At 40.1% G+C, this 573,291-nt stretch overlaps 1 protein-coding gene and 1 pseudogene across 3 annotated transcripts; both read right to left on the bottom strand.

Moving 5' to 3' along the window:
• Positions 1 to 122,687: 122,687 nt before the first annotated feature.
• Positions 122,688 to 517,308, bottom strand: ARL15 (ARF like GTPase 15). Of its 3 annotated transcripts, XM_028106524.2 has the most exons (6): positions 391,498 to 391,575; positions 376,619 to 376,763; positions 360,472 to 360,531; positions 319,228 to 319,436; positions 124,766 to 124,963; positions 122,688 to 123,308 (listed from the first exon to the last, which is right to left on the bottom strand). In XM_028106524.2, the coding sequence occupies exons 1-5, from the start codon at positions 391,558 to 391,560 to the stop codon at positions 124,811 to 124,813; spliced, it is 630 nt and encodes a 209-aa protein (XP_027962325.1). In that variant the 5' UTR covers positions 391,561 to 391,575; the 3' UTR covers positions 122,688 to 123,308; positions 124,766 to 124,810. The 3 variants fall into 3 exon arrangements, with proteins under 3 accessions (XP_027962325.1, XP_027962326.1, XP_027962324.1); XM_028106525.2 differs by lacking the exon at positions 391,498 to 391,575 and adding an exon at positions 517,161 to 517,308 and having other exon boundaries at positions 122,688 to 124,963; XM_028106523.2 differs by having other exon boundaries at positions 122,688 to 124,963.
• On the bottom strand, positions 344,998 to 345,104 carry LOC148164406 (small nucleolar RNA U3; annotated as a pseudogene).
• Positions 517,309 to 573,291: the final 55,983 nt, after the last annotated feature.

The raw sequence follows: 573,291 nt of genomic DNA, 5'->3' as shown, positions 1-573,291 counted from the left end.
AGCCTCATTTGATTGTTTTACATCTCCAAGATGTTTCCCCCCATTTAATGATTGTAAACTGGTATCAAGACCAATTTTGTTTGGTTTTCATATTTGTAGGTTTTACTTTAAATGGTATTAACACTTTCAGATTGGCTGGCTCATGTTTTTGCCCATTATTCCCATAATTACATGAAAATACTCTAGTTAGGACATCACTCTCACCACAGGCCCAGAGTGCCTGAGCCCAGGAGGCAGGACTGCCTCCACCTTGATTTCAAAGGGCAGTACCAATGCTGAGTGAAACTATGGGAGTAGGCATGGGGGGAATAACCTTCACACCGTGGAGAAGTGTAGCATGGGCACGACCACTGCAAAGAGCTGTGGGTGGGCCATGCTCTCTGAACTGGGGGTGGGGGTGGGGGAGGTTGGGAGGAAATGTCATACCACTAGATCTGGAATGTAGGACCTCTACCCCAGTGGGTCTGGAGTCTGGGTAAAACATCCAGCCAAAGAGAATTATTCTTAAATCTTATGGTTTAATATTTCCCTTGGGACCTGCAAGGCCTTTTATCTTTCCTATCTCTCCCTGTTGGAGTAAAATGTCTTTCCTGTGCCTGTGTCTGTTTTGGAAGCATATTATTTGTTTGGTTTCACATGTTTACAGATAGAGAGTAATTTTTTTTTTTTTAAGATTTTATTCACCAGAGAGAATGAGAGAGAGCGAGAGCATGAGAGTGGGGAGGGTCAGAGGGAGAAGCAGACTCCCCGCCAAGCAGGGAGCCCGACATGGGACTCGATCCCAAGACTCCAGGATCATGACCCGAGCCGAAGGCAGTCACTCAACCAACTGACCCACCCAGGCGCCCCCAGATAGAGAGTAATTTGCCTCAGGATGAATTATGTCTTGAATTTCACCATTTGATTTAGATGTAGATGAGACTTTAGAGGTGAAAATGGAATGGTTTAAGACTTTCAGGGCTGTGGGATGGAATGAATGTATTTTGTATACAAGAACATAAATTTTGGGGGTGTGGTGGTGGAATGTTAGGGAATGGATGTTTGTGTCCTTCCCACACAAATTTATATGTTGAAACTCTAACTCCCAACATGATGGTATTAGGAGGTCAGGTTGTTGTAAGGCATTTAGGTCATGAGCTGTCGTGAATGGGATCTCTAACCTTATTAGGGGCCCAGAGAGCTGTCTCATCCTTTCTGACATATGAGGACAGAGTAAAAAGACAGCTGTCTACGAACTAGGAAGTAGGCCCTCACCATGACCATGCTGGCAGCTTGATCTCAGCCTTCCAAGCCTCCAGAACTCTAAGAAATAAATGTTATTGGGGGCACCTGGGTGGCTCAGATGGTTAAGCGTCTGCCTTCGGCTCAGGTCATGATCCCAGGGTCCGGGGATTGAGCCCCACATTGGGCTCCTGGCTCAGCAGGGAGCCTGCTTCTCCCTCTGCCTCTCTCCCTGCTCATGCTCTCTCTCTCTCTCTCTCTCTCTCTCTCTGTATCTCTGTGTCTCAAATGAATAAAAAAAAATAAATGTTATGGTTTATAAGCCATCTATTCTGTGGTAGTTCATCACACCCATCTGAACTGACAAAGACAGGAGTGTATAATACAAACTCCTGACATCAATAAGAGAGACTACAATGCAACCATTCATGAAATCTATCACTGTTAAAAAAAAAAAAAAAAATGTTCACCCCGCAGAGCTGTTTAGAATTAACAGATAGACTAAGTTTCACCTTGTAACTATCTTCTTTGGCTTTAGACAAAACATAATTTCCTCCATTTATACATACTTTATTATTCTAAGGATTATAAAATCTTCAAACACTTAAAGTTTTAGGAGCTGATAATTATGTATTGATAATGAAAAATGTCAGCAGATATTACATTGTAACCTATTTTGTTAGCATTTTTCTCTGGAGATTTCATTTAATCATTTAAGAGGAAATCTGAGTTATTTCATTGATTTCCCATAAAACCATTAGTTAATTCACGTATTTACAAGAGGTCAGCTAAGTCCTGCTTATTCTTAATTATAAAAACAACTTTAAAAGTTAAACTGTATATTATTTCACTTAAGTCCTACTCCTATCTGTAGGCATCCTGCTTTATCTTCCTCACATTATGATTAAGGTTTAAAAAAATTACTTAAATAGAAGGCACACATAAATTTAGCCTAATGCCTGGCCACAAATAATATTCAATGAATGATGTGAATTTTCATGAAGGAGAGTGCCCCACATTTATAAAGTATCTACTAAGTACGTATTTATTCAGTGTCATCTGATAATACCTAAGATGTAGAGGTCAAGTACGAGTGGCACACCTGACATTTGATCTAAGGGTTGTCTTAAGAAGACTGTGCTTTTGGTTCTCCCCCAAAGGGAGTATTGAAGTATACTTGACCGACAGCTTATATTAGTTTCAGGTGTACTAATGATTTGACATTTATGTACATTATGGAATGCTTATGATGGTAAGTGTAGTTACCATACGAAGTTATTACAATATTATTGACTATATCCCAGTGACTTATTTATTCTGTAACTGTAAGTTTGTACCTCTTAATCCTTTTCACCTATTTTGCCCATCCCTCTACCTCCCTTCCCTGTGGCAACCAGCAGTTTGTTCTATGTATTTATGAGTCTATTTCTGTTTTCTTTTGTACATTTGTTTTGTTTCTAGATTCCATCTATAAGTGAAATCATAGGACATTTGTTTTTCCCCGTCTGACTTACTTCATTTAGCATAATACCCTCCAGGTTCATTCATGGTGCAAATGGCAAGATTTCATTCTTTTTTATGGCTAATATTCCATTACACTGATACATACATATATATGTATATATACATACATATATAGACACACACACATTTCTTCATCATCCATCAATGGACACTTAGGTTGCTACAATATCTTGGTATTATAAATAATGCTCCAATAAACATAGGGCTACATGTATCTTTTTGAATTAGTGTTTTCCCTTTCTTTGGGTAAATACCCAGAGTGAAATTACTGGATTGTATGGTATTACTAATTTTAATTTTTTGAGGAACCTCCATACTATTTTTATAGTGACTCCACCAATTTACATTCTCACCAACAGTGCATGAGTGTTCCCTTTTCTCCACATCCTAACACTTGTTAGCTCTTTTTTTTTTTTTTGGTTTGATACTAGCTATTCTGACAAGTGTGAGGTGATGTCTCATTGTGGTTTTGATTTGCATTTCCCTGATTAGTGATATTGAACACTTTTTCATGTGTCTGTGGCTATCTTTAGGTCTTCCTTGGAAAAATGTCTACTTAGGTCCTCTGCCCATTTTTATCAGTTTGTTTTTTTGGTATTGAATTGTATGAGTTATTTGTATATTTTGGATATTAACCTCTTATTCGATATATCATTTACAGATATCTTCTCCCATTCGAGTAGTTTGCCTTTTTGTTTTGTTGATCATTTCCTTTTCTGTATAGAAGATTTATAATTTGGTGTAGTCCCATTACTTTTGCTTTTCTCGCAGATGTGAAAAGTCACTGTCAAGACTGATATCAAGGAGCTTACTGTTTTCTTCTAGGAGCTTTATGATTTCAGGTCTCACATTTAAGATTTTAATCCATTTAATTTTTGTGTATGGAATTAAAAAAGTAGTCCAGTTTACATGTGGCTGTTCAGTTTTCCCAACAGCATTTATTGAAGAGACCATCTGTTCCAAATTATATTTTCTTGCCTCCCTTGTTATAGATTAATTGACCATATAAGCATGGGTTTATTTCTGGGCTCCTATTCTGTTCTATTATCTATGTGTCTATTTTTGTGCCAGTACCATACTATTTTCATTATTATAGTTTTGTAGATTGTTTGAAATTTGAGACTGTGATACCTCCAGCTTTGTTCTTCTTTCTCAAGATTGCTTTGGCTATTTGAGCTCTTTTGTGGTTCCATACAATTTTAGGATTGTTTTGGTTCTATGAAAAATGCTGTTGGTATTTTGAAAGAGATTTCATTGGATTTGTAGATTGCTTAGGGTAGTACGGACATTTTAACAACATTAACTCCTCCAAACCATAAGCATGGTATATCTTTCCATTTGTTTGTGTCCTCTTCAATTTCTTTCATCAAAGTCTTACAGTTTTTAGAGTATAGATTTTTCACCTCATTGGTTAAATGTATTCCTAGATATTTTATTCTTTTTGATGCAATTGTAAATGGGATTGTTTTCTCAATTTCTCTCTCTGCTACTTCATTTCATTATTAGTGTATAAAAGCACAACGGGGCATCTGGCTGGCTCAGTTGGTAGAGCATGCGACTCTTGATCTCAGGGTTGTGAGTTTGAGCCCCATGTTGGGTATAGAGATTACTTAAAAAAATAAAATCTTTGGGATGCCTGGGTGGCTCAGTTGGTTAAGTGTCTGCCTTCAGCTCAGGTCATGATCCCAAGGTCCTGAGACTGAGTCCCACATCAGGCTCCCTGCTCAGTGGGGAGCGTGCTTCTCCCTCTGCCTGCCGCTCCCCCTGCTTGTGCGTGCTCTCTGACAAATAAATAAAATCTTTCAAAAGAGCAACTTATATTTAAAAAATAAAATAAAATCTTAAAACTGCAATGGATTTCTGTATATTAGTTTTAATATGTATATTTTTTAGTTGAGTCTTTAGGCTTTTCTATAAATAGTATCATGTCATCTGCAAAGGTATAGTAACAGTTTTACCTCTTCCTTACAAATTTGGATGTCTTTTCTTGGCTTCAAGCAGGCGAAACTTAACAGTCTGATCAAAATGGTCATGTGACTATTCTAGGGAGCTTTTCAAAAGACAGTATTAAGCCTCATTGTAATAAGATTGGTTTTATAAAATTGTGTAAGTTACTCCTTATTTCCACAAGTTTCAAGTAGATCCATTATTGCCTTTGAAGAACCTTCTAAAATGTAAACATTCACATACACACTGATAACTATGTACTGCCAAACAGATTTGTCAGACAGATTGGCAGTTTAAGGAGTGAGGTAGTTCTGGGACATTTTACATGGCTTTATTTTCCCATGTTTTGGGTTATATAGGTGGGTCCTAAATGTAATCACAACATCCTTATAAAAGACAGGCAGAAGGTAATTGGACCTGAGTGTAAGAAGGTAATGGTACAACTAAAGCAAAATGTTGCTGGCTTTGAAAATGGGAGGAAGGGGCTACAAGTAAAGGAAGGCAGCTCTAGAACTGAAAAGGGCCAGGAGATGGATTCTACGCTTGCCAACACCTTATGTTTGCCCCAGTGAAACTGATTTTGGAGTTCTGACCTCTAAAACTATAGAATAAATGTGTATCCTTTTAAGCTACCAAGTTTGTGGCAATTTTTACAGTAATGATAAGACTAAATAGCCTTGTACTTATTAGCAGAGCCACATTTTTATGAAATTCCATCCAATTTTCTTCAATTTCTTGTTCTGATATTCTAGTAATCTTGATCCTAAGCACCTAGCAACCTATAAAGATGTATGTGGTCTGTTAGCTTTATTAGACAACACTTTTAATTTAAAAAAAAAGAAAAATCCTACATTGGCCTCCTCTATTCCTTGTTTGCCACCTCTTCCTCTTTACCAAAAATATTTTTCCTAAGGGATTATCCTTGACTTCTCCTCTTTCCCTCATAATCCTTCTCAGTCTACTCATTGCTGTCGCTTGATTACTATACAGCCAATTCTCTTGGCCCATCTGCTGATATCCAGACCTATATTTCCAACGCTCTGCTGTAAATATTCAGCTGGGTAGCTCATTGGCAACTTACATTCAGTATAACTAGAAATGAATTCATCTTCCCAAGAGAGACTTAATAACAGAAAACCAAATCACACCAGGAAATGAATGCTTCATCAAATAAAGCATGTTAAGAATTTTGTTTTGTTTTGTTTTACACAATAATGGAAACTAGAGAAGTATCTGATTTGGGGAGTGTTGCAGATGTCAATTTTGAATAATATTTTTCAGCATTTCTTCACTTTGTTCCACATGGGCCATCCTCCTTATGGTACAAGTGACTAAAGGAATGGAAAATATGACTTTTTAGACTATTGGTATTTGGATTCTAACAAGACAATTTTCTCAAGTATCAAAAACCTTGTATATATGGTTGATTATATCAAATGCTCATAGATCATGAACCTCACAAAGTGCTGTTTGACATCATACTGAGGTTTGTTTTCATGTCTAAATCAGCTTTATTGAGGTATAATTTACATACACTAAGATGTACTTTAAGTACAGAACTTAATGGAGCACTTTCTAATGTATAATAAGGAAAAAACAGCAAAATACTAAAGGGTATACATGTAGCATGCTTCCTTTTGTGTAAGAAAGTAAAAATATGAATACATATATATTTGCTTATCTTTGTAAAATGAAACACGGGAAGGATAACTCAGAAAATAATAGTGGTTAAACTGCAAGGAGTAGGTGAGAATGGGACTCCTTAGAGTACAACTTTTTAATAAAATTTTGCCTCTTTTTTTAAGATTTATTTGAGGTGGTGGGGGTCAGAGAGAGAGGGAGAGGGAGTCAAGCACACTCTGCACTAAGTGTGGAGCTAATGCAGGGCTCAATCTCACCACCCTGAGATCAGGACCTAAGCAGAAACCAAGAGTCAGATGCTTAACCAACTGCACCATCCAGGTGCCCCTACAGTTTTGACTTTTGAACCAGCAATTTTACATATTTAAAAAATAAACGGGCACCTGGATGGCTGGCTCAGTCATTTAAGGGTCTGCCTTCGGCTCAGGTCATAATCTCAGGGTCCTGGGATCAGCCCTGCCTTGGGCTTCCTGCTCAGCAGGGAGTCTGCTTTTCCCTCTGCTTCCTTCCCCCGCTCATGCTCTCGTTCTCAAATAAATAAAATCTTAAAAAAAAATAAATCAGTAAGAAAAAAGCATAGAGGAACACAAAGGAACAAAAGAACCTAATTGTACATGAAAATTGACAATATAAAGAATGAGTTCAAGTAACCTGGAACACAACACTATCTTCTCTGTAATTTTTTTCTGAAGAGAAGAAAACTTGAACTTTACCTTGTACTTTGTTACTGATGGTATTAGTGATATTAAACCAATTTTGTGTGTATTGTAGGACAGACTAAATGGATAATGCATTGATGTTAGGTATGAGGATTCTTATTGTGAGATAAGGGCCATAAAACATGAAGTAGGGTGCAGAGGAAGAACTCTGAGCTACTAGAATGAAATAGGAAGTTATGATGATGATGATGGTGTGTGTGTGGGGGGGAAGTGATCTTATGTGCCTCCAGAAGTGATTGAGAATATAAAATCATTAATTACTGGTTAGCGATTGGTTATTGATCACTTAGTTCAACTGGTACACAACAGACATCTCCATCATAAAAGTACTTTTCTCTCTTTTCATTAGTATGTAATATATGGGTTGATATTTGAAATTGCAACAATTCTGTATTCCGACAAAAATTTCACCAAATTGTCTTAGCGTTCTCTGGATTGTTACCAAAATGTTTAACCTGAATCTCATCATGAGGAACAAATGAGAGAAATCCAAATTGTGAAACACTGTATAAAATGACTAGCCTGAATTCTTCAAAATTGCCCAATATCATGAAAGAAACAAAACAGCAGGTCAACTGTTCAAGATTAAAGTAGACTAAATTCAATGCAGGATTATTGACTGGGTCCTGGATTTTAAGAAAATCAGTGCAAAAAACAATATTGGAGCAACCTCACAAAATCTGAATATTGTTACCAGTGATCAATTTTTTTTTATTGTGACAAGGTTATTGTGGTATATAAAAGAATGTTATCTTTTTTCAAGAGACACACACCCCAAAGTATTTTGAGATGACATCATGATGTATGCACCTTACTTCTGAATGAAAGTTATGTGCAGAAAGGAAGGAAAACACATGGGACAAAATGTTAACTAGTAAATTTAAGTGAAGGGTATGATTTTCAACCTTTATTATTTTAATAATAAAAATTTAGGGAAAATTCCAGTGAAAGGAAAGGACTTTAAAAATATTACCAGTGACCTTTAGATAAGGAGAAAACCTATTAAGTTATAATACATTTGTATCACATATCTGTGTTGGCAAACAATTCTCAAAATCAGCATGATGTGCTTCCTACCATAATGAAATCTCCTGGACTTCTTTTTGTTAAATTGTTAACTGGAGACAGTGAAGCTTTTCGTCAGGTTCCCAAAGTTGCCATAAATTCCAGCATTCAGTTTCCTCAGCCTAAATCTAGCCCAACCAGGATCCAAAGCACAGATGTAATTATTTCTATATTTATGTGTGATCAATTACATCACAATTTAGAATCTTTTATTTTCTATTTTGGGATTTAATTTTCATTATCCATGTAGATTTCATATTTATTTTTCAAGGAAACCCACTGTAATGTACAATTAATTTTTTCCCAGTTTTTGAGAATTTATGGGACATTATTTAGGATGAAACACAAGGCTGTTTTACCAAAAAAAACAAAAAACAAAAACCTGACTCCTAAAATTTAAAGAAAAATATTTAGAAATAACTCTATAGAGGCATTGGCCTGGCTTAGTTGGTGGAGCATGCAACTCTTGATCTCCAGGTTGTGGGTTTGAGCCACACACTGGGTGTAGAGATACCTTAAAATCATTAAAAGTAATAATTCTTTAGTGCCTGGTGCAATTTTTAGATGAGTGTAAACATCATCGACTCAAGCAGCTATTGACTAGAGTTCCAGTAAATATCCACTAACAATTTCAAAGACCTATCAACTGAACACGAAAAGAGAACAGGACATACCACCTTTGGTTTGTGTTCAGAATCCTCTAAATAATCAAACTAAGCATTGTTTATTGAATTTTCCCAAGAATGAGCCTTTATGGGAGACACTGAGAAAGAAACTACAATTCTTACTCTTCTCATTTACAATATGGCTGGAGAGATAAGTTATATTTGTAAAAATACAAAAGCAAAAAATCAGAAAAATCTGAATGTTGAAAAAACTTGACTATTAAATATCATGTTATAGAAAAATGTCATGGGAAAACATATACTCAGTTAAAAAGTGTTTGATACCAAATCAATTTTGTTTTTAAAAATGTATGTACACGGGCGCCTGGGTGGCTCAGTCGTTAAGTGTCTGCCTTCGGATCAGGTCATGATCCCAGAGTCCTAGGAGAGAGCCATGCATTGGGCTCCCTGCTCAGTGAGAAGCCTGCTTCTCCCTCACCCACTCCCCCTGCTTGTGTTCCCTCTCTTGCTGTCTCTCTCGCTGTCAAATAAATAAATGTTTAAAAAATTAAAAAAATTTAAAAAAATATGTACAATACAATATTGCAATTTCTTTTATAAAAGCAACATATATACATGTAGGGAATAGAAAAAAATACTGGAAACATACATACCAAGTGTGTAATAATGGTTGTCCTGGAATGGGAGGAATTTGTGATTATATTTATCTTTATGACTTCTATGTAGATCAAGTATTTTTTTTAATTTTATTTGTCAGTCATCATACATTAGTTTTTAATGTAGTGTTCCATGATTCATTGTTTGTGTATAACACTCAGTTCTCCATTCAGTATGTGCCCTCCTTAATACCCATCACTGGGCTAATGCATCCCCTCACCCCACTCCCTTCTAAAACCCTGTTTGTTTCTCAGAGTCCATAGTCTCTCATACTTTGTCTCCCCCTCCGATTTACCCCCTTCATTTTTCCCTTCCTTTTTTTTTAAAACATAAAATGTATTATTTGTTCAGAGGTACAGGTCTGTGATTTATCAGTCTTATACAATTCACAGTGCTCACCATAGCACATACCCTCCCCAATGTCCATTACCCAGCCACCCCATCCCTCCCACCCCCTACCACTCCAGCAACTCTCAGTTTGTTTCCTGAGATTAAGAATTCCTCAGATCAGTGAGATCATGTGATACTTGTCTTTCTCTGACTGACTTATTTCACTCAGCAAAATACCTTCTAGTTCCATCCACGTCGTTGCAAATGGCAAGATTTCAGGGTTTTTTTTTGATGGTTGCATAATATTCCATTGGACATCTATACCATATCTTCTTTATCCATTCATCTACTGATGGACATCTTGGCTTTTTCCACAGTTTAGCTATTGTGGACATTGCTGCTATAAACATTGGGGTGCACGTACCCCTTCGGATCACTACATTTGTATCTTTGGGGTAAATACACAGTAGTGCAATTGCTGGGTCATAGGGTAGCTCTATTTTCAACTTTTTGAGGAACCTCCATACTGTTTTCCAGAGTGGCTGCACCAGCTTGCATTCCCACCAACAGTGTAAGAGGGCTCCCCTTTCTCTGCATCCTCGCCAACATCTATCATTTCCTGACTTGTTAATTGTAGCCATTCTGACTGGTGTGAGGGGTTATCTCATTATGGTCTTGGTTTGTATTTTTTCCCTGATGCTGAGTGATGTTGAGCATTTTTTCAAGTGTCTATTGGCATTTGTATGTCTTCTTTGGAGAAATGTCTGTTTATGTCTTCTGCCCATTTCTTGATTGGATTATTTCTTCCTTGGGTGTTGAGTTTGACAAATTCTTTACAGATTTTGGATACTAGTCCTTGATCTGATAAGACATTTGTAAATAACTTCTCCCATTCTATTGATTGTCTTTTGGTTTTGTTGACTGTTTCCTTTGCTGTGCAAAAGCTTTTTATCTTGAAGTTTCAATAGTTCATTTTTGCCTTTGTTTCCCTTGCGTTTGGAGACGTGTCTAGCAAGAAGTTGCTGCGGCCAAGGTCACAGAGGTTACTTCCTGTGTGAACGGAGATGCAAGAATTCTCAACAAAATATTAGCAAACAGAATTCAACAATGCAGTAATAGGATCATATACCATTATCAAGTGGGATTTATTTCAAGGATGCAGGGATATTTCAACATCCCCCAATCAATGTGGTAACCACATAAACAAAATGAAGGTAAAAATCATGCAGTCATCTCAATAGATGTAGGAAAATCCTTTGACAAAATTCAACATCCATTTATTATTTTATTGTATTTTATTAGTCACCATACATTACATCATTAGTTTTTGATGTGGTGTTCCATGATTCATTTTCTGCATATAACAGCCAGTGCTCCATTCAATACGTGCCTTCCTTAATACCCACCCCCGGGCTAACCCATCTCCCCACTCCACTTCCCTCTAAAACCCTCAGTTTGTTTCTCAGAGTCCATAGTCTCTCATGGTTCATCTCCCCCTCTGATTTCCTCCCCTTCATTTTTCCCTTCCTATTATCTTCTTTTTTTTTTTTTAAGATTTTATTTATTTATTTGACAGAGAGAGACACAGCGAGAGAGGGAATGCAAGCAGGGGGAGTGGTAAAGGGAGAAGCAGGCTTCCCGCCGAGAAGGGAGCCTGATGGCAGGGCTCCGTCCCAGGACCCTGGGATCATGACCTGAGCCAAAGGCAGATGTTTAACGAGTGAGCCACCCAGGCACCTCTCTCTCTCTCTCTCTCTCTCTTTTTCAACATATAATGTATTATTTGTTTCAGAGGTACAGGTCTGTGATTCATCAGTCTTACACAATTCACAGCGCTCACCATAGCTCATACCCTCCCCAGTGTCCATCACCCAGCCACCCCATCCCTCTCACCCTGCACCACTCCAGCAACCTTCAGTTTGTTTCCTGAGATCAAGAGTCTCTTATGGTTTGTCTCCCTCTCTGGTTTTGTCTTGTTTCATTTTTTCCCCCCTTCTCCTATGATCCTGTCTTGTTTCTCAAATTCCTCATATCAGTGAGATCATATGGTACTTGTCTTTCTCTGACTGACTTATTTTGCTTAGCATAATACCCTCTAGTTCCAGCCACATCATTGCAAATGGCAAGATTTCATTTTTTTGATGGCTGCATATATATATATATATACACACACACACCACATCTTTATCCATTCATCTGTTAATGGACATCTTGGCTCTTTCCACAGTTTGGCTATTGTGGACATTGCTGCTATAAAACATTGGGGTGCATGTACCCCTTCGGATACCTACATTTGTATCTTTGGGGTAAATACCCAGTAGTGCAATTGCTGGGTTATAGGGTAACTCTATTTTCAACTTTTTGAGGAACATCCATACTGTTTTCCAGAGTGGCTGCACCAGCTTGCATTCCCACCAACAGTGTAGGAGGGTTCCACTTTCTCTGCATCCTTGCCAACATCTGTCATTTCCTGACTTGTTAATTTTAGCTATTCTGACTGGTGTGAGGTGGTATTGCATTGAGGTTTTGATTTGGATTTCCCTGATGCCGAGTGATGTTGAACACTTTTTCATGTGTCTGTTGGCCATTTGGATGTCTTCTTTGGAGAAATGTCTGTTCATGTCTTCTGCCCATTTCTTGATTGGATCATTTGTTCTTTTGGTGTTGAGTTTGATAAGTCCTTTATAGAATTTGGATACCAACCTTTATCTGGTATGTCATTTGCAAATATCTTCTCCCATTCTGTCACTTGTCTTTTGGTTTTGTTGACTGTTTCCTTTCCTGGGCAAAAGCTTTTTATCTTGATGAATTCCCAATAGTTCATTTTTGCCCTTGCTTCCCTTGCCTTTGGTGATCAACATCCAATTATGATAAAACCCACAGCTAACATCATACTTAATGGGGAAAGACTGAGAGCTTGTCCTCTAAGATAGGAACAAGACAAAGATGTCCACTCTTACAACTTTTGTTCAGTATACTACTGCAAGTCCTAACCACAGCAATCAGACAAGAAATAAAAGGCATCCACATTGGTAACGACAAAATAAAACTGTCATTATTTGCAAGTGCTATAATACTATACAGAGAAAATCCTAAAGACTCCACCAAAAACTATTAGAAATAACGAATAAGCGTATTCATTAGTTTCAGTACAAAATTAATATACAGAAATCTGTTGCATCTTTCTACACTAATAACAAAATAGCAGAAAGAGAAATTAAGAAAATAATTCCATTTATAGTTGCACTCAAAAAGAATAAAGTACCTAGGGCGCCTGGGTGGCTCAGTCGGTTAAGCCACTGCCTTCAGCTCAGGTCATGATCCTGGAGTCCTGGGATCGAGTCTCGCATCGGGCTCCCTGCTCGGCAGGGAGTCTGCTTCTCCCTCTGACCCTCCCCTCTCTCATGTTCTCTCTCTCTATCTCATTCTTTCTCTCAAATAAATAAATAAATAAATCTTTAAAAAAAAAAAAGAATAAAGTACCTAGGAATAAAGTTAGCCAAGGAGGGGAAATATCTATATTCAGAAAACTGTAAGACATTGATGAAAGAAACTGAAGACAACACAAAGAAAATGGACAGATATACCATGCTCATGGATTGGAAGAATATTTTTAAAATGTCCATACTACCATAAACAATCTATAAATTCAATGAAATCCCTATCAAAATATCAATGCATTTTTTTCACATTTTTCACATAAATTGGTATGGAACCACCAAAGAATCTGAATAGCCTGAACAATCTTGAGAAAGAACAAAACTAGAGGTATCACAGTCCAGATTTCAAGATGTACTGCAAAGCAATAATGATCAAAACAGTATGGTATTGGCACAAAAATGACACACAGATCAACAGAACAGAATAAGGAGCCCAGATATAAACCCATGCTTATATGGTCAATTAATCTATGACAGAAGAGGCAAGAATATACAATGGAGAAAAAACAGTCTCTTCAAAAAGTACTGCTGGGAAACCTGGACAACTACATGCATAAGTATGAAACTGGTTGTGTCTGGGTAGCTAGGCTGGTTGGGTGTCTGCCTTCAGCTCAGGTCATGATCCCAGGGTCCTAGGATCGACCCCTACATAGGGCTCCCTGCTTAATGAGGAATTGAGGAGCCTCTCTTTCTCTCTCAAATAAGTAAAATCTTAAAAAAAAAAAAAAAAGAGCAAGTATAAAACTGGATCATTTGCTTTAACCATATATAAAAATAAACCTAAAATGTATTATGGACTTAAATGTAACACCTAAAATCAAAAACTCCTAGAAGAAAACAGAGGCAATCATCTCTTTGGCATTGGTTTCAGCAACATTTTTCTAGATATCTCCCCTCAAGCAAGGGCAACAAAAGTAAAAATAAACTATTGGGGCTATACCAAAATAAAAAGGTTCTTCACAGCAAAGTTAACCATCTATGAAGCAAAAAGGCAACCTACTGTATGGGAGAGGAAATTTGCAAATGATATATTTAATAAGGGTTTAATATCCAAAATATATAAAGAACTGATCAACTCAACACCAATAATAACAATAATAATAATCCAGTTAAGGGGCATCTGGGTGGCTCAGTCATTAGGTGACTTCCTTCACCTTGGGTCATGATCCCAGGGTCTTGGGATCAAGCCCTGCATTAGGCTCCATGCTCAGAGGGGAGCCTGCCTCTCCCTCTCCCACTCCCCCTGCTTGTTTTCTCTATCAAATAAATAAATAAAATCTTTAAAAAGAAATAACAATCCAATTAAATATGGGCAGAGGAACTGGATAGACATTTTTCCAAAGAAAAACATGGCCAAGAGACACATAAAAAGTTGCCCAACATCAGTAATTATCAGGAAAATGAAAATCAAAACCACAAGATATCATTTACACCTGTCAGAATGGCTAACATAAAAAAAAAACAAGAAATAACAAGTGTTAATGGGGATGTGGAGAAAAAGGAACCCTCATGTACTGGTGGTGGGAATGTAAATGTAGCCACTATGTAAACAGTATGGACATTACTGAAAAAATTAAAAATAGAAATACTATATGATTTAGTAACCACTACTAGGTATTTACCCAAATAAAATGGAAAAATTTGAAATGATATGTGCACCTCCATGTTTATTGAATGATTATTTACAATAGCCAAGATACAGAAGCAACCTATGTGTCCATTGACAGATGAATGGATAAAGGAAATAAAGACGTGGAATAGATATACAATGGAATATTATTTAGTTGTAAAAAAGAATGAAACTTTGCCATTTTCAACAACAAGGATGGACCTAGAGGGTATTATGCTAAGTGAAATAAGTCAGAGAAACACATGTACCATATGATTTCACTTATATGTGGAATCTAAAAAAACAAACAAAAAAACCACCCAAAAAACAATACCAAAAAATACCCCCAAAACCCAAATGGACAGAAAAAGCAGAAACATATCCCAAATACAGGGAGCAAACTGGTGATTGTCAGAGGGGAGGAGGATAAGGAGATGGGCAAAATGGGTAAAGGGGAGTGAGAGATACAGATTTCCAGTTATGGAATTAATAAATCATGGGAATGAAAAGTACAGCATAGGGAATATAGTCAGTGGTGTAACAATGTTGTATGTTGATATATGGTAGCTATATTTTTAGTGAGTATAGCATGATGTATAGAGTTGTTGAATTACTATGTTGTACACCTGAAGCTAATGGAATATTGTATGTCAGCTATACTTTAATAAAAGGGGGAAAAAACAAAACTCAACAAAGTGGGTATAGAGGAACTTATCTCAACATAATAAGGGCCATGTAAGACAAGCCCACAGCTAACATTATACTCCATGGTGAAAAGCTAAAAGCTTTTCCTGTAAGTTCAAGAACCAGACAAGAATACTCACTCTCACCACTGTTACTAATATTGTTTTGGAAGTCTTAGTGTCACTATTTGCAGATGACATGATACTATATATAGAAAACTCTATACACTCCACCCAAAAAATGTTAGAACTAATAAATGAATTGGTGAAGTTGCAGGATACAAATCCTTTTGTAAAAAGTCATTGAGTTTCTATATTATTTATTTAATTATTTATTTGAGAGAGAGAATGAGAGAGAGAGAGAGTACATGAGAGGGGAGAAGGTCAGAGGGAGAAGCAGACTCCCTGCTGAGCAGGGAGCCCGATGCAGGACTTGATCCTGGGACTCCAGGATGCTGACCTGAGCTGAAGATGGTCGCCTAACCAACTGAGCCATCAGAAAGAGAAATTAAAACAATTCCTTTTACAATTGTATCAAAAAGAGTAAAATACCCAAAATTAAGTTAAATCAAGAAGGTGAAAGACCTGTACATTGAAAACTATAAGACACTGATGAAAGAAATTGAAGAAGACAAAAATAAATGGGAAGATATTCCATGTTCCTGAATTGGAGGAATATTGTTAAAATGTCATTACTACCTAAAGTAATCTACAGATTCAATGCAATCCCTATAAACATTTCAAACACAGTTTTCTCAAACAGAACAAAGAGTCTTAAAATTTGCATGAAAAAACAAAAGACCCCAAATAGCCAACCATTCTTGAAAAAGAAGAACAAAGCTGTAGGCATCTTGCTCCCTGATTTCAAGCTATATTTCAAGGCTATAGTAAGCAAAACAAATTGTATTGGCAAAAAAACAGATAGTAGATCAATGGAACAAAATAGAAGGAACGGAAGGAAACCCATGTATATATATTGTTAATTAATTTACAACAGCAGAGTCAAGAACACACAATGGAGAAAGGATAGTCTCTTCAATAAATGGTATTGGGAAAACTGGACAGCCACATGCAACAGAATAAACCTGTACCTCTATATTTTGGCACACACAAAATTAACTGAAGATGGGTTAAAGACTTGAACATGAGACCTAAAACCATAAAACTCCTGGAAGAAAACACACACACTGAGCTCCTTGACATTAGTCTTGGCAAAAGTAATTACTTTTCAGATCTGACGCCAAAAGAAAAGGGAAGAAAAGCAAAAATAAATGATGCAACTACATCAAACTAAAAAGGTTCTGTGAAGGAAACCATCAACAAAATGAAAAGGCAGTCTACTAAATGGGAGAAAATATTTCCAAATCATATCTCTGATAAGGAGCTAATATCCAAAATATATAAAGAATGCATACAACTCAATAGGAAGATAAATCCAATTAAAAAATAGGCATAGAATCTGAGTAGATATTTTTCCAAAGAAGACATACAGATGGCTAACAGTTACATGAACCTCAGCATCACTAATCACCAGGGGAATGAAAACCAAAACCACAATGAGATATCATCTCACACCTGTTAGAATGTCTACTATCAAAAAGACAAGAAATAACAAGTGTTGGTGAGGATGTGGAGAAAAGGGCATCCTTGTGCACTGTTGGTAGGAATGTGTTTCAGTATAGTCACTATGGAAAACAGAATGAATGTTCCTCAAAAAATTAAAAGTACCACTAAATATGATCTTGCAATTGGGTATTTATCCAAAGAAATAAAAAATAGTGCTTGAAAAGATATGTGTATCCGCATGTTCACTGCAGCATTATTTACAATAGCCAAGATATGGAAACAACTTAAGTATCCATCAGTGTAGAATGGATAAGAAATTGTGCATATACACACAATGGAATATCACTCAGACATAAAGAATGGCATCTTGCCATTTCCAACAATGTGGATGGACCTTGAGGCCATTATGCTAAGTGAAAGAAGTACTGTATGATCTTATTTATATGTGGATTCTGGAAAAAAACAAACAAGCTCATAGATACAGAAAACAAATTGGTGGTTTCCCGTGGCAAGGGGGGAGAGGTGGGTGAAATGGGTGAATGGGTTCAAAAGGCACAAACTTCCAGTTATGAAATAAGTAAGTCATAAGGATGTAATGTACATTATAGTGACTATTAAACTGTATTACATATTTGAAAGTTGCTAAGAGAGATCTTATCACAAGAAAGAAAGTGTATTCTCATCACAAGAAACAAATTATAACTACCTAATGAAATTTAACTAGATTTATTGTAGTGACCATTTGGCCATATATACAAATATCAGAGAAACATCAGAGAAACAGAAAAGTATCACAGAAGGATTAAAGTAAAAGAAGGTCTTTATTTCTCTTTTCTTAATTGATCTAAAAGATAACTGTTTAAAGCAATAATAAATAGTAACAATGTGCTGGGCAATTATGACACATAGATGAATGAAATGAATGACAGCAATGTCAAAAGGCACAGGAGGGAGAAATTATGAATACTCTCTTACAAAGTATCTGCCCTACATGTGAAACAGTACAGCTTTAGTTGAAGGTGGACTTAGGTGATCAAAAATGCATATTGAAAACTCCAGGGAAACACCTAGAAAGTTAAAAGAAAAACTAACAACTCAGTGACACAAAATCAAATAACCTGATTAAAAGTGAGCAAATGACTTGGATAGACATTTATTCAAAGATGATATATAAAATTCCAAGAAACGTATAAAAAGATGCTCAACATCACTAATTATTAGAAAAATATGAAAGCAAAACCATAGTTAGATATCACCTTAAACCTATTATGATTTCACGCTGTTAAAAACATACAAACAAAAAATGCAGAAAATAACAAGTGTTGGTTAGGATATAGAGAAATTGAGACCCTTGTGCATCACTGATGGGAATGTAAAATTTTCCTCAAAAATTAAAAAATAGAGGGTGCCTGGGTGGCTCAGATGGTTAAGCGTCTGCCTTCGGCTCAGGTCATGATCCCAGTGTCCTGGGATCGAGTCCCGCATCGGGCTCCCTGCTCCTTGGGAGCCTGCTTCTCCCTCTGCTTCTCTCTCCCTCTCTCTCTCCCTCTGTCTCTCTCATGAATAAATGAATAAAATCTTTAAAAAAAAAAATTAAAAAATATAGCTACCATACCATTCAGCAATTTCACTTAAAAAAAAGATTTTATTTATTTACATGAGAGATTGAGCACGTGCGTGCATGAGCGCACTGGCGCACATGTGGTGGAAGGGGAGGGCAGAGGGTGAGGGAGAAGCAGGCTCCTCCCTGAGCAGGGAGTCCAAAACCCAACTCCATCCCCGACCCCGAATCATGACCTGAGCGGAAGGTAGACACTTAACCGACTGAACCACCCAGGCACCCCTCATTTCTTCTTCTTCTTTTTTTTTTTAAGATTTTTTTTTTCAGGGGCGCCTGGGTGGCTCAATTGGTTAAGCATCTGCCTTTGGCTCCGGTCATGATCTCAGCGTCCTGGGATGGAGTGCAACCTCCAGCTCCCTGCTCAGTGGGGAGCCTGCTTCTCCCTCTCCCTCTGCATGACGCTCCCCTGCTTGTGATCTCTTTCTCTCTAGGAAATAAATAAGTAAAATCTTAAAAAAAAAAAAAAGGTTTTGTTTTGTTTTGTTTTGTGTTTTTAGGTAATCTCTACACCCAATGTGGGGCTTGAACTCACAACCCTGAGATCAAGAGTTGCAAGCTACACCAACGAAGCCAGCCAGGTGCCCCCAGTAATCTCGCTTCTAGGTATCTATTTAGAAGATTTGAAAGCTGGGTCTTGAAGACACATTTATACATCCATGTTTATAGCCACAGTGTTTCCAATATCCATGAGGTAGAAGCAACCCAAATGTACATCCACATATGAATTCATAAATCATGATATATGGGTAGAGTGAATTATTCACCTTTAAAAAGGAAAGAAATTCTAACACATGCTACAGCACAGATGAACCTTGAGGACATTATGCTAAGTATTTGCCATAAAAAGACAAATACTACATGATTACACTTACATGAAGTATCTAAAATAGGCAAACTCAGAGACAAATTACAATAGCAGTTACCATGGGGTAGGTTGTTATTATTTAATGAGTATAGAGTTTTAGTTCTGCAAGATGAAAAAGTTCTGGAGATCTGTTTCACAACAAAGTGAATATACTTAACACTACTGAACTGTACACTTAAAAATGGTTGAGATGGCAAATTTCATGGTATGTGTTTCTTACCACAATAAAAAAATCAATAACATTTATATACACAAAAAACCAGGTATAAGTTATAACAGATAAGAGAACTCTATTTATAATGGCAATAAAGAAGTTAAAAGATAAAATACTTAGGAATAACCTTGATAAGAATTGTCTAAGACCTCCATGAAGAAAATTATAAAACATTCATGAATGACAAAAATGGACTTGAACAAATGAGAAGATATCCTTTGTTCTTTGATAGGACATCTTACCATCATGAAGACATCAATTTTCCTTAAGTTAATTTATAAATTTAATGTCTTACCAGTTAAAGTCCAGTAGGTTTATATATGGATCTAGATAATTTCACAAAGCTTGTATGTAAAAAAATAAAACAAAAGAATAGCTAGGAAAAAACTGAAAAAAAAAAAAGCAAAACAAAATTCTGAGTGAAGTCTACCCCTGTTAGATATTCACACATACTACAAGGTCTATAATTAAAACAATTTGGTACTGAGCATGAATGGACAGGCCAATGGGATAGAAAATACAGACACAGACCAACTATGTATAGATATCTGGTATATGATAAAGGTGAGATCTTAAATCCTTTGAGTAAAAGGTGATCTTTTTAGTAAATGTTATTGGGACAACTGGAGAACAATGAAATTTGACTCATTCCTCACACCATATACAAGAATAAACTCCAAATGGATCAGAGTTTTAATGGAAGGAAGGAAGGAAAGGGAGGGGAAGGGAGGGGAGGAAGGGAAGGAAAGAAAGGAAGGAAAGAAGGGAAGAAGGGAAGGAGGCAGAAGGAATTATGTATATTCTAAAAGAAAACATGGGTGAATTTGTCTATAGCTTCAGTAGGGAAAGATTTTTTTTTTTTTTGCTATATTCATGGCTTTTTTTTTTTTTAAAGATTTTATTGATTTATTTGAGAGAGAGAGAATGAGAGATAGCACAAGAGGGAAGAGGGTCAGAGGGAGAAGCAGACTCCCTCCTGAGCAGGGAGCCCGATGTGGGACTTGATCCCGGGACTGCAGGATCATGACCTGAGCTGAAGGCAGTTGCTCAACCAACTGAGCCACCCAGGCGCCCTGATTCATGGCTTTTTAACTATAACTCAAATCCCAGGATGTAACACAAGAAATTGACAAATTTGACTATATAAAAATATAAATCTTTGAAATGATAAAAAGCCATAAGCAAAGTTGAAAGGCAAATAAACTGAAAAAATATTTGCAACATTTATCAGTTAAAGAACTAATCCCTAATATACTAAGGTTTTTAAGAGCTGGGGCGGGGGGGTGGTGAGGTGGTGGAGACAAAGATCCTATAGAAAAATGGGCAAATGTCATGAACAGTGAATTCAGACATATAAAAATGGCCCTGAAACATATGTAAAAATGTGACTTTAATCCAAACAAGGGAAACTGCTCATTAAAAGTATCTTGTGAGGGGTGCCTGGGTGGCTCAGTTGGTTAAGTGTCTGCTTTAAGCCTGGGTCATGATCTCAGGGTTCTGGGATCAAGCCCACTTTGGGCTCCCTGCCTGGTGGGGAGACTGCTTCTCCCTCTCCCTCTGCCTGCCACTCCCCCTGCTTGTTCTCTCTCTCTGTCAACTAAATCTTAAAGAAAAAAAAAAAGTATCTTGGGATACCATTTTTCACCCATTGGATGGGCAAGAAGTCAAAAGCCAATATACTTATTGATGAGGCTATGTAATAATAAACACTCTTGCATTGCTGTGAATGCTAAATGGTACAACCTCTATGAGGAAGAATTCAGCAACAACGAACAAACCACATAAGTATGTGTTCTTTGACTCAGTAATCATACTTATGAGAATTTACCTTGATGATACACTCCAATAAATATGAAATTACATATGCCCAACTTCATTAATCACAGCTTTTAATTGTAATAAAAATATTAGAAACTACATAAATATCTAGGTATTAAAAATTGAATGAATAAAGTATGGAACATTCACAAAATTGGGTATTAAACAGCTGTTAAAAGGAGTGAGGAAAATTTGTATGAACTGATACGGAGTGATTTTTAACAGACATTGTTTACTGAAGCAACAAGTATAAAGGATAAATATATCCTTTAGTATAAAAAGAAGAGAAAACCAGAAAACAATGAAGCTCTTTACCTACAGTGGATAAATGAAAACCACACTAAAGGGAGAAAAAAGAACAAACTTAATCAAGTTACTCTGAACATAGTTTTGGATGGGATGGAATGGGTGGGTTGAATTCAAAGCATATCCTTAACTCTTTTTTTGGTAGGGTTGTCTTATGTAGTAGTATGGGCAATGAAATTCTGAAACAAATTTGGATATATTATATAATTAATAAATATATTGTTTTCATTGAGGAAGAAGGGACATACAAATATAGAATGAGGAAAGGCGAGAATCAACTTTGTGGGGATGAATTAGAATTGGTGAAATTAATGTAAACTCTTGATTTCTAAATATGTATCTGTGTGCATGTATATGTATATGTACAGAAATTTCCCAGTTTTGCCCACTGAAGGGCAAGAATCAAGATATTCCAGTATCAGAGAGCACACTTAGCATCAAGAACTTGGTCTGTAAAAACATTTCTTAATGAAATCTACTAGGGCAAAAAAAAAAAAAAAAAGCCTAGCACTGGGCCAGGATAAATACAAGATAAGTCTAAAACATCTTGGTATACCAGAAAGTAAGAAAACATTGCAACAAAATGATATACAACAATGAAGAATTCAGCTTAAAAGAACCCCACTGGTCAAATCTTAACAAACTGAGCAAAAAATTATTAAGTACATTATAATGAAGTATAAAGCATTAGGGAAAAGAACAGCAACTCATGAATCCATAGTCATAATATAGATAGATAGGGAGAACAAAGGGCTCTTGTTTATAGTAGAATGCCATGTGCTAACCCATAAATTTGGAGACAATGCTGAAGTCGGAAAATCAGTAGTTTGCAACCCTCATAGTCAAGATTTGATTAGGCAGTGGGATTTCTGAAATATCTTCATGAGAAGCTTAACAGATCCTCTCCTCTGAGAAAAAGTGGTGAAACAAGATAAACACATAAATGAATATTTTTTAAAAAGTCTCTGGAAATTGACTAAAGGACGTACAACAAATTGAGAAGCAATTGCTCAGGAAAATCTATGCATCTCAGTAAGAAAAGTGGGAGTCTGTGTCACTGAAGCCAGGGGCTGCTCCCATCGTCCCTACCTTCATGTAGTAGAAATTTTATCTATGGGAGGGCAGCTTCTGAGAAATGACAGCTCCCATCCTTCCTCAGTTTCCACTCCAGGAAAGGCTGGGGCAGGTTGGGAGGACCAGTGGCACCCATCTCCACACCAATGGCTCTAGTCTTGTGTTGTGGAGGTTCTGTTCAAGGTGGGCATGGAGCATTATAAGGGACTGAAACCTTCCTGGCCTTGCCTAAAGGGGCTAACTTTATTTGAAGTAGAACATGGGAAAAGCCATGCCCAGGAACATTGTTAAGAACAGTAGAGATCAGTGACAAGTAATCAAGAAAGGCAAACATTTCTGTGCTACTTGTAAAGGCAAACAAAACAGCATTATCAGAAAAGAAAGCAGGAGATTTAGGGAAAGAGATAGCCAAAGGGAGCCTTGCTAAGACCACATTCATCCCTGGTCATTTGAAAAGTTGTGCACATGAGCAAGACTGCAGCAGATACTGGTCCTTGGCTGAACATGGGACAGGCTTGTAATTTTGACTCCTGAACTTTGATAGAAGTCCACACACTACAAAGAGATCCAATAGCAGAGTAGAAGCATTAGTGTCTCAGCGGGCTTAAGTGTAACCTCTGATGAATCACTGACCACTAAGCTAAGCTGACCCAGGGGTGATGTCTAGGAAGCTTAAAAAGGAAAAAGGAAAACAAATGAGCAGTGACATACATCAGAGACTACACATTGCAGAGGAAACAGACTTCACAAATTTTGTCCAATCAAGTCACTAAGAAAGAAAACAAAAAACAGCAACAATAAACTTGGAGTGGGAACACAGAATAAGAACTGAGAACTGCTATAATATATTATCTATTTGTCCAGATGTCAGCAAAAAATTATGAGGTGAGTGGCGAAACAGAAAAGTGTACCCCATACACAGGGGAAAAAAAAACAATCAATAGAAACGGCCTTTGGGGACACCAAGATATTAGAGTTAACAGACTTCAAAGTAACTACTATAAATATGTTCCAGAACAAAAGGAATCCATATTTAATGCACTAAACAAAAGTATAATGACTCACCAAATAGAGAATACTAATAAAGAGATGGACTTAAAAAAAGAAAAAGAACCAAGCAGAAATATTTGACTTGAAAAGTATAATGACTAGAATAAAAACCAGAGGGGCTCAAATAATAGATTTTAGCTGACAGAAGAAAAGGTCAGTGAAGCTGAAGATAGGTTAATACAGATCATCCAATCTGAAAAACAGAAAAAAGAAAAAAAAAGAAACAAAACCATGAACAGAGCCTGAGATATGTGTGAGATATCATTAAGCATACCAATATATGTATAATGGAAGTATCAGAAGGAGAGGAAAAAGGAATTGTATTGGTGTCATAACAAATTACCAAAACTTAGTGGCTCAAAACAACATTCATTCATTCACTCACTCACTATTTGACAGTACTGTAGGTTAGAGGTCTAACATATGTCTCACTGGGCTAACATCAAAGTGTTGGCAGGGCTACATTCCTTTCTCAAGGCACTAGGAGAAAATAATTTCATTTTTTTGTTTTGTTTTGTTTCATTTTCCAGGTTCTATAGGATTCCCACCTTTCTTTACTCATAGCCCCCTTTCCATCTTTATTTTTTTAAAGATTTTATTTATTTATTCCAGAGAGAGAGAATGAGAGATAGAGAGCACGAGAGGGAAGAGGGTCAGAGGGAGAAGCAGACTCCCTGCTGAGTGGGGAGCCTGATGTGGGACTCAATCCCGGGACTCCAGCATCATGACCTGAGCCGAAGGCAGTCGCTTAACCAACTGAGCCACCCAGGCGCCCCCCCTTCCATCTTTAAAACCAGCATCTCTCTGATCATTCTTTTGTAGTCACATCTCATTCCAACATTGACCTCAGTCAGGAAAGGTTCTTTTAAGGACTTTGCGCCCACCCAGATAATCTAAAATAATCTCCCCAACTCAAGGTCTTTGTTCTTAATTTTATCTGCAAAGTCCTCTTTTCCATATGAACTAACATATTTATAGGTTCCATAGATGAGAACATGGACATCTGTAGGGTGGGAATGGGGTAGGGCTGCATTATTCTGCTTACCACAAGAGCAGATAAAAACATTCAAAATAATAATGGCTGATCACTTCTCTCAAATTTGATTAAAAAACAAGCTACACAATAAGAAGTTCAAAACAATCCAAGTAGGATAAGAAAAAAAAAAAAATCCAAACATGGATACATCATAGACCAGCAGTCGAAAGACAAAAACAAGGAGAAATCATGAAAACAGCAAGACAACAATACATTAGATATAAAAGAGCTACAGTAAGAGTTGATTTCTGTTAAACATCATGGGGGCCAGAATACAGTGGAATGACATATTTAAAGTGATGAAAGAATAAAAAAATCCTGTATACAGCAAAACTTTTCAAATATGAAAAAAATGGTATTTCCAGATAAACAAAGATTGACAGAATTCATTGTTATCAGATGTGCCTTAAAAGAAATATTAGAGGGGGCTCCTGGGTGGTTCATTTGGTTAAGTGTCCAACTCTTGATTTCTGCTCAGGTCATGATCTCAGGGTTGTGGGATAGAGTCCTACATTGGGCTCTGTGCTTAGTGCAGAGTGTGCTTGAGATTCTCTCTCCCTCTGCCCCTCCCTCCCTCCCTCTCTCAATAAGTAAATAAAACCTTTAAAAGAAATATTAGAGGGAGTAACATGAGAAAGATGAGCACATAGGTCATTCCTAACTTAGCTCCCTCTCATAAGAAAAATAATAACTATTTATGGACAAGAAATTGCTGAGAAATCCTAGAATACAGAGGTAGGCTGAAGCATTCCCTGCACTACAGAGACCAAGACAGACAACATTACAAGGATAAAAGGAATGGTTACCTATGCTGACTGCATTACCGCTGGCACAGAACTGTGCTGAGAGGTACCCCCTAAACTTGTTGCCTCCAGTGGGAAAAGAGCTCAACAACTCAGATCTTGGCTGACTGAATTCCTACCTGTAGCACCCAGGTAGTTGTTCCAAACAGCAGTTTTGCTTATCACTGGCAAACTGTGACAAGGGAACTTGGTAAGGTGCTGGTCTGCGTGATTCAGGTTCTTAAATGAAGAGATTTGCTTGCTCTGTACCCTGGTCTCCTTGCACCCGGACATAAGAGCTGAGTCATAGTCAGATCTGCTGCTCAGTGTAGCTTCAGGCTCCATCTGACCAAAAATGCTGGCAAGAACACCTGGAAGTTGCACAGCCCAGCAACATTTGAGTAGAGAGTCTGATAAACAGAGCTGCTAGTCTGTAGAGCAAAGTCAGTACTGGATTTAGGGGTTCTCCTCATCCAAATAGGCAGGGGAGCTATTGCACGGCACTACCCATAGCTGAATGACGTTCCCAGCCATGCCCATCCAAAAAGCTTGGTCAGAATGACTAGAAAGCTATAGTTCAGAACAGTCAAGCAGAGAGTTTGGCAGGTAGAGCTGAAGTCTGCAGAGCAAAGCCAGTGGCCCTGTTTGACTAGGGGAATTGGGAGCACAATTCAGCTTGAGTCACGAGCAGAAACAGAGTCTTTTCCATTTGGAGCTGATTCTTCTACTGCACCCAGGCAGGGGAAACTAATTCATAGCTCCACCCATTGCTGAATATAGCTTTCAGCCTACACAATTATGGAATCTTGCCAGAGCACTTGGGAGGCTGTGAATCTCATCCAAACAGCCCTCCTTACAGGGACTCTTGAACAGAGAGCACAGCCCATTTATTTCCCTGTCTGTGAAGTTGGTGGCTCTGTCTGGCTAGGGAATTCACTACACAGTCTTGCCTGATTTGGGTCCCCAAACAATGAGCTAGTTAGGCCCTGGGCCCCATCTTCCTGTCCTGCCAGGACAGAGAAGCTAATTCATAGGTCCACCTACTGCTGATTTCAGTATCCAGTCTTGACCATCTAGTAAGACTGACCAGAGAACACAGGCAACCATAGAGCCCATCCTATAGCCTCACTTTGGCAGGAAACCAAGCCATCTGTTCTACCCAACTAGCTAAACTATATAAGTGCAAAATGGTAAAAAGGAACAAAGAAGGTCATTACATAATATTAAAAAGATTAATCCATCAAAAATATACAACACCTGGGGGTGCCTGGGTGGCTCAGTCAGTTGAGCAGTCAAGTATTGATTTCATCTCAGGTCATGATCTTGGGGTCCTGGGATCAAGCCCTGTGTTGGGCTCTGTGCTCAGTGCAGAGTCTGCTTGAGGATTCTCTCTTTCCCTCTCCCTCTGCCCCTCCCCCCCATGCTTTCTAAAAATAAATAAATCTTTAAAATATATATATATAACAATTGTAAATATTTATGTGACTAACATCAGAGCAGGCACAGAGGCACATGAATATATGAAGCAAAAACTAACAAGAACTTAAAAAAGATATAAACAGCAATACAATAATAGTTGGAGACCTAATGCCCCACTCTCTCTCAACAATGGATAGATTATCCAGGTAGAGAATCAATAAATAATGGATTTGAACAACATTATAAACCAGATGGACTTAATGGACATACACAGATATTCTATCCAACAACAGCAGAATACACATTCTTCTCAAGGGCACATGGAACATTTTCTAGGATAGACCATATGTTAGACCATAAAATAAGTCTTAGCAAATTCAAGAAATTGAAATCATATCAAGTATCTTCTTAGACCACAATGATATGAAACTAGAAATCAGTAACAGGAGGAAAATGGGAAAATTCAAGAATACATGGAAATTAAACAATACTCTCTTGAACAACCAAAGGATCAGAGAAGGAGTCAAAGAGAAATGAAAAAAATAACTTGCGACAAATGCAAGTAGAAACACAACATACCCAAACTTCTGGGATGCAGCAAAAGCTGTTCCATGAGGAAAGTTCATAGCAGTAAATACCTACATTAAGAAACAAGAAAGATCTCAAATAAACAACTTAACTCTATGCCTTAAGCAAATAGAAGGGGCACCTGGCTGGCTCAGTCAGTAGACCATGTGACTCCCAATCTCATGGTCATGAGTTTGAGCCCCATGTTTGGGGTAGAGTTTACTTAAAAAAAAAAAAAAAGCTAATTTTTTTTTAAATAAAAAAAACTAGAAAAAGAACAAACTGAGTCCAAAGTTAGCAGAAGGAAAAAATAATAAATTTAAGAGCAAAAATGAATGAAATAGAGAACATGAACAAAATAGATTAAGAGTTGGTTCTTTGAAACAATAAAGAAAATGGACAAACCTTTAGCTTCACTAAGGAGAAAAGAGAGGACCCAAATCAACAAAATTATAAATGTAAAAAGAGACGTTACAACTAATACCACAGATCTATGAGGAATCAGGAGAGGCTACTATGAATTATATGCCAACAAACTGGATAACCTAGAAGAAATGGAAAAATTCTTAGAAATATACAACTACCAGGGTACCTGGCTGGCTCTGTTGGTAGATCATGTGACTCTTGATCTCAGGGTTATAAGTTTGAGCCTCATGTTGGGTGTAGAGATTAATCTTAATTAATCTTCTTTTTAAGAGATTACTTTAAAAAATCTTAAAAAATATATACAACTACCAAGACTGAATCACAAAGAAATAGCAAACCTGAACAGACCAATTACTAGTAAGAAGTTTGAATCAGTAATCAAAACTCTCTCAAAGAAGAAAAGCCCAGGACTAGATGGCTTCACTGGAGAATTCTACCGAACATTTAAAGAATTAATTCCAATCCTTCTCAGACTCTTCCAAAAAAATCAAAGAAGAGGGAACACTCCCAAAATCATTTTATGAGGCTAGCATTACCCTGATACCAAAGCCAGAAAAGGATACTACCAGAAAACAGAACAAAACAAAACAAAAAACAATGAACTACAGGCCAATATCCCTGATGAATATAAATGCAAAAATTCTCAATAAAATTCTAGCAAACAAATTCAGAAGCACATTAAAAGGATCACTCACCATAATTGAGAGGGCTTTATTCTTGGGATGCAAGTATGATTCAACATACTTAAATCAAGTATGATTCAACATACTTAAATCAATGTGATATATCACATTAGTAGAATGAAAGAAAAAATCCATATGATCATCTCAATAGACACAGGAAAAGCATTTGACAAAATTCACCATCTGTTCATGATAAAAACTTTTTTAAAAAATGATTTTATTTATTTATTTGAGAGAGAAAGAGAGAGAGAGAGAAAATGAGTGGGGGGAGGGGCAGAGGGAGAGGGAAAAGCAGACTCCCCACTGAGCAGGGAGCAGGTCACGGGGCTCTACTGACCTGAGCAGGTCAGCTCAGGTCATGACCTGAGCTGAAGTCAGACATTTAACCAACTGAGCCACCCAGGTGCCCCCATGATAAAAACTCTTAACAGATTAGGTATAGAAGAAACATACCTTCACATAATAAAGGCAATTTCAGGTAATACCATATTCAGTGGTGACAGTTTGAAAATTTTTCCTCTAAGATCAGGAACAAGACAAGGATGCCCATCCTCACCATGACTATTCAACATGGTACTGAATAATCATAGCCAGAGCAATCAGGCAAGATAATGATACAAAATGCATTGGAATTGGAAAGGAAATAGTAAAATGGTCTCTTTTTGCAGATGACATGATTATATATATATAAAACCTTAAAGACACCAGCAAAAAAACTTTTATTAGATTTAATCAACAAATTCAGTAAAGTTTCAGGATAAAAAATTAACATACAAAAATCAGCAGGATTTCTATACACTAAGTTATCTGAAAAAATATATAACAAAATGATTCCTTTTACAATAGCATCAAAAACAATAAAATATTTAGGAATAAATTTGACCAAGGAGGTGAAAGATCTCCACTCTAAAAACTACAAGATGTTGATGAAATAAATTGAAGAAGACACAAATAAATGGGAAGATATCCCATGATCATGGATCTGAAGAATACTATTGAAATGTCAATACTACCAAAGGCCATCTGTAGATTCAATGCAATTGCTATGAAGATTCCAATGGCATTTTTTACTGAAGTAAAAAAAAAAAAAAACTCCTAAAATTTATATGGAACCACAAAGCTAAATAAATAAAGTAATCCTAAGAAAGAAGAACAAAGTGGGAGGCATCACATTTCCTGATTTCAAGTTATGTTCTAAAGCTATAGTCATATAGTCATCAAAACAGCATGGTACTGGCATAAAAACAAACACATAGGGGTACTTGGGTAGCACAGTTGGTTAAGCATCTGACTCTTGGTTTTGGCTCAGGTAGTGATCTTAGGGTCATGAGATTGAGCCCCAAGTCAGGCTCTGCCCTCAGTGCAGAGTCTGCTTGAGATTCTCTATCCCTCTCTCTCACCCCTCCCACTCAAACATGCACTCTCTCTCTAAAATAAATAAATAAATCTTTAAAACAAGTAAGAGACAAACATAGACTAGTAGAATAGAATTGAGAGCCCAGAAATAAACCCATGCATGTATAGTCAACTAATATTTGACAAGGGAGCCAAGAATACTTAATGGAGAAAAGACAGTCTCTTCAATAAATGGTGTTGGTAAAATGGGATATTCACATGTAAAAGACTGAAACTATATCCTTATCTTATACCCCCCACACACATACAAATTACCTTGAATTGGATTAAAGACTTAAATATGAGACCTGAAGCCATAGAACTCCTAGAAGAAAACCCAGGAAAAAAGCTCCTTGATAAGGGTCTTGGCGATGATTTTTTGGATAGGACACCTAAAGCACAAGCAACAAAATCTAAAATAATTTGGGCTATATCAAACTAAAAAGCTTCTGCTCAAAAGAAACAATCAACAAAATGAAAAAATTTAAAGAATGGGAAAAAAATATTTGCAAACCATATATCTGATATAGGGCAAATATCCAAAATCTGTAAAGAGCTCATACAACTCAATAGCTAAAAAAATCCAATTCAATAATCAATTTAAAAATGAACAAAATAACAATAAAAGCACAACACAATATTCAAAGGTGGATTTATAGCTATAAAATGCCTATATTACAAAAGAAGAAAGATTTCAAATAGATAACATAACTTCCTACCATGAGAAACTAGAAAAATGTGAAATTGAAATACAGATAGATTAGGTAAAAACATAAGGTAAAATTTACTAATGTCAATAAATATGCAATGGTTGTGAAAGGGAATCTATTTGTGGAGAACACACACTGAAGTATTTAGGGGAAAAGTTTCAGAAAAAAAATCAGACAATTTCTTTCTCTTTCTCCCTCCCTCCCTCCATACACATATATGAGCAGGTATATACATGTATGTGTGTAAATGAGGAAGAAGGAAGTGGGAGGGAGAGAGAGCCACATGATAAATGAAATGGAATAAAATGTTAATAAATTGAATTTACATAATGAGTATATGGATATTCTTCACATTGTTACTCTTGCAGCTTTTCTGTAAGTTTAAAATTATTTAAAATTTTTTTTAAGATTTTATTTATTTATTTGACAGAGAGAGAGAGAGCACAAGTAGGCAGGCAGGCAGGCAGAGGCAGAGGGAGAAGCAGGCTCCCCGCCGAGCAGGGAGCCCGATGTGGGGCTCGATCCCAGGACCCTGGGATCATGACCCGAGCCAAAGGCAGACGCTTAACCGACTGAGCCACCCAGGCGCCCCTAAAATTATTTAAAATTACTCATAAGTTTAAATTACATTGTATTTATTCATATTTGATAAATCATTATCAATATACCAATAAATTAATAAATTATTCTAGAAGTTTAAAGTAATGAATTATCACATGTTATCATAAAGAACACTTTTATGAAACAACTATATTTCCAAAAACAAAATATTTAGTGAGGAAATTTTTGCCAATTTCTTTCTCTAATTTAATAGAAGACACTGGAATATTCATGTCTGTTTCTACATTCAATTTGTCATAATATGTTGTTTTGATTGAAGTACATGAAGAAAATATAGCTTTATAAGGATATGTAGTTGGAAAAGGAAAAGATATTTTTAATAGCATTTTCAGATAATTGTGGGTATTTGTCAAGTGACATTTTCTTAAAGGTTAATTGCAATGTGGAGTTAGAAACCATATCAAGGAACTTTTCTGTTGCATTAAAATCCATTGGCTTATCTTGCACTTTGAATCTTTTACCCATGCGTGATTTTGTAACATCTTATATTGATCATTTGTAAAATATTAGTTCATTGAATTATGCAAATTTTCCAAATTTTGACATACTACACTATATAATATTTTTAAATAATATTTTTTAAGTTACTGGTAATTTAATGGTACTATCGGTACTGGTAATATCAGTACCAATTTCATCAGAAAGCCTTTTAAGTATTGGAAAATTGCTAAACTTATAGAATTGGGGCAAGTTTTCCAAAATTCATATTTTCACTTGAAAGCTGAAAGTTTGTCACTGGCTAAAATATCAGTTGTTTCCTGGAATTGACAAACTCACTTCATTTTTGAGAAAATGTTTGCCAAATATCCAAGTCCAAATAACCAGTGTACTTGTCAGTTATTCTTTTAAGAATATATTGTTTCCTGGGCGCCTGGGTGGCTCAGTTGGTTGAGCAACTGCCTTCGGCTCAGGTCATGATCCTGGAGTCCCAGGATCGAGTCCCGCATCAGGCTCCCTGCTCAGCGGGGAGTCTGCTTCTCCTTCTGACCCGCCCCCCTCTCATGCTCTCTATCTCATTCTTTCTCTCAAATAAATAAATAAAATCTTAAAAAAAAAAAAAAGAATATATTGTTTCCCTGGAGAAAGTGGCCAGTTCAGCAAATAATTCAGAACAAGCATACAAGTGCTTTTCCTTGAGACAACCATCATATTTCAGCGCAAAAAATTTGCTTCCCATTTCATCACAAACAATAAAAGGCATGATATATAAAGTTAAAGAGCAGATATATAAAGTTAAGTTTTATTGCTTTGTCAAAGACATCTTTGAGTAAAATTATTAGATATTTTTTGACTGCATATAAAGACTACAATAACTAATGGTATATTTGATGCTACTGTCTTGATGCACGTTAAGACACTAGCAACTTTCCTCTCCATTAAAAAATATAATTTATTACAGATGGCCAAGAGGTACATGAAAAGAATCTCATCATTAATCATCAGTGAAATGCAAGTAAAAATCATGATAGGTATCCTCACACCTGTTAGAATGACATTATCTAAAAGTCAAAAAATAACAAGTGCTAGCAAGGAGGTGGAGAAAAAGGAGCCCTTGTACATTGTTAGTGGGGTTGTAAATTGGTGAAGCCAGCATGAAAAAAGAGCATGGGTTTCCTCAAAATATTAAAAATAGAATTACCATATGATCCAGCAAATTCTACTCTGGGTATTTATCCAAAACAAAAAAACAAAAAAACAAACACAGAAACAGTACTCAAAGAGATACTTACACCCATATTTTTGTTGCAGCATTATTTATAACAGCCAAGATCTGGAAACAACCTAAGTGTCTATCAATGAGTGAATGGAAAAAGAAAACAGTATATAACAATAGATTATTTAGCCATTAAAAAGAATGAAATTCTGCCATTTGTGACATAATGGACTAACCTTGAGGGCATTTTGCTAAGTGAAATAAGTCAGATAGAAAAAGACAAACACTGTATGATCTCTTTTATATGTGGATTCTAAAAAAAAAAAAAGAAGATGAAAACCAAGCTCATAGATACAGAGAATAGATTGGTTGGGGTTGAGAAAAATAGATAAACTGATTTTTTTTTTAGTTTAAATAAATTGAATAAAAATTTTTAAAAAATGAAAAATGATAGTTCAATTGATGTTCTTTGAAGTTAATTAAACTAATTCCTTTGCAAATCATTCAAACTTTTCTTAGGAAAAAAAAAGTTGCAAGACCGATTGATTACACAATCTTCCTTTATTTACCATTGTCTGTGAGCTAGTTTTTTGAGAATTTATTCTGATTATGATTTTTTTTATAATTTTTAGAATAATACATGTTTATTTTAAAAGACAGAAAAGAAAAAATATGATTTACTTTATTCTATTTACAAATGGTACAAAAAATGTTTTCTCATGTTTAAAAAGACTTGATTGTGACAACAATGAATATGCTTTATTATTTGGGAAATCTGTTTTAACACTGTCAAACAATTTTTTTTTTATATCATCAGTGTAAGTGAAAAGGCAAATGTAAGTGAAAATGTAAGTGAAAAAGGCAAATAACATTTTTATTATGAAAAGAGTTTTGGCCTTTTATATTTCCTGAAAGGGTCTCAAGTATTAACACAGAAGCCCATGGACCACTTTTTTCAAGAACCACAAGTTATAATGCCATTTGTTCTGTAACTACATGAAGAGCAGAAAAGATATGAGCATGAAATGTAGGTTATGTTTACGAGCACATCGTGACTATAAGTAGTGTAAAGGAATTAAAGCAGGTCTCTGGAGGTTGTACAATTTTCTTTCATGTGATTTATTTTTATAAATTGTTTTTAATTATAAAAGTAGTAGTGTGAATCCCTTATATTCTATTTAGATTAAACTGGTATTATTTCACCCTATTTGCTTGCATATTGAAGTGATTTAAAGCAAACTTCAGACATCATGGCATTTTACCCACATTATACCAGTTCATATTCAAATTTCTCCAATTGCATCAAACATCATTCTATAGTCAATTTGTTTGAATTTTAATTCCCCCCCAATTTTGCAAACTGAGCTATTATGAATTATTAAAGAGACCAGACCAGTTTTCAAATAAACTGTCCACATTCTGGATTTGTCTACTTGCTTCCAAATGGTGGTGTTTATTTATTTTTTTTTGGAGAGTGAGTGCATACATGCACACACACACACAAACACACGCACCGAAGGGGAGGCAGGGAGGGGCAGAAGGAGAGGCGGAGAGAGAATATTAAACAGCCTCCATGCCCAGCACAAGCCGGACATGCGGGCTCAATGTCACGACCCTGAGATCATGACCTGAGCCGAAATCAAGAGTCTAACATTTAACCGACTGAGCCACCCAGGCACCCCCCCAAATGGTGGTGTTTATCCCCATTCCATATTTCCTATAAACTGAGATTCAATTTTAAGGTTTGGTAAGATTCAGTTTCAACATTTTTGGCAAGAATACATTATGGTGGTACTGCTGTAAAGACTCACAAAACAAGGCAAAGCCTTATCTTTCTTGAAGGGTTTAGTGGCAGGAGTAGGATTACATAAATTTGCTTTTTCTTCTTCAGGATTTATACAACACAGTTTTAGAGTTGGAAAGATATAAAAGAATACCACAGCTTGGTGGTCGCCTGTTAGAACTGGAAGTTACCTTCAAGATAGAGATCTAAGCTAATCGGCTTACCCAGGGGTATGCAATTGTTTAGAGCAATTTCATTAGCAGATTTGTTTAGCTGTGGCCATTAAAATTAAAAAAAAAATCAAATATTCATTTTCAAAATCAGTTTTTTTTTTTTTTCCCCATTCCTACCTCACCCAAGTATCCTAAAACATGGTAACTTGGTGATTTTCTACTTCATTAAGAAGCGTCTTTCAGTGATGGATAAATGGAGTTACTTAAATGTTTATAGTTTATTTACAGAGTGTTTTAGAATCACTGAAAGATAGATTCTTTACCTGTATTGCGAATGTGCCTTTGTGTGGGTGGGATGTTCCCAAGGTTCTGAATTATTGGTTAAAATAAATGTAAATAAAAACCAAGAAAGTGACAAACGGAAAAGGGGATCAAAGACTGTTATGGCATTTCCTGGTAGCGTCGGTAGAATTAAGACACTATTAGTTTTCTTAGAGGTTAATCATTTCACAGGGAAAAACTGCTCAAGGTTGAAACTTGGCATACAAATTTTGAGCCCAGAGCAATTCTTTTTAAGTAAAATCTGATTAAGTTAGTGAAGGGGGTTTAAAAACAGCTGATCTGAAACCACAGAAAGATTTTTTTTCCCTTTAGAGGAGTCTTGTCATGTCTGGTAGTGGTGAGAAGGTAGGTAAATTCTTGGTAATTTACTGCTAAAAAGAAACCTCCATTTCAGTCTCCTCTTCCTATAGCAATCCTTAGTCCTCTGACAGAAAAATATGCATTCCCTAAATAATACTTTCCGGGCGCTTGACTGGCTCAGTTGATTAAGCAACTGCTTTCAGCTCAGGTCACGATCCTGGAGTCCCAGGACCAAGTCCTGTATCGGGCTCCCTGCTCAGCAGGGAGTCTTCTTCTCCCTCTGACCCTCCCCGCCTCATGCTGTCTCTCTCATTCTCTCACTCTCAAATAAATAAAATCTTTTTAAAAATAAATAATACTTTCCATGAGAGATATGAAATGTTGACTGGTATGGAAACAGAGATGGCCAAAACAAAGCTGTAGATTGTGGTGTCCGTGTAAACATGGACATCTGACACTAGGGTGGTTACAAATAATCTAACTCGACAACTGCATATGTGTAAGGGAAAGAGAAAACACTTTCATCACATAGGATCAGATTGGAGAGAAACGCCCTCTCAGACTGAGCAGGTGTCCAGTGGTTGATGTGCCATTTGGCTTTAGCTTGTAGGTTCCACCTAGGGCTCAGCCTTGAGTGGAGTTACTTTGCTTCAGCAGTCAGGATTTTAGAACCAGTGATTTACTTTAGTGGCCACAGCAAGTCACAGTCCAGATAGAACTCTAGCATCAGGAGGAGGGCCAAACCTCTGGCCTGTAATCTTTCAAAACCATCAGCAGAATTTCCTGGGCTGTGGGAAGATGAGTGAGTTCATGGAAACTAAGTGTTTCTGTTTCATTTTGGAATTGTTTAATCTGGATTCACTGGCTGCAACAGACACATAGTTTAGGTACAAAGGGGAGTCCCCTAGGGCTCCTGCTTTCTTAACTTTTCTTAGCAACCCATATAGGCTAAAATTAGTGGCAAAAATAAGCTTACATTTCAGTTAAATAATAAGAACTCCTTTCCTGAAAAATTCAATCTGCCTTTATTTACATCATCTTTGTCAGTGGGTAGAATGAATGACACTCCTGGGTTTATAGGTAGAAAAGTGCATGCACAGAGACGGGGGGAGATGGGAACTACGGAACACTGGTCCTGGAGCACAGCTGGGAGCATGCACTAGAGTAAAAACTGTCTGACAGTGCACTCTGCCAAGTCATACTCTTTTCATGGTCTCTACCTCATCTCACCAGCCCTATCTCCACATAGAAGCAAGCAAGGGAAACAGGTAAGTTAACACAATTCCTAGAATAATGCAAACTGATATCTATCCAGTACCATGGACCAAGCAGTGTTCTAAATGACAATGTAATAAAGTATTTCAAACTCACAACCACTTTATGACTTACAGGTGGGGGAAGTAAGGCACGGAGAGGTTAATTGATTGGCCCCAGATCAGAGCTGATCAGCAAAGGGGCCAGGCTTGTGTATTTACATCATAGCACTTTCTCTTCACCACCGTGGTGTGGCCGTTTTGGCCCTTGCATCCCTCGTCTATGCTCTCTCCTCTAACATCAAAGATGTATCGTGGCCCAAAGTACAAGCTTTAGCTAAGACATAAAAACTGGCATTAGTACCAGTCCACAGCCTCTTGGTCTAAAATTCCAAAAATCAGAACACTCTGAAATCTAAGGTTTTTGGAATTTTAGAGATACCTTCTGAATTGTGGCTCCATAGAATGTGCTTTTTTCACCCTTGTAACTTAGGGGAAAAAACATGGTTTAGGTCAAGGTCTAGAAGACAAATTCTGACTTAATGCTTTCATCAAACACACAAGAAGATTTGTGCAGAAAAATTTTATGAATTTTACTAGATGCACATGGCTAGTTAGTGGCAGAAATGAAACTGAGGCCCAGGTCTTGAAATGACTTCACTAAGTTGACCAGATGCTGGGGCAGGCCATGCCAGAACTGCTCCCTAGAGCACAAGGTCAGACCTCTTTCACTTGGAATTTTCTTTAGGTGCAGAGGAGAAACAGCAGATAGTAACTTCACCAAAAGGTAGTCAGCATGTTTTAGCAATATGCTTAAGAATTAACTGTAATGCTTATTTTATTTTTAAAGAGTTGAGAGAGAGAGTGCGTGAGAGAGAGAGCACACATGTGTGTGCACGAGTGGGGGGGAGGGGCAGGAGGAGAGGGAGAAGCAGGCTCCCTACTCAGCGGGGAGCCTGAGGCAGAGCTCGATCCCAGGACCCTGAGATCATGACCTGAGCAAACCAGGCACCCCTATAATGCTTATTTTAAAATAGACATTGCAGCTCTCCTATCCCTCCACCCTAAGCTTGTAGGAATCTGCATTTCAACAAGCACTCTAGTGATTCCAGGGCAGAGTCCTCTGGTCCTCTGACCATGCCTTGTTTAGCGGTCGATGCATCCCAGGTCTTCCAAGTTGCATAGCTCCAGAGGCAGCCATTCACAGTATAAGCTCTTTGTGAAGGAGCCCCCTGTTGTGCAGTGTACAGTCTGTGTAGCCTCTCACTGTGGACCTGCACATCAGCAGACACACGTCCCTTCAGTAATGTCAACTAGACAAATGCAATCCTGCATAGGACATCAGCAAGGGAAGGCCAACAAAAATGAGAAGAGTTCAATTGTGATCATCCAGAATGTTGCAATCGGGATACGTAAAAATATTAATTTTATAGGAAAATATAGATTTATAGAAATATATAGAAATTTTAATTTCCACATACATCTCTTTTAAAGTTAAATCTTGTCTTTACTAGAAGAAAGGAAATAATAAAGACCAAAGTAGAAATCAATGATGTAGAGACTAAAAAAAACCAAAAAACAAAAATGTCAATGAAACCAAGAGCTGATTCTTTGAAAAGATAAAATTGGCAAAACTTTAGCCAGGCTAACCAAGAAAAAAAAAGAGAAAGGACACAAATAAAATCAGAAATGAGAGAAGGGAAGCAACAACTGACACCAGAGAAATACAAAGGGTTATAAGAGAATACTATGAAAATTTACATGTCAACAAACTGGACAACCTAGAAGAAATGGGTAAATTCCTAGAAAGACAGTCTTCCACAACTGAACCAGGAAGAAATAGAAAGTCTGAACAGGCCAATAACAAGTAATAAGATTGAATCAATAATCAAAAAACTACCAAAAAAAAAAAAAATTCAGAACCAGATGGATTCACAAGTGAATTCTATCAGACATTTATATTTTTTAAATTTTTTAAAGATTTTATTTATTTGAGAGAGAGTGAGAACACACCTGAAGCAGAGCAGAAGGAATATAGTCAGTGGTACTGTAACAGTAATCTACTGGGAGAGATGGTAGGTATACTTGCGGTGAATGTAGCATAATGTAAAAACTTGTCAAATCACTAAGTCGTACACCTGAAACTAATGTAACATTGTGTGTCAAATGTAGCTGTCTCATGAAATTAAATCTAAACATGTTGTTCTTTATATCGTTTTATATGTTATGTATTACAATATTAAATATTATATAAATGTATAATATAAATATATATTGCTATATAATGTAATAATTATATAGTTTTTACTTTTCTTTCCATTGCTTAAGCCTCTGAAAGATCATAATCCAGCCCTGTTCACATCTTTTCATCTTGTTTTTTGTCAACCTCATTCTTTACCACTTACCTACTTCCCTTCCAAACTAACCTTACCCCAAACCCTGCCACCAACTCCTCCCTGCCCCCAAAAGAAACCCATCTGCTTAGCTGCTTTCAGATCAGTCCTGACAGTCCTAAACACTTTAGCTTGACCTGGTTTCTGATCACCCAGTTGTTTCTTAAACTAATAACTTATGGTGGAATTTTGGGCACTGGGCTAAGTGGAAGGGCGTGTTTAGATTATTTGTTTAGGTAGATTTTTCAACACTTTTCAAATTATACCACATATCTGCCTCACTGTTCATGAATACTGATGAAAATCTAGTTTCTTTCTCTCTCTTTCATATTTATTTACTTGATAGAGAGAGAGGGAACACAGCAGGGGGAGTGGGAGAGGGAGAAGCAGGCTCCCTGCTGAGTAAGGAACCCAACCCGGGACTCGATCCCAGGATCCTGGGATCATGACCTGAGCCGAAGGCAGACACTTAGCCGACTGAATCACTGAGGTGCTCCAGAATCTAGTTTCTACTTATACAAGACTGGTTGTCTGTTTATTTAGGACTTGTGCTGGAACCCCACCCCCTGCCCCACACACAGGAGGAGTATGTCACAAAGCCAAATAAAAGGCCTTTCTCAGAGGAAAATATGGCCACCTCCAAGCTAGATTTAGCACTATTGCACTGTGAACTAATTGGAGGGGAAAGAGGTAGGACGTGTCACTAGATAGGTCAGTATTCTAGAGAGTGTAAACACTCCAGAGTCAGAAATGTCATTCTTTCTCCAGCTGGCTCAGGCCTTGAAGGCCATTAGGCCTAAACCATTAGCCCTTGAAGTCAAGAATTATGTTTCTTGGTCTTGTAATTTCTTGGCCCAGGAGTATCTTGCAGGTATGGACGCTCAACTGACTGAGCCACCCAGGCGCCCCAGAAGGTGAGCTCTTACTCAAATAGTTACTATTCAAGATATATGCGCTAAAAGCAGCTATCTCCATTGGTATAACCAGTACCTAAGTAAGAATAGAACACACACTTAAGATTTTAAATTTGTTAAAGGATTCTTAGTCACTTATGAAACAATTGTTTTAATTTCTATGCATGTTAAAAATTGTTCAAATTTCTAATTCTCACCCCTGTAGCATACTTGCTCTGTGAAGAAGGCTTTCCATGTAATTTTAAAAATAGAGAAATAATTGGGGCACCTGGGTGTCTCAGTCATTAAGCGTCTGCCTTCGGCTTAGGTCGTGGTCCCAGGGTCCTGGGATCGAGTCCCACATCAGGCTCCCCGCTGAGCAGGGAGACTGCTTCTCCCTCTGACCCTCCCCCCTCTCATGCTCTTTTATTCTTTCTCTCTCAAAAAAAAATTGAGAAATAATTGAAGTGCTTGAACACACTTGCCTATGTTGACATATTCTGTGTCACAGAGTAACTGTTTTCACAGTATGTAGAAACCAGACTGAATGGTAGTTTGTTTTCAGTGTTTACTTGGCTGAATTGTATTTTGCTTATTCAGATAAAATTTTATATATTAACTGGTAAAATACTTTATAATAAAAAGGAAAGGAGCTTGTATTAGTCAGCTAGGGCTACCATAATGAATAGCACAGATTGTGTGACATAACAGAAATTTATAACACTTTGGAGACTGCAAGTCCAAGCTCAGGGTGCCTGCAGGGTTGATGTCTGGTGAGCTATCTCTTCTTGGCTTGTGGTACTGCCTTCTCACTGTGTTTTCATATAGCTTTTTCTCTGTGCATGCACTCTTGGGGTCTCCTTCTCTTTTTTATAAGGACATAAATCCTGTTGTTAAGGGCCACACACTTATGACTTTATGCAACTTTCATTACCTGCTTGAAGGTCCTATCTTCAGATAGGGTCACATTGGGAGGGAGGAGTTCAACATATGAAATTGCGAGGGTCACAATTCAGTTCATAACAGAGCTGTCATAACCAGAGTATTTGGGTTTGAGAACATACACAGAATTCAGTCTAAATGCTTAATGCACAGCCTGCTATGATTTCATAAAACTAAATCTTGATTTTAAATCTAATGTTTTAGAAATAAGCTTAAAGCAAAGAAGAAAGAATAATGTCCATTACCCAGGAGAAAGAAGAGTTTCCTTAGAAGAGGACAATACTCATGGCATTGAAAACAATAAGTAGTGTCTTTTTTCCCAATGCCATAGTAATATTTTTGTAGTATTTTATTTGTTATGTGTTCTTATCACTATAGGCTGCTACAACACAGAAATTTTTCTTGTGTTCTATTGTCTATGCACACTGCTAATTTCAAACTGCATTTATATATGCTCCATTTATTTCCCCCAAACATCCACATGAATGGCCAAAATTAGAATGCAATCAAATAAAAACAGTTTAGTGTCTAGTTAATAGGTGGCATGATTATTAATACATAAAATATAACTTCCAAATTATGTTTCCCATAAATTTATAGTTTCCCAAAACTTTCTAAACTACCTTTTCTGTTGAGCTTAAACATTTGCTGGGGATAAGCGCTTAGAAAAGGTCATATGATCTTTGAAGTTTCTTCTACTCTCATCTTCATCTTCAACTCAGCCTATAAAGAGCATCTAACTTTGCTTAGAGCTTTGGCGGCTGATGCGGAAGAACTGAAGAGGACTGAAGGTAAAATCCATATTCAACTCAGCAATGGGCTTGCAGTGTTGCTGAGCCCATTATCATGTCCTCATGAATGTGGAGTTCCACCAGCAAATTTCCCATTATTGTCCCAGTGCTTTATAAGTTTACAATCCAAGAAGAAGAAGAAGGAAAAAAAGACCAGTTACACTAAAGGGAAGTGGGGAAAAAATTTTAAGTGATTAACTAGATGGGTAATAAACTACAACACAGAGTGTCAGGGTTGGAAAGAATGCTAAAGATCATCTCTAATTTCATCAATGAGGAAAAGACAAAAAGCACAGAAGAATCTCCTCTGTAATAAGGACAAGTTGGTAGAAGAAGGGAGAGAAGCTATGGCCCATGTAACAAGGCAGGAATAGGTCACTAGGCAACAGAGCCCCATGGCTAAGTTCTGGCATCAGACACACCTAGGTTTGAATCCCAGCCACCATCACTCAATAGCTGTGTGACCTCATAAAAGTTGCTTGCCCTCCCAATGTCTCACTGTCTTTATCTGAAAAACAGGATAATAATAGTCTTAATTAACTGGCAGAATTGTTTTACATCGACTGTAGAGTGTTTGGACTGGGGCCTAGTACATAGCACTCACTCAATACTAGTGATTTATCAATCTCCCCTTTGAACAACCTAGAAAGGCTTCACAGAAATTTAGGGATTTCAGGAACAGTTTAAATAATAGGTATGGGCAAGAAGTAAGACTCATAAAAATGCAATTATAGAATTTCCAGTTTCTACAATATATGGATTGAGATAATAAAGACCTTTCTCTAGCTATAAACATACAAATAGGTCAGAAAACATAACAAAAGATATTAACTACATAGTTGAATGGAGAGGGGAAAAGTAAAGTCCCAGCCAGAAATGAAGAGGGAACTTACAGCCAGAGTTGTTGGCCATTGCTGGGATGCTAAACACAGGTGCTGGAAGGAAGGAGGTATTAATGCCCATGTGAAAATACATGGGGTCAGAGGCTTGCAGATGACAGAGTTCTAGAACTGAAACTCTTCAACCCTGGAAAGGTTGCCTTCTCCATGAAAGAATGACTGGAGGGGTCTACACACTAACCTAGAGAAGTAGCAAACAACTTGCCTAAGGCTCTAGGGGAGAGCTTCCATGAGAAATTATTGCTAAAAGGAATTGTAGGCACCCGATACTCCTGTTGGAACAGTATTTATACCACCAAGGCATGTTGAATTTCTACACACACCCCACAGATCAAAGCTAAAGACAGACTCATAATGAAAAAAATAAACTATATGAAGATAGACTTCACCATGAGGGAGGCAGCAGAAGCTAACACAACAAACAGGGTGCCTGGGTGGCTCAGATGGTTAAGCATCTGCCTTCGGCTCAGGTCATGATCCCGAGGTCCTGGGATCGAGTCCCGCATCGGGCTCCCTGCTCCTTGGGAGCCTGCTTCTCCCTCTGCTTCTCTCTCTCTCTCTCCCCCCCTCTGTCTCTCATGAATAAATAAATAAAATCTTTAAAAAAAAAAAAGAAGCTAACGCAACAAACAAAAGTACTGGTGTAAAATTTCTTGAGATGATGGAAGAATTTGGAAGAAAATCTAAAATACCTGAGTTTAAAATTATTAAGGTGACTTAAAAGGGAAGAGAAATGCCAAAGGATACCATGTACAAAGAACAGGAAGGTGTAAAAAAGAAACAAATATAGCCTCTATAAATGAAAAAATAAGGCCTTTGAAACAAAAAAAATTCAGAGAAAGATTAAACAGCAGATTAGCCAAATTGGAGAATTGGTGAGCTAGCTGAGAGAGATTATAAAAATATGAAAGGATGTTAAAAGAAACAGAAGACTAGAAAGACCCAACTTACACATATTAATAATTGCCAAAGGATGGAGGACATAGAATATTGGAAAAGAATATATTTGAGAATTTTCCAGAATGATTCAAGAGCTAGAATTCTCAGTTTGAAGAAGCATCAATTTTGAGTGGGTTAAATAAGAAGTTCACACCTACACATGTGAAACAGCAAAGACTCTCTTTAAAATACCAGAAAGAGAAAAGGTGGATGACCACAAAAAACATTCATTAAAATAAAGGCAGATTTCCTATCAGCAACATTGGAGGCCAGGAGATAATGTAATAATATCTTTAAAGTGGTGATGAAATACAACTATCCAAAAATTCTATACTTATTCAGGATTGAAGAGAAATGAATACATTTTCAAGCAAAGTTTGAGAACAGTCTTCTGAAAGAACCACTAATGGAGGTCCTTCTCTAAGAAGGAAATTGAACCAAGAAGAAGCAGATAGAAATAATGAACAAATAAATTTATGAACATAGCATATATGAATAAGTGCTGGCTATTAAACACAAACAATAATAAGAAATAATTTTAGTGAGTTGAAAATAATGTGCTATGACTGTTGGATATCAACATGAAGATTGGCAGAGAGTTTAATTCTCAGGGGGAAGGTATTGATATTAACTTTAGACTTTGGTAAGACAAGCATTTATTTTAAAAACAATATGGTGCAGCCACTCTGGAAAACGGTATGGAGGTTCCTCAAAAAGTTAAAAATAGAACTACCCTATGATCCAGCAATTGCACTACTAGGTATTTACCCAAAAGATACAAAAATATTAATTTGAAGGGACACATGCACCTTGATGTTTATAGCAGCATTATCTACAATAGCCAAATTATGGAAATAGCCCAAATGTCCATCAACTGATGAATGGGTAAAGAAGATGTGGGGTGTGCGGGTGCGTGCGCGCGTGCACAAGCACACACACACAAATATCACTCAGCCATAAAAAATGAAATCTTGCCATTTGCAACAAGATGGATGGACCTAGAGATTATTATGCTAAGCAAAATAAGTCAGAGAAAGGATTTCACTCATATGTGGAATTTTTTTTAATAAGGATTTTTGTTGTTGTTTTTAAAGATTTTATTTATTTATTTGACAGATATTTATTTATTTATTTGACATTTATTTATTTATTATTTATTTATTGTTGTTTTTAAAGATTTTATTTATTTATTTGACAGATTAAAAGATTTTATTTATTTATTATTATTATTTGACAGAGACACAGCGAGAGAGGAAACACAAGCAGGGGGAGTGGGAAAGGGAGAAGCAGGCTTCCCACTGAGCAGGTCCCTGACGCAGGGATCGATCCCAGGACCCGGGGATCATGACCTGAGCCAAAGGCAGACGATCAACCGACTGAGCCACCCAGACGACGTCCCAAGAATATGTCCTTTTATAGAGTTTTGCCTTTCTCCACTGGGATGGCCAATGTGAGCGATTTCAACACATTGCTTTCCTCATCTAGAAAAGTGGTCTGCTTTTCTCCATTAACCCAGGATTGGCCCACTCAACTAGTCCAGGCACCACTAAATGGTGCCTCTCCTGCTCCTGCTTCTTTGTACGTCTGGCTTTCTGTTCAAAGGCTGGGTTGAGGCATCAGGGGAACCACCCTAGGTCACATGCCCAAACCCTAGCTGCAAGGAGGGCCCAGTAAAGGGGCTTTTCCAACTTTTAAGATGGAAATTTCTCAAACACAGAAAGGGAGTTTTTATACTGGGTAGCAAAAAAAAAAAGACAAATGTCAATGATATGTGTCTCAGCATTGCCTGTTCCGTTCCTCTTTCCTGTCTTCTACAAACAAGCACTACTGAAAGGAGCTCCATCTCCCACCTGCTACATGGGATCCACAGGCTTTGAGCTCCTGCTTCGGCTGTGGCACATGGGTCCCAACCCAGGTCTGGGATACGGCTTCTAATATCCTCTCCAAAACTTTCCTTGTGCCAGTTTTGAAAGGAAAGACATATCATGGTTCTCAGTTTTTCCTGACAGACAGGCCGGGAAGGTTGAGGTTGTCGTCACCTTTCTTCTCTGCTTTCCACACGCCATACTCTGAAGCAATGCGTGCCTCAAACTCTGCGCAGTATCCTAGCATCTTGCCTTAGTTGCACAATCACTGTTTTTGGAATACCCAGGCTTACAGGGCTGGTGGAAATATTTCTAAGTCTGCAAACAACAGGGTTTGAAGAAAACCCATGCCGTTTGAGAACATGGCCACTCAAAGCGTCCCTGAGGTCAAAGCACTTAAAGAGGCTGAGAAGTAAAAGGTCATCAACTGAAGGAGAAGATGCTCTCATCATCCCTCCTTGATGATCGCTAGCAAAGGGCTTTGTGTTGATGCTATCCCCCTGCCAACATTTGGTTCCCAAGCTTGTTCTCTTGTATCTGTCCCATGTCCTGGAATGCAGCCAGCCTCCGTGCTGAAAGGATGGCTGCTCTCTGCAAGGAGACTGCTTGTCTGGCTGTGTGCAGTGAGGATGCCAGCAGGACACCAGGACAGCTGCTGGAGGGGAGAGGAAGTGGGCAGCTGCAAGCCGGGTGGTCACAAGGAGGGCCTCAGAGATGCCCTGAGATGCAACAAATCACAAAGCACCACATCCTTTAACAGTCAAGCAGGCAGAGCCGCCTGTTGGGAAGCAACCAGAAATAAGGGATTCCTTTCTGAACAGAAGTCTGGGTCAGGACGTGAGTTAAAGAAGCAGAATGGCCAAAGGAGGTGAGGCCTGTTATATGCTGGTGGCACTTCCGGTGTCCAAACCCAAGGCTCTCCTGTATGTGTGCCCCCCCCAAAAGTCCTGCAGGCCAGCTAGTGCACACAACAGAAGGTCACATTGTGTTAGATGTTTCTGCTTTAAAGCAAGAGAAGGGGTTTCCATTTCCATCCAAGTACCTTCTACACATTATATGTGACAGACGGCATGAAGTCTCGAAGGTAAGTTCACTTCGAGGCACTGGGACAGACAGATCGGTATCTTGGCGTGACTCTGGAGCCTGAGGTCAAAATGATAGTAGGCTATTTCACCTGCTTCTTGAAAGGATTTGAGACTGCTTAGGGTAAGAGCTTAGGTGAAATAAAACCCAAAACTGTAACTATAAACTCTAAACACGAGGGGGTTTGGGAGGAGAGTGGGGAGAAAAAAAGCAAATAGCAAGTTTAAAGGGGAAAAAAATCATACCAGGAATCTCTGGCAAAAGAAAGAGAACAGCAGTTATCTAAGCCCAAATCTTAGTCTTAGAGGCTAGCAGGCTCAAGTCTAAGGGAAATCATAGAATTCTTGCTGTCTACAAGGAGGAAGCATAGCCATCAGTTCATGAAACTAGACAAACTTTTTTTTGCCCCTAAACGGAACCTGGAAGGTGTGGTCAGTCTGTGTGACGGAGGTGGTAGGCAGTGGCATCAAAGCAGTTTAGAGCACACACAAACATGTGTGAGGAGAAAGCGTGGTGCCTTACTTTGATTATCTCCCGTCCACACCAGCAGCTTATCTGAAGCTCTTTCAAAGCCTCATTCTGTAAAGGCGATTCTCTGGAGAGATGTGATCCAAGAACGTAGGTTCCTGGTGCTCTAGGTGCTTAATACAGGGATGGGGCTTGCAGACTCATAAAGTCAGCCTGTATTTCAGATTGGGACTCTCAACGTGGTTGCCACTCAAAACAGCTTTTATTAACTTCTCCAGATCTCAATCGAGTCGATTACTTTGAAAGCTTTTTGCAAACTAAACAAATACACTTTTATTGAGTCATGGCCCAGGCAACCTTATCATGAGCAAGTGTTTTGTTTCCAACACATTTTTGAAATGTTGAAAATAGCCTCCTATTGCATTAAACTATCCCTCAAAAATATCCCTTGCCTCATCCTGACTTTTGGCAGAAATGTAAATTTGAGGTACTTCACCAATACCTGAACACACCTGAGTTGATTTGAAGATCCACTGTTGCAGACATAGGTGTGTGGGCCATGAAGACAGCAGTAAAAAATCTAACTAGTTGAGCGCCGCCCCCCCCCCCCAGTGGACACACAGGAGCCCTTGCCTCCAGGCTGGTCAAGGCTTTTTTTTCTGCCTAATCTGTTCCTGTCACAATAAGTCATCAGTTGAAACTCCCAACTTGTCTATGCTAAATCATGGAGGTCAAGGCCTGGTCTGGAAGATACTAAGGGCAGGGATGGTTTTCAAATGCCCCCAACACATTTTATTTTAAATGATACTACTTCTCCAATAAGCCCCCCAGGAAAGTTGAGTGCCAAACAAATAAACTCATAGTAGAGATTTATTGAGTATTATCCAATTGGATGTTATTCCATATTTCAATGTAATTAAAACTTAGATGCTCTTCCTGACAATGATTGCTATGTGACTAGGATTCAGAAGAGGTGGAAAGGAATCTGGGTAGCAACACACACTTGGAACAAGATATAAACTGAAAAGGGCCAATAAAGGAACCAAGTGATTCTGGTTCTGGCCAAATGGGTCTCTGCCCATGCAAGATAAAATACAAGGAGTATATAGGCATAATCAAGGAAAAAAAAAATCCCATTTACATTGCTTCAAAGAGAATAAAATACCTAGGAATTAATTTAACCCAAGAGGTAAAAGACTTGTACACTGAAAACTATAAGACACTGATGAAAGAAACTGAAGACAGAAATAAATATGAAGATATTCCATGCTCATGGAAGAATCAGTATTGTTAAATTTCCGTACAACCCAAAGCAATCTACAGATTTAATGCAATCTCTATCAAAGTTCCAATGGCCTTATTTTTTTCTTGCAGAAATAGAACAATTCTAAAATATATATGGAACCACAAAAGACCCTGAATAGCCAAGGCAATCTTGAGAAAGAAAAAGATAGTGGCATCACGGTCCCTGATTTAAAACTATATTACAAAGCTACAGTAACCAAAACAGTATAGTATTGGCATAAAAACAGACACATATGATCAATAGAAAAGAATAGAGATCCCAGAAACAAACCCATGTATATATGTTTGTTTATAACAAAGGAGCCAAGAATATACAATAGGGACAAGACAGTCTTTTCAATAAATGATGCTGGGAAAACTGGAAAGATGCATGCAAAAGAATGAAATTGGACCACTATCTTATATGTTATGCAAAAATTAACTCAAAATGGATTAAAGACTTGAATGTAACATGTGACGCCATAAAACTTCCAGAAGGAAACATAGGCAGTAAGCTCCTTGACATCAGTCTTGGAGAAAACTTTTTTGATCTGACACCAAAAGCAAAAGCAACAAAAGCAAAAATAAACAACTGGAATGACATCAAACTAAAACGTTTCTGCACAGCTGAGAAAGCCAGTAACACAATGAGAAGGCTATCTACCAAATGGGAGGAAATATTTGCAAATCACATGTCTGATAAAGGGCTAATATCAATAAAGAGCTCATACAACTCAATAACAAATGAACAAAAAAAACCCCAAAACCCCAATCTGATTAAAAAATGAGCGGAGGATCTGAATAGATGTTTTTCCAAAGACATACAGATGACCAACAGGTACATGAAAAGGTGCTCAATATCACTAGTCATGAGGGAAATGCAAATCAAAACCACAAGGAGCTATCACCTCGTACCTATTAGAATGGCTATTAAAAAAAAAAAAAAAGACAAGAAATAACAAGTGTTGGCAAGAATGTGGAGAAAAGGTAGCCCTTATGCACTGTTGGCAGGAATGTAAATTGGTGCAACCACTATGGAAAACAGCGTGGAGGTTCCTAAAAAAATTAAAAATAGAACTCCCATATGATCCAGCAATTCCACTTCTGGATATTTATCCAAAGGAAATGAAAACACTAACTTGAAAAGATATAAGCACCCTCCGTGTTTATTGCAGCATTAGTTACAATAGCGAAGTTACAGAAACAACCTAATATGTACATATATAATGGACTATACAGTCGTTATGTTGTATACTTGCAACTAATGTTACATGTCAGTTATATCTCAAGTAAAGGAAAAAGAAAAATAGAATAAGGTGGGGGCAGAGAATAGAGAGAGAAGTTCCAGAAAGGCCCAGGCTCCTCTTAATCACAGAAAGTGTTAAGCAAGTGTTGCTGTGCTGCTGGGGTTTCCCCACCACTTCATTTCCAAACCTAAATCACAACTTTTTTGGTCTTCCATTATATAGTTAAATTATAAATTTATTTGGAATTCACTGAGAAATCTAGAACAGTGATTCACTGATCTTAAATCCACAGGAGTCCAGACAATGTACAAATTCTATATTGAGCTACCAAAGAACAAGAATATCTTTGATAAAAAGTCTGACCACACTTCTCTCACTCAGTTATGGTTTTGCTCTAGAAGACGAAACGGAAAAGAAAAGTCCAGCATTGAGGATTGCTTCCATTTGTCAGAAGAAAATTGGCCTGGGGTGCCTGGCTGACTTAATTGGTGGAGCATGCAGCTCTTGATCTTGGGGTTGTGTGTTCGAGCCCCACGTTGGGTATAGAGTTTACATAAAAAAAAACCTAAAATTACAATTGAAAAAATTAAAAGAAGAAAGTCTTCCTTTGATGAAATGAAGATACAGTTTATTTTTACCTAGACCTCATTAGCTTTAATAGAAAAAAAAAAGCTAGTTTATGACAGCAAAATTCCAAGGCCAAGTGTCTCGCGGTTCCCGTTTCCTAAGGGCCTGATAATGTCCACAGAGCCAGTGGTGGGTGGCGTGTGACTGGCTTCATGCTTCGGAGGCTCAGATACCAAAAACTTCTCAAAGGAGTGCTGTAGCTCCCTCTTTAAGCCCTCAGCCTCTCCAAGTGGGCCTAGACAAGGAAGGAGACTGGAAGCGAACAGCCAAGTTTAGCTCTTTCCTCTCCACAGTGAAGAGGCAATTCTCACAGCACAAGGTACGAGGTGCCCTGTGCCAGGAGCTCAACACATAGGAGACTTCAGGCCCTTGCTCTCCCCATGGTGCTCACCCGATTCTGAATTTCTGCAGGAGTGCAAAATGTGCTGACGCTTTTAAAGGAGACAGAAAACTCTGGGGGTTGCTCAAAAGGAGCTATCATGCAGGCCATCTGTGGTTGAAAGCCGGCTACCTTCCCGGACTCTCCATTCATTCACCGGCGCCCTATTCAGGACCTCCTGTTTCCTCAGAGTCTGGCAGGTGCTAAGGAGGAATGGTGAGAGGCAGGAGCTGCTGACCCAGCCACCTAGGCCAGGCCCGGGCCACGCAGGGTGATTACAATCTTGAGTGCTGGCCCTTCCTTGAGAGACTCTGATCACACAAAGCCTCTGTTTGTTACATTCCTAGACAAAACACCTGCCCTCAGCGGCTTAAGTTCCCTTCGTGGGAGTCCTTATCTTTTCCTTAACCCTAATAGTAGAGGTTGGATCATGCTGATGCTAGAAATGTACATTCCATACAAATACCTAAGTGCTTCGTATATCAAATGCATTAGTTAGAACATGCACATAGTAAATTTAAAAATTATTTAGAATCAGCTCCATGCACGGTCCTGTGCTGGGCACCCTTTTTATCGATGGGTGTTTCTTTATCCAAGTATTTATTAGTGGTCAATTAGGGTAAATGTATTTGCAGGATACTGACAGAGGTACTGTTCAATATATATGCTGTTATCCCTAGATGTAATTACACCTATCATTTGTTTCCTTGGAGATTGATACTGGTTTGAGAGGAGATATTAATATTATTAAGAGATATTAATATACACAACAATGGCCGTTCTCCCCGGTTTAGGTGAGACCGATAAGACAAGTCTACATTAGCACAGTTTTATGCTCATTAGCATTTTCACTAATTAAAAGATGCTATTAACTTTGGGTGATGGCCTGGTTCACCAGGACTGATACAGAGAGGGACTTCTTTGATGTAATAAAAGTTATTTAAATGTGTCCAGGGACTGTGCGGGAAGTTGCCCTGAAGCAAGTCGGCCAGAGGTCTATTTTATAACCCCTGCACATGGGAAAGAGGCTGAGCCCTTGCTGCCAGCATCATCTGGGCTGAGGTAGGAGCGCTGTGGGGGGCACACACCTACTCATGGGAACAAGATAAGCCCTCCAGAGAGTGACCTATGCTGCTCAAGAATGGGGTTTTTGAATGACCAAGACGGTGTGTGTGTTAAAACTGTATGAGCTGTGAAAGACTCGAGCGGAGGCCAGAGTTTGGTTTTCTGAGCAAGAGCAGGCTATACCTGTTGGCATGAATCACCCCCCAGCTGAAGGGACTGGGCCCACAGTTTCCTCAGACACCGACTGTTGGGGCAGATTAGGGCTGACCGTGAGATGAATGCCACAGAAAGGGCTCTCAGGGGTAAACAGAAAGGAGGGAAAGACCTTGGCGGTTCTCTGCATCCTATCTTCCAAGGCCATGCTGGGTCTCTGGAGGCAGAGGCATCACCCACCCCACTGTGCTCGCGGAGACCCTCCTGGGGCCTCTGCAGAAGCTCCCAGCCCTCGCCAGCCAGAGGCTCTTGGAAACCCTGACTTAGCAGGAGCTTCTGGCCCAGCAGGCAGACAGGTCCCTTTGCTTGCTACTGGTGACTCTTCTTGTCCAGGTTGTCACCTGCTTCCCAAGGGATTGGCAGGCAGTGAGGCGGGGGCGGGGGTGGGGGGGCAGGGATGTTACAAATCCAGACCTCATTTCCCTTTATTTGCATCATCTTCCTTCTTTCCTCTCACCCTTCCCTGCACTCTTTTCCCTGTGGCTGCCCCCTCCACTTTCCGTGCAGCCGTGTGGTGCAGCAAAGCATGGACTACTGAGGGGACACCCATTTCCTTGGCCTGCCCACAGTTACCCGTAAAGCTGTCTCCTCCAGGACAGCTTCTCTCTGACACCTGTGTGCCCCAGCCTCTAGGGAGTGGACCAGCTGTGCACTTGGGAGGCAAGAGGAGTCCAGCATCGCTTCCAGCTTCCCCCAGGGATGTAAGGCCAGGGGGCCAGTGGGGATCACTTTCTGACCGGAAGAGAAGCCTTAAGTCCTGAGACTGGTTCAGCAGTGAAGGGGTTACTCTTCTCGGTGCAGGGGTGGGGGGTGTGGAAATTTGCTGGACACTCTTCCCAGCTTGTCTGATGGAGATGCGACCTGGCACCACTGAAAAGCTTTAAGATTAATGGAGAAAAGGAGAAATCTGACAGCTTTTCCGCTGGCTTCAGTCCTCCTGGGTGGGCCGATTGGTCTTGAATGTCACTAGCTACTTAATCTTGTGTATCTGAAACAGGCTGGCGTGTTTGAGGAGCCCTGCTTGCTCTGTATAGACATCAATTGGAGAGGCAGATAAAAGGAAACTGCATTGAATTTCTCCTTTAAGCCTTTCACCAGGCACTTTCTGACTGCAAAATAATTAGTGGCCCCAGCAGCCGCAACTATCCCGGGGTTGATACTCCGGCCACACCTCACACCTATAGGGCGGCTGTGACTTCCCTGGCCAGGCTGCCCCGCTTTCTCCTGTTCAGCGCATCCTCCCACCACCCTCATGTTTTGCTCATCATTATTTTGTTTTTCTCCTCCTCGGTCTTGCTTACTATTCATAAACCAGGGATGCCTGCTTGATCTAATTGCTAGGTTAATGGATCTCCAGAGACATTGTTCTACAAGCATAGATGTGGACAGGCAGAAGAAAGGGCAGGGGGTGGGGATCTCTAAACGCACCACGTAACCTGCTTACATGTCCCAAACAAGTAGCGTTTAACTGTTATTTTCTATCTAAAATATCTACTCGGAAAAAGATTTAAAATCAAATGCTGCTTTCTACTTCCTGTTTTGTCAAACCAAACACATTGGGAAAAAAAAAAAGCCATTCAGGTTAAATGCCAAGCATCAAAGGAATGAATAAATAAAACGAGAGTTTGCAGAGGAGGTTACAATAGATTGGCTTCTTATATTTAAAAGACAGGCATGTTTTTGTGGTTCCTGCATGAAATAACTGTGTGTCTGGTCTCGTTCAGTCTGCTTCAAGAAGCCTCAGATGAGTCTTACACACACTAAACTCCAAACATAATGGCTTATGAGGAACCTGTCATAAACCTAAACAATTGCCCCAATCAGAGCTGGGCTTCTGTGGGTGTATTTCAGATCATTTGCCCTGATGCTTTCATCACTTTGATTTTTCTAAACCTACGAGCAAGGCTGAGCGTATCATCAAGAGTAAGTGATGAATAACCCAGGGCTGACCGAAGCCAACAGACTATATATTGTCTGCAGCCTGGCATCTGGGAACAAATGAAATGGCCATGTCTGAAATCTGCCACATCACAAGCATACACAGGTCTATGCAGAGTATCTTCCCCGAAGTGTGCATTTGGCTAGGGTGAAAGGTCTCTCTAAAGCAGAACATTTTCCAATAAACATACACAAAACTCATCATAAACCAGACTAATTCTTCTGTCTGCCTGAGGAAGATGGAAGACATAAACTGAGCCCAACACCACAGCAACGTGTCACAGTTCTCCATTATGCCTTTGAAATATCACCAGATATCTGGCTATTTTTAAATTACCAGCTTCTCCTCTCTGGCCAAAGATGTCTGTTTAAAAGAAGATACAGGAAGTTACTGATGAGACCTAAAATGGAAAATGAAGTGGAAAATGTCTTCAGTATACCGAAGCAACCTCATTTCAGTGAGCCTACAGAACAGGAAACCCAAGGTCCAGACCTAAAGTTGTTGCCAGAGTCTCTGCAGCTCAGGTTCCAAGGCCCTCTTTGAACAAAAAGGTAGAGAGGTTCCTACATTCACAAGAAGTCAAGAGATGCAAATAAAAAAACAAACAAAACACTGAAGTCACTCTGTGGCTATAATCACTGGCAGACTGAGAGCTTTCTCCACAGCAGTGTTTTTGCCATGTTATTTTATTTTCAATTTGCCCCATAGGTGGCAAAAACAAAAGTAGATTAAATTATGGGATCCCCAGAACCTTCTCAAGAGAATGAACTCAGAACCGTTGAGACAAGTCTAATAAATATAATGGAATATGGATGGGAAGAGATTAATTCAAAATGCATTCTTGGTAGCCTACAGGCTCTTAGTTCTCCAACATGATGTAATCTAGCGAGCACATGAAAAGGCTCTTCTGCCCATAAGTACCTTATCAACTGGCCTACTGGGTTGCTTTGAAGTTAAGGTTTTGTGTTACTCAGTGTTTTCATTTAGAGATAAACACCCTGAGAAGTGTGCCATATGTATTCATTGATCCAACAAATATTTGTTAACATCTGTTGCGTGCCAGATACTGTGTTGGGGATAGAGTGATGATCACAACAAACACACTTCCTCCCCCCATTGATCTTAAAGTCTACTGGATGTGTCAGATGTTGGACTAGGAACTGTAAGTCTGAAGAGCATTCAAAAAAGGGTGCTACCGGGTGCTCTGGGATTTTAGGCCACAGGGTCAGAGAAGGGCTCCCTGGGTACAGCTGAATGATGGAGCTGGTGATATCCCAGGAAGAAGGAACAGAAGATCTGGAGGCAGGGAAGAGCGTAGAGTGCATGAGGAGCTGAAAGAGGACAAAATTCTTGGAACATAGAGAGCAAGAGGAGAGTGGTGAGGCACAAAGGCGTGGAAGGGTAGGTAAGGCCAGGTCCTAAGGGACCTCAAGGGTACTGCTGACAAGTTTGGTCTCTATTCTAAGAGAATGGGAAGCCAATAAAAAACTTCAAAGGGAGAGTGACATGATCGGATTTGTACCTCAGAAAGACCCACTCTGACTGCTTTGTGAAGAAAACATTGGCTTGAGTCAAAGAGGATTCCAGGAAATAGGTAGAAAGCTGTTGCAGAAGTCCAAATGGGACTCAATGGTAGATTGGACCGAGGTGGTGGCAGTGAGATTTGGGAGAAGCAGGCATATCCTAACACCTGTAGACAAATTTACAGTGAAGATACCTCAGAGCCCTGGGACAGAGCAGAGGAAGGCAAGAGACCCATGTGAGGATCATGTCTTATCCTTAGAAGGTGGGTCTTAGCAATTCATCTGAGATGGGTCTGACCACTGGGGGCAGTAAGAGGTGAGGAGGGTAACTGGGAGGAAATGTACTGAAAATAACTTTGACCAACTTCATGATTTTGCCTGAAACTGGTCCCAGGTATTTGCTTCAGAAAATACCTGGGAGCTGGGAAGGAATTAACAAAAGTCAGTCTGTAGAGAAAAGTCTGTTAGCAAATTATGGGCAACAGCTATATGGGCAAGACAACTATAAGGGGGGTGGGGGATGGGTTAGCCCGGTGACGGGTATTAAGGAGGGCACGTTCTGCGTGGAGCACTGGGTGTTACGCACGAACAATGACTCATGGAACACTACATCAAAAACTAATGATGTCATGTATGGTGATTAACATAACAATAAAAAAATAAAAAAAAAAGACAACCATAAGAGATTGGAGAGAAAAAAAACTAGAAATATATTCCATATTCAGATTCCAGAACACAATGCTTTTAAGTTTAGGTCTACTTAGTAGAACACAAACAAAAATTGTAGAGGATATATTATGGGTGTAGCTGACACAAGAAGAGTAGTTTAGAATGCTGATCAGAAGGCCTAGATTCAAATGAATACCTGTTTTAGGTTGTACCCTATGAAAGCTCTGTTTTGAATGTCAGAAATAGTTGAGTATCAGTAATTTCACATGTTTATCTGAACCCAGTATATGCTTTAAGTAAAAATAAAATGTTAAGTGTACATATATATCTTTTCCTTCTGTCAGCAAAAGATAATGTATTGTCAAAAGGATATCTTATCTTAAACCTATTAAAAAAATAAAAAAAATTGAAAAAACAATGATCTGATTAGTCCCCATCCAAACTACTGGATAAGAAGGCTTCTTCCATGGAATCAGGGGCCCTGCTAAGAGGAAGCCACACTCCCAAGTGCAGATTACTAGGTTACAGGGACAGTGTGGGAAACTAAGAGGATCATCACAACCCTGACTTGTCCAGAGAAGAGACTATATTCTCAGCCACACTTGATAAGATTTCACCAGTAACTGGCAAGGAGGAATTGGAAACTCTTACCAGAGCCCTCTGTATATCATTTATAGCCTATTATATAAACATACCGTACATGTTTACTATAAAGTTTACTCTATAGTAAACTACACATAGTTCTTGTTTCATGCTGTTTAGTCGTTCTCATTTAATCCTTTTGTATCTTCATAAAGTCCTGAAAGAATCCCTGCAGCTGTTGTTCGTGAGGGTGGCATGCGCCCAGTGAGCCTACCGGAGCACTGCAGTTATATTTTGCTTGGAGTAAGTTCCCAGGAAAGTGGTCTCCTTACACAATGCTGCTCAGTGGGGCCTATGTTGGTCAGAGTTACATGTACACAGGAGAGACAGCCCATTGCAAAGAAGTGTCATTTAAAGTCATGTCTGGCTTTTAGTAATGAATCCTTATATAATTTATACTGGGTTCCATGAATGGGACTCAAGGGATCCAGCAACCCTTAGAAACTGTTAACATATGTATGTTTGCAGGGAAAGGGATTCTCAGCTTTCAGAGGATTCTCAAATCACCCCTTAATCTCAAAAGACATCAAGAATCATTCGTGTAATAAAAAGGAATGAAGTATTGATACATATTACAACATGGATAAACCTTAGAAGCATTATACTAAAACAAAGAAGGCAGTCACAGATTCTGATTCAAGATGGCTATGTAGGAAGATTCTGAATTCACCTCCTTCCACAGATAACACTGAATCTACAGGTAAATATGGAAAAATTTCCTCTGAAAAAATAAATTAAAACACCCAAAACTAGCTGAGTGATTCATACATCAGGCAAACAAACAAAAACCTATCAAAGCAGATAGGAGAGGCTGAGACACAATTTCATCATAAACCCAATCCCTGGCATGGTGACCTACAGTAAGGAGGGAACTCAAAACCTGGCCTGGAGCTTCTCCCCAAGGAGTGAAGCGTTTGAAGTCCACATTGGACATCCCAACTTCTAAGACCTGCACCTGAGAGATGAGCCCCCCCAAACATCTAGCTTTGAAAGCCAATGGGGCCCACATCTAGGAGACCCACAAGGCTACAGTGAATGAGAAAAAGCTCTTAAAGGGCGTGCACACTCAGATACAACCACCCCAGGGCCCAGTGTAGAGGCAGCTAGTTGAAAAGCACCAACTTTCTGCAGAAGAGGCTTATTTGCTTATCTTAAAGTGTTAGGCTGAGGAGTAAGCATCTAAGTTAACTTACATGTAGGGGCCCACTGAAATAGTCTCAGGACAGAGGCCAGCGGACATTACTTTTGCACTCTCCCTCAGCCTTATATTAGCTCACTGGTGTCTCCCAGAAAGGAGCCTATAGCCCCGTGGGGCATGCTGAATTTTCCAGCTGCTGCCTAATGGGCAACTCTAGATCACAGACTCTGGGAGCCTGTGGGGCTTATACTTGTGGATCCCACGGGACTATAACCAATAACCAGTTACCATTCCCAGGACACAGCAAGAGACAACAGTCCAAGGAGCCCAGTCTTCCTGTGAAAGAGGAATATTAGCTTATCTTCATAGCTGTGGCTTGAGGGACAGGCTTCTAATTAAACACATATCTAAGGGCTGACTATAATCCTTTCCAGAGACATTGGAGGGTGGGTGCTATCTTTGTGCTCTTCCTCTGCCATGCTCCAGAGCACCAGTATCTTGCAGAGAGGAGCACTTACAGTGTTTGGTGCCCTGGATTTTGGGCTGATGCCTAGGGGCCACTCCTTGATTGCCTAACTATGGTGGCCAGCAGAGCTTGCCTTCCAATCCACAGAGATTGAAACAGTTGGAGAGATCAGTTTTGGTCAGCTACTATCCCCCAGGGCACTGTACAAATAGACTGAAACATCTCAGTCTTCCTCCTGAAAGAGGCCTATTTGCTTATCCTGGAGCTTTGGCCTGAGCAGCTGGCATCCAGTTTGGCACACATCTAGCAGCCTACTGAGGTGCTCTCGGGGTGGAGGCCAGTGATCATCATCTTTGTGCTCTCCCTCTGCCTCACCTCAGCTCAGCTCACAGTATCTCCCAGAAAGTTACCTGTGCTGATCGATGTCTGGCTCCCTGATCTTTGTGGCTGCCACCACAGTTCTGTGAAAAAGCTCTATTAGCTTATCTAAAGTGCTCGTACATTCCTTTGGTGCCCTGATTTTTTGCAGTGGCCACCCAGGGGACACCTCTAGATTGCCTAACTATGGTGGCCAGTGGGACTTACACTTGAGCTCCCACAGAACTGTGCATATTTGCATACTTTAAAAGCTGCTGCCTGAGGATCTGGCATCCAATCAGCCTGAATCTAGGTGCTGACTGAGATCCCCCTCTTTGGGACACTGATAGGTCATGGCACACTCTCAACTAATGGCAGTCACTAAAAATAAAATAGGCTAGTTCGACAATCACAGAGGTTTGAGGGACAATCAAGAGCTAGAGCAAGTTTGGATGATAAGATTCATCTTTACATGAGGCCACTCAAGACTGGAAGAGGTGGCTGTTTTATCTAATGCATAGAAACCAACAGAGTCAAGAAAAATGAAGAAACAGAGGAACATGTTATGAACAAAAGAACAAAATAAGACCTCAGAAGAAGTCCTTGATGAAATGGAGATCTGTGACTTACCTAAGAAAGAGTTTGAAATAATGGTCATAATGATGCTCACCATACTTGGGAGAAGGATGGATGAACACAGTGAGAATTTCAACAAACAGAAAATATAGGAAATTATAAAATAGAAGTTATAGAGCTGAAAATGCTGAAGTTACTGAACTAAAAAAATACAACTGGAGAGGTTCAAAAGCAGACTAGTTGAAGTGGAATAAGTAAACTCAAAGAGAGGCACTGGCATTCACACAATCAGGGTTGCACAAAGTAAAAAGAATGAAAAAAAAATGAAAAAGCTCAATGGGCTTGTAGGACAACATCAAGCAAACCAACATCCACATGATAGGGCTCTCACAAGGAGGAGAGAGAGAGAAAAGGGTAGGAAATTTATGTGACGAAATAATTACTGAAAACTTCCCTATCCTAGGGAGGAAAACAGCCATCTAGATCCAGGAAGCCCAAAGAGTTACATATAGACTCACACTGAAGAGACCCACATCAAGTCACATAATAATAATGTCAAGTTAAAGACAAGCAGAGAATCTTAAAAGCAGGAAGAGAAAAACAACTTGTTATGTATAAGGAAATCCCCCATAAGACAATTCACAGATCTTCAGCAGAAATTTTGCAGACCAGAGGGAAAGGCATGATATATTCAAAGTGCTGAAAGAAAAATTCTGCCAGCCAAAAATACTCTGCCTGGCAAAGTTATCATTCAGAACTGAAAGAGAGATAAAGAGTTTTCCAGACAGGCAAAAGCTAAAGGAATTTATCACACTAATTCAGCATTACAAGAAATCTTAAAGGTACTTCTTTAAGCTGAAATGAAAGGTGCTAATTACTAACAGAAAATCATATGACAGTATAAATATCACTGATAAAGTTAAATACATAGTAAAACTTAGAATAATCTAATGTTTTAAAGGTAGTTAATCACTTACAAAGCTAGTATGGGGGTTAAGAAACAAAAGTAATAAAAACTAACTAAAGCTACAATAATTAGATAAGGGATATGCAGGATTTAAAAATGTAAAATGTGACATAAAAAATATAAAACAGAGGAAGGGGAGAGTAAAAATGTAGAGATTTCTAATGCATTCAAACTTAAGTTATCAACTTAAAGTAGCCTGTAATAAAGAGAAGTTGTTATATATGAGCCTCTTGGTAACCTAAAAGCAAAAACTTTTAGGCTTTTTAATTACACAGAAGATAAAGAGAAAGGAATCTAAGCATAGCACTACAGAAAATCACATCTTGAAGAGAGCAAGAGAAGAAGAAAGGAACAAGGAACTACAAAACAGAAACTTTTTAAGATTTTATTTATTTATTTGACAGAGAGAGACACAGCGAGAGAGGGAACACAAGCAGAGGGAGTGGAAGAGGGAGAGGCAAGCTTCCCGCAGAGCAGGGAGCCCGATGCGGGGCTCGATCCCAGGACCCTGGGAGCATGACTTGAGCCGAAGGCAGATACTTAATGACTGAGCCACCCAGGCGCCCCTAGAAAATATTTTTTTTAAATTGCAGTAAGTGCATACCTATCAATAATTACTTTAAATGTGAATGGTCTAAATTCTTCAATCAAAAGACATAGATTAATGGTGAATGGATTAAAAAAAAAAACAAACCCAAGACCCATCTATATGCTATCTATAGAGACTCACTTGATATGTAAGGACACACATAGACTGAAAGTGAAGGCATGAAAAAAGATATTCCATGCAAATGGAAACCAAAAGAAAGCAGTGGTAGCTATACTTACATCAGACAAAATAGACATTAAGACAAAGACTGTAATAAGAGGCAAAGAAGGGCATTACATAAGGACAAAGGGGTCAATCCAATAAGAAGATATAACATTGGCAAATATTTATGCACCCAACATAGTAGCAACTAAATATATAAAGCAAATATTAACAGACATAAAGGAAGAAATAGCAATACAATAATAGGAGAGGAGTTTAACCCCACTTTCATCAATGGATGGATTCTCCAGAAAGAAAATCAGTAAGAGAACCTTGGCCTCAAAAGACACATTAGGTCAGATGGACTTAATATATACAAGAACATTCCATCCAAAAGCAGTAAAATACACATTCTTCTCAAGTGTATATGAAACATTCTCCAGGATATGTTAGGCTACAAAACAAGTCTTAATAACTTTAAGAAGACTGAAATATCGCAAGTCTTTTCTGACCACAGTGGTATGAAACTAGAAATCAATTACAAGAAGAAAACTAGAAAATTCACAAGTATGTGGAGAACAAACATGCTACTAAAAAACCAACAGGTCAAAGAAAAAAATAAAAAAGGAAATGATACCTTTGGTATACAAATGGGAATGGAAACACAATATGCCAAAAGTTATGGGATTGAGCAAAAGTAGTTTCCATTTATAGTTGCATCGAAAGAATAAAGTAGCTAGGAATAAACTTAACCAAGGAGGTGAAAGACCTGTACACTGAACACCTTAAGATGCTGACAAAAGAAATCAAAGAAGACACAAGTAGACATTCTGTTCTCATGAATTAGAAGAATGTTGTTAAAATGTCCATAATACCCAAAGCAATCTACAGATTCAATATAATCCCTATCAGTATTCCAATGGCATTTTCCACAGAAATAGAACAATCTTAAAATTTGTACAGAACCACAAAAGACCCCCAAATAGCCAAAGCAATCTTGAGAAAGAACAAAGCTAGAGGCATCACACACCCTGATTTAAAACCTTATTACAGGGCTATAATAATTAAAAGAGTATGGTACTGACATAACAGGCACATAGATCAACGGAACAGAACAGAGCCCAGAAACATACCCACACATATATGGTTAATTTATAATAAAGGAGCCAAGAATAAACAATGGGGACAAGACAGTCTCTCCAACAAACAGTGTTGGGAAAAATGGACAGCCACATGCAAAAGAATGAAACTGAACCACTATCTTACACCATAAACAAAAATTAATCAAAATGGATTAGAGACTTGAATGTAAAACCTGAAACCACAAAACTTCCATAAGAAAATATAAGCAGTAAGCTCCCTGACATCAGTCTTGGGGAATATTTTTTGAATCTGACACCAAAGAAAATGCAACAAAAGCAAAAATAAATAGGTGGGGCAACATCAAACTAAAATGCTTCTGCACAAGAAAGGAAACGATCAACAAAATGAAAGGCTACCTGTCAAATGGGAGAAAATATTTGCAAATCACATATCTGATAAGGGGACAATATCAAAAATATAAAGAACTCCTACAACTCAATAGCAAAAAAAAACAATCTTATTTAAAAATTGGCAGAAGATCTGCATAGACATCTTTCCAAAGAAGGCACACAGATGGCCAACAGGTACATGAAAAGATACATCACTAATCGTGAGGGAAATGCAAATCAAAACCACAATGAGACATCACCTCATACCTGTTAGAATGGCAGTTATAAAAGAGACAAGAAATAACAAGTGTTGGCAAAAATGTGGAGAAAAGGGAAGCCTTGTGCACTGTTGGTAGGAATTGGTGCAGCCATTATGCAAAATACTATGGAAATTCCTCAAAAAATTAAAACTAGAACTATCATATGATCCAGCAATTCCATTTCTGGGTATTTACCCAGAGAAAATGCAAATACCTACAAGAAAAGATATAAACACCCCTGTGTTCATTTTAGCATTATTTATAATATCCAAGATATGAAAACAACCTAAGTATCCATTCACGGATGAATGGATAAAGATGTGTAGGTATATAATGGAATATTATTCAGCCATAAAAATGAAGGAAATGTTGCCATTTGCAACAACAAGGATGAACCCTGAGGGTATTATGCTAACTATAATAAGTCAGACAGAGACAAATACTGTATGATCTCACTTACATGTGGAATCTAAAAAAAGCCCCAAAACAATAACAAAACCAAAAACTGAGATCACTGGAAATTGTCAGAGGCACGGATGGAGAGTGGGAGAAACTGGGGAATGGAGTCAACAGGTAGAAACTTCCAGTTATAAAATAAATAAGTGCTGGAGATATAATGTATAGCATGGTAACTATAGTTAATAATACTGTATTGCTTATTTGAAAGTAGTAAAGAGAATACGTCTTAAAAGTTCTTATAAGAAAACAAATTCAGTAACTATATATGGTGATGGATGTTAACTAGACTTACTGTAGTGATCACTTTACAAAATATACAAATATCAAATCATTATGCTTTATACCTGAAACTAATCAGTTATACCTCAATTAAAAAATAAGGCAGTCACAAAAGACCACATATTATGCTTTTATTCATATGCAAGTCCAGAATAAAGAAATCTACAGAGATGGAAAGTAGATTAGTGGTTGCTTAGGGCAAGGAGGGTGGTGGGGGGCCATCACTGGAGAGGTATCAAGGAGAGAGGGGGAATGATAGCTAAAGGGTATGGTTTTCCTTTCAAGGTGATGAACGTGTTCTAAAACTGACTGTAGTGATGGCTCTATAAATCTATGAATGTACCAAAAAAACACTGAATTATACACTTTCAGTGGGTAAATTGTATGGTACGAGAATTATGTCTCCATAAGCTGTTGAAAAAAAGAACCAATGGTAAAGACTTATCATTTGCCAATTTTGCTGATATTATCTCATAAGGTATTAATCCCCATTCACAAAAAAGTAAATGAATATCTAAGTATAACTAATAAGTGACTTTCGGGGTCTTGTGATGCCAGCTTTTTTTCTGACCATGCTATTGCTGGTGCCTAGGATGGGAGGATCCTGGACTCAAGAGCCTCCGTGTTCTGTGTTCAAATTTCCACCAGACGACCTGCTAACCATAGGTCTTTGGATGGGCAACTTAATCTTAACAGTTAGATCCTTCCTTTTCGGTCCTGAAACTGAATAATATCAACCAACTTAGAGCACTACTCGGAGGAGCTCATGAGACACTGAGTGTAAGGCACCCAGGACGGTGCCTGGTACATGGCAGGTGCTCAACCAGTGATCACTGTTTTAGGATCCTGTGTGTATGAGCATTGATGGGGTTGCAAGTGAGAAAAACCCAGTTTAACTTTGTTGAAGCAAAGAAGGAAATGTATTAATTCATATCACGTGAAGTCCTCAGCGGCAGTTATATCCAAGGACTCAGGTAACCTCTCAGGACACTGTGTCCCTCTTCTCTTGGCTTCATTCTCAGGCTGACTCCCATATGTGGAGGCAAAAATGCCAAAGCAGCTCCAGGCTCACATTTCACCAGGTTAGCAGCCCTAGTAGAAGAACAGATCTCTTTCCAGATAGTGCCAACCCAAGTCCTGGGAAAGGCTCTCATTGGCCGCAGGTTGGTCCCTTTCTGAGCCAATCACTCTGGCCAGGGAAATGAAATTTCGATGGCTGATCAGGCCTGAACCATGTGCTCTGTCTGTGGGTGGAGGATGGATCAATCTTCCCCCAAATAAGACCTCTGCTACAAGTATGTAGACATTTACTCTATCCCACAGCAAGATACCATTTTAGGCTGAGTGGTGAGGCCAAGAAAGTTTATATTTCAATTCCACATTTATACCTTAAATGATCACCTACTCTGTAAAGGGCACGCGTGGGTTTATCTACCGGGCTGCTTTCTACATTCTGTGTGTGTCTGTGTGTGTCCACGTACACATGCGCGTGAACCCTCGGACACTTGGGGAGAATGCCAGATGCCAAGGTTAAAATGAGAATCTTGTATAATAAATTGTTTACACATTTCATAACAACAGTAAAGTCTTCCTGATGGCTTTAACTAGTTGTTGAAGTCTGGAAAAGACAACCTTTGTGAGAAATGTGGAGAAAATGATATGTCATGGGTAATTTTACTTATTGAATATTTTCTTGGTTGTGAGTTTAGAAAAGCAAACAAGAACACACAAACGAATGTTTCGGGAAGGCGCGGCAGTGCTAGGCAGTGACTGATGGGAAGAGGCCAGTAGTGGGTTTGCATTCATAAATGACCAGACCCGGTAAAGTGAAGCTCTGGTCTGAGGGTCAGTTCCCCCGGGGGCCAGAGGCATGCTATTGTTCATCCTTCAGGCCATTTGGGGAGATGTTTGGATTTAATTTGTGGGTGTCTTTCCCTTTTCCAAAGGCAGAGTTTAGAACGTAGAAGAAATTTAAGGCTCCAGATGCACTCTGGAGTTGTGGCCTCCCCTGGGGCCTGTTTCTCAACTTTAAATATTTTCATGGGTGATTCACATTATGTTCAAGACCTGTTACACATGTGCCTCCCTTGCCTAAGGAAGGGGCCAGACCCAGTTGCTTATAATCATTAATGAAAACAGGTTCTTTGTAGATTTCCCATGGTCAAAAAACTGTAATAGAAAACTACAGTGGGGGCGCCTGAGTGGCTCAGATGGTTAAGCATCTGCCGTCGGCTCAGGTCATGATCCCAGGGTTCTGGGATCGAGCCCCGCATGGGGCTCCCTGCTCGGCGGGAAGCCTTCTTCTCCCTCTCCCACTCCCCCTGCTTGTGTTCCCTCTATCACTGTATCTGTCTCTGTCAAATAAATAAATAAAAAAAAAGAAAAAAGAAAACTACAGTGAAGTGCTTATAAGAGTTCAGGCTTTGAATTTTTTTTATGATTTTATTTTTAAGTAAAAAACAAACAAAAAATAAACTAACGTGGGGCTCGAACTCACCACCCCGAGACCAAGAGTTGCATGTTCTGCCAACTGAGTTAGCCGGGTGCCCCCAGGCTTTGAATTTCAATCAGGCTTTACATCCTTATCTTCCTCTATTTTTTATCACCAGAGTACACTGAATAATAATTTATTATGTTTACTGGTTACATCTTCCTTCCCCAGTTAGGCTCTTAAGCTCCTGGAGGACAGGCATCTCCGTCTGTTTTGTTGAGGAATGCATCTCAAGCACCTGAAACAGTGTCAGGCACTCAGTAAATGCCGAAGGAGCAAGTCTAGAATCTACCGGCACGTGCTGGAGCAGGTGGTTGTCGGGGAGTAGAGGTTAGCCCGAGCGACTGACCATGCTCTCTTCTTTCCATCCTCTCCCTATTCCTCCATCTCCTGAGAGGGGTTTTATCCTCTTTTTTGTATAAACCAGACACCAATACTTGGGTCAGCATGCGTTCTTCCCTACTTTAAGGTTAATGTGTAAGCTCTAGGTGATCAGTTCTCCATCTTTGTTCTTGATAGAAAAAGTTTCGAAATGCCGGCAGAAATTCTTTCCCAACAAAGCCTGCTATGGCAAAGTAAAAAATCAAAGTGCTTTGGCTTTTAGACTCGTCTCTCTTGTAGACTTAAGGACTCGATTTCGAAACTCAGAACTAGAGCAATGACTGTTTTGTCTTGGACTACCTCTGCCCTCCTCATGAAAGAGGACAGACAAAAAGGGGCAAATGCTGCCCAGAGACAGTGACTTCCTACTGTATCCACTGCCACACCCTCCAAGGGACCGGTCTTTATTTTGCCTTGTAATGCCTACATGGGATTATTGACGTGGGGACCCTTTTTGCTTTAGAAGACGTCACAGGTCTTTGCTTGGCGCAGGACATGCTGATTTCCTTCTCCACGTCTAGGGGAGCCATCTCCAACTGGAGGCTTATAACTGACCCCCAGCATGGGAACTGGGGCTGCCCTTGTGCTCAGATCCTACTGTCTAAAGCCCAGTTCCTACCTGGTCTTACATTAGCGATTATTCATCAACAAAGCTTTTCGGGGGAAGGACTGTTTACTTTTAACCTATTTGCAGCTACTGAATGACACTGAAAAGTTTATACGGAGGCAGGCATATAGAGTTAGTTAGAACTGCAAATAGAGTATCTGAAACCACCACATTCCTTTTACTGTATTGATAACATTTTAAACACGGGGAGATTGATTTAAAGGATATTTATCAGAAAGAGAGAAAAAAAAAATTCTTCCCAAAGAAAGCATCCTCATGCAAGTCAAGTCACTGGCTGAAAGTCAGGGCAGAGAGTACCAGTGGACCCGGGGTGGGAGCGGGGGCTTCTCCCTCAGCCCTCCAGGTGCTTCCCGGCCCCACAGTGTGGAGACCTGGGAGGACAGGTATATTGGAACCCAGACCATGGCAGCCACTGGGAAGAGAACAGAGTCCCCAACAGATTGTGACTTCAGATGCCTAGGAGAAATCCCTTGGCTCTCAGGGCTCAAATCCACTTCAAAAGATTCCTGAGTTCTCCAAAGTGGAGTTTAAATTTGGCAACGTTCACCTCACAGTGTTCAGGGAAAGGGACAGTTCGCTAGAGGACTCAACTATCTGGTTTCCATGGGAAAATAGACAATCAGACACGGGACCATTCACCATTTAAAGAATCTAATTGACTCACCTCACTTGGAGTCCTTGCATGCTTGGCAATCTTCTGATCAAAGTTGACTCCCTCATGTTTAGTTTTTTGGCCTTAAGAAAGAAACACTTAACCGAAACTGGCTTAAATAATAAAGGGTAATATTTTCTCAAAGGAGGAACAGTCTGAGAGATGGCAGGTCCAGGGTTGGTTAACTTAGTGGCTCAACAACATCATCAAAAACTCGATTCTTTTCATAATTCTGCTCTGCTGCCCTCAGGGTGTTGGCTTTGGTCCTTTAGCTCATCTCCTCATGGTAAAAGATGGTGACAACAGCCCTAACCATAGCAACCTCACACAAACATGTGGAGGCCACAGAGAGACACATTTCTTTATAAAAGGGAATGTGCTCCCAAGCCCTACCCTCCACGCTACTCAAAAACCTTTCCCTATATCTAATTGGCTATAATTGTTACCATGACCTTTTCCAAGCCAACTGTTAGCAAGGGGAAGAGACTCACCATGATTACCTTAAATTAATCAAGACTGAGGGTGGGCCCCACTTTCTTAAAGCACGGGGTCACATGTGAACATATTATAACTCTATTTACGAGAAAAATCTGGGGGAATGCCCCTTATGTATCCAGTGCAATCGGAAGTACCTGCCACGGCATGAGTGTCTCGTGCAAGGAAAGATGCACTGATAAAGTGCTCTGAACTCGACGGCCCGGTCCCTGTGGCAGCGATCTGTCTTGTTATTTTAAAAGTTATAATCTTGCTTACTTAAAAATTTTTTATTCCTCTTCAGAAACAAACAAAAATACCCCTAGAAGGAAGAGCTGACCTGTTAAACTTCAAAGTGTTGACGCTTATCAGATCTGCTTCCGTAGCATGGAGGACAGATGCCTGACAATTCCAAGGGCTCTGTGGGTGGACAGGAAAAAAAATGTAAGAGCACCAAAAACCTTAGTAAAAGGTTTGGCAACTGCCATTGAGGGCTCTGGATATGGCAGGCATGGCACCAAGCAAGATACCAAGGAAACAGTCTCTGCTCCTGGGAAGCACAGTCAGCCTCACGGCTTTGCCTGGAGACACCCTGTTGTGAGAGCTAGACCCAACCAGTCAGGGAGTCCAAATCTGTCCAGAAGTCTTGGGCTTCCGGCTGCCCAGTCAGTGAGCATGACCAGCTTGCCACCAGTGGAGCAGTTGAGACAGAAAGTAGTCTCTTATCTGCCCCCTTAATTGACCAAAGCCCATTGGGAGGTGACGCATGTACCTTGTTTCAGTCCCTGGGTCTGTGGTTCTTGTCAGAAAAAGAGAGAGCGAGAGCACGAGAGCACGAGAGCACATAAGCAGAGGGAGCAGGAGAGAGAGAAGCAGACTCCCCACTGAGCAGGGAGCCCACCGTGGGGCTCGATCCCAGGACCCTGGGACCACGGCCTGAGCCGAAGGCAGACGCTTAACCGACTGAGCCACCCAGGCGCCCCTGCCTGCCCTGTTTTATAACTACAAGTTGGGTCAACATTTCTGCTCTCCAGCAAAGCATTGGTAGCATTTCTTTGGAATAATCTCTATATAGGAAAGCCTTAAAAGAGGGCAAGGAACAAGTTGGTGAAGGGTTGAAGGGGACCAGGAGGGAGTCAGAGGTGTATTTGGGAAGCCCAGGATCAGGAGTGGGGCCTGCAATGAAAGGACTTGCAACAATTTTCCTTGTAAGGCAATGGAAACACATAAGAATGGACTCTAAGACTTCAAACCCCATAAGAAGCCATGTGCTGACACCATGAGCCCCTACTTAATAAACATTTTGGGACTTGTGGGTATATTAAATTCAGCAGACAGGGTAGAATTTTGTTATTACTATGGTTAAAAGTAATTTGCTTAATTTAGAAATACTAAAGGGAGAAAGCAAGCAAATCCCCCCCCCCAAAAAAAACCCTATCTATGACTAAAGCATGGTGGGTGAATTATTTTAGTAGTTCACTGGTGCCTGTATGGATGCAGATACTCATCTATGCAATAGTAATTAATAGCATTGTCCGGAGAAATTTACCTCTACAGATGGAAACAATTGGAATTTAACGAGGCTTCCAGAGGGTAACAAACCACCATTTCTCTTCATATTTTTTTTTTTTTAAGATTTTGTTTTTAAGTAATCTCTACACCCAGCGTGGGGAACTTACAAACCTACAATCAAGAGTCACGTGCTCTACTGACTGAGCCGGCCAGGCGCCCCTCTCTTCATATTCTTTCTTGATAAGGAAAATGAACTGAACAAAGATTCTATCACACGAACCAATAATTACACCCGTTCTTGTGGGAACTGCTGAGCTTTCTAACGGGCTACTGGGCTTACACAATTGGCTTGAATTTATTATCTACCCCATGAATGTGTCTTAACTGGGATTCTATGAAATGAGACTTCCAACCAAGAGAAGGTTCAAAGACTAAATAAAAATGACCACTTCTACTCCAAGAAAATTTCACAGTTAAATTTAAAAACCATAGAGGGTGAGAAATTGGAATGAAACACGTAACAGCAGCCCATTTAAGGTAAAAGAGGCAAGACGGGGGGCGCCTGGGTGGCTCAGTCGTTAAGCGTCTGCCTTCGGCTCAGGTCATGACGCCGGGGTCCTGGGATCGAGCCCCATATCGGGCTCCCTGCTCAGCCGGAAGCCTGCTTCTTCCTCTCCCACTCCCCTTGCTTGTGCTCCCTCTCTCCTGTCTCTTTCTCTCTGTCAAATAAATAAATAATCTTTAAAAGAGGCAAGACGGTAAATTCCTTGATATATTCCAACTTTCCTGGGTATGCAATCTGAAACAAATGCCCATCTTAGTACAGTAGGCTTCTCGCCACCCGTGTGTGGTCTGATGGCAACAAAGATGGTAGCAAACGCAGAGGCCTCTGCATTTCCAGAGCTTCTGCAAAGGGCAAAGCCTGTCAGGATTCCTAAGGCCTGGAGGGTTACTGTGAGGACGGTGTGAGTACACTGTACCCCTCTGGTTTAACAGGCTGTTGGTGGTGATGGAGAGACGCAAGCAGTGACATTAGGATGCAAGGATGAAAGATGTGTGACGTGAAAAGTGGTGTCAGCTCCATGAGTGCAGGAACTTGGTTGGCCTGATTCACTATGGTGTTTGTAGCATTGAAAGCTGTGCCTGGAATACAGTAGGTGCTAAATAAATATCTGTGGGAGATTGAAAGCATGAGCGGTGCAAGCTAACTGGGTCAGGTCATCCATCCCTGCGTCTTGTCCTCTTTTGCAGGAAACTTTCCTCCCGCGCTCCTTTCACCCAGGGCTGTGTGGTCACCTCACCTTTCCCATGTCTCTCCTTCCTATTTACTTTTGTCTAGCCAATTTATGGGGTTGCTCAGCAAATGTTTTGACTCCAATTGGGAAAACAAGCTCTTGGTGCCATCATTGTCACCTGGCCCAGACTCTCAAAACAAGTCTGGTGTTGAAGAAAATGTCAACAGGAAGGTTTTGGTCGGCCTCTTTGGCATATTACACAGGGCTTACAAAACACTTAACACATCTGGATATCAAATTTGAGCTTCTTCAATTGCCTTTGCAGAGAAACCTCTCCCGCCGCCACTCATAGCCATCTCCACCTGCAGCGACTCTAGAACTCTGTAAGACGGCAGCTCCCTAGTACCTCCAACAAGACAAAAGTGGAAAATGAAGATGATGCTTAAACTGGAGTCACTGTGTCCTGGAACATGAGAATGAGAAAACCAGACTCAAGTCCTTTATCTCTCATGTGGAAGGGTTTGATTCATTAGGGGTGTTCCCTGGGTACAATCTGCCCTACACTGTGTTGTGCTTTGCCTATAGAAAAAAAACTTTTTTTTTTTCCTAACAGGCATTAGTTGCCAACACTTAAAAATCAGGAGATTTAATGTTAAAATCTACATTCCCGCCTTCTCTTGAGAAACTGGAAGTTCTAGCAGTGTGGTGCCTGCATTTTCACAGAGCAGCGGCAGCTGGGGCCGAATCACTATGGGGGCAGCTCGAGCCGAGTCCCATTTCCCTCCCTAGTGGGGCTGTGTGCTCTTCCCCCAAGTCCTCGCTGCTCCCTGCTGTCTCCTACCTTGTTTAGAGTCTTTAAGGCCCATGTGGTCTGTTGAGGGGGGTGGGGGCAGGCCTCCCTGTCTCTTCCACCTTCCTGCTTGGCACCTGAAGGGAAACTGGGATCTCTGAGTTAAGTGGTTGAGATGCCTTCTAGCGCTCTGATCCTTTGGCTGGTTCAACAAGTCACCGCTGAGAACTTGCAAGATCGTTCCCTCTATCAGTGATGCTCAAACTTTCAAGCGCCCGCAAATGCTCTGAGGATCATATTAAGATGAAGGTTCTGATCTGGTAGGTCTGGGGTGGGGCCTGACATGCTGTATTTTCAAGCTTTTGGCGTGCAGATGCTGGTCTGCAGACCACACTTCTGTAGAAAGGCCCCCGTTTGCCTCCAAATTCCCTCTTGTTAGATTAGTGGAGATTAGAATCAGCTGGGGAGTAGTTTTACCCCTATACCAATGCCCAGTCTGCATACCCAGAAATCCTGATTTAATTGGTCTGGGGTGGGCCCAGGCATTGTGTTTTGTTTTGTTTCTTTAACGTTCCAGATTATTCTAGTATCCTTCCAGGGTTGAAAACTACAGTATTAAATAGCATTAACCCTCAATATCCAAAGTTCAGTTTCTAGGCTGAAGCTTAGCTGTAATGACATCAGATTTGTGTTACTGTCCAAGGATAGATAGCAGTGGTCACTGAGAGGGGTCGAGTGTATGGAGGGGGCCCCTTGGTATGTCAGCTGAACTCCACTTTCCCATTCTCCCAATCGTCTTCAAGATGCCAATGCTCAGATTCTGGAATCAGTTCTCTATGTGACCTTATCTGTTGTGCTGGCTTTGAATCTTCAGAAACCAAACCTGGTTACATCTCATGCCTGCCCAGGTTTCTCACCTCTATAGTGAACACCTTCCAACTGCTTCGTGCATTCCCTCCATGCCTGTCTCCGAGGCCTCCTGAGGTCCATCTCAAGTTTATTCCCTTCCACCCATACCCCTGCTTCTGCGAGGCTGCTTGTTCTGACCACGTGCAATCAGGTGTGGTAGGTAACCAGCTGCACTTAAGTGAGGGAACCGGAACCTGCTTCCATCCTGTATTGGCCGTCCCCATTCCTCTGCTCTCCTTAGCCCACTGCCTTTAGCAAAGTGGCCTTCTGGGTCTGGCCTAGAACTGCTGCTTCTTTCCTGGAGGGGGAAAAGAAGAAACAAGATGATTTGGCTCAGTCGGGGAGCTTGCTCCCATCCACTACAATCTTTATGATATTTCTCTTCCCTCAGTTTTTGGTCCCAAAGCTTTCCTCTTCCGTCCAGAATGCTCGAATTCATAAGCCTATATATTGAGAAAGGTTTAAATGAATGAATAAATAAATACATATGGTCAAAAGGATAACCACAATGTCAATGCATAACCTTGCAGAAAGTCCAATACACATTTATTGAGCATCACTACAAGTAGGACTGGGCACTGGCCATACAGTGGTGAATAAGTCTGAGTGGTCCTTACTCTTTCCCAGCTGGTACTTTTTAGTATCTCAGAGTCTATGCGCCCGAAGGCAGAATTGTGTGGAATGGAGCTGACCAATAGGCTTCAACTTACAAGTCAGTGCCAATCAAGGGAGAGCACCAGGCTGACAATTCCATGACCACCTCTGGGCTCCTGGGTCCAGAGCGATGCTGTATGGGTAGATGGTAGAGACAGAGGCTGGTGGTGGTACCAGTTTCTGTCATCCCAGTATGGTTGAAACAACATCAAACTGGGAATTGTAAGATCTATGCTCGAAATCTGGCTTCACCAATTCCTAGTCACCTGTCCTTGGGCAATAAGATTTTTTGTTTTTTGGACTATTTAATATAGATTTCCTTCCTCATTTTAGTAGAGTACATCCTCTTACAGAAGCTTCCTGAGAAAGGGTTCATGGAGGTAAATTTTTTGTGTCCCGGCATCTTTGAAAATAGCATTAGTCTATCTAAGAAATAAATCAATGTATAAAGGACTAGCAGGGAGAATTAAAAATGGTGAAGCAGAGTTAAATATAAATGTTATAAATGTATAGGTGGATATAAGTGTCAGCAAGAATTATTAACAATTCTTAAGCCCTTAAAATGCAACACAGATAGTACAACAAGGAGGGAGGGAATTCAGAGGAAAAAAAAACCCAGAGAATTATAGGGTGAAATTGTGTCCCCTTTGCATAATAAGGAATGCTTCATTTTTGCTCAGTGTCCGATGTTACTTCTGACACATTCTGATACTATTCTTACTACCATTCCGATATTGCATGTGGCCTGTGTTTGATGTCTTCTTTATCCTTGCTGTTCTAAAATTTCACCATGATGCCTTTGTGCAGACCCTTTTCCATGTACTATATGGGTCCCTTAAACTGGAGACTTGTGTCTTTCAGTTCTGGGTACATTTCTTGCTTTATGTCTTTGGATATTTCATTCTTGTATTTTCTACTTTCTTTACACCTGGAATTCCTTTTGTTATACATCAAATTTCCTAAATTTATTATGTCTATTTTTTCCTCCTATTTTCCATTCTCTTCTTTTGAATCTACTTTCTGGGAGCTTTTACTAACTTTATTCAACCCTTCTACTGACTTTTAAATTTCAGCTAACTTTTTTCTTGTTTTTATTTCCAGAAGCTTCTCCTCTATTTTTTTATATAACACCCTGTTACACACACAATATTTTCTTTTATCTCTCTGTGAATATGAATCACAGCACTAAAAAACTTGTAGTTTTCTTTCGCTTCCTGGTTTTGTTTTCTCTGAATTCCTTCCTTGTCATTTTCCATTCCTCTCTGCTATAGTATTGGTGTTTCATTTTAAGGGTTTCAGAGTTGTTAAGAATTATTGTTGACATGTATATCTAGATATGCATTTACAACAATTATTTAGGTTTAACTCTGCCACTTAAATTCTTCTCACCAGTGTTTTATACTATGATTTACTTCCTTGTTCTTGGGACCTTAATTTTGATTCACTGTTTAGTTGGCCAGAATGCATCTTCAAATAACTCTTTCAAAATGCGATACATGGGAAGTATATATCTGGACTCTACATCTAGAAATGCATTTCTTTTGGCTTCACAGATGAAAAACAACATGGGTATAGTATTCTTGGTTTATAAATTTTCGCTTCAACATCTTGTAAATACAGCATCATTGTTTCTCTGGCATTTCCATTTGCAGAGGCAAGTTGAGACCTTGTCTGATCTTGTTCATTTGTGGCTACTATTTCTGGTTAGATGCATGCGCATTTACCCACTTATCTTTGTAATTCCAGGTTTTGCTAGAATATGTTTTAGAATACTTTTTCCTTTAAAAAAAATTTTTTTTTTTTTTTAAGTAGACTCCATGCCTAGCATGGAGCCCAACATGCAGCTTGAACTCACAACCCCAACATCAAGACCTGAGCTGAGATTAAGAGTTGAACTCTTGGGACACCTGGGTGGCTCAGTCGGCTAAGCATCTGCCTTTGGCTCAAGTCATGATCCCAGGGTCCTGAGATCAAACCTGCAGAGGGCTCCCTGCTCAGCGGAGAGCCTGCTTCTCCCTCTCCTGCCGCCCCTCCCCCTGCTTGTGCTCTGTCTCTCTCTCTTGCTCTCAAATAAAAAAAAATAAAAATCTAAAAAAAAAAAAAAAAAGCAGACTCAACCTACTGAGCCACCCAGATGCCCCAGAATATTTTTTGGCTGAACCAGCAATCCTTTTACGTCTGCAGATTCAGGACTTTTTCTTCACTGGTAAGTTTTCTTTTTCATCATGATTTGAGGTGTTTTTGTTCTGGCTACTCTAGTTTCTAGAACCAGAAATCTTGGTTCTTGGGTTAGCCCTCTAATTCTCTGAATGATAATCACTTCTTACCTGCCATCTTTTGTCTCATTTAAAAAATATGTATATATATTTTTCCTTTTCTCTATCTTCTGGAGGAGTTTCTAGGTTTATCTCCACATTACTTATTTAAATGCTACCCTATCAGCTCAGCTACTTATGCCTCAGATGCAGATTTGGGTTGTGTTATTGCAAATATGGTTGCCTTGCAGTACTGTGTTACCATGCCAAACCACCTTTCCTCCTCAGCATTTTCATTTTATGTTCTAGCATGTGAGGTGGCTGTTGTATCTTGTTAGCCCTTCACTTTAGAATGGGCTCATCCCATTTTGTTGGGATGTTGACTTTTTGTTCCTATTTCATTGAGGTCGTGCGTTATTGGGGATGTTAATTTTCTAAAACTTTATTTTTAAGTCATTTCTATTCTAATGCAGTTCCTTGAAGTCATTAGTTCTTAAGGTATCAGAATCATCTGGGGGAACTTGTGGGGTTGATTTCTGGCTCCAACCTGAGGGATTCAGCCAGCCACCTGGTATAGGTGGTGTCCAGACTCAAGTGGGTCCACGGGAGCACAGATTCTATTAGCTTAGGCCTGTGACCAGAAATGAGACAGACATGCACAGCACACAGCCCACTTCCTGGTCACTCACAGGCCTGCGTCATGCTGGCTTTCCTGGAAAGAGGTGCACATTTTTTCTGCTACTTCCAAGGCCTTGCTCTCTGTTGTGCTGAGCCAATTAAACACATTAAAATCTCTGGTCCTCAGCAAGCATGCTACCTGAGTTTTCTTTCTCTGCTTTTTTCACCATCTACAGTGTTCTTTGGGAAGGACTTAAATCGGGAATGCTCCCCAGTCAGTCCCAGCGGGCCCTGCATCAATGAGCACAGATCACAGTGGAAAGGAGAGTCCACATCTATTATAGGCACAGGGGTTCCATTCTCAGCAGGGGGCACACACCTTGTGTCTCTGAACAAAGAGGACAGTTCATGGGATCTTCCTCCTCTGTCTCTGGTGTGTAGCCCCCTTATGTTATAAGGGGGAGTACAGCTAACTCGTGGATATGCCAGATTATTTTGCCCTCCCAATTTGGATCCATCAACCACCTTAAAAATCTCTCTCAGCTTCCACCAGTAGAGTTTCTTTTCTTTGTTGGTTGAATTAGAAGAATCTTAATCTGTACATTTTCATCCTTACTTGAGCCTTCACAAATTTGTCAAGTTGGAAGCTAAGAGAAGCAGTTGCTACTAGCTAGATAGCATGTTCAGCAGGAATAGAAAATTTTAGCATGAACAATCTAGGATGGAATGTAGGATAATTTGGAAAGGGGGAGAAACTGGAGGTAAGGAGTTTAACTCATTTTACCAAGTTGTTCTCATAAGTGTGCTCCGATATGCACATGGCTTCTGATCTGCTTGTCTTTCTTTTCCTGTCTGTTACAGCGGAGCTTTCCTTATTCCTCCTCTTCTCTTTCCAACCAGACTTGGCTGGGAGAATTTCATTCTCTACTTTCTGTAGTCCTAAGAGCTCGGAGTCCTTTGGAGGGCTGTAGTTCCAGCGTCATGGGCTTACCTAAACCTGCCTTGGCAGGAGTGCCTTCCTGGGGTTGATGCTAACACTGTGGCTTTCTACTAATTTTCTTTCTTCCCACACGCTTTTCCAATTACCTCCAAGACTTCTCTCCTCCCTGCCGCCTGGCTCCTCATACAGCTGTCATCACTTAGGTGGATATTCTGGGCTTGTGTTATTTGTGTTATTGTGTAAATGCATTATATTTGTTCTATTTCCACAGTGATACTGTACAGATACTTTATATTCTTCTGACCAGAGGGACCCAGTCTTCCATTGCCTTGGTAGTTGCTTGGTCTGTTGTGTGTGCCTCCCACATGGGGGCCCCTCAAATGAAGAAGATTACATGTTTCCTTTTGCACATACACACCCAACTCTAAGAGCAGACTCTTCCCTCTGTAGTTTCTCTCTGTTTCTTAATCACTTCTCATTTCCCTCCCCATTAACTTCAGTTCTACAAGGCTGTGGATAGTTTTGGTACTTGAAGTCAGAAAACCTCTGTTCTTCTCCACAGATATTTATTATCCTGTAACTTTATACAAGTCATTTCACATCAGTGAGCTGCAGACTCTAATGTTTTTTCCAAGGGGGGGGTGGAATTATAATGGCTTCCCCATAGGGCTCCTGATTCCTGCTGCTAATACTGAGTTCATATTGTGCTCCTTGTTCGGCTGAGGTGTCAGAGCTCCTCTCAGAGATTTTGTTCCACATTTCCCCCCCACCCCCACCCCTGCCCTTGGCCATCAGAGTACCTAGTGACTACGATGTCGTCCTACATTGACAACAGGTAGTCATGGCTCTATAAAGAGGAAGCCCTTGGGCCTCACAAGGATCACAATGAACCTTGTTTACATGGTGTTTGAGAGCTCCAGAGGCCAGTCATACCTCTGAGCACCCTGGTTTAAAGCGTGGGCCTGGAAAAGACCTTCCAGATGACATAGGCAAGGCTTTCTGTATGGGGAAGAGGGCTACAGCCCAAGGTTCAAGCTCCTACTTTTATCTCCTGCCTAGAACCAAACCTTTACCAAACTCACAAATTGGTTCCAGTATTACGGCCCCAGTGTAGTCATACAATATCTTCCATGGCTGCCATTTCATTCCCAAAAATCGTGTACTTAGCCTTTATCCTAGAGCAGCTCAGCAGCATCAGATTCCTTCCAGTAATAGCACTGGCTTTTCCACTACCTGATTCCGAATGAATCATATATGGTCTTATTTCTGAAATTGACATCAATTGATGTTAGGCCTGGGATTTACATAACAACTAAGATGTTTAGAGGCACCATCCCAGCATAACCTTCTCTCAGGCCACAGTGTGCTCTGTGATGAGGGATGGGTTGCAATTCTAGTTCCCTATAGCTGGCTGGAGGCCTCCCCCCACCTCAGTTTCTAGCCTTCCAAATCTAAGGCTTAGCACACCGCCTGGTACAAAGTAGGAGTTCAACAAACGTTTGTGGAGTAAAGGCAGACCCAACCCCAAGACGCATTCTGACGGGAAATAACTACTTTCTAATTTCAGTGTGAAGTATATGGAAAGACTGGTTCTCCCCTCCAGTAGCAAGGGATGGGAACAGCCAATTTCTTCATTCTCAAGTGTGACTTGGCTGGTATGCAAAGAGAGTTCCAACTTGCTAAGCAGTCCTGTTAATTTGATTCTTCCTCTTGTAGTTTCCCTTGATGCCAGCCCCAGTTGGCAGTTTCTGGATGTTTCCAGCAATGGCATCTCTTGATGGTGGTAATTACTAATTGCCTGCCTCGGGAATGACAGTCGTTCCTATAAAATGGCCTGTATCTTTAATGTCCCTGAAGATGCTCCATGCAATTTTTTTCAGCACCATTCCTACAGAGCAGTCCAAAGCTGGAGCACTGTTCTTTGAGCAACTTGTATTTGTTGCTGCTCCAAGTCCTCTACTGCCTTGCTACTCAAAGTGTGGTCCATGGATCAGCAGCATTGAAATCACTTGGGAGCTTGTTAGAAAGGCAGGATCTTGGATTGCACCCCAGACCTACTAAAACAGAATCTGTGTTTTCACAAGATTCCAGGTGTTTCCTATGCACATTAAAATTTCAGAAACATTTCCCCCTACAGTTCAGATTCAACAGGTCTAGGTTGAGGGTGGGGCCCAAGCTTTTGCAGTTTTGCACAAGGTCCGAGGTAATGCTAATGCAGCTGGTCCAGGGGCCACTCTTTGAGTAGCAAAGCTTTAGTTCATTAGGGAAAAATGACGTTCCCCCCGGCTCCCCAACATCAAAGCAGGCAGGGGCACAGATGGCTGATGTTCCCTTAGCCTAGAATACAGTTTCTCCATCCCAGCTGCACACCAGAATCATCTGGGAAGCTTTTGACAATACTGACACTCTGGCCTATTCCCAGAGTGCCTGATTTGAGTGGTGTGGGAAGGGACTCAAGCTGTTGGGTTAGTTTGGAATTTCTTTGGTGATTCTAATGGATTGAGAACAACTGGCCTAAGGTGAGCTCCCATTGTTAGTAAGAGTGCTCCCTGCCTCCCTCTTCTACCAAATTCTCTTACTCCTTCTGCAGGTTTAATCTCTTACATTGAGAAGACTTTACTTAAATTCCCAATTCCACTTCAAGTACCTACTATCCTCCCAAAGATCACAAGAACACTCGTGGAAGTCAAATTCCAGCAGCTACTGGGTAGATATTCTAAGGAAACCTCTAATAATGACAGATGATTCTTCTTCACAATCTTTGCCATGAAACTACTCCTGAAAGGCACCATTCTTTAAAAGACTCCAAGGTTGCAATTCTAGTTCCCTACAGCTGGCTGGTCCTGCTTGTCAAGGTCTTTCTGCTTCATTCCTTTTTTTTCTCTCTCAGCATAATTTCCCCACCCCCTAGCTTCAACTTTTTGAGTGGAATTCCCTAGGAGAAAAACGTAAGTCAGCTCTCCTGTATTCTTCTGCATCTCTTCCTCAATCTTCATGCTGGTCAGCAATTCCTTTCCTACATCACTTTGTCATGTTTAGGTGCTTATGGTCTTCTCAGGGAATTTTCCAGCAGTCCCCTGGCTCCTCTCCTCTTCACTCCTGAGGGCAGTGTGGGAGTTTGAGGGTGATGATGAATTACTTCTCTTCTTTTCCACTTCAAGCCTCAAAGCTATGGAGACATAGACATAGGAGGCCCAGAGCTGGAGACAAGAATGTCTGCTCTACTGCTGATAAAGTTAGACTGGAGAGCATGGCAAGGAGGGGGTCCCAGTTGGCTCTTAAGACTTTTTACATTGCCCTGCCTGACATTCCCACCTGGAAGTGCAGCCCTCACCTCTGCAAAGCAGTTCAGTCCCGGGAAGCTTCTGGAGAATATAGAAAGCTTGAGCCTAGAAGAGGCTTCTCAGGAAATGAGACAGGAAGGGATGGTACAGCACGTACCAATCAGAGAAGGGGGATGAGAGGAGAGGAGGTCATCCTCCCAACATGCAAAATGGCCTTCTTTGGGGCCAAGATGGGAACTCAAGGAGAGACTCCCCCAGGCAGCGGCATCTTGCTGAGCACCTCAGAGGGAAATATCAGGGCTGTAACTCCTCACTGGCCCTTGGGAAAACCAGTAATCAGACAACTGGCCAGTCAAGCTCCCCTACTGAACCAGGTCTCTTTTCTACTTGTGTCTACAGCCCACCAGAGACTTCGGTGCCATCAGTCCATTTGACAGGGTTCCACCAGATCTGATGGACTTGAAGAGAGCTGCTAGTTCCCACCGGCAATAGAAATGGGGAGCATTTTAAAAGAATTATCTTCCCCTCACACTCATTCACGTGCAATCAGCTGGCAGCATGATGTGTGGGCCAATGGGAACTTGAAGCTGCTCTAAATGAAAGAAGTGGTGCTTGGTGCCAAGCAGTTTTCCAGTAAAATGGTTTTAAAAATAATAAAAGACAATGATGACCAGAAGAAGGGAGAGGTTTTGAAGAAGTCACTGGAGAAGGCTGCCGAGCCTAATTCCAGAGAAACAATACGAATCAGAGGCCCTCTTTGCTTTACTGACTGGAAATGTGGCTGAGGGGGAGAATAAGGAGGGAGGGGCTTAAGGGTTCACGGTGGAATCACATTTAGCCAAGACCCAGCTAATTGCTCATGATTGTTTGCTCTTTTCAGGTTTACTCATCTATGCTAGGGATGTCTCCCGGGCACCACAGATATAATTTGAGTTGGGTTTCTGTCTCTCTCAGACTTGGACTTCTCTTTGGGAAATTAGCAAGACTATAGTGATCTTTGGTTTTAAAAATATTTAACGATTTCCTAGAAGCATCCTCAAAGTCAATAAATGTAGGTTTAACAAGAATTTGTTTTCTAAAACTGAAAACTAAAAAGTGGAAAGTCAGTACCATGAGTGGTACAGAAAAATGGAGGCTGGATAACTAGTCTGTATAATTAATTACAGGGTAACACTGTTTTCATTATCAAGTCAACCTGGAGTCCCTTTAAACTAATGGACCAGTTACAAGCAGTCAGGGATGTAGTAAAGTGAGAGAGACCTGCCTGATCCATTGCCATAAACAGACCCTGTGTTAGAGCTCATTGTGTTTGTTTTCTTTTCTTTTATCCCTCTGAACAGAAATACTTAAATTGTAAGTGGGGACTTTTCACAGCACAAATCTTGCGTCATATGTTTAAAAGCTGTGGCAAAATCATCTTTTGGCAGAAGTTGTGTAGCCTTAGACAAGCCATGCCTTGGTGTGTGTCCTTTAGGAGGGATGGTTTTCAGAGAGATTTCCCATATGGTGCATCCAATCAGTCCACTGACTCATTTTGGACTTGGCACTGGGATGTGCCAGGGTTCAGAAGGGTACCCAGCATGCAAGTGGTCTTGTTGGTGGGAGCTCACTGCTCCCCATCGAGATGGTGCCCCAACTGCCCACACACTTGTCTTGACTGCTGTTTTCCAAACATAGTTCACCTACAATATGGCCCCCTCTAAAACTTGTGCACACTCAGCAGTTCACCTCATGGTGAGCTGTCCAGAGCTTAATCTCCTTTCTCTTAAGGTATGCCACTGAACTTCACAATGGTCTCTTAATTTGTGATGATTTTCCCAAATGTGTTTGAGAGGAGATAAAAGGAATTTTAAATGAGGTGGGTCTCACACGCAGACTGAATGGGCTTCATCTGTCTACTCACAATTCTTTGCACCAGAGGGTTGAAAGGACCCTAAAGGACAACCAGTACAAAGCCCTGGTTGCAAACCATTGCAGATATGGAAACCCACATAGGCATGCAATCCATTCTTTAAAAAAAAATTTTTTTTCATGCAACCCATTCTTGAACAAGATTAAAATTACCCAATTTTACTGAGGATTATTCAAAGCACTGTTGCAAATTGGGGGGGGGGTGATATCTTGGTTAATTAGCAATACTAAAAAAAAGTGGAAATTCCCTTCAACAGAGAAAATAACATTCAGGTTCTTATCGGAGCAGAAATCTGCTTTTCTCTTTGTGAATAACATTTAGGCTTGAAGCCCATTTACTAAAGCCAGTGAGTGTGACATACAAGTCCTGGTTTACAAACACCTTGTTATATCTGAAATGCACACACATACAGAGAGGGAAAGAGAGAGAAACAGAGGCTGACAGACAGAGAGACTTCCTTCCCATGAGTCCCACAGGGTTGCCCTTCAGGACCCTAGCTTCTAAGCTATAGATCTATAAGTTGTATGGTTTAATTTCAAGAACTTACCAGGGTTGGGCTGGTATGCAATGTACATGTTTCCCTAATCCCATTTGTTTTTGCTAATATATATAATGATGTCCTTAGGGTCATGCCTTAGCTATGTCCACTGCCAGGGTTCTGATGAACAGCTAGGGCAGCCTAACCAAAGCCATATGCCCAAGGACTGTGGACCCTCCTGGGTGAACAAAGGGAAGAAGGATCAGGAGGAGCTTGCCTCAGTTAGAAAATCTTAGTTGTTGGAGGGGAGGGATTTGGGGCCACTTACATTTATTTCACGGATTGCCCCCACCGGACTCGGGTCTCAGTTCTGGTGATATTAAACACTGAAAGAGATCTATGGGTGGATAGACAAGACACTGCTTGTCTTGTCTGCCTGGAACAGCACCCCCCCTTCCTTTTAGTAGGATTCTGGTGGTGGTTGTCAATCACAGTGCCTCATCCTTGGTCCGTAGTGATGGGTCCAGTGATGGGCACATGCCCCAACCCATAGTCAAAAGGCTCTTTCCTGGGATTCCTAATGAGAGCTCTCTGAGTTCTGTGGTTGTGAAGCTTTGAGGACATAGGCCCAGAGCTGATGATAGTGTCCAAGTTTTCCCCACATGGGGACAAGTCTGAGGAATAAAGTTAATACAATAAAAGAAGCTGAGACAAAAAGCAGACAGCAAAGGAATGAGTTCCCTGGTGTTTGGAGTCCTGAATCTAGTGACTGCTGCGGCAAACTCTACCCCCTGTCCTTTCCCTAGTTTGGTTATGTCACTCAATAAACACCTCCCTCTTTGGTTAATGTAGGTCAAATGGGGTTTCTCTGCCACCCTATAAAATGCTGGGGGCACAAATTGCGCTGCTTGGTAGCTTCTCTAACAGGATTCACAAAGGCCTCCTTGCCTTGGACCATTTTTCGGGAGAGGTAGAACATATAATTTATTGTACAAACCAGGACACTTTTGAGAATAAAAGGGAGTGCTATTAACAATGATACGAGGACAACAGCCATGCACTGAAATTGAGGGGCACCCTAGTGAAGGATCTAGTCTGGTGCATGTGTTGTGGTCACGTGCCCAGCAGAACAGTGGCCGAGACTATAATACCTGGTGGAGAGCCGGCCTACCTGGGGAGTGGGGGGGACCCAGCTGGAGTTGGTCTTTTATGAGCTCAGATAAACACTCAAGAAAACCCCTGGTGGCACTTGTGCAAGTTTGAGGTCCTATATTATTTTGGTGCTGTGACCAGGACTCCATTTGTGCTCATAGCTGATGGGACCTGGGGACATTCAGGTTACAAACAGGAAATACAGGAAACTCTGGATAGCTTTCTTCTGGAACAGGGACTGACTATTACAGATGCATACAGTGCTCTGAGAACATATCCCCAATGTCCTAGGTGAGCCCCAGCAGCTGCGTTCTTAGTGTGTGACCCTGTCCCTTTGTTAGTAATTCATTAGGCCACTGTAGAGGCTGATCCAAGTTGGACCAATCAGGTTCTCCCTCCCAAGAACTGGGGCTAATTATTAGCTAGTTATCCTTTATGTGGTTGATAACACGTCGATCCAGGAGACTTGGGGCAGCCATTTTGCAATGAGACCAGAGAACAAGAGAACGTTGGTCCGCAGCGAAAGAGAAAAGAAGAAGCAGATGTTCAGGGGGCAGCAGGAATGAGAGGCAGTTTGTTTCTGGGTTGCTGACAAGCTTCCCAGACCTTAGTTTCTCAGGTTGGGCTGCATTTCTACCTGTGGGCTCCAGAAGACACCCCTTATCCTCAGACCACCCCCCACATCTTGCTTCAGCTAGCTTAAATTGATTTCTACTTCTTTTATCCCAAAGTGTCTTAATACCAGGATATTTCTTTTTGATGATTTAAGAGCTCATATATTCCCTTGATAGTTTATGAACCAAACAATTCCCTCTCTGTACCTTACCTCTCAATCCAAATATTGATGTGTTCCTTCTCTAATTGAAGCAGCACATTAAAGGAAAATACAAAACAAAACAACAAAAAAATGGAAACATGGTCCTCATACTCTGAAGTCACATGAGATCCACATGGACTTAATTAGGACGAGAAACAAACAGATAAACATTTGGGGATGCCTCCTTCCCATACAATATTTCATAACATGGGACCAGCATGTAAAATTGAGATGTCAAAAATGATTTGGGTAACTTGTTCACTCAATTTTTCCTAAGTAGACAAGTGCTGAAACACAAAGATTCATGAAATTCTAGCTGAAATATACACAAGCCGATCCTAGGAAAAATTGGGAAATAGACGAAATTTGTTAATGTTTCCCCAACTCTGCTTTCTGTGTTTCTCTCCCCTTCCTGCCTCCCCCACACCCCCCAGAGGAAAGCCAAATCTGACAAACTAAATTACAGTAGAGTGTTAGTTACTCCTATTAGGCATATTTGCATTTTTAAAAAAAGTCTAGGGAGGCTGATACAAAACCAAAGAAATGATTCTTTTGCTATTTGGGGGATTTCTAATTGTTGTGAAAACTTCTCTATGTACATATTAAGCCAGTAGTCACCTTGATAATAAGATGAACACAAAAGACAGTGACAAAATTCAGAGCACTTTTTTAGTAGTCTTAACAATTTTTACCTCTTATGTTCTTTTGGAGCCAAAAATTCCAAGCTGAAAGCTGGAAATTGAAAAAGAATGATTAGAAGGGAAGCCATAGGCTGGAGTAGGCAAGACCTCGATGCCTCTGTGTGTGCCCGTGTGTGTGCGTGCACGTCTGTGTGTTAGGCTTGGCTAAAGAACCATTCCCACGATTTCCCTGCAGGTCTCACTCCCTCTTCTGCAGCATGAAGGAATGAGCTCCTCTCACAGAAAATCAAATCTCTTCAGCCTGGGTAGGTGGCCAAACCACTGTCCCTCTTCCACTGCTGGGCTGTCTAGCAAAAGTGACCAAGTTATGCTCAACTAGCCATCACCCCTCTGGGGAAGAGAGCTGGAGCCAGGACTTCACAGAATAGGAGCCCATGATCAGCCCTAGGAGAATGCCCGTGACTGTCTAGAGAGCAGTAGAACCTCGCCCCGATGGCAGGACTTGCTGAAGATGCCAGAGAGGTCTGCTGGGGGATGGAGGGTGATTGAACTGAGTTCCTGCACTTGATGGCAATTACCCAGCAGGGCACCAGAGATTGAAAATGAAAAGTCCATGTTGTACTTTGACTTAAGACTGGGGCAAAGGCCAGCCTGTCATCTGTTAGATGCTCCTGAGGGAATGATTTTGGAGGAAGGATGCTTTCTACAATTGATGGCTTTGGGTAGTTGATGTGGAAGGATGTAGGAATATCAAACATGCATCCAAGGGCAGGAGCCTACGCCAGCAATACCACTTTCGGGTATTTATCCCCCAAAATTGAAAGCAGGATCTCAAAGAGATATTTGCACACCCATATTCACTGCAGCATTATTCACAATAGCCAAAAGGTGGAAGCGACCCGAAAGTCCATTGAAGATGAATGCATAAACAAATGGAATATTATTCAGCCTTAAAAAAGAAAGAAATCCCGCCACACGCTACACCATGGATGAACCTTGAGGACGTGATAGTAAGTAAAATAAACCAGTGACTAAAAGATACTGTATATTTGCACTTTTCTGAGGTATCTAAAGTAGTCAAACTCATAGAAATAGAAAGTCGAATGGTGGCTGCCAAAGCCGGGGGACGGGGGAGTGGGGAGTTTTTCAGTGGGATGGGGTATAGAGGTTCAGTTTTGCAAGAGGAAAATGTTCTAGAGATCTGGCAGGTAGCAATATGAATATGGCTGACACTACTAAACTGTATGTTTAGAAACGGTTAAGATAGTAAATGGTATGCTATGTGTTTTTTTCTTTTATTTTACTACAATTGAAAAAAAAATGATTCGACAGGTGTCCATGCAGAGCAAGGGGTGTTTCCGTTGTCTGTGAGGATAGCTACCACCAGAAGTGGTTTTCCCCAGGGGTCGGGAGGGCGGAGGAAAGTGGTCGGCAGGTGTCCACCTGATGTGGGAACATTGATACATTTATAGCAAAACCAATGCTGACTCTGGGGCTGTTTCTCTTTCAGGAGCTGCCCCAGAAGGCGCCCCATTCTTGGGCCTCCTCCTTCACTCACTGGGAAGTAAACAGAGATGGGAGGGTCCCTGTTCTGGGAAAAAGCTAATCAAATGATCCAACAGCTCCTCCTTTGCAACCCCGAGAGAGGTACCAGGAAATACAGTGTTGGCGGAGACCAGGAGGGCCATGAATAAGGGAGGCTGTCACGGAAAACTGCTCCCCTCCTCCCAGCTCCATCCAGACCTTTGCCTTCACACGCTAACCCCAGAGTAGGTATCAGCCAGGGGGCTGGAGAGGGACACAGGCTCAGGAGCACAGTCGCCCAGCCTTCTGCTTCTGCACTTGGAAAAGAAACCGTCTTCTCTCCCTGTCCTGTTATTTAGTGTTTGGGAAAGGACCCAAAGTCAGCTAGGAGGCAGGGGACTGGGAACCACTGCGAAGGTAGGTTGTGGCATTCACAGAACAGTCACGAAGCTTGTAAATCCAGACCCCCGCGAATAGTTTCCTGACACATTCCCCAGTGACTTTCTTGGCCCAGATGAGAGGGCGGGGTAGGGGCTGCAGAGAGAGACGCTTCTCCCTCACTGGGAAGCTGTGTTCCTGTGACCCGATTTCAATCTTTGGTAATGAACCATTTCAGAACAAATGAAGTCACTGGAGTCACTGATAATTACATAAATTTTCTTTTTTCACTTAAAACTCTTAAGTCTCCATCCACAAAGGCCCATTTTTAGTAACACATTGAATCCTGCCAACATCCTGGGGCTGATTTTGTCTTTACACTTCTAGGAATTTCCGAGGACGTGGGGGCTCTGGCTTCCAGGACGGATGTGGATGTGTGACCAGCAAGGAGGTTCTGAGGTCTGAAGATTGGGAAGGTCAAGGGTCAATCCCTCCTAAGCCCCAAAGAGAGAGTTGTCTGCTCTCGGGGCCTTTCCTGTGAGTTCTCCTCCAACCTCTTGAAAACAAGATCCCCATTTCACCTCAGCCGCAAGGTGATCCGGTGCCAGGAGTGTTTTTAGTGACTCTAACCCATCCCCAGGGCCACATCAATGCAACGTCCAAAAAGGCAAGCATTTGGAACTCTGAAACCCCTGGAGACAAAAACAGGACTCTGTGATGATGTGGTTTATGAGTCTCATTTTTAAAAATCGGACACACTTACCACGAAAGATGCTGTGGAAAAATAATTGGATTTACCCCAACTCCTCGGCTATTTATTGCCTTGGATGGCACTAAGGTTATATCAGAACACAGTCATAAGGGGACGAGGCTTTGGAACAACTAAAACACGTCTTCCCCCAAAAGTAAATCTGTCGTTAACCCTTTGTACAGCATAAGCCACGTGACTCTTGCACAGTGTTTGCAAAATACTGAGACAAGGTTAACAAATTTAGGGTATTTTATGCCCTGAATTGAGGCTACGGTCCTGTTGTGTAGACAACAGGGTCTCTAACAGCAGAGCCCTACCTTTTGGTGGACTTCAAGTCTTAAGACTCAGATCTTTCCCTCTGAGAGCTAAGGGCCCAGTGTGCAGAAGGATGGATCGTCTTCCTTCTGTCCTCTGCTCTGTGCAAGAAGCCGGCCCCGAGGGGGTATGTTGCACAAGCCTTGTTTGACTGTGACCGACTTGACTGTGTTCTTGCATTTCGGGACCTCACTATTTGCAGCTTCTATGCTGCCATATCAAATCCATGACAGCCTGTGGGTGAAGCTAATAAAATGTCTCAAAAATCAAAACAGTTGATTGCAGCAGGACAAAATCTAGCGGCGGTTTGATAGGCAAGATTTTGCAATTAGAACTTTTATTCCAGCTGACCACAGGTGGACTTGGCTGCCATCTTCCAAGGGGCTTCTGAGAAGTCTGTAGAGCTCCCATGACCAGTGGATCACGGCTCAGTCAATGATATCAGATGAAAAGTCACTCTTCCTGCCATGAATCCATCTGTAGTTAAACAAGATAGGCTGACTGTGCCAATAATTTGCTCAATTTTGCACAGCCATGTTTAAGGAGGCAACAAGAAATCTGCTTTCAGATCTCTGGGGAACTTTCAAATCAAAGACAGCAGAGATCAAAAGTCCTTGAAAAAGCCATCTGGGAACTTTTGTGTGCTGACAAGTTTGCTCTTGAAGCTCACACACCACACTTGCAAGATGACAAACAGATACCACAGACTTCTGGGAAAATTCTGCACCACACTATGCCCCGATGAAAAGCTACACACTCTCTAAGGTCATATATCATCCACTGATGAAATACCTGCCCCAGTCCTCCAACCACAAGGTCATTGGCTTTCCTGGGAAACAGAGCTGACATCTCTCTGATTTCGGTCTAGTGATGTGCTGGTTAGCAAAGAAGTAAACGGTGCAACAATTGTAGAAATAGCCACCAGTTGTTAAGTAGCTTGCATGGATGATTTTGCTGAACTTTTAGCACACACTATGCAATTGGTCATAATCATTCTATGAGGAAGGTGTTGGTTTCTCCACCTTATAGACAAGAAGTAACTTGTCTGGGGATATAGAGCTTTGAAGAAACATAGCCCAGGTTTGCAATCAGGTAGGTTTGGCAGGTCCACAGTACTGCCCTCACGAAAAATCTAATGATGCTAGAGCAATGCCATTTCTCATCTCTGAAAGCTAAATCTGTTGCATGGTTTAAATGTCCTTTTCAGCAGTAGCGGCGAACTTCTATTCCACCATTACATCCCAGTCAGAGCTCATGTTCTGTGTAAAGACATCTCCGCCTTTTCTAGGGTCATGTACATTTCCTTTTCTCAACACCCTCAAGACATTTGATGCAGAACTTCAGGGCTGCAGTGACCTTATCTGAATTATAATTATTTGTATATTTGTCTGCCTCCCGTTGAAAACCAAGAATTTCTTGGGGCAAGATCCATGTCTCCCTAGTTTTTTTTTTTTTTTTTAAGATTTTATTTATTTATTTGACAGAGAGAGAGACAGCGAGAGAGGGAACACAAGCAGGGGGAGTGGGAGAGGGAGAAGCAGGCTTCCTGCCAAGCAGTGAGCCCGATGTGGGGCTCGATCCCAGGACCCTGGGAACATGACCTGAGCTGAAGGCAGACACTTAACGACTGAGCCACCCAGGCACCCTGATGTCTCCCTAGCTTTTGATCCTAGGACTGGCATAGTGTTTGGCCCCATAACTACTGCTGATGGGTAGACCAAGGGGCCTTCTTTACTCAGATCCCTAAGAAGTATCATCTATTCAATAGTGCCAAAAGGATTAGATTGAACCATTTGAAACTTTTCTAGGTCAAAAAAGAGTCAACTGTGGGTACTTCTGTACATTTCAATCTAATAAATCATTTACAGTGGATGTGGCTATTCAGAAACGTGGTTGGTTTTCAAATTTGATGTATTAAAATTCACACGTCGAAGTGAATGCTTTGTAAACCTGCTGTCACACTTTATTGAGAATTTCCTTTATTTTTATAGTTCTGAAATATTCAGTCCTGCATTTTTACCCCAGATCAGCTGGTCCTTGGAAGTCCTTTCATTACAGAAGGCGTTTGTCACAAGATATTTGGTATGCTTGGAAAGGCAGTGTCATATAATGGTTGAGAACAAATTTTTAGGTGTCATCTTTGGCAAGTGAACTTCTCTACTCCTTCCCCATCTGCAAGAGAAGGATCACCATAGTGTTCCTCTCACAAGGTTGTTGTAGGAACTAAATGAGGTAATACATACTGCTTAGAACAACATTTGGGACATACTCAGAGCTCACTGAGAGCTTGCTATTGCTATTATTACCATAGAATTTGGTCTGTGTGGAAGGTACGCATGTTGGAATAGCAACAGAGTGCATGAGTAGCCAGGAAGAAAAAACTAAGTAAACAAGTGAGCACAAACAACATGGACTATATTTTTACCTAGATATTTCCCTGATGGGGTAGGTAAATAGGGAAATTTTAACTATAGAAACTGAGGTACCTTGGGCGTGCATGATTTTTGCAGTCTTCTGGGTGCCTAGAGCCTTGTCATTTATTTGTCCATGTGGTATCCCAGCACTCAGATTCCTTCTGGTGTCCTTTATAACACCATGACTCCTATTGTACAAATCCAAGTCCAGCTGTGGTATTTGAAAATAATCAAACTGGCGTCACCAATTCACTTCTTCCTTTCTCTTCCCTCAAAGTTTCTTTCTTTCAAACAGTTTTGAAATTCCATTACTAAATTTCCTCCTGCCTTTTAAATATATTACACATTGTGTTACGTATTTGTGGTTGAGATAATCACATGGTTCCATTTGTTTTAAATTAAATCCGTTTAAGCTACAAAACTCTCCAAGTGTCCTGGTAAAGGCCTGCTCTGCATGCAATATGGGCAGAGCGTGCAGCCAAATAATTAGGAACTAATTTGTCAGAATCATAACGTGCTCGCAACTTTTGAAAACTATCTGTCTAAATTCCTATATGGAGATAAAGCTCAGCTTTCTGGAAGTTCAACCCAACCCAGTAGCAAAGGGGATATTAAAGTGAATGGGCCCACTTCTAAATTATAACCAGATAAAGGACCCTTCCTTTGTGTTCTGTGTTGAGTACTGTCCGACATTGTTCCTAAATCAACTGCATGTTTGGGGACAATTAGAGAAAGAAATTAGGTCCAATGTATCCTCTTTGCAAGTCATGAAATGAAGGACAAAGGACAGGCGCTGCAGAGGTATAGAACAGGAACCAATTATCTGGAGCGAAGTAGCAACGACAGCCTAAAGCAACCTTATTCAAACCTATGTGGGGAAAAAAAGGTGTATAATTACACGGGTATGTGCCCGGTCACATTCTATATAAATTTACATTACTTTTTGTAATGCAGAGAGTTGTTTGAATCCAATATTCGAAGTTTCACTTTAAAAAAAATGCTTCGTGGGCGCCTGGGTGGCTCAGGCATTAAGCGTCTGCCTTCGGCTCAGGTCACATCCCAGGGTCCTGGGATCGAGCCCCGCATCGGGCTCCCTGCTCCGCGGAAAGCCTGCTTCTCCCTCCCCCACTCCCCCTGCTTGTGTTCCTGCTCTCCGCTATCTCTCTCTGTCAAATAAATAAATAAAATCTTTAAAAAAAAAAAAAGCTTCGTGTAGGAACTCGGGCTGAAAGATGGATGTGGCATGTGGGGTGGGTGGTGACTGTTACTTTCTGGGTTTTAAACACGTATGCTTTTTAGAATACTTCCTAATTTAAATTTTTAAAAATAGGGGCACCTGGGTGGCTCAGTCAGTTAAGTGCCTGCCTTCGGCTCAGGACATGATCTCAGGGTCCTGGGTTCGAGCCCCATGTCGGGCTCCTTGCTCAGCGGGAAGCCTGCTTCTCTCTCTCTCCTCCCCACTTGTGCTCTCTGTCACTCTCTCTCTCTCTCTCTCAAATAAATAAATAAAATCTTTAAAAAAAATAAAATAAATGTTTAAAAATAAGCAAAAAGTAAACCTATTAACCCAAACGTGAAATGAGTGCAGTCCCTTTGGCAAACAGAACTCACCTGCCAAGAAAAAGGCACGTGAAGAGAAAGAAACGCAGACCATCGTGCTATTACTTTTATACAATGAATAGTTAGCACGCCCGCTCTCTTGAAGTCTATAAACATGAAAGAAATGGGGCATTATCCACAAAACTGAGAAAGTCTCTCCCAGACACTTTCAAGATCTGAATGTTTGTTTTATTCTGCAAAAGGAGTCCTGATGAAAGCCACAATTAGTTTCTAAGAAGAGGAACAGGAATTTAAGAAAACATCTCTCTATTCTCGTGGCAATGGCTTTAGAGGGAAGCACATTTGTCGGCCACATTTCGCATCGTTTGGGGCCCTTCAGCTTTATCCAAAGCTTTCGCTCGCAGGATCCTCCTCCCTGTAGTCATCCCCACATTATCACTTTCATCCACCCAAGTTAACAAAAGCTCTGTGAGGAAAACAGATTCTAAGTTTGGGGAAGGAGTGTTACTCGGAAACCTCCAGTTTATCCGGTAATAATTGCATTAATAATGGTAAGGCAGATTGGTGGACGTCAGGGGCTCCAAGGGAAATCATTAGGGTTGAGGTCTCTGGGCATTTAGCCAGTGATTTCCTTGGACTTGGACTGCTCAAATCAGGGTTCTTTCTTTCTAAATTATTCCTGTGCCTGTGCTGGGTTCAGAAATGAAACCTAGAGGATCGATTATAAAAATGAAAAATGCAAACGTTGCATTTGAAAATACCATAAGCACAGTAACAAGACAAATGTTAAGCTGGAAAAAAATGTTTGCCATTTAAACTGTAGACAGAGATTTGTCGATATTCTTCATGTCTAAAAGTTTCTGAAAACAGAAGAAAAAGTCCAACTACTTTATAAATAAATAGGCTAGAGATATGAGCAGATAGTTCATAAAGATAGGCAAACGGCCCTTAAAGATGTTTAAACTCAGTCATAATGAAATAAATGCAAATTAAAACTTTATGAAGTTACTATTTCTTATCTACCAAAATGGCAAAAAGAAAAAGAAGTTAGGCAAAATACTTTTTCAGTGAAGCTGTGCACAAATAATTTTTAAACAAAATGCAAAATGGTTCAACTCCTAAGGAAAGGAATTTGGCAATATCTAGCAAAGTTCCACATGTGTCTCCTCTTTGACTCATAAATCTTACTTCTGAGAGTCTATACCACACACGCATGGGCATATGAAAAGGTATATTGCTAGGGTAATTCAGTGCAGTATGAATTATAATAGCAAAGGACTGGAAACAATTCAAATGTCTATCATTAAGGAGCCGGTTGAATAAGCATTGGTACATCTGCTCAGTGGAGTACTATAAAGCTATAAAAAAGTAATGAGAACACACACAAAACATATATCCACACATTTTTGTATAGTAAAAAATGGAAGTACTATTCCAGAAGGAGGAAACACTTCCCAGCTCATTCTATGAGGTCAGTATTGCTTTGATATGAAAACCAGACAAAGACATCATAGAAAAACTGTAGGCCAACATCTCTTATGAATATAGGCATAAAAATCCTCAACAAACACTAGCCAGTCAACACAACAATATATAAAAAGAATTACACACAATGGTCAAGTGGAATTTGCCCCAGAAATGCAAGGCTGTTTTAACATCTGAAAATTAATTAATGTAACACACTGTATCAATAGAGTTAAAAAATGCATTATCATCTCAATAGATACAGAAAAGCATTTGACAAAATCTAACACTGTTTTGTAATAAAAGCACTCAGCAAACTAGAAGTGGAAGGGAACTTCCTCAGTCTGTTAAAGGCATCTATGAAAAACCTGCAGCTAGCTTCATACTTAATAGTGAATGAGTGGAGAGCTCCCCCTGAGATCTGTAATAAGACAAGGATGTTCGCTCTTGCCACTTCTATTCAACATTGTACTGGAGATTCTAGCCAGGGCAATTAGGCAAGGAAGAGAAGCAAAGGGCATTCAGATTGCAAAGGAATAAGGAACACTGAAAATTCATAGATGGCATGATCATATACATAGAAAACCCTAAGGAATCTACTATAATAAATGACTAATGGTCATTTATTAGTTTACAACTAATAAATGAGTGCAACAAGGTTGCAGATACAAGATCAATCATGCAAAAATGGAGAGACAGGAAAGTTTAAATGATCACTTCTAAAAAAGGGACTCCTCCCTTTTTTAATTTTAGGAAACCCTAAAATAAATGGATATAAATGAACTTAATTGTGTACCAAGTTGGTGGCATAACTACATATAGAAAAATTAGTTCACATGACAACAATATGCAGAAATTTCACTGTCCATCCTGAGTGGAATGTACTCTGAGGACAAAGAGAATTGCAAGAATAATTTTAAAAGCCTTAAACTGTTTTCAGTCACCATATCATTGCTGGTACTATTAGTTTTGTTATTTTGAGACTACTGTGTGTGTATATCACAGGATAAAGTAAAAGAGTAATATTTTGTGTGTCATTGAGAACCAGGACTTCACCGTGGGAGAAAGGAGACATAGGTGATAGTTTGATGGGCTTAAGTCTTAGAGTCTTAAATTTGAATTAGAGGTGAAAGTTACGAATTTATAATGTGCTGTATCTTTAAAAATATAAAAGCATTTCCCATTTCTGTTCTTTGAAAAGACCTAGAGGTAATGACTAACATGGTAAAGATGAGCATTCCTAGTGCTCAGACTGTGGTCCCTAAATGTCATTTCCAACTTAAAAGAATGAGAACCGATTCTGGGTCCGTAACATTTTGTCTTACCAGAAAGCAAGAAAAAGTTATCAAAGACTATCATGGATGTTGGAGGTCAAATTTTGTCTCCAAAAAGATATGTTCACAGCCTAACCCCTGGTACTTGTGGATATGACCTTACTTGGAAATAGGATCTTTGCAGATGGAATCAAGTAAAATGAGGTGATACTGGGTTTGGGTGACCCCTATCCCAATGACGGGTGTCGGTATAAAGAGAGGGAAATTTAGACACAGACACAGAGGGAGAGAATACCATGTGGTGTTGGAGGCAGAGATTGAAGTAATAGGTCTACAGATCAAGGAACACCAAGCACTGCTGGCACCTGCCAGAAGCTAGGAGAGAGGCCGGGAACAGATTCTCTCTCTGTGCCTCCAGGAGAAACCAAGCCCACCAACATCTTGATTTCAGTCTTTGAAGCCATTCAGTTTGTGATACTTTGTTACAGCAGCCCTAGGAAACAAACCGAACCCAGGTTATGTCAGAAAGACTGAGGAGCCAATTGGAAGGAACTACCACTGGTCCAATATGGCACAATCTGAGCATCCACGAGGATAGTAGTTCCAATAAACTAAAACAAACTAACATGTTTAAATCTATAAAATCATACTAATGCCTAAAAAATAAAAAATTAAAAAACTTAATTGGATAACTTGGGAAACAACTTGAGAACTCAATAATTTGATAATTAATACATAAAGAAGAGAATCGAGCATTAACTCTGCCTTTCCTATATCAACTACATCACTGGGTAACCAACAAGTAGGTGGTGGGAACTTTCTTTTTATAGATGTATTCCAGGGGCGCCTGGGTGACTTAGTTGGTTGGGCGTCCAATTCTTAATTTTGGCTTGGTCACGGTCTCAGGGTTGTGGGATTGAGCCCCACATCAGGCTCTGCGTGAATTCTGCTTGAGATTCTCTCTCTCTCCCTCTCCATCTGCTCCTCCCCCCCAACTCTCATGTGCTCTCGCTCTAAAATAAATAAAGAAATAAATAAAATCTTAAAAAAAAAGAAGCATTCCTGCTAATGTGTGATAAATATCGCCATTTTGCAGTTTTTGATGAATGCATGGGTGCCAACAACAATCACCCATGACTAGTAATGAAAAGGGAGACAATCACGAGTCTTTGGATGCAAGTATCTGGCTCTATGACGTACTCTTGGAAAAAAACTTCAAACCTAATCTGATCAAATCTTTGGATCCAGCCACCAATTTGCAGAAGATATGAGGGACAGATGAAGTTATTGAAAAAATAATATGGACATGCAATCAGCAAAATGCAGGACAAAATCCTACAATAAAACTGATTTGGTCTGTTAAACCAATAGATTGCAAGGAAAAACGAAAGCAAGATAGGAAAGCCCTGGATCAGAAGAGACTTGAGAGGCATCAACCAATTGTAACTTGTGGAATTTAATTTAAATCTTGATTCTTATAAAGAAACTGAAGGAAAAAAATATTTATGAGATAGTTGGGGAGAGTGGCTGGATATACAAATATGACTAATAATTTTTTTAGGTGTGATAATTTATGTTTTTGAGACTACTGTGTGTGTATATCACACACATAAGAAAATCCTTATGGGGCGCCTGGGTGGCTCAGTCAGTTAAGCGTCTGCCTTCAGCTCAGGTCATGATCCCAGGGTCCTGGGATCGAGCCCCGCATCGGGCTCCCTGCTCAGTAGGGAGCCTGCTTCTCCCTCTCCCACTCCCCCCTGCTTGTGTTCCCACTCTTGCTGTCTCTCTCTCTGTCAAGTAAATAAATAAAATCTTAAAAAAAAATAGAAGAAAATCCTTATCTTCTAGAGATAGTTATCAGAGTATTTACAGATGGAAAGATAGGTGTGGGATTTTTATCTAAAATAATTCAGCAGAAAAAAAAATAAAATGAAATAATTCAGCCCATTTGGGGGAGATGGATGGGAGGGGGACATGGGTGGAGCAGAGAGAAATTTAGACTGGTCATGACTTTATAATTGTTGAAGATAAGGTCATGGGAGTTTATTAGACTTTTCTTTCTACTTGTGACTATTTTTAATACTAAAAAAAAGTTAAGGGCAAAAAACTTAACTGAAGGAACGAGGGCCTCTGACCCCGAAAAACTTATAATTTAAAATGTTATCAGAGACCAACTGAAAAGGCCCTGCAGAGAGAGAGGCCCGATTACCTCCTCTGGGGCGGCCGGCTGTTTTCTCCCCATGAGCGTGAGCCACAGGGAGAGTCCTGCCCTAACTCACAGGGCTACAGAGAAGAGTAAGTAAAGGTTGAAAGCATGTCACAAATACAAAGTGCTAAGTGTTTAACAATAGTCGTTGGAAGGCAGTTCTCTTTATCTTTTTGCTGAGTTCAGGCTCAGGGCCACAGGTCTCCTTTGGACTTGTGTATTTATTGCCATTGCCCTGGGCCCTCAGACACAAAGATAGATCCAGACCCCTGACTGCCAGGCCCTTAGTCTGATATCCAGACCACCCACCCACTTCCCATGGCAACTTCCATTTCAGGAAAATATTTATGGGAAGGCACCTGCTTCCAGGGTGAAAAAAACCCAGTGGTGGAACTGAAATCATTTTCTCGCATCCTAGTTTTAATCCACTACGCCGTGTGTTGAGGGCATTAACGGGTTGAAGATGCCTCCCATGGGAGCAAAGTCACAAAATCCCACAACATAATGACGTTTCATCACAGGAGGGCCTTGGTTTGTAACAGAGACTCCTCACTGCCAGAGTACTTTGTAAATAATGAATCACTAACGAAACAAACACCTATGGAGTTAGACATTGCAGCCGCCAAAGCAATAATTATAATTAATACGCTCACAACACATGCAAGTCAATGGACCCCTTATTATTGACGTCATCTGGAGGCTTTCTGGCAGCAGTTGTAATTGAGAATTAGTATAATTAGCAATAATCACAAGTACATGTGAAATCTCTAGGGCCCCTCTATAAGATTTCTGACTCAGTCTGCACAAGCCTGTAAAATAAGTTCATGTCAAGTAGGATTACACCCATTTCACAGATAATGAAAGGGGTTTGTAATTTTCTCAACATCTAGCAGGTTAATCAAGAATGTCCAGAGGGGTGACCTTCGCCAGCCCACATAAGGATTTTGCTCTCGACAGCATCTGTGATCTGGAATTTCAAAATTTATTAAAATACAGACCTTTAAATAGCAAAGCTGTGCTAATCCAAAACATTAATGGTAAAGGAAATCTTCCTGATCAGGGCCTCCAAGAAAATTCCAAACTTTCCTGCAGGACATTGTTTTTCATTCGATGAAATGTGTCTTTCTATTCCCAAGTTAGATTCTTTATGGCTGTGTTCTGGGCTGCATATCAAATAATAAACATTTCCTGCAAAAATTAACTAAAAATGGATCACGGATCTAAACGTTAGAACTAAAAGTATAAACTTTCTAAAAGAAAATATAGGAGAAAAATCCTTATGACCTTGGGTGGAGGCAAAGGTTTCTTGAATAAGGAAAAGAAGTCATGGGGTGGAAAAGAAAATGCTGATAAACTGGACTTCATCAAAATTGAAAATTTCTGCTCTTTAAGACATATTGTTTAATAAATGAAAAGAGCCACAGACTGGGAGAAAATATTTGCAAACCACAGTTGATAAGGGACATACCTGGAATATATAAAAATATATATAAGTATATATTATATATTATATTCATTATATTATACACTTATTAACATATTATATAATATATAAATATATCTTTATATTTATTATAGAGATATATATTTATTGTTATATGATAAATATATTTAGAGAAAGAGAGACAGAGGGGGATAGAGCTCATACACACACACAAGAAAAACCCAATGTTTAAAAATGGGTAAAAGATGGGTGCCTGGGTGGCTCACATGGTTAAGCGTCTGCCTTCGGCTCAGGTCATGGTCCCAGGGTCCTGGGATCGAGTCCCGCATCGGGCTCCCTGCTCAGTGGGAAGCCTGCTTCTCCCTCTGCCTCTCTCTCTCTCTGTCTCTTATGAATAAATAAAAAAAATCTTTTTAAAAAATTGTTAAAAATGGGTCAAAGAACTGGACACTTCACCAACGAGGACATACTCGTGGCAAAGAAGCACAGTAAGACATGCTGAATGTTTGTAGGAAGAAAAATGCAAATTTAAATCAAAATGAGATACCACCACATACCTACTGGAATTAAATTTAAATGATTGATAATATCAAGTTCTGGCAAGGATGCAGAGCAACCAGAAATCTCATACTTTGTTGGTGGGAATGCCAAAATGATACAGCTACTCTGGAAAACAGTTTGCTAGTTTCTTATAAAGTTAAACATACACTTACCATGCAGCCCAACAGTCCCTACTTGTAGGTATTTACCCAAGAGAAATGAAACATGTGTCCACGTAAAGACCTGTATGTTAACCTTTACAGCAAAGACCTGGTCATGCATGTTCACTTTAGCCTTATTTATAATAGGTCCAAATTGGAAATGCCCATCAACTAGTGACTAGATAAACAGACTGTGGTATGGCACGCATAGGAACAGATTACTGATTCATACAACATGAAGTATTCATACAACATGAAGTATTCATGTATATTCATACAAGATGAATACTAAGAGCATCATGCCAAGTGAAAGAAGCCAGACACAAAAGGCTATATAGGGTTGGATTCCATTTAGATGACATTCTGGAAAAGTCAAAACTATAGGGACAGAAATCAGATCAGTGGTTGCCAAGAGCTAGGGGTAGAGGAAGAAATTCGCTGTAGAAGGGCACAAGTGAACCTTCTGAGGTGAAGGCCATGTTCGAGATCTTGACTGTGCTGGCAATTACACAGCTAGATGCATTTGCAAAACTCACTGAATGGTCCAGTCAAAAGAGTGAATATTAAAATATGTAAATTATACCTCCATAAACCTCACCAAAGAAAAGCACTTGTTAAGCTTCAAATGCAGTGTACGTGTAAGGTGAGAGAGAAAAGCCAATCAATTAGAGAAGCCACCTTGTGCTCTGAGGGATCGGTGGTTTTGGTAGAAGGATACAAATAATGTTTAAAATACTGAGCACGGCCAAGCCGTGGAAGGTAAGGAGCAAGTGCTAGAGTAGTGTGTTTGTTTCGTGTGGCTGCTGTAACAAATGACCACAAACCTGATGGCTTAACACAACAGAAATGTATTCTCTCAGAGTTCCAGAAGCCAGAAGTTCAACATCAGATTCACTGGGCCAAACCCCAGATGTGGCAAGGCCACGCCCCCTCTGAAGGCTCTGGGGAGACCCTGCTCCTTGCTCCTCAGCTGTTGGTGGCTGTATGGGTCCAGTCTGCCCCTGTGTCTATCCTGCGATCTCCTCCACGTGGAATCTCTCTCTGCCTCTCTCCTATGAAGATACTTGATGGACTTAGGGTCCACCTGGCTAATTCCCTGTCAGGATCCTCCACCTAGTTACATCTGCAAAGATCCTTTCTCCATATAAGGCAATATTTACAGGCTCCTCAGAGCAGAACTTGGTTTCATGGGGTGGCCGTTATCCAGCCACTTACAAATAGTTACAATGACATTACTGTGGGTGGGGGTGGTCAAGGAGTGTTTCATGGGAGAGGTAAACTCTGGCTTTGAGGAATGGACTGGATTTCAACAGAAGCTGGATTCTTGACACAGGGAGTGGTTTTGACAAACCCTTGGTATTAACAATCTCCTTGGTAATGCCTTTGCTTGGCCTGATTGCACGAATCAGGATAGAGGTCAAGGGTGCAGGAGGAAAGAAAGTTAACAAGTTAGCTTAAGGCCAGAATGTGGAAGGCACTGAATTTTGTGATAAAGAATTTGAGCCTATAGGCAGCAAGGCGCCACACAGGGACTAAAGTTGTGAGTTGTGTGGAAGTACTGCTTTAGGGAAATGAAACTGGCAATAATTTATAGGATGAGTTAGAAGAGAAGAAAGCAAGAGTCAGGAAACCAGTTTTGAAATCCATCAATCTTTGAGTTGCTCAAGGAGAGTTGGAATTAGAATAGTGGCTGTGGGAATGGAAAGCAAGGGACAGAGTCAGCAACAGGGCTGGCTTCACAGGTGTGTGAACTCTGTGGTCACATGGGGCCCAACAATCTGAAGAGTCCTGCATTTGTTTTATGCTCTTCTATCACTGTCTCAAAAATCTTAATAATTTTATCTTTGAACTTGTGTTTCATAAGTAAAGTCCAGTTGGACAATGGACCATATGCATGAGTAGAGCACATAGGCACAATATCCACCATTCTTGCCACTCTTATGTCCTCATGTGCATAGAACATTCGAGATGCCCCACGAGCACAGAATTCCAGGAGACACAAAATACGTGCGAGTTCAGCGAGATGCAAATTGAGTACAAGGCAAGTTACCTCGGTAACTGGGTAACCAGAGGTCTTAATGACCCCAAGAGGCCATGCTTCTTTGTTTAAGCTTGATTAGAACACAGAAAGAAGGCAATCACATTCTAAGAAACATGAACAACCAAGGAATCTTGTCATATACTTTCTTACCCGTGTTACTCCCCTGTATCAGCCAACCACTTATGCTGAAAATGATGACCCAAAAGGAAAGAGAAAGTTAGGGCATTCATAGTTTTGTGTCCTTCTTTAAAAGTCTTTTAAAGTCCTTTACTTATCAGTGAGCTGGAGGTAGAGAGTGTTGGTAGAATGTACGCATACCAAAAAGTGAAATAAAAACAGAGGAGCTAGTTTTGGGCAGAGTGTCTGCTGTTCCAGTGGAAATGCACGTGTGAGCTATGAAGTGTGAACAGTCATCTTGGCAGTTCAGCATACAAGGTAAATGCTCCAATATTTGCATTTAAAATTGGTATGGCAGGGGTGCCTGGGTGGCTCAGCCGGTTAAGCATCTGCCTTCTGCTCAGGTCAAGATCCCAGGGTCCTGGGCTGGAGCCCCGTGTCTGGCTCCCTGCTCAGCGGGGAGCCTGCTTCTCCCTCTCCTTGGGTGCTCTCTCCCTTCCCCTCTCAAATAAATAAATAAAACCTTAAAAAAAAAAACTGGTGAGGCACAACATAAAAATGAATGGGGGACATTTTGAATTTTAACTTTTCTTTAGAACGATAGTAAATAGCACATAAAAAAAACACCATGACAAATTGATAGAGTCCACAGAAGAAAGGAAAATCTTCCTATCTTAGTACCATCAATAGCACTCCTCTTTGAACAGGGGGACCTTCATCTGCATTTTGCACTGGGTTCCATCTACTCCGTAGCCAGTCCTGGTCAGAAGACACAATGCAGGAAGAACCAATGTAAAAAGCAGTTCAAGCCATCAGGTAGTTTACCCTTCACACTTGACCACAGCATCAGTGTATCAGCCAACACCATAACCAAAGCCTTTGTTCAGAGTAAATAAGCCCACTTTCACTAAAAATTGCTTTATTAAAAAATTGTGGTAAAATACACATATCATAAAATTTATGATCTTAACTGGTTTATGTAGAGTTCGGTAGTGTTACGTATATTCACATTGTGTGCAGCCAATTTCCAGAACTTTTTCATCTTGCAAAAGTGTAACTTCCCACTTTCCCTTTCCTACCAACCCCTGGCAACCACCATTCTATTCTCTGTCTCTGTGACTTTACTCGAGATACTTCACGTAAGTATATTCAGGCAGTATTTATCTTTTTCTGACTAGCTTATTTCACTTAACATAAGGTCTTCAAGGTCCATCCATGTTGTAGCAAGTGACAGGATTTCCTTGTTTTTTTAAGGCTCAGTAACATTTCATTGTGCATATATATTAAGATTTTGTTTGTCCATTTATCTGTCAATGGACATTTAGGTTGCTTCCTCCTAAACACGCTTATTTTAATTGCAGTCAAAACTTGCCTCAGTTGCTTTTGACTTTGTTAGTTTATCCAACCATCTATCTATCTATTCTTTGACTCACTCCACAAGGTGGAGGTCATTCACAGACAACTTCAAGAAAGAGAGAGAGAGAGAGAGAGGAAGGAAGGAAGGAAGGAAGGAAAGAAGGAATGAAGGAAGGGAAAAAGACAGACAAGAAAAGAAAGGAGAGAGATTCAAGAAAAGGGGAAATGCAGGGGACAAAATAGTAAATTAGGGTCCATTCGAAATTTGGCTTACAATGTTTTCTAAAAACTATGCTCCCACAAAGTTTCTAGATTGATCTGGAACCACTGCTTTTCACCCAGGGCTTCTCTGACTTTTTCAGGCCATGGCACATATAGGAAACAATAATAGTTGCATGTCGTACAGGGGTAAACTGATGAAGTTGCTCTCCACCAGAGGGACTGGCCCCAGCCCACACTCCAGCCCCGAGGATGGAAGGAATCAGAGTCTTAGGCCCAAGTGGGATCTACTCCTGGTGGGTCAGGGGCTGTCCACACACTGCATGAGCCACTCTGCCAGCTTACTGCCTTGTAGGGGCCCTGCCCTGACACAAGCCACATGTTTCAACTGTCTGTAAATGACCCAAGTTGTAGTTTCTCCAGTAAAAGCCTGTGAAGCAGTGGAGAGCATCTGGGCTTGGGAGTTCGTACAACCGTAGCTCTTCCTGTTTCTGTTACTTACTAGTTCTATGACTGGGCAAGATACTAAGACTAAAAATAAGACTCAAAATACCTGCCTTGTAGGATTGCACGATAAGTAGATAGAATGATCCTTAAGCACCTAACACATGCCAGACCCACAGTTGATGCCATAAGACACTTGGTGTTCACAGTAATGGAAGTATTAAACTAGATACTGTGCCATAGAACAAAGCAGCTCGATGGAACTGTCAGGCCGCATTTCCTTCACTGATTGCTTTATTCATATGAACAAATACTGATTGAGTACTTAGCTTGTGCCACATACTACCAGGTTCCAGGGAGACACTGGTAAGCTGAGGCATAGGGGAAATCTTCTAATGGGGATATCTGTAATGTAGCCCAGGCTATGTAATAAGGTGTCCATGTGACTTTGGGTGAATCACTTCCACTTCCTGAGTCATTGTATTAGTCCACTCTCACCAGGTTATGCTATAAAACAAGCAACCCTAGTATCTAAGGAACTTAGAAAACCATTTCTTGCTCTTGTTAGAGAGGCATAGGGATTGGCTACTGTTCTGCTTCGCTCCAAACGTCAGAGTGAAGATGCAGCCAGCATATGCTCTTCTAGGGAAGGGCTCAAACAAGAAGACCCCAGCCAAGCCATGCACTGCATTTAATGTTTCTGCTCCGAAGCAAATGCCGTATCCACCTGCATCCCATTGGCCAGGGCAGGTCGCACCGCCGAGCCCCTGGGGCATGGTGAGGGTGGGGAGGAAACAAATAATAATAAGGAAAGAACACAATCTACCACTATCAGTTCTCTTACTTACACATTGAAGATGCCGGGCTAGAGTTCTCTATTCCTTTCCAATTCTCTATTCAGTAATTCTATGATTCAACAGAGGAGAGAAGTAGAATTGCTAATTACTGTTATGTAATTGAAGAAGCTGAGAGAGTCCCACTGCCTGCCATACTGTCACATGGAACACAGAATGCTTTGGACAGGGACCCATATTGTCTGAAAAGCCCAGTTAATCTTCTGCAGGGAAACAGAAGAATAAAAATCATTTAACCAAATATGCTGTTGAAACTGCTTTTCATTTTGATCCCTGAGGTCTTTATGAACTTCACTATACTCCTTGGTGTTACCTTTGAGTTTGTGACAACACAACAGTCTTGTGTCCTAAGAACTGGGCCCTGACTTTGACTCAATAAAATAATATTAAAATTGTAAGGCACTTGGGGGGAGGGGCTTGCCACTTAAAAAACCCACTCTGTAATGAATCTTTTAATGAGGTACACAATTGTTTTTAACAATTGAGTTTCCATAATCAGTTGTTTGTAAATGTAGATTTTAATTACTGTCAGTCTCAGAAAAGGACTGGAACAAGATAACCCTCCTCAAATAGTTGACCACTAGATCTATCAAATTCTGTGTTAAGGACCTTGTGTCAGCCTGCAAACATAGCTTCTAAAGGTTCAGATCCTTACAGGCTTTGTGTATTGTGTACTGAACTAGAAGAAGAAAATGATTTCCATTATACTCTTACAAATGGCTATAAACACCGAGGACCTATTTGCGTGGCAAGTATTATGCTGTGGCTTTTCTTTTGTGATCTTTGCACTCTGCTCCTGTCTCTGCAAGGTTGAGGATGACTCCAGTTTGGCAGATGATGAAACCAAGTTTTCTAGAGGTTCAATAACTTGCCTAAACACTTAATGGCAGAGCCTACTGTAAACCAATGCTACCATGATGCCAAAGCTCAGTCCATCCTGCTAGGGAAGACAACCAGAAACCTCTTTTACTACCTAAAGAGGGAAGAGGGAAGGCTGAAGAGCTCTTTCTTGTATTTGTATTTCCAGTGGTCATTTTCCTCCCTGGAGGGCGAGAGCTGTTAGGCTCTAAGATTGCCGTAGGCAACACGTGACAGGATGAACTACCGCTCACTGTACGGGGACAGGTGCCTTGTTCTGTGTGCTCAGGAAGAAAGCTGGCTTAAGCAGGTTAACTGCAGTGTTTTCTTCTACACATGAACAGCCCGCCCCATACAAGAACAGCCTCTAGCTCTCTTGGGCATTAGTTTTATTTTGATTCCACTGGGGCTGCTGGCTACACGCTCAGTGGTTAGGAATGAGAGCCCAGACCCCAGTTCCCAGTGCTGATAGATGTTAATTACATGGTCTTCTTGAGGTGGGAATGAACTAAGGCCTCAACAGAAGAAGATAGCTTTTCCTTCTGGCTAATAGATGAGAAGAGTCACCCTATCACTTCAAAGGTACCCATGTTCATCTGCCTACTGTGGGCTGTGGCCATCCATCTGCAATGTCACCGACTCGGCAGCCCCTCCAGCCACATCTGGAAAAGTTAAGTGAGTTGCAGAGTTGACATGTGTTGGGGAATGCTTTCAGCACAGCATATTGACAACAGGTTAATGTACTTTTCCTCACATTTACATCAAACCTAATATGTTATGTGAAAGTTAAAGCTTCAAGATTTAGGTAAGTTAATGAAAACATGTACAGTCTGATATGTACTACAACCAACAGCAAGTCTTTGGAAAGTAAGATGTGATGGACCCAGAAGGGCTAATGAGATCCGTAAAAAGGGTGACCCGTCCAGGGGAAGCTAGGGGGACCCATGATGGACCCAGCAGGTGCACCCTCAGAGGACAGATGTTTTGGTACCCCTCATACACACGACACAACTGTCTATCTCTTTTCCACAGAGTCTGAGAACCTGCTGAAGAATGGAGCACGTGCCCTGTCTGAAGGACAGCACAGCTCCCCTAGAGATGGATCGGTAGCTTTATGGACTGCCCTGGATGCTTTCGGTTTTCTATGCATAAATTCCCAACAAGCCCCTCAAATCAAGAGCCACGTCTTAGGATTTTACTTGTTTATTTTTGCGGCTTTGACAGCCTTGAGCCCGCCACATGGAAGACACTTCACAGCAAATCCTTCTTGTCCTAATTTGGCATGAGATATGACAGCCCAGTGCAGGGACAATGGAAGTAGAAAGATAATCTTGCGGTTGTTCTAATCATTCTCTTCTACAAGCGCCTCAGCTAAGGAGAAGATTCTCCTTAATTCTAAGCCTTTTTAAATGGTGTTCTCACTCATCATACATCCATACATGCTTTCTATTGAAATACTGATTCTTTTTAAAAAGTATCTTTTCTCCAAAGTCCATGGCATCTCCTTCCTGATACAGCTTCTTGGAGAATGTGAGGAAACAAGAGGAGGTGTGTGGCCGGGGAAAGAGGGCAAAGAAATCCTTTAGCCTTGCAGCAGAAGCTTTGGACCATAGGGGTGGTTCCATGGTGCATTTGGATCTTGTACTTGTCCCCCTTAAAACCCTTAGAACCTTGTTCAACCTCTGATTTCCCTAGTTTCTCGCTGCCACTCTGGGTCTCCATGGGAAAGAGTCACTTGGAGACTCTTTGCCATGGCCTCCCTCATTGCCACTGGGATTCAGAAAGGCCATTTTCAGCGGTGAAAGCTCATCTTGGGGACTGGCTGTTTACACCAGCTCAAGGCAAGGAGGTGTGGTCAGAAGTCCAGTAAGGCAAGGCCTTCTGCTTTGCACAAATGGACTGTAAGAAGAATGGACTGTAGGAAAGCTCAATAGAATCCACTTTAATTTTCTAGAGAACTGTGGGGAAGCACAGCTACCTGATGGGAGCAATGACTGCATGAAGGTTCACTGAGGCTCACATGAGTGCAAGTGGCAGAAGGAGAGTTCAAATCTGGATCTCCTAACACCGTTCACCAGGGACTCCACTACTTTTGAGTGCCCAACAGGCTGTATGTGGTGTCTTAGGGCCACAGACACCAGAAATGGATGAGCTCGTGGAGGTCTGAGCAGCTCACCTTTGTATAATTAATATATATATTTTAAAGATTTTATTTATTTATGTATTTGAGAGAGAAAGAGAGAGGGAGAGAGAGCACAGGCACGCACAAGCAGGGGAGGGAGAGGGACAAGCAGACTCTGTGCTGCGTATGGAGTCCGATGTGGGGCTCCATCTGATGACCCTGAGATCATGACCTGAGCCAAAATCAGGAGTCACTCAACCCAGGCGCCCCTGTATAATTATTTTTATATTTAGTCTAAAGATAGGATTTTATTTGAAAAAAAGGTTTCACAGTGAAAAATGTCTTGTCTACATCACGTTACCTCCGATTTTAGAAAGATTCTATGAAGATGAAATCTGGAGGCTCTTCTCAGGTAGCTCAGTGTGAACTAAGTCCTTCATAGAGACCTTCTTACCCAAAATGCATTACCATAATAGAAAACGTTAACATTTTGGTCACTTACACACACACACACACACACACACGCACGGTCCCGGCACCCTGAATGACTGAAGAAGTTCTGATTCACCATTTTGCTATTTCTGATGAATACCGCTGAGATTTTAATATTGCTTCTCCAGGAGAACAGCAGAGGGGTTCTAAGTGTGCGCTCTTGTCAGACAGCCTTATGTAACCTTGGACAACTTAGAAAACAAAAACCGAACAAAACAAAAAACCCTTTATATCACACAGGGTCGAAGAGTGAGATAATGGATTTAGAACCCATAGTGAGTACTCAATAAGTATTTGCTATTATTATCAATTTTGTTGCTGTGACTTGAGGGACCCCCGGTGAGGTCTGGCATCAGCTTCCGGACAGCCCAAACTGACTCAACCTCATAATCCAAATGCTTTAAATTCTTGGCTGAGATCAGTAAGTCGATTACCTTAAATAAGGCTGTTGGGCAGAGCGGGCCCCGCAGGAGAGTAAAGCCGGTGGTCCTCACCTCTGGAGAGGCGGAAGCCGGCGAAGAGCTTCCACTCACGCAGGCTGTTGGTGGAGCTCACCATGGGAGCCGGCAGCACTGCTCTCGAACCACCACGCAACTGCCGTCTTTGGATCTGTTGTAGTTGGCTCAGTCCAAACCCGCATTTCCAGTTTTCACACTATCTGTAAACGTTGGATTCTCAAGGCTTTTCTATTTAATATCAAACAAGTGAGAAAAAAAAAATCTCATCAGCTCATTAGCGCTGTGCCAGACTCGCGCTGGGATATGGCGGCGACTGGAACTCAGCTGCGCCGAGACCTCAGTAGGATTTCTCAAATGGCTGAACCGAGAGCAATACATCAGCCTACCGAAATCTCCCGTGCCATTTGGTTTAAATATTAAAGTTCCTTTGAGGTTAAGTAAGTATTAGAACCAGAAGGAAGGCAGTTTACAATCTGTGAGCCTGGGCTCCACATGCTGCAACTGTCACAAATGTACCTCCTTTCGGCAAGAGGGGTCACTGCCAGCCCCAAATCTCCCCAGCTCCGTCTACTTCTGGGAACTGGACTTCCGCCTTCCCATCAACCTTTGCCCAAGGCTGCTAAACCCTTACTCTAGACTGACAGATTGACAGAAATGTAATGCAAGCCCTAAATGCGAAGCGCATGTGTCATTTTAAATTTTCTAGTAGCCGTGCTAAAAAATAAAATAAAAAAAATCAACATAAACGGGTGAGATGAATTTTAATAATATATTTTGTCTAACCCGATATATCCAAAATATTAACATCTCAACATGTAATCACTATAAAAGTTGTTAAGGAGATATTTGACATTTTTTCCAGTACCAAGTCTTTGAAATCTGGTGTGTAATTTATACTTACAACACACCTCAATCTGGACCGGTCACCTTTCAAGGGCTAAATTGCTTCAGCATTGGACAGCACAGGTCTAGACTAATTCCACACACTGCACTATATCCTAAAGCGGCAGGCTGGTGGTGAAAACACCCAGCAGAGTCTGAGGAAGGTTCTCGGGAGACTAAGAATTGGGAGGACCTCGTGAAACAGAATCTGTCACCACAGATCCTTTTGAAGTGCATTTGTTTGCAATAACTTCTATAAACATCACCAGTTCCCTGTTCTTTGTTTCACAGTTTGGGGACCCAATTTATCTCCGATGGAGGAGAGTATTATTTTCTCAGCTGCAAATCATGTTAATTGGGCAGCAAATAGATAGGAATGTGGAGTAAACACCCCTAATACCCTTAATGCTTTGATGACTTTTCCAGCCCCATACTGTAGGTACTGTATTGAAGCGGGGTAGCAGCCTGTGTTCCTTCTAAGGACAAGCCGCTGCATACTGCAGGGAAGGGGGCTCCTGGACACATTTGAAAGGGGATGCATTTCAAAGTTCTGGTCTCTGGTTATTTGCTTTTGTTTGACACGGACAACTCGCATCATTTGCCCAGAGTTAAGTGCAAAAGGCAAGTCATCGGGGGTCTTCTGACGAGTTTGGGAGGATGCTGCAGTGCCTAGTGGCATTTGGTTAAAGCACTGATTTCTTTCCGGGGTGGGGGGTCAATGTGCCAGATGCTTTTCCTTCTCTAACACTGCCCCTCTCTAAGCTCATGGGTCGGAGGATGCCCAACCAACTCTACTGGACCACGAGAGGTCTGCCTTCCTATCCTAAAATGGGAGGAGCGGTTGTGGAATAAAGAGAAACTTGGAGCAGCAGAATGCTGACCTACTCTTGGGCGGACCAGTTGTAGTGACGAATATATATGTCAGCTGAAGATCTAGAAATTGGTTTCCGTAAAACCATCCAACTTTGTACCCACGGGAACATCCTGCAGTTTGATACCTGCTGACTTGGAGCACACCAAAACCTCAGGCAAGTCTTCAAACGCTTTTCTCCAGAGTCCTCAGTATGACCCTGTTCCTCTTTCTCAGATCCAGATCTTCGTTCTGCTTCCCATAGGCCCCATTGTATCTCAACAGGGATGACACAGCCACTTGGCATTCAGAACCCCAACACCCCAGAGGACCTATAAGCTCTCATTTCTTTGCCCAACCACAACTTCAGGAAGAACACGGCTGATATAGGTTAAGTAACAGCTCCTGGAAAAACAAACTTCCTTATTCCTAATTCACCTTCATCATTGCTCACCCTCTTCTGCCCTCTTGCCCGCGAACACTTCAAGGCAGTTGGTTAGAATCACCTGGGGAGCCTATTAAAATACAGACTCCTGGGCCTTGCACTTACAGATATTCTGATTCAGTAGCTCTAGGAGCGAGGCCCGGGAATCTACATTCACAGCTGTACTCTGGGTTACTTTTATGCCAGTCATCCACAGACCATGCCCTCGGGAGCCCTGTCAGATATCTGTTGGAGTAATGCTTTCAATGTCAAGAATTCATGTCAATATCAGTGTATAACTTTTTCCTGTGCTTTCAAAAGATAGGATGATGATTTCAGTGTTGTGTTCTGCCAAAGGAAATGGACTTATGCATCTTTCCAACCCCCACTGGACAACCAAATCATCAAAAAGACCTATTTTTTCTTTTTCCCCAAAAGTTTCAGAGAACACCTTAGAGGGCAGCCAGACATTATTCCCCAGGGGAAACACAAGGTGCCTACTCATTACATTGCCCCAACCTGGGATGCACTGAAGGGATTGCCATACCCCATGGCCTCCTACCGGGAGTTTCTTATGCTTTTTATCATATGACCCTGTTATCCTGGCCACAGGTAATGAGACTAAGGATGCAGCCCCTATTTGGAGTCAGCCATCCATATGATGGCAGTGATTTATGAGTGATGGCCTCACAGGAGTGCCCCCACACTAGAGGAGGACAGGCATAGCTCCCCGAAGGAGCTTGCATGTGCCCCTGAGAGAGGGAGTCAGGTAAGTGCAGGCGGGCGTAGGAAAGCACACACAGCAATGCTTTGGTAGCATCACCACGCGGTGGGACACCAGCACGAGTGATTGCAGTAACTAACGATTTACACCATAAGAACTAACAGTTACACTGACTGTAAGAGCTAACATTTATGAAGCGTGTGCTCTGTGGCAGGCAAGGTACTAAGCTTTTTATTTGTAGTATTTCATTTAATCCTTATAAATACTTTATGGTTAAATGATATGAACTGTTAATATCCCAATTTTACAGATGAGTAAACTGAGCTTTGGGAAGGACGACTTGCCCAAGGTCAAAAAGTGCCAATGCTGGAATTCAAACCCAGTTAATTTGTTTCACAGCCCATATGTGTCTTGTGGGCAGGGCTAGCTCTGTAACTTGCAGGGCCCAGTGCAAGACAAAAATATGGGGCCCCTTGTCCACAGAAGAGAAAAAAAGATGCCATAAATATAAAGCTTTTTCCTTTATTGCAAGGTTTTGTTGTTACCTGGTCATGGTGATTTGGATTTGTTTTTTAATGACATTTTAAGTCAAGAAAATTTAAAAATTACAATTATAACATCGCCACTTTGTATTGTGCAATGCCAGTTTACCTCATATGCAGAATCATTGAAATTATACAATTCATATTTCGTACTTCGTACAAAGGCACACAAAATGAACTCATCTTTTTATTTCACTTCTTGATACGTACACATTCACCAACTCACTACCTTTGGCTACTGATGTGTAAGGATGGACAGAAAAGAACTAACTATGGGTTACTCTACCTTCCCCCTCTTTTGAGGTCCTTATTTTAGGTGTGAGTGGTTGGCTAATACAGGGAAGGAACACACATAAGAAAGAGTATCATAGAGTTCCTTGCTTGTTGGGGTTTCTTAGAATACCATTTGCATTTGATGCAAATTCAGGTTTGGATGCAATGCATGGCCTCAGGCGGATGCCAGGGCTCCCTCTTACCCAGTCATCAACCAAATATGATTATCTTCTGGTTGGTTTGAGACCACACACACCGTGGGTCCACCAGGAATGTGTGCTGATGGGGCATCTGAAAGGCTACATATGAACAGGCGGGCAAGGACATGCATACTGCAGGATCTCCTCTATTCCCATGCAGACTCCATCATCCCATCGGACTTCACTTACCAAATACAAGTGAAAGGATAAAATTATTAAGAATTTCAAGATGGTGCCAGCAGAGCATTAAATCAAGCACAGGGCCCTTTTGAGTGGGGCCTGCTGTGTGAACGCACTGGTTGCCCCTCTGTGAAGGTGGGCCTGAACGGGGGAATGATTCCTGGTTTTTGTCATTTAGCCGTTGTTGGACGATGTAAAGTATTACTGTATCTTGAAAAATGTTCCAGTTACCCACCCCGCAGCTCAGCCACGCAGCCTCAGAAGTGGATTCCTGCCTCCCTTATTTGTCGGTGAGGTTATTTGTTAAACTACTTGAGTGTGTTCAATGAAGCCCTTTCTGGGTGGCCTGTGGGGCTTCTTGGACCTGTGGGATTCTTCCATGGGCAGCAGGTCGGGAGAGGAGCAGACCCTACAGAACCTCCACTCACCCCCGTGGCTCATGGGAATTCACCCAGTCCATCTTTGGAGGCAGTCCAATCTTGTCTTCATTGTTCTGGACAATGGGGCTCTGGAGTGCCAAGCAGGTAATAAAGGTAAGGGGGCTGGTTTCAACCTTCTCATTACCTCAGCCCCTCAGTTGGTCTTAATTGCTTAATTGCTGTTTCCACTAAAATGTTTTCCTGCTAAGTCATCACATTTATTCTCCTTTGTTACCTCCAACCACCTTAGAGCTCCCCTCTTCCAACCCATCCCCCTCCCAGGTTCCTTGTTCTAAATAACTGTTTTGATTATACTACTTAAAAATATTCATTGTCTCCTCAATAACCACTGTATTTCATCCAAGTTCTTTGTCTTGGCATTCAAGGCCCTCCCCCATCTGACCTCAGCTTACCTTTCCATTTGTGTTTTCATTCTTTCCTACTTCCCCTCCTTTCACACTTATCATCTACACAGTGGACTCATCACAAGTGCATGGTGTTTATTTATAAATCTTTCCTCCCCACAGAAACACATACGGTTGACCCTTGAATGGCATGGGTTTGAACTGTGAGGGTCAACTTATACATGGATTTTTTTTTTTAAGTACAGTACTGTAAATATATTTTATGATTTTTATAACATTCTCTAGCTTATTTTATTATAAGGATATAGTTTATACTACATAGAACATACAAAATGTAATACATATAATATATAAAAGCTTATGCTATGGGTAAGGCTTCCAGCCAACATGAGATTATTAGTTAAGTTTTTGGGGAGCAAAACCTGGGGAATCATGAATTTTTGCCTATGAAGGGGTTGGTGCCACTAACCTCTGTGTTGTTCAAGGGTCAACTGTGTAATATATATTGTGCATCTACGCTGTGGTCAACACCTTGTAAGAAGCGAATGGGAAGTGTTTGAACTATGCAATTTATCACATAGAAATAAATATGGTCACTTCTTCCACTTCTGCAGAAGATGATTGACCAAAGCTGTTCTCTTTATTTTTTTTTAAAGATATTATTTATTTGTCAGAGGAGAAAGAGAGAGAGAGAGAGAGAGAGGGAGAGCAAGAGAGAGAAAAAGCACAGAGTGGGGGGAAGGGCAGAGGGAGAAGCAGGCTCCGCACTGAGCAGGGAGCCCGATGCGGGACTCGATCCCAGGACCCTGGGATCACGACCTGAGCCGAAGGCTGACACTTAACCGACTGAGTCACCCAGACATCCCTGTTCTCCTTTTTTAAAGTCTAGCTGCAATGCAAGTTATCATACAAGCAAATCGAAACAAGATTTCATCTTCTAACTATTACATCAGGATAGATTGAAATCATTCGATAGCCTGGGTTCACGAGGTAGTGGGCAAATAGGAACTGGTCTCTAGTCACTGGTGGGAGCTGTGAATTGGTACAGCTTGGGAGGGCAAGTGGAGAATATGTTTTAAAAACCTTAAAAGTGTTTATGCCTTTTGACCCTGTAATTCCACTTCAAACCCTTAATTCTATGTTAGTATTTATTCTATGGAAATCATCAAGAAATGTGCACAAATATTCTTCTACAAAGACATTTAAAACAGAAATCCAAATAAACAATGGGGGACGAGTTAGAGCAGCCCTGGGCAGCCATTAAAAATCATGTTTTAGGAAGAAATCCAACAACATAGAAAAATGCTAATATATTAGTAATAATAAAAGCATGTTCTAAAAAATAATATGTTGTGGGGCACCCGGGTGGCTCAGTCAGTTAAGCATCTGCCTTTGGCTCAGGTCATGATCTCGGGGTCCTGGGATCGAACCGTGTGTGTGGAATCCCCGCTCAGCGGGGAGCCTGCTTCTTCCTTTCCCTCCGCCCCTTCCCCGCTCGTGCTCTCTTTCTCTCTCAAATAAATATTAAAAAAAAAAGTGTGCATAGCACGATCCCAGTTCTGTAAAATCATATATGAAAGAAGATTAAAAGGACAGACATCATAGTTAACGTGATTCTTTTTTAGGATATAGTTGTTTCCTATTTTCTCCTTTATATAATCTTTGCATTTTCCACAATGAACATGAATCACTTTTATAATCCTTGGTGACAAAACTCAACTTTATGCAGTCCCAACCCTATAAAAAAGATGTTGTTAGGCTTGAAACCCGTGTCTCCAACCTGAAATTGTTAGCCAGTCAGCAATATTCATGAAATATCCTGTATTAAGTGCTATAAAGATGTAAAAAGGCAACAGAAGTCATAAGCACTGCCTTTCTGTGATTTATAAGCTGATGATGACATGGAAAGTACTAGAAAGAATGAGCGACCTCTTTAGAAACAAACAAAATTATTTAAATAGCAAATATTTAGTCTTGAGCACTTTATCAGGTTATATATATATATATATATATATATATATATAAAGATTTTATTTACTTATTTGACAGAGAGAGACACAGTGAGAGAGGGAACACAAGCAGGGGGAGTGGGAGAGGGAGAAACAGGCTTCCTGTTGAGCAGGGAGCCCGATGTGGGGCTCGATACCAGGACCCTGGGATCATGACCTGAGCCGAAGGCAGACGCTTAACGACTGAGCCACCCAGGTGCCCTATCAGGTTATATTTTTAATTGGCTTTTCACTTTCTCTGATATATATAGCCTGATGCCTTGCACATAATATATATTCAATGTTTGTTGAAAGAATACATAAATGGATGCGTGGTTGAATGACAAGAGACAGACACTATGGAGGTCACAGGAGCTGTGTTAATCAGGTCTAGAAAGGTTGCATGACCAGGTGAGGACAGGCTTCCCAGACTGATGTTGTCCTAGTCATTATGTAACTTTGTTGGTCATAAAACCTCACCATTTGTGCCTTTCGACCTGCCTCAGCTCTGGCAGAGCTTTCTACCTAAGAAATGCGAAAGGAGAGTTGCTTCGAACATTACTGGAATCATCATTGTCCCCTTTAATTGCGTGTTTCCCGTGTGCTGAGTGTGAGAAGCAGTTTACACGCATTTTTTTTTTTCAAACCCCCTTGGTAACCCTTTGAAGTAGATGTATTATCTGCACTGTGGACGAGAATCTAAAACACAATTAAGTGATTTGTCCAGCATCACATGACTAGCAAAGAGTGGAGTCAAACTCTAAACCAGTTCTGGTGGCCTCCGAAACTAGGGGATCAGTCATTGTGTGACACACTTCCTCCTTGGAATTAGGACACAAATTTTCAGAGGTGATGAATATGCCAGACTGATACTTCTTTTCTCTTATTTCTTCTTCTTGGTATTGTCTTTAATTTTAGCTCTTCTGGTGAGTGTGTAGTGCTATCTCATGGTAACTCTCCATTAGTTACGTGCACCATTATTAAAGTTACTGGCCACTTGGATATGATCTTCCTTGGTGCTATGCCTGTTCAAGGCTCTTGCTAATTTTTCCATTCAGTTGATTGCTTTTCTCTTTTTACCAACTTGAGCAGCTCTGAATCTATTCTGGCAACAGACTTGGTTTTGTCTTGCAGATTATCTATTCTGTGGCTTTTTATCCCCCCCTCTTCACTTTTTCTTTTCCTTCATTCTCTCGTTCAAAACCTTTTTCTTGGGGAAAATGTCAGTTATACAAACAGAGGCAGACCACAAGTTATTGTGAACCTTCATGTCACCATCATTGGCCTTGACAGTTGTCACGGGTGGCCAATCTTATTTCATCTACATCCCCAAATACTTCTGTTCCTTTCTCTACCTAATAAAATTATTTTGAACTAAATCTCAAGCGTAATGTTTCATCCATAAATACCCGTGTGTCACCAACACATACGGGCTCCTTTAAAAAATACACAACTCCATGATCACACCTAGGATAAAGTAGCCTGGCAATCAATGACTACTTAATTCATAAAATGTTAAGTGCTTAGATTTCTCCAGTTCTCTCAGATTTTATTTTCTTTGGTAGTTTGAATCAGAATCCAAATAAGGTCCACACTCTGCAGTTACTTGTAGACCTTTTAAGACTTGTTTTTAAAGTAGGCTCTATGCCCATCGTGGGGCCTGTACTCACAACCCTGAGATCAAGAGTTGAAAGCTCCACCGACTGAGCCAGCGGGGAGCTCTGTAGAGCTCCTAAGACTCAGTTGGTTAAGCGACTGCCTTCGGCTCAGGTCATGATCCTGGAGTCCTGGGATCGAGTCCCGCATCGGGCTCCCTGCTCAGCAGGGAGTCTGCTTCTCCTTCTGACCCTCCCCCCTCTCCTGCTCTATCTCATTCTCTCTCTCAAATAAATAAATAAAATTAAAAAAAAAAAAAGACTTTTAATCTATAGGGCTTCCTCCCTCTATTTTTCTTTGCTTCCTGCCATTTAAGAAACCAGCTCTGGGGCTCCTGGGTGGCACAGTCAGTTAAGTGTCCAAACCTTGGTTTTGGCTCAGGTGGTGATCTCAGGGTTGTGAGATCAAGCCCCACATGGGGCTCCGTGCTCAGTGTGCAGTCTGCTTGAGATTCTCCCTCCCTTTCCCTCTGTCCCTCCCACTCGTGCTCTAAAATAATCTTAAAAAAAAAAACACAATTCATTTGTCCAGTCGAGTTTCCAATAATCTGGATTTTAATTACTGCACCACCACATGTCATTTACATACACCTCTATTCCTGTATTTTCTGCAAATCGGTGCTTAGATCTAGAGGCTTCATAAGACTCAGGTTCAATTTTCTTTCGGCAAGGACACTTCATAGGTGGTATTGTACACTTCCGTTAGGAAGCATATAATGCCTGGTTGTTCCTCTCTTTGTGAGGTTAGTAGATGCTGCTGGTCATTGCCTGGACCCATTATTTTATTAGGGGCAGAACTTCAAAGTATAAACCACACAACTAATCTCTGGCATCATGTGACTTTTCATTGGATCCTGCTATTTTAACCTAAAAATTTGGGATGACTTGAAGTTAACAAACTGAGTGGAAGTAGTGAGTTTCGTTTCAGTTTATTTTGTGATCCTACTGGAGCCCAGGCTGGTAAACTACAGAGGGCTGTGCTGTGGTTCTCTGAGAGGCACATCTATGGTGGAGCTAGGGGCTGGTGAGGAGGGAAGAGTGCAGACTTGAGGTGTTCAGGAAATGAGAATGGTATTGGTGTGAATTTTGCAGAAGTGTTCTAAAACCTAAAATGCATTAACTTCTGCTAAAAGAACAACTATGCCCAAGTACTCTCCTGGAATAGGTAATGGGCTTAAGGGGGTCTCTCCAACTTTCCAACCTTCAGCGAAGGAAAATGAAGCAGCCTCCTGAAACCCGGTTGAAACTCACAGCTCTGACTAGGTAAAAAAAAAAAAAAAAAAAAAAAAAATCCAGGGGGTTATATAGCTTACAGGTTACTGCCTCTGTCTGGGCATGTGAATTGTGGCATGGCTTTTTACACAGCAGCCTTCACTGTTTGGTGGAATAAATCACAAGAGACAGCCACGGAATTAGAATGGTTGCTCTTAGAGATTCAAAATTCAACATTTCAGATACAGATCATTTGTCGGATCCACAGACAGAAAGAAGAGACCAAGCTACTTCCAGAGGAGGTAAAGCCCTTTGAATACAGAGAAGATGAAAAGAACGAGAGGTGATTGACAGAGTTTGGTTTTGCACTTTGGAAGCACTTTTGTGTGGTAGACACATGCTTCGTTGTTGCCGCAGTAAAAAACAAAACAAAAACAAAAAATCCCCCCCAAAACCAAAAACACAAAAACAGGACAGAATAAAAGGTGCTAGCTCTAGACAGTTCTATTTAGAAAGATGCTAAAAAGAGGCATAAGCCTTTTCTGTTGTGTTTGTTTAGATTTCTAGTTTATTATTAATGGTCTCAAAAGAAACTAAATTGCATTCAAAGACAATTTCAAATCAGGAGGGCTGAAAACCAAGAATTAGGACCAAGAAAAAATATTTTAAAATCTAGAGATTCACATTGGAATTTTAATGTAACCAAATCCCCCGTCTCTCCCCCATGCCCCAGTACAAAAATTCTCTAGGGTCATAGAAATAATCCAATGTAACCAATGTTCCAGGAATTAAAGTCCTACAGACTCGGCAGGGGCCAAGTCCGTCGTATTTACTCCTGTGTCCCAAGCATCTAACACAATGCCTGGTACAAAGGAGGTGTTCCACAAAAACATGCCAAATTAATGAATAGATGAAACCCCTTAAAATTACCGAAACTGAAAGTTTCAAATGCGACATAAAACCTGCAAAAAGGACAATGGTAAGTTGACTCTTGACAAGCTGTCATCTGAAAATCCTGTCGAAGCCGCTTAATAAAAGCACTGGGTTGATACACCCCATGTCTAGAAAGTTGTAAAACAACTGGAGAAGGTCCAGAGCCGAGCCTGACTTGCTCCAGATTATAGAGAATGACAGCCAGACTTACTGTTTGCATTCCTGTCTCTGCCTTTTGCTGAGCAGTTTCCGTTCCAACCAAATCTCATTTTTAATTTACTCTGATATTTATATGTCTACTGATTTAACATCACATCGTACCAGTCTGGGTTTCAGGGTGCCCTTGACATGCATTTTTCTAACTGATCTTTACATGTATTATGCGCAGACCAGCCAGAAATCCTTCTTCTCTACATGAACCTCTCAGGTGAGAATCGTGGTTTCACTTGTCTCCAGAAAGAGCTTTCTTCACAGACTCCATTTAGAAACGGCTCCCCTGCCCCCTCCCCACCACCTATGTCTTCTGTAAGCTTGTCCAGACATGGAGTACATCATCAGGCCAGGCCTTCCAGTCATTCCACTGCTTGCAAAGCAATCATTTATAGGCATTTGGTGTTTTGTCTGACATCTGTTTGATGCTGGAGCTCCAGCCTTTGCCTCAATGAATCACTTGTCAGAGAAGGTTGTGGCATTTTAGGCTGAGTTTCACACCTGCAAGGAAGGTTGCCTGGGATGTAAGTGATCTGAGGCTTTTGTGAGACGACCATCTTGCCCACCTCCCATGAGGAAATAGGGACATAAGGGAGTCGGGGAGCATGATGTTTATTAAAGGCTTATTTTCATTGTCACTGTGTGCCCTGTCCCCATGCACTTGAGCCAGGCTTTCCTCTCTGGGGACAACCCTGCCCAACTGACCTCCATGGTTGGAATATCACTACTAGAAAGAACTGGGCTGAAATAGCTGGGTAGAATATTTTGAGAGCATCAGCATCAGAGGGAGAGACTTTTGAACAAGAAAAGGGAAAAAAGGAATTAATCATTCTTTGTTGTTTGCGTTAGATCCTCTATGTGCGATGTGACGGCTGTTCTCATGTTGGTCCACGGATGTGGAAATGTCTGTCTCGGCAGTGGGGTGTCAGGGGTCACACTGGGTCCTAGCCAGGCTGAACCTCGCAAGGCACAAAACTGAGCAGTCCCTTTTCTTATTCTCCAAACAGGGTACCAGTGACCATGTAACACTATACATGGTAAACAAGGTTGCTTTAAACCACCAAGCCTGAACTTTTTCCTTCTCAAAAGTAGTTATTTATATAGAGTATCCCATGGCAACTCGCATTTGATCACACAACCAGAGGGGAACGTGAAAGGGTGAGGGCAAGCTAAGCCCAAGAACACTGCAGGTGGCCTTTCTAAACCAGCATCCAGTGACTAGAGCCTGCGGACAGAGCAGAGATGGATGAAGATGGGAATACAGAGAAAACCTGATCAAATAATCATGCACTTTTTACTCCACTTCGTTCTGTAAAAGAAGGATGCGAGCCAAGGCTTATGTTGGAGGGATTCTTCTTGGTGCCTTTTAAACTCTTTGGTTTCACAGAAAATCACCTTACGAAGAGTTTGTCACAAACAGATGAGCCCCCAGGATGAGAGGTCAGAATTTCCAGCTTCAACAAAACAGTAGGTGGAAGGCCAGTTTCTCGTTTAGGTTTTAATTTAAAGAGAATGGGGAAGGGGAGGAGAAATGGATACCCCATCTGAGGCTTCTGGGTCTTACGCGGGATCCTTTTCATGTTCCTAAATCGGTGCGAGGGGGGTGGGGTAGGGTGCCAAAACGCAGGCTCATCAGTCACTTCATGCATCTGAGTTGGGAAACATTTAACTCTGAGATGCAAATCATTTAATCATGCTGAGTCAGTGGTGACCAAAAGCTGTGAACTCTTGGGAGCCAGGAATTCCCAACATGACGTGATAATGCATTTCACAGCATGGACTTCAGATCTCCAGAACCCAGGCTAGTGGAAAAGCAAGGCGGGGAATCTATATTCTCCTAAAGTTTCTGCATAACAAAGACAGATCCTCCCTCCCACATTCAATGAAAATGAGGGCTCCCAAAGGGCAACTCCCACTTCCCCCGTCCCCCTCCACATACTTTCCCCTTTCTGTTTGCACCATTAGGTCAGAAGGTTAATGAAAATGCACTCTAAAATTATAAAGAAGATGAAGCCAGGCATGAATATGAGGTTTCCACTCGAGTCTGAATATTCCATCTGGACGTTAGGCAAACCCATTTGCTTCAAAGTTGTACAGTTCTGTCCACATTTGCCTGGATAGGTCTGAGATGTTGAGGAACTTGGTAACTACTAATTGCCTCTCTTGGAAATAAAACTAGGAATGCAGGTTGGATCCCAGCTTAGGAGGGAAGCGTTGCGAGCTCTCTGCGTAGTCAAATGATGTGTCGGGATAATGCTGCATTTGGGACCAAACGAGAGCTGGGATTTGGATTTTTCATCTTCTATCATGTACTTTTTTTCTATTTCTTTCTCTTCTTCCATTCATCTATCTCTTTAGTTCTCTTTCTCACTCTTTCTCTTTTACAGAATACTCTCCTTCTTAAGGATGGACCTATAAATACACAGCATTTCCTCGAGTCACTTAAAAATCTTTATTTCCTTAGGGCATCGATCACCGCTGAAGGAAACAGTTCATTGCACCAGTCACTCTTAGAATATTGCTTTTACAGCAAATACAATAAGATGATGCTTTGACTGAAAGGTGACACTTTACATTAACATCGGGACTCTGCTCACTCATTCTGAAGGAAGAGCTCCTGAGAAAGTAAATCGCTGCTGAAGACAAACCAACTGGAAAAGACACTTTTTTTTTTTTTTTTGGTCTTTTAAGGTTTTCACAATGGCTTCAAAGGAAATGTGAATTAATCATTTGTTTTGACCCAAGAGCAGCAGAACTTATTTTGAAGACTTAAACAGGCAACACAACTGTAAACAGAAATCTGGGACTCCCAAATGCTAAAGCTTGAAAGGAGTCAGTCCGAAAACATCAATTCTACTCAGCGTTTATTTTCATTTGAAGATAGTGGAAATCATATATAAATCAAGGACAATACAAGTTCTTCTTGTCTGGCAACTGTCCACATGAATCTGTTACCCTCCAAGTATAGATACAGATTTTTTTTTTTTTTTAATAGAAAGACAGGGCACTATGGCAGTTAATTAGCAACCGATACTATAAACTACAGTAGGTACAAAGTTTTGTCATATAAATTAATTGCCATTACAAAAAGGCAACTGCTTTAGCTAAGAAGGTACAAAAACGAGTAACTTCCATAAATATAACAAGAAGCTAAGTGAAGAAATACATAACAGACTGTTTTTCCTATATAATAGTTGAATATGCAAACTAAGACACCTGTGGCACTCTACACGGAAGTAGGGAGAGACATACACACACATACCACCCACCCACCACCCACCCACGCTCGCCCGTCCAAGGCCCCTCCCCACCCCCCAAGTGGATTTCCAAAACAGCCAATTCTAGAGTTACAAGGATAGGATGCCGCTCGGAAGCAGCAAGACGGCCAGCTCCGAACTGCCAGACAAAGAAGGAGCCTTATTGACAGTTGTAAAGCATTAGGCGTCAGACAGAAACTTGTCAAAAACAGCTGTTGTTGGGTACTGATTGATAATGTTTTCATTCTGACGGCTGAGACACTGCAGACAGTCGTGGGTCTGAGAAGAAGCCCATCACTGGCGCACACATGAACACACACACACACACACACACACAACGGGAAGTCATTAAACAGATGGCTAAGGAGCACTCAGCCACCAGGTCTTAAAAAGACAACATTCTACATTTAATGAACTTGCCGAGAAAGCAATGCCTAATAATCATTTATTTGTCACAGAAGATGAGCGCAACAGAACAAAAATGAAAGCAGGGATTGTGTAACTGGTCGTCGGAATAAAAGTTTTGCGCCGCTCGCGGATTACACAGTGAAAAATATTCAAGGACGCTGGAGACAAGATCGAATATGCACCTTTTTGGATCCATTCCATGGGGGGGGGGTGAGCTTAAAGAAGTGGTCGATGTTTCAAAGGTAATGATTTCATTAAAATCCACCTACAAGATTAAACCACAAAAGCTGTATTTGAATGATATATATCTTCTGGAGAATTACAAGGTATTACATCACCGTGTAATACAGTGAGAGTCTGTGGTATTTGAGAACCAGTCTGTGCTACCTAAAAATTACAAACATGTTTTTATTGCTCAGGTGAAAGGAGCGGTTTTCTATCATTTGGCCATTTTGTGTTTGAAGTGGTCAAAAGTCTACAAAATATGCCAAAGAGTATTACATCCATAAACTTCAATATCCATAGATTATTCTTGATTTAGAAAAGGTCAGTGGTGCCAAACCTTAGTAAAACTGCACATTTATCTCTACATAATTTTATCATTTAAATTAAATGAAAAAAAAAAGTTCCAAAGACTGGATCTAGGCCCTAAAATGATTTGCTGCAGCCCCAGCACATTTTTTTAAGGGCACAGTGAAACCCCTGAAAATAGAGGTTTATAATAGGAATACTGATAGACCTTTAATTACTTGTTGGAGACAATCAGCGACTCCGTTAAACTCCATTAGCACTTAATGAATGAATATACAGATGATTCTGTCTTTGTTTTCTTTGTCAAATCCATGCCAGCTTAAACCTCGTCAGTATAAACCATATTTCATTTTGGCTGTTTTTAAAATTTTTATCTATTATTTTAAAAATTATCTTCTCTCTTTCAATCAGACAATTTAGATTTTTAGAAAAAGATACCTCTGTTATGTTGCAGCTTGACTTTATGCAGGGGAATCTTTCCACTAAAAAAATATTTGAGGACTCGATGAAATAGTCATCAGTGATGCACGCATGCATTGTGCCTAAATTCTCTCGTCTCAAAAACAGAAAGTTTTTGCTCTTAAGAGAGGGGAGTGAGACCTCAGATGGAATCAAGGAAACTATGCATCTTGTCTTTAAGTTCTTCCATGTTAATTTTATCTTGGAAGGATGTTCCTCTCTGATAAGGAGATTCATTGAAGTTTTTGGTGCTCATTTTTCTCTCATTATCTATAAGGCCCGTATACAAAAAAAACTCAAGAATAAAATATGATAAAATAAAATAAAACCCCCAAGAGATCTTGGAAACAATAGACATAAAATGAGGAGCCCCAGTCACATAACGCTCCACCCCCAAACCCAGGGAAAATGAGTCAAGGTTCTGAGTCTCCCTGAGTCCCTTCATAAGGGATTTGATTTCTGTGAGCCACGAATTCCATCCATTTTAGCACAGAGTATAGAAGAGCTGCTTAGACCAGAAGGAAGAGACATGCGGTGAAGATAATTAGTGGTAAACAGAGAATAAATTCTCTTTCAGTAGTGTGTACTTGACATTAATGCCGATGATAATTCACCTGATTTACAGAATATTCACTTTAATAGAGAGATGAGAGTCCGAGATAACTAGAGGAAAAGAGACACTGAAGCCATTAAAGTCTTGATACCAAAATAAAAATAAAATGAAAAACTAACATGATAGGTTCAAGGCCTTTGGGAACCCGTGTTCTTTGCCAGATTTCACATTCTTACAGCTTCATGGTCTTTTTCTTCTAACAAATTGATCAGCTGAGAGAAGCTGTCTTTCAGTGCCTCCATGTCATCCAGCGAGCAGGGCTGTAGAATCCAGCGTTTCCCACGTGCAAGGGGTTCAAGTTCAAAATATTTTTTGACCTTAAGGGGGAGAATATAAATATGTTATTAGTTATATCAGAACCTTTCTAATTCCAAAAGTTGGCAAGTGACGAAGCAGGGGGGATTTTAAGGAGAACGTTATGAACTGTTATAATGTGGGTTCTATGTTGTGACCCAGGACTGTTTTCTTTAGGGGTGAGTGACCAGCTTGCAAGCCATGTCACCCATACACTTCTCAGCATGGGAGGTCTGATAGAGCCTAAGAAAATTACATGTATCACCACACAGGGTAGAGTATGTTACGGGCACCAGAGAGATTCAATCCAATCAAAACAACCAGCAGAGCATCCCCTATACCCCCTTGCTAACTTATGTTACTGATCTGTACCATATCACTTACTCAAAATTACTTTGACTACCAAACGCATATATGACAAATACTTACAATTTAAAATGATCTTTTCTCTCTTTCCCCCTTAAATTTATGGTATCTATTTTTGAGACCTGGGAAAGCACTTTTTAGGAAAGAGGACAGAAACTGAGTACGTGTGTGTGTGTGTCTGTGTGTGTGTGCGTGCGCATATTTTAACGGTATACATATACACACATACATAAAGCCTCCCGCTTTTTTTCCCGCCTAGTCCTGAATTTTCAGGGAGTTAAAAATTAAGACCTTTTAACTGGTATGTGAGTAGAGAATTTGCTATCTTTTTTTTTTAAATTTTATTTTATTGTGTTATGTTAATCACCATACATTACCTCATTAGTTTTTGATGTAGTGTTCCATGATTCATTGTTTGTGTGTAACACCCGAGAATTTGCTATCTTAAAAACCTGTTTGATTAATATCCAGTCACAAGTCATTCTTAGCATAGTGGCTGGGATACTGACTAATCGCATCCAGGATTACCAACTCAAGACTGTGAGGAAATACCAAATTGTTATGTCTTCCAGAAGTATTGATGATCTCTCAAAGGGTATGATAAAACACAAAGCTGGTAAAGCTACGGTCCTGCCCACACTACATCACACAAGAACTGAACACTCCTTGTATAGTCCAGTGAGGTTTTACTAACATGAAATACAGTGAGTAGCAACACCAGAAGAATCATTGTTCAAAGACATTCTTGGCCAACAGATTTCATCAAATCCCATGTGCCAAGGCAAATTCCAGGGTCTTACCTTAGTCAATACTCGAGACCTAGAAAAAAATGTGTCTCAACCATATGCCACTCCCAAATGTGGTTTCATCTTGCCTCTATCATTGCAAGGACCAGAACATAGCAGAGGTACATCATCCAAAAGTGGCATTAAAATATGACATTTTTTTCATGTGAGCAAGAAAATATACGTAAGAAATACTAAGGTTTTATGCTAATTTAGGAACCACAATTATGCTAACATTCTACAGTTCAAGTGTGTCTCCAAAGTCCTTCTGTAAATGTCTGCAAATTAGTAATAAATACTACTACTTAAAAAAAAAAGCCTGTGAAAATGGAAGGACTCTCATTAATTTTGATTCTGAAAAGTAATGAAAATCTCATTTCAGATCAGAAAACGGGTATACAACTTCAGAACAGTGTTTGCCCGAGGTATTTTATAAATCATGTTGTTAGGATCTTCCCTTATGGAAAACGTAAACTCCCTTCTTTTAGTTTCTTTTCTTCAGAGCACTGAAAACTCACTTCTAAGAGAATCTGAAATTTGCTTGCACAACAACCAGCACTACACCGGCTCTGCCCCACCAAGGGAGGCCAGCGGCCCGCAGCCAGTAGGGGGAGGGAAGAATTGGCAGCGGGGACAGTTGGGGACCCTGTTTAAGGCTACGGCTTGGAGGACGAGCTGGCTGCTCTGAAGAGTATAAAATCAGAGATGTCAGGCTCCTTGCTTCTCCCACAAAGTGGGGCTTCAGAATGCACTACAGTAGAATCCGGTATTTGATCAATAACGCCTCCCATCAAGAGGGGACGGCACCGAACATCCAACATCTGGTACGTGAAGGAAGTTGTACCCTTGCCCCATTTCATAGCCTCACATCATTTTAAGTCTTGCTGATAACTGAGAAGATGACTGGTGGCAAAAAATTCAATATTAGAATAAAGAAAAAGACCAACACAGTTAAGTGCACATTACTAACAAAATTCCTTCAAACGGTTCGCTTGAAAATTCATAGAATTGATCCTGGTGGCATATTAACAGCTAATTTGCAAACAGTGTTAGATTTAAGCAACCACAGAACAGAATCTGTGATATTTTGCAATACGGACCAGACACAGAAAACCAGTAAGGTTTTAAGTACCTATTAGGTTGGTTTCTAGGCAACTAAAAATATAGATTATCACGTAGGCACACTTGGAAGATAATAAAGATGTCTGAAGGTAGTTTCTGAAGTTGTTCCTGCTGAGTATGAAACATGAGGAGGAAATGGAAGGTTCCATTACAGGGTGGTCACCAGATAAAGGAGCCTAATGGTGTTAAGCTGACAAACATGGCTGTGTAACCTGAGATTTTCCGATCTGTAACCTAAGTGGGTATCTCACTTACCCTACCATACTCCCCCAACCGGTATCCGAATGATTCCACACCACCCTTCTTTTATAATATCAATTGTAAAACTAGTCTGGCATTTCAGTGAGTTTCAAGCACAGTGAGTGACTTTTTCCTGCCGGAACATAGAGTTTTCATTACCCAGAGTTTCAGGTTTCTAAAAACAAAGCAGATAATACAAGACAGGGGAAGATGGAGACCTCACGCTCTGACTTGAACTTTCCCAGTTAGGTTAACATTTTCATTTAGTTTTCTTTAATATATATTTATTTACTTATTTGAGAGAGAGAGAGAGAGAGAAAACGTGTGCGCACACGAGAAATTGTGGGGTGAAGAGGAGAGAGAGAATCTCAAGTAGACAGTGCCTAGTGTGGAGCCCCACATGCGGCTCAATCCCACGACCCTGAGACCAGACCTGAGCCGAAACCAGGAGTTGGAGACCTAACTGACTGTGCCGCTCAGGCGCACCGTCATTTAGTTTTTTCGTATTAACGTGAACTTCAAATTTCACCTCCTCTGGATTACTAAGATACAAATTATAGTCACTTTTGACTTGTCCACCATGTCTTTTTTGTTGTTGTTGTTCTTTCATAATGTTGATGTATACTTTTAAAGAATAAGGTGTTTAAGGTTGACCAACATAAATCGTATGCTTTGAATACTTAATCAGCTGCTTAAATATTATGCTTCATTGGAAGCTGCAGGAAAGAGGAGGAGGGGACTGCTTCATACTGGCTTCTAGAGAAGGCACTTGGGGCAACGGCATCAGAATCCAGCTGCCTGGCAACCTGTAGTCAGCTGGCTATTTTCGGGTTAGCCTAAGAGAGTGGGCATTGCTTAGTGGCCATGTGTCCACCCTAGAGATAGGAAAACAAAGCCGCCATAAGCAGCCAACCTATTTTGGCTGTCATCAGAACCCTCCTTCATTCACTGTGGGGTGACTGTGGGATGACGTGCATGACTGCATTCCATTGATTCCCACATCACAGTTACTGTAGAGTCCTAACAGAACAGAGACAACTCGGCACCATCGCTTTGCTGCTCCCGTTTGTAGCAGCTGTGAAATCGGGTAGGAGATGTCCTTGATGTTTGAGTAGAGAAATAATAATCCCTTCCAACTTGCAGGACCTCTAATGGGGTTATGTAATGATACTGATTTCCCTACCTTGCCCTCACTTCACAAGCAAAAATTCCATTTTAATTCTTGCAAACCTATTGTGACTAAATTTCTGGAAGTCACATAAATAGTTTCTGAACTGTAATAATAGGTCTTCCCTTTTAAAAGCCTGCAAATCTCATTGTATTTATAACAATAACTGTTTGCTTTTCCTATTTTTGTTATTAAAGCATGTAAGTAGTGTGTGCCCAGAGTTGGCCTCATTTTCCTTTAAACACTCTGGGGAACAGGGGAGAGAACAGTCCAAAAGGGATGACTTAGTGTTTTTATGTGACACAGGGTTAAGTTCTAAGCTCAGATACTTACAAACAGTGCTTTGACCCACATGAATGTGTTGTAAGACATTAAAAAGGGGGCCGGGGGTGGGACAATTCTTTACTGCATGGGACTGTGCTATGTATCTTAGAATATGTCACCCCTAGTCCTAGTGACCTCGATGCCATTAGCCCCAACCAGTCATTGCTGTAACTAAAAATGCCTCACCTGGGGTGGTACTGACGCAGGTATCTCTCGCCCTGTTTTGGGCAATTTAGCTTGTTTTCTCACTGGAGATAGAAGCTGGCTATCTTTTCTTCATGTACTTCTCTAGATCCCCACCTACCCACAACACACGTATTCCCTCTGGGGAAAAAGCTAGCAGGTTATGACGGACCCCTCTTAACTTGAGGGTGGTTGTGGTGGGTTGTCGTAGGGTGAGGATCAGTACAAGGAGCTCTGAAGATGTGGGTCCTGACAGGTGGCTTCCCAGAACTTCATTCACTCAAACACCACTTCCCGGACGAAAGCGGTGAGTGTGTGAAGGTGGTGTGAGTGTGGCCCACGCCACCTGCCCATGTGTGGGGTTCCTCTGATTGGAGAAAACCGTAAAACAGAAAACAGAGACAACAGCCCGAAGAGGGGACTGTCCCCATCATCTGTATTAGAGGACTGCAAGCCCCCTCACCCCTGGCTTTTTAGTGACCATAAAAAACGGTTTAATACTGCCCACTTTATTAAAGGCTTTTTCACTCATTTATAGCACCCTGATTATACTTCAACTGGAAGAAAAGCAACGGATTCAAATGAAGAGAGAGAGGAGTATTAAGATGATGTAGGTCAAACTGAAAAAGAAGTATCTTGGTAGAAGACTGTTCAAAGAAACTTTTGAACTAAAGGCATGCTCTTTCTTCATCTCTGGAAAAGGAATCAGTCTCATCAGGCTGACAACTTCAGCTCCTTCAAACTGACAGTGATCAATCAGCAGGTAAGACTAGACAACAGGGACACTGCATGAGGAACACAAGCCAAGCACAGAGAGCCAGCAAAAAGAGCTGCAGTTGTGGACCTGGTAGGCAGAGGGGTCTGAGAGGCAGGCAAGAGCATGATGCAAGACAAGTGGCTCAATAACTATCTTGACCCAGTGGAGCTTTCTTGTCATTTTAAGTCCACAACGTGTCCATTGCATGCCTGTATTTTTCAAATAATTATATGAATAATGTTTTTTGAGACAGGTTCATATGGGTTTTGAACTCTTCGGTAGAAGTATGGTCTAGATGATAAATGTACTCGAGGGCTCCAACTAATAGGATGATGTTAAGAGAGCCTGAGTGGTGAGTGAAATTTTGTAGGATATTGTCCATGACTGTCAAAAAGGGAGAACTTGCCTCTTCTTCACCTGAGCTCCTTACTTGAATCACTAGAGCAGATGCACCTGTTGTAGTCCCATGTCACGCTGGGGGAAACATTTGTATTGACGTGCTGATCGTGCGCCTTCTCTTTCCACCTCCAGGCACAAGGATATCAAATTCTACGAGTCACGAAACTGGCCAGGGTCTGAATTATTTACACCATGGAAATCTGCAAGTGCAACAAACCAAGACTTTCTTCTTTCTAGAGAGTTGGTTGTCAAGCACGTGAGTGTGGCAAGGGGCCTTCCGGTTTTGTGGTCTTAATTGCAGAAGCTCATGGAGCAGGCTTAACTTGGTAACCTTCACCAAAGTCAGAGAGAACTTTGCCCACACCATGGCTCCAGGATGGGGTCTGGAGATAAAGTGGCAGGGCGTCATTAAGATTCTTCAGAGTGCATTCTTGGCAGCCTGTTCAAAGAAAGGTTAGTCTAGAGAGAGCAGCAGCAGCTGTTCCCCTTTTCATTGTGCGGCTTGTAGGATTCTGAAATCCTTAGAAAGGTACTAAATATGTCATTAAAGGCAGAAATAAATAATACGAGTAAAATCAATTTGCCATAGTCCCAAAAGATACTGCAACACAGAACAGATATTGATTACTTTTTACTGAGTACTGAAAGGGACCAGAAAACAACACCTTGATCTTAACCAATACCACAATATTACTTTGGGATCTATAATGGATGACTGATTTCAAGAATGTTAGGTGTAATATAAAAGTGTAGTTATGGTAAGATCGTTTCTTTCTTAAGCAAAGTGCAGCCTGCCTGACCTTGGAATAAATAAAAACCAAACAAATGTCTCCAGGTTATGACTGGTGATTGAGCCTTGCCCTTATTAGAAGTCTTCTTGCCCAATCAGTAATCTCTGATGTGTGGAGAATGTTGTATGTTGTGACAATAATTATATCGAAACCCTGTCGTCCACTGCGTGGAAGTTAGTGTGTTCCAGAAGAGCTGAATAAAATGATCCCATTGCTTTGGTGGTAGGAGCTAGAATCTGAAAAGCATTCCTGTTTTTGGCTTAATCTGCTAACCCAGAATTACAGAACAAATTACGTCTATTTTCTCTTTTTGATATGCCTAGAAGGTTTGTTTTATTCTCCTAGCCAAAAAGCTTGCTTATCAGACAAGCACTGTGGGAGGCAGAAATTAGGTATGGATGCTTCCTGTGTTCATGGGCCAATGGAAGAAACCCAGTTTTCCTGCAGAGTATCTCTTCTACTCCAGGGAGTCTACCTGGCCCTCCTGAACCTGGAGTGCTTCCCATATGCAGACCTTTGCTCCAACTTCTGCATCCAACGGAAGGTGCCTCCATCCACAAGTGGAAAGAACTGGCTTACAAATACTCGTATTTTTAGACCCAGCTGATGTCCCCCTATCATCTCAAGGGGAAGCCTTATGTAGAAGAAACTTTAAAGGTAGAAAGGACCTTAATCACAGTAGTCGCCGTTGGTTACCTCCCAGCACCCAAGCAAATAAAGTTTTATTGGAACATAGCCATGCTTACTGACTTGTCGAAGGCTGCTTTCATGCTACAACGGCAAAGTTGAGTAACTGCCACAGGGACAGTATGTTCCACAAAGCCTAGAATATTTACTGTCTGGACCTTTACAAACATTTGCCAATCCCTGGCTAATGCGTTTGCAGCTTCCTGCTTTGTCCAGCAGGGGTACAATCAGTACCCGGGAAGGGCCTGGGGGGCTGGCCTCACTTGCTAGACCAGCTCGTCCCCACTCATACTTTAGGGGGCCAGAGAAGTTGGCCTTTCCAACCTGGCCAGGCTCCACTGATAATTTCAGACGCTTTGGATTGTAGTCTAGCAGGCAGAGGGGTCATAAAGCCGTATTTTTACCCCTCTGTGTTCAGCCTGGGTTTCTTTTATGTGGATACTTCCTAACGGCAGCAAGAACTAGCCAAGGCATAGGGTCCATGACCTGTCTGTTTCAAGCTTTTGGTGTCCTCAAGGATGGCTTAGTGCAGAGCAATACTAGTTATTGTTACTTTGCAGTTTTAAAGAGGAACGTACAATTTACTAAATATACAATGTCTAAAACCCAGTTTTTCCTGAAGCTCTTATATTCAATTTAAAAATCTTACCATTCTGTCTATATATCTGGTAAGTTTTAACAACACATTCAGGAAGTTGGATTTGGTTTAGGTCCTTTTATAAACTTTAATTAACTACTTGTAAACATTTCAAAACTCCATTTATAAATTTAATATATTCAATCTTCTTTTTCAGCATTTACACTGTAATAATCAAAATATCCTCAAGTAGTTAAGAAATCTTTTTTCCCCAGCAAGAACTCTTTAAGCATTTCTTCAATTAAATTTATAAATTCAACGACTCTCAAGCTCAGGTATTTTTTTTTTTTTTTTAAGATTTATTTATTTGAGAGAGAGAGAGAACGTGTGTGCACAGGAGCGGGAGGGGCAGAAGGAGAAGGAGAGAGAGAATCTCAAGCAGATTCTGTGCCGAGCATGGAGCCTGGTACGGGCTTGATCTCACAGCCCTGAGATCATGACCTGAACTGAAACCAAGGGTCCAACACTCAACTGACTGTGCCACCCAGGCACCTCTCAAGCTCTGGTACTTTCTAATACTATTTACAAGCTTAACTAAATTCTCATACTTTTTTTTTTTTTAAAGATTTATTTATTTTAGAGAGAGACAGAGTGTCAGAGTGGGGGTAGGGGAAGAGGGAGAGAATCTTCAAGCAGCCTCCCTGCCGGGTGTGGAGCTCCACGTGGGGCTTGATCTCATGACCCATGGGATCAGGACCGGAGCTGAAACCAAGAGTCAGGCGCTTCACTGACTGAGCCACCCACATGCCCCTCCTACCTTTCTATATAGGAAGCCAATTCTGAAATAATTTATACATCTTAAACAAAGTGAATGTACCAGGTTGACCTAAATGTAACATATATACTTGAAACAAAAGTATTAATATTGTAGATTTGTTACTTTATCATTCTTATACTCTTAATGTTAAATTTTCCAGGGTTAAAAAGACTTTCCCATTAAGGAAACAACTTTCCATCCCAAGCGAAATGTGTTATCATTCCACGCATGGTTCTCACCTCATTGAACGTGAGCTGCTTTACACACAAGAGTTTTTAGACTGAAATGTGACTGGAGCTACAGATGTCCAGGGCAAAATTTTTGGGGTCACTCACTGTCAAGTTAGGCTCTTTATAAAAATAGTTGCCACAACAAGAAGAACCTCTGGCCTTCAAAGGGGATTGTTTGCTCCTGGATGTAAGTTATCGTTACCTATTTCATGGGTCTACTCTCAGCAGCAGACACCCCCTCCTAAGATTCTAAAGAAATTCCTTTACCACTTGCTTGGATTTTGCATTTCCTTAGCACACACTTTAACATCTTTTTATTCGGCTCTACAGATATTATTTTTCATTTATTGAGCTATAATTTGCAGACTATAAAATTCACCCTTTTAAAAGCATACAAGTTAGTGATTTTTAGTATATTCATGGACACCTGCAATCATCACGGCTATCAAACTTCAGGACATTTTCACCACTCGAAAAAGAAACTCCCCACCCATTAGCAGTCACTCCCCATTTGCCCTTTCCTCAAGCCCTTGGCACTCACTAATTTACTTTCTGACTCTTTAAGGATTTGCCTATTCTGGACATTTCATATAAATGGAATTATATAATGCATGGCCTTTAGTGTCTGGTTTCTCTCACTTAGCATAAAGTTTTGTGTGACTTCTTTTTATGGCCGAATGATATTCCATTGTATGGACATACCACATTTTGTTCATTCATGTTCATCAGCTGCTGGATATTTGGGCTGTTTCCACTTTTTGGCTATTATGAATTCAGTTATATGAACCACTACTTTCTCCTTCAAACAGGCTTTATAAATAATCATCGTATAAATTACTGAGTTAGGATATCAAGACTCAATGGGAATGAAGCATTGTCACAAGTCTGGGGTGAACTCTTTTCACTCAGATTTATGAGGATATCCTCATTTCACTTGAGGAAATTTAGAGATTTGGATAATCTTAATTTTTTCATGTGTAAGAGACCTCAGTTCCTAGAAGGCATAGACAATGAAAAAAATTCTTTTGTATTCTCTGATGTACCCAGTACAATACCAGACATTAGGAGGATACTAATTATTTTGAAACAAATGTAAAGAGCTGAAACTATAATGAAAAGGGCAACAAGGTATGTACTTAGTATTTCTTCTCAGATTAAAATGTTAGTAAAGGAAGGAAACTGAACATTGGAGAGAAGTTGCCACTCCTTTTAATTAAGCAGGCCAAGGTTTCATGCAGGAGGTGGGATTTCATGAACAGTTTCAAAACCTTAGGTCTAATTGGTTTAAACTCTATTATACATATGCCTACAGGCAGCTGCAATGAATTGTTTTGCAAACAGAAAAGTAAGTAACCCCTCATGGAAAATAGACCCACTCCAGAAATCTCAAGACCCAAAGGACACATATGTTTTGAGCTATTCCTTTAATCTGTGTCCAAACAAAGCATCTAATTCTTATCTCAGAGAATGGAAAGCATTGACATATGCAAAAAGAGAAGCATCAGTACACTTGTCTTTGCATGCAGGTGCAGGCCTCAGACTTTTCAATAACACCTATAACATAGTCATTAATTACACAGGCAGCCAGGTTTCGACAGCATATCATTTTCTTTTGCCCTCCTCTCTTTCCTTCTGTAATCAATTCTATTCCACTCCTTCAAAAGGGCATTCGCTTTTGATACCAACACTTTTCCGGTGTTATACTCGATTCTGCACCTTCCATGTTTACAATAATACTCGGTTATGATTTACCTTTATTTCAGAAAAGCAAACACTGTAAGTAGGAAGAAACTTATCTATGAAAAACTTCTTCCTGGCAATAGAATATGGCTGTTTAAACAGTTCTACCTATATGTATGAGAGCTAGTCAAGTATGTACTAGACAGGAAGGCGAGTTAATGAGTGAAAGCCCCAAACACATCAGAGACAACCAATTAGCTTGTCTGAAACACAGGCTTGTAAAGCTATCAGTAACTTATAAAATGGTCTGCTACACACGAGTAAAATGTTGTTTAAATGGCTTGCTTAACTAGATGCATTCACCATGAAATTGATTCTTTTAAGGTTATCTTTTTAAAGTTAACACTCATTAACTGTGCATACTGAAATGGCTGGCTGGGTGGGAGAGTGGGTAGATTATCTTGGTATTGTAAAGTGCGAGCTGAGGATAGGAATTCCATACTTTTTGAGGTTAAGAGGTATTGGGGAAAAAACCCCATCAATTACCAACAGTTGTGTCTACCTCAGTCACTGAAAAGGATCAACACACTTAGACTATTCCTCTTCCGCCTTGCTAAATGCTTAGCTTGGGATTGGTCGATGGGCTCTGAGGACCTTCCCGGGCTGAGAATACATGCTTTTGTGTTATGGAACTGCACCGGTTTTCACCACAGCCTGTGATTCTGCAAAATGGCATGAGAGCAAGAAGACCCCGAGCCTGGTAGTTTTCAAATCCAACATTTGCCTCACAGTGATCAGCTTTCATCCTCCAAAGACTTACTTCACTAAAACATTTGAGGAAACTTGATGTCAGCTGACACATGAATGACAATCACAATACTATTTCATATTTTGAGTTTTCTTAAAACACTATTGTATATCTTGCAATTGTTTTCTGGCTGTATCTCATATTTAGCTTTTTTCTGTTATATAAGGTACTGTGCCATGAATACACTTAATATTAAATTGTGACCTGATCAGACAACCAGAAGAGCATGCTTTGATTTTGACAGGACTAACTCTTCTTCTGGCTCATTCAGTATTGGTACCCTTCACGAAACCACTATGAGTTGGTCAACTCAAGGGATTCTTTGACTTAACAAAATATTAGGAAAAAAATGAGTTGCAACAATGGTTTAAAGCTTGTTAAAAACACAAGTGTCTGTTAAAAATAGTTTATATATTCTAGCTTATTCGGCTTTTGTAATAGACTATATATCCCCTATCTCAGTCTTGCAGCTGGGAAGTGTGGAGAAGGCAACAGTGGTAGTAACAAATCAAAATATTAATATATGGAACCCAAATAAACATGTTTAATGCTGGCCTTGTGGTACTATGGCAGCACTCTGTCCTAACAACGACAACATTTAGATGTTGGGGCAGATTCAAATTCTTGGGCCTTAAACAGGAGACAAATATGGCAAGCCACGCATTGCTGAGCCGCCAATGGAGGGTGCCAATGGCCCTGTCCAGATGCAGAGATATTCAAGGGATGTTCCTGTCAGCAGTTTGTCCTCTGGCTCCAGTGAGGAGCCACCATGGAAACACCCGGAGGAAAAGGAAAAACAGGAAGGCGTGGAGAGACAGGGGAAAAGGCAGAAAAAAGTGACAGCCGCCTCAATAACACATCTGAGCAAGGGGAACAGGTAACAAATGGCCTTCGAACAAACTGCCATGTTGTTAGTCACAGGGAGAGAATTTCTTTTCCTACTGGCAATACGGCCAGGAGCCTAATATCCTGGCAACTGAGAAATATGAGCTTGGAAAGAGGCTTGCAGGCAGTCTGAGGAAAGCAAAGCTGAGTGGTAATCCGTCCTGAGGAATTTTAGCCAAAAAAACCCACACAGGACTAGCAGAACTTAGAATAAAGCCCGTGAAAGACAAGTCTGGAGAACATTACAATCAGACATAAAGAAAACACCAAGAGTGAAGGTTCCAAAAGCCACTGACTGGATTTAGCACAGCACTGTTAGCGTGGCCTCCCGCCCTAGTCGTCAAGCCAGGACTAGGTCCACAGCGTTAGTTCTCAGTGGAGGGGAAAGGTGACCATACCCCTCAGGGGACATTTGGCAATGTCTGGAGGTATTGCTGGTTGTCACAATGGGGGACAGGGGGCACGGTGTTTGCTGCAGGTGTCTTGTGGGTAATGGTCAGGGATGCTGCCCAACACCCTACAAGGCACAGGACAGCTCCCCTGCCCCTGCCCTCCCCACCCCCAACAAAGAACTGTCTAGCCTGAGATGTCAATAATGCTGAGGTTGAGAAACTGCTCTGAACTGATCTTTTAAGGCAACGTCAAAGAACAAAGGCCCCGCCAATGCTTCAATCTATGGTTTATCAGCACGAACCATCAGGCTCCCTCCCTGGAATCAGGAGGAGATTTAGGAACCGGATTAAGAAAGTAGACCAGGAGCTATGTCAGGGTACAACTCTCTGTCCTCCCTTCTTGCTCAAAGTAGAAATCAATCGATCTTCGTGGGGACAAATCAAAACATTCAATTGGGCTAAAAGAAAGGCACCAAATCAACAGCCACCTTTCCCTCTTCCTACCACTGACTACGCATTCACTGTTTCAGGCCCCGGGGACACAAAGTTGAACAGACGTCCCAGGCCCCACGGAGCTTACTTGGAAGAGACCGACAGGTATCATGTAGGTGCATCAGTGACTAAGTGAAGTCAGATGGAATAAGGGCCGTGAAAAATTAGAAGGCCCCACGGCAATCATAACATTTGCCATAGAGCTGATCCAAAAGACGGACTGAGGGCATGATGTGAATTAAATATCAAGCAGTTGCAGGTAAGGACAAATCTTTAGCTGGTTTCAAAACAAAATTTCATACAGTTACAATAAAGGCTCCTTCAATTAACCTCGACTTAATCACCTAGGCTTAACCGACTCTTCATTGCCCGGGTTCAAGATAATGATGGACGTTGTCTCCACAACGAATGCCCACGCCCTGTGGGCACAGCCCCAGATGAAGCTGGCCGCTCACCTGATGCTCACACTGGGGCACCACTCCCTGGCACGTCTGCTTGCCTCTGCTGCTGGGCTCTTTCACAATTCTCGCTGAGGCAACCGTATTTGTTACTGTATCAAGTCATTTAACTCAATATGGCATTAGCGGATGAAATAGGAAGTTGAGAAGAGAATTTCTGTTTCTATGAAAAACTAAGTGGAATGTGTTCAAAGAACTCACCAAAAACAAACTGCTGTCGAATCAGATTTAGGGGAGACAACCATCAAGAACTATTGCTGTGAATTGCTTCCCACGTGTCTTTAACTTACCATCTTACTTTATTTTATCTTATGGTTCTTTTTTAAAGAAATGGGAACTGAAAATCATTGATAATGGCTGTATTTTGTGCAAAAAAATAGGATACAGAACTCTCATTAGTGGCCATGTACTCAGAGAAAAGGCACTGGCCCAATATCGGAAGATTAGTACCATCTGTATGTTTTAATTATTTAGGGTATACGTTTACTTTATGTTTTTAAAGACAAGACACTGGCCAACTCTTTCTTTATTAACTGTTCAACTACCGGTTCAGATCAGGTCAGATAAGGGGGCTTCTAACAGTCTCAAATCCCACTTTTTAGTCTGTCTGAATCGAAAGCCTTCTCAGGGGGATGTCATTAACACCTACTTCAGTCGGAAGTTGAGAGTGTTACATAAAATCATGTCCGCTGTCAGAATCAATACTAGTGTCTATCACCTCAAATCCTTTTGTGAAAGAAAGTAGAGTATAAATAAAGAAAACACTCAAATCCATATTGATACCCACAACCCTGCAGTCTCAAGTACCACTCCTTCCCATCTCTGAGCTCACATTATGGTTAAAACTGGATACTTTGTTGTCAAATACAGTATCTTTTAACAAAATAAACATTACGTTATTTTGAATGGATCTGTAAAATATTTTCTAAGTAGAACTTACTCCTATTTTCTAGACTCAGAAATGCAAACAGAATTATAAAGTACTTTTCTTAGCCGATACCCTGGATTTCTATTTCCCTGCGCTTACAGCTCTCTAGGGAACAAGCAATGTGAGTGCTCTGAAGAACACTCTTATTCTACCCTGAAGTTATTATCTGTTTCTTTATACCTTTATTGCATACCCATGAGTAAGATGGCAATGCTACCAATAAGAATCATATAATGCCAAGACCTGACAAATGATGGCTCAGGCTATTTTTAACCAGAAGTGTCAATAATAAAATAAAAGGATGTATGTAAATGGTATTTACCTCTGTGTGCCACAAATTTATTTTTAGTGAACGAATTACCTGATACCCTGTCTTTATCGTTTAGCATAAGAGGATCTAGGCTTCAAAGCCCTCGAACAGGGTTTGTAAATTTAGGTGTGAGTTCATGACAGAAAGATGTGGCTCTAGAGAAAAAAAGGAGAGGAGAAATAAATTCTTGCCTACTTGACTCCAGCTTCTCATCCAGACATCCAACACGCATAACCTGTGCACTTCTTAGCAAGTTAAATGCAGCACACGGTTTTCATAAAACATTCGGGCGAGCTGAAATCTCTCACAGTTGCTGAAATATTTGAATCCTGACCTTCTTCATATGAAGTCACAGACACCCAGTTTGTAGTAACCTGGTCACAGGTTGAAGTGCTTTTCGGTGCTATCAGAAGGGGCAAGCTGATGTGATAAACTGTGGGGACGTCTGGAATGCCCTACGGGCACTGGATCCAAGGCTTGGATCAGTAACCAAGAGCACTGTGTTCTGGAGTGGAGTTTGCCTGGTTCTGTTGTGACCACTGACCCTGTGAGGCACAAAGACATAGGATACTTCCCATTTCGACCTGAGGAAAGAGAAGGAAATGGAACAGCATGAACAGTATAACGGGCAGAAGTTCTGAACAGGAGACTGAGATAAAAGTGAACTAGACTAGCTGTTCTCGCTCTTTCTCTCTTTAAAAATTGGTTATTAAGCCAAAGACTTATTTAAAGCACTGAAAGATGCAATTTCCGAACTAGCACTCATGGAAAAACTGAAGAGAGTTCCCTAAATGAGCAAATCATTGTATTCTTGCAGGCAAGAATTTGGAATTGCTTGCATAACTATCTTAATGGTTTTAGATTCTTATGAAATATTATAAATTAGGCTCTTACGGTTCAGGTTTAAGAAATTCATTTGCGCTGTATCATAATGTTTAAAAATATTCCTATATCTGCACAAAGCATTAAAAAAAAGCTCTCTGGAAAATCATGCACCCCTTGCACACCCAATATTCCCCTCCCCATTTCCCCCAACCCCCAGAATCCTTCCCATCTGCCAGCTGGGTTTCATTTTAAGAATTTCACACTGAATATAAAGTGCTATTTTGACCATGTGGCTCCAGAAATGTGAATTTATAGTCTATTCAGATCGTACGCCAATGATTGACAGAGAGGGGATTAACCAACTGGATGCGATGAAGCCGCTGCCTCTTCTTTCAGGTTGCTTTAAGTTTCCAGGAAAGGATGTTCACCCTCACACTGCTTCATTGAGGCTGGCAAAAAGTCGTCTCCGAGCACGGCACTTGCCTTTCACTTTTCTAGTAGTTGGCCGCTCTACCTTGGAATTCCACCCACCCCCCAGGTTCCCACTTTCCATCGATTTCCCCATATGGAAAATGAGAACACTCAAGCTTGCTTTCTTAGACACCCCTTGCAACAATGTTCCATTTACGGACACATAACACATATGTATAATTCCTGGTCTTCCGGTGTTAAGGGTCACATTTTGGGAAAGTATGTGCATGTAATCTGGTTTTCTTGGGTAAGGACTAGCAATGCCTAACAACTTACACAAGGGAAAGACTCTTTGCATGTAGTATTTCAGAGATTGTTGGCAAGTCTTGGCCATCTAGAAATGTTTCAAATACCAGTGCTATTTAAGCTTTTCCAAAAGTAGTTCTATTTTTTCAACGGTGACCCATCTTGTTTCACACTTATCATCCCCAAGTATTGTCTTAGGCATAGAAGTGTAACTATGTAATCAGATTTTCTAAATCTTTCTTTTTGCAACTTTAGGATCATGCTGTTCCTAGGACTCTATACACTCAATGCACAGTAAGTAACACTATAAAAGAGATTACTTCTCTGTTCAACAGAAGATCAATGAGAGGGTACATAAGCATTAAATTTCAAGAAGGGTGTGCAGAATGTATTCAGATGTGATACTGTAGCCAGCTTCAAAATTAATGAACATATCTACATTTGTAATACACATACACATAAAAGTTGACATCAGAGGGGAGGTCGACATCATCAGAAAAGTACAAGCTTATCACATCCCATCAGGTTTGGTCCTGTTCAGAACAGGAAAGGCTCTGCTCAAGATGGGGGCTATAGTTTCTAAGTTATTCGAGAGAGGTAACAATGCCTTGCTCCCTTCCCTCAAGACAAAACAAACAAGAACACTATAGAAAATCGATTATAGTTAAGGGACAATTTCTTCTACCTGCCAGCATAATAAATACATGTCCATTAAAAAAAACCCCACCAATCTTACACATTTAAGTTTTAGACACACTATCTAAACAGTTAAGAAAGTCATTTGAGAGCAAAGTGTGGAAGGAGCCACATCACACTGGTAACAATGAAGGGAAGATTTTAACTTTTTCTTACTGTGCCCCTGAATTACTGGACTTGAAACGATAAGCTCCTGTAGTTTTTATGCTTTAAAACATGAATAAAAACATACATATGAACAAATCAAAGAGCAGAAGGGGCATCTGTAGAAAGAAACTAAAAATATGCCTGTATGTAGAGACATATAAAAGAAGGTAACTAGCTCACAGTAAAGGCTCAATAAACAGGCGCTGTATGAATGTGAAAAAACAATAAAAATTAGCCTCATGCGGTACTATCGACTTAAATTGTAAGAGTGTGCTGAAGTCTTCAGGAAGGCGGAGACAAGACCACCGCTCAGGATTCTTAACTTTCACAACTGAAAATCTAACACCCTCTCACCAGCCTGAGAAGTTCCTGTGTGGGTCTTCCTGTCAGTAGGACCAGTACTTCAGGTCCCGGGGAAGAAATGGAACTTGTGACAGTCTGCTCTTTATTGGACCCCCTTCAGAGAGAAGATCGCAGCCTTCCGCCGCAGGATGTCTGACGCTATTCTTGAATGACGCCCGAGTATAGCCTGCAGAAGGCTATAAAATCTCTTCCCCACAGTTTAGTACTAGGGTCTTCATTTAATGTTAGCCCCAGAAAAAGCCACAAAAAATTGAGAACTACATTTACCATAAAAGTATTGTCATGGGTTACTCATTAATTCATGAGGTATCTATCTTATAAAGTCTTCAAATTGTGGAAGACAGCTCTTCCCTGTGGAAGCCATAGCCTCCTCTTCTCCCGTACAGAGAAATACATCACAGATCACGATTCCTCCACCTTTTTTCGGAAACACAGAGTGCTAAATATGAATCCAAATTCCAGCACTGCTTTAACCTATAGGGTTGACGTTATTCTAGTCTCCTCTTCTTTGTCCTGATCTCCTGCTTTATTTTTTATTATTATTTTCATGTGAGTCACTTTAAATTCTTTGTGGACAGATGCAGTGTAACTACACAGACAAATGAAAATAAAAGAACATCTCCATCTGGAGTGAATAATAACATTCCATCTCTTATGCTTGGCACTATTACTTAACAGAACACACCAAGCTTCATTGAAAGTCACTAGGTCTTGAGTCATTCTTACTATTTTAGGGGTTCTTAAAAGTGCTTGTCAACACTATTACCAAGGAGCATGGACTCTTGATTTTTCAGAATTGCCTCAGTTATAGGAAACCTCAGCTGAAGTTAATTCATTTTAAGAATGGATTTTAGATACCACAGGAGGAAATTCTTCAGCAGATCAAATCCCTTACAGAGAAATCCAAGCGATTGTTCATTTTACTGTATAAAACACATGATGCTTAAAATATAATTTTTCAGATTTTTCCCCTCCTTTTTTAGGCAGTGCTAGTAGTGCTTACATAGAATTTTTTCCCCCCTGTGGTGTTTCTGGGTGATGGGATTTTAACAGCACTGTCCAGCTCTTATTATCTTCTAGGCAAGATATCAGATGTCTTGTGGCATTTTAAATGCCACGTGATCAAACCTAACAACACCCTCCAAAATAATCTTCTGGGGGCAGGGGTGGGTGGGGCGGCTACGGAATCTAAAATCAGCAAAGTTAAGTTATCTTTAGCTACAGGACTTGGGCCAAACTCTGTGAGATAAATAAAATCTGCCTTTATTCCTCTTTTTCCACCTCCTTCTCTAGTAAATCCTTTCTGCAATCCTAGGGACCCCAGGCCTCTGTATATCTTACTGTGTCAGGTATTCTTTTTTTTTTTTTTTTAAGATTTTATTTATTTATTTATTTGAGAGAGTGAGAATGGAGATAGAGAGCACATGAGAGGGGGGAGGGTCAGAGGGAGAAGCAGACTCCCCGCTGAGCAGGGAGCCCGATGTAGGACTCGATCCCGGGACTCCAGGATCATGACCTGAGCCGAAGGCAGTTGCTTAACCAACTGAGCCACCCAGGCGCCTGGGTCAGGTACTCTTTAAAAATATTTTAAAAATAGGGACACCTGAGTGGCTCACTCATTTAAGCATCTGCCTTTGACTCAGGTCATGATCCCAGGATCCTGAGGTCGAGCCCCGCATTGGGCTCTCTGCCCGGTGGGGAGCCTGCTTTGCCTTCTCCTGCCTGCCACTCTGCCTACTTGTGTGCTCTCTCTCTCTCTGTCAAATAATAAATAAATTAAAAAAAATTTTTTTAATCTATTACCTCATTAACCCTTATGTCAACCCACTGAGGGAGGCACTGGCAGGACACTGAGGCTTGGAGAGGGTAAGCAGTGTGACTGGGCAGTGGGGGCAGGACGTGGGGGCAGGATGTGAGGGCGGTGTCTGGCACAGCAGAACTCTGCTGTGTGTTAGTGGGGCGCACAGGGAACACAGCACCACCACCGACGGGGTCGGGCTGCGTGAAAGACCTGTGACAATGAAAGGAAATGCAATCCAAGAGAACGCAGTAGCTTCAGGCACCTATAGTAAGGTTGGGATAAGACCTGGTTACGGTGCCTCCTGACGTTCCTTAAAAATCAGTCCACGTAGATGGCTACTTTTCCACATGGGCAGACTCCTGTGTCCCCAAGTTACTAGCCAAACTGGGCTTATAGTCACTCCTTAAATCCATCTTGCCCTTCCCATAGATAAGCTCTTTGCTCAAGGCATGACCTTGTCCTAGAACACCCTCCGCTCTGTCTCCATGTGGGTGGTAGCTTCACGTCATCCTTCACTGGGCTAAAGCCAGAACTACCCAGGTTTCAATCCCTGCTTTACCACTTACTAGGTGCTTGACTTTGGGTAAATTTCCTAACTCTTCTAGGCCCAAGTTCCCACATTTGGGAAATGAGTGTGATAATAATTATAAGAATAATAACTCCGTCTACAGGAAGGCCCAACTGAATTAGGTGATAGAAAGCATTAGAATAGTGCCCGGCGCTATTTCATGACCGTTTCCACCACCCCTCAGATTCTGCTTTCACCTGTGCTCAGTACCCAGCTCAAAAGCCTTTCTTTAGAGATTTGCCTTCTCTGAGATCCTGTAGTCCCTTGGCTTTATCATTCCAATGGTATTTACCCTGTATCACTGCAAGTATTCACATGGTCTTGAAGTGCGATTATTTATATATATGTTTATAAACAAGCCCTCCCCTGATGAAATCATAACCCCAGAGGTTTAGACTAAACATAAACTTTTCTTCTTTCACCTTATCTCCTTCTCTTCCCTTCTGCTGAGTGTTTTAATCAGTTCATTATTCATATACCCCAGAGAGTGGGTAGAACAAGGAAACAGGAGAGAAATGAGAACACACACACACTCTTCATAGTTCCCTATTAGATCATTCAATTTAAATCTACCAACCTTCCCGATCTCCTTCTCTGAGCAAAGCTTGCCTGGGCTGCAAAGAAGGGGGAATATGGTCCCTGTCCTCCCAAGACTCACAGTCTAGATCAGGTGAAAAAAACATGCCTCTAAGTATACAACCTGAATCCCAACACTACTTGAACCTATGTCTCAAAGTGCGTGCTCCCTCTCCAAAGACACCAGGTACCAATTTTCACATCCCGGGCCTGTTACTTACTCAACTCATCCATTCTGGAACCTTCCTCCCCTTCTCTGGTCACCTCTTTTTCTTTCTTTCTTTTTTTTTTTTAAATTCAAATGTCCCCTCCCCCAAGAATTCACTGCTCCCTCAGCTGTATATTCATTCATTTATGGACTATTTGTTAGGTCTTCATCTCCCCTGCTAGAGTACAAATTTGTCCAGGAAGAAGACATGGCTCAGGGCACTTGGCCCAAAGCAGGCCCTATCACTCATCTTGGTGAATCCCACATCTGGAGCAGGGTCTGATGGGGGGCAGATGCTCAGGGAGTGTTCCTTCCTCGCCCTGGCCTTCTGGGCAGAGATGCTGGGGTAGAGTACTGCCAAACAGAACTGCTGGAGAGAGGAGAACCACCAATACTTCTGCAGACGTGGCAGCCAGGATTACCTGTAGTTTCTATGTATTCTTTTGGTAGGGGGCTCTATTACAGGCCAGGCACAGTGCTGTGGGGCAGAGAGACAAACCGGGGGGGGGGCTACAGGGTGAGAAAGACAATAATTAGGAGGTGTGCTCCCATGTGTAAAAATGGCAGTGTGCAGAGAGGAGGGCGTGAGGTTTACTTACCTTGACAGTTGCTAACCCATTTGAGAGCTCATTGTATTTATAAATTATGAGAAAATAATATGAAGGACCTTTAAAACTGGAGTCCTCATGTCTAGCATTAAACAACATTGACATATTTTATTTTGCAGAGAATATGCCTGACGGTGTTTTCGATAGCTCCTACTTTTATAACCCAATCAATAAGAGATCCCTATTTCAGCTGCCACACTACTCATTTATTTTAGTTGTTAAATTTGAGAAAGTGAAAGGAAGACATTTTAAATATGCATCCCTGTTACATTCACTTTTTTTTTTTAGAACGATGATGCAAAACCAATAGATTCAACCATGGCATCATATATTTTGTATTTACTGCACTGAGTAAGGAAGATAGACTACTTTATCCTCAAGTTGGCTTTTGACTTGTCAGGTGACTTTATGTGGTTCACCTACTGCTTCCCCATTTGGCTTCTCCTATTTCAAAGGAGAAACTCTAAAACTTACTGATTAAAAAAAAAAAAAATCAGAACAGATTTAATTAAGAGAATACCCTAAACTCAACTGGGCTATATGCAGGTGAAGAGTCAAAATGCAATACAGAAAGAAAAACAGAAAATTACGTTCCAGAACACAAAGTATTATTTTCTCAGAAATTTTTACTATGACAGAAGTGGATGGGTGATACATCTCTAAAGGTATTTGTACTAAGCCTGCCCAGCAAATACACAGCTAACCTAGAATGTTCTCATAAAAACAGAAAGGTAAGGGGATCTCATGTGAAGCCAGGAAAAGGCTATATGATTGGTAAAGATCCAACATAATTTCCTCCAAAGGCTGTTAACATCACAAGGAGTCACAAAACATTACACTGAGCAAATTAAGTCCTGACTGGTCATTAAGGAAACTCACACAGCCCAACATCTGATGTCTTACCATTTCGTTTTGCTCTGCACATCAAAGGGATGGTGGACCTCTAACCCAAGTTTCTGATATTCAGTAATTGCCCATTCATATTTATATGAAGGAGACCACTACAAAAGATAACCATAAAGCTTCAGTTTGCTCTGGATTCAACATCTAAGGGAAGAGACAACAGTTTCATTTTCTTTTCTATCTGGGAAACAAAAGCATCAGATAGGGAAAACCTGTCCCTTTGGAAAGATCAGCCATTTGTTGTCTAGAAGGAAAGCAGGCAGATAAGGGAAAGCGGATATCTGGACTTGTCTGAGAAAAGCCTTTCAGGTCCAACCATAGCAACTTATTTGAGAGCTGTAAAAGTCATTAAATGTGTCTCTGATATCACTTCACATATGAAGATTAGTGGAACACACCAAGAGACTGAATCATCAAACAATTCTCTTAGGAATTTCAACATAGCTGATTTGATACAGAATTACTCCAAAGGCCCAAGCCTGCATGGGATCCTGGTAGAGATAAGATGCAGACACCTCTTAGACAAGGCCTTCATTCTTCAGAAATGGAAGCGCAAACCAAGGACTGTCCATCAACAGCATCCTCAGTGTTTATTAGGAGTCTACACATACCCTGTGGGCACTAACCAAACACAAAAAAATCTAAATAAAGTCTTTGCCTTCACAGAGAGTACAAACGTAGGAGGCACTCCCATCCTCCTTCCCATTCCAGAGACTACTCATCAGGAAACAGATCTCCCTTAAACAATGCTACTAGTTTATAACCTTAAATCCTTATTGATCCAGAAAATAGAGCTCTTCCAATTTCTGGCTTGAGAAGAGCAGCTAAATGAACCTCTTCTGATACTGAGAGGAGTTGCTGGATAGCTTTTCTGCATTGCCTCTAGAAGGACTTAGCATTGCCCTAATCCCTCATTTATCAAACTGCTTCACCAGAGGAGTGAAGGGGGCCCTTTTGCTTCTTATTTTATGAGTCTGCCAGGAGTGAATTGGCAATCAAAACTGGAGCTAAATTCCTCAAAACACTTTTGGTAAATAGACATAAGACAGCATTGTGCTTACACATATTGCCTATTCTAAGCTATCAATCTTAAACTGAGACTGGGAAGAGGCTCTGCATTTCTCATTCTTAGAAATCACATGGCATATGCAAAAAGAACATATGGCCACGAGATAGCTGAGGCTTCGATTTGTACCACAGCCAAGAAAACGAGACGCCCAAATGTATCACTACTAATGAATCAGGGAATAATGCAGAGAATTTGCCGAGAGAAGGGAAATACAGACAGAGTTGGAAAAAGCAGACATTTTAAAGGTATCTGGCACTGGGGCCATATCAAAAATATTTACATAAATGTGATAATGAGAGTGATTTAGATTTGGGGGGTCATGTAGAAGAGAGGTTTCTCAAACTCAGCGGAATTTCAACAAGTATCAAAGATGATAGTAAGGCTTTTAAAAATGCAAACAGGGGATTGCGTATTAATAAATATGAAGCTCTTAAAATCTGGTTCTAAAGTAATAGCAAGCAACACCAGCCCCTGGCAAACGTTTAGTAAATGAAATCAAAGAGTGAGTATCTGAAAGAATGTTAAGTATACAAGGCAGATGAGATTTTGAAATAACAGCTTTCATTTGAGGAATGGACTGAACTCATACATTCAAGGGCAAGAGGTGTAACTTGGTGAATCTGACAGTAAAAAAAGACTTTTTTTCATTTCTTTTGAAGGTCTGATACACTTTAAAAGTGTCAACACAAATCTATAATTGCACAGTTAATTAGTCCAAGTACCTATGCAATCGATTTTATAACTTCTGGATTTCCATTGGGCTTTTTATTTCTTTCCTTGGTTTTGTCCTCAGTTGGAAGGAACACTTCAATGGTTTATCTTAAAAGCACCAGGTGTGGGTGAGCATTCACTGGGCAACTGTAGAGGGCATAAAATGCCCTTCAAAACACCTCCCTTCTGGGCTTTTGCAATCGATCACCACCAATCTCTGTGAAAACAGGAACCACATTGCAAAGATCAGCAGTCATGCAGTTTTCTTTAACAACTTCAAGCACTGAATTGTAAGTCTGTGATGTGTGTGCAAAGGTGTCATACAATGTACTAAGTAGTAAACAGCAAAAGCTCTTCCCGTCACACTCCCTCAACTTGGAAGGAATTACGGAAGCCATTGAAATGAACGTAGAATGGTTTGCAGAACCTTTGAGTGTTCACAGCACATTCTACAAATGCAAGGCTAGCCACCCCTTGTAAAAAGCAGTGCACTCCTCCTGCCCATGGGTCTCACTCCAGCGGAGTGCAGAACAGCAATGAGCATATTTATTTTTCTTAGAAGGAAGAGAAGAAAAAAAGACGGAGCTAGTGCTGTACAAACGACAACATGAGGGAGAGGACAGTAGTGGTCGAGGGACACGAGAGAGGATGGGAAAGAATAAAAGGTCTGAGCAGCATAACCGTGTGTGCCATTTTATAAACGAGCTAAGATTTCCAGATGAAAGATCTGTGGCAGGTGGAATACTTGTACAGAAAGGCCTCAGGGAGGGGAGCAGGGGAGGAAAGGGGCTGACATTGGGTCCCAGGACGCCACCTGTCTGAATCATCCCACCTGCTTCTCGTGCCAGTGTGCATTTGAGTTACCACCTCTGATCCCCATACCAGTGGCTCTGCTCCTTGAACCAGAAAGATCGCTGTCCTGCTGCTTTCTAACCATGTACTCTTGGACAAGTCATTTCACATCTTTCGATTTTAGTTTCCCTATTTTTAAAACAGATAAATGACACCTGTCCTTGAAGGGCTCTGGTACAGACAGGGCACAAATACAGATAAGGTTCTTAGCATAGTGACTGCCAAGAGGAGCTGCTCAAAAGGGGATACTTTTATGAGCAAAATTTATAATCACTTAACTAGAAAGCTGGGACTCAAATCAAGGTCTTGTAACTCTGAAGCCCTTTTTTCCCTCTCCGCTTAGATTTTCAGCTTTATTTTTTTCTTAAGCAGAATTAAAAAAAAAATAAAATAAATCTCATACCAAAGCCCCACACCATCTTGCCTTTTCTAAGTGCTTTCATAAAACTTTTTGGGCTACTTTACCAACAACAGCCTACCCTGACAAACCTTTCCCCGCCTATATATTCAAAGTTGGAATGCAGCTGTGAACACGATGACATGTCTCACATCTTGTTTTGTGTTCTTAGCTTCCACTCAGTGTGTACCTCTGCCTGGTTGGTTTTCCAATCTCTCCCACACAAGGTCAGTGTTTCTAGGGCTTTGTGCTCATTGCATTAAGTCTCTGAGCAACTGCCAAAATGGTGGGCAGCACTGTGGTCTTTCCCTGGGTGCTCCTGGAATGAAAAAAACTACCAGACGACTTCTTGTGCCCAAGGCACTGTGGTAAGTGCCTTAGACGCGGCGGCCACGGCTAGTGCGCGTGTTTCTATGTCCTCCTCCCAGTGCGAAGGGCCAGACAACACGGCTCTGCTTCTGCCACGGTTGGGTGCTGAGTGGTACACACCCCCGCCACTCCCTGGAAGAAACAAGACCTTTGTGATCCTCCCTTCTATCGTGCACCATCCTTGCTGTCTCTCTGCGGGAGATGTTGAACAAAGTGGCCATGAGATTGAGAGGACAGAGACGGAAGGGATCCAGATCCTTGAATAATTACAAGGAGCAGAGTGCCTCCACTGACCCACACAGGACTGTGAGCGGACAGAGAGATAAACTATAGTGACAAGCCACTGAGACTGTGGACCTGCTCAGAAAGCAGCTCATAGCACTGTCCCCAACCAATACAGAAACAATCTCATTTTACTCATATTACAACTCTGTCAGGTAGTATTATCACCTACATTTAACTCCTATGGGAACAGAGGCTCAGAGAGGTTAAGTAACTTGTCTAAGGGCAAACAGGTGATAAGGCTGACGTTCAGCCCTAGGTCAGATTAATTCCAGAACCCATGTTCTTACTCATGGAAATCTACTACCTCCCCAGTAGCTATTATTATTATTATTATTTTTCCCAATAGCTGTTATAAATGTGAAAGTAGAAACCCACATTATGGCATTCCCAGTTTTAACCTCGATCTTATGTTCCATAACAGAAGCATTTTATTTTCTCATTAAGTATAACAGAGACTGGTAAAAGTTAACATGGACTAAATTTTGTAGGTGACCTCACTCAGGGAGTGTCCGATTAATATATGTAAAACATTAAAAGCAGGACTTCTTTAATGAAGCAAGGGTAGGGTTCCCAGGAACAAGCCATTTGAAAATCACTGTGTCACATTACACTGCTTCTCAATACTGTGCTATTCAGGTTTCTTTCTTTTTCTTAATTTTTTAAAAAAAAGATTTTATTTATTTATTTGACAGAGAGAGAGAGAGACAGCGAGAGAGGGAACACAAGCAGGGGGAGTGGAAGAGGGAGAAGCAGGCTCCCGGCTGAGCAGGGAGCCCGATGTGGGGCTCAATCCTAGGACCCTGGAATCATGACCTGAGCCCAAGGCAGACGCTTAACCAACTGAGCCACCCAGGCGCCCTACTTTTTTTTTTTTTTTTTTAAAGATTTTGATTTATTTTAGAGAGCCAGTACACACATGCGCATGCACATGTGGGATGGGACAAAGGGGGAAGGAGAGGAAGAGGGAGAGAATTTCAAGCAGACCCCCTCTGGGCTGAATGCTGAGCACGATAGGGGGCTAGATCTCATGACCCTGAGATCACAGCCTGAGCTGAAACCAAGGACCTGAGCTGAAACCAAGAGTCAGACGCTTAACCGGCTGAGCCACCCAGGTGCTCCAGACCACTTCCTGTTTCACTTAACCAGTAGAGTAGCACCATTTGGTTTGTGGGTTAGTTATTGATTGTCACCAACTAGCCACTTTTGTAACAAAGAAGACTAATTCTTCTAGCATGTTGTCATAGTTTGAGTTTCTGCATGGCTTTCTCCAAATTTCAGTCCTTTCCTTCTTTAAGTCTGAAGCCTGTATTAGCTCTGTTTAGCACAGTTAATGTTTTCTGTTATCTTGCCTGCGTTTAGTAACAAGGATGCAACATAGTTCAGATGTGGTCCCTGTCCTAGAATCAGGAGAAGAATCTGATATGGTACTATAAAAGGATCATTGTTATGTACTAGCTCTTTTTTTTTTTTTAAAGATTTATTTTACAGAATGAGAGAAAGGGAGGAAGGGAAGAGAGAGAGAGAGAGAGAGAGAGAGAGAGGAGAGGAGAGGAGAGACAGAGAAGGTGAGGAGCAGAGGGAGAGAGAGACATGAGTGGGTGAGGAGCAGAGGGAGAGAGAGACTCTCTCAAGCAGACTCCACACTGAGCATGGAGCCCAATGTGGGTCTCGATCCCACAACCCTGACTGAGATCCTGACCTGAGCCAAAACCAAGAGTCAGACACTTAACCAACTGAGCTACCCAGGTGCTGTTTTTTTTTTTTTTTCCTTAAATGACAACAACTATAATAACTTCGAGCAATCATTCTTGAATGTTCCCTTTCTATGTAGGTTATGCCTAGTGCAAGGGGAATATCTGAAATAGGAAGGGGTAGGGCATGGACACTAACCAATCAGAATGGACCAATCAGCTGGTGGCAGTGCTGGAGCATGTTTCTAGAGGCTCCCAGCCAAATCAGCCTTTATCCCCTTGGTTATGGAATTGGGGGACAGCTTAGGAGGTTGTGAGGGGAGGACCAATGCAGTTTCTTATAGGAATGGGCCAGTACTTGACTATTTTAACAACTGGCCCATATATAGTGATGCATACTGACAGAATACCGCCCTGACCCAGAAAAGGTGATGGAAACTCACCATCTCCATAGGACAGTCACTTTTCTACCTCTTTTGACAACTGAGCTGTATAGATCCCAAACCAGACATACCAGAGAAAGACAACCTGAAAACTGTTCCCTTGAGAATGTTCATTTTCTTTTACAAGCACTGGAAATAGGGCAGCACCCAATAAATGTTGTTGACGGACTGACATTTATTGAATGCCCAGTGTATACAGAGCATGTCCTGGGAAATTCATAAAAAGAAAATACAAATGACCTAAATTAAGCTTGTTATTTTAATGATTTATGAAAAGAGCGGCCTTTTGGAGATGAGTATATAATCATAACTATACCCTAATGAAGTCTTGTGAAAAGATAGGTAACCCAAACTTAGGATCAAATATGTTTTACAGAGTGCTTCCCTCCTTCATTATTCAAGTTCTGGTCTTTGTCAGCTGCCACTGGTAAGGGTCAGGCAGAATGAAACTCCTATAACTCAAAAAACAAACAAATAACCATCCCCATATCTGAAAACAAAACAAAACAAAACAAAACAAAAAACCTCACATCCCCAGCTTGAAACTCAGTTTGCATTTGTGATCTGATTTTGACAATCAAAGAACTTTACATCTGCATAAAATATGATGCTGCTGCTTTTCAGGGGTGAGATGCCTCCCCCAAAAGGTACTTGGTAAAATGATCTCTGAGTGCTAGAGATGAATTATACACCCTGAAAGCTGTCAAATGCATGAAGCTGCCTCCAGTAAGGATGACTGACCTAAAAGCAACTCATTTACTAGTAACTTAGGCTGTGACATTCTTTCATTTCTGGTATTTTCTTGGGCGTGTCAAAAAAAAGTCTTGTAATATCCAAAAATTGATCGAGTTTTATTGTTTAAACAGTATTTTAAAAATTGGATTATTTTATCAGAGACCAGGTAAATACAGAATTAAAAAGACACAAACACTTGCAACTAAAGCTTAAGATCTTACTTGGGAAAAAAATTCATGAATGAAAATTTTCAATTAGAAAGCAGGGTATTGGAGATAAATGAGACACAACTATGAGTTCTCTTCCTGGTGTTAGATTATGACTTTCAGGAAAAGGAGGTAATAAAAGCGTCGGGAGAAAGGTATTTGTCTGACATTGTGTCAGATTTTGTAAGGCCCAGGAGCACCTTGAGAAGTAACAGCTGGGAGGAGCAGACTGAGAGCTTTAGCAGTATTTGGAAAGTTGCCATTATGTCTCCTTAGCTTTAGCATTCATTTGGTATTTGTCTTTTACTTTTATTAGCTTAAAAAATTTTAGCAGATTGTCACACAAATGACATTATGGGAGATATTCACAATTTTGTTGATTACTTTTCAAGCCGTTCTTAGTGTTACTTTAATTATTCTAAACAGCATTTTGAAACTGTTTAGATGAACTGAAAATAAGATTCATTCCAAAGAAGTGATATGGAAAAGATATTCTTAGAGTCAGAATTTTAGAGCCAGAAGGGGACCTACAAATCTTCTAATTCAGTCCTCTCATTTTACAGATTAGGAGACCAAGACCCAGTTGGGTGAAATGGCTAAACCCAAAGTCAGCTAAGGTGATCCTGGGCACGAACCAGGATTCCTCACATTGAGTCTAACTTTCTTCCTACTAACGTCCAAGTCCACACTGCTTGCCCTCTTCTCATTCCCACTAAAGACTGCTCATGGTGACCAACCCGCTCGTCCTACCCGACAGAGGACGGCAACCAAGCTGTCTGGCTGATTGGCCACGGCTGGGAGGGAGCAAGGCGCTGGCCGTTCTTGCCTGCCAAGGACGCACATGCATTTACCTCCCTACCCACCTTCCCCCTTCCTCCCTTCCTTCCTGTCTCTTACTTGCCTTTCCTTCCCCTTTGTATGCTGCTTCTTTCTTCCAATTCTTATCAAATCCGATGTAGCTTGTGAGCACCTAAATGAGTGTTCATGAATTTGTGGTGAAGACAGTTGATATATTCAAGTCAGGAAACTGTTAAGTTAGACATGATGAAGAATTTGAATCACTCAAAAAATGTTTTTAGGGGCACCTGGGTGGCTCAGTCATTCAGTATCTGCCTTCGGCTCAGGCCTGGCTCCCTGCTCCGCGGGAAGTTGCTTCTCCCTCTCCCGCTCCCCCTGCTTGTGTTCCCTCTCTCGCTGTGTCTCTCTCTGTCAAATAAATAAATAAAATCTTTAAAAAAAAAAAGTATTTCTAATGCCTTTTAGCATTTGCACGCGAGTCTTCTGCAGCCTTTAATCTGTTTCTCCTCTCAAGTTTCGGTTTTCAGGATTTTTCAGTTCTTAATCTCTCATTTACTTATTATCTGCCATACATGACAGACACTTCAACTTTTTTCTGGAACCTTTTGTTTGGTTCTTGTGCTTACTGACTTTGGAACTTTATGCAAGTCACTTAACCAGTTGCTTTGGGGGAAAAGTGATGGTACTGGATCTTCTAAACCTCAGTAAGCACTGACCACACACGCATTATGTGCCTAGAACCACAGGCTGCTCCTGGAAACTAAGCAGGGACAAGGAACTTTGGGTCTTGCTGGTTTGGAAGCTCAAAATTAAAAGCATGTAACAAAGAGTGTGTGCAGGACCAAGCAGAGAAGGTGAAAACTGAGCACTGGCAAAAGCCCCCAATCTGTGATTTGAATGAGGCTATGGCAACTCAAGGTGGCCCCCGGAGCCTGAGAGCCTGGGTTCAAATGCTGACTTTGCCCTTACTAACCACCTGACTTTGGGTGCATCTCTTCACCTCCCTGAGCTGCAGTGCCCTCATTTGTAAGAGTAAGAAGAGCACGTAGCCTTTAGGCTATCCTGTGGACTAGGTGAAAGCATTTAGCTCAGTGCCTGGCACAAACATCAGCTGGTAATAGTGCGTTCCACACTCACAAGAGAGCACAGAGACGAGCTGATGGTGGCTCAAGCTCCTGGTGTCCTGATGGAGGAGGCAGGATTCGAGATGGAGCTCCGATTACAGTTGAAGTTTGAATAGAGGACCCTGATTGCCAGAAACATTTTCAGGAGACAGAGAGCAATCTATGAGTCCTTGAGTAGTTTAGATATAAATGAGAGTGGTATTTTAAGATCAGCACTGAATTTTTTGTGAAGATTTTTAATTTTTTTTTTTTAAGATTTTATTTATCTGACAGAGAGCGAGCACAAGCAGGGGGAGCGGGAGAGGGAGAAGCAGGCTCCCTGCTGAGCAAGGAGCCCGACACACGGCGCTCCATCCCAGCGCCCTGGGATCATGACCTGAGCTGAAGGCAGACGCCTAACCGACTGAGCCACCCAGGCACCCTGAAGATTTTTTATTTTTAAGTAATCTCTATATACCCAACATGGGCCTTAAACTTATAAACCCGAGATCAAGAGTTACACACTCCACTGCCTTAACCCCCTGGACGCCCCCAATTTTTTTTTTTTAACTGCAAAGTAAATGTAAACATTTAGGTAGAAAAGCAGTGTCTCTTCTGGCCATGATCTTTCTTTCTGCAAAAGATCCCTTGGCTCCTCAGATCTTTTTTTTCCTCACTTCGAATTCCCCAAGCTCATTACGAAGTGTAGATAAAGGATTAATATCCAGCAAATCATTTCAGGTTAAGGGAAGGAGGAGGCTTTGCTAGATTCCCTTTATAAATGTGAGCCATAAATTGACACTCAGTTTGGAGGACTTTATAAACAAATATAGCCAGGTACCCAAATTCTATAAATTATCACTGATATTCATTCATATATTCTACCTCTCTGCAAACATATGGATGTAATTACGTGCCAAATGTGAAAAAAATATCCCAAGGACCTTGTTATTCCAGGAAATGACTGCCAGCATGACTGGTTCAAGAAGAACATCATAGAATGCTCAGCGGAGTTCACGCAAAGCTTCTGTACTGCCTCTTCCCTCACTCCAAGTGTCTACATCACATACATCTCATTGCTGAACCAATGCCCACCACACGTGCACAATGAAATGATATCGCACTTAAAACACCCATGATAGCTTGGATGTCTGCTTTAAGACTCATGAATCTGCCAGTTTGGATTGGGCCCATGTATTTGTACTTTAGCAAAAGCACTACTGTTTTGTTTCTGGAAATTTGTTCCTCTCTAAACAGAAATACTGAGTACCCATGGAAGGTCATCTTTGAAGTTTTTATTCAGTTAAAGGGAAACAATTCTCTTCGTCTCACTTAGCTGGGCTATCTAATTCTTTATTTAGCCAAGCATTACAGACAGGGGAAGAAGTTAAAAAAAAAAAAAAAAAAAAGAATACCTGAAAGCATGCAGATTAGTTAGATAGAAGGGAAGAGGGATGGAAGGAGGAAGTAGTGGTAAATATTATTTTTCCTTCGATGGGAGTATTTCTCCCCCCACACCCATGGGAGTATTTTAAAAACTAAATGCTTTGCTTTAAAAAGTCAGGGGTCATGTAGAGTATTGGTGGTTGTAGTCATTTGGGAAAAGCACGACCAGAATGTGTACTTCTTTTTTGGGTCAAACAGAAGTCAAGATAATTGGGAGTGCCCTTTACATCACTCAAAAGTTTGTTGAAGGAACACACTGAAAAGTATAAAACTGTAATACTGAGGCACCTGGCTGGCTCAGCTGGTGAGCCTGTGACTCTTGATCTCAGGGTTGTGAGTTCGAGCCCCACACCAGGTGTAGAGATTACTTAAAAAAAATCTTAAGAATAACTGTCTTCTTTGAGAGCACTATAAAAATAAAACATTTTACGTAGAGCTGTGTTGAGGAACTTGGTTATGGGAGATGGGGTAGAAGGCACAGTGGGCTACCATAAGCGAGTGGATCCCACTGTCAGAAGCTGATGCACATGCTGGTCTGACTTCTGGATCAAAGTGTGCCTGCAATGCACACGTGTGGCAGTGGTAAATGGAAGAGAAAGGCACAGCAGAGCTCATACTCTCCCACCGCAGCCAAGGAGAAAAGCACAGGAGAGGTTAGCATGGGCACACTTGCCGCTAACCTAAAATGTCCTCTTTCTTTACACTTCATTCTTAGGATAGGCTAATGAATGTACTATGAATTCTTCTTATCTTAACATTAATGGGGGGCCTAATAATTTCATATGGAATTTCAGATGAAAGCCTAAGCGTTTTAAATACCTTGAGAACCTGGCCTAAGGAAAGATGGAGTACCAGCACTGCTCAAATTAAATTTTTAATAATAAAATAAAAAATAAAATGTTTTTATAATAAATCTAAAAATATATAGCCATACAGGCTGCCTCTTGCCCCCCAATGTATACTGCACTGGCTGCTAGAAAAAAAGAAAAAGCAAGACAAGGGGGTCGGGGGAGGAAGAGAGAGACAGAGACAGAGACAGAGAGAGACAGAGCGACATCTTTTATTGGTATAGCTCTTAAAACTTGAACATTATCTAGAGACCTCCATCTTAATCAAGCAGCCATGGTTTCTCTTCCTGTTACCAAAAGCCTGCTGATGGTGCTTGGTCAACTGAGAGATATCTTCAGGGCTGCTTAGATCTGGCCTCTCCAAAAAGCCTGAGAAGGAAAGGGTCACCTGAGATGAAATCTACCACATTTGGCAAACCTTTTCAATGAGCCTAATTAATAACCCATAAAAATAGACATTACTTCTTCTAAATGCGAGAGATACATGTAGTAGAAAGAGGCAGAAGATGGTGCTTTTGGAATGAGAGTTCGTTTCAAAACTAAGGAAAGCACACATTCGAAGTTGCTCAACCTTTCAGAGGAAATATTTTTGTAGGTCAATGAATGCACATGCTGACCACAAAAGACGTTTCTGTGAATAAAGCCACTATGGCAGAAACCACGGTCTCCTTTAAATTATCCAGAATCATACAGTATCATGCAAACTTTTAACATTCAAGTGGTTTCCCCATAGCAAAGACACAAATTGGTCTGGGAAATTAAGCCGTATTTATGCCAGTTTAATTCAATGAAATCTCTTTGAAATACAAGCAATTTAAGTATGTGGAGAGCCTGTGTCACAGAGTCCGTCCGAAATTCTGGGTACTAGATTTGCCCTCCATGTACTTATTTATTTCCACCTAAAAAGGATTCCATGAGAAAAAGTGATGACTGCCTAACAATTAAAAAATGTGGAATACTTTACACCGTTTATAAATTAATGATTCCATAAATTATAAGTTGTGTTTATGAATGTCTCAAAATGAAGTCTTTATGAACATAAGTATAAGAGTCCCAGGTTTATTTGGTTTACAAAGAGGAAGAAAAATTGATGCTAGCTATATGCTATTAATCTATGTGATGGACAAACAGGCATACATTATAATGAAAAATTTAGGGGAAAAATTCTCCCAAATTCAATCTTTCCTTCAACTAGGGTTGCTGCTTCCAGCCCAGCAGGCCCTGCACCATGGGATGCCAGCATGCCATTCACACCAGTTAGCCGTGCGTGAATGCTGCTCCCACCATGTCAATGAACCACACATCGTCTATGTTTTGTTCTGCTGAAATAAGTGATTTAAGATTTAATGAATTTAATATACATATTTATTTGTTTGTTTGTTTATTTGTTAGAGAGAGTGTGCGTACATGAGCAGGAGGAGCAGCAGACTCCCCGCTGAGTAAGGAGCCTGATGCGGGGCTTGATCCCAGGACCCCGGGGTCATGACCTGAGCTGAAGGCAGACACTTAACCGACTGAGCCACCCAGGCGTCCCACTTTTGGTTTTGTATTATATTTTAGCTCTGAGGGCAGTTTTAGCATTAGGCAGCCATGCTCAAACTGGTTCTTCATTTCTTCTAACTGTAGCCCACAACCTGTTCTTTTTCTCAACTCCACTAGGTACGCTTAGCTTCTAACTATCTTCCAAATAAGCCTGCAGCTGGAAGATTGGGCTTGTGCTCCACACACCGTCTGTACTCTGCACACTTGGTACAGTAGCTACTGAGCTGAAAAAACACTATTTGATGGGTGAAGCTTACCTAAACCACCTATTGGCGTTAGGTTGCCACTGAGTTTTATGATTATTTTATATAACGCATGGTTTTTGGAGATTAGTCCACACTTTGCTGGATCTCAAAATTTAGTTTTGTAAATCGGTGTTTATATTCACTTGATAAACTATCCTCAGTGCCCGGATATTGCTATGTTACAAAAAAAATTACAGCCATGAACGTTTTCAAACAAATCTAAACCTTGTAAGGAAGGGAACTTCCACTTATTAAGAGAGAATCAGGATAAAGAATGCAGAAAACATATGCTTTTGGGAAGGGAGAAAGGAGGCACCAGTAAAGTAAACTTAAAATGCTTTGGGTACAAATTCCTCCAAGGGAGTATAAACCACACGGAACTGAGGAACGCCCACCAGCCCTCGGCCCTGCCAACAGCTCCCCCTTCTTTCAAGAGCTTCGCCAATGGCTTTTACCTCTGGCACAAAGACCAGTTACAGAATGGACCCACTATTCCTAATCCCAGGCTTCCTAAATAACAAATAAGCAAGGAAGAAAAAACCTTCATAAGCAGATCACCATCTGGGTTGAGGAACAAATTTACGCCAATGAAGTGGTGCTGCAAAATTATAAACATTCTGGAAGACTCTGTGCCTTGATCAAAAGTACTGGGTGAAAGCCAAATTTGGAAGCTGAAAGCGGGATGCAGCCAATGTTTGTGGTCTTTATCATTCACTGCTATGTTGGTTATAGATAATGCTGGACACAGTGTCAACGTGAAGTTAATGAAGACTCTGAGAGATTTACAGTCTAAATGTGAGATTTTCAAAGATGAAGGAGCTTGAGAAATGGAATGTAAGATGTCGACTAGCTGGGGCAAAGGACAGGTAAAGCCCCATCAGAAGATCCATTTCTAGCAAAGAGAGCCCATTCTCAGAATCTCCCTCACCTCCCAAATGTCTCCAAACTTGGATACAGTTGGATTTACTTGAAAGGATTTCTGTAAGCATAAAAACCTAAGGTCATAGTCATCACAGAGTCAATGCTGTAGGTTGTAACAAAAAAGCAAATGAAAAACTTTTATGACATTAACTCGTGGGACAAACTCTAGAGCCTTTTCCAAAAACAATAACCCACCTTTGCTTCATGCTCTCCAAGAATCTTCCAGAGTCAGGGAAAGGTGGCCTGGGTAGAGTTACTCTCTAAAGAAAAGGGATTAATTGACTCTAGAAGGAAAAGACATAGGGCACAGGGAGGCTATAGTTTGAATTCCTCCTCACAGGTCTTGAACATAAAGATTAAGAAAAAGCATTCAAACATATTAGGATAAACCCTTATAAAGCTTGTCTCAACAGACATCAGGTTTAAGGATCTCTCCCGATGAGAATCCATTCTTTTTTCTAAGTTGCTTAGTTCAGTCTTAGAAGGTGACGGTTCACATAGCATATTTTCACAATAACAGTTGCAGGATATTTCCAAAATCTGGCTTAAATAGCAATGCCCAAAGGCAGACTCTAGATTTTGAAGATACCCCAAGTTATGAAAATGAGCACTGTGTGGGCAGAATCTCTCAAGCTCTAACTCAAACTCCGTCAGGTTTGGTAAAATAATTTTATTTTCTTTTACTCTGGTAATTTTCATGAAAGGATATCATTTAAGATTTCACCTGGGGTTCTGAATAAACACTGAAATTATGATAGCTATTTAATTAAAGCCTTTTTGATAGACATTCACAGATATGGTTCCTACGATCTATATGTGCACTTAGTTGATCTATGAAAATATTCCCTCTGGAGTGTTGCTGAACCCTCCGTTAGATCTTTAGTTATTTGTTACAACAGAAGAGAGTGAGACAAGCCGCTTTTAGACGCCACCGCACCTGGCAGTGGACACGTCGGCAGACTCTATAAAGACAAATGCGGAAGTCCTGGATGCCGGGGAAACTGCCATTTAGCTCAAGGCTTTCTTACTGTCATTCCATGAGACATCTCAAGTATGCAACTGCACATTGACTTAAAAGTGTAATTATTTATTGTTGGACTGAAATTCCAGGGAGGACAGCATATAAATGGAGAAAAAATGGAAACCTGGTTACACAGAGCTCTTAAATAAATTTAACAGCTGCCCAAAGACAGGAGATTTAAATACGTGTATAGTAAACTCTTACTACTCGACACATACATCTTTTCCCTCTCGTTTGTAGGAAGACCAGTTCCAACAGAAGAAGGCCTTGAAGGATGTCATTTCCCATTCCCCATCTATTAATAGAATAATGTGGTAGTCAAAAGACTTTCAAAAGATAAAAGCATCATTCTCTCTAAAGTTGCTGGACTCCTGCCGAAATCACAGTCATATTTTCATATCTGTCAGCTCAAAGAGACTCTTTTATAATAGCAAATAAAAATTAAGTGTTCGCGCTGGGCTTCAAAGCAAAATTCTTTCAGTGATGATGCATAAAGCACAGTATACATCTTTCTTTAGGAAGGTTTACTGCCTCAAATTCAATATTCAGACTGGTAACACAGCAGAGTTAAAACATACTGGGACAATGACTGCTATGATCTGATAGAAAAAAAATTAGGCTAATTATGCAGAAAAGAGTTCTCACATGGGGGAATCCAGAGCCCTTTCCCAGAGGTGGCATTTTCCAGAAATGTCCTGAATAAAGACAAGAAATTAAAGAGCAAACGGGGATAAATGGGGAGAGTGGCTAACAGTTAGGACTCCTATTACCACTTGGTGGGTACAGACCAGTGTCCGGGTAGAGAAAGAAACTATTTAATACATGAATGTAAAGAAAAGAAAAAGCTATTGAATACTAGAGTCCCTTGGGTGTTGTTTGTTTCTTGGTAAACATACTCACGTTCTAACACTTTTTCTTGGATTACTTTCCCACTTAGTCGAAGGAGTTGTTTTCTTTACACCTACTCTCACCCAGGAATGGTGTCGGGTAATAAGCAGATCCATGCTTGTGGGGGATGGAAGTGGTGATAAGTTGTCGATCTAAATGGTTTCAAGGTATTGACAAAAATGAAGATAAATATTGGCAGAATCCTTTCAGGCTACTAGCCGACCTGAGGGTACAAAGCAAGCCTGCCCTGTTTAGAGGTGTCTAGCACACATCATTCTTTGGGTTAGCACAGTTGGTGGACTTTTACATTGGAAGTAGCCAAAACGTCAGTGCCTGGGATAGTGCCCAGCACATATAAATGCTCAGCGACCGTGAAGGGAATTTATTCCCGTGAAGGAAATTATTCCTTGCACTTTGATAGCCACATTCCTCCAAAGCAAATCCCAACACAACCACAGATCCTGGATAATCACAGACATTAATTTCTCATCTCAAAGAGAAAGAAAAGGAATATATAAGAAATCTTTATGAAAGACTTAGCGCGTAGAAAGAGACGCATAGAGAGACCTAGTAAAACAATCTTTCTTGATATTTATATAAAATACAAATCACCACACAAAAAATTCCTTGGTGTAACCATCTTCATGTTAGGCCTCTTAGCAATAATCATCATAAATAAGCAGCTGAGGGCAAACGCTATTATTTGCTTCCCATCCCTGCTTAGTGCTTTACTTGGTTGTGTGTTTGCCCTCAACAACTTTTATGATTTTGTTGTGATTTTGCTCATGTTACGGTTTAACAATGCTCAGAGAAAGGGTAAACACTTGGCCCAAGGTCACACAGTGAGAAAGTCGTAAAACGCTTGAGCTTTAAGCCCAGAACTGTCTGACTGTAAAACCTCTATGTGTAACTACTACACTAGTGTCTAGGCTGGAAAGTCAGAGCATCAGGGCCACTGTGGGGGCGGGGTGGGGGTTGGACCAACCTGAGTTTCAATCCTGGCTGTACCACTTGCTGCCTGTAGGGTACCGCACAAACTGGGCATCCTTATCTGAATACATACCTATCTTTCAGGGTTGTTGTGGGCATTACAGTGTCTATAAAATACTTGATAGCTGCTATTGGTGCTGTTACTATTATTACTACAAGGGATATAGATAGCATTCTGAAATTCACGGGACGTTGAACACCCGATGTTCTCATTGGCGGGTGCATTTTATCTGCCTAGAACCTGACGCTGGGACTCAGGCAGTGAGGCCAGTGGAAAAGCTGCGCCCAGAGCTCTGCTTCCTTGCCCAGGGCTGTTTCCACCACCCTCTGCTACCTCTCACTTGTTTGACTTGAAAAAGACTAAACAAATCCCAAACGTTGCTAATCAAATCCAAACCAAATAAGGAAAGAAACTGTTCCTCCTTAGCAGGGAACCATAAAATAGGAATGCAGAAAACACAGCTTTTGGAAAAAAATCAACAGAATAAACTCAATACTCTTTGGGTACAAATTCCCCCAAGGGAACACAGACCTGACAGAACTGAAGAAAACACCCACTGAAAACACCCTGCCAAGAGTTCTCCCTCCCTGGAGGCCCAGTGTCAACGGCTTTCACCTCTGGCATGGTGACCAATTACAAAATGGGCCTTCTATGCCTAACCACAAATGTCCTAAATGACAAATTAAGTGTCCAGGAGATAAAAGGTTATCATGGAGTAAGTACAGCATGAGTGCGTGTACACACACACAGAACTTGACAAGGGGTTGAAAAAAGACTCATTTGGCTTTTAGCACATTTACACTGGTTCTTCTTCTCTAGGATAACTCTCGGGTCAGGAATTTAAACACTTTTTTTTTTTTAAAAGATTTTATTTATTTATTTGAGAGAGAGAGAATGAGAGATAGAGAGCACAAGAGGGAAGAGGGTCAGAGGGAGAAGCAGACTCCCTGCTGAGCAGGGAGCCCGATGTGGGACTCGATCCCTGGACTCTAGGATCATGACCTGAGCCGAAGGCAGTCGCCTAACCAACTGAGCCACCCAGGCGCCCAGGAATTTAAACACTTTTAATACTTAAGACTTGACAAGCGCCTCATGGAAGTGCAAAATAAGTTTCAAAATAGCCAGCACCCCAACAACGATAGGCCAAGCCTGCTCAGTCAGGGCTGGCTACAGTCTGCAATGGCAGAGAAAGCAGAGGGCCTGGGAGGGACATCTCAGCACCCCCTGTGCATAACCGGGACAAGAAGTGTAGCACCCCCATGCGAGGGGAACCAACTCCCAGCGCCATGCATATCAAGGGCAGGTCTGTGCTCATATTCGTGCTCAAGAGCAGAGAGAAAATGGTCAGTGTTCATTGTCAGAGATACATGTAATATTAAAGTGCTGAAATAATTTTTTCTTGATCCAGAGGACGGTTAAAATAAACACCCTCCAATAACATGGCATTCGGAATTTAGAGCTTGGAAACATGCAAAATGTTTTATTTTGCTGTCATTTGTACATCTCTTCTAATCTAACTTTTTTCTTTTCTTTTATTATAAAAGGCAGTTTGTTCATATTTCTTCTTAGTTAACATGCTGGTAAAAAATAAAGAAAAATTTTAGACGGGCGTATGATACCTACGACACCAAGAACATGTGGAGAGCAACAGAACTGCAATCCTGCGTACTTACTTTAGGAGACCTCCCCACCACAGGTGTGGTAAATACTCTTTACTTTTTTTGTACAAAGGATTAAGAAATCAAATCCTATTCCAAAATAGCCTATATATATTTTCTTCCGGATAACCATTACATTATTTGGTATACATCAATCTTTTGTCTAGAGTGTTCAACCATTCTGACCGTTTTCTTAACTAGGTTGTTTAAACCTTTAAAAAAAAAATGTTCTTATTGGCATCTGTAGTATTCATCACTACCTGGTCTGACCACATAAGCCCCAGGGTACCCTTTCTATATTTAATCAGGATGAATTAGAGTGAGTTTTTATGGTTATGTGAATTTATCCTATTTTTCCACACAGATTTCTCAGCATCATAAAATTACACTAAAATTCTTTAAGGTATTAGAGATTTCCTCTAGTCTAGTCACTGTGAAGACTCTTAGACTCACACCCAAATGCCATCTTGGTTGCACTGCTTCTAGAATATACTTCCCTCAACTACCTAAATCAAGTGTATTTCAAGCATCATTAATTGGATCAGGTTTGGGAAGAGCTCCAAATGCATTCATTGTCATGATGAATAAAAAGGCAACTGTTATTCTTCTTCTAGTACCTTGACCTTTCCTTTCACTTAGAGAGCTACTGTTTTCCAATAATTTCCTTATGAAGTTATTTCCTATCTTCTGTATCTTCCCATAGTCTTATATTTCATGTTAATGCTTGCATTTCAGTTTCCACCTTACTGACATTACAGTTTGTTACTAATGCCATTAACATTCTTCTCTTGTGTAAGGTTGCCTTCCTTCCTGTGTTTACTTGTGTTAAAAGTTATATTGTTTGAATTAGTGCACATATGTACCTTAGAAAATTTACAGTGCATTACGTAATCTTTGCAATTTTTTTGGTATTATGGAAAATATTCTCCTTGAAAGTCATGAGAATGGACTACTCAAATATATTTACTTCCTACCAATATCCTGTCTCTCACAGTCATGTACATAAAGACAAAATGGGTTTGGGAAACTAATATTGGCTGGATAGAGATCATCCCAACCAAAGATGTCTTAGCCCTTTAAGATTCTAGTGCTCTTAAAGATTAAGAAAAATAGCCAACTGCATTTTGATTATTAAAAAACTCAGATACTTTAAATGTGAACTGAGTGTTTCTTAGGAAATCTATCTTCTGTATCACTTAGTTCTCTTTCTAGAGTATGTACTGGCTATCCTGCAGGTAATAAGGGATTTCTACAACATAAATGATTGACAGGGAGCCAGCATGGCTTTTGGACTAAGAAAAATGTTCATTCATAATATTTCAGTTTTGCAAATAAAAAGTTAGATACTGTATCACTCATGATTCCCAATGTTCCTTCCATTTGAAGTCTATGGGTTAATAATCATAAAAGACTAAAATTAAGCACTACAGGATTCTAATGAATATGCACAGAAATCTGTAATTTAAATGTGTTACCCAGAGATTTATCCAGAAAAAACAAGAAACATTTTGGGCTTTGCTTGAAAATAAAACAAAGGCCTTAATTTTTTAAAACCAGACCAACCAGTGCTACAGCGCTGCTTAATTCCACAGGGACACAGCAGATTTGCATTTTCTTAACTTGTCGAAAGAAAACAAATCCATGAACTTTTTTCTCTACCTTTGAGCAATTTAACAAAATCAAACTTTGAAAGAGATCAAGAGTAGAAATCAAAGTGCCAAAGATGGTTAAGAAAAAGCCAGCTACTCTGGTGGGAGTTACTTATACATATCTGAAGAATTTTTCCTCAACACCAAATGAAGTTAACAGGGATTCACTCATTATGCATGGTCTAGTATAATATTGAAGGCCTATAGGTTATTTCTAAACGTTTACAAACACAGAAGTTAGATGTCATGCTTCTACATTTAACAGAGAACAACTTAAGGATTTAAAAAAAAACAAAAAGGAAATAAAGAAACATGCACACTTCACTTATGCCCATAACTTCTGGACCTTTTATGTTTAATATGAAAAATAGAAAAAGCATTTCTAATGTGATGTCAATTCTTTTGAACTTCCAATAATTTGAATGTACATTTAACAGCGAATAGTTTAATAATCACATCATGCAGCTGACTTAATTCTCAAAATGTCTTTGTAGTTTTATTGTTCTGTAAAAGCCAACTGTTTCATCGAAAATTGTACTAGGTCGGGTTTTTACAAGAAAAGTTTATTATATTGCTCATTAAAGCTTACTGATTAATTACCAAGTTTAGTCAATGAGGTTCCTTTGAACTGCCTGTGAGATGAATATTTTATTACTTATTTTCATAATAATGAGTAGATTTGACAGATTTTTACCTTACTAAACCTCAATGGCTTATTTCACAATGTTAGTTTTTGTTAAACCAAAGTATTAGTCATTCTTTTCCTCTTTTCCTCTCCTCCTCATTCTCCTTTCCCTTTACTTCTGTATGATTTTTTAAAAGACTTAAAATATGAAGAAATCTAACATTACACATCGTTACACAATAAAATGTGTCCGCAATCCTTAAAAAAAGGATTATGTATACAGAAATACAGGAAAACTTGCTGTTCTTAGAAAAGAACAGAATGGAACAGATAAATAAATTTCCACATCTGAGGAAGATTTTTCTTTTTTAAGGAGGTTGGGTAAGTTCATGCAGAAAAACTCTACTAAAGTGGCTTGTCATTATAAATAAATGATGCAACGATTATTGGGTTTAAGTTGCTTTCTTATGAGTTGAAGTTTTTCAAGGTTTTGGCCAAGTACATGAAGGTAAGTGATGCCCACTTCTGGTTTTGCCCAAGAACACCAGAACCTACAAACCTGAATGGCTCTGGAAGGATGAATCTCGAACTGGGTCAATTCTGCATAACAGGCAACCAGAGAATATTTGTCAGTCCAAGTCCACTTCTTGAGTGAACTATTAGGTAATAGCAGGCTGGATGCACATTCCTGACGGGGCACAGGTTATATATTTGGTGGTTCCTTTCTGAGTTGTCAGTGGTTTCTGCCCTCCCTCCCTTTCTTAGTTCCCCTGTACCCACCAATTGCCTCTTAGTGCCTAACTGTGGCTGGTGTTGGAGAGAGAGATTTGTACAGATATTGTTCATAGGGAGCTTGAGCTCTAGGAGTGATAAAGATTTCCAGACAGTACATTAGAAACCTGTCAATGTAAAGAGAAATACTACTTGTGTCATACATCGGACCAGGATCATCTTAGAAGTGGAAAGGCAACTGATGGGAAGAGACATGGTTTTGTGAAGGTACATAAGAATATGTGCAGGGGGGCTGGGATACAGTAAGTGGTTAAAAGGTAGAACATCTTGGTTGCTGAGGTATCAGCTTAGGAAGAAGGGTGATATACCCAGAAGTGGAAGTTGTAGTTATTTCACACAAAGAATCACTTATGTAGCATTTTAGAAGTGTGAACTAGGGGTGCCTGGCTGGCTCAGTCAGTTAAGTGTCAGACTCTTGGTTTTGTCTCGGGTCATGGGTCTTAGGGTTGTGGGATGGAGCCCTGAGTGGGGCTCATCACTCTGTCCCTCTCTCTCTCCCCCTCTCCATCTGCCCCGCCCTCCCGTGAGGTCTCTTTCTCTCCCTCAAATAAATAAAATCTTAAGAAAAAAAGAAGGAAAAGAAATACATAAAATAACACTGAGATTATATCAAGATGAGAGGGTAATGCATATTTCCCCCCTCCTTTAGCTTTTCAATTTTTCATAATACGATTGTGGTTGTCACTTCTAGTCCCTGAAATTTCTGTGGAAGCGTGCTGCCTTGTGCCCCGCAGTTGGCTGGGGCCACGTGCCGAGTACTGAAGAAGTTGTGAATGGAAGTGGAAAGTGGAGGGTTTAATCGCCAGGGCAAAATCCCATCCCCACCCTAGCTTTCTTTTCCCTCTGCCACTGTACATGGCAATGTCCAAGATGGCGGTCATCCTCTGGTCCTGAGTCTCTGTGTGATTGATTACAAACCAACAAAGGGTCTCTCCTGCTGGCCTGTAATGGAAAGGTAGCATGAATGAAAAAAGAAGCCTTTGTTGCTTTAAGACTAGAATTTCGGGGGTTTGTGACTGTAGTATATCACGGCCTATTTTTTCAGAAAAAACTTTCAAGCAGGAGAAGACAGAATTACTAATTCTCTAAACAAAGATTTCTTGCGAGCCAACTGTGTGCAGCCAGAACAGAAGAGGCACTGCTGGCCTGGAGGTACCCTTCTAATGGGCTGACCGAATGTAGGCAAGTAAATCAATTTTTAAAAGGAACATATATAAAATATTGTTTCAGGATGATGGGAAGCGTCCCAAAGAAAATTAAAGTACAGTAAGAAAGCAGAGCATTTTTGGAGGCAGGAGTGGTGGGGACAGCTATTTTTTTTTTTTTTTAAAGATTTTATTTATTTATTTGCCAGAGAGAGAGAGAGAAAGAGAGAGAGCACACAAGCAGGGAGAGTGGAAGGCAGAGGGAGAAGCAAGCTCCCCTCTGAGCGAGGAGCCTGATGCGGGACTCGATCCCAGGATCCTGGGATCATGACTTGAGCCAAAGGCGGGTGCTTAACCGACTGAGCCACCCAGGTGTCCCAGGGCAGCTATTTTTGATAGGGTATCAAGGAAGCCTTCTCTGAGCAGGAGTGAGCAAAGATTCAGAGAAAGATTCGGTTAAGAGTGCTCCTTTCAGGTCAGTTTTTCTTCTTTATTACAATGAAATTTTATCTATCAAAACATTCAAACAAAAATATGTTAGAGTCAATGTAACTGGAAGTTAGCAAATGATGCAGAAAGCAGAAGAAAAGGAAGCCAGGGAGCTAAGTAAGGGCTACATCACTGAAGGCTGAATCAAGGGAGTTATTTATCCTGTGTGTGATGAGGAACCACTGGAAGGTTCTCAGAAGGGGAGTGATAAGATCTAACATCTAACTCCTACTGCAATATCATGGGCTTCTGTGTTTAGAATAGAGGCCAGCAGGAGTGCGGACAGAGACTAGGTAGGACGTAGTCACAAGGGTCCAGGCACGAACGGTGGCGATACTGTAGACTGGTTTAAGAATATCTTGAGATAAAGCCAAGTGGTCTTGCTCCTGCGGAGGGATGAGGAAAACTGGTGTCCAGGAATTGGGTAAACAGGGGCGGGGTATGGAAAGCACACTACTTTTACTGAAATAAAAAACACTGGAAGAGGAGTTGGGCTGGAGCAGGGGTGGGGGTGGGGAGGGAAGGCCAGAAATCTTTTGGCCTTAAGTTTAAGATGCCATCAGACGTACGTTGGGAAGCTGAGGAAAGATGGGAATAGTCTGGAGGGTGTGGCTACAGATATAAATGTACGAGTCATCAGTGCATTTAAAACCACGGGAGAGGGATCGCCCTAGGATATGCATGTGGATGGAGAAGAGGTTCAAGAAATGAGGACCCCATTCCATCATTGAGAGGCAGAGAAAGTGCTTCAGAAAAGGATGGATCTGCTATAGACTGCTCAGGAGTCCAGTCACAGGATGCTTTGCCTGCCATGGCTTGAAGAGAAAATGAAGGCAACAAATAACCAGTAAGAATTCTCTCCAGGAGTCTTACTGTAGAGGTGTGCTTGCAGAGTCAAAAAAGGTGCTGGCTGGAGTAGAGGCAGAGGGGTGGAAAAGAAAGAATTAAAAAAAAATTTTTTTAATAGGCCACATAACAGCATTTTGTATCCTGACTGAAACGATCCACTAGAGAGAAGCAAAGACTGATGGGGCAGGGTGTGAGGTAAGCTATCAGGTTTGGTCGTGGGAAGATGAAGGCTCTTTTCTGACGGTGTCCATTTTCTCAGGGACATAGGCAGCAAGGTCATCCACGGAGAAGGGGAAGGGTGTGTGGGAGGTTTGTGGCAGGAGAGAAACTATGACCTGGTTCTCCTCTGAGCACCAACCAGAGAAATGCAGTAGGGCCTTATGGATGTCAGTCAGGAATGTTATCCATTTTCCTTCCTGTCATGCTCAGCTATTCAGATGCAGGTGTGGAGGGAGTTGAAAAATAGGAGGTGGTTGTCAAAGTTACAGAGATTGAAAACGAGGTGTTACAGGTGGAGCAGCTACTCTTACGTGGCAGGAACTCGCAGACAGTGGCCTCAGAGGGAATGGCTGAGGTGGAATGCAGGAAAGAGCTCATGGAACTGAGAGGCCAGGGAGCTGATTGAATTTTCTACCTGGAGGCTGCAGTCCCCCAGAATGACAGACAGAACCAAGGGAAAAAGAGGGAAACCCAGTGCTCACAAGGATCAGTGGAGATGCGCAGACTGAAGAGGAGGTTGCAAGAACGTGGCCAGGAGGGCGGCAGGTAGGATGGTATGAGGGCTTATGACATAAAGGAACTGGGATTTTTAATCAGCAAAGAAATGGTCTGCACGTGGCAGTAGGGCAAAAGGGACACAGCTACCCTGACTCCTGGTCCTGGGCACGTGGGCTACAGGAGAGAAAAGCCATGGAGGGAGAAGCACAGCAAGTGAAGGACGATGAACTTGGGTCTCTGCAGCAACCTTACAGAGCCTCAGATCTCCGTGGAACATACCACCATGCCTGGCACAGAGCCAAACATACAACAGGGCTTCAACAAATACTTGGGTTTTAACTAAGAGGAGTTTGAAAATATTATCAACTCCACAGACAGACAGCCTAGATATGAGGCTTTAGGAAAAGTCCAGAAGGGAGCGGTCAAATAGTTTGAGCAAGAGACTTGGAATATATGAGGAAAGGGCTGAAGCAGAGGCATGACCGAACCTCCTGGAGGCTGGCTCCCCACTGTACCCTCGGCCATTAGCTATGCCAGCACCAGAGCTTTCCCTTGATTTTTGTGTGCCATACTTGTATCCCCTTCTAGACTTTTAAATTGTCCCATTCACCCACTGGAAATTCATCAGCTCAGGTACCATTTCTTTTGTTCATCATTGCATACCTAAGGCCTAGCGAAGAGTCTGGCAGACAGAAGGTGTTCAAACAATAGGGAATGAAAATGGAGATGAGAAAAGCTTGGTTAGAAGGAGCCCAACGATGCTACATTCCCCAGAGGAAGGCTTGGGTGTGTTCCATACTTGTGGATCCCTTCTTCGGGACAGACCTGACACTCAGGAAAGAAGGGGTGAGGAAGGATTGTTGAGTGTTGACCCCCGGGCCCCAGTGAGGGAGACTGCAGGCCTGTGGCCCCGGGGCTAAGCAGCACTTAATTGTGGGCAAGGCCAGTGAGATGTGGGGCAGCTCTCTCCTCTCTACTCAGCCAACATCTAACTCCTTCCTCAAGCACAGACTACCTGGGACATCCTCTCTAAGCAACTCCATTTTGTTACTGGTGTCGCCCCATGTTTTCCACTTCCTTTGTCCAGCCGACCACTACTGTTTCCGCTCTAATCCTTGCTTCAGTGTTGCTATTGCTTTGCAGCTGTGGACACGGACATGTCCACTGTTTACTGAGTATGCACACGTAAGTCAGACGCACACTGACATCAGTCAGTTTATCTTTTAGACAATAAATTCTTAGAACTGGGGATCTGCAGTCTCCTTAGTGTAATCTTTGGCTAGTTAACTCAGTTTGTTTAGGTCAAGGTTAAGGATTTAACCTCCAAACGGATCATTTAATTTTGCTTTGCTTCTCTGCTTCAGACTACCCCCGATTCAGGATTCCCAGCATACTGAGAAGTGTTAAACAGAGACAAAATAATATAGGGGAAAAAAATATTTGAATAAAAATTTCCCACTTTACTATGGCAAACACCGTAAGTTAAAAAGAAACAGCAGTGAAATTCCAAAGCACCTGAAAAATGAGTTGAGAAAACAAAAAGGTTTATATAATCTAAAATTCCCAACTGCAGAAATATGTAAATATATATTTAAACTTGAAATATATGGTCATTCCTATTAAATGTAAAGTCAAATAAATTTATGTTAAAGTAAAATGTAGTCTCCTCATTCCACTAACCATAAACACAGAAAAACTTTAGATCTGGGAAGGCCCTTGCAGGCCAGCCCCCTCATTTTGTAGGTGAAGTAACGAAAGCCCTGAGGTTACTGACGTACTTGGCATCAGGCAGCCACGTGAGGAGGCACCGTGGAAGCAGGCACACCATAGGCTTTGGGCATACACAGTCTGCGTTTGACCCTGACCTTGTGCTCCTTAGCCGTGTGACACTGGGAAACTTCATTCTTTCAAACCTTGGTTTCCTCATGTGTGAATTAGAAGTAATATCCACTGTGGTAGACTGAAGAACATTGTGAAAATTAAATAGGAAAATAAATGAGATGGGCCCCGCACTGAACTTTTAGGCTACGATGGCAGAACATAGTTAGCTCATAGAATCTTTCCCCTACAACATGATGAAATAAATTTAAAAGCACTATTCAAAAATGTAAAGTAAAAAATGTTAACAGAAGCCAACCAAGAACACCATACCATAATCTTTTTTTTTTTAATTAATTCATTTATTTGAGAGAGAGAGAGAGAGAGAGAGCACCTGTGCATGAGCGGGGGCTGGAGGGGGCAGAGGGAGAAGCAGACTCCCTACTGAGCAGGGAGCCCAAAGCGTGGCTCAACCCCAGGACCCTGAGATCATGACCTGAATCAAAGGCAGATGCTTAACCAACTGAGCCACCCACGCACCCCAATACCATCATCTTTTTAAAGTGGTGTCCAGGAGTAGCGAGACTCTAAAAAGAGAAAGGACTGGGAAAGTTAGGTGGACAAAATTCTTAAAACTATCATTAGCAATGCCCAATTTTGGAAAAATGGATCTGAGGTACTATTTAGGCAACCCGGTGAAAAGATACAAAGACCCATCCAGAGTATAAACCCCTGAGCCCCTCCCTGCTATCAAAGGATCTCCTCAGACACAGAAAAGCAAATCAGGGCTCACCATTTTGGTTTTCCATGTCTGGGAGAAAAGGAGGAGAAGAGGGATATGAGTCATAATCAAGCAAAGCTAGTTTAACTACAGCCCAACTTCATTACAACACTACATGCAGAAGTCTAACAAATTCAATCATGTATGTGGGATCTCATTGTGAGGTTAATGAAATAAGGACAAAGGTTGGGATGAAGGAAAGAGGAGAGCCCATGTTAAACCTGACTTGGGTTAACATGGGTGCACTAGTCTGTGTCAGAGTTTACTGTATCTTAAACAGTAAACAAGGGTTTAGCCAAAGAAAAAAAGAAAAAATATGAATATGTGTGTGTGAGTGAATTGAGAATGGGAGAGAATGGGAACGAGGTCTGAAGAAGCACAGGTGAAACTCCCCTTTTCTGTGGATTAAGGAGACCACTGCCAAAGCACACAGGTTTCCCGTTTTCTCCATTAGCTGAGAAAGGACAGAATCACCTTCTAGAAAGCAGCAGAGTTTGGCAAAGGCAGGAAACACCAGGGGCTCATCTTCTTGGTAATAAAAAAATAAAACAGACAAACAAACAAAACAAAAAAACTTGCTATCACCTCCTTAAGTTGGAGGGATAATCAAAAGTCAGAGGGCAGAAACCCCCCCATATCCTCGCTCCCACAAAGAGATAGAATACCTGGATCAAAACTTGATGCAGAGCATTTCAACAATGGCTGAGGGAGAGCAAAGTCCAGATCCTGCGCCCAACCATACAAGCCCCAGCTCAACTCAGTGTACCCCTGCCCTAGCATGTGGCCTCAGGTCCTCATATCCCAAGGAATGAAGCTCCAGGGACAAGGCACGAAGGTCTCATCAGAGAAGGAAAAAGGAAAACAAGGCCAATCCACCAACGCTATGGAGCAAAGAGGTTCTTAAATGAGTTGTTCAAATTAAACCAGTCAAATAAAGAGTAGAGCATGCAACGGAGCAGGATGACCAGAGTAAAGGCATACCGGAAGATGGTGGGAGGGGCGGGAAGGAAACAGGAAGCCATTTTGGAAGAAACTATAAGCCCCACACTCCACCCCCATCTCTGTGAGTACATTACACTACAGACTAAAGAAAATATGAATTAAATGAGACATCAGTAATATGTTAAAAAATGAGACAAAAAGTGAGACTGCAGAAGGAAATGATGAATGAACAGAATACCATCACAAAATTAACAAAGCAGAAAAGCAGCAGAAAAATTACAAGTGAGAGAATTAGTGATGTACCACAAAACCCTGGAAAACTGAGACAATGACAGAGAATGCACAAGATAATGATGGAGAGATTAAGGCAGTTCAGGAATGGATGACAGATCACGACAAACCAGTGACAGTGTCCTACATACAAGCAGAACTTAATAGGAGAACCTTTAGCAAATACTAGTGAGCTTTTCCCCACCTAACTCCTATCACCATTTATGTAAAAACAATGTTTTATGGTTCTTTTAGCCTTATAGAAGACCTGCTACAGAAATAAACAGTAAAAAAATAAACTGTACGTTTTGTAAAATTTGCCCTGATGTCTATTTTGTAGGCTTATAGATCTGGTATTTGTCTAGTAGTGGCTCTCCTGGAAGAAGACTGGAAATGCAGTCCTATACATTATTCCCATTCAGTGAATATGAAAGAGAAATCTGGAAGCAATCCGGTAACATAAAACTATTAGTTTATGCTGTAGGAGGCTTCATCTAATAGATTTCCAAAGCAGCTGTAGGGATTAAGACAGAGTAGTTCTTATTTCCAAGTGGACATATTTTTACTAAGAGAATAATTAAGATAGTTCATTTGCTTGTATATATCTTAACTGTTTTTCATCACCTAAGGGTCACACACTTGCTAAAATACTTTTCTACAAGCACGGAGTAGGTAATATTCAGATCAAGTGAGCCACAATTATGCCCATTCATTATTCTCTCACATTGATCAGAACTCAATTCATTGAGAAGCATGGGCTAAAGGCTTGAATGAGCCATGTTACCAGAATATAAATGCAGAGTCTGGAACTCAAGGACTTTTAACAACAACAACAACAACAACACATACACACACAGTTATCTTTTACTGCCATTCTGAAGATGACTGGCTCTTTTAAAGTTTTCCTTTAAATTTAGAACTGTCTGTGGATGCAAATAATACTCAAATGAAAAAAACATTTGTTTCATCTGCAAAAGATCTTGCTAAATGAAATAAAAGCTATAGAATGCCTGCCACACAGAAGATGCTTGATAAACATCAGTTGGATGGATAACCTTCAATGCAGGCAAAGCAACAATAATCTAATTCCCACTGGATAAAGCACTGTAGGAGACTCTTTCTGACTAAAGTCTGTGCCCTCCATCTCATGTTGGTTACAGACTGAACTCTATTCAATATGTAGATTTCTAGAGAACAAGGCATTTTATCCATGAATACATTAAAATAAGGAATAAGACATGTGATTAAATGTGACTAATTATGAAAGTACTTATAACAAGTCTGATTTTCAAGAGAGAAATAGGAAGTCGCCTATTTAAAAAGCTGCTGTGTTTGGAAACGGAACTTTTTATGGATTTATAATACAATCAGGAGACCAACTTTTGCAGTTTGTTCTCAAATAGCAGGAGGTGTAGTCTCTTCCTCACTTAAAATGCTGACATGGAAGACAGCATGCATTTGATCAAACATACTTTACTTAAAATCCAGCATTAATGGGCTCACTTGTATTCCAAGGATATGTCTCCTTGAGTGCTGGTTTGTTTCACAGTTCTCACTTTTGGAGGACTCGACCCAGTCCAAAAATGCTGTAGCATGCATACAAAAGTTAACCTCTTATATTGTGAAATACAACAACAACAAAAAAGTACATAGTCTCTGACAGGAGCTTCTACCATATTAGGTCAGAACACTGAACTTTATCAACTTGATGAAACATTTTCCCCAACTCTGAAAAACTACAAGTAACTGTTTCCAAAAGACGGCTGTGTATGTGAAGAGGGAAAAAAGACCCAAAACCCTGTTAGGACTAAATACTAAAAAAGGAATAATGATGAAGATAAGTGCCTTTGCTCAACGGTGACATGCTCACAGAGTGCAGAGTTCATGTGCAGAATGCGATGACGAACTCTGTTTAAAATGGAGAAAAGGTGCTACGTTGTGAAAAATTAAGTAAAACTGTAACCACCATAAACATCGATATTATAGTTGGATAATTAGGTGAAAGCTCAACCAAGTAACAAAATGATGTAGTACTCAAATATATAAAAGAATGTAACACTCAAGATAGTGAGAAATGAACCACTTCTAGTAAGCTGAATGAGAGATTTCTAAGAGGAGAAATCTGATGGCCTCAGGATGGTTGGTGAGCTGTGGGAGCAGCTAGGGGTTGGGGTTCTCTTAACAGTATGAGAGGCAAAGGGCCTCAGAGAGGCTGGGGGACTCTGAGCAGTTCTGGATGCCAAGCTCACAATCTACCCACAGCTTTTTGTAATTTGATTACTATCCAAACAGATTACTTCTCCATTTCAGAATATAGGACGGTGTAGGATTTCAACTCATGCTCTATCATCACCTGTTCCAAGCAACAAATTAAAATAACCTACTACTATGCTAAATGCACCCGATAAAGAGATCTTCCATCCCACTCTTGTCAGATTTATTATTATTTTTTTAAGCAAAGTTCATGTAAGCCAGTAGGTCATACGGAATCCTAAAATTTATTCCCACAGTGATACTTGGAACATTTTCCTTCTGGACTTTATTAAACATAATGTTCTAAGCATTATGAGTGCTCTAAGGTATTCTTGAATAATAACCCAAACTGCAGAGTGAAAGTAAGTGGCAATTAAAATTGCAGAGACCAAGGGGAGTGTGGAGACAAGGAAGTAACAGCATCTGTTACCGAAGATTGCTGCACTGGTGATCTAGCTCAGGGGTCAGAAAACTGCAGCCAAGGTCCAAATCCAGCCCACTGCCTGTTTTAGTGAGGCCTGCATGAGTTAAGAATGATTTTTATACTTTTAAATGGTTGAGGAAAAAAATAAAAATTAAAAATCGTATTTTGTGGTGTGTAAAAATTCGATGTACTTCAAGTTTCAGTGTCTCTAAGTAAAATTTAATTGGCACATAGCCACACTCATTTGTTTAACTTGGTCTATGGCACTGCTGTGCAGCACAGTTGCAGAGCTGGGACTGAGTATGGCCCCGAAAGTCTGAAATATTTACTATCTGATGCTTTACATAAAAAGTCTGTGGCTCCGAGCTATCTCAGAACTTCTAAAACCCTAAGTCACAAAGGACACGGTTTGTTTTGTATTTGTTTTTTAATCCATCCCGGATTGAGCTATGCTTTTGTAGAATAAGAAACCGTGCACTCGGATATTGCAGCAATGCCAAACTGCTACCGGTTTCTTAAGTGCTGTTTCTCACTTTCTGTGTTCATCTTGCTGAAGACTGGTACAAACATTCTGGGGACTAGTACCAGTCTATGGACCGTATTCTGAGAAGCACTGGTCTAGAAAATGAAAGAATACCTTAATACAACTTTTTGGAAAACCTCACGCCTTACCTACATACTTTTGAACACTAGAAAGATCAGTAAGTAAATATATATACACCTGGATAAAATCAAGTGTTTCCTTGGATCTTTTTTCTTTGAGTGTTAGAAGCCTAACAATTGTTTCTCCCCTACCCATTGCCCCACTATATAAAATTTTACTATTCTCTCAGGTTTTGGATAAAAGAAAAAAAATTCATTTGTATTTCATGCTTTTGGGAATGATAACTCAAATTTAATAAAAAAAAAACAATTGGTACAAATGCTTTTTGAACAATCTGTGCTGTGATTTTGGAAACTGTGTGAAAGAATCAGAGTTCTTGCACAGACAGAAATAATTTCTTATGTTTAAATTTTGAGAAGGTTGAAGAGTTGTTCTTATGCTTGCTTTATATTAGCAGTCCCTTGATATGTCAAAGGCCACAAACGTAATTTTTACTTTAGGTACAAAAAGTGCTTTGGGCTTGTTTTATATGACACTCCCCAGTTTTAGTATCGCACTTAAAAAAATGAACGTGAAAAATCATCTCCATGAAACTTTTTTTTATTGGCCCAAAGTTAGCAGTGATTTACTTTTAAATTTCAATCGTTATCTCCTGAGGGAAATGCTTATTTAACTCTACTGTGATTTTTGTTTAAGAAAGGAAATAATTTCTAAATGTTTTTAAACATTAAGAAAGATGAAGCTCCATTATAGGGCCAATGAATTTTTTATTATTAGGTGTCAGATGATCAAGCATTCAAGTAAGCAGCAGTATCTTCATGGTGATTTCATGGTGTAAGGAGAAAAGAAAGTCTACAAAAATTAACTCCAGGTGTGTTAACGACGTGAGAAGAGCATTTAGATGACAACAGGAAAATGTTTTCTTTATTGTCACAGAAGTATGTTGTTGCTAGCAAAAGATGAAAATTTCAAAGCAGAGGGAATATAAAACTGCTGTAGATTGAATTTCTACAAATGTCCACTTTGCTACAATAGCTCCAGTCAAAAAATAGTCCAAATAGTAAGATGTACTAGTTCAGAACAGTGACATAATGTTTATAAATATTTATGTGTACACTGAACTAGACCCTTCCTAGGAGATCCAGCTGTGATAGGGAAAGAAAATTGGGGCTCGGGCACCTGGGTGGCTCAGTTGGTTAAGCGACTGCCTTCGGCTCAGGTCATGATCCTGGAGTCCCGGGGTCGAGTCCCGCATCGGGCTCCCTGCTCAGCAGGGAGTCGGCTTCTCCCTCTGACCCTCTTCCCTCTCGTGCTCTCTCTCTCATTCTTTCTCTCTCAAATAAATAAATAAAATCTTAAAAAAAAAAAAGAAAATTGGGGCTCGACTAGAGTCCTCGTTCTGTCAATTACTGGGCTCCAGAATCCTGTGCAAGTCGCTCAACTTCCCTGAGCCTCGGTTTCTGATCTGTACAATAAGAGATATTACCCATCTCAGAGGAATGAAGGAAGATAACAGTGTCTTGCAAAAGATGAAGCACTATAAAATGTAAGGGGTTATTATTATTGAGTAGAGAGCTAAAAGAATTTTAAATAAGTATTTATAAATTTGCTTAAATAAAATGAGCTTTTTATATAAGAATATGGATTCTGGGTTGTTTGTACACTTTAAGGCCCTTTTCTCATGATTTCAGTACTTTTTTTTTTTTAAAGATTTATTTGACATATACAGACACAGGAAGAGAGGGAACACAAGCAGGGGGAGTAGGAGAGGGAGAAGCAGGCTTCCCGCTGAGCAGGGAGCCCAATGCGGGGCTTGATCCCAGGACTCTGGGATCATGACCTGAGCTGAAGGCAGACACTTAACCGACTGAGCCTCCCAGGCGCCCCATGATTTCAGTACTTCTTAAACCAAAGAGTATAGTGAGGGATACCCTTATTAAACAATTGACTACACAAAATTTTAACAAGTATTAGTCATGGTCAGTGCTATTGATATCAAGGAGCTTTGAGAGTGTGAAATCTTTTTAGTACGAGAGAGGGTGAGGGTGTGAGAGGTGGACACGGACAAGAGGAATTTTTTTTTTCACACTGACAACCTCAAGGAAGGGAAGGCATTGGCCAAGGGAAGGTGAGAGCAAAGTTAATATCCCACATATTATTACATTTTCCTCATTTAATGAGATAACCAGCTTATATAATCACAATTTGTATGGACATATCCAAAGTCTTGGTCCATCATAATATGCCTATTTATAGATTCAAAAGCCATGAGCAACACTTATTACTATATGAGTGTCTTATGCTTTAATGTGTTATATATGAACCCTTGAAAATACTGCATTTTCTTTTCCAGGGTTGCAATTAAGTCATGAGATGGTATTGGACTTTTTGTACCTTATTGTATATTCACATTAAATATATGATATGAGAATAGCGTTCTACTTTCAAAACCTAAGATAATTTAATTTCAGATCTTTAGTACTGGTTCAGAGACTTCTATGCTCTACACAAGGTATTTCTCATCCTCCGTTTTTTCTAAAATGCCAAAAGACAGGAGAGCTGTCTCTCTCATTTCCAAGTGGTGGAATTATCCTGATGTTAGGGAAACCAGTACTGGGATCCTTTAGAATCTGGATTTAAGGGATTTAAAGGATGATGATATGAAAACAGTTGAGGAAGACTCAGTTATTTTAGAAGGATCCCTATATATATTCTTTCCACCTGTCATCTTGAAATACATTAATAAATTCTTCTCTCTTGGGACCAAGCTCTCTGCTAAAAGCATAGAATTTGTACACTAATTTCTCATAATTACAAAGTGAATAAGTTGATTGCTACAATGATAGGAAAAGAATAAGGGAATTATTTTCTAATAATATTTCCTTGGTCCATAAGCCTAATTCCTCCCCAGATCACTGACCACTCCTTACATATCATGTCCCTGCCTCCCCTACTTCCCTACCATTCCACTTCTGTCCCAGAACAGCTTTCCTATCATACCAAACACTGGTATCCTGGAAAGTGAGGATAAACTCATCATCCCCTTTAAGGTCCCATTAAAGAGGTTGCGTTATTGAAAATCTACATTGTGCTAGGCTTTCGGATCAAGTGTTTCACATATATGGCCTTGCTTAATATTCAAAACAGTCAGGAAATGTAGGCATTGTTACCCAAAGTTTGCCTCCCACATATTGTTGACCAGGGCCTCACTCACTGTTCCTTGCATAGGACAGAATGTATTTCCTTTTAAAAGTATTGTTTGTAAAGTGGCAACTATTTTATAGAAAGACCATCAATCTAATTACTGACCTACACTCCAGCGTTTCCACACTGCACCTATTCTTGGGTAACACTCCAACTGGAACCTGCCTAAGAAATAGTTCTTTGGGTGAAAGTCTCTATATTCCCTTCCAGCATGGAAATGCACATCTCCCGCCTGTGTTCAATACAGTAGCAATGTCTGAGTTAACCTGAAGTTCATCTAACAAACATTTATTGGACATATCTCATTTGACACAATGGGCCAGGTCCCGCAGATCTTCCTGAACAGAGACCCTGAGAACCTGCCTTCAAGGATTATAATACAAGGCGAGATATCAGTGAAGCTGGAGAAGAGTCTACAGCCCTCTATTCAGTCCTGATATCCCAATGATTTCCTTTATTCAACAATTAGGTTACTTTCAAAAAGGATAAAATTTTCCGTCTAATCATTTCAGTGCCACGCTAATAGTGATTTACCATTTCCCCTTTAAAGAGCTTTATAAAATATGTAAATACTCTGCAAGGCCTCCTTTATGAGCCTGCAGCAATATTCTATGATATTAGAATTAAAGCTGCAATTAAAATTTCTAATACTAGAAAGTATTTTACAGCTTAAGAAAGACTGTTCTAATAAAACACATATCTAAAACTTACATTTTAAAGTGGGGCAGAAAACTGACATCAGCAAAAATGGCAGAGTAGACAGCTCCAAGGTCCTATCCCCCAACGAAACATCGACAAGTCAAGTAAAAATGTCAGAATCAACTTTAACAACACTTGGGAAACAAAGGTTTACATCAACCAAGTGAACAATGAATGAGCAGAAAGGCAATTGGTAAGTGGTAGGTAGGCACTGTGGTGTTTGTCTATGTCCTGGGCCTATGCTCCTCCCTGGCTCCAGCAGTGGTCTTGAGAATGACAGTCCATGTTCTCAGCAGGAGACCCTGGTCCCCAGTTTTGGAGGGAGCTGCACAGACCTTATTTGTAAAGAATTATGTTTGTCTGTTCTAATCTATCTGGGGTCTACTTGAAGGATTGATGCAAGATGCCTGTCTTTGTTTCACCTAATTCAGAACCTACTTTGGCTGGAACTCCTGAAAAAACACACAAAAAGCCTGCAATCACCTGGGGCAGAAGATGAAGTTGAAGCATATGATAGACTGCAAAAAGTGTACAGGAAAAGCTAGAGAGAGTTTGAGAAATCAGGGAATTCAAAAGCACTTGTATATACTGGGAAATACAGAGAATCATACACATGCTCAGGGCAGCATGTATGCTAAGACAGGAGAGGGATCCCCCCTGCCTTTACCTCCTCCAATTTCCTATTTTTTCTCTTTCTCATTTGGTTCCTGGCTTTCACAAAACTCTGTCAAAACAGTAGCTGAAAACGAACTAAAGGAACAGAAAATTCAGAGACCACATATGACCAAGAATGCAATGCAGACCTTACAAGAATAGTTTAGAAAACCTAATAAACAGCTACAGCCTACAAAAAACACAAAAAAATCCTGAGGAGGGAGACTCTGGTTTCCAGAGTTACTATATATAAAATTCAAAATGTCCAGTTTTCAACAAAAGATTAAAAAGCATGTGGAGAAACAAGACAGTATGACACATTCACAGATGAAGTTAAAAAACACTGAGAAATAGACATTGAATTTACTAGACAAAGACTTTAAATCAACTGCCCTAAACATACTCAGAGAGCTGAAGGAAACCATGGACAAAGAGCTAGGGGAAACCAAGAGAATGATATATGAACAAACAATATCAATGAAAAGACAGTAATTATAAAAAGAAATCAAACAGAATTTGGCAGCTGAGAAGTACAATAACAGAAATGAAAAACTTACTAGAGGGTTTCAATATCAGATTTGAACAGGCTGAAAAAGGAACCACTGAACTTGAAGACATGTCAATTGAAATCTAGTCTCAGGAACAGAAATAAAACAGAATGATGAGAAATGAGCAGAACATAAGAGACCTGTGGGACACCATACTAGTCTATCAGTATATACAATGGGAATCTGAGAAGAAGAGGAGAGAGAGAAAGGAAAAGAAAATTTGAAGAAAAAATGTTTGAAAACTCCCAGAATGTGAGAAAAGACATGAATCTATACAGTCAAGAAGCTCAACAAACTTCAGGAACAATCAATATGCATACAATAAAAAAATTATGGGAAGCCAAGAACAAAGACAGAGTCTTAAAAGAAGAGAAAAAGCAACTTGTCACATACAAGAGATCTTCAATAAGATTAACAGAAAATTTCTCATCAGAAACCAGAGACCACAAAGGAGATGCCATTTTTAAAGTGCTGAAGGAAAACTATCAACCAAAAATTTTATACCTGACAAAACTATCCTTCAAAAATGAAGGTGAAAGTATGATGTTCCCAGATAAACCCTGAGGAGGTTTGTTGTCAGTAGACTTGCCCTACAAGAAACGCTAAAGGAAGTCCTTCAGGCTGAAATAAAAGGATACTAGATGGTAACTCAACAGACTTAATAGAGAAATAAAGAATTCTGGTAAAGGTAACGACATAGGTGAATGTAATAGAGAAATAAAGAATTCTGGTAAAGGTAACGACATAGGTGAATGTAAAAGTGAATACTGTTGTACTTTTGATTTGTAACTCCTTCCTTTTATCTCCTCTGTGATTTAAAAGATAATGCATAAAAGAATAATTTAAAATCTATGTTAATGGGCACACAATGTATAAATGTATTGTGAGAACAACATCATAAATGGGGAGAGGACAGAGCTGCATAGGAGCAGAGTTTTTATATATTATTAAGACTAAGTTGGTATCAATTCAAAGATTATTATAAATTTAGAATGTCAATTATAATCCCCATGGTAACCAATAAGAAAATATCTAAAAAAATACACATAAAAGGAAACATAACATATTTTACTTCATCTTGTTTACTATCTTTCTCTGTTAGGGCACTGAAAGTTCCAAGAGGTCAGGAATTCTGCTTGTCTCGATCCCCACTGCATCCCCCATGCCTGGAGTAGTGCCTGACACAACATTATATGCTTGGTAAATATCTGTGGGAGGGAAATAGGGAGGGAAGAAGGAAGGAATGAAGATGTTAAGTAGACCAATGGAGAGATGAATTGAGAGTTTAAGGGAAAGAGCCTAAAGTGGAGACATAAGTTTGAAAGTCAAAGTAGATTAGAATGTGTATTAATTTCTCAAATTTAAAGATGTGGAAATTGGTTCAGGCAGGGTAAAATGAGTATGTATAAGGTATATACCATCTTCTCCTTATCTCATAAGCTGAAGTAAACCTAGCTGGCAGGAAAGATAAACATTTTCCTGGTGCAAATTCTAAAGGGAATTTACTATCTGGACATTTCTTAGAAAGCACACTCAAAAATGTAATGAAATGATGTACCCTTAACAGTGATTTTCTTATTGTGGTCCTTGATGACAGCTCAAGGTCAATACAAAAGTCAATGTACTTCAACAAAAGCATTTTTCAGTCCAAGCCAAAGAGGCTGGGATACAAAAATTTCTCAAGATCTAACTTAATCTAAGGATAGAATTTGGAATACCTAATGAAAAAGAGATGCTTGTTCTCTCTTCTGTTTTGACCAGAGCATTCAGTTCAAGGTTGACCTGTCTTGTTGCAATTTTGTATTGCTGAACGAAGGGAAAGCAAGATGCTTTGTACACGAGGTGACCAAATTGCAAGGCTTAACCTGTTTCATAAGTATCAGTATGTCTGATTTATTTTATTGCCAAGATAAGTGGCCACCCCATCTCTTCATAGGGGTGAGACTGAAGTGACTTGTCCAAGGTCAAAGGGCTAGTGGTAGAGCTGGGCCTTAACCACAAGCCTCCAAACACCCAGGTCAGAGAGTATTCCATTATTTTCAATCCTTAGTGCTTTTTATACACACATAATAAAAGACGTCAGGTTACATTTCTAGAATGCTGTGGGTAGGATCCTGGGGCTGTCTTTTTAACCTTCCTGAAAACACACATGATTGCAGGAATTAGAGGAGGCTTGTTCTTATTAGGGTCCCTTGTATCTTGTCATGTACCATATGGCCCAAATGTTAGGGCTTTAGGCATCTGCCCTATGCTCATTCTCTATCTCCATCAAGTCAAGGACTGTGGATTATCAAAGACAGGCAATAAGATAATTGCTTCTATATAAAATAACATTTTGGACAGGCTTGAAATTTTTTCAGTTAATGTTTGGACTAGGGAAAAACAGTAATGAGTAGAATCAGACTTCAGAAAACATTATATCCTCGAGGATCAAGTATGATCTTCAAAACAACAAAAAATCCTTTCATTGGTTTTATCATATGTTAAATAACATTTACTAATACTATGTAATGCACAAAAGATTAGAAGAGAAAAATATTACGCCCAGCTCCACTATCTAAATGACTGAAAGGGAATACATGTACAAGTTGAGAAAACTCCAACAGCACAGAAAGGCATGAAACAGAAAGTAAAAGCCTCATGATCATCTACCATCCTCATCCCACTCTGCCAAATCAATTACTCTTAACTGAATTTATTTCCGTGTATCCTTCCAGGAAAAAAAAAAAACAATTTTTTTTTAGGAGTCTATGTGTGTGTGTTAATTTAATGTGTGCATATTTTCAGAAAACCATACAAAGACCAGCATATAACTGTTTCAGGCTTCTCAAACTTGCTTTTCTCATTTAATTTATCCTGAAGGTCCTTCAACAGCAGCATACAGATATCCACCATATTTTTTTTAGGGATCATATGGTGTTCAATTGCAGAGAAGAAATGGGATTCATTTAAGCAATTCCCTCCTAATGGATATTTAGGTTGTTCACAGTTTGTTACTATTATCAGCAATACTTCAGTGAAGTAAGGGTATCAGGCCAAAGGGAATATGCATGTATAATTTTGATAGGTATCACCAAATTGCCTCCTAAAATGCTTGCGTAATTTGTATTCTAGCAAATAACCTGGGGGCTATGACATCCATAATATTTTTCATGAAAAGATATATGAAAAGTCATGATATACACAAACTATACCTACTGTGTATTCTAGTCCATGTACCTAGTCTTTGGACGGACTACTATGATCTACATAATCACCATTAACTACAACAGAATAAATTTGGAATTCCGTGTTACAAAACATTAATTCACTGAGAAAGCAAGTCATACTCTTTACTATAGAACCCTCCATAAGAATGATCCTGGGGGTTGGAGACCAGCCCAGTATCCATAATTGGAACCATACAAGAGTGTGTTGTGTGTGTCAGTTTTTAAACAGTAAGTTTCATTTTGAAATCTGTCTGGATCAGCTTGTACAGATCTCAAAACCAAAACATCCATTAATTGTCTCCATGCAAGGGTTGATCAGAAATGGATCTTAAATATACATTGTTTTCCTCAAAAGTAATGAGAAAGAATTCACAGACGTGTTCAAGTAATGTGAAAAGATTTCATCATTTACCTTTGGTTCATTTTAATTGGATCAAAGGTCAAAATGATAGATTAAAGTTTTAAGGGTAAATAAGTTATGAATTAAATAATTGTCCTAGGTTTATCACAGAAGAGAACACAATAGAAGGTGATGAGTGGTTGAGAGAGAATTCTCGAAGTTAAAAGACAAAGAGAGGCCTGGAGAGGCCTGTGAGGCTGCATTTCAGTTTCTTTTTTTTGCAAGTCGTGTGACTTTAGAGAAATTACTTAACTCTGTCTGTTTTAAAGGCGTAATATAAATAAAGCTTCAGCCCAGTGTCTGGTGCTTAGAGAGTGCTCCATACATGCGGGCTGCTAGTAATCTACAGCCACTATTACCCGAGTATTAAAAGTAGGTCTGAAAAATAGGAAGGAGCAACATTTCTCTTAGGGTTTAGAGGGAAAAAAGGTAATAAAATGACAGTAAGAATCTAACAATGGAAATTCGTGACCTAATTAGCACATTTATCCCCTCCCTTGAATGAAAAATGAACATGTTATCTCCAAAGAAGCAGATCACAGTGCAAGCTTGTCAGATTTCCACATTATGGTTTTGGTTTTCCAAGACTTTTGCAGACTTTGGCATGGTAAAAATACATCTTGAAACCCTTATTCTAGAACTGAAGTATTGAAGTTAACCTTTTTGCTTTGGGTGAAAAATTGTATTTTCCCATAGGAGCCAGCACAGAAACTCATAGGGTCTACGGACATGAGAGACAAGATTCGGCTTTATTTCTTCCTCCAGTTCTGTAAATTTCACAGGAAAAAAAATTTCAAAAAAATTGAAAATTCAAGGACATAAAATTGACTCTAAAATGTAACTGGAATTTTTCACATCTTTGATAACTGATTGCCAGGTAAATTCTAGACATAGATGGTTATTTCTTCTAAGGAAGAAAGTTGCCTTATTTTTAAAGTTTCTAACAACTCTAGATTTGATCGTGTAATTTCTCTTATCATCTGAAGATTGCAGATGAGGGTGGATGAGTGCAGGGGTTGCATATTACAACAGCTAGAGCAAACTCTGCAGAGGCCTTCTTCCCCAACAAGCCTACCTGTGCCCTTAGAATCCCACCATTTGGACAGGAGCTGAAACTTACTTGTGTCTTTTATAGATGTTCATTTTATAGATGTTCAAGGCCCCTACCAAATCAATTAATATAACATTCCATTGTAAAGTCATTTTCTTTGTGTTTTTCCTTTAAAAAATATATATATATATATTCCAAAAAATGTATATATATTTTGTATTTTCCTCCTTGAGATAGATGCCTAAAGGTATTTCTATACTGGTTTTAAACAGTCACTTAAAACGAAACTAACAGGTTTTCTGAACTGGTAGGGATTTCCATGGTCCTCTAATTTTACTTCCTCCCAATGCAGAAATCCTTTCTACAACATCTTTGACAACTAGACTGAATACTCCAGCAACGTACAACTTGCTGTGAGGGGCACCCTGTTCTCTTAAGAAAACAAAACACTGCATGCAAAGGTGGGAGAGTGGGGCATGTATTCCACTCCTTGCAGTGAGCCACTTATTTTGAGTTTTGGTTTTCTTTTTTATCTGTAAAACATGGGAGTTGTTATTTATGGATCACTAATATTCCTTTGAGGTCTAACAGTCTGTCAAACCTAAGAAAACCTTTGACAGAATTAAAAAACCCTAATTGTTAGAAATCTGCCTTCCTTTTAACTTCTGCCAATGCCATCTATTCTCTAGTCTAGAGAGATACAACTAAGTATATTTGCCCATGGTAGTTCCTTAAAATTGAAAGCGGAGCATCATGTCTGCCAGAAGCATTCTTTTTCCAGGCTGAGAAGAGTCCTCAGAATATATTCCTTGTTTACATATTATTAGCATATCCTTCAATGTTTTAGCAAGTGACCTAATGCTTAAAAAAATAAAACTTAGCTAGCATATTTTAGTGGAAGAGGTTAAGTGGAGGGTTGCAATTCTGCAACTGATAGTATAAGTGTTTTAAAAGCTTTATTTTTGTAGGAGGTTAAATACAGAATATTATTTTAGCAATCTGCAACTGACTGACAACAGTTGACATTTAATTAATTACTGTTGCTACGAGCCAAGGTTTTACTGTCTTTGTAGGATTTCAAAATGCTGAGATGGGGGACATTGTGTTGAAATATGGTGAAAGCCTTAGAGACCACAGAGGGGCGTTGGGCTGTTGGGTCTTGAAGTAAATGGGCCATGCACTGTGCAGTTTGGGAATCTATTTCTGTTTTTTTTTTTTTCCCCAGTTTTCTTGTATCCTTCCTCACTGTTAGTCTGTCTGCTATTATTTCACACTGCTGCCAATGCATCTGACTATAGCAACTCATCATTCTTCTTCCAATTTCCTGCTTCTGATCTATTGTGGGTTTGGCAACCAGATAACCAAACATTGTAGATATTTGTCTAAAATTAGCGTAAATGGCCTGAAGTATCATTTTTCATTTATCCAATCAGTTAAAAATATAAAAGAATGACTATTGTAGGTGTGGGGAATATAGACAAACTCATACTCTGCTAAGGACAGTATATACCCTAGTATAAATGTACTGTACAGTTATCTCACAATCTGTTTTAAAAGACCTAAAACAATGCATTCCCGGAATTTCACAAATCTCACTAGTAGGAATCTGTCCTCAGAAAATAGATGGACAAGTATAGAAGGATGTATGAATAAAGTTGGAAATACTCTATACATCCATCCAATAGAGTGTTGGTTCAATAAGCCATGCGACTGTCATACAATAATGCCATGTTACAGATCTGAAACTGCCAAGAGAGAAGTATGCGATACCATCTTGGGATAATATAAATCAATTTGTATGTTATCATCTCCTTTAAAAAAAGATTGTTATATATATTTAAATGGAAGGGTCTGCAATGTTATAGATAAAATATTAACAGCCTGTCTTCAGTATGTAATTTCAGTTTATTTGGTTTTAAAATTTTTATGTATTTATACTTCTTTTTCAAAAGATTAATCATTTACAAGTTGGTCTGGACTGCTGCTTAAATATGATTCACCATGCAAGCTTTATGCTAAATATTATGCTTAAAAGGGTTATAATGACATGCTTCTGTGTTGACAAATCAATCAACGTGATATATCACATCAGTAAGAGAGGATAAAATCGTATGATCATTTCAATACAGCAGAAAAGGCATTTGACAAAGCATAACATCTAGTCATGATAAAAACCCTCAAGAAAGTAGGTTTAGAGGGAACATACCTCAACATAATAAAGGCCTCATATAAAAAACCCACAGCTAACATACTCAAGGAGAAAAAAATTAGAGCCTTTCCCCTAATGCCAGAAATAAGACAGAGATGAACACTCTCACCACTTTTATTCAACATAGTATTGGAAGTCTTAGCCACAGTAATCAGAGAACAGAAAGAAATCAAAGGCATCCACATTGATAAGGAAGAAATAAAACTTTCACTACCTCCAGATGATATGACGCTATATACAGAAAACCCTAAAGACTCCACCAAAAAATTGCTAGAACTGATAAAGGAATTCGGTAAACTCGTAGGAATCAAAATCAACATAAAGAAATCTGCTGGATTTCTATACACTAATAATGAAGCAGGAGAGTTAGTATCCAAAAAATATAAAGAACCCCTACAACTCATCACCAAAAAAAAAAATTTCTCCAAAGAAGACATCCAGATGGCCAAGAGACACATGAAAAGATACTCAACCTCACTCATCAACAGGGAAATGTAAATCAAAACTCCAATGAGATATCACTTCACACTTATTAAAAATGCAAGAAACAACAAGTGCTGGTGACGATGTGGCGAAAAAGGAGCCCCTGTGTACTACTGGTGGGAATGCAAACCAGTGCAGCCACTGTGGAAAACCACATTGGAGGTTCCTCAAAAAATTAAAAATAGAACGACACTATGATCCAATAACCATATGAGTATTTACCCAAAAAATACAGAAATACTAATGCAAAAGGGTACATGTACCCCTATGTTCATTGCAGCATTATTTACCATAACCAAATTTTGGAAGCAGCCCAAGTAGCCACTATAGATGAAGAAGATGTAGTATACATAGACAACGGAATATTATTCAGTCATAAAAAAGAATGAAATCTTGCCATTTGCAACAACATGGATGGAGCTAGAGAGTATAATGCTAAGCAAAACAAGTCAGAGAAAAACAAATACCATATGATTTCACTCATATGTGGAATTTAAGAAACAAAACAAATGAGCAAAGGAAAAAAAGAAACCCAGAAACAGACTCTTAACTATAGAAAATAAATTGGTGGTTATCAGAGAGAAGGAAGGTAAGGGGATGGGTGAAATAGATTGTGGGGATTAAGGAGTACACTTGTGATGATGAGCAGAGTACAGAATTGTTGAACCATCATACTGTATACCTGAAACTAATATAAAACTGTATGTTAACTGTACTGGAATTAGAACACTTAATAAAAAGAAAATAAAAAATACTCCCCTTTCTGAATGATTGTCAGATAACTGTATATATACAATAAAGCCTGCACACCTCCCAAAAAAAAATGTTGGAAGATAGAATGATAAGGTCAAACCAAGTGGGAAGAACCCAAAAGCAGAGAGATTTCAGAAATGAAGATGGAGAGAAAAGTGGTTAGTTTGAGGATATTAAGGCTACAGGGGACTTGTAAGATTTAGTGGCTGAATATGGAGGGAGACAAAGGTATCAGGAATCAAACAGAGTCTGGGTTGGTGGGTTGCTGGTGCTGTTCACTGAATCTGGGAAAGAGAATTAGGTAGAAAAAAGATTCAGTCCTGTCTATCTACCTTTGAGAAACCTGTGAGATCCACAGGGCACTGGATACACACACCCACCAAGCCGTAGACAGATCTGGGGATCCCCTGCATGAGTAACAACTGATGCCAGGGTAGGCCATGGTCATGTAGTGAGACTGGCCTAGTGATAAGAAGCCAGGGGATGGAATCCTGGGGAACATCAATATGTAATTAACATTGAAGAGGAGCAAGCCTTGGAGGAGTCCCAAAGCAAGTAACCAGGGAGGCAAGCGGAACATGGTGTCCCATAGAAGCCAGGAATGGAGAATAGGGAAGTGGGCACTGAACAATGACAAAAAAGGTACAAAAGATTAAAAACATTAAAAAAGATAAGCACTGGAACATGCCACTGAATTTGGTAACGAGAGGTGATCCTGTAAGAAGCACCTATTGCACGGTGGCTGGGATGGGAGTGGAGAAGTGAGAATGGGGTAGAGGAGTTAAGAAGATGGGTTACGGGCAGCCGGTGTAGACCAAGTTTGGCTGTGAGCAGAGAAATGAGAGATGTGAGTGGCTAGCTGAGGACACTGGATCGAGGTTAGGATTCCAGTTTTGTCTCTTTGATAGGGGACAGAGTTAAGCACATGGCGGGATGACATGTAGCAGGAGATGAACAGTGACTCTACAAAAAGAAATCGAGTTGTCTGAAGAAATCAATACAGCTTTCAAGTAATTACTTAACATCGCAACAAAATAGCAGCATTTCTGATTTTCTGCTCTTAATTTTTGTCTATCTTATGATGATCTAAAATCTCACGTATTAAAACACAGAAGTTTAAAATAGCAGGCCAATTTTGAACATTTTGGGGATGATAGGGGCAAAAAACCAACCCAAAATACAGAAACATCCTTGCTGAGACTAGTTCCATTATACACCCTAAAATGCAACAATATAATTTCATAGCCAAATCAAATACACACTTATTATCTTGACAAATTAGATATAATTTAATTGTAGTAAGAAAGTAGCCAGAAGTCAGTAATTAAGGCATGCTGCTGTGTCTTACTCCACTTACAGCATCGCACTGACCTGAAGGAGCCCGCAGTTTTCAAAGGGGCTAACCTGATATGGAACATTTAAACACGCTTCAATTTTGTTATCTGAGTACATGTTATATCTTTTTTAAAATACTCACATATGTTCTAGTGTCTGTAGTAACTATATGTTTACATAACAGTCATGCTTTGTCCACCACAGCACATTTTTTGAAAACTGAAATCCTTACAAAAGCACTATTAGGTATTCAACAATTTGAATTCCCTAGCTAGGGAGATGAGGCCAAATAGTATCATACTTTTTTTTTTTCTTGCTTGCTTTTTTTTTTTTTTTTTTGGTAACTATTCATGGCAGAACTTCAACTACTTTCCTCTTAATATGGTGTTCTGTGCAGTTAGCTTTTCTTTCCACGTCCATCTTAGAAAGATGGACTTTCAAAAATTAAAACCATGTGACAACAGTGATTTCAGCACGTTTTGCCAGGAGCAAATACAGCGTGAACAAAGAGAAAGATTAATTAATTTAGGTACATGCTCTGGTGGATCAGGTAGAATTATCAAGCAGATAAGAGCAGGCCGGTTCCTATTCCCAGTCATCTCTTTTATACTTAATCTAATTTTAAAATAATGACTTCTGCTTTGACGGTAATCATCTTAAAACTCACAATGAAACAAGAAATGGGAGGATATCTTTGAATTTTAGTTGACACTTTTCCTCAAGTGCCGAAAATATTCTAGAATAAGAAGACATGAGAACTTTCCTTTGTTCCGGTAATAAAAAATATGAAAGTTTAAACATGATTGTTAAAAATGATTCATATTTTATTTCACCAAGTTGTGATGGTAATGTGGGCTGAGACATTTAAAACACCCTAAGATAAACCTTGCATGTATTACACTAGCAATGTTGAAATGAAAATGTGGTTTGCTGTCCCAAACTCATGGTGCATCTCTTGGCATAATTCCAGGTGGCTGCACGCTACAGACGAGGAGGACCCTGGAAGAGGGCGGTCCAAGTGTGGTGCATGACCAAGGGTGCATCTAGTGTGCCATCTCACAGGCCACAGAGGAAGCTTGAGGGGAAACTCCCTCCAAATGTTCTCAAGTGTGTCAAGAATTCTGAAATACATTTCCATTTTTAAGTTCAAAAGGAAAAAGACAAAAGACAATGACAACAGAAAATAAAAAAATGGTTAAACACAATTCACTGAGGTTTGACTGTAACAACCACTGAATTGTTTCATTATATGTTGAATGGTATACTGGCACCATGATCTTTGTGCCAATTTCAGGTGGGTACACAGGTGGGTGTAAAGGTCCATATAACTCAGCTGCTAGGATACATTTAAAATGGAAATCACTTTCTCTTTGAAGAGCAGCTTGAACAATATTCCAGGTTTTCTATAGCTAACTTTTGTTCCCCCACTCCTTAGGGATGAAATAGCGTGATGTTTGGGACTGGCTTCAGAATACGCCAGTGAGGGGTAGGGAAGTATGTGGGAGGACAGATGGAAGGAGACCGTGGGTTGTTGACCGTTGAGCCTTGGGTGTTTGGTACACGGGGTTCATACTGTTCTCTCTCCTTTTGCAAATGCTTGAAATTTTCTATATGTTTTAAACTTTACAATGGTGTGTGTGTGTATGCACATTTGCTGAAATTTGGTCTTCGACTCTGGAATCCATTCTTATTGACACAGTTGCTCTGTTTCACCTTCTTGCCCTGACCTACTCATCAAATGTTATTAACGGTTATAAAGACAACTCAAAGCAACAGACGATTTCGTGTAGATAGGCTGGAGGACAAGTTGACTTTTGTTAATTAGGCCCTGAAAGTTTTCCATCCCACCCTGGGCAGTTTATTGCACAGCTTGCCAAACCTTAAAGTTATTATAACTAGTTTCACACAAATGCCAGACAAAACAGACAGGGGATTAATTGGAATGATCACAAATGCATTCCTTCTGAATAAATTGAATCACGCTGGTCAGTGCCAAAAGACATTTAAAATAGAGAACCTGAAACTAATCAATCAAACCAAGTTTAGTTCTTTTTGATGTTATAGTTGGGAGATATTTTATGCTGTAAATAATAGGAAAATTACCCAGGGAGAAAAAAAAAAGAGGTTTGATAGTAGTAGTAAGAAGGAATTTTGCATTGTCAAGGAGAAATACCTAGGGAGACAAGATCTTCTGTGGCTGTCTTTTTTTTTTTTAAACATTTTATTGTTATTTTTGTAAGTGATAAGAGTTAAAAATCTTAAAGAAAAAAAGTGAAGACTCACACTATTGGCTCAGTTTTAAAATTATAACATTGAACAAATCAAAGTATAAAAACCCAGAACAAGGCTGGGAGGATGAGGGTTTTGGTCAGATGTTAGACAGACTATCCAAACAGCTGGAAAAGATGTTGATTCTCCTTGGGAAATTTGTAATGTATTTGACTCATGTTTTCATGGAGCTGTGGACTGTCCTAGGGGGTTTGAAAGAGAGAAAACTTGCCAAGAACTTTATCTGGAAAATGATAGTATTTTACCAGTTTTCCAATTAGACAACAAAAGAATTTAAAGAACAATAACAAATATTCATAACTGATGAATGCTATCACCATAGCAATACCATTTAGGTAATATACCCAAAAGCCACTGAGGAAACTAATTCATTTACGTATTTTTTTCTTTCAAACGCATTCACACGCAAACACAACATGAAGTGATAAAAAAAAAAATGAGAGCCTTTCATTACTTGAGCTGGATGATATGTCCGATTTCATGTTCGGTACACACACACTTTCTAAACAACGTGTTCAATGACAAGTCTCCTTATGCATGCCTTGGCATACCTACAGCTAGTATCTGAGGCAGAGAGGCCAGAAAGGGAAAATTTGGTAACTGAATTCTTGCTGATGTGATGCAATTTTTAGTTCTAAACAACCCTTGCATAGGCTCTGCTCAATTTCTTAAAGGTTTTTAATTGTTTGCTTATCAACAATTATGATACTCATTTCCCCAAATCAGCCTCCAAGATGGACTGTGATTTATTTATTATACAATACTGAAATATTTATAGAAGAAATAGCATGATGTTTGGGACTGGCTTCAAAAAAATCCCGTGTGGGGTAGGGAAGTATGTGGACGGAGGAAAGGAGGTGGGGAGTGCTGACTGTCAAGCCTGGGTACTGGGCACATGGGCTTCATTATACTGTTCTCTCTACTTTTGTCAATGCCCAAAGTCTTCTACATGTACTAAAGTTAAAAGAAAAAAGTGGAAACATTAAAAAAAAAAATTACCTCTTGGCTCACAAATGTAAATAATTAGATGAAGCACACTTCACCCATACCAATTTCCCAGTGATTAATTACCTGAGCATATTGACACTCTTTTTTTTTTCCCCTAAAGAAACATAGCTCACTTATTTTGGATCATACTTTCAATATCACAATGGTTGTGGTCATTTTAACCCGTTCCCCAGATGCACAGTATAGAATATTAGAAAGTATACTGAACTGGGAGTCAGAAAACTCAAATTCTGAAATCCCTGCTGTACTTCTTTCCAGACACATTACCCAGAACAAGTCATTTCTGAGACTAAGCACCAGTACCTCCTATGCTTGTTTCACAGAGTGTTATGCAAATATTAGGTTGAACCAGATCACATTTCATCTTCTATAATGTCAAAAACAGTTGAATTGTGGCAATCCCATTCGGGTCCAATCTGTTATCAGCCATCAAAATTATAATTTATTTCTTCTAGAGACATTAGAACCAAGGATCAATGCCAGGTAACTTACTATAAATGAGAATTGGTCGTGTCCTCTAATATTGGGATTAGACTGGTATTTCAATGGCAAGGGGGGTACGTAGGAAGGAAAGCTATGCGAAGGTGTATGTCTCCTTCTGAGCTGGGACCTACTGGAACTAATTTCAATGACCATTCCACGTTACCAGTTTTCCTTGTTATTTTTACTTTGCGACGGCCCGAAAATAGCTGCAGTAAAATATTTAGAAATATTAATTGCTTTTTACTTTATCACATTCAGCTTGTTTGTGCAACTGTGATGTTACTTGGAGAACAGCTGTAGAAAAAGCATGTGTGCACTTAATAAATATTATTTACTAGTGATGAAAATGACAGTGATGGCTAAGGAACTGAAATTTACAAGCATAGCCAAGTGCAAAAAAACGAAGCACAAAGGTCCAAGAGATAAACAGAATATGAAAATTTACAGTGAATATAAACTTGCTTTTAATAATGTTAGTATCAAAAAGTACTCATGGACTTAAAGTTAACTGATGTTAAATAATGTTTTAGTTTCTATGAGGGGGCATTTTTAAAAAAGGCATTATAAATTGAAAGAACACAGTCATTTATAATAGGAATAAATAACTAAGGTATTTCTAATGATTTCTCCCTTCTGTGTTTATGGGCAAATGACAAATCCTTGACATTTTATGCTGATTTTGAAATTTTAAGTTAAGCTTCAAGTTTTCTGAATAAGCCATAGTTACTTTCCCAGTGTCACAATCTGCTTACTTTGAAACAAGCGATAGAATTCTAAGGTTAAACAGAAAACACTTCCATTCCTCCAAAAAGCATCCCCTTAGGGGATTATTAATGGAAAAGAAGCATAGTTTAAAAGATACGGCTGGCAATAAAAGCTCAAAATGCATCTCACTGTCCAAATTTTAACAGCAAAAAACATATTCTGATAATTCCAAAGCTACTGAGACAATTCTCAAAAACAATCACAGCCTTGACACTGATAAAGCTGTAAAGACTCGATTTTTAAGTATAAATCCTTCTCTTTGTAAATTTCCTAAACTGTTCAATTTCTAAATTAAAATCACGCATTCCTCTTTACGCTATGAGCTGGGGCTGCATTTTAGAGCCCCATTTTCAATATGAAATGCAAATATGTAGGGAAAATGCCCTGTGTTTAAGGAATGAATTATATCCTCACTCCTTAGAAAGTTCATTATTTTCCAGAATTAACAGAATTAGTTCAGAAGCCAGACTCATCAGGTAATACAGAACTGTTTGGTTTACATATTGAAGTTAACAACTCGCAATCCAACACAAGTTATTTTAGCTGTCTTCCTGACAGACATGACACTAACAGAAAGAATTTAGGCTCTAAAATAGCTGGTCACTTATTCCGTTAATGATGAGATTGTTATAAGGCATTTTTCAGATCAATCAGCAAAGTCATCTAATATCTTAACATAAAACTGAGTCATAATTATTTACATATTGTAACTCAGCTTTGTCCAAATATGCATTCAAATATATACAACGTATTTGGAGTCACAGGATTTGCGTCATTTTGTTGTTTGTATCCCCTTCCCCGCCTCACTGGCTCAGGGCTGCCTCCACAGCAGAGTCTCAGGAACACCGTGGGCAGCCTTTGGTTTACTTGCTCTCTGCCTTCTACATGCTGCTGCTTCCAGCTTCCATACTCTCCTGGGCTTCCCTCCTCTCACCTCTTCTGCTGTGATGCCCCAGGGCTCAGTCTTGGGGCCCCTTCTGTCCACCTTCACTTGCTCCCACCTGGCCTCCCCACGGACGGCTCACAGGGGTAGCCTAGACTTGCATTTCCTAAGGCACTTCTGCTTCAGCAAATGACGACTTCAGTTTCTAGATGTTCAGGTCCTCAAAGTCTCGAAGCCATCTCCATTCTTCCTTCTCTCAAAGCACGCGTCTAATCCATGAGGAAATTCTGTTGGCTCTTCTACCTTCAAAGTACCTTGATGGCTACCACCCTGGTCTACACCAACACAATTCCTCCAGTCTGGATTACTGCAGTAGCCTCTGGACCGGTCTCCCTGCTTCTAGCCTTGTCCCTCTACAGCCTACAGCAGCCAAAAAAGCCAGATTGTTAGTGTGTGTGTGTGTGTCTGTGTGTGTAGTCAGCTCACATCACTCTCACTGCTGCTAGTCCTCCAGAGCTTTCCCGTATCAACGAGAACAGAAGCTAAAGCCCTCACATCTTCTGTGAAGCCCTGCTCTTGCTCTCTTTACCTCCCAGACATGCTCTTACTCTCCCCTGCCCACTCTTCCCGGCCACGGTGGCCTTGTCATTCTTCAAACACTCCAGGCACCCTAGCACCTCACAGTTTGGCAACTGACTCTCATCCTTCCTGTCTTTGTACAAGCGCCCTCTCAGCCCTCCATCACTGAGATTCCTGTCCTATAACCCTTCCTTGCTTGAACCACCTCCTTCTGACTTATGTGGTATGTCATTTGTTATTTTTTTTTTTTTTAGATTTTATTTATTTGAGAGAGAGAGAACTTGAGAGAATGAGGAGGAGGAGGGGCAGAGGGAGAAGCAGACTCCCTGAGAAGCGGGGAGCCCGTTATGGCACTTGATCACAGGACGCTGGAATCATGACCTGAGCCGAAGGTGGACACTTAACTGACTGAGCCACCCAGGCGCCTGTGATATCTCATTTGATATAGGTAATTCATTTGTTTATGAACTCACCCCCTGAACTAGAATACCAGCTCCATGAGGGCATGGAGTTTTGTTGGTTTTGTGTATTGTTCACAGACTCCAAAAGTGTAGGGGCCACTCAATAAATCTGTTGAATAAATGATCATATGATACTTTACTGGCATAAGAGAAGTTGGTAACAAGTGGTCAAGGCCTTGTACCCAAGTAACACTAGAGTTCCTGTTCCTTTGAACTCCTTCTTTACCTACTACTCCCAGTCTCGGAAACATGCCTCTGTCCCAGAGGAGACTTCCTCAGAAAGCACAAGAACAGAGCTTAGAGATCTTGGAGGAATCTAGAAGCCAGGAGCTAATTAGTACACCTTTGGCTCTGCTATCCATGGGACTGGCCTGTGGGGTCAGTCTGGGAAACGGACTGAATGTAAACAACACTGAGTAGTGGCTAGACTCATTTCCCAAGGAAACAAATTACACATTAACTTTTCAACTTATTTGTAAATTGGGTAAAGCCTACCCTTCAGCAAAGTGCTGTCAGGTGCCCATCTCTTGACAAGTTACCTTAGACACTGTCATGTTGTCACGCTGGTCTGGTCAAGATAAGAAGAAGCAAAATCAGTGGATTAGCAGCTACATGGTGGTACATGCCTGGGATTATCAATTAAGTCTCCTTTTCTTCTGACTTGGCAAGAAAAATGATATTTTAGGATGTTACTAGATAATATTCTCTTCAATAATCAGCCCTGAGGTGTAACACATAAAACATGCCCTGATCCTTTGAGAAATTTCTCCCATATATTAGATATAATAATTATTATTATTATTATTAAAGTAGGTGGACCCCAGCATGGGGCTTGAACTCATGACCCTGAGATCAGGACCTGAACTGAGATGGAGTCAGACGCTTAACTGGCTGAGCCACCCAGGTGCCCCTAGACATAAGTAATCTTTAAAGCAAACAAAAGTTCATGTTTTTTCCTTGGAAACAAGGTATCTGTGAGCAGATGTCAAAGAAGAGACAGTAGAGAAAACAGAAGCATGATGAAGGGCACTATATCAGGTACCAGACATATCAAGCCTATCCTCTTGCTTAGACTTGCCCTAACAGAATAAGTTACAATGTAACACTTTTTGTGGATTTGCTTATTCACTTATAAATTTAATCACCCACCAAATACTTAAGTGAATAAGCATGACAGATATTGTTCTGTTCATGAACAAAATAACGAACAAAATGCTCTGTCTTTATGAACCTTAAGTGTCCAGTTTAGTAATGGATTTAACGACTTAGTCTCTGCCTTTGTACACAGAATTTGAGGCAACTGTAATTCTACAATTGGTGAAAGTCTGATTGGGCCTGAGAGAGTTCTTCATGATCACTGGGCATGCATCCTAGATCTAGGAGAAAAAATGCTCTTCTGGCCTCTTCATTGAAATGAAGCCCTCCTCTATTTTCCTTCCATCTACGTGATGGTAATGAGCCATAAGAAGACGAGTGGCAACTGTGAAGACAGTCATCTGGTTCTGCGTATCTCAGAGAGGACAGAGGCAAAGGAGCTGTGACAGGCTCAGGGGAGCCCTGGGGTGTTGCCTGGCTTGGGAAAGGGAATTGTATGGGCTTGATGCCCAGAGAGGCAACACCGGCTACTCCAACCTGAAAATGTAACTTTTTTTTCTTTCTTACTCCTACAATGTCAGCCTTTCCTCCTTCCCACTCTAAGTATTTCCTTCTTCTCTAACTTTTCGCCCATATGAATTCATCAGAGAAGAACAACAAACAAGGAATAGAAATGCTGCCCAGGTAGCTTCCAATTTGCCTAGTCACTAAGAACACCTCCAACCTCAGCCAGCTAGGGTTTGATCGGATGACTGCCCATTGCTAGAAGCTCTTAAAGAAAGCTCACCTACAGAACACCTACGAAGGTTCCTGCAGAAGTTCTCAAGGATCTTGTCCTTTAGGGGCACTCTAAATCACTGGTTAGTGTCTGACATGGTCATGACACAGGGCTGTAAGAATAAGTATGCTAAGGACTGTGAAATGCTCACTACCTAGTTCTGTTCCCTCCCATGGCAATATTTAGTGACCTTATAATTAATACCAAACAGAAGGACATCAGGGGCAACCAGGCTCAAGAGGCATGGCAAAGGGTCTTATTAACACAGAGTATAAAAATGGAAGGAATTAAAGGAAAAGTGTCCACGTAACTTCTCTGGGGAAGGACCAAAGCCAGATGAGACAAAACCACCCACAGGGCTTGCAGGTGGGTGGGTGAGTAGAACATGCTGACCTGGCCTGTCTAAGGCTGCTGATAGGTCTAGGAACATCAGTACAGCTGTTTGGCCAGAATCCCTGGCTCTGCAAAGGTCGTCTGGCTGTGTAGCTGTAACAATAAAGATGGCAAAAGGGAAATTAAGAGGTTATACCTTTCTATCAAGGAAAGCTACCCACCATCACAGACACATGATTCCCTTTGGCATTAAAGATTCAGACGTCCTGGACCTAGCTGGGGTACCATCAATGTTCTGTTTATTAGAAAGAAAGGAATTAATTTCCTGATTCCTTTGTTCACTCATCCATTAATAAACATTATTTGAACACCTTCCACATCTCAGGTACTGGGGCCATATATAGGCAGCAGAAATACAAATAAGACATACTGCCTGCGCTGAGGGTCTACTGGGGTAGAATGGCAGAAGAGACAAAGCCAAGAGTAACAAAGAAACTGGAGAGCGCATGTTAAAGGTACCCCTGAGTTGAATCTAGTGTATAAGGGAGCATTTATTTGCAAATACTCCAAGAGCAGAGGGATGACATGACCCATTTAGGAAACTATACATTATAGGGCTGTCCCACATTATCAGACAGACTGGCCAGAAACAAGTGAGAAGAGGACTGCGGGCCCTATGTGCTGTGCCAAAGAGTTTGAACTTTGATACTTACAGACAGGAGATGCCATCTAACCGTTTTAAGCAGGGGACTGATCTGATCACATTTCCATATTGAGAAAAATGACTTGGGCAACCCCAAAGAATAAACTAGGTGACTGCTGCAAGTGACCAGCTGGTAGGCTGAAGTGTCATTAAGCTGAAATGGGACAAATAGGAAAGGAAAGGCACCTAAGAGCAGATGAAGTCAATTTTTGGCATGTTAAGCTTGAGGCAGTGATGGCACTTTAGAAGTGTCGGCATCTAGAAAGAAAGTTATATATGTAGGCATAGAGCTGAAGGGAGATGCATGTGGGAATCATCAGCATGTGGGTGTTGCTCAGTTAGAACAAAGACTGACATCCCTGTGTAGATGATGGATTTCAATAATGATAAATTTTGTGGATTTTTTCCTCTGGGAGTATTTACACACCACAGTGATTTGATTATCTCTGGACTATAGTATTTCATTTATTTTTATTTATTAAGTTTTTAATTTTTCAAGTAAGCTCTATGCCCAACGTGGGGCTTGAACTCATGACCCCAAGATCAAGTCTCACGCTCTACCAACTGAACCAGCCAGGTTCTCCTCATTTGTTCTTATGTTTATAACAAACACAAACTAATTACCAAGATATTTACAAAAGAGTTTTGGCATATTTTTATCTCCATATTACAACATGAATATTGGGAAATTTGAGATATAGGCAAGGGAAATATCCAACTAATAGTAGCTGTTGTTAATTTGGCATAGGATTCTTTTGCATAGTGATTTTTTTCCCACTTTGGAACCTAAAAGGCTATCAGTAATAACTTCACTTTTAAGGTTGATTCCTATTTAATCTGAAAGTTTCTCCATCAAATCTGTGTCATGAATACCTGGTCTGAGTTTTTATGGAATATAGATCAATATAACCTCAGATATTCTTCAGTCCACACAATTTTGCCAAAATAAACTAACCCAAATGATTGACCCCACTCATAGAAGATATCATATTTTGAGAGATACTGGCACAAAATAGAAGTATTTCATACTCAAGTTTGTTGACGAAATTAGAGCAGAAAAGTCTTATCAAGTCTCTGGAAACAGGGTCTGAGAACAATGAATCTAAGGAGAATCTGGTTCTCTCTATCCAGGGCTTCCACTGGTGCCCTGTGTAACTTTGGGCAAGGCTCTCCCACACCCTTCCCTCTCATTTTCTTTCTCCTACCCCAATGTGGAATTTTAAAACGTATTTTATGTTTTTGAGATGAAAGATACAAGGTACCACTTAAGTGGAAAGTCTGGGACTTTTTACTCAGAATAGGTGGAAAGACTCACTAGTACATGACGATCCCAGAGACAAAAACTTTATCTAGTGGTTTTATCTCCAACTAACCCTTAAATCAACAAAGCCTAGGTCAAGAGTTCCCAAACGTTTCAATGTGAAAAAGGGGGAGGGGGTAAAGAAACCTAGTGAACTACCCAAACTTATGAGTGATAAGCTGTTTAGTATCTATGACCTGAAAAATACAGAATGCTCAAAAGTTATTGCCATTCCAATTCAGGAATGCTTCCAAATGAATTTATATTTTTTTTGTGCATGCTATTCACTTAGAAAAAAAGTAAGATGTTACTTTTTCAGAGCAGTTTTAGGTTCACAACAAAGAGGGTAAGGAACAGAGCTTTCCCATATACCCACTGTCCCCACACACATATAGTCTCTTCCATTATCAACATCCCCCACCAGAGTGGTATACTGGTTACAGTTGGTGAACCTACATCAACACTTCATAACCAAAGTTCAGAATTTACATTAGACTCACTCTTGGTCTTGTATATTCTATTTAGATAAATGTATAATAATGCGTATTCATCACAATGGTATCGTTCAGAGTATTTTCAATGCCCTAAAAATCCTATTCATCCCTCCTCTCTACTCTCAACCCTTGATCTTTTTACTGTCTCCATAATTTTCCCTTTCCAGAATGTCATATAGTTAGAAACAAATAGTAGGTAGCCCTTTCAGATTGGCTTCTTTCACTGAGTAACAGGCATTTAAGATTCCTCCTGTCTTTTCATGGTTTGATAGCTCATTTCTTTTTAGCCCTGAATAATATTTCCATTATCTGGATGTACCAGTTTACCCATTCACCTACTGAAGGACATCCTGGTTGCTTCTGGATTTTGGAAATTATGAATTAAGTGGCTATAAACATCCCTGTGCAGGTTTCTGTGTGCACACAAGTTTTCAACTTTTTTGGGTAAATACCAAAGAAATTTTGTATTCTGTACTCATACTACACAACTGTTAGATCATATGTTACAAGTATGTTTAGTCTTGTAAGAAATCACCAAACTGTCCTCCAGAATGGCCATACCACTTTACGAGAATTTCTGTTGTTCCATGCCTTGCCTTCATTAGGTGTTGTTAGTGTTCTGGACTCTGGCCATTCTAATAAGTATGTAACGGCATTTTGTATGTTTTAATTTGCATTTCCCTGATGACATATGATGTGGAGCATCTTCTCATACGCTATTTGCCATTTGTATATCTTCCTTGGTGAGGTGTCTATTAAGATATTTGGCCCATTTTTTATTGGATTGTTTTCTTACTGTTAAGTTTTAAGAGCTCTTCGTATAATTTGGGTAACAGTCTTGTACCAAATATGTCTTTCGCAAATATTTTCTTCCATGAATTTGTATTTTAATAATCACGTGGTATTTACATATATTTGAAAAATAGTGGTGTAACCTGGGAAACCTAATTTTTCTCAGTGACAGGCAACCACTTGGTTCTTGTTCTTAACACCCTACCCTGGTGTTCTGTAGACTGAAGACTGGAAATACCTCCTCAGCATCACAAAAACTTGGGCTTTATGATTTCCTATTTTATCCATGCACTGCAGCAATTAAAAGAAAAATCTCAGAGGGCGCCTGGGTGGCTCAGTTGTTAAGCGTCTGCCTTCGGCTCAGGTCATGATCCCAGGGTCTGGGATCGAGCCCCACATCGGGCTTCCTGCTCCGCGGGAAGCCTGCTTCTCCATCTCCTTCTCCCCCTGCTTGTGTTCCCTCTCTCGCTGTGTCTCTCTCCGTCAAATAAATAAATAAAATCTTTCAAAAAAAAAAAAAGAAAAATCTCAGGCAAGAGGAATGTTAGAAGTCCAGTATTTGGACACAAGTCTCCATGCAAGAAAATAGATCCTATAGAGAGAAAGGAACAAAGTACCTCAAGATACAAATCATGCAGAAAGTGGACTGAGGCAGAAGCACAATGAATTGAGGTGAAGTTTCTATCTATACTTCCCCTGAAGGGAATAAAAGTGTGTTTATGTATCAAAAATTTCTTTAAAGCACTAAAGTACTTACTTTATAAAGTAAGTTGTTAACCTTTGTAAGGGGAGAATATTAATTTCCAGGATCACAGAGGCATGGTTGTGGTAAGAGGTTTCGCCTCCCTACTAAGGGAATCAGGAATCTCACTTTCCTGTGGGGTCATGTCACTCCTTGACACTATGTGTCATTCTGAGTCCAGATGTTCAGAAAATCTACATCTAGGTAGACCTGCCCTGTCGACAGAGGAAGAGAACATAGATGATTACAGATAACAACAGTCACCATTTATTGATCACTTCCAAGGAGCATGGCATTGTTCCAGACCTTAGTATGTATTACCGCCAAGCCTCACAGTGCAACACACTTCTTTTCATCTCTATTTTTAGCAGGGGAGCCTCTGAGAGCACAGAGAACTGGGGAGAATTCTGGTTGGCCTGACTCCAAAGCCCCCTCCCTCACTATACCTAGGAAGTGATATATACATAAAACTGGAGAATTTTCCCCAGCGAGATGCTAAAATAATCTGTTCAGTACCCACCTGGCAAGTCCACCTCTGCATGATAGTTTTAAGGCTTGATTCTAATTCTACTGCTGTTTAGAACCTACAAGCCACCCCTCTGGGCACTACTGATTTCACTGGCTAATAAATACACAATTCTTAAATTTTCCTACCTACTGCCTTTCCTTGTTTATCTTCTCTAACACCCATTTTGCAAAAAAACCAAACCAAAACAAAAAAACCCTAAATAAGCCACTTAAACACAAGCTATGCTGTCTTCTGTTTCTCCCCATTTTCTAGCAGTTTGAAAGCAATATGCACATTTTTAAAATTATTTTTAAAAATTTTTATTTAAATGCAATTAATTGACATATAATGTATTATTAGTTTCAGAGGTAGAGGTCAGTGGTTCATCAGTCTTTTATAATACCCAGTGTGCACTACATCACAAGCCCTCAATAATGACCATCACCCAGTTACCTCATCCCCCCATCCCATTCCCCTCCAGCAACCCTCAGTTTGTTTCCTATGATTAAGAGTCCCTTATGGTTTGTCTCCCTCTCTGGCTTCATCTTGTTTTATTTTTTTCCTCTCTTCCCCTATGAGCCTCTGTTTTGTTTCTTAAATTCCACATATGGGTGAGATCGTATGGTAACTGTCTTTCTCTGATTGACTTATTTCACTTAGCATAATACCCTCTAGTTCCAACCATGTCGTTGCAAATGGTAAGATTTCAATTTTTTGATGGCTGAGTAGTATCCCATTGTATATATATATATATACCACATCTTCTTTATCCATTCATCTGTCATTCATCTTTCCATAGTTTGCCTATTGCAGACATTACTGCTATAAACATTGGGGTGCAGGGGCCCCTTTGGATCACTACATTTGTGTCTTGGGGGTAAATACCCAGTAGTGCAATTGCTGGGTCACAGGGCAGCTCTATTTTCAACTTTGTGAGGAGCTTCCATACTGTTTTCCAGAGTGGCTGCACCAGCTTGCATTCCCACCAACAGTGTAGGAGGGTTCCCCTTTCTCCGCATCCCTGCCAACATCTGTCGTTTCCTGACTTGTTCATTTTAGCCATTCTGACGGGTGTGAGGGGTTATCTCTCTGTGGTCTTGATTTGTATTTCCCTGATCCTGAGTGATGTTGAGCATTTTTCATGCTTCTTTCGGCATTTGGATGTCTTCTTTGGAGAAATGTCTGTTTATATCTTCTGCCCATTTCTTGATTGTATTATTTCTTCTTTGAGTGTTGAGTTTGACAAGTTCTTTAGAGATTTTGGATACTACCCCTTTATCTGGTAAGACATATGTAAATACCTTCTCCCATTCTGTTGGTTGTCTTTTGGTTTTGTCGACTGTTTCCTTTGCTGTGCAGAAGTTTTTTATCTTGATGAAGTCCCAAGTTCATCAAGTTCATTTGTGCCTTTGTTTCCCTTGCCTTTGGAGAAGTATATAGCAAGAAGCTGCTGCAGCCGAGGTCAAAGAGGTTGCTGCCTGTGTTTTGTCTGGGATTTTGATGGATTCCTGTCTCACATATACGTCTTTCATCCATCTTGAGTCTATTTTTGTGTGTGGTGTAAGGAAATGGTCCAGTTTCATTCTTCTGCATGTGGCTGTCCAAGTTTCCCAACACCATTTGTGGAAGAGACTGTCTTTTCTCCATTGGATATTTTTTTCATGCTTTAATGAAGATTAGTTGACCACAGAGTTGAGGGTCCATTTCTGGATTCTCTCTTCTGTTCCACTGATCTATGGGTCTGTTTTTGTGCCAGTACCACACTGTCTTGATGATGACAGCTTTGTAATAGAGCTTGAAGTCTGGAATTGTGTTGGCACCAGCTTTGCTTTTCTTTTTCAACATTCCTTTGGCTATTTGGGGTCTTTTCTGGTTCCATACAAATTTTAGGATTATTTGATACAGATCTGTGAAAAAAGTTGCTGGTATTTTGATAGGAATTGCACTGAATGTATAGATTGCTCTAAATAGCACAGACATTTTAACAATATTTGTTAAATCCATGAGGCATGGAATGTTTTCCGTTTCTCTGTGGCTTCCTCAGTTTCTTTCATGAGTATTCTATTGTTTTCTGAGTACATATCCTTTGCCTCTTCGATTAACTATATTCCTAGGTATCTTATGGTTTTAGGGGCAATTGTAAATGAGATTGACTCCTTAATTTCTCTTTCTTCTGTTTCATTGTTAGTGTACAGAAATGCAACTGAATTATGTGCCTTGATTTTTATATATCCTGCCATTTTGCTGAATTCCTGTATGAATTCAAGCAATTTTGGGGTGGAGTCTTTTGGGTTTTCCACACAGAGTATCATGTCATCTGTGAAGAGTGAGAATTTGACTTCTTTTTTGCCGATTTGGATGCCTCTTTTCTTTTTGTTGTCTGAATGCTGAGGCTAGGACTTCTAGTACTGTGTTGAATAGCAGTGTTGAGAGTTGACATCCCTGCCGTGTTCCTGACCTTAGGCGGAAAGCTCTCAGTTTTTCCCCATTGAGAATGTTATTCACTGTGGGTTTCCCAAAGATGGCTTGTATGATATTGAGGTATGTTATCCCTCTATCCCTACACTGTCAAGAGTCTGTATCAAGAAAGGATGCTGTACTTTGCTTTTTCTGCATCTACTGAGAGGATCGGATGGTTCTTGTCCTTTCTTTTATTAATGCATCACACTGATTGATTTGCGGATGTTGAACCACCCTTGCAGCTCAGCAATAAATCCTACTTGGTCGTGGTGAATAATCCTTTTAATGTACTGTTGGATCCTATTGGCTACTATTCTGGTGAGAATTTTTGCATCCATGTTCATCAGGGTATTGGTCTATAGTTCTCCTTTCTGATGGGTCTTTGGTTTTGCGATCAAGGTAATGCCTCATAAAATGAGTCTGGAAGTTTTCCTTCCATTTCTATTCTTTGAAACAGCTTCAGAAGAATAGGAATTAATTTTTCTTTAAATGTTTGGTAGAATTACCCTGGGAAGCCATCTGGCCCTGGGCTCTTGTTGGGAGATTTTTTGATTACTGCTTCAATTTCCTTAGTGGTTATAGGTCTGTTCAGGTTTTCTATTTCTTCCTGGTTCTTTTTCGGTAGTTTATACATCTCTAGGAATGCATTTATTTCTTCCAGATTATCTAATTTGCTGGCATATAGTTGCTCATAATATGTTCTTATAATTGTTTGTATTTCACTGGTGTTGGTTGTGATCTTTTCTCTTTCATTCATGATTTTATTTATTTGGGTCCTTTCTCTTTTCTTTTTGATAAGTCTGGCTGGGGGTTTATCAACGTTATTAATTCTTTCAAAGAACCAGCTCCTAGTTTCGTTGATCTGTTCTGCTCTTCTTTTGGTTTCTATTTCATTGATTTCTGCTCTGATCTTTAAATTTCTCTTCTCCTGCTGGGTTTAGGCTTTAGTTGCTATTCTTTCTCCAGCTCCTTTAGTTGTAGGGTTAGGCTGCATATTTGAGACCTCTCTTGTTTCTTGAGAAAGGCTTGTATTGCTATATACTTTCCTCTTAGGACCGCCTTTGCTGCATCCCAAAGATTTTGATTAGTTTTGTTTTCATTTTCATTTGTTTCCATGAATTTTAATTCTTCTTTAATTTCTTGGTTGACCCATTCATTCTTTAGTAGGATGCTCTTTAGCCTCCATGTATTTGAGTTCTTTCCGACTTTCCTCTTGTGATTGAGTTCTAGTTTCAAAGCATTGTGGTCCGAAAATATGCAGGGAATGATCCCAATCTTTTGGCACTGGTTGAGACCTGATTTGTGACCCAGGATGTGATCTATTCTGGAGAATGTTCCATGGGCACTAGAGAAGAATGTGTATTCTGTTGCTTTGGGATGGAATGTTCTGAATATATCTGTGAAGTCCATCTGGTGCAGTGTGTCATTTAAAGCCTTTATTTCCTTGTTGATCTTTTGCTTAGATGATCTGTCCATTTCAGTGATGGGGGTGTTAAAGTCCCCCACTATTATTGTATTATTGTCGATGTGTTTCTTTGATTTTGTTATTAATTGGCTTACTTAATTGACTGCTCCCATGTTAGGGGCATAGATATTTACAATTGTTAGATCTTTTTGTAGGATAGGCCTTAAGTAGGATGTAGTGTCCTTCCTCATCTCTTATTATAGTCTTTGGTTTAAATCTAATTTGTCTGATATAAGGATTGCTACCCCAGCCTTCTTTTGATGTCCATTAGCATGGTAAATGGTTTTCCACCCCCTCACTTTCAATCTGGACGCGTCTTTGGGTCTAAAATGAGTCTCTTGAGGACAGCATATCGATGGGTCTTGTTTTGTATCCAATCTGATACCCCGTGTCTTTTGATTGGGGCATTTAGCCCATTTACATTCAGGGTAACTATTGAAAGATATGAATTTAGTGCCATTGTATTGCCTGTAAGATGACTGTTACTGTATACTGTCTCTGTTACTTTCTGGTCTACGTTACTTGTAGGCTCTTTCTTTGCTTAGAGGACACCTTTCAGTATTTCTTGTAAGGTTGGTTTGGTGTTCGTGAATTCTTTCAGTTTTTGTTTGTCCTGGAAGCTTTTTATCTCTCCTTCTATTTTCAATGACAGCCTAGCTGGTTATAGTATTCTTGGCTGCATATTTTTCTCATTTAGTGCTCTGAATATATCATGCCAGTCCTTTCTGGCCTGCCAGGTGTCTGTGGATAGGTCTGTTGCCAATCTAATGTTTCTACCATTGTAGGTTACAGATCTCTTGTCCCGAGCTGCTTTCAGGATTTCCTCTTTGTCTCTGAGACTTGTGAGTTTTACTATTAGATGTCGGGGTGTTGACCTATTTTTATTGATTTTGAGGAGGGTTCTCTGTGCCTCCTGGATTTTGATGCCTGTTTCCTTCCCCAATTAGGGAAGTTCTCTGCTATAATTTGTTCCAATATACCTTCTGCCCCTCTCTCTTTCCTCCTCTTCTGGGATCCCAATTATTCTAATATTGTTCCTCTTTATGGTATCACTTATCTCTCAAATTCTCCCCTCGTGGTCCAGTAGTTGTTTATCTTTTTCTCAGCTTCTTTATTCTCCAACATTTTGTCTTTTGTATCATTAATTCTCTCTTCTACCTCATTTATCCTAGCAGTTAGAGCCTCCATTTTTAATTGCACCTCATTAATAGCCTTTTTGATTTCAACTTGGTTAGATTTTAGTTCTTTTATTTCCCAGAAAGGGATTCTCTAGTGTCTTCTATGCTTTTTTCAAGCTGAGCTAGTATCTTCATAATCATTATTCTGAACTCTAGTTCTGATATCTTACTTATGTCCATACTGATTAGGCCCCTGGCAGTAAGTACTGCCTCTTTTCTCTTTTCTGAAGTCAGTTTTTCTGTCTTGTCATTCTTGCAGAAAGTGGTCGCTTTTCTATTTGTAGAGTTGCAGCTATTCTTTTCTTAGAGCTCTGGCTGAGTTCACAGGTGTTTAGAATGATCTGATAGCGATCTAGCTGCATTCTTGGGACCAGACAAAACCAAGGTCTCCTACTCCTCTGCCATCTTGGACTATACTCTCTTGCAGTCACTTTTTCAACTGGCATCGAAGCACTGCCAGCCATGTGCTAAGCATTTAATTAATATTACCTTTTTTATTTCTTATGACAAAGCTACTAAGTTATTGCTAGGTCTCCATTTCCTAGATGAGGAGAGAGTTCTAAGGTGGGGTTCAAATGGGGGTTCGTTGGATGCTTAAACCCTGGTTTTAAGCCCTAGTTTTAAGCACTATGCCATGCTTTCCTGGAACACAATTTTTTCTTGTAAGAAGAGATTAATGATTAAGATAAAGGAGCTAGATGCAGAGATAAAAGAATTTATCAGATTTTACTGCTCTACACCTGCTCAACTCCAGGTGTCTTCACTTGAATTCACTTTCAATTCCACAGAATGAGGAATTAAGGATTGGGAGTTATTCATAAAGCCTTCAGACTTAAGGGAGAAGCAGTAAGAATGAACTAAGACAACAGCAGTGGATCTCCTTTCCTAAAACAAAGGTATGCTTGCTTCCAGTGTTTAAGGAAAAGAAAACTCCAAATCAAAGCACTGCATGGGCATTAAAATCACTTCCTCTGCTAACACACTGAAAGGCTTCCCTAAAAGCACCTGCATCCTTGGCCGGAAGGAATGAATGAAAGCAATGAGCCACTTGGAGGGGTGGTCTAGACTCCAATGGACCTCAGCTCACAGCCCAGAGGTGACCCTTGCTGAGTGACAGTGGCAGAGGAGAATCTCGTAGACCAAGAACCTGTAGATGTAATGGCTGTATCCACAGGGGGAAAAAAATGTACCCCTATGGCTGGTCATTGCATGAAGCTGAGAACGAGTGGAAATTCTACCGCCTGAATCTTTCTGGGGCACACACACATCAGGACTCTGATAACACTGTTTCTAAGCAACGGATGCTCTGTGAGAAGTGGTCCATCTATTTCAGTACAATCCTGATGACAATCATCACTCTGTACTCAGGACTCCTTCCTAGTTTGAAAACTCAAATAACATTAATTCGTCCTATGTATAAGAACTCTTGGAAGAAAAATAGAGTATTTTCAAAACTAGGCTAGGAGCGTGGACTTAGCCTGTAGGAAAGAAGAAACTACTTGAGGTTCATGAGTTAGATGGAGTTCTGAAGGGGAATCTTGGAACCAGGGGAGCTGAGAGGCGGTGATGATATGCTGGAGGCAGCAAAAATGGAATGAGAGTTAGCTCTACACTGGATGCTCTTAGGTTTTACCAACTGCTTCATGTCCCCAGGTTTTTAATCACTCCTTTTTTTATTTTCATGGGACCAGATGGTCAGTGGGCGAAAAAGTTTTAATGGGTTGGGGCTATTTCACATAGAGTGCATAAGAGCTATGTTGGGGGGATATCTGAGGTATATGAGCAGGGTAGGAGCATGAGTAGGATCCTCTGAAAAGAGGACCACATTTTGTAGGATTGCTGTCAAGTATGGCCAAGCTATTACAAATGAAGGACTTAATAACTTCTAATTGGTATCTGCAGATAAAAATGCATCTCCCTCAGTTCTCAGCTTCATCTTCTATAAACTGCCAGTTTTAAAATTGGATGGCTCTTACTCTTTTCAGGATGGTACACCATGTTGTGGACAGTATTTCTTAAGATAGAGACTTCTGTAAACATTTGGTAATTCAGGGTTGATTATGCAATTTTTAATGTTCTTACAAGAGAAACTTCTAAACCAGCCTTGAGTTATCAGGGTGTCTTATTGTATTTAAGTATATTTTAAAAATAAATTATTTTTAAAAAGATCATTTATCAACTCAACCTTTTGCACCTTCCAGGAATACAGATAACTTGTTGCTTAGATCCACACTCCAAATTTATGTCTCAGATTTACAAAGAACTTCTGAATTTTCAGTCTGATGACTTTAGTCTCTATAGCAGATGAAGGAAAACTGCTTAAATCAGCCTCTCAGAAATTTCCCTTTTGCGGGTGTGTCTTTCTTTCAAAAGAATGCCAGGATGTGTGCTCTGGTTCACTCCTGTTCTCCTACAATGGCCCAATTTTGACAATTTGCATTTTATTTTGGACCAGGGCAACTGTAACTGTAAACTGGTCCTTCTTTCATCTGGGACTAGCAGCAAATCATTTTTAATAGCCTTTAATTCCCCCTTTTAATGAGATATCTGCATTTAGCAATGACTCAACCATGTACCGCTGCAGGCTAAGGGGGGTAAATCACAGAAAATAGACGGAAGAGACCCATTAGGTAACCTCACGCAGCTCCCTGCCAGACTCAGGGTGATTCCCAACAATTAAACTTCTAGGACCAGTTCAGCACACTCTTTATTTGTCTCCAAGGATGGAATTGCTAACACTTGCACTATCGGCTGTTCTAGAATTCAGACAGCCCGGCACTCCAACAGTCGTCCCCCTGCTGTTGCACTTACAGCCCCTCACCCTCACGGCTCTCTACCTCACTAGAAAACTCTGGGTCCACCCCAACTACTGAATGCCTCTTATGTGCACAAACTTTCCTTCCTGTCTGTTTGCAAGCACTCACATACTTGGAGAATGACTGCCTTGCATATCAAGGGGAAATTGAACTATACAGAAAAGAACTTCTGATACTTCTTAACCCTTGCCATAAAAATTAGAAAACAGACTCCTACCAAGGACTTCATTCTCAAAGGCTGCCTTTTATATGCTTTCCAGTTCTTTGTTCCATCTAAGTCTCTTCTCGCTGCTTTCCTCTGAACTGTCTCCAGCTGTTCCACATCTGGAATTGAACTGCTCATACTGAACAAACTATCTTTGGTGTGGTCTTACTTGAGGAAGATCAACTCTGGGTCTTATTTTCCTCCATTCTCCTTACCCTCCCCTTTCCTTTTCCTTCTCTTTCTCGCTCATTCTGTAAATTCATCTTTGGACATTATGTTCTGGAGAGTTGTCATTCAGGTTAGTGGTCTCAGGAATAATGGCAACGACAAAAAGCTCTTATGAGAGCCCAAAGCCTATTTTAGTTCATATAGTGATGCCTTTTAGGATTTCTGTTTCCCAATTCTCTACAATTAACATTATCATTATCAACAAACACCAACTCCACCTTTTTTTTTTTTTTTTTTTTTAAGGTCAAGATACTACCTTCTTTGTAATTAGTCCACATAGCTACCATGGGTTAATTGGCCTTTTTCCATCTCCAGCCAAAGGCATTATTTTACCTACCTTTCAGCTATGATTATTTGCCTATGTATTAACATATTTCTTTCCCTTTGCTAAAGTTGGATTATTCTTCCTTCGATTTACTGAGAAAGCTTATTTAGACCTTCAGCCTACCCTCCCTAAACACATATTTCTTCATTGTCAAAATCCAGAATTGGAAAGGACTGAATTCAAAGCTAGGCCACTTCCTTTGACCTTTAATTATGGCTACTCGTTCTGCCAATTTTCCCTCACACATGGAAATCCAGCTTCCTTTACAGCAGGACCTGGATAAGGAAACCTCCTTTTAAGTATAATACTTTCTACTTATTACGTGAAAAGCTCCCTATCTAAGTTACTGGCAAGACTGGACTAACTATGTAGCCAGATTTTAGCCCATCTGTTGACACAGGGTGTGGGTGACACACAAATATCGCCCTCACAATACCAAGGGTGCTCCCAGTGCTGCCTGAATCAACCCTCTCCACCCCTCCCCTCCTCCAAGAACAGCAGGTCTTCCCCACATCCTCACTCCTACATCCACCTCCAAGCCCCAATCTCTAATTAGGCTGGGCTCAGATCATTCTTTTTTATGGTTATTTCCAAACATGTACAAAAGTAGAGTTAATTGGTACAACTGACCCCCCATATACTCCACAGGATCAATCTTTTACGTGTCATCCCCTGATCCAAAGAACCCCAGATTTCAATTTCTCTTCTTCAGAGATTCAAAGGCAGTCCCTGGTGTCTGTCATAGGAATTTTCCAGTGTGCCTTGGGGATGACCCCCAGCATGACGAGTCTTTGGATCTCGTCACCACTAATCCCCTGTAACCGCAGAACTAAGAGAACACATGTCCTCATTCAATTTGCCTGTGTTTTCTTTTTCCTCTTCCCTCATTTAAAATTCTGCCAGAAGTCCCAAATAAAAAGATTAGAATACCTACCTTCTTTCAAGCTCAACTCTAAAACAGTTATTTTTACCTTGAATGATTTTTTTTTTTTTTTTTTTGGCCTATGTTCTGGAATTCTTAAAGTGGTCCATGACTTCAACTTCCAAATGGCTTGAGGCAAGATTTTGGAACAAACAAACAAACAAGATACTGCTGGGGAGAAAATGAAAACCAGCAAAAATAAACAAAAAAGGTAATTGATAATTATTTGGGTAGAGAACATTTTTCTTTCTATTTTGACAATCTTTTGCTATTTTGTGTTTTCGTCAGCACTTCTAACAGAGCTAAGAGCTCAGTTCAGAGGTCTCCAAATTTTAATGTCCACTACAATGAGTGCTAAAATTGTGGCTTGCCAGGCTCCACTCCAGAGATTTTGATTTCACAGGTCTGGAGTGAAGCCTAGGAACCTGCATTTTGTCAAGCACGCCAGAGGGCTCTGATGCAGGTGGTCTCTGCACTTCGAGAAACACTGAAGGCTTACATGAGGAACACAAAGTTCTTATGGGAGTTCTGAAGAGAGTGTGCTGTTTGTACTTGAGGGTAAGGAGGGGACAGCTTCACAGAGCTGGAATTTGACCTTTACTTTGTAATTTTCATTCAACTGTTTGATGACTATAAAACAATGATTAGGCATTTGCTATGTACCAAGTTCTGCTTCGGGTCCTGGAGCTGTAGTGGTGACCAAGTCTGACAAAGGCCTGCCTCACTGGGGCAGAGAGTCTACATGGGCAGGATTTCAAGAGCAAAAGGAGGGACCACCATACACTGGAGGGATGATATTAAGGAATCCAGTTCAATGTCCAGTTCAGTGCTGGGCACTGTGGAGAACACAAAATAAGTTCACGGCATCTTATCCAAAGAACTACTTCCATGATTACCTGCAGATTTTCTTTAGGTAGACTTGTGTCACTGCCTAAACTCCCACATTAATAGGAAGACAACACATGAGAACAAATAATGAATTATCAAGTGTATAAAATCTTAATTGGGGGCTTTAGACTAAAAGGCCCATCCAGGTGAATTTTATCTTCAGGTTAGTACAACTTAAAAGAGCTTCATGAAAAAGGTAGACCTTGGCATTCTGGGATGCTAAAAGAGAAGCTGAGAAAGGAACCAGTCCTGTGGTCATTTTCAGACACGTAAACGCTGCCTTGCTACTCCAGATACGGTCCTTGGATCAACAGCAGGGGCAGCATGTGGCAATCCCATGGGGCGAGATCTCAGGTCCTACTCAGATCTCCTGAATGAGAACCTCTATTCTAACACGATCACCAGATGATTCCCATGTACATTAACACTTGGCAAGCACCGTGCTATAAAAGATCCAAACTAAGATGGGCTACACATAGTAAAGAATAGAGTTTGGGGGTACAGTGGAAAGGCTGGTGATGTGGCTGTGAGTTAAGGACACAGCGAACAATAACCTCTACCACAAAAGTGGAAGACCTTACGGAGCATAAAGAAAAAAGAAATTGTACTCTCATAGTAAGGGCGGTGCTCACCCAACAGTAAGGAGGAGAAAGAAGAACCAGATTAGACAACAAAAAGATCAAAAGGGGTGGAGACTATAATAGAAATTAGTGAAAGGTGGAGTGGCCAAGTCTTCAGTGACTGAGACACCGAGGAAGGCAACTAAGAATCAGCATTGGAGAGGACTAGAAAGAAGTCAGCAGTTACCCCAAGGGAAGCCTTCTGAAGTTTTCAAGCAGGAATAGGCCACAATTCCGAGATGTGATCCAAAATATGGATTGGAAGGTAGGTTAAAAGTGAGCTCTACTAGAGATTATGTGTAAAACTGTAAATGTAGAAATGGACGCTGAACTGTTTCCAGAACTATGTTGCCAGGCTGACAATTTTTTAATTAAGTCCATCTGGTGTGAGCTACTTGTATCCCTGTCTTCCCTTCATTTAGATCTAGCCTCTTCCTGACATCCAATTTGAGGAAAAGGTGTGTATACACACACACACACACACACACACACACCATATTCCTTTCAGAGCTAGTGCTTCTGGGCTTTTAATTGGGCTCCTAGATCCAGACTTTTTTCACTTGTCTTTTGAGAACCCACTGCTAACCTCTGGATCTTTTTGAGCAGAATAAGAGTAAGAGATTAAAGATGTTGTGGCTAATGAATCTTTAAAGAAGAAAGGTTGCTTACAGCTGGTAAAAGTCAGGTTTCCCTCCATTTAGAAGAGAGCTTTGTATCCTTTCACAAATTATTTAACTTCTCTGAGCCTAAGTTTTTTTCAAATATAAAACTAAAGACCTAAAAGCTACCACTTAATGTTCTCAGAATATCGACAAGAGTATTAAGTTGCTTTGCTGTAGTGCCTGATGCATGATATTAATGTTAGCTCCTAAAGGACTGGGAATACACATCATCACAACTAGGAAAAAAAGAATGAGCAAATCATTTAATATTTACTTGGTGGTAACTTATACTTAGCATTGAACCAAGATTTTAAGTTTGTTAATGGATGTATTTTGCATGCCTAAAACGAACAGGATAATCTCCCAAAGACAGTTTTATGGTGCTAATACTGTGTCTCTGTGGATTTGGATTTTAATGGTAGACTGTAGCAGGGACATGAAGTCAAAGTTGAAGAAAAGAAGCCAGTAAGGATAAAGAGGTTGCGGGAGAATCTCAATGCCAACCAACCCTGAGGTACTACTTGATAGATGAATTTCCTAGAATTCCAGAAATACTACCAAGTATAATGGTTGGCATCTCAACCTTTGGGAGGACTGGTAGATTTCTGAAAGGCTCCAATCAGCTGAGATAAATATGGAATGTTTACTGAGCACGTTTCAAGGTTATTTGGAAGTATCAACAAGAACTGAACACAAGGTGACCTTGTACAAGTTACTTGTCTCTCTGAATTTTAGTTTGCTTGTCCGCAAAGTTGATGGGCTAGATAACCTTTAAATGGCCCTTACAGCTCTAACAAGATCTGGGAAGGGGAAGGGATAATTGAAAGAGCACCCAGGCTATACAATCAGTCAGACCTGGACTGTAACTCTGGTTCTACCATCCACCGGGCAAAGCACTTAACCTCCTTGGTTCTCATTCTCCCCTGTAAAATGGGGAATATAAAACATACACTGCAGAACTACTGAAGGATGAAAGATAATGTTTCTAAATGATCTGGCACATAACAGACAATTAATGGAATACTCCTTCCTATCTGACTCTGTGTGTTAAATATATCTACTGCCAAACCTAACATATAGCTATGCCACAACTGACTAAAAGGTAATTCTTCAGATTTCAAAAACGTTTTTTGTTTTACAAAAAAGATTCCTCCCAGGCTTCTCTCAAAATGTGAGTCAAAGTTCATCCTAGACTTCTAGAACATTCAGACCTATCTACCAACTATTGAAAATGAAGTGGGACATCTTCATCTTCCACAAAATCTTACCGAAGAAGTGTGTGTGTGTGTGTGTGTGTGTGTGTGTGTGTATTCCCTGTTATTTACAAAGCTTGATGGTAAGTCATGTGGAGTTTCCAAAGTTCTATGTGGCTAGATTCTCCGCTCCTGAAAAACCAATAATAACTTGCCTCTGTAGGAAGACAGGTATACGATGCCAAAGGATCAAAAGTGTTAATTGTGAGAAGGAAAAATGAGATTGACTCCTTCCACAGAAGTGTGTAAATTAATTAATGTTTATAAAGAACTTTCATATACTTGTGCAAAGGACACTGTGAATGTAAACGTTTTTAAAGGCTCTTGGTTGTGTAAGACCACATTAGGAACAGGGCAGTCATTAGTATGTCGGGAGGCAAGGAAGGATTTTAAAGAAAGCCCAGATGCAGACATACTCTACTAAAAAGCTTATACAGATGACCCGTTGCAATCACAATGTAAAAGGATGCTTTTAGGGCACATTTTCTGCAGAGAAGCCAGGTGAAATCTGGAAATAAATTTTTTAACTCAAGGAAAGCCAAGCTCCTCAGTATAAGTAAGTTTTAAATAAGCTTTTAAAAATACCAAATCAATTTAAAGTGCTAACAGCCTTACCAGGACATAAATTCTTAAACAATTAGCCTCATTCCCAACAGGATCAAACATAAGCAAGCAGCCAAGACAGTTTAGCTCCTAAGCTTGGTGTGTTCAAAGAGATTCTTGATTTGAGCCGAGTGTGATCTCCAGATGCAGTACAAGCCTTCTACACACGGCTCCATGGGAAAGCATTTTCTGGAAACAGATGCACCTTGTTTAAAACCAATGTTTTGTTTCTGAAAAAATTGGGTACAAATAGAATTTTTAAAAATTGAATCATATTTCAAATGCCCCGGGGAGGCTCATATCACAGGGAACTCTGTCATGAATGTTTTTGCAAGTGAGGAATTAGTTTATGAATTGAAAAAGCACCTCTAATTTATATGCTGCGTTGATTTCTTGGTTTTGTTTTGTAATTATGTGCTTGCTTTTTGTGGCTTATTTTGAACAACTTTTTGAAAAACAAAACCATCTTTTCTCTTTGAATATTCAACCTTGAGATATTTCCTTTTCTTAGGAAGTGTAACTTTTAACATATTCTGGGACTAATGCCCTTCACCTCCACCCCCGAACCCGACCCCCATCCCAGGAACGTAACTCCATTTTTGAAATGAAAGCCAATGGAATAATATAACTGAATTTACTGAGACTTATTTTAATATCAAGTTTTAGGAACTCAATCTGTTCAAATTGGTAGAAAATACGGATCCTATTAGATTTTATCAGAAGGAAAGGGATCTAGGGCATGGCGTCCCTACTTGCTGTTTGACAGCGGATTTAAAAGGACCTGAAGTGAAGGGATGGATGGAAACAGGCTGGCTTTGTAGCTCACCCTTGATCAACTCCAAGAAACTCAGTAACGATTCAGTTGAGCAGAAGTTCCCAAACTTTGGTGCAGGAATCCTTTTGTCTCTTAGTAATTTTTTTTTATAGTGCCACTTGGCCAAAAGAAATACCTACCACTTCATTTATTAAGTAGTTAGATTCAAATAACCTACAAAGTATGTATGGCTTAACAACTTAGTAGCAGCTTGAAAAACAGTGATACTCCTAAATTGAAAGGAAACAAGGTCTATTTTTATTTCATTCTTTAATAACTGAACTTTCTTACCTAAGGGCATATACACCTGTTGGGCACTGCACACCTTCTCAAGTCCTGGAATTAAACTGTATACTGCCACATTCATTTTATGTTCCACTTTAATTGCCACACAGCATTTACTTTCTTCACCTGTCTCCAAAAACCCAGCTTTAGAACGATATGACATCATCAAAAGGAATGTAGCGCCATCTAATGTTGAAACTGACCTACTTCAGCTAGTAGCTCATTGGGTGTCTGACAGATCAAATATTACTGTTTTCCTCAAAAATAAAGAATATCCCATAAAATAACTTCTATGAGTTGACTGTGTGGCACTCTGGGGTGCCTTGGCACACAGTTTGGGAACCACGAATTCAGCTCCAAGACAGAGGCTATTTCCATTTTCTTGAATTGACTGAACCACATCACAAGATTTCACTATCTTTTCAACACACGTACATACCCGAGACCTGAAATCTGTAGTTGCTTCTATGTACATCTTATCCCTAGTTAAAAACACTGCCGTCCAGGTAGGTCACATATCTTAAAGGCAATACGTTAATGGCAATACCTACCCCAATGCATTTCAAGATAATATACCATTAAATTTCAGCTTTACTTCCATGAATTTGTATCTGGCCAATGACTGAACTTAGCTTATACTAGGGGAGAAAAAATGCTATTTTCCTCACATCACCAAAGTTTGGTGTAGTATAACCTAATACTGAGTGTCAAAAATGTACTGAATCTACTGTTATAGGTGCCCATGTTCCTCTAAGATGGAAGAGATTACATATTCGGGTATGACGGCTGAATGGCATGGCTACATTATATGAAAAGGTTGCAAAATGTGTCACCTGCTTTGGGAAGACAATGTTAAAAACACTAATTCAGGATGATGTTAAAGGGAAATCTTCCATGTCAGCTGATAGGCATTTTTCTTCAGTAAACCCAAGTACAAGTTAATGACAGAATGAGGTCATTTCTAGTCTTTACTCCTGGAACCAAAATGTTGACCCTCTTCCTTCCTTTGCACCCAGCCTACTGACTTCCATTTGCTGCTGAAGATAAACCACTGATACAATCATGTACTGCTGCTATTGCGATCATCACACGATGGCCTTTTCTGCCTTTGCACCCCAACTCTGGCCTTACATTCAATGGTGACCCTGCCTATTTCAACTTTCAGCACTGCCACTTCGTACTGCTTTTGCCCTGAGTTTCCCCTCTCTCCTGTGAATTTTGTCTGTCTGTGCCCTTCCTTTCCTCTCTCTGCTACTTTGCAAGAGCCTCCCACACAATCCCGGGTAATAGCAGTTTCAAAGAATGCCCTTGGGTGGAATAATCAGCCACCGTGATTAGTTAGTTAGGTCCTGGCTGAATCTGAAATTTAGTGATGGCTGCCTCAGGACCCAAGCAGTTTGCAGCCTCTGAAGAGCACAATTCGAAGGAAAACCCCATTCAGTTTTGTTAAGTGTGGCCTTTCTTCGATTGGCAAGGCACAGAACCTAATTACCAACGTGGATTAAAACGAACTCAATTCTAATGGCAGTGTGTCCACCTTGGAGAGATCTATGCTTCCCTGAGGCAAGGAAGCTCATAGATCCTAACCCAGTGCAGAGGGGTAACTGAAGTGTGTGAAGAAGATGGGAATAACCACACAGTCAAGGATACCCCAGTATATCACTGAAAAGACAGCGGCCTAGAGGCCCTTACTCTTTTCTTCAGCAAGATTTGTATTTTGTTACTTTTCAACGTTCCGTCATATAGTATTCTATCTCAGAAATACTTTAGCTCATATAATGATATTTAAGAAAAAAAAATAGCAAAAAACCTAGAAGCCTTTTCCAGTGCCAGGCTCATTTAGAAAGTTTAGCTTCTGACTAAGGCAATGATGCAATGTAACAATACCAAATTCTTTCATAATATTTAGGAATAAGTGATTACTTGTGGAAACTGTAATGTTTCCTAACAAACCAAGGGTTTCAGGGACAGACCACCCAAATGTATTATTATATAAAGATGTCAGTTACATAATTACATGAGAAAACAACACATTTTACTTTTTTGTTTTTTAACAACAATTATCCTCTCTAGGGAAGATGGGCTGAATTAGCTGCTTAGCAAAGTGCCTCCTAGGGGCTCCAATTATCTTAGACACATTTAAACTGGAACCTTCATCATGTACGTTTAACACGAGGAAAAAGAAAATGTCTTTTCTTCCCTCCATCCCCCACTCCTGCCGTGTCTGAAGTGACTTGGTGGAGACCACCAACAGTGAAGATGCATTTAAAAAAACTCCGACTCAGATTTAAACATAGACCATACACCAGTTGCCTTCTTGCACAAATTTTTAGAATTACCTACTTAAAAGGCATCATTCTTTAAAAAGAACCAGAAATATTTTTAAAATGAGTGTTCAGTTGCATTTAATGCAAATGGTGTTTGTAGACACCTGTGTACATTGGGGGTGTACAATAAATGGTTTTAAAAATGATGATACTCTATGTACAAACAAAAATATTTGTTTAAATATTTAATGCTTCATTACTCCTACTTTTAAGTATTTTGGCAGACACATTGCCTGAGTATCTAATGTCAGAGAAAGGGCTCTGCTGTTAATGTCCGTGTTAGCAAAATAGCTACAGATTCCCCATCTTCGAGAGTAGTTTATCGTAGCTTACTAACAAAATAAAGATGGCAAAAGAATAGGATGTTTTCATCAAAATGCTCAGTGTTTCTCAAAGGGGGTGCTATTGGCATTGCAGATAGAATATTCTTCCCTCTGCGGAAGGACTACTGTGTTTCCTCTAGCCTTGTCCAGTACCCCAGGCCCCTCCCCATAAAAATGCCAGCAATGCTGTCTGGTCATGGTGATCATCAAAACATTCCCAGACATTTCCAAAAGTCCCCTAGGCAGCAAAAGTATGGCCTCCAGTTGGAAACCACTGACCCTGAGTCCCTACTAGAAACAGAGTAACCGAGAAGTCTACTAAACCTCCTTTATGCAGTATAACAGGGAGGGGGTGGTTCTTTATTAATTGTGTGTAACTTTACTTCCTCATCTTTCAGTTTATTTCTCAGGGGCTTACACATTATGAATGATTCTCACAAGCTTCCTCAGAGGAAAACCTTCAGGTCGATGTGCCATTCTGATAATATATCTACAGGAATGTGCAAAGAACCCACTTCTCTTACACTCTTGGTTGACCTCAGCCTTGCCTCCTAGCTGGGGGAGTGGTCAGGGGAAATGGATTAGAGAAGAGTGTCTCTTGGGACTGATCTGCCATCTACGAGAGGAGCCTCTGGGTGAAGAAACTTGAATACCCCAACAGAGCTGATCCATGTGTGAGCAGAGCAGATCCAACACTGCAACACCCCATCAGCTTGTGATTGGCAGCTAAGATCTAGGTCTATCCTGACAAGTGTTTTTTTGTGTGTGTGTGTTGTGTTTTTTTTAGTCACCTAAAAATAGATTTTTGAGGCTGGTTAGCTGAACATCCCCTAGGCAGGAATAGTACTGCCTCTAGTTGGAAACCACTGACCCAGAGAGTCGCTAGCTAAAAAGAGAATAATGGTAGGTTAACAGTGAGCATCTGTAGGCAGAAAGGAGTGGGGAGAAGACAGACACTGGAGATCTGCCAAGACCTGCAACGACAGCTTGCCTGGCCTTATGGGAAAGAGGTTGGGGGAGCATGGGCCCAACTTAACACGCTAACTTCATACTGAACTGTTCATCTTTTTGCACTAGTTCTTCACATGGAGCCCTCCTCCAGGACTCAGACGCCTTGTGTAGCCAACTGGCTACCAAAGTCCCCTGCTGTGGTACCTCACCCAGGTCACCCCTCCTGCGAGAGAGACCCCATCTCTAAAGTTACCCCTCATTTCTAATCTTGTCCCACTAGTGTTTCTGATGCAATTGGTAAATGTTAGAAAAGCAATCTGATTAAATCAAATCATATATTCTGAAAACTTCCCCCGCCTCCATCCTCCCTTTGGTATTTTTCATTAACCCAAAACAATTTCTACTGCACATATTTTCAGGGAAGGGTGGGCACAAAGAAGAGAGGGAAGGAAAACACTTAGAATTTTCTATGTTAGGTGTATGTAAATGTACGTCACGGGAAAAGAAAGATAAAGAAGCATTTGTAGTACCCAGTATTTACCTTCAACAAAAGGTTGAGGGTCAACTGATATATTGGACTGGAAGGAAAAATTTTCTGCAGCCTTTCTGAAAATTGCTATATAAGCCAAGGACACCAAAACAGCTATACTACCTATTGCTATGTCCTAGAGATAATCACAGTGAAGGAAAAATATCAAAGAATACACAAATGATGTTTGGCTCTTACAAGGAGTTTTCTGCACACTCCTATCTCATGTAGTCCTTACAGTAGTGAAGCAATGAGCTTTACTATCCCTTGAGCATAGCAGAGGAAAACAAAACTCAAAAAGCCTGAACTACTAGTAAATAGCTGGCAAACTTCAATGAAATAGAAGAGCTTCTTTTATCAAGGACTTTTGGAATCAGAATCTCATCTCTCGCCACTGCACACGAAAAGGTGGGTGGCAGGATGGGTCACTTGACTTAATGCAGAGGAGTCCCTTTAATGACTGCTGAGGGAGGGGAGGCAAAGTGGACACTTGCCCATGGAGGGTAGGGATAGCATGCGGCCACATTAGTGTCGTTGTCCTTTTTAGAGTCTTGACTCAGCTCTCCATTTAGTGAGGTCTCTGGGAATTTGTAATTAACTTCCTTGCTTGGGAATTTGTAAATAACTTCTTCAGAAACCTTACACTTCTACCTCATTCCTCTTCCTTAACCTACCTGGCCAACTCTAGAAATATGCAGTTTCATTGTATAAGACGGATACTAATGAACTGCTTGCCATTTGTGCCTAAAAACCGTGTCTTTTGTGAATGCACAGCTTTCCCACCTGCGAATCGCTTTCAGCTACAATCAAAAAAATATGTTATTCCAGGCACCATTCTGGGTGCTAGGGGCATATACAGGTGCACAACACAAGGTTCCTATCCATAACAAGACCAGCCCTTGGGATAACTATAACCCAGTGAGAGAGGCAGACAGCTTTTAATCTTCTCAGTTTTGCAGGTGGAAATGTCGAGTGACTTGCACATATTCCGTGCAGTTCAACCAACATTTATTAAGTACTTGGTATGTGTCCGACACTGTGCCAGGTGCTGGGGGAAAAGGCAAGTCAACAGATCATTTGACAACTGTGCTGCAAATGCTATAGACCAGAGTGTGTCCAGAGATCTCCAGGGTTCGGGGAGCCCAATCTCAGGGTTTGAGAAAGGCCTCCTGTGAGGAAAGGGCACTTGAAAAGAGTCTAGGCTGAATATATGGGTCAGATTAACTTTGCTATACATTTTACTTACTTAAAATACAAAATTTATACCAATAACATTTACTAAAAGACCCTACACTTATTAAAACGAATTAGGAAGAAATTTCAGCTCTTTGAAAAGCCCTCAAATAGACCAAACTTTTAAATCAACCTAGATTTTCATTTTCCTGAATGTACACCAAGCTCTCTTTCCAATATAACCACCTTGATGTGGTGAACAATAAACTTCTCCTCTACTCTTCAGCCAATTTCTGCTGTAATAAAATTATTTTTGCTGAACCTTGGAAGCCAAGTGTACAAAATTGTGCCTTTTACACTGGAAATCCCTTTCACAAACAACCTACAAATTCCTTCCTCCAAATAATTTTTTTTTTTTTTTTTTAATTTCCTAAGCTCAGAAGAGTTCCCCACCACTGGCACCTCGGTCTTCGTTTTTTGATATGTACCCATTGTCAACAGTTGTCTTACACTCTGGCCACAGCATTCAAAGATCTCCAGACGCTGCCAAGTCTGCCTTTGCCTCTTCAAAAGTCCTCCTCTCCCCTGACAATCTCTTCAGAACCAAATAGAAGGTGGAGCCATTTCCTTCCAGACAACTAGCACGCCTTCCCACACCACTTCTGTTTCTCTCTCTTGACCCTCGTTGCCGGAGAATTTTCAGTGAAGATCCAAATGGCACCAGACTATACAATCACAGCATGGCAGCCTGTGAGAAGTGGAAGGGACCATACATCATTGACTCCAACAGTTCTTCGGACTCTTCCGCCATCACCCTTGTAGGTAGAAGGAGGCTGATGGAGAAGGGAGAGGCAGGCAGGACCTACGACCCATCCTCCTCACCTCCTACTTAACCATTACAATTCCACTTCAACCTTGTTTCCTAGTTATGCATAGTACAATTAAAAAAAAAAAAAGGAAAGAAGAACACAAATGGTGGTGTGGAAATAAATCTCTGCTTAGAAAAGGAAATGTAAAACCATCAATCTATTTCCAAACATGCTGAATCACTTTTACAGAGTATGATGTGAACTTTGCAAATATTTGTGATTAACAAGGGTCTCTAAATGCCTGGTTCCTTACTAATTCTAATCCTTCACTTTAAAAACTGGCCTTGGCTACCCAGGAAAAGAGGAAATGTGATTTATTGATGGATGTGCTGGAAGAATAAAGGGACTGGTGTTTAACTGCTGTTCTTCCCATCAGCTAGCTGCTTAGCCACTTCGCTTCCCCGTGCCTCAGTTTCCTTGTCTGTAGAATGACAACTCTGCTCCATGAAGGCATTTTCTGGCTTCAAAATTCTGTTCTATAAACAAGACTTCTCAAGCTATTTGCGAGTGGAGGGCTGAGCCACTTTCTCCATAAGTTCCCCATTTCTTGAATAATGTAGCTTTCTTTTCCAAGGGGGGGGGGGTGGAAAGTGTCCTGGGATGTGGGCAACCAAACACCAGCTTTCATTCAGTCTAACACCAAGACTAATGGAATGTTTACAGACAGACTGGCTGGCCTCAGCCCTTCAGTTTCTCCCCTTTCATCTTTCTAATCCTCCTTTCAATCTAACCGCCCCCCCGCCCCCCAATCTCTTTCCTTCCTTCTTAGCTCTGCTCCAGTTAGGTTGAACATACCTTTAAGTGGCTACTGTGTACAAGGCACTGTGGGTCGGCACTCAGCTTATGTGATGACGTGGGACCCACAGCCCTGCATGGCAAGGCCTTCTTTCTTAGGAGGGGGGCTCTGGCATAGACACAGAGGACAGATGAGAGATGCAAGGATCGGGATAGCACACTGACGTTAAGAGATGAGGCATGAAATTCTTTGACTTCAAGTCAACTACGCTGGAGGCCTGGCTGGCAAGTGAGAGAGAAGCCGCTCAATATTAAGGAACTGAGGCCCTGAGCGCTGAGTCACCGGTGTTCCGGGCACTGTACTCGAGGCCACAGGTAGGAAGTGGTAAGACCTCAAGCCTGCACATGTTCTGAAAGGAGAGACAGACTTGGTGAGTGGGTTGCTGCCGCAGAGGGCACGAGGGGAGGGTTTCTGTTAGAAACAGCTGATACGGGTTAGAAGTGGCGAGAATAACTGAACTCCAACTGGAATAATGAATATTTAACAGCATGATGTTAAGGGGACGTTGGGACCAAAGGGTTAGTGGACCATTCCTATGAGCATCTGGATCCGGAGTCAGAAGAGAGTCAGTGACATGGAGATGCAGATGGGTCGTCAAGGGTGGACCCACGGAGGGGAAGCAGGTTCCCGGGGAAATGCAGAGAGTAAAGTGCCGAGAGCAGGGCCAACACCTGACGCAGGTCAACATTCAAGGGGTCGAGAGGCAAAGAAAACTTAGTGAAGAGGACAGTGAACGGAATCAGGAAAAGAAGCATGGCCAGACGAAGTAAGGACAAAGAGAACTCGGAATGAAGTACTCAAAGACTGGGAGCAGGGTAGGGAGAGAAAAGTAGCTGTGGGATTTGGCCATCAGTTAATCGAGACCTTTGGGAGAACAGCATCATTTCGTATCTACATGGAGTTGGTGAGGCTCTCCTTCCAGAAAACTGGCACTTGAGGGAATGAGGAACTGCATAGTAGACTGAGGTATGGACACAAAATATGCCATTCTTTTTTCTTTCCTTTGGAAAGGGGCAGAGGAGATACATGGAAGAGAGAAACAGCTTTGTATTTTAGTGCTTCGAGGGCACTTTTTGGCTTGCTTTTTGAACAAAGAGATTTTCGTTTCCACTGGGCCCTGCAGACCATGTGGGCAGCCCTACCTGTCACCTCCCCCCCCGCCCCCCCCGCTTGGGTTTTGTGTGTTTGGGTCCTTTACTCACTACTGCACCCTCCCCATTATTCACTTCCTTGTATTTGGACCTTAATAGATTATATACACATCTGAAGGGAGAGTCACTATCTTTTTCATCTCTCTCACAAGCTGCGCATATCCAAGGGCCTAATAAAGTGCTAAGGACACAGAGGCAGTTGGCAAGTATTTGCAAAGTCAATACACCACTCCAGTGAGATAACTCTTCAATTTTCCACGATGACCATAACTGCATCTTTTCTAAATTATAGAATCTGGTTCCCAGAACACGATAAAGTAGCAACCTCCACTTTCTATGGAGGACTGCAAAAAGAATGACTTCTTCCCTATTTGCTTGCAAGAAAAAATACTTCATATTAATAAAGCAATGATAAGTGGCAGGGTATTAGGTTTGTTTTTAAGGGCTTTATTTCCTTTCAACTTTTTGTTAAATCTGAGCATCAAAGCATTTTTGAAAGTTTACTGTTCCAGGATCTAAGATTCCAAAACATGGCAAATGACTTTTCCTAAGGGTTGAATGCTGCTTCATGCAATGCTTAATTTGAATCAACAAATGGCTGAGGGAACTTCCCCCAGTGCTTATCTCTCAGAGAGAGCAAATGTAACCACCAGCCTCTGGCAGTCCAGAGGCAAATAACTGAGGTCAAGTTTCCATCTCAGATTCCCAGCATCGTTACACCTTGTACTACTGCTAGATTCTCATGCTGGCCCAATTAAAGCTCTTTATGAGAATATGATTTATATCGAACATTTCAAGTTCATTACAGATAGTGATGCCCAAGATAAATGCCACAAGGAGCAAACAACTCTTCATATATTTCACAGTGTCAGTGGTTGGAGTAACTAGGTGATAAAAAGTAATTTGCATGAAAAAATATGTATTAAACTGGTTAAATATATCTCACAAGACTCCATGTTCAACAATTTTCTTTTTCCCATCTTGGCAAGCATAGAGATGAAGAGCTCAGAAATGTGTCCTTGGCTACTAAGAGGGGACGGAGATCCAGGACACACATGGAATAAAGCAAAAGCCAATTTAATAATGATGTCCTTTATCCAAAGATGTAGGGGTGACATCGGTTGTCCTCCAAATATTAATGGAGGGACACAAAACCGAAAGGCAATATTGAGGGACAAAGGAAGTGAGCCAGGAAGAGCAACAGCATGGGTATTAGGTATTCAGAAGAACAAGGGAGAAGTGACGGGATGAATTTGAGTTTGGGGGGTGTCATGTGTATCAAGAACCTCAGTTACGACATTTTCATTAGCTAAAAGAAGTTGTTGATGTTTAACGTTAGTTGTAATAATCAAAAAAGGACTAAATGTATACTGTGTTGAGATATTTCAGGCAGAGTAATCAAGACAAGGGGTGCATACTTTATTCACACTGTGACTAAACCCAGCACACTGCCAAAAAATAGATTTGGAACAAATTTTGGAATAAAAACTACTCATCTGTTTTGCAAAAAGAAATCAGAAGCACATCAGCGTAATCAGTAATTTTAAACTTGCCTATTAAGTCAGGACATTGATCGCTAACAGATGCATATATTTGCAAATTTCTTCAACAAAGTTGACAAGCAGTACATCACAGGTCTCTTCTTGCTGGCCTGGAATATAGGTTTCTGAATTTCTAACTATGTTCATTACTAATGATTCTGGGTGTCCTTGTCAGTTTCTACTGACCAGATACTGGTCTGTACAAAAGCCCCAAGACTGGCCTTAAATCAGGCCCTGATAGTCATTTTCCGGATTCAGGGTAAACTGAGGAAAATGGATGGTCACCAAGTGTCGTCAATGGATAGTTGCCCTGTGTTTGAAATGCACTCGATCTGTCAACACCGTGGGCTTGCACCTGAAGCATCGGACAGCCGGTATGGGGGTTCAAACATATTCTGAACATGTAAATGGGCTTCCAGAGTAACTGAGAACACAGTTCCTGAACTCACCTATTTTGGAAGTTATAAAGCTACCAAGAGGCTGCGGGGAGGATAGGCGGTATTCACAACTGAAAACTTACCTAAAGGTGACAGTGGAATGGAATAATGGAGTAACTACACATACATGTGAAAGGAGCAGGATCTCTCCGCTTCAAATTCTAGCAAGAACCATCCATGAGGTGGGAACATTACAGCTACCTCCATGCACAGCCGCCCACATCCTTAAACTGGTTATGTTTATAAGCCAGACATTTCTCAGTAGTGTGCACTTTTCTACACAGGAATTATAAAAAGAATATGCGTATGACGAGGATAAGACTGGGGAATCAGGCAGGACACATATCCTGCCTTTGGCCTGAACTGTAAAATTCAGAGGCATTTTCATTGTGCCCCCTTCCCTTAAAAAAGAAAAAGAAAAAAAGAGCTAATGAGACTATTTCAGGAAAAGCCATAACCAAAAGCAAATATAAAAACACTGTGAAACTGAGGGCTGTCAGTCAATAACTTTAAACACAAGGAACATACAGAGTTCTGGACCTAAAAATGAAAAGGGGATTATCAAAATGAATCTATAAACAATATAACACAAGTCTGAATAAAAATCTCTCCTTTTCTGCCAGTCTCTCTTTAGCCCCACTTCAAATCTTACCAAAAAAGCCTCACTTTTATACTTGTGTAGAAAACCTTCCTTCAGTAACCAACTGACCACTCTTACCTACTACTTCTTTGGCATTCTTAAGTGATCCAAAAGAACTCTGTATATTATATATTTACATATATTAATTCCATATGTATTCACTCATTTCAAACTCACACACAGAAACACCCGTAAAGGTAGTTCTTCCACTATCACTGCCTTATACAGACAAAGAAACTGAGGACCAGTGAGGTTGAGTGACTTGCCTAGTGGTCTGGGTCGGCAGACCTCCAAGGCCCATGCTGTAAACCATTCATGTATCACTGTCTCTCTGTTGCAGTCACTTGCACTTATTGATAAACTTTTTTAAATTTTTTAAAAATTATTTATTTATTTATTTATTTGAGAGAGAGCAAGTGGGGAGATGTGGAGGGGGAGAATCTCAAGCAGACTCCCTGCTGAGCTCGGAGTCCAATGAGGGGCTCGAGCTCACAACCCTGAGATCATGAGCTTCATGACTTGAGCTGAAACCAAGAGTCGCAGGCTTCACCGACTGAGTCACCCAGGCGCTCCAATAAACTTTTTTTTTTTTTTAAGTTCTATTTAAGTAATCTCTACACCCAACACGGGGCTCGATGAGCCAGCCAGGAGCCCTAATTGATAAATGATTTTGAAGAGTTTAGTGGTACTTTATTTAGAGGACATTCAATCAATGTTGCTGGGTGATTAAGATAATTCTGTATGTGGGTGGGTATGTGTGCATCTGAGTGTGTGTGTAGGACAGGTTCTACCAGAAGCTTCCTTCAATGAGTTTATATACAGGGGGAAAGAAATTCCCATTTATTGAAGGCCTACAATGTGCCTGTCAGACTGCAAGGCCTTCTACAACCTAATCTTCACAACGCCCCTGAGACACAGGTGTTCTCTTTCCAGTTTTTATGTCTAATGTAGGATTGTTTTAAAAACAGGTAGGGGAACTGAGGCTCAGTGAGGCTAGTGACCACAGGTAGGGAATGGCAGAAGACAAGACACTGCTGCCCCGGTCATGCATTTGGTTATCCAGCACTAGTTGCCCTTTTGTCATCTTTTTTAGTTTCCAAAGAGTCAGAGAACTCAATCGTCCTAGGGGGTCCACTATGACCCCAGACTGTTTTCTGTCCAGGACTTCCCATGGTACTGCATATAATGGACCTTCCTTTTGTTTTACCACTTTTAAGACTATTTCATTGATTTTTTTAGAGCACATCTCCCAAGTACACACAACCCCTTTAAATTTAGAGGCTAACGAATCCAGAAGCCTGGTGCCATCAATGGGCTTCGTGTCCATGCTCTTTCATAATTGTGGCTGCAACTCTTTCTGTGCTGTAACTGAGGTGACATGTCACACATAAGCCACTGGATATGAATCTCTAAATAGTTTTACACTCAAAAGTGACTGAAGAGCTATTTCAGAAGGACTGAAATGAAAGTAAAAGCATGGATTTCAAACTTCGACCATGATTTACCATAAGTACTTTTGATAACTGAGACTCAATACACACGTACACGTGAGTGAATATATCTGCACAAGAAAAAAATTTTACAGAACGTGTTCTTACCACAACACATTGTGATAGTTTCTATCAATTCATTAAGCAAAAAAAACCCCACAAAAACCACAAAAGTCTTTACATGTCTCCCTAATCACGATGCAACCAACAGCTTGAAAAACAGAGCCTGAGAACACACTGTTCCAATTTTAATTAATATTTTGTGCATAACTGAATCAAAAAGGTTTGTTCAGGCATGATGAATAACATTTATTGATTTCATAAAATGAAATCATTTATGTCGCCTAAACTTCTCTAAAAGGAGACTGTCATCGCTGAGTATGAGGTGGTGTGCAGACAGGTTCCTACGTCTGCCCTTTTGTGCTTTTTAAATTGTGTACCAGCTGAGTGCATTGCCCATTTGAAAGTTAAATGAAATGAAATTTTACCCTTCCTGAAAATCAGATTTCTAATCAGGGCTGTTTTTTGCTCTGCTTGATTTCTTTTGTTCTGAGTGTTGTTAAGGCTGATTTCTTAAAAATAGTTTTTTGTTTTTTTTTTTTTTTTCCCCAGGTAGAGAAGCTCAACTTTTCAGGTCTGTTTCTAGGTCACAATTCTCCCTTTTGATATATTGGTCCACTTTGGACTCCGGTCCAATCTTCCATACTTCTGTCACCCTCCTGTAGTTTTCAAACTAGACAACCAAGGTGTTTCAAAAAACTTGGCCAATGTCTTTACTACCCTGGAATATAAGTAACAGGACTTCTAGATTGGAATACATTCATCTTATTCAAATAGTTTTCAATAGACTCTCTCCCTACTTCATTGTAGATTTTCATACCCTCTAAAATGAAATTTGATCTTGGCCTCAGAGGAAGTATTTTTCATCTTTATAACTTAAAAGAAAAAAAGGTAAATTTCATTCTTTTGGTTATCAATTTTACTTTTTAAATACAGTGATAACACAACTAGTTTCTCATTTATATGTGTTACACTCAGTTTTTTTTTAAATGTTTAATCTTTACAAGTATGAAAAAAAGAAATCAGGAAAATGTTTTACCATAGAAACAAGATACCACGCTTTCTTTATGGATATCCCTTCTGAGAAATGTATATGAGCTAAAAGAATATACATGAGCCAGGGGCCTCTATTACTTCAGATTTCTTCAAAGCAAAAGCAGCTCACAGTGCTGGGGATCTCGTCTGCCTTCACCATTTGAAAGGGGAAAGGTAGGTTACATGGAACTATGTCATGCTCAGGAGAGAGAGGGTTAAGTTCTGTAGGAGACCTAGCTTTCAGCACCCCAGTGAGCCACAGGAAAGCGCACACTAGCTCCTGTTTTCCTTCTGCTGTCTCCCAAACCAGCTATATTTGGTTGTCTTGCCGCTGATGTAGCCTTATGTGTCAGAGGAACTAAAGAACTTCCATAACTCAGAAACGGATTTTTTTTTTAATGTTGAAAAACTAGTTTAAATGCCAAAAACTTCTGGACAAAGATGCAAAATTTCCAAACACTTCTTATAAGACTGAGGAGGAATGAGTAACCTAAGACAGAAATGGTGAGAAAAAGTATCTAAGGAAAGGAAGGTGTGTCCGGATAAAACATTGAGTACGCCGTGAAATGTGTAAATGGACTACATTTTTAAATTCATTCAATTAGAAGCTAGCGTGCTGCTGCTGGTACGTGCGTTCTTAAAACCCTGCTGATGGTTCAAACCTCTGTACCCCTGTACAAGCACGGGGCTATGTCATCCAAAATTTTAAAAATACAAAACAAACACCCTTCGTAACGAAAGTTCTCTCAGACTTTTGACCTCTGCTTCTGGCATTGTGCAAAGCTAGGACTTGTTTTAGGGGCTGAGGAATGTGGCCTCTGATTACTAACCAGGGTTTTCTCTTTACACTGTCCTGTTTACTCCTTTCTTCACCAACGTCAGGGATCCCTTCAGCTACTGCAGCATTTCTACCAGATGCGACAAATCACAGCGGTGTATTTTGACTTTTGCTCTGTCATGTGAACAAGAGTAACACTGAAACCTTTTACCAGTCCCTGTGCTCCATCTTTGTGTTTTGTTTCCCCCAAGTGTTTGTAACCTGCTCCAGAGAGCTCTTCCTTTAATATTTTAAGTCTTCTTTCCTCCTCTAGGTGAAAGCATTATAGCTTATATTAATAAAGTGATGTCGCCGCGAATTAGCAGTCATTTCTCCACGACTTATTTTGACACGGTCCTTTCAGTATGGTGGCTGGTCGGAGGTCTGAGGGACTCTTCTAACATAAGAGGATGAAACAGAAGACAGCGTTTCTACCGAAGTTATTTTAAGGTTCTGAAAAGGACCTGGTCATTTTTATTAGTGTAGCCTGACAAGAGCACTCGTGTCTCATTATTAATAAACCTCGTATCAGAAATTGTGAAATATCAAAGAAGGTACTCATATATATACACATCTCAAATCCCACAAATCGTGGACTGCTGAAATTCAAGTTCTCTTTATACTTCTCTGTTCACCATCATTGTTAAATTACTTGATCACAAAGCTGCTCTTAACGTCTCAGACACCTATCAGAAGAAAGCAGTACCAGCGTGAAGTTCAGACCAAGTGACTTGCAAAAGTCGGTTGCCCTCATTTTCCTCTACCAATCAAACTAAAATTACCAGTCATCGGCTTTTCATAGAAACTGTCAATTTCTTAATATTCACTTCAAACATAGATTTGCAGGTTTAAAAAAAAAGTACACTATTCTCCCACTACCGATCTGTTTAGTTTTAAAATGTCCCACATTTGAAAGCAGGTAATAGTTAAGGCTTTGTATTACATTTGCTGGGTAATGGTTTCAACTCAAAAAAGATAGGCCTGAGCTTTCTCGGCATTACTGCTTACAACTCAATGGGCTGTGGACCTTCAGCACAGACCACTCTGTCTTCAGCCCAAGAGATGGAATTCAGCATGCATGAAGTTGACTTTGGCTATAAGAACAATAATTGCATTACTACTAAATCTTGCCACTTTTATATTAAGTCAAACTCGATGAAAAATGGGTCAAAATTTGAGGCTCAATATCAGCCTTGTTTGGCAGAAGAGCCAATCCTCAGTAATCCGTGGAGATGGCAGGCAGGGAGAGTGGGGAAGCTATCCAAAACTCATTTCAGCAATGTTCCAACAGTTTTCGTCATCAGAACTCCTAACAAAGGGCAGGGCTGAAGGTTCTTCCTTATTTCTCAGCCCACCCTCCAGTGTAGGGGAGAGAAAGGGAGGGCAGACTGCTCTTCTCTTTACTCTCCCTTAATAGAGGGGAAAAAAACAAAAACAAAAAGACATGGAGGGGGAGATTAGGACAAACACACGGAGCCACAAAGGGAGGGAGGGCGATGACTGTTTTGAAGTGATCTGCATCCTTTTCGAGGACCTGGAGTAGACGGAAAGCCCTCCAGGAAAGCACAGAACACTGTCCCACCTCATTTCTTCCTGAAGGATCGACTAACTAACCCTGACAAAAAACTAGCCTGAAGAGGAGACTTGTCGCTAAACAATCCATGCAGAATCATAATCATCACCTCGCATTTAACAATTACCCTCAGTGTCAAAACATATACTTCTGAAGTACAAGACTGGTTTTTTGACAAATGAGGTACAAACTTAAGACGTCAAAAATACTGCCTTAAAAAATTCTCAAGAAAGCCAATATTCCAAATGATACTGTCATGGCTAAACATTTTTATTTTCCATTTAAAAAAATATTCTTCTATTGTAAATACCTACAGGGTCAGTCGATAAGACATATAAGAAAATCAGCCTCAATACCAGATAGATTTGGCCTCATTTTTGACTCATTCTGGAAGGGGTCCAACATAGTTAAATGTCTTCCCCAGAGTTAGAGCTGAATAGCCTCAGCCTAATAAAAACCAATACCTGTTACGTGAGGCCCAAGACTGTCCAATACTAAGGACACCAAAAGACAACACTGGCGTCTGTAAGAGTTCTCTCAGCTACTATTTTATTGATGCCCAAAACAACTCCGTAGAATCAGTAAAATAATTTCAAAAATTACCTGGAACAAAAACTGGGGGTTTTTCTGTGGTAGAGGCCAAATCACAAGACAAATACCTATGCAAAGAGTTGAAAAAGCCCTCTGTGAGCAGAGTGAACGGTACAAGATCAGGTCTCTGGCTCTTGAAGAAGTGTGGTCCTGTCAGAAGTTGTCGTGTAAGATATTCAATCTATAGAAATATAGACTGTGAATTCAATACCCCCAGAGTATTGCTGCTTTATAGATTATAAAATGATTCACCAAACTCCACCATTATTACCTCAGGGAAGTTAGATCATAGAGAACTTCCATTTCCTCTGTGCCCTATCTCTGTAATGAGTACATTTTAAAAAATAAGCACACTTGTTGCCAGAAAAAGGTTTTTTTTGTGTGTGTCTTTTTAAATAAAGAACCAAAAAAAAAAAGTGTAATTTTCAGAAACATTTTTCTTCAAGAGTAGAAGAAACTGGATCTGGTGATTAGAAAGGCAGTTGGAGTGAGAAATCCCAGGAGCTCCATTTACAACTTCATTTCTAAGAAACCATTTAACCTAAGAGAACCTAAGGCGCAGATGGTAACAGACTTGCCCAGTTAGAGCATCAGGGAAGGGAAGCTTGGGTGGTCACTCTACCAAAAGCAGTGCGGGTGATAGCAGCAAGCTGCCTTTGCTGTGGCCCAGAAGGAGCGGCTACAGACCAGACCAGATACTGTTATTATAAATACATGATATATGTGTGCCTATCAGGACATGCATACATGACAAAATCCTTTTACAGCCTTGTAATATTTCCGTGCAAATCAGCGCTCTGGAAGATATACAAGGGAAGATACTGTCCGTTCCTTTACATAAGTAAATACTGAAGGGGCACCTGGGCGGCTCAGTCGGTTCAGAGTCGGCCTTTGGCTCAGGTCATGATCCCAGGGTCCTGGGATTGAGCCCAGCATTGGGCTCCTTGCTCAGCGGGGAGCCTGCTTCTTCCTCTCTCTCTGCCCCTCCCCCTTGCTCATTCTCTGTCTCTCTCAAATAAATAAAATCTTTAAAAAAAAAAAAGTAAGTATTGAAATCTTCCAGAAATAAAGATTCTGTAACTTGTCCATATACCTTGTCATGGTATTTTATTGTTTTGTGGGCTCCACGATTCTAAACACCCAGCTGAAGTCTCTCTTGCTTTGATTTCAGTTCATTGACTCATTTGGTCACTCTCCCTCATAGCACCGGGACAGTAATTAAGTCTTACGGTAAACGGTTGCGGGCATGTATTAATAATACTCACTTGGTGGCACTGACCCCCAGGATACAAGTAAAATAATAATAATAAAAGCTAACATTTTTCTTCTGAATGGTTGAAGACTTGCATTAATACTCACTGGTGGCACTGACCCCAGGCTATAAGTTCTAAAAAAAAGAAATAATAATAATAAAAGCTAACATGTTTCTTTTTCTTACTTTCTTTTATTCAATTTTAAGACATTTCTGTTAGTTCCGCAAACTGACTCTAGAAAGCCAACCCATTTTATCTTCATTTTCTAAATTACACATATGCAAGCCACAAAATTGAAAAGTTTTATCTAATACTAAATGTTTAAGTATCTCCCTCACATCCATATGAGTTGCTTTTATTAAAACATTATTTGCTGTTTATATATTATTTTCTTAAAATGAAACAGCTAGGATTTTAAATTATGTCTTCATATACATGATTATGTATGTTAGAATCACAGAATTTTAGAGTTGGGAGAATTTTTAATAATGTTGCATTAGTCATTTTACAGCTGACATGGTCAAGTTTGCAGACAGTCACAACGTATTTAGTTTACCCTCAACTTGGACCCAAATCTTCACTTTACTAATTTAGAGAATTACGTGTATTAGGAAAAAAAAAAAAAGCTTGGTGTGTGTGTGCATGCGTGTGTATGACATAGACATGTTGCTTTCGTTGAGCTTCTTCCAAGTATATGATGAGCAGTCAGTGGATGATGGGATGAGGTGTTTAAGTCAAGGGACAAGCGCAGAGCTGTCCGGCTTCACAGGTGTGCCACCTGCACAGCTGCATAGGGCTGGCAATCGGAAGGGTCCCGGTGTTGGTTTAATGATTAAATTACGAAGCCGTTCCACAACCTACCCCTACCAGCTCCCGTTTCCACGTCAATTAATCTCTAGAAGGGCTGCAAACACAATAAAATCAGGGCCCTGTGTCCTTCGCTCAGGCCTCTTTCACTGATTGCTGCTTGCTGAGAAGCTTATCACAGCCCACTACAGACCTCACTCAACCGCACTCTCATTTCCTCATGTCATTATTTTTGGTGTGACCTATGCTTTTCATATAGATTATTTTCTCCCTACTTTTCAGATGAGTCAAATGCCTTTTATTATCTCTTAAAGTAGCTTATCAAAATATAGTCCACAATATTTTGCATTTATTGCCACCAACCTCTCCCTCTTCTGTTTAAAACAAATTCTTTACAAGGAAGAGCTCTGTTTTAGGGTTGGAAGAACCAGCCCTTTCAATGACTACAGACCAAAGAAAAACAAAAATGACAGCAAAGAAAAGTGAACTTGCCAGCACTTCAGTCCTGGTACATCCCTCTACTTTTGCCCTAAATTCTGGCATTTGATTTGAAGGGTCTTTGTCCCCACTGCCCTGTCTTGTCTCTAGCTCTCTGTTGGAACTGAAACATCACTGCAGTGAAGATAGTAACGTATACAGAATTTTTATCAATGCATTTGACCTTAGAGCCACACCCTTGAGTACAAGGGAGAGCTTAGGCTTGACATATTTTCCCAAAATGTGTGTGAGTGCTCACTCATGTGCAAGCTTGTGCACCCCAACCAGTTTGTTTTTTGTGTTTTTTTTCCCCCAATTAACTTAAAATGAACTGAAATCAAGTGAGATCTGGGTGTGCCTCAATGTTTTCAGCCTGGTCCATGTCTGCAAGGCTCTCCTTCTGGTGAGAAGCACCAGGAAGGAGAGGGCTCACCTCCAGGACACCAAGCACAGCTCCTCAGAATCGTCGGGGGCAGTGGCGCCAGGACTCCCTCGGCTATTACGATGATAGCTTCAGTACCAGCTGCACTGTCACCAGCCCACGGTGACATTCTCACACTACCACCCAGAGGGAGCACGTTCTCTCAGAGTTTAAGGGGGACTCAGGGCCTTTGTGAAAGAAACCCTCCCAGAGGGAAGGCTGGAAAAATGAGCCAGAAGCAGTAACTGGGGTCTTTTGAAAACTAGTTTTTAAAAGGCCTCCTCTTCCTTCCCATTCCGTCTGTTCTCTAACCCTTCCATTAACCCCCGGAGCCGCCTGTTCTCGCTCCCTTCCCCAGAACTTAAGCAAGAGACAAAAGACATTCTCTTACTTCCTTACAAGTCAAGAAAATTGGAACGGGCTTGAGTATGGTGAGGCAAACCTGAGGAGGAAAATTAATAAACCTCCCTCATCACCTAGGCAGACTGATACCGTAAATGAGTATGATGCTCAGAGTAATTCCAAAATGAGAAAAAGGACGCAAATATTTATAAATTGGACAGAATTTAGAAATGCTCAAATATCCACAGAATAACTAGGCTCGTTACCTACCGAAGAAGCACATTTCTCAGGTTCATCATTGTGTTTTTAAAATCTGGATTCAAACTCAACTGTAACACTAAGTTTACCTGTTGCCTGAGTGCCAAAACACTAAACCTTTATATATATAGACATATATATATCTATATATATATATGTCTATATATATCTCAAATGCACATTTTTTCCCCTGTGAGTTTTACTTTAGAGGTTTAGTGGGCTGATTTATAATTTGTCATCTTTTGTCTTTTTCAGCAGTATGTCATTAAGTCTTTAATTTGGTGTTTCCTGTAGTCTGCAGTAGGATATGTGCTATTTTAAATCCAAGGATTGCAGACATAGATGGTGGGTAAGATCTGTGAACCATAAGTAAATTCTTATAAGGAACATACAAAAAAGATTGTTCTTCAGTCAGACTTAAGCCATTACTTTTTTCTAAAGAAGAAAAGGCACAAGTTAAGAAAAAGGCACCGTCAAAGACCTTCTGCCCAAATGTGCATCTCCATGAAGTTTCCTGCTGAGTGCATATGAATGCACCGTGATCTGGGAAAAGGATCCAAATAGGATTTCAAACATCCAAAAATTTTAACTCAAACATTTAGGTATTTCACCATGCTGCTATTCATTCATTCACTGATTTTTTTTGTCTTAGTTTAAAGAGATGCTAAACAAAAGGAGGCAAGCTCTACATGTATTTACATTCCAAAACTAAGCCCCCTCCTCCGCCCCCAAGTCTGTCATCCCTTCACAGCTAAACAAACCGTAAAGTCTAGCCCTAAGTTGGCAAAGAGAAACAACAAACATGGTAAGAAAGTTACTCTCTTTTCTCTAACAAAACAGAACTAAACACCCAAAGTGATTAATCCATTCTAATGCCCCATGTGATTTTTTTTTTCTATGATTTACCCACTTCCAAGCTAATGTACGTAGGCTGAATTAGGTATTCTTTACTATTTTGGTACTACTGCATTCTTTATTCTTTAACAGGTTTTTGTCAATGAAATGCTTCTTGCATCTTCGCTATGAAAGTTAATGGTAAATGTGTAAATCAATTTAACTTATAAAATTAATTTACGAATATAAACTATAAAACACATTCTGAAACTTCCTTAACAGGATAAACATTCTTATTTTCTGAAGCTATAATCCAACAGAGAAATACGTAAGTTTGTCATCTATCAACGATTTTACATTTAGAAAGTGATTTTATTTATGACTGCATCCATATATGTTAAAGGTTAGTAAAGTTAAGTATTGTTTAAGCAGACGTGCATTTGCTTAGAGACAAGGCTAACGTAATTCCCGGGTATTCCTTGTTTTTCAGAGGCTGCTCTGTAGTATTATTTCTGGAAGCTTTATCTTAGCAATTTACTTGAGAATCTTTAAAGCAACAAGAAGTACCGCTTAGTAAATCTGCAGAAGGCTGTACCTATAATCTGCTATTTTGGGGGAAGGATTTCTTAATAGGCCCTCAATCAGTATCACACTGAACAACTGTTGAGTATATTGGGGCCAGAAAAATCACTAAATTACCTAAATCTATGAGAGTATTTGCAAATTCTTAAATTTCAAATCCAGATAGTCCATTTACACATAATTCTGTAAATACCATAATCTTTATCCAAAATGTGAAAAAGATGTGACTATTAGGATATTCCACAGCTCATGCCAACACAGTCTTATATAAACATATACACTTAATTGTCATAAATCTAGAACAAAAACTAATACTTCTAATTAGATTGTCATAAATTGAAGAATAAAGAATTTATTAAGCACTATCCACCTCCTTTAAAAAACTTATTATTTCCCTGTCTCCCACAAAATACCTAGAAAAGCATTAAAATCTCTCAACTACAGCACACTTTGCAATTATTCTCTTCTTCTCACATCTGAAAAGCAAATTAGCAGTTCTCAAATGTGATGCTACAACACCAGTTAAAAATGTAAGCTTTAAGCTTTGTTAAAACTAGTCTGACAAAAACTAAATATATACTGATCTTTAGATCTAAAAGAAACATAAAAAAAAAACTTAAGTAAATATAGGAATTATTCAAGTTACTTAGAATCATCCATCTAAAATACTAAAATAGGTCTTTAGAAAGATATGTGGTGCCTCCTCTTCCACAGGTCAGTGGAGACTACCTGGGGTATCTGGACTCCCACCAGATGTAATGAGGAGCCCCTCCCCCATCACTGGAGTCAGAACTTTCACCACCACCCAGCAGTGACAGGGCTAACCCCCTGCAGCGTCAGCGGAGACCAAATGCCGAGCAGTAAGAAGCAATCCCCACCTCTCTCAGCAAGGGTGGTATCAGCAGAGGTCTCCTAGGAAGCCTGAACTCCCACCCCTGCCAAGCAATAATGAGGCATTCTTACCCCCCAGGTGACAACAAAAACCTAGTAGTGAATACGGATTTCTAACATCCATGAATGAAGAGTCAGAACAGTATCAGAGGATGTCTACTAAATGGAAGATTTAAATAAAATCCAGTCTCACAAGATAATAGATAAAATTCCAAAGATCCAGTGGAAAACCACTTGTCCTACCAAGAACCAGGAAACTTTCAACTGGAATGAGAAAAAACAAGAGTCTCTAACACCAGGATGATATAGATGTCAGTTGGAATTACCTGTATTTTATTTATTTCTTTTTATTATTTATTTATTTGAGAGAGAGAGCACACATTCGAGTGTGTGAGTGGGGGGAAGAGGGAGAGAGAGAATCTTAAGCAGGCTTCATGCTCAGCACAGAGCCTGATACGGCGCTGAATCTCAGGACCCTGAGATCATGACCTGAGCTGAAATCAAGTGTCAGATGCTTAACAGATTGAGCTACCCAGGCATTCCACCTGACAAGTATTTTAAATCAGCTACTATGAAACGTATTAAGGAGCAATTACAAAGATGCTTGAAACAAATGAAAAAATAGAAAGTATCATTGAATATAAGATAGAAGAACCAATCACAAATTTTAGATCTGAAAACTGCAATAACTTAAGTAAAAAACTTAGCAGATTCAACAGCGGAATAAAGAGAACAGAGGAAAGAATCCGTAAACTCAGAGAGAATAATAGATTTGCCAACCAGGAAAACAGAGAACACAGGCTGAAAGCAAACCTCAGGGACCTGTGAAACAGCAACAAAAATCTCATTTGTGCCACTGACATTTCAGAGGAAAAAATGAGATGGGGCTGAATGGTTTTTTTCCTAAGAAATAATGGCTGAAAATTTCCCAAATCTAGCAAAAGACATAAACTTAGAGATTCAAGAAGCTGAGAGAATCCCAAATAGTTGATAAACACAAAGAAATTCATGCCAAGACACAACATAATCGAACTTCTGAAAAATAAAGATGAAGGTTGAAATTAGTGAGAGAAATGAGACCTTAACTAAAGGAGCAAAGTAAAAGGCAAAAGGCAACAGATTGCTCATCGGAAACCAGGGAGGCCAGAAGAAAGCAGCACAACATTTTCAAGTGCTTGAAAGAAAAGATCTGTGGGGGCGCCTGGGTGGCTCAGTCGTTAGGTGTCTGCCTTCGGCTCAGGTCATGATCCCAGGGTCCTGGGATCGAGCCCCGCATTGTGCTCCCTGCTCTGCAGAAAGCCTGCTTCTCCCTCTCCCACTCCCCCTGCTTGTATTTCCTCTCTTGCTGTCTCTGTCAAATAAATAAATAAAATCTTAAAAAAAAAAAAAGGAAAAGAAAAAAAGGAAAAGATCTATGAAGCCAGAATCCTCTATCCAGAAGAAAGATCCTTTAGAAATGAAAGGGAAATCAAGACAGTCTCAAATGAAGGAAAATTAAGAGAATCTGAAGACTGAACAACAGAAATCACTAAGTTTGAACAACAAAGAAATTAGACAAAATAGGTAATTATGTTATCAGTGGGGAGGGTAAAGGGGCATACAAGGACATAGTATCTATAGTGGACTCCAATATAAAATGCTGACACCAGAAGACTGTGATGGGTTATGGATGCAGGACGTAACACTTAAAGCAGCCACTAAAAAGAGCTATACAAATAGATACACTTAAAAACACTACAGATAAATCAAAATGGAATTGTAAACATTGTTCAAATAACTCACTAGAAGGCAGGAAAAACAAAACAGTGAGATTTAAATGGCAGACTTAAACCCCTAATGTATCAATGGTGGGAAACTGGGGGTGACCCTAAAGGGGTCTTAGTGGTGATGAAACAGTTCAAGATCTTGACTTTGAGGTGGTGGTTACATAAATCTACATATGTGGAAAAAAAATGACAGAAATATATACACATATAATGCTAATGTCAACTTCTTGATTTTGCTGCTAAACTGTAATTTTATAAAATGTAACCATCAGGGGAAAATGGGTGAAGGGTACACAGGACCTCTCTGTTCCATAATCTGTAATTATTTTGGAATAAAAATCAATGGGAAATATGCAATATCATGCTTTAAGAAGGTCATGGTACCCTTGTAGATACATGAAGAAAAAGTCATGCATGACTAACATGTAAAGTTGGATCTACCCAGAATTTATTACTTTGAATTCTGTAAGACATTAAAATGATAAGCCTTAAAAATATTTGATATAGGGGAAGCCTGGCTGGCTCGGTCGGTAGAGCATGCCACTACTGATCTCGAGGTTGTGAGTTCTAGCCCCACAGTAGGTGCAGAGATTACTTAAAAAAGAAATGAAATCTTAAAAAAAATGTTTGATATAATTACTATGTCTCCATGAATAAAATATAGTAAGAATTCCTAAGCCAGTCTATGAGTTACTTTGTAAATATTAAAAAATGTATTTATGCTCACTGAAACATTTTCCCATACCTGGACAATATATTGTTACTCATATTTAACTAGAACAGCCAACAATAACACTCCATTACTCAATAATCTGGATAGAGTTTGCAGTGCCAAGAAAAAAAAAATATAAACACATACATATTTATATCTATAGCAAATATAAATATAGTTGGATCCTTAAACAATGCAGGGGTTGGGGGCACCGACCCCCTGCATAGTTGAAAATCTGTAACTTTTGACTCCCCCAAAACTTAACAGCCTATTGTTGACCAGAAGTCTTACTGAAAACAGTTAATTAACACATATTTTGTATGTTACATTATATACTGTATTCTTACAATAAAGTAAGCTAGAGAAAAGAAAATGTTATTAAGAAAATCACAAGGAAAATACATATATTGTACTATATCAAAAAAATGCACATATTAGACTAGTGGAGTTCACACCCGTATTGTTCAAAGGTCAATTATACTCCATAAAGTATAACATTAATTCCAGAGCCTTTTGGAGAGTCCATTTAAGAGGGAAAAACTATTTTTATATGTATTTACTAAATAAGTAGACAAATCAACATTTCATGAAGGGCTCAACATGAAGTGATAGAGAAAATGAAAAAGGTAGATTATACACACAAATTTGTAGCATGTGTGTATGTTACAAGTACATATTCTTGAAAGTAAATTTTCTCCCCTCCCCCCCCTTTTTTTTTTAACCTTAGAACCCATAAGGATAAAGGGAAAAGAAAGGCTAAATCCCAGGCTGATTTAGTATCTGCAGAAAAACATGATAGCACTTTCCTGCCACAAAATGAAATGATCCTTAGATGAAAGAATCCTTTCTTTGTGAAGCAAATGGAAATTAAGGATAGCAACTGAAAACTTAAGTTCACCTTCACCTGAGTTTTCTTGTATCTGCTAGCTGAATACACACATATGATATGATTATAGAGAGACAAATGGGGCGAAAAGAACAAACAACAGTCATGTATTGAAAGCATTGCCCCTGCCAAGAACAGCAAACCTAATACCGTGGCTTATGAAGAAGGAGATTCTGTAAGGAAACAGAATTTAATTCAATTTCTTGAAATTAATTGGAACCTTGAACATAAGATGTTAAGTTGATATAGAACCTGAGGCAAATTTCTAATATATTGTGATCACATTTTCATGAACAAGGATTTAAAAATTGGAAAGTGCCATGTACCATATCACATGGGGTTCTTTTTGGATAAAAGCAATGCAAAGTGATAATCACTCTTTTTCTTTCAAAAGATCCTACACTGCAGGCAGGTTTTTTACAAACTCTGATCACATCAGTAAGAAAGCCATTTCCCAAGGATAAATTGACAAGGATGAGAGTTTGAATATTTTAAGCTAACTGGTGCCATCTTATAAGAGTAATTAATTACTAGGAATATTTTACTTGCCTAAAAACTAGAATAGTGTGAACCTTCTTGGCACGTTTTCTTAGAAATATTTATAGAAGTTTTCAAACTATAGGTCTTATTGTTTCTTAACATCTCTCTTTGGCAAGAATATTAGAAATGCCATCTTCCGATGTTATCGCAGCATCTACCAAGAAGCAGAGGGCCTGATAATAATTTCCCCAAACATAAGAAAACCCCAAGTAAAATTTCAATACCTGGGTTATAGTCATTTAGCAGACAAGCAAATGATTTCCTATCTTAAATAATTTGCTTATACTTTTTATTGGTTACAGAGTTATGCTGAATTTTTAGATTCACTAACTGGTTCCAACATTGGTTGGCATAAAGAAAGTGCTCAAAAAATAACTGCAGAGTAAATAAAAGGGTCATATTCAGCAAATACTAAAAAACACAGTCTCTCTAATAAACATTACCTTGGCCGTAATGTCATTCTCTTTGGAATAGCACCTGTTCCTCAAGAACTAGAAGACAGACACCAATATATAAGCCATCTTAGGGCAAAGAACTGGGCATTTGTGGGTTGTCACCATATATGACCTGTGTTACAAGACTACCCTAAAGAATCTTCTATAGTTCCTACTGACAGATTTATCTTACCACTGGATGCAAAAGTTCTCTTCTTAGGATAATAAACCATATAAACCATAGCTACGGAAGGCACAGAAATGAAACTGGACATTTTCCTTCTGGATATATAAGATGACCTCACTTGTGACTAAAGTGCATTTTCTTATTATTCTTCGCTTCCTATTCATCTCATACGAGTTGGTTTGTGGTATTTTAAAAAATTCACTTGAGTACCTCTGGCTTCTGCCACTCTAAACTGGGAACAGGAAGGAGTGGAAAAAGAAAACGGGTCATCCAATATTTATAGACAGCAGGATCATTGTTGAAAGTCAATATGACCAAGTATTTTGCCATTACAAAATAAGCAATAAAGCTGTGGTTCTAGAAAGTTTTGGAAAAAACTGTATCTCATCTTGTCTCAACCAGTTGAAGGCAATTGTGAATGGTGAGATTCTTTTGTATATTAATTAAACGTCCTTAATGAAGTTCAGGTGTAATCCCTGAGGCTCTGCTGCCCAGTTAACTAAACTGCAGAATACAGTATTTGCCAAAGGGAAATCAATTATGTTGAGAAAGGTCTACCATGACTACCAGGAAGTCTAAATTCACTGTCTCCTGGACAGCAAAGTTAAATGCTCAAGGAGAACTGTGGAAGCCTGTCAACTGCCAAAGCATGGCTCATCATTGAACAGCATGACAGTTTTTAGTTTGCTTCATTTTTGCTTTTACCAGTTTGATCTAAGCTTGTGTCGGCCGCCACATCTAACTTGACTATCTGTAGCAGAAGGGGCAACTCTTCTTACCCTCTGTCCATCCCTAATGTTCTACACAACCTATTTCTTAATCAAAGCACCAAATACTGCCCCTTAGGTTAAACAAGAACAAACCACCCTCTGCACTGTGGACTGAACATTTTGACAAAAGGAGTCATTTTCCATATCCATATTAAAATACACCTATTCCAGTATTAACCCGTTAGTAATACCCAATGTTTCTATTTTAGGGCCACAACACTAATTTATGTAAATGATGATGAATCATTCCAAATTTCACAACTGTCCTCAGTCAAAAAATTAAATTATTTGTAATTTATCTTTTAGATGTGTGTATTCTAATTTCACAGTCCTTTCCTAATACTAAGCCCCACGACAAGCCCAGTGTCTCAAAGGCTCTTTCACTCAATTGGGTATGTTTTCTCTTTTCCAATTAGAAATTTGCCTCTTCAGTTCACTCTCATGAGAACAAACCACGTTGAGGGGCCTCTTCTTTTTAAATACATAAATAAAAATTAAATGCATTAATGTTTAATGTTTAAATACATAAATAAAAATTAACTGCATTAATGTTTTCCAAGTTCCTAACAAATTATTAGTTTGTTTCTTTAGATTTTCACAAACATGTTGAACTGATTTTTAATATTTGGTACTATTCGACACTTAGTTGGCACTCAGTCCACTGGAAGCAAAGAGCAGGACTGGATGCCTCTCTAAAGATACACTGATATAGCCGGTGAAAATTACTAAGAATTTATAGGGCATGGAGTCGGCTGTATCAAACAGTTGTTTTAGAATGTAAGCTCCCAAGCCAAACTGCATGGATTCAAATCGCAGCTCTCTTACTTGCTGTATAACCTTCGACAATTTCCTTCAGGAATTTTCTTGGATGTAAAATGGAGGTAATAAAAGTAACTAGTTCATTGTGTTGTCAGGATTAAATGAGATCACGTTTGTTAAGCAACTGGCACAATGCCTGGAAAAAAGTTAATTTATAAAAATAGTTACTACCACCCCCACCCCCCCCACCCCCCGCCGCACGCTGAGAAACACTGCAGATGAGTCACAGTCCAGGTCTCAAGGAGGTAACAATGTCACTTGGGATGCACTGAAAGCCCCCACATATGTGATGTGATGAACACACATACACAGGATTTATATATCACACATTCAGTAATATGAGCAATGGAGTACTCATATATATATATATATATATATATATATATATATACATTTAAAGATTTTATTTGACAGAGAGAGCGAGCGCGTGTGTGCGAGCACAAGCAGGGGGGAGGGGCAGAGGCAGAGGGCGAAGCAGGCTCCCGGCTGAGGAGGGAGGCCACCAGGGGCTTGATCCCAGGACCTTGGGAATGTGACCTGAGCCAAAGGCAGACCCTTAACCGACTGAGCCACCCAGGTGCCCCAATGGAGTACTCATATTAAAAAGATTTTGGAAAATGATGAAGAATATAACTGGAAAAGCACATCTCTGCAGAAAGGAAAGCCAAAGAGGTATGTATGTATCAGACACATTAAGGGCTTCAACAGTGTTTTTTTGCGAGGGGAATACCATTTTCTGAAGTCAAAGAAAATAAAAAGTTGTGGACTGACTCAGAGAATGGATTACCACATATTACTACTATTTCAGAGAAAGGACTTCAACAAAACCTTTGGGAGTACAGAAACTTTGAATAAATATAGTTTTTCAAATTGCCTGTCTTTGGCTTTTTTTCATCTTGAAAACATGAAAACAGAGTGGTGTGATTGGGATTGACTGATACATGGGAGAAGCTACCTGAGCTCAGAGATGAAGCAGACAAATACATATCCGAAGAAAGACAAGTCCAAGAAGAACTGTCAGCAAACCCAAAGGTCCTGATGCAGCAATGAGCTTGATTTCCATGAAGAACAGAGAGGGAACCAGTGTGATGGGGGGGGGGGGGGACACATGAGTGGGAATAAGTTATGTAAAACCGTACAGGACATGGTAAGAAGTCTGGATTTGACTCCAGGGATGATATGAAGTCTTGAGATGGGCTTAAGCAGGGATGTGATAGGCCATCAGGACAAGAATTAGAATTACAAGGATAATCTGCCTCGGAAAAGGGAAAGAACACTAAAACAGAAGGAGAATCAATTCTAATATTTGAACCACATTAAGTGGTTGAAAGTGCCCTTCAAGGTAATGAGAAAAGTAGGAAGTATTGATAAATTAAAAGAATGATTTGAGACATTTTAAATTTGAGACGAGGATGTGACGCAAAAGGGGAGCCACCTGGAAATTATGCTAACTGCAAATGGGGGCTACAAATAGCTTAAATCTATAGATAGGGAAGCTACCATGTCACCTGCTGTGATGAGATGAAGTCCCTGGAACAACGGTACGGAATCAGTCCCAACAGTCTGGGACTGTGGTAAGAAGAAATGACTCATCTTATAACACGGGTTTAAACTTCATTATCAAGGCACTCATAATAATAATTAAAAAAAAAAGGTTTTGTGCCACACAAAGAATTTTTCAATAATCATGAGTCACTTACTGAAACAGACATTTAAGACTATCTAGCCTAAAATTAATGTCTGTGAACCACTCTTATGCACCACTTGGGAAAGATAACCTCATGCTGAGACCATTATAGTAATGCCATCTAGTTCCTGGAACCGCCAGCTCAAATGTCCTCCTGGCCACTCAAAGTAGATGAATAGAAGACATTCTATTTCATGATGGGAAGATTTTGGAAGGGGTCTTAAAGAAAACATTTGAGTTTTATCTTGTGCAGGAACACTGTAGATAGAATACATGGCATTTGTGAGAAGAGGATTGTCCTTCCATCCTAGATAACATTCGCCAAGCTCTAGAGGCAATGTTCTGGGGAGAATATACCACACAACTTGTTGCTTTGGTGGTGTTATTCATTCAAGAAAAAGTTATTTTATGGAAAGCTGATTCAGAGTTACAACATTTCAAAGCCCATGTAAATGCCCCATTTCTCTACAAAACAAACTCCAAAATATACCACCATTCATGGAAACAGTGACTGATGCGCTCTTGTCATAGTTATTTAAGAAATAACAGGTTTTCTCTCCAGACTTTGAAAAATGCCTAAGTAAAAGGCATTTTCTCCATTATGCATTTATCTCCCCCACCACTGTTGCAACACACACACTAGATTTACAACACCAATGACAAAGCTTTTCCTGGGCTAGTCATATTAGGAAAAAAGAAGTCTGGAGAATTTCAAAAAGCCGTGAAACAACCAATTTCTAAAGAAAATCTATAAATCAAAACTCCATCATTTATCATGTGAGTTATAGAATATACGATTGGCATTACTGAGGTAGAGAAGTCTTTCTACTTGCTAAAGAGCAAAGACATTGTCCACATCACACTGATTATATAAATAGATAAGCACTAGAATTTACTATTCTTTCCCTTGTAAGTCTCAGGATTGACCATCCGAGGGCTTTATCCTCAGAATGGGAGAAATTTTTTTTTTAAAGATTTTACTTTTTATTTATTTGAGAGAGAGAGTGAGAGAGAAAGCACAAGAGGGGGTAGGGTCAGAGAGAGGAGCAGACTCCCTGCCACGGAGCCTGATGCAGGACTCGATCCCGGGACTCCAGGACCATAACCTGAGCCGAAGGCAGTCACTTAACCGACTGAGCCACCCAGTCGCCCAGAATGGGAGAAATTTAAAAGACAATTTTCTGGCTTTTAATTTTTCTTAGGGATAATTAAACATTATTTATTCCTTATTTCTTTTGGTACATCTATGTTGAACGCTAAGTGCCAGGTATAGGGACAAAAATTTAAAAAAAAAGGGGGAAAAACAACTGATACAACAGAAAAATTTCTAACAATGCATAGAAGACCATAGGATGAAAGAAAAAAAATTGCTTAAATTTGAAAATAATTAATGTTTCACAAAAATTCAACTTAATGGATGTGGAGGTCTGTTATTATTACTTTAATCAGACATAATGAACTATTCAAATTATTCCTAATCCTCAAATTAAAATTAAAATTAAAATTAAAGTAAAAATTGTGGCTCCTTACTTTTTCTGGGTATTTTCCTTTTTTTTTTTTTCCTGCATTGCACTCTGTTTCTGGGTTGACTGGCTAAGTTGAATATTTTGGTTAACATTTTACTTGATCACCTTATTTGGATTCAGGTAGGTAAGTCTGTTACATGCATACATCAGTGTGGGTTTTTTATGCATGTGGAAGTTGGAATCTACATCATTATCAGGTAAGAGATTGTACCAACCAACAGTGCTCAGAAAATGCTTAACAACTGAAAATAATTACCTTAAATTTGTATTGGGCTTGTTGAGTATTTGATTAAAATACCTTAGAAATAATAGTTTAGAGCAGTATCTTAATTATGTTATTATTCTCTTCTTACAAATAGATTTGAAGTCTGTTTTTGCTTGTTTTGCCATTATTCTCCAGAATATTTCGAAAAAGGGAAGGAAGGTAGAGTCAGTGTTTTATTAATAGTAAAGATGCCCCGTTATTCATTAAAATTAGAGGACTGATACATTTCATTGTGCATTAATTTGACTCCCAGGATGAGTATGACACAGAATAAGTCAGTGTTATAAGAACTGCCTGTTTCATGTATAACTCCTGCTAAAATAAATTAATGGTTTACAAAAATAATACCCAAACTAAAGACCTTAACACTCTTAACCTCTATACCTCTACTACATGAATTTTCAAATTGACAACAGATCAAGAGAGAGCAAATATTAAACTATTAGAGTCACTCCCTTCTATCACTATGAATAAAATATATTATTCAAGCCAAAGCTATTTGTTCAAGTAAAAAGCGGTCTGCGAAACTGCTTCCTAAAATGATTTCGAAAATTATTCTACTTTGTAGGCAAGTATAACAAATTCTGAAGTAAAACATAATTTAGTGGGTCTGAAAAGATACAACTTTATAAAAAGCAACTTGTAAAGAAATATAATTTTTAAATGATTTAACCTGAAATATACTTTTTTTTAAAAGATTTTATTTATTTATTTGAGAGAGAGAGAGAGAATGAGAGATAGAAAGCACGAGAGGGGAGAGGGAAGAGGGTCAGAGGGAGAAGCAGGCTCCCTGCTGAGCAGGAAGCCTGATGTGGGACTCGATCCCGGGACTCCAGGATCATGACCTGAGCCGAAGGCAGTCGCTTAACCAACTGAGCCACCCAGGCGCCCCTGAAATATACTTTTTGAATGATTTAACCTGAAACTGACTTGTTACAATTTCAGGTTACTGTAACAAGTCGAAACATATGTTTTCCTTAAAAGAATACAATTTTTAGCCTAAGAACACAGGTCAGATACTTATACCAAACAAAATAGGATAAATTAAAAAGAAAAAAATACCACATCATTTTTAAAACATATATTTTATGTTCTGAGACTACTGAACCATATGCTCCTTGGTTATAAGCAAGTGCTTTTGATAGCTTTATAAAATCAGTTCACAGTTTTGTTAAATTCACAATGGCAAAACATTAAGAATTCAATCCCAGATGAGTAGTTATGTATCCAATAAAGGAACTGTCTGGAGGAAAAACTGTACAGACATAGTAATCAAATTCCCATACAGGATTAATGGATGACATGTAAGCCAAAAGATGATTCATTTTATTTTAAAATTAATTACAAAAGTCCTTGATTATTTTAGAATGAATTACATATCCTTATAGTAGGTCTCCTTAGGCAATAGCAAAATTAATTAAATATAACTATGATATACTTGGTCATCAGAAATGTAACAGAAGAGAGAACATGACTCTTTTGAAGAGTATATACCTGATTTTCTCCTCATCAAGATGAGTCAAATGAAATTTGCATTCATTTTGTAAATAAAGGAATATCCAGAATCTAGCATATTAGTAAATTAGTACATCTTTAAGAAATATGTAAACACAATGAAATAATAAAGCCCATTTTTAAACATTTGTGAGATGATGTCTAGTCCCAACAAATTTGCTTAAAGAAAGGAACTATAAGTCCATTAAATGCTGAGTTAAGAAAAATTACTTGATAAGATTAGCTGGAGTCCCCTCCCCCACTTACCTATAGAGAAATAAAAATACTGATCAAGTGTAAGAAAGATTCTAGGAATCAAAGAACATCAAATTATTCAAAATGAAATATGCCCTGTGTAAATTACACGTTTTAAAGTGATGACACATTATTTGCAACATTTTCAAAATTTCAAATAAAATTCAGCCAATAAATCACTTATATCTGGCATTAGAAAATTTCTACTGCCATATTTTCACATATTCCAATACTGACTGAAGACAGACATTTTTTCTTCATTTTGTCCCCCAGTTTACCCAGATATGAGAACTCTGAAGGTATACCCAAGAGTAGAATTCTGTTTGCCAATCTATACTTTGTGGAAGCTGAGTAAGAAGCACCTGTTAAAGTTCTCATTCGACTTATGTGGCAGATGGGTAAAAGAGCTGGGATGAGCTCTCTTTTCAGGCTAGTAAAAACCTATTTCAGAATCAAAAATTTTCACTGTTTTTTAAAGTAGTCCAAAAAATGTAATGGCATTATGCCATTACAAATTTGAGGCCCAAAATTAAAAAATTAATTTAATGTTTGATTTCACTAGCAGATTACATATAAAAAATGATTTTGAGTGGGGTTTTAGAGGTAATTATAGCACAGACACGAGGTTCAAAGTGACAATTCTATAAATTATACAAAGAATTCATCCTATATAAGAATATATTTTCTTATTTTGCATCTTATAATTACAACTGGAAGTAAAACCACGAGGAATGTAAATATCTTAAAAATAATTATTTTCATTTGGCAGAAAATGGTCTACTCTTAGGTCACTGAACTTCTAATATCTAAAATGACACTGAGCCTACAATGCAATAAAAAAAGGCATACAAACACAGTATTATCCAAGTTTTCATACTTGATCTAAAACACATTACTTTTGCAACTGCAAATAAAGTACTCTCTCCAAGTATTAAATACGTATTTCTCAATCACCTTCGAGTAATAAAATTACACATAAAAGTACACATTTATTAAGTTTCAAGGAAGTATTTTATCCTTATCCTTTCTATTTTTCTATTTAAAATACACTGAACTTGGAAATATTTTCCAAAATAAAGAAAAGGTTTACACAATATTTTATGAAGAATGATCACCAATAAGAGAAATTTAGTAAATTTAGTAAATACTTTTGTGAATGAAATGTAGAACATAACCATCGATTTTCAAAATCCACACAAGTTTCTTTCTCTCTCTCTGGGACACTAAAAACTAACCTCTGAACTAAAAAGACAATACCTGGAAATAACCCCTGTGATGTCTTATGCCTCCACTCTAATTATCATTAGGTTTCACCTGTCAAGTAAAAATAGTATACACTCTAGGAGATTCTTAAAAGATTTTAGCATACTTGAGCCCCGAATCTTGGCAGCCATTGTGAACTTAAGGATAATAATGGTATTTAATATTGAGAAGCTAAAGGACACTTTAAAGTGGATGATAGTCACCTTAAGACACTTCATTTATATTTACCTCCAAATCATCAGAGTTGTTATAGTCTTTGCAATTCAAGGGGACATCATAGTACGGTAACAAACTAAAATAAACCTATCATTTATCCCCATTGCTTTTGGCAGCAATGCAAACACTTTTATTTGAGGCTCTTCATACATTATAAATATTATATACCTTTCATCAAGGGATTAAATTATCCACCATAATCCTTAAACTACTATGTATCTTAGAAATACATTTTTTTAATACATTTTGTTTAATCAATATCTAGAAATGCTAATCAACCATACTTTAGTAGCCAACTCAATATGTAGTATCTATGTAATTAATACTGAGCAATTTATGGCTGATTATAGAAATGGGTATTTTGATGAGACCATGTGTGAGACTCTCAAGTGAAATTAATGAAATTGTTATCATTCCTGAAGTTTTTGTTTATTTATAACTTGCTTAGAGGTATCAGGAAAATTGTATTTTAACTGAACACTATGTACTGCAAATAAGGGCATAATGAAGACACAAGACTCTCCTGGCCTAATGTGATTCGCTGCAGAGCAGATGTAGTTAGTAGTCTAGACAAAATATAAGGAGATTTATTTAAAGTGTATCTTTGCCAATACTCCCGTGATGGCTTGGCAAAGGATTTACAAATTGACAACTCAAATGTCCCAAGCTGAACTCAAGTTTATTTGATTATAATAACAAACTGTTAAAACCTACATAAAAATCCTTGACGTAAGTACTACCAAGTCCATCAAGAGTCCAACAAAATTCAAGTAAAAACCAATATAAAGTCATTGAAAAAAACCAACAAAATACTTACAGGCAACTGAATTATTAAACTACTGAGTAAACCAAAATTCACATTACATAAACAAGACTTCTATTTTGTTTTTGTCTGACTCCATGAATTTACACACAAGATTAGTGCTAAACTAATATTTATAATTATCACCTTTGTTAAACAAAATGGATTGGTCTTATTTTTTAAAAAAATGTAAATCATAGCCACAGGGACATTTGTTATATCTGCAGAAATCATTACACTGCCATAGAGTCATGCCCCATTTCTAAATTATTAACTTCATTTGGGAAAAATCAAAGACTTTTATTGACGCAAAATTATCAGTGCTGGTCTAAGTCTTTTATTATTTCTTTTAAGATGTTAAGATACTCCAGATTCTCCCTCCATGCCTTGTAGTTTCAAAGCACACTCCAAGAGGCAGTAAACCCCTCTGAGACCCTCCTGAAGCACCAAGATTGTCCCAACCGTTAGGTCTCTAGGATTCCAGCAATTATGGTGGTAGGGAAGAGGTGCCACCCGTCTACTCTTCCATACATACATTTACCTACCCACCCACTCATGCACAGCATCTACTACTCACCCACCCACGCATTCGCCTACCTAGCCAAACACATCCAACTGTATCCTGTGATATGTGATGGTGATAGTAAGATAGACCTAGTCTCTAAAGTTCACACTTTTGAGTTTGGAAGAAATACCTGGAAGATTACCATTACTCATTCAAGTCTTGTATATGTAGGACCGACTAAACATAATATGAAATGATGTGTTTAAATAAAAAAAAGGATATCATTGCTTTGGGAGAACTGTAAAATTCTTTAAGAGGTAAATAAATTAGTAAACATAGTTAGGAATGGATAGAAATTTATTTTGAAAGTCTACTTTCTAACTTTTGCATTTTACTATTCACAAGGCTACTCTCCACTGGATAGGAAACCACAACAGGGTATAAACTATGCATGCAAAATTATAGGATAATATGGTTAGGAATGTAACCCGTTTATTCCAGCTTCAAACAAGAAATACCAATTATTCAAAGTAGATGCTTAACTCACTGATAAAACATCAGCTTTAGCCCTCTTTGTATTTCTTCTCCTGTGATTCACAGAACAGTTTTGACAAAATTTTTAATTTTTTTTTCAGTATTTCTTATTTGTAAATTTCATCTTGCATCAAAATCTTATTTAGGCTTATCTGGCTCCATGGCACATTTTTCTTGGCTAATGGCAGATACTAACCATATTGTAGAAGTGGCCAACCATAGAGTAGTAATACAATTTGTTCTCTTAAACAAAGTTCATGCTTGACCAGATGAAACACACCGAAAGTCCCGGTGAGAAGAGAAAATCGAGTATCAGGTCCATCAACATAGGAGAAATAACAGGATCTTGAAAACACTGCTATAATTTTCAGAAAGTACCCATAATTTTTCTCAGAGAATCATATTTTTCTTAGTCTTATGATAAAAAAATTGCAGCTAACAACTTGGATTCTATGTCCATTGTCCTCCTAATATATGAAAAGGACACAAGAGACAGGCTTTGGCTGAGACTGAGCACAGAAGGGCTGATAACTGTTAGGTGCCATGTTTTCTAAATCCCCAGAGCCACACACAGTTTACCACACAACCAACAGAGCTTGGATGTTATAATGAAGTTCAGGAACTGCTTTAGACTACCTGTGAAGGATGCAAAGTAGCTTCTAAAAGCTTTTGGATGTCACTAATATAACACAAAGTGGGGAGGGTCTTATCTAAAGCAGGCAGGGAAATTGTTCAGTTTTATAAATGCACTGGCACTCGATCGCCAGAGACTGTTCAGCTCCAAACATGTAGAAAGAGGGCTAACAGTAAGGATCTGTGTTTGTTTTTACTTTGGAACTCCTATTGTCTGAGCCAGATTCTCCCAAAGACCTTATTTTATTCCGATTACTGCAACATCACTGCCAATGAATGTAGAGCAGACTTGGTCACTCCTTTGCTCAAGTTAGCCAAGAGAATATTCTGTTGCAGAAAGTAACATTTGCCTCAAAGGCTTGGAAGCCAAGGGAAAAACTGAGACACATACAACACAATAATATATAAACCAATTAACTTAGCCTCTCAGGAAAAGCATCTTCACTCTCATCAAATTGTGTATTATCTGGCAATGTAAATTGAAAATCTATTTATAGAGTAGTCAGGCTAAACGTTTTATTGCTAAAACAGAAGTAGTAAGGGTCACAGAATGCAAAATCTTAGGAAACACATCTTTTTTTTTTTTTTCCAGAGGCCCTTTAGTATGCTCTTGACACAGATTACTTTCTTGTCAATGGTTCTTTTGTCTTTCTTAAAACTACATCTGCACAACAACTAGGTCACCTTGAATTTCAAGTACAACATTGACTGCAAATTTAATTTAACATCATATTATCCGTAATTACCATAAACAGGAGGCAGGTGTGACCCTACTGTCACGCCGGAGGGCCTGAGGACAGGATGGGCTAAGGTTCGCTGAAGGCTACGGAGTCTGAGTTGACAACAGGCTGTAAGGATGACCTGGCTATTAAAATATTATTGCAATCATATGCTTCTTTAAGAAGTAGTACTTCCAAATCAAGAGGAGGAATAGCCCCATTCCTCTGAAGAACTTACTTCATCTCTAAATTCCATATTTTCACAGCTCACAGAATATAGAGCATGTACAGAGGGCAAACAAGAAAGCAAGCAACCAGTCTGAAATTTATGTCCCATGAACTCTAGAATGATTTCCTTGGAGAAAAAAAGGCAGAGAAAGATTTGTGGATTGTATATAAATATTCAAAAGTCATCTAGTAAAATCCCCAATAGAAGATTTGCTCTAGGTGAAAATGGAAAGTTTTTTGGGTTTTATTTTTTAGGTTTTTAAATATAATCGGGGCTACCAAAAAGAATGGGATTCTTCCTACTGTAGTGTGCTTCATCTCACATAAATGTTCTAGGCCACACAATGGCCTCATCATTTTATCAGTTGCATTGTTGAGGGACATCCGGTAGGAAGGTAGTTGAAATCACTACACATGGAAGGTCCCTTTCAAATCTAAGATTGTCATTAAAGGTCACGCAATTTGGCAGAGGAGTCAATATCAGAACTCAGATCTAGGCAAATCAGTTCCTGCACTTTTTTTTTTTTTTAAGATTGTATTTATTTGTTTGACAGACACAGCGAGAGAGGGAACATAAGCAGGAGGAGTGGGAGAGGGAGAAGCAGGCTTCCTGTCGAGCAGGGAGCCTGATGTGGGGTTCGATCCCAGGACCCCGAGATCATGACCTGAGCCGAAGTCAGAGCTTAACGACTGAGCCACCCAGGCGCCCCCCTGCACTTCCTTTAACATCTGGATTCTTGGCATACCTGATTAACAGGTCTCTCCTCTGATCCACTTTACAGAGAGCCTAGGGCTCTCTTTCTGATAGAGTTGATGATATTTGCTTGCTTAAAAATGTTTGGTAAGTCCCAAGCCCTCAGAACACTTAAGTCCCATCTGTCTGAAGTGACATATTCTGGCCCTCAATCTTTCGCTACATGGTCTTCTAACCATTCTTTTCTTCCTTCCCTGAGAGAGGCCCCTGTGTTACCATGGGTGGGTCCCAGAGCCAGCAGCTGTGACACCAGGTCTTCCTCCCTGTCCGTAGAAGCCATCTTTGTCTTCATCCTTTTTTCCACGTGGAATTGTATATAAGGTTTCAATTTAAAAAAGGTGTCGCTTTAAAACACCACTACTCCTGATACACATGAGCCCGACGGTGTGGTTTAACAGCACTATGTCTAGTACTTCCATGCTTTCCTGCCTTCACACATCCACCCTCATCTTCCCCGTTCCCCTCCTGGCAAATGCCAGTTCACCCTTCAGGCTCTCAAACAATTGCATCCTATTTCCATGAAGGTGTCTTCAATTCCGAAGGCTGAATTATTTGCTCTGTCTCTCTGCTCCCATTCTATCCATGCCTCTCTTCTAGCACTTACACCTTCTAAAATAGTTAATACTGGACAAGCCCTCCCATATACAGTGAGCTCCCTGGGGCCAGGTGTATTCCTGTTTTATCTTTCTAACTCCTGCAATGAGCACAGTCGCAACTCAAAAGTTTGAGTGAATGGTAGCCATTGGTTTTCGAATTGTAATCTATACCTTCTAGTACTATATTCAAGATTCAGAAGAATTCTGTAATAGTAACCATGGTTATATTGTCCCCATGTTTGTGAGCAACATTTTTCATGACTCTTCAATTAGAAATACCAGTTCGTGAGCAAGGAGAGAGGTAAAGGAGGGAAATTTTCTTTAGGAAATGATCTCTATAGACATGATCCTAGAAGTCATGGAAACAAGGAATTGCCAGTTAGAATGGCCTCTCCAAATGTCTAAGAGCAAAGAGACTTTTTTTTTTTTTACATTTTTGGAGCACCTGGCTGGCTCAGTCACAGAGCATGTGATTCTTGATCTCTGGGTTGTGACTTTGAGCCCCGTGTTGGGTACAGAGATTATTTAAATAAACTTAAAAAAAAAAAAAAAAGACTACATTTTCATCACAGAGAAAAGATACCATGGGCAATGCATTGTTAGTCATATTGTGTGCATTGTTGGCATTTAACACAACACTGCAAATTAAGGTTGATCTATTATTTCCACTTTATAAACAATGACTGAAACATGGAAACATTAAAATCATTCAGTCTCTCAGTACCAGTAAATCTGATAGTCACCCCTGTTGCATCTTGACTGGTTCATTCATTTATTTATTCTTTACTTCATTTACTATTTGTTCATATTAGCATATAATATGTGCCTTTAACATAGAAAAGTTTCCTGCATGCTCATAACTTGGATAGACTGCAAATCTGCAACTTCTAATTCCAAGTTGTTTGGATTTTCAATTTAGAAACAAATCACCTTAGATCAAGCCACATTTTGAATTCAAAAGAAGATAAAGTTGCAATTGGAAAAAACATCCTATCCCTCCTGACTGAAATACAATGTGCCCCCAAACAGGAGGCGTACTCAAATCGTTTTCTGGGGCTATTTTAAATAACATTATTGTGATATGTTTTAAAATACTGGTTTATATCTTGGTTGCCAAATCTTCAACGTTAAGTTCTGAAAAACCTCCACAAACATTAACTGATATCATATAATAAAATGTGACAATTTCAAATTTCTATTCTTTTTAGGTTGACATAATTTTATTTCAAACTACTTCTAACACATTTAAGGCAATTTTGGATTTCAAATTTCCTTTTTGGTTTTGTTTGTTTTAAAAATGCACCTCTCTAGCCAAGATTTCGGTAAGCCAAATTTCAGACTAAGAACACATTTTAGAAGTTTCCTCAATAATTCAGAATGACTGCAGTAACCCCAGTAATATCACTACTTGTTAGCTCAAGGATTTGGCTATACCACAAGTTACATCATGTTCCTGGAAACGTAACTGCTGGGAAACAGTCAAACCTGGGTCACTACAGCTTTGCCTGCATTGATGATGGTATTCCTCCCCCCAACACTGGTTTTATAAAGTAGTTCCCTGGACACAGAACGGGAAGCAGATCATTATTAATTACAATTGCCTAACAAAACAAATTGCTTGAAAGGCTAGCTAGGAAGAATGCTGTGGCTAGAAACCATCCCCTCCCCTCTTCATAACCTTTATCTAAATTTGTCAAACCAAACTCCAACGTTCTCCTGAAGTTTCCAATTCTGTGTCCTATTCATTTATTACAGGTGTTCAGTTGAGATTTGCACATTCTATCAGATACAGATTGTTTAAGGCAATATATGATGGCAACTTTATTATACATCAAATACAGGTTATTTAACCTTAGAGTAAGTAGGTTAGGAGCCAAGGAGGAAAAAACCACCATAACTTGGGTCATTATTTCTGTTCTGGGTAGTCTTTACATCACAGAAGTAATATGGGAGCCGAGCGGAACCTGCCGAGGTTGTAGGTTCAGAAAGTGTTCTGCATCTGCCTCTTGGGCAGGGAGAGACAGAGTCACTGTTTCTCTCTATAATTCCTCATTGGGATACAGAGGGCTAACTCACCTGAAGAAAATGTTCAAATCAGAATAAAAGAAGAGTCATCTTTCTAGGTCCCAACAATTTTTACAGTTCTTTCTGTCCTACTTGATTGCTATTTCCTGCATAATGTAGGACTAACCCCTCATGCAAGGGTGCTTATTAGACCAAGATTACATGTGTCATAAAAACAACAGTTCAAAATATCTACATTTTCACATAGTTCATGGTTTCCACGGGGACTGAGAATAGACAGGCCTATAAAGGACTAACTCCAGTATTCTTATTGTGTAACTGTTAGGTAGTAAGCCCTCCGAGAGACCAGAAAAATAAAAGCAGTAGTGCTTGCCCACACAGAACATACAATTAGATTAAAAATAGGATGAAAGAATTTGATAATAAAAAACATTGTGAAATACATAGCAGTTTGAATGAAAAACAGAAAAGACCCCAACATAGGACTAATTGCCAGATAAAAGATACAGGCAGTAGAGTGTTCCAGAGATTTGGAGAAGGAAGTGATTCACTTTAGGCCAGTTAGTCAAAAACAAAACAAAAGTCAGAGAAGAGATGAGAGATGGGACTGATTTTAGTGATTTTTATAGAATAGGCTAAATTTAGATAGACGGATAAAGGGCAGGAAGCAAACAGGAAGGAAATGTATGGCTTACTGGAGAACGACAAGCCAGTCAGCCTGAATACGACAGTTGAGTCAGGAGAGGAGTACACAGAGAGGCTGGCACAGCAGGCCATCTATCTGTGGGAGGGCCTGGGCAGCCACGCACAGGAGGCTGAACATCGTCAGGGCCCCTGGTCGGCTACAGTGCTTCACATTTATATTAACATGTTTGAGATAACATGATAACCCAGAGAACAAGGTATTTAGATCAGGACACTCAGAGGTGAGGAGACCTGCTCATTAGTGGAGGCGCCACAACCCCGGACTCTTGACTAGTCAAGTCAGTGCTCCTGCCAGTTGGGGAGAATGGGGATTTTTTTGAATAAGGGAGTGATGTAAACAATTTAGTATCCTGGGAAGCACTGTGGAGCCAGCTGGTGTTGAGGTACTGTATTTAGCAGAACTGGTCAGCAGTTCCACTGAAAGGCTGAGCAGTGAGAGGGAGACTAATTAGTTTGTGTAACCATGAAAGAGATCAATGGCGCTAGACTCATGCCAGTATGGCAAAATTAATCAGTATCTCAGTCATATTTCTCTCTGTGTGCTGACCTCATTCTCTCCTACTGCGCCTTGAACATTTCCCTCCATCTCGGGGCGGGGGGAGGAGCTGTGGGTAGGGAGAAGGGAGCCAGCAGCTTAGCCACCATACAGACAGACGAGACCCCTATCTTAATATCTTTGAATAAAATCTCAGTAAAGGATTCTGATTGGCCATCTCTGTGGCCAGGAGGTAGAGTATTGAAACTGACAAGTAGAGCAGAGTCTAAAAATATTGTGGAGGGAGAAGTGCCCCAAAAGGATATGGGATGCTGTTCTCAGAAAATACTGAAGACAAGTGGCTGGGAAGACAACATTTACTACAACCACTAAACACTCAAAGCAAACTAAATCACCAGGATAATGTCTTCCATGACTGAAGACTATAGAAATGGCGTTGATTATGCATTAAATGTTACCTTGAGTTAATTCATTATCACATAATTGAATTTGATTTTTATTTGCAGATAGGTTAAAGTTATACAAGCATTGCTTATCATTCTAATGCTAAGATGATTTCCAACTTTATCCTGTATCTTTCTCTATTGGTTTACATCTTGCTTTGGAAAAGATGATTTGTTTTGTTTCCCATATTTTTATAATATACTATTTTCCATACTCAATCACCTTTCAATTACAGTTCTATATGCATCATATTTATATTCTCCCCCCCCCCACCACAGTCTTCCCAAAAAGGGAAAACTGGCCTTTTATCAGGGTGACTGTGTAATGGGGAAAAGGAAATATGAGGCTTTTCAGAGGTTCCTGGACTGTGGCTCTCAACTAACACTAATTCAGACACCAAAACCATCTCTGGCGGCGCCGGGTGCCTCAGTCGTCAAGTGTCTGCCTTCGGCTCAGGTCATGATCCCAGGGTCCTGGCGTTGAGCCCCGCATTGGGCTCCCTGCTCAGCGGGAAGCCTGCTTCTCCCTCTCCCACTCCCTCTGCTTGTGTTCTCTCTCGCGGTGTGTCTCTGTCAAATAAATAAAATCTTAAAAACAAAACAAAACAAAACAAAACAAAACAAAACCATCTCTGTGGCCCACCATTCAGAGTAGAGACTTTTGGAGGTCAGGCAATCAATGGAATTTTAGCTCAGGCTGTCTTACAGAGGGTATAGTGGGTCTCCAAACCCAATCTTAAGTTATTTTCCCATTTCTAGAACACAAAACTGGAATAAACGTACTCAGCAAATGGCAGAATTCCCATATTGTTTGGGATACGCAATCTATTTGGTGTTCTTATCTTTTTTTACCTTCCATTTTGAGTGGCAGAACTTATATATCCAGTCTGTTCAGAAGAGTCCTTTGATTTTAAAGGTAACTGCCTATGTCTACATACACATCTCAAGATACAGACATATAGAGGAAAATGCTGTGCTGCTTCTTCAATAATACAGACCTTAAATAATATCCTCGTAATACTGGAGATACCAAGAAAGTGGGTGTTCCATTGTTTTCCTAAGCTTATTTCATAAGCAACTGGAGGCTAATTCGATTAAAGCAGCAGCAAGAATCTTTAGATTCTATAATGGCAGATAAACTGTTCGATGAAATACAGTTTTTAAACTGCGGCTTGAATGCTGTCCTTGTGAATAACTTGCTTCCAATAAGAATGAAGAGACAAGCTGAAGCCAGCGATTACTGAAACGGACCCCTCACTGGTGTGTTCAGACAGCACTGTACCACCTTTTCTCTTCCCCTGCATCCCTCTAGCCATGTGCAGGCAATTGTCTCCTTTTGTCGGTTAGCACTCTTCCTCATCTGGACTGCCTTCAACTATGTGACAACAAAGAACTCTAGCACCAAAATAGCAGCAGCTACATATCCTCTGCATGACAGTGTAATTTCTTCTGCCTTAAGGCTGTGTCTAGCACTGAAATCAGAGTCTGTTTACTTCGATCTGGTGCTACATTACACTGGGAGGGATTTAACTCTTCCTTATAAACACACAGGGGAATTATCTCTCAGCTCTGTTTAGCTTAGAACTGGAGATGAAATTGTGCAGTTCTTTCTGCTGCTGAGCCAGTCATGCCATTGAACAAAAACTTACCTTCCAACTTTATTAGACAAGCAAGAATACTGTGCCGTCTCTTAAAATGCACAAAAACACAATTATTAGAACCAATGCAGAACATTTTTGGTGGCACTGAGTCCAGCAAATTAATCTCGAAGGTTTCCCCTTTGACTTGGGTACTTAGTTTTCTCTTCAGATGTTTCTGCTAGGGAATCAGCACTTCTGAATTAAAGAGTTTTACCAAAGAAAAGTTGGCTAGGGACAGTATGTATGTGTAAAGCTGTGTTGATTATCAAAACATTCTAAGTGACTCTGCTCCTTTATAAGCCAGTGTTCTATAATCTCCCATTCAGAAGCCAGTCATCTTTAACAGCGCTTTCCGTCTTGCCCGTAATCAGCTAGTGATCTGTGTCTACTGGATTCTGCTTCTGAGACTCCTCTCTCAGCTGTTCCCTCCTCTCCATGCCCAGTTCTACCTTTTAGGTTCTTATAATCTCTCGCCCAAATCTTTAGAAGAGTCTACTAATTTAATTCTCAACTTCCGTTTTTTCCCCTCCAAGTTCATTTTCTAAATTATGAGTAAATATTACAATCCGGTTTAAAAGACTTCTGTAAATCCTGCCACACAGAGGCTCACGGATGTATTCCCCATACAGAGAACAACTCCCGGCACAGAATAGGTACCTAATGTTTGTTTAATGAATGAGTACACTCTCCCTTGATGGGGGTATGGGAAGCCACTTTTTATTGAGTACCTCCAACATGGTACACGTGTCAAGTCTCCAGCACGTGCCTGATCTCTACCGAACCCTGTTGTTTTAATTCTCATAAAAACAGGTTAGATATTAACATTCTTGTTTTAAGTGTGAAGAAATTGAGGCTCTGAGCAATTATATAACTTTCCCAAAGTCACAAGACTAGTAAATAGCAAGGCTAAAGCCTGAAGTTAAGCCTGAACTTTTTTTTTTTTTAAAGATTTTATTTATTTGACAGAGACAGACACAGCGAAAGAGGGAACACAAGCAGGGGGAGTGGGGGAGGGAGAAGCCGGCGATACGGGACTCGATCCCAGGACCCTGGGACCATGACCTGAGCCGAAAGCAGACAACGACTGAGCCACCCAGCACCCTTGAGCCTGAACTCTTAATCTAATCTGCCCTTATACCTATAGAATGAAGCTTAAAGTTTTTTCCTTCTCCCTTGAATTGTTTTAATATTTTACTATATTATTTGATATAAACAAAAGAATACATGCAACAGCTATGAAATACAGAGTTGGAAGGAAGGAAGGAAAGAAGGAAAGGTAAGGTGGGAGAGGAAGGAAGGGAGGAAGGAAAAGAAGGAAGGAAGGAAACAAGGAAAGAAATGAACGAACAGACAAGCAACATGGTTTTAAAAGTGGGTGGAGGACCTGAATGGACACCTTACCAAAGAGGAAAATAAACATAGTAAAAGATGTTCAACATCATTTGGTATTAGGGAATTGCAAATTAAAACAACAAGGAGCTATCACTACACATTTATTAAAATGGCTAAAGTCCAAAACACTACCACTACCAATTCCTGGTAAGGATGCAAAGCAACAGGAACTCTCATTCATTGCTGGTGAGAATGCAAAAGTGGTACAACCACTATGGAAGGCCGTTTGGCAGCTTCTTACAGAACTAAATACAGTCTTAACATATGACCCAGCAATCATGCTGCTAGGTAATTACTCAAGTGAAGTGACAACTTATGTTCCTAGTAGAGTCTGCATGCGAATGTTTACAGCAACTTTATGCATTATTGTAAAAACTGGAAGCAACCAAGATGCCCTTCAGTAGGTGAACTGATAAGTAGGTATAGCCATACAATGGAATATTATTGAGTGATAAAAAGAAATGAGAGTTATCAAACCATGAAAAGACATGGAACAATCTTAAATGCGTATTGCTTAGTAAAAAAACGCCAGTCTGGAAAAGCTACATATTATAGGATTCCAATTACGTGATACTTTGGAGAAGGCAAAAATACAGAGGCAGTAAATATCAGTGGTTGTCTGCTTCAGAGTGAGAGAGTTAAGTAAAACATGGGGGATTTTTTAAGGAGGTGAGATTATTCTGGAGGATATTGTAAAGGTAGATATAAGACATTAAGCATCTGTCAAAATCCAGAGCTTTACAGCACAGAGTAAATTCTAATATAAGCAAATAAAAAAAATCAACCAGAAGATTAAAGGATTCTAGGATGGAATGCAAAAGTGACAAATGAATCAAAATGTATTAAAAGTATATGAAACAACCTCACTAAAGGCGTAAGATGTTGACCTAAGTAACTTTGGAAATAAGCAGTCTGGAAGACCAAAATCAAAGGGAGCTGTACATAAGAATTACATTCCAGTTAATTACACTGTTGCTCACAGGGGTATAGAGGAACAACTGTGAAACCACTATAATACATGTATACTGAAATTGAACAATTACATCAATGGATGGGGAGAGCCAAGTCTCTCACTGCTGGAGAATGAAGTTACAACACAAGCAAGTGTTGAAAGGCTAAAATGATTCATATAGAAATGAATTAGAGCTGAATTAGTATGAACTCATATTTAGGTTAAGAGAAATCAGAAGGTTACATATAAAAATATTTATAGATATATGTATATACATTGGTTAGTACATATACGCATATTTCCTCGCTCTATCAACTGAGAGGGCCTAGCAGCAACTATGCTTCAATAGCAATGAGCACACCAACCCCAGATGCTAGTGTCCCCTCATCTTCTCCAATAAAAGGAGCCAGGGCTCCTTCGAGAAATGGCTGATTCTAGGGCTGTGTTAGGAATTGTACCAGGGTAGTCTGGAGCACCTTGGAGTGCCAGATATTTAGGAAGTGCCCCCCCTTAAAAAGTCCTAAAATATAAAAAAATCCCCCAATCCCCAAAACTTGACAATGACAAGGGTATGTCGAAAGAACATCCTACCAACTAAAAACTGAAACAACTCAAGCAACAAAATAGTGTTATATTATAATCCAAAGTATGAAATAAATATCCAAGTCCATACTCATATAATTGAATAGATTAAAAAATGGGGGGGGGGTGGAGAGACAAATGTTCCATGCAGAAGAATTCCAAATAATTTATGCAGATACTTCCTCCTTAAGATGCTCTTTCTTGAGGAAGAGCATGACTCTTCACTCTTTCAGTGTAGTTCTGCACAGTGATGTCCTTCCAAAGAGGACAGTATGAAATGGGGAAAGAGAATAACTACCATGGAAAAACCTGACAAACACTACCTTGGGCAGTCGATCAAAGTGAATATCAACAGTGACAAGAGATGTTGACAGGATATGGCCTTGACAGGATGTGATGTGGTCCTTCTTCCACTGTGACGGTTGGTCCTCCTACGTCTAATCATGAGATAAAAGTTCCTATTGAAGGATAGTCTATAAAATACCTGGCCAGTATCAAAACTGTCAAGGTCATCAAAAATAAGGAAAAAAACCCAACACAAAACAAAACAAAACAAGGAAAGTCTGAGAACTGCTCACAACAGAGAGAAGCCTAAGGAGACATGATAACTAAATGCAATGTGGGACCCTGAGTGGACCCCAACAACAGAAATACTAGGTAAAGAAAGACAAAACAAGGAAGTCTGTCTGAATAAATTAGGAACATTAGTTAATAACAATGTATCAATATTGTTCATTCATTGTGACAAATGTACCACACTAAGGTGAGATAATAGGGGAACACAGAACTTTATGTAACATCTTTGCAATAATTTTGTGAGTCTAAAATCATTCTAAAATATAACAATTAAATAAATACCAATGTATTTATGAAAGTACCTATGAATGTACCATCCGCTCAATAACTAGAACATCATCTGTAACTTGCATCCATCTTCTGCTCCTTCTCTCCCTTCTCCCTGCCTACCTGCTTCCCCATGGCCTTTAAACAAGTCATGATGCTAAATTTTGTGATTATCACTTCTTTCTTTGTTTTAGTTATGGTCTTACCATATAAGTATGCTGGTATACTTTTAAAAGTTTTGCTCATTTTTGAGCTTTATAAAAATAGCACTGTACTTTACACTGTCTTCTGAGACTTACACCAGTAGATTATGAGAAAGTTTATTACAGTACTGTTTATAAGAGCAAAATCTAGAACCAAAAAAAAAAACTGTCCCAGAGCAGATGCATGAGTAAGTAAATCATGGTATATTTACATAATTACACAGTGAAATATTACACAAAAGTGAAATATATGAACTATATACACGAATGTGGGTGAACTTTATGACAATGATGGGCGAAAAGAGGTAAAGGCTTTCACCTGATGCAGAAGGCCCTCGCCAAAGGGCTATAATCCACACCTACCTCACTTCCTTGAAACCTATTTTCCAGTCACACCAAACTTCCCAGGTACCTAAACATCCCACATTGACATTCACTTGCCTTCTTTTTATAAAAGCTGTTTTGAGATAGGATTCACCCACGTAAAGTATACAGTTCAAGAGCTTGTAGTATATTCAATAGAGATGTGCAACCATTACCGAATTCAGTTTTAGAGTACTTTTTATCACATCACAAGAAATCTCACAGCCACTAGCAGTCATGTCCCATATCCTTGCACCCTGTCCCCAGCCCTAGGCAACCAATAATTTACATTCTGTCTCTCTGGATTTTCCCGTTCTGGACATTTCATTTGAATGGTATCCTAGAAAACAAACTGAGTGTTGCTGGAGTGGTGGGGGTGGGAGGGACGGGGTGGCTGGGTGATGGACATTGGGGAGGGTATGTGCTATGGTGAGAGCTGTGAATTGTGCAAGACTGATGAATCACAGACCTGTACCTCTGAAACAGATAATACATTATATGTTGAAGAAGAAGAAGAAGAAAGAAGAAAGAAGAAGAAAGAAGAAGAAAGAAGAAGAAAGAAGAAAGAAGAAAGAAGAAAGAAGAAGAAGAAAGAAGAAAAAGAAGAAGAAAGAAGAAGAAGAAAGAAGAAAAAAGAAGAAAGAAGAAGAAGAAAGAAGAAAGAAGAAAGAAGAAGAAGAAGAAGAAGAGGAAGAAGAGGAAGAAGAAGGGGAAGAAGAAGAAGATAGTAGGAAGGGAAAAGTGAAGGGGGGGAAATCGGAGGGGGAGATGAACCATGAGAGACTATGGACTCTGAGAAACAAACTGAGGGTTCCAGAGGGGAGTCGGGTGTGGAGATGGGTTAGCCTGGTGATGGGTATTAAGGAGGGCGTGTATTGAATGGTGCACTGGGTGTTATACGCAAACAATGAATCATGGAACACTGTATCAAAAACTAATGATGTAATGTATGTGACTAACATATTAAAATAAAATTAAAAAATAAATGATATCCTAGAATATGTGGCCTTTGGTAACAGGCTTCCTTCACTCGGCATCATGTTTTCAAGGTTGTCTATGTTGTAGGATGTATCAGTACTCATTCCTTTTCATTGCCAAATACTATTCTGTTGTATGGATATACACACTTGCTTTTGGGCATCCAGTTTCTTCTACCATTAGTGGCTTCGTCCTGCTCTCTGCCTGTTCCTACTTACTCACCCCTCAAAGCCCATGTCTTGGATGACTTCCCCAATTCCCATGGCCCTCTGCTTAAGCATTATTACTGTACTTTTCACACTGTATTGTAATAATCCATGTGTACCTCTCCCCCCACCAAGCACTAGTGAACTCTGGCCTCCCTAGGCACAGGGAGAGAACGTTGCTCATTTTTGGGTTCGTAGGACCTGTAGAGTTTGATCAACAATAACTACTGAACAAACATTTTTTGAATTAGTGAATGAGTAGATTCTTCGTATATTCATCCAGTTTACACTTATTACACAAAAGAAGTAGGTAATACTGTGGAAACAGTATATACTTATACAGTGTTATTATGACCCCAAACATGGGTTGAGATAGGATTTCTGCATTTCAAAACTCGAAGGCCTAGGACAAGTTGCTTAACCACTCCAAATCCCATCTGAAACTTGATGATATCACATTCATTCAGTTATTGACTCTGTATTACGTTTATAAAGAATTTAACCCAATGGCGGTAGCCATTACCAATAACAAAGCCTGTGAACAGAGGGGTGGGGGAGGGAAAAGGGACCTTGAAGAACATCTGGTTCAAATCCCTCATTTTACAAATGAAGGAACAGACAAATGGAGAGATGAGGGGAGATTCTAGAGACCGCACGTGCCCTCCTGAGGAAGGAGTGTGATGTGACGGAATGACCCCACAGTGCACAGTACCATACGCACCCGATGTTGACTCCTGGCTCCGCCTCTTACTAGTTAAATGTCCTTGGGCAAATTACTAAATGTTCTCAACTCCAGTGTCCTCTGAATATGAGAGGATAATACATACCTAAGCTTACAGAATTTTGAGAATTAAATGAGAAACTGCTTCTGGAGGCTTTTGCTGATGATGATGGTGATGAGCACACAACTGACTGATGCAATGACAAATTAATGAACTGGCAGACAAAGTTCTGGAAAAAAGGAATGTTAAGTCTCACAAAAAAGAAGCTAGAAATCATTTTAAAAGGGAGATTACATTTTAGGAAAAGTGGTTTACAGTCAGCCTGAAGTTGGAACAGTACCTTTTAAACAACCTTGAATAAAATAATGTGGGGTCTTTAGGAATAAAAGATGCTTATGAAACTAAAAATTATTGTTCATCTTGCCCTCTCTTCTAACCGGCTTGTGTTCTTTCTGATATTCCTGGAGCATATCCTAAGGAAACAAATGTTCCCTCTGAAGCCTCTAAAAGACTATCAACATAGTTTTCCTTCAAAAATGAACACTTAAGGTTGGCAACAAACTTCAAGGTGAGGAAGCAGGTGTTAACACAGAACTATGCCACTGTGTAAAAAAAAACATTCTATTCCCATCATGTTCTCCCTATGGTGTGTTTGGTTATTTACTAAAAGGGGTTCAACTCTCATCGTTAATGAACTAGTAGAATACTCAGATTGTAATGGCCCTGACAGACAGAAGTTGTAGGTCACCATCTAAAGCACAGTCTCTAAATCCCTATAACTGGATAACATATGAAGATGTCAGGAAACTCTAAAGATTACAGAGTGGTATTTTACCTCCCTCTCCTCTTATGCACTGGTTCCCTTAGTTCTATCCACGATCAATTCTCAGAAAGTTCCCTTAAACCTCATTTTTTTCATTCAGATTTTACCTTGGCTGGTTTACATGGATAATTTGTTAATTAAACAAGTATTTATTGAACTCTACACTGGGCAGCCTTCCGGCTGATGTGGCAAAAAAAATGGATGCCCTTCTCTTGAGGAACTTATATTCTCATGAGTTGGGATAATGAATAAACAAATGATTATGTAATGTGTGAGAAAGTGCTATGAAGAAAAAAATAAAATGGTAAAGAGTAAAGAGTGATTGAGGGCAGGGGCATCAGGGAAGGCCTCTTTAAAAAGGTGACAGCTGAGAAAATTCCTCAAGGAAGTGGGGGAGGGAGCCATGGGGCTATCTGAGCAGAGGGAATGGCAGGTGCAAAAGCTGTGAGCAGAGATTCTACTTACCAGGTTCAAGAAACAGGAGGACAGTGTGGCTGGAGTTGCTGGAGCAAAAGGGGGAAGAGCTAGAAGATGAAGCCATGGAAGTGGGGAGTCCAGACCATACAGTACTGCTGCTTTTAGCATGAAGAGACATGGGACAGTTTTGAGGTTATCATGTGACTTAATCTTTGAAAGCTTCCTCAGGTTACTGGAGAAAACAGAGGGTAGAAGAGCAAGGGGGTGGCAGGGTGGGAGGGTTGGCGGGGGGGGGGATCAGGTAGAAGGTCAGAGACCATAACTATTGCACATGAGAAATGCTGATGGTAGCAGTGGTGGTGGTGAGATGTGACTAATGTTTCTAAATATGTTTTGAAAAAATAATTTTTAATAAAACTCCTTTATGTTCATCACAACACATTCCTCTTTAAACCCAGCCCAAAGCCCACCTCCTCAAGAAAAGGCATTATATAACTGTGTCATCTCCTAGCCACTCATACAATCCCTCTCCACTTCCTTTATACTGGTAGTTGCTTCTTTTTACTTACACAGAATAAAGGTCACCATTGTCTCAGCCTAATGGAAACACAGGGATCATTAAGTTGCCAAATGACATAACATGGCTACTTCCTAAGAAATGACAGTGGAGCAGGCTTAAAGGCTGATAGATCTAGAAAACTTAGAGGGACTGGGGCACCTGGCTAGCTTAGTCGGTGGAGAATGTGACCCTTGATCTCAGGGTTGTAAGTTTGAGCCCCACGTTGGGTGTAGAGAGTACTTGAAAATTAAAAAAGAAAAAAAAATCTAAAACAAAAACATAAAACAAACTTAGAGGAACTAATTCCTGTTTGTTCAGGTCCTCCCTTCTGATACCACCTCCTCACTGTGAGGTGAGAGATAACCTTGGGCATGCTGTAAGATCAGTTCAAACTGATGTTGTGGGTCCTCCAGTGTTTTTCAGATTTTGCATTCAACATAGTGCTTTAACAGAGTGCTTTAATTTCCAACTGAGAACTTAACCCATTATATTTAGATACTGGTGTGAACTTCTCATTTACTTCATCACTAGGTTAGAAGACCACAATATACTGGCACTACAGCAATTATGAAAAAAACAGATACAGAAAACATTCCATTTTCTCTAGATAAATGTAAAATGTGAGAAAACACACAGAAGGTTCTAGAAAGATATATACAACAGTCTCAACAGTTACCTCTAGGGAGTGAGGTGGGAAGCAGCATGTAAAAGCAGGGTAATTAAAGGAGACTTGGCTTTATAGTAATGTCTCACATACTTTTGAGAATTATTGTCTCATTGTATAGTTAATTTTTTAAAGGATTCATGTTAGTTAGTTTACTTTAAAAAAAAATTAAGAGAAAAAAGAAAAAAAAAAATGGGGATAATAGTAAAACCAGGTTCCTAACCAGGAAGGCCGTAAGAAATAGCAAGTATATAAAACAGCCACCGAAGGATACAAATTTGAGCAGTAGCTAAAGGTAGAGAAATCCAGGCCTTGTATAGTTGTGGTTTCTAGGAGTCCACAGTTTCTAGAAGGTTGCCTGTTATCTTCTTTTCTGTTTAAATTCTCAGTTGTGCAATCTTATTTCCTTAGCTCCTCACAGTAGAATCACTTTATCACTTCCAAAAGAAATTTCATCCTACACGAGGCAGAGGATGTTAGGACAGGGAAACAACTAAACAATACTCCTGTACAAGGCAGGGCATCATGAGGATGCAACACTTGGCACGTCCAGCTGACTTATGCCGTGAGGGACTAGGGACCGGCTACAAGTCTGAGAGCCTGTGGGGTGACAGGCTGTTATTTCCTAGAAACTACGAAGAGCGTGCAGGGCTTTTTCACTGTGTGGCTCAGCTGTGCCGGGAAACTCCTAGCAGACCTGAAGGTGCCAATGAACTTCTCTAGCCCGGGCTTGCCTGTGATTACCGTGGCCACGCTCATTCTGCCCTCCTGACCGGCTCGCTGGCAGCCGACTTAAGGCTGCACACCCGAAGCTGGAATTCGAGTGTGAAAGCGAAGCTCTGTGCGAGGCGCAGCTTTCTCACACAGGACGACGGCAAGCAAGGTGGCCGCAGAACCTCATGACTCCCATGCCCACGGCAGCCGAGGCGTGCTGACACACGGGGCACGCTCCCAGCTCAACCACGGGAGCTTGTGTCACTCGAGACTGTCTAAGCGAGTTAGTAGAACTATTTTGTCACCCAAAGGGTTTGCCTGCTACTTCTTGTTTTTATCTCAATTAATTTTGTGTCTGCCGGACTAACACAAATTACCACTTCCATGTCTTGCACTTTTGATTTAAAAATAAAGCTAACTTGGGAGGTGTTTATTTTTTATTTTTTTTTAAAGGTTTATTTATTTGAGAGAGAGAGAGAGACACAGTGAGAGAGGGAACACAGCAGTGGGAGTGGGAGAGGGAGAAGCAGGCTTCCCGCGGAGCAGGGAGCCCGATGCGGGGCTCGATCCCAGGACCCTGGGGTCATGACCTGAGCCGAAGGCAGATGCTTAACGACTGAGCCACCCAGGCGCCCCTAACTTGGGAGGTGTTTAAAGCTTTATTAATATTTATACAGCCATTAGCGGTGGCGATGAGGTTAGCAAGCTTCTTTTTAAAATTAGAAATTCTCCTTCCAATACGGTCTGTTGGCCCCAACTCCGACCACAACACTTTTAACATTTTTCTTAGGGCACAAAGCAGACTTTCACTGAAGGTCACAGGAAGAGTTGGTTTTGGTTTTCCCACCACTTATCTTGCCCATTCTGCTCAGTGAGTCAGATTCTCAAAATACATTTCTCTCTCTGATTTCCTTCAGAGATCCCGAGGCAGCTCTTCTCCCCACAGAAGCGTAGGGGTGCCAGGTAACAGCCAGGCACTGCTCTGCGCCAGCTGTTTTGCCCCCCTCCAGGCTGAATGTAGACTGCGCAAGTGAAAAAAGAAGGGCCCCGCTACTCCAACCCGCTACCGAAACACTGACGAAGGGCTCATTCCTCAACAGGGAGGGATACAAAGGGTGTGATCCATCCCAAATGTGGCCTATGATCCCGTATACTCGGCTGCCAGTTCCCTGGCCTCCAAAAAACAAACAAACAAACAAACAAAACCAATGCTTTTAGCATTTTAGGGCAACAGCAGAAAACTCCGCAGGAGACGTGACCATCTACGGGGAGTAACAAGTCCTGCCCAAGAATTACAGTGGGACAAATAAAAGTAACTGGACTGTGTTGAGAGAAACAAGCTTTGAGGAAAAGCCAGCACTGCAGCGGTTTTATAAGGGAATGAAGCGATACAGCACTTTTCTTGAATTCTTACCCCAACTCTTCCACTTCCTACACATGTGATCTCAGGCATGGGATGTGGGCACTCTTGTCTTAATTTCCTCGTTTGGAGAGTGGGGGTAATATGACCACTGCCCATGCAAGTTTCGTGAGTACCGAAGAGTTAATGGAAGAGAACATTCAGCACGGTGCCAACACCCATTCAGTGCATCCTAAACACTTGCTGAATGGTAACGTTTGGGCAAGCAAAGTCAAACATTAAACTGAGTAGCAAATAAGAGACAATCCACCTTAAAATGACAGTACCTGTAAGCTATTTCTACAGACAACTATAGAACTAAACAAAATGGAGAAGTGCAGTTTGAAACACCGGAGTTTTAATAGTTTTCTCTCCTGCTTAAAAAAGAGAGGGGGGGGGTAGGTACACCTGGGTGGCTCAGTCCACTCCGGGGTCATGATCTTGGGGTTGCGGGATCAAGTCCTTTGGTGGGCTCTGAGCTCAGTGGGGAGTCTGCTGGAGATTCTTTCTCTTCCTCTGCCCCTCCCCCTGCTCATGCTCTCTCTCTCAAATAAGTAAGTCTTAAAAAAGCGGGGGGGGGGGGATTCAAGGGTAACTAAAACTACTTGACCTCTAAGGGCGACGTGGCTATTATGTTTAAAATAATAACTGATTTGCCAATAATGCACATGTGTTAACCTGACATCTTCCAAGTATTGCTAAGAGCAGTGTTGGCCAGTAAGGTAGCCACTAGCTGTATCAGGCTACTGAGCACGTGAAATGTGGCTGGTCCAAACTGGATTGTGCTGTGAGCGCAAAAACATATTTCATATCACACAGTGCATGTCATTTTGCAAAGACTTCGAAAATGAAACATCTCATTAAGAATTGTTAACACTGGGGTGCCTGGGTGGCTCAGTTGTTAAGTGTCTGCCTTCGGCTCAGGTCATGATCCCAGGCTTCTGGGATCGAGCCCCACATCAGGCTCTCTGCTCAGCGGGAAGCCTGCTTCTCCCTCTCCCGCTCCCCCTGCTTGTGTTCCCTCTCTCACTGTGTCTCTCTCTGTCCAATAAATAAATAAAATCTTGAAAAAAAAAGAATTGTTAACCCTGATTACATGCAGAAATTATAATGTTTGGAAATACTGAGCTAACTAAAATGGAATATCAAAATGTCACCTATTCTTTTTGATTTATTTTAATGTGGCTACTAGAAAATTTAAACTACTTATATGACTCACATTTGTGGTCCACATCTATTTTTGGACCATGCTGGCTTAGATCAAGAAAAAGAAGCCATGCTGTTCTTATTATTATAACTTCTAACCATCAGTTATTGAGTACTTATTCTGCTAGATGTTTTAAAACATTATTTCTAAGTAACACAATAGCTCTGTGTAATAAGCTGTTTCCTCTCTTTTTATAAATGAAGAGAAGGTTTCAGAGCATATACTGCCTCAAATCACAAAGCTAGTTGTGTTCAGAGCAGGAATGAATCCACATCTCTCTGATTCCAAAGCCCGGGAGCTCTCTCCTGTACCGGGGGCCGTGTGGAATTGGAGGCACATGAGGCGAAAGGGGGCCTTCCAGGAGCAAAGGGGAGCCCAGCCCTTTCCCAGCAGGGCACCTTGCAGGATGTGTAAACCCTCTAGTCTTACAAGTGCACAGACTTTCAGAGAGTTTAGAGACAACTTGGGTAGAGCTTTATCTCCCAGGAACAGAGCCACTCTTGGTTCCATTTTACCTAAGCAGAAGCCTCCATACGTTAACAGAAAAATCAGGAAAAGAATTCACAGGCAACACAGCACACACTTTAAAAGTAAATTTTAAAGTGGAAAATATGCACAAAGACGTATTTGCCATGTTATTCATAAAAAATTCAATAGGGGGCTAATTAAAAAGTGATAATTTTGATACCTAGTTAACAGGAGAGAATGCTTATAAAAATCAGAATACGGCATCATGTACACCCTTTATTGTAACTCTGTCAAAGGATCTCTATGTACGTGAAAAACTGACTGGAACACTTTCATTGATAACAGCTTCCTATTAGGGCAATTCTCAAATGGTGGAGAGGCAGTTTTATCTCCAGGGGACAGGTGGCAAATTGGGAGGTGTTTTCAGTTTTTCAGTTTTCAAAGCTCAGGGGGTGCTACAGGTCTGCCTCTAAACACCCTACAATATCCAAGATGACCCCCCAAAGAATGGCTTCTCCAGCCACGAATGTCAGCAATGCAGAGACTGCAAAATCCCGTATCAGGATAATGGGATTATAAATTTGTTTCTATTCTACTTTTCATATTTTTATAATGTTATGTTGTTTTACAATATAAATGCAAAAAATTACTGAAAAAGAGTAGCAGAGAAACAAAACCATAATCACCAACAGAGATGGTTATGATAAACATGGGTGATGGTTACGGATCTACTAAAGATATTCTTTTTAAATATTTTAGATTTACTGAAAACTACAGCCAAAAAGAATATATGTAAATTACTTATAGATAAAAATTTGGCCATGTTTGCTCAATCACTACTTGCAGTCGGAATGATTGATTCAACATCTAACAGGAAATTGGCACTCTTTCCTCTGTTGGGATAGCATTTGCTAAACATCAAAATATTTTTCTCACTCCTCTGAGGAAATAGTATTTCATGGGTGTTATTGTTACTAAGATTTGACAATATATGCTATTTACACTGCATTTTAGGAAGAGAGGAGAAGAGAGATTTTTCCTGACAATTTTCTCCAGTATTTGCATCATTGCAGTGAAAAACAGAAGCATAAAACGTACACTTGTGTAACAGCTGTTTAAAAAGTACGTGTTACTTGTGAACTAAACTACGTGTACTAACAGATGATCTGATTAAAGATTTCACAAAGGTAGGGACATACGTCTTGCTCGCAGGCATGAGAGAATGCACCTGCAAGCTCTTTATATACTCACCTTTTTCTTAGTTAATTTACATCAAAATGGAGATTTTAAAAATATAAAGCTACCAAGTTAATACCTATTTAAATACATTTATTGATGCTAGGAAGGTCTAATCACAGTGTATCCAAAGTTTATGCCACAGCATTTGACCACAGAAAACTCAAGTGTTTTTACTTAATATGCGGAGCAATGGAGAATTCAGTGTTTTCCTGGAGCAATAACCACTGCCTCTGTCATCTCCAGCAAATTGCACATGGTCTGCCCTACGGTAGAAGTAAGTACTACGTGAATAAATGAACATTTATAAAATCATTCCCTGTGCTAGCCAGGGTTCTGTCAGATCTCCTCACAAGAAGTCACCTATACTTTAATTCCCTTTCTTAAGTGTCACTCATACAGTCACTACCAAAACTCAGGACCCACCTCTATGCCCTCAGAGCAGGTGCCACGTACCACCACCATAGTACTTAAGTCACTTGCTGGTGATTTTTATATCTATCTCTTCCACTCAAGTGTAAGGGCCATGTCTTGACACTGTTCTCTGATGTTATCTTCAACATAGGCCTCAAGGATAAGGAAATGATGGCTCCGAGAACTTGCCTACCGTCCCTCTAGTTAAAGAGCAGTAGACTTAAGACCTGAACCAAGGACATCTCACTCCATACTATCTTATTTCCATTTTATCAAACTCAAGCGAAAACAAGAGCAGAGGTAGACTATGCGAAGAGAAATTTATGAAGTAAAACAAAACAAGAAGGTTTAGATGTTCAGGATCTAGAGATAAGATGCAACTAGTGGATTCTATTGCATTGACACTGACACTGAGAAACAGAAAAATACGATTCAATAAACTGATAGACAATTCCACGTACTTCCAAAATAGTCTCTAGAAAGTCAAGTCTTCCCCACATTTAAGGAAAATCAGCCATTCCCATTTGGGCCATTGGTCTAAGTGGACTTCTTGAGGAAACAGATTATGTCTTTTGTCTGTTTCTGTATCTCGAATTTATAACTTGTTGGAAGAATGAACTACTACTCAACATTGGTCCCAGTTCTATAGAGTGACTTCAACAGGTAGGCCAGGTGAGATAAATCCTATAATAGGCAGCAAACTGTCAGACAAGGGCATTAGCCTAAACAAAGCAAACAAGAGATCCTGAGGTGTATTTATCTTAATCGCAATTTCCCAAGGACAAAAGATGGAAATGTTTTTCAGGACCATGCCATCTCATCGTTACGACATCCTGGACAGGCTCTTTTTAAGGCTGATATGTAATACTGATATTGTTGGAGACAGTAATTATTTAAATGGGGTCCTGGAGCTACACCCCCAGGTTTCTAGCTCTGCTCTGCCACTTCCTAGCTGTGTGACTTTAGGTAACTCACCACCCTCATTTGTAAAGTCAGGCCAGTAATGGTGCTCACCTCATCTTTTTGGTAAATTAAATGCAAGCCAAGTAAAGCAGTCAGAACACCACCTAGCACAATATACAGGCTTACTACATATTTGCTATAATTACTATTGTTGTTGTCATTGTTGTTTCCAAAATGCTGTATTAATATATAATTTATTTTAAAGAATCATGGGCTTCTGTGAGATAACATGACATTCACAAAATTATTGAAAGTAAAAAAAAAATTGAGTTCTCTGAGTTTGGATGAATCTAGTAATTTGGGAAATTTTTATTAATTCAGAATTAATCAGGAAAAGCCAAAAATAGATGGTGGTAGTAATAACAATAGTAATGATAATTCTCCCTCTAAAAACTTAATTGTATGATTACATACGTATATGTGTGTTTAAAAAAAACTATCTGTAGATATACCGATAAACGTTTTAATCATAAAAAATGATTGGCAGCTTGTAGAAGATAGAGCTTGAACATTTCAAATTTGCAAACAAGAATTGCAAATCATTCACAGAAGATTCCAAGTTGACAAGTGAGCTCAGGCAGGGTAAATAACAGTTACAGTTTAGTCTCAATCAGATTTGTTTCTTTTCAAATGCATACTCTGTTTTCAAAACCAGACCCAAGCTGCAGCACTCAAGTGAGAAACCTGGAATTCTCATGGGCCTCTGCGCTTGTTTGGTGCACTAGCATTCAGAACCTCCTGCTGAACTGTGCAGGGGAAAGTGGCAGCTGGTGAGAAGAACTACACATTGCCTACGATAATAATAAAGAAGAGATCCCCCTCCAAGAATGCCACTGACCCCTCTCATCTTTGCCAGGGCATTTGAACTGACTCTGAGCCAGTTTTTGTCCTAATACTGCAGGTTGCAGGATACATCTTTTTATTTATTTTTATTTTATTATCTTTTATTTTTTTAGGACACATCTTTTTAAATCATACTGCAGACGCAATAGGCTGGCTAGGAGCAGTCTGGTCACTAGCACAACGGTTCCCCATCATCAGTCCCACCATCTGTGCTCTGAGTTCTTGCCACACATGGGCTTAAATAGACTTTGAACTGGCCAAGGTCACTGCGCAGCCAGCCTCCACAGATGGGGACAGTGTGAAAAACCTAATTGCAGCTGTGGACAAACACAAACAAGGACACACATGGTTGACAACATCCCTGTCTAGACATGATAGTGGCTCAGTGTCACCGAGTACAAAAAAACAAGGACATGGTTTCAAGGTAACTATCTCTCAGGGATAATTACAATCATTAAGGAAATGCTATTGTCATGAGGTCTAAATTTCTCCACAGTGATTTTTAAGTATCAATAAAAAGCGATAATAGAGAAGCAGTATTTCCTACCATACATATTCTCCAGAAAATTTCTCTATAGAATTTCTCCAGAAAAGAATGCCTTTCTTCAGCAAAAAAGATAGGGCTTGGCAATCAGTACAGCTCCATAACTCACGCGAAGAAAAGGCACAAATGTCACCAGCACTTAGCACAGAAGATACCAAGGTAGTGAATGAAATAAAAGCATCCCCTTTCCTCTTATTTATTTCATCCTGTATCAGGATTTGTTTCGCACTTGTTTTCTAAAATGAATTACTTCATCAGAAATGTTATTCACGGTGGCTTTGACGACATTTATTGGGTACAAATACCTTCCATTCCATGCTCCCAAGAAACTCAGCAAAATGGAGTCACACACTGAAGTTGGTATCCTAGATTTTCCCCCTTGAAATGCAAAGCGCCCCAGAGAATTTGGATTGTCAGTGTCTTTTCTCGATACTCAACACGTCTGGTCACTTAGGTTTAAAGCCAAACTGGATGTGCGTTACTTTTTGAAAAGTTGTTAAATTTAAAATAAGTTATCAAGCCAGTGCTATTTCAAAAGATTGTTGATAAAAAAAGAACCTTTAACTGTAACCATCCTGAACAGACAGTTGATTATAGAAAGACATGTCAGTGCACATATGGCAGCCGGGTAAATTATGCACATCTGGATTACTTTTGGCAAGAAACACAGCTAAGTGTCTAAAGCCAAGTTTAGCAATCTGTCACTAACAATATGTACATTTATTTTAAAATGTCAAGGGCTCAAAGTCATATTTTCTATTTCTTCATAAACTTTCCAGCTCTTCGTAAGACAGCAAACAGGTGACAAAATGCATTGCCCAAACTGCCAAAGGCTGTATAAATAAGGGGTAATTTTGAACTTCTCACCACATATACGAGAAGACTTAAACACTGAAGCAAACTCCCGTGTTGTGCGATGTACTAAATCCAAAGCTCAAGTAAAAGTGTTAACATTTTACTTCAGAAGATGGCTGAAAAATGCTTTCATATAAAAATATGGGCAAACCCCACATGGAGTCAACAATGTCACATCCTGGGTAAAGCAAACAGGAGTAGTCTGATGGTGTCAGTGTAAGTATATATAAGTAGATGAAAGGAAAAGACCAATGACTCCGTGATCCTCCCAGATTAAATTTCCTTTTTCCTACTGCCAATTACTGACATCATTTAAACCCTGAAGAAACATTTTTCCACCTTCTTGTCCCCCTTGATTAAAAGAAAAGCCAAGAGACATGAAGGTGGCTCAAACTAGCAGGAACAAGAAACCTTACAACTGGCTGGCTGAGTATCAGCCAGGTGGGAATGTAGCACTCACTGCCTGTAAGCACAGAACTCATCTCAACTCCTGGGCCTCTCACGAGTTAATCTAACATTCCAGCTTCTTAAGAGCTTCAGTAGGAATGCCAAGATACATCCTGGAGACTGGGTGGGGCCTCATCATTCCAGGTGTTGCCTTCCAGTCTCCTTTGCTCTGGCAGCAGAGAAAAACCAGTGGAACTATTTTATTCATAAGGTGCTAATCTGAATATTCACACTGTGTCAGCCTCTCTTCCAGCTCACTAGTTCGGCAATTTTACTGTTGATTAGGATCTTTACTACGTGCCCAATCTCCATGTGAAAAAAAAAATCCTATGTCTGTAAATTGTACAAATACTGGTATTCAAACACCACGTCGACTGCTCACAACCTGAGCCTCATCTATGGAATGAGGATGATGATGGCACCTACGTCACTGTGTGGTTGTGAAATGTTTGCTAAGATCATTATTATTCCTTTTCTCCTCCTTAACATGACAGACTAGGAATAACACAGTTCATAAACCACAAATTGCCCAAAAAATGCTGTGAATTCAACAGAAAGTTTAAAAACAACCGAGAAGAAGGGGAGAATAAAAAAGAAGGTAAGGATCAGAATAGGAAATGACATTCTGTCAACTTCTCACTTGTATTTACTTTTGTAAGGTTTCATGCATGAGAGCACTGAAATCTGTATAAGCTTAAATGTCCTTCCCCAATCGGATAGATAAGACAAAATGCTATGGTGTTAAGGCACAAGTTTTCAGAGCTGTTAGTTTCTACCATTCACCAATTCAAGGGGATTTTAATTTAATAGTCTTAGAGGTACAGAGTAAAATATGTTTTCTTCCTCATTGTGATCTTCTCTATTTGACTATATAGCTTTATTTTAAAATTATGCCTGGTACAATAACTCTCAAATAAAAGTTATGTATAAGCAGATAAAAGGTAAAAAGAATTTTAAATTAACCTGAGTCCATTTGCCCATATTCACCATCCAATGTCCCAATGGTAACAATCCTCACAAAGTCTCCATGTTTTTAGTCTTATTCCTTACATCCCTGGGGTTTTATGTCCTCATGGGACACAAAAGGTCTAGAAACAGAAATTCAGCTCATCAGAGAAGTGGAACTTTAAGTACCAGAAGATTCCAAGAGCTACCAAGCTGAAGAGAAACACTGACAGAAACCCAATGCAGACCTGCCACAATGATTCTTAGCACTGAAAACAGAAGGACAAGAAAAGCCATGGCTTGCCATACTACCTTTTTGCTTTAAATGAATTCAGGTCTTCTGGCCCAGAGAAGCTCTTAATTTAGATTGCAAAAATCAATATCGGCTCATGATCTTTGCCAAGTTAGGGAGAATAAATACAAGGAATTCTTCCAACCCTAGGATTCTGTTACTGTCACCAGTCAAATAAGGAACTTGAAGAAACTGATGTGTTCTTCCCCAAGCAGATATGAAGTTTCTTCATATGGACTTATATGAAGTTTTAGCTAACACTGTTTTTTTTAAAATATAGTTGGCATAAAATGTTACATTAGTTTAAGGTGTACAACAAAGTGATCCCACAAATCTATACATTATGCTATGATCATCAGGAGTATAGCTACCATCTATCACCATATAACGTTATTCTAATGCCACTGACTATATTCACTAGGCTGTATCTTTTATCGCCATGACTTTCTCGTTCTGTAACTAGAAGCCTGCATCTCTCACTCCCCTTCACTCATTTTGGTCCATCCTCCCCACACCTCTCCTGGCAACCCTCAGTTTGTCCTCTGTATTTATGGGTCTGCCTCTGCTTTTTATTTTTATAGACTGAATGTATAAGTGAAATCACACTATTTGTCTCTGACTTATTTCACTTATCATAATAATCCATCCATGTTCACAAATGGCAAGATCTCATTCTTTTTTATGACTAATATTCCACTGTGTGTGTGTGTGTTCTTTATCCCCTCATCTATCAATGGACATTTGGGTTGCTTCCATCACTTGGCTATTGTAAATAATACTGCAATAAACAGAGGGGCACATATGTTTTTTCAAATTTAATACTATTTTTCTGGAGTCTTCTATAATGGTCATTTAAGATCTTATTCACAAGACAGCCAAAATCAAAAACAAAAAACAGAAGTTAAAACAAAACAGTGCTGGGGCGCCTGGGTGGCTCAGTCGGTTAAGCGGCTGCCTTCGGCTCAGGTCATGATCCCGGGATCCTGGGATCGAGCCCCACATTGGGTTCCTGCTCAGTGGAGAGTCTGCTTCTTCCTCTCCCACTGCCTGCCTCTCTGCCTACTTGTGCTCTCTATCTCTCTGTCAAATAAATAAATAAAATCTTAAAAAAAAAACAAAACCCAAAACAGTGCTTCGGTTAAATATATAAATATATTTACTTTTAAAGAAACTACAATATATTTTATGTGTGGCTTTAAAGCCATAATTATTTAGCCTTGTATTTAAATTATAAGCTTAAGGCCAGGTAAAAACTTCATTATCACATACAGTTGGTAAAATGAAGCCTTATGGCCCCAGGTAAGAGTATGAAATCTAGAACCAGACAGACGTGGATTTCTATACTGACTTTGCGGTCGGTCTTTTAATATATTAGCTTTCTGATATCTATCCATAAAAAATAATGTATCTGGATAAGTATATGTAGCACTTACACACAGACCACTTCATGGGTATGAGGATTAAGTGAACACCTCACATAGGCCCTGGCAGATACTCAATAGCAAAGTAAGAAATTAGGGTGGTATATAAGGTAATGGGATAAAAAGTTACTGATGCAGTTCATAAAATAGATTAAAATTAAAGGTTTTGTGGTAAGTTCTTTCAAACAATGACCAAAAATACACATCAACTATCTTTAGAATAAGATAGAACTAAACCATAGTGAAAAAAAGAATCTTGTAAAAATCATCTTCCTGAGGCCAAAACGTTACATGTTTAGTTGACATCTTTGTTAAAAGGTAGTAAGTTCTAATATATCCTCGAGGTATACAACTGCAACACTTAAGAGATGAAACCGAATGAACTAATAAAATTCTTAATGTTAATTGGGTCCACTGTAGGGTGGTCTTTTGTAAATTCTCCAGACTATGAACAAAAACATCCATGGAGGCAGACATCACTTACTACTCTGCTCACGAAGAGGCCAACCATTGGGCCATGTCGGTGCCATGTAATACATGTCCTGGCAAGACTCTTCCACTCAGCAGAATCTCCCTCTGCTCTTATGGATGTTTCAAAGTAATCCCAAAGATAATTTGGTTATGCTTCATCATCAAAAATACAGACTCAATAGGGAGAAATTAAGACTGCTGATAACCTTCTCTTAACTTATCATCAATTCCTGGAAGCAATCTCATTCTTAATCTCCTAAAGCACTTTTCTTTTGATTGCTGTGATTCAGTGACCCCTTACCCTTGGCTTTCTATGATGTGTGCATTTGCCTCACCTCTTTGATGATGTTTTAATCACTTTTCTATTTCCCTAGCTGCTCAATAAATATTTTAATGAATCAAAAAAAAAATTTTACCGTCAATTCATTTCTTTGAGCTCTTCAAATGCTGGACTTCTTTTGAGCGGAATGCAAAGCCCGGTCTGAGAAACTGGGCTGTTTAAGGAGGTCTGCTGCTGGAAGAAAGAATGTGGTAGGAATATCTTCAAATAACACAGAACATGTGGCTGCAAAAAGGCAACTTAAAAATTGCCCAAAGAGAAATTCACCCTGATAGTTCATTAAGCTTTTCAAACGTCCATCACTGTTGAGAGACTAGAGTGGTAGCTGTGGACCCCATGGAAGAATTCTTCAGAAAAAACGTCCTCAGAAACTGGGTCCATGTAGACTCACCGCAAAACAACCCATCTTTCAAACAACAAGGCATAAAGTACTAAAAAGGTCTGAAGGAATTTAGTGTCCTATGTTAGACATTCTTTGGGGAAAATGCACTTCCAAGGGAAAAAATGTTCAAGCTTTTACGCTAAGTGTTTCTGTGGGGTTCTCATTACTTAATTAACATGCATAAATAAAGATTTGGGTCTATAAAAAACAACTGATAAAACCATTAGACTAAAGAGTGTGTAAGTACCTTCAGACTTATCCAGCATTCTGTTTTAAATTGTTAGCCTCAATCCACGTAAGCTGTCTTCTGTTACTTGGCAAAGCTGTGAGGTTTTTACCCCACGGCAAGGGGGGTAGGATTGTGTAGAGGGGGCCTATCATGACCTCAGATTTTAACTACATTTCAAAGAATACTTTACAATGCATTTGTGAACATTTTGGTGGATTCTGGAATCTGAGAAACCATTCCTTTCAAAAGATGTAATTAATAAAGCATTATGGGAAAAACACATGACTTTCCTGAATTATGTGTCTTTCTTGAATTATGTTAATTTGATTACAATGAATCTAAATTCTAAACTCATTATTTCTTTCAAACAATAGAATTTACAATATTTAAAAGGCCTGCCCACATAATATTCTTTTGAATTTAATTTTATTTGTCCATTATTTATATGCCCTTTTAAGGTTAATATTATGAGGGGAGAAGAAAAAAAGCAAACACAGTGAGTTATTCCTCATGCCCAAATTGTTGATTTTTTTTTCTCTTGATGCTGAACCCAATTTGCTCCTAAGCATGAATGTGTCACATTCAACTCAAAATCCTCAAAACAGCTTTTGCTTAGGATATATACAGTGCTCACTCTATAGGCTGATTTGAGTAACAGTAACATTTACAACACAGGAGGAACCAGGCAGAAGTGGCTGCCACCCCCTCTATGTAACTCACTGCCAACGCAGTAAGAAAAACTTGAACATACACAGATCCTTCAAATCACCAAACAACATATGCTAAGAGCTCAATAACTCTCCTTCAGGAATGAGTTTTATTTTAAACTTCTATTTAAATTTCTATTTAAACTTCTATTTAGGCACACAGTTGACCCTTGAACAATACAGATTTGAAGTGTATAGGTCCATTTGTACATGGATTGTTTTTGATAAAAACAGTGAAGTACTGTAAATGTATTTCCTTGTATGATTTTCTTAATAACATTTTCTTTTCCCTAGCTTACTTTATTGTAAGAAGCAGTATATAAAAATATGTGCATTGATCAAATGTTGATGTTATTGGGAAGGCTTCTAGTCAACAGTAGGCTATTAAGTGTTTGGGGGAATCAAAAGTTATAAGCAGATTCTCAACAACATGGGAGTGGGGGCTTCTAACCCCTGGGTAGTTCAAGGGTCAACTGTCCAGAAGAAGGCATTACTGGTACCCACAAATTAGTTTTAGGACCACTGGCCCATTGCAATATTCGATCCCCCTTCTATCCCTCCCTCCCTCACATGAGTAGGTCAAACAAGCTTCCTCCAAAATTACTGATTTCCCTAAGACTGTTAAAACGACTATACTCACTAAAATAAGGCTGGGTGCACATTTCCTAAACAATTAGGATGAGCATCATTTTCAACTACCAAAAATTCTTTGCTAAATGTAAAATATTAAATCATAAGAAGAATGATTGTATGTAAGCTCACTATCAGAGCAAACCTTGATAGCATGAAAAGCAGCTTAACGTAATTTTAAACTGTTATTGTAATTAAGTGCTACTGTAAATTAAACTGACAAAGAAACAAGTGATTTTTAAATGAATTGCTTTCAATACCTTATTTAATATAAAAGATCAGTAGTTTATGGATTTCATTAAAATATCAAACTTAGTGCTTTTAATAAAGTAAATGAAAAGATGAACAGCAAGCGGTATTTCAAAAATTCACAATTCTACATTATAATTTATATAAACATGGAAAATGATCAGGATAAAGTCAGATGCTAGAATATTCATGTACGAATTAATGCCTATATTATAGCATTATTTTTAGTTCCTGGAAATAAGTTGGCTTTTTGTCATCTCATCACTTCGCTATGATTTCACTGGATAATTATGCATTGAAGTTTGTTACTCAAAGCATCCATTGTTGAACAGAACCAAAACCATCCAACCCAATAACCACAGAATAAAGAACTGAAAGAAAATCGAATATAACCATGGATCTTAAAAGGAAACCAGGCAACAAGCAAATAGGTGCCAACATTAAGTGCTAATGCAAAATTCTACTGCCTGACAAGTGTTCCTTTCACTTGCAAACCTACATAATAACACTTTCTGAAACTCATTTTGAATATCCCCTTCCTTTTATTTTTAAATGTAGGAAAATCATAAAATGTTGATGAGGGAGGAAAAAAAAATTATATCTCCTCTTCTAGATATTCTTTCTAAATGAATTAGAACAACTGTGGGAAATTGGGTAAAGGGTATAGGCAGTGTTGTAAACTGTTAAAACACCAAAAATTCTAAGCGAAATCAATTTTAAGACATTGATTTATTTAGACCTTTGAGAAGCAACCTTCCTTGGAGCAACGAACAAGGCCCTGAATCAGGTATACTGGAATCACAATGTACTTCCCCGAAGGTATGCTCGTTTTCAATAAAATACAAGATATAGAAATTCTATAGTTGGGACAGGTTTAGGCACTCTTTACAACAGTAATATTCCTGAAGATTAAACATTTTTAAATATTTCAGAAAAGGTGGAAAGCTGAGAGGACCAGTGAAGGGAACAAAAGTCATGGGCACCAAACACGTAATCATTCAGGGCTGCTGGTTACAAGGGGCAGTCTGCACGCGAGGTGCTTAAGTCAAGCTTTTCACTTTTATGCATAATTCTTCAAAGATGTCTTGGGGGGGTGGATAATTTCAGCCTACCAGTGATTTTTTTAAGTAGACATTTGGATATGGCTATAAAATTATTTTTGCTTGAATCATGTCCTCGCCACCCCCAAGGAAAAAACCAGAGGCCTGAAGTTTTGTATTTTTTTCCCCTTAACTTCACTTGAGATAATCACGAAAACATGTCAAAACCAAGTATTGAAATATTAATTTCAAATAAATATTCATGTTCAAATAGTTCAAAATTCATAAAATATAAATATCAAACAGGGAGTAAGAAAGAAAAATCCTAAGAAGTTTATTCACTGGAGCAAATTCAGCTGAGCACTGGCGAAGCACCAGGTCCCTTACATGTCACACTGGAGCGGCAAAGATGGAACTCTCTTTTCACTTATTGGAAGAAGATGGTGACGAGAAGCTTTTGAAATTTCAAGTTTATAAGCTGCTCTAGTCGGCTTGGGCTGCCATCACAAATTACCACAGACTAGATGGCTTAAACACAAATTTATTTCTCAGAGTTCTGGGGGAGGAAAAGTCCAAAATCAGGGTGCCAACCATGCTCAGTTTCTGCTGAAGCCTGTCTTCCTGGCTTGCAGATGGCTACCTGCTTGCTGTGTCACACGGGGCTGTGGGGAGGGTGGGAGGGAGATGATCGCTCTTCCTCTTCTTAAAAGGTCACCAATTCTACTGGATTAGCACCCCACCCTTAGCCCCCCTCGCTTAACCTTAATTACCTCATAAAATCCCCGTTGCCAAATACAGTCACATTAGGCATGAGGGCTTCAACATAGGAATTTTGAGGGAACACAATTCAGTCCCTAGCTTAAGTCAAAAAATACAGACCTGATGTCATTTATGAAAAGGTATGTATCATATAAAGTTTTGTGCTTAGTTCGTGGTTCTTTTGTGATTTCCACTTAGTCATGATTTCAGGTTTTTAAACAAAAAAGGTGGTTAAAAGTATTAAGTCTTATTTGTTTGACATAACTACTTCTATGGGTGTCCCACTGAGCCAGGGAGCAATAAGTCTGCATCACAAATAATCAACTTGAGAAAGAACAAACCAAAATCGTACCTGACAATCATTCTATGTGATGCATTTATGGTTCCGGAGAAGGAAGATATGATCCCCTCAACGGGTCTCAATTTTCCAGGACTTCTTAGTGTGAGCATCTCTACTCCTGTGTGTGATTCTAATATTGAAAGCTGAGTGTTTCTTATTTAACCTGACCCCTGAATGCAAATCAACCACTGCATCTTGTGTATAATGGAAGAAACAGGGAAATGCTTCCATGTTGGCTATAAAACCACTGTTATGAAAATCCGAAAAGATTTTCAGAGGAAATTTGACCCTTGAGGATTTTCTTTCAGGTGGACTTTAAAATTTGACCACCATGAGGAGAGGAGCAATATTCACTATATTGCTAAGCTACATTCTTTTGAAAAGACAGGTATGTCTACTCATTTGAAAGGGAAAAAAAAATCCTAAAAAGGGATAAAATTATATTATGAAGCATCTCTTCTAATTGCAACTGCTGTTCCAGGTTGAGTATACAGCCTTCCCCTGATACACTAAAGAAACACTGTCCACTCCTCTCCAAGCCCCCACAGTACTCCTCCTATCAGCCCTCTGCTTCTGTTTGTCTCTGAACGCATGTGGCTTTTATGCATTTAATGCTCTGAGAAGCTCTTCCTTCTTAGGCCCAATATGTAGAGGGGGAAAAAATGTCATGTGCAAATACCGTCTTTCAAATCTATACAAATCTAGTCAAACCCTTTCATTAAATAGTATCTTAAGAAAATAGGAGTTGCTGAACAATGGGGCGTTTAAAAGACCTGGATTCAAAGTAATCTAACCATTTCATTTCTGATTCTGGATGAGCGGTCACCTTTCTTGAAAACAGGGGAAAAGCAAAAGGACCGATGAAGGCCTATATACCTTCAAGACTGCATGTGAAAATCTCTGAAGGAAACAAAGGATATTGTGTAAGCCAACATGGAATGCTTAAAAGTTAGGATTTCACATAGTGCATTTCTTTTTCTCAGTAGTTATGTTTGACAATAAGACTTAATTTATCGAGGAAGAAATAACCATGCTGTCTTTCTCCCGTCAAGAGAACAAATCAAAGAATTGCATTTCACGAGCAATGCCTTCCAATTAAGCAAGAAGGAGGAAAGAGGAAAGAGAAAGCTCGCGTTTTCTGCTGGGTGTTTGTGTAAGCAGATACATAGTGCCACTGTGGCGACTTAAACAATGAGAGTCATGGAACAAGGGAGAACTCCTAATGCAATTGGAATGGATTCAATGGTACACTTTAATCTTTAAATAATTTTCTTGAATATTCTATGCTATGGGGATTGAGTACTCATTTGACTAACTTATTGTAGGGGTGGTTGTGCAAGAATTAAATGCACTCTGGATGAACACTGACCATGAGATAAATCTGGATATATTTAAATGTGACACATATTGCTGCTTCAGGTCAAAAGTTTTTCCATGAGAAAATATCTCCAATTACAGCTAAAAGCAAGGGGAAGATATCTTTTCTCAGTATTTAGCAGCTTTTATAAAAATATTAACAGGTATATGGTGAACAATGGATCTCTGAGTTGCCAAACTTTCAGCTCAAAAAGTTCCTAATCATTGGTTACAGTTGTAACATCGGACTATTACCACTTAGAACTAGGAGTTCTGCACAATATCTAAGGATTTTTTGATACTATTTAATAGGGGAGTTTTGGTTTTTTTTTTCTGTTTCAAAAGGCAACATCAACACTTTAGAGAAGGTTAATTACCCTGATCAGTCGTTCATTATCCAACAAAGATTTATTAAGCACGCACTCAGTTTAATGCAGTAGAGCGGGGGTTGTGGAAATTAATCACACAGACAACAAGATGACCGAGTGATCTATGTGGGGGTAGTAATCCCCACACTGTCAGTGTTTATCCCATAGGCAGGGGGCCATTGGAACCAAGGGGCTGAGTCCCCTAGTCTTTGGGAGGAGTCCCATCTCAGAAGGAATCAGGAAGTCTTCCAGGAGGGCCTCTGGAAATTTACCAACCCAGGAGTGAAGGGCACTGCAGGCCCTTGGAATACCCTTGTACCATGAGCCTCAGTGAGTAGACCCGGCACTCTCAGCTTGTGTGACCAAACCCACAAGAGGTCTATGAGGCCTTTCAGGACATCGTAATACTTGAGAATGGGAGCCGAGTCTCAGCCCACAGATGGCTGCTGATAGAGTGACTGGGTGGGGTAAGACTATTCTTGGGCTCATCTAATCTTAGAGATCTGGAGACTCCCAGAGGGGTGGAGGAGCAGGATAGTTTTGGGGCCACCACAGTGGTGTTGACTTTCTCCGGAAAAGATCCAGGGGCTGTAACTTAAAGTGGTCTCTTTTTTTTTTTTTTTCTTTTTTTTTTTTAGGAGAAAAGTCCAACAGAAAGAACCACCACCATGTCCACCCTTCCATCTCAATACCACTCGCATCCCCACCTCCCTGGGAAAGACTGTAAGACCACCATTGTTTTTTGCGGGAACCCTGCCTGCACGAGTTGGGGAGAGCCCCAACACTGCCATTTCCCCTCCAGAGCTAGCTCTCTGTGTGGCATTACTGCACTGTAAGCTGAGGGGGCAGGGCTGGGTACTCTCTGGAGAACAAAGTGCTAATGCTCAGTAATTTTGCAAACACATGAAGACAACACTGCCTACCTGCCAAGGGTGTGGCACCATGTTCTGGCAAGGAGGACTGCAACTGATTTCACTCATCCAAGCAAATTTTTAGGGTGTAATGGGAGTGGAAAAACATCATCTGCAAAGCTGCTACAGGGACAAACATGATTTGAAAATGATTGGGTGGGAGAGGTCATGTTTATGAACCCTTAGTGAGGCAGTTTCATGGTTCAGATATTATTGATTTGGCTAATGTCTGAGTGTATGTATACATAGATTTTAATAAAAATCACCATGAAATTTGAGAAGTCACTTCATTGAAATTATAGAACAAATGTATCCTGGAAACTACACTTGTGGCAAGGCTGAATTCATTCACTTTGGGTGAACGGAGAGGACACTCCTACCTTGTCTACTCACTACAGAATGTGAGAACAGCAGAAAAGAATGGGTTGTTTTAACCCTGTCATCTTCACACTTCTTGGCAAACTATCAGAGATCAAAATATATCTGGAATAATCTTTGGTTTTACTTAATATTTTACCAGTCTCATAACTGTATTCACCATATCTGTTACTCTTTTATAGTACTCCTTTTGATCTCATTTCCTTATGCTTTGCTATAGTTTGGAACAATACTATTCAAAGTGTGATCTGAGGACAAGACCAGTCCACAAATGAGGTAAGTATAGAAACTGAGGATACTGAGAAATATTTGAAGGAATTTAACATGGCTATGACTTCCAAATATCTGATCTGATCGGTGGTCTTATCTCGTTGAACATATAGATGAAAAGTACTGGTCCATGTTGGATTGGGGGTGGACGTGGGAATCAGTCCCTCACCACGAACATTTTGAATAGTACTGATTTAAAATATTTGGCAACTGCATGTAAAATATTTAAAAATTCCCTTCAGCTACTCACAGGCAAACTGCTGCAGAATTTATTAGATCAATACATTGTAACTTATACTCTTAGATATAAATATGTCCTTGGCATTTAGAGTATTCCAGTTGCCTCTATTTTCTTTGGAAGGTTTTCAGTAGGAGAATGGTCAGTGTTAGTGGTGGTAACCATGGTTATGAAGAAAAGAGAAAGGGCCGATGGATCTTGGGGCAAGACAGGCTTACAAATAATGGTACTCATCCCTGAGTGGCCTGAGGCTCAGGATATCACATATACACCTTATCATCTAGACATTTCACAGTAATCTGGGTCAGGCCTAATTAATACTTGGACACATGATCACTTTGGAAGTTACACACTTTTTTTTTTTTTTTTAATCCTATAGCTCTTTAGTTCTAAAATTCCATAAATGCAAAGAGCTTCACCCTGCTCACAGGAGCTTTAGGGAGAGGTTTCACGACTTGAGAGGAGTGTTAAAGACGATTAGGCAATGAAGGGGCTATTACAGAAATGAAATTCATGCATGTATGTATTTTGTAGGAGCTCAAATGCACATTCATCAGATGTAAATTTCATCAAGCTTTCAGTAGAAGAGATTTCTTGGAAGTGATGATTGTTGACCCTGACTACAGTGCATTTTATGACCTCCCCAGACAGAATGGGGAAGCAAAGAATATTACCCCCACACACACATATTACTTATCATTAGTTAATCCTAACACTCCATGAAATATGTATGCTAATTGGCCATGAAAATATACACTAGTCCACTGAACTAGGAACAAAAGTCAGAATGACTTAAGTAAAAATAAGGCAAATGGTCTAATGATAAGTACAATGAATTGGGCCTAAATTTTCTGGGCTTTGGGTTTACTTTTTGCAAAAATTAGACTCAAGATAGGAAGACAATGACTTCCATTGAAGTAGGACATAACAAAGATATAAGGGAGAGAAGAGAAATTATATAGGCAAACTCAATATATTTTATAGCCGACTATTTTTATAGTTTGAATTCTGTTTTATAAACTTTTTATAGTTTTAAAACTGTTTTAATAAACTCTGTTCTAGGCTGGATGAAGAGATTATTTTCATTTTAAAATCGGGTAGGCAGAAGAAAGGTGTCTGAACTCTGACTCATATAACCTTCCATGGTACAGCTGACAACTGGAGGCTCCATCTCCATTTCTAAACTAAACCATGAATGTTATGCTACTTTAGCAATCCGTGGTCCCAGATCTCCTTAATAACAAAAACCAAAAGCACGTTATGGTTGGATTCTTTGAATTCTCTACTTGTAGGAAGTAGCACCTCTGGTTTGGACAGTACAAGGAATGGCAGAGACACCGGGCCACAACTATTCCAGTCTGCTAAAACATCAACATGTGACTCGTTGCTGTTGGCATTTATCACATGTACAATGCCAACAATGGAAGAAGCCAGAAACACTGTTACTGCATCTACAGCCAACAGAAATGAAATTAAATGGCTCCAAATATATATATATATATTTTAAGATTTTATTTGACAGAGAGAGACACAGCGAGAGAGGGAACACAAGCAGAGGGAGTGGGAGAGGGAGAAGCAGGTTTCCCGCTGAGCAGGGAGCCCGATGCAGGGCTCGATCCCAGGACGCTGGGATCACGACCCGAGCTGAAGGCAGATGCTTAACGACTGAGCCACCCAGGCACCCCTAAATGGCTCCAAATATTAATAAGCATAATCATGACACTGTGTTTTGGATATCAGCTGACTGACTGTACAGCCACAGAAATATGATGCATCCTGGGCACCATCCACTAAAATTTTCATGTTAATATGGCAAGATACACTGGCAACAAATATGGCCGTTTCCAGAAAACATAATGGAAAAGTGACAAAGAATGACTAGAGATAATGGAGCAATACACAGGAAGACCAAATGAAGAAAACAACTCACTTTAAAACTGAGAAGTTGTCAGGACAGGAATGTAAATAAGTTAAGGCAAAAGAATGTGAAGGAAGTGGGACAGACTGAAGAGGATCTTACAGGGCTGTCAAAACGGGGCTAGGTATATACAACTAAAATGGCAGAAAATGTGGAGTAAAGAATTGTAACAATAAAACAAAAAACAAAAAATAAAAACCAACCAAACAAAAAGCCAGCAAACACCTACAGGACTAAGCTAAATAAAATAGAAGATAGTGTATACACAGAACTTCAAGACAAAATAATGAAAAATAATCCATTTTGGCCATTGAAAAGTAAGCATCCTCCAGTCCTTGCCTTTACCTAGCATGAAAATGATTTTCTCAGCCTGCTCAGAGGTAGAGTAATCCTCTTGAAACCACTGACACAAAAATCATTCCTGGTGAGAAAAACGATGAGAGTTTTAGTTACTTTATGTTCACTGTGCACAGGATAATCTCACTGAACTTTAAGCTCCCTACTAGTAGGAAGGAAGCTTCCAGAAGGCAAGTGTGATTAGTTATTTACACAGGAGCCTAGCACAGTCCTTTTCAAACTGTATGTGCCTTATGAATGTTTGATGAATTAAATTGTTCTTAATTAGTTCTCTTTCCCAATCAGCCCTGAGAATCAAATAGTTCATTAAGAAAAAAGAAGTCCAAATATTTATGAAGTTTATTTTGTAGCAGCAAATTCAGGATGGGACTAATGACCTAAACAGTGGGCAGCAGCAAAACACATGCTAAGAACAGAGGAGATCCCAAGGGTGGTTTTTCAGACAAAATTCAGTAATGCAGTATGACCCCATATGAATGATTACTTGAAATCAGTGTTAATGGGGCGCCTGGGTGGCTCAGTTGGTTAAGCGTCTGCCTTCAGCGCAGGTTGTGATCCCAGGGCCCTGGGTTGGAACCCCACACTGGGCTCCCTGTTCAGTTGGGGAGCCTTCTCCCTCCACTGTTCCCCCTGCGTGAGCTTGCTCTCTCCCTCTCTCTGTGTCAAATAAATAAAACCTTAAAAAAAAAAAAAAAAAGAAAAAGGAAGTTAGTGTTAAAACCTCAAAAAGCAGATAATCTGGTAAGCCAAAGTGATGTTATTCAAAGTGTCATAAAGATAAACAGCCATTCTTCCAGTTTCAGCTCCAAGACCCCCTCCAGGAAGCTGGCTCGGCCCACTATAGCCTGTAACGGTTTTTGCCAACTGAACGCAAAGCCCCATTAATGTGGCAAATTACAATATACCCTTGTGTCATCTATTAACTTTTCTTTAATCATGTTTTGTCTCTTCAATTAGACTGTAAGTTAATTAAGAATAGAGAACTTCTGACATTTCTTCTGTAGCCATCATATCTAACACCATGCAAAGGTGATTAAATAGTTGATAATAAATTTAGGTAATTTATCACACTAATAGGTTACTATTAATAGGGGGGGAAATCACATAATCCTGCCAGTAATTATGAAAAAATATTTGACAAATTTCCACATCCATTCATACTAAAATCCACTTCACAATAGAAAAGGACATCTTTTACAAGAATGCCCTTCATCCTTCACTGGATTTAAGGCATTTATCTAAATAAATGCATAAATAAATGAGCAGCCTGAGGCAAACATCATAACTAAATGAAAAATGCTTTAAAGCCACCTCTTTATAAGTCAGAAGGAGGTAAGAAAATTCGTTGTCACCAAGTCCTCTTCAAAACTGTCCTGGAGACCCAAGTCAGCACAGGAAAATAACAAAAAGGAACAGAAATAAGACACAGAAAATAAGAAACTTACTTGCTGATGAAACTGGTGCATGCAGAAAAACCACAGAATGTACAGATAAGTCATTGGGACTAACAGCCTAGCAAGTTTGCCAGCTACAAAAATCAATATGCAAACATAAATTTCTTGTATTTAACAGCAACAATCAGTTAGACAATGTCAAATTATGCAAAAAGATTGGCAAAATGTAAAAGCCAGATAACGCCACATACTGACAAGGCTATGGACAGAAGGGCAGTTTTACTTACTTTGGACAACTTCTTAGCAGCATCCAATACGGATGTGTACGTGTGTATCTTGTAACTCTTCACATTCCTAGGTATATACTACTGTGAAATAGTTGTGCATATATACATGATACATTCAGAAAGGTTTATAGCAGTTTTTGTAATGTCCAAGTAACAAATAACAATGGAAAATGTCCATCCACAGGAGAGAAACAGTGATCCGTCATGGACTATGACACAGTAATGAAGAGGAGTGAACTACAACTTCAGAGATGAACACAGATGAACTCAAGAAGATAAGCATGAAAAAACATAGAAAATTGTAAAAGAATGCATTTAGTCTGGTTGTCAGTCATATAAAGTTTAAAACAGGCACCACTATGGATTATATAAAGCGATCCATATCCAAATGTCAGAAGTATAAAAAGGAAACAGGCAACAGGAAATTTAAGACAGTGATTACCTGTGGGTGGAGAGACAGGGGGACACGTGCAAATGAAAAGCACAGGAGCGCAAAGGCCCTGATGGTGGTTTGTTCTTTGACGTGGGTGGTGAGGACACTGGGGTTTGCTATACTATTCTTTAAAACTACATGTGTATGTCCTATACAGTTTTTCATTTTTCATGTATTGCACAATAGGGAAAGGAAGAAAGAAGGATGCAGGGACATGATAAACTCCTTCAAATGCTGAGATAAAAAGTCTACCATGGTACCCTCCCTGATAGGAGGGTGTAACTCTGCAGGTCACATCCGCAACACACCTGTAAGAGGCTGTAACAGGATAGCATAGGTAGACTCCTTTTGCTAAAACTGATGAGTCATTTGTCATAATGCAGATGGTTTATGGCTGAAAGGCAGGACCAAAACAGTCGTATTTTCTTATTTGAAAAACAAGAGTTTCACTAGATTAAATTTCCTCTGAAATTTTTAAGTACTAGGTTGGAGAGCAGAGGAATCCACTTTCACATTTCTTCAATTATTTGCAATAAAACAAGGAAATGTATCAAACCACAGAGGAAATTTTTCTTCCACACTTTAGAAATCTGGAAGGTACTACTTTTATGTATGACCATCTACTATAAGTAAGATTGAAATCCAAATTGTGCTATCGAGAAGTGAAAAAGCCAATTAAAGTGTCAACACTCCCAACACCAGCCAAACCACCTCTTGGTGAATGTGGATATAAATGTTTTCATAACCTATGTTTTTAAGGTCACTATTCAGATTCTATAGTTCTACTCATCTCTGTTTTTAGAGACTTTCTTTCTCAACTTTGGAAGGGCTGAATATGGTTACTCAAACATGAGGCATAGTAGAGAAATTTTAAGTTTGGAAATCGGTCATGCTACAGAGCTCAGCTCACATCTACAAATGCAGTAAGGGAAGATGGAGCCAGAGGAGGATGAGGAAAACAGAGATCCAGAGACTGTCTGCAGAGCATCTGTTCCAGCAACCCAGTTGTGGGCCTTCTCCTGGACCAGCAAACTTCCATCTGCTGTGGGAAGTTAACTGTTCCCCAGGTGGTATGCCCACCTGTCAACTGACAGTTGGGCATGTGCCGCTGAGAAGGGCAGACACATTCTGGCACAGGCCTTTGGAGCATTTCTTTAACTTAATGGCTGAACAAGACTTGAGATGAAGAGATGAGGAAACAGGAGAGGAAAAAAAAAAAAAAAAACGCAACGGGCCCTGCTGGACCCAGGCACCAGCTAGGGAATCTAGGTCACGCCTAGAACAGGCGTCTGATGGGGAATGCCACGGAGGGCGGAGAGTGACAGGGAGTGGTGCTGGCCTCTGCCTTTCTGGGCTTGCCAGCCCTTGGCAGGAATTTTGGAAAACGAGACATCTCTAGTCAGACACATTTCCGTACATTTCCCTCCCTCCCCTGCCTCTAGCTACTTACATGTGGCTAATGGACAGACTGTCAAAGCTTTAAAACAAACAACACTAGGACACGGAATCTATACCTACTGACCTCAGAACTTTTAGGGCTAGAATACACATACAAAAGTAATCTCCTTTTACAGTTCTATGCTATAGATTGATTCCAAGTGATGCCCAAAACCTACTTGGAATTCTTTTTTGGTATTTGGCTTTAGAATCCTTGGCATATTCTTGTCAGTACCTTTGGTGATGAAGACATTTGGTTTTAAAGAGTAAAATTTATTTGCCTGAACTATGTAAGCAGGTGCTCAATAAATACATGTTAGCGAATAAATGAACAAATGGATGGATGAAACAAACACGTATGCTACTTGCACAAATTCATAATTAAATAGGTGATTGGTGACCCGAATGTAAAAAAATTAAAAAACAAACACAAAAACACATATAAAGGTTTTTGTGTCTGGCTCATATACCAGAGGCCCAATTCAATGGGAAAAGAGGCATGGCTTGAAATGAGACATAATAACAGAGCCTCTCATGGTAATCTTAAACAGAGGGAAAATCAACCTCTTTGTCTTTGCATTATTTCTGAAAGGGTTCATCTCTAGATCCCCTAAGTCCGCCCCTGTCCTCTAGTCCTAAGGTCACTAAGGCACCAGGCTTCAACAAGCTTTCCTCTCCTTTGCTGGTATGGCTTCCAGAGGTATCTCTGACCAGGTCTCTGTCATAACCCTGACCCAGAGGATCCTCAGGCTGTTCCTTATTCTGTTAAATCTTATAAATGGCATAAATCTTGAAATCTAGATGTATTCTTAAATAGGAAAATAGATCCAAATTATACCATTTATCATTTTTTTCTGCAACACAGTAGGTCATAAATTTTAAGTCTGTGCTTAGGAGACAGCATTCATACACGCTGAGGCACTTTTTTTTTTCTGAAGTCTAACTGCTTCATAATTATATCCCATACACATACATACATTTTATAGGCACATTTAAATGCAGACATAAAGGAAGTATTCATAAAGGATGAGTGATGGACAAACACAAAGCCATGCTTTGATGTTAAAGATGCAGCCCTTTAGTGTTGAAAAGGACATGTAATTGAATTCTTGGTAATCACGGAGAATAGTGTCTATTGTTGAATGTAGACCGCTCACAGAAGTCTCGTCTAGGGAGTCTGCTCTGTTCTAAGGTGCATGCTCTGTAGCTCGACTCAAACATGAAAGACATCCTGGCGTTGGGCCAAATGCCTGGGCCAGGGTGTTCTCTGGATCCTGATGGGCTCACTCTGAGACCAAACCAGCACCCCAAACCTGGCCTAACGCAAACTGAAAAGACTTGGGCAGCATTTGGCCCCAGGGTGAGGATGCTGTAAGGGGCCTCCTGACTTTCTTTCCACACACTCTGGCACATGTTTAGCAACTCTGATTGCTGTCTTTCCCCAAGAAAGAACTACCATTTACTTTAGTGGATATTCAGATTCTCATAATCCAAAGGCAGAAGGTGTATGTAAAGGTCTCCAGCACAAGTATGCTTCCTACACATATTCTATCCATTAAAAGACTGACGGGTTGTCAAACCTCTTCTGAAATATTAATTATGGAAGTAATTTCTGAAAAATGTGCAGAAATGACTTTAACTTACTCTTTCCTCTCTTAAGGATCAATGTTATACACTATTTAAGTGACTTCTCTAGGAGGGAAGTTTAGAATATACCCTGATAGGTACCAAGGGTCTGCTATAAAAACAGATTGTTTTAAGTTCCGGTGTATGTGGATACATATACACATACTTTTTTAAAAATCTGTATCTTTAAACGCAGATGTGTTTTCAGTGTGGTCTCAATGTGAAGGTTTCTCAACAGGGTTTAGTCTGTGTAACAATTAGTGAAACAGATGAAAGGCATTTCAGATGATTACCCCAGAGACACAGTGGTTCTCAAGACTTGATGCATATACGCTATACAGGGCCAGTAGATACATTTTTGACATTTACCACCTGCCTTAGCAAATGTCATACCAGTTAATCTTGACGTTCACCAAATTTCTAAGTTCTACAATGACTCGTTTTCTAAGGCTTTTATTTAGAGCTCCATAGAAATGGCCACATGTCTCCAATACAGTAAATGTGCTTCCATTTCTTAAAGTGTACAGAAAAAAAGAATTCTATAAAATCTTGTCAGAAATATCTGGATTCTGTTTTAATAGGACATCATGAAAGAATTTTAGCTCAGTAGTCACACACGGAAACTTGGAAACTCGCAACAAATAAGAACAACCGTAACAAAAAAGGTATCAGGGTACATAATTCAGATAGGTATTTTAAGTGACTTGCCATTTTCTCTGAATATCCTCCTAAAAATTTTTAAAGCATTTTTAGAAATGCTAGCTTAATTTGTATCCTTTATTTTATCCATCTTTATAAGTTGCTGTTCGCTTACTATAAAGAAAATAGTTTTGAAAACTGCCCCCTTGGAACGGTGCACCAAGGAAGGGAGTTGGTCCATCATGATCACTACACAGTACACCTCATGGCCCACCACAGACATGAAGTTATCTGACAGTATTTATCGAGCACTTACTATGTTTGAGGAACTACACTAGGCACCTATGCATATACCAGTAATCAAAACAGAGATCCCTTTCCCCAATGAATTATCTGCCAACCCGATAAAAGGCAGATCAGCAGCCTCTTAACAAGAACATCAGCTACTTCTGGAGTAGAGATGTGGTGCCATTCTATTACGCAAAGGAAACAGTGGTATACTCAAGACTCAGAATTCTTTTGAGATTTAAGAGATACTCTCTAATGTGTTCTATCCTTCAGTGGGCCTGCAGCATTTTATAGATAGGGAGAATTTAAGGAATCCACTGCACTTTGAGGTCAGAGGAGTTGATCGAAAATGCCAGTCTGCCTAGTCCCCCATCACATGTTACCTGGGTGGCAGAGTATTTCATAATAGGTACTAAAAGAGGGAACTATTATTTTAACTCTGTGAAGGGTGCTTCCCATTCAAGAACATCAAGGGTTACATTCAGAAAATTTGTTGTTCTGTTTGGAACGGTTAATTCCCCAAATATGACCTATTGTTTTAGATTTCCACTCTTTTTCTTAACTTATTCCATCTGTCTCCAAAGATTCTTTTCCACCTTCCTTATCTCTCATTTATAAAAATAGATGAATAGGAACACATATGAATGGAGCCTAAAAGCTGCTGGAAGTGGGTTACAGCCAGGAAAACTTAGGGAGGAGGTCGGCTGTTTACAGAAGTTGCTTTTGGTGTCCTCAACTCTCTAATTCAGTCTTGTGTTCTTTCTAAAAGCCAAGATGAACTGGACATAAGTTAAGCCCAAATCAGCAGACTTTCTCCCCCAAGTACTGGAATACAATAGTCATTCTGTTTCACAAATATATAAAAACATACTTGGCTTAGTTTCTTCAATATATTACTCTCATTCCAGTGGAGCTCATTTGTAAAAAGGGCTCATCTGCAAATTGGCAGCTGGGGCCTGTCCAAGTAGCAAGAAACATTCAGGAGATGAATTTAAAACTTCAAGATTAAAAAAAAGAAGGAAGGAAGGAAGGAAGGAAGGAAGGAAGGAAGAAGGAAAGGAAAAGAAAATTAAGTTATATATTTTTAAAAGTATTTTTTTAAATTCAACAACAAGAGATTGTTTTGGTGTAGTCAAAACAGCAAATAACCTGAAGTCCAAAGACGTGGATTCAGGTCGCTAGTTGAATCCTGGGTAATTTATTATTTCATAAGGAAGTAACGCCCTGTTTCCCAGGACAATCGAGAATTACCAGATATACCATATGTGAAACACACTGTAGTTCCTATTCCTTTCGGTCTCTTCTGTGTTTCCACGGTACTTTTAACATATCTTTATTGGCCAATACCATAATATACTGTGATCGTTGGTCACATGCACGTGACTGGAGGGAAGGGGCCATATTACACATCTTTACATCTCTTTACACAGTATTTGGGCACATGGCAAGTGTGCAAAAAAATACTGGTTGAAAGAAATAACAGTTGTTTTGTTAGGTAACTAATTTTAAAAAACACTAAAATATGCTTAAAATTCTGAAGCAAGGTATCATTCTTCTTTATGAAGCTTCCTTTTGCCAATATGCAGATAGGCAGGCATATCTATAAGGAGGGGTTTCTACAGATAAGTCTTCATATAAGGTCTCTATGAAAGGCTTAAATTTGGTCTGCCTTAAGTACATTTATTCTACCGAGCAATTCTCCTTAGCACTGCCAAAGCACCTGAACCAGGACTGAAAGAGTAGGCCAATCTGTCTTCTGAAGACTCTCACGGCACAAGGAATACACTTAAGTCTACATACATTCTATGCCCCGAGGCAAGAAGCAATTATGGAGCTTGGGGCATTGTCCGCCATTTGTATGGGCTTCCACTTCTATCTCAGACACAGGTTTTAAATATTCTTTCTCTACACATAAAATAAAAAAGCTGGCAATAACCACTGTTCTTTAATCCCATAGGGAGATGCCTTTTAGTGGCAAGTCTTACAGAAATAGTAGTCAAACAAAAGCAGTGCTGTGATCAATAACTATACTTTTGGGTAATATATAGACTTTTGAATGTGAAGGGAAAAATACTACGAATTCAAAAAAAATCATTTTTAGGTTCCTGTAATAACATTTAAAAGCTGGGCAACACGTTCCAGGAACTTGGGGGATTTTTTGGTAAGTCATCTATTCACTTCCATGTAAAAGGCATCAACAACAGTGAGATGTGAAATATACTAGTTTAGCTTAAGTTGGAGAAGGAAGGATGCTGAAATCTAATTTGGTTTTCTCAATGACTCTGACTGTACCCTATGGGGACAAGCTACGAACATGTGCACGCTTATACACACAGACCCACATCAAAGTACATCAGCCTAGGTGAGTAGGGACAAATGTAAGAGTTACCTCCAATGATCAGGATAGAAATTCACAAATGCACTCTTGCAACATTTCTAAATGGAAAGCATGGGTCCCTCATTAAGGGTCGAACATCAGGCATCAAAAAAAAAAAAAAAAAAGCGCAATGACTTGCTCAGTGTTTGGCTCCTCTTTCACATCCAAGCTCATGGGAGAACGGCCCAACCATGACAGGATGTTTAAAGTGTGCAGCATTAAACAAGAATCGAGGGTTGCAAAATTATTTCATAAATCTACAGAGAGACTGAAGAAAAAAGTATGACGCCACCCTGTGTGCTTCAACTCAAAGGTGAGTTAAAACCGACTCTGGAATTAGTAACTCTGAGATCTCAAAGCTTTCTAAATACCAGGATTTTCAACTTTGCAATTTAACGCCAACCCTGCTGCTGGCCTTTCCTGACCTGTTGTGAAGTAAATCAGGCAAACTAATGTGGGCTAACAAGTCTTTTTCACACTGTTCGATCACCCTGCCTCCCTCTCTCTGCAGACATCGCCTTCCTCGAACTCTGTCTAGCCATCCTCCTCAAAGCACACAAAATGGCCACTGTAACCCTGCATTACTGCTCATTAGATCACAGGTTAGTCAAGTGGAACTGCCCGGGGTTCCCAAAGGGGAGCTATACTTCAGAAATCTGTCCATGTCAAATGAAGAAAAAAAACCCTGAGCGTGGGGTCACCCAGATCAATGATCAAAAGAAACAGAGAATGAAGGGGGAAAAAAAGCACACCCTCGTTTTTGTTAAAAACACACACGGGTCTGATTTATTATAAGGAATACCCAGAGCTCCGAGAGGGGTTTTCTCTTATGCCCGGTTTTCTTTCTTTTTTTTTTTTTCTAATTAAGTAATTTCTTTTAATCAGGTCCTTTTTCGTTAACTTTTGGGCTTTTGGAAAGTCTACAACTTTCCAAAAACATATATTCATCTCAAGTGTTTTACCAAAAGAAAACACACTCCAGGAAATCCAGTTTTTAGGAGGATCCTTAAATATTTTCAAAAACACTTGAAAAGCAGTAAAAGTAATGCCGAGTAATTCACCTTTAAGGCTTGAGGAGATTCCATTTAAATCGAAACGTAAGAATCGGTGTGATGACACTCTAAAATAATCCGAGTAACCTCTTGGGCCTTCAAAGAGAGGGAACAACGAGCCTGTCAATCACATCATGAGAACACACCAAGTGACAGGCTATAAAAAGCAGATTTCTGGGCTTCTGTGGGGTCTCACAGAAACCTAAGAACCTGCAGGTAGTAGGTCCATGGGTTGTCAAGCATCTCCCTCAGTTCCACGCACCGGCAAAGCACAACCTCCTACATTTGCTTTTGTATTTTTTTCTTGAGGTAGAGCTACTAACAGTATTGCAAAACTGACAGATTTAAAAATTAAGGCAGAATGATCTGGAACACCGTAAAGAACGAACTTTAGTATCAAGTTTCACAAGTCAAAATCTCCAGAAGATTTGATTTTCCTGGTTTCCTCACAAGAGCAGAAGAAAAGAGCATCTTGTCAGCCTAATGAAAAACAGTTCGACAAGAACACAGTCTGTATGAATGGTACTAAAATAAACCGACTGCTTATAATTTAATCTAACCAAAGTTGTAAGGGTTGATTAAGGCCTTCATTGCTTTTGAAAAATATATGTATATGTATATATATTTTTTTGGTATTTGGAATTTATGCTTCAAGCACTCTCCAAAGTATAAAAGCATATGGTCCCTAAACTGCATTTTCTGTCTCGTTTCTCTGTACCTAACAAACACTCACGACACTACGCCAGGCACAGGCAGAAGGGCCATTTAATCCTCTTAACACCTCTGGCCAGAGGAGGACAGGCATTGAGGAGCTGACAGTTAATGCTGAGCATTTTATGTGCTCAATCCTCACTACTTGCTATGATGTAGGTTCTAGGATTATCCCCATTTTACAGAGGAGGAAACGGATTTAAGTTTTTGCTCAGTATCATGCAGCTGGTCAACAGTAAGAGGGATTTAAATCCAGATGGTCTGACCTCAGAGTCTTACTATCTGTCACCTCTAAGCCCAGAGTGCCAAGTTAAATACCCATCAAGTTAAATGTCTGTATATCCTATGATCCAGCAATTCCTATTTGACATATATACACTTCAGAAATGCTTGTATATATACACAAGGAAACGTGTACAAAGATACTTGTCAATAGCTTTGTTTGCAGTCACAATAATCCAGAAACAACCTAAAAGTTTACCATTTATCAGCATCTCAGGGTCAAGAGATCGAGCCTTGTGTTCAGGCTCCCTGCTCAATGGGGAGTCTCCTTGGGAATAGAGAATCTCCCTCTGCCCCCGGCCCACCCGCCTCACTAAAATAAATAAATAAATCTTTAAAAAAATTGTACTATGTGGTTTTAATAGTCATTTGGATTATTAATTTAAATGAGATGGATTTTTAAAATTGAAATGAATGGATTTTTAAAGATTATGTAATACTCCATGGAGATCCAAATGCAAACGACAGGCATACATTTTCCATAGGATGGTAGTCATATTAATGTCAACCACAATTCATCACAAACTTGTACATATTTGTGAGAAGAGTTGGAGAAGAGACGTTATTCCAAAAATAATTTCAGTGAAAGTAAACGCAGCAATTATAGCCATCTCTCTTGCTTTAACATCTTAGAAATATGACATTTTTAATAGCACATTTTTCAATTCAGCTTTACTATGGCTAAAGAACCAGATGGCAAAGCCTTGACTAACTAGAATCCAAATAAGAACAAGTACTAAAGGAATTACAATTTTTGTATTCCATTTTTAACAGATAAAACTACAAAAACATATATTCATCTCAAGTGTTTTACCAAAAAAAAGCAATGTGTAGGGCCTTATATGAAGTTAGTACAAATTCAACAAAATATCCCATACTTTCTGCATCAACGTTGCTAGAACTAATGTTCTGAATAATTAAAGGGGCACTGCACATTAGAATCATTGAAGACTCATTTCCCTAGAGCAGAAAACTGTGCTGATATAGTTTAAAAGACTTGTATGAGAGAAAAAGAAAAGCTTCTGGTAAAGTTATTATAAAAGAGATAACTATATTAATAAAGAACTGCTATTAACTATAACAGGCTCAAGCAATCTGGTGATCTCACGTTTTACCTTAAAGTCTGTTTTCCTTTTTTCAGCCAAAAAATGAGCTTAATTTGCTTGTTAATATGAAAGTCATTAAAAAGTCATTATTAATTAAGGAAAAACAGAAAGATGTCCAAACTTGAGCTTTAATTAAAGAAAAACATCAAAGTCCATATAAAAATATGGGAAATTGACATCTCTTTATATTGCCCCAAACATGTAGACACATGCATTTTAACACTTAATGAATCTCTACCCACTCATTTAAATAATTCAGATATTTGGACTTACCTTTTCGGTAAGTCACTATTCTAGAACGGAGTAAAATGTAAATATTCTTATATGTAATAAGAAAGATTCTTAAGAATTTATGTTGGAAAATTAGGGCATTTGTCTGGGCACAATGACTGGCTTCTGTATAATGACAATAACTGTAATAATGATACTACTTAGTGCATATAAATTATACCTCTATCTCAAGATCTTTTTTGGCCTATTTTTGAGGATCCCTCTAATGATTATTCAGTCTTCATATTATTATTCAGTCTCTCATATGGGAAAGCATCATGAGAGAATCTCTTTGATAGCACCGTTAACAATTGTAACTCTTCAACCAGCTGTTCTCTAAGGATTCCTCTGCCAAGCTCTTATTTTCGTTTCATTATTTCTTTGTTCTCCTTGTCTAAACTATACGCAAGTTACCCAGATTTTCCACTCTGGCCCCTTTCAATAAAGAGTCATTTTGGCTCGACAAATTACTAGTCATCACCACAGTCTAAAAATAAACCATATTTTACAAATTCTAAATTATGATGTTCTATGGAACCTCCAAATTATTTCACAGTTCATACGCAGAACCTTCTTCCCGTAAGGTTTAGTGGGTTTCACTTATCACTGATGAAGACAATTCCAGTTATTTTATGGGACTGTTTACTACCTAAGCATTCTTTATAGAGCATGCTTATTTTAGGTGTGGAATGAAAGTGAACTCAATCTATGCACAGCATGCTTAACACAATGAATGCAGACCCTGTAATATGTTACATTCTAAGCCTAAATAAAACAAAATGAAACCCTACTTGACTACTCCTTTATAACTTAGTAGAAAACCTGTCATTTTATTTTGTCAGAGACTTATGTGTACAAGTTTCGATTTCAGAATTTCTACCAAGAAGGTAATTTCCATTTCACTACTGGATACGGTGACATCCAACACAGCAAAGATCTTAATAGGCCAGTCAGGGGAGAACTATGTGGTCTCTGCAAAATGAGATGCTGCTTAGTTCAGGAGACTTCGCGTTTGTACTGGAAGTCTATACAGTGCCTTCATTCGAAATCACTCAATACCCCTCTTCTCCCAAGGTCTTATGTAAATACTTAAGAGTCGTGGCTGAACGTGGATGTCTACATCAAGAGATACTACTAAAGAAAGAAAAAGAGATTCTAGATTACCCGTCAACCAAAGGGAAAAGAGGTTCCATAGTTAAAGTACTTGGGGGTGGGTTAGTTCACTTCTACCAGCGTCACGCGTGTACACTGGAAGAGCGGCTACTTCCGACTGGCAGCCTACGGTCTGTACCACCACACACGGCGAGCTCACTGTTGCAGCAAAGGCACGTGTGACTCACAGGTAGAGGAAAAAGAAAGCAGCAAGGAGGTAATTTCCAGTTTCTAAGGAGCAGAGTATTCTATTCATCTCAAAAGATGAAAACAGGTATCTTTCATTGCATGTTTTTGGTCTTCAAGGAAAGAAGGCCAAAAATCTGTGATTTTCATATTTCTGTTAATAGAGCTGAGCTCTTCAAAGCCACTACCAAAAATCGACTGGTTTTCTTACCTGCTTTTTCCCTGCTTTAAGTGAAGGATGTCTGCCTCATTACAAACCTTGCTGGCTCCCTAGATTTTCTGGAGTCTGGCTTTGCTGTGATTACTGGCCAAAACCTTTCATTACAGTATATAGTTTGTGCAGCTGCCTGGAAATTGGTCTCGGGGTCAGTGGCTCTTCCCCGTTCCCCTCTTTCCCTTCTTTTGAAAGCAATATTGCCGAACTGAAGGCATTGTTCCAGCTTTCTGCTGGGCTCTGTCTGCTGCACACTGTGAATAGCTTTGCAATCACTCCGGCAATTGGTTCTTCAACTGCCTTTAGGTTGTCAATTGTAATTCATTGGCTCCAGGCACCTTTTCTCTTTTCATTCTCTTGAGGTCTTTTCTTATTTAATTTGCAATAATATTAGGGAATGTCTTCTTCAGACATGTCACTAATGTCTTCCTGATTATGAGGCTGGATGTACGGTGGCCTTTCATATAGATGCCTGTTAAAATGTTTCAGTATTTCCTTTATCTCTGATTTGTGATAACGATCGTTATAGTATCTTTCTTGTAAGGAATGTGGCTTAAACTTAAAGTCTTTCTAAAGAATAATCCTCCTTGAAATATTCTCACTGGAGTTAATTCATGCAATTAGTTACATTCTGCTAACTATCCAAAGATATAATTTTTCATTTTTGTGATAATTAAGCTTTCACATGTTCTTCCCATAATTATGCCCTTTTTTAGTTTATAAATTTGAGCTCTATACAACTTCTGTAATTAGTTAACTAAGAAATAAAGGGTCTGACTAGTTAGAAATCAATGCCTATGTTTTTAGAGCCCTTCAGAGGACCTGCAGTTATTCCTCAAATATTGTTTTTCAAGATTATATAACATCCCAACTCTTCAAAACGAGTTCCAATGCTTCTGCATTACAAGATTTTATTTTATTTTATTTTTAGGAAAAAGGACAACCGTCTCTTGATTTATTAAAAAAAACAACAACAAAAAAAACCCAACAACAAAAAAACCTCAGTGCATTATGTCTCAACTCCTTAGTTCTGGATAAAACCCAGCAGGGTAACCCCTCTCATTAGCCTCAGCCATCCCAGAGAAACCAAAGGTATTTTTAAGCAGACACTATGTAATAATAATAATGAAAATAATTATCATAATGATAATAACTAACGCTTATTGTGCTTTTTATCTTCAAAGCACCTTACTGACATTAACCATGTGTCTATTTTCAAATTCATTTAACTCGACAAATGTTTTATTAACTCTGTACACCATGGAATGTGTAGTGAACTGAGTTTTCTTTTGCAAATGAAATATGTAAATAAATAAGTGGAACTAGGGCCAAGGAAATTGTTCTGTAAACTTTTGCTTCAGAATCATTTGTTGGCTTTGTTGAATGAGAGTTAATGAAAAGACTGATCTTTACAAAATACAAAATTGAGAAAAGGGTGAAGTTCATCACTACAACCACTCAAATACCTACTGCTTCAAAAAAGACCCAGAGGGGCGCCTGGGTGGCTCAGTCGTTACGCATCGGCCTGCAGCTCAGGCTCAGGTCATGGTCCCAGGGTCCTGGGAGGGAGCCCCGCGTCGGGCTCCCTGCTCAGCAGGAAGCCTGCTTCTCCCTCTCCCACTCTCCCTGCTTGTGTTCCCTCTCTTGCTGTCTGTCTCTCTCAAATACATAAAATCTTTTAAAAAACAAACAAACAAAAACAAAACAAAAACAAAAAAACCCAAAAAGACCCAGGAAGAGAAAGCCAAAGTCTACCTGTATAGTTACAATTCATTATTGTAAAATATTTGTGTATGTAAAGAAAAATGTTAAATGTAAGAAATGAAAAAACCCTTTAAGTTTCATTAATGTAAAACAATTTTATGACAAAGCTAGATTTGTTAAGAAATTGAATTTATTCTTTAAAACCATTTCAATTATGTGCCCAAAGAGCTTCATCATATACCAGTCTCCATGTGAGAAATATAAAAAGTAAATTTTGCTCTGCTAGTAACCCAAATAAACTGTATATACTTAAAATACAGGCAATTAATATTAATAAAAACATATTAAAGGAATACTGTTCAGTCAAGACGTCCTGCCACTTTCTATGAGGGATTTTGGGAAGGAAACAGCAATCTACTATAAGCAAGGTCCTCAAGTGGACAAACACAGAAAAGTACATAAAAATACATGAAAATAAAGATGTGTAAATCTGGTAGCTAGAGGATTAAAGCTTTGCAAAACTATTAACAGGGTCAGAGTGGTGAGATTTCACAGAAGATGCAATTCAAGAGTAATATTCAAAGGTCAGGGTTGGTGCAGAGGAAACAGGAGTCAGACTGGGTGGAGGTAAGCAATCTGGATGAAGTTGATCACGTTAAAGCCCAGAGGAAAGCACAGGGACGTATGGAAGACTCCAACGTCATACTCATCCCAACAACATATAATTAAGCACAGAGACTTATACAAGCCAGAATTCCTGTCCTTCAAGGAGCTTACAATCTTGAGGGGTAGACAGAAAAGTTACAGGCAATTAATGCTAGTATTATGATTTGGATATGCCCAGATGGCTTTGGAAGTCAGAAGGAGGACACACAACTCTGCCTTCAATGTTCAGGGAAACTTCTTGAAGTCACCTATAATCGTTAGGTGGTTTTCCCAGGGCAACGGAAATTGCGAGCAGTAGCTGAATGTGAGTGAGAAAAGAGAAGGGAATTCAATTACCAAGCACATGAACATACGAGATCAGTGGCATTTCACTTGCTTCTAGAAGGAACTAGAAGACAGTACTGGTTTTTAACATGAGTATCATGGAAGATTTGAAATCTGGTTCCTAATGGTCTCTGTTGAGGAATAGGGGGGAAGAGGGAGATCTGGGGATGTGAACAATCAGGAAACTGAGAGGTACTGCAGAGGTGGGAGAACTGTGTAGTGAAACGTCTGGATGTGCACTGTAAATAAGAGTAAGAATTGGAAGAGATTCCAAAACTTGCCAGCTTTACAGAAAACAAAGATATGCGTGTGAGCGACTAAAGAAGAAAGTGGAAAGGAATAGGGGTTTTTTAAGAGAACATAATGAATTCTTGTTTTGTTTTTAAAATGTATTATACTTTGTTATCTCACCTAAATAATTTTCTCGATACGATGGACCTTTCTGATGTACCGTCCGTCAATGGGAATTTTATTAATTTTCAGTAGGTAGGGCACATTCTTATGATTATTGCTTGGTGGGGGCAAGAAATACAGGTATATGAGTTCCCTTGAATGGTAGGATCAAAGTCGCTAGATTTAGAATCAATGAAATCAAATATACAAATTCATTTTTTTCAAGGAGTGCATATTTAGTAAGTACAGGAATGTACAATAAAATATTGTTTTGGTATTCAGCTAAAAGTTGCTCTTTAAAATACAAAAGCGTCATTACTATAAATGTATCTAAGTACTGAAAGGATGGTTATTTTCAGCTTCTCTTGAACGTTAGTAAACATTTTCAGGAGATCACGGAGTCATTCCACGGAAAACAGATTTCCAAACCCTCTCAATGTTTCCCCAAGATTAAACTGTAACAGAGTAAAGTACATCTGTAAGGAACGGACAAAAAAAAAAAAATAATTCGTATCCCATATCATTTTAGAATAAGTACACGTCCCATAAGGGAATTTTCAGACTGCTCACACAATAGGTATGTACACTGCTCCATGTGAAATCAAATCAGTATTCTAAAATGCTGCCAAGACACAGGTCAAGATACTTGGAAGACTCCTAAGATTTAAAGTATATGGCACTTTACAATCATTATTGTACAAAAACACACACACACACGTTTCTCTCCATATACAGAGAGTAATAATAAACTAAGTATGTTATGTGACTTAAACGCTGCTTTGTACTTTCCAATAAAAGATTTGTCATGTAAAATCAGAGACGATATGCACTACTTCACAGAGATACCAAAACAAAACAAAACAAAAAACACCACTCCACTGTTAAGCAGTATGAACACAGAAAGAAAATTTTAAGTTAGAGTCTTATTATTTACAGCGTCCAAACATTTCAATCCTTCCAAACTCTCTGCCCCTTTGTAGGAAGGAGCAAAAGTATACAATTTAGAAATAATTATCTATAAACAAGAATTATACGTCAATGTACTGGTCAAATATGAAATACATACTAGCAGTCTTTTCCAGATGTCTATAGACTAAGAAGTGAGAAGTAGATAAAGTATTCCTGATACACTGAATATTGAAAAGTATTTTTCAAAAAAATGGATATTTATAATCAAAACAAAACATGGGCTAAAACAGTAATGTTTATATCATCATAAATACTTGCAAATACTCTTCTCACATTTATATTTTGTTCTTTTCCAATAGAACACCACTGTCGATGTACATCATGGTAACAAACTGAATGACAATTGCAAGAAAATTAAGAAATGCCTGATCACAAATTTTAACCTTAATGCTGACATCCTAATTTAAAAGCTGGATCTTCCTGTGCTATAATTAATGAGGCATGGAACCAAAAGAGTAATCTGACTTTATAATTTCACTTCAAAAATCTTTATTTCACGTTTCTACATTTTTTAATATTTGACAGAGTTCAAAAATATTTGACAGAGTTGACTCAGTATTTGATGTACTATTTCTAAAAAAGTTAAATACTTTTGAATTAAGGACATGTACGAATATCCAGTAAGACTAGACTGCTAAAAGGTTAAACTGTTTCTTTCACGTTGACAAAATGTGTCATTTTATGAGATGGTAATGCCCAATAAAACAAAAATACGATCTTAAAAAGCTAGGAAGTAAAAGAGTCCCAATCGGCAACTGTGTAGAAGGAAAATAGGATTACATTTATTGGCTACTATATCAACTTAACTTCTCATAAAATCCTCCTGATCTATTAAATAACTTCAGAACTGAAGTATGCTCTCCTATGGGAGTTGTAAAACAAATTAGATACAATTACAATTCAATACAAATAAAAAGCCAACCTATTTACCCTTAAGATGATTCTTGTTTTAGAGCTTTATTATTTGAATTGGACTAGAATTTTCCCTAATGAATCAAGTGGGCCCCTTGACTTAATCATAGATTTTTATATTATACTTTCTATAGAGAAACATAGTTGATAGGAGTAAGCTCTGGAAAACTGTGGTAACTACCTCCCCAAAGTGAATACAACAAACATCTGTTGCAAGAACTGCTTGGCTTTCAGACAGTACGTAAAGGGTGTTCTTTTTCCCAGTGTTTTGCTATTTAAAAAAAAAAAAAGAACGATTATTTGTTAAGAAACATGTTTCTACTATCAATTCTCAAAACGTAAAATCTTAAAATTCTAAGTTAAACACAGGTCATTACCAGGTTTATTATAGAAGGCAAACTATGCAATGTACAAGACTCCACTCGCATTCTAAAAGGGTAACAAAATAATTGGGCATGTTGCCCTCTGTCTGTGGGTTACAAAGTAATTTTAACCATTGTCTTCCTTTCTTAACTCCTCTACACAAACATCCCAACACTCAGAGCAGAGGAGGGGACTAAATATACACCCCCCCGGGGATTTTCTTCCTCTGTTGCAATCCCAGTGATAATTCAGCTTTCTCCTTGGGATCTCACCAGCTTCTGAACTCAACAATATCCTGTTATCCTCATTAAGTGATAAATGAATTCTTAAAGTTTTACTCAAGTGACAGGATAAATAACTGCAAATGTTTTGCCTAATGCATTAAGCACAAAATGTAATAATTTCAATGGGAGGAAGGGAGGAATCAATGAGCCCTTATGACTCCTCGTCTTTTCTTAACTGCATCAAAGACTTGTTCAGTGCTTTTGGTAAACTGAATACATTTTCCTTGATTCTGTAAGAACAAAATTTTGCCTCAGACTCACAGGTATTTTGCAAAGTAAAAACTCATCTTTTTTAGCATTTGGAAATTACATGAAATGCACACAAATTAGCAGGTACAAATGAATAAAAATGTTTATAAGCAATGGAGCACAGGGCATGTAATACCTTTATAATAAGGAAAGGGGGAGTAGTAAACAGATGACCACCTCTAAACATATTTCAAATAACATGAAAGTTTTTTCACTTTTTAATCTTCTACCCCTCTTCTACCCACGCCTCCTCCCAACCATTTTGAGATTACCATTCATTAAAAGTTTAAGATTCAGTTTTTACAATTCCACTTTTATGCTAACTTATTAATAAGATATTGGTTTAATCCCTAAAACACTTCTGGGGGTACTTCAACAAGGCATCATAACATTACTCTACTGGGGAACCTCTTTCTCATTCAAGCAATGAGTAAAATAAGAAGCTTCCATTTCTTTTCCTGCCAAATCCAAAGTATGAGTACTTCATTATGTTTCAACAAACTTCAAGATCTATAATTGAATTTGCCCATGTCTTCAATTAAAGTCTAAAATGTTAACATGCACCTGTACAGTATGTGTTTACATAACCATAGGGAAAATGCCTTAAACAGTCCTCAAAATGGTATTTGCAAATTCCATTACAAGCAAAAATTTTGAGGAAAATTCATTTAAAGTTGATATAAATAGAAAAAGTCATACATATTCCAGTATATACAAGTTTTGAATAATTTTCAAATCATTACATTTTTTCTACATTTACAGTCTCTGTCTCAGTAAAAGATGAATCACAAAAAGATATTTGCCCGTTTCCTAGGAAAGATAGCTAGCCAACACACACAAAGCATATTCCAGAGCAATTAATTGTTAAAAGCTTCCTTTCTTCGATGTGACAGTCTTCAATTTTTATGGAGGATTACCCTGAGTTGTGAATTTGATTTCAAGAAAACATTAGTTTCAATTTTATGTCTAAGGAAAACAGTTCCTTAAATTTAAAAGAAAAAAAATTAGCTATTATAAATAACTTGAAAAAGGGATTTGAAGTTACAAGGTCACTTGTATATGTATTTCATATATTTTATTATAAATGTATTACATATTATTTATGTACAAAACATTATAGTCTATTTGTATTCTTAAGACATACCTATATTTCCCACAATGAATCTCAGAACAATGCATTTTCAGCAAGCACCTTGTAATTATAAACTAATATAACACTCATAAATACCCATCATTAAATACTATTACATCCATTCTACAGACAGAAAAACTGGTGCTCAGAAGTTAAAAGATTTACCAAAAGCCTTAAGAACAAATCAGGAAACACCACAAACACAAAGTTGAAGATCTGCACATTAATGACTCTCTGAACAGATTTGCATTGCTTTGTTTTTATCTTAATTACTTAATATTATCTAGATTTCACAAAATCTAAAAAGGGAAAAGGTGCTTGCTGACCACTTAATGCTGAATGAAGCAACAGAGGATAGATGAGTTCTATTTAATAAGGAACCCTTGCCTTCTTTGCTATTTTCCTAAAACTTAAATGAAAACTCTCTACGTAGTACCTCTTCTACTGCTTAGTACTTTCAACTTCAAAGTGAATTATCCAAAATCATCCCACTCATTTCTTAAGAAAAAAACAAAACAAAACAAAACTGCATTATTGCCATCTTACTGATGAGAAGACAGCGAAGGAACAAAGCTCTTTGCATGGGTCCCATATTAAGTGTGAGAGAAGTCTGGAATTAGAATATCTTATGTCCTGGACTCCTTATCCAATTTTTCCAGACTAAAGGGCAGTGTTGTTCCTCTTAATTATCTTATTCTGAAGTCACTAAAGGAAGCACACAATTTTCTGAAGGAGAGGGGAGAAACCTATTCTGAAAGTTACAGGTGTAAAGGAATACATGAGAAGTGTATTTCACTGTGCTTAGGTTAAAATTCACTACAATTCAAGTTTTAAAAAATTATTCACCTATGTTATTCCTTTAGTATCCATGAATCAGAAACTCTGCTGGGTGAGACACTGAATTTTTTTTTCCCCCAGAACTAGGCTCATGTCTTTATAGGTGAGATACAAGCTAAGAAATGAAATTAAATGAGGAAGATAAAGAACGGGTCCACATTAAAGCGTATTTGGTGGCATGGAACTTGAAAGATAAGACATCAATTTTCAGCCTGGCTGGTTACAGAATAGGACTCATTGCTTCTAGTCAACAGTGAGCATTTCAGAGGGACAAGAACATGACATTTGAGGGCAAATGATGCATGGTAATACGCACGATGCATTCCTTGAAAAGCTGGAGAAAAGAATGAACTAAGTAAGCTGGCAGGGTAAAAAATGTTCAATAACCAGGCGTTCAGATGAGAAAATGGATGAGAAAAATATTCAGATAAGTCCTCTAACTTCACTGAACAGTTTTTAAAAAACCTATGCTTTACAGGTGGAGAAAGATATATAAACAATAATTTCTATAGATTGATATAGTCTTTCTACTTTCTAAGAAAATTACGGTTTCATGTGGAAAAACAACATAACCAGCATATCCCTAATTATAGGCAAGTTTTCAGATTCCAAGGTGACAGCAAAAGTGCAACAAACAAGACAGAGTTGTCATGTTAACGAGACATACCTCTTGGACTGATCGAGCAGCTGGCTTGTCTTGATGATTGGCCAATATTAAAAAGGGTAAAGTGCATAACTGTGGGTGCTGAAGAGCTGAGTGCAGTTCATTTCTAGCAGTTTCTAAATCATCTTCTGAAGAGGCACTGTCTAATACAAATATTACCCCTTGAGATCCTTGGTAGTAGCGACTCCAATATTTCCGGATATTATCAGCCCCTGTCAAAAACAAAACAAATTCTCTTTTTAAAAATAGCTTTCAGAAACTGAAAAAACACTGAACAATACTGTTGGGAACACTCAACAGTAATTCCTAGTGGAAACCAGTGTAGCTTTCAAAAATTAAGTGCAGAAAACATGGTTGATGACAACAAAGGCATGAGAGCCAACAGGTAGATGTGGCCTTGAAGAAGAACACCAAAGTTGAGGAGTCATTCTTCATACCTTTCTTATCAAAATATGTGCGAAAAACCAGGATACTTTTTAGATTCAAACTCAAAATGTTTTCAGATTTTGCTTACTAGCCCAAAATCAACTCCACTCTTTATAAGTTGAGTCTGAGCCTAACTCAGAGAGCAGCGTAACCTAGCTGTTCAGAGAGGCTTTTTTTCCCAGACAATGAACATTAGCTTGATATTTTCTAAAAGAACTCCTTGCTGATCAGGGCAGCCTTGTTTAATTTCACCTAGAAAGTGAAAACTACTAGCACAATACCTTCATGTATCAAAGTGCTGAAATTTGTGATGAATTAAAACCCATTTGGCAATGAGCATCCTCATGGCCTTGGTATGACGGGGTGTTCACAAAAGACACTGAGATTCTCACCAGCCAGGGCCATGTCTTAGTCTTCTTTGTATTCCCAATATCGAGCACAACATATAACTTGAGGCTCAGTACAGGAATGAGGGAAATGAGGGAAGGAGGAAGTGAAATTATACACTAATTAGGCTTTATGGATTTTGAGACTAGAAAGACCTGGAGAGACCGTCTAGTCCAACTGTCTGAGGAAATTGGGGCCAAGAGAGGTGAAGTGAGTAATCCCCATTCATCTGTCTAGTCAATCACAAAACTGAGATTTGCATCTGAGTAGACAACCTATCCAGGGAGGGCATGGGCATTCCCCACTACATCATGATGACTGCTTCCTTTACTTTCATTCAATTCATGAATAGCACGGGCAGTGTCTGTATGGGGGGTGGGGTAAGGGGATGGGGGGGAGGCTTATTGGTTATACAACAAAAATTAGATAAAGGTATTTCATCAATTTAGTGCATACGATCAAGTCTTAACCTTAAGTTCAGTAACTACATGTTAGTCATCCATTGAATATTTAGCTCCTATACAGAATATACTGTGCTAAGTGCTAGGGGCATAGAGATTAAGGACTGGAGTCGGCATGCACTAACTGGCAACGGCCAAAGGTGTGCCTCTCTTTCCAACTCTGTGTTCAAGGACACCATACTGGAAGCTCGAAACTGGACAGGGTGTGAATATTTTCACTATCAAAATCAACAACAGCTATCATCAGGTCTTTTCTTCCCCTGAAGGCCAACACACCACTGGATGACATTAAGAAGCCCAGGTTTTTCTGGGAGAAATAGAAAGAAAAAAAAAGTAATAGAGCACTGTTAGAGAGGTACTCCTTAAGCAGGATGAGAGCAAGAGAGGTGGCATCTCAACTGGACTGGACAATTCTCTTCAAAAACAGTAGTTACCAAACACCTACCATTTATTAAGCACTTTCTAGGTTCCAGGCACAGTGCTAGGTGTTTTCAAAAGAAGAGCTCATATAATTCTTATAACCACCTAAGAGGGAGGTATATTGACTCGGGATTTAAAACTAATTTTCAGATTTTAAAATCCAGGGTATTTGTCATATTTTGCTGAAACAACCCGCTATAGAAGATGATCAAGGACACTTAATGTTGAGTAACCTTCAATATGTAAAGACATGGCATATGAACAGGGGTAACATCCAACCAAGAAAGCAGAACAAAACAAAGCAAAAGAAAAAAAAATTAAGCCAGAGATTATTTAATATAGGTAGGTAGTTGCATAAGTGATGGTTGAACTAAGAAAACAACAGAGGCACCGAAATTAGCAACACCTTAGGCCAGGTTCCCTAGGAACAGAGTCTGAGTTGGCATTTCTTGAATGCCTAATTACAGGTAGTATTATCAGGAGAAACCAGGAGTGAGAAAAAAAAAAAAAAGCAAGCTAGAATTGGGAAGAAGCTAGGCAAAGATACGGTTTCAGAAATCCAGCCTCAGCTTGATCCACTGAGGAGCTCTAGAGCATGTACTGAACCACAGAAGTTGTCCAGTCCAAAGGCAAGGGGGCTGGGCTGCTATACCCCTGTATAGTCATTGGCTATGAGCCACCCTAGGGAACAGGAGGGGGTAGGTATGTGATCTCATACTCTCCCAGACATATTTAGTTGAGGCAATTACGGTCAGCCAAGGGCAGGCCTCTGGAGAAGGGTACAGGTGTGAGTTATTAGCAGCCAATACTTGCAGCAGCTGGGAGATGGATGCACTGGCCCAGTAAAGGAGATCTGGGTAGGATACCAACAGCATCTGCTACAAGCTACATCCAGACATTATCCATATGCTAGAGAACCATCCATAAGCTTGAGGAGCAAAAGTAGCAGCAGTGTTACCTGATGGTAAATGTTTAAAACAAAAATACTGTGCATGTACATATCCATACATAATTTATTACAAAATTTATTAAAGGATGTGTAGCACACAATTTTCATCTAACAGATGCAACATGCTTTACTGTAAATTCCATAGAGCTCATTAATGCTCACAAAATGGTTCCGGGATTTTGCCCAACTTTTGTATCCATAGTCAACCAACAGTTGCAATTGACCAAGTACAGTTCCAAAATAAATGTTGCTTGTCCTGTTTTACACGTATTAACTCATTTACTCTTGACAATCTTAAGAGGCAGGTATTCTTATGGCTCCCATTTTATCAATAATAAAACTAAGACATGAAACGATTACATAATGTGGCCCAGGTTATACATCTAAAATATATATTTAGGTCTAATGAGATTGAAAGAGAAGGATCATTGACTGGGAAGGTGATAAAACTAAACAAAACACTCTATTACCACATAAGCCAAGGGAAGGGGAAGCAACCTATTAGAATAAAATGTGCTAGGTGCCTATATATATTAACGCTCAGAGTAGGAACAATGTCCAAGAACATTTCCAGTCAACTAATTCAATGAATAGTATTATGAAGTACTATTCTATACAAGTCACTGAGCAAGAACCTATAAGAAATATTTAAAAATCCATTATTCCCCTTAGATCAAATCCTCAAATTCTTTCAAGTAATAATAACTACAACAAGGCCTATAAATACATTAGAGGGAATCAATACGGCCATAGCATTAAGACGGTGTGCAGAGAATCAAATATAAAGACAATACTGGTTGCATGTTCCAATGGAACTTTTCCATTGGAAATACGTGGGACATCCTCAAAATCCAACTCATGAGGCTCATCTCTTTCAAAAAGAAACTATTTCCATCTACCACATTTAGGAGCACATAGGACACCTGAAAATAGTGAGACAAAATGGTGAGTCCAATGACTGTGCTGGTAGAAACAAACCCACCCAAAGAGAAATGTCATAATTCCTTAAAATGTCCCGTCTTTGACAAAGTATGTGAATAATACAGTATTAATAGTGCAAAGACCCATTTCTTTAGTCTGCTACCACACAGTTATCTGCCCGATCTTAGCATTTCTGACGTTCATCACAAATACTGGGCCTGGAATTCGAAATTCCAGTTCAGTCGTTTGCCCAATGGCTTGATCAGCAGCAGCCTAAACCCGGATTAGGGCCCAGGAAACCAGCAGTGGGGTGAAGGCTCGTATAAAGTTGGTCAGTCTGGGTGAGTGGATCTTAGTTAAGCCACCAGATTAAAAGGAGAAATGGGTATGTCGTTAACCCAGCTGCCAGATGCTTTGAGAAGTGAGCCTAACTGGGAGAATTCAGAACACCCGTTTGATGTCCGCATTCCAATATTCCTCATCCACAAACTGAGTCCAAAGGGAGTAACATAACACAGGCCATCACATCAAATAGTGGTCTGGGGCCACTCATTTTAATGACTGAATAGTGCATGCTTTGTGTCATTTAAATTGTTATATAAAAAGGTTAAACACCCAACTCAAACCCGGCCTGTATTTTGTACACTGATTAAAAAACAAAGGGGTATCTTAACAGTAGAGAGGGTCCGATACTGCCTTACTAAACGTTGTAAGGAGTCTCTGGTGATCTAAGAGTTCAATCTGAGAGCCAATCAATCAGGAGAGCCTAGTTTAAGCCGCTACAAGAGGAAAACTAGAAGATAGGAGCGTAACATGTCTTCATTATGCGAGGTTCTTTTTAAAGGCACACTATGGCAACTATGGACAACTTTTCTATGGTACATATGGACAACTATGGAACATTCTCTTAATATTCATTAATTCATCTAAGAGACGATTATTGAGCAGCTGGCACCATCCCAGGTGCTGGGGACAGAGTAGCAAACAGAACAGACAAAAACTTCAGTCTTCAGAGGGCTTACATTCTTTACCAGCAGAGCCAGCCTAGCATTACAGAGGTTAAAAATGCCAAGTATCTGTTTTCCAAGTTCTCTCCTACAGCATGGGCAGATTATTCAGTTATGGCAAACTGGGACTCAACCAGGGTTTGCTGGGAGCTTCTGGAAAAAAAAAAAAAGTGTCCCTCAATAAAAAGAGAGATGCCCAAAGAGAGCCACCTCTCTCTCCTGGTTTTTTTTTTTTTTTTATCTCATTAGGTGATAAGATGATGCTTTGAACTGTGTTAACCTAGCAATCTTGAAGGAGACACGCCAACACATTGAGGACGTCAGAACGGAAAGACAGAAAGAGCCTGGGTCGTTGAGAACACCGCTGAGCAGCAGTACCAACCACCGACATTCTAAGAACCCCTTATTCTGGAGTACAGTAAATGCCTATTATTCAAGCCAATTTTAGAAGACTATTTTGTTATTTGCAGCCAAAAAAATGCTTAGTTCCCTTAAGTTAAAAGACCATAAATAAGTTTCTTACAAGAGTTGTTCTTTGAAAGATAAACCCAATGAACTATAAAAAACAAACAAAAAAAAGGGATATACAGGAGTCAACAACAATAAAAACAGTTGTTCAAAGTTGTCCCTATGGCGGGGGTGGGGGGGAGGCTGTCCTTATGGAAAATCTCATCTCCAGACCAGTGATATCTAACTAAACTTTTTGTGTTAATTTTTTACCTGTGCTTTCCAATATGGTAACCGCTAGCCACGGTGGCTACTGGGTACTTGAAATGCAGCCAGTGCAATGGAAGAACTTAATTTTATTTAAATTTGCTTAAATTTGAAGTTCCGACGCCACACATGGCTGATGGCTACTGTACTGGATAGTGCGTTCTAGATATTCCTCTCACTTCTTGCTGACTGCTAGGAACCCCTAAGACTAGAACAGTTAGAGATCTAATCCTGTCTCTGAAAGGAAAAGCAGGTAGCTGTGCTGGCGGAGGAGCAGGTGTGGTCGGTCCGATCCAAAGACGGTTTGCCGAGGGGCTACGCGTAGCTAACCAGAGCGAGGGCATCCACCGTGCTCAGCCACCCTGTCACGACGCAGTGGGGATGAGGCCTCAAGATTTTCTTCTCTTTCCATCCTCTTACCACAGTCTGAAGAAAATGAAGGAGAATAAGACGATTTTCCCTCTGGAAAACTTAATGAGACCGGAGAACCCAAAAAAGCAGCCAATTTTGGAGAATTTTAATTGTAAATTAATTCTTCAAATCTTACAGAAGGAGGATGTATCCTCAGAACAAAAGTCACTTCAGCAGTATTACTTTAAGAAGAATGGTTTCCAGCATGGGGAGAAAACATTCTCCCCAGAAAGGACAGGAGAAGGGACAGAAAAGTAATACTTTTAAATTCTTTTTTTACCCCTCCCATCTGTGGAGTCTTGGGTCTTTCTGACGGATGGTCTCTTTCATTCTTTTCATCTTCTCTACATCAAACTCACTCAGTTTTTAAAAACTGAAATACTAAGAGTTTGGGAAGACTAAGATCTACATATCTAAACTCAAACTTTTGTTACAGAACCCCCCTACCCCCAAAAAGTCAAAACATCTTAAGCCCTCCTTAAATGGTCAATACAAAGTATAAAAATGTGAAGATTCAAAAGTCAAGCTCTCCTAAGGGAGGTGTATTGTCCTATTTTGCTTTCAGAGTCAAAAAAAAAAAAAAAAAAAACAACCCAAAACACTCTAGATAATAAAAAAAAATTTAGAAAAATTTATGAAAAACAAAAATGTGGTCTACATCATGGGAGGAGAACTACCACTAAACAGGATAAACGGTTGAGCTGGAGGAGACCACAGTCCTCAGGCTCAGAGAGAGATGTGCTGAGAACACCCACGTAGAATATAAAAGACGATTAACACATGGTCGTCATCCACCCCCACCTCACCAACACATTACATCACAGCTAACCTTGTAAAGGTGTTTATATACATCACCTCACTTAACTTTTTAGGAGTTATTATCCTTATTTAATGGATGGAGAAATTGGGACAGAAAGTTTACTACACACTTTTCTCCATATCCAGCTAATAAATGGCAGATCCAGGATTCAAAGTTTGGACTGATTCCAAAGACCATGTATTCTTTTCTCCTACACGGTGCTGCTTCCCAGAGAGTGTAAGCGGTTCCAGTGAAAGGGAGAGAAGAGGAACAAAAGCATTCCAGGGGGAAGCGCATGGCTGGGAGCACGAGCTAAGAGGAAACTAGGAGTGGGTGAGTGGGCGGGGGCACAGTGAAGACACGGAGCAGAAGTCTCAGCTGGTGACGAGTAATGGCCAGTGTGAAGACAGAATATGGATGGCTCTGTAAGCCAGTCAGTGTCTGGGCGTGAGGCAGCAGTAAATGGAGAATTATTTCAGAGCCCGGGGGACATTACTTGGGTAATCTTGTCTTGCTTAAGGGCCTTGTTGACTACCCCCATTATCTGTTAGTTCTTAGGGCAGACAGTACTACCTACCCACAGCTGAGCTTCTTCCAATCCTAAGGTGCCAAGCCTCTAGATTTCACAAACCTTAAAAATGAATACTCTCCATACTCCTGGACATAAAGCTAACTGCAGAGCTTGAAAAAGATTCACTTAGTAAGGTATTCCTGTATTTATGAGCAATACAGTTTCTTAGGGAGGGGGGAAAAAACGTGGGCAAGAAAGAAAAAGAGTTCTACCTGCTCCCGAAGGGTGGAAGAGAGTCAGTAAAGGAAATATATGTCAGCAAATAGTTGTGCCTTATTTTGGATTCCCCCAGTGTAAAGGGTTTATTCAAGCGGTGAATGCAGAAAATGCTAGTGGCAGAGTGAGGAAGTGGGAGCAGGAAAGAGACAACCCACGAAAAGAACTATCCAAACAGCAACCACCGTGGGTAGCCTGAACCGACTCAGGCTAGAACTGGAAGCATTTGGAGCCTCATCCACCTACCTCCCATTAGTGGTTGCTTGAGGAGAACTGCACGTTATTTTCATAACATCTCCAGCTTTGCCAAGGCACTGAGGTCTCAGTAATTCTTGAGAGCGAAGAGGCTAAGACCTCATAGGGGTTTTAGAATTGTACATACTTGTGATCTTTAATATGCAAAAGGGACCACAGGGATCTGCTAAAACTCAGGCATATTTGGAGCTGTTTTTCAGCAGAAATAAACGTGTTACACCGAACTATACGTTCACCCTATCTCCTGTCCAAAGATAGGTCAGCCAGAGTTGGGAGTGCAATTGCAAAATTAAGAGGTCTATATAGGAACTGGACTAATCTCCTTGGTCTCATTAGGCTGGAATTCTAACCCAGTGATCACATGCTTTGGAGCCTAGAAAGGTTATTACAACACGTGCAGCCTTGGAATCAGACTTCAAATAGCACATCCTCAGAAAATTCGGAAGCAGGCGGTCCTCAGCCTACCTTTTACAAACAAAAAGCTGTTACACCAAGTGCCCTCTTCCCACATTATCCTGCCCCTCAAGAAGGAGTCTGGATGTCCGGGTTACTCAAAGCACAACTGTACATCATTACCTTCACCATCCAGTTCTAACTACCGTACCTGAGGACTCCGCCTGCTCCCTCATTATCTTGCCCTCCTCTAACGTTCCCACTCCCGTCCACACCCTCAACCACTTTCCATCTGGATCACCAGCATGGCCCTCTAACTGATCTCCTTGCTTCTGTCCTGGCAGTGCTCTGATGACATTATTAATACTGATCCAGGAAACTAGCTCAAGCTCTATCACCACTCTGCTCAAAAACATCAAATGCCTATAAAACCTGAAATTCCCAAATGCCAGAACTTAGCATTTAGTTCTCTGTGATCTGGCTCCAACTGGCCATTCCTTACTCCGTCTCTCCGTCCGTCTCCTTGCACCCTACACAAATGCACCTTGCTCTCTCCCAGACTACACCAGGCTTCCACTATCACGTCTTTGGTTGTTATCCCCCCTGCCTGGAGTTCCTGCCATGTCCGTTCTCCCCTCGGCTCCTGCACAGGGAAATCACCACCTGCCCTGCACGGGCCAGAGCGTCTATTCCACCCAGCCTTCCCACAGTCTCCCGGCTGGAAAGAACGTCTCAGAAACTTTTAATCTCTTTCTCTCAGCACTCTTCATAAGACTTTCTACCCCGTAGCATAGTTACCTGAATGCACATTTCATTTTCGAGCCATCTGGGAGTTTGGAGCCTTTGTGTGCCTCATTCATTTTCACACTCTGAATGCCTCTAACACAGTCTTACGCAATCACTATTTTTTTCCATGAATTGGTTAATCTTTTATACAATGTTTACTCAGATTTCTCACATGCAGAACGTAAAGTTCACTCAACAAAACATTTCATGATACAGAAATAAGCGAGGGTGCCTGGGTGGCTCAGTTGGTTAAGCAACTGCCTTCGGCTCAGGTCATGATCCTGGAGTCCCAGGATCAAGTCCCGCATCAGGCTCCCTGCTCAGCAGGGAGTCTGCTTCTCCCTCTGACCTTCTTCCCTCTCATGCTCTCTCTCTACCATTCCCTCTCTCAATAAATAAATAAAAATCTTTAAAAAAATAAAAAATAAAAAAATGTTCAGAAATAAGCTATCTTCTTGGTGGATGGTGGTAGCTTGTTGGCTTACTGTTATTAGCATGTAGTTTTTACATTTCTGACACAGTTCTGCAAGGAATCGCTCATCTGACATTTTTGATTTAAAAATATTTTAATTCCGCATACACAATAAAATTATACTCTATTCACAGCTTTTTGCCTTTCTCAGAGTTCTGTTTTAGTATTGGGAAATGTGCAGCCATAAGGGTACGTGTGCTGAGCACCGTACTAAAACACAACTAAGAGCATTACCCTGTGCTCTTCGGGATCCGTCAGCCTGTCCTGATGCCCCACAGAACAAGCAGCTCTGAGAAACTGAAAGTGTAGAACGAAAAAGCTGTGGGAAGAGTTGTGGGAAAACGTTCCCTTCTGTACTCCCATAAAAGCCAAGGGCCTACTGCCTAGAAGACCCACAAAACCAAGGTGATCACTGTGTGCATAGCTCCAAATGTTTACCAAGCAGCAAATTCCTGGGCTATTGGCCTAACACAAAAAGCACATTTTGTAGTATTCTGGAAAATCAGGTGCCCAGACTAGGAAAGAGTCTGGGCACAATTTTGTTGCAATTGCCATTGACCAAGCAACAAATTGGGAAGAGCCACAGCACGAATTTTCTGGCTGAAATGGAAGGCGTTTCTTCCATACTTGGGGTGAAATACAATCTTCTAATACCGTGGAAAGGCTATGGTATTCTAGCGTAGCTTACCACGCTCCCCCCCCACGTATTTTTTACTGTAAAGTTTGACTTACACCAACCATATGACAAAACTGACAACATGAGGTTCTAGATGAACATAAATTCACAGCCCACAGAAAAAGTTTACAACATCTAACGTCTCATTCCACATAGCAATAAAGAATTAGGACAACAGATTATAAGCTTTGACCTTCAAAAGTAGAATATTAGGTTTTTACTCTAACTGTAATTTTTTTTTAAAGACTTTATTTATTTGACAGAGAGAGACACTGCGAGAGAGGGAACACAAGCAGGAGGAGTTGGGGAGGAAGAAGCAGGCTTCCCACAGAGCAGGGAGCCCGATGCAGGGGCTCGATCCCAGGACCCTGGGACCATGACCTGAGCCGAAGGCAGACGCTTAACGCCTGAGACACCCAGGTGCCCCTCTAACTGTAATTTCTATTTTGTGACGAATTTGACCTTAAAACATTAGTAGTAACCTACTCATGTAATAAAACCTTAAGGGACTTCTGCTTGGTCCACAACATTTATTTGATCCCACTTGTATTTACCCTTTTGTCTTTTAATACTTTTTTTTTTTTTTTTTTTTTAAGATTTATCTATTTGAGAGAGAAGGAGAGAGAGTGCATGCACATGAGCAGGGGTGGGGAGGGGCAGAGGGCCAAGCTGGGAGCCCAATGCAGGGCTGGATCCAAGGACCCTGAGATCATGACCCGAGCGGAAGGAAGACACTTAACCAACTGAGCCACCCAGACACCCCAATACTCTGTTATTCTTGATGGAAATACTTATCACAACTCCTAAAGGAGGTTTAAGTTTTCTTTCATGTACTCTTCCCTTCTGTCCTATTTGTTGCCATCCTACGGATTATACAAGTTCAGCAAGGGTCCATGGTTAGGCTTAAGCATAAAAGAGCAAATGGGAAAAAAGAAAAAAAGCAAAGGGGCGCCTGTGTGGCTCAGTCGTTAAGCGACTGCCTTTGGCTCAGGTCATGATCGAGCCCCGCATCAGGCTCCCTGCTCCGCGGGAAGTCTGCTTCTCTCTCTCCCACTCCCCCTGCTTGTGTTCCCTCTCTCACTGTGTCTCTGTCAAATAAATAAATAAAATCCTAAAAAAAAAAAAGCTAATATACATTATAATCTGAACTCTATAATTAGAAAAGTCAAAGTGCTTTACGAATCATAAATAAATAGGGGCAGTTGTCAGCCTAGGGATCACTTATGCTCCAAAACTTTTGGAAGGCTCTAATTTTTTCAGAACTTGGCACACTAATTTTCCTTGAAAATAAGACAAGCACTGGAGTTGGGTTTAGTCGTGAGAGGCAGGTTAGCTCAGATAAAGGGTAGGACAGTGGAGTGATTAGCATGGACCCTGATGTCAGACTCACTGGGTTCAAAATCTAGTTCCACCATGTCATCTTAGTGACCTTGGATAATTGGCTTACTTGTTCTAAGACTTGGGGTTTCCCTTTGATAAAAGGGAAAAATAATAATACTTAGGTACCCAATAGGATTGCTGGAATTAAATGAGATAACTCATTTGGCACAGTGCTTGGAACAGTCTATCTGTTCATTAAGTGTAGTTAATTGGTTATTGTTTCTATTATCATTGGGCCACCATTTAAGCCTGTAACTTACTGAACTATGGTACTAACCTGAGTTCTAACGCCTGGAAAGAAAAGTCTACCAGGTGCTGAAAGAAACCAGGCAAAGGAGAGTACTTTCCTCTGCAATTTCCAGTACAGCCAATGCTATAAAAAATAAACCACATTTTTGTTGTCTGATTGCTGTGGCTAGGACTTCTAGTACAATGTTGAACAGCAGTGGTGATAGTGGACATCCCTGCCGTGTTCCTGACCTTAGGGGGAAAGCTCTCAGTTTTTCCCCATTGAGAATAATATTCGCTGTGGGTTTTTCATGGATGGCTTTTATGATATTGAAGTATGTACCCTCTATCCCTATACTCTGAAGAGTCTTCATCAAGAAAGGATGCTGTACTTTGTCAAATGCTTTTTCTGCATCTACTGAGAGGATCATATGGTAACAAACTGAGGGTTCTAGAGGGGAGGGGGGTGGGGGGATTCGTTAGCCCGGTGATGGTTATTAAGGAGGGCACGTACTGAATGGAGCACTGGGTGTTATACACAAACAATGAATCATGGAACACTACATCAAAAACTAATGATGTAATGTATGGTGACTAACAACAAAATAAAAAAAAAACACGTTTTTATTTGAGGTGGACCCTTTCTTCCTTCTCATAACTTTCTTCTTCATCCAGTATCTCCCACAGCCTCTAGTACTTCATATTCCCCAATTTCTTCCTCCCCCATTGTTGGTTGGGGGTGGGGGGAGAAATCTGAACATCAAAGAAACTTCTCCCCTTCAGATGAGTGTGCACGGTCCTTTACTACCAGAGGTCTTCAGCTAGATTTTTAAAGAAGCAGTGTGATTTATCAATTTAACATTAAGATGACACTTTCATGACACTCTCATTTTATAGGATGAGAAAACCCCAACTGGTCACTACTGCAAACTGATTTCATGTGTGTCTGTGTACCTTTAGGAGTGGCTGTTACACAGAAGGCTGACATATGGTGGATATACACACAGCTATTTTTACACTTTACATTTCCCTCCCTTTTGTTATAAAGTCATGGATCATCAAAAACTGGTACATCTATTCAGCAACTCGTATGACTGCACTAGCAAGAGTTCAAGAAGCGTGGGTTAAGGCAGGGTTGCCATTTCGCGGAGTCTATTTTTTTTTAAAGGACTACTTTTAAATACAATGTAGGTGCATTATGAGTAGGAAAAAGCAAGCAAAACTAGGTACAAAATGAGCTCTTTTTCTCAGGAATTTTTGCATCTGTTTATAACCCACTTTCTCACACTCACAGCTTTTTGGTAGCTTTTCTGTAAACATGCCACATTCACCAGGTCTCTATCAATTAACTTTGCTAAGTATACTCAAGATCTTCCTTGCTCAATGGGTTCACTACTATGTCTCCAGCTGTTTCTGCAGACTCTGCCACAGAGCAGCCTCTCTGTATTTGCTGATGAAGTTAAGAAGTGAATGAAAGGATGAATACGTGCATTATTTGCCCATGAATTGGGAGTATAAGCAGTCTCATTTTTATATAGTCTAAAATACCCTTTATTGCTCCCTTTTTAAAAAAAAGTTATTATTTTAGAGAGAGGGCACGAGTAGTGGGAGAGTAAGAGAATCCCAAGCAGACTCCCCACTGAGAGTGGAGCGGGACGCTGGGCTTGATCTCCCGACCCTGAGACCATGACTAGACCAGAAATCAAGAGTCAGCCGCTTAACTGACCGAGCCACCCAGGAGCCCCTCCCTTACTTCCTTTCATAATTCTTTTCTGAAATACTCTTCTCTCTGAGCTTCTTTCTAAAGCAGGGCAGTTCCTTTTTGTCCTCAGAAGTAAGTTTTCTGTCTGTCCTTCGAAATTGCCATTATAAAAGGAATACTAGAGATAAGACCACTCCACTTCAGACAATTCCAAATGAATAAACTCTATAACCCTGGCTGGATGAACGACTCATTAAAATGTCTTTAAGGTAATCGGACTTCCTTTTTTACACACTTACTATATATTTAAATGAGATTAGCCCACTACATCACACATACCATTAAACAGATTTCTTCATGTGTAACTACATCACTACATCAATAATCGCCACCTTCTGTCTTTGAAGCTCTGCGACATCTCCGATTATCTCAAGAGGCAAGTGGAACTCTCAAAATGAAATTAATTTCAACTAACTTTAAAATACAAGTATTAAGTATGTATGCATCATCCAGCACTTGGGGACAGAGGGTTACACAAAATAGAGTGTCACAGCATAAAAAGATTAGGAATCAGTGCACCAGCCAAAGAGAAGACAAATGAGTTTGAACACTGCTTGAGGTTAAGCACTTCACTTCCAAATACAGTTTCCCATGAAGAACACACTCAAAAGAAAAGAGACGGTGCAATTTAAATGATGCTAAGCCTACTGTCTAAGTTTTATTTAGATTGGGTTAGTTAAAGAATATATTTGCTTGAGGATAAAGAAGAGATTATATGAAAAGACACATTTATTAGGTATCCCGTAGGGCTCCACAATGCTGAGTTTTCTTAAAGCTCTGATATTAGGACTTACTTTCAGAGCTGACTAATGAGGCCCCGTCACACCATTCATGTCCTCTTTATTTTAGGTAAGTGAAACAATTATAGGGTAGACATGTATAAAAGTATGCCAATCTGACATAAGATCAGAGTCCTTTAAGAAAAAACTTATTTTCAACACATTTGTCATATACTTGTTGCTATTTTGAATAGTATCTCTTATATACAAATGGCTAAACCATGCCTGCGGCAATTAGGAGAGAAAAAACACTATCCACCTCACCCCCATTCTTTGGTTTGTATCTTTCAAGATCTATCCCTTCTTTAATTAGAAAAATGATGGCCTTGCTGTAAACCTCAAGAATCAGATCATTTCATTCAGTGCACACACTTAGGTTCATACACATGCAAACACAGTCTTAATATACTAATGAATCTAAGGTTCTGTATCCTTGTGAATAACCAATGTCTAAGAAACAATTTCTGCAAAAAAAAAAAAATAGGAAATATTAAAAGAATGACCCACATTTTATATTTTCACAAAGCCAGGAACCACATCTTCTCTTTCTTTATACCTGCCATAATGGAATCACAGGTACTCAAATGTTCTTTTGAGTTTACATGAGGAAGGTTCTGTCAAGAAAAGCATATGATCATCCTAATGGAAATAATCAAAAGCCTCATAGAGACATTAACAGCAAAAGCTATCCATTATGAGAGGGACCTCCAAGATGGCCCTCAGTGATCCCCATTTCTTGGTGCTGTGGCCTTAGTGTAATCTCCTCCCCGAGTGTGGGCTGGTCTAATGACTTACTTTTAACCAACAGAATGTGGCAAAGGTGGGGGCGCCTGGGTGGCTCAGTCGGTTAAGTGTCTGCCTTCAGTTCAGGTCATGATCCCAGGGTCCTGGGATTGAGCCCCACCCACCCACCCCCTGTACTCCCTGCTTAGTGGGGAGCTTGCTTCTGCTTCTCCCACTCCCTCTCCCCACTGCTCATGCTCTCAAATAAATAAATCTTCAAAAAAGAAAAAGAAAAGAATGTGGCAAAGGTGATGGGACGTCACTTCCATGATTAGGTTACAAAAGATTCTAACTTTCCATTTTAACCACAGATTAGCTCTGTTGCCTTCTCAGTCAGGATACCTTTATAAAGCAAACTGCCATATTGCAATGGCACAGGAGCCCAGAAACAGAGGACATTTTCTGGCCAACAGGTAGCCAGGAACGGAGGTCCTCAGTCTAACCATCCCTGAGAAACTGAAATCCACCAAGAAAAATGTGACTTTAGAAAGGGATCCTTTTATGGCTAAATATTTCACCATATAGATATACCACATTCTGTCTGTCCATCTGCTGATAGACGTGCTGGTTGTTTCTATCTTTTGTTTACTGTGAATAGAGCTGGTATAAATATTGGTGTACAAGTTTTTGTTTGAACACCTATTTTCAATTCTTGAGTATATAACTAGGAGAACTGCTGGGTCACATGGTAATTCTATGTTTAACTTAAAAAAAACCACCATATATTTTGCCTTGCTAAGTCTCTAGGTTTGTAATAAATTGTTACACAGGAATAGGAAACAAAACTAAAGAACTTGCAGCTAGGTGGCAACTTCCAGATTGTGAGCTAATGAACTAAAGGTAGGGAAAAAAAACTTACCCTAAATCTTACTGGCAACTTGTTATTGCTCTATGTAAATAGCATCTAGTAATTTTTCAAAATGTTTCTTTCCAAGGCAACATTTAAAAAACAAATTGTTATGAGGGCTTATTGAGTGCCATGTACTACACCCTGCCGTACAGGTAAGAACGTGGAACAGAGGGCGCCTGGGTGGCTCAGATGGTTGAGCGTCTGCCTTCGGCTCGGGTCATGATCCCGGGGTCCTGGGATCGAGTCCCACATCGGGCTCCCTGCTCCTTGGGAGGCTGTTTCTCCTTCTGCTTCTCTCTCTCTCTCTCTCCCCCCCTCTGTCTCTAATGAATAAATGGATAAAATCTTTAAAAAAAAAAAAAAGAACATGGAACAGACGTGGTATCAGCCTTCAGAGTGCACAGATCTCTCGAGTGCTCTGATTTTCCCCAGAACTCTTTCTTCTCACTTTACATGTCCTCCTAGGGAAATGTCTTCACTCCTATTGTTTCAGCTACCTCTAATATCCTGAAGACAGTTCAAATGCTCTTATCCAATCTTCTCCAAAGCCCCAGTATTCTTATTCCTTACCATCTATCTATCATATATTCCCTTCTAGAGGTTTCCCAGGTATTTTAAACTCAACTTGTCCCCATGTGAACTCACTCTTGCCATGAATTCTTTTCTAAACCAGTCTCCTGGATTCCCTGTCTGGGAATTGACAGCCACCCAAATTATGAATCTTAAGAATCATCCTTAACCCTTTATCCCTTTTTCCTAGTAGTCAATCACCCCCCATCACCCAACTTTACTCTCTGTGTAACTGCCAAGCTCTTGGACACTCTGAAACTCCACCATACATTTTTCCTTTGGCTGTTTTTCCCCTGTTCCACTCATGTCTTACTAAAAATAAAACAAAAACAAAAACAAAAAACCCCTATGCACGTTTCAAGTCTTACATCCAAACATCTCCTCTAGTGAAGTCCTCCTTAATTTTTACAAAACTGCTGTCTCCATCCTTTGTTATTCTAGAGCAAACTGTTCATCCCTTCACTGTTAGGATACTTGTAACGAAGTGTTTTTAGTACTTCCAGTTCCTTACCACTGCTCTGGACTGACAATCTCTACTTGTGCTTTGCGACCGATTCTTTTGTATATTTCAAGGACCTCATATAGGAACAGGCATAGAGTCCTCAATTAATTTACATGGCCTGAACTAAAAATAGTCATCTGATTTATATTACTCATTCACTTAATCAACTAACAAGTATTTATTGAGTGGCTTCTATGTACCAGACCTAGTTCTGGACACCAGGAAAACTGGCCAACTACGTACATGTGGCCCCTGCCTGACTCATGACCTCATGGTCTAGCAGGTCACTGAACTGATAATATCTTTATGACAGTCTATCATTTAGGCTTCAACTTACATGTGCTGCAAAGTATTTCCTATAGCAGCGAATTTATTCTTCTGATCCTTAAAGTAGCAACAATTGGAAAGTTAAGTTTCTTTTGGATGAGTTGTAAATAAAATAATTTTACTCCCAATGTCATCATCACTGCATTAAAAAAAAAAAAACCCTCCTTGCCGTCTCAAGGCATATGACTGTACAATATATCTAAACATCTATGGGATACCTCAACTATCCAGAACACAGCCAAAAACTAGGAGCCATGGGGCAGCCAACAGAAAGGGCCCCAAATTAACATTCTAAAGCTCACATGCTTAACCACTCTAAAAAGTCCCTCAGGCCCACACAAAAATCTTGCCTAGAAAAAAAATGTGATCACACTTAGTTTCTTGGCTCTCTGCTCAGAGCATATTAGAAGTAGTAAATCATTATGTGGGAGATAGAGGAGAAATAGAAACCACCAGAGTCAGGCATGTGGACAGTAGCAAGAAGAGACAGCCACAAAAGAAAGCAAATAAAAAAATTAGAACATTTTAAAAGAAAAAGAGAGGCAAGATCAACAACTATGAAAGAAAAAAAAAAAAAAAGGCAAAGACCAGAAATAAAAAGCCCAATAGTTCAGATTTAAGGTAGCAGGGAAGAGTCACCCACTGCCCTGACAGTTATTACAGGGTTTTTAATGTTCATCAAATACACAATGTATTATACTCCTGCTACTTTCCTGCTACCTTATTATGGAGAATTTTAAATATATGTAAGCAACTAAAAAGGTATGATGAACACCATCACTCAGCCTCGACAACCATTAATTCTAGCCAATCCAGCCTCAACCTAATTCCTCTGTCATATTATTTGGAAGCAAATCTCAGATATCATATAGTTTCATCTGTAAATATTTTGGTATAGGTTTCTAAAAAAAAAAAAAAAAGATTCTTAAAGACACAACCAAAATATCATTACATCTAAAAGAAATTAACAAGCCCTTGAAATCATCAAATATCCAGTTGTTTAAATAACATTTCGGTACTAGAAGTATACCCTCAGCGGACACTGTGGAAAGTATAACATATAAGAATTTCAAAGTCTTAAAATCAAATTGTAAGGTTTTCAATCCATTCTTGGTATTAAAATGTCTTAATATTTCATCAAAATCTATTTTTATACTCTTAATTAGTTTAATTGGTTAAATGCCAACGTGAGATACAGTAAGTGTTCTAAGAAACACCTTCTTCGCTAATGCAACAGCTAATGGAAATGTAACATTGTCAAATTATGGCACTGTAGTATTTTAAACTTGTTTAATTATGGGAAGACCTTTTATGGAAAAGCCATTTATTAAGATAATTTTGTTTATAGTCTACAATAGTTCCTACAGATTTGAAGTATAAGAGTTTGATTCATTATTATTTCAAAGCCATATACTAGTTCCCCGAAATCATCAGGGGTGGTCTGTTTACTTATTGGGGGACCAGAGTAACCTTGAGAGAATTTCATGTCACAATTCAGCTGCACTAGTACTAAGTTGTAATTATCCTTCAAAAGTAAAAAGGATGGGGGCACCTGGGTGGCAGAGTCAGTTGAGTGTCTGACAATTTTGGCTCAGGTTGTGATCTCAGGGTCATGAGATCGAGCCCTGCCTTGGGGTCCCTGCTCAGAGAAGAGTCTGCTTAAGACTTTCTCTCCCTCTCCCTCTGCCCCTCTTCCCTCCCCCATTCTCTAAAATCTTTTTTAAAAAGTGAGTAGGATGAAACAATCGTAATGATATACACCTGAGAAATCTAGACTTTATCTTTGTTAACCACAATCTGGATAGGAAGCTAAAAGAACTTGGAACACAGGGAGATTGGTATTCTCTTCTTACAACTAGAAGTCATGGTTTTGAAGGAAAAGTAAATAAACAGGACTATCAGTACTTGAATTGGGAACTGGAAACATGTGGTACATGTGAGGAAGAGTGTGTGTGAGAGAGAGTGTATGTGTGTGTGTGTGTCTATGTGGTAGGTGAAGAGGTAGTTTGCTCAGCATAAAGTTCAAAACAGCTTCAGACTGAAATCAGAGAGAAAGTATCCCTTGATAAAAATCTCACCTTCCTAACATATATGTACCTTGGAAGGATTACAGCTGTACTGAAATTCCTGCGGTCATTAGGGTGTCCAGTGGGGGCCAGGGCACAATCCTATTTCTTGTCATCACCTCTTACAGTAACTAGTTTCTGTTTATCCCAGTATGTCATAAAAATATCATTTTCCATGAGTCTGATGTGAAAAATCTTGGGAAGCATTGGTCAAAAGAGCTTAGCCTGCCATTCAAAGCTCCTGATGGTCTGACCCAAGTGACCTTTCTATCCTCAAATCCTTCCACACCACTTATGAAACCTTTGCAGTGTCCATAACGAACTGCTCACATTTTCATCTTATACCCATCATGTTCCCCAAATGCTACCGCCTCTGCTTATGACTTTTCCCTTGGCTGGGAATCTCCTCTCTCTCTAAATCTTTCTTAGAGTGTAATCTATTCTCAAGTCCTGCATTAAATGCCACCTGTGCCACAACCATTCCTTTTACTGCACTTGTACATCATCTTTTTTCCCCCACTCGAGTAGTTATCTGTTTTTTTCTTTTTAAGATTTTATTTATTTATTTGAGAGAGAGAGAAAGAGAGAAACAGTATGAGAGGGGAGAAGGTCAGAGGGAGAAGCAGGCTCCCCGCTGAGCCGGGAGCCCAATGCAGGACTCGATCCCAGGACTCCGGGATCATGACCCAAGCCGAAGGCAGTCGCTTAACCAACTGAGCCACCCATCTGTAATTTTTTAAATGTCATGTGTAACTTTGTATCTTGTACTATTTTTGTTTATGTATGGTTTCTAGTTTGCCAATGAGAATCACAGCTCTGACAGCTAAACTCAAGTCAACTCACTCCAAACACTTTCTGAGTACCTTTTATAGGCTGTATACCTTTTATATACTAGATGCGGAGGAATAAAAATGAATGTGGCCCTACTATCATCGAATTATTTAGCACTGTTCTATTAAGTTCTAGTCAATACAATAAGGCAAGAAACTGATGTAAGAGGAATAACCATTGGAAAGGAGACAAATGATCATTATTTGCAGATGACTACTATACACCTACACACACAAGAGAATTAATTGGAAAACTTAAGACAATAATATGGTTCCATAAGGTGATTAGAAACAAAATTAAAATGTTTTACAATCTTTTTACTTCTACTTAAAATTTTAAAACCATGCAATAACATGTTAATACAGAAAAATGCCAACATCTGTATGAATGACACCAACAATGCCCGCATGAATAAAGCACCGTACCATGTTTTTAGATGAGAAGACTAAATATAGTAAGTATTTAAATTCTTTCCAAATTAGTGAGTTTCATGCATTGCTGATCAAAATCTCACGGGAAACTTTCAACCCAAAAACTCAACTGGAATAACTAGTATATAAAACTAGCCATATTTTTTAACAACAAAATGATAAAGACATAAGACAACAAAGGTGACAAACTTAATCTCGGTTATCAAAAAAATTCAAGCTGAAATTATATGGAACCAGTTTTCAAGTATCAAATTACCTAAAAAATCTAAATGATGGTCTGCAACAATAGGAAAGATGCAATAAGATAACAGAATTGATTCCTATATAAGAATGTAAATCCATGCAAGTTTTCTATAGAGCCATTTTGTACAATATATTAAGAGCCTTAAAATGTTTTGATACCAAATTCTGCTTTTAATATCTAAAAAATATTCCATAACTCAAAAATCTACGCTTTTATAAAATAATCAGAATAGATATAGGTCAGATCTTTATCAAAATACATATGACAGCAGATATATAAGGGATCTGGGAAGGACACAGATATAGAATTAAATTATTTTATCATTAATCATTAGAAATTGTCAAGCACATTTAAGAGTCAAAATTACACACAGATCAGACTGAATTAGGAGTACTGACAGTTGTATTGAGGAAAATGAGAAAGAGGGGTAGGTTAGTAATGGAACCCCCAAGGACACAGAGTGGTAAATGTTGGCAGTACCCTAAGAACACTATTCGTGGCCTAATCCGTGGCTTGTCCTGTCTTGATAGCAGCCCTGCTATCAGAGCCAGATGCCATTAAACATGGCTGCTAAGAAGTCCTCAGTTCTGATAAATGTCTATCTTATTCACTTGACAATCTCATGGCAAAGAAGCATGAGCAAACAACAGAATTCAAATGTCTGAATTGTGACCATCAAAGAAGAAATGGTGGATGTTATTCCAGAGACCATAATATCAATGATGGTCATTTATGCTAGACTTTAGCGTTTCAACATAATTAGATGAGGAGGAGGAGGAAAACCAGCCCATGACTTTAAGGGAAGATAAAACTGTAAGAAGGGGAAAGAATAGAGGCTAAAATGAATTTATACTTGTAAAATTGTTATGAAGAACAGGTAAGCAAAAAAACCAAGGTAGGTATAAAAAGAATGATTTCGATCTGGAAAGAGTTAAGTGAAGGTAAATTTGAAGCGAGGAGAAAATGCGTATCAAGCTTCTTTAAGTTAATGCAAGTCTCCAGATCCAGACAGATTACATACCAAGATAGCAGAAAAACTCAGACATCATCACAAAACTCCTCCAAGCACTGTGATATAACCATAAAGAATGCTACCAGGAGACTGAGGATAGGCAAATATCAACCCAGATTTTAAAAAAATGGGATCATCATGAGCAATCATGGAGTCACTAAGAAGTCTTTCAAAATAATTCTCAGTTCCTTTTGTACTGGCTCGCCAGGTTGGTACATTTTGGGAATAGCGTAGTATGAGATCATTTCAGCAAAATATTTAACAAGTCTCCTGCTGTATCCTTGGGCAAGAAAGAAAAAGTAAATCAGATGACAGCAGTTAGGCAGCATTATAAGCGATTTAACGGCCATATCCAAAAATTCATGGAACTGTGCCATGGAAGGTGTTGGGTCTTCTATGATTTGCAACCAACCTTGGTTCTCCTAGCACTTTACACATAACTCTATTACAGCAATTATCACAGGGCATTATAGTTATATAATTACAGGTCTATTATTCCTCACAGCTTGTGAGCTCCCTAAAGGAATGATCACATGCTAGTCTTCTTGTTATCCCTAGAAGAGAGCATGAGACTGGCACAAAGTAGGCAATTTGATACATGTCTATACAATTTAATTGAGTGAAAACTTTAAAGGTATCATTTCAAGATTTACAGATGGCACAAGGCTGAAAGAATTTGCGAATATACTGGATGACAGAATAAAAAAAGTCAAAACGTTCTTGACAAGCTGGAACAACGAGCCAGTGCTTACATAATGAAATTTAAGAGAGATATAAGTAATGTCTGGAACTTGGAATTAAAAAAAAAATCAACTGTGTAAGAACAGAAGAGTTCTGACTTAAAACAGCTGGGTATTTTGACAGCATATCCAACGTGAACCAATGGGGTGTTGTGGCTCAGATTATCGGCTTTAAGAGAAATTTAAGTATCCGAAAGAAAAGAGGGAAGTATCACTGGTCAGAGCACATCTTGAACATCATGCTTCTGGATACATGTTTTACAATGGACCACCACAGAAGGTGGCAACAAGGATGGTGATGAACCTGGACACCATGTAATACAGAAGATGACTGAAGAAATGAAAGATATTTAGCATGGAAAATGATCTTCCAGAATATATGATAACAAGTTTCATGTTTCTGAATTACTGTCTAGAGAAGACATACTATTTATTGAGCATGCCCCACAAAGCAGAACTGGATTCATTTTAGTTTCAAAGAAGCAGAAAGTTCCCTTTTGGCAAATAATGAATTGTAATAATTAAAACTCTTCCAACATGGCAGGTAAATACATACTTTCTGAAACATGGACTTCTCACCATGGAAGTATTCAAACTGATACTGTATAGCCACACCTGGGGGATCGGAAAAGAGTTAATTCCTATCTAGTATAACCAGTCTGACTAAGTAACATCTGATTTAACATGTATGGTTTCATGTTATTTTATATGATGAAAGAACTGGAGGGCAGATGGCTGTAACTTGCCTCGAATGACTTGTGAGACTCATTTCTGAAGGAAACTGCATACACAACTTTTCTGACATTGCTTTTGAGAAGGATGCTTGGGTCACCGCAGCAAATACACCCAAACCCAGAGTGACGGCGGAGGAGCGGTAAGACACTGCCATGCCTTCTGTGGCGAGAACTCTGCACATGCCCGCAGGTATGGGAAACCAGGAGCTGCCCACTATGACGTAGGTACACTACCAAAATATATAAAAATACATAGACAATCAAGAAGAACAAATTTTTAAACTCCATAACCATACCTTCCATCTTTTTTACACTTACTCCCAGACTTGTTGACTGATTTGAAACAATTTTCCCAGCAAAAAAGCTTTGGCTATTTAATGAACTATATATATTATATAAAGAAGACATGAGCAAACAATGGAGTTCATTTGTAAGTATATAAAACATGCAGTTTTTCAAGCCACCTTTCAAATACCTGCAACAGCCAGTTGGATCACCACAGATACACATCTACTGGTTTCAGAATAATTCAAATCACAAGAATTCAAAAGTGAATTAAAATGTGACTTACGTCCAGTGTAATATAAGCAATTTTTCGACGCATCTTGACTAAATGTAAAATATCATCTGTTTTAGTGACAAACAAGTCTGTGCCATTAATCATATGCTTCCAGCTGCAACAACTCACATTCAAATTAAAACCATGAAATAGCATCCCAGTGTCAAGATTCACACAAACTGATCTTTTAACAGATTGGGGGGGGGGGTGGCAGAAAAACAACATCCATTGAAAGAAGAATCTGGAAACAATGTTACACAATAAAAACATCTGAAAGAGCTTAAGCACACAAGCAGATAGATTTCTGGTTTTTGAACTGCACAGGAATAAATGTTCAACAAAATTCACTGCCTGCTCTTAAACCATGAATATATCATTAAAAAAATACTTCTTTTTATAGCCACAGGGCTGAGCGTTTTGCTGTTTATATCTGTCCCAGCATACACATCCACAGTACTGCCAGGACTGTCCCCTCTGACTTCACTGGGAAGCCAGACAGGAGACTGTCCTGCCCGGGGTTCCTTTTAGTTGATTCAGTTTGTGTCAAAAACTGGCCTCAGAATCCTCTCTTCTTCAGTCACTACACTCGTGCCTGCCAGTGACAAAGCTCCAAACAGTTCCCTTCCAGCTACAGATACTACAATGTTCTGTTTAAAACTCGACTTAGAACTGCAGTAGAGAGCTTGTGGGCTGTTCCACAAACGGCGCCACGGCATCCACTGCACGTTCAAAACTAGGACGGTGCCAGGAGCCAGCAAAGTGATATATTCTAGCTTAGCCATGTCAGGCATTTTCCAGGCCCAGAGAAGGTTTCATATGGTCAGCACATGGGCCAAAGGATGCACACGGCTGTCCTGTACTTGCCCCCTTGTGTCCTCCTCTGGTGACCTGCCCCCTTGAACTCCCTGCACAGGTTTCCAGAAAGGGACGCTATGCAAGGAGGACATGCTCCTCCGAGCCTTTCCTTTCCGCCTCAGGGCTCACACTATATTGCTACAGGGCTCAACACTCCGGGGTATCATCTGGCAAGCCACACATTTTTCTCTGTTCTCAGGTGACGTTTTTTTTCCCCTTTAAATTTTTTATTGTTATGTTAATCACCATACATCACATCATTAGTTTTTGATGTAGTGTTCCATGATTCATTGTTTGTGCGTAACACCCAGTGCTCCACGCAGAATGTGCCCTCTTTAGTCCCCATCACTTCTTTTTAAAATGGTACCCCAGCCCTAGACTGTCTAAGAGCCAGACGAAAAAGAACAGACAAAACTTTGAAAAACCAAGAGTACAAATAAAAACTTTAACAGCCATACCACCCATCAAGGTTAACAGTTCAGCTTCTCCAACTAACAAACCAAGATGAGACCAGGGTAGTTAAGACAGGAGATATAAAAAATAGAGTAAAGAATCAGGGCTTCACCTCAAAAGGTCGTATGCTCTAACTAGATTTTCTTCTCTTGTACTCATTCTTTCTTTCCTCCTCTTGTCCACTTTCACAGAGACACTTTGTCCCAGATGATGAATGAACGAGTATGTAAGACTTTAATATAACAGCTGATGGAGAATTTTCCCAAAACAATTTAACTGAAGGTAAAGTTGTATGTGATAGCTGCACATGGTAGATTGCAGTGGTTTTCAAACTCAGTAAAATAGACTAGCATCCTCTGTAGAGGATTTTTTTTGTGAGAGAGAGAGAGAGAGAGAGAGAGAGCGAGAGAGAGCGCGCGCATGCGCACAAGCAGGGGGAGCAGGAGGCAGTGGGAGAAGCAGGCTTCCCGCTGAGCAGGGAGCCTGATGTGGGGCTCGATCCCAGGACCCTGAGACCATGACCTGAGCCGAAGGAAGATACTTAATTGACTGAGCCAGCCAGGCGTCCCAAGAGAGGTTGCCTTTTAAAGAAAAGCAGCATGAGGAAATTAGTAAAACACTGTAGTAACTAAGATTTATAAAAGAGAATGTCAGAGTCAATTTATGCCTTAGAAATGGTCTTGATAATATTTAATCAAATAATTTAAAATATATTGGGACTTCAATACCTTCAAGAAAACTTGGAGTGAAACCTTTTACAAAACCAGTAATTCTCTCACAATACTACATATTATTTAATAAAACCTACTAATGTGTATATTTATATTTTTGTACATAGGGTTTTCTTAAAGCAGAGTACAATTGTACAATCTTAACAAACTATAGAAATGATCCCTGAAAGTATAGTCTTAAAATAAAAATCTCAGTAATACTATAAATGACAGATGACTAGCATTCTATTGATTTTTGCAAAATCTCAGCATCTGGGGATGATAATGGTGGTGAGGTGTCATGGTGGTGTCAAAATCACATTAACCTAAAATCCCAGCACCATGTTAAAAGAGAATTCTTTTCCACAGTGTACTGCACGCAAATAATCAAAACGAAGTAAACTATTTAGATCTTTACATCTGGGCAGCACTCAATGCTTTTTGCATAAAGCAATATATACTATATATAGATGATATACAATTATATATGATAATATATATTATGTAATATATACAATATATAACTTTGTTTTCAAATTGTCTCATTTTGTTAAATCATGACTTGAAAGTATTAGGGAAGGAGGTTGACCATTAGTCTCAGACAAAAGACTTGGTAGATAAAACCTTTCAAGACTCGTTAAATTCATACCCTCACTCCCTAATGCAAATAAATAAAGTAAATGCCTTTACACTCTAATTGTGATCAGTTTAGAGAAAGGAAGTATTAGAAGGAACAGAAAACCCAAAAATAATTATATTACAACCTCTTTCAAATTACAATGGGGAAAAAAAAATCAGGGAAAACTAACATGTATAGTTAGATTTCCCCCTCTGATCAGCAGAGGAAAAAGGCCTTTTCTTCCTCTGCTGATCAGAGGGGTAACACAATTTAGAAATCTGAAGGAAAGGAAGACATGGGTGGAAAGGTTCATCCAAGCAGAAAGCTGTATGCTGTATTAGTTCCAGGAAGTAACAGGACACAGGAACAGTTAGGGTCCTATGTAGAAGTCAAGAAGCTGTTTAATACCTGAAACACAAAGGACCGCTAGGAAGAAGCTCCAAGGCTCAGAACACCAGAACATCAAGCCTACCTAGAACAGGGCTATGAGAAGGCATTTGACCTTAAAAAGAGAGATGAAGTCTTTTCCTCTCAGCTCTCCTGCAAACATAGACTCTTTCAAGGATTTGAAAAAACAAAGTAACCTCCAAGAAATTTTAAAAAGTAACCACTAATAAAAAGATTCTTGGGTTTGGTGTTGCTCTATTATTTACAGTACAATTCCTGATACACCTCTGTCAAAATTCCCCCGGCGTAACTGATTTTTCTTTGAGTCCTCATCCAAATCCATAGCAAGTTTAAAATTTATGGTGGTAACCCACATAACAAAATCAGAAAGGGAAAACAAACTGTTGATGGAACCTTGAGAGAAAATGAATTTATATTTACCAATTTTGGAGGATAAGGAGCAATCTGACATTTCCATTCTAAAATTTCATCTGCTGTTGCCTGGCCTCATTTTCACCCAGAACTAAGAAGACTACAAAGTCAAACATATTCAGCCTGAGTCTCTCAGGATTTTTTTTTACTGAAACAAGTAGAATCTAGAATCTAGAATAACCAAGAAATTTCAAGTCTATTCAGAGATACACCTAAAACCTTTAGGTATTTTCGAGATTCTAAATTTAAGGCATAATCATTTTGGATCTTACCAAATTACCACTTAAAGAGATTTTTTTATCTGCCCAAGGAGATCTAATGTCCTACAACTTGATAAGTAATTGTAAAAATAGACAATCATATATAAAAGAGTAACAGCATCAAAGACAACACATACTGAAAAGAATACCAACATGCTTATCTATCATCTACTGTAAAGCTTCATATTAAACTGACAACTAAGCCTCTGCATTTTTAACATAGCAGTTTATATTAGGTCCATCCTTACTTACTGAGATACAATCTAATTAGAGGAAAAATTCATTGACACCTAAATCTATTTAGAGGACTTTGGAAGAAAAAGAAAACCAAAAAAAAAAAAAAAAAGAAAGAAAAAAGAAAGAAAGAAGTTTTATATTTACACACCCAATTTAAAAAATACCATCACCTTAAAGAACATGGCAGACCCCAAAAGAACTTGTTGGAATTGCTAACGGCAAAGTACACAGAAAGAAAGTAGGTTATGTTCTACCCTCTTAGCTTATTATGTATAGAATATTACCAACAACCATACCTATACCAATCTTGACCAGGCATTTTGCGGAGACTTACAATAATGAAAAAAAGAAATGCAAATGAAAAATACATTACTTTTTATGCCAAAATAAGGTCCACTTGAAAAACTTTAACCTGAAGTGCGATCTGGATAGCCTAGGATCAGGTCAAGCAGATTAATTTAAAGCTGTAAAGATTCCTGAACAAAAAGGGATATTTCACCCCCCCACACACAAAATGTGTTCTTAAAATGCGAATTATTCCAATGTGGTTTGGAATCTGAGGCTTTCTAATATATTGGTTTGCTTTAGTGTTACTGTCCCCCCCGCCCCCGCCAACCTCCAACTTTGTGTTAAGACCTGTGTATAATCACTGACAGGAATATTTTTCATAAAATAACTCTTAAGGTTGGAAAGAGAATTGTATCACTATGGTTTTGAGTATCCCTATGGAATGAACCACAACTGGTTTATTCTGAGAAATCTCTCACTCTTTGTATAATGAATCTGTCATATGAATTTCTTTGATTAATTGATGCTGCTGTGCACAGACAGATCAATCTGTCTTCTTTTATTAGCAGTAAGATTTTTAAAATCTACATGTTAAATTGATAGATTTGATAACATCTTAATCTTAGTTTAACTGCCTACATATTTAACTTTAACAATTCAGCTACATATGATCATCCAGAAATGGATATTTTTCTTCGTGAAGTCTTTCCCTAGTCACATTTATCTTTTTTTAAAGCATGGATATTAACTTAGCCTATTTAAAATAACTCGTTACTGGAAAGCAATCCAAGAGAAGGACCGTTAAGTTCTTCACAAAACATATTTTCAATGCTTTTGACCAGAGATATTTCTAACAGTACAGAATATTTTCAACAGTTTTACTGTGGTATAACTGATATATAATAAACTACACATATTAAAATAGACAATGTGGTTAAGTTTTGATTCAGGTGCATCTGTGAAACCATGACCATAATCATGATAATAAGTATCTATCCATCACCTCCCAAATTTTCTCATGACCCTTCAAGTCCTTCCACTCCATCCCTCCGCAGCCTCCTGTCCCTATCCCTCAGGCAATCCCTGAAACACTTTGTCACTAATTATTAGTTTGCATTTTCTAGTAATTTCTATAAATGGGATAGGAGTTTATCCCAATATGGGAATACTGCCTTATGTGTTCCATTTTGTCTAGCTTCTTTCACTTAGCATAATTACTTTGAGATTCATCCATATTATGGCATGTATCTATAGTTCTTTCTTTTTTATTGCTGAATACAATTTCCTTATATGGGTAGGTCACATTTATTTATCCATTCACCAACCAAAGACATTTGGGTTGTTTCCATTTTTTCCTATTATAAAGTTGCTATGAACACTTATATACAGTATTTTGTGTGAACATCGGTTTTCGTTTCTCCAAGAGTGGAATGGCTTGATTATAAGATTGGTTTGCATTTATCTTAAGAAGCTGCCAAACTGTTTTTCAAAGTGTTATATCATTTTACATTTCTACTGGCAGTGAAGGAGATTCTCGTTCCTCCATATTCTTTCCACAATACTTGATATATTCAGGCTTTTAAATTTTAGACATTTTAATGTGTGTGTGTGGTGATTTTAATTTCTATTTCCCTAATAACTAATGATGGTGAGCATCTTTTGCATTTGCTTATTTAACTTCTTTATATCTTCTTTGATAAAGGTATGTTCAAAGTTTTTGCCCATTTTTAAAATGTTTCTTTTATTATTGAGTATTCTTTATATATTTTGGATACAAGTTCTTTATCAGATATATGATTTCCAAATAATGTTTACCTAGCCAATAAATGGCCTTTTCATTCTCTAGTAGTGTCTTTCAAAAAGCAGAAGTATTATGAAATCCAATTAACCAATTTTCTTTTCATGGATCATACCTTTGGTGTCTTATCTAAGAAATCTTTGCCTAACCCAAGGTCACAAAGACCATATAAGTTTTATTCTAGAAGTTTTATAGTTTTAGGTTTTATATTTAGGTCCAGGATCTATTTTGATTTTTTTTTACATGTTATAAGGTTAGCGTAATTTTTTAATTTTTGTTTTTTTAAAGATGATTTTATTTTTTTAAAAGATTTTGTTTATTTATTTGACAGAGAGAGACACAGCGAGAGAGGGAACACAAGCAGGGGGAGTGGGAGAGGGAGAAGCAGACTCCCCGCCGAGCAGGGAGCCTGATGTAGGGTTCGATCCCAGGACTCTGGTATCACTATCTGAGCCAAAGGCAGACACTTAACAACTGAGCCACCCAGGAGCCCCAGGGTAATTAAAAAAAAGGGGGGGGATTTTCTTTGAGAGAGAGAGCATGAGCGAGCACAAGTGGGGTGTGGGGGCAGAGGGAAAGGGAGATGCAGACTCCCCACTGAGCAGAGAGCCCAGTGCAGGGCTCGATCATGACCTGAGCCAAAGGCAGACATTTAACTGGCTGAGCCACCCAAGTATCCAAGATTAGGGTAATTTTAAATCTTGTTTCATGTGTTATTTTTGTCTATCTGCTACTAATTTCTAATTTTATTGGATTTTAGTCAGAAAACATACATGGTCATATGTAAATTTCAGGTGTATTTTAAAAGAAAATATGTTTTCTATTTGAGTGTAAAATTCTGTAATTATCAATTAGATCAAGTTTGTTAATTGTCTATTTAAATCCTCCATATATTTTTATTTATTTGATCTACTGTCTTATAAAGAAAGTATGGATAAATTCTTCTGATTGTGAACCTGTTGGCTTTTTCGTACATTTTTCTTAGTTTTAATTTTTTATAGTTCAGAATTATGTAGGTAAATATGTAAAGGTTCATGATTACTCAGTTATCCTAATAGAGCAACATGAAAACCCCTCTATTCTTAGTGTTCTTTGTTTTGAATTTCATCTCCTGGTACTTTCTTTTCAATGGTTTTTAAGGATATCTTTTCTATCCCTTTATTTCTACCTTGCTGCATTTTGTTGTTGCAGAAGTGTCTCATAACCAGAGTTGAATAGGTTATGATCAGTTTTTATGCCACTCATTTAAAAGGCGAATTTAATAAGTAAGTAGTACATTTATTTTGATTACTGATGTATAGATGTTTTCTAGGTCTCATACGATTAATTTTGCTATTTTTCCATTTTTGCATTTTGCTGAATTTATCAAATATCCTTAGCTTTCTATCTTTATAGTATATTTTCTTAAATTTTATTTCTTAAAAAGAAATTCTCATGGGGCACCTGGTGGCTCAGTCGGCTAAGTGTCTGACTTCAGCTCAGGTCATGATCTCAGGGTCCTGGGATCTAGATCCACGTTGGGCTCCCTGCGCACCGGTGAGCCGGCTTCTCCCTCTCCCTCTGCCCCTCCCCCCACTCGCTCTCTCTCACTTTCAAATAAAATCTTTTTTTTTTTTAAAGATTTTATTTATTTATTTGACAGAGACACAATGAGAGAGGGAACTCAAGCAGGGGGAGTGGGAGAGGGAGAAGCAGGCTTCCCGCTGAGCAGGGAGCCCGACATGGGACTCGATCCCAGGACCCTGGGATCATGACCTGAGCCGAAGGCAGACACTTAACCATCTGAGCCACCCAGGTGCCCAACTTTTCAGATTTTTTTAAAAATGTATTTATGTAGATATCATCCTACTTTCACTGTTTTAGTGTTTACCCTAATTTTTAAAGATATATATTTAAACTTCAATCTTTCTTTTAATTATAATCTATAATCTAAAGAAAATATACTTTGATTCTCTCTACTTGACTGACATCTCTCATGTTGAAATTAGAAATAACTCACTTGTGTGTTCCTGTGATTACAATTAATGATTTTTCTTCACAATATGTCTAGATTTAAGTCTTTTCTTGGCCTCAGAAGACCCATTAAATTTGAATAGTCTTTTCTCACATTTGAGGTTTTTCTGTTTTCTTTGATTATTTTAATCTCTACAGTTTCTCTTTACTCTCCCTTTACACCTCTTAGAGGGATGTTAGAATTTCTACTAACTATTCCTTTGGTCTCAATTTTCTCCCATACTTTCAGAGCTGTCCTTTTGCAGGGTATTCTGAGGAAATTCCCTCAGTCCTTAATTTTATTAATTTACATCTGAGTTGTGTCAATGGATATTGTCACTTTAAATTTTCATTTCCCCAGTTCCATTAGATTCCTTTTCAAGAATACAAAAACTTACCTCTCTGAATGTCTTCTTCTGATCACTCTATTACCTCTAGGTCCTTAGGTACTTTTTCTTTTGATGGGGTAAGCTTTCTTTGATGGTGATTTCCCTCATATTGTGGTATGCTGTGATTATATGCTTATCTTTTAAGAATCTACGTTTGCCAGCTCTTTTGTTTACCACTGCCTACTTTCAGTGATTAATAGGGACAGACAAGTGGCTTCTCTCCTGTGTGTGTGGGCTTCCTAACCCACCTGGCAGTCAGTATATTAGGACACTGCCTTGGCCTGAGTCTAGCACCCACTTCCAAGATTTAGTCTGTGGGTAAACACAGCTGCTATCCACTACTTAACACAAGGAGAGAAGAAAAATAAAGGCATGGCTCCAAACGTAAAGCCCCAATTAATAACTTTGATAAACTCTGATTAATAATCCTGATGAATTCTCCTTCTACTTCATGTTTCCATGGCCTGTATCTCAGTCTTTGTCATGCTTTCCTTTCTTCATTGTAGATTAAATCTGTGTTAGAGGTTTAACTTATAATCGTTTTCTGATTTTTGTCATTTTATGAGATTTTGGCAAAGGAGGGAGAATAGACATTAAAAAAAATCAACCTTCAATTTTCAATAAGTATTATGTATTAATGTATGTATTAAAAAGTTAACTTTATACGATATTCTTCACATTACTTCTCACAATGATGCCATAAAATATCAGTGAATTTCAATATTAAAATAATCAAGCATTTTTAGTATAGAGCTTTTTGATAATACTTTGGACCTTAAGAAATTAAAAGCAACACATTTATAATGCCTCAAAATAAATCTAACCAGTTCTATTTTGTTCAGTTCTAGGATAGGTCAGAGAACCAACCTGGTCTGGTAAGAAATAAACAGCTACCAATATATTACCTCTTGAACAACTGACAAGTTGTCATTCTAATTATAGAGATCTAGTAAAGCTGTTTAATCTTTTCTATGAACTTCCATAATCTTTATGGCCAATATTACTCTCCCATCAAAATATCCAAAGAAATGGGCTCGGGATCATGTGCATGCACATATGGGGATTATATCTTTAGGTGATGGCATGTAGTTAGTATTTATTAAGTATTTACTGAAATGAATTTAATACAAAACACCATTTTGCTTCTGATGGGTCTAGCTTTACTCCAGTATCTTGGGGCATAACTTGGCAAATTTCTCTCCAGCTTGGAATTGCAGATATGTTTTACATCACAATATGATAAACCCTTAAGATTACAGTGTGTTTTTCAATTCTTTCTAATTTCATGGACTGGTATGCTAAATACTGTAACAGGATTGAGTACAAGATGCAATTAAGATCATACTGAAAGGAGAGACACTAGAGGAAAAGAGTCTAGGAAAAGAAAACAGAAAAGACAAGTCAAGGAGTTGACAGTGGACTTGGTTTATGGATGAAACAAAATTAGACCAAGCCCACTGCCACTTCCATGACTTTTGTCCCAGACTGCTCCTAAATTGTCTTTTCCTCTGTGACGTCTCCTCTGTACTTTCTATATGATCCTAATGGCATCTTGCACACAATCCTATTATAGTATTTCCTGTACCAGACTGTAATGCTTCTTGAAGTAAGCAGTACATTTAGTATTAGTTCGTATTTCATGTACGTATACCTGTTTCACACAAACACAAAAAGAAAACAGATTTATTGAAATGTCTACTCTACCAAAAAGAAAAAAAACAGAGGAAGTCCAGGTTAAATGAAAACAAAAAATAAAGCATTATAATCATGCATAGTTGTTAAAGATGGGCTCTATGGTTCCTAGAGACCACAGTGAAGTAGATACTATGGGTTTCAAGATTATAAAAATAAACTAGTTCTGTTGTATCAAACAGGAGAATGGTAATCAGCATCCTCAGCTGCTAGAAAAGCAAGCAGCCTTGGAGAAGTTAACAGGCTTGCCCAATGTCCCATGGCTTGTTTTGAGAGAAGAATACTGGTCTCTTGACTTGCAGTGCTGTTGCTGCAATACCATGCTGAAACCAAATACACGATGAAAATTAGTTGCTATTATGGCAACCCATGGGAGAAAGAGAAATATCTATTCCCTTCTAAAGGTTAGGAAGCTCAGAACCCAGCATGAATGTTCTGTGAGGAAGTTCGGTAGAGTTGGAAGATATGATATGACCTGACTGCCCCAAACAGGAATCAATGGGTGAGGGAGCTACATTAGAGGTACATGAAACCCCTATTCTCAAGGCGGGGGTGATGGGTGTCAAAAGGCCAGGACACCAGTTTCTTGAACATTGTGTGTATACATGTGTTTATGTGTGTATGTATTATACATCTGCGTGTGTGTGTGTGTGTGTGTGTGTGTATACAGTCTTCGAAGAGTGGATTGTTAAGTACTATACAAAACTATGACTGGGGAGGCAAATTTAAAAAAAATATCTTAGGGCATTTCTCCAGAAGAAAACAAAAATTAAGGTCAGGACTACATCAGCCAGTAACAGACTTCTGGGTCCCCAGATTCATTTATTTGGCTCTGCTGACTGTTTGGCTCAGTTTTCCCTTAGCAAGTGTAAAAAACGCTTGAACACCACCACAGTGGGAGCCTGTTCAACCAATTCAGATAGCTGTGGCCTTTCAACTCCCATCCAAGTGACTTGGCTTTATACCAATATCATTTCCCCTAGTAGAGCTAAGCCTCAGTGAGAAAGTACACAGCTCAGAGAGCCAGGAGTTAACTGGTTGTTCCCATTCCAGAAAGTCTGGTTCTTCTCCTAGATAAGGAAACAATACTCTATCAAGAAGTTTCGATCATTCAATATTACATATCACACTGGAACCACAACTATAAAAACAGAATTAGTGGAAATACCACTGTCTATCTTAAAGCATCTTAAAGCATCTCTTGGGGAGCTTTAGGCAACTGAAGTTTTCTTTTCCAGCCCAATCCCTTGGGAAATAAATAGTGATGATTTATTAAAACTTACATTTTGCAGATAAGAAAACAACAAGAAGTTCAAATGCACAGAGGGACAGAGCGTCTTGAGGCCACACTCTACTTGCTGAACCTCATTTCTTCCTTATAATTATACAACAGATATGGAATATGCACACTTGTGTGTAGCTGACTATAATTTAGCAGGTAGCATGATTGTAAGGGGGCCCTCCTTACAATTCCTCTGGCCCCCACTCTGTGCTGTCATGTTCCTTTACCAGCATCATGGTTTCTTGCCACCTCCAGAGAATTCCATGTCTGGAGATGTCGAGAAGAGTTTCTGAATGGCAACTTGTTCTCTCCTACACCAGCAAGCAATCTTAACTACACGTGTCCCTTCAAGCAATGTGGCAAAAGTGTTTTCCAGACTACCTACACTGTTTCTAATAGAAAACCATTTTGTTTATATGGTCCTGATTCCTTCCTCTGTCTGTTGGATAGTATGACTCTCAGAGGCAGTGACATTAAATTCCTAGGTATTTAGCTGGAATTTTTTTTTTTTAATAGGAGGTGGTAGTGGGGATATGGAGGCAATAATCATAGTATATATAGGACTGGGAGAACACATCAAGCGAAATAAAGAGATATTCTTCCTTCTGAATTAAGTTTTAATGCAAGATTCTGAAGGAAGGAAGCTTTATTTGGGTAAAAGACATCAAATGGCCTGGGTACAGAAAGCAGAGATTAAAAAGATGCAGGCAGCAGTGCCCCCTGGGTTGCCTGTCAAGAAATTTGCCCTGTACTGTTTCTGGAGAAATTAAGAAATGCAAATAACCTGGACAGATTAACAGCACCCGAAGATAACTAGCAGGATACAAAGAAACAGCACCTTTCACTATGAGGAGGTGGTGTATTCCTCCAGGCAAACAAAGAAACAGGACAGAGTCAACATCTGTTTCATATAACAGCTTGGCTGCTGAAAGAAGCAACCTTTAAAAAAAAAAAAAAATGGCTTAGCTGACAATCCTCAAAAATCATTCAGTCACTATTGCATGGGCTAAAGTAAATGGGTAAGTGAACACAACTTGCACTTTTCCACACAACCCTCACCACCTTCTGAAGAAAAAAGTTGTCTTGTCTTTAGAGGAAAAAAATAAAGGGCAAACAAAAATCTTCATGAACTTTCTTTCTGATTGACAACTAGCAGCAAATACTGAAGCGTAAAAGACAGCTTACTGCTTTTTAGCTTTTGCCTTTCTGAGTATCAACAGGGAAGACAAGACTGCCAAAGAGTTTACTGGGTGGGGAAACGACTCAGACATAACTCATTAGAATATCAGAAGGAGAAAACAAGTCATTTGACAAAACCAATTGTGATTCCAGAATTCAGTTAGGGAAAGAAAACGGAATATTATGATGTCTGGATCCTCATCAATTCATGGTAACAAACTAAATGTGCTAAGAAATGAAAAATTTCCTCTTTGGGCTCCATCAATGTACAAATGCAATTTCAAAATCAAGACAAAAATATCTCCAAGTGCATCTGTAGATTTAAGAACTGGAAATTTCTAAAAGGAAAAATTACCAGAGCTGTAAAATCACTGCATCGGGACTGGTGCTTTCAACTCAACTAAATGCCAGATGCTTCATTCACCTTAGTAATGTGGTTACAATACATAAAGCCAAACAGAATGAAAGCAATTAAGAGACATGACAGAAAAGATTTTTCAGGTGGAAACTGAAACCAGAGGGAAAAGTGATAAGGTAGATGGGACAAAAACATTTAATATTAACACGTGTGTACTGCCAAAAACTATGAGAGGCTGCTAACCCGAAGACTCCGAGGAGGTCCCTTCCCTGTGACTTTTCAGTTTAAACAGGTGTAACAAAATAAAAATAGAAATTAAAAAAAAAAAAAAAAGGGAAGATCATCTTGTCCACAAGGGAGCAAGGCATGACTGCAAAGAGAAAAAGCAATCAATGTGTGATTTGGGTTATTTCTCGAGCCTTTGGGGACAAGGCTTTATTGAAAGGTGTTTTTTTTTGAGGGGGTGGGGATGAGGGAGGAGAAGGGTGTAATTATAATATAAATCTTCCAAAAATGTTAGCTATGGGCCAGGCGATTTCTAAGTAGCTGACTTATGTTAATTTAGTCCTCACAATTGATATATATAATGCAGGAACTATTATTACTACGTTTTACAGATAAGGAAGCAGAGATACAGGAAAATGGACTCACCTAGAATCCTACAGAATGAATGGGCTTCCTCTAATAGGAAGAAGGGAAACTTGCTGAAAGATTCATCTTTCTGTCTGTTCAGAATCCTGCTAGGTGTCTTGCACAACATCCAGAATAATAAATAGCACAAGACAAGCCGAGTAATTAATTAAAACTAAAAAAGGGTTTAGATTAGTTTCAACAAAAACCTCCCAAATGAAAGAATTTACAAGAAAAACAAACCCACTGAGCAATACTACAGAATGTCCTTTGTAGAGATCAGAACAGCCGTTCTCGATGGTATTAAAAATCCCTTCAAGTACTGAGGGGATTAACCCAGGAATTCGTTCTGGGCCTGTAAATAGCAATATTTGGCTTTACTCAAGGAGAGAAGTACACAAGAGTCTCCCCTTGTGTCCAATAGCTCGTCCATGCAAGGACAGTGCATCTCTTGCCACTGTAACTGCCACTTTCTAGAACTCAGCCTGGGCATGCAACATGTACTTAATAAATATCTATTGAATAAATGAAATAAAAGGAATAAAAATATGAAAATGATGTGTTTGTATAAGCCTCGAGACAGACTGGAAGGTTAAGATTATGATTGATTCAGAAGCCAGTCTTGAAGAGATGGGAAGGGAAGCAGGACTCTAGCAGTGAGAGAGTCAGAACCCGAAGCAAACAAGAGTTGGACTTGAGAGTCAAAGAAAATCAATGATAGAAGCAGCAGCAGGTAACATGTGGAAGCACTTCTCTTGTTCCAGGCACAGGATAAAATGTGCCACGTAGAGAGTAACTGGTTAAGTGCTCAGATGGACATCCACCTCCTCCAAATAGCCTTGATCAAGTCCCCCAGTCTCTGTGCCTGGCTGTCCTGTGTCTCATTATCTGTGAGACAGTCCTAGCACCTACTCATTAAGCATGAAGCTGCAAAAGTGAAATGAGAACCTCACTGGAGGGAGAGAAATGGGAATAAGCAAAAAATTACAAAAAACATTTACAATTTCAATTTCACATAAATATAGGCGTCATCAGTGCAGCCTGGTGGGTGTGAAAGCTAAGTCAAGGAAAGCAAGTCATTCTCAAACTAGTGAAAATGGAACTTGTCCATATACCACCAGGCTGGGCTGATTATGTCTATATTTGTGTCACCTCTTATCTTGAACTTATCCCCCCAACACACAATTTCATTTTCAAAAAAATTTCATTCCTTTCAAATATTTGTTTTCATGAATGTCTCCATAATCAAATCATGAGTCTCTTGAAGAACGGGAATGTATTTTAAACATCTTTCATTCTCAACTCCTAGAATCATGCTTGATGTACAATTGTCCTAGAATGATTGTATGAATGGTAGGCAAGAGCACACAAGAAAAATGTGAGTGAAAATTTTAAGAGTTTTTAGGTGAAAGATGTAGGAAACCCTCTCCTAAGAGAAAGTTGATGAGAACATAGAACTATATATGTATATGCTATACATACAAGTTACATATATAAAGAAAATTTCTTATTAAGATCTCCCAAAAGTGACTTCCATTTAACTCCACTGGTCACTGTTAATTCCTTTCCTTCCATTTCTTACTAGATAAGGAACACAAGTTCATGCCTCTTCCTATTTTGAACAAGTAAGAAATTTAACTTAAGGTTGAGAAGCGGGATGATGGAGAGCCTTAGAACCATCTGAGAGGGGTACTCCTCCTGGCAGGGAGGAGCAGGGGTCATGCCAATCTCTTGAATTACCCCTAAGGTAAGCAGAGCTATCTATCTGAGCATCCCTATGTCAGCGATGTTGTGGCACTCAGCATTGCTATTTCTACAATCTATCTTCTTGAATTTCTCCCTTGACTTCAAGATTTTTCCCTGGATTCACACAACCTGACTGAACTTCTAAGAAACCCTCTACTGTGGTATATAAAGGTTTCATCATTGACCCTAAAACACTCCATTCTTTACTCCTGAAATTTTCACTCAAGCTACTGCCTCTCAAGCAACTTGGTTTCAGTTGGTCACACATCTTCCTAGTATGTACCTTATATTGGGATGAGCTTCTTATCACATGAAATACACCCTGAATCCTAGGAAAGCTACACTCTTACCATGTGGTTAGCCTACTTTTCCTGCCTTCTTAGGTGAGACAGAGCCTAGTGTGCAGTCCTCTTCCAGACAGAGTAGCCCCTCAAAAAAATATTTTTAAATAAAGAACTTAGTGAAGGCACAATTAGATTCTACTCAGAAAAATCACTTTCTCCTTGAAACAGTCTCTTGACTGGAAACAGAACGCCTAAAATTGAGGGGGTAGAATACTGTATGCCAAACACATCCTCATTGGCCTGGAACTCACGTACCGGGCCTAGTCCTGGAAGTTTTACGTTCTACCTATACCCCACACTATCACAGAATAACCATCACACGAACTAAAACGTTGCACCAAGCTCTATGGTATTCTCTTCATTGCAATGTTCATTACTGAAATTGTTAGGGCAGAGGTTTTTCAGCAAAATTAAACCTTGCTTGGGAACAGACAGATTCCCACCTTATACACCCCTGTCCTCTAATTTTTCTTTTATCGTATTGAATTTCAGTGTTACAGTGGCACAGAGTCCAGGCTACAAAAATTTCCTGAAGCATTCATGTCAGTTGTCCAGACACATTCACTATCTGTATCATCCAACCAACATCCATAATAAACATCTTTATCAATTAATCAACAGTTTCTTACACCTGGAGGGGGTTCAATAAAAGTTTTGTGTCTAGCCTAGTAATAAAATCCTTAATGAAGTATCAACCACACTTAAAACCAAGAAAATTCTCAAACCATACATTTTGTTCCCATGGACTTTTACAATATATCCTCTGACTATAACTCTATGGTCACTGAGAAGCAGAGTCACTAGAAACCACAAAGTAATATTAAAATATTCAACCTAAAAGAGCAGTCTTTTAAAAATTTTTATGTAGAAAAAGGATTCCATGCTAAAAACACTCATGCTTTAGAATTTTTGTAGTCATATGACAAAATCAAATGCCTTAAAGGATAAACCAGAATTTATCAGCCACGGTTGATTTAAATATTAATGCTATGAAAGTCAAAGGTAGCTATACAAAAAGACTGGCAGAAGTAAACTTGTCCTAGATACAGCTCTTTAAAACACCTGAGAAGATGAGCTAATACATTAGGGAGATAAAAATAAGGTGGCATCAAACACTGTTAAAATGGCATAAAGTTTGTGTTTCAATTGCATCAAGTTAAAAATAGGTCAGTTAGAATGAACTTAGAAAAAGGGGTGGGGGAAGGTCAATATCACAAAGTGATTAAAGAGATGGAAGAGAACTTTCTTCTAAGTCATTAAACTCACCAATATGATCCTGAACTTCAGAGCACTTACCATTTGCCTGTGCTATTAGAGAATTTAGTAGGTTCACTGAATTGACTGATTTCTTTGTTAACCTATTTACATGGGTTAAGACCCTGACTGACATAAAACACAACCAAAAAATCCCAGACAGAGAGTGTAATGAAAGACTGAGTGATGTATAGTTTGGGGTACAGCCTATCCAATAAATGTGCTTGACCAGCAAAGAACCCGTTGGCAAAGATTTATTATCGGAACAAATACATTTCTAAAAAGATCTAATACAATAAAACCTGGAGTATGAATACAAACTACTCTAAAATATAGTTCGTTGCCCTGCATAATGTATGGCTTATCTTTCTGTTATATTAAAATTTTCTTCGTACTTTTCGATCAGGAATAAACGTTTTGAACAAATAAAACCAAAGAATATGTAGTGTATGAAACAGAACCACAAGCATGGTTCTCTAATTAAAGGAAAAAAAGTTTATTACTTAGAACTCTTCAACAACCTTTAAAACATATATAAAGAGAAACACATATCTCTGTTACCAAGGGAAAAGGTAAAAATGAGTCACCTGCTAGAATAACAAATTTTTAATTACATTTAACATTAATACTGAATTAGCACAAATTTAAGCCAGACACAGAAAGGATTTTAAATGTTATACCTCCAAGTTCCTTTACATTCAAGATGGCATTCTGGAATGGCACTGCTTTTATACTAAAACCTAAAATTAAACAAAAACATAAAAAAGGAATTAGCAGCTTTTCTTTTAAAAATGCATAAAATGCTCAAAGCCTTTTTTAGGCTGATTAAGAGCTACTTTTCATAGCTTTGTATTTATGCCGGAAACAATTCAAGATACATTGATAACACATTATCCTCTTCAAATTTTCAAAACATAGTTGATAATTACAGCAAAACCTAACACTTTTTCAAAATACTGACCTATTCTTTAATATGTTATGTAACTTGTAAATTTTACCAGTAGTGAGAAAGAAATTTGGAAGTACAGAGAAACTTCAAAGAAAATATTAGATCTATGAGGATCTTTGCATCTAATTCCTAAAGTTAATTGTCTCTCACATATAACTAAGCAACTCTAGAGAGTAAGGTAACTAAATTATAACCATCTTATATTAGAATTACATAGGATTTATGTTATAGCTTTAAGGGCATGGTTAATATCATACATATATTTAAAAGTGCAACTGTAATTGTCTATTTATGTACATTTTATAATACATGCAGTGATTTCTATTACAATATGTATTCAGAGTATAGTTTTTTTATTATATATTTAGGACTTAACTATTATCATTCAAGTCATGATTTACTTCAACATATCTGGTTCACAGGTTTTAGTATAAAAGCTTAGCAGTTACAACATACATGCTTATATACCTACACACATACACCAACAAATACACTATTTCTAAAAGAATCCACAAGAAACAAACTAGTGAGGATTCTTGGGAGAACTGAGGACATGGAGGTCTTAAATATAAGATTCTTTTTTATTAAATATAAGATTCTTTTTGTTTCATTTGAATGTTTTGCTATATACAAGGATTTTATTTTGATTTTGATTTTGATTTTTTAAAAAAGATTTTATTTATTTATTTGACAGAGAGAGACACAGCAGGAGAGGGAATACAAGCAGGGGGAGTGGGAGAGGGAGAAGCAGGCTTCCCACTGAGCAGGGAGCCCCATGTGGGGCTCGATCCCAGGACCCTGGGATCATGACCGGAGCCAAAGACAGATGCTTAATGACTGAGACACCAATGTGCCCCTATACAAGGACTTTTTCAATTAAAAGCCCTACTAATTTTTTTTTTAAGATTTTTTTTATTTGTTTGACAGAGAGACAGAGAGAGATGGAACACAAGCAGGGGGAGTGGGAGAGAAGCAGGCTCCCTGTCAAACAGGGAGCTCGATGTGGAGTTCGATCCCAGGACTCTGGGACCATGACCCGAACTGAAGGCAGATGCCTAACGACTGAGCCACCCAGGTGCCCCAAAGCCCTACTAATTTTTAAAAGTTAATTTATTCAGCAATTTCCAACCACCTAAGTAATCTAAGGTTTTACACATTAGTATGTGCAATTTTAAGATAATTTCTTAGAAAAGGGATGATGACTTAACAGTATCAGATATTATGAAATTATGATGTGTCTAGAAAGGTAAAAAGATACACTGTATGCTGTGGATAAGAACAATTCTTTTACATGGTTCTGCTTTACTGTATAAAAACAGAAGTCAATATGTATCTTTTTACATTCTGCCCTATTACTACCACTCTTTTGCTGTATGTTGTCCTAGCACTTTAAAATTCTATATAGTATCTTCCACTTCAGGCAGTGAATATCACCTAATGGTTAAAAAAGGACTTTGGAGTCAGAATTAGGTTCAAATCAGCTCTGTGACTCTGGGCAACCTACTAGCCTTGGCTTTCATCGGGAATGAAGAATCTGATAGAATCTACCTCATGTAGTTGTTATAAAAATATGTAACGTATGTATTATGTTTATCACAGTGCCTGATACAAATAAGCATACAATATATGATTGCTAGCATTCTCTATCAATTGGCTCTGTATTGATGATTTCACCATTAGCTATGCCTGTCTCTTGCCTGCCTGAATACATTATAGACTCTTAAGAGAAATCCTGCGGGCTTATTTATTAATCTAAATACTTAGTTGGAGCTACAGATATTACCACTGAATGAAAAGTACCGTTATTAGAGTGACAGAAGTGTGAACAGTTGAAATTTGTAGTATAGAATGTGAATGTTCATTGGGCCCTCTAGGAATCTTCCAAAACATACCCCTCCTGTGTGGGTTTTAGGCAGACTGACGACACAGTCACTACAGTGTTACGGTTAATGGCACAGGCAGTCACTGAATCTTGGTAAAATAGCAGAAGGAATGAGGAGGCAGCCCCGCGTGGCTGAAGCACTGGCATGTACTTGGGCCTGCAGAAAAAGCCTCTCCAGGTGTCTGGCCTCTGGGAAATTAAGGAGAGTCAGTGCCAATCACAATATTCCTGCTGGCACCAAAATTTGCCTGCAGGAGACGTGGATGTTTGACTGTACCTACCTACCTCACAGGGGTGTCATATGGATTAAAGGGCAATGATTGTGAAATCCTGAAAACAAAAAGCTCTATGCAAATGCTCAACAGTCTATTACTGGTTATGGTCAGGACAACTCCAGTATGGATTTTCCAGAGAAGTGAGAAAGGCCCCAACTTTGAAAAATACACAGTTATGGAGTACATCAGCGATATTTAATTTGCTGTGATTCTTAAAAGCTGACAATATGCATGTGCCCAAGGAAAGGAAAAACCTTCCAGAAATTGCTGCACCCATATGCAAAATACGACTTTTGAAATTTATAATCCAACAGACAGTTTATATCATTGTTACCCTCTTTAACCCTCACAGATATAATAAATTGACTGCAAAAATGTCCTCAAATGTTCACGCTAAGCAAAGTAACCTAGCAATGTTATTTATAGGCATATAAATGTTTCTGCAGAATACACACATTTTCTCTCCAAATAGAACATGTGTGGCTAGATTTATACTGCAAAGGTATATACAGTTTTCCATTTTGCTGTCTTCATATTTTTACAGTATACCCGTGGTAATGAATGTTCAGAGGACAAAGTCTACATAATCAGTCTAGGAAATAAGAAAAATGTACTACACATGGAAGAGAAACAATTTTTAAAAAAATTTTAGTCATTCTAAATGTTTGCAAGGATTAAAAAGAATTAAAATGTAAAGCTACACTTTCAGTTCACCAGAAGGGCAACCAAGAAGGGTGACTATCAGATCAACTCTTATTTATTCCTTTACACTGGGTTGGATGAGGTCAAAGGAAGGAGGGAGAAATATTAATATTTAGTGGGATATAATGGTCAAACCATCAAAATACCTTTCTCAAAGGTTGCTTTGAGGAATAAAAACCACCAGGATAGCACGGGCTCCAAAGAAAGAATATCTGGGTTCCAATTCTGGCTCTACCGTTATCAACTGAACAAGTAACTTAACCCTTCTGTGCCTCAGTTTCCTCATGTATAAATGAGAACAGATGGCACTCAGTGCTATAAAGTGTTGAGTAAATAAAGCTAAAATTTCAGAATACTAATAGTCAACAGCTGACTACTGGAGGCTTTAAATTTCTCCCAGTCAAGATCACATGCAGTCTCAAGGTCTGATATAACATGAAAGCAGTGGTAAAAATTAAACCTACAGAATGAAAACATTTGAGGACTTTTATAGACTAAACATCTAGCATCTTCCATAGCACTTCCTTTCCCTCTCCTAATTCCAGTCAACAAAGCCTGTCAATTCCATCTACAAAACAGTTCTCAAATAGGTCCGCTTCTCTCCATAACTCTGACCAAGCCACCACCACCATCTGGACAACTTCAAGAGCCTCCTAACTCAACGCTTTGCATCTCACATTGGCCTGCTCAATCACCTCCACACATCAGCAGGAGTGACCGTCTTGCAATTCACATCTGTTCACATCACTCCCCTGGCTAAAACCTATAGGTAGCTTCTCCCTACTCAGGGTATAGTTCAAAACATCCAACAAGGCTCGACCTGGTCTGGTTCTTCTTTCCTTTCCCAGGCTTATTTTGTATCATTTCCCCCTCATTTTCATCTTCAGTTCTCAAAACAAGCTATGTCCTTTCCAACTCGGGGCCCCTGCACATTCTGTTCCGTCGGTGCCCTCTGCCCTTCTGGCAAAGTCTTCATCCTTCAGGTGCAATTTTAACTCCACTTCATCAGGCAAGCTTTCCATGGCATTCCTCATATAGGGTGATTTTGGGGGATCCATGTTCTTCCAGTACTCAGTATGTCTATGCAATTTTCAGTGATAATTACGTATCAGTTTCTTTGTTTTAGGTCTGTTCCCCAGTTAGACGGCAAGAATCCCTACCAGAGAAAGGTTGTGCGGTATATCCTGTATGCCAGTGAGAGGCACATAATATGATTGCAGTATTTCTTTAAAGATCTATGCTATAAGAGTTTTTATTTATTTCCTGATTTAACTGTCACAACAATCCTAACATCACAGCACTACTATCGAGGAGGAAAGTGAGCCAGAAATACTACTACTGGGTACCATCTTAAAAACTTCACCCTAGGCCTTGTCACCAAAGCTCTATACCGCCTCTGGACACCAACAACCTGATCAATTCACAGGATTCTGTCCAATTTTGAACTAAATACTGGTGAAACTGATTGTCAAAACACATACACACCTAATAAACCCACTATTCTGCCTCTTTATAAATAATTTAATACGAAGAACCAAAGTAAAGTGTTCTTGGGGGGCACACTACAATGCCTTATTAATGGAATAAAAATAGCCTAAGTTCAGAAAGTACTTTTTCATTGGCATTAACAAAACCAGGAACTTACTAGGGGAGAGAAATATCCAACTCGGCCATGATACTAGGCTTGATCACTCTTCCTTGTCCACAAAATAGGCATCCTCTGATGCTCTCCACAAGCAGTCAGTGTGCTGATGTCCTAGAAGTCCTAGCCACAGCTCTGAGACTCACCAGCCACATTTTTTCTTGACCTTGAATCCCTCATCTGCAAAATGAGTGGACTAGATAAGCTCCTTGAGGTTTTTTCTAGCATTAGGTTTCCATTATTTATATTAAACAAGAAAGAGGAAATGACAGTAACAACAGAGTCAATCATCAATGGCCTCTAGTATTTGGCTGAAGGCCTCGTGGGCAGGTCTCCCCAGACCCCACTCAAACAAGTTGATGGCTGAAGCCTAAGTTACGCAGTCATTTTTTCCTGGCCTCTCTAAGCTACATTACTAAGACTGAAACCTCCCCTAAGATTTAACCCCACAAATTTTAATAAATATATGACTTAGTAACTCTTTGGGGAAATAATTGTTTGCATAGACTTTCAGTTTTTGTCTTTTAGTCCTTAAATTCAGCAAAACCTGTGATACGAGGGAGATGATGTGACATTTTTTATGCAGGGAAAGCCTTCCTGGAATTGTAACAAAATTAGTTTGGGGAGTGAGGCTAGTCTATTTTTACTCATTTGTGGAACACATGTGAGTATCTTATTTGGATCTACAGACCAACTACCTCCCCACCCCCCTAACACACAAGTCTGTGCACTTGCACATGGATACTTTGTGTGTACTTCTGAAATCCCTGGATCACTTTAACAACTGTTGAAGGCAAAGGCATTCCACAGATCTGGTGGCCTTGACTTAGACCCAGGGCATGATTTATGTGACATTTGGACAATTCTTCCAGTCTAGTGAGATTCTTCTAAATATGATTTCAGTATCCTAAAAACAAATTTAATCCACGGGCATTTATTAAACAATCCTTTCGCAGATAACAAAATTGGACTTTCTAACTTGTTTCTCTTGTTGACTTAACACATATGTAGCAAACACTTAAGTTTCTAAAAACACCTCATTCAATTTTTCATGGGCGTTTTCTACATTTCTTTCAAATTATCACGATCTTTTTCTATTTTAACTGAATGGCATACCACACCCGACTTTTTTCCAAGTGTAGTAGTAAGTATCCATAGAGGAGATCTTCAACCTTTTTCAATTCCAGGTGCTCAGCTTTCTCCAGGTTATATCACTATACTATCCCAAGCCTTTAAACTCCATTCCTCTAGTTCAGAGTCTCTGTGTAATCTACAAGGTTAACAACCCTTTTATCTACAAATTCCTCATGCATCTTCAGTCAAGGAATTCACTCGGGACAGAGATCACTTTTGTTTCTCGACCAAGGCGCAAGCTTTCCAGAGATCACTTTTGTTTCTTGACCAAGGTGCAAGCTTTCCAATCACTCTCTGGAGGGTTTCTTGGCCCTTTAAATTTTGACAATTTAAGTATCTTCTAAAAATTATGACAAAGGTAAAAGATTGCTGAAGTTAACCATCCAATAAAGTCTGGACTCCCTTTGCTTCTGAAGAAAGGGCAGACATTCTTGTCTTGCTAAAATTGGATGGACATACCTCTCTTGTGATGCTTTTAAGAAATTCTCAAAGGTAGATTCTCTTTTCAGTCATTCCCAACTCTTCCAGCAAGTATTTTACTTTTAATTGGCTTGCTATCAAAACATTATAATTTAAAATAACAAAATTTCACATATAATTCAGCTGTATCAAAGCACAGCTGTTTTTATATTCTTTTCTCATTTTTCATTCAAAAGCCGTTTAATTTTAAAAACAAATGTAAATTTTCTTCAACAGAAGACTACTTCTTCAATCTATAATCTTTTCAATGGAGGTACTAGAATTTAATTAATAAGCCCCCTTGCTATAGGATGTTTAAAGTTTTAGTTATACAAGTGTTGCAAGAATTGCTTTGTGTGTATGGTTTCTTTGAAATTATGTGCTTAAGTTCTCAGTGACATAATTACTAGGCAAAAAGATTTTGGTAACCTTTGATTTATATGAATAATTGCTTTCCAAGAAAAGGGACACCACCAATCACAATGCCACCACGAATGCATGCTACCACAACCGTACCAAGCATTGGGTCTTATCATAAAGAAAAAATAATATTGGTAAATTTGAGTACAAAATTAACATCTTTCTTGTTTATTCTCTAGTCAAGTTGAATTTCTGGCCAAGTGGAACCTTTCCCATTTATTTCTTTGCCATTAATTCTTTTTATGAAATATCTCTTTTAATTCATTTATTGATTGCATTCTAGATACTACTTGTAAGTATGAATGACTTCTCCAAGTGGGACAGCCATAAACTCTAATACCCGTTACAAATATTTCTCAACATTATTTTCTTCTTACATCTGTCTTGTTTATAAACATTTAGAATTACTGGAAAACGGACTTAAGGCCCTTGGTCTCTTCCTTCATGAGTCATTCTCCTTACTCTCCTGCAGCTGTTCTTCCATCTTCCACATTAAATGTTCACATGCACCAGTAGCTTTCTCACTTCATTTTTCCCTCTAGTTATCTTTTCTTGCTGTTAGGCTCTGTCATTTATTTTGGGATCTTCCTTCCACCTCCTTTGTTCTTCAGTAACATACACACACACCCCGCTGATCCAAACAAACAAACAAACAAAAAGAACCAGGAAGTAGGTTTGAACACACCAGCCGCGCTTATCTGGAACTCCAGTGGGGACCGGTTTTTGTGGGTCCACTGATAACTTAAAATCAGCCTGCTCAGCTCTTTTCTGCTGCCTTTCTTTCCCCCTTCCTCTGTCATCGCTAATTAGTTTCTCCAACCTCTTACCTACCTTCATTAGCTACAGTGAACACACAAGACTCAACCAGGAAGCATCTCTCTCTTCCCTCCTATATCCTTCTTCAGGCCTCTCATTCCCAAGCCAGCCCTTCCTTCATCACGATGGAGCCCTTTCACGGAGTCATATGGAATCTCAGTTTTGTTAAGAATGAAGAAAAGTCTTCTCTAGGCTCCAACATTTTCTTGCACTTTTCCATCCTCCTTATGCTAGCCAAAAGAACTTTTCCTTTCCCTAATAGTGCCACCCAGGACAAGCGTGCATTCCTTATAATGCTTTTGGACCACTTCACCACAGTCACCTCTTAATAATTTCCCACCTGAAGTTGTGGCATCTGCTTATACACGGACCTCTGCATTTCCATTTATCAATTTTTCAGGGAGTCTGGTAATCTATCTGAATGAATTCAGTACTTAGCTAACGTTTATCCACCACACTCTTCCTGCTTCTATTCTTATGGACAACATTCTCCAAATTAATGATCAAGATATCCTCCAAATTTTCATATCTCCAAGATTACCAGCTCTAATTCACATCTGCTGTCTCTAATTCACTGATAGAAAGTTGTAGATTCCATCAAATTTTCTACATAGATGATTGTGTCATTTGCAAATAAAGATAGTTTTACTTATTCCTTTCCTTTTCTTTTTCTTGCCTAATGCCATTAGAATCTCTGCTACAATGCTGAATCGAAGTGTTGAGAACAGACCTCCGTGTCTTCTTATTCTTGATCTGAGGAGGAAATAATTCTTTCATCATTAAGAATGACAGTAGCTGTAGGGTTTTCACAGATGCCCTTTACCAGTTGTGAAAATTCCTTTTTGTTCCTATTCTGTAGTTTTATCAGAAACTGAGGTTTTTTTGTTTGTATTTGAATCATTTTTTTAATTTGATATTATGAATTAAATTTTATTTTTTTGTGTGTGTGAAATCAACCCTGCATTCCTAGGATAAATGTCACTTTGTGATATATTAGATTTGCTAAATTTATATTTATGCTTTTTGCATCTGTATTCATTCAAGATACTGCTATATAGTTTTCTTGTAATGTCTTCGGTTCTGGCATTAAACTTACTGGTCTTACACAAGTTGGGAAGTTTTCCATCTCTTCAATTTTCTGGATGGTATGATGTAGCATTGGCATTATTTTTTCATTAAAATTTGGTAGAATTTACCAGTGCAGCTGACAAGAGTTCAAGTTTTCTTTTTTAACTAAGACTTCACTTCCATTAAATACAGATCTGAGTTTTCTATTTCTTCTTAAATGAGCTTTGATGGTTTGTCTTTCAAGGAATTTTTCCATTTAAGTTGTCAAATTTATTGGTATAAAGCTGTTTATACTATAATCTTTTTAATATTTATAAAACCTACATTTATGTAACTCCTCTTCATTCCTGTTATTAGTGTCTGAATATTTTTTCCTGATCTATTTGGGTAGAGTTGCAAATTTCATTCATCTTCTCAAAGAACAAGGCTTTGGTTTCAATGATTTTCTCTTTCCTTCTGCTTGAGTTCCACTTTACTTTGGTCTTTAGTATTTCTTTTCTTCTGCTTACTTTATTTTTAATACATTTTTCTCTTTTAGTTCATTAAGGTAGTAACTGAGGTCACTGATTTGAGGCTCTTCTGTTCTAATAAAGATGTTTAGTGCTGTAAGTTTCCTCTACAGCCCTGCTTTGGAGGCATCCCACAAATCTGATGTGTCATATGTTCATTCGGTGCAAAATGCTTTATAATTTCCCTTTGGGTTCTTCTTTGATCTGTGGGTTATTTAGATATTATTTAGAAGTTATTAGAAGTAATTTGGTATATGGGCACCTGGGTGGCTCAGTTGGTTAAGCAACTGCCTTCGGCTCAGGTCATGATCCTGGAGTCCCAGGATCGAGTCCCACATCGGGCTCCCTGCTCGGCGGGGAGTCTGCTTCTCCCTCTGACCCTCTTCCCTCTCATGCTCTCTGTCTCTCATTCTCTCTCTCTCAAATAAATAAACAAAATCTTAAAAAAAAAAAAAAAGTAATTTGGTATCCAAATATTTGGGGATTTCCTCAGAAATCTTCTTGTTATATTGATTTCTAATTCAATTCCACTGTGATTTGAGAACATATTTAGTATGACTTGAATCCCTTTAAATTTACTGAGACTTGCTGTATATCCTTGAATGTGGTCTAATTTAATTAATTTCCCACATGCACTTGAGAAGAACGTCTTCCACTGTCAGAGTGTTCTATAAATGTTAATCAAGTCAAGTTGGCTGATAGCATTTTTCAAGTCTACTCTATCTTGGCTAATTTTCTTCTTACATGTTCTGTCAATAATTGAGAGAGTATTAAAATCTGACATGTGGGTTTATCTGTTTCCCTTTAAATTCCATCAGTTTTTACTTTGTGTATTTTAAAGCTGTTAACAGTTATATAAACGTTTAGTACTATGTTCTCTTGATTAAATGATCTCATTATAAAATGAACTTCTTTGTTCCCAGCATTATTCTTTGCTCTAAAATCTACCACTTCTGATAACATAGCCACTCCAACTTTCTTTTGACTCCTGTTAGCACGATACATCTTTTTCCAACCTATTTGTGTCTTTAAGATTTGTCTCAAGTCAGCATAGAGTCGGGTCCTATTTTTTGTTTTTTATTTATTTTTATTTATTTAATCTAATCTCAATCTCAGTCCCTTAATTAAGTCTAGACCATTTACATTTAATTTGCTTATTGACGGTTAGGTTTGAGTGTATCACCCTAGTACTTGATTTCTATTTATTCCATCTATTCTTGTTCCTTTTCTTTCTGCCTTTTTTGGATAATTTTTGATAATTCCATCTTACCTCATTTGTTGCTTTATTAGCTAACACTCTGTTATTTTAGTGGTTATAATAGTACACCTCTGATCATAGTTCATCTACCTTCAAGTGTTAAAGCCACTCTACATATAAGAACCTTACAGTGGTATACTTCTTTTTCCAATATGACTTTTATGCCATTATTCTCCTGCATTTTACCTCATGTATGTTATAAACCCCACATTTTTTAAACAATTATCTTATAAAGAGATTTAAATAAGAACTAAATCTTATATAATTACCCCTGTAGTCACCATATCTGTACTTTCCATTTCTTTGTGTAAATCCAGACTTCCATCTGGAATCATTTTTCTTCTGCCTGAAGGACTTAACACATCCTTTAATGCTGGAAAAGTATAACAAAAGTATAATAAAAAGGTATAATGAAAAAGTTGTCTTTTTCCAAGGTAATTTTGCTGGGTATAGGTCGATAAATTTTTTTCCCTTTAGTATTTTAATGATGTTGCCCTACGGTCTTCTTGTTTGCGTTGTTTCCAGTGAGAAACACTGGAATCTGATGTCACTCTTATCATGGTTCCTTTGTAACATCATTACTTCCTTTTAAGATTTTCTTTGTTTCATCCAAAGTTCTCTAGAGAAACAGACCAATAGGAGGTATATGTACACACAGATTTATTTTAAGGAGTTGACTCAATTATGGAGGCTGGCACAGTCTAAAATCTGCAGGGTAGGCCTGGTAGGCTGGAGAAGCAGGAAACAGCTGATGCTGCGGGTCAAGTCCAAAGGCCACCTGACACACATTTCCTCCTTGCCGGAGGGTGGAATGGTGGTCATCTTTTGTTCTATTCAGGCCTTCAGCTGATTGGAGGAGACCCACTCACATTATAGAGGGCTGTCTGCTTCCTCAAAGTCCACTGATTTAAATATTCTCATCCAAAACACAAACATCCAGGATAATATTTTACCAAATACCTGAGCACCTTGGCCCAGCCAGGTTGACAACATAAAATTAATCATCACACTTTATCACTGGTTTTGAGAAACTTTATTATATGTCTTCATTGTAGCTTGTTCTTATCTCTTTCTTGAGGTTTAATGGGCTTCTTGGATTTGTTGTTGGTAGTTTTAAGTTTAAATACATTTTAGACCTTATTTCTTCAAATATTTTTTTTCTGTCCCTTTCTCCATCCTTTACTTTCACAGACTCCAATGACCCATGTTTGGGGACTTGAAATTGTCCCACAGTTCATGTTGCTCTTTGCACTTTCCATTTTCTTCTCCCTTCCTCAACACTTTGGACAGCCTCTAATACTAATGGCCTTCAAGGTTATTACTCTTCACTTCTGCAATGTGCAATCTGCTGTGAATCCTATCTGGTGCATATTTTCACCTCAGATACTGTAGTATTCACCACCAGAAATTTTATGTGGGTCTTTTAAAAATCTTCCATGTCTCTACTTAACTGTATGAACAGACAGAATTCTGTTACAGTAACAGCTTTAAGTCTTTCTTTGCTAATTCCTTTGTGTCAGTTTTGAGTCAGATTCAATTGATTTTTCTTCTCACTATAAATCATGTTTTCCTGCCTTTTTCATCGCTGGTAATATTTTAATGTCCAACATTGTGAATTTTGCCATAAGTGCTGGGTAATTCTGTTTTCTGTAAATCTCCTGCAGCTTTTTTCTAGGATGCATTAAAGTTAGTAGGAAACTGAGCTTTTGGTTTTGTTAATATGATTTCCTAGGTGAGTCTAGAGCAGTGCTCAGCTTTGGGCGGACTCCAAAGGCAAGACCCTCCTGAGTACTCTGCCCAGTACCTTGTGAATTATGACTTTTCCAATCTGGCTAGTGGGAACAGCCCTAACTTTCAGCCTTGTGTGAACAAGGCTAAGCACTGAGTATCCTGGATACTCAAGGGAGACCCTCTGTAGATCTCCAGGGTTCTCTCCCTGTACAACTCTTTCCTCTCCGTTACTGTGTCCCATGAACCCCAGCTGCCTTGGTCTCTCCAACTCTTCCTCCATCTCAATGTAGGGAGTCTACTGAACTCCACCTCAGTTCCCCCTGGAAGCGTGCCATGGCCGAGGAGCTCTCTCAAGGCAGTAAGCTGGGGTAAATGCAGGGCTCAGCCCATTTGTTTCTCATCTCTCAGGGATGACTATGCTTTGTTGCTTCATATTCATGTTCTCGAAATCAGTTTCATATTTTGTCTGTCCCCCAACCCCTCCCCCCAGTTATTTTAAGTGAGAGGGTAAACCCATTCCAATTATTCCTTCTTGACAGAATCAGAAATCCTCACTCATCCTTGCTGTCACTGCCTCTGTTGAGCATCTTCATCTTTCCTTCCCTCTGACCACCACCTTAATACCTCTGTCCATCACTAGCATGCCCACACAGCACTTATCCTTTTATAAAAACAAATTTCCTGGACACTGCTTCCTCTATTACTGTCTACCTTCTTGAAAGAGCAGTCTATGTGCAGTCTTAGCCAAGGGGCCAAGAGTGAAAAGGACAGTCTATATACTGTAATTTCCTCTGCTTGCTCACCACTCCCTCATCGCTCAGGTTTTGACTCTAATACTCTGCGCTAAAACCGTTCACTAATGGCCATAATGTCATCACACCCAAAAGCCGTTTCTCAGACTTAAGACTGATGATTATTTAAGCCAATTATTTTGGCTTCTTATTCACATCTGACTATATGATACCATATAGAACAGCCTGGCTTAGAGTCCCTGTCTAATGCAGATGCTAGAATGTAAGCTCCAACATTTGTCTATTAATGCATACTCAGTGCCTAAATCAGTGGCAGTCATGTAACAGGTATTCAACAAATATGGGAAGAAGGAATGAAACATAGTTGGTGCTTAGCACCCTTCTTCCTTCTACCACCCATCATCCCTTGACAATCTCCAAACCCACAATTCAGTTGTCTGTCAAATCCAGATCTAAACTTTCTCTAGTCAGCTTGTCTTTTGGTATTTGGATCATTGTCGAAAGTACTGCCAATACCTCAAAAGTAGCACGTCCAAAGCCAAATTCATCATTTATCTTAAAATTGCCTGTCTTGTTCTCCGTACTTTCTACAATTCACCCAATCACTAGGCTAGAAATTAGGGCACCCTTCACTCTTATCTCTTCCTTTCCTTCCTTCCTTCCCTCTGTATTGGTGACAGACATTGTATGACTGTCACTCTGATGGCATCAATCATATCTGCCTCTATCTCTCCATCCCCACAATTACAGTCCCCACTGGATCCACTCTCCATGGTACACGTCTCTCTTAGAAGCTCCTTCAGTGTCAGGTCACCACACACCCTAACCTCTGTGTGTCCTTGGCCTCAACCCAGTAAGATCTCTGTTTTCTGAATGCTCCCTCTCCTCCCTCTCCTCACTCCATTCCTCTCTGCTCAGGTACTCGTCATCACGAGGCCCTTCTCAAATGTAACATCCTCTATGCCTTCTTTGACTCCTCATATTAGAAATGACCCCTGTTAGCTTTCTCATTTTCATCATCAAGTACAGCACTTATCACGTTGTCTTAACACCTGGCACGCAACAAGTATCAAATGTCTGTCATTAGAAAACTTATGTTCCTAACCTGGGTGTAAACTTCTTGCTGCCAGAGACCTTCAAAAAGGCCTCCAAAAAGTCACTGTGCCTGGTTCAGGATGATGACAATTTACAGAAGCTTGATATCCAAAACGTTAGGCAACTTAACATCTAATGTATCAGAAAAATCAACTAGCACACGACGTAACTACTGGTTCCAGTATAAGGAACATGTTAAAAATTTAATAATGATATAAAACTTATAATTTACAAATAATTATAGTATTATTTTCAAATAATCTCTTACATTACAAATCAAAACTGCTTTTCTAGCAAGAGTGCTTCTGATTTATACCTCTGGTTAAGTGAAGAAGACTATATTTTGTATTACTTTTACACATTTTAGGGAACGGTATTTTGCTTGGGAAGAATTACTAATAAGGTCTGTATAATTTCATAACCCACTTCTCCAAAGATATCCATAATTTTACCAACAATCAGCAAATACTACTCTCATCACAAATCCTAAGCCTTAGGTACAGCTAAACTTCATTTGAAGACTTGAACTGGCGCCCCTACCTCTATCACTAGCTGGGCAGCAACAGCCACGTCACCATATCTTTAAGCCTCAGATGATTTAAAGACAGAATCTGGAGGGGAAAAAAAGAAATCTTACCTGCCATGTAAGGCCATTATAAGGCGCACAGAGTTTTGATGCTTCATGCAAAAACAGAATTCAAGTTACTATTGCCTCCTATTCACTCAAAAAACATCTGGAGCTATGCCCAAAGCTTGTGCCAGGTTCTGGGTATATACAGCCAAATAAAGTGTGCTATCTCTGCCCTTAGGATCTTACACCCCAGGCTGGGGGACATAAATGTAGCCAGCAGTGCTGTAGGCACGAAATAACAGAAATACGGACAATGTATAGTGGGGGAGAAGGGAGACCTCAGTTCTGTCCTGGGGAAAGGGGAAACAGGAATGGCTTCACCTGAAAGGCCAGTCTTGAGCTCTGCTCACCCTCTGTCATCTCAACCAATTATCATAAACACCTTTACTCTTTTCTTCATCCTTTATTTCTTATTTTTTTTAAGATGTACTTATTTGAGAGAGGGTGGGGACAGAGGGACAGAGGGACAGAGGGAGAGAGAGAACCCCAAGTGGACTCCCCGCTGAGTGCGAAGCCTATTCCCAGGACCCTGAGATCATGACTTGAGCCAAAATCAAGAGTTGGCCACTTAGCCGACTGAGCCACCGGGCACCTTCTTTCCTTCATCCTTTAATGGCGCTCTCTCTATTGCTTTACAAGTCCACAGTTTCTCATCTACATTTCTAAAATCTGGAAAGCTCTAAAAACCCAACTTATCTGATGGTAAATACTGACCCTCACTGAGGTAAGGCTCTTCTTGGTCATCAGTATTTTTCCTACCTGATAGGAAATCCTAGTTAATGATTCCATTACCCACCTATCACCTAAACCAGGATTTGAGTCATCTCTGGCTTCGTTCTTGCTCACCATTCAAACCCAGTCAGCCACTAAGTGAGCTCTCACTCCTTCCTTGTGGTGAGGGCCTGTTTTGCTCACTGTGGGATGTTTGGTGGCATCCTGGGCATCCATTCAACAGAAGCCAGCAGCCTCCTCCCCTACTTGGGACAACCCAAAGTCTCTCCTGATTGAGAACCACTGCCTAAACTGACTTCTTGGCCATGTCTAGAAACAACATAGCCTGATCAGTGGTTCCTGCACTGACTCTCCTCCAGACAGGAGCTCTGAGGAAAGCAGAGTCAGACCACCAGGTGAACCGTTTAGGGAGTGTACGACCAACACAAGTAGGCCAGAGCGACTCCTCAAGGGAGACTAGCACTCAGTGAGCCTGACAGGAAGCTATTTTGTTACAGTACTAGAATTCCAGGTTTCAGTGTTAGTTTGTACTAATATTCTCCTGAGCTTGACTTGTCCAGTGGCATTGAAATATCCAACAAGAGAGATACAGGGTACAGAAACTTAATGCCTCTAACCCCCTACTCTACTTTGAAAAACAGAACACCCAAAAATAAGCTGACTGAAGCATTTAACCACAAACAGAAGAGAGAGGTCCCACAAATAGCATAAGAAACCAGAATATTTGAGGGGTGAAAAAGAGAAAGGGGTAGAACCCTGGCACAGTACCCACCTGTGGTCGACACGACGTTCTCAGGGCTTTCACTGCAGAGCTTTGACAATAGACTGGTCTTGCCAGAGCCTGTGAGGCCTATGCAAACCAGGTCATATTCAGGTCGTGCAGGTGGTGGTCCCTTGCAGCAGAGTGCTCTAAAACACTGCCAAGAAAGGGGGGAAATGGGGCTCTTTTAAATAAGACAGGACACAAAGCTTAGTAACATTTATAATGACTAAGTATGAAGTAATTAAATAACTTATTCATTATAAGGAGGAAAGGTAACTTCAAGGTGGAGAAACCCAGAAGACATCACCTTAAGTGATCAAAGTTAAGGAATGAGAGCTACGTAGACCTCACGGCTCCCCTCCTGCTGCGACAGGCACCCTGTGAGGAGCATGACATCCTTTCTCAGCTTTCCTGCCAAAAATGCACAGCCTGAATCCAAGCATGAAACAATTTCAGACAAAACCACTCTGAGGAGCATTCCACGAGACAGCAGGCCCGTTCTCTAAAATCTCAATGTCTTAAAAGTCAAATGCTGAGGAACTGTTCTAGGTTTGAGAAGATTAGAAACAGGATAAACAAATGCAATGCCTTCTGAATTGGACCCATGGAACAGGTGGAGGAAAATGGCAGAAGTGAGATTTGGACAACAGGTGAGGGCTGCCTAGCAACTGCATAATAGATAGCAGTGTTGCATGAGGTCATGCTTCCTGAATTTAATCACTGTACTGTGCTTTATAAAAGGAAAATCCTTGTTCTGAGAAAACATGTACTAATCAAGTATTTAGAGATGAAGGGTCTTGACGTCCATAATTAATGGGTTAAGAAAATTTCTAAATCTGTGTCCATCATCAGCTCTATATGGTGAGGACTGTGATAAGGCCAACATGGTAAAATGTTAATGACTGATGAAAATTCCTTCTGTTAGTCTTCCAACTCTGGTATTATTTGAGAATAAAAAGCTTTTAGAAATCATTCAACGGAGTCCCCGTATATATCACTGCCATCTTGACCTGGGCCAAATTCTGTTTCAGGTCAAATGACCTCAGGATACTATGCACTGTTGTACAGTTTGGGCACAGCAAGAACCTGTTTGCTCTGCAAGAGTTAAAGGCAGGAAGATTTAGGAGACTGGAAATTAGGTAGTGTATGATCTTTCTACTTATTTGACATTCATTTATTAGGGGCCAATTATGTGCCGACTTGTAGGGCCTGAAATATTTAGATCCCCGATAATTCAGGAGAGAAAAAGAGGGAGAGGGAGAGAGACCTACTGACTGCTAGATCATCTGGAGACCAGGAGAGAAGAGTCCTATAAAAAGTCTGTGCTAATTCTCATTCAGGTAAAATCTGAGGCCTAATTGGCTCTCATAAGTCAAGCTTGACTGGTTTTCTCTCATATTTCTCCTACCTAGTCACTCAGTAAGTCCATACCTCCTCTGAAATAGCTCTAGAACATGTCCACTTCTCTCTAGGCCAAGCCTCCATCACCTGGACAACACCAACATTCTCCCACTGGCCCCAGTATATTCACTCTCGCCCCCTGTTCTCCACGACAGCCACCATGATTGTTTATAAAGATGAAATCTGGTCTTATCTGTTTAACTCCCTTCAGTGACCTCCACTGTTCTAGGGTCCAAACCCTTATGATCTACAAAGTCTTCCATAATCTGCTCCACCAATCCCCACCAACCCCCTCACGTCCACCTAGCCTCTTCTCCCACCCCTCGCCACTCACTCCTCCCTCTACTCTGCCCCCCCAGCCACACTGACCCCCTCTCACACCTCCAGGCACTCCGAGATGCTATGCCCTCTTCCTCTAGCTCTTGGCTCAGTGAACTTGTCAGCTTTCAGGTCTTAGCTTCAGCACCCCTTTTCCACGGGCACCTGATCTGATCCTTGGAGGATGTTAGCAATTTGGTTCAAGCTCTTATGGCACATTTGTCAAGTCACCACACCGACCATCACAGTTTCCTATTTACCACTAAACCACCTCTTTCCATCTTCATCCCAGTGTCCCCAGGGCTTAGCGGAAGACACAGCATAGAATCTACTTTCAATGAATAAATGTTCAATCAAGAACCCACAACACTGACATTTCACCTAAGGGGGGAAAAATGTAAAAACTACTAGGAAGCTTCATCTATTCTTTCCTGGAACCCTCACATTTCAAGAAAATAATATCAAAATAAGAGTAACCCTTGACCCTTTCAGTTCCCTTCAATGCCAGAAGTCAGTCCAGTTTTCAAGAGTGATTTTGCTGTACAGGGTCTACTTGCCCAGTATAACAGAGCTTTTGCTGTCCTCAGTTCACTTCTCGGCTTTTAAGAGGTTCTGCCTACTTCTGGTAAACAATTCTATGATCATCTAATCCATATTCTTCACAAATTTATTAAACTCTAATCCTATTTCCGCTCCGTCTTTTCAAGCCTGAGGAGCCCTAATTATTTCAGTCTGCGTGCATATAGCAACCCCTCCGACTCCCTCGTATTAGTTGCTGTTCTTTGGCATTATTTGAGTTCCATTATGCCTTCTCCTACAAAATTAATGACCACAACTATAAAGAGCGCCCTAGATGCCAACACATCACATCCTGGATTTGCATGAAGGTTGGTTGATAGTGTGACTTCTTGCAGACTTTATCCTCAAGTCTCCTGGACTCATGGTGAGTTTTTCGAAGAAGCAGATGTATTGCATATGCACGTACATGCATATACACATGTGTTCCCTCAAAGAGGACCACTGACTAGCAGCTATTCACTTGGGAGAGTTCTGCCATGTTCAACTACGTCAGGCAACACCACTAACCACACTGTGGTTTCTCTCATTGGGCTACTTTGATCTTCACTGGGGAAAGAAGGGAGAGACCCTATTCCTGCTCCCGACTGCCCCTTTCTTGTTCAGCTCCTCTCCCAGAATTCCCTCAGACTATCTCCTGGAGGGAGATTGACCCAACTATCCTGGTCCAGCCAATCAAATCTTAAATACAAAATAAAATTGTAGGTGATTGCTATATTGCCCTGTTTAAGTTATTCATATACCAGTATTACTCAACATAACTTTGAAGTTCCAAAATTTCACCTTCATGCTCTTTTTAAAATCCAGAATGTAAAAACGTTTGCAGCCAAACTCATTAATATCTAGATCACCTGTTAATTTTCTCTAGGTCACCAAGACACTTTGGACATGAAAAGCAATTTAGCAGTGACACTGTAATCCACGTGTATGTTTCATCTCCTCTCTCTAGATTCTCCACAGTGATATTTAAGACACCTAACGTGACATCTCTCCTCTCCCCTCAGTCTCGTTCCTGAATTCCAGGCTCTGTATTTTCAACTGTTCTGGAAGAACCCAAACTTAATCTGAATAAAACAAAAGCCTTCCCCAGCCGCCCCAAAACACAGTCTATGGAAATCAGGTATTTTGGAACACAAAAGGCATAAAGGTTAGATTGACAATCATTACAAGACAGAATCTTTGAAATAAATCACAGAACCTCTGAATATTTATTTGAAATAAATAAATCCTATGCTTGGCAGGAATAGTGTCAGATTTTGAGCCAACAAAATAAGGCTTTTAAAAATATGCTATTTCAAACGGGAAAAGAATGTTCATGTTTTTTGAGTCAGTTCCTAAAAACTGTACAGTCGTCACTTGTTTTTCATTTTAAAACTTAATGAAGCTTTGGATCTCATAGTCAATTTACTTAAAATTACTCATTTTGGCCTCTAGACTATACTGTACCAAAGTTCATTGTGTCTGCCTCCTAAAGCAGCTCTCGCATTGTTAGGAGTAAGCCCCTTTCACTGCTGTACAATGCTAAACACAATGCCGGCGGCAGTCCTGACAGCAAGCGGCAAACTCAGGCTTCATTCCCAGGCCAGACACTAAGGCATTGTGTGACTCTGCTCAGGCTCCATAAACCTATCCATGCTTCAGTTTCCCCATGATTAACCAGTAACGTTTCAACACTCTCTGCCACTTCCTTTCTTCAGGAGGATGTTGTGAGGCATCAGTTCAATGCATTTTGCTACAAGAAAGGCACCATACAAATAAATAACTGTTCATCGGGATGCTTATTATCCTAATGTATCCTAGGTGAGAGTTTCCTTGGGCAAGGGTCTGGCAGCCCACATGCTGGTACCTCCCTTCGCCGACCCACAGTGGCTTCCACAGGCTCCATCCCCTTCCACTCCAACCCAAGACACTACAGACACACAACCCTTGGCTCTCACTTGCAGCAGGGAACAGAGAACAGGGTGAGTCTGCATGGTAACTATGGGGTGGGGGGAGGGGGCGCGCACGTGCGTGGGCAACCAAGGTCATGGTCTCTTGTCTAGACTGCTTCAGTTTACAGGTCTTTTCACATAGGGTCTGTTATGACTTGTTCCTTTTCAAAAGGACCCAGTGTATCTGGGATGCAGGATGTTTCCCCTTAGCATGTGTCTATAAGCTGCTACCGATGCTGTATGTGAGGAAATCACAGTGTGGAAAGGTCTTGAGAGAGGGCAGAGACCAGAATCACCAGAAATCTGTGTCGTAGGTTTCAGACAAATCATATAATCATGTAATCTTTAGCTCAAAGGTGGACTAACTAAAAAGATAAACAAAAGCCTTAGCAATATTTGCTTAAAGGAGAATGATCACGTGTACAGCGGGGGTGGTGTGTCAGGGGGAGCCAAAGATTAAATTGTGAAGGTCAAATGAGAACTTGCATTTTAGATGGGTGGCCTAGCACCAAGGCAGCAAGATGATCTTAAAATGTCCCCATTTCCGTCGGGGACAGTGGCAGACGTCTTGGCAGGTCTGGTAGAGCACCATACACAATAGGTACACAGTGAGTAACTGCTCCACGAACTGGCACTCTAAAGCACTAATTCAGCACTGAAGCGTAGATCTTATTTCCCTATCCATCTCCCCCTTAATGGCCCCGGCTACCATCCCAATCACTCACTAGTTCCTCCAGCAGCCTGGGCACTTCATGCTCAGACTGTGCGCCCACAGAAAGGAAGGCTCTTCCCACTCGTTTCTACTTGGCAAATTCCTATCCAACGTTCTGCTCAGATAGCACCTCGTCTGGGACGTCTTCTCCAGTTCCCGCAGAGAATTAATCCTTTCTTTCCCTCCCAGGTCTGTTACACACACTTCTATCGCTGCAGTAAATGCCAGGCCACATGTGTTCTGTTTTTTCCTAATTGTAAGAATTAGTAGATGATAGAATTACACTCATCGACCCAAAGACCTATTCATCCTTGATTCATAAAGTCTAACTTTACAGTTACCAAGGGTGGCCAGGCACCAGAGCAGAGGGGTACAGCTGTCCTACAATTTCTCAATCCTGGACCGAGTCTTCCCCAAAATCTTCCCCCTCGGGCAGCGGCCCCGGCATTGCCAGGACTTCCTACCATCTCATGTCCCTGAATCCCTAGCCTTTGGGGACATGGCATTTGTTTCAATCGAGGCTCTGTTTTTCATCATGAATACATGATTTTATTCCGAGCATGATTTCAATTTGATTGAAGTTCTGTACAGTTGCTGGAGAATGTTCTTCAGTCAGCTCTGGGACTTCCCCAGGGCCAGGCAGTCACTGCCCGAAACCCCACACACTATCTCTTCCGTATTTAAATACGGGTCTCACTGACTAAAAACCAGAGATTTCCGATAGCAAATAACCAAGCCTTTTGGTGGAGTCCCAGGGTGGGTCCTGGCACTGCACTCCATAAATACTCGTCAGAGGCAGGCAACACCAATTAGTTGGTATCTAAAACTAAGAGACAATTCACCCATATCCTGAAGTGGATTTATTTCTCAGACTGGTTTTAAAACCAAAAAGAGGCACCTATACACTCTGACCCTCACTCTCACGATGAAAGCAGCTTTTAAAAGGAAGTCAATTTCTACAAGTGTTTTCTAACACTAACCATGTCCAATTAATAAAATATTTAGTATTTAAATATCTAAAATTGTAAGATTTAAAATACAGTATTTTCTAAGTCCATAATAGTCAAATGTGGATCTGTCTTTGGAAACTACAACCAAAATGTGTCATAAGGTTTATAAAGCTACTTAAACTTCTGGGAAAGACATGAGGAAGGATGGGTGCCCCCAAAACTTAAAAACACAAATGTCACTAATACTATTTAACACCCGATACAAGTGACCTATGTACTAATTCACTTACTCCTTGAACAGCCCATTGACAAAGGCACTATATGCTTCCCATTTTCAGGTGACTGAGGCCCAAATGACTTGCCTCGGTGGAGCCAGAACCAGAAGCTGCTAACGTCTGAGGGGGTGCCACATGGAGGAGACATTAGCAGCATCCGGTATAGAGGGAAGACGGAGATATGACAGTGCGACAGAGCTCAGAAGGGACAGAGCGGGAGAGCGGGAGCTCCGACCAGGGCTGCTTGGCTCCAGAGCACCTACTCATGTCCTCTCAGCCTCGGTACCGCCACCGCCGAGGCCAGACTCAGGGATCAGAGGCCCAGAAGTGGGGTGTTTCCGTGGTTTCGAGGGAATGAGAGCGCGTTGAGGACATCTGCCCATGTGAGAGAATAGACACCCGGCAGGGGAAGGGGATGGCGCAAGTGCTGACATTGCTTCCTTCCTTGCACCTGACAAGTTTACGGCTCAAGTACCCGCATCTTCCAGTAGAGCAGGAGGAACTGCTTCCTGCAGGGCGGAGATGGGGAGCAGGGAAGGGGGCGAGTGGATGGGCTGGGAGGAAGGTGAGGGCCCCGGAAGAGCTGCTGGCTTCTCTGCCCTGCCGTCTGGTGCTTCCATGTAACCATTTTTTATCCTCTGGCAAGGACAAAGCTGGTCTATTAAGAGAAGCCCATGCTGGCTGCAGAGATTTCGGAATCTAAGCACGGTAGCAAGGGGGAGAACATCTCTAAAGAACAGTCCTCAATTTTCTCCCTTAAAATATAGGTATATGTAAATTATCCCTCAGTAAAGTAAATATGTAAGCAAATACTAAACCAAATAAACTGTACTGGGGGAGAGTATGGAGAAAATACATGAATAAACTGGGATGTGTGGAAATACACGCAAGAAAAACGAATTTCAAATTTGCCCCAATGTCTTGGAATAAACCAGCGGTTCTTGGAAACAAGTCAAGAGAATGGAAATTCAAGTGGCACTGATAGCTAGAGAAGGAAGGAGCAGGGAGTCGGCGCCGACTGTGAAGAGGCCCCTTGACCACCAGGCAGACCCCAGCAGAAGACTCTTCCCCACGTCACCAGAGCAATCCACTTTTCAAGGTGAAAAATCCTGTGGCCCTTTAAGACCCTAGTGGGAAAAACAGTAAATTGTTTTTATAGAAGATGGGTCAAACCTTTCCACCATGTGGGCTGCTCTAAGCTCACTGATGAAGGCTTTGGCCTGGAATTGTCCCAGGGCTGAGGCTTCTGGCCAATACATCACACTGCCTCGGGACACTAAGTCTGTCTTTGCCTTACCCTTTGTATTTCTCAATCCACATTCCTTTTTGGGGTGAAATACTCCATTATTTCTGCTTTGTTCTGGGCTGTCTCCTGTCTCTGTCCCTATTAACTTGTGGCAACAAAAGAAACAAACAGAAGCAGGGGATTTCATGCTTAGCCACTACAGACACTGGCCTCCTGGCTTTGCAGAGGAGCAGACATCTGAGACCCTGAATGGAAAAGAGTGCCGCTGTGCTGCGCCAGACCAGGGACCCACGTGGCTCCCAGCCTGTGCATCAGTCATCCCTGATGGGCGGCATTCACTAGTCCTGGGACAAGCATCTCAAGATGAACCAAACGTAGGCTTTTAAAAGTTAGGGCATGTATCTGATAATTAGATTTAAACAGACTCTAATTCAAGACATTCCTATACTCCTAGCTCTCTACAATTTCAGGACTTTTCATATTAAAAATCGGTCAAGGGGGAGAAGGGTGGGTTTTTGTTTTTGTTTTTTAAACTAAAACTCAAAAAGGTAGCTAAGTAGAAGATAAAGGTCTTACTTTTACTATGTAATTCTTCTAATGGCTAGATGGAAGATCTAATTTCTAACTACAGATTTTGAAAATAACAGAATTATCCAGTAGAACTAGCAGAAAATTTCCCAGGCATGACTGTAATAAGATTCAAGCTTTATATGAATATTCACACACGTACCCAAATTAGGATTTCACCTGGGTCAGTTTCAGACCATGTATTTTTTTTCTCCTATAGAGCCAAGAAATAAAAAATTGAGCTGAAAATGAACGATTAATGCATTTTGTATCAAATCCCATTTTTGGTCACTATCTGAACATAACACTTCTATATGGGAAGTGGGGCAAAAAAATATATAAACAGTTTAATATTCCTTACCAAGGGCATTTTCCTATACTTTGTACACTTAGGAAGAGTCAGGGAATGAAGACATTTGGAAGAGTCAGGAAATGAAGACATTTAAAAAGAGCTAGGCTCCCTAAGTGGACCTTCAAGAAGGTTTAAGTATCCTCTAAAAATCCCCAGAAGAGATCCTAACAAAGCAAATTCTCTCTGCTCTTGGTACTTTGGGTGCTTTTGGAACTGGAGCTGGGGAGACTTGTAACACAAGAAAGCAAAACAAATCAAACTCAAGCTGGCTTCCTGGTAACCCCTAACAGTGGAAATCCTACTCCCAGATTTGGGGAAGCAACAGAGCATTCCTTCACTTAACAATCTTGAGGCTCCACAAAGAGGGGCCCGAGGCCCACATACCCCATCAGTCACCAATTCCTGGTCTGCCCCACTTGGTCTCTGTGATCTCCCTGCTGCTCTCAGCCCTAAAGCCTTTGTTCAGAAAACATCCCCACCATCTCCTAGATAACACAGTCTGTTCTCCCAACTGGTCTCCTTACCTCAGGTTTACCACACTCCAGTTCAGTCTCCAAAATGCTAACAATGACCTTTCTTAAACACATCCAAGTCATTCCCAAGATTTCAAATCTTTCCACGACCACCTAGAACTGTCAGGATAAAGTCCAAGCTCCTTATCTAAGCAGATAGGCTCCTCATGATCTGGACTTTGCCTTCATTTGTGGTCTCCAATGGCTGTTCGAGGGATCACGTGAGATAATGGTTGTAATGTCTGTAAAGCACCTAAACCAGGGTTCGACACACAAAATTTAAAATTATATTTTAAGTTTATAATGTATAGGAGATGATTTTCCACCACGTTAATGACCCCCATGGCAGTCATACGGATCTGTGTGCACAGGTTGTGTTCCAGTCTCTTTCATGCTCCAAGTGCAAGGAACTGGCCCTCTTGCCTACACATCATTCTCCACTATCTCCCTCTAGCTGGCTCCTAGTCACCCTTCGAAATGCAGCTCCATGATCTTTTTTTTCCCCAGAAAGACTTTTGTGCCCTCAGTCTGACTTAGATGATCTTCTTTAACTTCTTTAGCACCTTTTCTATTCCACTGTTGTAACACTTCTCATTCTGTGAAGCTGATTTCCAGTCCATACTCCCCCCACCGGACTTGGAGCCCTTGAATGTAGGCACCACTTCTAATTCAGCTTTGGAACTTCAGTGTCTGACACAGCATCCACCCCGTGGTTGATAAGCTCCCCCGTGATTCAGTACATGGCTTTATTAAGTGCATAGTCTGACAAGCCTGAAATGGAGACCCACTGGGATCTGGAGAAGTTATTTCAACGATATCTGTTTCCCAATCCAGAAAGTGGGGATCATCTCCCAGACTGCTGGGAGCAGTCAGTGAGATACTCTATACCAAATGCTCTCAATAGTGCTCAATCAGTAGGTATTACCATCATGACTTACTAGATTTCTCACTTAGAGTTGTTTTCCTAAAGAGAACAGATTTTTCTGGCCAATCAGGACTCTTTTCAGAGTAGATAATTAAAGAATTAATCCAGCGTTTGGATTTATTTTATTATCCATTTGGTCAAAGTTCTGATATGATATACCAAATGCCAACGGTGACCAAGGACATGTAGACAGTCCTTTGATTTGCTATAATAATAGCTATTAAAGGGGATCACGGTATGATGTATTGTGGGACCATCACTGGATTTTTTTTTTTTTTCTTCACCTGAGAGGAGAAAACTCCTATGAAACGGCTTTTAAACATTACTGGTATATCTTAACAGCTAAACCAATTCTCTGAATCTGAATGTGAATCTCCTCCTACGTGTATGTGGACCTAGACAAAAGCATAATAGGGAGTCAAGAGTCTGTAACCCATGTATACCCTCAAATCTCGTTGCTGTTAACTGCTGACAAAGATGAATGTTTACTACGGTCTAGCACTGAGGAGCCAATACAGTGCGCGAGATGTGCTCTCGCCTCACACATCAACACCCGTGTCAGACAGATTCTGACTGGAGTCTGCACTGGTGGCGGCGGGGGCGGGGGGCACAGCTGGGTATTTCAGATCCACAGCTGAGCTGGCAGCAGTGGTAGTTCAAGTCATCTTCTCACTTTAGAAGCTGGAATTAATCGGAGAGAGTTATTTAAAGGTGCGTTTCATTAAAGAGGCGCTTTCCAGCCACTGTCAAACTTCACAGAGGCTGAACACAGATGAAGGCAGCTCTACCTGAGGTCATCGGAGCCATCACCAGGTTTCTCTCAGCCCCCACACGTCACTGATCAAAAATGAAATACCCACAAAAATAACCTTCCATTCCCTCACAATAGCAGTAGCATGTGCACTTCATATTAAAAACATTTTTCTTATTTGCTCTATTTAATTCCCTGGGATAGAGCACAAATGCCTTAAATTATGTCCCCATATAGGTTATATAGACAATACGGGTCCCATTTAACAGGTTGGTGAAGATGTCTGAGGGCTCTGTGGGCCTGACCTATTTAACTGGGGTCTTCCTACAACAAAGTCTGACCAACTTTTTTTTTTTCTTTTTTGAGGGATCAAATAAGGCACCAACTCCCATCAAAGGAGTTCTGAAGCTACCAAGAAAATACAATAATTTCAAAGAAGTGTCCTTTTTCTTTTACACCAGACAGGAGTCTGCTTCTAAACAGCAGCATACTGATAATTCACAGAATAGATGAGAAGCTAAAGGACAGCAAGAACCAAGGCAGCCCATGGTGACATGGCAGCAACCGCTACTTTAGGAGTCTCCATTTGTACTAACTACTTGGCACCCTGCACCCAACTCCACTGTGGTGTAAGAATGACCTCCGACTGCACCAGCCAGGTGCCAATGAGCATCAGGCTGGAGCATCCAACTAGACGAACCTCGGCTTCATGCTGGGGTTCTGGCTGCCAGGGAGCAGAGAAGAAAAAATAGCTGTCCCCTACCTTCAGCAATGAAAGGAGGGAGCCCTGAAGCCAAGCTCCTGTGGGATGGCAAATAGAGCATTCATTTGTAGGGCAGCCAAAAACAACACCAACTACACATTCTGTCCCTTGGCCCAACAGACAGAAGACTTTTTCTATTATTACAATTTAAAGAACATAAAATACAACAGCATTTGTTGATCTTCCAATTCCATGGATTTACTCTGAAAGAATATGCCAGAGTCTTAGGAATGGCCAAGAAGAGTCCAGCTGACTCAAGGCAGAGGGCAGGATGGAAGCTAGCAGAAAATCTGGCTGGGATTTTCCTGAGCAAACACGTTTGCCCTCTTAATGTCCCACTTATGCACTCACAGCTCTTCTGTCCTACGTGCCTTCTCTGCTTTCCTTCTATCATCCTACCACTCCATTCTTACATGTATGAAGGTGGGGGGTGGCTGTGTATGTACAGAAGGCTAAGGCCTGGCACCTCTGATGTCCACACTTGCATATTCTCGCTTTCCTTTCACTTTAGTATCTTGGTGGAAAACGGGACAGGGCAGACTTGGAGATGTGTACAGCATGTAGCTTTTGTTACTTAAGAACAAAAATTCAATCAGGTAGTTGTCTGTGCTACAGCTTGTCACTAGAAACACAAATCCCCTAATGATGTGTGACTGGGCCGTTTTTTTTGTTTTTGTTCTTTCATAGATCATTCTGGTGGTCAACATATTTCTCCAACGTATAATTCTTCCGGTCTCCCTTTTCTGGCTTGCAAATTACAGCATAATCGAGAAGCAACTGTTACAACAAAAAACTACTCATCTGGAACATACACACACAAAAAGAGCAATCATATTTATGCTTTGCAAAAAATTAAAAATTTTTAAAAACCATGGTCTTTGGCTGACAAATTCAGCTTTCCCAAAAGAATAAAATCTGAATGCTTGCAGTAAACAAGCATGTTAAAGAACAACTAACGATATGGAGAAGGAGGTTGGAAGGAAGAGCATTAGATAACAGCGTGGTTTGTTTGTTTTGTTTTGTTAAAGGACGTTTTGTCTCAGTTGGTGAATCTGTGGAAATAATTTATGGCAGTCTGTACAAGGAATTATGACCCCACCTGAATGGACTCTGTAGTTCTCCATGGCTCTCCAGAAGCAGGAAAGGCTACACTCATGATTCTCTGAATCTAGTGTTAGAATCGATTTTATAATTACAATAATAGTGCATACAAAGGTCCTCAAGGGAACGGTTCGTGGACAAATTAGAGACACTGTTGGCAGAGATAAAATATTCATCACCAAAAGAGTACATAAAATGTATCTGAGAGGATCAGGACTCATCTGGGAATCACAAGGGGAGTAAGACATTACTAGAAAAATGCAAGTATTCTCTGCTACGTAAAAATCTGAAACAAAGAATTTCAGTCTTAACTAACTCTGTATATATTAAAGTAAGACCTCACGGTCACATAATCTGGTGGCAGTGGGATACGGTAGAGAATACAAAATTGCCTTGAGATTTTCTTAACTAGCAAGACTTCCAAATCAAGTACACAGGAACACCACAGCTCTCCACGATCCCGTTAGTTTTCTGTGACTTACAATTTCCTGTAATTTCTATTCACATATTTCTATTCACCCTCAAAAAAGTACAGATGATATGAAATCTTCAACCCTGAGATTTTTGAAATGCTACATTATGCAATATTAAATCATGTATTTCTTATATGCTTTCTTAGATTTTTTATCGTAAGCCATAGTTAGTCCTTCTTTGAAAGAAATAAGAAGTGAATAAGGTAATAAAAAGAGATCCAATAAAATCTGATCAGATAGGAGCAAAAGATATACTCTAAATCTCCTTCAGTTCAGGTTAAAGTAGGGATTTCCAGCATTCACAGACCAAGGACAGAAAGGCAAAAGGAGCCAAAAGGAGGGGGGGGGGTCACACGGAGCACACTACGTAATGGGCTCGCTCACCTGTAACTTCATACAGGATATGCCTCAGTGGTAGTTGCAACTGCCGCCTCAAATACTCTACTGAATCTTAGCTTGAGCATTTCCTACACTTTCATTACAAGACTCAGTATTTTTTCTACTCCAACAATAAATGAGATTTCAAAAAGGTTCAAGATTTAGAAAACAAAGCACACAATACTAAAATGTCAACTGCTGATAATTACACTTCACATACGTTCATTCAGGTTTAATACAATTTCTAACAACTTAACATTCAAATTATCTGGCTATAAAAAGCATATTAGTTAACAAAATTTCTGGCTAGCCTTCTAAGACCTCTGTCTGACTAGATGAGTGTTTCAGGAAACAGTGGTACTCTAGGTGTGATGGGGGCATCATTACTGAAGAGGAAAAAAAAAAAAAGACCCAAAAAACAACAGAAAGAGGGTCATAAACCACAAAGAAAAGGAGAGTTCAAAGATAGGTTTAACAGGAAATGGACACCAAATGCAGAAAATACATGGGGGAAAGAAAATACTTATTTAGGATATGTCCCAGATAATGTACTGCAGGCTTCACCAGCCTTTGTGTTGGGTGCCTACCTCCGCTCTTCTCCCTGCTCTGTGGGCCCGCAGGCTGACCTGTAGGGACTGCACAGCTGGGCACCCCGGACTTGGCTTCTAGTCCGATTGCACAGAGTAGAGGCACCAGTTAAGAGAAGGCAGAAAGAATGATATTGGGTGTTTATTCCCTCAGCTGCCTGAGAGTGAGACCCACAGCTCCAATCAGGCTAGCCCCTCCACTCAGCCCTCTCTGCCTCTGGGTTCCCATAAGGGCTCCCTCACTTTGCTCCTTTGGGACTAGCAATGGTTTCCTCATACAGTGTCCACACCTCTGTATATTCTCATTAGTTAAAGCTCCTCAAATTACCCAATTTGAATAGATCATTTTTTTCCCTGCCAGAACCCTGATAGAGTCTTCTTAGCAATTGAAATGGAATCAAGAATGACACCTATATTTTTGGCTTTAACAACTAAGGAATTAAGGTTTGGGGGTATTGGAGGAGAAAGAAATTTAAGAATTTGGTTTTAGTTATCTCTGAGATGCCTATTTGGGGTTCTGAAGAGGGGTCGGTATTGATATAAATATGAGTATCACTGGGTAGTTCTTAAGCCACGGGTGAGGTCACCTAGGGAGTCTGTACGTCCGGAGGGGAATGTGAGTTTTCTTGGTATTCTTGTAAGAAATGACTCCTTTTGTAAACTAATGTTGAAATTACTAAAGGCAAAATGTAAAAACTTCACTTTCTTATGCTTTTGTCTTATAAATCCCATTATTGTACTTTAACATTTGGTCCCATTAACAAACTTAATTTATTAAATTCCCTTTAATTTTAAATTGTATTTATGAACTTAATATATTTACTTTTTTTAAAGCACTTCAATTGCTTAACACAAACATTTCAAAGTACTAAATTCTTTGTAACACCAATAAATCAAACATAAAACTTGGTAGATCTTAAGTTCTCAAACATTTCAATTCTGATTACAAAAACATACAAGATCACAAGTCTAAATTATTCAATTTGATCATTTTAATTAGAATCACAATTAAATCATGATTATAGGAAAAAATCTTTTAATTACAAAAGTTAAAGTTATTTCAAACCTACCACGAAAATATCAATAATTAAAGTTTGATTTACTTTATGTCCATCCACAATTCTAAATTTCATCCAAAGACTTCTGACAGCAAGTCATGATTTGGATTCTTCTGTAAAGTATCAGCGATGTATAGAATTCTTTGCCAAGTCCCTATAATGGAAATGCCAGGCCTTAAAAATGGTTTTGTTAAGGAGCAGGTACCCCAGAGTGAAGCTGGTATCACATAATTCTTCCCTGAGATCTGGATCAGCAACATCCCTCCTAGGCTGTACCTAAATTATTTCATTAATTCACCGGATTTGCATTTCTTTGCATTTTAATGGCTTCCTATCTAGCTCTAAGGACACATTAAGGCCAATATTGTGGGCTGCGGTATTGCTCTTCTGGAAAACCAGTCTTACCACCAGATTCTAATCCCTTCAGCCTAATCGGGGAAAGTGCTGCAGCTTTCCTCCTCCCTGTCCCTAAAACTCCCCCTCCTACTGGGTGATGCCCCCCGGTATACAGCGTGCGGCTTTTTGTCGAACCAGGAAAGGGGGATTAGAGGAAAAGGGGAAGGGGGCCGAGGGAAGGGGAGAAAGGCAAGGACTCTCTCCAGGACCCACTTCTTCCTCCGTCTGCTTTCTGTTAGAGCAAAACGATTTAAAAGCATCATCTCTGTTTCCTCTCTTTCCTTTCTCTCCCAAACCCACTCTTAGCAGGCTTTAACCGCGTGCTTGCTCTCTTCTCCTCAAGGTCATCAGGGAAGTCCCCGGTATAGACGCAATGGTCAAATCTCAGCCCTCATGTTACACGTCCTTTTAACACAACTCTCACCGTTTCCGCCTTACAGCTTTCTCACTTTAACTCCTGGACACCACCCACTCTTCTGGATTTTCTCTTATTTTCACCGAGAAGGGGGTTCCTCTCTAGTTGCTTCATCCCACCAACCTCTTATTCCTGGGATATCTGAGGCTGACCTAAAGCTTCTTTTTTATCTACACTCACATGCTTGATCTCATCCAGTCACATGCTTTCCGTGTCTCTAGAAGCTTTTAACTTTAAATTTGTATCTGCAGCATGGACCTCTGAACTCGCAAGCAAATTATCCTGCCTATCCCAACTTGGATATCTAACTGGCGTCTCAAACTGAACATAGCCTGAATAGCACTCCTGACTTGTTCCCAACCTTTTCCTCCTCCATTAGCAACAACTCCGTTTGCGCTCAGGCCAAAAACCCTGGGATAATCCTTGGTATCTTTTTTGTTCTCTCAAACCACACAACTAATCAATCAGGAAATTCTGTCAGTAATAGCTTCAAAATATATCCAGAATCCAACTACTGCTTGCCCTCTACCGTTACAACTCTGGCCTAAGCCAGGATCACCGTTTGTCTGGATTACTCTCCCTTTACCCACAGCTTTGTTTTCTGCTATTCCAGTTATGCACTTTGAAGCTCACTCCAGAAGCAGGTGATCCTCCTTCTAAAGAGTATCCTCAGCAGGTCAATAGGAGCCTAATGCTACGTCACAGCGCCTACGTCATTCCCCTGACTTCATCTCATCACACAGGCACTTTATCACCTCACATCATCACAAGGAGGGTGAGTGCAGGCCAATAAGACTGTGAGAGAGAGACCACTTCACGTAACTTTTATTATGGTATACTGTTATAATTGTTCTATCTTTTTATTAGTTGTTAATCTCTTACTGTGTCTATTTTATAAATTAACCTTTATCACAGGCATCTACATACAGGAAAAAACATATATACAGGGTTCAGTACCATCCGAGGTATCAAGTACCCACTGGGGGTCTTAGATCGTATCCCCAGCAGCTAAAGGGGGACAGGGAGACTGCGCAGTCTCACAGCCGGCTTCCTGCTTCTGCCCTAGCCTCCCCAGAATCTGTTTACAGCACAGCAACTGGAGCGGTTCTGTTAAAACGCGGCATAGCTCTGGGGCGCCTGGGTGGCTCAGCTGGTTGAGCACCTGACTCGATTTCGGTTCAGATCATGATCTCAGCATCATGGGATCAAACCCTGTGTAGGGCTCCTCACTCATCGAGGAGTCTGCTGGAAGTTCTTTCCCCCTCTCCCTCTGCTCCTCCCACCCCCCTCCACAGTTCACGTGTGCACATTCTTGTCTCTAAAATAAATCTTTTAAAAAAAAATTTTAAAGAGGACATTCCTTTAAACACACACACACACACACACACACACACACACACACACACACACATACACACACACACCCATAGCTCTTTTCCACTCTAAGTCCTCTCAGGCCACCAATCTAACTCAGGGTAAAAATCAAAGTCCTTATAATGGACTGTATGATCCTATAAAATCTGCCACCACCTCTGTCCCTACCATCCCTCCCCCTCCTACAATTTCATCCCCCAGTTGCCCAGGCAAACTGGTGTCTTAGCAGTTCCTGGATCATGCAAGGCACAATCCTACTTCAGGACCCTTGCACTTGCCATTCCCTCTGCCTGCAAATCTCTCACCCTAGATACACAGGTGATTCAGTCACTCCTTTATCTTGTTTGGGTCCCTGCTCATAATCACTTTTCAGTGAGACGTGCCCTAATTACTCTTTATTAAAAAGTATATCCTTCCCTCCTCACAACATTCCCTATCCCCCTTTCCTGCTATGTTTTTCCATAACATTTATCTTCGTAAGAAGATATTCAATAATTTACTTACTCATTGGTTTGAAATCTCTCCTCACTAGAATGGAAATCCTATGAGGGCAGGAGTTTCGCAGGCTTTTGACTGATACATCCTTAGTAACTAGAACATGAGCACACATCCCATACATTTTTTATTAAAGATTTATCTATTTGAGAGAGAGAGAGAGAGCACGTGAGTGGTGGGAAGGAACAGGGGGAGAGGGAAAGAGAAACCCAAGCAGACTCTGCCCTGAACGTGGAGCCCAACACAGGGCTCAATGTCATGACCCTGAGATCATGGCCTGAGCAGAAACCAAGAGTTGGAGGGTCAACCGACTGAGCCACCAGGCGTTCCCCCCAGCAATAAATATTTTTAAACTGATTTGTTGAATGGTTTCCATAGATCCTCTACAAGCATATTGGATTATTTCCTAACCTCTTATTAGATTGAGGTCAATGGAGTTTATATTCTATCCATCTTTTCCTTGAACATAAACACATATCCTCTTAAATCACATCTTATTGGTTTTGGCATATCTTATACCTTTACCTGACTTAGGAAGTTTTGTTTTGCTCTAGAATTACAACACTAATATCATGCCAATGACAAAGAGGGGGTAGGTCTAGGCAATCCTGGAGCTGTCCAACCCTTCCAAGTTGGGTACAAGAGGAGAAACCAAGCAGTCTAACTGGGGGGGGGGGGGGGACAACTAGAAAACAGGGTCATAAAAGTCAAGAAAGATTAAGTGCTTCAACAAGAGGGAGGAGAAGGTGATCAACTAAGATAAATGCTTCTAAGTAGTAACTTAAGATCAGAACACACAGAAAACCGTTACATTTGGGAATATGCAGGATGTTGGTGATCTTGCTAATCTCAGAGGAATAGTAGAAATGGAAATCCAGGGTGTGTCTTTACGTCCAAATATGCATTTTCTCACTTGAGGTGTTTTACCTGGGCCATTCCCCTCAATTCTCATTGTTCCAACTATACTGAGGACTTCCAAATTCTATGTACAGGCTTCAATCTCTTTCTGGATACTCAAGCCAGTGTTTTTAAGTTCCCTGTTAGACATCTCTATCTAGATATCCCTTAGGCACTCAAAAACTCAAATTCATCATTAATCTTCCCACCCATTTGTTCCTCATTCCTGTATGTCCTACTTTAGTAAATGGCACCATCCAACCCACCATCTACCGCCAGAAACCATTTAAACATCCTCACTCCTTTCTCTTTCACACTGCTCACAATTGATGAAGGCCCCCACTTGTGCTGCTTCTACCTCTTAAATTTTTCTGCAATGTATATATGTTCTATCCCTACTGTTTTACAACAGAGCCTTCATTGTTTATTGACAGCACTGTAACTACTTCAACATATGTCCAGCACATCACACCTGCTGAATCAACTACTTGTTGATTCACTGAAGTGCTCATAGGGCTCTATTAAAGTTGCTCAGATTTATGGTTATAAAATCAGTCTGAGATATCACCGATGAGATATCATTGATGGATCTACCACAAATAAAGCACCGAATGGAAAGTACCATCTGGATTTGAGTGTTCACTGGGAGATTATGGTCGTGAACACTGTAGAATCCTGCCTATGACTGTCACTCATTGGAATTATTCCCACTATTACTTTCCATAGTTGCTCCTTGTCCACTCGACCTTCCACAATGTATTTCGCCTTCCTAACTTACTCTCCATTGTCTACAAATTGTAACTCCAATGAAAGAACCTGAGCATTGCTAAGACAGACAAAATAGGTAACACATTATTAGTTTCTCTTTGTTGAGACGTGGACCCAATGAGATGTTCATCTTGAACAAGAAGTGACAAGTCATGACTGGGAGAACACAGGCAAGGAGAGGAGAGGATGCAAGCCTAAGACTCATGACTGCTCACTTCCTGCAATGTTCTGAGACCCAGCTACATAGTCTTGACCTTGATAACCTTCAGAAGGCCTCACCAGGAGAGCATAGAAAAGACCTCAGAACGATTTTGGCCCCAAAACATTTTTGAAGCAAGTTAGAAAAGTTATGAAACTCACAGTTGTCATACTTGACTCACGTCCAGAAACACAACTCAAATGAAGCATGTAGTCTAAATGGTTGATGGTTTTCAGCTGGATGTACTTTCCAGTCACCTAAAATGAAAAATCTTTCTCTAGTCTTACTCCAATAAAAATCTTTGACCTGGCAAGGGGAGGAAAAAACAAACAAACAAAAAATTATCTACCTCTTTGTCAAAGTGAGGAGAGGGGTTGGGTAATAGAAGATGGAATAACTTTACATAGTTCTAAGCACTGTAATTTATAGGTTAAATACAGTCTAGAAGGCCAAAGCCTGGAAAGAATCTACTATCAGCATACCTGATATATCATACCCAAAAAAACAAATCCCCTGTTACCTAACTCTTACCATGGAAGAGTTTTACTTTCAGCTGTACACACTTCCCAAGGGGATCTCTAGTCATGCTATTTGGATTCCCAAAGGGCTGGCCTGGAGTGGGGTGTCCCACACAGTAGGGTGTCCCCATCTCTATAGTAGATGGAAACGATATACAGACTTCCTGAGGCACTCAGGATGACTATTACTCAGAAAGTAAGTCCATATTCCTTTTGTCCAAGAGGCAATACTGTTCTCATTTCTCATGGCCCACATACCCCTCCTAACTCCTCCTCCCTGCTCTAGGCTCACACTGCACTCTGTATGCTCATTATTTCATGTTGCTCATGATCAATTACTATATTGCATTAGAGCCAACATATGACTGAATGTCTGTCTCTCCCATTAAATGTACGGTTTAACGCAATCATTTATTCAACTTTGCATCATTATGCCTGACAGCGTGTTTGTGAGATGTGTCAATCAATGGATAAAATTAATCATGGCTAATCTCAAGCAAATTGAACAGATCCATTAAAATAGTCCAGAATCAAGATTAGATTGGATTAATGGAAAATATGAAGGTTTTAGTCTCACTTTTTGAGGTAGATTCTCTATTCACTACCCATATTCTAACTGGTAATTTACTTGCAAGCCTCAGAAAAATCTAAAAAAGGTATTCCTTGTCTCAGACTTTGAAAATTATCTTTTAAGAATAACAGATGCAGGGGAGTTCACTTTAAAGTATATTTTAAGAACAATAATTTTTTTTGTAAAGATTTTATCCATTTATTTAATTGACAGAGACAGCGAGAGAGGGAACAGAAGCAGGGGAAGTGGGCGAGAGAGAAGCAAGCTTCCCGCCAAGCAGGGAGCCCGATGCAGGGCTCGATCCCCGGACCCCAGAACCATAACCTGAGCCGAAGGCAGTCACCAACTGAGCCACCCAGGCGCCCCTTAAGAACAATAATTTAAATGAGATATGAACATTTACATACTAACAGCTCTTTGGGGCTAAGAATGAAAACAATTGTCTGAATCATTTGATTTATATAAGGAAAAAAGATAAAGCTGACTGAAAGCTTCTGGAACCAGGAGTTTTGAGTCAGAGCTATACATTTCTTATAACCACCCCTATCCCCATAATTGGGGTGTCCCTCTCAAAAATCAAACAACCTGTGGTCAATATATCCCGAGGCAACAAGACTCGAGAGGGTTATTTCAACAAAAAGAAATTAAAATTTTGTGTTCAGACAATCAATAAAGATGTGGAATAAAATGAATCCAACCCCTTACCTTGTTTTTATTCATAAGGAATCCTACAAAGAAGATTTTACCAGGATACAAAATAAGATGATTTAAATAACTACAAAAACAAATGGAGGCCATAAAGTTCTTCCACAGGCTAGAGAAGGAAATAATTTGCTGTCTCCATTAATCTAAAGGTTGGTCCAACCCCTCATGTTTCAGGAAAAGTTCTGTTATGTCTAGTCCAGTTATAGGCACACATAGAGGTACATTTGACTTTTTTTCTATTTTTTTCTGATGCTTAAAGTACTTGTAAAAAATAATTCAATCAAATGTGTAAGGGAGAAAAGTCAAAGTCCCTCCATACTCTAACCTCCGAAAAAGTTATGGGTGTTTGGTTCTTCAACTTTTTTATGCATATATACTAGTGTTTATACTATACTATACTAGTGTTTATGCACTGTTTTTTCTTTTTACACAAAAACAGGATCACTGTATGCATAGTTATGCAACTAGTTAGTTCATTGTTTCTCTGATTTCTCATAGACAATCCTCTGTTCTGTTGATTCTTTTTAATGTCAGCACAAAGTTTCACTGTATGATCACCCCAAAATGGATTTAACCAGTCCCCAACTGGCTGATACATGGTTAATTTTAAACTATATAGAATTTAGATTTTATTTTTTTAAGATTTTATGTATTTATTTGACAGAGAGACACAGCGAGAGAGGGAACACAAGCAGGGGGAGTGGGAGAGGGAGAAGCAGGCTCCCCACGGAGCAGGGAGCCCGACGCGGGGCTCGATCCCAGGACCCCGGGACCATGACCTGAGCCGAAGGCAGATGCTTAACAACTGAGACACCCAGGTACCCCCAGAATTTAGATTTTAGAGCTAGAGAAGACCTTATAGTGTACAACGTTGTCATTTCACAGATTAAAATACTGAACCCTCAAAATACCGAAGCATATTCATCAAAAAGGTCACAGGCTTGCTCGGAGACAGGCAGGGAATATGGACTGCAGCTTTCTCTACTAAAGTTGAGAGCTCAAACTCGAGGATCCGACTTCCGGGTTTGACTCTCACCCAGCTTCATGATTTACTAGCTGAGTGAGCCACCTTTGCTAATCCTTTAACCTCTCTGAGACCGTTTTCTTATCTCCATAATGGTGATAATTATATAGTTTTTTGTCAAGTTTGTTTGTTTTAATATAAAGTGCTCAGAGTATTACACTGGCAATGAAGCAGTAAGTGCTAAATCCTACTGTTGTGGGCTAAATGTTTATGTCTCCCCCTTCAAATTCATTATTTTGAAATGCTAACCCCCGATAGGACAGTATTGGGAAGTAGGGCCTTTGGGAGGTGATCAGGTCTTTAAGGGTGGAGCCCTCATGAGTGGGATTAGTGCCCTTATATAAAAGAGATGCCAGAGAACAATCTTGTCCCTCCCACCATGTGGAAACACAGCAAAAAGTCTGGGCTGTCTATGAACGTCAGGAAGCAGGCCCTCATCAGACACTGAATCTGCTAGCTCTTTCACCTTGGACTTCCGAGGCTCTCGAACTGTAAAAAATAAATAAATAAATAAATAAATAAATGTTTGTTGTTTAAGCCACTCATTCTATAGTACTTTGGTATAGCAGCCTGCACTAAGACAATATTGTTGCTATCATTATACCATGCTACTTCAAGCTTATTTTATAGAATATTAACATTTCTGTTCGTATGGAGAGAATAGAAAGCCCAAGATTCTGGTTGTTATTCAAAATGTTGATATATCATTCCTTATTAAAACATGAAATTACGTTAACAGCTATAGTGAGATATACTGAATTGTAAGTGATGAGATTTAAGTATATCCAATTGAAATAGAACTCTTACAAATGTGAATAAACATTTATTTATGTTAGGGTTACTAGTTACCCATATAAGCCTCCTGGGAATGAGGATTGGAGGAAGAAAAGGAAATCAAAACCAACAGTCCAACTATATTTTCATTCATATGAATTTTACAGTAAAGGGCGAAAATTTTAAGCTCCAAAGAATATGCCAGTAAATATACTGCATTGATTCTTGAGCAGTAAAGACACCTGGGTCCAGTGGTAGGCTAACATTTGCAGGAAACAGATGTGTTGGTTTTACCTCTTTGTGACTGGTAAGATTTGCACTTCCTTTAATATTGGTGGTATTACTGGTTTTCTGTTTTATTCTTTATTTTTTTTTTACCTCAAACACATCAGCCTGAAGTTTATTAGCATAGTCCAAAACGTTTGAACACCTTTCAACAGCAAGAACAACACACTATATACCTGTGCGGCAAAGCCTAAGAAACCCACCAGGACCAGAGTCTCTGTTCTCATTCTAATGCTCTTCCCTTCTATATCCCCATCAGCTACATGTTACATTTTTCTTCATTGGTCAAAATAATGAAATTTTAGGTCACAGAATACTTTTCACTTTTTTATGATCTAACAGCTTTTACTAAAAAAAAAAAAAAAAGCAGAGTTCATTTCAAAACTTAAAAGATTGAGTATGTAGCTCACCAGAATGGCCCAAGAGAGTCAGCATGTGGAACACAAATTACTTGTTGAAGTTAAAATTTATAGAGCATTTTGGCTGGTTCAAGACTAAAATTTAGGAGGTCAAGTAGGTGTTTAAAGGAAACTTATTTTAGACTGAACTCATCACTATTACACTTAAAGTCACTTTAGCCATTTAAAATTTAAATTTGAATATTTAAGAATCAGGGGATATTTTCATCACTTTTTCAAAAGGAATCTTTGGTAATAAAAAGTCAAGCAGGACTCAGATCAAAGGTTAAAATTTCTCAGACCATATTTCTTTCTCAGGCCTGCACCCCCTAATCAGGTAAACAAGCCTCAATTGTTAAAATTATATAGCTTGGACCCTAAAGAAAAAGCAATTAAACATTCTTGTGACATCATGGGAAATTCTACTTTGAATATAGATCAACAGCAAAAAGAAATAATAAAGTAGTCGATTAGCACACTTGCTGGCCCAGCTTTGCAACATATAAGCTCTTTAAAATTTTAATGCATAGTCTTCTTAGTGATAGAAAATGGAAAGAAAACAAGCATGAAATTGGAAAAGATCATGTCTGGGTCTCACCCCATCCCACTTTCAAAGAACTGAACTTGGTCTGTGTCTCCCAGAGACTGGCACCCAGACAAGAATAACTCTGGCAGGTCATTCCCAGGTCCTGAGTGGACTCCTGCTTTAGGACGATGTCCTTCTCGTCTCTCTGTATGTTACTGTATGTGAAATTCACTTACATCCCAAATGCACCTCACCTGAGAAGACCCACTCTGAGACTATGCTGACGGGAAGAATCCGGAATTGGAAGTGTAAGACAGAAGGAAAAAGGGAGGAAATATTAATCTGGAGTGTCATGGTGAAAAGGCAGCAGGAACTTGCCTGCGTATCTTCAGGTAATGAGAAACATCTCACAAAGGCCAAGGAAAGAACTTTAAGTGATTGCTCTTTTAACTCGCCTTTTCAGGGAATGTCTTAAGGCCGGTGTCACAGAAAAGCACCTAAACAGGAGGGGCTGCCCCTGCTTCATGATCACACTAGCTCTCAGCATAATTAAAACTAATCCTTTTACCTGCCTACATTTCTTACAAGCAATCTGTCTAGCGCAGTGCATAAAAAGGTCTGGATGCTTTGCACTGACAAGATTCAATCAGTACTTCGACATTTGGGGGAGAAAAATGCAAGTCCCAACAGCGGCAGCTCATTCGCTTATTGAAAACATTCAGCTATTTTAAAAGGCTTAGAACACGCAGAGCATAATGGTGTAGCAAAATGACAAGCCCTCATCAGAGGCCCTGCATCCAAAACTTGCTTACCTCAAGCTCTGAGACATAGCCAAGACATGAAAACCCTGGAGAAGGGAAAATTTATGCCATGACTTGCATTAAGAAACAGGCTGTAGAACCAACAATGTTTACAAACCAGTTTTGGGTGCTGGAAATTACACAGGGAGGATGGGGAGAAAAAAAAAAACAACAACAAAAACCCTCTTTCACGAAATAGTTGATACAATTATAAACCAGCTCCCTAGAAGGGTGACCTTGTGCTAGGGTGAGGGAGAGGTCAGTCCTGCTCTGTCCTCACATCACCCTCCTGGCAGAACCGAAGGGAAAACACAGGGAATACCTTGACTTAGGTGCCGCGGGAGAGATATTTCACTCTTTTTTTTTTTTTATATATATAAGATTTTACTTATTTATGTGACAGAGAGAGGGACAGCGAGAGAGGGAACACAAGCAGGAGGGAGTGGCAGAGGGAGAAGCAGGCTTCCCGCGGAGCCGGGAGCCCGATGCGGGGCTCGAGCCCAGGACCCTGGCATCATGACCTGAGCCGAAGGCAGACGCTCAACGACTGAGCCACCCAGGCGCCCTGAGACATTTCACTCTTGCAACACACACTTTGACCATTGAAGACAAACTGTCTATGCAGTTTTCTTCCTCTCCGCACTCTGACAGAGGGGCCCGAACAACAGCTAAATAACTTGAGCCACGATTATCCTGTTTCAGTGATTGTTCTCACACGGTTATTTTATTTAAACATTACTTGTTAGAAAGTCAAAAATCCTGCCTTTCCAAATTGGATTTACTTTCACCACTTTTTTGCAGCTCAGTTGCCTATCATGGGATATACCACCCCTGCGCCCCGGTCTCTTATCTCAATGCCTCCAAGTCAGTAGGGGAGGCAAACAGGGTTAGTGATTCTCATCACCTCAACAGCTTTCCTTGGTTTCCTCTTCCATTCACATCTACAGCTTTCCAGAAACAAGAGGGTGAGGTACCCCAAAGTCCCTGATCTTCTCATCTGAGTAACTGGGGCTCCTCAGAAAGTTTCAAGCCAGGAATTTAAAGTCACGTGGATTATAATCAGGCAAGCAAGACATGTGACTGGCAAAAAAAAAACTCAAAGCAAGGAAGGATTCCCTCACAGCCCAAAACATTGGTACCAGCCAGAGTAGATACAAATGAATTATAAAGGTGTTATTTTTAAAGTCACTCGAATGAGTTCTCCTTTGCCCCAGTTTAATGACTCCCAGCCCCTTAAAGGTTTAATGTTTATTTTTTTAGGCAGGTACAGCAAAGGAGCATCCTCCTACACCGTAGAACAATCAAGGCAGAAAAACGGTGTTTGTGTGATACAGAGGTGTGCTGAGGAGGACGATGGCTTGCCCCCAGCACGTCCGCATCCTAATCCCTGGAGCCTGTAAATATGTTACGTTACATGGAAAGAGGGTGAACTGAGGTTGCTAACCAGCTGACCTTTACAAGAATACGCTGGAATGATCGAGGTGGCCCCGATGTAATCACAGTGGTCCTTCAATGGGGAAGGAGGAGAGACAGAGCACTGTGAGAAAGAAGGGCTAGTCATCGATGGCTGTGGGGACGGAAAGGCTCGGGAGCTGAGGCACACCAGCCTCCAGACACTGGAAAAGGCTGGACAATGGCTTCTCCCCCAGAGCCTCCAGAAAAGGATGCAATCCCACCGACACATTGATTTTATCCTGGTGAGATTCATGTCAGACTTCTCACCTCCAGAACCGTCGAGTAATGTATTATTTTTTAATTTATTTATTTGAGGAAGCAGGGGGAGCGGCAGGCAGAGGGAGAAGCAGGCTCCCCGCTGAGCAGGGAGCCCGACGCAATGCAGGGATCAATCCCGGGACACCAGAATCATGACCTGAGCTTCATGAAGGCAGACGCTTAACCAACTGAGCCACCCAGGTGCCCCTAATGTATGTTGTTTTAAGTCACCAAGCATGTGGTAATTTGTTATAGCAGCAGAGATGCTGAAGAATGGCCCAGCTCTTTTAAATTATACAGAAGATCATTTTGTCTGTAATTATCCTTGAAGTATTTGCAAGAAAGGATGTTATATTTTTGTTTTCATTTTCCTTATTAGGGTTTTCTGAGGTCAGATTAATATCTGGCATATCAACTTCCATGAATGAGTGAAATCAAGAGAAAAGAAGTTTCAACAAATTTCTGAATTAAAAAGCAATGTAGTGAAGTCAGAGAAGCAGTGGTTGTCCATTCTAAGGGCAGGAAAAGTTAACGTGATTCCCCATTCTCTGCCACAGCTTCAGGAGGCTCCCTATCTTCCACAGGCAATCACCCCACGTGGGAACAGTCCATCCAAATATCTTAAGAAAAAAAAAAAAAAGAAAAAAAATCGTAGGTTGTTTCCTCCCTGTCACCTGGCCTCATTTTACTCTCCTGAATCCTCAATCCCTCCCACACAATTCACTTTACCTTCCTCTCTTCTTCTGTCTTTTACATACACACCTCTCACTTGTTGATATAAACCTCAGGGGGCATAGATTTAATATCAACCAAGAGAAAATATAATTATCTTCAAGTAGATACAAAAGGTTAATATATTTTAAAACCAAAACAGGGTAACATCTAACTTCTGGTCACCTAACCATCAATCTCAACTATATCTAAGACATAGCTAAGAAAATAAAATGGAGAAAAAAGGCATCTGGGTAGTCAAAGGAGATATGCCAAAGTGTATCAACTCTAAATTTATATACTTCATTCACAGTAAAATTCCCCAGGTTCGTAGTCCCAATCTAATGACATTCATTTTAGATAGAATTCTAACAGATTAGATTATCTAGTTTCGGCAGATTCAAAACATGAGGGTGAAAAACAGGAAGAGAGGAAGGACAGATATCTTTTTAAAAAGAGGGGAAGGTAACATCCATTTACGGAGTACTTACCAAATGCTTAGCCTGTATGGAGCACTTTGACCACCTGATCCGACACAGAAGATGAAACTTTGCTCTCCCTGGAGCTAAGTGGCCCAGAATTAGAAAAAGGGGATATATGTACATACATATATATGAGCAGGAAGAGAACTCAATCTTTTCTCCATCTGATTCAGAAATGAACTCTTTTTCCACCAAACTGTATCACCTCAAAATCAACACAAACACTGCTTCTTGACAGTAAGGGTCTGAATGAAAAAATGAGTCAAAACACAAGCCCAAGATTTCAGCAAGAGCACCATTGTAGAGGGTCACATAAAGCTGAAAAGACACTCATGCATACTGAAAATCTCTTAAAGGCATCCCTATATAAAAGGATTTTTCAAGAAAGGTAAAATCATGATTCCTACAGATACAAAATATGTATCCAAAGTTCCTTTTAACTCATTAATTAATTAATTAATTAACTGAGGGAATGGAAAGAGATGTCACAGCCAGTTCAAAAGAGCAGCCAAAGAACCACAAATTTAATGTAGCAAAGGAATGTTGAAACAAATGTGCAAACACTGGTCAACTGCATTCCCCAGGATATAACTAATTTGCATCTCTATGGACAAGAATTATCTGTACGGGTTTCAATTTTCTACAACTTCTAGTTCTACAGAGTTATAAAACAGTCTAGTCAAAGACAAAAACTCAGGCCCTAATGTAGAGAAATCCCCTCAGACAGGGTTGAAAGTTTATCCTGGCATTGAAAGAGTATCCAAGTCTTTTTTTGCCCATTTTAAAGTACTACATTTTTCTTATATCAACCCTGCACCATAGCACAGTGACCGATAACTACACTGTCTTCAGTATATTCTTGCAAAGACTAAATTTGCGATAAAAACTTGAAAATTTTTCCATCTAGTTGGCTATCTACGTAGACCTGCCAATCCCAATGATGCTGGATAAATGTTTTGTTGCTGCGGAATGTACCCACTGCATACTTGAAAAGTGATTGGAAGGCAAGGTGGGGCGATTGTTAGAGGATAACCTTCCCAAGTATTTCCTAGTATCACAACTCCCCTTATTAGATTTCTGGACGATAAACTATTCAACACCATTTGATTTCTCTTCTTAAAGCACAAGTCCAATATCTTGTTCCTATTTGCTAATATATAAGTCTGTGAAAGTAAAAGCCAACATCCAATGATTTTCATATTGTCAATTCTATGGTATTTTTTGGTGATGTACAGGTCATATACACAAGCTTCGACATCTAGCTCAGTAACATTGATTTTAAGACTCTTACAGACAATTTTAATCATGGCAATTCCTTTGTGTGTGTAGAGCCATCAACTAGGGCCATTCCATATACAAATGAATGATCCCCAGAACTAAGAAGGTCAGTGATCCACAGTGAACTGAGAAAGTTAATATAGGGCTTTTCTTTCTATAAAAAGTTACCTTTATAAACTTGCTACTGAGGCCGAGGGGTAGGAGGGGTGAAAGCTCTCTCTGTCATGAAATGAACTTAGTGACAGTACATAAGCATTGTTTTTCTAATGTCTTTACGGCAAAGTAAAGCCATATAACCAGGCTTTTGTCTTTATTATGTTCCATAAAATCCCTAAATCTGGAAGCTAGTACATAAAAATCTTTGGAAAGTCAAGTAATAAAGGATATATTAGGTTATATACAGTTTTCATTTTGAGAAGGACATCAATGTATTTGTCATATGTTAATCAAACCACAAAATGTCCTTTGGGATAAAGACAACTTTTCCATCCACTGTTATGAGCACTGATAAAAAAAACAAATCCCATGCGACCATCATCTATGCCAGACTCCATTGTATTTGCTGTAATTCCCGCAGGAGACTTGCAGAAATTCCACACTGCCCATATTTTCAAGAATTAAGACTTTCACTTTTCTTTCTCTCCCAACACTTCTTCTAAGAACTTAGTCTTAAACTGTCATAAATGAACTAAGATTTTTGGCAGATGTACATTGCTCTGAATTGTTCATCAGTACCTATGATACCTAAACATGAATTTCTGTTGTTCCCTTTTAAGCTGATTCCAGACTGTGGCCTTCTTAAAGTCCCTGACAAATTGCCCAATACCCAATCTTCCTTCTAGAAACTAATGAAAATGCACACACCCTAAAATTTTGATAATGGTAAAGAAGTTTCAAGACAAGTTTTTACTTTTTTCCTACCTTTTTATATGGCAGTGTAGGCACAATAAAATTTGTAAAGTTAAGGTATAACACTTAAAATTTCTCAGAATTGTGGGTCCAAAGTCAAAATTAAAGCAGTCATTCTGAACATTTCTGCCTAATTTTAGAGCCAGCAAAACTCATTTAGTAATTACCACTCGGAATCCATGTATTTATATGTAGCTTGTGGAGTATTTTTCATGAAATACCGGAGAAATGTGGAGTCATTTACTAATAATTATCTTTGCTACTAATTCCCTTGCACTTTTCTAACTCCCCTGATTGCACACCCCTGAAATAGCTAGTAACTGCTATGGTGTGGAGAGCTCTCAGTCTGGGTGAAGTACTTCCCAAGCACTTTAGGAGGATTATCGCATTTAATCCTCACAACTCCCCTGGGAGGTACACACTTTAATCAGCCCCTGTGACCCTGAAGGAAACTGCAGTTTAGAGAAAACACTTGCCCAAGATTATACAGCTAACACAATCTGGAATTTGAACACAGGCCTAATCTGCTTTTAAAAAAATTAACCACTGCCCTGTATACCTCTTAGGGAAAAGACAGCAGGTAACAAAGTTATTCTATGTTGTTTCTTCTCAACAGAAGGTTAGGGCCTGGCCCTGGATCCCCAAATATCAGACATCCCAGAATTACTGTCCATCTTCACTGGCTGGCCCATCTAACATACTGCAGATCTGTTCTTTGACTACAAGGTGTGATCTTCTAGGAGATGAGGGACATGCCACTTCAACTATTATTAGACCCAAGACCCAGTGAGGAACTCAAACCTGGTATCTTACATATGATTAATCATTCAACAAACCTTATGTGAGCACCGCCATATTTAGGTAACAGTTAAAGCAAGTGACATTTTGCAATGGAGAACCAAATATGTGAAAGGCAGGTTCTTGTCCTCTAGGAACTTCCAGACAAAGGCATGAAGAAGACCGTCTCCAGCAACAGCCACTAGAGATACCTGATGATCGCTATTTTTTAATAATTTTTTTAAAGATTTTATTTTTTTTTTTTGACAGAGAGCACAAGCAGGGGAAGTAACAGGCAGGGGGAAAGGGAGAGGCAGGCTCACCGCCAAGCAGGGAGCCCAATGTGGGGCTCGATCCCAAGGACCCTGGAATCATGACCTGAGCCGACGGCAGATGCTTAACCAACGGGGCCACCCAGGTGTCCCTTTAAATAGTTTTTAAATTCTCTTTGGAGAATCCAGATTAATAGCACCAAATAAGAGACCTCAATAGGAAAAAGAAAAGAAACCAAATAGTGGGAGTAATAGACAACGAGTTTTACAATGAACTGGCCCCGAAAGTCTGAGCCTGTTTAATCCTAGCAGTTTTATCGTTTATGTACAGTTGTTAAGACTTACAGTGGCAAAAACAACAAACTCCAGCATCTCAAGCACAGTCATTAGAGGCTCATGGGTGCCAAAAGAGGAACAGGAAGGCATGCTCCCTGCCTTCATGGAAGTTAATAGTCCAGAGAGGAAGTTAAATGCTAAACAAGGAGAAATACATTTTAATACTGACAGTAAGACATACTATGAAGGAAAAGAATAAGGTGCGTTTTAAAGATTTTGTTTATTTATTTGAGAGTGAGAAAGAGAGTGCACATGCAAGCGGGGGGTGGGGCAGGGGACAGAGGGGGTAGAGAGAGGGAAGGGAAGGGGAAAGAACTCAGACAGACTTCACACTGAGCATGGAGCCCAATGCGGGGCTCGCTCTCAGGACCCTGAGATCATGACCTGAGCCGAAACCAAGAGTTGGCTGCTTAACCAACCTGAGCCACCCAGGTGCCGCAACAGGGTGTTTTTTTTTTTAAAGTTTAACAGAGCTAGTCCAATTAAATGGAGTTAGGAAGACAAAACTGGGGGGGGGGGGCGGCAATATTAGCTGAAAGATAGATAAAAGTTAGCCAGACTAAGAATGAGGAAAAGAATGGAGAAGGAGCTGCAGTTGTGTAAGCCTTGAGGAAGAAAATAGTTTGACTTGTTATGGAAATTGAAAAGGCCCATGCGGTAGTGAAGTAGCCATTGCGGAAAGCAGGAAAGAGGCCCAAGAAAAGGTAAGGGGCAGCCAAACTATGAATACACCTGAACCAAAAGTCTTCCAATAACCCCTGAAGATAGACTACAACTGTCTATAACCAACATCTCAGATAAAGACAAATGATGAATATCCAAATCCCACATCTGAGAAAATTAGCAATATTAAATAACATAAATTGACTTTCAAAATTCTTAAGTGATGGCCAATTTGGAACTGGAAAGGCTCATCTAATCCAACAAACCCCAATCCCTCCAAATGAGTTAAGAAAGGAGGTCCATGCATCAGATGCTGTTATGTTTTCTTGCCCTTTTTTCAGAGAAACCATGCCCCTCTACCACGGCTCTTTGGTGCCCTAAACCACATGATCAGAATATACAAAACATACATGGACTCTAAGCCACTATTGTGTAGGTGCACAGGATGTGGCACACGCCTACACCCAGAGTTCCTTTCAATATGCCAGAGTGGGGGTGTCATATGCACAGGGAGAGTAAGAAAACAGCCCACGTGCACTGAAAACCCTTCTGATAGAGACATTTCACTGTAGCCCAATGTTACCTCTTAAAAAAAAAAAATATGAAAGGCACAGGGGCACCTGGGTGGCCCCGTCAGTTAAACATCTGACTCTTGGTTTCCACTCAGGTCATGATCTCAGGGTCCTGGGATTCAGCCCCACGTGGGGCTCCGCGCTCGGGCTGAGTCCGCTTGGGATTCTCTCTCCCTCTGCCCCTCCTCCCACTTGTGCTCTCTCTAAAATAGATCTAAAAACAACAACAACAACAACAAGTGAAAGGCACAAGCATCCAAACACAGGCAGAGTCTGCCTGCATTTGGTCTTACTTCTGTGGAACGGTCAACTGCACACAGACTTTCTGGCCAAACTGTCAAGAAGGCAATCTATATGGTAAGAAAAATGAGGAAAGACGTCCGATTCAATTGGCAGATAAAACATAATCATTTAGTTCCACCTTCACCTTCAACTGTACTGAAATGATTAAAAGATCTTTTTCAAACAACAGCCACACTTGGACAAAGAAAAGAACTACAACATTCGGGAAAGTAGCCGGCAGAAGGAGTGGTACCTGTGGCCCAGCAGACCAGAAGAATTCCAGCTCTACGAGCAGTGTGGGAAGGGTCAGACAACACACTTAGCTCACAGGACTCCAGAGCAGCTCAGAAATTGGTGGAATCCAAGATCCCTTACATGGGAGAGTGAAGGTGCAGCTGAAAACAGAAGGACTGGCTTCAAGCCCTTTAAAGGACTTGTAGTTCTTGATCTGCTTCCCCATTTCACTAGCTGGGCAAACTGTCCCTGCCTACCCCAGTAGAAGACTAGAGGCTTTGTCCCTGGAAGACATGGAACGCAGTATCTGAACTGAGGAGCACCAGGCACAGCTTATAGCAGGGGTATGTGCAGAAAAGGGGAATCAAGCAAAAAAAAATATTTTTTTTCTTTAAGTAGACTTGACACCCAGGGTGGAGCCCAACTCGGGGCTTATACTCCTGATCCTGAGATTAAGACCTGAACTGAGATCAAGAATAGGATGCTTAACCAACTGAGCCACCCAGGTGCCCTAGAGAACTAAGGGAAACTTTTGAATATAGTGAATTCTCAAATCCCTGGGCCCTTTGGCCTACACGCTTCCCTGAGCAGAGAACTAAGCTTATATTCTCCAGGTGGGAGCTTGAAAGGTTCTTGATGGGAGTATCTGACAAGCCCAAGAGAGAAAACTTAAAGGTATGATTACTAGAACCTCCCAGATAAAATCACCAAACACTCCTGGGGTGGAACTCAGAGCAGACAAGTCCCACTTGGGCACAGGGAACTGAATTAGCTTTATATGCCCCACTTTTAACAGGCGAGAATTGCCGAGCATCTAAGAAAAGTCATTAATACAAAAAATAGAAACCTAACAGAAACAAAAGGCAACTTGAGAAAAACCGAGCTGTACAGGGAGATGAAAACGGATCTCTATTGTTAAATGTCAAAAAAGCCTAAAGTCAGAAGATAATGTGTTCATGAAAGAACAGCAACAAGATACTACAAAACAAAAATGAATCGAAGTAAGGGAAAAAATGGGTGGGCAAAAATTTGTAACTCAATAAAAGACTTAAGATAAATTTAAGAAAAATCTCCCAGGAAACAGAGCAAAAGAACAAAGAGATGAAAAATATAAGTCACAAAGATTAGAGGATCACTCCAGGAGAGCCAATCAAGAAAAAAAAAAAAATCAAGAAAGTTTCACAGAACTAAAGGATTTGAGTTTTTAAGTTGTAAGGGCCTAAAACATCTGGCTACGAAAACAGTCACACTGATTTCAGACACCATGAAATTTCAGAAGACTGGAGTTTCCAAACCGGATTCTGAAACAAACAAAAAACAACAACAACGAAAATCACCACCACCACCACACACACACGCACAAAAAAAACAGAAGAGTTCAGGATCAAAATGACATTGGTCCTCTAGAGAGCAAAACTGGAAGCTTAGAAGCAAATGGAGCAATACTTTCAAAACCATGAGGGAAAAATTATTCCCAACCTAGAATTCTACACCAACTAGACCATCAATCATGAGTTTGATAAGCAAAAACGTCAAAAAACTGACCTCCAGTGCACCCTGGAGTAAGCCAAGAAAGACGGAGACTTGGAGCCCAGCAGGGATCCTACACAAGAAGTCAGGGGATTCCCTGGCATGATAATCCAGGGGGCTGAGGGAGGACAGCCACGCAGCAACCTGGACAGCAACCAGTCCAGATGGGAGCAGACTGAGAACTCTGGGAGAAATGCCACCAAGATGACCAGATAGACTTGCACAGCATACCTGTTTGAAATTATTACCAGGAGGAATGGGGAATGAATTTATGAGGATACAGCTTAAGTGACAAGACAGGACAATCAGTAACTCCATGGAGAAGACCTGAACAAGAAGAAAGAGTAATCCTAATATATTTCACGAGAGCCACGAATAGCATTTACAAGAGAGAGCACCAGAAACTGAAAAATCCAAGCAGCCACATAAGCACAGTATTTAGAATGACAGAGGTAAACACACACACGATAAAAAGCTAAATGGTTGAAAGTGAAGAAAACTAGAGGAAAGTTAGAGGGAATTGGAAGGGGAGAAAAAAGTCACCACTTGTTTTCATAATATACTTTAAAAAAATTATTTGGCCCTTTTAAGATTATTTTTTATCAGGGCTATATAGGAACAAAAACTAAATAAAAAAGCAAGAGATACAGAATAGAATTCAATATTCACTTCTGCATCCCTTATCATACTAGAAAAATATGTGTGCCTGTCTATTATAGCACAGAAAATGCTATTCTTTTTAAGTGACAATTCTGAGGCCTTTTTTCAAAAGCACATTTTGTGGGAAAAAGAAAAAAATTCACCTCCGATGCATCATTTGTTAGTACCTAGACACTGACCAGACACGCTGCATAAATAATGGCTAATTTGTGAACAGTTATTTGCAAAGTCAACATTTTTCAGAGTCTTTCAAACTAGCAGCCTTTCTTATTTTTTAACTGTTATGTATTCATAACTCACCTTTTCCTCAAAGGAGTCAACTGGTTAACTTTTTCTAACATCACAAATTTCTCTTAAAAGTAGAGAGATACACAGTGAATTGGGGCATTACAGAGTGTTAATTAGAGCATACTTTCCAGAACAGCTAGAGAGACGCTTCTCTGAAAAAGGGAAAAAAGGAAGTAGTAGAAATAATTTTTTTCTTTCTTAATGTTTAGATTGAACCCTATACCAAAATATTTGTCCCTTTATGTCTTCCTGCAAATTGAAAAGCCAAAGAAAAACAAGCATTAATTCAAAAAAACAAGCTTTTTCTTTGTATCAAGTAGTTCTTACTAAAAAGCCAGAAATGTCTCAACGTACCTACTTCAAAATAGTATTAAGATTCTGTGACACAAGTATTGTAATCATAAAATTCCTCAATTAAAATTTTGTCTTTCATGAACTGTCATTTCTTAAGCAAGGCAAGAGAATTTTGGTTGAATTAGCCATGTATTGGTATTACCCATTTTTTTACTGGACTCCCTGGATTTTCCAACTACTTTGCTTCCATTATTTCCTTGAAAATATATGCTTTCAAGACTGGTTTGAAGAAACTCAATCTTACTCAAAAAATAAATTTATTGTGAAATATATTGTTATTTGTCAAAATATAGTACTGCAAATCACCCTTAGAGAACCCAAGTTCACCCAGGAGTTTCCATTTCCAGAAAATTCCTCTGATGCTGAAGGATACCTGAGCAATGGCAAAATCTGAGGCACCTGGGCCTCAAAATTAGAGGTCATTCTGAATAAAGTACCTTGATTTTCCCAATATTTTTTTTATTGTTTTGTTGTCTGAATTGACTCCTTAAGTAGGTTCCAACCACTCTGAAGAATTTTCAAAAGTATAACCACCTTAGAATTGGAGGAGACCTTAAATGCCCTTGTCCATATAAAACTGTGCACAATGAAGTTAACTCGGTTGACAAGACTCCTGGTTAATTCAGAGTCTCCTAGAACCCGATCTAATGCTCTTTCTGCAACACTACATGATACAGTTACTACCTGATACTTTTTAGCAACCAGCAGGAAAATATTTTTTATTAGGTGACTTTTATTTTTGTACTCACACATTCAGGGATGTTTTACCTTCATGCAAAATCAAACTAGGATTCTGTTTATTGCTCAAAAGACACAGCTGTTACTGAAACCAAACCTGTATTTCCAGGTTATCTTCCCCTATCAGGTTAGTGACTTGTTTGATGTGCATGAAGTAGGACACATGGTCGCAGACTGGGTGTAACTGGCAGTTTTCTCTGGTCCTACTAGATCATAGAGGGCAACAAGTTGTGTGTGTGTGTGGGGGGGAGGCTATCATATCAGTTAAGACCTTAAGATCCATCAACAGGCCCTATTCACTGAGTGAAAACCGAGGCAATCTTCCTTATCTGTGCTCCAGAAAGCAATTCCTTGGACAGTTATAATACTGCAATATCAGAGAGCTGATGGGAGTTTTAGGTTGCACTTAAATGAAATGTGTTTACATTCTCATCTTACTTTTAAAAAGAAAATATAAAGACAATTAAAGTTAAGGAAGGAAGGAGAGATTAGTGGACAAAACCCAAAATGAGGAACATGCTCATCTGGCGCAGACCTGGTTAACCAGACAAGATTCATCTCAACAGGTGGAAATGCTGAGTCACAAATGTGTTCAGAGCTCTCTGGTTACTGGTTGATTCCACTAGGAATGTGTTTGGCTGCAAGTAACCAATATCTCACTTTATGGTGCTTTAAACCAAAGGTCAGCAAATTTAAAAGGGCCAGAGAGTAGCCATTTTAGGCTTTGGGCCAAATAGTCTCTGTGGTAACTATTCAACTCTGTCCTTGTAGCCTGGAAGCAGCCACTGACAATACCTAATCAATGTGTGTGGCTGTGTTCCAACAACACCTCAGTTTTAAAAAGGCAGCCAGTCCACAGGTCCTAATTTGCCAACCACCAGTTTAATCAAGATGTCAACCCCCGGTTTAAAGAGACAGAACTAAAACAAACAAACCAAAAAACCACCCCAAGGTAGCAAGAAGGCTACAGCAGCTCCAGATGTCACATCCATGTTCAAGGTAAAAGGAAGAGCAATGGGGGGTGGAGAGGTAGGGGGGCTGAGGCAACCACATCTGTCCCTTTCACAAGAAAGCAAAAGTTTTCCCAAAAGCACCTCAACCAGACACCAGCCCCCCCCATCATTGGTTAGAACAAAGCAACACAGATGGGCACAACCCAAGACTCATAAGCATCTTAGACAAATCATGATCCTTTCATTGCCTAGGCCTAGACACACTGCTACCTCAAATAAAACTAGGCTTCTTATACTAGAAATGGATGAACAGTTACTGGGTATACAACTGACAGTATTTGTCACATCAGACTTTATTTTTTGTATTTTCTCTATTAGTATAATCTGCTCCAAGAAAATTAAGCATGCTTTCTTAGCTTTTAACTAATTAGTCAAATGGAGATTAAGATTAAGCATGTCTGATGGGGGAAGAAAAAAAAATCAAATCAAAGTAAATCTATCTCTGGCTCCATAAAAATTGTGAGTTAAATGGGAAAGCAGAGACTGAGACACCTGAATGACAGTCCTGCAGCCTGGCTTTGCAACCTGAGCAAAAATACTTAACCTAGGCATGCCTCCGTCTCGAACTGGAAAAATGAGACTGTTCAATGAGATGCTCTCTAAGGTCTAACATCCTATGAGTTCTTTATATTATTTGATCAAGCAAATATAGCATGAGGTACACAGTCAAAATTTCATTCAAAAATAGCAAAACCCACAAATGTGGAGGACTCCCAGAGAGAGTAAAGTCTTACTAAAGAAAAAGGCTTTTATTCAAATAACATTTCACACATTGCTAAAAGATTGGCATTCCCTTCAACCTTTCCAATTTCCAAGAAAACACACATGTAAAAAGGGTAGTTAACTTTTTAAAAACACTATAAATGTGTCTTGTAAAGACTATACTGTTTCTTACAACAAACATAAAATAGTTCAAATCCAAGATGGTAACTGTTCTAGATACACTACTAACATAGGATGACCCCCAGGAAACCCCCCACCCGTTCCCATAACTCCAATCAAGCACTGCAAAAGATAAAGCAGTTATCAGATTTGTTTTTGACACACTGCTCAAATGATCACCCTTCTACCAATAAATTGGAAATTAATCAAAACAAAGTAAAAACCATTAAGAGTCCTTAAGAAATATGCTTTGCAAGAGGAATCCAAACAAGTAACTCTCAGCAATTTGAGCAAAACAGGAAAGAAAAGAACAGACAAGAAGGGATGGGGAGAGGAAGTTTTGGAGGAAAATTCTATTGAGCAAACATGTTCCCATGTTTTTCTGAGAAATCCAGTTTTATATCCATGTGACAGAGAGAAATTCTTTTCATTAAGTTGGTCCTAACTTCATTAAAAATACACCCCAAACCAAGTGAATGCTGTAACACTTAAATTATTACAGAAAGCTTTTCTTATCTAGTGCACTTCATACAATATTTACAGACTTGAAAAATGGGCAGAACTGAAAACTATCGCATCATATTGGAGAGAATGTGACTTGTAAGTGGTGCGCAAAACAAAAACACCAATCCTTTTCTGTCATTGTTACGATGGTAAAAATACACTTATCACTAAGGTGAACACATATGTGAGTGCGAAGCCTTTACAAAGAGCCCAAAGGAGTCTATCAAATGATTACTGTATGGCACAAGAGCAAAAGGAAGGAAGGACAGAAAGGAGGTAAAAACCACCTAAGAGACTCAGGGGCTACTGGAGGTTAGTAGGAAGCCTTCGGTCCAGTGCACATTTAACAGAGAGCGCTTTCTCCAGGAATGGAGATCACTTCGCGCCAGACACCAGGCTAGATAAGAGATACCCCGCAAGTGAGAATTCTGTGAGGATTCTGCCCTGTAAGAGAACAGGCAGCAGTTCTCAATCCTGACATACCAAAGGGGTTAGCAGGGGTTTCCCCAAATGCCCGTTCCCAGACAGATGAAAGAGCTTCCTTTGAAAAATGCTGGAGCTTTTCACCTCTGCAAAGCCTGTTTCCCTATATGTTGTCTGCCATGGCCGTCTGGGAGTTTTAATCAACCCCCAGCCTCTTCACCATTTGTCATGTACACCAACATACAATAGGAAAACACATTTTCAGACATGCCTCAGCATGCCAGGGATGGGATGGACCCTCACTACTCCAACTGCTTTGGACAAAATGTACAAAACGCATGGCTTAATCCATTTATGCAAAAAGACGCACACGAAGTTTAACCTGAAATGTCCTGAATACTCCATGTGGGCATTTTCCATACTTCCAGCTTTATCACATCAATGATGGAGAATTTAAGAGGGTTTGGGTCATATTTATTTATTTATTCTAAACCCTCATGTCTCTCACTTTCCACGCAGGAACTGGTGACTCTCGCCTAGCATAGTAGCTGTGACCCCACGTTGGAAGGAGGTATGATCAAAGGCAGCCTGGCCAGACTTGGGAAAACATTTCCACTGCGAATGGACATACTGCCTGTCAAAAGGTTATTCCCACCGCGTTGGGGCAGCAGATCACGTTACCCCAGAGTAACAACATGAAAGGGCAGAATCTGGCCATAGTCACCCACATACATGTTTTTCTTTCCAACAAGGGCAAATGGGAGACACTGACCTGAACAGAACATCCTTCTTATCACTTGAGGGTGGGTGGGGGTGGGCAGGGTGCCCTTCCCTAATCAATACAGCCCCTGAGCCACAGCCACTGTTTAATTCCTTTTATATTTTTCTTTTCATTCAGAAACAGCTCACATTCAGCAAGACTTTTCTGTCTTAAACTTTTTCTTTCTTTCTTTTTTTTTAAATCCAAGCAATCACAAGCTATATTCTGTGGAAGACAAAATAACTTTGGAGGCGTAAATCTTAATGTCAATGACAGGAAGGCTTTGGTGAACCATTACCATAAATCTGACAAACGCTAATTTGATGGGTGGCTGTATCTGTCTGCTGCGCGGCCAGTCTAGACAGCCTATTGAGAAATCCTAAAACACAACTGTTTGTTCCCTGTAACACCATCTGGATATGGCAATAAGCGCCGACCCAGCGCCATTCACACATGGATCAAAGCACATGCTAATGCTATCATGAAGTCATACACATAAAAAATTCAATCTGAGAACTCGAAGCAATTTTCCTAAGTCTTCAGTGAAGAAACCCCAGACTTAGTGTGACTCAAGCTAAGTGCATGAAGGGGGGAGAGGGGGGAAAAAAGGAACCGAATATTTAATGAGCTTGGGCTTCCAGAGGAATGTTAGGCCACCCATTGTATTGGAAAAGGCTCATGTCACACTTCAGTCATGGTACCCGTCAGGGTGCCCCTTTACAAAAATTGATCTGAGGACCTTTGTAATTACCTGTTTCAGCCGGGGAGGGGCGGGGGGGGGCACAGCGGATTCATAACAAGAAATAAAAGAAGGGATCCAAGGTGTAAATCTAACATTATATTATATTGGTCTGAGCTGGCAGAAATTTTCAATATTGCACACAATATTAAAAACTTTTCTCATTAAACAGCAGTGTGGCATTAGATCAAAGAATCAAGGGCCTCCTATTGAACTCCTTTAAATATTACAAACATAAGAGCAAGTCTGGCTGTGCATAAAATAGAAACAAAGCCTTTTTTTTTTTGGTCCACCCTCATCCTATAGCTGGCTGGAGAGAAACACTGTTTCAGAAATCTCACTTGTTAGTCAAATGGGAAGAATCCTGACTTGTCCCAGGGTACTTAACAAGGCAGAAATGAATACGGGTCTTTATGAATTCACTCTGATAGCAAATTTTCAGTCCTCCTTCAAAACTATTACTCCTTCAAAACTTTAAGCTACTCTTTCAAAATGGATCACTCAACAGCACCACTTCAATTGCAAACCATCCAAGCACTGTTTAATCCTCACCACCCTGTGAACCAAACTTCCCAGGGAGATAAGGAAGTTCTTCCTACACGCAGTGTTTCGCTCCACTGTGAACAACTGTAAGAAACTTCGATTGATTTGCTTCTTGGCTGGCTCATATCTGATGGAAGGACATAACTAAAACGATCTCATGAATTTGTTATTAGTCTGTCTGCTGGGAGACGGTAAATAGGTCATGTCCCCAGTTTGCATACATCCTAAGCAAAAGCTACACAAAGCCCCACCAACATATTTTATGACAGCAGTAATAGTTATTTCTCCATCGCGTGTCTACTATGTAGGCGCATGTACACACACATACACCGTAAGTCAATTTTTAAAAAATGTATTAATCATGTCATGGGGTTAAAAAGACTGACAAAACTGGTGGGGAATTACATGCTGTATCACTAGTTGTGGATTATGTTGCAAATTTCAAGGTGATAAGGTGGTTAAGACTCCTGGAATATCCATACAAGTGAAGCAAAAGATGGTAACTGAAATAGGACTTTTATAACACTTAGCAGCACGCAGATATTTGAACTGTTTCTACTCTACCTGCTAAAGCTTTAAAGGTAATAAAGAATAAAACATTACCTTCCAGTTTTTAAAATGTCTTGAAGTAGAAAAAAAAAGCTCAACTATATAATTAGTCATTTTACCCTTCTAGATACATATGCAGTAAAGAGAAAATGAAAGGTAAACAGTTAAGCCACAGTTTTCCTAAAATTCAGTTCAATTTGAAAGACTTCTCGCCAAGTACTTCACAAAATATATTTATCTTCTTCTCAAATGGAGTAGTAGTAGCGATGCTTTTGTTTCGTAAAAAGGAAAAACCGCCAATTTCACCCTCCCATAGTACGAAATCTTCCCTAGGAAGATCTTAAAATTTTAAAAATTCAGGAAATGTATTCTGCCAACCGACTGTGCAGGTTTCCATTTAAATGATCATATATTGTTATTTTATATTCAACCTAAAATAGAGAGTTAATTATTATTATATATTACAACATAATCTGGATCACAAAGAAAAATAGAGCAGCTTTTTTTTCCTGTACTGGTTTCCAAAAAGGAATTGCAAAAAAACTTTAAGAAGGTAATTTACCCTTCCACAAAGAGAGCCTTATTCCCTGAACCTCCAAATAAATAAACTGTAAAGATATTTGCCATTTTGGTATACAAGTTAGTTAATATACACCAAGACATCTTAACAAGATTAAAAATATTTCATTTGCAAAGCATATGTGCAGACCCACAGGCATAAAAAGAAGTAACATTTACACACAAATGCACATCTCAGATGATCCACCATAATGATCAGATGTTACCCTAGATAGAATTAAGGGAAAACAGTTGAGACAAAATAAGTGAGAAATCATAATCACGCTTGTTAACCATTTTATACATTTACACAGACTTTTTACAAATACAGTTTAAAACCTTTATGCCATTCCCATGTTGGACTGACTACATTACAACTGATAATCATGTTGTCTAGCAGGAATGGCGTTCTTTCAGGCTGTGGCTATAATTCTGTAAGTTTAAAAGGGGTGGAGAAAATCACCCAAACATTGCTTAATGTAGCTAATCAGGCTTTTTCAAAATTAGCCTGGGGATTTCATGTCAGGCAGCATTTGAAGGCACTGAGAGCCGCTGCAGTGGAACAGTACTGCCATCCACTGGCAAGCGCTGAACCGTGCCTGGGGAGTGCGGGCACCAGCAGCCTCCCGTTTCAGCTGCCCAGAGGGAGCCTTCCGTTCACTTGCACAGGGAACCAAAAAGAAAACGGAAGAGGCAGATGGCTCAGTTTTACCTGACTTTAAAAAAAAGAGAGAGAGAGAGAGAGAGCCTCTTTTTCCTTTCAAAGTGTACGCAGCAGTGTTTATTATTTTTGAAAATTTTAAATACAGTGACGCACAGACTGAACTAACCTAGTAACAAATATCCAGCCAAGAAAACAGTCACACCTGTATCTATGGAATGCTCATGTGCTCCTACAGATAATTCTTTTCAACGCCACAGAATATTCTAATTCTGTATAAGGAGCATTATCTTCTGACGAACGCAGATCACACACCAGCATAAGCAGGCCAAGATATCAGCATTCATATGCCAATCATAAAAGCATTCCTTCCGTATTACTACCAAGGAAATCACTTTACTTGGGGGTCACTGTGGATCCAAGTCTGGCTCTGGATTCCTGCTGTACCATTAAAGCCCCTCTGGGAGGGAGCAATGGTGCACACTGAAATCCTAGATTTGACTGACCTAAATAAAAATCCATGCGTATCAGACAAGCCTACAATGACATCACCAGCGTGGAAGAACCTTTGCACACCTTTTTAACGTTCAAAGATACATAGCGGAGGCTTTATAAAAGTTCTACCAATTTTTTAGTAGTTTACAAGTATATGTCAAGTGGGGAAATATACAATATGAGGGTTCTTTAAAGTAAACTTGGATCTGCATAATGTAACAACTCAAGAGAGGCTAGTCTTCTATCCCTGTACATGGATGCTGCTTTCCATTAGTTGCATTTGACTGCTAAAGTATCTACAAGTACAGGCTATGGATTTTAACATTTTAGAGAGAAACTGCTACTGCTGTTTTTTTATTTTTTCTTTTCTTAAAGACAGTAATCCGAAAACACATTACAGACACAAAACATGTAAACGACAGATTTTTAAAAGGATTTATAGTCTTCACTAACATAGCCGTTTTAGGCCACATAATTGCAGAACTCTAAAGAACCACAAAATAAACCGAAAACCCCAGACATAAAGAGATCCACTTATTAATTAAAAGCAGCTCTCTTACGCTATTAAAATAAGGTTGGCCATGCATACTTTATTGCTGTCACAGTCTCAGATGAGGCAGTATTCAAAACACATAAAAGTAAAGTTGAATAGTTCTCTATGTAGGGAATGGAGTTAAGTCATGTCTGCTTGCACAAAACTGTTTTGCAAAGAAGCCACATATAGAGGATCAGAATGGAAGGAAAACAAAAAAAGAGTAAAAGCATCAAATCTCAAATTCAATGCTCCTTTTTGGTAGGGACAGTGAGGTATGCAGCAGACAACAGGAGTTGAACCAAGAAGGTCTAAAACTTTCCCTGTTTAAAAAACAGGAACCAGCAACCAAGACAGTCTGCAAAAGAAAGAGGCGGGGAGCTCATTTTTAAATTACATATTAATTGAATACAAGTTATTTGGGGGTACCTTTAATAAGCCTGGGTTTTGTTTTTAACCAATATGATACAGACTGTACTGGTTACTCTGTGAAAAAAAGGTAGTAGTCACAAAAAGAAAAACAGAGGAGGGAGAGAAGGAGAAAAAGGTAGGGAAAAAAGAACAGAACGATAACAGTAACTGCTAATATTTCATAATGTGATTTTTAGGAATTTCTAAAAAATGACTAAACTCAATTTCTAAAGAAATGACTTCTTTCAAAGCTATGGGTGACTAGCTAGCAAAAATCAAAACCTTCACACAAAATTAGCCCTACATTTCATATGAATTTCTTCAGGAAGAGAGTAACTTAGCAGGTCTCTTGGAGGAATAACTACCTTTCTTTGCAGTGCTCTCATTGATGGGTCCAAGGATACCAAAATTATTTATGATCTTTGAAAGTATGGAAAGAAATTCCTGTAATAGATTGTAAACACAAGACACTATCACGTTATTTTATGGGGTACTAATAACCATGTAACTACTCCAACTGTACGGTAACTGACATGTAATTACAATGCCTAGTTATTTATGTCTCGCAGATTATATGGTACAAAAGCAAGTTACCTGTTACCATACGTAGACATCTGTGGTCAGCAGGTGTGGAAAATAGTTTGCTATAAAGGCCAAAATTGGCTTCAAAATTGATCTAGCATAGGAACATGATTCTCTTCCCTTTTCCTCCATTTTGTTTGTTTTTGCTCTAGAGGAAAGGAGGAAACACAGAAGCTTCCGCAGGAGATATACAGCTTTTCAGAGTCCATGGTTTACCTAAGTGGAATCTGCTACTGAACTTTATTCAGCTGGTACCCCCTCCCGCCCCGCGCCCCACCCCCCCCCCCCGGAGCGTGTCCTCACTTAGGTTTCTGTTTCACAGGTTTCATTACCTGGAAATATAATGGCATGGAATTCAGACACCAGTGGCCTTAGGTTGGAAACTTTCCTCTTTCTTAATGTTTAAGACAATAATCAGCACCTTAACCCCCATCCAAAGCACTCTAGGTACTAGAGACCTTAAAAAGCAGCGATATGGGAACAGTGCTTCCTTCCACTTCTGCCACGTTTACTAGTGTGATTAAATGGGGCTTATTCTGGAATTACACAGAAGAGTAAACCCCATTTATTTTCCCTCTGAAATTAGCAATGGACTCTAGCAAGAGGTAAGAAACAATGCATATCATGTCATTTATTATTCTTTGTTTAGTTTGGGGAACTAATGGTGGCCACTAAGCTGTGCTCTCTGCCTGGGTCACCTGCCCTGCTTTGGTGAGACCCACGGCACTGACTCCAGCCTCGGCGCTAAGATTGGTAAGTCCTAGGAGTGAAATCATAGACACTTGTCCTTTTTTTTTTTTTCCTTTAATTCTGAATAAAATTCCAGAATTGAGAGCAGTGAAAAAGCATTCTCTACCAGCAGCGGCCCCCCCATCTGACATTGTCCTGCTGCTTAAAGTCTAATTTCTTTCCCCAAATTGCTTCACCATATGGAAGGAAAGAATCACTACCTTTTATCTGCATTTTGTATCAGTCCAGGCATCTAGGAGAATTTGTGTTCCCTTTCCATTTTCTTGTTTAGTAAGGTTAAGACCCGGAATATCACCTCAAGAGTTGTGGTACATACATTTCACGTGGGTCAGAAGACAAGCATTACAAAAATGAAATGATTTTATAATGACTTTGCTTTAATAGGGGTTTTACACAGGGGGTTTCCTGGGAAGATGTCCAGGCAAACAGTGTCCAAAGCCCAGAATGAAGGGAAAATTCACCTTGATGCAACATAGTTGAAGAGGGATTTGCTGATTTGTCATTTTAAATGAAACACAAACTTCAATTCCAGCTCGGTTAGGACAGCATTCCTTTGTCTTCCTACTTCAGCAATCTTTTTTTTTCTTTCAAATCTTATGATTGAAAAACCACTCAAGAAGCTGGCATGTGTATACACATGCTGCCCCCCCAACATATAAATACACACACACACATCCTCAAACAAGGGCTAATAAGAGCCCAGCTGGTTTAAGAGAAAATATATCTAAAACAATCCCACTCTTCTTAAGTACGAATTTCACACAAAGAGCTAGATATAAACAAACCACATTTAATAATAAGTCTCTGTCAAGCTTACAACAGGATGCCCCCCAAAAATCATGGAGGCCCAAATAAGTAATTTTTATGTTATTTGGCCAGAAACGTGTGTGTGTGTGTGTGTGTGTGTGTGTGTGTGTGTGTGTCTTCTCAGTAATGGTTTTTGTTTAGAAGTTTGGAAAAATTCTGAACAATGAAAAGGCAGGAGAAATTCAAGTGACTTGGAAAATACTCCTTCTGCACCACATAAGCATAAACAAAATAAATTCTAAAAGCGAATTTTATATACTTGTGGATGGGAAGTAAACATGAACCCAGCTGAACTGAAAGCTCAATCCTGAAAGGAAAGTAAGCAAGTTTCTCTTGAACCCAAATGATTCTCACACTTCTGAGAGGCACCATTCAGTTCCTTGAGGTGTCCTGTGGACAAAAACTTAAAGAAACAGCACAATTAAGTCAGTTCCTTGGCATTTTACTGGGTGGGGGGGGAGGGAACAGAAGACTGATTATTTTCACCTAAAAGATTCAGGAATAGAGAATATGGCAATAAAGTGACACCATGTTTCAAAAAAAAATCCCCCAAACCCTGAGATCTGATGTCCAGTTTATAAATGATTTGGCTAGGGCTCACCGCATAAACAAAACAAAAAATATTAAAGCCACTAATCTGGACACTATGGTGCTTTTTCTACAAAAGTCATCATGGTGTTCTAGGAGCTTCTCATCTAAGTTAACACTGACACCGCCAGTCAGCAATAAATCAAAGCTATGTTTGTCTTACAAGCACGTAAAATCAGCACCTTAAAAGATATTAAAGTACTGGTACTGTTCGAAGGTAGGGAATGGGAGGTGGGGGGAGCAGGGACAGATACTCCCTCTTTCACCTTCCACCCAATGCTCTCTTATCTTCCCAAAGAAGGGGATTGATAAGAAACTTTTCATCTACCCATTGGGATAAAATTGGAGGGTACTAGTAAAAATATGGGAAAACCCTTCCCATTCTTTTACTTCAAGGCCTGGACTAAGTATAATTCATGAAAGGAGACATGTCCTTTGGGAGTGAGGCTGGGCCTTGAAATTATCAGGCATCATGTCATCTAAAGACAGTTGGGTGAGAGATAAATGGCCTTCATCCTTTTTTCATGAGAACAGTAAACCATCCTCTCATTTCTAAAAACTACATTTTTTAATTAGAACCTAAATCATTTAAAACAATTTTTAAGATTTATTTATTTGAGAGAGAGAAAGCACAAGTGGGGGGGCAGAGGGAGAGGGAGAGAAAATCTCAGACTCCTCACTGAGCGCGAAGCCCAACTCAGGGCTTGATCCCACAACCCCGAGATCATGACCTGAGCCAAAATCAAGAGTTGGATGCTTAACCGACTGTACCACTGAGGGGCCCCCATTTAAAAATTTTATATTCAAAATGGCCTGGTTAAAAAGACCCTGTAGGAAATGTTTATGTTAGGATTAAAAATTAAAATTCTTAATATTTCTAATACTTTAATGGTACCTTTCTTGAGGCATTTGAAAGTTCACACAGTAGGCATGGTAGGCTGAATCCTATTGACATTCTAAAATACCTTACCTAAGTAATTCCAGAGATATAAAAAGGTCTATAGGTTGACTGATAACTAATAGGAACTTATTTAGGCCACTTGGCACAGACTTCCATTTTTTAGACTGGGACTTTTAGAGATAAACTTGCTGAACTGCATTATCTAAATGTGAAAATAACGGACTTGATCCATTTTAAGGTCTCACATCAAAGTTTCAAGAAAACAAATCCAAATAGCATTGAGCTGAGAAATTACGTACAAACAAAACACCCATTTAACTGCAACGCAGTCCTTTCAAAAAATTTACTATCTAATGAGGCAACAGATCTAAGACTACAAACTTACAACCAGGCAGAACAGATCAAGTGCTAAGACTGAGAATAAACAGCAACTCTGGCAGCATGGGGGATGGCGAGAGCTTCTCTGGACTGGAAACTGGAGGCATTTCAGGAGAAGGTTAGCACAATGCTGTTGCAATTGAGCAGTGCCTTGAATGTTGGGTGCATTCTGAGCGAAGACGAAAGCTCAAGTACAAGCAGATGAATAAAAATTCAGGGCAGAGTCCAGAAAAAGATGTGGCCAGAGTTTAAATTATACCAGGATAAAGTGTGCTTGTGGCAATGCAGTGAAGAGACACGATGGCCATTATGTTTTAGGAAGCTTCGTCTCAGCCAAGTGCAGTCAGGAGAGCAAGGTGATGGCGAGGGGGCCAGGGTCTAAGTGTCTAAGACGGAAGAGATGTGGCTGAACTTCAGCAAATGCACTGTGGTGATCCCCCCACAATGGAAGGACCTGCCACTGCACTGAAGGGCCATATGAAGAGGGCTGAGACAAGAATGACAGGAAAGTGGCACTGCAATTGACTAAGGCACAGGAAACGGAGTTGAAGGATTCAAGAATGAAAAGGAGTTTAATTTTGAAGAATATGAATTTGAGGGGCCAGTGGGTCAGACACGTACACAGAGCCAATGGGCAGTACAAGAGATTAACTGGTTGATGGACTGATTTCACATCTGCCACTATCCAAAACAATTTCGAAAATGGGAGTACAGACAATTATATGGAAACAATATAAATAGCCATAATTCGGCATCTGGGCTCAGCAGTTAGAGCTTAGATTGTGAAACTCAAGAGGAATCTAGAGACTGAAATTGAAAACTTGGACATCAGTGTAAAAAGGATAGTTGTCACCGCCCCTTGAGAGTAGGAGCGGTGAGTAGGGGAGGGAAGGAATTTTTTTTCTTCTTTTCCTCTTTTCCTCTTTAACTTTATAACATGCTTTTATTTGTATTTTTATCAAACACATACTTTTTCGAGTATTTTTTAAAGAAAAAAATGCAAGAAGACTGAAGCCATAGTAATAGACGATTATCACAGATTTCCTCCTCAAATATTTAATGGATATTTAATATATATGAGGACGAGGCTAGGCAGTGTGCAAAACAGGAGGGTGATCCCCACCTGAGTCCTGTGAGAGTCCCATGGGAAAAGCACAAACATTGGAATCAAACAGGATTCAAACCTCTGCTCTACCACGGACTAGTAACAACATGGGTTTCTTAAATTCTCTCAAGTTTAGCTACTGTCTTGTAATAATGGGACTGAAAAAAAAAATACTTCCTAGGATTGTTACAAAGATTAGGAAAGTCAGCGTAGTTAAAAAGTACCTGAAGGACAGCCTTTGGCACACAGTAGTTACTCAGTTAAGATTCCCTTCATGTCCATCGTTCTGCCCACTTGGGGAAACCCAAAAATAAAAGAGTCAAGCAGACAAAAAAAAAAAAAAAAAAGAGTAAGAAGACTGAAAAAGAAGTGGTTGGAGCCTGTAGGTGAAAGAGGAAGGTACCAAGGTAAGAAAGAAACCAAGGGAGAAAAAGTTCCTTCATTCATCCATCCACTCAGGGAAATGAACCCCGAGAGGTGCTGGAGTGGACAACTATGTGAAAGGCAGTAGAGAGGTTAAGAAGTATTCTTCGGCAGCTAGGAAAGCGGTCCTCCTGAGAGAACAGATCCAGCGGAACAGGAAAGGATGCGACTTGGCCAGAGGGCTAAGGTGGTGAAAAGCGGAGAAGGGGGAAGAGGCAGCCTCCTGAGAAATTTGTGACTGAGGGGGTGAGAGCTAAAAAATAAGGCTTCCGCAAAGTTAAGTGATTCAGGAATGAAGGAAGGAGAGTTTATGAAAAGAGAGTGCAGACAGGGAAGAGAGGGCAGAGTTAACTGTGAGGTCCTGAAGGAGATGAATGGGTGCCCAAGTAGAGAGGCTGACCTCAGAAAGGAGTAAGGACACACAGTCAGGAAAAGGCTAGAAATGTGTGCAAAATGTGGATAAATAGTGACTTGTAAAGAAGGGCAAGGAAATTCCACTTGACCAACATCCACCCTAGAAGCTTTTGGGCCAAGAATGGGATTTTCTCCAGTGACTCTCAAGGGCCTAGTAGGTAGAAATGGGGGGTGGGGAGGAGGCTGGGAGAGGACAGAAGAGTGGTAGAGAAAAAGTCAGCAGGGCAAGGGGACATATCTATTATACCGCGGGGGAGGGGGAGAGAGCGCAGCCATTCGGGGAGGGGGAGGCGGTCAAGGGATTCCAGGCATCCCAGTGAGCAAACAACTGAGATGGTGGGCTCTAGGGTTCAGGCCCGAGGAACCAGCAAGAGAAGGATGGGACAGATGGAAGGAAGGGACAGCCAAATGGCCGTTCCCTAGACCGACGATGAAGAACAGGTGGGTTTAGAGGCAGTAAAGGACCAGGGAGGTGAAAGCACCGGAGGCTGTGAGCAGGAAAGCTCAGAATTTGGACCCTTGGGAATGAGGCAAGTCCAGGCCACACACGGGCAGAAGCTGGCTGAGTAATAGGAATGGAGAGGCCAGGCATTCGGCCAGTCATGAAAGTAGGAGGAGAGGTTACCTACAGTAATGCCGGAAGACCAGATGGGGCCAAGAGAAACAAATCCGGAGAAGGAAACAAGGGAGAAAAAATAGACATAACATTTTCTGAATTTAAACACTATTTAAAACTGTTCTTCTGGATAACACTTTGTCTGTTTGAGAGGTTTTTAAGAAGTTAACGTGAATGAAATCTAATTCAAATCAAAGCCACATTCGGGAAAGCCATTCCACCATTCATATGCCTTCAACTGAAGCGAGACACTGAAGGATCCAAACTTTTTTTCTACACCACAACCCATCTCAAGTGACATGGCAAAAGTGCTCACAATAACTGAGTGAAAGAACACTGACTTTGTCAGCACTGAGGCCAGCTCATCTGAGCTCATCCTCTGCCTTCTTGCACCAGGGAAGAGAGAAGGTAACAGGATCCTAAGGGCCTCCTAAAGCCAAAATGTGTTCACGAGTCATCCCACCTCCAGGAAGACGGCGTGACTAACACAGACCTTATCTCTCCATTGGGTTGGCACAGCTCTTCCACATCTACTACCTCTCTTAATCCTCACAGGCACTCTGGAAGGCCAGTATTACTACTATGAGCATGTTTCTAAGGGAGGCTTCCGGGGCAAGAAGACTTGCTCGAAGTTACTGAGTCTTCCAGAGTCCAGCACTTTCCACAAAATCATGCTGCCTGAAGTCACTCCAAGGGCCCAGACAGATGAGGGAGAGCTCAGGCGAACAAACAGAAGAGCAGTCCCCTCCGCATGATGGCCTCCACCTTCCTTGCCCATGTAAATAGGGGCTGGGCAGAGGTTTGCTGTGCCCTATGAATCTTGGGTGCCAGGTGTTGCCCTCTGCTCCAGAAGCAAGACAACAGAGGCCTGAGTGCTCTGGGGTCACTCTCAAGGTCACACGAGGCAGCTATAGGCAACAGAACTGCCATCAAGTATCCCTCAGGGATACATCACTTCAGATACCTACACGGAGTGCATGAACAAATGTCAATGTGCTCCCATCAGCGAGAAGACAAGAAAACCCAGAGTCAACACAGAAATCTAGAATAACAGCATTACCACTTCAAAGCTGTAGGTACAAAACAGGGAATGTGGTCCCTGGGTGTGTTAGGAGGAGGTTAACTTTTCCTCAGAGTAACACTTTTCTGAGAAGGGACCTGGACAGAAGCAGGAGATAGAGGGTGGACTATGAAAAGCAAATCACAACATCTTCTCAAGCCAAGAGAGAGACAAGACAGAGGTAGAGAGGTAAACTTAGGACCAATAGGTCTGTAGAGCCAGAGACTCACCTAATTCTCTTACATGAGAATTAGCCCAAAGAGAAAATTATCAGAGAGCTCATTTCTAAAGGGTATCTGGTTCCAAATACATTCTGCTTTCAGTCTTTGCTTCATACAGTCTTTGAACCGTCTAAAAAAAAAAAAGGAAAAAATATCCACGGAAAGCCAGCCCAGTGTTGGCAAACCATACTGTGACAGGACAAATTCTATCACAGAACACACGATCTGGCAAGGTTACCTGAAACACACTGCTGATCTACAGAAGTGTTGATCCCAAACCATAACTGAATTCTGCACAAAGCACATGACGGAGTATCTTCAATATTCAGAGTTAGCTCAAATAGGTTCATTTACTCAGACAAGTGGGCAGGCAAATCTCATCTTTTGTGAATAGTAACAAGATGGTGGGCAGCCAGGGTAAGGCAAGGTATAGGCAGCAGTGTGTTAGCAGATGAGGCCCACGCAACGCCAAGCATACTAAAAACCAGTGAACCGCACACTTTCTATGAGTAAACTGGACAATAGATGCATTAAAAAAAAGTATATCCCCAGAGACTGCAGTTTATCTCTCAGACAAAATCTTTTTTAGCAGTATTTTTTGGTTTCATTTTAATTTTCTAGAAAATGCCACTTCCCCATTCCTCTGTCCCACCTTCAGAATTCATCTTTCTATTTTGGTTGACTGTTTGGAACATGTGGGTTTCCTCTGCTGGCTAATGCCCTGGTGTTGTCTCTCAATTCTGCCTCTCTCATATACATCTGGAAAACCTTCCTCCTTTACGTACCCACTGTTATGAGTATTACTTTACATATTTATAAACCTAGTTTGAGGAAAGTCATCCATTTAAATTTCCTTTTCCAATATTCAGATTGTGAGTTATTAGAAAGTGAACATCTAGCTTATGTCCAGGGAACTCTTACTAAACTGTAATTTGTCCTCCTAACAGGTAGATCCTTTCTACTTTCTGAAGACAATTCCAGCTTTGCCTCAATCAATGAAAGGGACTAGAGCGAGAACATGTGTAATTAGAAACTTATCACACAGGTAGTTTGAGAAGAACTTGAAACAAAGAGATACAGAATCAGGACCAATTAAAACTTTAACCTTGTTAAGGGAGTTTTCAGAAAAACAGAAACCACACTCATTTTGACAGAGAACTGAAAATGCAAGGACATTTGAGCTGCAGAAGACTTAGCTGCAGGGAGCTGGGGAGCCCTCTGGGGAGGGCACTGCTGGGCTGGTGCTGGTGTCTCAGCAGCCTGGAGGAGCGGCCCCGTGGAACTGGGGTGCAGATGTCTGAGGAGGGGGCCGTGCCCTGCTAGCTGGGACGAGACCTCTGCTGAGGCATACTACGGCTAGTTCCGGAAGTGTGTAAAAAAAAGGTGGACTTCAACTGTTTAACTACCGCTGCTAAGGGAAAGGGCCACTGCTGGGGTGACAGAGTCGAAGAGCAAGGAAGAACAAGTCCCTCCTTCCTCCCCTTTCCTCTCTCCTCCAGCCTTGCAGTGTCCCTCGGGCAAGGCGAGCTGCCTGGCAGAATCTACTCGGGAGCACCTGACAGCCCCGTTTAGAAGGGCAGATGTGGGGCTAAGAGACAAGAGCTTGATTAACTCAACAGCTCAGTAACGAACAAAAAATGCCTTACTGGTACCCAGGGCAAGCTCCTCACGTTCAAGGTCCCTGACCACCACAAGAACTCCACCCCAAGACAACAGAAGTCAATGAATGAAATATCAAGTGTCATTCTTACCTCCTCTATTACTGTATCTTGCCATTTCTATCAGATTTTACAATAAAAACTTAACACGTATCAGAAATTGTTCTAACCTCTTCTAGAAGTTGTTCATTCTCTTCCTCCAGCCCATGTAAATACCAATGCAACCTTCAGAAAACTATTTCCATTTAATAAATTTATGGAATCAGGAAGAAAACTAATGTCACAGATCCCATTCTGAAGGATTCTAAGACCTCTTCAATTAGAGAGAGGTCTCTTTTCCTTATCCCCTCCTCTCTTTGAAACGAACTGTATCTTAGGAAAAGGATGCCACAGTATTAATTTAAAAGCACCAAATATACCATCCCTAAAAATAACTTTGCTGTTGGGAAAAGCATTTCAAGGTATTTGTGAGGGGCTTTTTCTATTTTTGGAGGGAGGGGGTGAGGTGGAGACAAGGAGGGCATGTGTGACTCTTGGAAAGCAAGGGCCCCTCTTGTCACCTTGGTTGTCAGTGATCACACACACATTTCCTTACTCTTCGTTGCTCTAATGAGTTGTCTCTATTCATTAAAACAGTCCTTGAGCTATGGGCAAGCCTTCAACCATGGTGACACAACCTTTAGACTCACGCACCCAACTATGACCTTCCTAGAAAAAAATCCTTGGGCAGCAGCAAAAATCCGTCATCAGCTAAGGATCTCAAGTCACAATAGGATCTCTTTAAATAGGTTTGCTTGTCCATTCTTCAGTATTTTTTTTTCCCCTGCCAGCTACAACCTTCACAACAGTAACATCCCAAGTATTTGAGTGTGCCTGCCCCCTGGCGGGTGGCAGGGTGAAGGACACTCTGTAGGAGATCCTCTGGGTATATCCAACACTCTGAGACAGTGAATTAAGAAGTGATGGAAGAAAGCTCATAAACCAAAAATCCTAAAGGCGAAATATGAAGACCTATTATAAAATGGAAGGAAACATAATAAGAAAAAAGGTACTAGGACAATTTTAGAGACAAAGCACCAATTTCTTGTCTTGAGATATAATGACCTGGGTCCCTCATGCTAAATTATGAACTACTGTGTTACATGTCTATGTTCACCTACTGTTATCTTCAATAATTAAATCACAATCTTAAGGATAGAACCCAAACACTGGTACTTTTTTAAAGCTCCCAGGTGATTCCCATGTACAGCGTGGGTTCAGAACCACTGCTCTAGGGCAATGTTTCTTAACAATGTGTTCGGAAACCACGTGGATCAGAATCAGACTCTGAACTAGGCCTACGAAATCAAAATCACCAGACGTGGGCCCTATACCCTGCATTTTCTCAATCTTCCCAAGGAATTCTTTTTTTTTTTTTTTAAGATATTAGTTATTTATTTGACACAGAGAGAGAGAGACAGTGAGAGAGGGAAAACAAGCAGGGGGAGCGGGAGAGGGAGAAGCAGGTCTCCCGCTGAGCAGGAAGCCCGATGCGGGGCTCGATCCCAGGATTCCCAAGGAATTCTTAAGCAACCGCACTGCAGAAACTGCTGGTACACAGGAAGGACTGGGGCTGGGTAACTCCTAGTGGTGAAGGTACAAGTTGCCTCAAGACAAAGTGACCTTGGAAACTAATGCTTCTCCTCAGCGGGGTCTAGGGCCACATTAACAAAGGTCTAGTAGGAGGAGAAGGCTTCAGGACAAGCCAAATAGACTCAACAGAACTGGTTGGAAAGCACCCCCCCCGCCCCCACATGCCTATGTGGCTGTTTAAGATTCTCTCTTACTGGGAAGCCCTCTCTAATCCACCCTCCTTCAGCCTTCCATACCCTACCCCCTCAAAACCAGGAGCTGTAAAGCGGCATCTAGCAGTTTCATTTTTCACTGACTTATCCTTACTATTCCAAATAATAATTTGGAAAATACCCTTCTTGGGGCACTTTTGTAAAATACCAAAATGGTCTGGTTCCCCTGCCCCTCCCCGCCCCCCAACACACACATACACAAAGTAAAACAGGCATCCTGGCCCTCCCTCGTGGTAGAACAGCCTTGGAAAAGAATGCCTGGGGTATGGTGGGAGTTGGGCTGGAGTGTAGAACTTTTTTTTTTTTTTAAGATTTTTATTTGTTTGTTAGAGAGAGAGAGAGAGAGAGCAATAGCAGGGACGACAGCAGGCAGAGGGAGAAGCAGGCTCTCCTCCAAGCAAGGAGCCCGATAGAGGACTCGATTCAAGGACCCTGGGATCATGACCTGAGCTAAAGGCAGATGTCCTGAGCCACCAAACGTCCCTGGAGTGTAGAACTTCTAAGGCCGCATGGGCTGAGTGGCTTAACAAAAGACCCAAGGGCGCTGGATGGTACTCATCAATCACTTGCACTGACAAGAGTTCTAGGACGTTGTCCTAGCTTTGCCCTTTTGAAATACCCTAATGATATCTGGTCAAGATTTATAAAAGCCAATGGCTGGATAAGTACTATTTGGGAAGCACATGCTATACAACTTGTAAATGGAACCTCCCCTAGAAGGGCTGAATAAATATAAGCAGTTTACATTAGAGACAAAACATAAAAACCAAAGAACCTTCCTAACTCCTGACAATCCCACATGAATTACTCGATTATTTCAAAATCTCAACCCCACATTCCAATCAAAACCGCCCAGAGATGTGCCTGCATTTGCTGTGGCATACCAGCCATACAGGGTGCGAGCATTTCCCATTGTCCTTCTGCTCCCACAGCAACCCTGAAGGAGTGCCTTTTACTGGTGAGGAACTAATCCTGTAGGATAGGAAAATTGCCCCACATCCTGCAGCTCTCAGGGGGAGACAGAAAGCTTAAATCCATTCTCCTCTGACCCCAGTGATCATTATTCCACACCACGGGGGTTCCCTCTGTGATTCCCTTAACTGCTCTGATTCTGACCCCCATCCTCACGCCCGCCTCACCATCTCCCCTCTTTGGCCAAGCAGTCCAGTGCACCTGTACACGTGGGTCCACAAACGTACATACCTGCGGGGCAGGCCCAAAAAGCTCCGTCTGTGAAGCAGCAATAGGGAGAAAGGGGTAAGGGGGACCCAAGAGGCCTGTGGTGAAGAGAAGCGTGCATGACCCTCCTAAAGGCCTTCCAACTCCATTTTCTAAAACGAACACCACACTGGCTGGTCAACGGTTCTGAGGCGGCTGTGTATAAATGCTACAGAAAACAAAAGGTGAACTGCAAGGGGACGAAGACAGAAGGCCAGGGCGCCCTGAATGGCATGTCCCAACCAACCCATGGACACAGGAAACCAGGTGACTCGGAACCACCTCAAATGCAAAGTGACTAGGTTTTTCATAAGATGTTACCTTCCCAACAAAACCAGCTCCTTCTCTTGATGTTTGTACTTCTCCTGAGGAAATGATCACCTGCCCTGCCAGCTGAACTGGGACAATGGTCCAGGACCCCTCCCTTCCCTGCGTGGTACCCCCAAGTCCTCCCTGTGCCCCCACACCCTCCCTTGGTCCGCCCATGGTCCAGGCCCTCACTCCCCTCGCTAGCAGCGCCTCTTCTGTGCTCTCAAGGGTCCAGCATTGTCCCTATTAATCCCTGTGTGGTAATTACTTAAGTGCAGACTGTCCTCTGCAGTTGTGTGCTTTTGCTAACATTTTCTTAATTTAGTTGTGAGTGACACCACAGCTTGGTGAGGTAGGCAAGGAAAATACTGTTTCTACTTAACAAGAGATGAAACACTCAGAAGGTTTAAGTGACTTGGCCAGAGCCACTGGAATAACCCCGCCAACACTTCTACCTACCATCAGCAACCTGGCCCTCTCTCACCCGCCTCCCCCGCCCCACCTCCTCATCTCCAGAGCTGTGTAAAGCAACTGCTTGGGGAACATTTCTACCTGGTTTCTACCTGGATACCCCACAGGCATATTAAACTCAACATCTCCCAAACCAAATGCAGCCTTCTCTCTTCTGAACTTGTCACTCCCCTGGGTTCTCCACTTCAGTGAGCAAACGTCACCCACCATCCACCTGTTGCCCGTGCCAGCAACCCCACGTCCTTGACTCCGCATCTTCCTTCAGCCGCGCAGCCAGTCAGCAATTTCTGTCTACATGACTACTATACTACTTCTGGAAACCAGTTTCTCTCAATCCCACGACCCAATGCTGCTAGCCTTGTCTAGCTCATTAACGTCTCACATTCTCTCACACTCACCTGCACACCCCAAGCCCATTTCATTCTGCTTCTTCCAATGTTTCCAGGTCCCTTACCCTCAGTCAAAACCAAGCTCCTGAACAAGGCAGACAGGGCCCCTTCCAGTTCTCTGGCCCGTGACTCCCCATCTTAGCCAGCACAGGCCGCTGTAACAGAATACCCCAGACCCTTAGCACTCTGCACTCCAGCCACACCAGCTGCCCACTGTGCTGCCTCTTACCACTGTGCCTTTGCACAGTTTCCTCCCATGCTGGAAACCCTCTCCTCCTCCTCCTGTTCCCTAACCCTCTTCCTCTGCTTGACTAACTCTTTCTCATTCTTTAAGCTTCAGCCTACACAACCTCATTTCCCCCCAGAAAGTCTGCCCTACCTACATCCCTGTTCCCCCTCTGGGATTAGAGGTCCCCATTGTGGGTTCCCAGAACACTGATGACATATGACTATATGACTATGACTATACCCCTTACTAGGTAGACCCTAGGCTCCATGAAGGCAAGTACCGGGGCCATCTTGTTCACTGTTGTATCCTTAACACTTACCATACAGTACACCTTCCATAAGTATCACTGTCAAGAGCCATTCTCAGGAAGGGAGGGAGGTAGGATAAGAGCAAGCAAGGGCTCCTTACTGTCTATAACACAAGGTCCAATCCTTATTGGAAGCCAAGACCCTAATGTTCATATTTTAAGGCCTACAAAGAAGAAAACAGAGCCCTGTGCTCCTTCGGGTTTTAAAAAAAAAAAAAAAATAGAAGAGATGGGCAGAAGAGAAACAGGGTGGAGTGGAGAGAGGGGGAGGTGTTAAAGATGTATGCCCTCCTACCAGGAAAACCTCAAGAGAGTCTCAGCACCTCTGTCTGCTCCACTTTCGAGACACATTCTCTTGTACTCTGATGGCCCTCTATCCCCACAAGACCCCACACGTGCAGCCCACTCTCCAGTCCCCGCTCAGCCCACTCCTGCTCTCCCACTTTCGTCAGACACAGTCCTTGTTTGCAGTGGCTTCCACAACTCCCAGTTCTACTCTCTTAAACCAGTCATTTTCAACGTGCAGGCCATGGACTCCTGAGGGTCCCCCAAGACCCTTGGAAAGGACCTGCAAGGTCAAAACTATTTTCATATTAGTACCAGGACAGTACTTAACCTCTCACACTGTGTTGACATTTGCACTGATGATGCCAAAGCACAAGTGAATACAACTACTGGCCCCTTGGCAAAAATCATGGCAACAGCATCAAACTCTAACAGCCACTGTGTTTTTCACTGTTACACACTGGTAAAAATGAGGTCAGTTTCACTTAAGAATGGCCTTGATGAAGCAATAAACATTACTGATTTTATTTAATTTTTTTATTTTTATTTAAAAAAATTACTGATTTTATTAAATTCATTAGTCTATCTTAGACTTTGAAAGGATCTTTTACCCACGCATGATTTTTTATTATTTCTTTTTATTATTATCATGGCATGCTTTTATTAGGTGTTATTTTTATTATTTTATTATTCTGTGTGATAAAAGGGAACTACACATATAGCATTTTTGCCGTATACCAAAGCATGAGGATTGCCTCAAGGAAAAGTATGTATTAACTGACCTCAGCACCTTTTTTCACAGAACACTATTTTGATTTGAAAGAATGCCTAACAGACAAACTACAATTATTCAAACTTGGGTATTTTACAAACATTTTCTCAAAAATAAATGACATGAGCCAGTCAATTCAAGAAAAACTTAGCATTTGTTGCCAGTGATAAAATTTAAACTTTCAAATGAAAATACATTTTTGGAAAACCTGTATCTACAATCATGAACCTTGATGAAGTCCCAATATTGAAAGCCTTTTCTGATGAGATTAATAGAGCTATTAACAAATGTGATTTTTCTTATATTGTGTCAACATTTGGAAGATTTACGTAGGTAATGAACCAACATCTTCCAAGATCAATACTTGTTACAAAACCATGCGTGGGTAAAGATCTTTTCAAAACCCAAGACAGACCTATGGATTTTTAACAAAACAGACTAAGTTTCCTGGTACGGTCTCAGATTCCACACTGCAATCAATCTTTAAGAAAGGGCCACTTGAAAGTTAGTGTAGAGCCATGGAACGATCAGTTATTGGAAAAGGCTATCAAAATACCCCTTCCTTCTCCAACTTCTCTTCTGCATGGGGCTTAATCTTCTTTAATACCTCACCCAAAGCAACACACTGCAGAACATAAATGCAGAAGCAGATAGAAGAATCTAGTGGTCTTCTATTAAGCTAGCCATTAAAGAGACATTTATGCAAATGTAAAACAATGCCATTCTTCAGGCTAATTTTTGTTTTGGAAAATATACTTTTCACTGAAAAAATGTTATGAATAGGTGATAGCTTATTTTTCAGTGAATTAGCAGATATTTTCAAGGTTATCTGTTTTGTTTGTTAATCTATTAAATATCGATAGCTATAACCCACATAAACAAAAGCTCCTTGGGGCCTTAATTTTTAGTCAAGAGGTCCTGACACCAAAAGCTTGGGAAACCACTGTACTACCCGATTCAACCTTAGCTGGTCCTTCGATGCCACATCAAGTCTTGGCTTGTCCATGAAGCTTCCCTAACCATCCCTCGCTCACCCCGTTGGAGCTCCCCTAAAGCATTCACGGCCAAGCCATTACTTCAATAGTGATATGCTTTTATATTAATGAGTTGTATTTTTATATGATAGACTCCTAATGACTGTGTTTAAGAATTTTAGGGAATTCGCTTTCTGATGGTTAACACAGGCAGCTCTAAAAAACAGAAAACAAAATTATAGATTTAAACTTCTTGTGTCAAAAAAGAGTAAAATGCACCCTCTAGTGGACATGTAAGCTCAGGACACAAGAGAAATTTAGATTGCCAGAATTCTGTCTGGCCTTATCCCAGACCATTCAGATAAGAAAATAGTAATATATGAGCATAGGAAAATTCTAAACTGTAAATTTTTGATGGAATATTTTAAAAAAAGACAATGTGAAACCAAATCTCGTTTGAATTTAGTCAATAACTAAATGCAAACATGGACCTGAAGTCCATTTCTACACACTTAGTGAAAAGTTCTTATGAGTTGACCATACATCAGATACCCAAAAGACTATGTTTAATACTATGTTTAAATATTTTTGTATTAATTATAACTTAAAATATTTAGAAACATTAGCACTACTGGATAAAATAAGGATTTTTTAAAGATTTTATTTATTTGACAGAGAGAGACACAGCGAGAGAGGGAACACAAGCAGGGTGAGTGGGAGAGGGAGAAGCAAGCTCCTCGCCGAGCAAGGAGCCTGATGCGGGGCTTGATCCCAGGACCCTGGGATCATGACCTGAGCCAAAGGCAGACGCTTAACAGCTGAGCCACCCAGGAGCCCCTAAAGTAAGGATTTTTAAAATTAGTTCAATCTCCAGATATTAAACATCCCTCAATTCACAAACCTAGCATTCCAATGACCTGCCAAAAATCTGAAAAGGGCCTGGTGAAGGATAAGAACCAACACTTGGGGTGTACATTTGTACGTTCATGTTAAAAGAATTCTCTACATCCTCCTCTATAAAGACCTAAGAGAACAGAAGTGAAAATATGTATTCTTCAGTTAATAACGCAATGACATGGAAAGATGTCTGAAATAGTTAAATTTTAAAAATGAAGTTACAGAATAATGGGTGGTATGGTCTAATTTATGTTCTTAAAAATGTATACATGTGCACCGATGTTTATGAACACAAATATATGTTAATATGTCATAAACTGACAGGTGATTTTTAAGAACCATGCATTAATGGAAAAAGTAATGGGAGAGCTTTTTACTATACTTCTATACTGTTTAAATGTTATGAGCATTCTTAAGTCAGAATAATCAGATGGGCAGTTTTATGAAGTTACAGGGAGAATAACTGATTCAGAGCATCTCATGAAACGGCAGAGTTATTTCATCAACTAGGGTATTATTAGTTTATGTAATAACACACTTGATCTGTTTGGATTGTAAATCATGAGACTTATTTGGAAAAGGAGTTTTTTTGATGAGTTCATCAATAAAACACAGAAGGTCTGACTCCTTCAATGAAGACACAAGCTGTAAGGGCACATACAACCCTCTTGGCTATTCTCCCAATTCTGGCAGCGACAGGAATTCCTTTCCAATTGATACCTGACTAGAGAGTCATGATGTCCCTTTCTTAACACTCGACTTCTAGGACCTATGAAGTGCTGAAGGGCAATCCTGGGCATCATTTTCCAGCCGTGAGCTAGCCTCAGCACAGCGGCCTGGTATAGATAGTGCCTAGGCAACTAAATGGCACGATTAGCCTCAACTTGAAGTGGGAGGGTTGACTGAAAACTGGAAATTCAGTGGTGTTACCAAACAACAGTCACTTAGGAGCACACATCTCCAATTATAATTTGAGCATCAAGTACAAAATAAAGGATACGTTTGCTCCCGCAGTCATTCTTATCTGAACACACAGTACTTCCAAGTCAGTAACTTACACAGATGGGACAGACCGGCCAAGAAGAAATCTGTTGTCAACACTCACGTGAAATTCTGATCCTCATAACTTGCCAGTATTTCACTCTCTCATATACTGCCCACTGGATATATCCATCTAAACAAAACCGCTCTTCTTTTTTGGGGGGGTCATGTTTTTCATCATAAGCATACTCTTTAACCCCCATCCCCTATTTCCCCCACCCCCACCACCTCCCCTCTGGTAACCATCAGTTTGTTTTCTACAGTTAAGAGTCTGTTTCTTGGGTTCCCCCGCCCTTTTGCTCATTGTTTGGTTTCTTAAATGCCACATATGAGTGAGATCATATCTTATTTGTCTTTATTTCTCTTAGCATTATACTCCTAGCTCTATCCATGTCGCTGCACAAAGCAAGATTTCATTTTTTTTATAGCTGAGTAATATTCCATTGTACATATATGCCCCATCTTTATCCATCATCTATTGATGGACCCTTGGGCTGCTTCCATATTTTGGCTATTCTCAAAAACGCTGCAATCAACATAGGGGTATATGTATCCCTCTGAATTAGTGCTTTTGTATTCTTTAGGTAAATACCCAGTAGTGCAATTCATGGATCACAGGGCAGTTCTGTTTTTATTTTTTTGAGGAACCTCCATTCAGTTTTCCACAACGGCTGTACCAGTTTGCATTCCCACCAATAAGGCAAGAGGGTTCCTTTCTCTCCATATCCTCACGGACACCTGTTGCTTCTTGCGTTGTTGATTTTAGCCATTCTAACAGGTGTGAGGTGATCTCTCACTGTAGTTTTGATTTGCATTTCTCTGGTGATCAGTGATGTTGAACATCTTTTCCTGTGTCTGTTGGCCATCTGTAGGTCTTCACTGGAGAAATGTTTGTTCATGTCTTCTGCCCATTTCTTAGCTGAATTGTTTTTTGGGGTATTACGTCAGTTCTCTGTGTATTTTAGATACTACACCTTTATCAAATATGTCCTCTGTAAATATCCTCTCCCATTCATTGCCTTTGTTTCCTCTGCTGTGCAGAAAATTTATTTTGATACAGTCCCAATTGTTAATTTTTGCTATTATTTCCTTGCCTCAGGAGACCTATCAGGAAAAATGTTGCTATGGCCAATGTCAGAGACATTGCTGCCTGTGCTCTTTAAGGAGTTTTATGATTTCAGGTCTTACGTTTAGGTCTTTCACCCATTTTGAATTTATTTTTGTGTATGGTGTGGGAAAGTGGTCTAGTTTCATTTTTTTCCCCATGTTGCTGTCCAGTTTTCCCAACATCCTTTGTTGAAGAGTCTTTTTCCCCTCGTATATTCATTCCTCCTTTGTCAAAGATTAGTTGACCATATAATTGTGGGTTTCCTGTTCTATTCCGTTCATCTGTATGTCTATTTTTATGCCAGTACCATATTGTTTTTTTTTCCTTTGATTTAGGTTTTTTCTATTTATTTAGAAACACTATTTATTTAGAAACACTATTGATGTAGTGTTCCATGATTCATTGTTTGCGTATAACACCCAGTGCTCCATTCAATACGTGCCCTAATACCCATCACCAGGCTAACCCATCCTCCCACCCCCCTCCCCTCTAGAACCCTCAGTTTTTTTCTCAGAGTCCATAGTCTCTCATGGTTCTTCCCCCCTTCAATTCCCCCCACCTTCATTTTTCCCTTCCTACTCTTTTTTTTTTTTTAACATACAAAGTATTGTTTGTTTCAGAGGTACAGGTCTGTGATTCATCAGTCTTACACAGTTCACAGCGCTCACCATAGCACATACCCTCCCCAATGTCTATCACCCAGCCACCCCATCCCTCCCACCCCCCACCACTCCAGCAACCCTCAGTTTGTTTCCTGAGATTAAGAATTCCTCATATCAGTGAGATCATGTGATACATGTCTTTCTCTGATTGACTTATTTCGTTTAGCATAATACCCTCTAGTTCCATCCACGTTGTTGCAAATGGCAAGATTTGTTTTTTTTTTTTTGATGGCTGCATAATATTCCGTGTGTGTGTGTGTGTGTGTGTGTGTGTGTGTGTGTGTGTGTGTGTGTATGTACACCACATCTTCTTTATTCTTTATCCATTCATCTGTTGATGGACATCTTGGCTCTTTCCATAGTTTGACTATTGTGGACACTGCTGCTATAAATATTGGGGTGCACATACCCCTTCGGATCACTACATTTGTATCTTTGGGGTAAATACCCAGTAGTGCAATTGCTGGGTCCATATTGTTTTAATTACTACCACTTTGTAATATAACTTGAAATCTGAAATTGTGATACCTCCAGTTTTTTCTTTTTCAAGATTGCTTTGGCTATTCGAGGTCTTTTGTGGTTCCATACTAATTTTAGGATTGTTCTAGTTCTGTGAAAAATGCTACATTGGCATTTTGATAGAGATTGCATTAAATCTGTAGATTGCTTGGGTAGCTCGCATATTTTAACAGTATTTGTTCTTCTAACCCATGAGCATAGAATGTCTTTCCATTTCTTTGTGACATCTTGAATTTCTTTCATTAGTGTTTTATAGTTTTAAGAGTACAGGTCTTTCACCTCTGGTTAAGTTTATACCTAGGTATTTTACTGTTCTTGGTGCAACTATAATTTCACTTTCTGCTGTTTCATTATTAGTGTATAGTAATGCAACAGATTTCTGTACATTTTGTGTCCTGCGACTTTACTAAACTCATTTATCAGTTCTAGTGGTTTTTTGGTAGAGTCTTTAAGGTTTTCTGTATATGGTTTCATGTCATCTGCAAATAGAGTTTTACTTCTTCCTTATCAATGTGGATGCCTGGTCCTTATGGTGTCCAATTGCTGTGGCTAGGACTTCCAGTACTATGTTAAATAAAAGCAGTAAGAGTGGACATCCTGGTCTTGTTCCTGACTTTAGGGGAAAAGCTCTCATTTTTTCATCATTAAGTAGGACATTGGCTATGGGAAAACCCCTTTTCTTCAAGTAATTAAAACTCTAATCTCCTATCCCATTTTTTTAAAAACCTACTCCAACAACTTTTTAGCCTTTTGTCTTGTTTTACTAAAATCTTGTCTGTGCGCAAAGAACTACAACCTCCTCCATTAGTCAACTAAAATTGCCTCACATTTAAATTTTGTGTTTCTTTGAGCACAGGCAGATCAAGTCTAAAAAACTGAAATATATACAAATATCGAATAATTATGTTGTACATCTGAAACTAGTATGTTATAGGTTAGTTGTACCTCAATAAAAAGGATAAGAGTGGTTATATGAATCATGATTCAATTTTCAATCCTTCCACAACTGTGTTCAAGTTATAGGAGAAACTGCTTGTTTATAATGCTTCCTTACCGTTGGTCGGGGGTGCCCCCATGTTGTCAGGCCCAGAGTTAAAGGAAAATAACCTTTGTTACACATTTCTTAATTGTCACCATAAGACACATTCTTAATACTTTTGAGATTACCTCTCAACCTCTGAATCGGAGAGGTAAGAATGTCTCTTCACAAGTTTTGGTGTGCCAGCATGCTTTTTTAAAAACATGGTCTAGGGGTGTCTGGGTGGCTCAGTCGGTTAAGTGTCTGACTCTTGGGTTCAGCTCAGGTCATGTTCTTGGGAGTTGTGGGTTCGAGCCCCACATCAGGCTCTATGCTCAGTGCAGAGTTGGCTTGAAAATTTGCCTCTCCCTCTCCGTCTGCCCCTCCCCCCACATGCTTGCTCTCTAATATATCTTAAAAACAGAAAACCACATGGTCTAATAATGCTGTATTATATAGTGAAAAGTGTTAAATGTTCTCACCACAAAAAAAAAAAAAACCTGTAATTATGTGAGGGCACAGATACGTTCACTGTGGTAATCACTTCTCATATCCGTACATATATTAAAAACTTAAACCTATAACCAATGTGATGTGTCAATTACATCTCAAAAGTGGAAAAAAATAAAAACATGGAAATTACATCAAATTATGCCAAAATGAAAATGAAGATTCACAAAGTAAGATGGCCAAGAGCAGGCTTACAGATGTGCTCTATGTGAAAATGACCAAGGAGACCCAAAAAATAGCCAAAAGAAAAGGACAAGGGAGTGTGGGTGAGGAAACACAGAATTCATCAGGATTAAAGCTAAGGTTGGCGATCAATGAAAGGACCCTGGTGGTGGACCCAGATTATCTTGGCCAAGAGTAGTATTTGTGAGAAGTACAGGAAATTTTATCACCCCCAATACAAAGGCAGCAAAATTATCGAAGGTCATCTCCATTTGAAGCCCTTTCCTAAGCACAGAACAACAGCACTCAGGGCTCAAAATACTAAGACTGGGGTCAAAAAAGCAGTGCCATTGCTAACCAGTTTTCCCTGACGGCTACCACACAGACCACTCTGCTACACACAGCACACCCCACCCTGGAGAAGTGAGATCCGCATCACGTGAGTAGCAGCTGGCACCTTTCGAGAGTAGCTGCAGGCAAGTTATACTTGATTTTACCAGACTTTCTCAAACTGAAAAGTGCCCCACGAGAGCATGCTGAACCCTAGCATTTTTCTTACTAATAGGATTTGGCTGGGCTCATGGCTCCTCAACTAGAAAGCAGTTTAGGAAGGAAATTTGTTGTTTGCCTCCTTTTCTGCTCTCTTTACTTTCTCTAGCAGCAGAGAAGTATCCTACAATATTAAAACATACAATTATCAAAATTAAAGCAGTATGCTGATGGCACATTAGACAGATCAATAAAGCAGAAAAAGAAATGGAGGTGATTCTCTGCAAGATGTCTTGAATACGGTGAGGCTTCAAAAATACATTGTTAACCAGGAACAGCCCCTGTTCCATCTGTGGTTAACGTAGCATCTGAAACAGTGGGAACATGTGGATTATTCTGCAAATGGGACTGAGCAGTGACTAATCAAATGGGGAAAGCAAGTCAAGTTGTAGCCCTGCTTCCAACTTACTCCAAAATAAAGTCCAATTTGGTCTAAATTTTAAATGTCAAAAAAAAAACAAAACAAAAACAAAACAAACACAGGAGCACCAGAGGACATTAATAAATAACAGTATCTTTATATTCTTAGAGGTGTGGAAGAACATTTGAAGAATGAAAGGAAAAGCACCTAGCCATTCTCTCCATATTACTAACTCTCCAACATCCCTCCTATTGATATGGTTGCCTCACCCTTAAATTTAACAAAGCGGAAAACCAAAATAGGAATGCAAGAAGAGGGAACAATGTGGTCATTCAATCTTTCAGCCAAAAGTAAGCCCAGATTCAGGGATGGGTGAACCTTTGTGCCCTGGAAACACCACACGTGTCCACTTAACCAGTGCCCAGAACAGCCAGCCCCGAATTCCGAGCCTGAGCTATTACCCCAAACGTGGCCTTCAAACAAACAACAAAAACAGTAACAAAGAATCCAGAAGCTGTTAGAACATTAAGGAAGCTGACTGTGAGTGTCCCCTTCCTGACTTCTAAAAGCAGCCTGCAACACAAGACAGAAGACTATGAATTTGAGACACAAAAGGATGCCCCACTCTTCCCACGCTACTCCACCAAAGAATATTTTTCAGGTACATGAGCCACTAGAACAAATGGTTATCTCTACAGTCATCTTAAGGTTATACTCTTCAGCAGTTCTGACTCAAGAATTTGACCTTGACATTAAGCCAACTTAATAGATCAACTGTCACTTCAACAAAACAAGAAAAACCTTGAGTAAAGGTTAAATGGCAAGTGTTTTCCAAATCACCCTCAAATGAAACAAATCATGTTACTATAATAAGGAATACTGCAATCAACACATTTCGTGAACCAAAAAGGTATTCTTAGAACTAAGAACACTGGACCCAAGATCAACTGAATATAACTGTCAAAGGTTTTGGCCCTGATGTGTGTATGTCTGGCAACGGACAGACAAAATTTAAAAATGCAAATGTTATTCTAATCCATAGCAATAATCCTGAGGTAAAATACTGTGGTATTTCTATAGATGGGGAAGTAGGCCAACAGTGATTCTTCTAAAATGAGGTTAGGAAGTAGCTGAATCAGAACTCAAATCCCGGTCTTTCAGAGGCCTTTTGCTCCACCCTACAGCACTCTCAGTGGTCATTTTCTAACATATGAAGACTGAGCACTAGATATACAACTGTTACTAGGTAAGAAACCATTATCTTGGGACAGCAGCAAGGGGAAAGACTTTTAAATCAATACCATTTTTTTTTCCTGAGAATTTCTTTCATATCCTGTCTAGAAGCAACTTGCCCCACCATCAAAGACATAAAGCTTTATGATTAAAAAAATGGCATGTATAAAGTACAGTTCAAATATCCCTTCTACAGTAAAATACTGGTATGTATCAGGGGAAAAATTCTCTTTTCTACCCCAAATTTGCGTGCAGCTAAGGTGATCCACATGGTAAGATGACTTCTGTGGGTACACAATCACTGAGGAAAAAAAGTTTCTCAAAGTCCTTGGTTTCTCTGGGGCATAGAGCATCTGTCCCTCTGGCTGAGATAGTCAGGGGTTCCTCTCCTTCCTTAGCAAGAAAACTGAGTGCCCGGCCCTGTAGGGGAAATGCTGTATTTTCCAATCTCCTTTGTAGTTAAGTATGACCATGTGACAAACTTCTGAAACATTAGAAGCAAAACCGAGATGAAACTCTAGTTTGTTTCCTTAAAGGAAGGGGACATACTATTCTTTGCTCTTATTCCTTTCCACTGTCTGAAAACGGGAAAATGGATTGTGCTCAAGTAGCCATTTTGCACAATGAGGTTTACGCCATGCTTTGTGGATGAAGCAACAAGATAGGAGGCTGGATCTTGGAAGATGGTGGCCACCAGATTAACAGCCCCCCAGACTATTCATCTCCAATTTTGTTTACAGAAATAACCTAACTTGGTTAAGCTGCTATACCTTGGAGAGAATGTAATTCTACATACCATCCCTGCTTCTTACTACTTTGCAACATTCAAGCATCTTATTATCTCAAAAGATGGCATCAAATTATCAAATTTTTCATTTCCTTTAAATCGAAAAATAAGTGTTTTCCAAAAGCACATATGTCAAGAAAGGGGGGCTCTGTTGCAAAACGTTATCTATATCCTTTCTACAACATGTAGAACACTGTACTTTAACTGTTTGTTTAGGAGTTTGCCAAGACCACCCCACTTCTGTCAACTAGACTAGAAACTCTCTAGTTCAGTCAAATCCCTAATGCCTAGCACAGTGCCAGGCACAGTACACTCAGAAAATGTCTGTGCAATAAAAGAACATGACAAAGACTGGCCTTAATAACGGGGTTCCCAGTCATGATTCGAGATCCTCTCCAAGTGCTAGTTAGATATGATACTGAGTTGTGAGTTCACTCTGTGATTCCCAACCACAGGCAATGTTTAAGAATGACAGATCTCTGAATCCTGCCTGCCCTCAAAAATCACTGAATCAGATCTGCGTGGGATGGATTCTAGGCATGTACACAAATAAGACCTTCCTAGTTTATGTGACAACTGACATTTTCAAGGAAGGAAAGGAAGGAGAACAGAAGAGTAACTTAATCCTACGGGTTTTGAGGTTAGCATAGGGGAGAGAGGGAAATGCTGCTCTCTGGAGTCAGAGTGAAAAACTGCCCATTGCCTTTTATCATTGGAAGTTCTACTTCCTTTGGGGTTGGCTGTCCTGCTCCTATAAAATACTGTGGCCCTTCTGTGTATGCCTCTAAATATAGCCCAACTTCTACCTTTCCTAGTCTCTCCCCTTGATTTTCTTTCTTTCTTTCTTTTACATTACTGAATCACTGTTTTGTCAAAGTGTTTTTAAATCCCTCCTTATATCCTTCTCTTAAAATATGTATTTCTAAAATAAAAAATGCTAATAAGGAACATTTGGTTCCCCTGGAATTGTTAAAATTTTAAGTTTTTCACTGAAGACTTCATCCTACAGTTCAAAGCAATGTTACTAAAATTCATTTTTTTCTTAATATTCAAAATTTCATCAATTATTAGTTACCACTCTCAGAACCCTATACTTATAATAAATGTCAGCTTTGAAGTGTTTTTTATTTTTTTTATTTTTAAAAGATTTTATTTCTTTATTTGACAGAGAAAGAGAGAGAGAGAGAGAGCACAAGTAGGCAGAGAGGCAGAGGGGGAGGGAGAAGCAGGCCTCTTGCTGAGCAGGGAGCCCGACGACGACGTGGAGCCGGGACCCGGGACGTTGGGGCTTGATCCCAGGACCCTGGGATCCTGACCTGAGCCGAAGGCAGCCACCCAGGCGCTCAACTTTGAAGTGTTTTTTAAAGGCACATTCCAGGGGCGCCTGGGTGGCTCAGTGGTTAAGTGCCTGCCTTCGGCTCAGGTCATGATCCCAGAGTCCTGGGATCGAGTCCTGGGATCGAGCCCTGCCATCGAGCTCCCTGCTCAGCGGGAAGCCTGCTTCTCCCTCTCCCACTCCCCCTGCTTGTGTTCCTGCTCTCTCTCTCTCTCTCTCTCTCTGTCAAATAAATAAATAATCTTTAAAAAAAAATAAAGGCACATTCCATATTTTATTTTACCCACATAACTGAAATAGGTTTCCCCAATGTTGTCTATAGTCATTTAATATTTTACTGGACTTCTTACAGGTTCAGAAAGCTTTTAGGGTCTTTACTGCAGGCTATCTGGGGTAGCATTTTAAAGATCTTCTAGGAAGTTACAGTGTTTCTCTTAAAGTGTTCTTCTCTGGTGGAAAACTTAACACTGATTATAACAACACAATTAAGAATTATCAAGCTAAACAGCTAGATGCTGGTCTTTTGGAACAAGCCTTCCTTTTGGGTCAGCAACACTAGTTAGAAACCACCCAGTCCTATCAGTAATCTGATAATATACAGCCACATTAACAGAGTCTTCAAACTCCTGAATTACTGGTGATACTTAATACTATCAATGATACTTAAAAGTCCCCCAATCCTTAATTATTCTATTCAAAATAAGCCTGTAAGAAACGCAAATCAAAACCACAATGAGATCACCTCACACCAATCAGAATGGCTAGTATCAAAAAGACAAGACATAATAAGTGTTAGTGAGAATGTGGAAAATAGGGAACCCTCATGCACTGCTAGGGGGAATGTAAATTGGTGCAGCCACTGAAAAACAGCATAGAGTTTCCTCAAAAAATTAAAAATAGAACTACCATGTTATCCAGTAATCCCACTACTGGGTATTTACTCAAAGAACACAAACACACTAGCTGGAAAAGATACAGGCTCCCCCATCTTTATCACAGCACTTACAATAGCCAAGATATGGAAGGAACCCAAGTGACTATTCATAGATGAAGAAAATGTGGTAAATATATTCGGTACAGTATTACTCAGCCATAAAAAAAAAAAAAAAGTAATCTTGCCATTTGCAACAACATGGATGTACCTAGAGGGCATTATGCTGAGACAGACAAATGCCATGATTTCACTTATGAGTCTAAAAAAGAAAAATGAGCAAACCAAAACAGTCTCTTAAATTCAGAGAACAAACTGGTGGTTGTCAGGAGAGGTGGGTGGGGGGATTGGAGAAATAGATAAAGGGGATTAAGAGGTACAAAATTTCTGTCCTAAAGTAAGTCATGGGGATAAAGACTACACAGCACAGTAAGCACCGTCAGTAATATAGTAACAACGTATGGTGACTACACTTATCATGGTGGACACTAAGTAATGTACAGAATTGTTGAATCACTGTGTTGTACACGTGAAACTAATATAACATCACATGTTATTTATACTTCAATAAAAATTTTTTTTAACAATAAACCTGCAAAACCGCAACCACGTCTGGTAATCTAAATATAATTCATTCAATGGCGGTATTAATAAAAAGACACTACATTATTCAGAATCAAAGAAATGAACCACTCTAGATATTTGGATACTCTTTCTAAACATATTTTTTAAAGGATTTATCTATTTTATTTATTTATTTATTTTTAATTCATTCGAGACACACACACAGAGAGAGAGAAGAGAGAGCGAGCATGAACAGGGGGAGAAGCAGAGGGAGGGGGAGAAGCAGGCTTCCCGCTGAGCAGGGAGCCCGATGCGGGGCTCGATCCCAGGACCCTGAGATCATGACCTGAGCCGAAGGCAGACACTTAACCATCTGAGCCACGCAGGCGCCCCCCTAAACATATTTTTACTTGGCTTTATTTCTTCACATATAGAATGAAGATAATTATACTTACATCACAGGTTGGTTTTTTCCAAGATCTTTTTTTTTGTTTTTTAATTCCTGACCCTCCAACCAGCCCTCTCCTGACTCATTTTTTGAGATATAATTATCACAGTGTTATGTTAGTTTCAGGTGTATAATATAATGATTCAACAATTCTATACATTACTCAGTGCTCATCAAGTGTACTCTTGATTTCCTTTATCAACTTCACCCTTCCCCCCATTTATCCCCTCCCAACAACTAGTTTCTTCTCTATTCAAGAGTCTGTTTTGTCGGGATGCCTGGGTGCCTCAGTCGGTTAAGCAGCTGCCTTTGGCCCGGGTCATGATCCCAGGGTCCTGGGATCGAGTCTGACATTGGGCTCCTTGCTCAGCAGGGAGCCTGCTTCTCCCTCTCTCTCCCTCTGCTTGTGCTCTCTCTGTCAAATAAATAAAATCTTTTAAAAAAAAAGTCTGTTTTGTCTTTGATTCTCAAATTCTACATATAAGTGAAATTATATGGTATTTATCTTTCTCTGACTTATTTCACTAAGCATTATACCTTTTAGGGTCCACTCATGTTACAAACGGCAAGACGGCATTATTTTTATTGCTGAGTAATATTCCAGTGTGTGTGTGTGTGTGTGTGTGTGTGTGTGTGTGTGTGTGTGTGTGTGTGTGTGTGTGTGTGTGTGTGTGTGTGTTGATGTTTATTTGGGTTACTTCCAGATCTTGGCTATTCTAAATAATGCTGTGATAAATATGGGATGCATAGGTCTTTTTGAATTAGTACGTTCATTTTCTTTGGGTAAATACCCAGTAGTGGAATTACTGATCATACGGTAATTCTTTTAATTTTTTGAGGAACCTCTGTACTATCTTCCCACAGTGGCTGCGCCATTTACATTCCCACCAACAGTGCACAAGGGTTCCTTTTTCTCCAAATCCTTGACAATACTTGTTATTTCCTGTGGTTTTGATTTTAGCCATTCTTACTAGTGTGAAGTGATAGCTCACTGTGGTTTTGATTTGCATTCCCCTGTTGATTAGTAACATTGAACATCACTAAAAATGTCCATACTACCCACCCAAAGCAATCTGCAGATTTAATGCAATCCCCATCAAAATACCAACAAGTTTCACAGAACTAGAACACTAAATTTTTAAGAAACCACAAAAGAGCATGACTAGCCAAAGCAATCCTGAGAAAGCGGAACGGAGCTGGAGGTATCTCAATCCCAGATCTCAAGATGTACCATGAAGCGGTAGTCATCAAGCCACGATGGCAGTGGCACAAAAACAGACGCACAGATCAATGGAACAGAGTGGAGTCCAGAAGTAAACCCATGCTTATATGGTCAATTAATCTACAACAAAGAAGGCAAGAATATGCAATGGGGAAAAGACAGTCTCTTTAACAAATGGTGCTGGGAAAGCTGGACAGTTACATGCAAAAGAATGAAAGTGGCCCATTGCCTTTCACCATAAACACAGACTCAAAAAAATGTGAGACCTGAAACCATAAACTCCTAGAAGGAAATACAGGCAGTCATTTCTTTGACATTAGTTGCAGAAACACTTTTCTACAAACGTCTCCTCTGGCAAGGGAAACAAAAACAAAGCTGCTGGGGGGCACCTGGGTGGCTCAGTCATTAAGCATCTGCTTTCGGCTCAGGTCATGATCCCAAGTCCTGGAATTGAGCCCCACATCGGGCTCCCCGCTCAACGGGAAGCCTGCTTCTCCCTCTCCCACTTCCTCTGCTTGTGTTCCCTCTCTCGCTATGTCTCTGTCAGATAAATAAAATCTTAAAAAAAAAAAAAAAAAAGCTGTTGGGACTACACCAAAATAAAAAGCTTTTGCACAGTGAAGGAAATCAACAAAAAGGTAACCTACTGAATGGGAGAAGATATCTGCAAATGATACATCCGATAAGGGGTTAATATCCAAAATATATAAAGAACTTCAACTCAACCCCCCCCCAAAAAAAAAATATATATATATATAAAATGGGCAGAGGACCTGAACAGACATTTTTCTAAAGATGGCATACAAATTGCCAATAGACACATGAAAAGATACTCAAAATTATATGATTTTTTAAATATGCTTCTGAAAGAATTATCTCTCAATAAATGGCAGGATAATCGTATTATATTATCTGCTGCCTTCTTTAATAGAGTACATTAACCAACTTGTATGTACGCGTGAGCGCACGCACACACACGTACTTTTGCAACCCAGGACTTATGAACACAACCATCTTTAGTGTGGACCTTATATTCTTTCCTGTAACCTTTTTGTATAACATACGTATTCCGAAAGTTGGAGCCAAATTACCTCAACCAATATCTTGAGTTGTTTTCTATTTGTTATTGGATGTATACCATTTCCTAAAATCCAACAGGCCTATAGCCAAAGATATGTTCCTCAAAGATGAATTTCCAGTCCCCCACCTCTGTTTCTTATTCTATCACTCTTCTACCAATCTCCAAAGGGGGAAAACAAAATAAATCTCTCAAGAAAAAGTACAGGCTCAGGGTCCACAACAGGAGGACTTCCTTTTGTGATAGCTGGGCCTCCTTCCCTCTATGTGTTCTGCCAACTGTGGCATAGGGTTCATTCTCAAGGACACTGCCAAACCCTGATCTATGTGACGTGTTCAGAACACCCATCCAGGCTGCAGGCCCTGCAGATGTGTGTAGGGGTGTGCCGTGTCACCATGCCCCACTTTAAGCCCCTCAAGGTTTTACAGTACAGTGGTAAGCCAGAGAAAGGTGTGTGTCTTTCTCCTCAGGAATCCACTACCACACGAGGACAGAGTCCTATACCATCGGCCATGTAGCAGAGAGCGCAAAGATCCTCTAAACCTTCCTGAGAACACAGCTTCCAATTCCTACCCCCTTCTCCCTTTCCTCCCTTGCTTCTCCATCTGCACAGATCCTCCTCGGAGCATGCTTAGACAACTGTACTCAATTCATCTGTCATGTGGGTCTTAGTCTCCCCATCCATACTTTGACCAACGATTTGCTGAGTTTCAGTCCACGATAAAATAGGTCTCTAGAAATCCAAACTTAGGAAACAATTAGAGGAGTTTTTATTATTATTGGTTTCTTACCAAAGGCATCTTGGACCTTAGAAAAGAACGCATTATTTGGTTCTTTAATCAATCAATTCATGAACCAGGCTTTAGTTTTGTTGTCACAAAATGGAGAATTGAGTTTGAGTCAGTTGCACTAATGAGACCTAGTCCTTGAGCAAGTCAAATGTCCTTTCAAAGATTTGGCTTTCTTATCTGTAAAATAAGGCTGTTGGGCTTGAAATAGTATTTATCAGGGGAGTAACAGATTCCTTCCAATTCTAAATTTCTACGAGTCTAAATATTTACTGAACCCCTACTGTATATTAGAATGGCAGATGGAGAAGCATGTAAAAGAGTTGCTCTGAAGGAACACACAATCTACCCAGGGAAATACCATAGAAAATTGAGTTCTAAATGACATGTTAAGTCCAGATAAATTAAAGGGCTAAATAGTAAAACAATTTTGATAACAGTAATAAGTGTATTGGGAATATATATATAGGGAAAAATTTTTACAATCCTACATTGAGAAAGGCCTTCTTTACTCTTGTTCCAGCAATTATACCCTGATTTATCATGCACAACACCACTTCTCCCACCACGTCCATATGGTTTGGGTGAAGACGAGCCCATCTTCAGCTCCAGAGATGGGCAGAGAAGCAGGCCTGGCCAATCACAGCCCCATACCTATGGTCACAGCAGCTGGTTCATGAATGAACACAACCTAAGCCAGAACAATCAAAGGAAATGAGAGTCTAGCACAGGATTTTTGTTGGAACTATTAGGAAAAAGTGTTTTCTTGGAAGGGATTGTGTAGAGGCCAATGGAGAGCTTCTGGCAGCCATCCTGTCAGCAGGAGAGGAGCTCCTGCCTGAAGATGGTGTCAACACCAAGGAAAGCAGAGCAGAAAAGGGAGGTAAGTAAGTCACCTAGAATGACTGTGCCTCCGAACCCAGAAATGCCTGAGGCTACTGTAACCTGTTCCTCAGACCAATTTGTTGTGTTTTTTTTTTTTTTAAGATTTTATTTATTTGAGAGAGAGCGAGCATGAGCAGAGGGAAGAGGCAGAGGGAAAAGCAGTCTTCCCGCTGAGCAGGGAGAGCAGGGAGCCCGACGTGGGGCTCAATCCCAGGACCCCGGGACCACGACCCGAGCCAAAGGCAGGTGCTTAACGACTGAGCCACCCAGGTGCCCCCAGACCAATTTGTAACCAAGAATGCTAATACATTCTCCTCAGGACTTTCCAATAATGTTAAGATTGTGATCCTCCCAAGAGGATGAAAAGTTGCCCATACCTTTTCAATAAAATGAGTACATAAATGAAGCTCTGGATTCACATCTCTAGATGTACACAATTTTATGAACTCAGAAATTTGAGTACCCCTCCCAGTACGAAAAATACCCTCTTGCAAACATGGCTGTGAAGACATTTTTAGTCATTTAATCCTTTTAGGAACAGGTCAAGTATTAACAATGGTAGAATATTACCTGCTCAGGGATAGGTTCAGAAAGATTTAAACAAGCAGGTGGCAGGACACTGGAGACAATAGGACAACTCACTTCTTTAAAACCATTTTAAGGGGCGCCTGGGTGGCTCAGTCGATAAGTGTCTGCCTTCAGCTCAGGTCATGATCCCAGGGTCCTGGGATGGAGCCCCGCATCGGGCTCCCCGCTCAGTGGGAAGCCTGCTTCTCCCTCTCCCACTCCCCCTGCTTGTGTTCCTGCTCTCGCTGTCTCTCTCTGTCAAATAAATAAACAAAATCTTTAAAAAAATAAAAATAAAACCATTTTAAGTGGTTTTGTAGTGTCTTGAGAAAATAGGTGTCACAGAATTTCTGAAAATACACTGTTAAATCTAAATTTACACTCTTGGGAATTTAACAGTCTAAAGTAATTGATATAAATAACAAGCTTTTGTATTTACCTAAATACTAGTATGTATTTAAACTAAGAAGCTGAAATTATCCATCCTTCCTTATTCTCCTCACCAGCGGAGAGACTGTTGTCCATAAATTCTTGCTAGTGTAGGCAGCAATTGAGATTCATAAAAATTGGGGATACTGTAAAGGCTTGACAGTAAGTATGCAATATAAATAGAAAAATACGTGGTAACTGAAAGTGTTAACGTTTTCTTATAATACTAAAATTCCACGGCAGATATCACTCAACTACAGTCCCTAGGCCAGATCTGGCCTGCTATTTTTGTAAATAAAGCTTTATTGGACTACAAGTCATATCCATTTTTTTGTTGTTCTGTTTTGTCTTTGACTGCTTCCACACCCCAACAGCAGAGCTGAATGATTTCAAGAGACCAGATAGCCTTGCAAAAACGAAAATATTTAGTATCTGGCTCATTTACAGAAAAATCTGAGGTCCTCTGTTCTATGGTTCTAAGTATTTGTTGATCATTGACTATGCTCTAGGCTCTGGAAGTAGAGTGGGTAGGCCACTGTGGCAACAGAGAGATATGAAAAAGAATGCCTCTGTGTAAAAACACAAAATTTCCAAGGGGACATAATATACACTAGAACCCATGGAAGGCAGGAAATAACCAGGAACTAGATCTCATTAGGACTAGGGGAGGTTTCAAATTCAAATACCTGCAGAGTCGCACAAGACAAAGAGGGGCAACAAAGTGTTAACTGAGGATCAAGTGAGGAAGCTGAAGGTACGAGTGCCATCCAGAGGGGGCAGCAGTCACTCATGAATGGGGACCCAACCTTGCCAGGCCTCCCAATACTTAATTTTTCCGAAGAAGCCAGAAAGCTGAAGTTTTATGTGAAATCCTCTCAAATGTTGGTGACAAATTCTAAGAAATTATAAACAGTATGTGGGTCAAGCAAAAAATGGTAGAGGCCTTTGGGACCCATGTTTCTGATACAAAGGCCAAGAACTAAAAAGACAGGAAGCAAGGACTCACAAGCGTGGGCTAGAATTTAAGTAATGGTTAAAAAGCAGATCTCCAAGTTCGGTGCAATGCTCTCTCAGAGCTTGGACCAGTCATCCCCCCATTCCAGGCCTTAGTCTCCACCAAATGACAATAGGAATAAAATGGTCTGGAAGTTCCCTTCAGTAATACAAATTCATCTTTCCATAACAGTTCCCTAAAACATTATCCTTAAAAGGGAAAGAACTCTAGATGTCACTCATACCTAATTCACAAAAAAACTTTACAAAAGGAAAACACCCACCTACCTGCACACTGTTCATACTGGGAAACAAGACTAGTCTGCATAAAAACAGACACCAATGGGGCGCCTGGGTGCCTCAGTCAGTTAAGCATCTGCCTTCAGCTCAGGTCATGATCTCAGGATCCTGGGATCAAGCCCCACATTGGGCTCCCTGCTCAGTGGGGAGCCTGCTTCTCCCTCTCCCTCTGCCCCTCCCCATACTTGTGCTCTCTCTCTCTCTTGCTCTCTTACTCTCTCAAATAAACAAAATCTCTTAAAAAAAAAAAAAAAACAAATGGACACCAATGTACTTTGTGGACCTGTGTCATGAGTAGTTTCATGAATTTTTATGAAGTTTTTTATGTCAAGTATCATCAGAGCAAGGCATACCTCAAACTCAACACTGTCACAACCACACAGAAAGAAAGGGTCTTTATCTGTAAGGAAGTGTGAAACAGAACTACTGAACAAAATCAGTGTGTTTTAATACCACTCCCTCAACATGGGAAGGAATTCTCTCCAGTCTACACCCAGAGTTTAAAAAGAAAAACAGAATGTTGGGATCATAAAAATCAAACACAATAAAGGTCAGGCTAAGAAATAATCTACACGGGCAGCAATACCATCACTTCCTGTTCTATAGAGTAAAGGGCTTAATTTTAAATCAGAAATGCAATTTGATCCAAACACCCCCCTGCCAGGCTCTGGGAACTGAGTTCAGGGTGGGCACTATCTGCCTCAGTCCAACACCGTCCCTCCCCATCATTTCCCCCCATTAATGGTTTCCTTAATCCCACACAATTAAACAAAGAAAAAGGCAGCCATAAAAATATCAGAAGGTTAACCACCGGCATTTTTTCAGTATTTTACTTCAATTTTGAAACAAAAAATGAAATTTCAGTAAATGCTATTAATCTCAATATTAATTTTCAAAACACTGTATTTCTAAAATGAAAGAAGAACACACTCTAATAATGATCCCAAATAAATTTTCTGTACGAAACCAGATTGAAGTCAGGAGCAGAGGAATTGCCTTCTGCCTAGCTGTAATTACGTTTGAGGCTGCCTTTCATTAACTTCTATCTTCCCTCCTGCTATCCTTCTATAAGTATCACCTGAAGATAGTGTTCCATTCCTTTACTCAGTCTCTCAAATAAGGTTTCAAAAAAGTCTTTAAGCATGTTTGAGGATATTCGAAGGAAACTAGTCATTCAGGACATGTAACAAGCAGCCAATCTATCTTACAAGAAATTATTAAAAGTTTCCAGAATATACTGTGGTCAAGCAAACAGATATATCTTTCTTGTCTTTTGGAACTGGGCAGAAGTCAGACTAAATGAAAAAAAATCTTTAAACTTCTTGAGATTAAATGAGCAAAGAAACTTCAAATAGACAAATTCCTAGATTTTAAAATGAGTTCAAAGACACAGAGTGTCTTTTGACACCTTTGTGTCTTGACAACAAAACAGAACGTGGTGATCTTGACTTTAGATACTGATGATGCCATATGGTTATCCTGCAGCCCCAGGCAAGTTCTCTAAAGCCTCCTGGGTCCAGAAGAAGAAAAGGGTTTGGATTTCTAAAGTCCACCCATAACTATTCTGTTAATTCTATGATGAGGCCCTTTTAATAACCCTGTATCTAATTCATGTGGTATTTAAAATAGGTCAAATGGATTATCAACACTACACACCTTTGTCAGTTCTTCATTTCTACCTCCCCCCAGGGGAAGCAGAATTGATAGTTTGCGGAATCTTAATCCCTTAAATCATAACCATGTCGCAGAGACATTAGGCATGTCCTAGAAAGCTGACGGATTCTTTGAGGGAACATTTCCTGAGCCAAGTGTTCTTTTAAACTAAAATTTAACAGGTGTACAAGATCTACAAAGATCTTCACTCACTGCTTTGAAACTAACAGTTCTCCACCCAATCCTGTTCTTTTTCACTGCCAAATTAAAATAGTTTTCTCCAGATAAACTTCACAAGCCCTTCTTCCCCTTATTCTGGATTCTATTCTTCAATTTGAAACTGGCCTCCTTGAAGATCATTAATGATCTATAAATCCTCAAATTCCAAAGTCGTCTTCCTCAGTCTTAATTTTCTTGGATTTTCCTGATACATAGGACCGCGATCAGTCATCCAATCATGCATTCACACATCTAACAAATTCTTTTCAAGTGCCAGCAAGGCAGATACCATGCTAGATAGACACTGTTTACACGTGTTGAGTAAGACAGGAAACCAGTCTCTGGAACAAACAACCCTGAGACAGATATAAACAGGTAATTATCCAAAAATCCCTGGAGAGATGAATAGACCACCCCCTCCTTGAAATTCTAGAAATCACTGGGCTGGCTGGCCAATAGGATATTGATCCTGGGTGTGGAACAGATGTTGAACCAAGTAACTCAGTCCATTTCTGATTTAAGAGTTTTAAGTAATAATTAAAAACCATATCATTCATTCAGTTACCTATTTCTAGAACTTCAGCCATTGCCTTTCATGTCTGATTAGAACTAGGATCCAGCCTATCCTTTCAACCCCGCCTCCCCTTCCGTAGACTACTGGTCCCAGAATCTCCTTCATGGAGAATGTTCTTCTCACAAGCACACGCTCTCCAGGGAGCTCATTCACTTCTTACATCTAACCATGGCCTTGGCACTGTCACTCCCTAAGCTCTTGTTCTGGCCTCAACCACTACCCACAAGCTTCAGACTCTCACCGCATGCAACTACACACACCGGCACACAACTCGTATGTGCAATACTAGCCTCCCTCAACCATGTCCCTCCTCCTGTATTCTCCATCTCCATTCACAGCACCCAGCCACCATCGGCGTCACCAAGCCGCAAAGGGGGAATCCTCCTTTCCACTCCTCCATCTCCCTTACACAAAATAAACAAGGCTGGCCATTTTGACCTCTTCAGGGTTTTCCTAATCGACCCCCTCTGTCTCCATCCCTGACCCCACTGCCAAATTCAGGTAAGTTTTCTTTCATCCACAGAGTTATCATCCACTTCAGGTGCTCGCCATCTCTCACTTGGCAACTGTTTTCTCATTGGACCCCTGGCTCCTGTTCTCTTCCCACTCCAGTCGTTTTATACACTATGGCCTTAAGAATCTTAAAGCCATCAGGCTCCCCATGGAATACAGCCTAACGTTCCATTCTTTTGCCTGAATCCCTGAATTCAGAGTGGCTACCAAAGTCCTTTGTGTACTCCAACCAGCTGAGGACCTAGAAAGTGAGATCAGGCACCACTTGAATAACTTGCAGTCATCTTCATGGGAAATACTTAGATCACATGGAAAAAAATAAGTCTTGCAGATAATGGAGATACTCATACAGACAACTTTGTGGGCATATTTTGGCAATGCTGCTTTTCTGGCTCACCCTCTGCTTCCTCCACATCACGATTCCACCCAACAGCCCCTCTGGCCCAGCTCTCTTCTTGCGTAAGATCTTTGTGGACCACTCTAGCTGGCACATCTCACCCTTCTCTGAAGAACCACACCACTTGCCTTTCTACTCATTCTCATTTGGCAACCACCTATTCCCTGGGCTCCTCCACTAGTACTTAAACTCTGATCATTTCCCTTGGCTGTGTTCATTTTGTCCAATAAGGTCACGAGGTTTCTGGAATCAGGAAGGTCTTAAATACCTTTTGGCAACTTTACTGTCAAGCCTAGCATAGTGCCTTGTATACAGAATATGTCTGATACAAGCCAGTCAATGCTGAAAACCAACAGATAAAAGCTAAAACAATCGCCCTACAAAGACTATTTGGGTTAAAAATAGAGGTCCTATCACCTATTAGTCAAACTCTGGCTGTTCTGGAAGTGAGGGAAAATCTGTGTCTGAGAAAGGAGAGGACAGTCATGAAAGAAAACCTTTCAGTAATATTAGTCTTATAAATGGATTCAAGCAACTTACATGTGGTTTAGATGAAACCAAAAGACCTCAGCATTGAAAATGTTTTCTCTGTGGTTTAAGCCACACATTTTTGACAAGGTAATACTGCCCACATAGGGGTAAAATAGGTTCTTGGGAAGAAAAAAAAAAAAAAATCTTATGTATAGAGCAGAAATACATACATTACATATACACTATCTTGTGTGGTATTAAGATGCCATTGGGAGGAGAGAGAGATGGAAAAATGTCTCAAGAGGCTCTTGGGGAGGGGGGTGCCTAATGAAGTCTGAGAAATGCGGTTTTAAACCAAATGGACTGTCGGCTCTGCTAAATTTGTTAAAGCTCTATAGCTCTGTATCAGCATTCCCAGATCATATAAATGCACATCAACCAAACCTAGAAGATAATTCAAATGAAAATTATTTTTGTGTTTTCATGTTCTCAAAAATTTTTACATTTTGGTTGTTAAGTGATTAACGTTTATTTTTTTCCCCTGCTAAAGGGAGGGTACCATTGGACAAACATTAAAGTAAAGCATTTCCCATCAAATAGAAATTTAAAAATTAAAAAGGTTTTGTTTTAAAAGAGGAAATGGCTTTTTAAAATATATTATACAAGATGTGTGAGAAAGTAGCTAGGACTGAATTAAGATTGAATAGTTATTTATATCTGTTTCCTGTTTAGCCTTTTGACAAAGTTCGGTCCTGTATTTTATAGTTAGCTTTGGATAAGATTTCCCAGAATAACCCTGATGTGGGGTCTGCTGGTAGGGAGGACCCCAGAACTACATCCTGCAATTCACACCCTGCGAACACAGTCTGCTAAACTCAACAACTTCAAACCAGAAAACAAAAACGTCACTGTCCCATTTCCTCTGCCAAACCCTATTTTGAAACTCCCAAACACAAAGAAGAGGAGGAAAGAAAGGGAAAAAAAAAAAGGAAAAGAAAAAGTCAAGAAAAACCAACACTGAATGTGTTTAGAAACAGAGGCAGGTTATGAGGAACATTAGTCTTTTCCTATTTTTTTTAATTAAACCATAAATTCCTTTTCACAATCAGAAGAATGGACTACGTGAGATGAGAGAAATGCCTCATCTGTAACATTTTTGGTGTGGAGAGAACACCTCTACCCTACAAAAAGGGCTCATGTTTGTCAGGTTGGGCAACTATGAAAACGAAGAGCTCAAATCAGAGGCAAACATAATCAAGTAAAATGAAATAAAAGAAAAACCTAACATCAGAAGGAGCACTGCTGTGATTGAAACGATGAGAGTTGATAATGGGACAGAGAAAAGATAAAGATGATGGGGCTAACAGGGTGGAGGCAAGATTTCTGAAGTGGACCCATGAAACACTGGGGCACACTGTCAAAAAGGATGGGAATGGAGAGCTGATGGTGAGGAACAAGTTTTACCCTATGGCTATGCCATCAAAAGTGGAGCGTCTCGGGGAACCCTACAAGAAAAGATCATTTCGGGTCCATCTCTATATTGCCAACTTCAACAGCCTGAAATTTTCACCCCTTATCTTACTGGATGCTCTCTACATTTCCACACTGAAGCTACTCCCTGTTTCTTAAATCTCCATTTCTCCCAAGTCATTATATGTGCAATGTCTTATTTCCCTGGCCCCTCCTTTCCCATCTTCTTCACGATCCTCAATTATTACTGGTCCCAAAGTCTCCTCTGAGTCTCTGCTCATTTACACACTCCCTCCAGCAAACTCACCCACTTCCTACATTTAACCATGACCTTATAAGTTGTCACTCCCCAATCTCTTGCTCTAGCCCTGACCTCTCCTCCAAGCCTCAGGTTCTCATTCACTGCACACATCTACATTGACATCTCCTAGATACTTCAAAAACTTGACATGCCCAGGACCAACCTTCCCCAAACACATCCCTCCTTGTGTATTCTCCATTTAAGTTCGTAACACCTCACAACCACTGTCCATCACCAAGCCAGAATCAGGGAATCCTGCTGAACATTCTCATTTCCACGCACTTTACATCATTTTTACCTCTTAAATATTTCTTGACTCCATGTACCCTTGATCCCTACTGCCAATGTCCTAGTATAAGATCCTCCCTGCCTCACACCCGGACTGTTGAAGTCCCTCTTAGAGGTCTCCCTGTCAGCAAAATCTAGCCCCCACACAGGAGCCTCTGATCTGGCTAAATGCAGAGTGATGGACTGGTTTCATGGCCCTCCTCCAAAGCTGTTAATAACTCCCAAGTCGTAACATTTGCTACACATACATAGTGTTTATCGTCAGGGACTGTTCAACATACTTGATCTATATTAGGACTAACTCTGTGAGGTAGAAGTTATTGTCCCCTTTGCATGAATGAAGGAACCATGGCGTAGAGAAGTTACTTAGTAACTTGGGAAAGAAGCCCAGAATGGACCCCTAGGAAGTTTCATTCCAGAGTGGTGCTCTTGGACACACAGCGCTGTCCTCCTCGGCATGCTAGATGCAGTCTCCCAGGCCTGGCCTCTCCCTGCCGCCCTCCCAGGCTACGTCCTGCCGTGCACTTCATCCTGAGTAATACCAAGTTCCCTCTACATGGCAGACTGTGTGTGCCTTTGCTTGGGATGTTCCTCTCACAAGTGAGCTTTCCAGTGGTTTTCACCAGGCTGACTGAACACATTTTCACACCTCAGTTCCATCAGCAGCCTCCCCCAGAAGCCAGTCTTTAACCTCAGGCCTCAGTGCCCAGCTCCCTCTCTCCCGGCACCCCACCCCGAGCCTGTACCTCTAGCTCAGCATTTCCTACATTATCTTGAAATTATGTGTCTTTACTCCCAGAAACCCTCTCCTCCAACCCAGAATCTAGCATAGGTCTGATATGCAGGTGTACTAAAAAACTGTTTGAACTCTAACAACCGCAGTGCAATGAAACTAGAGAGTTTACAGGGTTAAGACTGGTCTTGAAAGAAAATCCCTGGTACCTCTGCTTTTCCGCACTTCACAGTTTGCCAGTCTACTCATTTCAATATTTCCTAATATACATGCATACCTCCTTTCTCAGAAGTTTTACTTGCTCATTTGAAAATCCTACAGATGACCTCCTACACCTGGTCATCAACAGCTTCCCATTACCGGTGTTCAAGCAATGTCCATCGGTAACAAGAATTGTCAGAGGGCATGCCCAGCCACCAGGGGACAATCAGCACGAGTGACCTGCTTGCCAGGGATGCACTAGTCATGAAAACAAATGGGCTCTGATTATAAACATCAGACTCATAGCACTGATGGAGCCCAGAGATCATCCAGATCTTTATTCATCTCTTCACTGCCCAAGTAAGGAAACGGCAGTCCAAAGAAATGGTCTTGGATCCACATAGTTTGCTAGTCCCAAAGTCCAGGTAAAAATCTTCCCTCCTTCATACTCAGTCCAGATTCTAGTTGTGTTATTATTTCTCAGGACATTCTGAATTATTAAAACTGTTAAGAATGTTCTAACTAGGGCTCTCCCAGGTCAAGAAAAAACAGCCAAGCTACAACTAGTTTTTCTTAGAGCTCACAGGCAATGTGAAAAACAATGCAGGTATTTTTTTTTTAAAGATTTTATTTATTTATTTGACTAGAGAGAGAGAGACAGCGAGAGAGGGAACACAAGCAGGGGGAGTGGGAGAGGGAGAAGCAGGCCTCCCGCTGAGCAGGGAGCCCAATGTGGGGCTCGATCATCCCAGGACCCTAGGATCACGACCTGAGCTGAAGGCAGATGCTCAACGACTGAGTCACCCAGGCGCCCCAGACATTAAGATTATTGATCCTGCTTCGGGGCGCCTGGGTGGCTTAGTCGTTAAGTGTCTGCCTTCGGCTCAGGTCATGATTCCAGGGTCCTGGGATAGAGCCCCGCATCCGGCTCCCTGCTCCGCGGGAGGCCTGCTTCTCCCTCTCCCACTCCCCCTGATTGTGTTCCCTCTCTCGCTGTGTCTCTCTGTGTCAAATAAATAAAATCTTAAAAAAAAAAATTATTGATCCTGCTTCAAAAAAAGATAGTTAATGTTTCATTTCAAAAACGCTGAAATTTTTTTTTTATTTTTTAAGATTTTATTTATTTATTTGACAGAGAGAGCACAAGCAGGGGGAATAGCAGAGGGAGAAGCAGGTTCCCCACTGAGCGGGCAGCCCAATGTGGGGCTTGACCCCAGGACCCTGGGATTATGACCCGAGCCAAAGGCAGATGCCTAACCAATCTGAGTCACCTAGGCACCCCAAAAATGCTGAAACTTTTAGAAAACATCAAAGGCTACCAATTCTGTCTTTACATCAACTCCTATAATTACATTCATTTCTTATACCATCTTAAAGTCAAATTCCTAGTACATCTTTTCTATTAATTTTTACCAAGTGCTCATTGGCCCTGTTGAGTTTGAGAAGCGGAAGACATACAAAGTAGGGGTGAGGTGGAGGGGAGACAGAACCTACCACAGGGAGGCCATCTTATGAAGTATTTTGCATGGATAGTATTACCTTTTCTAATCCTCAAAACACCCCTATGGAGGTAGGTGTGCTATTCTCTCCATTTCATAGACGAGGAAACAGACACAAATTAAATAATTTGCTTCCTTGATTGCTACATGGCTTACTCCTGCATCTTCAGGTTTCTTATTAATAGAGAATTTCTTTCATGACTCCCATGGCCTATGTGCTCCTTTTCTCACTGCCTTATAATTATCATAGCTTTTATCGCCAACTGATACTCTTGCATTTACTATTTGCTAATTGTGGGTTTCCCCCACTAGAATGTAAGCCCCATGAAGCCAGGGACTTTGTGTGACTCATTAGAACAGTGTGTGGTGGGGCACCTGGGTGGCTCAGTCGGTTAAGCACCTGACTCTTGATCTCAGGTCAAGATCTCAGGGTTGTGGAATTGAGCCCCACATCAGGCTTCACACTCAGCGGAGAGCCTGCTTGAGATTCTGTCTCCCCCTCTGCCCCTACTCCACTTATGCTTGCACTCTAAAAAAAATAAATCTTAAAGAAAAAAAACAGAGTCTGGCACATACTCAGTGCTCTATAAATGTTGAACTCCTCAAAGGAAATGAATTTGCCTTGCTCATCTCTGAATCCTTAGTTCGGGGTACTCACTGGGGACATGTTAAACTTAACAAGTGTTCAAAGGAAGCAAGTCATGGGAATGGATGAATTCATATCCCAAGCTAGAAATAAGTAAAAAAGGCCAAGCATGGAACACTGAGGAACTGGTTATACTTAAAGAATGAATAACAGAAAAGAAGCCATCCCCAAAAAAGTAATCCAATAATTAAGAAAATAAAGAGCTATATTATGGAAACCAAAGGAAAAGTGATCAACAATGTCAAAAGTTGGCAAAAGAGGTGGGGACTGAAAACAAGTGAACGTATGTTAAGATTAGTTGAATTGGAGTGGTAAAACCATGATCCAGTTGCACTTGGCTGCAAGAGAAACAGGAGTAGAACTCCCAACAGACTGCTCAGTTAGGAGGTCTTGTCAGTAAAAGGGAGAATGAGTTAGGCAATGGTAGAGAAACCAAGTAGGATATTTGTTAACACTAGGAGACTAGAGTCGATGGAAAAGGAAAGACTCAAGAACATGTACAAGGAAGTAAAGGTAACAGAAAAAAAGTTCAAGAGAGAACCAGGAGAGCACAGTTGGCCAATCGGCCTTGGAAGGGAACAGTGGAGAGGAGAGATAGCAATACACAGACACTTTAGAGAGGAAGCATGGAAGAGTTTCTAGCTCTAGGTTCTCAGTGAAGGCGTTAGTAAGGCCACTTCCTGAGCATATAAAGGAGGAAGGCATGTGGTTGAAGTTCATAGATAAGATCTTTAACAGAAGAGTCCTCATTGTCTAAGGGGTAGAGAGGATTGCTAAGGAGCCACAGAGGGCTCTGAAGAGCTTGTAAATCAATGTGTACCAAAGCTAGCCCTAGGGGCTATAGTGGAGTCTGGCAGTCTGCCAGGAGGAACCGAGTTGGAGTACAGGACTAGGGACTGGATCTCTAGGGAATAAATTCAATGATGGCCATGGGAATACATTCAATGATGACCACAGGGGTCCAGGCTGATCAGGGCAGAAACAGGTGTGTGGATGGGGGTGATAAAATTGGACAAAAGGGAAGAGACCAGATATTCAAAATCATCAAAAGGAAGAGCAAATTGGATTAAATTAAGAGAAGTAAATCCCGATTTTGCCAGCTCTGAAGGGGAAAGATCAAAGTCTAATGACTTCTGAGGAAGAGACATGAAGGTCACTAAACAGAAGAGAGACTGCAATCCTGGGTGTCTTGAGGAGAGAAACACAGTGTCAAGGGGGTAAATGTAGGGACATGGGTAGTAGGGAAGGGCCCCAAGAGACCACAGATGAATTGCTGGCTAGGGTGACGGAGGGACCATTAAAGATAAAGTGGAGTTCAGAGGTACTGGGGAGAGCGCCATGTTGGCTGTGGAGTGGACTGGAAGTTCCTCCCTACTTGGCATCTGCTCCCAGGACCAACTGGCTGTGGAGAGCTCTAGAATAACAAATGGGCCCATAAGAGGTCACTGGGGCCACTATTTTACTCTGGCTAAAACCATTCACTCTGAAATTATAAAACACAAGGTCTACCTCCCTCCCAACAGTGTGAGTTTTTAAAATTAACTAACTTTAAAAAGTTAGTTTTACTCTACTTAGTAATCTAACTTCGTATTTTCAACCAAATGCTGTATTAAACCACTTTTTTCCCCAAATTAAGCACGGCTTACAAAAGTTAAAGAAAACCTAACACTGCCAATTTGCACAGAGGCCTAAGGAAGTGATTCACTTAAAACCCCCTCCCAATTTAGGTAAGAAGAGAAAAGCAAACAATGATGTAGGATTTAATTAGTGTCTCATACTTTTTATGATAAAACACATACATCAAAAGTTCTAAGGTGGCCAAAAATACTCAAGCATGTTCTGAACTGAAGCAAAGAAGATAAACATCTATAGGTTTCTGACAGACATCTAAGTATTTTAATTATCTCATTCTTCCTTAAGGATGCTTTTCCATATACATAAACCAAGGAAAGCCAGACTTTTTAAAAACAAATGAATATTAACACTAGTCAATACCAAAAAGTCTGATGTGATGTTTTCCCTATAGCGCTCAGGGGTGGCAAACCAAAACTCAGACCTCTGATCAACTTTACTGTCAGAATTCCTATGGCATCCTATCTGCACCCTTACTTAGGAGCTTCTCCTAAATACCTCAGACCTACTGATTCAGAGTCTGCAGGGACAGGACTCCAACAAGTAGATCTTTATCTTAAGTTCCTCAGAGTCTACCACGCTTTCCTATTTAAGAACACCTGTAGCGTAAGGTAAACCCAGACTGTCCCCAGTTAAGAATACAATCAACTTAAAGCAATGGTTCTCTACCTTGTCGGCACACTGGAATCACAGGGGAGAAGATTTAAAAACCCCAATGCCTAGCCCACACGGCAGACCTATTACATTGGAATCTCTGAGGATAAATCTAGCCATTAGCCTATTTTAAAACTACCCATGCAATTCCAATAGCCAGTCAATGTTGACAACTGCCAAAGCAGAGGGTTAACTTCTATACAGGTTTTATTTAAATGCATGCTAATGGCTTGTAATTTTATATATGCAAAGAACTGGCCCATGCAACTATTCGATGAATAAATGAAAAACAGTAATGAGTGTTCAATTCTTATATTTCTCTGCATTTCTCCATATTTGAACAAAGCAAATGTTATTCCACACTATCATCAAAATGCAGGATAGCGCTGAAGCTACGGCCCTTGGAATAATCAGTGCCACTCTCTGAATTGTCAGGCAGAGCTCAGAAACAAAACCAAGCAGGTGACTACGAGTTAGGAAACTCCAGGATGCTCTGACCAGTCAATGAAGGACTTCAACACACAAAGAAAAGATGCACTGATGTAGTAGTTAAGGAAATCTTTACAGAAAAGACTGCCTCAGTAGGTCAGTTTGGGCAAAAAACAAAAACAACCCTCCTCCCCCCAAAAACCCCAAAGAGACCGTTCATTTCTTCAAACCCTTTCAGTTGCAAAAGGTAAGTTTTGTATCAGGAAAGTTCTAAAGTCCAGGTTTTTAGATGTTTGTGTTGTTCCTTAGAGGAAATATGTTTGCTGCCTAGGAGCCCCACCTATGTTTTTAATACCTGAACATACTTCAGTTTCAGTAAGTCTCAGTAAAGACAAATCCATGTAACCAAGGACAAGCCCTCAGCAGTTTAGCCACTGAGAGGCTCTGTGTCATGGGAGAAGGGTCAATCAGGATTGGTCAGGATGACATGACAGATCATGAAGCTGGACCACACCACTCCTACTGGGCATCCACGTGCAAGCAATCAACATGTAATCAACACCAGCTGGGGGGGGCAGGAGGGTTTAAGCCACAGAGAAAACTGAAGTAGGTTAATTTTAAATTTATGGTTAATTGTATAATTGAGGTAGAGGTTTGGTTTGTTTAAAATGACATAAGTAACTGCATCAGGTTAAACCACCACAGAAATTATCAGTATTAACTTCCCAAATTTTGGCAATCTTTCAAGATCAACAAGTTGGGAGATGGAGGCTGGGATGATGGAATATAGTCACAAAAACCTGGGATTAGCACACACGAAGTTTCTATTTGAAATAAAATCTGCTGTGGATTAAACTAGGGAGTGTCAAACTCTGTTCTCACGGAGCGCTGATGTTGTGTGTCTTCAACAGAGGTTGTTCCGCTACCCAAATCAGATAATGAAGATCTTTTGCCAACGGGGGGGGGGGGGGGGGGTAACAAGATTGCTCTCGATTTCAACGTGCTCACATTTTAACCTTGGGTATTTTCTATATAGCTTGCCTACACAAGCTTCTATTGTATAATGAATCTGATTTAACAATTATTTGAGGCTTAGGTTTTTCAACATTTTGGGGTGTCCCAGAAAGAATCGTAACTTCTAGAGTTTGAGGACCAATTAGAGCAATAGTTGTGGGTCTGTATTTTCTTCTTTTTTAGATTTTATTTATTTTTCAACAGAGAGAGATAGCGAGAGAGAGAACAGAAACAGGGGGAGTGGGAGAGGGAGAAGCAGGCTTCCCGCCAAGCAGGGAGCCCGATGTCGGACTTGATCCCAGGACCCTGGGATCATGACCTGAGCCGAAGGCAGACGCTTAAACAACTGAGCCACCCAGGCACCCGTGTATTTTCTTTTACAGGTAATCTGAACGCATAAATCATAAAAGGACTCAACAAGAGTAAAAGCCTCGTTTGGTTCAATGGTTCCAGTTCCATGAGGTTCCAAAATCTCATGATGGTTTTGCATAAAGGATCCTTGCAAAATATTTCTGATCCCCAGTTCCTAGCCTGGTGCTTGGCACATAGTGTAGGGGCCCAGGGTAGGCCACCCCAAGATGTACCACAATGGCGTATTTATTTTGAATTTAAGTTACTTGGGAAACCAATAGAAGGACACTTAGACCCTCTTCGGTCCCTTCTAAAGCAGGAAACAAATCTCCCATATGAGAAACACCCTCCCTGTACTACAAAAAAAAAAAAAAGACATCCTTATCCCCAGAGATAGGGACTTCAGTCAAGAAAGCTATAGAAACAAACCATGCGTGCGCACACACACGTGTGTGTGTGTGTGTGTGTGTGTGTTTCCTAATCTACTACTTCACCCTAAATCCTGCTCATAATTCCTTACTAATTAAAGCTCCCAAACACTTGTTTTCTTTATCCTGCCAATTCCTCACAAATTTGTCTCTGTCTAAAATTTGTAAAACTGCCTGCCTAGATCATTTCTTTGGGTCTTAGTTTCATTACTGGGCCTCCATACACAAATAAAAACTTTGGTGTTTTTCTCCTATTGATCTGTCTCGTGTCAATTTAATTCCTAATCCAGAGAGAAGAACCCTGGGTGGGGGAAAGAAGGAAACTTCTCCCGCCCTTAGAGTAGGAACTTAGTAAAGTGGTTTGTCCTGAAGATGGAGACATGAGAACATGTGTGCCCATGAGTTACTGGCCTGCTTGGCCTTGCTTTCCTTATCTGGAAAAGATCAACATGGCAGGTGGCAGGGGAGGGGGGTGACCCAGCTTAACAAAACTGTTGATACCAAATATAACAGGAAGATACCATTGGCAAGTCACATTAGCACAGGTTGCTTTGCATTAGAGCACACCGCACTCTTCTATTTTGGACACCAGCAATGCTCAGTTGTTTTCGTCTTCCCAGCTCCCAGCTCTTTGCTGGCCTTTCAAAATGTCTATCCTGTCTGTTTATAGAGTCAAGGTCTGGAGAGAAAAGCTAACAGTGACCTTGAGCCAGTTCAGGCCATGATCTTGTAACCTTGTTTTCACTACCTGAATTCTTCAATTCTAGGAACTTATGTTCCCAAGAAAGGATAGTTATGGATATGGACACACATATCACCACTTTAGATAATTCCCCAAACTAATCCAATCATTTCTTATTCTTGCACTTACTCTTTATTACAATGGCTGGAAGGGGAAGTGTTAAATTAATTAAACAAGGCCATTAGATGAAGGTGGCTTTAATGCCTTAGCAGCCGAAAACCTAATCTCAAGGTTAAGAAATCAAAACCTGCGGTGCCCGGGTGGCTCAGTCGTTTAGTGTCTGCCTTTGGCTCAGGTCATGGTCCCAGGGTCCTGGGATCGAGCCCCACATCGGGCTCCCTGCTCCGCGGGAAGCCTGCTTTTCCTTCTCCTACTCCCCCTGCTTGTGTTCCCTCTCTCGCTGTGTGTCTCTCTGTCAAATAAATAAAATCTCTAAAAAAAAAAAAAAAAAAATCAAAACCTAAAGTCAACTGATCATAAACAGCCAACTACGCTTTCCCAAATAATGCAACTACTTAAGCTGTGGCCAATCAAATAATTTCTTGCTTTGCTTTCTCCCCTTCTCTCTAAAAATCTTTGATACTTCCTGATTCAAGTTGATTTTTGCTCAAACTCAAATTTTAATATGCCTCAGTTTATCTTTCAATAGACATTAAAAAGAATGTAACAAAAACAGGGAAAGGAGTTTAAAACACACAACACCCTATAAACATGAAAAAATTTCAATTCACTAGTAAAAAAAGGCAAAATAAAAATCACTACTAACCCAAAAAGCTATATAAAATCAACATGGTACTATTTTAAGTGGTAAAGGTTTGGCTTTGCTTTATATCCAGATTGAGATGAGGTATACAAGAGGGTAGTCACTCTCACACCTAGTTAGTAGAAGTACAAAGTAGGTTTCTAGAAAGATACTAGTGATACATATTGGGGAGGGAAAAAAACTAAAAATGGTCTATACTTTAGACTCAATTTCACACCCAGGAACTTATTTTAAGGAAATAATCATACATGTCTATATTAGAAATGAATTACTGCCTACCCTGCCCATACCCCCCACTAGGATAATCCCACCCCCGCAGACTGATCCAGAAGCAACACTTCACCCAAGAGGGACTTGAGGCCTGTGCTGGAAAGATCAACTGCACCAAATCCCTCTCTGCTGAAGATTCCTTTTTGGAAAATAAACCATGCCTGCAGGCTTTGGGTCTAAGGGGCTATGACTCAGAGCCAGTGACTACATGGAACCAAGCTCAACATAAAGAAGCACCTAAGTTCTTTGATGCATTTTTATCATTTATTATTTCCAAAATTAAATATTTTTTGGTAAGAAATAACCCAAGTATCTGGTTGCTTGTCACAGAAGAGGCTACTGGTTTCCTGTTGGGAAAAACCTGACTGCTTTGTAAGCCCACACAAAGAAAGCACCTCCAGCAAAACCGGGATAAGTACTTGTTTTCTAACCACAATTGTTGGTTTCTTCTCTCTTGTTCATTTCTTTCCAGAGCCATATATATAAACATAGGAGTACTGACTTACATTATTTGCTGCCCTAACAATAACACCTTGTATTTGCAAAACATACTTAAGTGGAGGCAGGGGAACTGTTTGTAGACACCAGCTAAGTCAGCTAGACCATGAGAACCACAGGCTGCTGGTGCTTAAAGCGCTTCAGAAATCAACCCATCCTCCTACTACAGATGGAGGCTCACAGGAGGACATTGTGTTTTTATTTTATTCATGTACTATTTCCAACTAGCCCCATTTGAAAAAAAAAAAAAAGGATCTGAAGCAGTTTACAATTAAAGAGAAAATTGCAGTGTTGAGAAAGAAACAATTACCAATCCTTGAAGAGCTACACTCTTAAGAGCAACTACCTTCTCTTCTTGCCAGTTCTGGATCATAAGCTGATCCTATATCCAAAAATAATTCCCACACTGTCCCTAGAACAGCTCCAGAACGTACAAACTTCCCAGGGTACCTGAACGCTGTCTTGAGCCAAAGTTCCCAAGGCAGCTCAAGATGATCTGGAACAATGGAAGCTGCCCAGATCAGAAGTGGGATGGAGGGAGAGGGGTTTGGGATGGAAAGCCCAGGTTCTCCCTAAGAGTCTGTGTGAAGCCAGAGCTGCTGAGAAACATCAGGACAGCAGGCCCGCAGTCCCCGCTACAGCCCCCTAAGCCAAGAGGAGGTGGAAGAGGGAGGCATTACAGAATGAGAAAATCATGATTCCAGAGGTTGTCATGGACTCTGTAGGGCAAACACACCGATCTGCTGTCTGCTGCTTCTGAGTCTGGTCTCTCACCTTTGGTACCCCAGGAACTAAGTAAAACAAGAAGTCCTAGAGGTTCCCACTCATATTAACCCAACTCAAAGACCGCAATGCCCACTTGAAATAGATACTAACACCAAGAGAACATAGGGCTCTGGTTAAGCTGATTTCCTACTTAAGAAATAAAAAGCCTCCTGATTTCAAACCCTTATTTGAGAACATTCTTTACAAAATGCACAGCTTATTTTTTCCGGTTTTACAGGGGCCTGATTATCTAAACAGCATGAGACTGAGGTTGTTGTCAAACTGAGGTCCTGACAATGACTCAGGGTCATCCTTCTGGACATAGAATCATAGAGCTAGAAGAAACTTTCAGATGCCATAGTCCAAACCCTTTGTTTTACAGATGATATGCAGATCAGGAGAGAGAAGGAAATGTGCCCAAAGTCATAAAATCATGACTTTTCACTATAGTCCCAATCTGAGTCATCAATTCATGACACCACCAATCCCCCCAAGCCACTCAAGTTCAGAACTTAGAATGAGTAAACCCCATGTTTCTCTGGATAGGCCTTAGCCGTGTGAGCCAAAGAAACAAGCTTCCCCTGCTTCTGATCTTATCTCCTGGAGGAAGACAGCCCACGAGAAGCAATCCCTACTATTCTCATTTGCAAGGAGCAAGGGTCTACAGTGTTTCCCAGGTCAGAAGATAACTCCAACATGACTTCCTTACAGACTTGACAGAAGCGAGCCAGAGTCTAACTGGGTCATTAACAGCAGAGCATTGCCAGCGATATCCATCTTGTGGGAGATGCCTGGACCATGATATCCTACAGGAGAGAACACTTTCTTCCTTGCCAAGCACACCTATTAACAGACTTCATTTTGTTTTTAATGTTTGGAATTTATTCTTCACAATTTTGGACCATATGACTTAACGAGGTAGATTTTTGACAAAATGTCTCACTGTGCTCAAATTTATCAAGCCAACTCAGAAAGGCCTTCTAGAATCAACAGATCCCTCCATGGTCAGGACGCTCTATGCTCTCTAGAGCATAGCACTTTGACAGAGATACTCAATAGGTATTTTTCAAACTGAACTGGACATTTGCTGACTATAGAAATGTTGGGAGTAAAATTGGCAATAAAGCCAGAGAACTTCAGAAGCCTGAATTTTATTACCTTTTTAATCATACAGCACATGCACTGAAAATATCCTTAGAGGCTATCTAGTCTAGTTCTCTTTTATAGAGCAGAAAGCTGAGGTTCAGGACAGGTAGGTGAATTATTCCATACCTACCTATTATACAGGTTACAGAGCTGAATCTCTCTCTCTCTCTCTCTCTCTCTCTCTCACACACACACACACACACACACACACACACACACACACACACACACGCAGACCCTCTTCTGGAGGGAGCTTGGGCTGGAGGATGTCTTTTGCTATTACAATCTAGGAATGAACAAGCAGTAAGACTCCAGTAAATTGGGTTCTCATCAGACCAGAGTTTCACATTCATGTGTCTGAGGATAATCTACATTTAAATTGATAGTTTATTTATTTTTTAAAGATTTTATTTATTTGACAGAGAGAGACACAGCGCGAGAGGGATCACAAGCAGGGGGAGTGGGAGAGGAAGAAGCAGGCTCCTGATTGAGCAGGGAGCCCGATGAGGGACTCAATCCCAGGACCCTGGGACCATGACCTGAAGGCAGACGCCCAACAACTGAGATAGTTTAATAAATTCTTAATGTTTTATGTTAATCTGGGGTTTTCAATACAAGGCCTCCCCACCAAATCATTAAGTCAACAGAATAAGTACTGAGATGAACATACAACATACATAAAACATCATCGCCCACGCAAAATCCTAAATTCAAATGAGTATTCCTGATTCTCTTCAACAACCTTTTTTCCTAAGATTCAAGCCACCATCTAAAGCTTCAGGTTTCAATGCTGCTTTACAACTAAAGCTAGACTCACAAAAAGCAGAACAGGGGGGTGAATCCAGTCAGAATTTCATTCAAACTCATTTTTGGAAGAGAACAAGGCCCAGATTATAAAATATCTTGCTCAATATCATTCAACTAAAGAGCAGGGCCTGAATCAGAACCTTCCTTGGCAATCCACAAATCTGCCTACCTTTATGGAATTTTTAGACAAAGGACCTCATGGTGAGGTCCATTTCATATCCTATATCTAGAGTTGGCAGTCATGAGAAGAACAAACTAAACCCAGACTTTTTTTTCCTGTCTCTAACAAATAATGGTAAAGTATACTGATCCTTCTTTCCTGCCAAACACAGCTGAGAGCCCCTTCTTGTGCTCTTCATGCGATCATGAAAATGAACATTTTTCACTTCTAAATCTGTTAAAAGTTTTACCTAAATTCCTAAATTAGCTTACTCTCTCCCACCCCCATGCAGAAAAATTCAGTTTGTGTTCTCTTCAAATTAGAAGTTTACACAGAAAATGAGAAAATGGAATTCAGTGAAATGAACAGGCACGCACTTCAATTCCTTTTGCCAGGCCCTGGCAACAAGTAACATTTGGGAATATAATGGGCATTTGCAGGGCCAATGGGCAGTAAAACTTCTGGCTTATCTTCTCATCCAGGTTGAAATCATGTGGATGGAATGGGAAAGCAGGATAACAATATAGCAAGTCTTCCAGTTGCTGTTTACGATGGTTGGGGAAACAGTAAGGCAGAGATTACAGGGTCAATAGCATAGCATTTTTTTTTTCTGAACATTAATCATAGGCTGAAATGAACTTTGCATTTTTAAAAAAATAGAATTGCAAAAAAAGAAGAAAAAAAGCATTAGCAGTTCTGTCGATAACCCAAATATCATCATTTGCATTCTGAACCTGTACCAGATAAAGCTGAAGAATGGCAGGTCAAATGTCCTGGTTTACCCATCACTGTCACTGCGAATAAAAAAAACACAAAATTATAGAATATTGAAATACAATGAAGCAATTTTGTTTGAAGGTTTTTCTACCCCCACAGCACAGATAGCAAAAAGGAATCACAGTGGTAAGAGATAAGCATTAAAAGGGAAAAGGGCAGCATTTTAGTCATGGAGTATAATAAAGCAAATTCATGGACATATACTTCCTAGCCCATTGTCCATAACCCTATGGCCCCATGGAGAAAGGAAACAGGAAACTGAAGGAAGGCACCTAATGAACCAATGGGGCCAAAGAGTAAAACAGCAATCCTATTTGGAAGACTTCCAAAATTATATCCATCCCTCTGCCAAATTAAAGAATGCTTACTTTGGGTCAGGCAGTGTTCTGAGCAACAAGGGTAGTGCAGTGGACCAAAGAGAGCCCCTTACCTTACAAATTTCCAATTCTAACATTGTCTTTAGACTCTAAGAATGTATTTCCAACATGGCACCTCCAACTCATACCTAAAGCCATGATCGTCTTTGCTCCCCAACTATTCCTTCCGGGTGTTTCCTGTCATAGGTGAAGGCACACCATCCACCCATTTCTCCTGGCCACTAACTTGCAAGCCATGATCCAACTCCAACTTGTAAATATCCACGTTTATGAACAAAATGGTTGATGTCTTACATGAAAAGTTCTAAATATCAGAGATTTGAAAAAAAAAAAAAACAAAAGAACAAGCTCCTCTTCAGCCTTATATCATTTTTATTCTTTTCTTGAATTCATATCTTTTCCATGTTCCCAAGAGAATTTTAATCTTAATGTTTTTATGCTTGAAAACCTCTTACTACTCTACCCAGCTTCCCTGCAAATGAATTGTGCATATAATTCATATGTTAAATTTCCTGTGACCATAGGTTTTAAATGCTTAAAAAAATTTTCTTATGAATTGAGTCATAAAATTATAACTGGTCTACAACTGGTCAAAACAAATATGTAATAAAGGATGGTAAGTCCATTGTAATAGAAAACAACTTTCTGGAAATCTATCTCTTAATGAGATGGATGGGCTATATTTTATTTCACTTTTTTTTACAGAACATGGATGATTCTTATCACTAGAATGAGATATGGTTCAATATCAACTCTATTTCTACATTTTTATACTTTCTTATACAGACATAAGCCCTGAGAAACTTGTTCTTATAAATAGATGGGAATAGGCATTTTTGCTACAGTGGTATCACTCAGTTCTTTCAACTTCCTTTTAATTATATGACAAATCATATCGTGACTTATCAATGTTATTTTTAATGATCAGCTGACAATTAGAGTACATTTGCCTTCAATTCTGTTGAAAGCAAAGAACTGAAAATAACTGATCTGGCCACATTACAGTCATTCGCTTTCTCAACACTGACACCGTAGTGTGTTTTTCCTTTGTTTTGTGCCCTGGAGGTTTTTTTTTTTTTTTTTTTAACCCAAGGCCAATGTGCCGTGATAAACTTGAAAAGTGACAACAGTGACTTGTCCTCCTAACTGGAAAAGCTGGGTAATTGTGAAAGGGCAGGTGAAATAAGAGTCTACACACATGGACACTGATCTCCTTAGTCATATCAGGCCCAAAGAACTCTTATTAGAAAGTCTTCTGTATCCCCGGGGCAGATATATAACAGTTTCAACACACTGACTGGAGCTCTATTCCTTCATTCCACAAATATTTACAGAGCACCTGCAGCGTGCCAGACACTTAGCCAGGTCCTGCAGACACAAAAGTGAGCAAAATAAGCCACACTTCCTGCCTTCGCGGACCTTCCAAGTAGAAGTGCTCTATCTGTGAGACCAGGGACGCCATCTGGGCAAGGCACTCTGTTTCCCCAACCCAAACAACTGCATAGCCCCCTGGTCATAACAGTGACTGAGCACTTACTGCATGCCAGGGCCTAGCTAAACCCCAAGGAACAACGGAGGACACAGACGGATGGACTCTCCAGAACGCTATCGGCATAAAAAAGCCTTTTGTTCAGATTCACTTTCTGTATTATCTTAAGTTCGTGTTTAAGTAAATTTGAGTTCTACAAAGCAAAGACCAATCACCAGGGTGTCAATTATCTTCTCCTTTATATACACAATATTCATCTATTGGCACTGCTTAAAGTCTAAAGCACAATTCTGTCCCCAAGCTATGAATGTGGGTAAACCATATCCTGGATAGTGACCGCATTCTCAAGGAAATTTTAATCATTGACAAAAACAAGTTATTCCCCCTATCAAGAGAAAACTACTAGTCCTGAGGACTAACCACTAAACCTTTCTCAAGAAAACAAAGTCAACCACCCGTGAAAAGAGACAACATAAAAATGCACCTCTCCTAGGGTGGAAATTTCCATCAACTAGATATAGTTTTGTTAATGGCCATCATGTCATTTAATTTGGAAAATTAAAAACATTTTCAGTTCCCAAGTTCAATGACTCTAAATGTTTCTTATCAAGAAAAGAGCCTCTCCACCCAACCACACAGCTATAGTTGATAATTACCAAAAGAAATTTCACAAAGGCCCTTTGTAAAGCATGATCCTCATGTAACTAGTCCACTTTTTATTGCCTTTCTGTTTTGTTTTTAAAAGTTAAGATATCTACAGGAGATGAGAAAGGTTATATTTCATATGTAAATTTAGTTAATACAGACTATATAATTAGAATTTCCTCTCTGCTATTGATAACATAACTTGCGTTACAGCCATTACTTCACACCATCAAGTCTTGAAAAGCAACTAGCTAACGAGGACCATTTAACAGCGAAATGGAACAAACATAGCAAAGCTGAACTCTTAACTCTGCTTTCAACTGGAAAGAACCACTAGGGATACAATGCATTTTATATTAACATCAAAATAATGAGGTGTTATTAAACCCAAGGGAAAAATACTAAGATTCCATCTAGATCAAAATATTCTAGGCCTAAAACTTTCCAAAGCTTCAGCAAGCCATAATGAACTTAGAAAGTCCCTTACCTGACATCAAAATAGGCTACAAAATTATCATCCAAAGACATAGATTATGCATTAAGTTACAAAAGATACTATAGGCTCTAAACAGGACACAGTCTGAATTCTGGATAATTATGAACTTAATATCAGTCATCAAGGAGGAGAAAATGGCATCAGGTACCCTGATGAGCTGCACTAAGGACACACTTCAAGTCCTGCCAGAAATGTTTAACATGAACCTAATCATGAAGAAACAATTACAGATCTAAAAGACATTATGCAAAATAACTAGCCTGGTCTTTTCAAAAATGTCATTGAATTTAAAAAAAATAAAGTGCTGACAAACTTTCCTAGATTAAATTCAACAAACTCATGGAGTATCTACTATCTGGAAGATAGTAAAGTGTGAGGACTAAGGGTTTAGAACTCGGCATAAATCAACTCAATTCTAGCTCCAAATCCTGTCTCCACCAGGCGGAAAAAACATTTAACCACACCATGCCCCAATTTCTGCTACTATAAAGGATAACTGTACCTTCTTTGCAGGATAATGGAGTTTAAAGGAGCTAATCTATAAAGGCCTTGGCACACTTAGTAAGTGTTCAGTAAATATCAGCGGTGATACAGATGGTAAAGAGCCATCAATGCTGGGGGGCAGGGAACAGAGAAACGGAAATGGGCACTGCCCTCACTGAGCTTACAGCTAGAGAAAAATTAACACAATTCAAAGACAACATGATACAAGCACTTTGGCTGGTGAAAGGCTCTAGAGTACGAGGAAAGGGAACACCTAGGAAGAGCACTTAACCCAGCTGTTGAGGTCATACAGGGCTTCCCAGAAGAGGTGACAGCGGGTCATTCCAGGATGGGAGGAGAGCATGTGCAGAGCGCTGGAAGTTAAAAAGAACAGACCAGGGGCTGAGAGTACAGGACTGCGCCCAGGATACAGAATGCTGGAGGTGGAAGAGGAGGTAGAAAGAAGCCTAAACTGGACAGCAGGGCCAGCTCATGCACCGCCCCTTCGAAACTATGTTAAAGATTCTGAGCTTTCACTTTAGAAACAAGGGAAGACTACTGAGAAGTTTTTAGCATAAGCACACCTGCATTTCACTATGCTGCTGTGTTGCAAAGTGGAGAAATGGATTGCGAGGGGGCAAGACTGAAAAGGGAAGCCCAGCTAGGGTTTTCCAGGCCAGCCGGAGGTGGCTAGAAGCCAGGGAATAGTGGCAGAGAGGAGAGGTCGGAATCTGTGGACTGAGGGACTGAGACGATGGGGAAGAAGCACAGAGCTATGGACCGGACAGAGTACAGTCTCTGTGAAAGGCAGCAGGATGGGCTGTTTTGCCATCACTGAGGGAGGAAGCACAGGCCTTGGGTGGTTTTAAGGGTAGAAAGAGTGGGTTTGGTCTGGGCGTACTCAGTGGGAAGGCTCACTTCAATGGAGTTATGCTGGAGTCTTTCAGGTCTGCGGCAGACCAGTCTCATCTTGAGAAGAGGGGAAAAAAAAAATGCCTTCTTCATTCCCCAAAATAAAACACCTAAACCAAACAGATTTTATCTTGCTCTTATCTGGGCTCCAATTGCAAAAGATGTTTAAAAAAAATTTAAAGGGCAGTCCTATCTCACACATTCCATGGTGTAACTCTTTCTGTATAAACAGACTTTTAAGATGGATATTTGTGGCTCTCAACAGGTTCATTAGAAGTAACAATTTAAATTCTCCTGCCTGCAAAGTCAGCAACATTTGCCAGAGATTCTTACTTTACTTGAAAATATTACTTTATTGAAGAAAGCAATCCTAAACCCTCATTTCCTAGGTTTTAAAGCATATAACACCCCCCCACTTACACCCTTCAAAATAAAGTCGCCAGGAGCAACGCTAACCGTAAAAACACCTGTGTTGATATTTATAAATAAAACATCAGATTCAATCTTGGCACAAAAAGTATAGGGCGCCTGGGTGGCTCAGTTGGTTGGGCGGCTGCCTTCGGCTCAGGTCATGGTCCTGGAGTCCCGGGATCGAGTCCCACATCGGGCTCCCTGCTCAGCAGGGAGTCTGCTTCTCCCTCTGACCCTCTTCCCTCTCGTGCTCTCTATCTCTCATTCTCTCTCAAATAAATAAATAAAATCTTTAAAAAAAAAAAGTATCAATTACCAATCCAACCAGAAGCTGGACTCATCATCACAAACACAAAATCACTCTCGCTGCGACACCATGTGCTCATTCAATGCGTGTAGGGATACTGGTTACAGGCAACAGTGACTGTTCTACACACTTCCCTGAAGATATACTGCACTGGTCTGTGCTCCAGCCATCAGACAGTCTGCCTTAGCTCATTTCCTCATGAAGACACTGCAAATTATCCCCCAATGTCCATTCTCTTCTACCTTTCAGGTATAGCCTCCCCAGAGTCTTCCATCCTTATTAAAGTCCCTTATCTCCAAGCCTCCTTTGTACTGATGTAGATGTGTGACTCAAGTTCCGATTCTCAGGAGGTAAGGGAAGTGACGTGTGCAACTTCCAGGTCATGGGCATAAAGGGAACTGTTTGTCCTCTACTTCCTCACTCCCACAGACTAACAAAGAGGCAGGAGCAGTGAGCAGTCTTTGGCTGGCACCTGAGCAGAAGAACCTGGGCAATGGAAGAACAAGTCAGAAGGAGTCCAAGTCTCTAATGGATTGATGCTGCAGAAGGCTAGCCTCCAAACTGACTGCCAGCTTAGATTTCTACATGAAATAAAAATTTACTGTTTAAGTCACAGTTACTTTGATCTTTATTAAAATAGCCAAACCACTGTCTTCATTAACTTCTGTTCCATTTAACACCTACAATTATGCTGAGTTTCTTCAGTGAAGGAGTGCCTCATTTTGTCTTGGAGCTTTTCATTTATCATAACTGCACACATTGCTGCATCCCACACAGTTTACAATAAATATTTAGGCTGGAGTCTACAAAAGGCACAACAGGTATGGTCAACACCAGTCCTCTCCACCTGGTCATGTATTCAACCTGCTCCTGAATTTGTTGCTAGAGCCAATATTTGAAGAGCCCACATACAGGACTTTGAGCCCATCTGACAATTATTTAACCTTGGCGTTATACATGATGGGGGCCTCCTAAAGCCAGCATGAGGACCTGCCTACTGTTGACTTGCTTTCCCTCCAGGAACGAGGAGCAGTTGTACGGCGTGCTCTGTACTTTTCTCTTTGGTGCCTGTGGGAGGCAGAATGCTCCCCTTCTTCTCCTCCACAGGAGGGCCATGTCCCAGTCCCCGAAACCCACGCACATGTTCTGTTACGTGGCAGAAGGGCCCTCTGCAGATGTGATTCCTGATTCAGTCAAGGATCCGGAGATGGGAAGGTTAGCCTGGATTACCCACATGAACCCAAATGAATCACTAAGGATCCTTACAAAGAGGGAGACTGGAGGTTCAGGAGTGTCCAAGGATATGTGACGGCAAAAATCGATGTGACAACTGAAGCCGAGTTGGAGTGCTGTCATTGCTGAAAGGGGGCCACGAGCCAACGAATATAGGCAGCAACCAGAAGCCCAAAAAGCCGAGGATCAGATGCTCTTCTAGAGCCTTGGGAAAGAACACAGCCCTGCCAACATCATGTTTTGAGCCTAGTGAAACCTACTTCAGACTTCTGACCTCCAGAACAATAATAAAATGTATGTCCTTTCAAGCCACCAAATTTGTAATTTGCTTCAGCAGCAATGGGAAACAAATGTGGCACTGTCCATTATAAGAACTCAACTGAAGTTTAGGGGAGCATTTGTTCAGACCTAAAAAGCCAGCTGGAAATAAGCAGTTTCATGAAAGGAAAGTTGGGGGGGGATGGAGTAACTGGGTGATGGGCATTAAAGAGGGCATTGGATGTAATGAGCCCTGGGTGTTATATGCAACTGATGAATCATTAAATTCTACCCCTGAAATTAATACACTGTATGTTAACTTGAATTAAAATAAAAAAATATTCAGTATTAGTAGTATTAATATACATGTGTTTTTCCCATTTTATTGTACTAGCAAAGGTAGCTCTCCCTGTCCCCTCCTGGGGGGGGGGGGGTCATAGAAGTTGAACATGAGCAGTGTGGTAGGTACAAGCAAATGTCCTAGCTCAGTAAGAGGATAACCATTACCCACTACAGAATGAATTGATCTCGGGATGAATCTGGATCCCATTTTTACAAACTTACTGTTCTAAAGGATGAATGCTTGCTAGTAAAATAATAGCATTTGACACTTTCTGCAAAGTCAGACAAACTTAAGAGTTTTTAGAGCTTTATTACTAAGCAAAAGCACTAACCATGCATGTTATGTTACTTATATTCTTTAGGTCAAATCTCATTCATCACTAGACTGAATTTTAGTTCCTGCAGGTGATGGATACAAAGACGCAACCATAGGCCAGTAGGGTTGTGTGCTTTAACCAATACCATCCTGGGGGGCTGATTAATGGACCTGGCTTCATTCCCTTCAGGCCTCCTCATTGAGTTTTGACCAAAGGGGTTCACCATCCAGCAGAAAGGTGGCTCTATGCTCAGACTACCACTCAATCCTGCTTCTGGCTCTATGATGGTCATAGTTCCCAGCTCAGAAGTCCCCAGAGCTGTATGTAGTTTCCTGGAAGGGCACTCACCCTGACATTCCAAAGGGAAGTCCTAAACTATGCCCTGGCACGCCCTTTAGCCCCGAGTTAATCTGCAAGTGACCGCAGAAGGTTCATTTCAAAATCACATTCTCACGTATGGCCTGTTTCCACTGCCAGGATTTCATAAAATCATAGACCCACAAATGTCATGTAAACTCCTGGACTGAACCTTACTTCCCCTCCTTCCTCCTGACCAGAACCCAATGCATGTTGTTTAATACCCAAAATAGTTTAGATCCATGTAACAGGACTCCTTTTGTTTCAAAAACTAAATTACTTCTTTGTAATGCATCAGTATATTACATCTGGAGAACACACATTATCTCCTGTGCTACACTGCACAGGACAGAGGAGTTAGCTCCCCCAAGCAGAGGCCTGGTTCTAAACACTTTGCTGATTCACTGTTTCAATTTGTGCTAGGGTTTGGTAGCCAAAATAGGAGAAAGTGTAAATTTCTCCACCTGTGGCTTAAGTTTTCTGCCTAGAAGACTAACCTACGATTTTTCTTCAGTCTCCTGACTTAGGGCACTCTAAATAAGCATTTCCTTTCAACTCCTAGAGAAAGATCTGTCTATACCAAATGTTGGAGAAGAGTGGACGGTATGCACAGAATAGCGTTTGTTGTCTCAGTAATGATTTTTATTCAAGTTTTTAATGCTTAAGGTTCAGTATGCATTCACCTATACACAACACATTTATACCTTGAAAGTGTTCAGCATGTATGTCCTGTAAATATTCCATTTTGGTCTTGCTCATTTCACATTATGGATTCCTAATATTTATTATGACTTTATTTTTAAGGGCTTAATCAGTTATTTGGCCATATTAGAAACACATAGAAATAAAAAGTCACCTAACACCATTTCTCACCCCATAAAAACTCACCCATAATCTTTTATTAGAACTTATTTCCAACAGATGCCAAGAAGATTTGAGGTTTGTATTATTTACAATTCACAAGTTTTTCCCCCTCCTTGTTTTAGTCTGCCTCAGCTGCCATAACAAAATACCACAGAATGGGTGGCTTAAAATTTATGTCTTCGTCCAGCATGGTCCAGTTCTGGCAAGAGCACTCTTCCTGGCTCATAGAAAGCCACCTTCTTTGAATTGTGCTTACAGCCCAGAAAAAGCAAACTCGGATGTCTCTTCTAAGGGCTAATCCCCTCATGAGGACCTCACCCTCCTGACTGGATCTAAACCTAATCCCAAAGGCCCCATATCCAAATACCATCAAGTTCATATTAACATATGAAATGGGGGAGGGGAACATTTCAGTAGCCCTCTCCTTTGAAGGACAATTTTTATCTGCCTTAGAATTAGTCCACAGCCACAGATTCTTCATGAAATAAGCAGAGACTGAACACCTGCTTGGTCGCAGCCCAGGCTAAGCACTAGGCATTCCAGAATAACTGAACAATGCCTGACATCAACAGTGCCCGGATTCATAGGTTCCACTTGTCAATACCATGTTGCGTGGACTCCCTGGGGCAGCCAGGCTCAAACCTCTCATCTAGAGAAGCAGAGAGGACCGAGCCTCCAAGGGCCACAACTCTGGGTCCAACGTGGGAGGCTGTGCTTCCCCTAGGCCACTGCTAGCTAGTGCCTAGGCATGCAGAGGTCCCGGAGTCAAGCCTTTCCTGCCCATCTCGGGGCTCCTCCAACAGGCAGCTTCGCTCAGGGAGGCCCCCATCAGCCCCAAGCCTTCCTCAGGACCTCCCTGCCCTCTAAAGCTCGACCATCACCAAACCTCCTTCCTTCTTCCTACTCTCCTTTCAAGGGAGTCAACCCCGCAGCATGGTCTTAAGGCGCTCTACCTTCTGTTCCCTCCCCCTGATTCTTCACAGACATTTCCCTAACTCTTCTCTTGCATACCTAATCCCAGTTTGGCATCTGCTCCTCCAAAGACTCAAAAAACAAAAAAAGTCAGGCTCACATAGTAACTTTACATAAAAAAAAAAAAAAAGAAAAAGTCTAACTTCCAAGTAACCTATATGTCTAACTGCAGCCAAATATCACCCAATTTTGTTTTGAGACTGTAGAGGTTATATATGAAATCCAGCACCTTGAATGAACACATAAAACACATAAAAAGATATTCAGCAGAGACAAGCAGCTAAAACAATAGAATAAAAATCTGATTCTTCTTAAAATTCAATCTAAGGCTGAAAACTGCTCACTTTAATGGAATGTAATGGGACCTACAGATACTGAGCACTTCCCAGTCCCAGTTAGTGTACAAGTTATCGTGGAAGATCCAAGGACAAACGCAGGCTAGGCTCCCTGCCCTTGACCCTACAACCTGTGGCTGTTATCATTTATTCGGGATTCTTGCTTTAACCACTTAACAATTTCCTTAAACTTTTTGTGCACACATATGAAGGACTCTTCTGTGCAAGATGGGAAACAAAATCACTGAGTTTTTAAATCCTTCCTTAGGAAATAATTTGGTCTTCAGAAGTAAACATCATTGTATTTCCTGTCTAGTCTCAGAAACCCGTCCCCCTAAGCCTTCAAAGGGAGAAGTCAACACTTTTGTTGCTGAATCTTAAGATTGGAAAAGTCTTTTCATGGTCTTCTACACAGATACCACCCCATATTTCTGAATTAAGAAATTGGCCCAGGGCATTTGAGTCAACTGATACAGATGGATGTGGGGGGAAAAATGCTAACGTGGGTTGGGATTTTGTTTTTCTGCTGCAAAATATATCCTATGTACAAAAAAGTACATAAAGGAATTATGCAGTTTAAAGAGTAACTATAAAGCAAACACCCGTGTATGCCATTCAAGTTAAGTAGACTATTACTGAACCTTTTAAAGCCTTTCCTCCTTCTCTCCAATCTCCTAGGGCAGTTTCTCAACCTCAACACTATGAGCATGTTGAGCCAGATAATTCTTACCTGCTTAAACAGTGTGTGGTTGGATGCTCAGCAATATCCCTGGCCTCAATCCGCTAGAAGCCAATAGCACCACCCCGCCCCCGCCTGTCCACCCCCCCTCCGGCTCAGCTGTGGCAACCAAAAGCTCTCCAGCCAATGCCACGTATCCCTTACCGGCAAAAATCACTCACTGCTGAGAACCGCTGCCCTAAAAGGTAACATCTCAAATTTTGCTCATCTTTCTAGTTTATCTACCAATACATGTAGTGCTACAACAATGTGTTGCTTAGTTTTGCTGTTTCTGAATTTTGTAGAAATGAAATCAAACTGCATGTATTTTCCTGTGACTTGCCTTTTTTCATTCAAAATTATGCTTGTAAAATGTATTCATTATTAATTGTATAGCTGGAGTTCATGTACATTTTTTAGATCATCTATTTCTGCGGCTGTAGAGCATACTAGGGAATTAAAATTCCACAATTAATCCAGTCTATTACTGACAGACATTTCTAACACTGTTTTTAATGAATACTTCTAGGGACAGTCCCTGCATAGGTCATCTTATAATTACACAATTTACTCTGAGGCATATACCTAAGGAGATTTGCCCACATCACAGAATATGCTGGCATTCAACTTTATTATTTTCCCAAGTGGGTGTAGAAATCTACACTCCTACCAGCAGTGGAGGACAATCCCCATGGCCCCACGTGCTCTCCCAAACTCAGTTCTTCGTGTATATTTTCATGACATTTGGTACTACAAAAATACACAGAGCTTACCGCGTGAATGCCAATTCTACAAACGGCAAATGAGATCTGGATACATTCAGACATTCTCTACGAGATTAAGAATAAGAAATTACAACTAAATGTTTGTCCCACGGAACTGACTTCTCCCCCCTTGACTTGTTTCCCTCTTTAAAGAAAATCTGCTGTATTCTGACATCTGCCTTATGAGCAGGTGGCTGAATTTTTCCCCTCCTGTCTGTTTTTTCTAGGCCAGCTCAAGTAAGACCTGAATAATAGTGTGGCATAGTGCTTTATCATGGGACTATAAAGCAGATCATTCAATAGCAGTAACAATTCAATTCGGTATCATTTAAGAAATGGGATCAGTTGTAACGGCTTGATTTCATTTCAATTCGGCTCCAATATCCAATTTTTAATTCTTTGCTAGAAGTAGTTTTATAAGCATCTATTTAGTTCAATTCTTAGGAGATCATAAATGTCTACAATCCTTATAGAAAACTAACTTTGTAGGGGTGCCTGTGTGGCTCAGTCGGTTAAGCAACCAACTCTAGAGTTTTTGGTTCAGGCCGTGATCTCAGGGTTGTGAGATTGGGCCCCACAGAGGGCTCTGCACTGGGAGTGGTGCGTCCTCCCTCTGCCCCTCCCTAAAAAAAGAAAAGTAACTTCGCAGAAAGGAAAACCTCCTAGCTTAATATTGAACATTTTGAATGGGCTGCATTTAGGGAAGACTGAGGTCCTCAGTCTCTAGTATCAATGCGCAATCCCTTTAGAATTCATCACTTCTCCCAAATCAAGTTCAGATTCCTAAAACTCATGCCCACTCGCAAAACCTTGCATACCAAACACAAATATGGATTTATTTTAACTGGAGAAATTTTTGCACATTAAGTTGGTATATACTCAAAATAACTCTACAGTTTGACATTGTTTTTATGGTTTATTGTAAAGTAAAAGCTTCCTCATAAAAGTTTATAATGCCACAAATCTCAATTATGGTTGTAATCTCTTGTGCCAAGGAAGCAGAGATACAGGATCCCCGATTCCCATGGTAGCCAAAATGCTTTTAAAGATGTATTCCTTCTGAAGGCCAAGAAGTCCTCTCAGATTGATTCTGCAAAAGTCTGACTATAAGAAATTAAACTCTGTATGATTAAAGAACACTGGTAAGGGGCGCCTGGGTGGCTCAGTCGTTAAGCATCTGCCTTCGGCTCAGGTCATGATCCCAGGGTCCTGGGATCGAGCCCCGCATTGGGCTCCCTGCTCAGCGGGAAGCCTGCTTCTCCCTCTCCCACTCCCCCTGCTTGTGTTCCCTCTCTCGCTGTGTCTCTCTCTGTCAAATAAATAAAATCTTAAAAAAAAAAAAAAAAAGAATATCGGTAAGGAAAAGATTTAACGCCAAAGGCGCTATATGCATGAACCTCCATATAAAAATAACACTGGAAAAACTGAAAAATCAAATTCAGAAGATAATTTGTTGGGTGAAGTTCTTAAACTTAACCTACACTTTCAGAAAGTTCCATTCACTGGTGCTACTGTTCAAAACAAGTGACTGATGACTTAATCTTGGGCAATGTTTCATTAAGCTATCATCAACACTACTAGGTTTCTTTATTTTGAATGAAATGTGTTACTGAAAATACCCCGGGGCAATGCTACAGGCCTCCTCGGAGCTGGGAGACAGAATGCTCATCACACCTAGTCCCACATTCATTCTTCCCTTCCACCTTTGCACTTTATACAAATTGATTTAACCACCCTCAGTAAGCTGAAAAGGTTATTTCCCCCCAAGTGACAAGTAACTCACTTATTTTAGGTCACTTGGAATAAAAAATCCTATGTTCCAGCCATCCCTTCAGCTAGGGATGGTCATGTAACTAAATTCTCCGTGTAACAAGATGTAAGTAAAGGATGCACAATGGGAACAGACTCTAAGAGGGACCCTCTTGGCCCTTCTGCCTTTCTGAGCAATTCTACCACTCTGTGCAAACACCTGCTGTCATCTGTGAGACTTGCTGTAGCCACTCGATGGCAGGCACGTGAAGCGGAGCCCAAGCACAAGTGGGCCTGGGGACACAAATGACAGTGGAGCTGCCACACCACCCACCTCCACACTGCACGTGGAATAGAGATCAACCTTGAACTTGTTTAAAAACTGTTCGGTGTCTCTCAGCCTCCTCATCCTAACTGCTACAGAGCAGTATTTTTAAGTAGATGTCCCCAGTGCCATAAAGGAGTCCTGGCGTTTGTCATTAGAGTGACTCAAGTTTTTACCTTTCAAAAGGGGGCACGTTTGTTGTTTAGTGACTAAAAAATCTACTTTCCACTCCTTCCTTTTTACATTCCCAAAACGTAGAAGTACTGTTCTTGGGATTGCCAAAGTCAGTACCCTGAGAATCCTGAACTTACTGTGTTTTCTTCTAACTTGCCTTATTACCTCACTCCCTCTTACCTTTATCAGTACTCCCTCATCACGGGGCCGCCCACCTCAGACCAAGTAGCAGGACCACCCTCCAGCTCCAGCTGCCTTCTACACTATCGTTCTCATGAATGGCGTCCCCACTAATTAGAAGGAGTCCGATAAAGATGGTTTAAAAGCATAACCAAACTTCCTTTGGCCATGGTAGAAGAACCAGTAGTATACTTAAAACGGATTAGCTCATATTCTTTCCCTGTATAGATGCTCTACTTGCAAGAACTCATTTTAATGGCAAACCCATGGGACATAATACGTAGCTTGGAATGAAAAACAAGTAATTATTTCCAATTAAAGAATGAAGCTCTACCCTAGATAAACTCTGACCGAGTAGCCTCAAAATCAGCATGCATAAAGTCTACATGTAGACTTGCCTAAGAACTAAAGAATGTTATTCACAAACAATAACCTTCAGCGCAATCTCATCTTTGTGGTCTCATCTGACAAAAGTGCAAAAAAGGAGGTGCTGTCAAAAGCAAGTCACAGACTGGTTAAGATCTGTTAAGATAGGTCTATAGAATAACATGTGTAATCCAGAAGAAAAAGAATACTCAATTTGAAATAGGATTACTTACAGTTTACTGGTGTTTTCCCTAAGAAATTTCAAAGGTGAGCATGAAAATAAAGGAGAAAAAAAAAATCTTCAACAAGATGGCAGAAAATAAATGTTATCTACTACAACAGTCCAAATAGGATTTCAAGGTGTAACAAATTTCAGTTCCAGAGGGTGTAAAAACACACTATTTCTCTTCTTCTAAAAGCTATTTTAATAGTTTGATGTGTTATGTAACCCATCCTGACGTAAAAATGGTAATGTTTCCTTATTTTCTCCTCTGTAATTCTGCGTGTGAGGAGAGTAAGAGGTTAATCTAGCCCAGCCAACTCTGTGGAGTACTAGGAGTAACATCAGAACGGCGGCAACGAGAGAGGAGTGACAGTAGTGAGAAGCCCTTCGAATGAGGCCCACGCCTGGATCATATCTTGCCAAAGAAAGCGAAGATCTAGCAGGTTCTCCTGACAGCATCCCAAAACAAATGCGCTAGAGGCAAAGATGCAAGATTTGGGGAACTGTGGACAGAGAAGACCCGTTCTAGTGCATTCCAAGGTGCATGCGAGCCTCAAAGTGCTGAGTGGGTGGAATCCTCCCTCACTAAAGTTCATGTCGCTCCCTATGCTTCAGTCACTCCTCCAGCCTGACAGAAACAAACCCCTGGGAATGCCACTTACTTCAGAACACAGTATTTCCTTCTATGAGTGTTGGCACTGAAAACATTAACAGTGAATTACTTAACGACTCCCTCAGTACGCTCTACAGGTTACTTTCTCTAAATAGGAAATAACTTTTTTTAAAAAGTCATAAATGTTTATTTACATGAAATTTTGTTTCCAAAACGCAGAGGATTTTGTTCCTCAGCATCTATTTTATAGCTTCTTCAGTCCAGGGGGAAAAAAAAGGGTGATCATGAACCTGGAAAGAAATATTTGCACCTAAAGCAAAGCTAACAAAATTAGCCTCTCAACATTTTCTACACGGTTTTCAGGTGTTAAAAGTGCCACCATCACCCCAAGAGCGCCTATGCCTCCCAAACGATCACCAGTTACCCGGCCATGGGATATAGTTCAACTGGTAATTTAAAAAGGAATCCCGGCCCTCACCTGCTTTAAAAAAAAAAACATGCATGTGTTGTGAAATTCAGTCACAAAGATTTGAAAAGCCATCTAGCAGAAATAACCTCAGAGATTTGTGAAGTCATGTAGCAGAAATAATCCAAAACAAGCATAAATCGTCCTATCAAAGTTTATGGATTTCATCACAGCAACGTTTTGGCCAATCTTCTGCAAACAGCACTGCAAGTCACAGGTAATATCCACACAAAAGCAGATTTTGGCTCAGTGTTGAAGAACAATTCCCTTTCTGAAAATTCTAACTGAACAGTATAAGAAGGAACAAATGCCTTTCTAATTTACCAGATTAAAAATTAATACCACTTACCTTGGGGAGTTTATTCCTTCACTTTTTATGAGGCAGTGGGGATAAACTCAATCGGAAAAAAAAAAAAACCAAACAAAAAACCAAAACCCTTGCTGAGCATCATTAACGTGACAGGCATTGCTAGGCAAATATTAGGTATACAAAGATAAAGGAGACCAAACCTTGGCATCAATAGTCTTCTAATGCAGGAAAGAGTAATTTAACAGACTTGCTACAGACAATGGCAATATACAGAAATGTATTCAGCATAATAAGAGGTATGTACAAAGGGTTTTAGGAAGACACGGTGGGAGCACTGAACCCACTGAAGACTTTCTAGAGGGAGAAACCTCCTTAATAGAGTTATAAGATTAGGAGCTAGCTAGGTGAAAAGAAGTATAGAAGATAGTTCCAGATGGAAAAGACAGAAGTAGAATCATGAACCATCAAAGGATGGGCAACCATCTGAGGGCTAATGGTATAGGCCTTAAACATCCTATTTTCAAATAGTCACTTCTCAATCTGTTACTGGTACTTACTGCCTACATACTATCTACAATTCAAATATACAAAACATCCTTTTAAGATTTATCTCTAACTCCCTGCACCAAAGGAAGTTACATTTGTCAAGAATTAAGCAGTCCGTCATGTTACAAAGTCTGCTCTGCCTCTACACCCCTGCAGATAGAAAAGGCTCACAACCAAGCTTGCCACAGCTGATTAAACTAGAAGGCCGTCGATCCTTAAGCTGGCTGACAACCACGGTGTGGCCCAGCAGGGAAAGCTGGGTTAGACCAATCATTCTTGCTCTCCAAAATTGAGTGGAAAAATACCAAGAAGATGAAGCAGTTAGTAGAGGGACGTGAAGCTGAAAGAATATGAAAAGCAAAGCTATTAAGTGACTTCATGACCATGAAGAATCACAGTGACCTACATTTAGGAGGAAGCCAAAAGTATGAACAAAAAGAAACCACACAGAAAAGAGATCTACAAAGCAGAGAAGAATAACCCTGTTAGTTATCTCAAGAAGCAGACATAGACAAACACAGGTATTCGAATAATTGAACAGAGCTACAGAGAGGTCTGTTTCTAAGTGAAAAAAATTATATATTCTCCAGCTTCCTTTGCAACTATATACGGCAATGTGACCGAGTTCTGGTCAATTAGATCATCAGAAAGTCTTCCACAGGGAGATATACTCTTCCACACTTTCTCCATCTGGCAGCCGGGAATGCAGAAGTGATGGCAGGTGCTCTGGCAGGACTCTGAACTAGGAGTTTAAAGTCCACACACTGAGCAGCAGCATCATAGGGCCCTAACAACGTCCAAACTTACCGGAGAAAAAAGACAAATATCTACTTTGTCAAAACCACTACTTTCCAAACAATTCCAATCCTAAGGGACAAGTTGTTGAAACCATGTAATCTCAAGAAGGAGAGTCCCTTAAGACAGTTAAATGGAAGTGTGATGCATTCCACTTTACACTAGTATTTTCCTCAATGTAGAGATGGGGAAACTGCAGTTAGCATGTGACAGAACTAGGATTTGGGAACCCAAATCTTCTGGACTTGGGAGCCCACACTCTCAATCATTAAGAACAAATGAATGCAAATGAAGTCAAAGAGAGAAAGGCAGGTTCACAAGTATTTTATGATTCAGATACTACCAAAGCCAATTTTAAAAAGCTGAATGCAGTACCATTTATCAACGACAAACAACACTTTTTTTTTAAGATTTTATTTATTTATTTGAGAGAGAGTGAGAGAGAGCGAGTGAGAAGCAGAGGGAGAGGCAGGCTCTCCACTGAGCAGGGAGCCCGACATGAGGCTTGATCCCAGGACTCTGAGCCACCCAGGCGCCCCAAACAACACCTTTGACAAATCTCCATGACCTTCTAGCCTATCTAGACATAAAGGCTTCTCCCAACACAAGTATTCTACTCTCAGTACACAGGGAAAAGGCGCATGGCAACCGGAATTGAATAACCAGCCCCTTGTCCATGGCAGAACCTTGCCAAATTCTCATTTTAAGCAGTGGAATGGACTTCTAAGAGCACAGAGGATTCTGGGGAGACCTGCAGTGTATTTTTTTAAGGTGGTAAAGAAGTGTTTCTCATTAACTTTAAGCAAAAGAATGGTCCATATACAGTGACAATTGGAAGAGCTCAGCCTTCATATTTCAACTCCCCAGGTTATGGCTGTCCATGGGATGTTTCACTGCTGCAGTGTGGTAACATGGTCATCCTTTTGAAAGGCTCAGGACTTTAGGTGACCAAGTTAAAGGCACTGTACGTGGCATTAATCCTCTTCATTACATAGATACATTTTTGTACTGAGCACCAACTTTGTGCCTGGCAGTGTCCTCTGTGCTGGAGACTAAAGCAGCGCACGGAGCTCCTGCTCTCACAGGGTCTATGCTCTAGTGGCCGTGCCAGCAAAAGCAAGTAAGTTAGATGGCGCCTGAGTGGTGCAGTTGGTTTTGAGCATTCGATTCTTGGTTTCGGCTCAGGCTGTGGGATCAAGCCCTGCACTGGGCTCCGCACTCAGCATGGAGTCTGCTGAAGACTTTCTCCCCCTCCCTTTGCCCCAGCCCCTCTACAATACTACAGTACTACAATGTACTACTCTACAATAAATCTTTAAAAAAGGAGGGTAAGTGCTCTTACCTGAGTAGAAGGTGCGAGGGAAAGTGGATTTGGGGTAGAGCAGATGTGGTAATTCTAATATTATGGACAAAATAAGGGAAGACAAAAAAGCTTTCAACAACTTTGCTTCAAAAATCCCTGCCACAGGCAGACAGTATTCTGCCATGAAAAGTCACAGCATCACAGACGCTCAATCCAATAGCCTACAGATAAGAAACAGTTTGGGGAGCCATTAGGAGTATAGATTTGGGGGGTCAAACTTCCTGGAATCAAATCCCAGCCATACAACTTACTGTTTGTGGGACCCTGGGCAAGTTACTTAACCACTCTTGCATCTTAAATTATCATTTGTGAAGTGAGGATAACAGTAGTACCTACTTCAAAGGGTATGAGGATTAAAGGAGTTCTAGAAGGAAACCTCATAAAGCTCCAAATTTGTGTTTGCTTATTTTTAAATTGAGTGTCTACTATGCTCCAGGCACACAAATTCCTCTAGGCATCTGCACTCAGACCCCAGACCTGGGAGGCCCCAGGAGATGAACTCTGCCATCAGCTTCTAAGGACACCCTTGATCCAGGCCTGGTTGCATTTTTCTGGTGTCTCTTCCTGCTTATCTTCACATTCCAGGACTATGACTTCTCACTGCAAACACGGTCACTCAGGACACTAACTCAAGATCCTCCAAAGGAAAAAAACGTTCCAAGGCCAGAGGGCTTAGTTCCCAGCATGCACCCTCCCCCAGAAGACCTGGCACCGGGGGTGGGGGGGGGTGGGGGGGGGGAGCGCAACACAACAAAACCAAAACCAAAAATCATTCTTTTCAGCCAGACCCCATATTGCTGTTCAGCCAGGAATTTCCATCTATACAAAAACAGAAGAGGTTTTAGTCTATGTTATATTAAATTTTAATGGTCAATTATCACAACATTTTAACATTCAGTATTAACATGTTAGGATATTTTATAATGACAGGCATCCAGGTGACAATGCATTGCCCAACTAGACACCTAGGAATATTGTTAGTCATAAGGAAAATTATATTTTAAATTATGTGGGTTTATGCTCCATTCCTCCTCCCCCATTCTTTTTTGGATGTAATTGAATATAACCTTTCAGCACTACCCTTCTGCTGTCAGCGATTCTGTTTTTGAACTTATTTTAAGCCTCTACCTTGAACATAATGCTTATATTGTCAAATGTATACTTCCAGTCCTCAAAATATGCAAGTGGTCAAGCCCTTTCACTAAATCAATACCTCCATAGTAACTTATGAAAATTACTGTACTGCCCAGAAACACGGGTTACAGGAGAATGTGATCCAACCATTTAAAGAGTCAAAAAGCAAGGTGCCTGGGTGGCTCAGTCGGTTAAGCGTCTTCGGCTCAGGTCAGGATCTCGGGGTCCTGGGATCCTGGGATTAAGCCCTGCATTAGGCTCCCGTGCTCAGCAGGGAGTCTGCTTTTCCCTCTCCTGCTCCCACTTGCACGCTCTCGCTGTCAAATGAATAAAATCTTTAAAAAAATAAAAAACAGTGTCAAAAAGCTTACTGGTTTATGAGTTAGACTGTCTGGACTTTTCATTTTTCTGATTGTGGAAAGGGAAGAAAGCTAAGTATGACTTTTGAGTTTAGACAGACCTGTGTTTAAATAATTCAGGGCATGACCTTAGAAAACTTACATGCTCTGAGCTTTAGTAACTGGTCCTCAGATGTGAGAAAAGACTACTACTAACCTTGTTGGACCAAGTAAACAAGCATCAGGTGCTTGGCAAAGAAGAGACATTCCCTCAAACTCACTGAAGCCCAGGCCAAGCCATCTACATCTGCTGCTGGACAGTGTCCCTGACAGGTCCCCCAGCCACCCGCCCCCTCGCCTCTGAATAATCCAGTCTCCATGCTGTTGCAGAAAGAACAAGATTCAACATGCCAATCAGGTCCTATCGCTTCCTGCTTAAAACCACTTATTAGTTTAAGAGTAATCTTAAATGACACTCACTCAACTCCCTAGGATAACCTCCTGGCCCCACAGGATCCTGCCCAGCTTCCCTCTGGAATCTGGCTTCAAGACCAGTTTCTTTGGGCCACTCTTCAGCATCAGATACCCCCCAAATTCATGACTTTTATGAACAGACATACCACTTTCTTACATTTGCTGAAGACAAATGACCCCAATCAAGGTGCTTGGGGGAACTACTTGGGAGTTCCCAGGGCTGCCTGTGCCCAACTCAGGTGGCTAGAATCTACCTACTTTTGGTCTCCAGGGACTCCACCTAGTTCCCTTTTTTCCCCAAGGGTCACTACTTTTTGTCTTGTAGGTTTTATCTCCGTCCCTAAAGTCTGACTGCCAGGTAGCACAAGCCCTCTCTCCTTGCTGTTCACAACCTTGCCGCCCACCTTCTCCAAAGGTGTGCATGCTGGCCCTTCTTACTGCATGGCTTCTATAGCTAATTAATAAGAGACAGGCAGATAAGGGCAGCTAACCAAAAAAAAAAAAAAAGTCCTTGTAAGTGAAGTCTGCATACTCCTCGCCCTTGTTTCTGATTGTGTGGATAAGCAAGCCTCTTAAACTCCTATCCTCTGCCTCTGGGAGGGTTGGTCTCCCCTAAACCCCATTTTTCAGTCTCCGGCCAGATGACGGAATTACAATCCACAAATAAGAGTGGGTACAGCCCCTTGCAAGCCACTTTCTTCAGCTGAGTAATTGTCATTTCTGAGGGCAGAGTTTCTAGTCAAGGGTGCCTTTAAGATGGTTAATAAAGGCAAATGAAACCATAGTATTGAAATCATATGGAGCCACACACAATTTAAAACCATGCCCGTGATTATCTTATAATGACACTTATTAAGAGATTACTATGTGCTGGGTGTTTTGCAAGGTCATCTCTGTCCTCACAACTTGAGCAACGGGGGCATTTCTAAGGCCCGTCAGATGAAACACTGAGGAGGAGTTACCAGCACATGGCTGCGAAGGGACAGAACTTCGATTTCCACCTAGGTCTGATTCCGAACTAGTGGTTTTCAAACTACACCCCTGACAGGGCTTCTAAAGAGGCAGCTGGATATTTAAGAAATGTTTCTATAAAGAGAACTGAATTTTTATTAGAGACCGAAATGAAGAAAAGCATACTCCAATGTACTGTACGTGAACTTTTAACACACTGGAGACCACCCACACACCCCTCCCTGTGCTGCCAGGGTAAGGAGTTTTTGTGGGCGGAGGGTCAAGCCTCAGAATAAAACCTGTATTCTGCCTTCTGATGGAAGATTTAAGATGAAGCTACTTTAAAATCTGTAAACTTTGCAACTGTGATTCCATTACAATCCTATTTTCCCTTAATGTCACAAAAAAGAAACGTAGAACCAAATGAGCCAGGAAGGTAATCCCTCGGTTCTCATCCAACTAAATGGATTGAAGTTAAAAATCATCTAAATCTAAATTCAGTTTTGTGTTTATCAAAACAGCTTCACTGTCCTCACTGATCTAGAACACACTATAAGGAGAGAGGAATCGTAAGTTTGTAAAAATCATGTATAATAATTTTAAATATCTGAGTTCTGCATAAAATGGGTTAGAAGGAAAGAGTTCCACCATTTAAATGAAAAGAAACATTTGAAATCCTCCCCTACACCACAGTGATTTTTAAATAACTCATGGTAAGCAGAGAGACGGGACCAACTGATAAGCAGGGGAAAAACAGAGAAATCTTGCATCTACTTTGCCTTCTCAATCCATGAACCCCTTCTATAATGTCCTTAACAAGTCAGAAGCAGCCTCTGCTTTGTCATTTCCTATTCACAGCCAATGGCTAAACCTTCCAAGAAGGTTCCTTAATCTGAACCAATACCTGCCTTCCTTTAATTCTGACCCTATTATAGTCTGCCTCTGAAGATTCACAGGACAGTCCTTCAAATGACTGAAGCCACTGATCCTATGGTCTCCTTTTAAAGGTGTCCTGCAAGTACAAAAACCAAAATTCTGATGCCAATGAAAAAAATCATGAACGACCTCCCTTCAAGGAGGTAAATCTTATACTACTAGCCCAGAAGTAGACAAACTATCACCCATGGGCCAAATCTGGCCCACTGCCTGTTTTTGTAAATAATACTTCATTGGATCACAGCCACATCTATCTATTTATGTATTATGTCTGGCTGCTTTTCTGCCACAATGGCAGAGCTGTATAGTTAAAACAGACTGTAGCGCCCACAAAGCCTAAAATATTTACTAGCTGGCCCTTTACAGAAAAGGTGTGTCCACCCTGTTCTAGCCCACCAACTGGAGTTTTCCCCACAAGCAAAGAATTGTATTATAGTCGATGTTTCAGGCTATACTTCAGCAGATATAGGGTTATCCTTGTGTTATCTATGGTGCCCAAGTACCTACCAAACATTAAGCTCTCAAGTATTGGAGTAAGGAACATTAGATAGAAGGGAGAGGTGGGGAGGAAAGAAGTATAGGGCTTTTCTTCTCCCAAAACTAATTTGACATTTATCCTTCATGGGATATTTTAAAACCTAACAGATCCCTTTTCTTGTTGTAGCTCAGTAATTGAGCACAGGGCTGTACATCTGAATTAAAATCCAGGATGTGAAGTCAGTGTTCCAATTCAAGCAAATAAACAGGGATTAAAATGCTGTTTTGTGGAAGTCATTAATTTTGAACACCCAGGAAAAGGCTACCCACACCTACTCTTAGAATATTCATTTGTTACTATTGTTTTAATATTACTTACCGCAATACTATAAAGCAACTGGGATAAATAATCTTTGCCTCCGACATGAACTCAGCACTCTGGATTCGGGAAGTGGAAGAGAATTGCTTTAAAAAAGAGGAGAGAATCAAGCCTTCAATGAGCTTGTTACATCTTGATTCTTCATCTCCATCATTTCTTCCTAATCATGCATTTTTATGTTGTTTTTCAAGACTTCTGTATGAAGAATTAAAATACGCATCACTTCCTACACAGCTCTCTATGACTTTTTTAGCAACTCATTTCATTATACTTGTGTTCTCCTATATAACAAAGAATCTTATTTCAAGAGTTTTAAAATTAGCAATTGAAGATCTATTCTCGTCATGGAATCAAAAGAGAAAAGCGTTAGTCTGTTTTATGCAACTATTTAGATGACAGTTAAGCTCATGGGGCGCCTGGGTGGCTCAGTTGGTTAAGCGACTGCCTTCGGCTCAGGTCGTGATCCTGGAGTCCTGGGATCGAGTTCCGCATCAGGCTCCCTGCTCGGCAGGGAGTCTGCTTCTCCCTCTGACCCCCCCCACCCCATGTACTCTTTCTCTCTCTTTCTCACTCTCTCAAAAATAAATAAATCTTAAAAAAAATAGATGACAGTTAAGCTCATATAATTATGATAAAACTAGGAGCACTGAGAAGACAAGGAATGGAAAATATTTGTCTATGGGTATTTCCAAGGATAACCAATACAGTTAGCATTCTCCTCAAATCAAGATGTATTGGGAAAACTAAAGCACCACTCACACAGGACACTATTGCCTACACACTCAGGCTACAGAAAAATGGCAGTCCGAGTCCACAGAAATAGAGAACAGTTGTACTTCAAGCTCAAGATATAATCCTGCCCACAGCCCAAGGCCAGGTCTGTAGGAGCCCTGAAAAAGTCAGGAAATGCAAAGGAAACCCGGGAAGGATCAAATAATCATATCTAAACGACAAGTCTTTAAAAAATGCAACTTGAAAACCCAACAAGTCATGGGGACATTTACGTTACACTAAGAAATTTTATTGGTGAACCGCAGGATGTACAATTTCTATACAAAATAGAACAGAAATTCAATAATTCCAAGAGGTTTCCTACACCTAGCACAGGGACTTGAACAAAGAACTAGCTGCAGTCAAGAAAAATTCCAAATGACAAAGAACTGCAACAGTATCCAATAAGCCCAGTACTCTGTTCTCTACAACAGGTGTGGCCTAGTAAGTGAGCCCAGTACTCTGTCCTCTACAACACACACGGCCTTTCTGGAAACATTTCTAAGGAAGGAGGGATAAAAGAGCTGGCAAAGCAAGCACATGCTAGGGGGACAAGTTCTCAAAAGCAGAAACTTGACTTTCAAACTGTTTGGAATTCTCAACTTTTGTTGGAACCATGAGTCCAGAGAAGGACCTCAGAAAAGTGCCTGCTAAGTTTAAAGGGAATCATCTCATTTAGCCAAACTCAGGTCGCAGCTCTAAGCACAGCTGGTCTACAGACAGGTGCAGGCCACTGTGGGCTACGCCAGGACCTTTCTCCCCTGGAAATCAGAAATAGCAGCCACTTAGAACACTAACTAAGCAGCTACAATATCTTTAACCCAGTACTCTGTACAGTGTTTATTAGATGGGGTAGGAAGATTTCTGAAAAGCTGGCATTGGAAAAATGAATGGAACCGGACTAGAATTTTTTCAGTGACAGGAGTTCCAGTCCAGGGACGCCTGGGTGGCTCAGTGGGTTAAGCGTCTGCCTTCGGCTCAGGTCACGATCCCAGGGTCCTGGGATCGAGTCCTACACCGGGCTCCTTGCTTGGCAGAGATCCTGCTTCTCCCTCTACCTGCTCTGCCTGCCACTCCCCCTGCTTGTGCTCTGACAAAAAAATAAAATCTTTAAAAAAAAAAAAAAAAGAAAGAAAGAAAGTTCCAGTCCAGGGGCGTCTGGGTGGCTCAGTCGGTTAAGCATCAGCCTTTGGCTCGGGTCATGATCCTTGGGCTCCCTGCTCAGTGGGGAGTTTGCTTCTCCCTCTCCCACTCCCCCTGCTTATGCTCTCTGTCAAATAAATAAAGTCTTTAATAAAAAAAATCTATCATACAAAAAAAAAAGTCCTAGTCGAATAATGGCAGAAGAGTAGTTCAATAATAGCACTTTAACAGTGCTTAGGATACTAGACTTTTAAATGCTTTCTATATTTTAATTCTGATGGAGGTACTATTACTATGCCCATCTTGCATACGAGGAACATGGGGCAAAGAGATGCACAGCAGGTGACAACCAGAGAATGCAAAAGCAGGCAGTGTGGCCCCCAAGGTCTAGGTCCTTTATCATTCTCTGTACAGCCTCTCAGCCCAACCACTGACTTCGCAGCCGTCTTGTGTACCTGTACACAGGTACCTCTGGAAACAATGAGGCCCACAACCCAGCCCTGCACTATGACACACCATGCTTTGTCCTGTAACAGATCCAGGAACCAAGGCCTGAGGCAGGGCTGTGACTGGCCCATTAGTACCTCTGGGCACAATGGATACCTTAGCCAGCCGATCAGGAGCTGGGTTTCAGCCACACTGACCCTCTAGGCCAGACACCCCTGCAGCATCCAGTATGTCTAACTATCTAAGGCAGCCCCCAGAGCAGCCCTGGAAGGAGCCTCAATTCAGTTTCGGTAGCGAAAGGCTGGGAGAAGGCGACTTAAATGAGACTAGGAGGGAAAAGGGGAACTCGCCAACCAAAAACTATTTCTGCAATCCTAGCTCTTGAAGCGGGGGTTGGGGGGAGGTGGAGTCAGGATCATACGGGCCATCTCGGCTTTACAAACACATCCAGATTACTACGCAATAGTTCCAGACACAGCACACGCAGACTAACCTCCCAGGCTGCTCTAGCAAAACAGCCCCAAGCAGGCTGCCTTCAGAAAAACTGGCTCCACAAGCTGCCTGAGACCAGCTTTCAGTCCAGTTGAAAGGCCTCAGCCTGGACCATCTTCAACAGCTTCTGGACTCGGCCCTTCATACCACCAGTTCTCTGCCCTGGGAGCCTGGTGCCAGCAGGGATCCCGGCCCTGGGAGCCCCCTAAGAAGATGAGGTTTGTGTGACAGATAACAGCAACCGAGTCCCCCAAGAGTCCAGTCTCCTCCCCCTCCAGGGATCAGGACGCCCTTGGAAGCTCAACTCCTCTTAAGCAGAAAATTATAGGCAGAAGGTCTTAAGAATTGAGCTGTGGGTTTATTTATCTGAACTAGGACCCCCTCCATAGCACAACTAGCTTGGACTTAACCTTCTCCCAACCGCCTAACCAGAGAATTGCTAGATCAAAGTCTTTTGGGGCAAGCACCTACCTTGGGAAAGCACCTACCTTGGGAAAGCACCTCACATTACAGTTACCCTGACCCCACATTGTTCTGTGCCTCCTCTCCAACAAGCCACCCTCACACTAGTCTCCCTCCCCAGCCTTTCCAGAGAGCCCTCTGCCATGGTGTATTTCCTGAAGCAGGTTGATTAACCTTTCCAGGTCTCAGTTTTTACATCTGAAAAATGGAGCTGATACTAGTATCTACCTCATAGGGCCCTTAGAAAGCGCCTGCAAACCTTGAGGGCATTATGCTAAGTGAAACAAGTCAGAGAAAAACAACTATGATAGGACCTCACTTATGTGGACTCAAAAAAGGCAAAAACAAGTGCACAGATATGTAGAACAGAATGGTATTTGCCCGAGGCAGCCTTTGGAGGGTGGCAAATGGGTAAAAAGAGTCAAAAGCTACAAACTTCTAGTTATTAAATTAAAAAGTCCTAGGGACAAATGTACAGCATGGTGACTTTAGTGAATGATACTGTATTGAATATTTGATAGATCTACAAAGTTACCACAAGAAAAAAAATTGTGACTATGTATGGTAAAGGATATTAACTCGATTTATCGATTTATCGTGGTGTTCATTTTGCAATCTATACAAATATTGAATCATTGTGTTGTACACCTCAATTACACCTCAACTTAAAAAAATACCTTCATTGTTGATATTGGCAGGCATTTTCTGCTCTGACGATGAGCAAGAGAAAGCACCAGAGGAGAGGGTGTCTGGCACTGTTCTAGAATACATTATTTCAGTGAATCCTCACCAAACCCAAGGGGGAATTACTCTTCCTATCCCCCACTTCACAGAGGAATAAAGTGAAGCACTGAGAAGTAACTTGCCAAAGATACAGTGAAGGTGAATCCGGGTAGCTTAACCTGGCAGTTGAAGCAGTAGGTGAACCATGAAACTCCTCTACACCCACAAGAGCTTTGTGAAACATCCCCTCCACCGTGTGGCCTACCTCAATTCCCTTGAGATCCTCGAGGCTCTCCAGACCACTCCTACTCCTCTCAAGACTCAGGACAAGGAGAGGTGCCTGGGTGGCTCAAGCATCTGACTCTTGGTTTCGGTCATTATTTCAGGGTGTTGAGACAGAGCCCCTGTTAGGCTCCATACTCAGCGGGGAGTCTGCTTCTCTCCCTCTGCCCCTCCCCCCATGCATGCTCCTTTTCTCTAAAATAAATCTTAAGGAAGAAAAAGAAAAAAAGACTGAGGACAAGGAGTTCTAGTATCTAGTGCTCTCTACCTCTCCTTGTCAAGGACACGGACCGACCTTCACCTCATTCACTGAGGCTATCTGAACTCTTGCTTGGAGTCCTACTATGGTCCTAGCAACTGGGCCATCTATGAGCATACTCTATCCAAAGCCTTGGCTGTATTTCTTCTTCTCCTAACCTCCCATCTTTTCCACTGCCAACCATAGCCACACTAGAGCTTCCCCTCAGACACTCTACCTCTGAGATCTTAAGCTCATACACCCTTCTGTCTGACCGCATTGAACTCTCCTTCCCTCCAATTTTCTGAGCACTCCTGATGACACCTATCATTCAAGCCTCATCAAGACCACCAGTCCCTTATGTATCCTTTACCTTGTTTGCCCTTCCTTCCAATAACTCAGCTCATGGCCTATCACTTCAACCATGGTCTTGCTATTGTCCTAAACATCTGGAAGAAAAAAAAAATTTGTTTTCACAACCCCGCCAGATTCGGGTTGTTGTTCAGTCATGGCTTCTGATCTCAACAGTGCGCAGGGACCAATGCTTCCGGTTCCCTGGTCAGCAGTCGCCCTGGCTCTTGAGCTCCAAGCCCACGCAGCTCAAGCCCCTACCCCATCACATTTCAGTCACCATCAGCCAAGGGACCTACTATTCTACGTCATCAGCATTTATCCGTCTCAAGTTGGGTCGCAGGTAGAGAGGAAGGGGGCGCCCCTCGCGCCCTCCAGCCGCTCCAGCTCTGGCTCTGTCCTCTCCCCCTTCACCGTGCAGTTCCTTGACAGACTTCACGGCAGCAGGGTCAGCACCTCGCTCCCACTAGGCCTGAGCGCACCCTGGCCCAGGTCACCAGACTCCAGTCCAGTGGCCACTTTTCCCTCCTTATTTTCGTGATCTCAGGGCAACATTTAACACAACTGGCCACTTCCTCATTCTGGAAAGGGTCTCCCTTCTCAGCCTGCTTGACTCCACACTCCCCGGGGTTTTTTTTTCCCAACCTTTCATTTCTCTCTCGGCCTCCTTTTCTGGTTCCTTTCCTTTCTTCCTAACCCACAAAAACTGCTTGCCTGCTATTGCCAGCATTAACCGAGACACTGGGCTTTCTGGGGACTCCTCCTTTCCCACTCTGCACGATCCCCCCTACCCACCCCCACCAAGGGCGGGCTCGTTTGTGGCTTCAGGTATCATCTAAGTGGTGAAGACTGGGAGGTCAGAGAATTAGCCCGACCAGAGTTCAAGTTCTAGCTCCCGTGCACCACGGGCAGGACACTCCATTTCTCTACACCTGTTTTTTCTAATCTCTAAAATAACAGTAATAAGAAATACATGAAAAACACTTAACACTGTGACTCCCACATGATAATATAATACAGTCTACGGCAAGTAATAATAAATGTGACCTACTGTTTTTTACTTCATCTCCAGAAGTCCTCTCTGAGTGCCCACCAACCTACATGAAACCTCAACTCAGATTTTGCACAAGCAGCAAAAACTCAAAGACTCAACCAAAATCAAATTCCTCACTTTCCCCTATCACGCCATTCCTTCAAGGGTTACCTATCCCAGTACATGAACCCACTAGCCACCCCAATACCTGTGGTGGTTTTAAAAGGTGCCCACAAATTCTTCACCTTCCTCCTATCAAGAGGTGGTGTCTGTCTCCTGCCCCTGACCCTGAGCTCACCTGTGGGACTGCCTTGATGAACAAGATGCTAGGCTAGGGCAGAAAAGACTGGCAGCTTCTGCCAGTTTCTCTTGGTACATTCACAGTGAGCCTTCAGCCTGGGCATGAGAAGTACAATCACTCTGATGCAGCATGGAGAGAGACCACATGCAGAGAGACGCCCCAGGAGTCCACGCTCTTCAAGCCCCCAGCTATTTGGCTGTTCCCAAGCCCAAATGCAAGACAAGTGTATGAAGAAGATCTGAGATGACCCCAGTCACCATTTGATTATAGCTTCATAAGGGATCCTGAGCGAAACCGGCCTAGCTGGCCCCAATTTACCGCCAGATTCATGAGTCGACTAGTTATTGTGCGCAGCCACTCTTTGAAGGTGGTTTGTTAATGCAATAATAGAGAACCAGAATAATAATGCTCAAACCAAAAACCTAAGGATTCTCTAAAATCTTTGTTCTCGCCTCCTACATCCAATTACGGAATTCCAGCAATTCTTAAAAGCATCTCCTTTTGTCGATCCGTCCTCCTCTTACCTGGTGGTGAATACCATCATTTCATTCCTGAACCAGGAAAACGTCTTCCTAACTTGGTCTTCTTGCTCCAGTCTGGCCTCCCTTTCCCATCCCTCACAGGGCAGCCAGATCTGCCCAGGTCAGTCCAGACAAACTCTGAAGGTTCCCATGATGTGACCCTAGCTGGGTTCTGCAGCTCCCTGTCTGTCTACTGCTCCTGACTCTGCTCCAGCCACACCGAGCCCTGGGAGTTCCTTGAAGTGATGGGGTGACTTACCCCTGAGTCTCTGCACAAGCTGTTCCTTCTGCCTAGCCCTGTCACTGCAGATTAAAAATGACTCCTCTGGGAAGCTCTCCTGGTCCCTCAAGTCTAGGTTAAGTTTCCTTTCAGACACTCCCTCAGTAACCTTTATTTCCCTCTAAATGGAATATGCCACTCCAAAATGTAATTGCCTATTTTTCATCTCTAAGAGTGTAAGTTCCCTGACAACAGGCCAATGGCTCACTTATATGTCCCTAGTGCCAGGACCACATCAGAACCGAAAAGGCTCATAAAAATTAGTTGTTTCGGTGAATGACTGATAAATTACATCAAAGCAACTCTATCACTTAATAAAATTAGAAGAATGGAAGAAAGACAGCTATTCCGGGAAGGATATAAAAGGACTAAAAACTTTTGAAATGAAATAAACATTTGAGATTACCTAATTAATCCCATCTTTTTATAGATGAAGAAACAAGTTAATGAGACTGACTGGCTTGCACAAACCTCCACACCTGGTTGGTGGCAAAGCCAGGAACAAAATCAGGTCAGTTAACTCCCATGGTACCACTGTAGCACATCAGAATTTAAGTGAGGGGTGCCTGGGTGGCTCAGATGGTTAAGCGTCTGCCTTCGGCTCAGGTCATGATCCCAGGGTCCTGGGATCGAATCCCGCATCGGGCTCCCTGCTCCTTGGGAGCCTGCTCCTCCCTCTGCCTCTCTCTGTCTCTCATGAGTAAATAAATAAAATCTTAAAAAAAAAAAAAAAAAAAAGAATTTAAGTGAACCAAAGGCTGAACAGTGCAGTCATTTCAGATTATGGCCAGTAACTTCACGAAATTAGAAATCTGCCTTATAATCCTCTTGTATTACATTACTCTCATGCCTGAACATATGGAAGTAGCTTTGGGCAACTTTAAATTTCTTTGGAGTACACACCCATCAGAATGGGTAGAGAGAAGGATTGACAATACAAGTATTGGTGATGATATAAAATAACTGCAACTCATACTGGTAGAAGTCCAATTGGTTGGTACAGCCACTTCGGAAAAATGTTTGCCAGTATTTAGTAAACCTGAACATACATGTACCCAATGAGCCTGAAATTCCATTCTACCCAACAGAAATTAATATATCCACCAAAAGTATGCGCTAGAAAGTTTGTAGAAGATTCCAAATATCCTCAAAGTGAAAATAGTCTAAATGCCCAATAAGACAATGGACTAGTAATAACATATTCATAATTACACTGCAACAAAAAAGAACAAATTACTGATCCATACAATATGGATGAATTACACAGGCATGCTGAAAGAAATCCTAAGTATACTTGTGATTCCATTTATGTGACGTTCAAAATCAGGCAAAACTAATCTAGGTCAGTACTGCACAGGAAGGGACATGAGAGCCTTCTGGAGTGTTGGAAAGGTTTTACATCTCCATTTTGGGGGTGATAACAAGATACAGGTACATATAAATTTAGCTGTACTTTAAGACTTGAGGTGTAACTTCAAGTGCACAATTAAAATTGAGTAAACAAAAAATTAGAAAAAAGATAGATGCACTGTAGCTTTATAGAATACCTTATGTTCAGTGCAATACAGTATCTCATTCAACCCTCAAAAAGCACTTAAGTTTTATAAATATCATTTACTAGTCACAGTTGAGATCTTCAAAAAAACCTCTGAATCATAACAGGAAGAAAGAAGGAACAAAAAGTGATAGTTTAAAAAAAAATCAACTTTAACATTCTTTTTGGGACCTTTCTTTTTGTACAACAGACCAAAAAACGTGTTTTATCCAAGGTCAAGGACAACTTTTTAATGTCCAGCTCTTAAAATGTACATGAAAGGATGTGTTCCTACATGATGTTTAGTTAACTCCACAAAGATTGTACACTGCCAGTTCTGAAGAGGAAAAAAATCCCAAAGGTGTCACTGATGCAGGGCAGGAGGCGGGAGAAATCAAGGACTTAGAAGACTTGCTCTCTCTACATTCTATTGACACCATTACATTGAGTCATATGGACTCCTACCAATCAGTATAGAAAAATCTAATGTGATTTTTTTAAGTACACTTTATTATGTTTTTATTAGTGCTAATCATCACAGAGGCAACCTCTGATGCTGTCTGAATTTTGCACACGAGAAAATTGTGGTTCAGAGTAATTTGTCTTAGACCAGCTTCCCAGGATTTGGCATTTTAGAAATAAGTACATTCTAAATATATATACACATTCATCCAAACAAATTTGAGTACTAATACAGGAATGCCATCTTTTTACTCTGCTAGGTAAAAACATTTTGAGAGAGACACTATGATTCACTAATTTTAGAGTAGACCATATATTCTAACATCTACAAGAAGTTGAAGCAATATTTCAAGTTTAAGTCTCTAAATTTATGATTACTTTGCAACTCTTTCCTGATTTTTCCATGTTGCTATGGACTGATATTTGGAACACACCTTAGATCACCCAAGTAATAGGTGGAATGCCTAGGAATCAAATAAAGAACTTCAAAGTTCTTTTTCTTCTCTGTCGCAATAGTAGGTACAGATTAAGATCATGGACATGTCACCAACCCTTACGACCAGTGAGGCAGTTGTGAGGACACCATTCCCCCTGACCCTCAGTTTCCTCAACCACAAGACAGGAATAAATACTCCAACACTGCTCAGGGTTGATGAAAGGGCTAAAGGAACATGAGAATCCCGTATTAAGCACTTCCTGCAGAACCAGAGAGCAAATTCTCAAGTATTAATTAATCATAATCATCACAAACTTTATTACGTAACTTTGCCTTAAACACTGGCTAATTCTATGGAGGCACAGTTCTAAGCACTTTACTAATATTGATTTATTTAATCAGTATCAAAAGCTTTAAAATGCAGGTATCTTTTGACCCTACAACTCTATTTCTAGAATTTGATCATAAAGCAAAAACACTCCAGATGATTAGAAACGCTGTATGTAATAATCCCTCTTTGAGAGATTCACCATGTAATCTGCATATTAAAGGCTGTACAACACAGAAACTTGTTTTACTTTGACCCAGTTTTTAAACTTACTTGGCACTGGAACTGCTTTTGGTAGTAGACTCATTTAAGTACCATAGAACTACCACTCCTTACAATAGACTAGCACAAAATATCCAGAATTTATGCAGAATATTCATTTCAGTGTTATTTATAACAGCCAAAAATCGAACAAATATAAAATATTTAATGGAAAGGTGACTAGTTAAGAAAATTATGGTTTGGGGCGCCTGGGTGGCTCAGACGGTTAAGCATCTGTCTTCGGCTCAGGTCATGATCCCAGGGTCCTGGGATTGAGTCCCGCATCAGTCTTCCTGCTCAGCTGGGAGCCTGCTTCTCCCTCTGCCTCTCTCTCTCATGAATAAATAAATAAAATCTTAAAAAAAAAAAGAAAGAAAATTATGGTTTGTCAGTATATGATGCAGGAAACTAATGAAGAGAAACTTAAATTTTAAGTATTCATAGAAGTAAAAAGCAGGTTATGAAACTATCTTCATTATGATGCAGGGCTGAAAATGTTAACTAGTTCTTTCTGGGTTACTGGATTACAATTTCTCCCCCCCCCCCATTGTGCTTTCCAAATTTCCTTTTACTTTAATAATATGGTATCAAAATAATCTGTCCTTACATAGGCAAGAATAGGTGTATATACGTGTAGATATGTTAACAGTATTACAAAATGATTGTCATCAACTGTAAAACAGGAATCATAATACTGAAGTACAAATAAAATTTCATTTATAGGATTCACCATGTAGTACTAACAAGTAAACATATACAAAGCATGCCTCAAAACCAACACCTATTCTCTTCTAAGCTGCTCACAAAATCCAAATAAGATCCCTACATATAGAAGCATAAATGGTAATATCCAAACCAGAAACCAAAAACAAGTATCTACTGGGCACCTGGGTGGCTCAGTTGGTTAAGCGACTGCCTTCGGCTCGGGTCATGATCCTGGAGTCCCGGGATCGAGTCCCGCATCGGGCTCCCTGCTCAGCAGGGAGTCTGCTTCTCCCTCTGACCCTCTCCCCTCTCGTGCTCTCTATCTCTCATTCTCTCTCTCAAATAAATAAAATCTTTAAAAAAAAAAAAAAAACAAGTATCTACTGATATATACGAGCAACATTTATTGATCTCAGAAACAGAAAAGTTTCAAGAAGGGTGGTAGGTTACAATTTCTGTAAAATTATATTTAACCTATTGTTAGTATATTCTTTATACATACATGCAAATGTAAAACTGCAAAAACACTGCATGAGAATGACACCCACTAACTTCAGTATAGAGAAGGGGGAGGAGCAGGCTTTAGCTCTAGCCTTAAAGTTGTGTTATTGTTTTTTTTTTAAAGCAGTTTTGAAGTTAAAATGGCAAGATGTTAACAACTGTTCACAGAGGTAGGTACATAGAAGTAGGTTTTATTATTTTCTGTACTTTTCTGAATACTTGTACTTCAAATACTTGTATTAAAAATAAAACTTTGAAAGAGCTGTATTTTGTTTTAGCTCCTGACTCCATGATTAGGAACCGGTACAGTCCTTCTGTGCCTCAGTCAATGGTCCTAGGAGGACTCTAGACGGTCATCCACTTCCCCAAGAGTGAGGCCAGGGAAGTGGCTACCATACTGAAAAAACACCCAGGAATCCCTCTCGGGGGAGACAGGAACAAAATTACTCGAGATAAGTCCTCAACCCTGAGAGAAGCAGTCCAGAGGTCAGAACAGTGCCCAGGAAATCTAGGTACAAAGGAACCTGATAAATGAGACTGGCCTACAAATCCAACTTTTCAAATGGTTCCTCTCAAAACCATGTAGGTGTGTTTGGCTGTGAGCCAAAAAGCAGAACACACACGTTTATGCAAAAAGAGGGGAGGAAAGTAGTTACACAAATTAAAGCAAAATCCCTAAGTAAGCTGGCTCACCTGAAGGCACAAACCCACGCGGTTGCCCCAGCAGGAACTGGGCTGTCCCTACACTCCTGGGAGGGCTTCCCCCAAGAAGCCATGGGACAGCAATCAAGTGACCCCTCAATTGCCAGCACTGTGTCTGTGATTTCTGCTGTCCCCCTCACTCGTCCTCTCAACAACTATTAGGTAGGCAGTACTACATGCTTGCGAGCATGGGCTTGGAATCCACCAAGCTAGGCTTACCACCGGGTAGCCCTGACACTCCACTGGCCAATAACCACCTCACTGACCCCAAGTTCCCTGTTTTCTAAGGCTGTGTTTTTGAAGTCGGTAGTATCTGGTTAACGGGACTGGTGGGAGGATGAAGTTAGGCGACAGGAGCAAGACATTTTGCACCATACTTGGTACACAGTCCCCTCCGATTCTGGTGGTGGTGATCAAGATCCGTCCCCTACGTCTGCCCTGACGTAGGGGACGGACTCCAATGATAGCCATCACCCGGGGGCCATTCAAGGGCTTTCCACATGTCTTTACTTTAGCACTGGAAGTCAGAACTGGCTACATAATTTGTGAGGGCCAGTGCAAAATGAAAATGTTTGCAAAGCATCAAAGATTTAGAGGATGGTAAGCCCAGAGCATTAAGCCAAGTGTGGGACCCTTCGAAGCCTAGGCCCCCCACAGCCACGTGCCCTTGAAGGCAGCCCTGCTAGAAGTGAACATGCTCAGACACTTTGTAGACACTTGAAATTAAGGTCAACAAGAACTCAGCTTCCTAGCCTCATCCAAACACTGGAAGCATTTGGGCAGATGCCAGGGGGAGAGCCACAGCAGAACTAAAGGGGGCTGTAGACCTGAAAATAAAAGCCCATCTTAATTCAACTTGTAAGAAGTTATCAGAGGAAACTGCTGTTTCCTTGTTCTCTGCCATGCACTTAACCAGAACTTCCCTAAAAATCTTTCCTTCTTTCCAGTCTACCTCAGAAACAAATTATTTATAGTAAGTATCAGGGGAGTCTGCCCAACTAAAATCTGTAAGCAAGAGGCTACTAGGGGCCTAGTGTCTGCTGGGACAGCCTCGCTTCCCTGGCAGCATGTGATAAAGAAGCACAGCAGACATCAAACTGACAACTAGGTCCTCCATTTCAGTGACCTCTTCAAAAAAGAACTAGGGCTGTGACAGGCAAGAAGGTGCCCCTGCAGTGACAGTAGGGGGCTAACAGGGTGGCCAAGAAATCCATTTGTGGTCACTTGATGAAATATTAGATGGTGAAGGGCAGTCACCTCAGGGACCAGAGTCAGGACATTGTGGGACAGGAAGCTCAGGACACAACACAGTTGTTTATATTCAGCCTTCTCCTTAACAGTCATTTAGCAAAGCCAAGCCCTTGAGAACAGGGAACGCTGGTCAGCCCCAAGGCCCCTGGGTTGGGTTTTTTCATTTGTTTGTTTACCCTTTAGTTAAGCAGCAGCACAGTATTCACAAGAAATACATCGTACAAATTTCAACGGTCTCAGGACGCCTGAGTGGACCAGTCGGTAAGCATCTGCCTTCGGCTCAGGTCATGATCCCAGGTCCTGGGATCGAGCCCCGCATCAGGTTTCCTGCTCAGAGGGGAGCCTGCTTCTCCCTCTCCCACTCCCCCCTGCTTGTGTTCCCTCTCTCACTGTGTCTCTGTCAAATAAAATCTTTAAAAAAAATTTTTTTTCAACAGTCTCCCAATAGCTTCAACGCCAGGCTGGAAGGAAGGCTTCCTATCTGTTAGCTATGTGAACTTGGGGAAATGACACCACCTCTCTGAGCCTCATTTTAATGACATTACATAGGAAAGCATTTATGACGTCGTCTGGCACATAGGTAAGTGCTCAATAAGTAAACTCAGGCTTCACTCCCTCTTCCCGCTCCCCCTCCCTCCCCCCGCATGCCAGTAATCGCATGGCTTAGGCTCCCAGAGAACGTGAATCATTTCTCCTGTGAGTCTTTTCCTAGGACTTCCACTTCCAGACTTCTAAGACTGCAGCAACAGAAGCTGGAGAAATAGCTAATGCCTCCACGTCAGAGTTCCTGCTCAATACACAGATGTTCTTCAAACTTTTGTGTCATGACAAGTCCAGATGGTAGATCTGTGCTTGCATTATTTTAATCTTATGATTCAAAGAATATTTATATAACTAATCCAATTGCAGTTAAGACTAAAAAATGTTTGGCCTGTATGTTATAGTCAATTTGACTATACAATTTATAATGTTCAGAGTCATTCAGGGTTAAACACGCCACACTTTAAATTTAACTGAGCACCAGATAAAATCCAAATGTGCCTTCACTCTTCTTTTCAAACAGGCACATTTACAACTTACTAGTACCTATAGGCTCTGTTGTTTGAAGTAGATCATGAGTTTCTGTTCTTGGTCAGTTGGCTTTTATTCTATAGACGGTTATGTACTTCTGCTGACCTATCTACCTTCTCATCTGATCTTCCCCCCGACACACAAATCTTTATAATGGCAGGTACAGCCTCAGACCAAGAAACTAGGCCAGGTTCACCAATCTATATGGAAAAACTAAAACCCTGGCCTTAAATTATAAACCCAACATACAAATGCAGTGATCATTAGTTGACAATTAGAATCCAAGACTAATCAACCATTTTCAGTCGTCATATTTTCGAGTCTAACTCTGCACTTTAGTTCACAATAAAACAAAACATGTAAAATGAGAAGCCTACCAGAAAGCCAGGGAGCACATCGGAAGCTGCCTTCTCTCCAATGCTCCTTGTGCAGCCTGTCCTGCCACGGACTCCTCTAGAGCCACATGCCTGGCAGTCCTATAGCCCAGGGGACCTCAGCTGGGAGCTCATCCTCTCACGACCTTCAGGGCCATCCACAGAGCAGTGGGTTCCATGAATATTTGTTGAATGGATGAAAATATCAACATGTGATAGTATTAAACAATCAAGGGTCTTATGACATCCTGCTTGCTGATTACCACTCCAAATCTTTCCATATACTAGCATTAGTTTAAGTTAGCCCAGCATTTACCAGTGAGAAATCATGAAAGTCTTTAGGTAGAAGAATAAGAGATGTAATCACAATACAGTAACATTTTATATCTGAAAAAAAATGTGTTTATAAATCCCTTTTTTCCCTCCATTATCTCATTAACCATCATCATAGGCATTACACAAAGCAGAATGAATTTTTACTGTTTTGATGGCAGAAGGGGGGAAAAGGGTAAAATCCTAACCAATTAACATGAGCTAGGACAGAAAAAAAAATTGAAACTGAAAGGAATCTATTAGTTGATTTTGTCCAACCAACCTAGCAGGAAAACCTGGTAGATGTGTTTCTCTTTCATTACAACTCGATTTTCTCCTACTTTATTCAAAAGCTCTGCACGTAGTCTCACTAGTTCTACCTGTCAAGAGAAAGTAAGATGCCAGTACTGCCTGTTGGAACAGTAGAAAAATCTTCACCCATAGACCCAACGGTATGAACATTGGCCTTTAAAGCCCATCCTGAAGATGGAGAAAAGGTGTGCGGCCTCCTAAGCCTACTCCCTTAACCAGAAAACAAGAGGTTTTTATATTTAAATTGCCACCCAGGCTACACAAAGTATCTTGATAATCTTCAAGTGTAAAGGATACATTCTGCATTCCCCAGAACAAAACACCTAATCCAAACAGATTTTATCTTGTCTCAGTTTAGAAGCTGGTGAGAAAAGCAGGACGGTCCCTCGGTCTCATTCATTCAACAAATACTGGGCACTGGGTGATATTTATTCAGAATTAGCAAATTACCACTATAACCCTGAACTGAATTTAAAAAGCCCTGTCTTAAATATTAAGGCATTATCCCTGTCCCTCACCTTATTGGTCACCTCTAATTGAGAACATTTCTTTTAAGAAAATCAACTGCAACCTCAAAGGTCAGGCAGCTACATCATTCGTTTCAAAACCCACAGTCCTATTATAAGCTGCTAAAAATAGCACCTACCTTTCTCCCATTTCCCTTCCTTTCTAATCTCCTCCACATAAAAAAGGTTAAGTGATGACATCCCATCCAAAGAACAATACATACACACAGCTCCCTCTTCCAGCTTCCAATGGCAGCAACAAGGAAAGTCAAGCACTGATTAAAAAAGAAAAGATACCATACACCAGTATGCCTGTCAAGCGCGTGGACAGGGAGCTCTAGTCCACAAGCTCAGCAAAATCTGAAGAGCCAATCTTGTCAGGAAAGGGGCATTTTTTTTTTCTGGAAGTCAAAGAACTTGTGAATTGGTTTTAAAAATAAGATGGCAGATGTAGTCAACAGAATTGATTTTTTTTCCCAGAAATCGGTTTTTAATGAACACCATATAAAGATTATGTATAAGCAAGAGTCAATTTGAAAGGCAAGAGAGGAATGATATGTGGCACTTCATTTTCTCAGAGTTGATAAGAAGTAAACACAAAAACCTGCCTCTGAAGAGTTGTCTTTTAAGTGAAATTGGACAGGAAAATTGGACTTCATGTTTAAGGATTTTCTTAAGTATTTTCACAGGCGATACTTGGCACACTCATAAAAACGGGACTTATTTCCTTTAAGATTTTCTCATCCCCAACGATTGGCCAATGATTTTTATTTAACAGTTTCACTGCAGTTATGATTTTTTTTAAAGCTTAAAGTTACAAAATGTTATTTTTTAGTACCAATGCAATAGGGCGTGTGGGGGCATGGCAGGTGAAACCAAAAGGCTGTGTCAAATTTAGGGCCCATTGATTTTAACACAAAACTGTTACTAAACTGACAAATTAATCTGCTTTTAAGGGACCCTAAAGCCCCACTAACAATCATTCACCACCTTTAAATAATCCACCTAGAAATTAACCTGAGTAATCAACCAGTTTTCAATCCTTGAATCCCAAGTGGTTTGGTGGTTTTGTCACCTCCGCTTTGTGATGCTATTTGTAAATTTAAAACTCAATCACTAAAGAAATAACAATGATCAGAACCACCAGACTTCCTTTTTAGGAACTACTTAAGTATCCAAAATTAGCTTTCAGTAGTACAGGTAATGTCACCCTTTCCTATTTGGAATTACCCTCAACAAACTTTGGCTTTGAGTGGACTGCAAAACAAAACCATAGTACTGCATTTTATAAGACAAGCTACAAAATAATCAGTTACTTAATTTAGAAAATCTAAACCACTTGGCAACTCTTAACCTACATGGCACTTTGAATTTTAAAGGACACGCATAATCAGATAACCTCCTTAACTAGCTCCAGGTGTGGGTGGATAATGTCCCTTTATCACAAAGATAACTGACATCAACAAATGAACAAAACAGAATTTGAACTCAATTTTTTAATCTCTGCTCCATTCACAAGGTCATGCATTTACTTCAATCACCATCCTTCCCCACAAAAAAACAAAAACAAGCCATTAAGCTTTAGGGGAAACATTTCCTTCACATAAACTAGAGTAAGTCCTAGACAAGAAAACAGTACAAAACCCGTCCTTGTCCAGCGTTTCTTGATCATGATAGCTTTCACAGTCTTTCTTAGAACAGCAGTAAGTTTAATTCCTAGAAGGCACTGGCAAATCTCTGCCAGGACAATCTACAGTAAAACCGACTGCATGTGTCCAACAAGATCACAGAAGGGTCAATGTTTTTAACCAGCTACTGCAACTCTACATGAAGAGCTAACAAGGTAAACCTGGTAATTGTATAGGATCGAACACAGCCAATGTCAGTGAGGTTCCCCCTGAACACAAACATGCAGCTCTGGGGAAATAGAATTTCTGGAACAATACATGATGCTTGCATAATTCCACAAAAACACGAGTGCATTATTAAAATAATGTTCAGTCCCAGCATTGTGGGGACACTTCCCACCTAAACTTCTCAGCACAAGCCTGGCCTAAAAACACAGCTGGGATCCAGGGTAAAAGCCACAGGCACCCACGACAGGAACGGTGGGACAATGCCTGCCCCTACCCAGTCCCGACCAGGCTTCGATGTAGTTTAGTCCCGTCTACTTTACGGTAATGTGCTTTTAAAACCTCGCCGCGACCGAGGTCATAGCTTTAGAGATCTAATAACAACCAAATGACCGGGGCTGCCGGGCACTTAGTAAGCCATTCTGGTTATGGCTCTTTAATAGTACCTGGAGTTCTGCTAAAGGGAGAGCAGAAAACTCCTGCCTCCCAGGAAAGAAAGTCCTTTGCGGGGAGCACAGAGGGAAGAAGCAAAGAACCGGATCGCAGGCAGAGGACGCCCCGCCGCCGCGGCCCCATCTCTCCCGCACCCCCAGCACGCCCCTCTCCCCGCAGGGGGGCGGCCGGGGCCACACCTTTACCTGTCAGCTCCACCACCCCCTCCTCCGCCCCGCCGGCGGCCACTCGGAGTCCCAGCACAGCTCCAGAGCAGGCTGCAGGAGAAAGAACCCCAAATGCATCCCATCCCAAAGCAAGGAAGCAAAAAGGCTGCTCCTCCAGGCGGAGGGACACCGGGCACGTCGGGGTGCGAGAGACGACACGCCACCCCTGTCCCGCACCTACCAGATAATCCATGTACAGAAACGCCTCAGTTATCCGGAGATCAGACATCCGGCAGCCTAAAGCATCCGGAACGGCTCCGAACCCGGAAAAAAAAGCAGCTTCTCTGGCTGCGAGCGAGCAGCCCCTGAAAAAGCCAGCAACAACGAAAATAGCCGAGAGCAGCCGAGCAGCCGAAGATTACACAAGGGGCGCGGCGATTGGCTGGGCGGGCGGGCAGAAGGAAAGGAGAGCGCTCATTGGCTACGGTGCCTATAAAAAGCAGGCCACTGCGGGTGGTAGGAGAGAAGCGCGGGAGCGGCGAGGGAGCTGCTTCCTGTGAGCTGCGCGGAGGGCGGGGGCTAGGGCTGCGCGGGCGGAAGAGCGAACCGGGAAGAGCGGAAAATCGGCTGGTGCCGCAGCAACTGCCCGAGTTCTGCGTGCTTCCGTAGCAGCCTATTCGGGTAGAGCGGAGCAGAACTGTGCTCCAGTGCTGGAGAGCCGTAGTATCCCCTCCCGTCCTCAGTAGGAAGCGAGCCCTGAAGCGGGAGGCGTGGTAGCCACCGACACCTAACGCCGCTCTCGGGAGTGATTTCCTGCGGGCTCCGCGGCCTCTAGACAGCACCGAGGGGGCGCCTAAGGAATGTACTCTGCACAGGCAGGCCTGTGACCTCCCCCCCCCCCCACCTTGAGGATGTGAATCTTCGAAGCGCACAGCTCCAGCCTGATATCCCTCAGGGTACACAGAAGCTCAGGACACAGCCAGAGGTAACAGAGGAGGCTCCCTTAGAACGCCAGGTTGCCCTCAGATTTCCCTGTCCACCACGTGAAAGGGGGGGAAAAAATTTGAGGGACACGGTAGACCTCAAACACCGGAAAGAAGCTGTCAGTTCTTCACAGGCTTAGAGTCCAATTACACTGAGCACAAATCCATCATCCCTAAAGAAAATGAGCAATAGAACAAGCAGCTTTCTGACAAGACCTATGTCATACACTGTTGTGACCCGCTATCCTGGTTAAGAGGTAAGAGTATAAGCAGGTGCATTTGAGACTTGTGCATTTCCTGGTAAATAACTTCGAAATTGGCATTGGGATTTTGCTATTCCATGAAGGGAGGAGGGAGGTCTGAATCAGTCAAGAAGCCAGATAAGAACACTCACTCAGGATTTGGATTTTGTTTAAGATTCAGGCTGAACGACCACACAATGCCAGACATACCAACTTAGGCTCACATGATTGAAGTACTGCAGCCAAGCCACCCCCCAAATAGTTTGAGACCGGAAAGGATCGCTCTCACCTGTATTATTAGGGCTCCCCTACAAAAATGTTTTAATAGAAAAACTTCAACTGAAATCTTTCTGAAGAGACTGCCGACTGTATAAATGTTTAGGGATTGGATTTTTATTTTCCCCCTAACTTGGCATCTTCTCTTTTTGCATCCTCAAGAATGCATTTCCTTACTGTAAGTTTACCTGCAGCTGCCAAACAATGGAATTCACCCTAAATGTGCAGGAAGGGAATGCAGCCCCTTACAGGGAGCTTCAGGTTAGTGAGCCATGTGATTTGGGGTATTCTGTCTCATCTCTCTGAATGAACGAACCTGTTTCCTCTACTAAACATTGAGCATTCCTGTGGCCAGAGAATTTTTTTTTTTAAGGAACTGAAGGACAAATATACACTTAGTACAGAACTTGACTTTGTTGATCAGATTTGCACACAAAATTGTGTAAATTAAACTTCAGAAATTTCAATGACTTTTGCCTATGCAGGAGCTAATTTGACTCAATTGCATTAAGCCATTAGATCCAGTTTTGATTGATTTATCAGAATGCCAAGAACATCGATTTAGAAGAGATTTTGACCTGGATTCTAAAGTGATGAGCTTCCCTAAACCTACAGCACAACTGGTTGAAACTGACTGCAGAAGTCGCAGTCCTCTCAAATTTGCTAGCAAAAATAATTCAAATAGACTGGAAACGTTTTGGGTTTGTTGTTGTTGTTTTTCCTTTCCATGAAAAAGCATACTGCAAATAAGATAAAGGGCTTGAGTTAGCAAAGAGACACTTTTGGTTCATTGTCTTAAAAAATTGAGGTCTTGACTACTGCCCAGTCAGACTCTTAAACAGCCTATCAGTTTCTATGCAGGGGAGGATAACGCTCAGGAGCCACTGGCTTCTGCCTTCCTTTAAAAGCTAACCTTAAAAGACTCCTCAACAGAAGGTCATTAGGCTAAACATGTTTCATCCTACTTCCAGGAATGAGTAAATGAGCTCAAAGCAGGGAGATGAATTTACTTCAAGTTCCAAAGGCTGCACCATAGTAGTCACCATATTCCACAATATTTGTACATTCTAACACCAAGGAAAACCTTGTGTTTGATGTATTAAAAAATCCTAAGCGGGGCGCCTGGGTGGCTCAGTTGGTTAAACATCTGCTTTCAGCCCAGGTCATGATCCCAGGGTCCTGGGATTGAGCCCCGCATCGGGCTCCCTGCTCGGTGGAAAGCCTGCTTCTCCCTCTCCCACTCGCCCTGCTTGTGTTTCCTCTCTCACTGTGTCTCTGTCAGATAAATAAATAAAATCTTTAAATAAAAATAATAAAAATAAAAAATCCCAAGCAGCAATGTCCACAAGAGCCAAACTATGGAAAGAGCCCAGATGTCCATCAACGGATGAATGGATAAAGAGGTGGTGTGTGCACGTGCGTACACACACACACACTGGAATATTACTCAGCCATTAAAAATGAAATCTTAACATTTGCAACAGCGTGGATAGAGCTAGAAGGTTTTATACTAAGTGAAATAAGTCAATCAGGGAAACACACAACATGATTTCACTCATATGGAATTTAAGAAACAAAACAGGATCGTAGGGGAAGGGAGGGAAAAATAAGGAAATCAGAGAGGGAGACAAACCATAAGAGACTATTAACTCTAGGAAACAAACTGAAGATTACTGGAGGGGAGGTGGGGGAGAGATGGGGTAATTGGGGGACGGGCATTAAGGAGGGCACGTGATGTAATGAGCACTGGGTGTTATATGCAACTGATGAATCACTAAATTCTACCCCTGAAACTAATAATAGTGTGTTAATTGAATTTAAATAAAAATTTTTTTAAATCCTATATTACCTTTTGGAAAAGAATCTTCAAAAACCTGAAGCTTCAGAACTCCATGTGGAGCACATCTTTCCAGTTAGATGTTAGTCACCTGGGATGTGTATACACTATTGTGCAGAGGAAAGATGCTAACATCATTAATTGGGATGAACAGATACCACACTACCTACTATGTGAAGCTGCAGTCTTAGCTGATGGATATTGCTATTGGGTAGTCACTCCAAAGGTGCTTTATAAAGCGTGTAGGGGTTAGAATGCATTCACTTCACCATATGCCAATTAACAGGCTGCAGTCTTGAATAAGACATTGTCTATTGATGTAGGCCCCTGCCTTTGCTCTCAATAAAATGAACGACCCTCTTCCAGACACCTAACATGTATAAACTCATAAGGCAACTGCATTACTACACAGATTTTGGGAAAGAGGGTGTCACTGTTGCCTGTCAAAAGCAAGGAGAAATTCTTTTATGATAGGCCATAGTCTACAATTCTATGAAGACCACTAACTAGCCAGATTTAGAGGAAAGTTTGTTAAAGCATCACTTGGAAACAAATGCATTTTTGCAACTTGGTCTCCCAAAGTCTACCATCCAGAAAAATCAACGTATTAGTGGCTATTTCCATCTACTGTTTTTGTTGTTTGATAGAACTTATGGAAAAGTATAGTCTTTACTAGTTTTGTATCATGCACTCACTTTATATAAACTTCACTATATCCTGAAACTTCATAAGTGTTTCATAGCTATGTAAAGCTCTACTATATAAATGTACTAGGATAAATTCCTTAGTAGATACTCTGGTAAATATTGCAGTGAATGCTGGCTTGTAGGATTGTTAACATCTCCTTATAAGAATTATCCTAAGAATATTCTAGAAATGAATTATTGGTACAAAGGGTATGAGCACTTTTAATACTCATTTTTGTACTAGCTTATAGGCTTCTGTCCCCTGCCCCCAACTCCAAAGTAGGAGATGTTTATCTTGCCTCATTCTTGCTTTGCGTATATGCCTGCATAGTTGAGAGATAGTGTCTTTCATTAGACTCTTAAACCACATGGGGCGCCTGGGTGGCTCAGTTGTTAAGCGTCTGCCTTCGGCTCAGGTCATGATCCCAGGGTTCTGGGATCGAGCCCCGCATCGGGCTCCCTGCTCCATGGGGGCTTGCTTCTCCCTCTCCCACTCACCCTGCTTGTGTTCCCTCTCACTGTATCTCTCTGTCAAATAAACGAAATCTTTAAAAAAAAAAAATCTTAAACCACGGTCTCAAATGGTGTTGGGAAAATTGAACAGCCACATGCAGAATGAAATTGGACCATTTCCATACACCACACACAAAAACAGACTCAAAATGGATGAAAGACCTAAATGTGAGACAGGAATCCATCAAAATCCTAGAGAAGAACACAGGCAGCAACCTCTTCGACCTCAGCCACAGCCACTTCTTCCTCATGGCCAAAGGCAAGGGAAGCAAGGGCAAAAATGAACTATTGGGACTTCATCAAGATAAAAAGCTTTTGTACAGCAAAGGAAACAGTCAACAAAACCAAAAGACAACCTACAGAATGGGAGAAGATATTTGCAAATGACACATCAGATAAAGGGCTAGTATCCAAAATCTATAAAGAACATATCAAACTCAACACCCAAAGAACAAATAATCCAATCAAGAAATGGGCAGAAGACATGAACAGACATTTTTCCAAAGAAGACATCCAAATGGCCAACAGACACATAAAAAATGCTCAACATCACTCGGCATCAGGGAAATCCAAATCAAAACCACAGTGAGATACAACCTTACACCAGTCAGAATGGCTAAAATTAACAAGTCAGGAAACGACAGATGTTGACGAGGATGTGGAGAAAGGGGAACCTTCCTACACTGTTGGTGGGAATGCAAGCTGGTGCAGCCACTCTGGAAAACAGTATGGAGGTTCCTCAAAAAGTTGAAAATAGAGCTACCCGATGACCCAGCAACTGCACTACTGGGTATTTACCCCAAAGATACAAATATAGTGATCCAAAGGGGTACTTGCACCCCAATGTTCACAGCCGCAATGTCCACAATAGCCAAATTGTGGAAAGAGCCAAGATGTCCATCAACAGATGAATAAAGAAGATGTGGTGTATATATACAATGGAATATTATGCAGCCGTCAAAAAAATGAAATCTTGCCATTTGCAACAACGTGGATGGAACTAGAGGGTATTATGCTAAGCAAAATAAGTCAATCAGAGAAAGACATGTATCACATGATCTCACTGATATGAGGAATTCTTAATCTCAGGAAACAAACTGAGGGTTGCTGGAGTGGTGGGGGGTGGGAGGGATGGGGTGGCTGGGTGAAGACATCGGGAAGGGTATGTGCTATGGTGAGTGCTGTGAATTGTGTAAGAGTGTTGAATTACAGACCTCTACCTCTGAAACAAATAATACATTATATGTTAAAAAAAAAGTAGGAAGGGAAAAATGAAGGGGGGAAATTGGAGGGGGAGAACCTTGAGAGACTACGGACTCTGAGAAACAAACAGGGTTTTAGAGGGGAGGGAGGTGGGGGGATGGGTTAGCCCGGTGATGGGTACTAAGGAGGGTATGTATTGCATGGAGCACTGGGTGTTATACGCAAACAGTGAATCATGGAACACTACATAAAAAAAATAAAGTTTTAAAAAACTGATTTACTTAAAACAAACAAATAAATAATAAATAAAGACTCTTAAACCACGGACACTTCTTCAGAAGTGGTATCTACTGAATTCTGCAGAGGTCATTGTGCACTTTGCCTATTTACTGCCTCCCATGACTTCTAGGACCTTAACATTTTTTTCCTAGCCCCACTCTTCCTGTTCCAGGTGGCCATCCTGACACCCACCCCCAGCCACCTCTGATTTACCCCAGGCCCCTTCTCTGCTTCCTACACTTGAACAAAGTACCATTATGTCCTAGAAGATGAACCTCCTATGAAGCTGCTAACAGAACTTCCATAAATGGAAGAGGTCAGAAGGTTAGAGGTTTTAATTAAGAGAATTTTCTGTTCCTAGCATGGTGGCCTACAAAACGAGAGGGAACCCTAGCTGTAATGATGGGACTCTTGCAACTAGAAACTTTTAAGTCTAAAACATCTCCATGTCAGCTTAAACTTGTTTTGTCTCCAGCAAGCTGATATCAAAGTCCCACATGTCTAATTTTTAAAGATTAGTGGCCTGGCAATCACGAACATTTGCCACAAAACTAGATGAGCTTGGGTGGGTCACTTGTTTCTTCCAGGCTTCTGTTTACTCAGCTACAAGATAGAGTTGAACTAATCACTAGATGATTAAGGACCCTTTCAGATCTAGAAACCTTACCCCTGGTTGGGGAGCATGGATTTGTTCTAAACCAATTAACTCCCCTCTTCCAAAAAGAATTTGTTGGGTCTTGGAGTATGAAAGCAAGACAAGACATTGAAAATGAAGACTCATCACTTAATGTGGTAAATCTAGGAGAAAGACAGAACTAGACCTCACAAGCAAACACTACCCAAGCACCACATATTAAGAAGCTCTGTCAATCCCTCTTGATACCTCCCCAGGATCATTTAATCTTAGACAGTACTGCATTGCTGATTAGTTTCCTATTGGCACTGTGACAAATTACCACACACTTGATGACAAGACACAAATTTATTCTCTTATAGTTCTGCAAGTTAGAAATCCTGAGTCTTTCGGGGCTAAAAAAAAAAAAAAAATCAAGGTGCTGGCAGGGCTGGTTCCTTCCAGAGATCCCAAGGGAGAGTTCTTTAGCTCCTCCAGCTTCTGGCTGTTTTCATTCCTTGGCTTGTGACCATATCACTCCAGTCTCTACATCTATGGTCACATTGCCTTCTCTTCTATAGTCTAACCTCTCCGTGCCTCCCTCTTACAAGGGCAGTTGTGATTGCGTTTAGGGCCTACCCAGATAATCCAGGATAATCTCCCCGCCTCAAAATTCTTAATTTATCACACCTACAAAGTCACTTTTCTAAATTACTTTTTTCTTTTTTTAATTTAATTTTATTATGTTATGTTAGTCACCATACAGTACCTCACTAGTTTTTGATGTAGTGTTCCATGATTCATTGTTTTCATACAACAGCCGGTGTACAAAGTCACTTTTGCTATCCAAGGTAACAATCACAGGTTCTACAAATTAAGACCTGGTATCTTTGGAGCCATTATCTAACCTAACACCCTGATCTTATGATATACAGGAAAAGCAAATACTTCCATGGAAATCCAAAGTGACAAGCACAATTTACTAATGCCTAAGGAATGAGATAAACTCCCAGTTTGAGAAAGAATTAAAACTTGGTGAGGCAGCCCTGGGGTACTCTAATTGTATTCAGACAGTTTATAATTCACTTCTCATGTGGCATTTGAGGTTTTTTCCCCTATTCATATTTTTAAAAAAATAACCTTGAGAATTCACATACACTTCACCCATTTAAAGTATACAGTTCAGTGGGGTTTTTTGTGTATTTACAGATTTGTGCAACTATCACCATTTTTAGGAATTTTAAAGATTTTATAGAATACGAACATGAATGGGAGTGAGACTTTGGAGCAGACTCTGCTCAGCAAGGAGACTGATGCAGGGCGCGATCTCAGGACCCTGAGATCACGACCTGAGCCAAAACCAAGAGTTGGACGCTTAACTGACTGCACCACCCAGGCACCACTAGAACATTTTTAATCACCTCTAAGAGAAACCCTGAACCGTTGAGCTATTACCCTCCACCCCTTACCTCCACCTTCAGCCCTATGAAACCACTAGTCCACTTTCTGTCTCTATGGACTTCTGTTCTGGACTTTCATATGAATGGAATCCTATAGTATGTGGTCTTTGGGGATTGAGCTCTTTCACTTTGATAGTATTTAAGTTTCATCCATGTTGTAGCATATACATTCTTTCCTATGGCCAGATAATATTCCATTGTATGGAAATACTGCATTTTTATTTTTTTAAAATATTTTATTTATTTATTTGACATATCGAGAGAGAGCACAAGCAGGAAGAGCAGCAGAGGGAGAAGCAGGCTCCCTGCTGAGCAAGGAGCCCAACGCGAGACTCGATACCAGGACCCTGGGATCATGACCCGAGCCGAAGGCAGACACTTAACTGACTGAGCCACCCAGGCATCCCTGGACATACTGCATTTTGTTCATCCATCATCCATTGATGAAACTTTGGATGATTTCTACCTTTAATTTTGATTCATGCTGTCCCTCTACTTTTTCTCTCCTTTTCTTTTGCTCAATATTTTCTCCAAATCTCTTCTTCATTTCTCTTCCTTTATTGTCCATAGCTAAACTTTCTTCATAGTAATATTGTCCTAGAGCAGTTGGTCTAAATATGAATGGTATTTCTTTTAAAATTTTGTTTCTTGTAGTCTGATTAGTCCTTCACTCTCCAAATTCTTGAACATTAGCTTTTTTCTATTATATTCTTATTTCTATTCTAGGACCCAGAAGGATAAATTTATGAACATATTTTAACTGTATTATGTCCATGGTGGTTTTGAAACTTCCGTGAGATGAAAGGTCTGAATTGCTTTATCCTGCACGACAAGAAATAGTACATTAAGTTCCTTGAAAGTCTTTGAGTAACCAAGAATCTAAGCCCTGCTTGATAACCAGATTATAAAAAAAATATCAGGATGGCAAACCAGAAGAATCAACTATGTACTTTTAATTGTCAAGGAGCAATAAGCACTTCACAGGGATTTATTTCAAAAAGTGGGGGGGGGAAATGCCCTTTGGAAAATAAAGGTGCTTTGGAGACTGAGAAGAACTATATATGGGCAGTCGCTTATTCATAAAAAAAAAAAAGATCAGTTTTGACTGATGGATGGGTAGTAGTAGAAGATATTCTCTACTTGAAAGCAGAGGGGGTGTTTGAGCCCTAAGTGTAGGATGCGAGCAAGATGGTTAAATGTGGGGGCAAGTATAATTTGAGAGTTAAGATTCACCCAGGATCTTCTCTACAGGTTATTGCCTCTTAACCCACCATGTGCTGTTAGTGACAAGTCAACTTGCAGCTCCATTCTGTGTATCTGTAATCTGCTCAATTGTTGTGGTACCAAAAACTAACGTATCTATGGCAGCTGCATAGGTGAGCAAGTCTCAAGAAGTAGACATTTGCTTTCTTATCTGTTTTTTATGAGATCACCATCTACTGGAGTGATTTTTCCAAGTTGCTTTCTTGTAGGTATTTCACTAAAAATTGGACACTTGGAGTGCTTCTGATTTACAACTTGGTCTCTTTGAAAGCTTACGTGTAAATATCTTAATTCAAAGGTAGCGCACATGCACACGCACACACACACACAAACAAAACCAAAAAAAGAAAGTTAGCACTTGGCTCAAAACAGCTTGCCAGGAGTTGAGAACCTGAAACAGTACGAAGCTATAATATACAGCCAGTGAAAAGCATGGCAATTGTGCCATCAAGAATTATCTTATCCCAACTTGAGATTCTGAGTCTATGTAGTTTAAACTAAGCAAGACAAGCATGTAGGCACTTTGGGCAGGTTAATACGGGTTCATTTATTCTAACTAACCTATGTAGCACCTGCTGTATGTTAGGAATCCTAGGAAAACAAGGTCCCTGCTCACAAGGAGCTTAATCTCTAGTGGATAGAGACAAGTATCAACTAGTGATAAATGCTACACAGAATTAAAGAGATGTACTATCAAGTAATGAGAAGGATGTCATAGACTAGTAGTCATAGATGGCATCTCTGGATTGTGTTAAGCAGTGCTGTCCAATAAAGCTTTCTGTAAGATGGAAGTGTTCTCTATCTACACTGTCCTATATGGTAGCATTGGCTACATATGGAGCCTGAGCACTTGAAATGTGGCCAAGGCACTGAATTTGATTTGTTTTTAATTTAAATCTAAGTAGCCACATGTGGTTAGTGGCTATCATTAGACAATGAAGACATGAAGTCAAAATATGGAGGTCTTCCATTTAACCACGACATTAAATATATTTCAGCTACCCCACTGGCCAATTAAGGAATAAAGGGCCCACAAATAAAACTAAAGACGCTTGTATAGGAGAGATCAACCATCTTGGAAAACAAAATGAGTAAAGAATTGGCAGTTAACATAGTAGAACAAAGCTGAAGCCTAAGTCCTGGAATCAGGAAAGCCAGCAAGAAGCGAGCCGATTCCTGCCGAACTCCCATCAGCTCAGAAATAAGATGCACCTGGTCCTCAGATCTGGCAGAGACTGAAAATACAAAGTAGCTGGGAGTCTTTAAAATGCACACTTGAGCTCACCGATGTGCCTCACTCCACAAAGTGACTACCTGAAAGAAGACCAAAGTGAAAACTAAAGAGGGCTTGACCTCAGGGACAGCAGATAAAGGCAAAGAGCAAATTCAATAGAGCTGGAATGAAGCTCAGGAAACCACCCAAAAAGATAAAGAAGCAGTTGAGCAAAGACCATTAGAATACCAGCTCAGAAGTCTAATACCCAATTAGATATTTCAAAACAAAGAGAAACGACAGCCACGGTGAGAAGAAATTATGAAGTAATTTTAGCAAACATTCCACAAACCAAAACTATGCATTTCCAGACCAAAAAGAACACAAATGTCCAGAACAATGACATATTACCATTAAAGAAACAACCAGTTAAAAACCTTCCTACAGAAGCCCCACTCCGACAGAGCCACCATCAAATTTTATCAAACACTACAGGAACAAAAAAATTCCAACCTTAAAAGTACTCCAGAGTTGGTTTCTTCTGAGACCTCCGTCGTTAGCTTGCAGATGGCTACCTCCCGCTATGTCCTGAGGTGGTCTCTCCTCTGGTCACCCTTGCTATCTCTCTGGCCGCCTCCCCTCTCCTAGGACCCACCCCAACAGCCTCATTTTAACTTAATTACCTCTTTAAAGGCCCCGGCTCCATATCTACTTTCAGAAGTACTGAGAGTTAGGGCTTGAACAAATAACCTTGGAAGTGGGAAGAGGCAACTCACCCCGTAACAACATTCATGGGGGGGGCGGGTGGGAAATCTAAGAATAAAAAGGGCTTTATTCAGATTAATGAAGGACATTGACAAAAAACATACAGCAAATGGCAAAACACTTAAAAGTCTTTGGTCAGACAATAAACTGGTGGTTGCCAGAGGCGAGGGGAGGTGGAGGGATGGGAGGAGGTACAAACTTGAGTCATAAACTAAAGAAGTCACAAGGATGTAATGTATAGCATAGGGAATACAGTCGATAATATTGTAATAATTTTCTATGGTGATAGATGGTACCTAGACCTATCGTAGTGATCATTTCACAATGTGTAAGAAAATTGAATCACCATTTTGTACACCTGCAACTAATATAATATAGTATGTCAAGTGTAACTCCATTTTTAAAAAATTTTTTCTTGTTATGTTCATCACCATACGTCACACCATTCGTTCTTGATGTAGTGTTCCATGATTCATTGTTTGTGCATAACACCCAGTGCTCCATGCAGAATGTGCCCTCTTTAATACCCATCACCGGGCTAACCCATCTCCCCACCCCCCTCCCCTCTAGAACCCTCAGTTTGTTTTTCAGAGTCCATCGTCTCTCATGGTTCGTCTCCCCCTCCGACTTCCTCCCCTTCATTCTTCCCCTCCTGCTATCTTCTTCTTTTTCTTTTTTCTTAACATATTTTGCATTATTTGTTTCAGAGGTACAGATCTGTGATTCAACAGTCTTGCACAATTCACAGCGCTCACCATAGCACATACCCTCCCCAATGTCTATCACCCAGCCACCCCGTCCCTCCCACCCCCCACCACTCTAGCAACCCTCAGTTTGTTTCCCGAGATTAAGAATTCCTCGTATCAGTGAGGTCATATGATACATGTCTTTCTCTGATTGACTTATTTCGCTCAGCATAACACCCTCCAGTTCCATCCACGTCGTTGCAAATGGCAAGATCTCATTCCTTTTGATGGCTGCATAATATTCCATTGTGTATATATACCACATCTTCTTTATCCATTCATCCGTCAATGGACATCTTGGCTCTTTCCACAGTTTGGCTATTGTGGACATTGCTGCTATGCACATTGGAGTGCACGTACCCCTTTGGATCCCTACATTTGTATCTTTGTGGTAAATACCCAGTAGTGCAATTGCTGGATCGTATGGTAGCTCTATTTTCAACTGTTTGAGGAACCTCCATACTGTTTTCCAGAGGGGCTGCACCAACTTGCATTCCCACCAACAGTGTAGGAGGGTTCCCCTTTCTCCGCATCCCTGCCAACATCTGTCGTTTCCTGACTTGAATTATAACTCCATTTTTAAAAAGCCTTTGCTTTAAAGTCAAGGGATCGAAAGAGCAATGGCTAACTTATAACACCACAATCACATGCCGTGAGACATTCTATAAAATTCTATTTTATAGAATTCTGATCCAGTTAACTAAATACTTAAGATCAAGCTTTGGCAACAGACAGACCTAAGTTTCAATCCCAGGTACTTTATTAGCTATGTGACCTTGAGAAGGATACTTAACCTCTGAGACTCAGTTTCCCCACTTTTAAAATGGAGATAAAATATAGGTAACTGTCTACAAGTTGTGAGGATTAAATATCAATGCGGGCGACTCTCAGGTACTAGCTGTTATTCTTCTTTGTGTGGAAAGCTTTGTCAGGGTGCTGCTGTATATTTCAAAGACCATGCCTTGGACTTAGTTTGGAGAAGTGGAAGAATTCTGCTTCCACCACCAACACCACCTAGGATCTCAGGAAAATTACTCAATTTTGGAATTCCAGTGTCATTTTTAAAATGTTGCTGAAATGAAATTAAGCAAAAGGCTAAGCCAAAAAGCAGAGAAAAGATGAGATGGCTTTTGTCACTTGTTCTTTGGCTTTCACCAGTGTGGTTCAAAATAGAATCAAAAGAATTTGTAAGCTGGGCAGTCCAGTAAAAGCAGGCTGGCTTTGTGAGCCACTAAGCTCTATATTTTGTGCCATCTATGTGAAACCAGTCAAGTGTATCAGGAAACCCGCTGCTGCAACTAAAGTGAGTGATTAACCATTACATTTCTCCAACACATTTCATTTGGCTGTGTGACTCATTGGCTCACTTTTACTGGTGAAAACCACATCTGCACCCCATCAGGTGAACAAAAGCCTGAATGAACACAAGACTGTGTCTCTTTGTGACAGATGCCCATGCACAGAAGTATAGGGTTGCTGCACTTTGTAGCAGAAACTGTTGCTGTGGACACACAGCTGTCCTGAGGTAGAGCTCACATTCTGTCCAAGTGAAATAACTGATAAGTTATTATAGGAAAGAGCTGTGAGAAGAACTACTCTTAGGGGCGCCTGGGTGGCTCAGTCGTTAAGTGTCTGCCTTCGGCTCAGGTCATGATCCCAGGGTCCTGGGATTGAGCCCCCGCATCGGGCTCCCTGCTCAAGCGGAGAGCCTGCTTCTCCCTCTCCCTCTGCTGCTTGTGCTCTCTATCTCTCTGTCAAATAAATAAATAAAATCTTAAAAAAAAAATACTCTTAATTTTAAACTCATAGTCACTTGTTTTGATAAATGTTCTCCATATAACATATTACTTTAATAATGTCTAGGCCTCTAGATTAAATGTTCCAGAACACGTACAAAGTATCAAGATGATTGACTTGATTTAACAAGGACAAATACCTACTTCGTCTCTTATCAGTAGTCTCACTGGTCCCAAATTTTTACGACAAATTTAGAAAGAAAGGAAGAAAAGTAGTAAATGTTGCCTGGTCCATAATAGTACAGAATCTTGTTCACTAATTTTAAGTGAGAACTCAGTTTGTACCCTTTTAAAAAGTATTAGATCCCAGATGTGATAACTCTTTGACAAGTAGGCTGGAGGCTCAGATAACTCAGTCATGTCATAGCATGATTAACAATTTTATTTTCCCACAGAGGTAAACTTTAATAAGTCAACCATCTATTTATGATAAAAAAGGAAATTATAATAATATTGAAACCATACGCAACTCTTATTCAAAATTAAGAAATGGAGTATTGCATTCTCTCAGCCTCAAAATTCTTCTGAGAAATAATTAACAGTTATTAAACGCTTGGTTATTATGACTGGTGAGAGAAAGAGTGGGCCTCTGTTCCTTTCCTCAAACCTCTCAAGAAAACACTACAATTACTGAATGTATGGAGGAATATCAGGCACAGGTATGAGTGATATTGTTTGTAGGGTATTTTATGGCACAAAGCAATAACAAAATATTCAGTTCTCAGGATATGAAAGATCATTTTGTGAAAATGATTTGACAAAACACAATCCTCAACTTGGTAAATTATTCTCAAAATGTTTAAGAAGTAAATGAAGCAATGAAACACATGTGACAACACAAGCCTATTTTTATACAGGAAAGCCTCTATTGAGGAATATTCTTATTACACAGAAAGGCCTTTGTCTTGAGTCTAGGATGAGATAGTTGGTCACTTGAAGGTATGTTTATTTATATTTTATAAGGATGGGAGAGGGGCAGTTGTCTCCTCAAGGCTTACTTTTCCTTTGGTAGTTCTGTTTGAGTTACTAAAATTTCCTGTTATTTTGTGTAGAATGCACCATGGGCTGCCAGTAAACAAAACTTTGTATCATTGTCTGAAATTCTAAAACAGAAATGGGGACCCACGGGGCAGAAATACTGTTTTGCATCAAAAGCAATATGCTAAATTTTACAAAGGACTAAAACATCCCTTGCACTGAGAAAACAAAAAAGAACAAGAATGACTTGTTTAAACATGCAAGTTGATACTGAGTGATGTCCCAACCTTCACAGATCATGGATGTAACCCTTGAGAAAGAAACTGAAATCTGTTCACAGAGGAACTAGAGCCTGCTTTTGTAAGGGACAATTCAGGCCATAGTGCATTTTTAGTAAATTAACAGATGTTTCTGATAAATCTGTAACTCAGAAGGATTCATCATGCTCATTGTGTTTGACAAGCACAAAATTAAGCAAGTTAAATCAGTCCTAAAGAAAGAAAAATGCTGTGTAGACAATCCATCAAATGACCAAAATCTAGAGTAATCTTTTCAGGGGGCAAGAGTTTATACTACTTGAATGTACTTGTGCTCAGAAAAGACTTCACTTGGAAGAACCCCAGGTATAAGATTTTCTACAAAATTGTGAACAGTTTCAATCCCATACCTCATAAAATAGGGTGGCTTAATACTTGATGCATAAATTTGCATCAGATTCACAGTATTAGCTAATTAGGAGAAAACAATAAACATTAGGATGCGCTATGTGATTCGTGCTCTGGCTTGCTGTGGGCTCACAAAAAGTCCTCTGCTCCTAAAGGGATGCAGAATGTCTTGGATTCTGGAGACAAACTTCATGTAAGTTCAAACTCACATTCCACCTTTAATTGGCTGAGTGATTTTGGACAAGTTATTGAATTTCTCCATGTCTTAATTTCCTCATCTGCAAAATGCTGATAATAGCACCTACCTCCATAGAATTGCTTGGATTAAATTAGTTAATACATGCAAAGCTGTATAGCACTGAGAATGGCAGGTGGCACAGGGTTAGTCCTCTAAGCAATTTTACACCTACAACTGTTAAGGATTACTTGGGTCCCAGCAGAAGGGCAATTAAGGTCTAGACGGCACAATAAAAATGAAACACTATTAAGTCCTAAAATCCAAACTTTGGGAAAGAGGGGGGACATAGAAAAAAGGCCTTGAGATAGAGGACTTGGTTTAAAGGAGGGGATGGGACATGCTAAGTGACTGGAAAAGGCAGGACTGAGCCTGGCTTTTAAGGAAGAACCAGCCAGACTGGAGTGGCCAAATAAGGTTGTGAGAACACCCTGACCAGATAAGATATGGCAGGTTGATAAGGCTTAAATTCCACTGCTGAGGAGCTCAAACTCTGAGAGGGACCTATTATAGTTTCCTCAGGAATTGTTGTAGAAATAGTATTGGTTTCTAGAAAACAGGACAGAATGTAGGGGGAAAGTCTAGAATCAGACAGCTCAGTTTAAAGGTATTGAGGCCCACCTAGGGGAGGTTCTGGACCAGGGTAACAGGCATGAGTAGAGGAGGAAGGCAACTACCAAGGCAAAACCAAGAAGTGGTTAACTGATTAGATGTGCAGGCAATGGACAAAGGACACAAAAATGGCTCCAGAATTTTGAGGATGCCTCCATGGGCTATTATTGTATCCAGGTGAGATAAGGCAGTATTAGGTAGATGATGGTAGGACATATTCATATAGAATACAAAGGGAGTTTAGGAGCTGACCTTGCCCTATGTATCTGAAGGTTTCTAAAGATTTTTTTCTTTATATTATTATTACTTATTTAAGAGACAGAGTGAGGGAGCCTGAAAGGGAGGAGTGTCAGAGGGAGAAGCAGATTCCTGGCTCAGTGGGGAGCCCGATGAGGGACTTGATCCTGGGTCTCTGAGCAGAAGTCAGTCGCTTAACTAAGCCATCTCAGGCACCCTATCTGAAGGTTTCTAAATGCCACTGAGAATGAGAAAAGAGGGTCAAGACTTCTGGGTGTTGCAAGAGCAACTCCTGTGCCCTGGAGTGCTCCTCAATATAGCTGTTTGTCCTTAGAACCACCTGAAGGACTCACAGCTCCTGAGTGCTGACATAAGGCAGGACAAGAGCTACAAATGGGGAACGCTTTGAAGCTCTACTCCCATAGCTTTCAAGTATACAAGACAGTATTGTTAACTATTACTAGCATCATAAAAGCTCACACTGAGTTTGGTAGGACTCACTGTTGAAGGATTGCTGAGTTTGGAGCAGAGCTGGGGTCTTCTAAGAGCTTCCCAGTTGAATCATCAGTCTGCCATAGGGTGCTAAAATGCAGGGTCCTTGGTTTGCAAGGGATAGGACTGGAGTGTGAGGCAGTGAGGTGGGTCAGCATGTGGGACGGCTCTGCTGTTAGATCGCTGTCAGGGCCGGCCCTAAAGAGTCCATGGACTGTGGGAGAGCCACTATACACATTTCTCGATCCAGAGTCTTCCCATCCAATCTCCATTCTCCTTGGACCTGCTAAGTTAATCTCCATCTGCACTGCACAATTTTCTGGGAAAAAATCTTTAAGAAGGACTAGTAATCTGAACAGAGTGCATAGACATGATGGCTGTATCTGGGTGTGATTTCTAATTAAAATAAATTTTTAAAATAGCTTCCTCCTATCTTCCCAACTGTCTTCAACGAATACATACTACTTCTGTAACTTCTCCAGGGAGATCTAATTTCAGTCAGGGCTATAGTTTAGGCCACAGTCAGTTGCTTAGCATCAAACTGGTGGCTTATTTATCTTAAAAAAAGAAAAAGAAAAAGTACTCCATGTTAATGGCTCCTACACCCTCTAAGTTCTGATTTCTCCCCAGGATCCTTGGTTGGTGTATTATTTTTAGTTGATTCTGCCATTGAACAGATGCTTCCATATTAAGTCCTTGTACCTGCCATCCTGTATGTTATAGCACCAAAGGTGACTTTACAAAAGCAAACCAAACTAAGCCTAAATAATACAACCCAGGAACCAGGGATGGGTGACTCCTTCATTCCATTCACTGTGATTAAATATCTTGACCACAATCTCCCCCAACATTTTTAGCACAAAGAATGAAAATACTTGAGACATGATGAGGGGCTAGAGGATAATCCCGTACATTGAACTTATCTCAACAATTTTACAGAAGAGACTAGCCTAAGGGTAATTACATTTGTCTTTAAAGTTTATGGAAAAATTCTTGTTGCATATGTGTTAGGGCAAAACAAAATGCAGGCATGGAAAAACAACTGACTTTAAAAATAACAACATCCTCACGAGTCCAGCTTGCAGTCGTTAGAGGTAGTACAGCTGGGGTCAGTTTATAGACTTCTGTTTTTAATTTGCATAAATAGTTGAGTGCTTGGCCGGAGCAGGCACACAGCTGCCTCACCAGGCTGATTGACTTTGTTAGTCACCCCACAGACACCCAGAAGGTGCTGAGACATGGGTCAGGGCAGTACTAAGAATCAGCATGAGACTGCACAACTTCTCTACTCCCACAGCAAGGAAAACCCAGAACAACTTCTTCTTCTTTTTTTTTTTTAAACCCAGAACTTCTGAAATGTTTTCTCAACTTTGAGCTAACATTCTTTTCAGTTCTGCTAATGAAGAAGAAACTCCCAGCCCCACCTCAAGAACATCATGTAATGATACTTCCATTGCCCAGACTGACATACATTGCTAAGCCCTGAAACGGAAAAACCAAAGCAGGCCCTTATCCTAAGTCCTATTGTAAGTACTTGCTAAATACTGAAAGTTTGTGTCCCTCCTGAATTTATATGTTGAAATCCTAACCCCAGTGTGATGCTGTTAGGAGATGAGGCCTTTGAGAGGTGATTAGGTCATGAGGATAGAGCCCTCTTGAATGGGATTAGTGCCCTTATAAAAGAGGTCTCTTGCCCCTTCTGCCATATGAGGGCACAGCCTCCAGAACTGTGAGAAATAAATGTTTGCTGTTTAGAGCCCTCCCACCCCCCGATCCCCTCATCCACCCACCCCTGATCTTATGGTACTTTGTTATAGCAGCCCAGAAGGACTAAGCCAGTGCTCACTGCCCTACTAGGTGAAGGAGTCATCATTCTATGGCAGAGGGCCAACCATTTATTCAATAAACATAGAACACTTCTGAAGTCTAGGTTCTGGTATTGTTGTGAACAGGATGCAGGTTGGGCGCCTGGGTGGCTCAGTCGTTAGCGTCTGCCTTCGGCTCAGGTCATGGTCTCAGGGTCCTGGGATCGAGTCCCACATCGGGCTCCCTGCTCCACGGGAGGCCTGCTTCTCCCTCTCCCACTCCCCCTGCTTGTGTTCCTGCTCTCGCTGTCTCTGTCAAATAAATAAATAAAATCTTAAAAAAAAAAAAAAAACAGGATGCAGGTTTCCCAGAGAATTTGTGTCTTGCTTTATAGAAATAAGATTATGCATTTGAAAGTTTAACTTCATAGAATGAAAAATTAAGAGGAAGCCTAAGATTAAAAGTCAAGTGACTGAGAGAGAATTTCAGGAAAAAACAGATCAGAGTAGTTGGGGATGGCATCAGAGAAGTGGGACTTATTCCATCAAACACTCATTTAACAAATGCCATGAATTGTACCTTCCAAGGATTCAAAGATATAAAGGACTTAAAACAGGGCCTGATTCTAGCATCCTGATGCTTATTTTTGCCTGGTGTCTCGTTGAACATAGCAGGAATGTAGAGAGTGATGAGTGTCATAATAACAGACACAATAATGAGACCCTTTCAGTCATAGAACTTCACATCTGGAAGAATCCTCAGAAATATCCTAACCCAGTCTCCTCCTTTTATAGATAAGAAAACTGAGTTTGTCACTTTTCTACCTTATGCTGTTAAGTTTGAAACTCAGCTGGGAATTGGATCCTGGTAGAGACCCTGAAGGATAGGCAAATTCCAGTAGAGGGAACAGTAAGGGCCCAGGCAGGGTTGATATTCAGTCAGTAGACACTATCAGTTATACTAGCACCTTGCCTCACCCTATTGTCTGTTCTGATTGATGGGCGCCCCTGCTGACACACTAGCTATTCTGAATGTCACCCCTGGGCAAAGGCACTTCTCATTTCCTGCTCAGCTAAAACAGAAGGAGACAGAGTTTTTAATAATGAAGTACTAGGAAGCAGTTAATCTCTTAGCACTGCAAAATGCTTGACATAGCACACTTTTCTCCAAAGAAATCACCAGCGGAGCATGAATGTACAAAACAGTTCTATGTGTTAAGAACAGGGTAAAGGACGTGGCTAAAGAACAAGCTGAATCCCAACACCATGATTCCACTTATAAAGTTCAAGAATTATGTTAGGGGAAGTATTCACAGGTGGTAAAATTAAAAAAGGACAAGTTGTTTTTTTTTTTTTTTTGCTTTTATGGTATTAAGTCTTTACTCTGGGGACAGGAAGTTGGGAAGGCGTAGCGACTCACGGGTCTTCTGGGGCATGGCAACTTTCTATTTCTTCAGTACCGGTTTTCATTTTGTAACTAGTCATTACGCTACACATCTGTTCTATGCACTTTTCCATATGTTATATTTAACAACAACAAATGATAAGTAAAGCCAGTTGAAGTTTGGTTTCTTTGTTGAAGGCTAGGAAAGTAATGTAGACAGATCATCAGGTTCAATGAGCAATTGCTTGAAGACAGAACAAAGGAGCCTAGGAACAAAGATGCTAAAATGGCCTCACAATTAGAACGTGGAGATTAGCTATGGATACCCCTGTGTGGAGAATAGCCCTTTGCAACCTCTCACTCGCACAGAGTGGTGGTTGTCACAAGCATTCTTGCTTAACAGCTCTGCATTTCTAACGCTCCTGGGAAGATATGGCCAACCAGACTTCTAGGAAAAACACACAATAAGGATTTTGATAGTAAATGGGCTGAGAAAGTTAAAAAAAAAAAAAAACAAGAATGAATCATTGATTTTTGAACATTGATTTTTTTTTTTGACTATTGTCTCATTTTTCAGTATACTATTCAGTGGCATTAAAGTACATTCACAATGTTGTGCAACCATCACCACTATCCATTTGCAGAAGAATCATCAATTTTTAAACAGTCAAATATGGGCACAGGATCTCAAGTCTGATATCCTTTTTGGACAGATGGAGGAAGGAGAGAAATTTTGTCTGTATGCATGGGGAGGGAGACAACAGTTGGGGGTGGGGCGTGTCTTTCTAAGAGGACAGCGACAGCAAGTGTCCCCTGGTGCACACGGGTTTGCACACTGACTAGCCCGGCAAAGACACCACGTGATCACCACATGCAGCCTTTCTGCCCCGGTGCTGGTAGGTCCTGAGCACCTGGACTTGCTGTGCTGGTCCTAAAGAGAGGCCGCCTGCAGCGGGACCTTGTGAAGGAGCTGCTGTGCATGATGGTGGTTCTAGCCTTCCCCCGAACTGCAATTCTTTAGGTTTTGGTTTGATTCTCCAAAACTACTCTCTTGCTGCATGATCTGCAAAATTAGTATAATTTTGGAGCTGGAAGGGACCCTAGAGGTGACGTATTCAAACCCTCTCACTGTCCAATTGCAGAATCAGGAATGGTCAAGAAGCCCAAGCAGGGTGACGTCACAGAGCTGCAAAATCCTGCAGCAGCTACGCTCATTTTTAAAATTAAAGAGACTAAATTCTTAAAACATTTTTCTTTTGCTTTATTTTGAATAGCCAGAACCTCCCAGGAATAATAAAAGCACAGCTAGAAATCTCTAATCTGGTGGGGTTTCTCTCCCTTTAATTTTACCACATATGGACCCTGAAATTATAATAAGGAACAGGAACAAAGACAGTAACTCACAATATAATGCAATCTAACCCAGATGTTGATGGCAGGCTGATTTCCACAGCACAGGCTGAGAGCTTGTTTCAGAAGTGGGGAAACGAGATCCTAGAATAGCAGTCATAGCCCTCAGCTAAAATGTCCCTATAGAGCTTGTAACCAAGGCCATTCCTGATACACAGAAATTATTCATATTTATGCCCTTTGTCCATTCTCAGCTTCCTCCCTCCTCTTTCTTTCCTTCGGTGGCCCATGTTCCTACATTCCTATTATTTCCTCCTCTCTCGGTTCCCAGGAGCATCTTGCTTGCCCTTGGGTTTTCAGGACCTCCCGTTAGAACATCCTGGCTAGGGCTGGGTTTCTAAAAAAGCCTATGAGTCATAGGATTATTTTCCTGAATTTCTCTCCATTATCAAAATCCCTTATGATCGTTCTCAATTCCAAAGTGTGCTCTAGGGACACCTGGGTGCCTCAGTCAGTTAAGCGTCTGCCTTCGGCTCAGGTCATGATCTCAGGGTCCTGGGATTGAGCCCCGCATCAGGCTCCCTGCTCAGCGGGAAGCCTGCTTCTCCCTCTGCCTGCCCCTCTCCCTGCTTGTGCTCTCTCGCTCTCTCTGACAAATAAATAAAATCTTTTTTTTAAAAGATTTTATTTATTTATTTATTTATTTGACAGAGAGAGCGAGAGAGCACAAGCAGAGGGAGCAGTAGAAGGAGAGGGAGAAGGAGGCTTCCCGCTGAGCAAGGAGCCCGATGCGGGGCTCAATCCCAGGACGCTGGGATCATGACCTGAGCCGAAGGCAGACGCTTAACCATCTGAGCCACCCAGGTGCCCCAGACAAATAAATAAAATCTTAAAAAAAAAAAAAAAAGGCAGGTGCTTAACTGACTGAGCCCCCCAGGAGCCCCAGTGACATCCCATTTTTAAAATAAGTAACCAATGGTGCCTGGGTGGCTCAGTCATTAAGCGTCTGCCTTCGGCTCAGGTCATGATCTCAGGGTCCTGGGATTGAGCCCCGCATCGGGCTCCTTGCTCAGTGGGGAGCTGCTTCTCCCTCTCCCACTCCCCCTGCTTGTTCTCTCTCTCCCTCTCTGACAAATAAATAAAATCTTAAAACTAAAACAAAAACCCAAAGTGTCCTATGTTGACTTCCCAAGATAATTTTATAATCTAATCAGGGTTTTTGGAAGGAGGACCAAACTATGACATTCATTCATTCATTTAGAATAATAATGAATTATTTATTATGCTCTCTCTCTCTTCTCAGAGAGAGAGAGAGAGCATTCGAGCCAGGGGAGGGGCAGAGGGAGAGGGAGAGAAGCAGACAGCCTGCTGTGCATGGAGTCCAACTCTGAGCTCCATCTCAAGAACCTGAGATCATGAGCTGAGCCAAAACCAAGTCAGACGCTTAACTGACCTAGCCACCCAGGCGCACCCCAAATTATGACTTTAGAGGGCCGTAGGAACTTTTACTTTTGTGGGCCCCTTACTCCATTAAAAAATATTAAAAAATTACATTGTACAACTGCATTGGAAGAAAAATAAATATAATCCAGACTGGATTCATTATTATTTTTCCCCTATAATCTTAAGAAAAGTAAAAAGGAAACATTCGTACAGGCCCCTGCCAATATTGTAGGCCCTGGGCATTGTACCTACTGTGTCTCCTGCATACCTTGTCCTGCCTGTTAGTGCTGCCCAAAGATTGGCTGGGTTACATTAGTGTTTTAGATTGTGTTGAGTTATCACCAGGATGCTTTTGGTTGTAAATAATGGAATAAAACTCAGAGCTTAAGCAGTAAGGGGAATTTATAGGCTCACAGAGCTGGTTAAGTTCAGAGACTGACGTGGCTTAGAGTCAGGCACCTTCCATTATGAAACTTCCATTCTTCAGGTAAAGACAGACAGACCATGTCATAGACCTTGCTCTTTACCTGCCGTTTGGCCACTGCCCTCCCAGCTTACCTTCCTAACAGAGCTCACCTCCATGACGAAGGGAGCTGAAAAAGCCAGACATACTTTCTCAGTCCCTCTGGAGGCTATGCTTTTGGTACATAACCAAATTCTGGCCATTGCAACCTCAGTGAAAATATGCTTCCAAGTTGCCTGCCCCTTAGCTGTGTAAGAAGTTCCCACTTCTTCTGTCCTACTTTGGGATATGCATAGACTTCTGCAGCAGTCTTGATTTCATGAGAGGCCACATGGACCACACTTTGAAGGTGGCAGAGCACAAAGACCCGATTGCGGGTTCTTGACGACATTGTTGAATTACCTAACCAGCCTGAAACTCCCTACCTCTGAACACTTTCATTAAGATAATAAACTTTTATCTGGGTGTTCTATTACTTGCAACTTCCTATAGATAATGAGAAAACAAAGAAATGAACCTCAGATTTGCAGATATTGATACATGCTATTAGGACAATAAATATGATGCAGGACTACTTCAAATTGGATCATTATAGAAAAGACTCTCTAAAGTGACATTTGAGCCTGATGGAGCCAGCCATACAAAGATCTGGGAGGCAGGATGCTTTAGACAGAGCAAACAGTAACTCTAAAAGTCCAAAGTGGCAATTATTAGAGTGAATTTGAAGAACAGAAAGAAATTCCTTGATTGCAGTACAGTGAGTAAGGGGAGGGAGTAGAACATGAAGTCAAACAAGTTATAGGTCATTTTGCTTTTTTCAGAATGCCTTGACACAATGGTATAGTTTTGGTTCTGGGAAACTGGGTGGAGGGGACATTTTAAGGATATCAAGTGAGTGGCAAAATCTCATTTTGTAAGCAGCTGCTTCATATTAAATGTGGTGGCAATATCTGCCCATCTCCTTCATAAGTACCATCCTCCAGCTTCTGAGCGCCTCCTTTTCAGAGAACTATACTCCTCTCCCACATGGTTACCACAGGAGCAGCTATATTTTATGAAAGGACCCGACTACAGTTTATTGGACCTGAGATGGGTATCTAATCTAAAAAGTCTTTTTCCCTGGGAACTTTGGAATTGGGGTTAGGGGATCAAGTTAATGCCTTGCACGTGGTTAAAGATGTAAGATTCAAAGCTTGAAAGATGTAGTCATATCTTGATCATATGGAAAAAAAAAAAAGGTTGTCCATCTTGAGAGGAGGAATAAGGATAAGATGACCCCAATGGAATTCAAACCCCTGGTTCTTGTAGGTTCCTGAAGTCCAGCCCCATCTTTCCCTTTTTCAATTTGGTTTATTTCAGGTACCCTTTTAGGGGAAAGGGGAGATATCAATAATTGCAATCAAGGGTGAAATGTTAAAATAACAAATCTTAAAAGATAGAAACAGCTGAGTAAAGCTGAGGTGGGGAGCAGTAATGATTCAGAGATCCTGAGCTGAATGCTAATATTCCTAGTTATGTAGTAACAAAGCAGTTGATTGTTTATCTATTGTCTCTTGAGGACCATGAGCCTATAAAGATTTCAGTAGTGGGGCTCCTGGCTGGCTCAGTCAGTGGAGCATGAAACTCTTGATCTTGGGGTTGTGAGTTTGAGCCCCATGTTGGGTGTAGAGATTACTTAAAAATAAAATCTTAAAAAATATATTTCAGTAGAACTCAGGATATCCACCATTTATTTTGTTCTCTCTTTAGGAAAACTAATTTCCAGTTAAAGCTGGCTTACCTCTAAATATATAGAGAACAACAGAGTGTGCTTTAAGAAAATACTTTTTTGCTCATAACCAGTGATCTGTGACCACTGTTGCTTGGATAGTTGTCTTGCTACATTGTATCAGCCAAATTCTTTTTTCTTTTTTTAAAGATTTCATTTATTTATCTGAGAGAGAGAGAGCATGAGCAGGGTGAGGGGCAAGGGGAGGAGCAGACTCCCTGCTGAGCAGGGAGCCTGATGCAGGGCTCAATCCTGGGATTCCAGGATCATGACCTGAGCCAAAGGCAGATGGCTTAACCGACTGAGCCACCCAGGCGCCCTGTACCAGCCAAATTCTTAACAGCACTCTAAGATCAGTGCATTGATTTGGAAATTTGGGGTAACCTGAAATCTCATTACTCTCCTTCCCTTGCTCCACCCATCCTTAACTTTTGCAAATTTAGTACCACTGCCTGGTACATTCTCTTCTACCAGGAAGAAAAGTTCCCTTTCTTCTACTAACTTTATCATAATTCCAGTTCTCCCCCACCTCTCAATTTTGAGCTTGCATCCTGAAACTTCCCTGAGAATTCAGATCTGGATTAGGTACTCTTGCTAAGAACTCTTATAACACTGTGTTTCTACTATCACATAGTTTTATAACTGCTTTCTTGTCTTTCTGCACCACTAAACTATAAGTTGAGAGCTGGGCACATAGTATGTGTTTAATAAAGAGTCTTGTATGAATGAATGAGAAGTTATAATGAATACTAAGATAATATATGCAAAGTATTTGGCACATAAGCAATCAATACTTTTTTCTTGTTAGTTTTCTTTTATGATTCATAAAATAACCCTAGAATCTGAGAACAGTATAGCATACTGAATATTGCAGTACAGTGGGAACACCTATGCAGATGAAATTAGGAGCGATGTGAAAATTTAACAATTTGGCCAACCATCATAGCAGATGCCCAATCAATTAGAACAGAAGAGCCTGGCCTTCTACCTAGAAGAGATGATTTGTCTTGCCCCCACAACAGAGCACTTATTAATAGGCTAAACATATGGTGACTATATCTATGAAGAATTAAGATTAAATTGAATATTCCAAGATGGAAAATAATTTACCAGTGATACTTTTAACTACAATCCAAGCAGTTACATTGACACTATTCGTACTAATAAGATCTTACTTATAAAATAAATAACCAACAACTCCTTTATAGTCATTAAAGCATAATAAAATCTAAGAATACTTTTAAGGTATATGCATAATTAAAAACTATACAACTTTACTGAGGATCATAAAAATACTTGAATAAGTGGAGAAATAGCATGTGCTTTTAAAGATTCTTCAATATTAAAAGATGCTAATTCTCACCAAATTGTTTTATAAACACTGAAATTTCAAATAAAACACCGAAGATTTTTTTTTTTTGGTAAAGTTTTTGTTGAAAAATAACATACATACAAAAAGTACATGTACAGTACATCTCAGCAAATTTTTAATTATTTTTAAATGGGTTTAAGTTCAAAGTTTATCTGAAGTAAAAATGGAGCAAAATGTCCCATAAGATTTCAATTTAAAAAACTAAAATTTTGGAGCTGGTACTCTAATATAGAAGTTGGCAGAAAAGAATAGACAGCAAAAAAACAAGCTCATGAGAACATGTATAAATAAATATGATAAATGTAGCATTTCAGATTGTGAGTTAATTATAGAATCTTTAATGGTGCTAGAATGATTGTGATATCAGTATTTAACTGAACATTGGGTTTTAAAAATAAATAAAAAAATCAGAAAAGATCTAGAATAATATATACCTTAAAATTTAAGATTTGTAAGCATGCCATTAAAAATTGACATCACAATAAAAAAGATTAATAGACTTGCTACATACATTTAATACTTCTCTGTGGTGAATATCATAAAATTAAAAGGCAAATGACAAATTAGGAAACAGTGTTTGCTATCTTCATTATGTCCCAGGCAGTGTCTGATAAGAACAAGGTGTGCTTTATTCTATTGAGTTTATGTGCAGATCCTGGAGTCAGATTGCTTGGATTTGAATATGAAATGGCCCACTTACCAGCTGTCTTAGGTCGGGTTCCCTAGAAGGCATGGCTGAGAGGAAGATTTTTATATAAGTGACTTATCAAAGATGTTCTCTTCAGTGAAATCTGGAGGAATGCAGGAAACAGGCTAAGACAGGGGGATAATCTAGGCAAAGACAAAGGTTCAAATGAAGCCTCACCTCAGTCTGACCTCACTGGAAGGTCTGGAGCAAACATGGTACCGCAAAGAACCTTGAAGCAAGTGGGTCTTTGTATCTCCACTTACATCAGTCAGTCATTGTTTGCAGGCCGTCCGAGCATTTGGGATAGACTGAGGACAATTTTCCAGAGAAGGGTGCAACTCTGAGTTGTTAGCCACCGACCATTATGGCAGCTAGAGGATGGATGGATGCACTAGGTGGACAGGGCGATTCGGGGATATCACATCTTCTAAAATAACCAAGTCATCCTGATTAAGTTACTTAACTCTTTGAAGCTTTCATTTCCTCATTTATAATGAAAACATAGTGATGCCATTGGGTTGGAATAGTATATGTCAGGAAATTGTCTAACAAAAACACCCAAACGTTAGCATTTAGAGTTTTATAAGTCTAAACATTCACTAATAGCAAAATGGGAAAATTACAAAGACTGGCAATGCATAAATGAAGAAATAGAATTGTCCAAAATATGGGAATATTTTCTCTTTCACTGTAACTATAGAAATGCAAACTTAAGGCAAATTACTGTTTATTTCTTATCAAAGAGACAAAATCAAAGATAATACTCAGTGTTGGCAAGGTGTCTGCGTGGGAATAGAGCAATCTCTTACATTCCCATTAAGAGTATAAAATGATCAATTGTTTTCTGGAGGACATATTGGAAATCTATCTGAAGCTTTTAAATCATGTATACCTTCTAAAATGTGCATTCCCATTTCCAAGAATTTATTTGCAGAAAATTTGGCATAGAAATTGGCAAATACTTAAAAATACAGAGAAGTTCATTTGTAGTGTTATTTGAGTATTGGAAAATTGGCATGAGCTGATAATTCGGAAAGGGATAATAATGACAAAGCAGTTACTATAAAGAAAAATGGTATAAAAATATACTTACTGATAGGAAATTAAGTCCAAACTTGAGTCAAAATCACAAATTAAAAAATTGTATTCAGATAATAAGGTACAATTTTTAAAAACATTTGGAGGTAACATACACTAGTGGTGATTATCTTTGTGGGACAAGTTATTTTTACCCTTTTTGTGCTTATTTGTAGCTTTCTGATCTTTCTACAGTGAACAAGTGACACAACAACTCACAAGCTTCAGGCTTCTCAGGAAGAGCTCAAGCCTGTAGGTAAAAAACTTGAGCGTGGCCTTTAGCCACAAGTTAGTTATTTTTGATTTCCTGCTCTTTCTGCCAAACATTAATTTGTAAGCAAATGCTTGGAACATACTTAAAGAAAGAATGAAGACCACTCAGTTTCAAGCAAATGGATTTCTTAAACAGATAGACACAAATCACTATGAACAATGAGTGTGTATCTTTACCTAAGGAAGAGAAAGAGAATCATTTGTATAATAATACAGAGCGATTGGCGAGAGAACGATTTTAGGTCGTTGCTTCGAAACTTGGTTTACACTCATTCAAGGAATTATTTCTTCAGTGTACTCATTTTATCTTGTCTTTAGGCTCACTGCACATTTGGGCAAGATAGCAAACTGTATCAGTGAGAATCACAACAGGAAACAGATGGCACGAATGGGGTAAGTGAAGAGAGGAGAACAAAGGGACCGTTTACAGAGATGTGGGCAAAGCTCAGGAAAGGCCCGACATCAGGGCTAGCTAGCAGTATCAGAGAGAGATTGAAAGAATGAGCAGGAGGAGCTGTTGTCTGAACCTTGAGAAGGCCAGCTGAGAGATGCCGGGACTCAGTAGGACACAAGTCACCATACCGGTCATGTGGGGCAACCCTCTTCCAAGTGTTGGCTCAGCATTTCAGGCAGCTTCCATGTCAGGGCACCGCCATACCAACACAAGTGTCCACAATCCTCATAGCAGGGGAAGAGAGAGCACAGAGAAGCCCACACCAGCTCTTCAATGGAGCTAACTGGAGGTGATGGGTCACTTTTACTCACATCTCATTGGCCAGAGCAAGTCATGTGGCCTTGCCCAACTACAAGGGGTTGGGGAAGAATCCTCATATGCACCTGAAAGGAAAGGAGAACTGGAAACACTGGTGAAAAACACCAGCAGAGAGTAAACCCTCTTTTGTACTATGCTGCATTCCTTTGTAGGAGAGACAAACTCTCTCCCAATCTTGGGACATACTCAATGCTGTGCCGTGTCACAGTCACCACCAGCCACACTGAGCACCTGAATGTGACTTGCGGTGTGCTGCGCATGTAACATATACCTCAGAGTTCAAGACCTAGCACAAAAAGTAGAATGCAAGATAGCTTATTCATGATTTTCATTACTGATTATATGTGGAATGGTAATATTTTTGAAATATTGGGTTAAATAAAAATACATCATTACTTATTAATTTTATCTATTTTTTTTAAAAAATGTGGTTTCTAGAAAAATTTGTGTGTGGCTTGTGTTTGTGGCTTGCACTATACTGCTATTGAACAGTGCTGCTCTAGAGAGTTCTCTTGGTCCCGAGAGGGTTTCTAATAGAAAGAGATAAAGAATTACCAATCTCTGCTAGAATTCTCCACAGGATGAATCATGACTTTAATTGCTCCTATAGCTAAGTAGCTACATAAGTGTGAAGGTTTTCTTCTTTTATTTTAGTGTCTAATTTAAAATTCTTTGTAAAAATTCGGGATCCGTTTTTTTTTTCCCTCTCCCCCATAAAAGCAAAGCACAGGTGGTTCATAGAGACCATTATTCCATGGAGAGTCTTTTTTATAAAATGTGTTTAAATGTCACTCAGTTCCATTAAAACAAAAGAGCCATTCAGCAAATGTGTTGCTTTTTAGTTTTTTACCTTCTCGTAGAAACTCATTTTGAAGACTTCAACTACTTTTTTATTAGGAAAGAGGGTACAGAGAAAGTCATTTACTTTACTGTTTCCTACCTATTGAGAGCTGAAGTTGTAGGAAGTTCTCAAGTTTTCTTGGAAATATGGTCTGACAGTAGCTGTTCTGTGGCCTGTGCCAGAGATGCCCCCTTTGCCCCTTCAGTCCCCTCCCTTCCCCTAGACCCCGCTCTTTGCCCTCTGACCTGCTGGTCTGCACTAAGAAGTCTGGAATGGAGAGTTCTGGTAGAGACTAGAAGGAAGGACTGGATCAGGGTCAGGGTATTTATTCACCTGCGAGGTAGCCTAGGGGTTGAGCCAGGAAAAGGGCATCACTCTAAATAGAAGAGTTTAATATGGAAATTAGAGTACTGACTGAGTACCACTGCTTTTTTTTTTTAAAGAGTTTCAGAGTTATTAATTTATTTTTAAGATTTTGTTTATTTATTTGAGAGAGAGAATGAGAGAGAGAGAGAGCGAGCCCATGAGAGAGGGAGGGTCAGAGGGAGAAGCAGACTCCCCGCTGAGCAGGGAGCCCGACGCGGGACTCGATCCCAGGACTCCGGGATCATGACCTGAGCCGAAGGCAGTCGCCCAACCGAGCCACCCAGGCGCCCCAATACCACTGCTTTTTGTCATGACTGCACATTTCAGCGTTGGCTCACTCTGCTCATCCTTGTGGGTCTAGGAGTGGTGACAGCTTTGCCACTCCTACCTTCAGGTGGCTGCCCTATCCCTTGTGATTCCCTAATAACTCCCTTGAGTGCTCTTGAAGTGAGCGTGCCAACTGCATTTGACTGCGACCCTGACACTGGGCCCACTGGCATCTTGTGGGAGGGCTACCTCAAAACAGGAGGTTGTTGAGTGTCCTGGCCAATAATGAAGGACAGAGGAGCAACATTTTGAAGATATTTGCTCAAGTCTAGGCAGCTTTTCATATATTTCTGCCTGATATTTTTTAAAAGCCTTTACGATGTCTTGGAACAACAAACTCTGTAATATGACTAAGGTAAGAAAGAAAGTTATCAGGATGCATCTTATATGTTATAGTTTTCTCTCTGGCAAAGAAATGTCAATATTTGAACCACACATTAAGCTCTACACTCAGCAATTCTTGGTCTTCTAAGAGAATACCTGTACTTCTTTTAGATGGGAGGTTGAAAAACTTCCTTTGTTTCCCCACCTGTACAATGAGGGGTTTAGACTAGATTATCTTAATTATCCCTGTACACTAACATTCTATAAGTCTATGATGTTTCAGTCAAATTCGTGAAATATGGCTTCCTGGCCTTTGGCTCGGGGGAGGTGAAAGTGCAACTGTCTTCTTCGATTGTCCTCAATCTGGGTTCATCCAACACCAGCCACCTCCACCATGCTGCCTACATTTGACCCCAACGAGATCAAAGTCACATACCTGAGGTGCACTGGTAGGGAAGACTGTGACACGTCTGTCCTGGTCCAGAAGATCAGCCCCCCTGGATCTGTCTCCAAAAAAGGTTGGTGATGACATCACCAAGGCAACTGGTGATTGGAAGGGTCTGAGGATCACAGTGAGACTGACCGTTCAGAACACACAGGCCCAGACTGAAGTGGGACGTTCTGCCTCTGCCCTGATTATCAAAGCCCTCAAGGAACCGCCAAGAGACAGAAAGAAGCAAAAACACATTAAGAACCGTGGAAATGTCACTGTTGATGAGATTGTCAACATTGCCTGACAGATGTGCCTCCAGATCTTTAGCCAGAGAACTCTCTGAAACCATTAAAGAGATTCTGGGGACTGCCCAATCTGTGGGCTGCAATGTTGGCGGCCGTCACCCCTATGAAATCATAGATGACATCGATAGTGGTGCAGTACAATGCCCAGCTAGCTAAGAACTACAAAGGAAAATATTTCAATAAAGGATCATTTGACAACCAAAAAAAAAAATTGTGGAATAACAATTGAGGTAAATGTGTAGGTTTCTCTGAAGTACTGGGATGAATATTTTGCAAAACAAATTTCACCTTCCCACCTAAGAAAATCAGAGATAATTATTTTTACTAATGCTCTTGAAAGCACCATGTAAAAGAGTGCGTGGTCCTAATAGCACCAAGCCTGGGTCAGAAGTCAATGAACAATGGCCCACGAGCCAAATGCAACCTGCCACCTGTTTTTGTAAAGTTTTATTAAAACTCAAGCCATGCTGATTTGTTTATGTATTGTCTATGTCTGCTTTCTCACTACCATGGCATAGTTGATTGTTGCAACAGAAATTATGTCAGCCCACAAAACCTAAAATGTTTACTATCTGGCCCTGTACAGAAGAAGTTTGCCAACCCCTGGCTTAAGATGTGTAAGCAGCTGTCTTTGAGTAAAATTCCCTATCCAGGTTTTTCAGAAGTGACATACCCCAGACACTGATGGTGAGTGATTAAAAGTACAAATAAATGTCCCATTTTGAAAGTACCAAAATTAAGCGCTCACTTCAGCAGCACAAATACTGAAAGCACCAAAATTATAACACTTGGTATGTATGACACTTGAAAGGTAGCCTGGTAATCCTAGGATCTGAGCTCAGTTCCATTCTTTACTAGCTTAACAATCTTGTGAGAGTTACCTAATTTTTCTTAATTGTAAAATCACATGAGATAATACATGGAACACCTTAAATTTCTATCCAAAATAAAGAGTTATTAAATATTAATTTTGACACTGCAGGAAAGGAAACTCGATCTATGAAGCTAAAAGGTTGGAAAATGCGTCATATGGGCATAGAGCTTAACATGCAATGTTCAGCAAATTATTGAATAACCATCTTCCTCCCACTGCCCTCATAAAGCCACTCCTTTGGCAAGAAAAACCTTGAATTTCACAGGCAGGTGACGTACTGGGAACAATGCATGGGAGTGAGAAGCCCAACAGCAGAATTTGGAATGACCACCACCTGGCAATTGTGTGCACTAGGACCCTGGCCAGGAGGATACTGGGGTTTCATAGCTCTCAAGCGACAAAGGCATCTGCAGTTGGCTCCATGAAGAGGCTCTGCAATGGAACCTTCCAACTCTGAATTCACAGGACTTGATTTCTAAATGGGGAACAGACAACCTGCCAGGAATACCTGTGTTCCTCAAATGTCAAAACTGGAGCAAAAAGGATTTAGAGATGCAGTGCAAGGAAATCCTCAGGAACAGACTAAGGTTTAAAAGGATCATTCTTATGTATTTATTTTTAGAACAATAGGGGATTTTTTTTTTAAAGATCATTACAAAGAAAGCTAATTCTTCTCTTCTGGCTGTGCAGGGTTTAAAGTCCAACAAGTCACTCCTGTTTCTCTGCCTGAGCTGGAATTCAACAGATAAGAAGAGAGTCTTAATGATTAATCAGCCCAAGCACAGCTCTGGAGCAAGAAAGGGAGTTTATTTTCATTTTACAGATGAAGAAACTGAGGCCCTGAGGGATCAAAATACCTATTTGAGGTCATAAAGTTCTTTTGTACGGAGTGAAAATGAATCCCTGAGTCTCTGATTTCTGCTGTTACTCTTCTTCTCTAAAGCACCCTACTTCTCCAGAACCCAGAACTTGGGTAGACCACACTGGTCCCACCTCTGATCTACTAAGTGATGTTGGCATGTTGGAGGATCTCTCTACGGCTTTGTTTTCTCCTCTGAAAATGGTTAGAATACCCACTTATCCTTCCTCATAAGGATGGTAAAACTCAACTGTGATCACAGACATGAAATTGTGATTCAGTGGACATGGCAGACACTTATTTCTCTATATAAAATTCATTCTCTTCTTCCTTGTTAACGTCACTTTAGTGCTCGCTTCGGCAGCACATATACTAACGTCACTTTATTCCAGCAGCCATATACCCAGTCACAGAGAACAAATCATGCTTAAATCATGGCAGCCAATGGTGGTCCCATCCCCTTTGCCAGTGATTGCACTAGAGATTGTCATGTGACCCAGAACTGGTCAAGAAGATAGAGAGGAAAGCCTAGAGAGGGGTGTGGAGAACTTTAAGGAAGTTCTGTTCTACCTGATAAACGGCACAAGTGGTAACATGAAGAAAAGTTTAAGTGTTTGCAAAGGATGCTCTCATGTTAGGTGGAGGACATCATGGGTGGAGCAGAGAAAGTATTAGTTAGAAGCTCATTCACCTTTTCAGCAAATATTTATGGTGGGCTCACCATGTGTTAGGCACTGGGAATACAGCAGAGAACAAGCAGACCAAAATCCCTGGTCCCATGGAGATTCCATTCTAGTGAGGGGAGACAAGATAAATGAGCACAGTATGTAGTATATTGGGGAGAAGTGTAGAAGAAACACATGAAGGCAGGCATGGGAACACAAATGATTGGAGGCTGAAGTTTTAGACAGGATGGTGAATGATGCCCTCATGGAGAACGTAGCTTTTAAATAAAAGCCTGAAGGAAGTGAGGGATTGAGCCAGGTTGGAATCTGTGGTTAGAATCACCCTGTCAGAGGGCACAGCAAGGTGGCTGGTGTGGCTGGAGTGGAGTGAGCAACATGGGGAGGGATAGAAAGTGTGATCGTCGGTGGTATCGATTGCAGGTCACGTGGAGTCTTGAAGCCACTATGGGTCTTTGTTTCTTACTCTGAGTCAGAGTGGAATCCATTGGAAGGTTTTGAGCAGAGAGATGACTTGATCAGACCTCCATTTTAGCAGGATCATTCTGGCAGCTTTGTGCAAATAGACTGAAGAGGTACAAGAGCAGAAATGAACCACTTAGGAGGATATTTAATAATACAAGTGAGAGTCACTGGTGGTCTTGGCCAGAGTGGTAGTGGAAATGTAAGAGGTGGTCCAGATTCTGGATAGATTTTGAAGATGGAGTTGTCAGGACTTGTTAAAGATCAGAGTGGGGTTTGAGGGAGTTGAGGACAACTGAGGTTTTGGGTTTCAGCACCTGGGATGGTAAAGTTGTCATTTACTGAGTGGGGAAGACTGTGGGAAAGGTATGCTTTGGGAGCAATGTCAGAAACCTGCATTTCATCTTGTCTGAGATGCTGAAAATTAGTCATCAAAATGGATATGTCATGTAGGCAGTTGGATAACAAGTCCAACAAATTAGCATTAATCAAATGGAAGAAACACCAGAAATGAGTCATAGGGAAGCATATGGCTCACTGCGTCAAAAACAAGGTGATTTCTTCAAGCCTGTTTCCTCATCATTGAAATGGGAATAACAGCGAGTGTTGTGTAGGTTTAATAAGAAGATAAAAATACCTAGCACTGTACTTTAAGCAACAAAAAGCAAGTAATATTCTTTCATTCTCCTGCGTAACTGGAATCTTCAAGAAATTAAGCCACTTGACCTACTAGTTAATTTCCTTGGCCTACACGTCAGAGAATACCTGAGTATTTATGATGGGCTCGGTGACTTACAATTCCTTAGAGCCATCGCATGGGCCTGGGGTTAAAGATCAAATTTCTCTTTTATAGAAGAGGAAACAGATTCAAAAATAAAGGACCTTTCCCAAAGTCACACAGTTAGGGCCACGTTCGAAGATTGGTTTTCCCATTATTTTGAAACTAACAATTGCATATTTAAGGACATTCTCAACTATCTTTACTCTTTTTTTTTTTTTAAAGATTGTATTTATTTATTTGAGAGAGAGAGAACAGCAGAGGGAGAGGGAGAAGCAGACTCCCCGCTGAGCAGGGAGCCCAATATGGGGCTTGATCCCAGGACCCCGGGATGATGACCTGAGCCAAAGGCAGATGCTTAAATGACTAAACCACCCAGGCGCCCCTATTTTTAAAAATTTTTAAACAGTGCCTGACACATAGTAAGATATAAAGAGATTTGGGGTTCCTAGGACTGCAGAAAGGAATTACTAGAAAGGAAGGTGGAAAAAGAGGAATAAAAGCAGATTTTATTTATCTCACCAACTGAGCCACCAGGTGCCCTCAACTATCTTTAATACTTACTGACACTGATTCCAAAAGGTGACCATTTTCCCCCCATGTTAACATATTGTTTTTGGGAAGAGGTTCTCAAGATGTTTTTAGAGAACACAGGTCTAGGGGGGGAATGCTTACCTATGCTAGCAACCAATGCAGCAAGTAGGGATGTTTCATAATGAATGATGGTAACCCCCTGGGTTTACACCTACGGAATATATCCATGTGACAAATTCCTTAGTGATTATCTGACATTTCCAGTCTTCAATTGATCTAGAGTGAGAGTAATAAAGTTTTTAGCAAGTTGCTTGTTGATCAGAGAGATATTACTGAACTGTGATTTGATCTGTTGGTATTAGGAGCCCAGCCTGAGGACAAATTTAATGTGAGAACAATGTTACCACAATACTTGGATTTCAATTTAATCCTGAGTCAGTCCTGAGGTCCAGAGGGCTCTTGGAGCTCCCAGTTAACTAAATTAGGAAGTGGTTGTTGAACCAGGACAGCTAAGTTGTGACTAAGAAGGTAACAGTTGTGATCGGGTCCATATATGATCACACAGGCTAAATTATAAAGCAGGTAAAGAATGTGGTGTTCTCTCTTTCCCTCCCCCCACCCATGTATCCATCTCTGAATCTTCCACAAATCTGCTTTACAAAGTGACCTTTACTTTATGAGTGACTAAAACTCCAACCCATTATTAGTAAAATTAAACAGAACTAGGCAATCTGGAAAAAAAATACAACAAAGGACAGAGTCCTCAATGGACTATTCATACAAGTTGATCAGAAAGAACAAAATCCCAAAAGATGAATAGGCACAAAGGACATGAGCCAACAATTCACAGAAATAATACATGCCTAATAAGCATACCAAACATGGGCAGACTCACTAGTAACCAACCATAGAGACTTCAACTGAAAGAAACAATATCACTTTCACCTATCAAATTAGCCAAGGTTTAAAAATAGTATTCAATGTCTCTGTAGGATGAAATTGGGATTCCATACGGTGTTGGTGGCAGTATAAATGGCAAAAACTTCCCGGGCAGTGACTTGGTGACATGCAACAGCAGCTCTAACCATGTGTGTATGCTCAGATCCTATAATTTTATTTGTGTTTTTTTTAAGTTTTTATTCAAATTCCAGTTAGTTAACATACAGTGTAATATTGGTTTCAGGTGTACAATATAGTGATTCAACACTTCCCTACATCACCCAGTGCTCATCACAGCAAGTGCTCTCCTTAATCCCCATCACATGTTTCACCCATCCCCCGCCCACCTCCCCTCTGGTAACCATCAGTTCATTCTCTATAGTTAAGAGTCTGTTTCTTGACTTGTCTCTCTCTTCTCTCTTTTTTCCCTTGAGTTTTGTTGTTGTTTCTTAAATTCCATACAGGAGTGAAATCATATGGTATTTGTCTTTCTCTGACTTATTTCACTTAGCTTTCTTCTCTGTGGTTAAGAGTCTGTTTCTCAGTTTGTCTCCCTCTCACTCTTTTTTTTCCTTTGCTCATTTGTTTTGTTTCTTAAATTCCACATATGAGTAAAATCATACAGCATTTGTCTTCCTCTTACTTTTATTCTTATACTTATTTCACTTAGCATAATACCCTCTAGCTCCATCCATGTCATCGCAAATGGCAAGATTTCATTCTTTTTGATGGTTGAGTAATATTTCATTGCGTGTGTATGTGTGTGTGTATATGTATATATGTATATATCACATCTTCTTTATCCATTCATCAATCAATGGACACTTGGACTGTTTCCATGATTTGACTATTACAGATAATGCTGCAATAAACATCGGAGTGCATGTATCCCCTTTAATTAGTATTTTTGTATTCTCTGAGTAAATACCTAGAAGTGCAATTGCTGGATCATAGGGTAGTTCTATTTTTAACCTTTTGAGGAACTTCCATACTGTTTTCTGCAGTGGCTGCACCAGTTTGCATTCCCACCAACAGTGTAAGAGGGTTCACCTTTCACCACATCCACTAGTTTCTTGTGGTGTTGATTTTAGCCATTCCGACAAGTGTGAGTGATCTCTCACTGTAGTTTTGATTTGTATTTCCCTGATGATGAGTGATGCTGAGTATCGTTTCATGTACCTGTTAGCCATCCGGATGTCTTTTTGAAACAAATGTCTATTCATGTCTTCTGCCCATTTTTTAATTGGATTATTCATTTTTTTGGTGCTGAGATTTGTAAGTTCTTTATATATTTTGGACAGTAACCCTTCATCAGATATGTCATTTGCAAATATCTTCTCCCATTCCCAAGGTTGCCTTTTAGTTTTGTTGATTGTTTCCTTTGCTGTGCAGAAGCTTTTTCTTTTGATGAAGTCCCTCCCAATAGTTTATTTTTGCGTTTGCGTTTGTTTCCCTTGCCTCAAGTGACATTATCTACAAAGAAGTTACTATGGCTGATATCAAAGAGGATACTGCCTGTGTTCTCCTCTAGGATTTTGATGGTATTCTGTCTCACATTTAGGTCTTTCATCCATTTTGAATTTATTTTTGTGTATGGTGTAAGAAAGTGGTCCAGTTTTATTCTTCTGCATGTTGCTGTCCAGTTTTCCCAACACCATTTGTTGAAGAGACTTTTTCCCATTGGATATTCTTTCCAGCTTTGTTGTAGATTAATTGGCCATATAGTTGTGGGTTCATTTCTAGGTTTTCTATTCTGTTCCAATGATCTATGTGTCTATTTTTGTGCCAGTACTATACTATTTGATCACTACAGCTTTGTAATATAACTTGAAGTCCAGAATTGTGATGCCTCCAGCTTTGTTTTTCTTTTCCAAGGTTGCATTGGCTATTGGTGGTCTTTTGTGATTCCATACCAATTTTAGGATTGTTTGTTCCAGCTCTGTGAAAAATGCTATTGGTGTTTTGATAGGGATTGCATTAAATGTGTAGATTGTAGACATTTTAACAATATTTATTCTTCCAATCCATAAGCATGGAATGTCTTTACATGTCTTTGTGTCATCTTCAATTTCTTTCATCAGTATTTTATAGTTTTCAGGGTACAGGTCTTTCATCTCTTTGGTTAGGTTATTTCCTAGATATCTTGTTTTTGGTGCAATTGTAAATGAGATTGATTCCTTAATTTCTCTTTCTGCTGCTTCATTATTGGTGTATAGAAATGCCACAGATTCCTGTACATTGATTTTGTATCCTGCAATTTTACTGAATTTTTTGACTATTTCTATGAATACCTTAAGACTTAAGGAAAAAGATGTTCATTAAATTTATTTATAAAGCAAAATTTAAAAAACTAATATCCATGAGTAAATGTTCATATTACGTTTAGCCATACAGACATACTCCATGTCATTGTGGGATGCCTAAGAAAGACTTATAATAAGGCAGAAACGATGACAAATAAAGGCAAGAAATAGAACTTATACAAGATTATCTGACTTATATGAAAAATACATGTGTAGAAAAATGTATTTCATCATATTTCCTTTAACTATTTCCAGTCGCTGATATTTAACTGTTATAATACCAGGCAATTGCTCAAGTGTCCCCATGTGCCAGACCGCACTTTTTACAGAACATTTTACAGATATCCTCTTTTAAACAGTAAATATAAGATGAGATTTTATCTTTTTTTCCTAACCCTTACCACTAATGCTTTTATTTTTTAGCACAGACCATTCCTAGTGGGATGACTAGTTCCCATCCTTAAGAAAAAAAAAGGTTTGTGGCGCCTGGGTGGCTCAGTCGTTAAGCGTCTGCCTTCGGCTCAGGTCATAATCCCAGGGTCCTGGAATCGAGCCCCACATCGGGCTCCCTGCTCAGTGGGAAGCCTGCTTCTCCCTCCCCAACTCCCCCTGCTTGTGTTCCCTCTCTCGCTGTGTCTCTCTCTGTCAAATAAATAAATAAAATCTTAAAAAAAAAGAAAAAAAAGGTTTATGGAAGCATATTTTATGTATCATATAATTTATCCATTTCAAGTGTGCAGTTCAGTGATTTCTAGTAGCTTTACTGAATGGTGTAATCATCACCATAATCCAGTTTTAGAACATTTTTATTCCCACAATAAGATTCCTCGTGCCCATTTATAGTTAATCTCCAGTCCCACGTCCAGCCCCAGGCAACTACTAATCTACTTTCTATCTCTAAAATTTGTTTTTTCTGGACATTTCATATGATTGGAATCATATAACATGTAATCCGTTGGCCTTTTGTATCTGACTTCTTTCACTTAGCAAAACATTTTGGAGTTTCACCCATGCCATAGCATATGTTGGCAGTTTATTGCTGAATAAATCTTCCATTGTATGGATACAGCACCTTTCGTCTATCCGTGCACCAGATAACGGACATATATTTTGCTTCCCACTTTGGGAATATTATGAATACACCCATTTTTCAGATGAAGAAACTGACTCCCCCAGGCTCAGGAACTCCCCCTAGATTGCACAGCTACTCAATGTCAGAGTCAGGGTGTGCATCCAAGTTTACCCGACTCCAAAGCCCAACCACTCTATTTATTGCTAGACAATAGAATCAGGAGATTAATTCTTTCCCTTCACATTTTTGTTTCTATACATTCTACAGCACATGTTTTGTCACTTAAAACTTTGAAAGAAGTTTTTAATATCTTTAAACCATGAGCAATAAAGCGATATGTTATCTCTTCCGGAGGCAGGTATATCTTATAGATAAGACATTAGCTTTCTTCCTTCAGTAAAACTGTCCAATTTCAGTCCTCAACAAAGGGTCAACCAAAGATGGGACCATGGCAGCAGGCTACCCAGAAATGCTTTGGAAATTCCAGCCCCCATGGAAGCCTCCTGGATTCTGTACGCTCACCACTGCCGTGGAGTTGCTGCACCACTGTTGGAGTTGCTGTTTCAAACTAGCACTGAAGATGGGGCCAAACCCAGCTGAGCACCAGTGGGAAAACGTCCCTCAGTGAAAATGTCTTCTAACCAATTGGTTCTTTCTGAAGTCAGACAGTAGTTGGAGAAATCCTGATATTTTTTTAAAAGATTTTATTTATTAATTTGAGAAAGAGAAAATGAGAGACAGAGAGCACGAGAGGGAAGAGGGTCAGAGGGAGAAGCAGACTCCCTGCTGAGCAGGGAGCCTGATGCGGGACTCGATCCTGGGACTCCAGGATCATGACCTGAGCCGAAGGCAGTCACTTAACCAACTGAGCCACCCAGGCGCTCGAAATCCAGATATTTTTTATGGGTCTTTTTGTCTTTTAATGCTTCCGAATGTTATACAGGCTATTGGAATTTTCCTGTATAATTTTTACGTCCCAAAGATACACATTTTAGTTACATTTGAAAATACATGAAAAGGTTCTTGACATCACTCATCAGCCAGGAAATGCAAATCAAAACCACAAGGAGATATCACCTCACACCTGTCAGAATGGCTGTGTCAAAAAAGAGAAGAAATAACAAGTGTTGGCGAGGCTGTGGAGAAAAGGGAACCCTGGCACGCTGGTGGTGGGAATGAAAACTGGCGCAGCCACTCTGGAAAACAGTATGGAGGGTCCTCAAAATATTCAAAATAGAACTACCCTATGATCCAGCAATCCCAGTCCTGGGTGATGAAGATCACTATCTTGAAGAGATATGTGCACTCCCATGTTCATTGCAGCTTTATTCACAATAGCTAAGATAATGGAAACAATCTAAGTGTCCATCACAGATAAATGGATAAAGATGTTTTAGTTACATATAAGCACACAGTGGGATATTATTTAGCCATGAGAAAGAAGGAAATTCTGCCATTTGCGACAACTTGGATGAACCTTGAGACCATTAGGTTAAATGAAGTAAGAAAAAGAGAAAAACTGTATGATATCACTTATATGTGGAAACTAAAAAGGCCAAACTCAGAGAAACAGTAAATAAAGTGGTGGCTACCAGGGGCTGAACAGGTGATGGACATGGGGAGATATTGGTCAAAGGGTACAAATTTCCTGCTATAAGATTAATAAATTCTGGGGATCTAATGTCCAACATGGTGATTTTAGCTAATAATACTGTATTATATACTTGAATGTTGTTAAAAGAGGATCTTAAATGTTCTAACCACGATAGAAAATGGTAATTATGGGACAAGATGGAAGTGTTAGGTAATGAGGTGGTGCTAATCATTTCGTGGCATATTAATGTATCAAATAAACACATTGTATACCCTAAACTCACACAACCTTATATGTCAATTGTACTCTCAATAACGTTGGAGCAGAGGAAGAAAATCCAGATCACTGGGATATGGTAGGCAGCCCCCAAGATGGCTGCCACCTCCAGATATTCATATTTTTTAATAGTGCCTCACCACTTTATACCAGAGTGGGTCTTGTGTGAACAATAGAATGTGCAAAAGTGACATATAACTGCAGAGACTAGGTTATAAGACTTGGCAGCTTCCGCCTTAGCATCTCCCTCCCACCCCCTCTCTCATCACTGGTTCTGAGAGAAAACATGTCATAGTCAGTTTTATGGAGAAGCTTGTATGGTGAAAACTGAAGCCTCTTGCCAACAGCCATAGGAGTGAGACTTGGAAGAGATCCCCCCAGGCCCAGTCCAGTTTTCAGAGAATGCAGCCCTTGCTCCCACCTTCACCACAACCTCCCTAAAAAATTTGAGTTAGATCCAACCAGTTCAGCTCCTCCAGATTCCTGGCCCTCAGAAATTGCAAAAAATTATTAATGTTTGTAGTTTCTAGAGCCAAGTTTTGGGGAAATTTGTTATTTATTAATACATAACTAATACTTAGGGGAAATCAACCCATAATTTCACAACTCAGAAATTACTGCTAACATTTTGGTATATAATCTTTGTCTCTCTTTTTCTGTACTTCACAAATAGTTATAAAATGGGAATAGAAGCTTCTGTGGAAAATAGTATGGCATTTCCTCAAAAAATTAAATAGAATTACCATATGATTCAACGGTTCCTCTTCTAGGTATATACCCAAAGGAATTAAAAGCAGGAATTCAAACGGATATCTGTAGACGAATATTCAAAGCAACATTATTCACAATAGCCTAAAAGTGGAAACAACCCAAGTGTTCACTGATGGAAGAATGGATCAACAAAATGTAGACTACACATACAATGGAAAATTACTTAGACTTAAAAAGGAATGAGATTCTGATCTATATCTGTGCTGTAACACAAATGAAACTTGAAGACTTTATGCTAAATGAAATAATCTAAATGCAAAAAAAACCCCCAAAATTGTATGATTCCACTTACACAGGTATCCAGACTAATCAAATTCCTAGGGACGGAAAGTGGAATAATGGTTACCAGGGACTGGAGGAGGAGGTAAAGGGGACTTACTGTTTAAATGGGTACAGAGTTTGGGATGATGAAAAATTTCTGGAGATGGATAATGGTGATGATTGCACAAAAATGTGAATCTATTTAATGTTACTGAATTATACACTTAAAATGGCTAAAATGGTAAATTTTATGCTATGTATATTTTACCACAATAAAAGTATATTAATATAAAATATCAATTTATAACCTACCTTTATGGAGGTTCCTCAAAAAGTTGAAAATAAAACTACCTTATGATCCAGTAATCATACTACTAGGTATCTACCCAAAGAATACAAAAATACTAACTCAAAGGAATACATGCACCCCGATGTTTATAGCAGCATTATCTACAATAGCTACAATAGCCAAACTATGGAAACAGCCCAAATGTCCAATGACTGATGAATGGATAAAGAAGATGTGAGACAGATGGATAGATAGATATGGAATATTAGCCATAAAAAGGAATGAAATTTTGCCATTTGCAATAACGTGGATGGACCTAGAGGATATTATGCTAAGTGAAGTAAGTCAGAGAAAGACAAATACCAAATGATTTCACTTATATGTGGAATTTAAGAAACAAAACAAATGAGCAAAGGGAAAGAGAGAAAGAGAGAGAGAGAGAGGCAAACCAAGAAATAGACTCTTAACTATAGCGAACAAATTGGTGGTTACCAGAGGGGAGGTGGGTGGGGGATGGGGGAAACATGTGATGGGGATTAAGGAGCACACTTGTGTGATGAGCACCGGGTAATGTATGAAAGTGTTAAATCACTATATTGTACACCTGAAACTAATATAGCACTATACGTTAACTAACAAATCAAAATAAAAACTTAAAAAAAAGCATAACCAACCTTTTTACTCAATATCATGAACATCCTTCCATGTCAAGTAGAATACATTCTTTTTTTTTTTTTAAGATTTTATTTATTTATTTGACAGAGAGAGAGAGACAGTGAGAGAAGGAACAAAAGCCGGGGGAGTGGGAGAGGGAGAAGCAGGCTTCCTGCCGAGTAGGGAGCCCGATGTGGGACTCAATCCCAGGACCCCGGGATCATGACCTGAGCTGAAGGCAGATGCTTAACGACTGAGCCACCCAGGTGCCCCTAGAATACATTATTCTTAATGCCTTGATAGTAATGCATTTGATGGACATCTTCTGATTGGGTTTGAGGAAGTCATAGAACTTTGAATTATAGACCCACTGACTTCTCCAACTAGGTCTCTTAGTGTGGTTGCTCATCCCTGTCTCTGTCTCGATCTCTGTCTCTCAGGTTTTTTACTGCAGAATTTGAGTCTCCCTTTCTAAAAGGTAAGACGTTGCTCAATAAACAAACAAACAAACAAATAAATAAAATGGGGGATGGGAGGACTCATTTAAAATCCTCTTTCACACAGATTTGTTCTTTCTTGCCTTGCTTCCTGCATCCCTAGTCTATCAAGTATTGTGAGACAGAAGCCCATAAACAATGAAAAGGCATTAAATAAATCTATTTGTTATCTGGCTGTTTCTTTAGCCTTCCTTTTATTACAGGTCTGTTGCTCAACTTTATCCATGTTAGCAAATTTCCCTTATTGATTATTTTATCTTCTTCTCTGGCTAATTGAGAAGCTTTCATTTATTTCTCCCTAATTAGCTTGGGATTTTCTTGCCAATAAAGCGCCATTTGCCACAGTTCAGAATCTTACCACACTTGTACGGCTCCTTCTGAGCACATTGTTTCCATGCTGACATGCAGTTATGGGTTAGAAGGAAGAAAGGCTAACGGAGTCCTGAGAGTCCTGGATGACAGAGGCACCCTGGCAGGACGACCGTCTGGGAACTCTACTGAGAGGCTGGATGGGAATGGGTTCAGGACTGCGCCTTGACAGCTGATCCTATCAGCAGAGAAGGGGTTTCAAAGAGAGTTTTCTAAAATTTCATTTTGCGTTTGTGAATGTGCTGTAAGGGTGACCGTGTGTTTGGGGCTGTGCCTCACAGGAGCGATGTGTCCTGGCAGGGTCATCACAGGGCAAGGGAATACTTCTTTCCATCACACCACATTTTGCAGGTTCAGAAATCTGATTTTATCAGAGGTGTGTAACATGATTTGTTCACCTTCCAAACTTGTAAGAGCCTGAGTTTTGAAAAAAAAGAGGGTGGAGAAAGAAGAAAGAAAGGAGAAAGAAAGACAGAAAGAAAGACAGAAAGAAAGACAGACAGAAAGAAAGAAAGAAAGAAAGAAAGAAAGAAAGAAAGAAAGAAAGAAAGAAAGAAAGAAAGAAAGAAAGAAAAGAAAGAAAAGAAAGAGGAAAAAAGACAAGAAAGGAAAATGAAAAGTCAACCTAAGAATTTCCACTGAACAGCACCTATCAGGTAGGCCAGGTCAATATTTTCCTTTCTCAATAGGGAATTTTTTTCCCCCTCTTGAGTTCAGATTTTGGGTTTTGGCATCAGACTACCAAAGGTACAATAGTTTGTGATGTTGGGGAAGCTACTGAACCTCAATTTCGTCCCCCATAAAATGGAAAAAAAGTAACTATATTCTAAGACTGTGAGGAATAGGTACAAAACAGTACATAAAACACCTAGCAGTTACTAGTCATGTTCATAGTAAGCTCTTCATCCCTTTTTCCTCCTCCTGGGTGGCAGTAAGGAATTTATAATCAAGTCATAAATCCCCAGGGCACCCACTCTACAAGCCGGCATGCTGTCGCCCGGACAGCTGGGCAGATGTGTGCGGCTTGTACTGCAGTAAGCACAGAGGAGGGCACACGGTGACTCGGCACAGTTCCTGCCCTCTGAAAACACATGTGCGCGCGCACACGCACACACACACACACCGACAGAACCTGCGTTCAAGGGGATTAAAGTCTTACCAAAGTGTGAGTCCTGGGCCTCCGACAGCCTGACGGAAAGTGACTGTACTTTCCCCAACCCCTTGCAGGCATTGTAGGTAGGTGGGAAAAATCTCTTGCATATATGTGCAAGGCCTTATTTATTCATATATAAAGTTTTAAGGAAAACTTTATAGCATATAGTTTAAGGAAACAAGAATAAAACTCAAATAGAAGCTTCTTCATTTGTACTTTTGGCCTTAATAAAGAAAACAGATAAGAAAAAGTAAAGAGAACAGATGATGAGAAAAGCTATCATGGGGGGATAGAAAGTTTATTGATAAAAACGATGGAGTGATCTCTTTCTTTTTGGGGTACATGGGGTGGGAACACTGGCCCTCAGCATATGAATCATAAGGGGTGTGTTATGATTATAAACAAGGGGTTTTGCTTTATGGAATCTTTTTTTTTTAAGTTTTTATTTATTTATTTTAGTAATCTCTACACCCAATAGGGGGCTCAAACTCACGACCCTGAGCTCAAGAGTTGCATGCTCCCCCGACGGAGCCAGACAGGAGCCCCACTTTATGGACTCTTAAAGGAGCTGAGCTCTCAGTCAGCTAGCTACCTCCCAGTCTCAGCATCAGCCATGTTGCTGCCTGAATGACTTCGACGACTCTCATGTGTTCTTGTTAGGTTAGATATGGTATCTCTTGCGGACTGATCTGTATCCTAGGAATCTGTATCCTAGGGGTTTCCATTTGTCCTGGGGCCTGTACCCTTATATGAATGGCCAAGGAGGCAGACTGTATTGTCTGCTGAGGTATTTTGGTTGAGTGATTTGGTGTTCTTAGATCTAAATTCATTGCTCTTAAGCAGTACTAGTGTTCGCTATGTATTATAGAATATCACCACTTTATTTTCTGCCCGATCTCCTGAAGGCATTTGAGTTTTTCATCCTAGCTTTAGAGTAAGCAAAGCCTTTACCGTCCAGCTGAATCCTGCCTCTCTAGCCCCATCAATAACGATATTCCTACCTTAGTAACAGCTTGATAGCTGATATTCCCTAAGGAATATCCCAAGGTCTCTGTGACTTTGCCAGGTCTGTCCCTTTAGGGTAGAATGCCTCTCCCACCCTTATTTTCAACCTGGCCAATCTCTACTGCTCCCTCAGATCTCAGCTTGAACATTGCCTCTGTGAGGCTTTCCTCCCTGAGTCACCCTGTCCCCTCCCTAGAATTAGTCAAACCTCCCTCCGAAGAGCTTGTTGTCTGTACTCCAAGCACAGTGTGTCTATTGGAAAACAAATATGCCACAACCACTTCAGAAGTTCCTTAAAGGCAAAAACCAGGTGTTTTTAACTCAATGTAGGATCCTTTGTGGCACTGAATCCTTTCTTGAGCATTACGTATGGAGTCTCAAAAGATAACAGGTGATGAGTTTCCTTATCTCAGACCAGGTCAGGGGTGCGAGGCCAGTGAGCAGAATCTCTCTGGGTTCTCAACCTGTTCCAACACAGCCCTTTGTCACTGCCGGGTGGGGCACTTCTGATGATATTCCTCACTGCGCTGGGACCCCTGACATCCTCTGCTAGGGGAAGGGAGACAAAGCATAAAATCTGGTCTTTAGTCTTTATGCTTTGCTTCCCTTGATACCAAAGAATTGGCAGGAGTAGGTCTGACCTCCCGAAGTTAGACTTGGGGGAGCCTCCTGGATCTACTCAGTACCAAACACTCTCTTTTATCTGGCTGTTGCCCAAACTGTTCTTGCCCAGGTTCACATAACCACTTGGGTGGGTGGCCACCCCTAGTGATTTTAGGTTACAGGAGAGTAGAAATACGTGAATCTCGTTGCTCCAGGAAATCAAGTTATCCTTCCAGTTCTAAAATAAAATCTGGCGGATGTTTGTTAGAGACTTCATAATTCGTTCTTCAAAGGAAGGAAGAAAGATTAAATGTTATTTACATACCTACAACTGGGGTAGGCAGACATTTGGGCTTTGGAATAAGCAATGGTCTGGGGAATTTTGAAAGAGAGACAATCAAGGAAATTGCAACTCTTTCAGCTCAAACGGAAGCATCAATTAGAGAAGAAACCAGAAATGGAGAGAATGTCTATTGTCTAATTCAAGGCTGATGGACTTCCTAAGTGTTTTAGACTAGAACAAGCCCACATTTGAAAAGTGCTCTGAGCTCTTTAAATAATAGTTCGGCTATATTAGACATAATCAAATATGTAGTCACTTAAGGATGTTAAACTTTTTTTCTCTTTAAAATTCTCTGTTTTAGGGTTTTAAAATACAAGTGATGGCAGAGTTCCTCAAAAGGATCGCCATTGCTTTCTCTCTGTAATGGTCTATAAACGTTGCTGCATCTAAAATAAAATTATGTGCAAGCTTAACACTTTGCCTAGCTTAGATTCTGGCTATGTTGGAATATTTGAACGAAATACCCAGTACAAGATGCATGCAATCCTCCTGTTCAATTCCTACTGTGGATATTTCCCCTCTGTTTTGAAATCAGAAAAAGGAAATCCAATCCTGAGGGTTCCATTCCTGGCATATTTATGCCCCAGGCAGACTGAGGGTGTAAAATAGACTTTTCACAAATGAAGAGACAACACGCTTTTCAGCCCAGGACAGGAAACTTCAGCTGTTGCCAAGACAACTGTAGGATTCTGGCTCCTAGACTGGCTGCCTGAGGAGTATCTCAGAGCCCCAGCCTCCTGGGCTGTCACTCACTGTCAGACCAAATGCAAAGGCCTTGGTAGTGAATTCACAGTGAGAATAGAGAATTACTCTATAGGCTTTCCAGAAACAATGGGACCATCTCTGAATTATCAAAAAAAAAGCATGTGGAGCTTCTCAGGGACAAAGTATATACATAATATACTTTAAAAAGTAAATAATTGAATGATACTATAGTGGCAGATACATGTCATTATACATTTGTCAAAATTCATAAATTAATGTACAACACCCCAGAGTGAACCCTAATGTAATCTATGGACTTTGGGTCATTAAGATGTGTCAGTGAAGGTTCACCAGTTGTAGCAAATGTACCTCTCTGGTAGGGACACTGATAATGGCTATGTGTGGAGAGCAAGGGATATACTGGAACTCCGTACTTTCTGCTCAATTCTGCCGTGAACCTAAAACTGCTCTGAATAATAACATTATACATGAATAAGCAAATAAATAAGTAAATGGAATCATTGGTGGGGGGTGGGGGGGACAAATCTGAAGAGCTCAAAGCAAGACCGTAGGGAAGTTGTACTAGTTTGTAGCACAATCAGAACAGAAGCCCAATGGGTATGAAAAACCCAAAGAACACTCTGCTGCCTTTAAGAACATCACGTTGCTCTCTGGGTGAGAAAATAATTTGATTCACGTGGGCTGGGAAACTAGTCACCCTCGGATTAGATTGTGTTTCTTGTTTATATTCATGGCTGCAATGTAGAAACATGCTGAGATTTGTAAAGGTTACAAAGAAGAGAATATGGCCTTAAGAAAGGTGATGTTTTATATAATGGTCTAATTAATGCTGATATCTATCCATCTCGGCCCCCTGCCTTGAGCCAGGAAACCTTACTCCCCCGTGTCTATCCAGGCCCCAGACACTAGGGACTATTGTGTAACCTCTCGAGGTGCGTCTGCATTTCAGCTGTTTGTTGTGGGCCCCTCCCTTCTCTTTCCCAGTCCCTGGTAATAGTTTTTGTTGCAGCTATTACGGTTGCCCTTGCAAGGAAAGTGGGGTGTGTAGTGCGAGGGAGTGGAGGAGATAGGTGTCAAAGTGAGGATGAGGGGTTCCCCCACCCCAAGAAAGCTATCTTGGAAAACCTCGGGCCAAGGGGGCACATGCTCACACCCACATCTTGCCACCCTGGGGAACTTTTTCCCACCCAAGTGGACCAGTCCAATCCAGTGTCTGTGATCTTGACCTTGACAGGCTAAAAATATGACGTTGGTATGAAAGTATGTACATGTTGAAAAGAGAAGAGCAATTAAGAGGAGCTCTGGAGTCAGACTGGCAGGGGTTGATGTTCAGTTCTATCACTCACAGCTAGGTGGCCCTGGGCAAATTCCTTAACTTCTCGTCCCTCAGGTTCTTCATCTGTAAAATGAGGATAATAATAGCACTCACCTCATTGTGAGTTGTGAGAATTAAATGATGTCACCCATGTAAAACACTCAGAACAGTACCTCGCATGCTGCAATCATCCAAGTTGGCTTATGGTTGTTACTATTGGCTTTCTGACTTCCTCTTGTTTAGACCCAGGCATGGCTATCTCACTGCTTGATATAATGCCCTTGGAAACACGAAATTTAAGCCCTAAGACAAGGAACAATGTATTCTGGTATGGTGGTATTAAGTTTCAATTTCATAACACAACTGAAAAACTTAATAAAATGTTGAGACTTTTCTAGATGCTTGCAGTGACAAAAGTACAACCAACCCAAATTGATTTGAATCCCTTCAGCACCAAGGCCGCTTTATGAAATCTGTTCCATGGCATGTTTACTATAAGAGGCGAAGAAGTTTTAGGTGATAAAAATCTGTCTTATAATTTAAAAAAGGACTGTGGTAGTAAGGAATCCTATAATAGAGTTTACTTTAGCTTAGTTCTTGTACTGTGTCTTGTTTTCAATCCATAAGGAGGAGGAGATTGTCCTCTGTCAACTTCCTTTATGCTCTCCGTGGGCCAAGATTGTGCCTAGACACACTTATGAGTTGGCTCTGAGCCTGATGGACCAGTCACTGGGGAAGTAGAGCTCTCCTTTTCCTCTTCCTCCATGTGCTCTCTTTACCAATCAAGGAAAAAAACTGGCCTCCTGGATCATTACCCATTGATTTGCGTGGACGTAGAGTGGGGGTATCTCTTGGATTTGAGCCACAACTATAATTGCCCAAGAGGCTGTTGCTTTTATTGTAGTATTAGGTGCTTTATGGATATACACCGTAATGTTGAGTTGTGCTTGTTTAAATTTTTTTATATATTGATCATTCTGTGATAATAATTGAAAATGCTTCTGAAGTTACCAAATAACTAGAAAGAAATCAAAACCCAATGCATAGGAAGGTATAGGTGGTCTTCTGCCATGTTTCAAAGAAAGACTTTTAAAAAATACATGTGGGATTATTTCTGTTATAGCAATGACCAAAAGAACTTTCTGTGATGGCAGAAGTGTCTGTTTTCCATGCTGCCTAACATGGTAGCTACTAGCCACATGTGAGTATTGAGCCCCTGAAAAGTGGCTAGTGCAACTGAGGAACTCAATTTTTAATTTTATTTAATTCTAATAAGTTTAACTTTAAAAAGTCACAAGTGGCCAAGCCTACCAATTGGATGGTGTAAGTTTAGAACATGATTAAAAGTGATTTAACCTCTCTAGATCTCATTTTATTAATGTGCTAAAGGCTTGACCTAAGCCACTGGTTCTCAACACTGGCTATACAATGAAATCACTCGAGCAGTTTTGGAAAATACCAGTGTTTGGTCTCTCTTCCCAGTGCTATTTAGTGTGCAGCCTGGGCATTGAGATTTTTTGAAGTCACTCAGATAATTACAAAGTGTAGTCAAGATTGGGAACCAACACTGAAATGTATTATCTTTTAAGTTCTCTTCCAGTTCTAGGTTTAGCTGCAAATTATACTGAATTTAGAATTCTTTAGGCAAATAGAGCACTTGTTACTTTAGAATTTCAGTAGAAAATTACCTATGGATATATGCTTTTTGCAAAAGCTGTTCATCCTAAAACTTACCTAAACCTTAATTATTTGAAAACTTTAAACCAGGCTGACCTGATATACTCTTCTTTGTAGTTTTTCCTAATTGATGCAGACCATGGGTTCAAGCTATAGACAGGAAGCTATGTGTATGTACTTGTTTGGGACTCTGACTGCAGCCTTGTGTCAGGGTTTGGCCATCTGCCTGTGAAACTGCAGGGGGTGACCTCACTGAGTTATCCAAGCTGCAAGTTCATGGAGATCTCAGTGGGAGGTCCTTGGGCAAATCACTTGGAGCACCATACAGCAACTGCTGAGTTTGTATCTTCCCTGGGATTAGAAAAACAAAGATTTTGGCCAGGTCATTCTCTCCAAAGCTACCATAGATGTGATTCCAGAAAATGTCAGGACAGTTGTCCCCAGAACTTTTAGGGCCTCAAACAAACATATAATTCTAGCTAATAAATGCCTCAAAGAGTGAGTGAAATAGGTGTGAGTATTCAGTTTTTTTTTTTAAATCTTCTGTTTTTAAAAGACAGTTTGACCCATAACTAGGGTTTTTTTTTTTTTTTTTTGAGGACCTTGACTAATTGATATTTACATTGAAGAGTAAAGGACTACATGTAGTCAAATGTTAGAGATCACTGAGAAGGGAGAGAGGCAGGATCACTTTTTACCAGATTGCTTTATTTGCCATCATTTTAAAATAAGAGAACAGACAATGGACCAATGAAACCAAACAGAACCCGACAGCAGATTCCACCTATCACCACACATTTGGTATGATAGACATGGGATTGCAGATCACTGAGGACAAGACTGTTTAATAAATCTCACTGGGAAAATGTTATGTATACATAAAAATAAAATAAAACTAGATCCCTACCTTACACCAACAGACTGGTAAATTCCAGGAAGATTAAAGATCTAAATGTGAAAAGTATAACTTTTAGAAAAATTGTAGGATGTAAATTATTCTCTACTCCTTAAATCACAAAGATAAGACAAAAATGCCAATAGAAAACAAATTTGAAATTTCCCTGCACAAAATTTAAAACTTCTACATATTAAGATAGCAAAAAACAAAATTAAAAGAAGAAAATGCAGACTGGGAAAATAGATTTGCAATACATAGTTGATAACACTGAAGGTTCTTACAAAGCAAGAAGACCAAAAGAAAAATGGGCAAACAATCCAAACAAACTATTCACAGATGAAGGCATCATATTTTCCAATAAACGTGCCTCTCCATTAATTAGGTAACCCAATTTTATTTTTTTTCAAAAAATTTTTTTATTTTAAGTAGTTTCCACACCCAATGTGGAGCTTGAACTCATGACTCTGAGTTCAAAAATCACGTGCTCTACCAACTGAGCCAGCCAGGCGCCCCAAGGGAAATCCAATTTTAAAGTAATATACCATTTCATACCCATCAAATTGACAAAACGTATAAAGACTGACAATATCAAGAGTTGGTGAGGAAGTTGAACAATGGGAACCATCAAACACTGCTATGAGAATCAGATGGTTTGGAAAGCAACTTGACAATACCTAGGAAAGTCTGAAGGTGCGCATATCCTATAGCCCAGCAATATCACTTGGAGCATGTATCCTAGAGAAATTTTTGCACACGTGGAAGGAGATATTAAAGAAATAGACATTCAGTATTCGCTATCAAAGCAAATAATTAAATAAAACTGCTATCAATCAGAAAAATGATAAGTTGTGGTATAGCTCTGCAAATTAGTGAGTTAGCACTGTGGGTGTCAGTACAGAAATGTCTCAAGTTAAGACTGAGTGAAAACTAGTTGCAGAATGATGTTCCATGTGCTATTTATATAAAGGTTAAAACAAAATAATTTATTATTTTTACATAAAACTACCTACATATAATTGTCCTACATATGTAAATAGTTATTAAAAACATTCATGGTTTCATTTACTATATGGAAGTAGGATGAGATTTGGGAAAAAAACACAAAGGGTTTTAAATATATTCAAAATGTTGTATTTATCAAACAGAATGGTGGAGTTGCAGATGTTCGTTATACATAGTTTGGATCTCCAAAATGCTTCAGCAAGATAAAAGGCAGTAGGTCGATGATCTTCCAAAGAATATTTATTTTTTTAAATATTTATTTATTTATTTTAGAGAGCGAGAAAGAGCGTGAGCAGAGGGAGGGGCAGAGGGAGAGGGAGAGAGAGAATTTCAAGCAGACTTGCCACTGAGCACGGAGCCTGACATGGGGCTTGATCCCAGGACCCTGAGATCATGACCCTGAGCCAAAACCAAGAATCAGATGTTTAGCTGACCAAGCCACCCAGGCACCCCCAAAGAATATTTAATGATAAGATTTTGGTGATAAGGAACAACAACAACCAAGTTACAACTTGAGAACTCTCAGACTCCAACTTAAGGAACTCTCAGATATCCAACAATATAACCAATGGTTATTAAGCTTGTATGGGTGGTGGGTATGTATCTGGGTCCAAAACACAGGTGTGCAGGCAATAATTCTTAATTTTAATAAAGATAAACATCTTTTCTATTTCAGGCTACCATTTGGGTCTTGTCATTAGTGACAAAGAGGAAGCTGTTTGGTTTGGGTTGTAATCTATCCTGGAGATCTTTGTCTGGCTTCACCATCCTGATTGGCCTTTTGTCACTGACTGTTGCAAAATGTGCCCCTCCACTTGTGTAGCTCTCTATGCTCTTCCCCAGACATGTTTTGGGTGCAGAAATCCTTCTGTGAAAACGCCTGACCTGGCCTTGACTACATGGGCAGAAGGTGGAGTGAGAAGCATTAATTGCTATTTCAAGAATAGTACCCTATTATATACTTTCATTTTGTAAGTGGGCTTACAGTCTAGAAAGTGAAGGGGATTAGAATATGCCACCACAAAGTATGCTGCTTTGCCATAAGGATTGTTTTAAGCTGGAAGTAACTGAGAAACAGCAGACACACAAAAAGATCTCTATCCTCTCATTTCTGTCTGAGGGTAGGGCATACATTTCCCTTTGTGAATCTGTCCCCTTCCTTTCCCTTGTACCTGGAAGAGAAGATGATTATTGTCATTGAAGACAACACCAACTCGAATCTGCATAAACAAACGTTACTGAATAATGCTTATCTCTTCTCCCAGTTTCTCCCATATATTTACCTTCCCCAAATTTACTGCTCCTGGAAGTCCAAACCCCTTTTCCTTTGTCTTGTTATTTCTCCACAATTTATTGCCCTTTGTTATAATGGTATATAAGCTCTCAGGTCTAATTGCTTCTTGGGATTTTCACTTCTTTTATATGTAGCCCTCCAAGCCACATAAAAGTATTGACATCAAATAAAGCTTGTATGTCTTTTTTCCTATTAATCAGTCTTTCCTCATTTTTATTAGCAGGGCCTCAGGGATTGAACCTAAAAGGGTAGAGGAAAAAAGATTTTCCTCCTCTACAAAATGAAAGTGACATACGGGAGATGGGGGAAACATAACTGCTTTTTTTTTTTTTTTTTGACACCTGAAAGGTAACTGCTTAGGTAAACATGGCAAGAGTTAAAGACTTATCTGATCAGTAATTTTTTAAAAAGATTTTATATCTTTATTTGAGACAGAGAGAGAGAACAAGTTGTGGGAAGGGGCAGAGCGGAGAGAGAGAGAGAGAGAGAGAGAGAAGCAGACTCCCACTGAGCAGGCAGCTCGATGCAGGGCTCAATCCCAGGACCTGGAGAGCATGATCTGAGCCGAGGGCAGATGCTTAACGACTGAGCCACCCAGGTGTCCCTGGTCAGTAATTTTTAAGAGCTCACTTATTTAAGAAAAAGTACACATATTGCAAGATAGCTAAAAAACATTACATTTCAACTCCACATATTGTCAGAAACATTGTTCCTACTAGTTAATAGATAATAAAAGCTAACTATTAACTAAATGACATGTTTTTAAAATTTTTTTAAGATTTCATTTATTTATTTGACAGAGAGAGAGAGAGCACAAGCACAAACACAAGGAGGGGGAGCGGCAGGCAGAGGGAGAGGGAGAAGCAGGCTCCCTGCTGAGCAAGGAGCCCAATGTGGGGCTCGCTTTCAGGACCCTGGGATCATGACCTGAGCCGAAGGCAGAAGCTTAACCGACTGAGCCACCCAGGTGCCCCAATAACACGTGTTTTAAAAAAATAGATTTTTATAGACTGAATGCTGTGTGCCTGTCCCACCAATTTCATGTACTAAATCCTA

The sequence above is a fragment of the Eumetopias jubatus genome, unplaced genomic scaffold (assembly GCF_037043125.1).
Source record: "Eumetopias jubatus isolate StellerSeaLion01/CBP00866 unplaced genomic scaffold, mEumJub1_p1.0 scaffold_5, whole genome shotgun sequence".
Taxonomy (NCBI): Eukaryota; Metazoa; Chordata; class Mammalia; order Carnivora; family Otariidae; genus Eumetopias; species Eumetopias jubatus.
The sequence above is the reverse complement of the archived record's forward strand: the minus strand, read 5'-3'. Positions and strand labels throughout refer to the sequence as shown.

Excerpts from the sequence above, each read along its gene's own strand:
- ARL15 (XM_028106523.2), bottom strand. The coding sequence starts at position 391,560 with ATGAAATTTAGAATTGTGGATGGACATAAAGTAAATCAAACTTTAATT. Across the intron at positions 360,532-376,618 it reads GAACGTCGTGTCGACCACAG|GTTTTAGTATAAAAGCAGTG; the intron begins GTGGGTACTGTG and ends GTTTAATTTTAG. Across the intron at positions 319,437-360,471 it reads GAATGTAAAGGAACTTGGAG|GGGCTGATAATATCCGGAAA; the intron begins GTATAACATTTA and ends TGTTTTTGACAG.